Source organism: Phascolarctos cinereus, unplaced genomic scaffold (genome assembly GCF_003287225.1).
Source record: "Phascolarctos cinereus isolate Bilbo 61053 unplaced genomic scaffold, phaCin_HiC Scaffold_726;HRSCAF=1367, whole genome shotgun sequence".
NCBI lineage: Eukaryota > Metazoa > Chordata > Mammalia > Diprotodontia > Phascolarctidae > Phascolarctos > Phascolarctos cinereus.
In genome coordinates this window covers 209,285,315-209,850,111 of record NW_027556098.1, presented here as the reverse complement: position 1 = coordinate 209,850,111, position 564,797 = coordinate 209,285,315, and the positions used below count along the sequence as shown (strand labels likewise).

General features: G+C 37.9%; 8 protein-coding genes and 1 pseudogene across 16 annotated transcripts in view; 4 read left to right on the top strand and 5 right to left on the bottom strand.

Annotated features, from left to right (window-relative positions):
• The first annotated feature begins 14,197 nt into the window (after positions 1-14,197).
• On the top strand, positions 14,198-35,065 carry RBM45 (RNA binding motif protein 45). 6 transcript variants are annotated; one of them, XM_020991049.2, is made up of 10 exons: positions 14,198-14,678; positions 18,458-18,580; positions 18,954-19,080; positions 20,021-20,143; positions 21,862-22,041; positions 29,580-29,709; positions 29,918-30,011; positions 30,285-30,448; positions 31,339-31,554; positions 34,809-35,065. In XM_020991049.2, the coding sequence occupies exons 1-9, from the start codon at positions 14,379-14,381 to the stop codon at positions 31,544-31,546; spliced, it is 1,449 nt and encodes a 482-aa protein (XP_020846708.1). In that variant the 5' UTR covers positions 14,198-14,378; the 3' UTR covers positions 31,547-31,554; positions 34,809-35,065. The 6 variants fall into 6 exon arrangements, with proteins under 6 accessions (XP_020846708.1, XP_078003085.1, XP_020846713.1 ...); XM_078146959.1 differs by lacking the exon at positions 34,809-35,065 and adding an exon at positions 34,604-34,799; XM_020991050.2 differs by having other exon boundaries at positions 14,199-14,678; positions 21,865-22,041.
• Positions 35,066-64,613: 29,548 nt separating this feature from the next.
• LOC110211617 (large ribosomal subunit protein uL10 pseudogene) lies at positions 64,614-65,689 on the bottom strand (annotated as a pseudogene).
• A 21,470-nt stretch (positions 65,690-87,159) lies between these two features.
• On the bottom strand, positions 87,160-128,463 carry LOC110211618 (uncharacterized). Its single transcript, XM_078146157.1, has 2 exons — positions 127,515-128,463; positions 87,160-87,469 (listed from the first exon to the last, which is right to left on the bottom strand). Exon 1 carries the CDS (start codon positions 128,461-128,463, stop codon positions 127,639-127,641), a length of 825 nt encoding a protein of 274 aa, XP_078002283.1. The 3' UTR covers positions 87,160-87,469; positions 127,515-127,638.
• OSBPL6 (oxysterol binding protein like 6) lies at positions 128,108-393,053 on the top strand. The gene is given in 26 exon segments (XM_020991055.2): positions 128,108-128,336; positions 272,688-272,949; positions 300,566-300,658; positions 308,841-308,963; positions 312,254-312,307; positions 313,769-313,882; positions 313,996-314,166; positions 318,134-318,266; positions 323,981-324,084; positions 324,635-324,727; positions 329,767-329,841; positions 333,990-334,155; positions 338,310-338,443; positions 347,340-347,447; positions 349,280-349,417; positions 358,339-358,426; positions 359,364-359,617; positions 360,707-360,844; positions 361,191-361,254; positions 363,510-363,588; positions 366,267-366,411; positions 368,581-368,641; positions 368,644-368,724; positions 375,210-375,336; positions 381,783-381,905; positions 385,498-393,053. Coding segments are annotated over 25 exon segments (2,877 nt in total). The 5' UTR covers positions 128,108-128,336; positions 272,688-272,847; the 3' UTR covers positions 385,607-393,053.
• Positions 393,054-448,645: 55,592 nt separating this feature from the next.
• On the bottom strand, positions 448,646-467,604 carry PRKRA (protein activator of interferon induced protein kinase EIF2AK2). Of its 2 annotated transcripts, none has more exons than XM_020991060.2 (8): positions 467,321-467,604; positions 466,449-466,618; positions 462,489-462,570; positions 458,298-458,376; positions 457,117-457,234; positions 455,559-455,653; positions 451,646-451,820; positions 448,646-449,394 (listed from the first exon to the last, which is right to left on the bottom strand). In XM_020991060.2, the coding sequence occupies exons 1-8, from the start codon at positions 467,383-467,385 to the stop codon at positions 449,240-449,242; spliced, it is 939 nt and encodes a 312-aa protein (XP_020846719.1). In that variant the 5' UTR covers positions 467,386-467,604; the 3' UTR covers positions 448,646-449,239. The 2 variants fall into 2 exon arrangements, with proteins under 2 accessions (XP_020846719.1, XP_020846717.1); XM_020991058.2 differs by having other exon boundaries at positions 448,646-449,397; positions 467,321-467,603.
• A 188-nt stretch (positions 467,605-467,792) lies between these two features.
• Positions 467,793-481,571, top strand: PJVK (pejvakin). Of its 2 annotated transcripts, XM_020991057.2 has the most exons (7): positions 467,793-469,058; positions 469,825-470,014; positions 472,049-472,244; positions 474,512-474,653; positions 475,947-476,064; positions 480,885-480,983; positions 481,261-481,571. In XM_020991057.2, the coding sequence occupies exons 1-7, from the start codon at positions 469,056-469,058 to the stop codon at positions 481,554-481,556; spliced, it is 1,044 nt and encodes a 347-aa protein (XP_020846716.1). In that variant the 5' UTR covers positions 467,793-469,055; the 3' UTR covers positions 481,557-481,571. The 2 variants fall into 2 exon arrangements, with proteins under 2 accessions (XP_020846716.1, XP_020846715.1); XM_020991056.2 differs by having other exon boundaries at positions 467,793-470,014.
• A 1,221-nt stretch (positions 481,572-482,792) lies between these two features.
• FKBP7 (FKBP prolyl isomerase 7) lies at positions 482,793-497,568 on the bottom strand. The gene is made up of 4 exons (XM_020991061.2): positions 497,275-497,568; positions 495,456-495,607; positions 489,855-489,988; positions 482,793-484,579 (listed from the first exon to the last, which is right to left on the bottom strand). The coding sequence occupies exons 1-4, from the start codon at positions 497,484-497,486 to the stop codon at positions 484,418-484,420; spliced, it is 660 nt and encodes a 219-aa protein (XP_020846720.1). The 5' UTR covers positions 497,487-497,568; the 3' UTR covers positions 482,793-484,417.
• A 4,844-nt stretch (positions 497,569-502,412) lies between these two features.
• PLEKHA3 (pleckstrin homology domain containing A3) lies at positions 502,413-528,804 on the top strand. 2 transcript variants are annotated; one of them, XM_078146958.1, is made up of 8 exons: positions 502,413-502,830; positions 509,745-509,861; positions 516,751-516,906; positions 518,125-518,261; positions 519,614-519,778; positions 520,850-520,893; positions 523,031-523,143; positions 524,473-524,721. In XM_078146958.1, exons 1-8 carry the CDS (start codon positions 502,791-502,793, stop codon positions 524,475-524,477), a joined length of 777 nt encoding a protein of 258 aa, XP_078003084.1. In that variant the 5' UTR covers positions 502,413-502,790; the 3' UTR covers positions 524,478-524,721. The 2 variants fall into 2 exon arrangements, with proteins under 2 accessions (XP_078003084.1, XP_020846721.1); XM_020991062.2 differs by lacking the exon at positions 524,473-524,721 and adding an exon at positions 527,680-528,804 and having other exon boundaries at positions 502,414-502,830.
• A 15,848-nt stretch (positions 528,805-544,652) lies between these two features.
• Positions 544,653-564,797, bottom strand: part of TTN (titin) — a 329,039-nt gene continuing 308,894 nt past the window's right edge. The window contains 19 exon segments of the mRNA XM_078146156.1: positions 544,653-545,966; positions 546,088-546,390; positions 546,923-547,076; positions 547,166-547,854; positions 548,705-548,861; positions 548,952-554,674; positions 554,822-555,415; positions 555,805-556,110; positions 556,212-556,787; positions 558,083-558,382; positions 558,483-558,788; positions 559,061-559,645; positions 559,733-560,035; positions 560,434-560,736; positions 561,587-561,886; positions 562,002-562,289; positions 562,417-563,010; positions 563,213-563,494; positions 563,578-563,883. Coding sequence (XP_078002282.1) covers positions 545,668-545,966; positions 546,088-546,390; positions 546,923-547,076; positions 547,166-547,854; positions 548,705-548,861; positions 548,952-554,674; positions 554,822-555,415; positions 555,805-556,110; positions 556,212-556,787; positions 558,083-558,382; positions 558,483-558,788; positions 559,061-559,645; positions 559,733-560,035; positions 560,434-560,736; positions 561,587-561,886; positions 562,002-562,289; positions 562,417-563,010; positions 563,213-563,494; positions 563,578-563,883 — 12,368 coding nt within the window. The 3' untranslated portion in view covers positions 544,653-545,667.

The window sequence follows — 564,797 nt, the reverse complement described above, 5'->3', positions numbered from 1 at the left end:
TGTTGATTGATTTTATCTTTTTTTTTTAACAAGTTGTGGCTCACTGGTGAGGGATGGGAATAGAGACTATGATTTCATTGATATAACGAACTCTCAGGCGAGGAAATTACCCTGCCAATGCAAGGACACTTCCTGTGCAGCTTATATTGTGTTTAGTGAGTTGTGAAGAGCAATGAGATGCCAGAAGAAAGATTTGAATCCAGGTCTTCCTGACACCAAAACCAACTCATGATCTACTACACCTGACTGACCTTAAATTTTTAAAGAAAAAAGAGAGGAAAGAATGATACTATCAAGAGACAAAGCAAAGACCAAGAAAATGGAAGTTGGCTTTGAAACTTCCCAACTGGCATGAGGGCAAGATGTGAGGCAGTGCAGCGGAAAGACTGTTGGAACTGGAGGCAGAGGTCCAAGGTTCAAATGTTGCTTCTGCCACATTTCCTGTGTGAGCCTCGGCCAGTCATTTTTTCTCTCTGAGCCTCGGTTTCCTGGGATTGAACTAAATGTTCTCTAAGGCCTCTTCTAGCGCTAGATATAAGCTCTTAGGACACCTTCTACAGCAGCCACCCAGGGGTTGAGAGGCCTGCCTGAGCCAGCGTCCCCAGCTGTCTCGCCTCCGGGAGCGAGCTGCTTGGTCAGCATAGACTGTTCAAGCGGCCGCAGCGCAGCGGGGGCCTCGTGAACCGAATTGAGGAGCCCCGCGAGCCCCCTGGCTCGTGTGACCTTCCCAAGGACCTAGGATCGGGGGAGGACTCGGAGTGGCCGTAGACAATCCCTGAGTCATAGGATCCTACACCTACCTAGAACTAGAAGAGATCATAGAGGTCCCTTCACCTGTGCAGAGACGTGAAGAGATCTGTCCAAGGTACCTCTGACTCCAATGCCAGCGGCCTTCGGTTCTCACAAGTTGTGTTTTTTCCCTAAATTCGAATGGGTGAGTTTCAGGGGATGCCAAGATTTGAGGCTAGAAGAGCGATTTAAAGTCGACCTGATCCAACCTCCTTATTTTACAGATAGAGGAGGAAATTAAGGCCCAGAGACAGAGAAGTTGTCACTTTTCAGGGTTTTGGTTTCCTAATCAGTAAAATGAGAGGGTTAGAGTAGGTGACCTTTGATGTCCTTTTCTAGCTCTCAATCTGCAAAAGGCACTAGAACAAAGAGGTGAACACAGATCCAAATCCAGTGTACCAGAAATGGACTTACTTCACTTATTCTGGACAGTTGTGTTAAAGGCAAACAGCATGTATTGCTTTTGTAAATCAAATTAGCATCATCAACTTGGAGGTGGAAGAGATGTTATTAGATGTTATTTAGTACAGCCTCCTCATTTTACTGAGGAGGTGCAAAGAAACTAAATAATCTAATGAGTCTTAGAATAACTGAATTAGAGCTGAAAGGAAATTTAGAGGCCCTTTAGTACAGAGGTTCTTAACCTTTTTTGTGTCATGGACTCCCTTGACAGTTTGGTGAAGATTATGGACCCCTTCTTAGAATTATGTTTTTTAAATAATAAAAGGAAATGCTAAATTTCAAAGATTATTGGAAAATAAAGCTTTAATTTTTTTTCTCATCCAAGTTCATAGACCTCTTCAAACGTATCCACAGATCTGGAGTTAGGAATTCTACCTTCATATATTCTACCTTTGTTAAGACCTTTTATATGTACCCTCTTCTTTCCACCACCCTTCAGCAGACAGGCCCTCATCACCTCTTACCTGGACTATTGCAATAGCCTGCTTGTTTGTCTCCCTGCCTCTTCTCACTCTAATCCATCCTCCACTTAACTAACAAAGTGATCTTCCTAAAGTTCTATAACATGGTCTGACTGTGTTATCCCCCATTCAATAAACTCCACTGTTTCCCTGTTACTTTCAGGATCAAATAGAAAATCCTCTGTTTGGCTTTTAAAGTCCTTCATAACCTGGCTCCTTCCTACCGTTCCAGTCTTCTTACACCTTATTTCCCTCTATGTACTCTATGATGCAGTGACACTGACCTCTTTGCTATTCTCAGAAAAAAAGATGCTCTGCTTCCCATTTTCATAGGCTATCCCTCATGTCTGGAATACACACACACACACACACACACACACACACACACACACACACACACTCTCACAATACACTTATATAGACAGATATACATAGAGATATAACATATATCTATACACATACGCATGTGTGTGTATGTGTGTTGTTTGTACATAGTTATTTGCATATTGTCTCCTACATTAGTTGGATGCTTCTTGAGGGCAGAGGCTGTTTTTGCCTTTCTTTCTCTCCTCAGAGATTAGCACAGTGCCTGTCACATATCTGACACTTCGTAATTGCTTGTTGAATTGATTTGAATTAAGAATTCTTTCTCTAGATGAACCTTCTGATAGGTAAAGAAACTGAGGTCCAGAGAAGTTAAGTAACAGGATCATAGGATCATTGAATTAGAACTGGAAGGAAACTTAGAGACTTTCTAAATTAAGAAAGACATGGTGCTCAGGATTATGAAAATTAAAGTACTGCTGTACTGTTTCATGGTAAGACCACATCTGGGTCTATTGTTTTTTATGCTAAATATGTCTTAGGAAAGACATTGATAAACTAGGGAGTGTCCAGAGGGAGGGGGCCAAGTTGGTGAAAAGAGTAGGTCGGTCATATCTAATCCTCTTATTTTACGGTTAGAAAACTAACACAGAAATTAAGTGCCTTACCCAAGCTCGCACATAAAGTAAGTGACAGAGTCAGGATTGAACCCAGGCCCTCTGACTCTAAATCTGGCACTCTTTCCACCACACGAGGGGTGAGGAACCTGTGGCCTTGAGGCCATCCTTTTATTAAGGAGATTTGTTCTGTGAAGTTTGGATTCAGTCAAAGGGCTTTATTTGAGGACCTAGAAGGCCACATGTGGCCTCATGGCCACAGGTTTCCCACTCCTGCACTACACCATGCAGCCAATAAACATTTACAAGCTCCTGCTGTGCACAAGACATTGTCCTTGAAGAGAGTGTTGTTCAAGGCTCATGTAGCATGATGTACCATTGTGTGACTTTAAAGGAGACAGAATAGACATTTCTAGCCTCTTCTACCCCGACCTTTCTACAAGGGCAATATTAATTCCTTCCAGGAAGAGAAGCAGGAGGTGAAGGGCAATAGTTAGCCACTCTGCTCTCTTCAGAAAGAAAGAGTACTGGGTTAGAGTTATATCTATCTGCTCCCTTACATATTGTTAGTCTAGGAAATGTGATTTTTAGATTAAACCTAACTTATGATCACTGTTTCATTATTGAAGGGGAAGCAGGATTCCAAGTACCCAAGGCTCTAATCTTTTCCCACCAAATACCAGTTCCACAATGAACATACATAGCAATTATCCAAGAAGTCCATTATCCAAATCAGTAGCAAAACAAAAACCAGTGAAAATAGACATAGGAGAATATCTACCAGACAATACAGAGTAAAAGAGCTCTCCCACTGGGAGCAAGATAACTCAGCTTAAACAAGAAAGAGAGTCCTAGATCTCATCCAAGGGGAAAGTCCCTGAAATCTCTAATGTGGCAAGCTAGGGATAGGAATACTATGGAGACTTCCAGCTCCTCTCCTTTCATGTCATTTTCTTCCCAGAGTCTTTTCCCTTCAGGAAACTGAAATGGGACTGGCATCTCCCATCTTCTCTCTTAAAGCTGGAAGCCAAAAGTACCCACAGTGACTGCAGAACTTGTAGAAACTCTGAATATTCAAAGCTTAAAGAGATGTGAAAGAACCTGAAGAGTTCTTTTTTCTTTCCAACCCTACCCCACCCCTCAGACAAGCGTGCTTCACCAATAAGGAGAAGAGTCCCATATCAGTGGGCTTTAGTACTGGAGTTAACATTCAGAGCATATAAATATGCACAATTCATAAGGCCTCCTCTCAAAAAACTGCAAGAAACAAAAAGTGTGGAAATGTGAAAAATTTGATTAAAAATATAAGTTAAAATTTAAAGCAATACTATAAGAGATAATATAACATAGTGGTGTAGACAAGGAATAATGTGAGTTCAGAGGGAAATAATCTCTATTGAATGAATAATTATCCTGGGAAAAGTTTCATAGAGGAAAGGGGGCAAGATTTGAGTGTGAATCTTGAACCATGAATAACATTTGACTAGGAAGAAAGGGCCTGTGGCTACAGTTTCAATACTCTACCTACTCTGTCATACTACATACAGCTCAATGGGCTTCCCGTCCACAGGTACATAATTGTCTGACCAATAGGCACTTTCCTTTAATTTTATTTTTCTGTTGTGGATGTTTAGAAAGATATTTTCCATAATACCATGGATTTTTACTGAAACTTTGTAGCATTCTGGGGCTCAATGAAACTGGTAAAATATCACCCACAAACGTTTATTTTTAAAGTATTTTGATCTAGAGCAAAATTCAATTTTGTAGGCCCCTTGAAAGTGTTTCCCACATACATTAAAATTATGAGGGACTCTATGAAAACTGTGAATACAGAGGTAACTTTTTTCAGTGATCCATGATCCACTGAGTATTGACATTAAATGAAATGTACAGGAAGATATACGCTTATCCAAGGTATTTGCCAATGTCATAGATAATGTCATGCAAAATCCAAACAAAGAAACTGGAGACAAGTTATGAAGCTTATGAAATCAATCAACCAATAAGAATTCATTAAGCATTTAATTATGTGCCAGGCATTGTGCCAAGTACTGGTGATACAAAGAAAAGCACAATGTTGGCCTTGAAGGAGCTTACATTCTAAAGGGGCAGAGTACCTGTAAATAAAATAGGTGTATATGTGTGCATACACATATGTGTGTCTGTGTCTATGTGTGTGTGTATATATGTATATATATATTCATATATATAATATACATGACAGGTACAGAGTAGAAGGAAGGTAACCATGGAGGGGGAAAATGACCAGATGGAGCAAGAAAGCTTCCTAAAAAAAAAGTCACATTTTGAACTGACTCTTGGAGGAAGCCAAAGATATCAAGAAGAAAAGCTTTCCAGCAAAGCTTGTATGTTATCTTAGAGGCACTAGGAAGCCATTGGGGGTTTTGAGTGATAGAGTGACATAGCCAGATCTTCTCTAAAGGAAAATCACTTTGGTGGCTCTGTATAATATGTATTAGAATGGACAGAAATTTGAGGCAGGGAGCTAATTAGGAGGCTATTGCAATAGTTCTTGCAACAGTTATTGAGAGCCTAAACTAAGATGGTGGCTGTGTGGGTAGAGGCAAGGGAATATCCTCAAAAATATGAGATTTAGCAACTAATTGAGTAGTCATGGTTCCAAATGTGGGAGATTTAAATAATGACAGCAGAAGATTCCCCAAAAAGGTGTTTCAAAAAATCAATCAATCAAAACCAACATGGGCACAAGTTATTAAAAGTTTGCATGGATCCATGGTACTACACTGCATGCTAGAGTGTTCTATCCTAAACATTTTATCTATCTTAGATAAGAAGACACATATAATACTCAACCAAACTAAATCAAAGGAAGGCAGATAGACCTTTGGAAACAAGTCTACTAAGAACATTAAGTCAGGAACTAGAATTTATCTTGGAGTTGATTCAAAAGAACAAACAATCCCCAAAAGCAGCATGTAACCTCAGATTTAACCAAAGCATCCAGAGCAGCACTATAAACAGGCACATGTTGTTCTGAGAACAACTATTGATAGTTAAAAAAAACAATAACCAACTTAAAAATAAGACAGACTCTCTTTGCTCCATATAGAGGAAACCAAAGGGACCATCTTGCATCACAACTCTAGCCATAGAAAAGCTAGATTTTTATCATTGCTTTCCTGCTTGAGAAATTTTGGAAAACAACCACTGAAATCTACAGTTTTTTCCTGGCACTTAAAAAATGTTCACTTTCATGATTTCACCCTTTGGAAATTCAGGATCTTAAAAACTTCAAAGAGAAGCCAAATTTTACCTCAAAGGACCAAATATAATTGTTGGCCATGAAAGGCATGCTTTAAAAAATTAGAAAAAATATGTAATCAGAGATTGACATCAGCTCAACTAACAGATAGAATTTCCCTTTGTTGGTTACACAGGCATTCTTTATGGTTTGTTTGGGGTTTGTTTTTTTTTTTTGGTAGGCAGTTGGGTTAAATGACCTGCCCAGGATCACACAACTGGTAAGTGTCTAAGGCCAGATTTGAACTCAGGTCTTCCTGACTCCAGACCTGGTTCTCTATCCACTGTGCCACCTAGTTGCCCCCATATGCATTCTTGATACATATACAGAGAGAGAGAGAGAGAGAGAGATGTTCAGTTGCTTTTTCATTTGTGTCTGATTCCATTTGAGGTTTTCTTGGCAAAGATACTGGAGTGTTTTGCCATTTCCTTGTGCATCTCATTTTACAATGAGGAAACTGAGGCAAACAAGGTTAAGTAACTTGCCTATGGTCACACAAGTAGTAAGTGTCTAAGGCCAGATTTAAGCTCAGGAAGATGAGTTGAGTCTTCTTGACTACAGGCCCTATGCTCTGGATTTTATTTTCTTTGTCTTTGGATCCTCAGTGCCTAACACAGTGCCTGGCACACAGTAGGTAATTAAAAAGTATCCTTTGGTTGATTGATAGTTATCAGTTATTGTTGTCATCTCCTTCTCTCAAGCTCCTCTAAAGTTGTCTAGGATTCACAACATCCCCTACCCTGACCAGAGACCCTGAGTGATCACAGCAAATGAAAAGATGGTTCTGGACTGTTCTACACTCATCTCCCAAAGTAAATGTAGTTTTTGTTTCCTTTTTCGTTACTGAAAAACATAGGTTATATCGTATTTGTATTATCAAATACAGTAATCCCCAATGAGTAACAATATACATTTTTATTCTTTTTCTACCTTTATTCTTATTTTTTTTCCAAATGTGATCCAAATGAGGTGAAAGGGACACTGGTAGGGATGGTCACCTGTAGGCATGATTAGAACCAATAACCCTAGGAATCTGTGTTCCAGTTTGAGTTCTGTCATCCATACATCATGTGCCAAAAAAACAAACAAAAAAAAAACACTGCTCCATTCCTATACATGGTGTCCCAAAACTTTTAGTGCAGTTTTAACTTGTTAAGCCATGAAAAACCTAAAACTGCACCAAGATTTTTGGAATACCCTATATAACATGATGATAACCATCACTGACAGCTACCTAATAGGGACACAATATTTGTGTAGGATATTATTTCCCAAATTCTTTTCTATAGAATCCTGGTGTTCCCTTGTGATATCAGTAGGGGTTTTTGTGGATAAAATAATCCATGTTAGCAGTTAATATTCTAAGCTATTAACATTCTAAGCTATTGAGGGAAATAATATCTTGGTGTTTGGTTGGCTCTGTGTTCTCGCCAATGTGTATAGTAGTGTTAAGGGTGTATAGGATGTGATGATCAGAATTGTTCTATCACTCCTATTTGCTTCTCCAGCTACTGTTGACTTATGTTCAAGAGGCATTTCCAGAGATAAACCTCCACTGCTCTGGGCAGTAATATTATATTAAAGGATTTGTAAATTCTGTTTATCTTTTTGTTTGCACTCAGTCCTTAGCCAAAGACAGTGGATTTTGGCAAAATACCTGAGTGTTCAATCTATCTTCCCCTCTTCTGCAGGGATGTTCATCTCTCCCAAAGGCATACTGATAAATGTTTAATAACTGTCCGGGGGCTGAGGAAATGTATGTTTGATAGACTTCTAAGTTTAATCTGCATTGTCAATATTTTTTCCCTCACTTTCTTAAGTCTAGACAATCAACAAAGCAATAAATAAAGCCCTGGTTTGTATCATTTACCAACTTCTGAGGTATACATGCTCACACTGAAAATTTAGCAATTGGCTTTCTGACTCCAGCACTCTGTTTTCCTTTCAGTTGCCTCTTCTCAACTATCTTCTCAATGAGTGCATCTCCGTCAGCAAATGCACAGGTTAACACTGTTTATAAAAACAAAATAAACATTTGAAACAAAAAAAAGTAAACAGACTTCCCCCATGCCCAAAGCAAAATTTCAAGCTTCTGTGAAGGAGCTGAAGGAAAACAGGAGATCTAGTCTGTAGTCTCTGAGGATTTCAGCAGCACAACTCTTCCCCTGATATTCGACAAGCCCAGTCAGGTCAGAAGCCTTTACTCCCAGAGTCCTGGCCCCTTTCTTTGTGATAGCTGCCTCAGCCTGTGCTTCCACTCTACCAGATCTATAAGGATTCTGATAGCTTCCTCATGCTCTTTGTAGCTTATTTTTTTTAAAATTTATATTTTTTTCATTTCTGAATTCTCTCCCTCCCTTCCTCCTCCCCTCCCCCAAAACAACAAAAAAAATCCATTAAAAATATGTATACATGTAAAACTAATTCTTGTATTAGCCATGTTGAAAGAAACAAAGGAAGGAAGGAAGGAAGGAAGGAAGGAAGGAAGGAAGGAAGGAAGGAAGGAAGGAAGGAAGGAAGGAAGAAAAAAGAAAAGAAAGACAAGAAGGAAGGAAGGAGGGAAGGAGGGAAGGATAGCGAGGGAAGGAAGCAAGAGGGAGAGAAGGAAAGGAAAGAAGAAAAAAAATAAAAGATGTTTCAATCTATACTCTGAGCCCATCAGTGCTCGCTTTCTCTCTCTCTCTCTCTCTCTCTCTCTCTCTCTCTCTCTCTCTCTCTCTCTCTCTCTCTCTCTCCCCAATATGGATAGCACTGTGGCATTGTTTTTTCATGAATCCTTTGGAACTAGAATTGTTCATTGTGTTGATCAGAGTTCCCAAATATTTTAAAGTTGATTATCTTTACAATATTGTTGTTGTATAAATAGTTTTCCTAGTTCTTCTCGCTTCACTTTGCATCAGTTCATACAAACTTCCCATGTTTTTCTGAAACTCTTCCCTTCATCATTTCTTACAGCACTTATGGCTTCTTATAGCACATCATTTCTTATATTATTTCATCACATTTGTATACCATAACTGATTTAGATATTCCTTAATTTATGGGCACATACTGTTTCTAATTCTTTTCTACCACAGAAAGAGCTGCTATAAATATTTTTATACATATGGATCCTTTTCCTCTTTCTTTTATTTCTTTGAAGTACAGACCTATAGCAGTATCACTGGGTTAAAGGGGTGTGCACAGTTTAATAGTGTTTTTGCTCCACATATAGTCAATAGTCAACAAACTTTTATAATTGCTATTATGTGCCAAGCACCAAGCTAAGCTTTGGCAAAACAAATATGAAAAAGACAGGCCCTGCCCTCAAGGAGCTTATGATCTAATGAGTAAAGACAACACAAAAAAGGAAGCTGAAAAATGGGTGGACATGGGACATGATGGAAAGTCAAAGAAGTCTAAAATGAATGTAGGAGGATGAGAAATGAGATGTTGAAGATGTCCATTCATCTTCAACTTGTCTCATTAGGAATTCAGTTCCTTAAGTCTAATAAAATGGTGATGATGATGGTGATGATGACAATGATGATGATGATTATATTCTTCTTATATATGATGACAATCATGTATAGTTTGCCAACTGGACTTGATGAAATGACCTTTATAGGTTACCTTGAGGCATTCTTCATCCTATCTCTTGTATCCTTTCTATATCACTAAAAGGACTAATTTATGCCTCAAAAGCAGGTCATCTTTATCACTCCCATAGCATAGCCTGAATTTTTTATGGTTATCAGGTCCCCTTTCTTTGGTTATTCCCTGTGCTTTCAAGGACTGTCTCCCACTTATACAAATTCCCCCACAAAAGATGCAAGTTATAATTCAACCATTACTGCTTATATTGTGCAATTGTGCATGGACAAGAGTTGGAGCAGCAATCAACTTAATATGTGACTGACCCAGCTCTCTGACCACACATTTCTGGTGACACGTGTTTCCAATATAATTGAGACTTTTTAAATATAGAAATAAACTTAATTTCTTAGTATTTTATAGTTGGAGGGAACCTTAGCACAAATACTTTGTTTCAGATTTTCTCTAAGCAGTATTTAAGGGTTCTGTTTATATATTTTAAACCCCCAAATGTCCCGCATTGAATTAGTTTGGGCGACTTTAATAAAAGAAATCAGAGACTGTTTTGATTAACTTCTTAATACATTTTCTGGGTTGAATTGTGGTTCCAGATTTTCTTAAGCAACCTTTCACTTAGCTCATAAAAATTAATTCATAGCCTATCTAAAACCCTGTCATACACATTAGTTTATAAAACAATTCATTCTGGATATGTAAAAAGAAAAATACATGTATACCAAATGCTTTTACAATTACACACATTCTCCAGCAGAGGTCACTAGCATATTTGAAATACTAGTATTTCTTTGCATTTGTATCTAGGATTAGGGAAAAGATTTATGGGTATCTCATTTTTTCTTTCATTAAATAGATCACAGCTCTTCATATCCTAGCCCCCTCCTACCTTCCAGTCTTCTCACTCCTTATTCCTTGCCACGTATGGGATCTTTGATCCAGTGACATCAGCCTCTTTGCTGTTCCATAAATAAAACCCTCCATCTCTCTGCTATAGGTATTTTCTATGCCTGTGGAATGCTCTTCCTCCTCATTTCCCCCTACTGCTTTCCCTGGTCTCCTTTAAGTCCCAACTAAAATCCCACTTCTACAGGAAGCCTTCCCTAACTCCTTAATTCAAGTTCCTTCCCTCTCAATTATTTCCTATTTATTATCCTACACACAACTTATTTGAACATATTTGTTTACTTCTTCTCTCCCATGAGACTGGGAACTCCTTGAGGTCAGGGATTGTCTTTTGCCTTTTTTTTTTCTATCCGCAATGCTCAGCATAGTGCCTGCTTCAGCCACCTTCATGGCCCACTGGAACAAATTGTTCCCATCTGCCATTTCACCAGGGCAAGTCTATCCATGCTTAGGGTAGGCATCCCCCTAAATCACTGATGGGTTAGAGGCCTTTTGGTTACTCTCAACCTGGTTTAGCCCATACGCTGAAATATTTTTACCCAGCACATGCTACAGCTTCTTGGAGCCAGACACCAAAGGTGAATGAGCAGCCCTGAAAAGGGCTCAGCAGGCCCTCATACCACAGGTGGTAGTCCTCCAAGAAAACCCCCACACACACCCCAGTAGGCACATAAGAAATGTTTATTGACTGACTGATTTAAGTAAATCACATTAGTTTTTATCCACACTGGGATGTTTCTGGAAGACAAAGTTAGGTGATAAGTGGAGGATGTGGTCTGACTTAGGCGTTCCTAAGCCCAAGTACTGTATTTCTGAAAGATGCATTTGAGGGCTGGGGGACAGTGGAACAATGTCCTTACCCTGTGGTTGACAACTCTATGTTACTGATATGCAATATGTTTGCTCTGGCTTCACTCTCTCAAACCTGTTACATTTTATGTCAGTCAGGGTTCTCGGGTACCAGAGGGCTGAAGAGATTTCTCATTGACCATCAGCTGTGTTCCTCTCAGTTTTAGGGGCCCAATGACTAGCACTGGAGTTTCATTTAATCATTCAGCATTGGACTAGCTTTTACAAAGGAATATTTACTTCAAAAATATAGCAAGAACAAACATACAAACATTCCTTCCCAACACCTGGTGGCACAATCCTCCTATACTACCTCAGTCTAGGGGGAGAGAAAAATGAAGAGGAGGCTTACGGTTCCTGAATTAGCCTGTTTCCTAAACTCAAGCCCAAAGCCTTCAGTTCTGGCTCTTGCTGAGCTGAATCCCCACTCCTTGCTCCTGAGGGCATCACTGCTGCGCTGGCCACAACACCAGCTCTAGGTTCCTATACTCCTAGATTTACATGGCTCAAATTCCAGGACCAGGTTAGAGATTACATTCTCTGAACCTACAACAGAAAAGAATTAAATGAAAAGTCAAAAGAACAACCCACTGGCTACACAGTCTGGGGATGAGAGGAAATGGGAAGGAAGGAGGTCTGAAGACCCTCCCCTATTGCTGTATGATCTCATTGATCATGAATGAAGGATTCACTTTCACCCTTAGACATAAATGCAGCAATAGCCACTAGAAGTGCAGAGTCAGAGTATTTAAAAGATGCAAGTAGTTCTGGCCATTGGAAGAAAAAAAACTCCCAACCACATGGTAAGTCAACACAAAATGTTCACGCATTCTCTAGTCCTCCAGGCTCCCAAAGCAAGTCCAATATCTTCCACTTGGATAATGCAGCCTTAGCAGACAGACTCATACTTAATTGTCTCACAGTTTTGTGATGTGTTTTGAAGGCTTTATATATTCAGTAGTTGTTTATATAATGCAAAACTTCATTAGAAATAAGAATCCTGAGTGGGAAGGTGGCAGAATAAGGCAGAAAACCACCTGGCTCTCACAAATCCCCCCACAAATATGAAATATTATATATGGAGCCATGCATTGTATAGTTTCACACATTTATCTATGTCAAATGTTGGCCTTCTCTAGTGTGGGGTTGGGAGGGAGGGAGGGAAATAGCTTGGAACTCAAATGTAACAAATATACATATATACATATATATATTAAAAGAAATAAGGATCCTGAAGTTATTGATTGACAGGCTAAGGCAGAACAAGCCTACTCTGTAATTGCACTGGCTTGCATTAATAATGACAAATGCTTATTTTGGTCAGTAAAACAACCTGACAACCTTCAGATCCATGGAAATCTCTATTAGCAAACGTCTATGTTTGGTTTACTCATACATGAATGTGCTTCAACGGATTCATGATCTCATTCATGTGAACTCACTTGTGGCTGCTCATCCTATCAATCAGGTGATCATTTTTTATTTGAAGGCAGTGTTCTAAGTGCTGGGGATATAGGTGTAGAATCATATTTTTAAAAATTGAAGTTCAACTAGAAATATTGAGATATAATATTTTTCTGATTAAAAAAAGAAATTATTTTTAGACTTTTCCCTTTAGGAAAATGGTTAGAACAAAAGCTAAGTCTTTTCCTGGGGGAAATGAATTGAGTGATAACCAAGGAGCTCACAACCCAGTGAGGAGACGACCAGGAAGTAGCACAGAGGACTGATTCTGGGCAAGATGTAGGAAAAGGGGTTAGAGTCTGCTGCCCTGTTGATTGGATTTAATCAGTGGTTGTGATGAGGGTGGGGCCCAAGCCAAGATCTTCACCCTTTGCCTCAAAGGGAATCTGACTCACAGGCCCCAGACCTTCATCTCCCTTTGAAAGCCTTAGGCTCCCTTTTGTCTATAGGCCCCAGAAAGGCCTTCCTTTATCTCCTTTTGAAAGTCCTAGCCCCACCTTGATTTTGTGCAGATGCCTTTCAAATTTCTGCCTTCCTGTTCCCTCCATTATCTATTCCCATTGTCTATTCAATCTCTCTGACCTCCCCAATTAGAATTCTTACCTAGACCCTTTCCCCAACCCCCTTCTCTGGCCACCCAAAGTCACTTTAGTATTTAAGATCCACCTTGGCCCTCATTCAGATGCTGAGAATCTCACGCTCAAAAGGCGGAGAACCTCTCATGCCCGCTCGTCTTTACGGGCGTCACCTAGCTGAGAATCTCTCGTGCCCCAAAAGGCTGAGCCTTTCTCATGCCCGCCTGTCCTTATGGGCGTCACCTGGCCTCTGTGATTTATCACTAATAAACTTTTCCTCTGGCTGAAGAAGATTTGAGTTGAATTCATTCAGCAGGGCCCGGTACCGCGATTTTGGGGTCCCAGCACCCCAAAACCCCTAGACCTCTTCAGTTGTCCCCACTTCCCCACCCCCCCCACCCCTGCTTTGGGTCATGAAGTCTGGGGCTCTAGATTCAAATGTGGTCAGTGAAAGTCACTACCTATCTGACCTTGGCTGGGAAAGTCACTTTCTTGATATCAGGGACCCTTACCCCTAAAGATAGAGGAGGACATGGTCCCTCATGGCCCTTCCAGTTCTAAATCCTTTAGGGGCAGTGCACTGGTTTTATGACTGCAGATGGATAGTGTTGGCCAAAGTGGAAATAGGGAGGTAGACTCTTTAGGGTCATCCAGGCCAGAGATCCTGTGGGAGGTGCTATCAGGCAGAACAAGGCCAAGGCTCTCCATCATTTCCAACAAGCTGGATAGATCCAGCAGGCTACCTGGCGGCTCCACGTGGACAGCGCCTGGCACCGCGCTGCGCGGCCGGGAGGGGGCAGGCTGAGCGCAGGCTCCTCTTCCTCCCGCCCTCGAGGCGGCGCAGCACCGCCGCCGCTCCCGGAAGCCGCTCTGGGCGGCCGCTGCAGTGGCAACGACGGCCGGGCCGAGAAGCTTTGTCTTTCCGGAAGTGTTCGGCCGAGCCCAGCAACGGCGGCTGACTGCCGTCGGTATCCAGGGCGAGGGGAGAGTAACGGCCACGGCGGGGACCACGGAGATCGAAAGGGACTGGTGGTGTTCGGGCGGCGTCTGGGGCGCCATGGACGAAGCCAGCAGCTGTGGCAGCGGGGGCGGCTTCCGCCCCGGGGTGGACAGCCTGGACGAGCCGCCCAACAGCCGCATCTTTCTGGTGATCAGCAAGTACACGCCGGAGTCGGTGCTGAGGGAACGCTTCTCGCCCTTCGGGGAGATCCAGGACATCTGGGTGGTGCGGGACAAGCACACCAAGGAGTCCAAAGGCATCGCCTTCGTCAAGTTCGCCCGCAGCTCTCAGGCCTGCAGGGCCATGGAGGAGATGCACGGACAGTGCCTCAGCCCCAGCGACTCCAAGCCCATCAAGGTGCCGCGCCGAGAGGGAGGGAGGGAGGGGGCGAGGAGGGAGGCTGCCCATCACCGCGGCCGCCTGTGCCCCCTCGAGAGCCCGGGCTGTCAGCCCGGGATGGAGGGGGAGCCGGAGGCCGCCCTGCCCCTGACGCGTCCCCGCTTCTGCGCCTGCTCCTGTCTCTGCCTCTACCGCGTCCCCGCTCCTGCCCCTGCCTTTCTCCTTCCCCTTTCCTTACCTGTGTACTTGCCCCCGCTCCTGCCTCTGCCCCTGCCTTTCTCCTTCCCCTTTCCTTACCTGTGTACTTGCCCCCGCTCCTGCCTCTGCCCCTGCCTTTCTCCTTCCCCTTTCCTTACCTGTGTACTTGCCCCCGCTCCTGCCTCTGCCCCTGCCCTTTCTCCTTCCCCTTTCCTTACTTATGTACTTGCCCCCGCTCCTGCCTCTGCCTTTCTGCTTTCTCCTTTCTTTTCCTGCCACCGCCTCTGCCCCGTCTACATTGCAGGCAGCTTTGGCAGATGACAGTAGTGGGCTGGCTGTTCTTATTCAGTAGATGCTGTGTCCTGTTTGGGCACTAGCCTACCCTGAGGTCTTCTGTAACCCCAGCAGGTCTTTGCTGAAACTGTTTGCACATAGGCAAAACTAAATAATTGTGATTCCCCACCCACACCCCTCTCTTTCTTACTGTCATGCCTCCTGACAATTTTGTGCATTGAAATTGCGGCCTGGTAGTGTAAGTCATTTTTTTGTAGGGGGGCCAAAAGTAGCAAATTTGACACATGGTATTTGACAATAGTCAAATCAACCCATTTTTTTTTAACCCCAAGGTAAGGCAATTCCTTGGTGTCCTGAGCCCTTCTCACCTTTTGGGGGGGGGGGGAATTCCAGAACAGTTGTCATAATTTTTATTGTTCTGGAGTCTTTCAGCTTTTTACTTCATTCCTCTGAAAAAGTGGAAGGTCAGAGAGAACATGGCAGCTCTAAGGGTTTGATTATTATGGCTATAGAACAAGTCCTATGTTAACAGAGTGCCTCCAAATTATAATCAGGTAGTTATTGTTTAATTAGTGTACACCAGTGGTATTAACTTTGGCCTCATCAGTTACTGGTGGTCAGGATTTTGGCCAGGCCAAACTTTCTCAGTTTCCAGTGCTCTTCTCATAATTTCTCATCTTCAGAGAAATTGCAAATGCTGAAATTTGGTGTCTTTTGTTTAAAGAGCACTGGACTTGTAGTTAGAAGACCTGGATTCAAGTTTAGGTCTTACCTAGGCAAGTGACTTAACCTGAGTTTTAGCTTCTTCTGTAAAGGGGAAATTCTAAAGCACTTATATGATTTACCAACTTTGCAGAAATTTCTGTTATAGTGTCAGTCAAGCATTTAACAAGTGATGCTATATGTAATGGTACTGTGTTAAATGCTATGGATACAAATAAAGACAGAAAATAATCTGCATTCAGAAGTATCTTTCATTCTAGTGGAAAACATGTAAATGTTGAGATACTTAGGGGCTACACACACACCTAGATATAAAATATCTGAAAGTAATCCAAAATGGAATCATATGCAGTATGTTATTTGTATTAAATCAGAAGTTTTCTAAATTAAATGCATTTTCTTTACCCATTCTCCAGATTCCTATGTTTTTGACATGTTAACTGTGAATCTTACATGTAGTAATAAATGGATAAGGACCTTTTTGTGTGTGTCATGGACTCCTTTGGCAGTCTGGTGAAACCTATATGCTGCTTCTCAGAATAATGCTTTGAAATGCATAAAGTAAAACCCATAAAATGAGGTTAAGAACCTCTGGTCCTGACCTTTGGTGTCCTTCACATGCCTCTTCCTCTCTCCCAAAAGATAGGAGCCTGAAATCCCGTTGGAAGATGTGGATAGAAATAGGTGTGGTAGAAGAACAAAATCTAGGATCAATCTTGGTAATTCTGTTAGAGAGGTTCAGTGACAACTGTCAAAAACAAGATGAAATTGAGAGTAATAAAAGATCAAACAATGGACAGTAGAGTTCCAAACTGAGTTGTCTCCATGACCCCTGGGGAAACCAGAGGTAGAGCTATCTATCTACAGTGGCTAGAGTAGAAATAAAAGCCATTTGTGAAGGAAATTTGGACACAATCTCCCCAGGTTTGTCTTTCAGGAGAAGCAAGGAGGCTAGTGAGTTAAGAGAGACTAAGCCTAAGGTCTGGTCCTTTGATCTGTATAGGTCAGCAGATGAAAATTATGAACCTAAGACAAATATTTGGAGAAGAAGAACTCAGTAAAATATTTATTGAGCACATACTCTGTGCAAAACACTATGTTAAATGCTGAAGAAGGTAAAAAGAAAATTAAAACTTTCCGTGTCATTGGAGTTTATAATTAACACTAATACTAATAACTTAAAATTATATAGTGCTTTACAATTAGTAAAAACAGCCTATATTTTTTATTTGCTCCTCAAACAACCCTGATCGTTACATCACATAAGTACCTTAGAATTTCTCCTTTACAGATATAGAAACTAAAACTCAGATTAAGTCACTTGCCTAGGTAAGAGCTAAACTTGAATCCAGGTCTTCCAACTATACAAGTCCAGGGCTCTTTCCGCAACAGATACCAAGCTGCATTTTCTAGGATGATCATATACATTCCTTGATGACATCCTTTATACTCCTTCTCTTTTAGTTCCTTATTCGTAATAATGGTGTTGCAGCTTGCTTATGCCTATCTTGCAGTTTTAGTCATTGAAATCTATTAAGAAACTTGCTATGTGTTGGTATTGCTGGTTGTTAAATTTAAAATTATCTGTCATTTAAAAATTAGGAGCTCAATAGGATTGTTGCTAATCAATTTAAGTTTTAGAAATCTTTAAAACTGGCTATCTTATTCAGCACCACTACAGTCTGATAAGCATATACATATGTGTGTGTGTGTGTATACACACATATTCTGTGACCATTTATCACTTTTTTAGTTGATGAAAATATGGGCAGAAAAAGCGGCAACAGAATATAGAAATCTATAAATGCTGTTTCCAATGATAATTTTATTAGTTGTAAAGATTTCCATTGAGAATTGATGAGAACCTACCAAATTTCATCACATTAATCAAATACATATGTCATTACTTCAGAGATCTGTGATTTCATTGATGTGTATACTCCTTTCATTAATACAAAGCATAATCCCTTTTTGACTTAGTAGGTGATAATACTAATAGTTTATATTTATGTAGTGCTTTAAGGTTTGTAAAATGCTTTACATGTAATATCGCATTTGATTCTCACAACAGCCCTATGATGTAGGTAATATTAAATATTATTTTCATTTTACACTTGAGGAAACTCTGAGAGAAGCTAAGTGACTTGTCTAGGGTCCTACAACTAGTAAGTGTTTCAGACAGAATTTGAACCTTGACTCTAAGTCTACTGCTCTCTTTATCTATCATACTACACAGCCTAAAGGACTGCTGTAGCTGAAAAATTCATCATCCTTTGGTCAGGCTAGTTATCAGCTAGTTTATGGTCCTAAAAAAGCAAATAGTCAGAGAGCCTTTACAGTATTTTTAGAATGGTCCTTTTTAGTACCCATCAGAACATACACTCCAGTGGTATTGCCTTTGAGAATCTAGGATCATTTCAACACCACAAGGAAGCATCACATTAGGACATTAGTGGATCAGGACTACTTTAATATTTATTTTGTACTGTAGAACTTTAGTAGAAAACATCATCATAAAAGTACTGGGAATCTAGAAAAGGTCATGGACTATTTTTTCATATTTAACTAAAACTCTTTCTTAGGTTTTCATTGCCCAGGCAAGATCATCTGGGAGCCACCGGGATGTTGAAGATGAAGAACTTACAAGAATCTTTGTCATGATACCAAAATCATACACAGAAGAAGATCTAAGGGATAAATTTAAGGTATCTTTAGTCAGCATCTTTAATGAAATTATTTTCCAAAATTTGCTTATTTTGTTATTTAATATTCAGAGTAGATGTTGTTAAAAATATTGTAGGAAATATTCCAAAACCTTTTATATTCTTACTATATATGCTATATTATTAGCAATAATATATTAATAATAGTTGCAAAATATAACATATTATTTCCTAGTGTTTCCTAGCACTACATTCTGTAATAATGTAGTTATGAACTCTTATTTCCATATCTGTCCAAGCAATTTGCATGATTACATTTCAGTCTTAATTTTCTCCAAAGGCCTAAGCTGTTGATGTTAAATTTTTAGTATACACTTTGATTGTACATACCATTTTTGTTTTTTAAATCTTTTAGGTCTATGGAGACATTGAGTATTGCAGCATTATTAAGAATAAAAGCACTGGAGAAAGTAAAGGTTTGGGCTATGTAAGATACTTAAAACCGTCGCAAGCTGCCCAGGCCATAGAAAACTGTGATCGAAGTAAGAATGTGTTTGATTAATACTTTTACAGATATGCTTTTGAAGATCTATCCGTGTTTGTTGGTTTAAGAACATCTTTCAATTCTGGTTTCACTTCTAATTTGACCTTAACCTAAGCAGTTGGGTTATAGAGCCCTGAGATGAACATTTTTCAGACCAATCTGATAATATTTTTCTTTGACAACAATGTCTTAAAATCAAAAATGTCAGGACAACCGTTATGATAGATAAGATGATAAGATTAACTTATTTTAGAAAGTATTTATATAGAGACGAAAACAAGTCAGGGTTTTGTGGGCTTGGAAAAATCAGGCTGTTTTATTTCTTTGTATTAAAGACGTGTCTCTTTGGACACGGTATTCATAAGTAAATTGTATTTGGTAATATCTAGTTCCAAAATAGCTCATAGCTGAAATAAAAGAACCCCCCCCCAAAAAAAAGCATCATTAAGTATGTATAGTCAAACATAAGTTAGGGGTTTTGTAAGGGGAAAAATGTTATGTAAACAGTAAAGTTCTATGAAAATGTGAGGTGATTGTTTCTAGTACTTACAGAATTAAATAGTTTAGTGAGATGTAGCAGGTATATAACCTTTAAATTCTATTTCTGACATTAGTATATGGTAAGAGGCAAAGTGGTGTGGTTGATAGAACCTTATAGTTAGATAAATCTGATTCCGATTCTGACTCTAGCATATACCAGCTTTCCTTTGAGCGTTATTCGTAACTCAAATACTGAATTCCAGATGATTTGTCAGTTTGTATTGATGAAGAGAATTTTCATGTCAGGAGTTCCCAGAACATCAGAAGTTGAGACCAACAAGGGACACGCGCACACAACACACACACACACACACACACACACACGCTTTAAAATGGAGCACTGGTGGAACAGATAATCATTTATGTGAAACTGAAAATGTGTGAGTTATCTTTTTCAGGTTTTAGAGCAATCTTGGCTGAACCTAAAAATAAAGCATCTGAATCTTCTGAACAAGATTATTATAGTAGTATGAGGCAGGAGGCATTGGGACATGAACATAGAGTAAATATGTTTCCTTTTGGTAAGTAGTACTACTTTTGATGATAATAATGATTATACCTTTGAAAAAAAATATTTTATAGACAGTCTGTCCATGGATAAGAATTGTATAGGATGGGCAGGCAGTTGTGATCTGCATCTTTGGATGTAATACTCCTGTTGTGGCAAGATCACAAATTCTTTGTAGTTTTTGACTGTGCAAACAATCTCTAATCTAAGAGGTGAATGAAAATTGAAGGTAAAGTTGAAAAAAAATCTTAATATAAACCTAACAATCATCAAACATTTCAGTTGACAAAAACAAAAAAGATGATTATGTATGAAGACATATATGAAGTATATGAACTTTTATATACCATTTTTAAAAGTGTTTTCAATTTAACATAGTAACAAATTGCCTTATTTGTGTCCCCTTCTAAACTTTTTCTTCTGTGTATTTTAAAAATGTTTTAATAACTCTATTTTCTTTTTCTTTCCTATCTGTCATCATCCACTAAATCACCCTTCCTTATAACCAATAAGTATAGTTAGAACACATCAGCAACACATTGGCCATGTCTGAAAATGTATGACTCATTCTGCACCTGTAGTTCATCACCTCTTTGTCAAGAGGCACGAGACATGCTTCATTTTTAAGGTTGTTTTTCTTTACATTATTGTGGTCATCGTATAAGTTGTTCTATTTCTGCTCATTTCAGCCTGCATTAGTTGATACATATCCTTTCAGGTTTCTCTGAATCCTTCATTATTTCTTATAAAACAAAAATAACCCATTATATTCATATACTATGATTTATTTGGCCATTCTCCAGTTGAGGAGCCGTCACTTTGTTTCCAGACCTTTGCTATAACAACAACTCCCAAAAATGCTGTTGCAAATATCTTTTTATCCATGGGTCCATTCCCTCTGTCTTTGACCTCAGTGGACAATATATGTTAGCAGTGGTTCAAAGAGTCTCCATTGTACAGTTTGTTACTCTTTGGACATAGTTCCACAATAATTGGACAAATTCATAACTCTACCAAAAGTATATCAGTATTCTATAGGTTCTCCAATGATTGCTATTTTCATTAAAAAGTAAAGTTTTAGAAACAGCACGTACAGATGGTTAGGGTATTGTAGAACTTGCTGCCTCAGACACATCATACCCACACTTACCTGCTCCTTGATGTGCTCAACATACTGGAAGAAATCTGTCAGTCTTGAATATCTGTCTCATGAATATACTGTCTTTGAATATGAGCCAGAGAAAGTATTGGAGGACAGGTGGAAGAACGGCTAGTGAGAGTAAGAATTCTGAATCCCCAGAAGGTTGAGGAATATATTTTCCCAAATGAAATTCATGGAAGAGGATGAGGTTTTCTAAACTATACTTACGTGTTATTGAATAAGCTAAACACATTCTGTGCTTGCATTTCTCTGTGTAGTGAAGTGCTTTCTGTCTCCTGTTGTTGGTCTCTTATTACTGCAAGCAAGAGAACAAACAGTTGAAATTATTTTTATACTTGCATGGTTTAAATTCTGTAGAGGACTCATTTTATTTCAAGACTCATGTATATTCCATATGATGCCATTTACATGGGACACTACGTAGCATCCCAATCTCACATAACTACTTTTATTTAAAAGGTCTATCATTATATACCAGTTTTATTTTCTTGTACCTAAAACTTTAAGCATGTTTTAAATTAATAAGTGTACAGAAATTTGATAACTTAATATTTGTTATTTTGTTGGAGAAGAACAGCCAGAATTTCCCTCTTTTGAAAAGAATGATATCCGAGGCCAGGAGACCATCTCCAAACGCTTGTCAGTGGTATCACGAGTTCCTTTCACACAAGAGCAGCTCTGCAGCATTTTTGATATAGTCCCAGGCTTGGAATATTGTGAAGTCCAACGAGATCCTTACTCTAACTATGGTAAAAATAATTTCTAATTTTTGTTCTTAATTAAGCTCTTATTCTGTTTAAAAATAACTTTCTATAATTGTTCCTTTCATGATCAATTTTTTTAATGACCACATGACAGGATTTGGAGTTTCTCTTTCTCTGAGTTTTAGGAACGTCCTATTGACCTTGATTCCCTGTAAAAGAAGCTTCGTTATGTTGTCATCCATAGTAATCAAACAAATAAGAATTATATAAATCTTATATATAGTAATTTTTAAAAAAGAATTACATAAATCTTATGAAGCAGAGCTTCATATTTGTAACTATGGAACAAAAAAAAAAATCTCAATGCCTAACTTGTATATATCTCTACCCAATTGAAAGTAGTCAGACGAACCCTGGGCCAAATTGTGTTATCTGAAAAGTTTGTCTTAGTTCCCACCTTCTAAACCTTGCCACCTTCTCCCTATTTCTCCCACCCTACCTCTTGTGGCTTATTTCAGATCCCAGTGACTCTCTCGTCTCTTTATTCTCTTCTTGAATCAAAACAGGGAAAGATCTGATAAGTTTTTTTGGACTATTTGAAGGACTGTTTTTAGTTTAATTAGAATTAACTCACACTGGATTATTACCTTAACCAGGCATTTGCCTTTTAAATATTTGCAATTGATTATCTGATTGTGGAATGATTTCCTTTGACAAGGGGAAAAGAATACTCAATATTCTTTTAGTCCTGAGGTAACACTAATCTTGTCCTTTTAGAGTGACAGGTCAGACAAGCATAGCCCAAAGTCACCCACACAAGCCATCTTTGGTCTAGTCTACTAGAGGTCTGCCAAGAGGAACTGCTAGGGTTTGAGTCTGTATCCTGTCATCAGTGATTTTTTTTTCCAGCGCCTGAATCTGTTTTTGCCTATCATAAAAGAAAGAAAGTAATATTATAGGTACAGTAACCCTATCTGGTCTGACTGAGTACAAGTTGGGTCACACTTTAAACCTTAACACAACTTCAGTTCTCTTTTCCCTTTTCCCCAAAATTTCTAAATACGTATTTTAAGTTTTCTAACATTTATGTTTTTAATATGGAAATCATTGTTTCTCCCCTTTATCACTGTATAGCAATAACAATAATAATAACTGTAGTAACAAAAATAATATATTAAGGTTTGAAAAGTACTTTACATACAATATCTCACTTGATTCTTCTAACAGTCCTGTTAGGTAGGTACTATGAATGATACTGTTCTTACTTTACAGATGAAGAAACTGACACTCAGAGATGTTAAGTGACTTGCCCATACTAACAAGTATCAGAGGTTGCATCTGAGCTCGTGTCAAGTCCAACTCTTTTCCACTGTACTATATTGCTACTATATCCCACATGGATTCTTTTGTCTCCTATGTCGTTTCTGTCTCTGATTATGAAGTTTCTGACAAAGTTTACCATTGAAATATAGCCTCTTAATTAACAGAGTTATTGCTATATATTTAGAATCCTGTTTTAACTAACTTAACAGGACATCAAAATTTCTGTTTTAGGCTTAATGTAAGGAAAAACTTCCTAACAATTAGAACTATCCAAAAATGGAATGGGCAGCTTCGGGAGGTAGTGGGTTTCCTCATTGGAGGTCCTCAAGTAAAGGCTGGATGACCACTTGTTAGGTATGTTGTAGACGGGATTCTTTTTCACTTATGGTTGAACTAGATGGCCATTGGCATCCTTTCCAATCTGAATTTCATTGAAATGGTGACCTTTTCCTAGAGGGTAGAAAAGGAAATATTACAGCAGACTATCTTCCTGTAATGCATGGGCATAGTCATCTGAAAAAAAAGATAAAGAAAGGTAACTGCTAATTGGACACTGACTCTGACCAAAACCCCACAACTAGTTGGTGAAATGAAAATGAGGATGACCTAGGGGACAGCAATAGTGTCATGCTAGAGTTAGTCATAGCCAAGGAGGCAAATAAATGCTGGGCACAGTCAGTCATGAGCTCTAGACTTCACAAAAAGAGAGTAAAGATAGATGTTATGCCATTGCCAGAGACCGTGAAAGGGAAAGTTATTCAAGAGAGGTAGAAGGCTCACAAAGACAAAAAACTGGTAATATGATTCTGACTGAGCCAGATAAAGCAAAGAAGAGGCCTTTAAAGTAACCACTTTAGTTTCACAGGGAACTCTGATGAATTCATGTCGAAAAAGAACACATAGTAAAAGCTGGAAAGAGGTATGTAGCCAAGAAAAAATAAAGAAGAGTGGCACATACTTCTGACAATGGTGTTAGAAAGGTCAAAGCTAACCGATGGAGAATGAAAAAATGTTAAGAACAAAAAGGGATTTTTTTTAAGTTATATTCAAGATGAAAGGAAGATGGGATATATGGTGCAGGTAGTGTGATGTCATCCACCACTGGATAAAAAGTGAGCCATTCAATGAATTTCGTGAACAGTTTTCTCAGTTGAGAAAAATGATCCTCAGACTGGAAAAAGTAGGACAAATATGATTAAGAAGGAATCAAAGCTAAATATATATTAGAGCATCCAGCAGCTTTGAACTCAGCTCTCCGAACTTGGACAGATTGTACCATAAGGAAGTAGTAATGGCTAATATTAATGTAGTGCTTTATAATAAATCATTTTCCAAGGATCATCTTATTTGATTCTCACAACATCATTATAAGGTATGCAATGTGAATACTATTTTACACAGGATGAAATTTGAGGCTGCGTTGCTGGAAAAGCACAGCTACTAAATAGCAAGGGTAGGTCTTGAACCCAAGCCTTCAAATTGAGTCCAGTACTTCACTGTGCTGCCTCTTCCTGCAAGAACTTGTAGATGGGAGCACTAAACTGCTGACTGTGTGACCTCTGAGAAACTGTGTAGAAGGAAGAACTTTCTAGAAGACATTTGCCTTGATTTTCAAAAATTAGAAGAAAGTAGATTTTGTAAACAATAGGCCAATATTTCTGACATTTAAGAGAGAATTTCTGAGCAACTTAGGGAAACGGTAACATCTTTTCTTCTTTTCTAAGCAGTATCATTGTTTTATAGGGATACTAGATTGGCAGATCAAGAGAATAATATAAACCAGGGGTGGGGAACCTCTGGCCTCAAGGCCACATGTGGCCCTCTAGGTCCTCAAGTGCAGCCCTTTGACTAAATCCAAACTTCACAGAACAAATCTCCTCAATAAAAGGATTGTTTTGTAAAATTTGGATTTAGTCAAAAGGCTGCACCCAAGGACCTAGAAGGGCACATGTGGCCTCGAAGCCATAGGTTCCCCACCCCTAAGCATATTATCTGAATGTGAGCAAGACATTTGGCAAAGCCTTATGATATTCCTGTGGACGAGATGAAAAAATATAGCTTCAATGAATTTGTAACTGGCTCAGTTACTCCCCAAAGTGTTGTTTTATAGAACAGATATCAATGTGGAATAGTGCCTCTTTATCTCCAATTCTTACTTTCTTTTAGGGCTCAGTTCTGGTGCTACCTCTTCCTTGAAGCCTTCCCTGATCTGCCCTCCCTCTCTTTCACTATTGTTGATGCTTTCTCCTGCTTCAAATCACCTTGTATTTACTTGTTTGTGTACATGTTATATCACCCCAGTACAATGTGTGCACTTTAAGACTGGGGATTATTTTCTTCTTGTCTCTATCCACAGCACCTAGCATAGTGCTATGCACATGCTAAGTGCCAAATGAATGTTTATTGAATAGAATTGAAAGGTAGATGAATAACTATGGTTAAAGAGCATTGGACTTGAAAGGTAAACCCAGATTCAAATTCCAGTACTGTAGCTAGCTGAGCATGAGGAAGATCTTTCCTGCTGAGCTTCAGTTTCTTCATCTGCAAAATAGAAATAATATTTTCACTACCACCCTCAGATAGTTATTGTGAGGAAAGTGCTTTGCAAAACAGAGTACTATAAAATGTTAACTGTTGAGTGTCCTTTAAGAAATGATTATGCAAAAACCTAATCTTATGCAGATAAAATGTGAGTAATTTTAAATTTTTATTTTACAACAGCATTTAACATAGATTTCCTTAAAACAGCTAATTCCAAGTATACTTAAAATAGCACCAAAACCTGATGTTATTGTTAATTTTTAGGAATGTAATGTACTAACATTATACAAAGTGACTTGCTTCCCATTTATTGCTGTAAACTTGCCTCATACTAGGGCTAATGTTTCCTCTAATTTTTTCTGAAGTTATAAGCAGAAAGCCATGCTAAATGTGCAACAGACTAAGATGAATGAGCATATGTGGACAGTTTAGTTAGTAGCTTATGGAAAGATTCCAAAAGCAGATGCTTCTCACCAGAAAGGATTCAGTGAGAGATGGCTTTTACAAGGTTGGATTCCCAAGGAGAAGCTACATATTTCCTTAGACAAAAAGACCCAGGACTGATGACATGAAGTAGTTAAAAGTCCAACCTCCTTGATAATATTCGAGCTAAAAAAGACCTTTGATATTATGTAGTCTTTTTTTTTCCTTAATAGATGGAGAAATTGGAGAACAAAGGTTTGTGACTTACTTGAGGTCATGTAAACTAATTTAGTAGCAGAATCAGGAGTTGATTTTCTCTCTCCAATTCTCCTGATTTTCAGTTCATTACTCTTTTTACTATATTGGCCTAATCAATCAACATAAACCATAGAAACCATAAAGTCTGTGGAACCTATACTATAAACCGAATGAAACTGAGGGTGTCTTAAGAACAGTGGAAAGATTGGCACCTCAGTGGAGTCAGCAGGAGGTTCAGATAAATATCTTATTTCTCTGCCCTTACTGCTACCATTCATCTTCCAGTTCCAAAGATGCCTCAGGTGCAATGGGAGCTGAAAACTAGACGGACGAAAAGTGCATTTCAGGGCAGGAATTTAAAGGCCACATTCCTGTTTGGAGGAAACAAAGCTAGGCCTTAAGATGTGGCAATGATTTCTGAGGAATGCTAGGGATAGGGTTAGAGGGTAGAGTAGAGCTTACCAAAGCAAAAAAAAAAAAGTGTTTTGTGACCTATCATTTAATGTAAGTGGGACACAGGTAGTTATCCTTCCTACCCTCTAAGTTGTAAAATAATCACCCTTCCTGGAATTCTGCTTAGAGCTTCATTTGGGCTGATAAAATCTTGTGAAGTGCAGGAGCTTTGAAGTTCTATTAGTTATACATACCTTAGAGTGTATCATAGTGCTTTATTACAAACACCTAGCCTAAGTCAGTTCTGTTGAATGATTGAAGGTGTGGAACCTTAGTGGGTAGAGTGCTGGACCTTAAGTCAGGAAAACCAGAGTTCAGGTCCTGCCTCAGGTGCTTTAATAGCTAGCTCTGGGAACTTTGCTAACTCTCTTAACTATTCTTAGACTGTTTCCTCATCTTTAAAATAGGGATGACAATAGCACCTACCTTAAAGGTTTGTTCTGAGGATCAAATAAGATACTTATGTAATGTCCTTAGAATCATAAGATCATAAATTTAGAACTAGAAGCAATTTGAGAAGACATTAGTTCCAGCCCCCTCATTTTCTGGATGAGAAAACAGACCAACAAAGTTAAGTGATTTGTCTGGAGTCATACAATTAGTATGTATCAGAGGCAGAATTTGAATACGGGTCTTCCTGACACCAAACACTCTGTCTACAACCTTACATAGGTGCCTTCAAGTATAAGTTTGATATGATGATGATAGGGGAAGTGGTGTTGCTGGGATATTGAGTGATCATTTTAAAGCATGTGGAGTGTGGGGAAAGTTATGAGGGCAAGGGAAAAGAAGGTTCTGGGAGAGGAGCAAATAAAGAAAGCTCAAGAAGTGGCAAAGAATATCTAAAATTTTTGTGAAGTACTAGTACTGTACTGTTCCATATTCTCAGATACTAAATATTAAATAGCTCTTCATTTTGAAAGCAGGCCCCAAGAGAAGATGGTCCCACAACCATATATGCCCATGTGAAGCCCTCGGAAACCTAGAGTTGAGCTTTTCTAGTCCACCCAGGGTCCAGCTCTATGGAGTAGGAATTTGCCTTTGTCCCCAGACCTGCTGCTTGACCCCATATCAGAAGCTTTCTTTCCTTCTTCAGAGTTGATGACAGCCTGGTAAGGCTTCATACCAGTGACTGAATTAACAGGCAAGCAAAAGGTGTGTGGAGTGAGGGTTTTACACAGCTAAGCTTTATTAGTTGAGTCTGTTCTATTTATATAATCTAGCTATTATATTTTTCTCTCTCTCCCCTCCTTTTCTGATCATTCTTCCAGATCTTTAGGAAGCACAGTTTGCTGTTTGTTCTTTTCTACATCCTACCCCTCAAAAAAAACCCTCCCTTTTGGGAAAAAAAAATCCAGTGCAACTTTTTGCAAACCTTGCCAAATGTTTAAAAATATTTTAGACATCATTCAAATATAGTCATAGCACAAATAATAAAGATTGGCTCAGTAACAGGCAGAATCTAGAAAATATATGTTTTAGAGTAGTTTTGGGGGGGTGGGATATATGATTAGTTATTTTTTTAATGTTTTGTAGTTTCCCTACTTTAGATTAGATTTGGAATGTAGATATGGTTGTAAATAATAGACTGTTAGTTCAGTCAATGAAGCTGGTTTCCTGAAAGCATTTATAGTCAGTTTTTCTTTACCACTGAGGATGGATTGAGAGGAAATAGACTTAGGATGTAGTAATAGGTATGAACATTAGTTGGGAAAAATTCTTAAATAGAGTAACAACACCCTACGGAACAATGTGGAAAATTTTCCTTCCCTAAAAATATTTAGTAAGAAAATAAGCACTCTTCTGTCTCAGATATAGTAGATAGTATCTGTTAATCTAAAGAACCTTTTTACAGTACAGACCTGTTTTAATCTTACTTGATCATATTACCCAGATCTAACCCAGGTCTACAAACTGCTTAAGTTAGCTCATTTAACTGTTAGCTTTCAAGGTGACTACCTCTTTCTCTCTCTTTTTTTCTTTTTTTAACTTCCTTTTTTATTATGAGCATAACATAGGTCAACAAATATGAAATTTCAATATACAAAGAACAGAAAAACAAAACAACTTCTCTTCTATACCGTTCTAAATGTATGTTAAATTTAACACAGTAACAGAATCATCCTGCTTTTCTAGTTCTCCCTTCTCAGCTTTTTCTCTTCTTTTCTTTGTATTTTCTAAAATATTTCATTGATTTTTTCTTTTTTTTTTAAACGTAAACATCAGTACACACCCATTCTCCCCACAGCTTTTTCATCACCCTTCAGATCAAAGTAGAGGATAACTACTTTTTTCAAATTTGTTATTCCTAGTTAGTTTTTATCCTTTTCTTCTTAACTAAGGAAGACTACTATGAACCTTATTGGTGAAAGGCCGTAGTAAACTTCATGTAAGCAGACTGGCAGGATGAAGCCATTTGCAACCAATTAAGCTTTTCTTTTGTAAGTATCAATAAAATGGGAAATATTAAATCTGTCAACTCTAGATATCATGATGGATCTATTCAGCAAGGACTTTTTTTTTAACAACTGTTTTTCAACAAATTTTTCATTCAACTTTTCTGTGTGTTTTCTACTTTATTAAAGGTCATGGAGTGGTTCAGTATTTTAACGTAGCATCAGCTATATATGCAAAATACAAGCTACATGGATTTCAGTACCCTCCTGGAAATCGGATAGGTGTCTCATTCCTTGACGATGGAAGCAATGGAACAGAGTAAGTAATATTCAATGTATGGCTGAGACAGAGTTTTTGAAGTATATAATTTATTCGAGGGAAAATAGGAAAAATTTTAAACATACACCTAAACATCTCAAGTTTGACTATTTCATAGAAAAATAAAGTAATAGCATTGCTTACTAATCATATCATTACAATTTCTCTAATAACATTGTGTAACTGACATCAGTTGTTACATTTTCAGCCTCCTTAGAAAAATGGCAACCCAGATGGTCGCTGCACAGCTTGCATCAATGGTGTGGAATAACCCTGGTCAGCAACAATTTCTGGCATCTTTGGTAAGGAGATATGGTGCCTGTTTTATTCTTTCTTCACACATCAAGAAACTAGAAGAAAATTGTTTTAAGAGTCACCTTGACTTGCATTACATTTGTTACTTTTTAAAGAGAGTTAGCAGAGTTGTAATCCAGAAAAACATCCAAGGTAGTAAAGGTACTATCAGAAGGCATGGGTAAAATTTTAGCAGCATCTCTTTTTATTAAAAATCCTCTCTGACTGAAATCACAACCTTCTAGTTCACTGTCATTTTCTCATTATGTACTTCTCAACAGCAATTTGGAGGAAGTTCTGGGTCTCAGTTGCCTCAGATTCAAACAGATATTGTGCTTCCATCATGTAAAAAGAAAGCCCCGCCTGAAACTGCTGTGAAGGAAAGGCTTTTTATTGTGTTTAATCCTCATCCCTTACCTTTGGACATACTGGAGGATATATTCTGGTAAGACTTCAGTTCCACAGGGTCATGATCAATAATAAATAAGGATTAAACATGAAAATATTTAAGTATTGGGTATTCTGTTACCCAGTAAGCTCACAATGTTGAAAATTCCCCATTGTTATATCAATGAATCAAATACAATTATTTCTTCTAAGAACCTTTCCTTATATGACCTCTCTCAGAAACCTCTGCCTTTTTGCCTATTCCCTTCCTATATTTTGATCCTATGTTCCTGTAATTCTGTATTCCCACAGAATTAACTTTTCTTTTGTTTCTGAGTTGTTCATAGGGTTGTCTTTAAAAAGTTAGAACCTAGAAATAATTGACCAGTACTTTGACCTGGGGTGAACCTGTACTGTTTTTCTGTTATTGTAACGTGTTTAATTGTATATGTATAATTAATTATATAATTATAATGTATAATTAATTTAACAGGTGATTATTGAGCACTTCCTGTGCTAAGTGCAGTGATGGGCACTTGGAGGATACAAAAGAAGCTTGTAAAGCCGCCCCTGCCCTTAAGGAGCTTACAGTCTCATTGGGAAAACCCGACACAATCATGCTAACTCTAAGAGATATGCTAAATTAGGTGCTAACAGAAGACATGATTTCTGTACTTTGAGAACCTTTGATAACACAGAGAAATTTTCAAGGGACGTTTTTGAGGTCCTTTGGTTATTTAATTGTGTGGACTTTTTATATTTAATCCCTTCTTTTCTTTTCAGCTTCCATTAATAATGAATTAAGGTGTATAAAAGGTTTGATAAGGAGCCATAAAAAAGATTAGATTCTGTTAATGTAACAAAAGTATTTTAACATTATTTAAACTAATTATAGTAATTTTAGGCTCCTTTTGCAACAGCTTTATTTACATGTTTCACTTAAAACAGCTTATTTTGTTTCAGTCGTTTTGGGAATCTGATTGAAGTCTACCTTGTATCAGGAAAAAATGTGGGGTATGCCAAGTATGCAGATAGAACAAGTGCTAATGATGCCATAGCTACTTTACATGGGAAAATTTTGAATGGCGTCAGGCTTAAAGTTATGTTGGCAGATTCACCCAGAGAAGAATCTAACAAAAGGCAAAGAACGTATTGATGATACAGGTAAGTACTTTGTAGTCTATGACTAAATACCGACTAAATTGTAAAGCAAAAGCAGTATGTGCTAGCACTGTAATTATGAACTTTGTTTTTAGGGATTTAGAATTTGGCATTACAAAAAAAATGCTTCAGGCTGAAATTTGGCTGATAAAGTCACAGCTCAGGTGGCTAATCTTGACAGTTCATTTCTAAAAATTAAACTTTTAAAACATCGTTTTAAAAAGTGTACTGGCTTGATGCCTTTTGCCCTTCTGTAACTCAAAAACAAATTCAACCTAGGAAATTAGAACTAAGTATATTGTTTTATTTGTGTTTTTTAATAAAAAAGAAAAACCTTACATTACAACTTGACCTTTTTCTTTTGTGCTTACATAAGTTTCTACAAAATTTTAGCACACATGTGTCCTTGCTTATTAAATGAGACCTTATAACAGTCCTGTTGAAACAATTTGTTTCTCATTAATAAAGTACCTAAAAATAAGACTGGATAAGAATATTTTGAAACAATTAAATTTTTTTAACATTGGTACCAAAACAAATGTAAGTATGTGTGTGGTCATAGGTTTGTATCTTCATCTTTTAAAACTGCCTGTGTGCCTGTGTGTCCTCTGAAAGGCAACCAGTGTACATTAAGAAAACTGCAGTGCAATTAACTGACTTCAGTAGGTGCACGAGGATTCTTAAATGAATATTTAAGACAAAAGTTGACCTAACAACTTACCAAAAGCTATTTTTCTTTAAATAACATTGTATGTATCAAGAAAGGAAATTTGAGTTTTATTCATAATAAACTATTATTTTTTGTCCATTAATAGTAGGAGATTAATTTTTAATTTCATTGTGTGTGAATGGTTGTATCCCTAACATTCCTGAATGTGTGAAACATTTTTGGTTTTAAGACAGATCTTTAACAGCTTTGCATTTTTTTTTAATTTGTTGCCCAAACAATGGACTTTACAGCTTTTTAGATCTAGAGTAAGGGGCAGCTAGGTGGCATGGTGTATAGAGCTCCAGCCTTGGAGTCAGGAGGACCTGAGTTCAAATCCTGCCTCAAACACTTGACACTTAACTAGCAGTGTGATCCTGGGCAAGTCACTTAACCCCCATTGCCTCACAAAAAAAAAAAAGAAATTTCCTCAAAGATCTAGAGTAGACAGAGAACTCACTGCCCTCACAGGTACACAGAGATTATTATCACTACTCTGTCCTCTACCGTGCTTGTGGCCACAGGTGTAATAGCAGCATTATAAGAAGTATTTTGAATACAATTTGAAGTCACCAGTTTGAGACAGTTGCTTGTTATATTATTTTATTTTTAACCAGTTACAAGAAAAAAGGATTCTATAGATTTGAGATGTGTTCTATTTTGCTCCAAGTAATTATCTTTAAAATGAGGAAGTTAGCAGAGTGAGCAATACCTATTTTGCCCATCATGACCAGTCACTTTTGTTTGAGGACCATTTTACATTTTACTCAATGACAGACATTAGAGACAATATGTTATAACAATGTTTTGACATTTTTGTCTTTTGAGACCTTAAATGTTAGGTGAAAATAAATTCTTTAAATGATTTTAAGCCTTCATTTCTGCAATAAGAAATATTCTCAAAGTACCATACCAGTATTATTTTTAAGAACAAAATATCAAGGACAGTTATTTTTAAGTTTGTGATAACTTATAGTAGCTTATTTTTGTAATGGTATATAAAATGTGTTGCCTTTAATTGCAAATATTTTAATATGTTTTTAAAAGTTGGTTTTTGCTTTTGTCTAAAGATCCTTTGACACTTTAAAAAAAAAAAGTAAGAATATAAAAAGCCTGACTTCACAGTTTAAAAAGGCAGATATTTTTTAAATCTCTATATAAAAGAAGAAAATTTTTATTTAGTTTTGAATTATTTTTTTAAAATCATGCTTGTGGCTCAGGTTTTTTCCCTGTTGTTTTTCCAGTGGAGGAAAATGGAGTCAACTGAAACTCCTGTCTCATCCAGGAACCAATTAGTAAAAAATTATGTGAGGTACAAGTGATCAGAAGAGTCAGTTTACTCAGATGTATAGTTACTAAAGATGTAGTAACACACCTTTTTGCTTGGTGGCCAAGCTCTGCCTAGAGTTATAAGCTTTTGAAGCTATTTTTTTGCTCTTAAGAATAAGTTACATTCTTTTTCTTGCATTAGAAGAATTTTACATTCTTCAAGATGAGTGGCCATAAAACTTAAGCCTTTTACCTTCCCCATTATTGAAGCATTGCACGTATCCAAGGCAAGGACAGAGTAGCTTAGGGATTGATTGAAATTGTGGTGATATGAATGAGAAAATTTTGGCTATGATTTATTCTTGTTTTTAAGATCTTCTAGTTGCAGCATGTACTCTACCTTGATCAGCTAAAAGGTGATTTTTATAACCTTTTACCTACTGGGCCCTTCGCCATGGACATCTCAAGGGAAATCTTAGTAGGCTCATGAACGATTTTGGCCTAATTAGAAATACAATAAAATTGTACGAAAGCATTCCTCAATTTTCTTAAAGTGTTTTTGTTTCCTTTCTTAATGCAAAAAAAGGCACAGACAGACATAAATAAGTCAGTAAAGGTTGGCTTATCTTTATGGGACATCTTTAGCATTGAATAAGCTTCTCTAAGGAAGTAGGAGCAAGGATTATCCTATATTAATTCAGCATCTGGTTTATTAATTTTTTTAAGAAAATACTAAAAGCAGTTGGATCCATTTTAAGGGTAAGAGGAACCCTAACACAAAAGCCACCTTCTCTCTGCTACAGGAAAATGGAATAGTCTTGTCAGTATTTAAGACTGCTCACTTAAAGGATGGAAATTAAAGTTTTCTTAGAGCATTTTTCACTTAGATATGTGAAACAGCTCTTTAATTTTTCTTTTGGAAATATCGAACGAACGGTATATAAAACTTTTGTTGGGGATTCAGGATTTCTATCTACTTTTAAATACAATGAAAGAACTCATTTTTCTTTTGAACCTGACCATCTAAAATATTACTGAACTTTGATCCTATAGTAATCCACAGCCTTTTCCCTTCAGAAATTCAGTACCCTGCTCTTGTTTATTACCTTTCTGACCTCTCACTTTGGCTTCACTTGTTTGGGTTCCATCTAGTTTTCAGGTAAGCAGATAAACAGATCCATTAAAATACAGTTACATTTAGGTAATGATAGGAATACTAAACAAATGAGCTGTTTGCCTTTCAGGTGATGATTTTCATACTTGTGTTGTGTTCTTTCTACAGAACAGATACTAAATATTGACATAACCCTCAGCTGACTGACTGAAAAATGTGACTGGACGCACTCCCTGTGGACAGTTGACAGCTTTTTTTGTATAATTTGCTAGTTTGTGCACAACATTGTCTTGCTGGGGGGAGCAGAGTTTGCAGACATGTATTTTAAATCCACGCATTTATGCTAAAAGTAATACAGTAGTTGTTTGAAGAGAAATGTGTTTTGTTATGTTTAGAAGAAATAAAGTTTTCTTTGTTTCACTAAATCATGCCTTATTAATGTGGAAATTATAATGAACAGAAAAATAAAGAAGGCAGTATTTAGGGTTTAACAGAATAAATTCATCCTGTGGTCACACAAAAATAGTTGCCTGCTGAAGTACTTTAAACTGACTTTGAGGACTGGAACTCAAAATATGTATCAATCGAAATATCTCTATGCTGAATTTTTAAGACCTTTCCAGGATTTGTTACTATTTATATGAAGTTATTTTGCTTATAGACTACCTGTACCAAAAGTGAAATTATCAAGTTGTTTATAGGTTGAGATAAATAATTTGGAGAGCATTTTTCCCAAGTTAAAATGGAAATTTGATGAATACTGCAAAAAAACCTTGCAGCATTATTTATTATAGTTATTTCAAAAAATTGATTTAACAGAAATTTATTTTAAACAGATTAATGAATTTTAAACAGCAGTTTTAAAATTGCTATTTTTTAAGTTTTTTGCTTATACTGAGATGTAAATAAGTAGATTGGATGGTTTGGCAGCTACCTAACTGTGCCACATTAAATTATGTGACCTCTAAAGATGTATCTTATCCTTTGTAAAGTAATTATAGAATCTAGGAAAATTTTAACTAATAAGTTATTAAGGAAATTTAATAAATTCTTTACCCAGTTTATTGAACTAAATGGACTAATAGACCAGAAATTTTATTAAAACTCAATTACATAAATTGGGGGAAAATAAAATTATTTTAAAAAATTGTTTTGAACTTGATTACATGTTAAACAGAATTGTGCACCTGAACTGATCCGTAGTAGCTAGATCATTGCTGGTCTTAGAGTCAGGAAGACTTGTGTTCAAATCAAAGATCTAACACCAACTGTGTGTGGCTATGGTCAAGCCATTTACCCTCTCTTAGACTTGGATGGGGAATCTGTAAATTGAAGGATAATATCTTCAGTGGATTTCAGTGCTAGTACCTTGCAAACTTTAAGTACTGTTGAAATATTCATTGTAAGTCACATGTGTTTAAAAGAAATAACTAGTTCTGCTTCTCACAAATATAAATTTTCAATCACAGACATGCATGAAGTCTAAAAAGTCCAATATATTGGGAATTAATATGGATTTAAGGTTATATCACAGGGGTAAAAATGTCAGTAAGGCTTTTTTTTTCCCCTTAAATATACCCCTGTTAAGGACTGGGCTGCTTTTCAGAATTAAACTTTATTAACTTTTTTTTTAATGAACCTAATACATTAAGGGGCATAGATGCCACTTAATCATTTCATTACATTTTCTAGGTCCTGAGTTAAACTACGATTAGTGAAATATTAATCATCGAACATAATAAAAATACTTCATATTTGAAGAATAAAAAAAAAATCTTTGTAGTATCATAGTTTTAGCTAGGAATATTTAAAGAAAAAAAGATACTATCTTTTGAAGCTTGTCTGCTTCATACTCCCTAAACCAGTGTCAGGTCTGATATAGATGATACATTATTGTGGACCAAAATGGTTACAAGAACCCATAGCCAAAGGTGATGGAAGACCACTTGTATATATTTTTCACACATGCCTCGTCTTGTCTTATTTTATTGTGTCTCAGCGCATTACATAAGAAAATAACTGTATTGGGTTCTCCTTGGCTTTGTCAGAGGAGCGCAGGCTTTGCTATGGCAGATTCTGCCATCCTAGAGAGGTTCTGAGTGTAGTCCCAGTAACAAACTGAGTTTGCTGTCCAAAAACCACCTGTCTAAGAATAGAGAGGTTATCACCCACCAGTAAGTTGTCCACGTGAATGAGTCAAAGAAAAAGACTAGGTAATCCAAGGACAGAAAAGGATTACTTAATATTTTTTATTAATACCCACATTGTACTGTTCTCAGTATCTGTTTCTCCTTTATTAAAGGGCATATTTAGTTAAAATAACATCTCTTTAAGAAAATCCATATTACAGAAGAAAAGAAAGTGTGTATAATGATAATCATTTGCATGAATGTAGTGCTTTCAGGTTTGCAAGGTACTTTGTTCTTAACTCTGTGAGATGGGTTTTGGTTTTAGTTCTATGATTCCACTGATGTAGGCAACTCCCCTGTGAGAAATTCCCGCCACTAATGCTGATTGGCTGCTGTTTAGTAATTGATAATATTAGAATTGCCTGGGGTGCTGAGAAGTTAAGTTGTTTGGGGTCAGACAGTCAGTATATGTCAGAAAGGGGACTTTGAACCTGGGTGGTTTTGATTCCAAGACTAGCTATAGATCTATTATGAAACTCTGCCTATCTCCTGAGTTACAGATATTGTAATATCCTCTTTTCACAGAAGAGGAAACTAAGGCTCAGAGAAGTCAGGTGACTTACCTGTGCTCACACAGTAGGTGTCAGAGGTAGGAGGACTGTACAACTGCAGTCTTCTGACAATAAGTCAAGTGCTCTTTATTATGCTATGCTACCTCCAGTTAAGGCATTTCTCCTTACAAACTGACAAATATTCAAATATTTTAGGACCATCTACCTACTTTTGGCTTTTATTGAAGTACACATGTGATGCTTTACATATTTAAAAGTTGGATTAATATATAATTGTGTTGCTTGGAAAGCTCTATCTTGAAAGGTAGAAAGTTTCCATGGAAAGTGGTTTTTTTTTTTTTGGTTTTGTTTTTGTTTTTTGGTTAGGCAATGGCGGTTAAGTGACTTGCCCACAGTCACACAGCTAGTAAGTGTTATGTGTCTGAGGCTGGATTTGAACTCAGGTCCTCCTGAATCCAGGGCCAGTGCTCTATCCACTGTGCCACCTGGCTGCCCCCAAAGGTCTTTGTTCAAAAGAATAACTTGAATTATTTTTTATTCACTGTAAGAAGTTTCTTCATGAATAAGAAATCCAAAATTTAAAAAAGAAGCAGTCCAAAAGACTATGATATCCCTTGAGTATACTGAGCCATATTAATACAGAAAAGTTGACATTTCTAAAAATCTTAATGTGTTTTTTAAAAAATTCTTTAGTCACTTCTAAAACATATAATTTAATGCTGTTTCTAAAAAGTTTTAGAATATTCTCTTATATCATTTTTTCCATCTTCCTATTATATCACCTGACATCTGTCTCACCTCAAGATATGTGTTTGTTGTTATTCAGTCTTGTCTGACTCTTCATGATCCCATTTGGAGTTTTCTTGGCAAAGATACTGGAGTGCTTTGCCATTTCCTTCTCCAGCTCATTTTACAGATGAGGAACTGAGGAAACAGGGTTAAGTGACTTGCCCAGGGTCACTTCAAATCTGAGGCCAGATTTGAACTCAGGTATTCCTGACTACGGACTCTATCCATTGGGTAACTTCTTTTCATTCTTTGTAGGCAGAGTATACTGAGAAAATTAAACTGCTGATTGATATTAGGTACTTCAACAATGGGTTAGTGTTGTGGAGTAAACTTCTTTAAAAAGAAATAGAGACAGTATAGGAAATGTCCCTTTTTAAAAAAGCATTCACCTTTGAATAATTGCTTTTACTTGTTACTTATTCATCTATTTACACCTTTCAGAAAATAATCCTAAGAAAATAGGTTCTTGAAAGGAGCTATTGTCTGTTAGCATCCATATGTAACATCTGCCAGAACAAATGATATGTGCAAATGACAACCTTTTAATGGAAGTTTTTCATGGAGATCAGTTGAATAAACAGTAAGCATCCATAACTAAGCAATCTTTTTTTAGTTGTATTGATATATAGACATAACAAAATTACTGCTATAGAAAGTGGTAGTAAAGGAAATTGGCTAATGATTTAAATTTACTCAAATTATTATTATTTTCTCTGCAGCAATAGTACTCCCTAATATCCAGTGAGCTTTTAGAAATAATACATTTCAGATTTTTTTTTGTTCAGATTAAAAGGAAAAAATTTTATTGACCCAGGTTTTACTGACTTAAAGTTATTCAAAGTGGTTTTTAATTCTGTGTTTTAAGACAATGTGGCATTTTATGTATAGTTGCAGATTGTTCCAGGATAGTGTAATATAAGGATTACAGACCATTTCTTACCTCACTTAGAGTTGTGTAAGTTTCAATATATTGCAGATTAGCATAAGATTACTGTAAGTGGGAATTTTGGGGAAGTTTTGTGGAAGCCACAGATTAAATTCAAAGGCCAGTAGACGAGCCAGAGCCTCTAACCAACCAAATAACCCAAATTTTATAATAAGGTGATGTAAACACCCCATAAAAGAAAAAAAAATCAGACTGGTACTCTGGTATGAAGGGAAAGCCAAAAAATTTTGCACACGTTATCCAGATCACAGGGGTGCTGTGCCCCTAACCCTCACAATGTGGAAAGGATAACCGTAGTCAGTGTTTGATGAAAGGAGTACCTATGCTGATGGAATAATACATTCTTGGAAGATCAAAGTAATTCATCCTATATTACTTAAAGAATTCATAGAAGAGTTCCAAACTAGGTTAATGATGTTTATTGGTACAATCAGAAACCTACAACCTAGCAGCCTTACCTGCCTACACTATGTTTAGTTGTGTGATGCTAATTTATTCTCATTTATTTTTAAAATAAGATCACTGCGTTGCTGACAGGAAGTAAGTTGAGTCATCATTTTATTCTGCCCTATATGCAGAGAAAAGTTCTTAAAAATAAAGAATTATGACAGTTTCCTCCCTGATTTGGTCTCTTGTGTTTTTGTTTGAAGGTTCAAATACATAAAAACCTGATGGGAAAATGGAAATGTGTAGTTTTCCCACTAGGTGGTGCCAAGTAATTGTCACTCAAAAACATCTAAGTGTGGGAAGAAGGGAGACAATTTGGAATCCAAAGTTTTCAAAACAAATGTTAAAAATTGTTTTTACATGCAACTGGAAAATAAGATATACAAGCAATGGGGTAGAGAAATCTATCCTACCCTACTGGAAAATAGAAGGGGGAGGAGATAAAGGGGGCAGTGATGGAAGGAAGAACAGATCAAGGGAAGGATATTCAGAATTCACTCTGTCTTGGGATGGAGGGAGTGTAGAGATGGGGAGAAAATTTGGAACTCAAGATCTTGTGGAAGTGAATGTTGAAAACTAAAAATAAGTAAATTAATTTTTAAAAAAACATCTAAGTGTAGCACTAACAGAGTTATTTGAGGCAGCTGACAGTCTGGCTATAATAGTGCCAAAGTTTGAATTAGCAGTCCAATATCTAGGTTTTACAATATTTGACATTGCACCACAACACTTTCCCTAGGGATATCCTGGTTTCCTGGATGTACTAGGAATTCTCTTACTTTAAATAATTCTTAAAATTCTTGAAATGGGACATTGGAAACCATTCATAATCTAGATTTTTTTTTCCCATAGAATTTGGCCTCTATTCTTTCTGCAGTTTAGTTTGAATGTATATGAAGTGCAGAAAGAATGAAGGACATTTCCATCTGCTTCAAGGGAGACAACACTGCTTATATAGTAGAAAGAGCAATAGTCTCTGAGTCAGAAGATTTGGGTTCAAGTCCTGATTGACACTTCTTAGCTCTGTGACCCTGGGTGAATCGCCTTTCCTCTCCATAGCTATGCTAATTTATAAAATGGTGATCATTAAACTTGTATTACCTACCTCACAGGTTTGTGAAGAAAACTTTATATAAGTGAACTATTAAAGCAAAAAGAATATTCAAATTGGAGGCACAAGAATCATGGGCTATGTCAAGGAAGCAAGAACTAAGTAATTTTTCTTATATCTGTGACTTTAAAAAGTTCAAGAGGCATAGTTATGGGGTAATAAGTCATTTTTATTAATAATTCTAACATTTTATTAATAAAAGGAATGGTCATTTGGCCATCTCTCTCTTGGACCAAAGACATATCATGGCAGTGGACTCTCAGTTCATATGCCCTTGGAAGAGTGGGTATTCCTGAGGGTGGCACCTCTGATTGATTAACAAGTAATAAGAGAATGAATATTACAGTGAAGGACTGGGCTATATCCCACTGAGGGTCTTGAGGTATGTGACACTGAACACCCAGATCTTGGTCAAAGAGATTTATCAATTTCGATGTCACCCTTCTGACAAGAGGGAGAACCTACATTTTCCCAGATCTGAGTAAACACAATGAGCAGGAATCTACCCATTCACTTAAACCTAGAACATCTTACTCTCTTTGATTTCTTAGCTTGGGTAAGTCTTTGCCCAAGATTTCCACACTGGTTCATTTCTGGATGAGAAAATAGAACAGGGGAAAACCATGGTCCTAAATCAATAATTAGTTATCAAAAACGAGAGAAATAATAATTTCTCCTGCCATACCAATCAAACTACCAAAAAATTATTTTATGGAGCTAGAAAAAAATAATGAGATTCATTTGGAAGAACAAAAGGTCCAGAATGTCAAGGAAACTAATGAAAAGAAATGCTAGGGAAGGTGGCCTAGTCATACCAGATCTTAAATTGTATTATAAAGCAGCAATCATCAAAACTACTTGGTACTGGCTAAGAAATAGAGTGGTAGGTCAGTGCAATAGGTTAAATAGGCAAGACACAGTAGTCGGTGACTATAGTAACTTTTGATAAACCCAAAGACTCCAGTTTCTGGATTAAGAACTCACTATTTGACAAAAACTACTGGAAAAACTGGAAAAACTTGTATTGATTGATGCTGAGTGGAGTGAGCAGAACCAGCAGAACATTGTACACAGTAACAGCCACGTTGTGCGATGACTAACTTTGATAGATAGCTCTTCTCAGCAATGCAAGGATTTAAGACATCTCCAAAAGTCTTATGTTGGAAAATGCTATCCACATCCAGAGGAAGAACTGTGGAGTTTGAATGCAGATCAAAGCATACTATTTGCTCTTTTTTTTTTCTGTTTTATTTTATTTCTTCTTTCTTGTGGTTCCTCCTGTTGGTTCTAAATCTTCTTTATAAGACCCATCTCAGTATAGCAGGAATACATCCTGAAACCCAGGTGGTGGAATAGGCAAACACCAACACCAGGACCCCTGAGTGCCTCATTGAGGGTGGGGAAACCAGTGGAAACCAGCTTGGAAAACCACCAGTTGCCTTGGCATTTTACAGCAACTGGGTCTCTCAGTGCCTCACCAAAACTAAGGGAAGCTGTGCTCCAAGGAGCCCCAGGTGGATAAACACCCTACAACATCCATCTGAAAGGATCTGAAGAAAGCTAAAGGAAGGAAAGGCCCAGGTGAGCAGGAAATCTCCAGGAGCCCTACTACCCAACCCTACCCCTAGAGTTCCAGTGTTGCTGATTCCAGCCTAATACCAAGTAAGCTGCCAGAACCCTACAGCCTCCATCTGCCAGCACTGGAGGCCCCAGCACACAAAGCCAGTGACCAGGCCCTAGGCTCCCAACACAAGAAGCTTGGGTCAATGTCCTCTGCTCTCCAGCAGGAGAGCTCAGTCTCTTTAAAGGCCAGGAAATAAGCAAACACTGTGAGCAAAAAGAAACATACGATAGATTCTTATTATGGGAAGAGTGAAGATCAAGGCAGAAATTCTGAAGAGGTCAAATCCGGCCTCAGACACATAACACTCACTAGGTGTGTGACCCTGGGCAAGTCACTTAACCCCACTGCCTAACATTCTGAAGAGGACAACATTGTCAACAAACCCACATCTGGAACCTCAAAAGGGAATATGAACTAGTCTGAAACCCAAAAAGCCTTTTTAGAAGAGCTCAAGAAGGATTTTAAAAGTCAAATAAGAGAGGTAGAAGAAAAACTGGGAAAAGAAATGAGAAGGATGCAAGAGAGAGTCAATAGCTTGGAAAATTAACTGTAGAAAACAAGTCCTTAAAAAAATACAATTGGCCAACTGGAAAACAAGTACACTGAAGAAAACAAATCCTTTAAAAACACAATTGGCCAAATGGGGAAGGAAGTACAAAAACTAATAGAAGAAAATAATTTGTTAAAAATTAGAATTGGGCAAATGGAAGATAATGACTCTATGAGACAGCAAGAATCAGTCAAACAAAAACAAAAGAATGAAAAAAATAGATGAAAATATAAAATACCTCTTCGGTAAAACAACTGACCTGGAAAATCAATCCAGGAGAGACAATTTAAAAATTATTGGTCTACCTGAAAAATCACAGTAAAAAAAGAGCCTGGACAGTATCTCAGGAGGAAAACTGCCCTGAGGTCCTAGAACCAGAGGGTAAAATAACCATAGAAAGAATCTACTGATCACCTCCTGAAAGAGATCCCAAATTGAAAATGCCAAGGAATATAGTAGCCATATTCCAAAATTACCAAGTCAAAGAGAAAATACTGCAAGCAGCAGAAAGAAACAATTTAAATATCATGGAACCACAGTCCAGATTACACAGGACCTTGCAGCTTCTACATTAAAAGGCCATAGGGCATGGAATATGATATTCTATAAGGCAAAGGAGCTTGGATTACAACCAAGGATCAACTACCCAGCAAAAATGAGCATGATCTTTCAGGGAAGGAGATGGATATTCAATGAAATAAGGAACTTCCAAACATTCCTGATAAAAAGATCAGAGCTCAACAGAAAATTTGATCTTCAAATACAAGATTCAAGAGAGACATAGAAAGGTAAACAGGACAGAAAGAAACAACATGTTATTAATAAGGGCAAACTGTTTACATCTCTACAAAGGAAGATGACACTTGTAAACCCTTGAGAACAGTATTGTTATTATACCATGTTAAAGAGGTACACATAAAGGGAGTGGGTATAAGTTGACTTTGATGTAATGGTAAAAAAAAATCTAATCAAGTGGGTTAAATGGATCCAAGTAAGTGGATTAATGTGGTCTAACTAAGAAAATTAACTGAGAGAAAAGGAAAGGAGGAAGCAGACAAGGGTAAATTACATTACAGGAAAAGGCCAAAAACCTATTCCAGCAGAGGGAAAGAAGGGAGGGAGATGAGCACAGTTTGAACCTTATTCTCATCAGATTTGGCTCAAGAAGGGAATAACATAATCAGTTAGGTACCAGTATTGATAGACTTAACCCTTCTCAGCAATACAAGGGTCTAAGACATCTCCAAAGGCCTCATGATGGAGAAAGCTATCCACATCCAAAGAAAAAACTATGGAGTTTGAATGGAGATCAAAACATATTATTTTGCTTTTTTTTTTCTTCTATTGTGTTTTGTTTCCTCTTTCTGATGGTTCCTCCTACTGGTTCTAATTCTTACTTACAACATCACTAATGTGAAAATGTTTAATAGGAATCTATATGTATAGCCTATATCAGATTGGGGAGGGAGGGGGAGAAAAATTTAAAACTCAAAAACTTATGGGAGTGATTGTTGATAAATCAAAATAAATTCATTTAAAAAAATAAAATAAATCTTCTTTACAACATGACTAATGTGAAAATATGTTTAATAAGAATGTAGATGTAGAGCCTATATCAGATTGCATGCCATCTTGGAGAGGGAGAAAATTTAAAACTCAAAAGCTTATAGAAGTGATTGCTGAAAACTAAAACTAAATTAATTAATTTTTAAAAAGAAATAATCATTTCTCTCATGTCTTTCATGTTTTGTATTATCTTCATTTTGTATCATGCTAAACTGTAAATTCTTTAAGGACAGAAGTCCCATTACCTTCTTAATCTTCCCTCAGCTGCCTCAAGTAGTGCTTGATACAGGGCAGGTGCTTAGTAGATATTCATAGAATGTTGAGCTGGAAGAACCTTAGAAATATGGAATCATTTTATATTTTTCCAACTTTTTTAAAGTTTTGAGTTCCATGATGGGAAATGCTATCCATATCCAGAAAAAGATCTATGGAGTCTGAATGTGAACCATTTTATATTTTTCCAACTTTTGTAAAGTTTTGAGTTCCATGATGGGAAATGCTATCCATATCCAGAAAAAGATCTATGGAGTCTGAATGCAAATCAAAGCATATTATTTGCTCTTTCTTTTTTTGTTTGTTTGTTTCTTCTTTCTTGTAGTTTCTCCCATTGGTTCTAATTCTTCTTTACAACATGACTAATGGGAAAATAGGTTTAATATGAATGTATATGTAGAGCCTATATCAAATTGCATGCTGTCTTTGGGTAGGGGGAGGGGAAGGATGGGGAGAAAATTTGGAACTCAAAATCTTATGGAAATGAATGTTGAAAACTAGAAATAAATAAATTTTTAAAAAAGTTTTGATTTCCAAATTCTATCCCTCTCTCTCTTTTCCCCTCCTTGAGACAGTAAGCAATAGGTTATACATGTGCAATCATGTAAAACATTTCCATATTAGTTATTTTTTACAAGACAACTCAAAAAAAGAAAGTGAAAAATAGCATACTTCAGTCTGTATTCAATCAATATCAGTTCATTCTCTAGAGGCAGATAGTATGCTTCATCATTGGTCCATTGGGATAGTCTTGGATCATTGTACTGCTGAAAATAACTAAGTCATTAATAGTTCTTCATCGTACAATATTGTTGTTACTGTGTACAGCGTTCTCCTGGTTCTGTTCACTTCACTATGCATCAGTTCATATAAGTCTTTCCACGTTTTTCTGAAATCATCTTGCTTGCCATTTCTTATAGCAGAATAATATTCCATTATAATCATATACCATAGCTTGTGTAGCCATTCCCTAATTGATGGGCATCCCTTTGATTTCAAATTCTTAGCCACCATAGAAAAAGCTGTACAAAAAGGTCCTTTTCCCTTTTTTTGGCTGTCTTCAGAATATAGACCTAGCAGTGGTATTGCTGTATCGAAGGGTATGCATAGTTTTATAGCCCTTTGGGCACAGTTCCAAATAGCTCTCCAGAATGATTGGATCAGTTCACAACTCCAGCAACAGTGCATTGGTGTCCCATTCCCCTCCAACATCCAACATTTTTCTTTGTTGTCATAATAGCCACTCTGATAGATGTGAGGTGGTACCTCAGAGTTGTTTTAATTTACATTTCTTTTATCAATAGTAATTTTGGAGCATTTTTTCATGTGATTGTAGATAGCTTTGATTTCTTGTCTGAAAACTGCCTGTTCATATCCTTTGACAATTTATCAATTGGGGAATGACTTCTATTTTTTATAAATTTGACGCAATTCTCTATATATTTGAGAAATAAGGCCTTTATCAGAGATATTTCTTGAAGAAAAATTCCCAGTTTTCTACTTTCCTTATGATTTTGTTTGTATTGATTTTGTTTAGGCAAAAACTTTTAAATTTTACATAATCAAAATTATCAGTTTTACATTTTATAATGCTCTCTGTACCTTCTTTGGTCCTAAATTCTTCCCTTATCCGTAAATCTAACAGATAAACTATTATATGCTTTCCTAATTTGCTTATGGTATCACCCTTTATTTGTAAATCATGTACCCATTTTGACCTCATCTTGGTATACAGTGTTAGACATTGGTCTATACCTAGTTTCTAACATATTGTTTTCCTGTTTTCCCAGAAGTTTTTGTCAAATAATGAGTTTTTGTTCCAAAAGCTTAGAACTTTGGGTTTATCATATACTAAATTACTATTGTCATTTACTCTAATGTAATTTGTACTTAATGTATTCCACTGATCCACCCCTCAATTTCTTAGCCAGTACCAATTGTTTTGATAATTACCACTTTATAATACAGTTTGAGATCTGGTACAGCTAAGACTACCTTTCACATTTTTTTTTCATTAATTCCCCTGATATCTTTAAGCTTTAGTTCTTCCAGATGAATTTTGTTATTTTTTCTAGCTCTACAAAATAATTTTGATAGTTAGATTGGCATGGCACTGAATAAATAGAATAATTTAGGTAGAATTGTCATTTTTATCATATTGGCTTGACCTACCCATGAGCAAGTAATATTTTTCCAGTTGTTTAGATCTGACTTTATTGTGTGAAAAGTGTTTTATAGTTATGTTTATATAGTTCTTGGGTTTATCTTGGCAGGTAGACTCCCAAGAATTTTATATTGTCTACAGTTGTTTTAGATGGAATTTTTCTTTCTCTCTCTTGATGCTGGACTTTGTAGATCGAATCAGTTTAAAGATGAAGAGATGGAAGCTTAAAGAGGAGTGATTTACCTAAGGATACACTGAGTTAATGAGTGGTGGAGCCATTACATTAGTTCTGCTTTTCTGATTTATATTAGTGCTCTTTTCATGGTTAAATTGTACCCACAAGGAACTGGTAAGAGACCATTGGCAACCAGGACTTCACATCCTTCAAGCCAAATTAACAAACATCTATAAGTACTTTAAATTCAACTACTGTGCTGTGCTCTTGGGTTACCAATAAAGGTATAAACAATGTTTGTCTTCCAGGAGCTCACATTCTAATGGGAGAGAAAACATGCAAAATTGTACATAGAAGATCCACAGAGTGTAAATGGAAGGTAATCTGACCAACTGACACTGCATTAAATTCAAACACAAGAGTCTTATATTTTCACATTACTATCCATCCTCTTTTTTTGTTGAGGAATATTGATGAGAACTGGAACAATGTTGTGATTGATTCAATTCAACAAGGATTTTTAAGTGCTTGCTGTGCATTTAGCACCTGCCAGGTGCTAGAGTTACAAAAGTTGAATTTTCTCTTCATAGCTTTTCATTCTCTTCATAAGGTCTTCATAGAGCTTACATTCTATTGATTGGTCTTTGTCTATTCTCTTTTACCTCTGTCTGATTAATCTTGACTTTAACTTTCCAACATTAAAAACATTTAGTTCACAGTACTTGCTAGCATAAAAGATTTAATTTCTAGTGAAGGAAGTTTAAAGATAAATTGAAGATTGCCCTAGCCCCTACAGCACTGACCTTTTCAATGGTCAATACAAACCACCAATTCATTTCTCAGTAATTCTTGAGATAGGTGGAAGATGAGCTCTACTCTGTTTCTGAATTGGCAGGATTTGCATTAAACTGGTAACCCATTCCTTCACTGTAGAACCTGGGATTGTCAAAAGAACAATTCTTAGTTACTAGATATGGAATTCTACAGTATTACCTCCTGCTATTGTTAAACCAACCCCATAAAGCACATTGCTAACCTACATTAAATGCTGAAATAGCTAGAAGTCTGTAGTGGCTGATGTGACCTTTTAGGGGTTATAGAAAGGATCTCACAAGAGGAGGAGCCAAGACGGTGAGGTAACAAGAAGTACTATAGCAAGCTGTCACCTCCCTACAAAAAACAACCAAACACCCAGGAATAGCATTCTGAGGTAAAGAGAAGTGGAAAGCCCTGGGCAGTGTACTGAGAGGGAGCAAGTGCATAAGAAAGCAGCAGCAGTGTGCTGCAGACATCAGGAGCACAGCAGGGTCTCAGTTCTAACTTCTGGCCTACACTAAAGCATACAGAATAACCAGTGCAAGTATCACAAACCTAAAGGAAGCTTGCAGTCAAGCAGAGCTTTTCAACTGGGCCAAGTTCAACAGCAGTCTACTATTGCTCAGATTACAGAGGTCAAATCAGGGAGGTAGCAACCAGACTTTATCCTGGATCAGACCATGTTGGGAGCACTGAAAGCTTGCAAGTCTCTACCCTGAGCTATCCCTGATATCCTGGAATAACAATACTCCAAGGAAGGAGCAGGAATAACCCAAACCTTCCCTTCAGAAGGGAGTACAATCCAGTCACAACATCAAGTTCAAAGTCAGAAAGTAGGCTAGAAGAATAGCCCAGAAAAAGAAACATCATAAAAGGTGATTATGACATGACCACCCATGATACACAGAAGAAAAGAACAGATCTAGAAGGTCTACAAAGCCTCAAAGAAAAATACACTTGGGCTCATATTCAACTTGAATTCCTTCAGGAGATGAACCAAGAGTTTAAAAAAGTTTTTGTCAGTGAAGTGACAGTGCTAGAGGGGGAAAAATGGAAAAGAAATTAGAGTTATGGAAGAAAGAATTGGAAAAGGAATTGACAGCTTGGCACAAGAGTTACAAAACCTTGCCCAAGTAACAAACCTTCTGAAAATTAGAATGAGCTAAATAGATGCCAACAAGTCCATGAAAAAACAAATATCAAATAAAGTCAAAAGACTTTCTAAAAAAAAAAACAAAGTATCTCATAGCAAAAACAACTGACCCTGAAAACATATTGAAGAGAAAAAAATTAAGTCATTGTACTACTAGAATACAATAATGAAAAAAAAAAAGAACCTAGACATAGTATTTCAAGAAATCTTAAAACTGGCAAGGTCTCTTAGAACTAGAAGACAAAGTACAAAGGATATGAACAGGCAGTTCTCAGATGAAGAAATTAAAGCCATCTATAGTCATATGAAAAAATGCTCTAAATCATTATTGATTAGAGAAATGCAAATCAAAACAACTCTGAGGTACCACATCACACCTATCAGATTGGCCAACATGACAAAACAGGAAAATGATAAATGTTGGAGAGGATGTGGGGAAATTGGAACGCTAATACATTGTTGGTGGAGTTGTGAAATGATCCAACCATTTTGGAGAACAATTTGGAACTATGCCCAAAGGGCTACAAAAATGTGCATACCCTTTGATCCAGCAATAGCAATTCTAGGGCTATATCGAAAGAGATCAAACAAATGGGAAAAGGATCTACATGTACAAAAATATTCATAGCAGCTCTTTTTGTGGTGGCGAAGAATTGGAAATTGAGAGGATACCCATCAATTGGGGAATGGCTGAGCAAGTTGTGGTATATGAATTTAATGGAATACTATTGTTCTATAAGAAATGATGAACAGGCTGACTTCAGAAAAACCTGGGAAGACTTATATGGTCAGATGCTGAGTGAAGTGAGCAGAACCAAGAGGACTTTGTATACAATAGCAACCGCGTTATGCAATGACTAAGAATGTTAAACTGAACCCTTCTCAGCATTACGAGGATCTAAGACGTCTCCAGAGGCCTCGGGATGGAAAATGCTGTCCACATCCAAAGAAAGAACTATGGAAGTCGAATTGCTCTCACTTATTTTTACCTTCAGTTGAGTTTTGTTTAATCTTTCTGATGGTTCCTCCTATTGGTTTTAATTTGTACTTACAACTTCACTAATGTGAAAATATGTTTAATGGGCATGTAAATGTAAGCCTATGTCAGATTGTGAGCCATCTTGGGGAGGGTGGGGGGGGAGAAAAAGGGAGAAAAAATTTTCAACTCAAAAGCATATGGAAAATTAATTAATTAATTAATTGGTTGATTGATTAATTAATTAAAAATTTTAAAAAAGAGAAACATTGTAAAAATTAAAAAAAAGAAAACAAGTCCTTAAAATATACAATTGGGGGCAGCTAGGTGGCTCAGTGGATAGAGTACTGGCCCTGGAGTTAGGAGGACCTGAATTCAAATCTGTCCTCAGACGCATAACACTTACTAGCTATGTGACCCTGAGCAAGTCGCTTAACCCCAATTGTCTCATAAAAAAGCAAAAAAAAAAATACAATTGGCTAACTGGAAAAAAAAAAGTACACTGAAGAAAACAACTCCTTAAAAAGCATATTTGGCCAAATGCAGAAGGAGGTACAAAATCTAATAGAAGAAAACAATTTGTTAAAAATTAGAAATGGGCAAGTGGAAGCTAATGACTCTGTGAGAGAGCAAGAATCAGTCAAACAGAAACAAAAGAATGAAAAAAATAGATGAAAACATAAAATACCTCATTGATAAAACAACTGACCTGGAAAATAGAATCAGGAGAGACAATTTAAAAATTATTGGTCTACCTGAAAATCATGATGAGAAAAAGAGCCTGGACAACATCTTTTAGGAAATCATCAAGGAAAACTGCCCTGAAGGTAAAATAGCCATAGAAAGAATCTACTGATCACCTCCTGAAAGAGATCCAAATTGAAAATGCCAAATAATGTTGTAGCCAAATTCGAAAATTACCAGGTCAAAGAGAAAATACTGCAAGCAGCCAGAAAGAAACAATTTAAATGTCATGGAACCACCGTCAGGATTATGCAGGATCTTACAGCTTCTATATTAAAAGATCATAGGGTGTAGAATACGATATTCTGTAAGGCAAAGGAGCTTGGATTACAACCAAGGATCAACTACCCAGCCAAACTGAGCATAATCTTTCAGGGGAGGAGATAGACATTCAACTGTGAGAGATGATCTCTCAGAAGTGAAGCCTCCTCAAAGGGTTAATAGTTCTTGTTAATAATTCTCACAAAGGGCAGCAATTAGGAGATCACTGGTCATTTGGAGACAGCTGTTTCAGTTAAATGATAAGGTCAGAAACCAAATAGTAAGAGGTCAAGAAGAGAGTGAGAGGAGAGAAATTGGAGGCACCTGTTGTAGATGGCCTTCTCAAGGAATTTAGTTGTATTGTTGAAACATACTCCCTTCTGACCTTGTCAAGCCCCTCCCCCATTTTTTTTCACACAGAAGAAAGAATAGCCCTATCCCGAAGCCTAAACTGTTTACCCTTGCAAAACTTCCCACCTTTTTTGTTGCTGGGGAAGATTTCTGTGAATAGATTGTGCCCCCTGAAGCCCAACCAATGGGATAAGGGGAAGGGGGTTAGGGAGGAGGAGCTCGAGTTAGGGTATAAATAAGCCTTGTTTTCTGTAACCAACTTGTACTCCCTGGCTAGCACCATTAGTGCAACAAAGCAGTACCCTTTCTCATGAGAAAACAATAAACTCCTTTCTGTTTTCAAGGTAAAAAAAAAAAGAACTAGAAGACAAAGTAGAAATAGAAAAAAATCCACTGGTTAACTCTTGAAATAAACCCCAAAATGAGAACTCCCAGGAACATCATACCCAAAATCTAGAGCCTCCACATCAAAGAAAAAATATTGCAAGAAGCCAGAGAGAAAAATTCAAGTACTGAAGAGCCAGTCAGGATCACACATGATTTAGTAGCCAACACTACTAATTAGTGGAGAGTTTGGGATACAGTATTCCAGAAGGCAAAATCTATAGGCTTGCCACCAAAAATAACTTACCCAGCAACACTGAGGGTAAATATCTAGGGGGAAATTATACCCTTAATGAAGTAGAGGACTTTCAGACATTCATGATGAAAAGACCAGATCTGTGTTACAGCTTTGAACATCTAACACAGTCGATGAGAGAAACATAAAAAGGAAAACAGGAATGAACAAAAGGATTAAAAAGCTTACATTCAAATATGGGGAGATATGTGTCCCCTCTGAATCCTATCAGGGGTCGTGAAGGGAGTCTATTTAGACAAGCCCTGGGAATAATTCTGTTATGTCTTGATGGTCTTAAGAGAAGAAGGGGAAAAGGGAAAGGAGAATACACTAGGAGCAAGGGAAAGTTAGCAAAAGTTATCTCATAAGGTGCACAAGTAGAAAAGAGTAAGGAGAAGCAGTTGAAATTTGAACCTTATTCTCATTTGAACTGGTGAGATAAGGGAAAAAATTCATATGCATACTGTTGGGTACAAAAATATATTTCAATCAGTGGGGAAGTAGGGATGGGGAGAAGGAAGAAGGGGAAAGTAGAGGGAGGATAGATTAAGGGAGGGATTAGTCCTAAGTAAAACAAACTCTTAAAAGTTGTACTAAGATTTTTTTGCTCTTTTTGAAGTGGCAAAGGATAGGAATATAAGAGGGTACCCATAAATTGGGGGACGGCTGAACAAGTTATGGCATGTAAATGTGATGGAATACTATTGTGCTATAAGAAATGATGAAGTGGATGGTTTCAGAGAAACCTGGGTAGACTTGTATGAACCTACACAAAGTGAAGTGAATAGAACCAGAACAACTGATACAATGACAACCATATAGTAAAGACAAACAGCTTTGAAAGAATTAGGAATGACCAACCATGATTACAAAGACCTAGTGACAGAGAGTTGAAGGACTCAGAGTACAGAATGAGACTTTTTTTTAACATGGCCAATGAGGAAATTTGTTTTGCTTGACTATAAAAGTTTATAATAGGGGTTTTGTTTTTCTTTTCTTCTCACAGGGGGCGGGGTTCATGTGAGAGAGAATGAAGGCATATTTTTGTTGATTAAAAAAATGTAATTTAAAAAAAGCTTGCAATCTTTAGCTTTTAGGAATACTACCACCAGAAAGTGCTATGTAGCCACTGAGAGCACAGGTTATTCTTCTGACAATCTTAGCGTCAACAACAAAGGTATGGATATTAGCTTGATTCAGATCGACAATTCAGACTCCTACTAGAGCCTTTCTCTAGGATTACAGAGCCAATGGGTGGTTTTATGTTGATCATTGGAAACATAAGTGCTATTTGGGGCCTGATCAATTTTCTATCTTCATGTTTGGTCTTTGACAGGAGCTCCAAAGGACCTTCTGTTTCCCACTGACCCCTAGTCATATCCTCAAAGGTTAGAGTGATACACTGAACACTCTCGCTTAAACAGCCTATGTGGAATTCATCATCTATAAATTAAATCTCTTAGAAAAAGCTTGTTTTCAGTCATTATAATAACCTCTTTGGGAAACAAGTTACCTGAAGTTGTAGAACTTCTCTTGTTTCCTAAAACTACCTCCTCCTAGCCTCAAGGGAATACTTTCTAGTTAGAAATTTCATGTGTATCATGTCCATCCTACATATATATATATACATATATATATATATATACATATATATACATATATACATATTTAATAATTTTATAACCAGTCAAATACATTTCTTCATCCTTCCATATTGACAGATATTAATACTATTTTTATTATAAAGAAATCATTTGACTCCATAATGATCTTAGTTACCCTTCTGTGGACCTTTTGCAATTTACCTCTTTCTAGAGCAGGGATGGAAAACCCTGAAGCTTTGTTTCTGTCAAGGATATTGACATAGAGAATTCAAACACAAGTCAGACAAAAACATTCATTTGGAGGAAAAGAGGAAGTGTTGAGAGAAAGTGTCCAATTCCTTAAGAACAAAGGACATAAAACTTTTTTTTTCAGTTACTGTGACAAATAGAAATATTCTTTTAGTTTCACCTTATGGCCAATTAAGAGGGGGAAAAGAACAACTTTATCAGTAGTTCATTGGCAGAAGTGATAATAGAGCTTGACTCCATGCTGTGGTATTCTGTCTACTAAGTCACACTGACTTCCTTGTTAACCTTGTTCTGTCCTTTACAATCTGCTATACAATACAAAAATCTAAACCTTATGGTTTAGACTATGAAGAATCATAGAGATCACTATTCCCATTTTACAAATGACAGAACTGAGACTGAAAGAAGTAATTTTCCAGTGTTCAAACAACTACATTCATTAAATGTCAAGAGGAGGATTTTAGCCCAAATCTTCAAGGCATTGTGGTGCTGTAGAAAGAGTGCTGCATTTGAGTCAGAGGACCTAGGTTCAAGTCCTGGCACTGACTATGGGCAAGTCCTTAACCTCTCTAGGCATTGAACTTTCTCATTTGCAAAGTGAGAGTTGGACTAGGAGACCTCTAAGGACCCTTCCAGCTCTATATCTAATTCAAAGCCAATCCTCTTTCTACTACACCACACTGCATTCACCTACAACTATGTGATTCTACAAAAGAAGTAAAAAAACCAAAAATAAAACCCATGACTCCTACCACTGATGACTTTATAATAGAGAACTTGCCACTGAAGAGCCAACAATGTATAACACATACATACATGAAAAAAATAGAGAAAAGTTCCAAAGCATATGTACAAACCAGTGTGAGACAGTGTGGTGTAGAGGGTATAAAATATAACCCAAAGTTATTTTACTTAATATTTTCATGTGTTCCCCATCTGTTTGGGAAAATTAAAGAACAGTTGAGGTGACTGGGTGACTCCTGGATAACTGAAGTTCTCAGAGGGTTGGAAGGAGCACAATGTTTGGTAAGTCTTAAGACACTATAAGTAACAGTAACATCCCACTCCTCCAGAAAAATAGGGGTCAAGCTTCAGTACAGTAAGTCCCTTGTTTGGAGAGCTAAATAAATTGACATAGACATTATTGGACAGCTAGGTGCTACAGTGGATAGAGTGCCACACCTAGAGTCAGGAAGACTCATCTTTATGAGTTCAAATCCAGTCTTAAACACTAGCTGTCTTATCCTGGGCAAGTCATGCAAACATGTTTCCTTATCTGTAAAACAAGCTGGAGAAGGAAATGGCAAACTACTCCAGTATCTTAGTCAAGAAAACCCCAAATAGGATCACAAAGTCAGATATGACTAAAAAAATGACTGAACTAGATATTGGAAAAAGTGGAATTATCAGACCCTCTGACTGAAGGGAATAGGGCAGTTCCCAGAATCTCATCCCAAGTGATTGGGAAAGCTGCAGAACCCTCTGAATAGCTGAATGAAAGTTCTGTATTAAAAATAACATTGCCAACAGTTTGAAGAGAATAGGTACTATACCTGGGTTCTAGCTGTGGAGCAGGAAACTGAGACAGATTGAATTAACCATGATATTCCTACACTACCCTCTAGCACTTTGGTAAACACACTTGGTGCTCCAAGATGTTTAGAGCACACCTGGTTTAAGTTAGCTTTGCTCCCAGGTGGATTGATCTTGAACCAGCTACGAGCAAGAGGCAAGAAATAGACATTTCCCAGACTTAGGCAGAGAGCTCATTATATTACAAGAAGTTCCCAGTGAACTTCCTTGCTAGCCGCTTTTATCTCCTTGTCAGTATCTTTTGTTTTTACTTGTTGGATTGTTTTTGTCTGGAGGTGGGGGGGGAGGGTTGGAGGGTTTTTATAAATGGAATTGTTTATCTGAGGCTCTCACATTCTGAATTAACCAGTGCACCATACATGGAACCACTATGGGGACATGAGTATTGGCCATACCACTAATTGTGTGACTTTGAGCATATCAGCGACTTTTCTGGGCCTTTTGCCTTTATTGTAAAATAAGATGGTTGGACTAGATGAGGAGTTTTTAACAGGAGGTCCACAAAACCCCAAGGAGTCCATGTATAGATGTCAATGGGTTCATGAACTTGGCTTAGAAAATAACAGCTATTTTCAGGAACCTTTGGTTTCTTTTATAATGCTTAATATTTTATGCATTTCAAAAATAATTCGACAGAAGGTCCATGGGCTTTACCAGATTGCCAAAATGGTCCATGATATGAAAAAGGCTAAGAAGGCTTGGACTAAGTTGATCTGTAAGGTCCCTTCCCATTCTAAATTTTCTATCCTCTCTGATTATAAGAGGAGATGTCTGCTACTTGGACCCCTGTCTCAAGTTTCAGTTCATCGTCTGTACAAATAGCAAAATAGGTTTTCTGAAATGCAGACCTAAACAGGTCACTTTGCTATTCAAACTCCAGTGGTCCTCTGGAATCAAATATAAGCTTTTTAGCTTTTAAAACTATTTTTCTAGCTTCATAGTTCATTTTTCTTCCTACCCCCTTCAGTCCAGTCAAATTGCCCTCTTTCTTCCTCACACAGAACTTCCCATCTTCTGTTTCCCTGCATTTGTGCTCTGTCTTACATGCCTGGAATGCACTCCCTCCTATACTTTACCTCATAGAAGCTTTCTCTTCAAGATGCAGCTAAAACATCACCTATGTGAAGCCTCTCATGATCCCCTCAACTCCCTCTTAAACTACCTCGTAATGAACTACTTTGTATTTGTATTTATTCTCTTTATATTTATTCTGTATGTACTTATATATGTCATTGTCTCCCTAGTTAGAGGGTGAGTAGGGAATGTTTCATTTATTGTATTTATTTCTCCAGTGCCTAGGAAATAGTAAGTGTGTTGATTGATAGAAGGCAGACCTCCCAGAGAGTTCTCCTCCAGGAATTTTAAGTGACAATGGGGAATACAGTGGGGCATTACATCATTACCACTATTGATTTTAGATAACATTATCTATTCTTAGGGATGTGTCAGATAAAAGCATTTATTTGGTTAAAGATTATGGGGGAAGGGGAATGAAGCCAGGTTGTAGCCAGTGCATTTGATACTGACAATGAGCCAGTCTTTCCAGTGTGGTGGATTGCTTGGATTTCTGGCTACAAACTTCAGTGCATTCCTCTGTTCCCTGGCTCTATCTAATATAAAGGCGATGTAAGTGCTGAGGGAAATTAAGCAAAACATAATTATGGAGCAATCACATGACCAACACGATGGCAGAATATTTTATTTCCATTACCTGAAGCACCCTAACAACCTCAGAAAAAGAAATTATGACCCAAGTATAGTTACAGCTGAATCCACAAGTTAAGAAGATCAAACTCCAAACAAAGTAAAAAACCTCAATAATGGAGAGCTTAATAAATACTTCGAGCTACAATTCAGCATCCCTATACCCAGTGCACTCCAAATGCTGGCTACCATAGGCACAAGCAAAAGGATTCCTCATAGCAGTGACTCTGTCTGAACTCCCCAACTCTTTACTCCACAAAAGGCAGCCAACACTGATTCTGCCCACCCACCCAAAGTTAAAAGACAGTCCCTAGAGGGGAAAGAAGGGTGGAAGACTGGGACAGAGCAGAAGACAAGCTAGAGGGTAGTGTTGATGCCTAATGGAGAAGGAAATGAGACTACTTCTCTTCCCCACAGAGTTTACTCAGGTTCTCTCTTCATATTCCCCTATGTAAGGAGGCGAGGGATGCCACAGCCCCGTCGAAGGTTTGAGGATGGGGGAAAGAAGTCTGTACAGCAGAGCAAGGAAGAGGAGCCAAAAAATGAGGAGGGACCCCAGACCCAAATGACTAGGAATACAAAAAGATGGCTGAAAGAAAATCATTCCAGAGAAAAAGCCTGAATAAAAGCCTAGTTCATAAGCACATAACCAACAGAGAGAGTCATAAAAACAAAAGAATGAATAAGACCTCAAAGAAAAATCAGAATACATTTAACAAGTATTCTAATATGAAGAAAATTGAACCAAAATAACCCTATGAAAGAGAGAATCCTGCAGACTCACATGAGATAATGCAATATCAAGAGACTCCAGAATTGTTCAAAAGAAAAATAAACTTTTAAAATAAGCCATGGTGGGGGAGGGGCAGCTAGGTGGCACAGTAGATAAAGCAATGGCCCTGGAGTCAGGAGGATCTGAGTTCAAATCCAGTCTCAGATGCTTACTAACTGTGTGATGACCCCAATTTACTTACTAATTGTGGGATGACCCCAATTTCCTCAAAAATAAATGAATGAATGAATGAATAAATAAACAAATGTTGCATCTTCCAATAGGTCTCCTATGATGCTCTGCTATTAAGTGGGGTAGGCATTTGACAAATATTTTTAAATAAATATATAAGCCATTAGGAATGAATTAGGTAAGAAAAGGTTCATTGTGGCTTTTAGTCAGTATTGGGGGTGAAGCTTGTGGTAGTCCTTGAAGTATTGGCAGAAAGCAACAAAGTAAAAAAATAAGTAATAATATAGGGGAAGAAATAAGCCCAGGGCCTTAATAAGACATCCATAATGCCTGGATTAGAGGGAAGTTTTGTTGCCAAGTATTGAAAAGAGATGTCTAAAGTGGTAACCAGGGGCTAGTTGATATAGAGGCTTGACTGCCAGCCTGAAGTGTTTAGATTTAATCCATAAGATCAATAAGGAAATAAACTGTCATTGTAGGTTTTTTGATTGGGGAGGGTGATGTGATAACCATTAGTTAAAATGATATTAAGTTCTTATTTTGTATTTGAAAGCCAGGATGGCTGCCTGCAATCCATCAGTCATATTTTTTTTTGGAGGGGGGGGAAGCAGTTACTTTGCACAAGACTTTCTAAATGCTTTTGGGGACTATAACAACATATAAAATATGGCCATTGCATTAAAATAAATTTTAAATCTACTTGAGGAGACAGTCTGTGTGTAAAACTGTATATGTAAAAACATGTGTAAAAAATATATATGTACATGTGTGTATTATGTATACATATACCACATATACATACACCTTACAGAACTGACAAAGTCTAGGGCTTGATATGAAGAATTAGCTCAACACCATGGGAGCTGTCTGAAGTGTTGAGAAGTCTTCCTTTAAAACTAATTTTGTAAGGTTTCCTATCTACAAAAGTACTCTAGAAATAATAATAATAATGTATTATTAGTAGTAATAATTATTATCTGTTTGCTATATTTTTACTGGAAGAGTATACTGTGACAGCTTGAAAAACCTGCTTTGAGTGAGCTATACATAGTACTTGGAAGTCTCCTGATGAGCCCGTACTTCGAAATCTGTTGAGTACTGCTGGACAGCTACCAACATACTTATTTTCACAGTTTCCTTTTGAAGTCACAGTGCACTTATGTAACAGTCTTGTCTCCTGTATTTTATTTTGGCATTGAGTACCTTCAGGAAAGAGGTTTTTTCTTCTTTTTACAACCCTGATTCTTAACTCCTTAGGTTTATTTAAATGTAATTGGGCCAGCCTTAGGCAAAATTGAGAAGTAGGCAATATTTGTTTTTACTACCCTTCTCTTTCTTCAGCCCATGTGTCACATGCCCTTGTGCTGCTTGAAGGTACATACACTGTCTGCTAATTTTCAAGCCATCCACTGTCAACATCAGTGGCTGATTTTAAAGATAAAGCTATTCCATTGGAAATCAGGAATAGAGATTGCAAAATCATGAAAAACATCAGAGACTGAGCAACAAAGTGGAAGAGTTGGAAAGAGGAGTTACTATCACCCCACCAGTGACAGCAGAAGGAGGAAAGACAGGGTGGGATCCAGAATGATTTCACAGAAGTAGGTAGTCATGATTAGAAGCCAGGCCAAGAGTGAAGTGTCAGGGAAGCCAGATGAAGACAGAAGCCAAGCTATCAACTCAACCACAGCTTGCCATACTAATGCTTGCTGGAAGTGTATCATCCTTTCATGCTGGATCTGTGTATAGCTGCTTTTTAAAGGGACAGTGAGGCCTAGCAGCCTTTCCATTCTTTCCTCCTTTGTTCCAGTCTATTATGAAGAGATGGCCCTTTTTCTTACCAGGGTGTTCTTGATTCAATTCCTTCTATTCTCCTCTGAGAACTTTTCCCTTCAATCATTCCCTCTCTTATTCAATCTCTCTTTAGCCAATGACTCCTTTCCAACCACCTACAGAAGTCCTCGACTTAATGTAACCTGGTACTCAAGCCCATTTGCATAAGATTCTCCTCTTTGGTGGAGATTGATGAGTCTGGCTCTGCAGAGCAGAGCTCTAGCATAAGCTTTGAAAGAGGAAAGATCCTTATTGTTCTGGCTTCCAGCTTCAAGAGAGGAAATATATGGTTCCAGGTCCTCTTTAGAGAGAGGCTAAGAAACTAATAATCATATCTCTATTCCCACCTTACCACACTAGAAAGCTTGGGGAATTTCCCCTTGGGTTAGATGACAGATTTTCGTATGGTGGAGCTGAGTTCTCACTCCCCATCGAAGAGTTCATTCATTCTGTGTATTGGCTGGTATGATTCTGTTTGCTATCCACTTGGACAAATAGGTTTATTTGCTATGTGTGATGGGTCTTTGTGTAACTGGTATTTGGTGGGAAGGATAATGATCAAGAGAGTGGCTTGAAGCTAAAAATTATTTTCCCTAAACTAATAATATTTAAGGGGCTAAACAGATATAATTGTAGTCTAGTACCCCCTCTCTGAGGAGAGCAGAGTGCCCAGCCTTATGACTCCAATCTCCTGCTCTTCCTAACAGGAATCAAAATTTGTCTTAGAGAAGGGTGACCCTAGAGGAGACTCTAGAGATATCTGTTCATACCTCTGTGAGAATCAGACCTAGTGAGATCCATGTAGACACACATAACCCACATAGGCAACATGCACACACATACCTACATACATACCCTACACTTAAAAAAAAACCCCAACAACCTTCATTTGACTATGCAATTCCCTCCTACTAACATATTCTATCTTTCACTGCCTTACTCCCTCAAAAGGGTTATCTATATTCATGTTCCCCATTTCCTCTTCTCCCACTGTCTTCTTAATTCCTTGCAATCTGGCTTCTAAGCTAACAGCCACTATTTGACTGAAACTGCTTTCTCCAAGGTTACTGCTAAATCCAATGGACTTTTCTCAGTCCCTATTCTACTTAATATCTACAGTTGTCTTCCACCACCCACCGCCTTCTCCTGGACACCGCCCTCTTAGCTTCCATAACACCACTCTTTTCCTGGTTTTCTTTCTAATTGTCTGGCCAGTCATCCTGATCTATATCTTGCAACTGGACCCAGAGGGCTCTGGAGGAGAGAGTCAGGCTTTGAACAGCCCTCCCTCACTTAAATCCAATTCATGTGCAAGTCATGTCATACCCTTCCTAATGCCACGCTCCTCTTGGAGATCGGAGGACAAACAACAACAGCCACCTAATTGTCCGACCATTTCTTTTCAATCTCTACTGCATAATCATCCTACTTCTGTCCACTTAGTGGACCTTCGCTAAGGCTCTCTCCTGGACTCTCTTCTTTCTTCTTTAGATATACTTTGCTGAATTCACCAACTTCCATGGATCTAGTTATCAGTTATGTGCAATTGATTTTCAGATCTATCTAATCCTAATTTCTCTCCTGAGCTCTAGTCCCACATTACCAACCATCTTGCTAAGCATCCTATAGGCATCTCAGCTTCAAATAGGACCAAAACAGAACTCATCTTCCCAAAGCCATGCCTCCACTAAATTTCCTCATTTCTGTTGAAGGCACCACCATACTTCCTGTCACTCAGCTTCACAATGTCAGAGGCTTCCTATACTCTAAAGTCATGAAGGCAGCTAGGTGGCACAGTGGATAGAGCACTGGCTCTGGAGTCAGGAGAACCTGAGTTCAAATATGGCCTCTGACATTTGACACTTACTAGTTGTGTGACCTTGGGCAAGTCACTTAACCCCGATTGCCTCACCAAAAAAAAAAGAAAGTTTAAACCAGGGATGGGGAACCTGTGGCCTCAAGACCACATGTGGCCCTCTAGGTTCTTCCGAAAGGATTTGTTCTGTGAAGTTTGGATCCAGTCAAAGGGCCAAACATGAGGACCTAGAGGGCCACATGTGGCCTCTAGGTGGAAGGTTCTCCACCCCTACCTAAACACTCCCTCACCTCCCATATCAAATCAGCTGTCAAGTCTTCTTGATTTTGCCTCCACAATCTCTAACATCTTTTTCCTCTTTACTCAAACATCCTCTCCACCCTAGTCCAGGCCTTCAAGGAATCTCATCTGGATAGGTGGCAACTAAGTGGTATCATTGATAAAGTGGTAGGCCTGGAGGCAGGAAGACCTGGGTTCAAATTCTACTCAGATGCTTACTGGCTGTGTGACACTAGGCAAGTTCCTTAAAGTGGCTGGGGGGTGGGGGTGGGGGGCAGCCAGAATATCAAGGAATAAACATTTATATAGCACTTACTTTGTGTCAGGCATTGTGCCATGTGCTTTACAAATATTATCTCATTTCATCATCACATAACTCTGCAGGGTGGGTGCTAATATTCCCATTTTACAGTTGAGGAAACTGAGCAAACAGAGGTTAAGTGATTTGTCCAGGGTCACACAGTTAGTCAATGTTAGGTTGTATCTGAACTTGAGTCTTCCTGACTCCAGCCCCTGCTTATCCACAGCACCACCTAAGTTAGCTCCTATCTGTTGCATTTTCCTTACTTGTAAAAGAGAGATAGTAATAGCACCTACCTCCCAGAACTGTTTTGTGAGATTAGATAAAATAATATTTGTGAAGTGCTTAGCACAATGCCTGGCAAACAGTTGCTTAATAAGCTTGCTTCTTCATACTATTTGCTCTTTTTTCCCCTCCTCTGGTTTGTTTTGTTTCTTCTTTCTTGTGGTTCCTCCTATTGGTTCTAATTCTTCTTTACAACCTGACCAATGTGAAAATATGTTTAATAGGAATGTTTATGTAAAGCCTATATCAGACTGCATGCTGTCTTGGTGAGAGAGGCAGGGAGGGAGGGGGAGAAAATTTAAAACTCAAAAGCTTATGGGAGTGAATGTTGAAAACTAAAAAAAAAATTAGTTTTTAAAAAAGAAAAAAAAAAGAAGCTTGCTTCTTTCCTCCCTCCTTTCCTTCCTGATTGTAATAACCTCATACTTCTAGCTTCTTTCCTTTCCAATAAATATATCCTGCAAACTCATTACTAAAACTCAGGCTGACCACGTCACTTAGCCTGCTCAGGAATATTCCGAGGCTCCTTATTTCTTCTACCATAAAATATAAGTAACATTGGTGGTTGTTGCTATGCTGAGGGTGGAATTATCCAATCAGTGCTTGATACACCCCCTCACACACACACAAAATCTTCAGCTTGGCCTTCAAGGCTCTCCACAACATAGTTCCAACCTACCTTTCCAGTTTTATTTTGTATTATTCTTTCACACTTTCTTAATTCCAGCCAAACTGACCTGCTAATTCACCACATGGGACATATTATGTTGCCTTTTTGTCCCTTATCCCTGTGTCTGCATAGCATACTTCCTTTGCCTCCACCTTATAGAATCTCTACCTTCTTCAAAACTTTTTTTTCAAAAGGCCTCCTTCATGAGGCCTTTCCTGATTGTCCTGGTTGTGAGGCAGCCTCTGTTTTGCTATTCCTTCACATAATCTTGTATGTACTTTGTATTGACTAATCTGTTTACTATAGAATGTATGTTCCTTTAGGGCAGGGACTATTTTATTTTTACCTTTGTATTCCCACTGCAGTCAACTGGTCAACATGCATTTATTTAGTGCTTACTATATGCCAGGCACTCTATTAGCTGCAGATACAAATTAAGGCAGGAAACAATTTCTGGTCTCAAGGAACATATACTGTAATGGAGGAGATGATGTGGGAATTATGAGGTATATACAAGATATATACAGAGAAGGTGAGCACAGTCTGAAAGGGAAGGCATTAGCAAATGACGTGGAAGTCCTCTTACTAAAATCTGACTTTGAGATGCATCAGAATAGGAGGTAAAGTTAGGAGACCAAGCCTTCCAGGCACACAAAAAAAGAACATTCCAGGCATGGGACACAGCCGACAGGAAGGCACGGAAATGAGAATTGGAATGTTGTGTTCCAGGAACTGTAAGCAGGCCAGTATAGCCAGATGGTATAGTGTGGGCACTAAGACACAAGAAGATGAGAAAGGTAAGAGGCTGCTCAGTGAGCAGGGAAGAGACACGGTCAGACCTAGACTTAGAAAAATCACTTTGGTAATTGAGAAGAAAATGGATTGGAGGAGGAAGAGACTAGAGGCAGGGAAATCAGTTAGCAAGCTATTGAAGTAGTCCAGATGAGCAATGATGAGGGCCTGAACTAAGATGGCTGTGTGAGAAGAAAGGGCAACACATACAAGAGATATTACAAAGGTGGAAACAACAAATATTGTAAGTGCTAAATAAACACTTGTTGACTTCGACTGAATTGGATTCTAGGATGCTTCTCAAGGGCCCAGGGTAGGAATTTCATAAGGCATCTCTTTAAAAAGTTCTTTCCAGGCAGAGGGATGATAGAGAGAAGGGCAGATTGGGAAAGGGATAATCAGAAGGAAGTACTTCTGAGGAGGGACAGGGTCAAAAGAAAGAATAGAATAAATGGGGGGGGCAGGACAGGCTTAAGGGAAATAGAGTTAGTTTTTCACAACATGTGTACTCTAGAAGTGTTTTGCATAACTGCACATGTACGGCCTGTATTGACTTGCTTGCCTTTTCAATGAGGGTGGGTGGGGTGGGAGGAAAGGAGAAAATTTGGAACCCAAAGTTGTTTTTTTTAAATGAGCACTTTTATTTCTTTGTTTCACAAATAAACTGGCTGAGATAATTGTTTCCTGTGGGCTAATCAAATAGACCAAATCCCATATCTTCATCAGACTCCTCCGATTCTTCCTTGGTTTCCACCTTGGCAGGAGCAGCGGCAGCAGGTGCAGCAGCAGCTGGAGCAGCAGCCGAAGGGTCGGCTAGGAAGGCCTTCACCTTTTCAGCAAGTGGGAAGGTGTACTCAGTCTCCATAGCTACAGCCAAGACCCACTTGTACCCATTGATGATTGAGTGGGGTACTGAGGCAACAGTCGGGTAGCCAATCTGCAGACAGACGCTGGCAATATGTCGAACACCCTCTAAGAACTGAAGGTGCAAAGTCTCCTCCGTGATGTCCAGCACTTCAGGGTTGTAGATGCTGCCATCGTCAAACACCTGCTGAATGATCAGCCCAAAGGAGAAGGGGGAGATGTTCAGCATGTTCAACAAGGTGGCCTTGCTGGCACCCACTTTGTCTCTAGCCTTAATCAGCTGCACATCACTCAAGATTTCAATGGTGCCCCTGGAAATCTTGGTGGTGATGCTCAGAGCCTGGAAGAAGGAAGTCTTCCTGGGACCCAGACCAGTGTTCTGGGCTGGCACGGTAACATCACAGGGGGCAATGGCACTAGCACGGGCAGCAGCTGGCACCTTATTGGCCAGAAGCATGTCCCTAATCTCCATCAGATCTTCCTTAGTGAACACAAAGCCCACATTCCCCTGAATATGAGGCAGCAGTTTCTTTAAGGCAGGGTTGTTCTCCAGATGTCCACAAATGGCTTTGCGCATCATGGTGTTTTTTCCCATCGACACTATGGCCTTCCCACGGAGGGACATCTGGATCTGCTGCATCTGCTTGGAGCCCACATTGTCTGCTCCCACAATGAAGCATTTTGGATAATCATCCAAAAGTTGGTTGATCTTAGGAAGCAACTGGATTTCCAGGTAGCCCTGTCTTCCCTGGGCATCTCGAAGATGCTTCAGGGACTGCCACATGGGGCTTAAAGACGATGTCACTCGCACAAGGATGCCTGGGGAGAGCTGGAACCCAAAGTTTTAAAAACACATGTTTAAAAAAAATGTTTCCACATGTAACTGGGAAATAAGAAATACAGGAAATGAGGTACAGAAATCTATCCTGCCCTACAAGAAAATAGAAGGGGAAGGGGATAAGAGAAAGGAGAGGGGAAAGACAGAAGGGAGGGAAGACTAGGGGAAGGAGTATTCAGAATGCATGCCATCTTGGGGTGGGGGAGGGGCAAGATGGGGTGAAAATATGGAATTCAAAATCTTGTGGAAGTAAATGTTAAAAACTAAAAATAAATAAATTTATATATTAAAAAAAAGTTCTTTCCAGGGCCAATCCATGTAGGTTCCCAGCTGGAGGCCCTCATCAAGTCTAAGGGCTGCCCAGTCAATTTGCTGTTTGTTTATTCATTCATTCATTCATTAGTCTGTTTATGGTCTCGGTCTCTCTCAGGTTGCAAGTTCAAGAGACATTCACAGGTATTACGGATGGGCACTGGCACTTGGACTTGCCCCATGGCTGACCCAGGATGGTTCTTTCCTACTTAGACAATCTGACTGGCCACTCTGCTCCTGGGATCTCACTGCACTGATGTCATGCTTAGAGTGGATGCCCCATCACTGCTGTCTTGGGTTGCATGAAGGGGTTCTTCAATCCGAGATCCTGTCTAGCAAGATGGAATTCAGCTTCTCCCCATTTGTCATAAACTCCCAGATGAATAAACTCATGAGTAAGTGGATATGAGTTTCAATTCCTGAAAGCTCACTGGACTATCCTGATAATTTTTCTGAAGAACTGATGGGACAGGGATACAGTGAGGTGGCAGGCGCTATTTATTTGCATAGCCGCTAGATTTTCTTTATCGAGTGATACCTACTATGTACCAGGCATTGTACTAGGCACTGAAGATACAAAGAAAAATGAAACAGGGCCTGGCCTCATGGAATTTACATTCTATTGGGAGTAAAACAAGTAGTACAGAAATAACAAAATGAAATACTTAGACTGGACCTATGATTTCATCTATATCAGGAAACCCCTGATATCTTAAATCAATTAGTGGCATCCTCAACTCCTCAACTTCCAGGGCTTAACATAAGGAGCTTAATACATTACTATTAATTGATTTGCACTCATCTTGCATGACAGTTGTCGAATCATGTCATTTCTTCCTTCACAACATTTCTCACATATGGCTCTTTCTCTCACATGCCACCCTGGTACAAACCCTCTTCACCTCTCATCTGAGTATTGCAATAGCTTTGCATTTGGTTTCCCCACCCCATCTCTCCTCGGTCCCTACTCCAGTTCATCATCTACTTGCCTTCCAAAGTGATTTTCCTAAAGCACAGATCTGATCGTGTCACCACCTATTCAATAAAATCCAATGGCTTTCTATTACCTCCAGGACCAAACAGGAAATCCTCTTTCATGCTTAAAACCCTTTACCACCTGGCCTGTAATGCTTTTCCTATTCACCTCTGACCCCTCACTTCCTTGGCTTCCTTCAAGTCATAGCTCAAAGTCCGTTCTCCATGTGAGACTTTTCTTATGTTCCCTTTCACCCTCACTCCAGCCCCTTGCCTCTGAGGTTATCTTTCATTTACGCTGTATGGCTCTTGTATGTACAGAGTTGTTTGCGTGCTGTCTCTGCCATTAGAATATGAACCCCTTGGAAACAAGGACCATGTTTTTGCCTTTCTTTGTATCCCCATTACTTAACAGAATGCCTGGCCCATAGCACTTAATAAATGTTTGTTGTCTGACATTCCTTTCTAGACTATACTCCTACTCCACCCAGAGTATAACACCCCCAGAAACCTCTTATCCTGGAAGCTCGACTCCAGACTTGAACTTCACATACTGGGAACAGTCTGCTTTCTGCCCCCCTCCCTCTCATTGTCTGGTTCCTCCAGGACCTCCATTTTAAAATGGAGGCCCAAGGGCAATTGTGTCTTCATTCATCTCCAGGCTACCCTCCTGACTCTCCTGGACTTTCTCTACAATATCTTGGTAGAAATACCTTCATTTCTTCCCTGCCTCCCTTTTTATGTGTTGTCTTCCCCCATTAGAATCCAAGCTCCTGGAGGGCAGAGACTGTCTTTCTTCTTATTTGTATTCTCAGCACTTAGAACAGTGCCTGGCACATAGTTAAGCTTAATAAATGCTTCTTGAATTGATGTGACTCACCAATTGATTGATTCATGATTCTGAGGCCATTTTTCTATCCACTAGGATAGTTTATCACCAAAATAAAAATTCAATAAATACAAAATAATTTCAGTCTGGAGCACCAACACCTGGGGCAGTCAGTCTTTTATAAAAGGTGGCACTTTATCTGAGCCTCCAGGTCAGGAGGGAGAGCTTTCTATTCTTGGAGAGTGCCAAGTGGACTAGTTTGGCTGGAATGCAGTGTATGGGGAGAATGGGCAGGGATAAGAGAGGGGAAGGCCAGAGGGCAGGAACTGGAAGAGAAGGATGTATTACTACCCTGTAAAGACAGGTTTTGAGCTAGATTGGGAGAGGGGAAAGGGAGGATATATGTTTGTATGCATGTATATACACATATGCACATATGCACACATACACATACATATACACGTGTGTGTATACATAGATGTGGATGTGTGTTGTATGTGTCTACACATGCATACATACCTATATGCATGGATGTGTGCATGTATTTCCTACAATGTGTCAGACACTGTGATAAGCACTTTGTAAATATCTCATTTGATCCTTACAACAACCCTGAGAAGTAAATGTGATTATTATTCCAATTTTAAAGTTGAGGAAACTGAGGCAAACTTGCCCAGGGTCACACAGCCAGTAAGTATCTGAAGCTGGATTGCAGTTCTTCCTGACCACCAGACCTGGTGATCCTAGGCCCACTGTGCAACCAGCTGCTCCTAAAAGGTTATACATGGGAAAGGAAAGGAAAGGAAAGGAAAGGAAAGGAAAGGAAAGGAAAGGAAAGGAAAGGAAAGGAAAGGAAAGGAAAGGAAAGGAAAGGAAAGGAAAGGAAAGGAAAGGAAAGGAAAGGAAAGGAAAGGAAAGGAAAGGAAAGGAAAGGAAAGGAAAGGAAAGGAAAGGAAAGGAAAGGAAAGGAAAGGAAAGGAAAGGAAAGGAAAGGAAAGGAAAGGAAAGGAAAGGAAAGGAAAGCTTGTTTTATGTTCTGATTTTTAATCCTAGAGTCCACTAAAATTTCTCAAGCAGGGCGTGTGCTTTAGGAACATCAATTTGGCAGCTGGGTCAAAGACAGACTGGACAGGAGAAAGGCCAGATGCACGGAAGCCAATTAGGAGATTTTGGCAATAGTCCAGGCTAAGAGATAATGAGGTCCTAAGATACCTGGAGTTGCAGTATGAGTAGAGAAAAGGAAACAGGCGCATGAGATATTGGAGAGGAAGAATCAACAAGATTTGGTGTTTGTATGGGAAGTGTAAGTCAGTCAACTAGCATTTATTAAACACTGGGAACACCAAAGAAAATGCCAAAACTCCCTTTCAAAACTACAATTCATTCAGAATATCATATCTAGATCATCTAAGTTATTAGGTTACCAGATCAGCCAACTCACATTAAGGTTTCAATGATTGGAAACTGAAATGGATTGGTCATATAAAAATACCTACCATTTATATATTACTCTAAGGTTTGCAAATTACTTTACAGACATTACCTTGCAACTCCTGGAAGCAGATGAGGAAACTCAGGCAGAGAGAGGCTAAGTGACTTGTCTAGGGTCACACACCTGAGGCTAGATTTGAACTGAGGCTGTCCTGACTCCAGGTCCAGCCCTCAAGCTACTGCACCATGTAGTTGCCTCCATAACAAGAATGAGACAGTAGATGGACAACCCAAGGGTCACATTGTCTCCTGCAATATTAAAGAAATAAAGGCTGGCTTCTAGCACATTAAGTGGTTACTCTATGGAGGAGGTATAAAAAGACACAGATAAGAATGAGAAGTCATCTCACTGCACTGGCAAAAGGAATTCCCACACCAGTAAATTCATACCTCAATATCAATTGCAGCTGGTGGACTTAATACTTTAGCTCCTGGGTAGTTTTAGGTTGTTTTTGGTTTGGTTTGGTTTGGTTTTGTTCCTTTATAGTTTTAACACATCCTTAGGCCCACAGAAATACCATGTTCCACAAAATTTGTATTAGTTCCATCTTCAATTACCAATATAATTATTCTTTTCCATATCTATTCTCTTATGCCCTTGATCCCACTAAGAGCCAGAAATACAGCCATGTGACTGCTGTGGACAACCTTAAAACTATTAACAGTAAACTTTCTTTGAGCCCACTCTTCACACTTCTTTTAGGCTAGAGATATGGATCATTTCTTACTTTTATGGCTACTACAACTTTTTGTTTATTCTGTAAATGTTATTATGAAAGACTGGTTAGATCTGTTTTATAAATCCTCATTTAAAATGAATTATGGGAGGGAAGCTCTATTCAAATCTTAAATTTTGATTTTAATGAAATTCATCATTAAATGATCATGTTAAGCCAACAATAATCCTTTTGTAATGGAAGTAATTTCCCACTAGTTTATCTCTTTTGTAAATTTGTATTTTTATATCTGTAATCAGTTTCCCATCTAAATATGTTCTGTATTTAAGTAATATGGAAGCAGCCTGATTCTTGAGTCTGGAGTCACCTAGGGTACTTCAAATCAGGATGATTGTAACCCTCAAGGGCCTAGAACTACAGGGAGATGAGGAAAAGAAAAGGTTTTTGAAGAAAGAAGAAAAAGAGAAAAAAAGAAAGAAAAATGAAATTAGGTGAAAAAGAAAAGAAAGGAAAAGGAAAGGAAAGGAAAGAAAAAGACCAATGACTCATCTGTACAAAATCTGGAGGTAATAGCTAGGAAAGTCTGTCATGGAAGAGAAATAAGGAGACTAGAACTGGCCAGCTGACAATTACCCCTTTTTCCCACACACAAATCCTCTTGGCCCTTTGTGATATTCTACTCTTGATGGTCATTTTAACTGAAAAAACATATACATGTGGGGATGGGAGGGATCCCACCGTGGTTTACCCTGAGGGATGATCCTAGTTCAAATGCAGGGGCATATACTTTCTAAGTTCAATCCATGGAACAAAGAGCTACTTTACTAATTGGCCATTGTAGCTAGGCCACTACTATCACCAGAAACAAACCAAAGTTTTACCCGGAAAGCTTCAGGAAGATTTAGAGCATCATAATGCAAGATTCCTTTCTTTTTATCTAATTCTTTTTCACTGATGAAGTCAGAAGCATTTAATAACTGTTCAACTGATCTCTGAGTAGGGATATTATCACTACTTCATCAAACCAAATAGTCAGAAGAACAAAGTGCTAAACTGTCCATCAGGCTCAGTATTTCTGTGCCTGCAATAGATAAATAATCCATCAATCCACATGAAACAAAAAACCCTTATATATTAACTGTATGTTACTTGACCCCAAGATCATTTGGATGGTTTCTGAATATTTTCATAATAAAAAGTATAGTCAGTACACTTTTTGACTTGACCAGGAACACAAAGCAAGCAAACGTCTAAGGCAGGATTCCTGACTCTAAGGCCAATACTAGCCACTGCATCACCTTTCTGATATATGATTTCATCGGTGGGAATGACGTTAGAGAAGATGCTTTGCAATCTGCTTTGCCACTGTACCTAAAGGACCATGACACCTTTCCTACTGATTTACAGCTGAGATCCTTCCATGTATGTTGTGTTCTCCTACTAGAATATCGCTTCCTTGAGAGCAGCAGCTGTTTCACTTTTCTGTTTGTATCCGTTCACAAAATCATACCAAGGTTAAATACCGGCAATGATTGATTCTTCGTGAAAGAACTGCACTTAACAAAGTACTTTGCACATTTGTTGTTGTTTTGGTCATTTTTTAGTCATGTCCAATTCTTCATGACTCTTTTGGGGATTTTCTTGGCAAAGATACTGGAGTGGTTTGCCATTTCCTTCTCCAGCCTATTTTACAGATGGGAAAACTGAGGCAAACAGGGGTAAGTGACTTGCCCAGTGTCAAACAGCTAGTAAATGTCTGAGGCCAGATACTAAGTGCTTAAATAAATGCTTTTTCTAGGTGGTGCAGTGGATAGAGTGCTGGGCCTGGAGTCAGGAAGATTCATCTTCATGAGTTCAAATCTTGTTTTGTCTTACTATGAATGTTTGGCACCAGGGTTTTTTTTTCTTTTTCAATGCAGGTTGGGTAGGAGGTGAGAGGGAAAGAAAATAGATGCTTATTAATTGAAAAATTAATAAAATTAAATAAAATTTCTGGATTCAATGACCTCTGAAGTCCCTCTCAACTTTAAATCTCTGATCCCATGACTAGTTTTTATTTTATTTAAGTTGTGTTCCTTTTGTTTATTCACTTTTTTTTAGCAGGTTGGTTCTGTATTGCCTTCAACTTTAATATACTATAAGCACTTTATCCTTGATTAGCCTCAAAAAATAAGATACTTAGAATACAGTACCAACCTCAATAAGTGAAAATAGTACAGTCACCAAAGGAGTGAAAGAAAACTGCAATCAGAGACTTAATAAAAGGTCCATGAAAAATCTAGCTTTTAAGTCCATCATTTCATAAAGGCTAATTGTACTGATTTCCCTTCCATTCTCATTTCCATATTTTTTAATTTCATTTCCTATCTGTTCCATTCTCTCTGTCTCTGTCTCTGGGTCTCCGTCTCTGTCTCTTTCTGTCTCTCTGTCTCCATCTCTGCCTCTCTCTATTTCTCTGTCTCTGTCTCTGTGTTTCTGTGTCTCTCTGACTCTGTGTCTGCCTCTCTGTCTTTATGTCTCTATCTCTGTCTCTATCTCTCTGTCTCTATTTGTCTCTCTGTGTGTCTCTATTTGTCTCTGTCTCTCTCACTCTCTCTGTTTCTGTCTCTATCTCTCTGTGTTTCTCTCTCTATCTCTTTCTGTCTTTCTCTCTGTGTCTCTCTGTCTCTGTCTCTCTACATCTCTCTGTCTCTGTATGTCTCTATCTCTGTCTCTATCTTTCTCTCTCACTCTCTGTCTGTGTCTGTCACTGTTTCTGTCTCTCTGTCTCTTTCTGCCTCTATCTGTCTCTCTGTCTCTGCCTATCTCTATGTCTTTCTCTCTGTCTCTGTGTGTGTCTTTATCTGTCTCTGTCTCTCTTTCTCTCCCTCTCTCTCTATCTCTCTATGAGGGTCTCTCTCTCTTGCTCGCTATCTCTGTCTCTGTCTGTCTCTGTCTCTCTGTCTGTCTGTCTCTTTCTCTCTGTCTCTGTCTCCATCTCTGTCTCTCTGTCTCTGTCTCTCTCTCTCTCTCTCTCTCTCTCTCTCTCTCTCTCTCTCTCTCTCTCTGTCTCTTCTCTTCTCTTCTCTTTCTATCTTGTCAAAGCTTGTCAAGTTTGTCCTACTGGGCTGGTTCATATCTCCTTAGGTAAACTGGTGGCCTCCCACTGGTCTCAGGGGATTCACCATATTAATCCCAAACCACATAGATCCCTAATCCACTGAGCCCACTGCAACTGAGAACTCTACAACTCAAGAGAGCCACCAGCCTCAGTCACCTCAGTAACTGAGGTTACAGGCAGGCACCCTGACTCAACTACCTCCATTCTTAATGGGTCACTTTCTATATAGCTTCACCTGATCGCTCAAATAGCAGCCGCAGAGATATACCAAGTTACAAGGAATTATAATTTTTAAATGTCAGTGTTCTTTTGAAAGTAGGGGTCCCTGAATACAGAAGTTATTTAAAGATTTTTCTTTTCTGGTCACCATTTATAGGCCTTTTCACATAAATGTAAAATGTTGAGGGTTTGATTATAGACTCCTCACTGATTCAAGTCAAGTCAACAAACATTAATAAGGGACCTACTATGTGCTAGGAGTGTGCTAGGAATACAAAAAAAAAAAAGAGAAAGAAAAAGAAAAGAAAACACTACCCTCAAGGAACTCACTAAAATATGCTGAAGATGTGTATTTAATGTGGACAACAGATGAAAACTCTTATGCAGACTTCTCTGAGTTGGGGTTTTTAAGTAGACCTACTAATGCTTTGCAAGTTCAAAGGGTACAAGTGAAACTATCTGATAACTTTCGTAAACTCTTCTCATTTAAGAAAAACCATTATTCCTGCATTAGAGCAGAACTAGAACCATAAAGCTCCCAGTGGGGCATGAACTCAATATTTTCAAAATGACATGAAACATAGAATGCTGCTGAGTAGATCTTAACGAAAGCTCCCATATTTCAAGACCATATCACCTCTTCCCTAGATTATTGGTGTTCAAGGAGGACTAGCACCCCTGGTGTGAGGGCTTGCCAAGCCCTGTTCAGGGCTGTTAATCTACTTTTGGTGTCTACCTGCCATTCAACTCTCACCTGTGGCTCCAAGAAGCTATAGCATGTAGCCACACTCTAGTAAAAACTGCCTTGGCAGACAGGCTAACCAGATTGAAGGTAACCAACAGGCCAAAAACCTATCAGTGAGTTAGTGGGATGTCTACCCCAAGCATGTGAAAACTTCCCCAGTGGAATAGGTGGATGAGATCAATTTGTTCCAACAGCCATGAAGGTGGCTGAAGCAGGTGCTATGGGGCACTTAGAACTTGGTTAGACATTGACGATGCCAAAGTCATCCACTGCATCTTGGGCCACTGCCAGTCCATCTTGACTTTTGTCCTGCCATTTGACTTCAATGACTCTGGAATAGAGAGTGAGACTGAGACTGACAACTTTGTGCAACTCTGCCTCACTTAAATCCAAGTCAGGTGCAGGTCAAGACATCACCCAGTGATGTCATTGGTCCTCTTCAAAAATGAAGGATAAACAACAATAGCAGGCCTCTCTGGCTGTAAGGAAAGACTGTCTGGACGGCCATATCTAATCATTGGCTATTATACCTGACAGTGACTCAACTTCCCATATGTGCAGTGACTAGCAGAATCCTTCAAGGGAATCCCATTTTCCCTTCCAAGAATCACAGAATCTCAGGGACATAAGGAACATAGATATCCATTTAGTCTAAACCACACACAAACAAAAATCCCTCTACAATAAAGATTCTTATCTTGGGATCCATGAACTTTTGTAAAAAAGTAGTAATAGCTATACTTTGATATAATTGTGTTCCTTCATAATTCTATGTATTTTATTATACGCATTAAAAACATTATTTTGAGAAAGGGCCCATAGACTTCACCAGACTGCCCAAGGAGTCTATGACACACTCAAAAAGGTGAAGAATTCCTGATCTATTTTGTACATGACAAGTGGCCATCCAAACCTTGCTTGAAAATCTCCAGTGAGGTGAACCCCACTGAACCTTGCAGCTCATCTGAATAACTCTTTTTGTTAGGAAATTATTTCTTACATCAAGGTTAAATTTTTCTCTTTGTAACTTTTGCCTGTGGCTCCTAGCTGTACCCCCTGGGGCAAAGAGGGTAAGTCTAATCTCTCATCCACATGACAGTCTTTCTAATGCTTAAACAAGTATATCCATAATGCCCCCCTGAAGTTTTTTCTTTAGTCTGTATAACCCCAGTACCCTCAAATGATCCTCATATAAGATGGCTTTGAGTCTCTTCATCTATTCAGCCAGTAGGTCAAGTAGCATTTATTAAGCATCTGCCATGTGCTTACCATCAGCTAACTGGTAGGGATACAAAGAAAGACAAAAAATAAAAAATAAGATATCCTCTGTTCTCAGGAAACTCATAGTCTGATAGGGAAGAAAACATGTGAGCAACCACACAACAACAATACACAGACAGGATAAATTGGAGTCTTAGAGGGAAGGAGGACTGGGAGAGGCTTCTTCCAGAAGATGGGACTTTAGCTGAGACTTGAAGGTAGCCAGAGAACTCAGGAGGCAGAGATGAAGAGGGAGAACATATCAGGCTTATTCTGGTCATCTTCTTCTGATACTTGTCAATGTCTTTCTTAACTTATAGTGCAAAAATACTTATAGCAGCTCTTTTTGTAGTGGCAAAGAATTGGAAATCAAAGGGGTGCCCATCAATTTGCGGAATGGCTGACAAATTATGGTATACGGTTGTGATGGAATACTGTTGTGCTATAAGAAATGATGAGCTGGGGGGCAGCTAGGTGACATAGTGGATAGAGCACTGGCCCTGAAGTCAGGAGTTCAAATCCAGCCTCAGACCAAACACTTGACACTTACTAGCTGTGTGACCCTGGGCAAGTCACTTAACCCCAATTGCCAAAAAAAAAAAGGAAAAAGAAATGATGAGCTAGATGGTTTCAGAAAAACCTGGAAATCTTATTGAATTGATGAAAAGTGAAGCAAGCAGAATCAGGAGAACACCATACACGATAACAGCAATATTATATGATGATCAGGGCAGCTAGGTGGCACAATGAATAGAGTCACTATTGGTCTTGGAGTCAGGAGGACCTGAGTCCAAATCCAGCCTCAGACACTTAACCCTTACTAGCTGTGTGACCCTGGACAAGTCACTTAACCCCATTTGCCTCAGGATCCTCATCTGTAAAATTGGGTGGAGACGGAAGGCAAACCACTCCAGTATCTTTGCCAAGAAAACCCCAAATGGGATAAGGAAGAGTCAGACATGACTGAACAACAATTTTTTTACATTTAGGCCTATTTTCATTTTATCAGACTCAGACCAACGTTTTAGACTGTCCAGATATTTGGGGGGGGGTTTAATATGTGGTTTTCTTTTTTTTAACTAATTTATTTTTAGTTTTCAACATTCACTTCCACAAGATTTTGAGTTCCAAATTTTCTCCTCATCTCTCCCCTCCCCCACCCCAAGACAGTGTGCATTCTGAATACCGATTCCCCCAATCTGTCCTCCCTTCTATCCACCACCCCCCTTTTCTTATCCCTTTCCCCTTCTATTTTCCTGTAGGGCAAAATGGATTTCTATATCCCTGTCCAGATATTTTTGAAGCCCGACTTTGAAATCTAACAATTTAACTACTGCTTCCAAATTAGGAGTAATCAGAAAATTGGATGATGATGCTAGCTGTGCCCTTATATGTACTATTAATTTTTTAAAGATTAAGGAATACAGAGCCAAACAACAATCCCTAAGACACTCCACTAAAGACTGCCTTCATAGTTCATAGGATTATACACTGAGAGGTGGAAGAGACCCTAGATGCTATGTCTTCCAACATCCTCATTTGAAAGATGAGGGAACTGAGGTCCTGAGATTAAGTGATTTGTCCAAGATCACACAGGTAGTAAGTAAAGGAGAGGATTTTGTGCCTGTGATCTCTGCCTCAAAATTCAGTGTCTTTTCCGTTTTACCACGCTGAGTCTCTCAGTGGCATCCTATCACTAATGACCAACTATTCAATAGTTCTGAACTGACCTAACTGTACTATCATCTAGTTCACCCCTCTCCATCTTTTCCCCAAGACTTCAATGAGACACATTTTCTGATGCTTCGCTAAAATCTAGGTAACCTATATCTACATAATTCCCCTGATCTATTATTCTCTTAACCCTGTCAAAAAAGGAAATGAGGTTAGTCTGACATAACTTGTTCTTGATGTGAGCTTTGTGATCAGTACTTTATTTTCTACATGTTAACTAACCACCCTTTTAATAAGCCATCCTGGAATTTTGCCAGGAATTGGAGTTAAACTCACTGACCTATAATTTAAAGGTTCTATTCTCTTCCTCTTTTTAAAAATTGGGACAACATTTGTCCAATCCTATGCTACCACTGATTTTTCACAGTTTTTCAGAGATCACAGATAATGCCTCATCAGTCATATCTGCCAGTTCTTTCAAGACCCTCCAGTATAGTTCATCTTGTCCTCGAGACTGAAACCCAATACAGCGACTCTTACTATCTCCATATGTATCTTCAGCATCAGCTTGGTAGTACTCTTTTTTATTTTCCTGTCATTTCCAGGCCTGGATCATTCTTAGCAGAAAAACCAGAAGGAAACTTGGAGCCTACTAGCTCTCTGCTTTGCCTTGTTATGCATTATTATTCCATCTCATGCAATTCAAGAAGAAATTCTGTCCCTTCTTTGATTCTCCTGTCCCCTTCATATAGTTTTTTAAAACTTATATTTTTTTGTGGATTTGGTTTTCCTTATCCATCTGAATTTTAAAGCTTCTGAAATTATTCTTCTAAGTCTATACCACACTTTTATATTAATCTTCTATTACCCTTTTCTTGATTCTATTTTCTATGCATATCTTCTAAAAATCTAGTCCATGAAAAGAGCACAGTTGAAGCAATCTTTTTTTTTTATTATTAATGCAGAGAAGAGGACAGAAAGAAAGCCAAAAAGGAACACAAACAAAACAGGACAGCTTTGAAAGCTACAAGTTGAACTGTTTGTATACATAAAAGAAAAGAAAACTGTACATAATAATGACCTATAGTTTTATATACATTCCTCTTTTTGTTCTACTATGCATAGTTATCTCTTCCACATTGAGAGAAGTCTGATTTTTTTTTCTTTTTCTTATTCTTTTATGGGGTGTTTACATTACCTTATTGTAAAACTTGGGGTTAAATATTTGATCATAGGCTATATGTAGGTCAGTGTTAGGTTAAAATACTTTTTCTGTGTCATCTGCTAGCTTTTGCATGTCATCTGCAGCAAAACTCCCCAAAATTCCCATTTAATTTTTCTTATGCTAACCTGTGACACATTGAAACCACGATGGGGAAAATCGCAATGGGGAAGGCATAACTATGTATGAAATGTAGCTTTTATTTGATGTTCAGAAATTCAGAATTTAAAATTTTTTCATAACAAAAAGAAGTGTCTTGTCAATGAATTTTCTGCATATCTTCATTGGCCCCATCCCTTTTCCTTATTATCAGCACTGTGTTACTTTGGGTCTTCAGAATTTCATTCTTAAGTTTCCTATCTTTTCTGGGCTGACTTCCTTTATAGAAGTTTAGGTCATGAAATCCTATCTAGATTTTCTCTGAATCTTTTGAAATGTGTTCTTTCAAAATCTATGCTAAGGAACATATTAGACTATGTTATATTTTCCTCCCTCTTATTTTAAATTCTAATATGGAATAGTCTCTCAACAATTCCATCATTTCTTTGTCCATGTTGATGAGATTCAGGTCCAGAATGAAGTTCCCCTCATTGGTTCCTCCAACTTTGAAAGATGTAATCATCATTAAGACAAATCCAGAAATTAGTAGCTGCTTATTAGCTAGCTAATAAACACACACTAGCATGTGTGAAGCTGATGGAAGTCCCCTATCACTACTATATCACATCTCTCTTCCAGGCTTGTGATGCTTCCCAAACTCTGAGTATTTCCACATTCTGTTCAGGTGAGTTGTGGTATACTCCAATAATAACATAATTTCTGTTACTGCCTCTGTCAATCTTATTCTTACCAATCTTGCTCTCCATCATGCTTTCCCCTTTGGGTCCTGGAATTCTTCACATGAATACATCGTTTTAATAAATAATCCTACCTGTCAGCTACCCTTTACCAGTTTTATTCATTTTGAGTAATGTTTCTTTTCCAATGCTAGACTCTAATCATGGATCTGCTATCACAAAATCTCAGTGATACCCATGAAGCCAAAGTTATCCCTTTTCATTAGGATCTCTACTCCATTTTATTTGTAATCCATACTTTGTGGTTTTGTGTATGGACCATGAGATTAAGAATTTTATTGCTGGTTCCTTTCTTGGATTTTGCTTCCTGTGACTGTAATACTATTCTTTTACCCACATTGTTGCTATTCTCTATGGTATCTAACTCAATGGACAGGTAGGTGGCTTAGTTCCTGTCTCTTCCTTCCTTTTAAATTTAATGCTATAATTAGAACCCTTTTACTTTTGTACATGCATAAAAATATTGGATGTTCAACCACCAGGTGGCGCTTGAGAATTGCACGCTCACCTTTGCAGTCTGTGCATGCCTGCTGGGTGGGAAACGCTGAGAATGTGATGTTCTAACTACAGTTACCAAACAATTAAAGATCTTTTATACCTATTCCATTTTTTTTTTGTGGGATGGTGCCACACATGGTCTCAGGGTGTGTGAATTGGTGGAACTGACTTGGCTTTGAACTCCCACCAAATGGCCAACCTCATCTATGTAATGTTTGAAGTATTTCAATATACATCAATTAGTGCTAGTCACAAGACCATGGCATTATGCCATTAGTTATTCATGTCCTTATTCTAAGATCTTTTTGATTAGATTTATAAGACATCACATTAAAAACTTTAAATTTATAAAATATTGACAGTACATATGTGAATAAAGAGTATTTAATAACCAGAGAACATACTGGATGATAGAACATAAAATACCTGACCCAGTGACTGAATTTATTACTCTCCTTCTTATTCCTCAGAAATACCTCCAGACAAATGATTGATCTAGACCTAGTAGTTCTAGCCAATACAGACAGTTTTCCCTTTATGTAAGTGTACTGTTCAGCAGACCTCTATATAAAGTGATTTTTATATGATGCAAATTTGCCCACAAACACAGAGAAGGAAGGAAGGGAAGTAAGATGGAGTGAGGCAGGATGGAGGGAGAGGGCTGGTACGTGATTCGAGGACACGTGGGGGTCAACGACAGAGAAGTAAGAGAAGGAGAAAGAACACGAGGAGTGGGCGGGAACCAAAAGGAAGAACGGTGGCAGACAAGTGGGGACCAGACATGGACACAGACAGGAGAGGACAGCCAAACTTGGGGGCCAGGGACAGAAACATACGGACAATCAGAAGACAGACATACCAGCCTGACATACAGCTGGGCCCTGAGCAAAGGTCTCCTCTCTCTCAGCCAGAGGAGTCAAGCCAAGCTCCATCCAGGGCAGCCAATCAGTTCTGCTGTCATTTGAAGGGGTTTTCTCTTTTAGGGTTTGGTTTTTTTTTTTGGTGGGACAAGGTGGAGAAGAGTTGAAGTGCTGAGTCACAGGGCAGGAGCAAAAAGAGAGAGAGCTCAATACTGTACAGTAAAGTTAACATGGATTTGGGGGTTTTTTACATTGTGGTTCTTTCAGAATTCTTTACTTGCATAATACATAAAGCAAGAACTGTCTCTACATAGTTTAAGTCCTCCATTGAGCAGGTTAAAGAGTTCAAGAACTCTTTTTGGATGTTTGACTCATACTTTGCTTAAGAGATTGTTCATCGTGATTGTTCATTGGAACAAATGCAGAAACTTTAGAAAGGAGATTTGTCTCACCCAGAAGCAAGAATGAAGGATCCAGTACAAACCGGAACTAGAAGAGGTAATGGTTTTTCTGGTTGAAGGTGAGGACCTCTCATCACATCTGGCTTCAGTTAATACATCAAGTAGAAGGATTAGTAGAATTGGTAAGCAGTAGTCACACCCACTGTCCCTGGTTCCTTTTCTCCTTTGGCAAAACACACTTTTTGCTGCTGTTCCATCTCTTCTCTCCTTGTTGCTGCCCTGAGACCCAATCCCCATCCCTACACATACATATACGGGGTGACAGAATGGAAGTAGTACTTTGACTGGAATCACTGTTTCTTCCTCATTTGTTTCTTCTTTAGTCCTATTGTATATATTGAATGACTTTTAGACCCCTAGCCCTTAGGACATGGACTTTGCTTTTCACTTATGCTTATTCACTTAAAAGGGGGCCATCTCTAGTCATCCTGATCTATATATTGCCAATGGACCCAGACTGCTGTGGAGGAAAGAGTGAGGCTGATCACTTTGCACAGCCCTTAAATCCAATTCCCTTACAAGTCAAGACATCACCCTCCTGATGTCATTGGTCCTCTTTGAGAACAAAGGACAAACAACATTTCACTTAGAATCCTTGTAAGTAACTGTGTCTGTCTCTGCATATTAATAATCTTGCAAATACATTAGACTTTGGTCTGTAATGTTTTCTCCCCTAGAAGTCTACAATCCACACTTATTCCTGCCCCCCATGCCTTGATTTTCTGATGCTCCAACAAAATATTAAATTTTGGCTTGGTGTTTTTTCTTTGTCTTCAGACAAAACCCTCCATCTACATTTTTATTGGATTTTTTCAGGGAATATTGGCACCTCTCTGTTGGTGGGAAAGTAGGTTCTTCCTGTCTCTCTGGCCTAATCTAGTCAAACCAAAGACAGTGATGCTTTAAGCCCCCAGCTAGAGACAGTTTTAAGTTAAACCAGGATTCCTTAGATTGGTTTTGCCCAGTAGATAATGAACTGGAGTTGGATGCAGTGCAATTATTACCTTTTTTTTCATTCAAATGAAGCACCTAACTAGTTTATGCTGATGGTTTCTTCAATTTATCCACTACCCTAGTTCCATCAAGCTGCCAGAAGGTAAAAGAAGCAGTCCAATTTTCTCATGGTCATTGGAAATGGAAATGACCTGGACCGAGTCCAAACCTTCCCCTTCCCGGACTATTGCTAATTAGGAACAAACATCCCGAGACAGAACCACAACTGTCTGACCATAATTGTACCTACGTGAGGAGTATGATAAGTGTAATTTTCTTTCAGTTTATTGTTTTCTGCCACATATTGATCAACTAGAAAATGGTGGGGTTGTGTTAATGTACAGGCCTCAACATCACTTTGTTGCTTTTTCTGGTCATGCTTTGATATTATCACCTTCATTCTCCTTAGTATCATCATTAGGTCATATTTATTTTCCTACATAAGCTTTTTTTTATACTTTCATTTTGTATGTCATAATTTTCCCCAACATCCCTTCCCCACTTTTGTCCCAGAGAGTTATCCCATTTAACAAATAGTACTTTTTAAAAATAAAAAAAGAAAGAAAAAAGAAAGTAGAGAAAGAAAACCCAGCATAATTGATCAATATATTGAAAAGTCCAAAACACGTGCAGTGTATAACACGTGTGGACCTCCTACCTCTACAAAAGGCTGGTTTGGGAGTATCCTCTCATATTTCTTCTTTTGTGCCATGCTTATTCTTTATACTTTTGTACCATTCACTTTTAATTTGTGTGTTTGTTTGATCTTTCCATTTAGACTGTTGTAGTCTTTATGTATGTTTTCTTAACTCTGCTTACTTCAATCTGCATCAGTTCATATAGATCTTTTCATACTTCTCTGTGTTCATCACACATATTTTTTCTTACGATACAGTAATATCTCTTTATATTAATGTATCATAGCTTGTTTAGCCATCCTGAAGTTGATGGGCATTTACTTTCCCCCAAATTCTTTGCAATAAAAAAAGTTCTGCTGCAAGTTGGTACGTATAGGGACTTTCTTCTTATCAATGGCTTCCTTGGGATATAAACCCAGTGTGGATCAAAGGGCATGGACATTTTAGTCAGTTTATTTGCATTATTCCAAATTGTTTTCCAAAATGGTTGTATTAATGGTTATATAATCACAGCTCCACTAACAATCCTTTGTAGGTGATACTGAATTCTTATAGATCTTGTCTAAAGTACTAGTAGCTAAAATGTACTACTCATTACCAGCCACATGTTTCTCTTATCCAGGAAATCTTTGCATTCTCACTCCTGCAAAATTGCTAGATTTGCAAAGGCTATAAATTAAAATAGGCACTAAATAATACAGAAAGGCTCAAAAGTTTGTCTTAAGTACATGTAGAGAAACTCAGTAGATGGGTGGAAGAGTGGAAGTAAGAGGCAGCATGGTGTCATACATAGATTGCTGCCTCAAATTCTGCTTCACATAATGAATATCTGTGTCACAAGCCTCCCCAATTCAGTTTTACTTCTGTAAAATAGAGACAATAAACCTGTAGTAATTACCTCACAGGGTTTGTGTGAGGCTGAAATTAGAATATGGATATGAAGCATTCTGTAAATATATAAAGTGTCAGCAACTACTACTACTACTACTTGTACTACTACTACTACTACCTACTACTACATTCATGAAGTTCCAAGGTTTAGAAAATTTTAGGAAAACAAACAAGTTTCTTAAGGCAAAAGAAAATTCTCTTGAAATTTTAATTCTTTTCACATTTTGAGAGATAGAATATAAAATAAAAATTGGTTCAACAAAAATTCAATAGGAAAGATAGATATGCAAAATATTACCTACTTATTTCTCTCACTACCAACAAGATGAGTGAAATTTGCTTTAAATTAATTAATTTCTCTGTGTATTGGTATTATTGCTTCATTATTACAGATGTATTCTGCAATGAACAATCTGCTGAATTCATATTCCCATAACTACTCCAGAATGCATTCAATTTCAATATTATTTTATTCCAAGAATTTAGTCATAATAAAGTATTAGTGTTAATATCAATTAACATTATTTAATATAATTGTGCTATTACTATCATTAATATTAATAATTAATGTTATGATAAACTTTTCATATACCATGTTTCTAAATTTTATCCTGTGATTGCAGGCACTTTATTTTAATTCCAGATATATAAACTTTTGAGGGTAGGAATTTTGTATTATGCTCTTTATATCCTTTATATTCACTCAGAGCTGGACTATTCAGTATACATACATACATACATATATATATATATATATCTCCACAGGGTTTTTAAAATAATTACACTGAAGCATGCTTCTAATAAAATTTTCATCTCTTTGGGAGTAAACCTCTTACAAAATGGTTAAAAATTCAGAATTTCATTTGTTTTTATTTAATAAAGTATAAGTGGTACAATGGATAGAACATGAGAACTAGAATAAGGAAGTCGTTGTTGTTCAATTGTTTTAGATATGTTTGACTCTTTGTAACCCCATTTGGGATTTTCTTGGCAAAGATATTGTAGTGGTTTGCCATTTCCTTCTCCAGCTCATTTGACAGATAAGGAAATTGAGACGGGATTGAGTGACTTGCTATGGGCATTTCTGGCTTCACATAGCTAGTAAGTCTCTGAGGCCCGTTTTGAACTCATGTAGATGAGACTTCCTGACTCCAGGCCTAACTGCACCATCTAAGAGAATGAGAAAGACCTGAGTTCAAATCTAGTCTCAGACTCTTATTAACGATATGACCCTGGGCAAGCCACTTAATCACAATCTACCTCTGTTTCCTCATCTATAAAATGGGGATAATAATAGCCCCTAAATCACAGGGTTGTTGTGAGGATAAAATGAGAAAATATTTGTAAAATGCTTTGCAAATCTTAGAACACTATATAAATGCTAGCTGCTGTGATGATGATAATGTAATTTTTTTTATTTGTAAAAGGCCAACCTATAAAACAGAATAAAATCAGGCAACCTATTTCTCGTTAAATCTATGACTGCACTATACATGTTAAACAGCTTGGTACTTAAAACAAAAACAAACTAGAAACCATAATAATGATGTAAATTCATGGGTCCCTCCTCTTGACCAGTGGATGTCATAATTAAGTGACTGGGAGACAGAAAACAGGAGAAGAAATGGAAGAATAACAAGAAAAATGAATACTCCCAAAGCACTTGCTTTTGAAAAAATAACTAAGTAGACTTACAATATGAAGAATAGGAGAAAATAGAATGTTATCTCGTTTCCCCAATAAGCATTAATCCAATGTTTTAAAGTATTTAAAATTTTATACAACCTATTCCTAGTAGCCTCAGTTTCTATCATTTTTGCTCTCCTTCTATATCTGGTAGTTTAAAAGATTCTTATGTTCTGTTGTTGTTCAACTCTTTGTGACTCCATTTAGGGTTTTCTTGGTAAAGATATTGGAGTGGTTTGCCACTTCCCTCCCCAGCTCATTTTACAAATGAAGAAACTGAGGCAAAAAGTATTAAGTGACTTGCTCAAGGTCATACCGTTAGTGAGTGTCTGAAGGATGCTTATTTTTCCAAGAAATCTCCAAATGCAGTCACAAAGAGTTGGACAAGACTGAACAACAACAAATAGGTAATTCACTCTAATTAAATTACTGGCATTTTATGTGCAAAGGAACATTAGACACTTTTGTCAATTTCAGTGAATCAAATTTATATCTGTGTGCCTGTCTTTGTGTTTTACTTATTGCCCAACTTATGTTGCCAAGGGGGGGAATATGAAGCTTCTTCTCCCCCCAGGTTTTCTTGCACTGGACACTAGCCTCATTTTTTGCAATCTCTTCCCCTTTGGCAAGATTTGTGTGACAGATTAGATATAAGTACAAAATTAGATTTAAAAATCTCATGAACATACATATCACAACCCCTGGCCTTAGTTAGAAAGCATGCACCAGCAAGGAAATCAGCTTTCAAACTTATATCAAGTGTTACAAAGAGAGTCAAGCTTGTATGAAACGAGTGAGGCAGTGAGAATTAAGTGGATGGATCCAAGAGTATAAGATTCACAATGACTATATAATAAAGTAACTGCTAACACTCAAACCCAGTCCAACTATGATTGATTCTGGTGAACAATTTTGTTCTGGAAAACTGATAAGGAAAGGTAGGGACTATCTAGAACACAATATACACTGCCAGGTGTGGATACTGTGTCCACTGGCACTGTTTAAATTGTTGTGTTTTGGGTTCGTTACACGAAAGGAATTACTGGAGGAGGATACAGAGAAACAAAAGGCAACAGCAAAACTTTTTTTAGTAGAGACTTCTTATTAAATATTAAGTATCTATGCTGTACTTGTTGACCCATAAATAACTGACTGTATTAATACTGAGTATAATTATTTTTCATTTGTAGTTGAGTAGCAATGAGCTCTCTTGAGGCATCTCTACATTCCGTCTGGTATTCTCCAATTCATCAAGGCTTGCTCCAATTCATCAAGGCTTGCTCTTGGATGAACTAGAAAAACCTCCCAGGTATCTTGGAAACAATACCTTGGCAACATGGCAGGTGACATAAAAGTTTTATCTTCATGGAAATGGGATGGGTGTGTATGTGTGTCCCACAGAGGTTAGGTGACTTGCCTGATATCACACAAGTGGTAGGTAGCAGACACAGGATTTGAAACAAGGTCATCTAAATCCACTGCCCCTTGCAGACTGGGTCATGGTGACTAGGACCTAGAACGAACGTTAAGGAGTTTGAACATTGCCTTATGGTCAGTTTTTCAACACAGGACTGACATGAAAAAAAAATGGTGTTTTAGGAAGATAATCCGGTGTCAATATGTTTATTGGAACTGGAGCCCTGCAGAATTCAAAAACAAGCTGTTAAGATGATCAATCAGAAAATAAGAGTTTAGAAAAGGGTGCCAGGCAGTAGGCTAAATTCTTTACAAATGTAGTAAGGATTGTCCCCAACATGTGGCATGGGAGCATCATGTGACTCAAAGGGAGGCAACATAGACATTTCTAGCCCCTTCTCCCCACCACACCCTTCTCCAAAGTAGACTTTTAATTCTGGCCAGAGGTCCCAATTCTGTTCTCTTGAGAAAGGAAGGGGGAGGATACCAAGCTAGTATTATATCTGTCCGCTCCCTTAAATGTTGTTAGTCTGGGGGATGAGGTTTTCAGGTTCAAGCTCACTTCTGATCATTATTATTGGGGGAAAGAGGACCCCAAGCTTTATGTCTAGAGCTTGATCTTTCCCCACCAAATACCAGAACCATGACGAACACATATAAAGAATAGCAAAGAAACTCTTTTATCCAAATCCCAGCAAAACAGAAATCAGAGGAAGTATACATAGGAGAATACATATAGTAGACAATAGTGGAAGTACTTTTTTTTTAATTGGGAATAAGCTAATTCAGTTCAACCGAGAGAGTCCCAAATCTTACCCAAGGGTGAGTTCCCCGAGGTCTCTAGTATAGCAAGCTGGGGATAGGAACATAATGGAGACTGTCAGTGATTCTCATGCTGGTTTCTTCTCAGAGTCTTTTCCTTTGAGTAATCTGACACAGGGTTGGCCTCTTCCATCTTCTCTCAAAGCTAGAAGCCAGAAATGCCCATAGTGACTCTAAGCTTGAAGTCAAAAAAGACTGGAGACCTCTCATTTCTCCACCAACTCTGCCTCACCTCTCATGCAGGTACATGATCTCTACCAATAAGGAGAAAGTCTCTTACCAATAGGCTTGGGGACTGGGTTACACAAATATCATCTCATTTGACATGTACTAGAAACCATGGCTTTTGTGTGCATGTAGCAAATTGAGCACTAAATCTTACTGCTTCTTATAAAATTTTTTTTCATATCCAAATATTCTTTTATATTCCCTCTCTGACCTCAGATACTTACTAGCTATATGTCTCTGGGCAAGTCACTTAACTGCTGTTTGCCTCAGTTTCCTCAACTGTAAAATGGGCAAAATAATAGCACCTACTTCACAGGGTTGTTGTGAGGATCAAATGAGATAAGATTTGTAAAGCACTTAGCATAGTGCCTGGTACATAGTAGGTGCTCTACAAATATGTATTTCCTTTCTCTTCCTTTAACTAAATGATGTCCCTCTAAAACCACAAGTTTCATCTAGGAGTCAAGGTATTAGCAATTTATTCATTCATTTCATCATTCATTCAGGTAGCCCTAGGACTATGAATCAGAATGAAGACAAATATCAGGCCAATAGGATCACAACCTGCAACTTTTGTTAACTTCAAATTTTTCCTGGGCTTGCTTCTTTTTAATAATTGCTTGGTTTTTAGCCAGTTAGCTCCCGAATTCTATGCCTGTGTTTTTTGCCTCCTGACCACTTCTTGCCTTGACTGTCATCAAATTTTTGCCTGCTCAGCTGCAACTGGGCTTGTTCCCACTCTTTTTATATTCCAATACAGACTGTTCGATTCTATTTGCTGCCTCTACCCTAGTGCCAGAATGAAACTAGGCAATCCATTCCTGATTCAATCTAGGTTTGTATTAAATCTTGAATAAAGTTTATGGGGGCAGCTAGGTGGCACAGTAGATAGAGCACTAGCCCTGGAGTTAGGAGGGCCTGAGTTCACACGTGACCTCAGACATATAACATTTACTGGCTGTGTGACACTGGGCAAGTCACTTAACCCCAACTGCCCAGTAAAAAAATAAAAAATAAAGTTTATAATATCACTCTATTCAAAGTACTATCATAATTTCTAAAAGGAAATACCATTGTAGATTTCTGCACTAGGATTATACAACTAGGTCCTGATTAATGTAAATAATGAATCCTATGATATGGTCACATTATTCAAATTTTCACTATTCAAAGTTATAATTTTATGTAAAAAATGGTAATTGGTTCCAACTCAATGGAAATATGCAATGATGTTTTAAAAATTAGTTTATGTTTATTAATGTAATAATGAAGGATGAGAAAAATATATTTCTGATTCAAGTTTATTATAAAGTAAGTCACAGAAAGCAATTTTTTTAAATTAAGAAATTACTGAATATCATGTTAAAGATAAGCTTACCCTGACAATATGGTGGAAACATTATTTTCATTTAAAATATTTTAGCAGCAAAGACTGAGCTGTCTTCTCTTTCTTTAAATCTGTATACATACACTGGTAAGTGCAAAGATCTCAGAACATTTGCAAGCTCACATTCACAACGAACAAGGTATAGTTGGATGACCTGGGACATTATCTAAAATTAGTAATACTTTAAACATGATATTGTTATTCTTGTGATATCTTTCAATAGCTGAGCTAAAATAACTTGAAAACCAGTCTTTGAAAACCCATGCATTCTTATTTGACCACAAAATAACTGGAAGCAATCAATGGTTGCAGTCTCTCAGAGTAAGAGGATTTCAAGATCAATGAAGAAGCATTTGGCTCAGTGGATGGAGTGCCAGGCCTGTAGTCAGGAAGACCTGAGTACAAATGTGGCCTTAGACTAGCTGTGTGACCCTGGGAAAGTCACTTAGCCTTGTTTGCCTCAGCTTCTTTATCTGTCAAATGAGCTATAGAAGGAAATTACAAACTACTCCAGTATCATTGCCAAGAAAACCCCAAATGGGGTCACCGAGTTGGACACAACTGAAAAAATGACTAAACAACACAAGAAGCATTGACTTTCACTCAAAATCTCCTTCTAAATTATTTCCCAACATTAGGTGATCCTTAGACATTTTAAATACTATTTTCTTTCTTAGAAATTAAGTTCTAGTAGGCATCTTTCTCTAGAATAAGCTGATTTCATCCAAATTAATTTTATCAGTGTATCCACCTGCTTTATTTCCTTTAAAACATCAGAATATTTAACTGCTACATCCTCCTCTGTGCTGTCTGCCTCTCCAATAATTTTGGGTTTTTTTGCTTTTTGGTGAGGCAGTCGGGGTTAAGTGACTTGCCCAGGGTCACACAGCTAGTAAGCTGTCAAGCGTCTGAGGCTGATTTTAAACTCACGTCCTCCTGACTCCAAGGCCAGAGTGCTATCCACTGCGCCACTTAGCTACCCCTCTCTCCAGTAATTTTAACATGTGATTGAACTCAATTTTTAACGTGATCAAACTAACCAATGCTTGCAGTAAAAGTTTCTTCACTATTCACTTCATTTCCCCGTTTCATTGCCTTAAATTAATTTGAAGTTTTTGTCTGAATGGCTGCTTTGTTAAGAGGAATACATTTTTATTTGCAATCTTCAATCCATACAGCTAAAAGATGCTTTATTTCTACCACTGAAACATTTCTATTTTTTGAAGTTGATGCAATGACAGGAAAGTGTAGACTGATGAGATAGAGGCATGTTAAAACCCTCAAATGACTTGCACACATTCAATTAACTGAATTTTGGGATTGCATTAAATGTGACTTATCATTCACACTAAGTTGACTTCCATAGTATTCAAACTTGTATTAATCATAACTTAGCTATTATCCACATATAGATAGTAGATTGATTCCTTATTTTCTTCTATAGATCTCTTGCTTCTCCCCCTAGGAGCTTTGGTTGTCCAGTCCAATTAGAACAATAACTAGGCTTAGTGAGGAATTGGACACAGCCCCTGTTAATCACAGATCCTAGGCCAGCTTAGCCAATCTCCTCTCCCTTAAAAATGACTTTAATAAAGTCCACTGACTCCTGATCAGCTACAGAATCAACTATAGAATCCTCTGTTTTGGTTTTCATAAGCCCTTCATAACTTCACCTCTTTCTACTTTCTAGTCTTCTCATACCTTTCTCCTCTGCATGTATGCCTTCTTGTTTGCATTTCCTTGTACAAGACACTCCATCTTCTGACTCTGAGTATGTGCATTGGCTGTCCCCCATTCCTAGAATATTCTTTCTCATTGCCACCTCCGAGCTTCCCTAGATCCTTAAAGTCTCAGCTAAAAGCCCACATTCTGCAAGAAACTTTTCCTCTTCAATGCTAGTGCCTTCAATCTGAGATTAGCTTCAATTTATTCCGCGTGTATCTTGTTTATACATAATTGTTTGCATGCTATCTTTCCCATTAGACTGAGTTTCTTGAGAACAGGGACAGTGTTTTGCCCTTTTCTGTATCCTCAGAGCTTATCACAGTGCCTGGTACACAATAGTTACTTAATAAATGCTTGTTGACATGACATTAAGATAAATGCTTCTTAATTCAAGACTACATTTTCACTCAATGCCGACACTAGAAATTACCATGATCATCCTCCTCCTGAAAGACAGGAAACATATTGCCTTATTCTCTATGTCCCTGGAGTAGTAATCCTCTCTTGAATCTATAGCTGACTCTATTTTCTTTTTTTTTTTTTCTATTCTCTATTCTCTTTTCTGATAACAAGAATCAAAATTTCTTGGGGTTGTCTTGACTTCCTGGGCCTACTACCAGATGGATGCAGGGTCTGCAAATGTGTAAGTAACTCCACTGAAAGACATCATGAAGCAAAGATGAAAAGAGAGAAATCTTCTCCCCCTACCTCTAGCACTGCTGCCTTCTAGTAAAAAGTACAAGGAGAAGGTAAAGAATGATCTCCTACCAAGAGTTAGGCTCCTTCTCTATAGCCAAGTGTCTTCTCTGCTGCCACAGATCTCTCCTACCTCTACTATGTGTCTGGTTAGTATATCCCTTCTAGGGGTATGATCTATTCCTTACTGGACAGCAACTAGCTGATCTCTAATTCTATTGAGGAAAACTTCACATGTTGTAATTTAACAGCGTAGACCAAGTTTTGCATGTCATTTAACAAATCAAAATTGTGTTGTCACTGTAATTGTCTCTTCTGTGATTTCATCACCTTGACTGGGGGAAAATCAATTGAATATGAGTGTCCTGACCAACTCCTCCCAACAAACATATATACAAAATCTTTCTGTTTCCTCAACAATTAAAAGAGATAACAAGCCATCTTCAAATTAGAAAATTGTTATTCGTTTCTTTACCTCTGTGCCTATCCCTTGCCCACTTGGCAAGAGATGGAGAGCAACATGGTAACTGGAGGACTCAGAGAGTAGGAGCAGCAATGTCATACATAAGGTGGAAACTGAGTTGACTTTAGACAAAATTGAGAAATAGGTAAAGTTTGTCACTCATATCTCCATTTCTCCCTTTTGCACTTCTCATTCCCCATCTCTAGGTGTCTCACATGCTCATGGTGACCAATTTCTTCCTGTCATCGCTGGAGAAAAGCAACTGACCTATTCATTTTTACTAAGGTGCTATACAATTGAATTGCAGTAAATAAAAGTAAAATAAATTATTGGCTCAAGTCCCAAAAATGAACTTTTCCATACTTAATGTGTGGCTGAATGTGTGACCCCTCTCAAGAATATTTACCTACAAAAAAAAAGAATCCTAGAGAGAGTAGGAAAACTGTATTGACATCAAAGGATATAGTTTTTGGGGGTAGGAGAACTCCCCATTCCCCTCAAGTCACTCCACATAGTTCTACCCCATTCAGGCATAAAGTTGGTCCTGTTTGGCCAATCCATTGAGGTAATTGTTAAAAGTGACAACATTGAGCAAAAACAACATATTTAGTCCTTGACTGAATGTCTGAAATAGACCTTTGTGAAAAATGTAAGACTAGTCACCCAACCTTATAGAGACTGATTTGGTGCTTAAAGAAAGAAAATGAGCTTTAATTCTTAATGAAATCAACTTGTGTAATTTTATTTACTACTCTGTAGTACAGTACAGGTAGAAAGAATGAGAAGGCATTCTAGTTTGCTTCCAGTGACGTGAGATTCAAAAATCTGCTTAGTCAAACCATCACAGATGTCACTGAATATGAGAAATGAGTCATAAAATCTCCGTTTTCAATTCATGCCTAAATGCTGTGCTATCGGTTTTACATAATTAATACTCACATTTCTATTTTTCACTGTGGCAAAGTACATGGAAAATTTAAGTGCTGCAACTTTATGTTTCAAGATCTTATTGGGCATAGAAGTTAAGCTAAGGTTACAGAGATACAATCAGTTACCCGGTTTTACTTTAAAATACTGATACTTAGGTCATTTCATAGGCTCATAGATGAAATTATAGGTCATCTAGTCACATTATTTCATTTTATTTTACTTTTAGTTATTTATTTATTTTTGGTGAGGCAATCAGGGTTAAGTGACTTGCCCAGGGTCACACAACTAATGTGTATTATGTGCCTGAGGCTGGATTTGAACTCAGGTCCTCCTGACTTCAGGGCCGGTGATCTATCCACTGCGCCACCTAGCTGCCCCAACATTCTTTCATTTTAAAGATGAGGAAACTGTGGCTCAGAGTGGCTGTATGACTTGTCCAAAGTAAAAAAGTACTATCTGCTGTTGTAGTAGTAGTAGTAGGAATTGATGGGCAGCCCCTCAACTTCCAATTCTTTGACACCACAAAAAGAGCTGCTATAAATATTTTTGTACGTTTGGGTCCTTTTCCCTTTTTTATGATCTCTTTGGGATACAGACCTAGGAGTGGTATTGCTGTATCAAAGGGTATGCACAGTTTTATAGCCCTTTGGGCATAATTCCAAATTGTTCTCCAGAATGGTTGGATCAATTCACAACTCCACCAACAATGCATTAGTGTTCCAATTTTCCCACATCTTCTCCAACATTTATCATTTTCCTGTTTTGTCGTGTTAGCCAATCTGATAGGTTAGGTGATACCTCAGAGTTGTTTTAATTTGCATTTCTCTAATCAATAGTGATTTAGAGCATTTTTTCCATGACTATCAATAGCTTTAATTTCTTCATCTGAAAACTGCCTGTTCATATCTTTTGACTATTTATCAATTAGGAAATGACTTGTATTCTTATAGATTTGACTCAGTCCTCTATAGTGTCAGGTGATTTGAACTCAGACCTTCCTGACTCCAAGACTAGTGCTCCACCCACTGTACTATCTAGCTGCCTCAAGCTATCAAACACGCCATTTCTCTAAAAATACATTAGACAGCTTCTACATCTCATAGAAATTTTCTCCAATTATGTCAAAATAACATTTGGATTAGATAGATGTAAACTCTCTAATGTACACTAAGAAAAGATCGGGACTAAAAGTTTCAAGGTTGAATCTGGAATCAAAATGAACCAATGGATGAAGGCAATACCTATGAATACTTGGTCTTCTCCAGGCAAGATGCATAAATATATCAAGGAGAAAGCTGTGGTTGAGTATGTTAAGAGACTTACTGGAAGCATAAAATCAAAGCAAAAAGGGATGAACACATTTAATGTATTTTCGGAACTATAAAATGGATCATAAAAGATTGGGAAAGTGTTGTTTATTACTAATTATTTATTACTAATTATTACTAAGACCCAGGGTCCATCACCTTAAGGCAACTCTTAGGATGATTAACATTCCTTTTTCTTCTTGGTTCAACCCTCTAATTTGTAAATAATAACAATTTCATTTTACTTGTCTTCAATTAACATGCATTTATTTTCTCTCCCTCCCACCTACCCCAATTGAAAGAAGAAAAATGAAATCCTTATAACAAATTCCTGCATTGTCCACATCCAAAAATGTAATTCTCATTCTATATTTTAAGTCATCACCTCTCTGTGAGAAGAAAGGTAAAAGGCTTATCATGAGTCCTCTGAATTAGTGACTACATTAATTAGAGTTCTTAAGTCTTTACAAATTGCTTGCCTTTTAAAATTTCCTTTCCAAAAAGGACTAATAATATTAACAAATATTCTTAGAGTGCATGATAAATTAATTCCATACATCCAGAAATACTATTGAAACAAGCACCCATAATTTCATTGAGCAACAGCCAAGACTGATAAAAGGTACACACTGCTGGATTTATCCATTGCAATCAAAAGTAGGTTACCTCTAAATGTATGAAACAGCTAAGATCCGCAAGTGACAGCCACATTATTTCAGCCAAAAATTTATTGACAAAGAAACGTAGAATTAGTGACTCTTAAGCTGATTTTGTTTCTGGAAACAAAGGGGTTTATAATGACAATTTAGGATCAGGTCATTGTCATAAATTGCAGAAGAGTTATCCTTAAAGAATCCAGACTTAGTGGTCAGTCTAAAACATGCAAAGAAGTGGTAGAAACTGCAATGCAGAACTTCAGACTGTAAAAAAGAAATAGCTCCTATTCAAAACCTAGCAAGTCATGACCTGGTTGCTAAAATTATGCATCAAAAACTTACTGTCTTTCATGGACTAATAGCTGACAAATTCCCACACTACAAATACAGACCTAAAACCATCTTTGAAAACTCAACTAATAAAATCTACTGGAAATGTTGGCCACAATTACTCTGGAATAATATCAATCCATAAAAACTTAAAACTAATTTTTCATAGATGTTGTCATAATCTCCAAGCTACATAGAAGTGAGGAAACTTTCAAATCCCGAGACCTAGAACAAGAAATTAAAATCATGTGAGAACAGAATGAAGTATTTGTCATCCCTGCCGTCCTTTCTACTACTAGAATTGTACCAAGGATGCTTTCAGTGAACCTACAAAGGATGATCTTACATTCAAATGTTTTTATTCAACTACAAAAAAAAAGTTTTATCTGCTTTTGCAATAATCTATAAAATATGAAGTAAAAAAAAATAGCAGGATAGCAACTTTTCCCTGGATCATTTTTCTCAGAATTCCATTGAAAAGATGAAAACAAGATGATGATGTTGATGACAATGATGATTTTGATTATGATAATGATAATGATGATGATGATATAATAATCATTAACAACAACTGATATCTGCACAAAGTTTTAAGATTTCCAAAACACTTTATCTACATTATTATCACATTTGAACATCATACGAACTTACAAGAAGATAAGTTCTACAGTTCTTATTATCCTCCTTTTACAAATATGGAAACAAACTCAAAAAGTTTAAGTGATTTGCCCAAAGACATATAATTAAGTGTTAAGGGTGTATTCAAACCCATATCTTGCAAAGTCCAAATCTAGGACTCCACTCATTATCCATGAAGTGTCAGAGCCATATTGAAACTATGTCGTCTGACGTAGATAAGCAGTATTTATATAATGTCTTAAGGTTTGCAAAGCATTTTACAAATGTTATATTATTTGATCCTCACAACCCTGGTAGGTACGTGCTATTATTATCTCCATTTTATAGATGAGGATACTGAGGCAGACAGCAGTTAAGTGACTTGCACAGGGTCACATAGCTAGTAAGTGTCTGAAGAAAGGATATGTCTTCCTGATTCCAAGCCTGACACTCTATCCACTGCCCCACCTACCTGCCAAATCCAACATTCTTTCCACTGCAACATGCTGCCTCATTACCTTTCCCATTTTTAAGTAGACATACCTCATTTTCCTTGAAAAATTCTTTAAAAAATTACTAATTGCTCTGATGTAAGTGTCAATGCCTTAAATGCTTTAGCTTTAAAAATCTGAGCACCCTTTCAGCTCTAGCTCCATGTTCCTATGACACTTAGGAAAATAATAGATTTAAAATCTATTGTTTAGATATAGATATTTGTGTATGTATATAAAACACACTTATACATATAAATTATAAAAGCAATGACATGTAGTGCCATGGACTCTTCCAAATTTTCTAATAAAAATTATTTATTTATGTATGAGAATTGTTCATGGTGCCATTTTTAAAATGCCATCACTTGAATCTTCAGCTGCATCTCAGATCTATCTAGTATCTCCAGACTTACACTGATTGCCTATCCTATAACAGTTCTAAAGGTACCAACTAAAGATTAGCATGATTATTTTCCCTTATTTAACTTATGCATGTGGTACTTTGAAGAATGTCCACATCCTTGTACAATAGGGGGAAATATTCTGGGTATCCTATCCCTGGGGAGTTACCACAGTGGGACCGGAGGAGTGGCACATTACAAAACAAATCTTCAGTATCCAGTTCTCATTATCCAAATGATTCACTTAAAGGGGAAAAAAAGGTATTTTGAGAAGGTTTCGGAGAAGAAATTTATTTGCAAGTGGATAATGTATGAATTAGAAGGATTAGTGCAGAAAAGATGGAGATTCAAAAATTGAAATGGGAATTAGAGAAGTACAAAGATTTTTAAAATAGAAAAGGGGATGGAACGGCAGCCTAGAATTGAGTTTATGGCCCATCTATTTGTTTTGTTTTCTGAGAAAGGGAGGATAATTTTGGTCCATTATCATTGCAGAAGAGATGAGACTCATACCTAAATCTTTTCTACCCATTAACTGAAGGAGCTCTACCAATCACCTTGTTTTGCCAGGACAAAAAGTGGGTTTTCTTTCATTTTTTATTCATTTCCCATTTATATTTTATTCCAGTAAGGAAGATTCCAAAGACACAAAAGCAAAGCTTTCTTTAGTTTAAAATGTATTTTCTTTTAGAAATAGCAAATAAAACATGTTTTTCATGGAACCTATTTCTGATGTTGTTTTTATGAAGGCAGCCAGGCACAGTGCTCAGGAAGACCTGCCTTCAAATATAACCCTTAGACACTTTTAGCTGTGTGACCCCAGGCAAGTTACTGAACACATTAAACCAGTTTCATCTAGCTCTGACCAGATCAAATCAGTTTCATCCAGTTCTGACCAGTTCAAACTGATCTGACTAGTTGAAACCTAACCACTTTAATCCAATTCTGATCAGCTCAAACCAGTTTAGTCCCAATTCTGAACAACTGGTTCAAATTGGTTTAATCTAGTTCAGAGGAGCTAAAAACCAGTCCTGACCAGTGGTTTCAACCAGTTCAAACTGTACGCTACCACCTTCTGCCCCACACCTACTCTTGGGCTGGGCACTGAGAGCCGGTGGGAGCCCTATTCAGGCCCATGGTCTCAAGCACTGAAATGATGAGGAGGACTATGATGCTGTCAGGGACGCAAGTCCCGTCCCCTTGCCAGCCCAACTCCACACGGGAACGGGTTCTATCTCTAACTCTATCGCCATCCTCGCCCTCTCTGGCCCCACAGCGGAGCTTCTGGAGGCCCAGAGCACCGTGGCCCTGGGCAGCGACGACGCGCCCTACACTTGGTCACCGAGTACTGTCCTGTATCTGGGCGGGTGCTCATCCACCTGCTCAGCGTGGAAAGAATCGACAGCAGCAGCAGGAGCCGGGAGCCATGGGCTGCTGAGTCCGCTCCCCACTTGGTGCCACCGGGAAAGACGCTCTCTGGTCCCACAGAGCCTCAATCTTTAAAGAGGACTTCTTCAGCGGATTGTCCAGGATGACCTGCGCCGCTGGGCTGTGCAGAACCTGGAGCAGTACTGTTTGCTGGGCAGGGGAGAGCTGGAGCTGAGGTCCTTCCTACTCTGACAAAGAGGCCCTGCCTCACTCCTCCCTCCCTGCTGCTTTCTATTTTGTAGATGTTTAAACATGATTTGGTGTAGTTCAAAACGAAACATGACCTGTCCAAATGTATCTTTCGTTGATACTAATTTTCTGGGATTTAAAACAAGATTGGGCTCCAGGGTAATAATTGGAAGAGGGAAACAAAAGCTAAAGACTGTTTAAACCACTGTGCACAAGAGCTAACTTTGTATAGTAGTGAGAGAAATTATTTTTCTATTATGCTAATACCCAATTATTAAATTAGGATCCAGGCTTTTCCTTTATTTCCTCATTTAGGACTCAGCCCCAGTAGGGTATTCAGTCTGTCTCTGAAGGAAGTGGCTGATTGACGAGTAGTCCCTAACCTTCCCAGAGTAAGCTTCTTGATCTTGGACAAGAAGCCCAGCCAACTAGGAGATCTTATTTCTGTTTAGCGTGTAAACCAATTCTAATCTAGGTGAAATCTTGCCCCTGTCCTTGCACCCCTCCATTGGAGTTTAGGGTGACCCAATTTACTAAGGAGAAAATTAACCAGAGTGGTTTTGGAGGGGGCTGGATTCCCTCCTACAGATTGCTGGAGGTGGGTAAATCTCCTGATTAAGCCAAGTTCTCAGCAGGAGGAGTTAAATTAAATGTCAATGTATCAGGGTTGATTTCTCCTGTCAGAGGAATTTCTCCTTTTACAGAGGAATAAAAAGCATTCAGTGTCTTCATCATTTTGTCTTTGGTTAGCAAGATAAACCACTGACCATCAATTTATTGATTATTAGTTAATTAATAAATTACTAATTACCCAGAAATTCTGTGTCTTGGTTTTTTCATTCATCACTATAGCAAGAATACTGATCTTGGAGTTAGAAGGGGACTGCCACTTAATATCTGTTGTTGTTGGCCAATGGAAACCAATTAAGTTCCTTCCTCAGTCTTAGTTTTGTCATTTGATAATCTCTGCCTTGCCTACTCAAGTAGGATGGGGGGGGGAGTGGGATTATGAAGACTGAATGGAATTATGGATGTCAAAGTGTTTGTAAACTATGTGTTTGTCTTTGTAAATTATGTAGTGCTTTGTAAGCTATAAGGATATGATTTTATAGTATTAGTATGTTTTTCCTGTACTGTTTGTAAACAGTTTACAATTAAAGAGGAATGGAGAATGGGCTAACTTGCCTTGGGAAACTGATCAATTCCTTTAATGATCCCAAATTGCTCGTTGAAACAAAGGGCTGCCTTTGTAATACCAACATTATCCCAGTGTTATTGAATGTATCACACAAAGGGCCAACAGAGGGGCATGTGGTGTGTGTGAACAGACTACAACATATAATAGAAATGTTGTCATCATGGAAAAATAATTAGGTGGCTCTGTGGATAGAGCACCAGAACTGGAGTCAAGAAAGACCTAAGTTCAAATCCAGCCTCAGTATTTACTACCTGTGTAATCCTGTGCAAGTCACTTAACCTCTGTTTGCCTCAGTTTCCTCATCTGTAAAATGGGGATAATAATAGCACAAAGGTTGTTGTGAGGATCAAATGAGAAGTTAATTGCGAAGTGCTCAACATAGTGTCTGGCACATAATATGGACTATGTAAATGTTTTTTCAGTCATTCAACCGTGTCCAACTCTTTGTGACCCCAAGGACCATACTGTCCATGGAGTTTTCTTGGCAAAGGTACTGGAGTGGTCTGCTATTACCTTCTCCAGAAAATGTAAGTGTTAGCTATTGTCATTACTAGATGGACTAGTCATATGGCAAAAGAAAGTAGATGGCCTGTATGCTCCACTGGCATCTTTGTGATTCCAGGAGAAAGCAGGGAAGGCTTCTAGCATGAACGGGTTGTAATCTGTATCCTTGGATGGAATAACCACATCAAGGAGATCATAATTCCATTTGAGAATTTGAGAGTGGAACCTAAAGTAAAAACTAACTTGTCCTATGTGGACTTTTTTTTCTTCCTTTCATCTATGAGGCATGGAGTGTCAGCAGTGGCCCCAAAAGCAGAATGGATTTTTTTTTTAGATAATCCTATTCTCCCAAGCTGTGCTTCTTTTCTTCCTCCTGCTGTTCCCAAACTAGGGCAAATACTTGTGTTGTAGGCCTAACTTCTTATCCATTTAATGAGAAATTGATCCTGTTCTTAGGGCTTTAACTAGCAAATTGCTTATTCACCTACTGTTTTTAAAAATTCAGATGTTTATCCTCTTGTTCATGTACCTTTCAATTCCATTTTCTCTAAGAAGGTCAAATCTTGCATAACCATCTGTTTCTATGAGTGGAACCATTCCATTTAAGCTGGAAAGATATTTCTGCAACTGAGAAAATGAGCCATTCTTCTCATTTTTAGTGTACCCTGATATGACAGAAAATTTATTGTGAAATTAAATGTAGACTCACAGATGTGTTTATTAGGGGGAAGGAGAAGGGAAGGAAACAAGCATTTATTAAGTACCTACTATGTGCCAAACACTATGCTAAGCTCTTTAAAAATATGATCTCGTTTGGTCCTCACAACAGTCCTGGGAGGTAGGTGAGCTGTTAAGTGACTTGCATAAAGACAGATTATTTCCCTGGAAAAAGAAAACTGGATTTGATTCTGTACAGAAAAATCTAGGGCCTTGTCCATCATTTCATAATTACAGCTTAATCGTTTGTAAAATAATTTGTAAATGATCATCTTTAATTGTCCAGGAAGATTGCTTTAGAAAATTATAATACAATTATTTAACATCCATCATCTAACACTAGGGAACTTAAAACTTTATAGCCATGTGATGGCAGTTATAATTGTTCCAAAGTAATCTGTGGAAGATCACAGGTGCTGCAGAGCTCCCTCTCCACGATTATGGAATGAGTCAGTAATAGTGCAAGAAAATTTACATCACCCTTCTACTCCCTGGTTTCAAGGTCAGGTTCAGCTTTCTGCATAGCTTTCTATTTCTTCTAAAATATCATTCCTGTTTACATATAGGGCAATATTTTAAATATAGCCAGCTTCATGTGAAAAAGTGAAAAAACAAAGCAAGATATAAAAAACTATTATGCTTTCCTAGGTAAAAGAAAAATAAGTTTGTGATAGGGAGCAATCAGTAGACTATGTTGTCCTTAATTATTTGATATTTCATTTTAAAGATTAAAAGCTAATCAATGGGTTTGGAATAGTAAAGTAATTGAAATGTGGGATTCTTGGACTATGTCTGCAGCCAATTTAATTAGAATGGATTGAAGTGAATGTATTATGTGACATTAAAGAAGCAATTAGCTCTAGCATCTGAAAATATAACAAAAGATAAACAAAACCATGCAACCTAGAAAGGTAAGGAAACAAAGGAATGGAGATAGATGTTAGGTTACTTGCCCAGCGTCACACAACTAATAAGTGCCTGCGGGTGGATTTGAACTCACATCTTCCTGAGTCCAGGTCCACACTCTATCCACTGTGCCAACTAGCTGACTCTATTTTGACAGATGTCTTGATAATCATTTCAAAAGGTCTTTCAACTAAAAAAAGATGGGGGAGTTAGAAAAATATTGCCTAATTATATACCCAAAGTTAGCTACTATAGAGATTAGCCACAAAAAAGGGGGAAAAAATAGTAGCAAAGATACTCAGACATTCATAGGAGGAAAAAAAAAATTCAAAAAAGGATCCAGTAAGAATAAATGGATCTTTCTTAAATATGATTGAAGTGTCTATCTAAAACCAATTGCTGGCATTATATGTAATGGGGATAAATTAGGGACCTTTCCAAAGAGCTTAGGGGTAATGGGAAGATGTCCATTTTCACCATTTGTTATTGTTGTTCAGTCTGACTCTTCATGACTCCATAGACCATATCATGCCAATACTGTCCCTGAGGTTTTCTTGGAAAAGACATTGGAGTGGTTTGTCATTTCCTTCTCCAATGGATTAAGAGAAACAGAGGTTAAGTGATTTGTCCAGGGTCACACAGCTAGTAAGTGTCTGAAGCTAGACTTGAACTCAAGTTTTCCTGACTCCAGGCCCAGCATTCTAACTACTGAACCGTTTTCTAGCTGCCCCATTTTCACCATTACTATTTGATAAAATACTAAAAATGCTAGCTATAGCAAAGAAGCAAGAAAAAAATTCAGGGAATAAGCACAGGCAAAGCAGAAATAAAAGTATTACTTTTTGCAGATGATATGATTTACTTAGAGAATGCTAGTCACCTGAAAAATTAATTGAAACAATTAATAGAACAAATTTGCAGGATGTAAAATAAACACAAATAAATCGTCAGCATTTCTGTATATTAGCAAAAAAAAAACTCAGCAGGAAGAGTCAGAAAGAGAAATTCTATTTAAGTAACTATAGAATGTATAAAATATTTGAAACACTACTTGCCAGCACATACACAGAAACTATATGGATTCAACTAGAAAACACTCTACACAAATGAAGCTCCACATAATTGAAGACCTTTTCGTTTTTCAAGGATAGGCTCGGCCAATATAACAAAAATGACAATGCTACCTAAATTAATTTCCTTGGTTGGTGCTATACCAATGAATCTACCAAAGGATTACTTTACATAGCTAAAAATAAAATGAAAACAAAATTCATCTAGAAGAACAAAATGTCAAGAATCTCGGGGAGGGGAGGGGAGAGAATTTTAAAAAGTAGTAAGGAAGGGACCCTAGGAGTACCAGATCTCAAACTGTACCACAAAGCAGTGATCATCAAAACAATATGATGCTGGCTATGAAAGAGAGAAGTCAATCAGTGGAACACATTAGGCACACAATAAACAAAAGCCCACAAGTACAGTAGCCTGTTTTGTAATGTCTTGAATCTGGACCATGCTCTGAGGGCCAGGCCTGTTACATTTTGCCCTGCACAGGGTTCTCTGTTCCTCTGCCATCAGCTCAAGCCCCCTCAACGGTCTGTATTCCCCTCTCACAATTGTTGAGAAGTCCAGTGACCAGCATCCCAATTCCATTTCACCACTTGACAGTGGATTAGTTTTTATAAAGGGGTATTTACTTCAAAAATATAACAAGAACAAATGTACAAACATTTTCCCCCAACATCCTCCTATACCATCTCAGCCTTGAGCCTGGCTAATTAGCGTCACAACTTAGTTCAGTTCGTATAATCGCATTAGTCCCATGAAATTCAAGTTCTCTGGCGAAAAGTCCTAGGATCCTTACTCTTCAGGGTCTTACTGCTGGGCAGGCTAAAACACCTGCCTTAAATTCCTGGATTCCTAGATCCTTGTGCTTCAAGCACTCAGACAGCTTTGGAGACTGCATTCCTTATACCTAGAATGGCAAAAAAATGAAAGAAAAGACCAAATACACAGGCCCCTTTCTCAAGGTCATATAGGCTTCACCGGGAACTAGAGGGAGCCCACAGGCCTTGGCTCTCTCCCCTTACCACACCTTCTCTCTCATGTGCAAATGCCATAAAAACTTTGACAGGTACTGAGTCAGTCCATTTTAAAGACACCCATTTTCAGCTAAACAGCCAATGAAAAAAGGCTAGGCCAACACAGAATGACCATACATGCTCCAGTCCACTAGCCTCTTGGAAGGAGGTCCCTAGCATCTTCCATGTGGATGACACTATCTTTGATTGTGTAGGCATGGGCCAGAGGCTATTCCAATTTGATAAATGCAAAGATACCAGATATTGGGGTAAGAACTCAGTGTTTTTCCATAAATGCCAGGAAAACTGGAGTGCAATGTGGCATAAACTAATCAGAGATGAACATGTCAAACCATATACCAAGATAAACCTCCAAATGGCTACATGACAGACAAAAAGAGTAATATCACAAAGAAATTAGAGGGGCAAGGAAGAAAATATCAAATCTATGGGTAGGGGGAAATGGCATGTTGAAAGAAGGATCACAGAATCACAGAAGATAAAAATGGACAATTTTTCATTATATAAAAATAAAAAGCTTTTGAACAAACAGAACCAAAACAGATAAAAGTAGAAAGGAAGAAAGTTACTGGGGGGGGGGGGATTTGCAGTGAGTTTCTTTGATAAAATTCTCATTTCTAAGATATGTAGGCAACTGATTGAAATTTATGAGAATTAGAGTCATCCTCCAAATTTATAAATGGTTGAAGGATATAAACCAGAAATTTTCAGAAGAAGAAATCCAATCTATCAATAGCCACATGAAAAAATAAATACTCCAAATCACTAATAATTAAAGAAATGCAACTTAACAACTCTGAGGTCCCACTTCACACTCATTATATTGGCAAAAGGGACAAAAAAAGGAAAATGACAAACGTTGAAGGGACTGTGGGAAATTAGGTACATGAATGCACAGTTGGTGGAACTATGTACTGATCTAGCCATTGTGAAAAGCAATTTGGAACTAAGTCTATAAACCAAGTTACTGAAGTGTGCATGCCCAACAGTGCCACTGCCATGTCTGTTTCCCAAAGAGATAAAAGAAAGTAGAAAAACAACTCATATATAAAAAATATTTATTGCAGTTCTTTTTTTTTTTGGTTGTAAAGAACTGGAAACCAAGGGGGTGCTTATCATTTGGGGAATGGCTGAACAAATTATGGCATATGAATGTAATGGAACATGATTGTGCTATAAGAAATGATGAAGGATAGAGTTTCAGAGAAACCTGGAAAGACTTAGAGGAACTGATGGAAGCAAAATGAGCAGAACCAAGAGAATAATTTAAAATTACTTAATGACAACATTAAAAATAAAAATTTTAAAAGACTTAAGGATTCTGATCAACGCAATGACCAACCAAGATTCTAGAAAACTCTTAATGAAACATGCTACCTACCTCCTGGCAAAGAGGTAACCAAATCAGGGTGCAGACTGAAACATATGTTTCATGGACATGGCCAATGTGGACATGTGCTTGATTATGAATATTTGTCACAAGGGTTTTTTTCCTTTCTCTTAATGGAGAGAGGGAGGTGGGAGAGAGAGAGAAGGTATATTTCTAATGAAAAAATCAAATCACAATTTTGAAAGTCCTCTTAAAAAAAAAAAGAGCCAGCCGTAAAACCCATGACCTCAAGTGTCTGTGCTCAAAGTTTAGTCAACAAAAAAGAACTAGAAGTCCTAACATAAGTGGGAAAAATTTGACTTCTTATCTAATACTGAGACTTGGTGGGATGAAACCTAGGACTAAATTATCAGTCTTTATGAGCTATACTTTATTCAAAAGAAATAGGTTAATATGACCAACGAGATTGAAGACTGGACATATTCTCTAATCCTCACAACTTCTCAAACCTCTCCAAAACAGAAATAATGCACTACAAAAAGCAATTTCATTTGTCTCCACAATCTAAGACGCCAACATCCCTAACAAGGTAACAACCCAATGAACTAACAGTAGAGAAGGCTAATCTCTAATTCCTCAGTAGTGCTCGTTCAGCACTACTTCTGCCACTGCCCACCACAATCTGGCAGGTCTACACAAGCAGGTCCACAGACTTGCAAGAGAACTCAATGCAGAGGTAACTGGTGGCACAATGGAAAAATACTGGGCCTAGAGTTGGGAAGACCTGAGTTCAAATCCATCCTCAGATATTTACTAGTTTGGTGACCCCAGGCAAGTCACTTAATCTGTCTGCTTCAGTTGCCTCAACTGTAAAATGGGATAATAATCGCTCTTACCTTGCAGGGTTGTTGTAAGGATCAAATAAGATAATACTTGTAAAAGTGCTTAGTATAGTGCCTGGCACATATTAGGCACTATATAAATGCTTATTCCCTTCTCCCACTATTCCTTCCTAACCTCCACTACAGAAATCAGTAAGCTTAGTCCTCCAGGTATTAGCATAGTGTGCTACAAGAGTGCTCAACCAGAGAACTGAGGAGCAAAGGGAACTGGGACAGAGTGCCAACACAGATGGCGGGGCTCCACTAGGCCTGAAGGAAGGGGGACTGACATCTAACTAAAAATAACAGTTCTGTCCCTCCAGATATCATTTGGACTAATGAAGAATGAATTCCCCAGTGTTGGAGGAAGCTAAGATAGCTTTGAACTCCATTCCCCCAGGAAAACTACCATCAGGAGGAAAAGTTAAAAAATGAGTGGGAATATAAAGAGAACCAACTGAAATGACCAAGATCTCAAGGAGGAAAAAAAAAACTAAATTAAAGACCTTGAGCACAAGCTGATAAACCAATAGTGAAGATATTAAAAACATAAGTCCTATGACCTCCAGATCACGTAAATGGGTACAAAAATCTCTGAATAATTAATGAAAAAAAAAGGAAAATGAATCAATACCTGGTGAGGAAGAATGGATTTCTAAGACAGCATGGAATCACAATAGTAAATTGTTCAAGAAGGAGATAGGAATCATGAAAGTAGAATTTATGTCTTGAACAGCAGAAATAATTGGCAGAAAAGAAAAACTTGAATCCACAGTGGCAAAACTCACCAGAGAAACAAAGAGAGAACCACTGATTGGGAATGCAAATACACAAAAATGAAGGAAAATCTGGAAAAAGAGAAGCAAAAAAGCAATAGCATTAAAATAAAATATGATCTCTATACAAGCAAAATATATTGATCTTGAATGTAGGGGAGGTAGAGATAATTTAAAGGTTATAGATCTCCCAGAAGAACATTACAAGTCAAAAATTCTGAACATTATAATACAAGGAATAATGCAAAAAAATTATCCGGAACATCTGAATGCAAAACAGTACCAATTAAAAGAATCCATATATTGCCTCCAGAAAAAAATAGCTTATGATGCAAACTCTAAGACACATGGTTATTCGATTTAATTCCAAAAACATACAACAAATTCTGCAAGCAACCAGGAGAAAGATCCTCAAATATGAAGGAAAAGAATGAGAAGATAGGACTCATTGGAAAAGACCCTGATGTTGGGAAAGATTGAAGGCAAAAGGAAAAGGGGATGGCAGAGGATGAGATGGACAGATAGTGTCATGGAAACAATGACCATGAACTTTGACAGACTTCAAAAGATAGAGGAGGACAAAAAGGCCTGGCATGTATCTGACTTTATAACCTCATTTGGGGCTTTCTTGATAGTGGAATAGTTTGCTATTTCTTTCTCCAGATCATTTTTAAGATGAGTAAACTGAGGCAAAGAGGGCTAAGTGACTTGCCCAGGGTCACACAGGTCTTCCTAACTCCAGGCCTGGCCCTCTATTTACTATGTCACCTAGCTGCCTGCATTAAAAAAAAATCTACTGACCAGATTGCAACATGCTGTGTGTCCATAATTATATATTAAAATGTACATGTATACATGCACATAAATATATTGTACATATGTGTATATGCACAGATTTGTATCTTGCAATGACAGTAAATATGTACACTGAGTTGAGTCCAAGATTAAATAAAAGGAGGAGAAAGCTTGACTACCTTTAAGAAATTGCAAGTTTCCTTTAATTATTCCAAATTTCTTCCTAAGATGAAGGCTATTCTTTAAATATCAATATTCTTATGATTGCTTTATGTCTGCATCATAGGACTGTGATTTCAGAGTACAACTGTAGGTGGGTGGCTGCCTTTAAATTTATCATAAAAACCCTTGCAGATCTTTTCAATTTTTCTTCTGTTTGTTGTCCTTACATTTTCACTCTTAAATGCCCTTCAGTTCCTTGGTTGACTAGGTTTTACTTTCAACTTCTCTTAGTTTTATGAGGCAGTATTGCCCATAATCTTTCATAATCTTTCTCCTCAAGATCTGACAAATGAGTTTGATCTCTCAAATCAGTATTAACTTTGGCTCCCATTTCTCACAGCAAATAAGTGTTTGTGGATCAAGACACATTTTAGGCTCTTCTGGTGCCTGAGTTATGACAGCGGATCTACACATCTTCATGAAAGTGGATGTCTATATCCTCTTTTTAATCCATATTACTTTGTTTGTCATTAATAACTCATTTAAATAGGTTACAATGGAGTTTTTTAAAATTGCATGCCATAATGTTCCTCTCGCTTTTATTCTTTTAAAAATTTTTTTAGCATTGTACTATATTTAATCATTGTACTAGCAAGTGGTCTGACTATACATAGAAAGATGATTCAACAATGACTCCCACATCAGTACGGAGTCATTTCCTGTCTGTTAAAATAAAAGAAATGTAATTTTCTTATGTTATTTGATGCTTACATGTATCACTTTCTCACCCTTTTCTCATGGAAAGTATTCATGATGTATAGCCCTGAATCTTCTGTACGATCTACAGGTTCTTGGCTCCTCTCATATCTTATGGTCCATATTTTTCAGCATTTCTTGCCATACTCACCTATTTCTACCTTTGCATTGAAACCACTGAGTATCAAAAATATTTCTTGATTTGATTTAGAGGCTCTTTTTGAGATTTTTATGAGATTCTCTCCCTCTTCATCTTTTGGAACAGGCGTCAGTAGGTAAGCTGCAACTATTTTCATTGCACTCTTTTTACAAATACTTATCGTAGGCACTGAGCATCAGAAAGCCGAATATCTCATGAAATGATGTGGGGGTTTTTTTTGGTGCTTTTGAGTTCATGATAAAACTGGCTCTTTCAACTTCTTTATTTGTCTCTCTGAGGCAAACCTGTGAATCATCCTTCAATTCAGCTGCAATTTTCTTCTTTCTTCTGGCTTTGTTTACAGTAAGAATGTCAAAATTGATACAAGTCAGTCCCTCCATTAAGATGTCCACTCATTGGTCACTGGACAAGGGCCACACATTTATAATACCAACAGCTAAGGTTCCTAGTTAATCTATGAACCTTCTGTCTCCTTTTCTACAACTCTACCACCATCACTTTAGAGGTCAGAAAATACAAGGACACTCTCAAAGTCTCTCTTAAGAACTTTGGAATTGATTGTGTGACATGAGAGACTGACACAGGACTGCTCAGGATGGCGTGCCCACATCAGAGAAGGTGCTGTGCTCTATGAGCAAAGCAGAATTGAAATAGCTAAAATGACGCAAGATGCACGAATTCAGAGAATCCACCCAAAATGTTCACATGGACTATTTGTGCTTGACCTGTGGTAGAACATTCTGAGCTCATATTGGTCTGATCAGCTGCAGCTGGACACATGGAAACTTGACTCTAGCATAGCGATGTCATTTTGGTCCTTTTCGAGAATGAAGGACAACAACCCACCAATCAGTAACCAGAGGCAGAAGGAGCTACATTGGACTAACAGCCACTATGTATTTCTCTATATTTCATGGGTTTCCATGGCCATGGCCACCAATTGGCCAGCCTACTTTGGTGAACCTACTTAATTGTATTGGTCCTTGGAAAACATATTCAATCAAAACCTTTATGGTATGACAGAACTTGTCAGACCTTAAACTCTACTAAAATAGTCTTTAAGAATCCAAAGTCACATTGGGGTAGCTAAGTGGCACAGTGGATGGAGCTCTGGCCTTGAAGTCAGGAAGACCTGGGTTCAAATCTGGTTTCAGGCACACAACACACAACATGTACTAGTTGTATGACCCTGGGCAAGTCACTTAACCCCAATTGCCTAGCAAAAAGCAACAATAACAGCAAAAAAGAATCCAAAGCCACGTCCAGACCAGGATGATGCATCACAGTAGGAAAAGATATGTAGCCTATGTAGGCTCTGAGGATCCTTATCCCAATTCCCATTCTCACAGTTGATTTGAGTCCCCAAAGCTTGACTACATTTCCTACTTAGAGTTCTAGGGATGCTCCTGAAGAGTCAGAGGTGATTCTATTACACAGCTGGCTCAAGACTCCATCTGTGTGCTTCTCTCTGATTATCAGTTGACAATCATTGAAACAGCAGCCTTAAGTAGTTTTTTAAAGGGGTATTTACTAGTGCAGTAAAACAAACAAACAAACAAAAACAATTGGTACAAAGCATCCTCCCAAAAGTCCCACTGGTATCTATAGAGTCCAGGGGAAAGTGGGCTCAAGCTTAGAAAACATACATGGCAAAGGTGTTCCAGTTTCAGTTACTGGTTGCCATACATCCTTTTATTTCATTTGCTCAAGAAGACCTCCTTAATCAAGGGCCAGTTTATCTTTGGCTTCTCATGAAGACACTTTTACTAGCTACTGTTGCTTGGGGTGGGTCATGTGAGGATGCCGTTAAGAAGATTTGAAGTTCAAAATCCTATGGACCTTTTAAGACTCAAAAAGGCCACAGTTGAGATTTCTCCTTCTTCCCCAAGTAGTTCTTCCTTAGGTGTGTGCTGGAAAACTACAATTTGTCCAGCCTCTACCTTGATAATTTGTAAATGATCCCTAGGGCTTAGAGACTTGTTCATAGCCTATTTGAAGGTAATTTTTATACAACTCACTGAAGTCAAAAGGACTTTTCCAACTTATTCTTTAGCTCAAGATTGATTGCGCATCTCATCATCTCACTTTAAGTGCAGTGGAGTGAACTTGCTAGAATAAATATCAATCAACCTTACCCTAACAGAAATAAAATAAATGACTAAAATAAAAAGGGAACAGCTGAATCTTCTCATTTTCATCCTTCTCCCAGAACCCATCCATCCCAGCAGTGGATCTACTCTTACTTCGATTTAACTTTTGTCCTAAACATAGCTAAAAAAACAAACCAAACCAAACCAACAAAAAAACCACCTGTAATATTTTTATCTTATTTCACCATGTTTGAGACATCTATTTTTTAAAATTAAAAGCTGGTGATATAATCTGGCTTCAATAAGAATTACATTGAAGACTGGTTTAAATAAATAAGTACTAAGGTTTAAATAACATGAATCATAATTCAATAAATGCTTTGACATCTCTTCAAAACATCTTCTTCATAATTTAATTAATGAGTTAATAATTTATTTCCTAACAACTTTAAGCCTGTTCTCAAATAGGTCATTTTCTTGAAACAATTTTCATTTTAATCCTTTTCACACAAGGTATGTAATTGTCATGTGGATCAGTGAAAAGGGAATAATACTTTAGATCGGTGGTTCTCAAAATGTCATCCGAAGGGGGTCTCTGAAACCCTTTCAGGGGGTCTATGAGGTCAAAAGTGTTTTTCTAATAATGTTGATTATTTATCTATTAAAAATTCCTCCCCTTTCCAACTATGTATCTCTTATGGCCAGATTTTCTTTATGTACATCAACCAAAACAACATATGCAGAATGTAGAAGCAGACACAAGAATCCAGGTGTCTTCCATTAAACCAGACATCAGAGAGAGATTCAAAAATACGTTTAAACAATGACACTTTTCTCCACTAAAATTCTGTTTTGGAAAACATAGTCATTTTCCATAAAATATGTCATTTATGTTAATGTGTGATTTTATTATTTTTGATTTAATACAAATTTTTAAAAATTTTATCAGTTTTAAGATGTATGTAATTGTCTTGCTCTGGTAATTTAAGATAGGTGTCCTCCCAATGCCTAAGTCTTCAGGAAATCATAATTAAATGGAGCTGTTGTGGTTGCTTATCCCTCATTCTCTAAGAGGATCAATGACATCACAAAGGTGATGTCTTGACTTTGGAACAAATTGGATTTAAGTGAGTCAGAGTTGCACAAAAGTCAAGATGATTGCTGATGACCCAGGATGAAGTGGGTAACCATGGCCTGAACTTAATATAAACAAAAGCTCTTTGAGGTCCTCAACAATTTTTAGTAGTATAAAGGGATCCTGAGAGCAAAATTTGAGAACTGCTGCCCTAGATCATTTTCCTCTTCCTCACAATAGGATCTGTAGTTGCTTCTGGGTGACATTTTTCTTAAAGATCTGGGGTACAGAAACTTGGTACCATAATACTGAAATGAAAAAAAAAAGATGGAAAAATGAAATAGATGCTTCTCTCCTGTTTATTCTTGCTATTTATAACTTTGGAAGTGTTATAGCATGTGCAATATGCTTAGTTATGATACTGTTTAGGTCATATGCTCATACTGACTATTATACAATGAAAGTATCCTAAGTGAAAACATGAGAAAGAAACAAGTGGGCTTTCACATATGACTTTGTATAATAATCTAGAGTCTAGATTTTTGCAGAGTTTTACAGAACAAATCCTTTTATTAAGGGGATTTGTTCTGTGAAGTTTGGATTCAGTCAAAGGGCCACACTTGAGGACCTAGAGGGCCACATGTGGCCTTGAGGCCAAAGGTTCTCCACCCCTGATAGACCTTTGCGGTCACATAACTAACTGAGAGGTGTAAAGAATACAAGATCACTTAATTTTTAAAAATTAATTATTTTTTCAACTAAAAAGAATTTTTTTCTTTTCTTCCCATCTCTTTCTTCACTGCTTTTTTGCAGAAAAACAAAATCTTCACAGCAAATATGCATAATCAAACAAAACACATTTTCACAGTGTTGCTGTTATTGTTATTCAGTTGTTTTCAGCCATGTCCAACTCTATGTGACCCCATTTGGGGTTTTCTTGGCAAAGATATTGGAGTGATTTGCCATTTCTTTCTCCAGTTCATTTTACACAGATGAGGAAACTGAAGCAAAAAGTGTTAAGTGACTTGCCTAGGGTCACAAGTTAGGCAGTGTCTTGAGGCCAAATTTGAACTCAGGAAGATAAGTCTTTCTGACTGCAGGCCTGGCACTCCATCTACTTCTACACCTAGCTGCCCACATTCCACAGTAGCCAAGTCCAAAAAAAAGTGTGGCTTATTCTGCATCTTGAGTCCATTCTTTAATTTCTAAAAACATATTTGACTTAGTAGAATAATTTTACAAGACTCTATGACACAAGCAAATATGGAACTATTTATTTACTGTCTGAAAGTTTTATTTATACCTTTTCCTGATACTCTCTTTCCCCACTGCCTCTCTGCCCAATCATTCAGTGAACTGACGATTATTAACATCCAGAAGTATAATTCAATTAACATTAAATTAAGCACCTACAATTTTCTGGAACAGTGCTAAACACTAGGGATGCAATTAAGAAAGAAAAGATACTCCCTCAAAGAGCTTATAATCTAATCGGGGGAGACAATACACCAAAGGAGGTTGGAACGGGGCTGGGCAGAGAGAGGAGGAGACCAGGGGATATCTTGTTCCATGGAGTTGAAATCAGGTAAAGCTGCAGATGCAGAGTGGAAAGAATCAAAAAGTCCAGTTTCTGACCTTAAAGCACCGGGAGGAGTTTGGTACTCCACCTCCAGCCCAGGGAGCTGAGGAAGGTGGTGTCAGTTAAGGCTTGAGTTAGCAGCCTGGTAATGAATTTTGAGATGATGAGCTTGACCTATAAGGGGCATCTTGTTTCAGGGAGTTGAAAACAGGGCAGAGCAGCAGATTCAGAGAGGAGTATAAAACAGTCATACATGAAAGTGTTTGCTGATGTCCAGTAAGGTGTCCTATTCAGAGTTCAAACAAAGAAGGGTTCCCTGTTGTTGACCAAGTTCTCCAAAAGCTCCTTTCCACAGATGCTGTAGTATTAATCAAACTGAGCTCCAGAACACACAAAGCTTTCTCAGTGAAATACACAGCATTGTAAAAGCAACTGATTTAACCACACTATAGAAGCAAAGTGGTTTCTATTCTGGCCAAAAACTCTGAGGGTCGTCACCTTTCAGATTGATTCTTTTGTGAAGGCAAACTAGGTCATCTTTTGTCTCAGTTCTTATCTAGCCTTTAATTATTAAAAGGCTATCTGCTCAGACAAACTGAGACCTGGGAAAGATCTTAGCTTAAAAAAGGCCAACGTCTCCCACTGCATCTGGGGCCATTGCCAGTTGTCTCAACCTATATCTTGCCACTGGACTCCAATGACTCTGGAGGAGACAGTGAGGGTGATGACTTTGCACAGTCCTGCCTCACTTAAATCCAATTCACTTGCAAGTCAAGACATCACCTTCCTGATGTCATTAGCCCTCTTCCAGAATGAAGGGTGAACAAGGGCAAGAAGAAACAAAGTGGATTAAAAAAAATCTTATTTTCCAATATCCTTTGAGTTAATCCATCTATCAATATATTTATATAGATCTATATAAAAACTAATAGTCCACAATGTTTGTACATATATGTTTATATGTCTATCTATCCATATGTCTGTGTCTGTCTGTCTATCTATCTATCTATCTATCTATCTATCTATCTATCTATCTATCTATCTATCTTTATCAGATTTCTTGATTTCATCAGCATCTTGGAGTCTGGGGAGGAGAGGAACTACCTCTACTCAATTTATAGTCTGAGAGAGATGCCTGAGGCACTGACAAGTTAAGTGAGATGTGTCTGAGGCAGGGCTTGAATAGGCTTCCTGACTAGGAACTTCACACCACCACCACCCCTTTCTCTCAAGTCAGAGACTTGAGGCAGGGAGATCAACCAGCAGATTATCACAATAGTCCTGGTGGGAAGGATGTGATAATACAGTAAGGTTAAAAATTATTGTTTGTAAAAGTCACAATTTTTTTATGGATCAGAGTAATTAAGAGTTAGTTTATTTTGGTTAGAATAAGGAAAGGTGGAAGTGATAATTTCATTTTGTTTTAGTTGTCTTTTCTTCAATAGTCAAGATACATGTAACTGAACTGCACTTGAAGATGAGTCTTCCCGATTCCAAGCCCATTGCTCTATCCACTGTGCCACCCAGTTGCCGCTAATATTATTCAAGATTCTACTTTTCCCAAATAACCTGCATAACAAGTACTATATTTGGGAAAAATAGAATCTTAAATGATATTAATGACTGTTTGGTGGCACGGTGAATAGGGCAATGGGCTTGGAATCGGGAAGACTTATCTTCATGAGTTCAAATCTGGTCTCAGACACTTACTAGCTGTGTGACCCTGGGCAAGTTATTTAATTCTGTTTGTCTCAGTTTCCTTATATGTAAAATGAGCCAGAGAAGGAAAGGGCAAACCACTCTAGTATCTTTGCCAAGAAAACCCCAAATGGCGTCACAAAGAGTCAGACATGAGTGAAAAACAATTGAACAACAAAAAACGATATTAATAAATATGTTACTGGTTTTCATACCTCCTAATTTCTTTCTGGTTCATAAATTATAGAATTTGATTATTGTTATTTTCTAATGTCTCCAAATTATTATAAACCATAGTTTCCCCTAGGTATATTACACTAGAGTTAGTGTTGATGAAAATTTTGAAATTTTCCACATTACTTTGAAACACCTTAGCAAAATAATAGTAATTAATTATAACAACAACAATAATAACTACTATGTCTATTTCAGTGAGGAAAAGATTAAAATTGATTTTTTTTCTCTCTCAGAGATTGCTGAAATTACTAGTTGGATATAAATAAATTGAATCTTGGGAGGAAAAATGAAAGATATTAGAAAAAAGGTTGATGTGATAGAATTTGGATCCAGGGGTCAAAGATAATACAATGAACTTCCAGTTTGTCTTTCTGCCTCAAGCCTCTGCTCACTCCAGCCCACCATGCTAGGCAAATAATAAGTGCATAATCATAATCATAATGACATCTTTATATCACTTACTATGTGCCAGAAACTATGCTAAGTGCCTTTTATTATTTTTATCTCATTTGATCCTCATAAAAACCCTGGGAGGTAGGTGCTATTATTATCCTCATTTTACAGATGTGGAAACAGAGGCAAACATAGGTTAAATGATTTGGTCACACAAGTAGTGTGTCCAAAGCTGGATTTGAACTAAGATCTTCCTCACTCCAGGCCTGGTGCTCTATCCATTCTACCACCTAACTGCTCCAATAACGTTGAATAATGCATGTTGACTTTGAGTAGATGAGTCATAAAAAGTCCTTTCTTTTAACACTGATGTACTCATTGTTATAACTTCTTATATTGGGGTGATGTGGCTATATGTGTATATATGTGCCATCCAGGAGAAAGTACCTGAGATAGAGAGTTCTAGTTTTGGCTTTGCCTCTGCTTTTTGTGACTTTGAACAAGTAACAACATCTCTGTATCTCAATTTCTTCGGTCAAACAGTAATAAAGATCCTTCCTCTTCCTACCTCTCAAGGCTTTGTGACAATAAAATGAGATGATGAGCATGAATACACTTGAAAAATGTAGTGGAAAAGAGCAATGGATGAAAAGTCAGGAGACCAGAGCTCTACTGAGAGAGCTGTGTGATCCTGGGCAAATTATTTAGTCTCTAATTTAGACCCTGCTTCTTTTACTACATAATAAGGAGGTTGGACTATAAATTTCTTTTTAGTTTCAGTGGGTTATGATTCAATCCAATCCCATCCAACAATTGTTTATTAAGCAGCCAACATGAAGACCTGAGTTCAAATCTGTCCTCAAACACTTTCTGGCTGTGTGACCCTGGACAAATCACTTAACCTTGTTTGCCTCAGTTTCCTCATCTGTCAAATGAGCTGGAGAAAGAAATGGCAAACCACTCCAGTATCTTTGCCAACTATTTTCCTGCCAAGAAAATCCCCAAATGGGGTCACAAAGAGTCAGACACGACTGAAAAGAATGAACAAAATACCATGTGCCAGGTACCCTGCCAAGCACTGGAGATAGAAAGACAAAAGGAAAATAATCTTTGCCTTTGGGCAGCTTACATTCCAATAGGATTATAGATCTGGAGTGCATGGGACCCTGGGCCATCTAGTCCAACCTCCTTATTTCATACCTGAGGAAAGCGAAGCCCACGGAAGTTAAATGACTTGTTCATTCTGATAGTAAATGTCTGTAAGGATTTGAAACCAGTGTTCATGATTTAAAAAAAATGCAAGGGGCAAATATTTGTGTACATAATATATGCTTTTATTGATGCTTAACACAATATCCATATTGACTGGTATGTTAGAAAAAGAAAAAAAAATCACCATTAATATTCATTCCTAACCTGCATCCCTGTGAGGGCAGTCTTTTGGTTTTTAATAAAGACAGTTTATGGGGTATCCCTTCTATTTTGAGTCTGTTTCTATACTGCTTAGGTATATATGATCTCATCTTTTTTTCTGCTTCATTTCTTAAGGAGTATAATTTCTCTTTTTTTTCTTCAAAAAACAAAAAGCTCCCCAACAAAATTCAAAAGAGGAGAGGTTTATGTTCCAAATTCTATCTCTCTGTCCCCTGCTCCCTTCCCTACTTCCTAAGACAGTAAGCAACCCCATATAGGTTGTACATGTGTATATCCTATTTCAAGAAATCATAGGGGAAAAAATTGCCCAGATCCCATAACCAAAGGACAAATTGAAGCCAAAGAAGAATTCATCAATTACTTCCTGAAATAAATCTCCAAATGACAACTTCTACAAATATGCTAGTCAAAATCCAGAGCCTCTGGCCAGGACAGTGGGGGGAGAAGAAGCAAGCTGCCAGAAAGAATTTGAGTATCAAGAAACCATAGTCAGAATCACACAAGATTTAGCAGCTTCCACCATAAAGCAGAAAAGGGCATGGAACATATTACTCCAAAAGGCAAAAGATGTAGGCTTACAACAACTCATCCAGAAAACCTGAATATAATTCAACAGGGGAAAAATGGGCCTTCAATGAAACAGAAAATTACCAGGCATCCCTGCTGAAAAAACTAGGACTTATAGAAACTAAAATGCAAACATGGAAGTAAAGAAAAACACACAAAGGTGTTTCAAGTGAAGCAATAAGAAAAGGCTTTATAAGGATCAAAGTTTACATTCTAATTGAAAAGGATAGTATAAGCATCCCCTAAGAACTTTAATGTCACTAGGGTCACAGAGAAATCAAAGAAGATGGGAGTCTGGGAGTAATTTTAGTTATGTTTTATACTTTTCTTTGCTCTACAGAAGCCTCACCTTTAATTCTTTTCTTTTAAATTTTATTTTTTCCAATTAAATGTAAAAACAAAATTGAGTTCCAGATTATCTCCTTCCCTCTATCTCCTCCTCCCTCCTTGAGAAGGCAAACAATTTTATATAGATTATACATGTGCAGTCATACAAATGTGTTTTATGATCTTAAAAGGAAAAAGGGAGGAGAATACAATAGGGAAGAAAAAGCAATGAATGGAAGGGTATTTCTCGTATATAATCAGGGATGGAAGGTGCAAGTAGAAGTCTATACAAAGATGAATGGGTAGAGAGGAGTAGGTATCACTTGAACATCACTTTGAATTGATGCAGTGAAGTGAGCAGAAACAGATGTACAATTGATACTATAACAACATTATAAAAACAAAATTTGATAGACCTAAGAACTCTGATCAATGTGATTCCAGAGAACTAATGATTTGGAAAGCTGCTTACCTCCTGACAGAGAGTCAATGGATTGGTTATGCAGAATGGGACAAGCATTTTTGGACATGGCCAATGTGGGAATGTTTTTTGTCTGAGTATGTGTTTTTTTATAGTTATGTGAGAACAATTCCTGAATTATCTCTTCCAAAAATAAAAAGAAAGAAAGAAAAGAAAATATGTATTAATCTGCATTGAATTCATCAACTCTCCACCTGGAGATGGATAGCATTGTTTCTTCATGAGTCCTCTGGAATTATGGTTAGTCATTGTGTTGATCAGAGTTTCTAAGTCTTTCAAAATTGATTACCTTTACAATATTATTGTTATTGTATAGATTATTAGATTATTACCCTGGTTCTGCTCACTTCACTTTACATCAGTTCATACAAATCTTCCCAGGTTTTTCTAAATCCATCCCCTTCATCATTTCTTACAGCACAATTTGACAAAGTGTGTTTTTTCATATTTTTCTTTTTTTTTCTTTTCCTAAGAGACTGAGGGGTAGGCAGGAAGATGGGAAGATACTTGTTTGCTGAAAAAAATTAATTAAATTAATTAAATTAATTAAATTAAATTAAATTAATTAAAAAAAGACACTCCAACAAAGACATAGAGGAGTATAGAATTCAGAGCCACAAGGGTTCTTTTGAGATAAAACAGATGAGTCTCAGACTCACAGAAATTGTGGCTTGCCTAAGATAATACTCAGAGTAAGCAGCAAAACTTAGCTCTTCTGACAAAAAATTCTGCACTATTTCCACTGTACCATGGTTACTGATCAATTCTTCATCAGTGAAAAGTGGAGTTTAGAATGCTGAGTTGGGAGGTAGATGGAGCCCAACCTAAGAGGATGGGGCAGTGTGTGACTCTGTGTAAGTGTGTGTGTGTGTGTTCACGGTTAGAGGTATAATATGGATACATGGATGGAGGCACAGAAGCAGTCATCTTCAAACCTATTCGATCACTGAAATGTTCATTTTCTTGATAGACTACATTGGCTCCATTCTCTTCTGCTGCTATAAAAATTCTCAATCCAAAACTTAATCTGTTCTCTTCTACTCCCTCTGCCTTCCCTCTTCTTTTACATGCCTAGGAAGACAGGAGAAAGAAATAGTGGTGCTGACATCCAGATAGCAAGAGCTAAGAATATCAATATCACAAGCAGGACTGAGAAGGCTGGACCTAAGAATAAATACTCATTGGGAGAACTGAGTCTCTGTGAACTGTGTGTATCAGCAACTCACGTTGATTGACTGGGGGAGGGCAGCTGAGAAAGAAGAGTTAAAAGGAAGAGAAAATGGAGGTTGCTACTGGGCTTGTGAACAAGGAAGGGAGCCTTAATAGCATCAACAACAGCTTTTGGTTGTTGGATATAACACAGAGAGTTCAGCCTGTGGTAGAACAAGGTAATGAAACATCCTGGTGAGTGAGTGGCAACTTTGGCTGGGAAAAATGGGTAATTCCTGAGTCAAGCCAATTCTGGAGCTACGTGGATGTTAGACTGAGCACGGTGAATAACGCTAAGCAATAAGTAGGAAATAATTGATACTAGCAGTTTAAGCAGCAGTGCCCAAGCTCTCAAATGAATTCTTCACCTCCTTTAAGGTTCAATTTTTGGTGACCCCTTTGGGGTTGTCTTGACAAAGAGACTGGAGTGGTTTGCCATTTCCTTCTCTAGCTCACTTTACAGATGAGGAAACCAAGGCAAACAGGGTGAAGTGACTTGTTCAGGGTCATATAGCAAAAAAGTGTCTGAAGCCATATTTGAACTGAGAAAAATACATCTCCCTGGCTCCAGGCCAGGCACTCTATCCTCTGCAACATCTAACTGCCCCAAACTTTAACTGTCCCTTCAGGTTCTGCACTCCAGTTATACAGAGAGAACCTAGTGCTATCAAAGCTGATTCTTTTGAAAGAAATAATCTGCCAATCTGATCTGCACAAAAAGACAATGAAACTTCACTTATTCAGAAAAGTGCCTTGATCCAACCATTCTGAAGAGTAATTTGGAACTATGCCCAGAGGGCAATCGAACTGCATACACTTTGATCTAGCAATATCACTGCTAGGTGTGTATCCCAAAGAGGTCATAAAAAAGGGAGAACCTACATGTACAAAAATACTTGTAGCAGCTCTTTTTTGTGGTGGCGAAGAATTGGGAATTGAGGGGATGTTCATTAATTGAGGAATGGTTGAACAAGTTGTGGTGTATGAATGTAATGGAATACTATTAGGCTATAAGAAATGATGAATAGGCAGATTTCAGAAAAACCTGGAAAGACTTACATGAACTGATGTAAAGTGAAGTGAGAAGAACCAGAAGAACATTGTACACAGTAACAGTAGCATTGTACAATGATCAACAATGAATGACTTAGGTATGCTAAGCAACATAGTGATTCAAGACGATTCCAAAACACTCATGATGGAAAATGCCATCCACATCCAGAGAAAGAACTGATGGAGTCTGAATGCAGATCGAAGCATACTATTTTTACTTAATTTTTTTCTAGTTTTTCCTTTTGTTCTTACACACACACACACACACACACACACACACACACACACACACACACACGCACACCATGACTAATATAACCTATATCAAATTGCTTACTGTCTTAGGGAAGAGAGAAGGGAGGGAGGAAATCTGGAGCTCAAAAAAAAATGAATATTTTTAAAAAGTGTCTGAGATTGCTTCCTCTTGCTTTAGTATTAATTTGTGTGCTGATTAAAAGTTCTGCTATTTAAACACTATTCTTTACTTGGATCTATTAACAAGTAAGCAACTGAATTCTAAAAACTCAAGTTCACTTCAGAAATTCCCACTTTGCTAACTGAATGATGGCAAAAAAGCAGGAAAGATAAACTCATCAAGAATTTCCACAAAAGACTTATATGAGTTGATGCAAAGTAAAATGAGCAGAACCAGAAAAACATTGTACAAAGTATCAGCAACACTGTATGATGATCAATTATGAATGACTCAGCTCTTCTCAGCAACACAATGATGTAAGACAAGTACACGGGACTCATGAAGGAAAATACTATCCACATCCAGATAAAGAATTGATGGACTCTGAATGCAGATAGAAGCATATTTTTTTTACTTATTTTATCCTTTCTTGTGTTTTTTACCCTTTCGATCTGTTTCTTCTTTCACAACTGTGACTAATATGGAAATTTTACATGATAGCACATGTATAAACTATATTAAACTGACTACATTTTCAGAAGAGGGGAGGGAAGGGAAGGAGAGAGAAAAATTTGGAACTCAAAATCTGGTAAAAATGAATGCTAAAAGTTTTCTTGACATGTAACTGGGGGAAAAATACTATTAAATAATTTCCATAGAACACTTGTAAGAACCAACCCAGAGTGAAGTTAGCAGAGCCCAGAGAACAATTTGCTTTATGACCATGAGAATATAAAATCAAAACCACACTGAAAAACTGCAGACCTCTGATCAGTGCCATGAACATTCATGACTTCAGAAGATTGCTGATGACCTCTTATCTTTCAGAGGAGAGGTGGTGGATTAAGGGTCCAGAATGAGCCATACATTTTCAGACATAGCTTAATGTATTAACTTGTGTTCTTTCTCTATATTTATTTGTACAAAGAAGGGAATAGTAGGAAATAACAATGACCTAAAAAAGGGAGGTCACCAATAAATTACACCACCAATCCAGGTCAACAATATAAACTACATTTAGGGTGATGTAACTCCTGATTGGCTGAGGGACCTGTAAGGCATGACATTGCCTATGGCATAATGAGGGAAACTTCTCAAGCGAAATTGCTCTCTCTTTGGTTGAGTTGAGATTTCATTTTACTCTGCAGCTTCAGAGCCCACTTATTCTAATCTGTATAACTTTCAGGGTAACTGTTTTACTATTCGATTTGATGAATATTTTTGCTCACTATCCCATGATGGTCTTTTGTATAATAAGCATCTGGTGGGACAGGAAGCTAAGCTGAATGACAGTAAACTAACTGTTACCCTCCTAGTTGGGAGTGGGCCTATTTCCTGTCAGAGAAAACAGAAAGTGGCTTTTGTCCTTAATAAGCCCCCATTCCAGTGTGTGCTCTCTATAGAACTTCCTAGAGGTAGCTCAGGCAGTCAACAAGTAATTATTCTGTGCCTACTATGTGCTAGGCACACTGCTAAAGGCTGAGGATACCAGCCTTTGGTATGTAAAAGTATGTAAAAGAAATATAATCTCTGCCCTCAAGGAGCTTGCAATCTAATGAAGATAGACAACACAAAAAGACGCTGAAATAGGGGAAGAGAAAGTACCTGGAATGGAGTATATGATGAAGAAATCCAGAGCAGAGCAGCCTGGTGGGAAATGAAGAGATGACTGAGCTGGCCCCCTCTTTAAATGGAGCACAGGGCTTTCTGGTCTGCCTTCCAATCAGAGGAATCCTAGGGATGGGGGTTACTGATAAGGTGTAAATACCAAGGCTGATGTTATTTTTCAAGATGATGACGTTCCTGGGGGCTTGACAAAGAAGTTCAAAGTTTGAAGTACATCCAGATGGGAAATGAAGCCAGCTCTGAGCCTGGGGGGTTGGGAAGACATGAGTTCAAATCCAGCCTTACACCCTTATTATATATGTGACCTGAGCAAGTCACTTAACCTCTGCTTGCCTCAGTTTCCTCAGCTGTAAAATGAGAGGAATAACAGTACCTACTTCCCAAGGTTGTTGTGAAGATCAAATAAGATAATATTTATAAAGCACTTAGTACAGTGCCCGGCATATAGTAGCTTAATAAAGGCTTGTTTCCTTCCTTCCGATATCATTTGATCAATTATCTTTTCAATATTCTTTAACTAGAGCCAGTTAATAACTCCTTCATATTATCACTGATTAGCTTCCCACTATCAATTTAAGGGATTGATTATGCCTCAATATTAATTAGCCAATTAACATTAAAATATCTTACAAATTGATATTTACTGAAAATATATAGCAAGAAACAAAGTGCAAAAATATACCCCTGCACCAGGAGCACATGCTTTTTTCTCAGTCAGTGAGGACAGTGAGCTCAGACTTAAGGTGGTTGTAAAGCAGGGGTGGGGAACCTGTGGCCTCCAGGACACATTTGGCCTTCTAAGCCCTAGGGTGCAGCCTTTTGACCAAGTCCAAGTTTTACAGAACAAATCCTTTTATGAAGACGATTTCTTCTATGAAGTTTGGATTCAATCAAAAGGCAGTACCTGAGGACCTACAGGGCCACATGTGGCCTTGAGGCAGCAGGCTCCCCACCTTGGTTACAAAGCATTCAGTGCACCACGTTTACATCTGAATACAGCATAGTCGGTAGACAAAGGACACTTCCTTGCTTGCAGGACAAAGCACCTTGCTTCTGGCCTTATCCACTTCTCAGATTGCTTTTTAAGCCTGTCTACGTCCCCTCCCCCCCCTTCCCACCCTAGACACTGGGTATCTAGTGGCTCTGCTGATCTTTCAGAACAATAATAACTAATATTTATACAGCACCTACTATGTGCCAGGCGCTGTATTAAGAAATCATAATTATCTCATTTGATCTTTACAACAACCCTAAGAGACAGGTGCTATTTTACACTTGGGAAAACTGATACAAACAGAGATTATGTGACTTGCTTAGGGTCGCCCAGCCAAATCTGTCTCAAGCCAAATTTGAACCTCAGCTCTTAACTTCAGGCCCAGGGTTCTATCCACTTTTTACCTAGCTGCCCTCACAAAGCACAAGGGGTCTAATACTCCACCTAAGAGCAAAAAGGAAAAGACATGACAGGGACAGAAGTGACACAGGCACCATGTATCTTCAAAGCCATATGGGGGCCAGGTTGGAGAGGGTCTCCACCAGGAGAAGCTTGCAGCATTACTTACTCTTCACTCAGGGCCACTGAGAGGTGTGCACAGAGAGCACTCAGTTCCAACTCAGTACTCAATTAAAAGGTTTTTCTTCACCTTAAGCACAAAGCAAACACAAAGTAAGCACACAAGAAACTTTTGTAGACCCAGATCTTCCATTCTAATCATCAAACACATTTAGAAATTAGCTCACTAAACATCCACATGGGTTCCCTGTGCATATTCCCAGGACTGGGCTCTCATTAGCCAGTCCCCGATTACAAGTAAAACATCAAAAAGTATTTTACACACACACACACACACACACACACACACACACACACACACAATACACATACACACCGATATAATTTCCATAACATAAACTCTGGGGCCCACGTTGAAATGATCTCTCTTCTAAATTCTCATAGCACATAATTTGCCTCTGTCTTACTAGCATCTATTACATTCCACCTGGTATCAGTTACTTGTCTACCTGTCTAGTGTCCCCTCTAAGACTGTAAGGTCTTTAAAGACAAGCAGTAATTCATCTTTCCACCCCTCACAACACCTGAACAACGCTTAACACACAGAAAAGCAGGTTCTTATTGTATATTTATTAAATTAATGAAATAAACATTATGAGAGTGTTGTTTCATGGTATAGTCTCATTACAGAAATTTCCTTTGCTCTGAGTCCTTTCCTGGTGGCAGAGAAAAATAAATTTTGGTTAGAATAAGAGTTACCAAGTGCCTCCCAATGTATGTGGGGGTGGGGGGGGAAGGGGGAGAGAGAACGAATTCTCTTAGCCATAGTTTCTTAAATCAACTTGAGCTCTGCAGCCTGATATTTAAAGCTTTCTACATCGAAATCCAACTTCTTTCTAGACTTATTTCACATTATTTCCCTTCACGCTCTTTATGTTCTAGCCAAACAGGATTATTTCCCAAGCTCACCATTCTATCTTCCATCCCCATGCCTTTGAATAGGCTATTTCCCTGGACCTCGATCCCCACCTCCTCCTACCTGGTACCTGGAACTCCATCTGGAAGGATCCTTAGCTTCTTTGGACCTTCGCTCAAGTATCATAGATGTACAGCTTTTTCTAATATTCCCTGTGGTTAGCACTCTCTCTCAGTCTCTCCTCCAACTACCTGGTTTTACTTGTCAGTCAGTCAATAAGCATTTATTTAGCGTGTTCTTTGTGCTGAACAGTGTGATAAGCCCTGGGATGCAAAGTCGGGGTGGGGGGGTGGGGAGGAAGACAGTCCCTGCCTTCAAGGAGTTCGCAATCTGATGGGGAAGATAAGGAACTAAGAAATGTGCTTAAACAAGCTATATACTGCATAAACTGGAAATAATTAATAGAGGGAAGGCACTAGAATTGAGAGGGATTGGGAAAGGCTTCTGGTAGAAAGTGGGAATTTAGTTGGGACTTGAAGGTAACCAGGAAGCCAGGAGGTAGAGGTGAGGAGGGAGAGCATTACGGGCATAGAAACAAGTCAAAGACCCAAGAGATAGTCTTGGGAGTAAAACAGCAAGGAAGCCAACTGTGTTGAAGAGTACAGCATGTGTCAGGGAGTAAGGTATAAGAAGACTGGAAAGGTAAGAGGAATTAGGTTATGAAAGGCTTTTAATGCTCAAAAGATGATTTTATATTTGATGCTAGAGGTGATAATTTATTAAGTATGAGAGTAACATAGTTAGACCTGTGCATGGACTGGAGTGCAGAGAAACTTGAGGTAGCAGACCAACCAGCAGGCTATTGAAATAGTTAGTATATACATATTCTCTCAGCCCCTTGAGGACAAGGACTATTCAGTTTTTGTATTTCTATCCTAAGTACCTGGTACAATGCGTTGTTCATTGTAGGCTCTTTAACAAATTGAATTAAAGCATTGTTGGCGAAAAAAGGGAACTCTGGTCATCTACTGTCAACTATAGTTTAGAAAGTTTTTTCTTACTAGGTGGTTCAGTGGATAGAACACTGGGCTTGAAATCAGATAGACTCATCTTCCTGAGTTCAAATCCAGCTGCAGACACTTACTAGCTGTGTGACCCTGGGCAAGTCACTTAATCTTGTTCACCTCAGTTTCCTCATCTATAAAATGAGTTGAAGAAGCAAAGGGCAAACAACTGGTAGCATCTTTGCCAAGAAAATCCCAAAAGAAGTCACCAAGAGTCAGACACAACTAAAAAGACTGAAAAAAACAACAAAGGTCTACTACAGCTTAGAAGCCAGCTAATATGGGTGTTAGTCTTCCCAGAGAGCTGTGTCTCTCAATTACTTGGTCATTATCAAGAGGGCAGCCTTAGGCAAATGGAGATCAAAGCCTTGGGATTATATTTATGAATGACATGCACCAACAACTACTATGTTATCGGTTACAGAGTTCTAAATGAGGCACAAAGAGTAGATGAGTGTAGGAACCTGTTTTCTGTCACTGTCACCATACTCTTCGAGAATGCTAATTGTCTATCTTGTTTTAGGACGAGCAGGTATGAGCAAAAACCAGCTACTTCCCAGGATCCACCAACAACGCTCCTTCAGCTCATCAATCTTTTCTTTATTAGATTAAAAGAACCTTGAGGGCAAAGAGCATGTTTTACTTTTCTTGAATTCTACCCCCTCCCAGCATTGTGATGGATACCCACCAGCTGTTTAATGAGGAGGTAATGATTCTTTTAATACTAAATTTACCAAAACTTCTCGATATTTACCCCTTACAATCCTGGACAATTGGTGACAAAGAAGGAGGCATTTTTTTGTGTGTTTAGCTGTTATAACTCAATGGAAAGCCGTTATGGTGTGTTGCATAGCTGTGAACTGCAGGCTAGGATGGACTGGCCACCATCTGTTCTAACGTCTTTCTATTTCTATGTCATATCTGCTGAGAAACATTTTTATAATAAACTTTTTTCTTTATCAAGGACAACAAAGCTGCCACAATGGGACTGTAATATAGTCTACTTATAATGGAGATGAAAAGTGAACAAAAATGGAAAAAGCAGCTGAGATAGCCCAAGTCCATGATGGAGATAGCCCAAGTCCATGATGGAGAGACAAAATTTTGAGGGTGCCAAGGTAATATTAATTTCCAAAGAATGTGAAGGAGACAAAAATATAAAAAGTGTGAAAACCCAAGAAAACTACTGTTCCATATGCCAATGTGGAATGAATGTCCAAGGCCCTAAGAGGACAGGTACAATTATATGCATGAGGTTAGGGAGAGAACTGTGGTGGGCAGAGATCCAAATTATCCAGCTAATCTGGAGGCAAACTAGTTTCCAACTTGGACAACCCTGCAGGACTGCATGGTTTGCTTTGGCCTGGGGAGTTTTACCTTGCTGATTGAGAGTCAGCGGGCTAGGAAGAAAGCACGAGCTTCTAAGTTGTCCAACTCCGACAGTCGGCCTTTTGTAGGGCACCCTTGAGGGCTGGGTTTTGGCAGGAGCCCCAGGCTCAGGCTAAAGGGTTTCTGTTTCGCTTTGAATCAGCTCGCACACTCTGCTGATGCAGCCCGGGTCCTGTGGGGCCGGAGAAATTCTGGGCCATAACGTTGTAGCTGGTGCCGGGGCCAGCTCACTGTTTGGTTTAGAGCTAGGACCCCTACACCGCTGCCCGGGCCCGTACGTCAGGCCTAGTGAAGCCCGGAGAGAGTCTCTGGGGCAGGTGATTTCCAGAGTCTCCGGGTTCCCAAGGGTGCCCACTTGGGAGCAAGCCCAGGAAGTAAATCCCGCTCCGGGGCTCTGGAAGCTCCATGCGTCCGGGTCTTGGCGCCGCCCCGCCCGTAAGCTCCCGAGCCTCTTTCGCTGCAGGGAGGGGCACCCGGGACCTGGCGGGGACTGCGGCCGACAGCAGACTGGTGCGGGCAACGCGCAGCATCCTCTAGCTTCTCCGGCCCCGCCGCCCAGGGGCATCTCCTCCGCCCCGGGGAGGCAGGGGGCGGGGACCCAGAGCCCGCCCTGTAATTCCTGCCCCGCCCGCGGGAGAGGAGGGGCTGCGGCTTGGCGGACCACTGAAGGCGCAGGAGCCGCTGCTGCTGTCTGGGGTGACCGAGACTTGGGTGCAGGCGGCTCTCCCATCCAGCCCGGCCCGAACCTCTCTGGCTCCCGCTGCCTCCTGCTACACGGCTCGGCTCGGGGTGGCTCTTCTTTCCCTGCAGGTGGGTGCCTCTCTCTCTCTCTCTGGGGAATGGGGGCCGCGGGACCGGAGGTGGGAGAAATCAGGGTGAAGCCCCGACGGTCCCTTGCTGTCCACACTCCACGCACTGGGCGACTCCGGATTTGCATTGTGTGTGTCCGGGGATCGGAGGACTGTGAGGTGGGCGGAGGGGCCGCGGGGCAGGAAGATTGGCTTCTGCAACCTGAAGCCTGTCCCCACTAGCCAGATTAAGGGTCTGTGCTCCTCCACTGCCCAGATGCCTATCCTCCCCTCCCCCTCTCATCGGACCGACACTAGGCTTTGGGTTGGTGGCGGGGGCGTGTGTCCTTCCTCATCCAGCCGAGGTTCTGGCAGGGTGGGGGCGGCGGAGTGGGCAGAGTGGGAGATTGTGTGCCACGGTTTTCCCCTCCGTGTCTCCCTCTCCTCCCTTCTCATCCCCCTAACACCCCCTCCCCCGTTTTTGCCCGGGTGACTGGGGATTCCAGCCGCTTGGCAGACACTCCTGCATTCGTCTAGTCTCATTTCCCCCACGCTGCCTAATGCACCCAGCTCGCTTTAGTGTGGCTGGGAATTGCGGCTGGATGAGAAAAGCACTGATGTAATTGGCAAGAAGAGAATTACCGCCCGAAAGAGCATCCTAGCCTGTTAGAGCAAAACCCGTAGCGGCTCCCCCCAAGGGAGAAGAGAACCCGGGAAGTTGTGAATTCGTTTCTTCTTCTGTGCCTAGGTTACCCCTGTCTTGTCCATCTCTTCTTCCTACCCTGCAGCCCTCAGTTTTCATTCACACTTTGCTGGGGACATGTCTGCCTTACCCAGTTCATCTCGGGACAGGGTTTGCATTGCAGTCAAGACGTGCTTTCCCTGCATTGAGCGAGTAGTCTGCCTGAAGATTGTGTCACCAGGGATGCTGAGAGCAAGGGGAATGGGGAAGAGAGGAGGAAAGGGGGAGGTCAGGGGTCAGCTGGGGGAAGAATGGGAAAGGAAAGTCATGAAGCCAGCAATTTTAAAAATCCCATTTGCTTTATATATGCACCTTTACAAGGCGTTTGCTTGTTTTCGGAAGTTGTGATCAGACACGGATTTTATGGTACCAGCTGTGATAAATCTCCTATGTAGGAGCTTAAACATGCAGACTTAGGACTGTAGCCCAGCATTACATAATAGAGAGGACTGGCATGAGATTGAGTGAAACCCAGTGGCAGCCAAGTTATTTCCCCCCCCTTTTGGGGAAAGCCCTATAAGGAGTCCCCTCTCACTCCCACCCCAACCATATTTCCATTTTAAAATGGAGCATTATATTTTTAAAAAATCATGTCATATCAGTTAAGGAATGGAACTTTAAACAAATCTCTTCCCAAATGACTGTCTCCCCCTTCCCTCAGTTAGGACTGTTTAGATCCTAGATGTACTTTAGTGTAATTATTGTTTTTTTAAATCTACCCTCTAAATACCATTCACTTTGTATTTCAGTTCTTGCCCCCTCTTCGTTGGGGGGAGGGAGGGCATTTTTACTGTAGATTTGCGGCAAACTCACACTGATGATATTCCTAACAAATACTACAGCAATGCAGATATTATGGACTAATAATAAATGAAACAGAAAACCTTGCAGTAATTCTTGGTGAACTGGGTTCCCAAGGTCAAAGGGAGGCCCTGGTGGTGGAACTTCCAGTTCTGATAACACTACAGAGAATATGCATGATGCTAAAAAAGTATAATCAAGGAAAACTCTGTGAACTTTTTCTTTTGTATGTTTTATTTTTTCCTCATTTGCAGTTTTGGTTGAATTATGTGGTATGTTGTTTTTTTTACCTTAATAATTTTCTCCCTGCTGATATGTGGATGGAAGACTTTTTGACTACTCTGATAAAATAGTGCTCACTGGACGATTAACTTTTGGGGTGACACTGTATCAAAAGCCTATTAAACCTATTGGCTGTTTTATGAAGTTGTTCTGTTTTGCCTTTATTACAAGTTTTCCCTTCTCTAGAGAAAGTTATCTTGTTAGACTTTTTATACAAGGGAAATGTCAGATCTTCCAAGATTTATGATTGATGGCTTATGAAATCATTATAAAAATATACTGAGCTTAAATGGAGATTTAACGTTTCAGTAAATGAAGTTTACTGAAGTTGAGTGATTTGCTTTTGTGAGTGCCCAGGGAGCCTCTGGGTGAACATTTTACCCAGGCTGAGAATTTTGCTTTTATGTTTTATATTTGGATCTAGACAAGATCAGGATGTGCATGCCTGGCTGGGTGATGAGCTGCATCTTTGGAGAGAGTGAGATTTCAGGTCCATTGGAGTTGGACTTCAGGTTAACTGTTCTTCAGTGCTTTCAGTCATATCTGACCCTTCATGACCCCATTTGGGGTTTTCTTGGCAAAGATACTGTAGTGAGTGCCATTTCCTTCTCCAGCTCATTTTACAGATAGGAAAACTGAGGCAAACAGGGTTAAGTGACTTACCCAGAGTCACACAGCTGGTAAGTGTGTGAGGCCAGATTTGAACTCAGGAAGAAAAGTTTTCCTGACTCCGGGCCTAGTGCCCCATCCACCACTGTTCCACTTAGCCTTAACTAGCTGGCATTTAGTACTTATATGTGGCTGGATCCGCATGAGTTCACAGTGTCCCAGTTGACCCTCCAGCAGTGCAGACCATAACCAGAATCTGTAAATTTCAGACCTCAGTGGCCATTTATTCTAACCCATAGCCAAAAAAAAAATACCTGTTAATGACACACTTGACAAGAGGTCTTCTAGCTTTTGCTTAATCCTCCTGGGAGGTCCAGGCTTGCACTACTTTGGGGCAGCTGTAATCATTAGGAGATTCTTTTATGAATCAATCCTAATTATGCTTCTTTGTAACTTTTTTTTTTGGTGAGCAATTGGGGTTAAGTGACTTGCTCAGAGTCACACAGCTAGTAAGTGCTAAGTGTCTGAGTCCTGATTTGAATTCAGGTCCTCCTGACTCCAGAGCACTGCAGCACCTAGCTGCCCCAGCACAATACTCTGGATGTCATCTGACCAGTGCAGAATAGATAGGCAGTATCATCTCCTTATTGATGGAAGTTATACCTTGCTTAATACAACTCAAGATTACATTAGCTTAATGTAACCCAAGATTTCATTTCATTAGTCCTGTATGACACTGTTGACTCTGGGGGCTTACAGTTTACTAAAATCCCTCATGTCTTTTTCAGACAGATTGCTGTCTAACCATAATTCCATCATATTGCACTTGTGAAGTTGACTTCTTGAACTCAAAATAAGACTTTTACATTTATCTCTATTCATTTTCACCTTATTCACTTCAACTCTGTATGCCAAACTGTCAGGGATTTCTTGGGTGTCCTGCCTTTGTCTTCTGATATATTAATGACCCCTCCCAGGTTTGGATTACTTGTATATTTGATAAGAACAAATACCTTTATTTAGGTCATTAATAAAAATATGAGCACAGATCCCTCAGTAACTCTAGAGGAAACTTCTTCGTAAGTTGACATTGAATCATTAAGTTCAACCAACCAGCTCCTGGGGCTGGTCAGTCAACCAGTTATGAATTGACCTAATTGTAATATTGTCTAGCTGACAGCTCTCCGGTATTCTCCATAAGAATAATATGAGAGACTGCATGAAATGTTTTGTAAAAACCTAGATAAACTTTATAAAATAATAGCTGACATTTTTGTAACTGCTTATAAGATTTGCAGAGCACTTTACAAACATCATCTCATTTTATCCTCACAACAGCCCTGGGTTGTAGGTGGTATTATTGTCATTTTACAGATGAGGTAACTGGCTCGCCGAGGTTAAGTGACTTTCGCAGAGTCACACAACTAACAGATATCTGAGGCAGTATTTGAACTCAGATCTACTGACTCCAAGTCCCATTCTCTGCATACTGTGCCACCTAGCTGTCTCTATATCTGTAGCAGTTCTATGATCTATCAATTCAATAGTGTCAAAAAAAAAAGGAAATTTTGGCATTGGAAAGACTTCTTTATAAAGCTATGCTGGTTCTTTGGAATCCCCATTTCGTCTTTTTAGACATTTTTCACTAACCATCTCCTTGATATATTTTCTAGAATTTTCCAAGAAACTAGAAGTCACACATAATGGCCTGTAGTTTGAGGATTCCATTATCTTGCCTATTTTGAAAATCAGGACAGTATTTGTTTATCCCCCAGTCCTCTCATTCCTTTTCTGTTCTCCACTAATCCACTCCTTATTTTGTTTGGCACTTTTAAGTGTTTTGTTTTTTGTTTTTTTTTTTGGTGAGTCAATCCACTGTGCCACCTAGTTGTCCAGCACTTTTAAGTGTCTACCTATAGATGCTCCATCTCCACAGAAAATCTAACCAATGACCTGTTGTTCATCGGTTAGCCTTGTTGTGCAACTGATTCACCCATCCCCTTTTCAAACTGTATATTGCTGCAAATCATGAAAAAATTATTAAACCAACAAATGTTTACTTAGCATATAGCATGTTCAAAATGCCATGCTGGGCATTGTGAATAATACAGAGATGATCAAGAAACTGTCCCTGCCCTCAAGAAGCTTATAATCTAGTTGGAGAAAAAAAGAAAATGGAACATAGAATAAACCAAGATATGTGTTTGCCAGATCAGCTGTAGAAATAGCAAGTGTTATATGAGATTAGAGAAGAGAGAAATCTTGTAGGCTCAAGTAATCTTGCAAGGCTTTAAGGAAGGAAGATCCAGGTGCTGAAGAACGGAGATAAGATAGCCTAGTTAAGAAGAGGATGGAATTCATCTCAGAGGACGGTGATTGTTTGAGCAAAGGCAGAATATTTCTTCTGGAGGCAGAAAAGTGAAAGGCACGTTTAAGGAGCCAGTAGAGATTCCAATGTGCCATACATAAGGGATTGATATAAGGAAGTATTAGGGAATAATAATGAGAGGTAGACTGAGGTCAGGCTATAGAGAGCCTTGAAGGAAGGAAGCAGGCGTTTATTAAGCACCTACAATGTGCTAGGCATTGTGCATAAGCACTTTACAAACATCTTATTGGATCCTCACAACCTTTCAAGATGTACTATTATTATCTTCATTTTACAGTTGGGTATACAGAGACAGAAAGATGTTAAGTGACTTGCTCAGGGCCACCTAGCTAGAATGTGTCTAAGCCAGAATTTGAACTCAGGTCTTCTTCACTTTAGGCCCAGTATTCTATCCACTTTGCCACCTAGCTGCCTTGAATGTCAAGCTAAGGAATTCAGACTTCATCTTTGTGGTAGTGGAGGGATTTGGAGGTCTTTGAACATGTAGGTGGCATGATAATAATGCCTAACATTTACACATAAGTATCTAAAACCCTTGGGCAGTGCTTTACACATAGTATCTCATTTGATCCTTACAACAGTTGTTGTATAGGTGCTCTTAATCTCCCTTACGTGAATCTGAGAGGAGTTAAGTGACTTACCCAGGGTTACACAGCTAGTATCTGAGACAAGGAAGGATTTGAATTCAGACCTTTGTGACTCCAAGTCTAGTGCTCCATCTACTGTACCACAAGTGTCACGTGTATTTGTTGTGGGTGTGTTTGTTGGGTTTTTTGGGCTGTTTTTTAAAGGAAGATTCCTCTGATAGATGAGAAGAGATGAGTCAGAAGGACCTATAGGAGGCTATTGTAGTTTTCTAGGTAAGAGATGAGAAGAGCCTACATTTAGCAACAGCAGCAGAAATAGAAAGGAAGGTAGGTATGAAAAGAACAGTTATAAAACACTTTACGAAGGGAGCGTCTGTGGGGTTTGGTAACATTTGCATGTGAGAACTAAGGAAAAGGAAAGAATCAAAGATGACTGAGCTTTTGGGTCTAGGTGACTGGAAGAAGGGTGGTACCATTTAACCAATCAGTCAATCTACAAGCATTTACTGTTTTCCAGACACCATTGCTAAGTGCTGATTCAAAGTAAAAGCAGAAATAGTTTGTACACTCAAGACACTTACATTCTTATGGGAGATGCAACACGTACATAGAAGATATATACAGAGTGGATAGAAGGTAACTTTTAATATGGAACCAGTATGGGAAAAAAAATGATAAATTTGGTTTTAGACACTGGATTTACCATGATAGTAAAACATCCAAGTAGAAATGTTCAATAGAAAATTGGAAATGTTGAGAGAGAGTTTGGGGCAAGTTCAGGCGGGGCTGAAGATACAGCTTTGGGAGTCATCATCACAGAGGAAGCAGTATGAGTGAATGAGATTTCCAAAGGAGAGAGCTAGTACAGTTAGTGGTAGAACTGGGTCTGGGGCCCAGGTCTCCTTCGTCGATATCATCTAGCCTTCCTCATTCATTAATTTATGAACTTAAGCAAATTACTTAATTACTTTGAGTCCCATTGTAAAATCGGTAATTATAGCTAAGTCCCAAATAGAGTGAATAACCAGTCCCTAGAAATGGTTGCATTATTTGAATTCTTTTCTTTGGACTGTAATTCCATTGACCACATTTTACATAATACTTAAAATAGTGCAAAATCAAATACCTGGGACCACTTCAGAAAATTCAGTATTCACCTTAATTGGGACCTGACTGTAGATTAAATGGTGACTTTAAATCCCTTTTTCTTCTGACTTTCTATGACTAGAAGTAATATGGCACAAGTAGGTGGTGCAGGAAATAGAGCACTAGGCTTGCAATAAGGAAGACTCATCTTCTTGAGTTGAAATCCAGCCTCAGACACTTAATAGCTATGTGGTCCTGGGCAAATCACCTTATCCTATATCCCTCAGTTTCCTTATCTGTAAAATGAGCTGGAGAAGGAATTCCAGTCAAGAAAACCAAAATGGTGTCACAGAGTTGGATACAACTGAACACAATAAGAAATAATATTCAGGGATACTTAAGGTTAATACATGTGCTAATATTTGTGGCTTTAACAGATTTTTTTCTCTTTTATTCCTTAAGTTCTTTCTAGGCTTATGCATTTAGTAGATCCCATTTTGGTTAACTGAGTTTTTGCTGTTCTAGGGGGAAAAAAAAGAAAGGAAAGCCCGCCCTTCTAAACCAGAGGAACAAGCCTGTCATCATTACCAGTTGCTTTAACTGGTTATCATTTGATCATGCCTTTCATTATTGTCCTTAGTATTATTATTACTATTAAAGCCACTAGAGTGTAGGGTTTCTATTATGCTTTAATACAACCTTGTAAAGTACATAATATAAATATTCTCTCCTCTCTGGTTGGAAGACTAGAAGACAGAGTACAAAACTCCTTCTAATGCCCTCCTTTTAGAGGGCAGAAACTGGACTCTCAGCTCTCCACACCCTGAAACAAGAAGTTCCTGTGCTGAGTACCCCTTGGTATCCCATCCCTTCCCCCCTCCCTGCTTTCCTGTCTCCTTTTTTGTAATTGTCCTCCCTTTTAAATTGTAAGCTTTTTGAGAGAAGGAATTATTCTTTCTTTTCATTAATTGTATACGCAGGGCTCAGCACATTGCCTTGCACATAATAGTAGGCATTTAATAAATGTTTATTGGGTCCAGATTATTTTAAAATGGGGCTTATATATGCATAGCTAAATCAGTGGAAGAACTGGGATGGGCACTTCTAGTGTTCTTTTTACTATGCTATGTTACTTCTTGTTATAAAGGGGTAATGAGCATTTATTAAGCACCTACTATATGCCAGCTGTGTTAAACACTTCACAAATATTATCTTGATTGTCGTGACACCCTGTGATGTAGGTGCTATTATCCTCATTTTACAGTTGAGAAAACTGACACATACAGAGTTTAATTGACTTATTTGCCTAGGGTCACATAGCTACTAAATGTCTGAGGCCAGGTTTGAACTCAGGACTTCCTTATTCCAGGCCCAGCCTCCTAGCTACCTCCTATTTATTGCCTTGTATGTAATAGGAACAGCCTTCCACCATTACTAGAAGCTTTCCTCTTCTGATTGTCATCTTAATAGCTAAGGCTCTGTGATATCAGAATGCAATGGGAGTCAAGATAGGTATCATAGTAATGTGTCACCCTAAATGGTAATGAAAGAATAAGCTGCAAAGGTTGGGTATTGGGGTGGTAGGTGGCTGAGAGCTTGTTTAATAGAATTGAGACTTGGTAAATTAATTGTTAAGGAGAATGTACAAGGGAGCAGTGAGAGAATAAGAATGAATAAAAAAGATTCCAGCTTTCTGGACTGCAACCATAAATATCAGGTGAATATGAATGTGCAGTGTTTTTGAAAGCAATCATTTTCCATGGTGGAGGGTGGGGGTAGTTGTATTTAATCTTTACATTCTGCAACAGAAATTCTTGTCTGTTAATATTTTGTCCTCTTTTTATTTTTTAAAAATAAGGTACTTTTGCTAAATTCTAGTTGGGAGAAGGCAAGTCCAAAGATGTTAGTTCTAGTTGGTACCCACATAAAATGAGAGTCACAGAAAGTTTCAAAGCTCTTCTCAGCATTTTGTGTAAGGAAAAGAGCAAATGTGAACCCACAAAGTGGGATTTTACTTTCTCTTCTCATAATTTCCCTTTAGCCTCAGTTCACAGAAGTCTTCCTATTCTTTCTTGTAGTCTTCATATCTTTTTTTTTTTTTTTTAGGCATTTGGGGTTAAGTGACTTGCCCAGGGTCACACAGCTAGTAAATGGGAAGTGTTTGGTCTGAGGCTGCATTTGAACTCAGGTCCTCCTGACTCAGGGCCAGTGCTCTATCCACTGCGCCACCTAGCTGCCCCCATATTTGTTTTTCAAGGTGCAGAAATATTCCATTAGAGTCATATAGCACAATTTGTGGTTTTTTTAAAATAAATTGTTATTGATATATTTTGTCTTTATTTCACTTAGATTTTCCTCCCCTGAGTTCTTTCCCCATCTTCTCCCAGAAAGCCTTTCTTTGTAAAAGAAAGAAAGACAAGAGGAAAGAAAATCAGTAAAAACTGATCAACACATCAAAAATAAGATACTATATGCAATGTTCCACACCCATGGGCCCCATCTTCTGAAGAAAACCAATTTGTTCTATATAATTTCAAAACATTCTATTTCAATTTGCAAACATTCAAATTCAGTGTCAGCGATCATTTTTGGGTAATTTTTTTTCATTGGCATTTTTCTAGGCTTTTTGTATTTTGTTTTCTTGGCTTTGCTTACTTTGATTTGAATCAGTTCGTATGAGTTTTTTCCATGCTTTCTTGTATCCGTATTCATTGTTTCTTACGGCATAATAATATTCCAGCACTTTTGTGTCTCACAATTTGTTTGACCATTCTGAAATTAATGGGCATTTGCTGTTTTCCAGTTTTCTGCCAATGCAAAAGGTGCTAGTATAAACATTTTAGTGTTATAGAATCAATTTAGTATTCTATGTTTTCCTGGCTTAATCAAAGTATTTTCATTATTTGTATACACAAGGGAAGAATTGGACCATGAACGTTCAAACAGGTCTTACAAACATACTTCCTTCTAACTAGCATATAAATGACTAATTTATAGGCTTATAACTCAGTTCAGGAGACAAATGACAAATTGGAGGTGGAACAAAATTGAAAGATGGATGGCAGGGCACTCAGTGTTATACAGGGCTGGGAGTGTAAAATACAAAATTAGGAGGGTAAAAGTTATAGAAACAGTGAACAAATTCTAATTGAAACATTCTAGGAATAAATCCTGTGAATTGGAGGAGTGGGCATTGAGAAAATGTTCTCCATTGTTCTGCCTAGGGACAGCATTCTTTTCCATAGGGATAGGTTTTCCCATAGTTTCTTCATGTTAGCAAAACCTAGTCTACCCTTAGACCACTGCACTGTTGTGAATCTCTTTAGAAGCAATGCAAATCCTTATGTGTAGTAGTTTCTTTTATTTAAAGCTTTTCTGGAGGTAGGTTTTCGAGAGTGATTTTGCTTTAAATCAAGATGACATTGTTTTCAATTTATCTGGGCCACCTGGGCAAAATCTATATATTTCTACTGAAACACTGTTTGCTGTATAATTCCCCTGGAGCAGAGGCTGTAACATTTTGACCATTTGGATGATGTAGGAGTTGTAGAAAATGGATTAATGAAATTCTTTTTTAAAATCTCAATAAACTTGAATATGAGAGGCAGTGTGACATATTGGCTAAAGATCCAGCAGAGACAGGGAGACCTGGGTTCAAGTGCTGCCTCTGACACAGCCTAGCTGTATTTTAACCTTCCCCCAGGCAATTCTCTAAGACTAAACTGCCCAGGAGATACTATCACTGAATGAATAAAAGACAAATTTTCATTCAAAGTAACCTTTACAAAAGAATGTTACCTTTCTGGTGGGTTGGGAAAATATAGCACTAGTTTCTAAAGGGGCTGGAGGATGCTTGGGAAGAAGACATTGTTGAAGAAGTAGGGAGAAGCCATAAGGACACTAGGCAAAACGGATGGGTAGATGGACTATCCCTTCCTGTCCTTCACAATCTTAATCCAAGAAGTATAAAGTTAGCTCGTGGGGGTATATTTTACTGCTTAAATTAATATCTGAGGATTTTTTAGGGAAGGTTGAAAAGCTCTCTCAGGTTTCAGACCCCACTAACTTGATGACAGAAACTACTCATTTTGACTGGCTAAAGCTCAAATCGTGAGCTTCGGGATGATGCTGACCAATTTTAAATGCTGGGCTCTTCTTTCTGCTCATCACTGCCACAGTTCCTGGGATTAGCCACCAAAAGAGAACCAGCACAGCCAGTTGGATGCTGGCTAAGTACAGAGTGCTGGCAGGACAGGTGGATTGTTGGTAGAAGAATTGTGCTGGATGAGGCCTGAAGATGAATGGCATTGGGATGGGGCCCATCACTTTTGCTCTTTGCTTTTCACCTTCATATCCATTGGTAAGATCGAACATGATTTAGCCTTTTTCCAAGCTGGGATATTCTGATAGTGGATTATATAAATTTAGGTTGCACAGAAGAAGTGCATTTTTTTTATAGCATCCTCTGTGAATTTATAGGATAATATAATCACTCTGATAGTGAGACAGCATGGTAAGTGAGATAGGGGATTGAGTACTTAGTTGGTTTTTATTTTTTGGCTAGGCAGTGGGGTTAAGTGACTTGCCCAGGGTCACACAGCTAGTAAGTGATGTGTCTGAGGCCGGATTTGAACTCAGGTCCTCCTGAATCCAGGGCCGGTACTTTATCCACTTCGCTACCTAGCTGCCCCTTGAGTACTTAGTTTGGAGTCCAGAAAGACTTAAATTCAAATATGGTAGATCTGGTCCTTATCAGCTTGTGATCTGTGTGGGCAAGTCACATTCTTTCTTGGATCTTTAGTTATCTCAGCTATACAATGGGGATAATAATACCTGTAGTACTTAATTTATAGGGTTGTTGTGGGGATCAAATGAGATAATGTATTTCAGTGCCAACCTGAAAACACCGTATAAATATGTTATTATTCTATTATGCCTCAGTCTTCTAAGAGAAGGGAAATTAAAAGGAAAACTGGGGGTGGCTACTAATAACTAGTGGCATATAGAGCTGGGGAGAGTAATTGTGTGTTGACAGGAATAATTTTAATGAGGAATAATAATTAGGGGTTGAAAGGAAGACTTAGAAGAAAGTGCTTTGTGATTGTGAGAGCTGTTACACTGTGAAAAACTCTCTCCAAGCAATGAGAGAAGTCATTTAATTATTATCATTAATAAATCTTTTTATTTGGTGGTATGCTAAGTGCCACCACAAGCTGAGAGACACAGCCCTTCACATAGAATTGGATCAGAAACTGATAAACCAGGAATAATAGTCGTGAACTTCTCCCTTCCCGCCTCCTGCTTGGTCTTAAAGATGGGTATCCTAATAAGGCATTCCCTCCCATAAATTCAGAAGTAGGATGTTGGGTTTCTTTTGGTTGTTCTGTGATTCAGATTTTGAGTGTGTAGCTGTACATTAGAGTAGATGTTCTTTTTCAACCAATAAATTTACTTTAAAGAAAAAAAAGTGAAGTAAGGAGGGGATAGGGAAAGGAAGGAGAAAATCACCATGGTTTCAGAGGTTGAAATTATCCTGAAGGCTGTGGATCAATGTCAAGGACAATGGATATTCACAGTAATCCTGAAAGTAATCCCTTGTACCTCTCAATGGAGCAACAAGAAAAGTATTATGTATTTGAGAAAAAAGGGGTCTAAAGAGCCAAGTGATGGGGAAAATAAGCTGGGACGAGTTCAGAGTCTGGTTGCATAAGAGGAGGAATTGGAAGGATCTGAAAGGAATGGGTTGAGGCAAAGTTAACAGTTAGTTACTGGCTGTGAAGAATTTATTTTTTCTCCCTATCATATAATCCTTCTTGTTCTACATTGATGATTCTATTTGCATGAGGTTATTAATCTTTGTGCCTTTTTCATTCTTCCTGCAGGAGACTTTGTAACATGTTTTGATTGCATGCTAAAGATTTACAACCACATTTTTTTTAGGAATTTCTAGAAGCATATATTAAGCACCCATGTGTGCCTGATATGACACTGTTCTCTTTGTTAAATACTCAGTTTCTTTTCCCTCCCATCTGCTTATCCATAAATATAATCCATAGGGCCAGTACTGTTAGAGATGGGACCTTGACTAAGTCATTTCACCCCTTTAAGACCTAGTTTCCTCATCATAGTACTTCCCTGTTATTCATCCCTTCATTCCAGTCATCCCATTCTGCTTGGAATTTTTCCCCTCCCTGCATATTGTTAATTCTCTGTGGAATGCTTTCCCTTCTCCTAACTGGTTCATGTCCATGATTTGCTGTTATTCAAGACACGTACATAGAAGGTGTGCAGGGCTCATTGAAAAGAGCAAGGGGAAGAAAACAAGAATTTATTAAGAACCTAGTGCTAATGTTCTTAGCTAAGACACTGTGCTAAGTGCTTTACAAATATAATCTTATTTGATCCTCATAACAGCTCTATGAGGTATGTGTTCTTATTGTTCCCATTTTACAGTCAATGAAATTGAGTTAGACAGAAATTAAGTGACTTGCCCAAGATCACACAGCTGGTAAGTGTCTGAGGCCCAGTATTCTAACCACTGCACCATCTAGCTAGAAGAAGGTTTGAAGGTGGATCCTTGCCTCTCCTACAGCCTTTTTCACTTGCAGCAGATTGGTGAACATGTTCCAGATTGTTGAGTCTCTTGTCTGCCAGAGGAGTTGGTCATTTCCATACTATAGTATAGTTACAACATATACTTTCAGGCTCTATGTTTGTTCAGGATGTTAGCATCAGATTATCATTCTGACTGTGATCTTATAAGGACACCTTTTTCTAATAGGTTAGAATTGAATTTCTAAAAGAACCCCAAAGATTGGATTTGGGGAGCTCACTTTCCTGGCTTGGGTCAATACTGTTTTTGCCTGATTTTCTCTCCTGTAATTTACAAAGCAATTTAAAGTTGTAGAAAATGGATTCGGTCTTTGCTCAGCAAATGACTCCTCTGCTGACTAGGGATTTGTTGCAAAAACTGATTGCTAAGGTATCAGAACCCTGCCAAAAGGAGGCATTCTGGAAAAAGTGGCTGGCTATGCCTAGTCGTCTCTATACTGCCTCTTCCCTGCCTGCCCACCCCTCTTCCTCACTTAACATATTTTAAAACTTTTTCTGAGACTTTGGGATATTCAACATTCTTATCTAATTGTGTGAAATTGAAACTATTACCTTCAAGAATCTAAACTTGCTCATTACCTTGAAGTTGATTGCAGTGGTATTCCATGTCATTGGGTATAGAGGTGTACCAGGATATTCTTTACTTTTGTACTTAAAAAAATTTTTTTTTATTGGTTTGGGTACTCCATTCACTAAAGGAAAGTGTACCCTTTCTAAGTGTACTACTTAGCAGGATAATTCTTAGGATCACAAGGTCATAGCTTTAGAGTAGTATAGGTAGGTAATCATCTACAAGGTAATCCCTTCATTTTATGGATGAGGAAACTGAGGACCAGGAACAGAGAAGTTATGTGACTTGCCCAAGTTCACGTCAGTGGTAAGTGGCAGAAGCGAGATTTGAACTCAGGCTTTGTGATTCTAGCGTTCTTTCCACTGTATCACAACCATCTAGTGGTCAATCCTCAGTGGCTGAGCTTGCTGACAATCCTTGATCTGCATTCTGTCAAAAGATTATCAGTCTGATAGAACTGCTCAGAGTTTGTTCTTTGTAAAGGCATGGCCTTTAAGAATTCAGGGTCATTTCTTTGCTTCACTGAGGAATCAGAATAGGACGTTAAAGGAGGATTTATACTGTACATATTAAAAATTATAAAACTGAAACTCCCAATATTCTGTAGAAAATGAAGTTTCCTAGGATGATGAGGGATGCCATTTCATTTCAAACTGATAAGATCTTGGGAAAGTCTGTAATACTTGTAGTAAGGTGGCTTGTTGTGTTGGTATTTTATGATAAAATTATAGATGGGATTATGAAATATTGGTTAATGTAATGTGTACATTTACTAACATGCCATCCATATCTTACACTTCTCACAAAAATAATTATTTTTCCTACAGAGAGAAACTAATGGATTTTGTCCTTGGATCCCCTGGCTCTTATAGGTCAACATTGATCTTATCTGTCCAGAAGGAACCAAACATCTACCACCACTTCCCAACAGTGTCCATCTTATACCATGATATAGGTAGTCTACCTTTCCAGTTTCCCTTTATGTGTTCTCCCTTTAGAAGAGGTACTATCTTATTGTTTGCATCTGCTCAAAGCTTAGCACAGTGTCTGGCATTTAGTACACTGTTAAATGATTTTACCTATCATCTCTCTCTGTCTTGGAAAAGTTCTAAGTATAAATTCGATAAGATTTTTATGTAAAACTAGCATGCTAGAAGATTGTCTCTAAAAACAAGCTGTTTGGTTTTACATATTAATAACCAATTCATAATCATCTTATTGGAATGCTACTTTGATTAGTATTGAAATATGTCTCATATAGTTGTAAATGTTATCCCATTTGCCTTATGAATGTAACAAAAACCAGCTTCAAAGAAATAAGGAGATTGTCTTTGGAATGTTTGGGGCCTGTTTTGGATTGCTAAAAGTGATGGGCCTGTCTACTAAACTCAGTCATTTCACAGACATTTATTGAGTATCTCTCAGGAGAAGCTGGATGTTATTGTGGCCTAAGGGCTGGATCTGGAGTCAGAGAATTGGTGGGTTCAAATCCCAGTTCTGCTGTTTACTTCCTGAGAGAGCTTCATCAAGTCACTTAACTTTTCAGGGCCTCAACTTCCTAATTTGTAAAATAAAGGGGATAGACTTGAAGACCTCATAGTCTATTTCAGCTGCAAATGGATGATCTCTTGAACCTAGGATCCTCTTTTTACATCTATTGTACATCTGTTCTACAATGAGAACTAATTTCTGGAATATTGACCATGGACGAGTGAAAGATTATGGATTAAAGAAAGCTGAGTCATGTTCTGAGTAAAGGCAGGAAAATAACTTGATACATATGAGACTGAAAAACTAAAGTTGGAGCTTACGAAAGCTATGAAGATGGGTGAGACACAGTCCTTATCGAAATTACTGCAGCGAGTAAGGGAGACTAAAAGTAGTGACAAAGTCCTAAGAGACGTCAGAGAAAGGAGAATTTCTGATTTGGGACATTAGAGGAGGCTTCTTGGAGGAGAATGGTATTTGAGTTAGACCTTGAAGAATGAATGAATGAAAAGCATTTATTAAGTGCATTCCATATTCCCAAAGCATTAGACTAAGAATGGGTAAGAATTCAATAGAGTATTGTCTTAGGGACCCCTACTTCCGAATTCTTGGGAGCTTTTCTTCTCTCTATCTCTCCCCCTCTCTCCATCTTACATGTTATATATTTATATATTTGGTTGTGGGACAATCATATTATTCTATTGACTAGAACATTGTGGGAATGTAGTGCTCTGGTTTATTTTCATTTTCTGGTTAACTTAGGATGAAGCAGAAAATCATATTTGCTCCAACTTTTGTTTTTCAGTCTCATGTGTATCACGTTATTTTTCTGCCTTTACTCAGAACATGACTCAGCTTTCTTTAATCCATAATGTTTCACTGCTTCATCGTCAATATTCCAGAAATTAGTTCTCATTGTACAATAGATGTAAAAAGTCTAATCAGTTGGGCCAAGTGTATATTGCTTCCAGGAAATGATTTGAAAGTCTTTTGTTTTGGTAAATCTTGAATGAGCTCCTTTTTTTTTTTTAAATAATTTGCCTTTCCTCAGGGAAGACTTTTAATTATTTGTGTATGTGTGTTGAGATGTTTAGTTTCCAGAATTTTGCTGCATTGAGTCAGTCACTTCTAGATCTTTGTGTTCTCTCCCAAGCTCTAGTCCTTCAACATCTACTGACTATTGAACATTTTGAATAAGATATTGTGTTGGTATTTCACACTCAGCTTGTACAAATCAGAATCTTTTTTCCCCTGTCCATCTTCCTAACTTCTATTTCTGTTGAGTATCCATCACCCTTCCAGTTTCCCAGGTTTGTAGCTTCAGTCTTATCACTGACTCTTCACTCTCACTTATATACTAATCAAATACCAAGTCTGATTGATTCGACCTCCACAAAATCACAAGCATCTTCTCTCCACTCACATAATCATCATTCCAGTTCAGGCCCCCATCACCTCTTGCCCCACTCTAGTTCAGGCCCCCATCACCTCTTCTCCCACCCTAATCCAGGCCCCCATCACTTCTTGCCCCACCCTAGTCCAGGCCCTCTTCACTTCTTGCCCAGACTGTTACCATAGATTCCTAATTAACTTCCCTGCATCCAGTCTCTCCTCTAGTGTTTCCTCCAAATAGCTGACAAATTGAATGTCCTTCACAGTTCTGACCATTTCATTCTCTTCCTCGTAAGCTTCACTGGCTCCCTGATGCCTGTAAGATCAAAAATAAACTCCTCTGGTATTTCGGTCCCTTCATAAACTGCTCAAATCTCCTTTTCCAGGCTTATCATACTTTACTCCTCTGAGTATGCTCTTCGTCCTGGCCAAATTGACCTTTTGGTCATTCTTTACACGTGATATTCTGTCTCCCTCACGTCTCTTGTGTCTTTGCACAGGAGTTGCTCCCCATCTCTGGATTTAACTCCCTCCTTACCTCTGCAGCTCAGAATCCTTTGTTTAACTTCACATCACAGTTGACATGCTATTTTTCTAAGAGGCTTTTCCTGTTCTTTCAGCTGCTACTACCTCCTACCCCACCCCTTCAAAAAATGACTCTTTCTTTATTTTGCATATGTTTTGTGTTCTTATGTGTGTACATGCTGTCTCCTCCAATTACGTGTCATCTCCTTAAGGAAAGGCATTTCTTCATTTTTTTTCCCCTTTTGTATCTCCAGTGCCTAGAAGACTGCTTGGCACATGCTAGGTGCTTAATATGTGCTTGATTAAATTATAAATAGTGAATGGGAAAACATAAGATCAAGTATATAAATTAGAATTATTAAGTATCTAAACACATAGGATATATAAATTAGAATTATTATAATATACTAACACATAGGTTGCCAGAATATCTATTAATATTAGGGAGGAGAATCATCATTTGAAGAACTGGTATTAAGAATAGCAGATATTAATTAAGCTAAGTGCTAATAAAAAATTCTCACTGATGAGATTGGTTATGCTGTGGAGTTGAAATGCACTGGATTGTGATACATTTTATTGTAATACTTCCTAGCTAAACTCCAGTATGTTATACATAGGCTAGAGTATGCAGTATAGGCAGGTTTCTCAGAAGATTTTGTTGTATCTAAAACTCAATTTTGGTGTTGGGATTAACTTCTTAAAATTTTAGCTCTTAAAATTAGCTTGTCAAGGTAAACCATAATCCTCTTACACAATGAGTTTCTGACGGGTTCAGCCTTGACTTTGTTTTTCCTAATTAAACCTTTTATCTTTATTTCATGGGTTTATAAGAAGCAGAAATAATAATGGCATAAACAAGTTGCTGACTGCATCATTGTAAAGAATGAATGCTCAATCATTCAGATACAACAAAATAAGAAATTTTTAAAATCGTTAATGTGGAAAGGAAAAACCTCATAATCTTGGGTTGTTGCTTCAGTAATTTTTGCCTAGGACTTTCGTTTAAAACCAAGTATGAGAGGCAAGGTTGATGTAATCAATGTTCCTACTTCACAAATGTGACTGGTTTGAACTTTATATAATTTCTACTTAAGTAGCTGTCTTTTGACCAATTTTATTTCGTAGTTTTAAGAAGAAATTAGATTTTGAACCGTCAAATGGACACAATGTAAAAAATGACATGATGAATATTTCCTTTTTGTTAGAATATCTTTGTTAGGATATCTTAACTAAATATTATGGTAGCAACTTTTAATTGGTTTTCTTATGCAAATAAAACCCCACATATAGGATAACCTTTACCTGCACATTGGAATGTGGCTCACTCTCTTTTTAAAGGAATATTTAGCCTTAGGAAATATTATATCATGGCATTTCTGAAAGTTTTGACTATATAAGTGGACGTTGGTTGTAGCATATACTCTGCCAGGCCCTAAGGATTCCGAGCGGTGGTTTTGCAATCTGAGCGAAGAAATGCTTTCTGGCAGATAGTCAAAATTGACCTAAATTATTAATTGCAGCTGGTTTCTGTTGTTATAACAGGAAGCAAAAATAAATGCATGGAGCCAAAATCTTAACACAAATGCAAGTTTGCAAATATGTTCCCTTGGTTGGGTGTCACCTAGTTCCTCAACTGTAAAGTGAAGGACTAGAACTACAAGGCCTCAGAGGTCCCTTCCAGCTCTCTATCTCTGATCTCTGATCCCAAAGCAGAATTGATCAAACTTGGCTAGCCTCTGGAAATTTGCCCTTGCATAGGTAAATCCCCACTCTTCCTTTTTGTCTCTCTACTCTATAATTTGACTGGTTGTTCTGGGTGTTTCCTGGCTGATCTTTGCTTCTGCAGATCTGCAGGGAAGGCTTTTGATTAACCCTGAATTGACCCGCTCACTTGGAATTTCAGAATATTCAACTTTTAAGTTTCTGTGGCCTCTGAATGACTGCCTTAATGTCTAGGGACTCAGAAGGATCCCAGGCTTTTAGTGGCATTTTTTATCATTTTTGTTACTGGCCATTCCTTAGAAATTGTTCTGATGCATGATTTTTAACAATTGTACATAAAATTATATTGTATGCCTCACTCTGGTATCAAGTCAACAAGCATTTATCGAGTACCTACTATTTGCCCAGCACTGTATTAAGCATTGAGGATTCAAAAACAGGCAAAAACCAGTCCCTACTCTCAAGGAGCTCACAATGTAATGAGGGTGACAGCATGCAAACAACTATGTACAAAGAAGACATGAAGGAGAAATTGGGGGTAATTTCAAAGAGAAGGCATTGAGATTAAGTGCTAAAAAGGCATTTTATAGAACGTAGGACTTTAGCTGGGTCTTGAAGGAACCTAGGGAAACCAGGAGGTGGAGATGAGGGGGGAGAGAAGTTTTGCCAAAGTTAATTATAAAACATCTACCCAAATAAAGGATGTACTAAGAAACTCCCTATACCAAGGCACAAACTTCTCAAAGTGCTTTGGAGTTGACTGAGCCATCAAGTGACCAGCCCAAGATCACACAGCTATTAAGTATAAAAAGGCCAAACTTGACCCCAGATTTTCTTGACTTCACCTTGCATGTCTTCTTAATGCCAAGTTCAACAGTATCCGTGAGAATACACTGCCTCTCAAGAAATACATTTGGGGTCCAAAGTGAGATCTTGAATCTATGCTTTGAGTAAAACCTTTATAATATAGCCGGGGTTCTTAACCATGTTTGTGTCATGGACCCCCTTGGCAGCCTAGTGAAGTCTATGGACCCCTTCACAGAATAACGGTTTCAAATAATTAAAGGAAATGCTAAATTTTAGTTAGAGGCTAGTGAAAATTAAAGATGTCTATTTTTTTTTTGTCATTCAAGTTCATGAACTCCCCTGGAAGTGTACTTTTAGGGATCTGTGGTCCTCAGGTTAAGAACCCCTACAATACAATTAAGTGATGCTAAGATCCACTTCCCTTTGTAGGAAAATATTTTTTTAAAATTGTGGATAAAAATTATGTGTATATATATATATGTATATGTATATATATATATGTAGTATTTTATTTTTTCAATTACATGTACAGATAGTTTTCACCATTCATTTTTGTAAAATTCAGTTCCAAATTTTTCTCCCTCCCTCCATTACTTCCCCCCTTCCCCAAGGCAGCAAGCAATCTGATATAGGTTATAGATGTAAAATCATGTTAAACATAATTCCACATTAGTCATGTTGTGAAAGAAGAATCAGAACAAAAGGGAGAAACCATAAGAAAGAAAAAAAAGGGAAAATAGTATGCTTCGATCTGCATTCAGACTCCACAGTTCTTTTTCTAGATGTGGTTAGCATTTTCCATCACAAGTCTTTTGGAATCGTCTTGGTCATTATGTTGCTGAGAAAAGCTAAGTCTGTCATAGTTAATCATCACACAATGTTGCTGTTGCTGCGTACAATATTTTCCTGGTTCTGCTCACTTCACTCGGCATCAGTTCATGTAAGTCTTGTGGATAAGAATTCTTTACTTGAATTCAAGTCAGATAGTTCAAGGTCAAACAATTATAGTCATGTCCTTTCTAACAGAATTAATAGGTTCCAATAAAATAAGATGTTAGAACAAATACTGTTACTAGGGGTGGCTAGTACCATAAGAACAATATAATAAATAGGCCATTGGCAGAATAGCATTTCCAAGAGTTTTGGTAGTGATTTGGTTATAATGCAAATACATTATAATGCATTAAGGTGGTACCTGTGTGTTCGCAGGATGTCCAGAAACTGAAGTTGCCTAATGACAGATAAATAACAAATTAAAAATACTAAGTTTTTCTCTCTGAACATTTTTGTGTGGTTATAGCTCTTGATTTCCTTCCAAATCTTCATGGGAGCCAAGGACTGTAACAGTTCTTTGAAAAACAGCAACTCTTAAAATGCATGTAACCAAAATTCTGTTTCTGATACTTTGCTTCCTTTGACTGGCCACAGATCACAAGTTTCTTTTTGCCAGCTCTTTTCTTCCTCTTCCCTGAGTGTTGTGTGTCATTCACAGACTTCCTGAGTCAGATTTCAAGTGATGCCAGTGCTTTTACAGTTTTGATGAGCATACTGGCAACAGGAAATTAGCAAGCTCCCTGTTTTGTGAATGTAGGTGGGTTGCTTTCTGTGACAGATTAATTTGTAAACCACAGGTTCTTACTTAAGTAGGAGCATCCAGATGAAGATTTGTGTCCAGATACTTGGCCTGTGTCTGAAGTGTTGTTTATTAAGGAGTTATCTGAGAGTTTGGTCCCATTTCACTGTCTTCTGAATTCCAGGGAGTATTTACACTGGAAACTTTAAGGAATTCCTTAGAAATCCATTGTATCCTTTGCTGTGACTTGTGGTTTTACACTTGTGCTTTACTTATGCTTCCGATATAATTTTAAGAGGAGCTATTTTCTTACTTTAAGAGGAACTAAAGTTGATACTCAAGCGTCCTTGAGTTTAGCGCCAAACGTTGACTTGGCCGAGTGTGGGATTAAAAGTTTAGTTTAAAACTTTTAAAATATTCAAAGAGTAAACAGGCTAAGTTATGCAGTGTGAAGACAACGTTAGCTCCTCTGCCTAAAAGAATTGTAGGCACTTCATGTTCTGAGCTAAATTAGAATTCCCATAAAATCATCCCAGGATGAAAAGTGGCCAGAGAAATCATGGGAAGGCTGGTGCTCCTTTGAAACAATGGTTCTTCAGGGTTATAGGAAGAATTTTTATCTGGTACACATAGTATCTGCCAATGTATACTTGGTGCTATTCACTTTAGTAACTAAAAGCTTGAAAAGGGCCATTATGCCTTGTCATTCCAGCCTCACTCTGCCATTATATAATAATAATAATGATAATAGTAGTAGTAGTGGTAGTCTTGGTGGTAGTAGTACTTTAAGATTTGCATGGTATTGCATAGTATTGTATGGTATTATCTTATCTGAACCTTGCATCAGTCCTGTGGGGTTGCACAGGGATGGGGACTGGATTTATGCTTTCATTAATATAGGTGAGGAAAGTCTATGAATGCTAGTCAGTCCCAGTTCTGAAATTTGGACTTGGAGAGAGTGGCCTAAAGCAGAGATGTCAAACTCTGGGGCAGCCTGACCGAGATTAAAATATAATTGAGAAATGTTTAACAAAAATAAATAAAATATAATATGATGTCATGTTAATTTGTGGTTTTCTTTTAAAAATTTTTATTCCTTTTGAACTTAAATACAAAAAGACAAAAAAAAGTTTTAATTTACCCAGCACAACACGGAGAAGACTCAGATATGAAACCATGAATCTCCATTTCACAGTTTATTTTTTTGAAAAACTAGGTAATAAATAATATGTACGCCTTATTTTCAAAGTTATCCTGCTTTTCTGTGCTTCCTTCTGAATTTTCTTTTGTTTTCTGCTGTGTGCTTTTTATTTTTTTTCCTCCCTCCTTCCCCACCCAGCACTAGAGAAAACCACCATTGGATGTGTATGCAAACGCATGCATATAGAACCATATAGTTCTTTCTCTGGAGGTGGATAGCATCCTCCTTCAAAGGTCCTTTGTTGTTGATTTGAATACAATTTATAATGCAATTATAATACAGTTATCCCTTCCATGTCACAACTTCCCCCATTGTGGTTTCAGTATGTAATCGGTTGGCATAAGAAATTAAATAGGAATTTTTTGGGAGTTTTGCAGAAGCCGCAGAGGACACCTAAAGGTCAACAGATGACTCAGAGCCTATGAGCAAATACTTAACCCAAATTTTACAATAAAGTACCTGTAAACACCCCATTAAAAAAAAAGAAAAAGGAAAAATTCAGACTTCTCCAGCTCAAAGGGAGGGCCAAAAAATTACATGCAGATTTTCCAGATTGCAGGGGTACAGCTCCCTAACCCCTGAGATGTGGAAGGGATAACTATTCAAAATATAGTTGTTCACAATTGTTCTTCTAACAATATTGCTGTTACTGTATAAAATGTTCTCTTGGTTCTGCTCATTTCACTCTTCGTTATTTCCTGCAAATCTTTTCATATTTTCCTAAAATAAATCTCATTTGTTTTTTGCTTAGGCATTTGAGGTTAAGTGACTTGCTCAGGATTACACAGCTAGTAAATTTCAAGTGTCTGAGGCCAGATTTGAACTTGAGTCCTCCTGACTCCAAGGCCAAAGCTCTATCCTCTGCACCACCTAGCTGCCCCATCAGCCTCATTTCTTATAGTATGGTAGTATTCTGTCACAACCATCTACCACAACTTGTTTAGTCATTACCCGATTGATGAGTATCCCTTCCATTTCTAGTTTTTTGCCACCACAAAGAGAACTGCTATAGATATTTCAGAACACATAATTTCTTTTCCTTTTTCCCAGATCCCATGGGGAAACATACCTAATAGTGGTATTGCTAGGTGTGTGTGTGTGTGTGTGTGTGTGTATACACACACACACATATGTATATAATGTTATTTTATTTCCACATTGCTCTCAAATGGTTGGATCAGTTCACAGTGTATTAGCGTCCCAATTTTTCCATATTCCTTCCAACAATTTGTGGTTTTCTAATCTAATATAGGAACTTCTGGGATCTCTTTAATTTTGCACCACTGACACTGATGTCAGAGTCTCATGTATCAGAGGCAAGATTTGAAACCAGGTCTTTCTGGCTTCCAGGCCAGCTCTATAGGGATTACACTGTGCTTCCTCTTTAGGTAGTACATTATTATCCCAATTTTACAAATGAAGAAACTTAAACTGAAAGAGATTAAGCAACTCTTCCATGGCCACACAGTTACTAAGTACCAGAGGAGGCAGAATTAGAACTCAGGTCTTCTTGACGCTATGTCCCTCACTCTATCTGAAAGGCCTCCCTATGTGTCTTACTGATGGTGGTTTTTCTGTCTATATATACACACGGCTGCTGTTGAAAAGGCCATCCAAGGAACAGCAGTTCTTTTCAGGGTAAGCACAATAAATGCTACTCTGTATTATCGTGGTACTGTGATGGATTTCTAGAAGTACTTGCTGAGGCTTGGGCTCATGGTTGGCTTGAAGTCATGGTCCACAGTCATCGTATTTGCATGGCTGCATGCTGTCCTGGCCTGTTGACTGTGAAAATTACCTCTCCATCCATGGTTATACTTTAGTGAGCAACGCTGAGCTTTAGTGAATTCTTAAGACAGTTCTACTTTTGATTATCCCCGTTTTAAACAACTTCTAGGGAATCCTGTTGGCTGTTCTTCTTTTAAGGGTGAATATTATAAGTTGAGCGCTGAATTTGGAAGGAAGGCCTGAGTTCTAATCTTGCCTCTGACCCTTACTAGCCTTGTGACCTTAGGAATGTTATCTAATTTCTTTTGGCCTCAATTTCCCCATCTGCAAAATGGGTATAGCACTTACTTCACAGGGTCATTGTGTGGCTCAAATGATATAGTAAAGTGCAGTTGTCCCTTCCACATCTTGACTTTCCCCACAGCAGTTTCAATATATCGTGTGTCAGCATAAGAAATTAATGGGAATTTTTTTGGTGGTTTTGTGGAAGCTGCAGACAACACAGAAGACTAGTAGATGACACCAGAAAAAGTTCAGAACCTCAAATGCATAAGTATATGCATAGTACTGTGTAATATCAACATATTTTATCTTTTAATACCATAATAATTCAGACTTCTTCTCTGTACAAAGGGAGGGCCAAAAATTTTTACACTGATTTTTCTAGGTCACTGGGGCACCATGACCCAAACCCCAAAGACATGGAAAGGATAACTATATGTAAAATGTTTTGACAGCCGTAAAGTATTATATACATTCGAGTAATTGTTATTATTTTCTCAAATCCAGTTGTTAGAATTGTCCATAGTAAATGGATGAATGAATACATGAAAGGAAAAAAAAGAATGGAAAAGCATTTATTAAGCTTTTACTTACTATATACATGAATTGTGCTAGGGGCTGGGATTACAAATACAAAACCATGACCATCCTTACTTTTAAGGAGCTTAGATTCTAATGGGGAAGGGACTGCATTATAGTCAATTCACATTTCTGGTAAATATTCATAATTCTGAAATTATGCTTGAAAGACTCTGGATCCTCCCTAGCCCTTTAAATCTCCCTCAGCCCTATACTTAATCCTTTTGGTGGTAACCAGAAGAAAGGCATTAGAGATAGAAATAGTTGCATGGTTTAGCCCTGTGAAGGTCTATCCAGTTTAAGCTCTTCAGATTTCATCTTTCTAAGTAGCCTGAAGAATTGGATCAGGGGTTAAGGAAGGTAATGGAATGTCATGCGGACATAGTCTCTATAGAAAGCACTTTACTTTCAAAAAAGTATTTTTAACCTTTCAAAGTCTTCACATGTTTTTCTTATGTTATGACCATTTTACAGATGTGCACAATGAGCCTGAGAATGAACTAGCTAACTAGACAGTGGCAGAGGTGAGACAAGAACATGTCTCTGACTTTCAGTGCATGGGGTTTTTGTTGTTTTTTTTTTTTTTGCTTTTTGGTGAGGCAGTTGGGGTAAGTGACTCACCCAGGGTCACACAGCTATTAAGTGTCAAGTGTGTGAGAGGTCACATTTGAACTCAGGTCCTCCTGACTCCAAGGCCAGAGTTCTATTGACTGTGCCTCCTAGCTGTCCCTGTCCACATTTCTTTCTACTTGACCACAGTGCCTGTAGGATGTGTGGTCCTATATTCATGTCACCTGTCTCCTCGATCCCTTTTCCACATTCATCAAAAGGATGTTATCCTGTACATTTCACATGGTAAGAATCATAGTATAGTGGAAAGAACACTGACTCTGGAATTACAGAGCTTGGGTTCAAAATGTTGTCTCTGATATCATCTGTGTAACCTTGGACATGTCATTTAACCTTGTGCCTCAGTTTCCTCATTTGTAAAATGATGAAGGTTGGACTTAGATGGTCTTTGAGGTTCCTTCAAGCTCTTGCTTTATAATCCTATGAATCCATTCTTTAAGGTTCTATTCCATGTGGAAAAAGGTGGTTCCTAATATCATAAAAAGTTTATAAAAATGGAGGAGCAGGAGAAGAGCCTCAGATTTCCTTTCACTTCACAAGAAAATGTCTATATCTCATAAGACACCCAGCATCATAGAAATAGACTACATAATTTTATGCATTATAGATTTAAATGATCATTTATTGATAAATCATTTGAATAAATTAGATTCTCCATACAGTCATTTGTTAAAGCATTTAAAATTTCCTTTCTTGCATATCAGAAATTCATTAACAAACAAGATTGCTTTGTATGTTTCCAGAATTGTTTGTGTAATCCTCCTAAGCCCATTGAACTATTAGGCAGCAGAGCTGAGTGTTTGATCAGTTTCAATTAGCATGATCATTTATTACACTTAGGAAGCAGTTACCACTTAGCTTGGGAAGAATAGAAATCTGGAGAAGTTTTCTTAAGTCACCATCTTTTAAAATTTTGATTTTCAAAGTTACTAGGAAAAAAGCTTCCTGTGAGAAAGTAACTAGAATTCAGGGAACCTTTAAATCTCAGGCTATGAAATATTTAATTGATCTTTCTGCTTCCAAACTCTCCCCTTTACAATCCATCCTCCACATTGCTGCCAAATTGATTTCCCTAAAAGATAGATCTGACCACGCCTCTCCTCTTCAAAAATAGCTTCAGTGGCTCCCTAGTGTCTCTAAATAAAATACAGAATCCCCAACTTGGCATTTAAAGCCATCCCAAATCTGCCTTCTCCCTGTCCTCTGTGGATTTATTTCATGATGCTCTTCCCTCAGGCACCATGTTCCAGACTGACTTCCTAGCTATTCCTTCCCACGCACCATTCCATTTCCAAATTTCTTCCTCTTCTGTCCCTCTTAGAATCCTTAGCTAGCTCCTCCTACATGAAGCCTTTTCTGATTTTTGCCTTCTCCCCAAATTCTTTACCTCTTGAAATTAATTTACATTATTTTGTATATTTACCATTTTTATTTATCTGTGTATGCCTTCTATCTCCTCCACCGCTCTCAAGAGAATGTAATAGCCTAAGGTTAGTAACTTTTCACGTGTATCCCCAGCACCTAGCACAGTGCCCTCAAATATGGCAGGTGAAAACTAAATGTTGGATTGAAGCAGTCAATTTATAAGCATTTATTAAGTGCCTAGTATGAACCAAGGCACTGTGCAGGGAATACCGACTTAAAAAACAAACCAACAAAAACGTAAATAAGTCCTCTCCCTCAAATAATCTCAATCATTCACTTCAGGGAGCACAATACAAATAAATACAATTGAATTTCTGTGAATTAGATTTAGCCTGATATTTTTCCCCTTTGCCGTGATGGTCCTTCAATTTTTGTTGTTAAGTCATTTCAGTCACATCTGACTCTTCACAGCCCCATTTGGGTTTTCTCAGCAAAGATACTAGAATAGTTTGCCATTTTCTTCTAGCACATTTTTACAGATGAGGAAACTGAGACCAACAGGGTTAAGTGACTTACCTGTTGTGACACAGCTGTGTGTCTGAGGCCAGACTTCTGGTTTGACTTCTGGTCAAACATTGTTTTCCTTTCAGCAGGTGGAATTAAACCCAGATGTATAAAATTCATTCACCTTTGGTGTGAGATTATTACTGTACCTAGCAATCGTATAATATTCTGAAGTGGGAGGAATATTAGTTATAATAAAAGCTACATGGGAAACCAGTTCAGTATGCTGTAGTCAGTGTGTCAGATTAGTAATACTTTATGTTTGTTTTATTCAGAGCTTCTCCAAGAGGTTTGTGAACCCATGTTCAGGAAGCCATTTTATGCCATCGACTGCTTCATCACAATATCTACTCCTTTGAAACTTTTGGTTTCAGTAGTCAAGTTTTTCCCCCCCCCATTGTTTGCTCATTTTCCCAGCATATTAGTTGACTTTTAACTCTTTGTTAAAGTAGGGTTCTGCTTCCAGGGTGGAGGGTGCACTGTCCCAAGCTTCAGGGGTTTTGTGCTGCTGTTTTCAGAGGTACTTCTAAGGACCTGTATTGGTTCTTCCAAGGTGAAATGTTTGGTTTCTAAGAATAGTTTTACCTAATATAAATTCCCCACATCTCATATTTAGACCAGAGCTTTGTAGTCACCATTGCCCTGGATCTTAGAGATCTTAGTGGAAATGCCTTGTTTTTTACAGATGAAGAAATGGAGGATTGAAGAGATTGACCTACACTCATTTGCAGGATCTCCTATCATAAAGTTTTGGAACTCAAAGACCTGCTTGGAGGTGTGATTAATGTACCCTGCACACGATGGACACTTAATAAATGCTTGTGAAATTACACTGAGTTGTCCAGTCTATCTCACCTTTCAGATGAAGAATCAGATAAAGGGGTCTTGCTGATGGTCTCAGCTAATGTTAGAGGCAGAATGCAAGCCCAGCTCCTTGCTGTCCATGGTGGAGCAGTCCAGTAGTGGGGAGGGGTGGTGGTGGGGGTGGTGGTGCTGTTTCTAAATGACTGCCCACATCCACATCTGTGTCGTCTCCCTCCATTAGAATGTGAAATCTTTGAAGGCTGGAATAGTTTTTGTCTTTCTTTGTATCCACAGCCCTTAGCTTGGTACACAGTAACCATTTAACACATGCTTCTTGATTGATTGTGTTTGCATGTCTCTCTCTGAGGAAGTTTTGTGTGTCCTTCTGTGCTTCAAAAGTGCTTGGTTAATTCCTACTGACTTAATGTTGAATAGATAACCAGGTAAGAATCAGTCAATCAACAAACATTTATTAAGCACCTACTTTGTGCCAGGTACTGTGCTAAGTGCTGGAGTTTTGGCATATTTTTGGTATATCAGTATTTAGGGTATCAGAGTTTTGGTGTATTCTTTCCTCCAAAAGAAAACTGGTACCAGATTGAAGATCTGGGTCTAGTTTACCTTATTTCTAGCATTGCTTATAGGATTATGGTTCATAGGGTCTCACCTAAGGTGCAGCTTTGGACCAACTGTAGAGAAATGGCTTGAGTCAGTAGAATGCTTAATACGGAGTCTTCCCTCAGTGAGGATATACCCTTTGGGACAGAAAGTAATTCCCAGGTAGCCCTAGATGGGTCTGACTTGTAATTGTTGTTCTGACCTTAGGATCTGGACTCATGATGATGAAGGGTGTGAAGAGAAATAAAAAGCCTGGTTCTTAGTATGTTTGCATGTAGGATCAGGACAAATTAAATTTAATTCAACAAACATTAAGTGCCTGCTATAGTAAACATGCCTACGATCTTTTGGAGGAGGCAAAGACGAATTTATTAAAAAACCTCTGCAAATTCAAAGATTTTCCTCATGTTTGTTATTATTCCCCTATATATGTTTTCCCTGGATCAGCATAGTAGTAAAGAATGGCTCTGTGGGATTTAGGCAAAGAAGAAAAGAGTCCTAATCTCAGCCTAAACTGGGCTTAGGAGAGAAATCCAGAGACTGCTGGTGGTTGGAAGGACACACTGGTGAGCCAAAGAAGTAGGTTATGGGGCATACGAACCTTACGGCAACTTCCATATATCAGGCAGACATAATTATGACTCGATCACTAGGCAGAATCTACAAGGGATACCAGATAACTCTTACTGTCTTTTCTGTGTGGCAGTATGTTATTGAAAAGTCCAAAGAAGCCAAATTGCTCCACAGACCAATCAATACCACTCTGTGACAGATGTGGGTGAAGGTTGGGAGAGTAGTCCAACCCTCAAGCAATATTCCAGTCCTGTCCTACTGATTACGGGGTGGAATCACATGTAAACTTCTCTAGACCAATTAGAACACATTCTGTTTTTCAAAAATATCTTTTGTATGAGATGACCTTTGGCATAGTCTGCCCTCTACAAATGCATGGATAGATTTCCCTTATGGAATCTTTTTGATGAACAATTAGTAGTATATAGTATTTCAAAAGTAATTATAGTCTTTAACCTAGTAATCCTATTATTGAGAATATACCTTAGTATTATCAGAAAAAAAAACCATTCAAAGATATATATATATATATATATATATATAGTAGCATTCTTTGTTGTTAAAAAAAAACTGGAAACAGCCAGAATTTCTATGCTTTGGGAAATAAATGAATATATTTTTTAACAATGTAATAAAATTAATATATGATAGAGTATCTTATCTCATATACAATATAACATATAATTAAGATGGAGAAGTATGAGGAATATAAACATCTGAAAAGGTCTGTGTGAAATAATGGGAAGTGAAAATGGAATGAGAAAGAACAGAAAACACCCTCTACTGAAAACATTTTCTGCACTGTCTTTCCTGTGTTATGCACAGTGGGTGGTGGGTGGTAGAGAGAAAAGATCAAAAAAGCTAAATGGTCCTGACCCTCCAGGAGGTGATGTTGTATCACTGGGTAGGATGCCCAATACTGAATAAATGCAAAATAAACACAAAGGAAATTCAGAGCAGTTTCTGGGGGAGAACACTTCAAGTTAGGATAGACTTCCTGTAGAACTGAGCCTTTCAAAGGCCGAGCTAAAGAAGAATGTTTGACATGGGGACCAGAGGCTGTACAGAGGCTGTGTGCATTGACTACAATGATATAAAAGGGATGTATGTATGTAAAGAGATGAGGACAAAGCAGCTAGGTGACACAGTACATGAAAGCAATGGATTTAGAATTTGGAAAACCTGAATTCAAATTCCGCCTTAGATGTTTATTAGCTGTGAGACTCTAGGCAAATTATTTCACCTCTGTCTGCCTGAGTTTCTTCATCTATAAAATCTTGATAATAATGCTTCTTTCAGAGTTCTGATATATCTGTGTATACATATATATATTTTACATATACATGTACATATAGCTATAACAAGATGGGACAACAGTGACAAATTATGATCATATTTTATATGATGAAATTCATGTGTTCAAATGTAAATAGTTGTATATTTAATTTTGTTGAAGTTCATAATAGATCATCAAAAACACCTTTGTGATGGGAACTCTAGAAGCAGCTAGATGATCCAGTGAATTTAGTACTCAGTCAAAACTGTTTGTTTAGTTATCCAAAGCGTGGTGTTGTTGGACATAGTATGGAAACACAAGTTTGTTGATATTTTTCAGCCTACATCACAATTTAATGCAAACTAACTTGTTTCTCCTTTAAGAAAGATAATAACTTCAGGGAATGGCAGGAATTAATCCGGACTCCAGGAGTTTGGAATCTAAGATAGTTTAAACATTTTGGACCCAAGTTTATCTTTTCCCTATTTTGTCATGGTGTCAGAGGTGAGAAGAGCTAGATATGCAAATGCATGTCATAAACAAGGAAAATGCTTAGCCTACTTAAGAATAAATGGGAACATGCTGTTTTCAGGCACTGAGAAAACTACTTTAGCAATTTCATGTGGACATAAGCAATGAACATGCTAATTTTTATTATCTAGTAAGGATCTTATATGATTCTTTAAAGCTATTGAGCTAGTTTCTCTTTTGATACTGTCAGATTTGTTGATGTTGTTTTTAGCTTAATGTAACTATTGAAAAAAACCCTTCATTTTTTACTGCTAAACTGATCTCTCCCCATTCATTCCACTTTTTCATTTGTTTATTCATTCATTCAACAAACATTTATTAAGCACCTCTGTATGCTAAATGCTGGGGATGCCAAAAAAGGCGGAAGACACTTCTGGCCCTCAAGGAGAATGCATTGTAGTGAGAGAGACAACTTACACACATGCTAAGTACAAGATAAATAGGAAGTAATTAAAAGAGGGAAAGCACTGGAATTATGAGGGGTTAGGGAAGGTTTCCTGTAGAAGGCGGGACCATATAGATTTATATCTATAGATGTAGAGCTGTATCTCCCAACTGAAATGTTGAATAAATAGATAGATATAGATCTATATCTGTATATATCTAAATAGATACAGACCTATATATACATATATCTCTCAACTTTAAAAATGACATATACGTATGCATAAAATATATTTTATATGTAATGGGATGATGATATATGTGTTATATAAAATATTTGTTATCACCTCATCCTCCCTTGATACCTTATATCATGGAAGGGTGAGGATGAATGCCTGTGGAGCATCTAGTTTAAAATGTTCAATAGGCAGCTTGTGGTGAGTGACTAGAATTCAGGAGAGAGACCAAGATACCTGGATGTACATATAGATTAGAGAGTTGTCAGCGTAGAAATGGTAATTAAGTCCATAGGAGGTGATGAGGTCATCAAGAGTTATCTAGGGTATAGAGAAAAGGGAGAAAGTATGTAGATTGTGGTCATCCATTTCAGAGGGGTCAAGAAGAATAAGGATTGAGAAAAAGCCATCAGATGTGGCATTTAAGATAATTTTGTAAAGTTCACTTTTTGTTGAATAATGCCACTCAGTTGAATTCTGAAGCCAGATTGCAAAGGATTGAGAAGAGAGTGAAAAAAGAGGAATTAGATCCTGAGATCTTTTTTTAAATGTCCCATTGTATAGCCATGTCTCCAGCAGTATCCAACAAATTCACGGAGGTGTTATTTCAGTGGGAGTCTAGAAGATGGATAAGAATCCCATAGATAGAAAGGATTGTTGAGGTCATTTCTGGAGTAAGGAGAACCATGAATTGAAGATCCAGAAGTGGCAGAACACATAGTTTGTGTTTGTTTGGGAGAAAAGAGCAGTTCAGTTTAGTTGGAGGATGGCCTGATAAGAGGCAAAGTTAGAAAAGTAGGACATTGCCAGATTGTTGAGGAACTTGAACTCTAGCCATCTGAACTTTTGGGTCCGAAATCACAATTTCTTAGATTTAGACTTAAAGATGCCTTAATCCCATCTTCTTAATTTAAAATTAGGAAACTGAGGTCATAGAAAGGAAGTAGCTTGCTAAAAATCTGTACTCGTTTACAAGGCAATTTCAGGCTTATCATACTCTTGTAGTCTTTAATACTCAGCCCTTTGGCTTCAATTTTGTCTTCCAAGTAAGGGATTTTCACAAAGATGTGAAATAAATATTTTCAGGAACTAAAGAGAGAGACATTTTGTCTAGTGAGTTCAAAGATCATTGACTTATCTGATTATATAAATGATTATTGACCTGATTTACATGCAAAGGGACTAACCATTAGTATAAATAAGAAGTGACTTTTTGAAAGGATAGTTTAATAGAGTGCTAGGTGATTAAGACAATAAGGGAAATGGAATTACATTGAAATACTTTAGCTGGGAATTATTCACATCTTTGCAAGTTCTAGTTTCCCTCAGTTGATATTATTGACACTTTCCTTTAAAACTGAAATGTGATTTAAAAAAAACACCATTAGCAGAACTAAGAAAAAAAATTTAAGTTAATTGCATAAACCAATATTTGCTGAATACCCTGTCAATTCTATTTTCTTTGCTAATGGAGTATAAGAGGCAGGGTGAGCATTGTGGATAGCTAGTCAGCAAGTCCTAGGTCTTATTTGGGGGCATATTAGCTGCTCAATCTTGGGCAAATCATTTAGCCTCTCAAGGTCCCAGGCTAAAAAAACCCTAAGCTATAGAAGAATTGCTGATCCTCATCAGTTGAGGAAGTTTCCATACTAGTTGCTCCTTACGCTGATGAACTCACAAGTCAGGCCAACTTTTTTTTTTAAAAGTAATGTAGTTGTGGCATGATAATTTTTTAAAATTTTGTAAGCTTCTGCTAATCTTTTCTTTACGTAGATGGCAAACTTTTATGAGATGATTGTTTTTATATAGTGGGCTTTTATATGTCTTGTAATTGAAGTTTTGTTCCTTCTTTAAAGCAAGTTTGTTTAACTCGAATAAAAAAAGTGAAATATTTATCTCCCACCTTCTACAGGAAACCTTTCCCCACCTCTCTTAATTTTAATGCTTTTCCTTTGTTAATTATTTCCTTTTTATTCTGTATATAATGTGTTTGCATATATGTATGCACATGTATATATATCTGTTTGTTGTTTCCCAACTCCTTGAAGGCAGGGACTCTCTTTTGCCTTTTTTTGTATCCTTAGTGTTTAGCACGCAACAGGAGCTTAATAAATGTTAATTGATTGATCTCCATCCCAGCATTTACTGCTCCAGATCTTCCCCAATGTCAGCTACCTGCTGTATATGTCTAGAGAATATATTGACAGATATGTAACTTGACTAATTTTTTGGTGGACATCAATTGTTTCCCTTCCTTTTTTTTGTTTGTGATTTCATAGGTGCAGGGAGTTCCTGGGATAGATCTTTCCTTCTTGATGCTTCCATTAAGTTACCTGTGGGCAAGGAGAGGCTAAAGGACTTGGTTTTGGTTATACAGCTTCCCTTGACACCAAGACTGGCCCTTTCTGCATTTCCTTTGCATGGTTATTGTAGCTGTGGGGAAAAAAAAAACCCTGGGGACACTGGTCATAGGACAAAAGTACTGCCTCAAGCCTAAAGAAAAACAGTGTGTCACTGTGACATTTATCTAGCAAGGGAGTTAGCATTTGAATTGTCCCTCTACCTGAATTGAGGTTGCATGAGTCACCCAGTTCAGTCCTTGCCACTTTCCCCCTGGAACATGCCAGAGTTCACCCTTTCCTAAGATGCTACAGTATACCCACTGATAGGGTAAGCAGTCTGTAAGTGTTCCCTCTGTTGCTGTAACTTCCTGGACAGCGGCACCAAAGGTACTAACCTCTCCTTCATTATCTAAATCTCAATACGGATTATTGCTGGATATATAAAATTTATGAAAGCCACTATCTATAGCTATCTTAGAGCTCCCACCTCATAGTTAGTTCCACCCTCTGTTTGTTTTCCATTGTATTTGTAGGTTTAATAGACTTCACATGGTAAACCCATAATTTATTGTAATGTGGTAAATCAAAAAAGATAAATAAACCAAACACTTCTATAGGGGGACAGTTGCTATCAGCCCCTCTTTTTCATGGCCTCTGGTCAAAACAACCACTTTCTCTTCTCCCTCTGGGGTTGAAACAACTCTTAGAAAACTATGCTATCTTAATGGCAATAAGAAAGTAAAACTCTAAGACAAAAAGAGGCTACCAAAAAACATAGATAGCATCGACTTTAACCTCCTTTGTGACTTCTGCTCTAGCCCAGGTGAAGATGATCAGAAATTGCTCTGCCTATCTCTTCACGAATCATCTTTCTGGTCTAGAAGAAAACAGTTCAGAGAGATCATAGGGCAAGTAGGGCCACACACCTATTACCAGACAATAGCAAGATATTATGAAAATATCCCTTCATGAGAAGCTTGAAAATAGTCTAGCTTTTTCTCTTATCTCCCATACTGTCCTGGAATGAGACCTCTCAGATTGAAGCAGGAAGGAAGACAAGAAGGAACTAGCATTTAGTAAGCAAAGGATTATCTTTGTTTAGGCTCTATTTAGGCTTTTAAATTTACCTTTTCCCTTATTTGATTTAAAAATTTGGGGGGGAAGGGAGGCAGTTGGGGTTCAGTGAATTGACCAGGGTAAAGCCAACTAGTAAGTGTCTGAAGCTGCATTAGAACTCAGGTCCCCTTGACCCTAGGTTCTTTATCCACTCTAGCCAGTCACCTGGCTGCCTCCTCTTTCCTTCTTTTAGATGGGGATAATTCAGCCTTCTGATTTAAATAGTCACCAGCTGGTCTAAAGATGCAATTTGTAGGAATACAAGTAAATGACCTAGTGAATATGTTGACAAAGATCGTTATCACTTATTTTGCTAAGGTATTTCAGTACAGTGAAAAAGGGCATGGCTTTTAGAGTAAGAGTAGAGTAAGACTCTACTACTTACTAAATTTGTGACCTACAGCAAGTCCTTAAACCTCTCTGGGCCTCAGTTTTTTCATTTGTAAAATGAAGGGGTTGGCCTATATGAACTCCAAGATCTCCTTCGGTTCAGAATTTATGATCTTCTTATCCTACTAAAAACTTGAACCCTCAATTATCACAAAGGATGGTTTTAAACATGAAAATAAAATCCAGGAAAGGAGCCCACTACGTGAACAGCATTTAGGCTTACTTTAAAAAAAAACCCACCGATATTCTTCTGATGATATATAGATAGATAGATAGATAGATAGATAGATAGATAGATAGATAGATAGATAGATAGATAGATAGAAAACTGTATTATATAGACAGATACAGTTACATAGATATGAATAGGAAGAAAGAAGCAGAGAGAGAGAGAGAGAGAGAAAACATAATAACTGTTTCAAGAGAACTGGCTTCCTTTGTAATCCTAAGTGTTTTATTTTATGCATTTAAAAACATTACTCTGAGAAGAAATCCATTGGTTGTATCATATTGCCAAAGGTGTCCATGACATGAAAAAAGATTAAGAAACTGTGTCCTAAAAAGTCAAATGAAATATTTCTAGGAGGCATTTCCAACCCGATAGGCATTTAGAATTTTACCAATCCAAGTACAACAGCCATCACAGAAATAGAGTAATTGAAGAAATATAGATGCACATGGCCCAGATGACTAATGTCATCTTCAAGAGGACTCAGCAAGGTCAGTATAACAAGTAAAATTATATTCACATATTTATATATAATCTATATAAATTATAAATATGCTTATATAGTGCTACGGTTTAAAAGAGAAGGGCCGTTAAAGTAGAGAGACGTCAAATGGGTAGTAGAGAGAGGAAAGAGAGGACTAAGGCTATCTTTCAAAGTATTTACTAAGAAGTTGCTGAGCCACCTTAGGCAGCTGAGTTGGAAATAAAAGTAACTGGAAGTCGTAGATGGACTGCAGTTAGTATCACTGGAAGGGGTGTCCACTTGAGATCACTAGTCTACTGTATTACATATAATATTATATGTGTGTGTTTGTATATATCTATATCTGTATCTAACATGTATATATATACACATATATATAAAATTATCAGTTTATTATTGACTTTCATTAGATTATATAAAGTTTTTACAACAGATTTCTCAATAAGCTAATCTAATGAATGAATTCTACATTAATTCTGGGTAGCCATATAATGGTATTAATATTTCACAGCAATTTCTTTGTCTACTCTTGAAAATTTTGAAATATTGCTAAAGGTTGCTGTGATATGACATGTAAGAGGAGCCTGAATATCCAGGAAGGTTTTCCTTTTTAGGTTATTATTTGTAATTTGGACTAGGTAGAGATACTGAAACATGCTACTAGATGAAACACGTTCATTCTCCTTTTATCAACTGAACTGATGATCCATATCCATTTGGAATTATTAATGCGCCTAATAAGCTTCTATCTAATTGATATTTTCCCTGCTCTTCATCAGTAACTTGGTTCAGTAACTTCTATGTGCATAGTATTTTACTAAATACTGTGGGAGATTCTAGAGTGAGAATAAGCTCTATTTCTAGTGGCCAATTAGGAAAGTTAGAATCATTGGATTTTATGACTAGAAGGGAACTTGAAGATGATCTGATCATATTTCTTCCTTTGAAAGATGATCTTGAAATCTGGAGAAGGCAAGTCAAATAAGATGATACTGAGAAACCGTGTAAACATTTTATAGATATGATACAAAACAGGTGAATGCTTAGGTGCACATTATGATTAAAGCTGGCAAATATGCAGAGTAAAAGACCATTATTTAATTTCACACATGATATCTGTTTGCCCTCCTTCTCTCAAAGCTAATCCTAAGAAGAGAGATTTCTTCCTGCTAAATAATTGCCAGAACATGAAAACTTATTTGTTGAGTCTAGTTCCTTAGTATGAAATACAAGACTTCTATAAAATTCATTTCCCTTCCTGAAATCCAGACACTTTACTTTCCAGAGGTGTCTAGACAGTCTTTAGCTATAACCCATGTAGCATATTAAAACATATTATAGCTATTGAAAAAAGGTTCCCTAACCTTCCAAAAAAGGAGACTTAAGGGATGTATGGGGCAAAGTTGGATGTTCTTCTTTCCTGAAAGATTTAAAAGAAACCAGCAAGAGTTTAGGAGTTCTTAACCTGGAGCTCATGAATTTAGTTTTCTTTTTTTCCTCAATATAATTGGCTTCCTTGTAATCCTCTATATTTCATTTCAAACGTTTAAAAACATTATTCTGATAAGGAGTCCATAGATTTCAGCAGAGTGTCCAAGGGGTCCATGATTTCCTCCCAAAATATTAAGATCCCCTGAGTTACACAGTAAAAGACTGCAGGAAGGAGCAGGAGACAGACCTAGCATGGAAAGAAAAGGTCTCCCTACTGTTCTGAAAGTAAAAAAGGGAAGGCTGTGGCGATTTGTATAGTCTTGCTTTCAACATTTTAGTTTAACGGATAAAATGCCAAAGTTCAAAAAAGCCACGAAAGTACAGGATGGGTAAGTTGTAACTGGATAACAGTTTTGGAATTTGGAAATTAATACATATTCATGCATATTTATATAATATATGAATCAATACATATAATAACATATAGTTAATATGAATATATAATTAGCATACAACAATATTATATTATAAATATATAAGCATAAATATTTACATTAAATATGTATTGATTACTATATACATATATATAAAGATACATATTTATATATAAATATGGAATATGAAAACATATGGAAAAGATTTAGGAGTTCCAGCTGGCCACAAGCTGAATGAGGTGTGATAAATGGGACTAAAAAGCTAATATGGCCTTGAGCTACATTAATAGAATACTAGAGTTCAGTATGAGGGAAGTTATGATGGTCTCACTGTAGTCTTGCCTGGCTAGATCTTAATCTGGAATATTTATTTCTGGGTATCAGGTTCGAAGAGGGACAACTTAAAATAATATAATAATATATGCTATATATAACAATATATGAGATATACTATATATAACAAAATTATGTACTATATGATATATCGTAATATATGCTTTATATAATACGTAGTATGTATAAGATTAAAGGTGACCAAGGCGGGGAGGTGGTATCTGGAAGCCATGTCTTAGGGGAAATTGTTAAAGAGACTGGGAATATCTGTCTTGTAGAAGAGATGATTTAGGGGAAGTGGTAGTGAGGTCCTGTTTGACTCCTGAAGGCAGAACTAAGACCAGTGGGTGGGAATTAAAGAGACATCCCTCCCTGCCTGACCAGAGGAAAGCTTCTTGATAGTTGTAGTCTTTTTTTTTTTTGCAAGGCAATTGGGGTTAAGTGAGTTACCTAGAGTCACACAGCTAGTGTCATGTGTTTGGTCGGAGGTCAAATTTGAACTCAGGGCCTCCTGACTCCAGGACCAGTGCTGTATCCACTGTGCCACCTAGCTGCCCCTGATAGTTGTTGTCCTTCTAAAAGAGAATGGGACTGCCATGTGCTTGTCTGTGCTCCCCAGCATCGATACTGTTTGAGTGGAAATGAGATGGCCATTTCTTAGGGTGATGTAGAGAGGATTCATACTTTCATAAGGGTGGATGAGGTGACCTCTAAGGCCCCTTCCAACTCCATGAGTCTAGCTTTATTGAATCACATAGCATCTTATTTAAATATCTTCGCATGTCTGTACTTAATGACTCTTCCTTTGCCTCTTAGCTCTCATTTCACTTTTTTGACTGTCCTCTTTATTAACTTGTCTATTTTAATATTTCTGTTTATCCATTCTTTTTTCTCTATGCTTTCTCCTTTTCCCATCTTTCTCCTTTTCTTACTCTTTCATTTTTCTTAATTTCAGAATTCTTCCTTCTTCTTATCTCTTTTTTATTCTATGATCTCTCTGTCCCTGCCTTCCTTTCTCTCTCTTCCTTCTTTGTCTCTTTCCTTTCTTTTCTCCCTGCCTTCCTGTGAATTTGTTCCTTTATTGTTGCCTTCAGGGTTCTTAGAATCAACAGAATATCAATTATTTATCATATTTGAAGGGGGTAGGTAAAAGGTCAGTCAGAATTGAAAGTCTCAATAATAGAATTTTTTAGATAAATTGAATTCTGTTTCTTTTGGGAGTATATAAAGCTACTTAGTGCCTGAGGGAAGGGGGAGGCTGAAGGTTTGCCTTAGAATATCTTAAGTATCTTGACAAATCATTCTTAATTAATAATTACTGTATCCATTACTAGCACGTGCTGTGGTCAAAGGCTCACTTTAGATCCATTTGGATTCCTTTGTTTCAGCTTTTGTTTTCCAATGATAGGAAGAGCTAGTACTATTTCAATAGGACAGAGATGAATTTTTTCATTCAGAGACTTCAGTGGTAAACATAGTAGGTGGGGAGCGATTTTGAAACATTAGTTTACAATAAGATAGCCTGTTATCTTTAATGTGCTTTGGCTTGTGTAGGGCTCAGATAGTTTATCGTTTTTGTAGTAGCTGTTTTCATCAGAAGGTCTTGAGAGAGCAGTGTTATTTTTGGCCAGTAAAACCAGGACCATCTCCTATTGCTCAGGACCATATCAGGACCATGGGATTCAAACATGAAAATTCAGACCATTCTGAGTGTCTCCTTAGTTTGTGGTTTGACTAGGTGTATGGGGTTTGGAGATTTTGGGCACAGGATGGAGACAGCTTTTTTTCTGAAATGACACAGTGGAATCATTCCCCTTAGAATGTCCCAGAGTGCTAGATAAACGGGGGAACGTCCACTGCTGTGCTTTACCAATAATAGGAGATTGACAGAGGTTTATTGAATTGAACATGTTTATAGAGTACGTGTGGATGATCTAGTTTGCACCACAAAGTGCTGTGAATAACTTGAAATCGGGATAGAGAAGAGCAAAAGCATTTCCTGATCTCATCTGCTAATGCCTTCCCCTCTGAGATTACTTTCCATCTGCTCTGGATGTATCTAGTATCTACATAGTTATGGACGTATTGTTTCCCTGATTAGAATATAGGTTTTCCTTCTAGACCATGTTTTTGCCTTTCTTTCTCTTCTAAGAATAGTTACATAATAACTCAGAACTATTGTTCTTCTTAAGTACTTCTTGACTTGGATCTGGGATGTGCTGGTCAATGTATTTAACTAGCTCTGCTAAAAAAATAATGTTCCCATGACATACTTTTAAGTTAAATTTGCATTACTAACATTTTCTCCATTGCCTTTTTAAGTCTAGACAATCAACAAAATAATAAATCAAGCTCTGATCTGTCATGTTTGCCAATTTCTCAGGTATTAACAATTCGTTGGCTCCAGGACACAGCTGCTTGGATCTGACCTGACTGAATAACTTTAATTTGCAGTATCAGTTTTGCATTTATATATTTGCACACCCTTCCCCCTATCATTTTCTGTTTATTCTTTATTAGCTGATTTTCTACTTATTTTTTTACTTGTCTCTTCCATTAGATTGTGAGCTCCTTGAGCTTAAGGATTGTCTTTTGCCGGCCCCCCCTCCCTTTTTATCCCTAGTGCTTAGTACAATGCCTGGTACACTATAGGCACTTAATAAACGTTTATTTACTGATACATATGCATGTGTGTTTTACCACTAGGAATGGAAATTCCTTGAGGGCAGGAACTATTTGTTTTTGTCTTTGTGTTCTCAGTTCTTTGCCCAATGCCTATTGAATTGAATTGAATTTGGCTTCCGTAGCCTCATGCAAAATGAAGGAATTAGAATAAATGGACCTTCAGGGCTCTTATTAGAATAATATCCTATGATCTAAATGTGCGTTTCAGTCTTTAATATGATTTTTTACTACCTAGAAGTCATTTATGCATGATGTAAGAGGGTAAGGTATGGGGGCTGCTAAGTGGTTCAGTGGATAGAGCACTTGCCCTGGAGTCAGGAGGACCTGAGTTCAAATCCAGCCTCAGATACTTACTAGTAGTGTGATTCTGGACTGGTTGTTTACCCTTGTTTGCCTCGGAAAACAAAAGTTAAGGTATGGTGTAGAAACCCCTTTTGGGTCAATGTATGATAAGAAGCAAGATATTGATAATTTGTACCTAATAGCACCAGAGATGCTGGTTTATATCATCCCAAGTCCGTATCATACTAGTTAAGTCAAGTTATAAGCATTTATCAAGTGCCTACTATGATCCAGGCACTGTATTAAACTTTGGGGATAAAAGAAAGGCAAAACATAGTCTGTTCTCTAAAGAGCTCATAGTCTAGTGGGGGTGACATTATGCAAACAGCTATGTACAGACAAGATATATACAGGATTGGATAACCCCAGATGGAAGCCAGTAAGACTAAGGAGGACTGGGAAAGACTTCTTACAAAGGGTAAGATTGTAGCTGAGAGTTGAAGGAAACCGGGGGAGTCCAAGAGCTGGATTTAAGAAGAGAGTTCTAGGCCTGTGGAACACTAGTGAAAATCCTCCGGGTCTGTTAGTCATGCAAGGAAGGAGAGAGATGGATAATAGTTAACAAGGTTGGGTGGATCAAGTGAGGGGTTTTGAGGATAGGAGTAATATGAGTTTGTAGGCAGTAGGGAAGCAACTGGTATATAGGGACAGAGGGGATGGTAGAGAGGCCAATTTACTGGAGAAGATGGGATGGAATAGGGTCACTTGTGCATGTAGAAAGGTTTTCCTTAGAGAGGAGAAAGGCCACCTTTTCAAGTGAAACCAAGGTGAAGGAAGTAGCAGAAATCACCTGAGTGATGTGAGGTGAGGAAGAGAAGATAAGAGGGAGCTCTAGGTGAATGGCCTCAGTTTATTCAGTGAATTGTGAAGTAAGGTTTTCATCTGAGAGATTTGGGGGAAAGAAGAGCCATGGGAGGCTTAAAGGACTAAAAAGTTTGGAATAGCCACTATGTTGAATGAGATGGTGAATCAGTTATTGTTCAGTTGTGTCCAACTTTTCATGACCCCATTTGGGGTTTTCTTGGTAAAGATACTAGAGTGATTTGCTAAACATAAGAAAACTGAGGCGAACAGGGTTAAGTGACTTGCCCAGGGTCACACATCTAGTAAGTGTCTGAGGCAAGAGTTGAACTCAGGAAAATGAGTCTCCATCACTCCAGTTTGCAACATTCACTTCCATAAGATTTTGAGTTTTAAATTTTCTCCCCTTTCCTCTCCCCCTCCCAAGAGCATGCAATCTGATATAGGCTCTACTTATATATTCATATTAAGCATATTTTCACATTATTTATGATGTATGGAAGAATTAGAACCAATAGGAGGAACCATGAGAAAGAAGAAATAAAATAAAACAACAAAATAAAAGGAGAGTGAATAGTATGCTTCTATCTGCATTCAGAGGCCATGGTTCTTTTTCTGGATGTGGACAGCATTTTCCATCATGAGTCTTTTGGAGTTGTCTTAGATCCTCGCATTGCTGAGAAGAGCTAAGTCTATCAAAGTCAGTCATTGGATAGTGTGGCTGTTACTGTGTATGATGTTCTCCTGATTCTGCTCATTTCACTCAGCATCAGTTCATATATGTCCAGGTTGTTCTGAAGTCTGCCTGATCATTTCTTATATCACTTATATGGAATACTTGTAGTATTCCATTACTTTCGTATACCACAATTTGTTCAGTCATTCCCCGAATGATGGGCATCTCTTCAATTTCCAATTCTTTGCCACCACAAAAAAAAACTGCTATAAATATTTTTGTGCATGTAGGTCCTTTTCTTGTTTTTATGATCTCTTTGGGATATAGGCCTAGAAGTGGTATTGCTGGGTCAAAGGGTATACCATTTCCTTCTTGCTCTCAGCTTGGCACAATGAAAAACAGCACTAGCTCTGGAGTCAGTACCTAGGTTCAAATCCTATTCAAATCTGATGCTAACTACCTGTGTGAACTTGGGCAAGGCATTAACCTTACTGGGCCTCACTTTCCTCATCTGTAAAATGAGATGTTTAGATTATATGGCCTCTGAGATTCCTTCCACCTCAAAATCTATGAACTTATGAACCACTGGTTCAGATTCGTAGTTTGAAACCTTGGAGGGGTGGGGAGGGGGTGAAGGGGTGAGAGGTGAGAATGAGCCCTTTTAAGCACTTTCACTAATAGAAATCCACAGGATTCAGCCATAAATCAACACTGTGCTAAGTTCTGGGGACACTAAGCCTAACCTACCATATTGAGGTTTCCCTCATTTGTCCCATCTCTTCTCAAAATCATGGCTAGCTCCTGTTGGTACTTCAATTCCTTGTCTATCCGTAGAACTGAAATCCACAAAAATCCCAAATCCATATATCCACATAGCATGTGATATGTACAATGTTGCCTATTTTATAAGCATGGACTGGAGGACTGGCTTTTTAAGGGGAAAATTGTGAAAACGGCAGGTCAGATAAAATGAAGTGAAATTGTGTTTAACATTTCCAGACTAAGGAAATTATGAAACAGAAGGTAAGAGAATAACCTTGTATGTGAGGTCCTTTGTTCATTTCATTGCCTCTGGGCTGGTGTCTACATAAATCATTACTTAGAAAATTGTTCTTTAAAATGTTGTACACCTTATGGTCTCTTCGAATTGCTCTTTTCAACATTCTAGTTACTATGTGTTTAAAGTACACACCAGATTTTCAAATTTAGGAACTTCGTTTCTTCAAAAAACAAGACCAGGTTTTGATCACTGAGGCTTTTGGAGCCTGAGTTTTGTGATTATGTAAATGTTATTGAGCTTTTCATGATGGATGTTTTCCTGATCTCTTGGCTAACTCCCCTTTAACTGTCACATTGCTAATGTGACCTTCACATCAGGCTGAGGGGAAAAAATCTGTGCAGAATCCCAAGACAATTTGGAACTGTTGTCTGGGCAACATAACTTGCTTCTAATCAAATACCCAAAGGATTACCCAAATCCCAGGTGTAACCTAACAGCTGATGGCGGGAGCTCCATTCTCAGGGCTCTAGAGAGGGCAAAACATTTTGTGAATTTCAAGCTGCTTTGCTGTAATGCTTTAGTAGGCATATACCACAATGTAGGGATTAATCCTCAAAAACCAAAATAATAAAGAAAAATGTAGACATGGGTGTGGGATGAGAAAAGGACAAGAGTAGTAGGGAGGAGTGAGTGTTATAGAAGCTGAAAATGTTAAAAAAAAAAAAGGGGGGGGGAAATAGTTACAGGAAAAAAGAAGCAAATATGTTTTCAGAGAGACATAAGGAGGAACAGGGTACTTACTGAAAGGCAACCAAAGCAGAAAGAATTTTGAGTCTTAGGTTTGGTGGGGAAGGTAGGAGAGAGGGGATAGGATTCTTGTAAAATAAATGGACAGTGGAGAGAAAAGGATGGAAAGTATTGGGCAAAAATCAATTCATAGAAATATGGGCTGTAGATAGTAACCCATTATTTAATTTCTAATTTGCCTCTCCCCCGTAATATAATATACTGGCTAAAATATGACTAATTTTCCTGGTCTTAAATATTCTCTGTGTGAGAGACTTCCATTAGATTAACAGCCACACATTTGGGAGGAGGGGAGAAGCAGTTTAAATAAAACCATTATGTGATAAAGAAATTATCTTTTTATTTCCCTTTTTAAATACAGATGACCATTTTTCCACCACTTTGAAAAAACAACTAGCTAGAGTAGTCAAGAAGGCATCTTTGTAGTACTGGGAGCCAAACTTGCCCAGCTGAGGGCATTGCTATGTAATACTAATAAAATAACTGTCCTCTAGTGTAGACTAGTCAATGATTCATGTGCTGCCTCTGTTTCATCTTTATAAAATTAAGTGTTGAATCTTATCTGGCATATATATAATTTTTTTATTAATTTATTTTGATTTATTAACTATCACTTCCATGAACTTTTGAGTTTTAAATTTTTCTCCCCCTCCCTTTCTCCTCCCTCCCCAAGATGGCACACAATCTGATATAAGCTATACATATACATTCTTATTAAACATATTTGGCATATACATATTCCCACTCAACTTATTAAACCAGGAAATTCTGTCCTCCCCTGGAAATTACTAAGTCAAAGGTTTTCTTAACTGTTTTATGTGTCATGGACCCCTCTGGCAGATTGTTGAAGCCTCTGGGCCTCTTCTCAGAGTAATGATTTTAAATAATTGAAGCAAATGTGAAATTTCAGTTACAGGTTAATGCAACTAAAAATATTTTTTTTTCCTCATCCCAAGTTTGTGGACTCCCTGAAATCTATCCAAAGATTATGCAGGTGTCTTATGAGCTTCTGTCCTAAACCTATAGCTTCAACAATTCCACAGATCTAACAACAGCTAGAATAGAAATGATTAACTGATTTTGTTCCAACTGACACATTAAATACCCAGCATGAGGTTCTTTGTATATAGGCCTGCAGTAATTCAGGTTTAATGGTGATGTGCTAGGCCTCAGTATTCCTGAAAATTGAAGTTTGCCCTTTAGAAATCTCACCTAGAAACTTCAATACACTAAAAATACTTTCTTTATTCAAATTATATCCAAGATATATGTTCCTTGCCTTTTGGAAATATACTATGAAAAGATTATCATAAACTTAATAACCTTCACAGAAAATACCAGCAACTTTCAAATAAAACTTTAAGCTCCAAATAATTCATAATAAAACATTTTATCAAAATAATAATAGTAACAATTTGTTTGCTGTGTCCTTCCTTCTGAGTTGGTACACTTTTAATTCTGCTTTCTTTACTCTGCATTGTTACATATCTATTTCTTTTTATGCTTTTGTCACTATTATGGTACAGTATAATTCTGTTATTAATATGCCCCAGTTTCTTCAGTCATTTCTCAATCACTGGCCATGTGGATTGTCTCTAGTACTTTTCTATCACAAGAAGGGCAATTGTGAATACTTTTGTAGAGAGAAATCTTTTTTCCTTTTAATAACATACCTAGCCATCAGCTATTCCTTGTGGTGGAGAATTAGATCCAAAACAAAAGTGCCTGTATCTCTTTTGAAGGATGCCATTACATTAAGATAATTCAAGAAATTATTAGCTGTTCTATTTTGAGATGAAAGAACTCCGATAGATTTCTGGATAATTGGAGTCCCCCTATCAATATGGTATCATGTTCTTCTGCCATGTTTGTGATTTTCCAAACTGCTGGTCTGTTTAATACTCTTTCCTTACTAATAGTTTACAGTTTATTTCAATGACAAGAGCCTTTCTCCACTCTGCTCTCTCTTGTAGTTCCGTGAAATTCTCATGAGTATATCTTTGTGTTATATAATGCTATTTATCATCTCCCTGCCTTTATCTGCCATATTTCTTTCAAATAAGGCACACTCTTCCACCCAGCTATGTTCCAATCATTAATTTCATCCTACTAGGTCTCAAGTGATACTGCTTAGTCAAATTGGCCTTCCTGCATTAGCATCTCTATTAGGCCCCTTTTCTTGTTACCGGTTCCCTGTGCATTTAGGTATAAGGATCTGTGGCCATGGGTTTGTCTGCTCTGGACTTCTTTATCAATCTTCTGGGGCATGAAGACTTAGAGGATGTATACAGCTTGGCCTATATACATAAGCCGTTTTCTCCCTGCCCCTTCCTTTTCAATTTGAAGTCCTTTTGATTAGATTTGCAGGACATTAGGCCCCAGTACATTCCTACAAATCCTTCTTAGGTGCGCATCATCCTCATATTTTAAACTTTGTTTATCTGTAAATGCTTTCTTGTTTTATACCTTACAGTTTTGAGTTCAGTGCAGTTTCTCAAGCTGGCTGAAGTATGTTGATCGAAGCCCATTCTTTCAGTTTGTCTACAGCATTTTACATCACCTGTTATTAGTTGTGTAGACAACATTTTTGGGGTTCTCTTTAAAAACCAAGTCTTAACTCTTTTATGGGGGGAGTCATATATGTAGTCAAATATAATTAGTGTGACTTATCCTCTATTTTTTAAACTACATTCTTATTTGCTTTACTAGAAGGGGATTTACTTATTTTTCTGTTTTTATTCCTGAAAGAACACCACACTGAATTTCTTATATCATGCTGTTAAATATATCTCTAAAATTTGACTTTTCTCCCCATTTGCTAAAGATATAAGAGCTTCCTTGGGAAATTCTCACCACCAATTTCTTCCCCTCCCCACCCCAATTTACCAACCATTTTTTTTGCTTTAATTCTGATTCATTCTTTTCATTAATTATGCATTCTTATTCACTTTTTTGTCCTACAATTTGTAAAGGGAGCAAAAGGATGATAGTTTGAGGGAATGGTAGGTTCTGGTGAAGGTGTTTTTCAAGGCTGAGCCTACTTGCCAAGTCACCAATGAGATAAATTTTAGCCATCTCCACAACTACTATTATTATTAGCATATGTTTATTATTATTAATTCAATTACTCAATTGAACAACTATTTATTAAAAGCCTGCTACGTACCACACACTGTGCTATAGATAAAAAGTAACCTCCTGCCTCCTCCAGTCTGTGCTCTCAAAGAATCTACATTTTCTTGTCGCATTCTTGGTTTTACAATACAGTTGTAGTATACCTTATACTATTAGCTCACCCTGTTGTATCTTTTTCAGTTAAATAGTCCCAAGGTTATGTTCCAGACTGTGACTTCTCTTGTGGTAGTTTCATTTGGAACCATATTCTGCTAAGATTGAATACAAGTAAATCACTTCATTCTATTAATATGCATTACCATATATTGATTTCAATCTAGAAATGGAAATGACTTTCTTTAGGAATCTTAGTTGTGTTTTGGTTGAATAATTTTCACATTGATGAGGCCTAGAAACTATTTTCTCTTCCATTTTCTTTTTACCCTTAAACAGTGCTGTATACCAAGAACGTTAGCAGAATAGGATCTACTTTTTACTCATTATTATAAATGAATCTTTGGATACTTTTTGAATGCACATCATTTTCTGGAGAGAAATGAGTGTTCTTTATAAGAGTAAACTGGAGAAATTGGCTGCAGATAAGAAATGAACAGTAAAACAGGGAATGAGATTTCTGTGTAATAGATTCCCTCTCCCCCAAATCAAACTTGATACCCATCTTGATAATCTGGTTTGATCTCATTTATCTTTTGGCTTCTTAGACTTAGGGTTTTGTAGCTAGATACTGTGGTAGATAGAGCTCTGGATGTAGAGTCAAGAAGACATAAGTTCAAATACTGCCTCAGATATTTACTGATTTTGTGACCTAGTACAAATCCTCATCTGAAGGTAGGAATAATATCACCTACCTGTTAGGGTTGTTATGAGGATAAATGATAACATTTGTAAAGTGCTTTGCAAACCATAGCACTATATAAGCATATTTATAATTTATATAGATTATATATAAATATATGAATATAATTTTACTTGTTATACTGACCTTGCTGAGTCCTCTTGAAGATGACATTAGTCATCTGGGCCATGTGCATCTATATTTCTTCAATTACTCTATTTCTGTGATGGCTGTTGTACTTGGATTGGTAAAATTCTTAATGCCTATCAGGTTGGAAATGCCTCCTAGAAATATTTCTTTTGACTTTTTAGGACAGAGTTTCTTAATCTTTTTTCATGTCATGGACACCTTTGGCAATATGATACAACCTGTGGATCTCTTCTCAGAGTAATATTTTTAAATGCATAAAATAAAACACTTAGGATTACAAAGGAAGCCAGTTCTCTTGAAACAGTTATTATGTTTTCTTTCTCTCTCTCTCTCTCTCTCTCTCTCTCTCTGCTTCTTTCTTCCTATTCATATCTATATAACTGTATCTGTCTATATAATAGTTTTCTATCTATATGTACCATCAGAAGAATATCGGTGGGTTTTTTTTAAAGACAGGCATTTATGTACATATGCATGTATGTCACACACACACACACACACACACACACACCACACACACACACACGTCCCAAAAGTCTTAGTGTGGTTTAAAGGTTTTTTGGTTTTTTCTAATGTAATTTTTAAAGCTGCACAGAGTATTTGGGGATACTCTGTATATACATGTATTTATGTATATATACATGCATGTAGATATATAAATGTATACATGTATCATATAATGTGTATATATTCATATAGGCAGATATATACATGTATATATTATGCACATATCAAATGCATATGCATATATTTTGATATGCAACATAGATATATACTCACATACAGTATCTAACACAATATAAGTCTACTTCAGTATAAATATATGTATGCATATATACATGGATACAGGCATACATGCATATACCTAGATAGGTAGATCCACTTGCACAGTAGGAATCAGTGTGATATATAAGTACTCTTGCCAACATACTTAACAGTAATAGTTTTCTAATTGAGGTTTTTCTTCTCTTCTTCCTTAGTTTAATTTATACAGATATCCTACTTGATGTTAATTATATAGTCTTGAAAACATTATGTGTACCTATTATTGTAACAGGAGAAAGATGGAAATGATATTTAGTAGTACTATAATTTTAGGTATTATGTATGAAGTCACTGTTTTGTTTTATCAGTTTCTATAGTAGCTTTCAGAATAATTTCATTGATACTCAAATGTGTAGACTGCGCTTTAGTATGTAAACTTAGTCTTTGCTTCTAAATCAGTGTAATTTTTGTAGAATTGGAAAATGCCCTTTTAAGGGTAATGGTTCAAGATGAATTTTATTTTTAACCTTTTCACATTAAGATTAACCAGCAGCAGTAGGTCCCATCAAGCCTATTCCCATCATTCTCTGGTTCTCGGTATTTTTTACTTCTTGTCAAGTTTGAGTGGAGTGTATGGCAGTATCTTCCTTGAGCAGCTAGCAAGGGTGAGCTTTCCAAACAGTTTAGTATTTTAATCAAATAAAACGAATGACAAAGTTATGAATGACAAAGTTAATCATTAGATTGTAAGCTCCTTGAGTGCAGGCATTATCTTTTGCCTCTTTTATATCCTTAGCACTTAGTGCTGTGTCTGGCATGTAATGTTTAATAAATGTTTACTATTTATTGATTGATGAATCAGATGTTTACCGTTCAATAATCTGCCAAAGCAACATTCTGGGTGCTGCAGGGAAACAAAGATTAAAAAATGAAATGGTTCCTGTCCCTAAAGAATTTATGAGGTGGTAGGATGGGGGCAGATGAAACACATCTACAAATGGTTATAATGCAAATTTAGAATGGTTATGGCTAGATTCCAGGATTCCCCTGGATTTAGGACTCCGTCCATTGCAGAATGCGATCCATTCACGGATGCCCAGCTTGTGTGGTTCTGTCCTCCCCTAAATTTTCGATAGAGCATACAACTAAAGTACTGAAGACCTTGCTTTTGTTCTCCTGATATTTGAAGGACCTTCTGTGGACTGTCTAAAAGTTGTCTTTTACTCTTGCACTGAGACTGATCTCTCTACTTTTTGAGTCATATATTTCTCTGATGATATTATCTCTCTGATAACATCACATTTTTGTTTGTATTTTTAAAAATTTTGTTAAGGTTGTTATTTATTTATTATTTTATTTTCTGTTTCTTATCTCTCCAAAGTTATCCCAAATATACCTCCCCCATCCTTCTGAGAGAACCATCCCATATAAGAAATAGCATTTTTTTTAAGAGGAAAAAATCAGCACAATTGATCAGTTCATAGAAAAAGTCCAAAAACCTGTGCAATGTGTGACACCCATGGACCTTACACCTCCATAAAGAAGTGAGTTGGGAGTGCCCTTTGGTATGTTTTCATTTTGTGTGATATATAGAATTTTGATTTTTTGAGGTGTGTGTCGTTCTTTCAGTTTACATGGTTGTAGTTACTGTGTATATTGTTTTCTTGGCTCTGCGCATTTCACACAGATCTTCCCATGCTTCTCTATATTCATCACACATATCTTTTTTTTTTTAGGCAGTTGGGGTTAAGTGACTTGCCCAGGGTCACACAGCTAGTGTCAAGTGTTTGGTCTGAGGCCACCTTTGAACTCAGGTCCTCCTGGCTTCAGGGCCAGTGCTGTATCCACTGTGCCACCTAGGTGCCCCCACACATATAATTTCTTATGGCCCAGTAATATTCCATTACATTCCGATACCACAGTTTGTTTAGACATTCACCAATTGATGGACATCTACTTTGTTTACAATTCTTTACTATCACAAAAAATGCTGCTGTAAATATTTTGGAGTATGGGAGCACTTTCTTCTTATCAATGACTTCCTTGGTGTATAAGCCCTATAGTGAAGTTTTTGAAGTTCGAAGGGTATGGGCATTTTAGTCATTTTATTTACATAATTCCAAATTGTTTTCCAAAAATAGTTGGATCATTACAACAGTGTATTATTGTGCCTATCACTGCATAACCCCTCCAGTATTGATTATTGTCATTTTGGGTCATTTTTGCCAATTTACAGCATGTGAAGTAAAACCTCAAGACTGTTTTGATTTACATTTATCTTATTAGTGATTTGGAGTATTCTTTCACATGGTTGTAAATATTTTGCACACATCACTCTTCCTATGAAATTCATCATTTGTAATGTGTTGCAGCGTGTTCATGCCTGAAATCAATCAGCCCATCAACAAACATGGATTAGTGCTAGGCATTGGCGCACATAGTAGGCACTTAATAAATGCTTGTTGATTTATTGCCCCTTGGGTGATCCTCCATTTCTTTAGAGACTGTAGTATTTCATGAAAAGCCATGTATCAGTAGAGGAATATTGGTTATTTGATTTTTTTTTAAGATAGGTCTTTATTCTAGGGGGAAAGTTTAATATCATTTAAATAACTATACAAGTTCTTTAGGATAGTCTAGCCCACTCTATTCTGGACCCAGATCATTATCCCTTTGTGGTGTCTGTCCCAGATACACACACACACACACACACACACACACACATATGTTTTCCATAGTAGAATATAACTTTATCATGGAACAATTAATTAAAAGGCTTTGAGAAGCCACTTTGCTTTCTCTTTATTAACCTAATTGTTTACCCTCTCTGGGTCTCACTCTCATCATCTGTAAAGGGTTAAATAATCTGAGCTTCCTTCCAGCTGTAGTAGAGAACAGTTCCACCTTAAACTTTCTTCTCCAACTTTGTGACTCCCCTATGCACATATAAAATCATAAAATATCTCAAAGGTTGTAACACTAGAGAAAACTTTCTCTAGTGAGAAAGTCATGAATTGGGCCAGATCCCAATTTACTTTGAATACTGAACAGTTAACAAAAGGAGATTTAGAAGCTGGAGCAAGGGCTTCAGAGCAGGGAAGGGAAGGAATGTTCCCTGTGTAGGATAAAGCATTGGGTTGAGCACCACTTCCGGGTATGATGTATGCTTCTGGGCTGTGCTCACCAGCTGGAAGGAGGAGCTACAGCCCCTCTGGTCCTGGTTTTAGTTGCGGCTCGGGGGCCCGCCCCCCCCCCAGTAACTAAGAAGTTACACCTGTGCTTACTTAGCACAATGCCTTGCTGGTACTAAATGCTTAGTGAATGTGCTGATTGATCAGTGGCCCAAACCTAAGTCTTCTGAGCAAATTAACTTCAAGGACTGTTCTAATACCTTTTAAGGGGGAAGAGGGGCACTAACTGTAGTGCAGCCCAAAGGTGTTTACCACTGTCTGGGGAAAGAGTTCCACTGACCAGCCAAAGTCAAAGAGGAATTCCCTGTAGACTGACCGGGTCTTTCAGATACTGCTAATTGCCTTTGTATTAAGTAGTTCACATAGCATTTTACAGTTTATCATTTTTCAAGTAGGCAAACCAAATGTTTCAGTTTTTTCTTGCTTTATTTTCCTGCAACTTTTAAAATTGAGTACTTCACTATCATGAAAATAAACATTTCAAGGCACAAAGAATAGTAAAAGAAGATTGTATAATTGCAAACTTCTATTATATACCATTTCTTTTGAAGAAAAATACCAAATGAGAAAATAATTGTAAAGTGCTTAGCACAGTGCCTGCTTATTGCCTGACTAATTTAAGTGTGCCCAGCATCAGTTTCTTTATTTGTAAAATTAAGAGGTTTGACTAGATGATCTCTAAGGTCTCTTTCCACTATGAATCTTACAAGCAGCCTAGATTGCAAGGTCTTTGAGACTGCCCTAGGCGCTGAAGAGGCCGTGGAAACTCTGGGTTACAAGTATGTGAAATGTTAGCTGTGGGGGCCACGTTTGGGATAGAATGGTTCTTTGGTCTCTCCATTGACAGTGTGTAGGCAGTATGGTGTAGTGGTGGAAAAGTGTTACACACGCCTCCTAGCCTTAGTTTACTCATTTGTAAAATGAGTTCCCTAGCCTTAGATGACCTCTAAGCTCCCTTTCACCCATGAACTATGAGCATGAACATGCACTTTGACTTGGATCAACTGCATTGTAGGGGAAAATGGGAGTATCGTGAGGGCGTTCCCTAGCATTTTGGGCATTTAGGGAATTTGGAAAAGAGCTGTTGCTGCTGTCCTTTCAGGTAGCCTTTCCTCTGGCTACTCTTCAGCTGTTTCCTACCTGGGCTATCTTCAGCAAATCACTTAATCTCTCTAGGGTTGTTTTGTCATCTATAAAAGAGGGTTGAATTCAATAACCTGTATGGTCCTTTCCAGCTCTCAATCTGTGGTTCTCTGTCCTGGGGAAAATAGGGTATGGTACCTGAAGGCTGTCCTTTTGTACCTCCAATCAGCCTCAAGTTGGGCAAAAGAAATAAATAAACCTGCTTTATTACTTGGGCTGGCCTGCCTCTTCTTAGGAATAGGTGTGGCGTGATTCCTGAAATTCCTTTTCCCAGCTTTTCATTCTAGAGGTTTAAAAGTGCAAATACTCTTGGAAGTGTTGACATTCATTTTTACTCAAGTGACTGATAAGGGCAGAGTTTGGTTATCCTTAAATTCAGTGAGACCAAGTAGAAAGTCAGTTTTGGTTTGGGTATCCTACATAGCTACCAAGGATTCTAAAAGCCTTTCCAAGTTGTTTTTCTTTCTTTCTTTTAAATATATTTTTATTTTGTTAAATATCTCCCAATTACATGTAAATAAATTTTAACAATCATTTTTTAAAATTTTGAGTTCCAAATTCTCTCCCCTCTAGCCCCTCCCCCAGCCCCTCCCCCCCTAAAAAGGCAAGCAGTTTGATAGTGATTATACATGTGAGGTCATACAAAACATATTTCTATATTAGCATGTTGTAAAAGAAAACACAAAATAAACAATAAAAATACAAGTTTAAAAATATGCTTCATTCGGCATTCAGTTCATCAGTTCTCTCTCTGGAGGTGGATGGCATTTTTCATCATGGGTCCTTTGGAATTGTCATGGATCATCGTCTTGATCAGAGTAGCTGTCTTTCCGTTGATCATCCTTAAAATAGTGCTGTTCCTGCTCTGAACTGTGAACTAGAAGTGGGCATAGGCAATAGATTTGCCGAACAGCAACTGTTTCTGCACCCAGTGCTTGCACGGGGGTCCCCTGTAATCTTTTTTCTGACCAATTGCCAGGCCTCCTTTGAGAAGCTGCTGCTGCTTCTGTCACCACCACCTGGTCACCTCTACCTCCTTGTCTCTTTCCAACTACCTAAGTTGTCTTGGGCTGGAAGAATGTCTCACTCTGACCTTTTCTTGGCTCTGCCACTCCAGAATTCAATTTGGGGAGTTAACTTAAAAGTTATTTAGAAGGGAATGTTAAGAGAACTCAGCAGAATGCTTTCTCTTCTCCACCATCTTGGTCCTGTTGTTGTTTTTCTTTAGAGTGTTATTGTATATTCTCCTAGTTCTGTTCACTCCAGTCTGCATCATTTCAAAGAAATCTTCTAATTTCCAGAGGATTCGATTAAATTCAACAAAGCTGGGTCTCTAGAGATACTGATGCTCAAAGAAAACTGTTCCTGTCTTCAAGCAGTTTACATTCTGCTGGGATAATGAGATCACAGAATGGTAGTCATCTATCCCAGCCTTCTCATTTTGGGGGTGAAGACTCAGGTGGGGAGAGGTGTGGTTTGTTTTGTTTTCTTTGAATGACCTAGGCCCTTAATTACTCTACATTTAATTCTACCCAATTCAGCTAGGTGGCACAGTGGATAGAGCACCATTCCAGGAATCAGGAAGACTTGAATTCAAGGTCGGCCTTAACCTTAAGACACTTAACTAGCTGGGTGACCCTGGGCAAGTCACTTAACCTCTGTTTGCCTTAGTTTCCTCATCTGTAAAATGGGGATCATAATATCACCCACACCTTCTGGGGTTGTTTGAGGAATTAAATGAGATAATAATTGTAAAGTGGTAAGCATGTATACGCATTAGCTAATTTATTCATTTATTGCTTATTTGCCCAGTAGCTTCTGCTACTAAAAAATAAAGAGGAAGGTAGGAGTCTGCTTGGTAAATGGGAAGATTTGGGGTATTGTTTGGTTGTGAAGTCAGCACAATGCACTGGATTTGGAAACCTGCTTTCTAGTCTCAGCTGTGTTACTCATTAGCCATGTGTCCTTCAACTAGTATATAATCTCACTGTACCTTAGTACAGTGTAATAACTAAGGTCCATTCCAGTTCTCACGTTCTGTGATAGGCTCAGCCAGGGTCACAGGAAGTGACCACGCTCAAACTTGAAGCTTGAGATTTTAACTCCAAATCCGAAGTCTTGCACTACACCCGACTGCCTAGCCAAGCAGTTCTCCAAATATTGCCATATGCCAAGCAGACTCTTCCTTTCTCTGTATTTTCAAGTAGAAAAATTGAGTGGGTAAAAAGGAGTAAATGGGCAGACAGTAATTGTATTGTCGTGGCCTGGAAAACAAAGAATAGGTTACAGCCTGTGATGTTCGCCATTGCCAGGAATGAACTCCACCCTGTCCCATCTCATTTCTTCCTATTGAAATCTCCACTTTAATTATTCAAGACTGAATTCTGATGTTGCCTCCTTTAGAAAGCTTCCTGGATTCCCCTCTGCCATAAGTGATCCCTCTCTCCTCCTGTCTCTATAACTTTATGGTGGACTTTTCCTAAGCACCTAATCATTATTTAACCTGTATTATATTTCTACTTCTGTTTAATTTCTGCTATGTAATTTCTACTATAATTTCTTATGAGAAAACATTTACTGGAGGTTATAGCATTCTTTGTGACATATGTAGTGATTGAGAGTGGGTCAGTGGGCCCTACATGTGTGGTAAATCTTTATGTATAAGGAGAAATAGCAAAGAAATCCATTTATCCAAATCATTGCAAAAGAAATGAGAGAGAGAGAGAGAGAGAGAGAGAGAGAGAGTGTGTGTGTGTGTGTGTGTGTGTGTGTGTGTGTGTGTGTGTGACCCAATACAGAGGGAAGCAAGCTCTCCCATTGGGAGTGAGGTAACTCAGTTCAACCAAGAGAGAGTGTCCTGGATCTCCCCCAAGTTTCCCCTGGAAACTCCCTGCAGTTAAAACTAGAGGAGTGCTCTGGAAATAGAGACATGATAGAGACTGCCACCTCCTCTCATGTCTTCCCAGAGTCTTTGCCTTCAGCATCTGAAAAGGAGTTAGCCTCTTCCATCTCTCTCAAAGCTGAGAGTGAGTAGCGTCAAAAGTGACTCAGTTCCATGAAGAAGACCCAAAGTTTGATGAATCCCCCTTCCCCGGGAGAATTTGAAGGGGCCTTACAAAAGTCTGAGCTCTTATCAACTCTGCCCTGCCCCTCACACAAGGCAGGGCAAGGCATTCATCTCTGCCAGTAAGGCTCAGAGAGTCCCATACCCATGAGTTTTGGGACAGGGGTTACACATAATGTGTATTAACATTTACTTCAAAGGTATCAGAAGTGTCTCGCTAACGACAGCACCCTCTTAGTTCAGGTTCAGTGCTGGCCTGAAATGCACAACTCGAGTCATTGAACAGTTAATGCAAGGTTTATTTTGTCCTGACACGGCAAGGATATGCAATGAAGATACAGTGACACTTAGCTTCTCTAGATGGTCTCTTCACTTCCCCACCCCCACCCCCATCTTCATATTGAAACTCATCTGGTCAGCATTGCAGGTTAACATTACTCCCATGACACTAGCTCAGAGACTGAGAGCAAGTCACCCATTGTCTGACTCAGTTTCCTAAACTGTAAAATGGAGATGAGAATAGCACCTAATCACAGAGGTGTTGCAAGGATCAAATAGGACAATTGTAAAGCCCAAAATGTGAAGCATTAAGCACAATGTCTGGTACATAGTAGATGATCAATAAATGTTTGTTCCTCTCCTCCTCCCCTCCCCAGTGGGTTTCCAAATCCACAAAGTCTGAATGGCCTAGATTTCATATGCCTAAGACTTCTTATTTCCTTAGATGACCAGGAAGCTTTGTCAGGGAAGCTGGGCCAATCAGGTCTCAGAGGCAGCTTTGTCTTTTAGGCAAAGCTGCTCTGTGTTATGAATAGGACGAAAGAAGCCACACCAGAGAAATGCTGATCTTATCACAAAAGAGTACCATGCTTTTTTCCCAGCTCCTTCATGGGATCCTTGAGGATTTCTTTTTTCTCTCACTTCTTCTAGAAAAGTCAGCCACCCAAAAGGTAAATTCACTAAATTTTTACAAGTTCCTTAAAAACTGTGGTATATTGGATTCTGGCTTGAGTAGAATAGATAACCTGGGGGCAAGTCATCTAACCTCTGACTGTCTTAAGCATCTCATAATTTAAGTTGCAGAGAAGATGATGTTGTGCTTTGGTGGAGGAAATTCTTTAACAAGGGCCCCTTACACTGATGAAATTATGGGTTGGTTTAAGACAAATAAAACCATCATTATATAGCACAGTTCATTCCAATTTCATGGCGGCATTACCGAGAATACCAAGGAATTTCAGTTTTTCAGCAAACACACTGACTGCTATTATTCCAGGCATCCAGTGGAAATATTCCAAGGACAACCTAGAAGAGTCCTCTGGTTATGTGGTTGTATTTATCTGCTCAGTATCTATACCTGTCGATGACTTCATTACAAATGGTAAAGCTATTATCATTTCTTTTAAAAGGTGGAGGGACTGTCTATCAACCCCAGTCAGTTGACTGACTTGCATCAGGGTGTTACTTTTAAGGATCCTTTCAGGTAAGTTGGGTTGAAATAAATAGATCTTTTCAGAAATCTTTCGCGTACATGTAGACTCACCAAATCATAGAGCTGGAAGGTATGTTCAGAGGCCATGTAGACCCAAAATCCTTTTTAGAGTATTCCCAATATAGGCCATACTTAAGACCGCTAGTGAGGGGAAACACACTACCTTTCAGGACAGCCCATTCCACTTGGACAATTATGGCAGAAGTCCACAATCCTACTAATATCAATATTAGGCATTTACCTAATTTTGAATCTAGTTAGCTAGCTAGGTAAAACATTCATTAAACATTTATCATATACCGGGCACTAGGAATACAGATATGAACTAATAAAACAATTCTTCACCCTCAAGAAACTTACATTTTAAGGGAGAAAGGCAATGCATTGAGGGGAGCTGGAACTGGAGAGGGGAGCACACACCCTTATATGAAAATGTTTGGGCATCTTAAAAATAAGTCACTTTTATGTGACCCTTTTAGACTTTCACAAAGCACTGTCTTCACAACAATTCTGTTAGGTCAGTATTGCAAACATTATTTTCTCCAGTTTATGGACATAGAAATTTAGGCTTAGGTAAGTTTGGTGACTTGCTTGGGCTTCACTAGCTAGTGACAATTGAGATTTGAACCTGGGTCTCTTCTGACTTTGAGTCTATCGTTCTTTCTGTTTGCTATGCATCAATGGTGATTTACCTGTAGAAAAATTCCATCAGAGCACTCAGTTTTACTGTTTGGTGGGCTTTGCTATTATACTTGGATTTTTTTCATAAAATTGATTTTTGACTTCTCTTCCCACCCTCCATTTCCTTTTGGCTTTATGCAGCCTTCCTTTACTTCTATTAGTGTAGCTAATTGAAAACTTACTACGTTGGGGTGAAAGTTCACCCCCCCTTGAGATGGTAAGAATGTACAAATTTTTGGATGTACTAGACAGTCAAATTAATTTATTCTTGCATTTTATCAAAGGGAAAACTCATTTTGGATAGATTGTTTTTGTTATTGATTTTTAGATTTTCAGATAATGCTTCCTGCTATTGTCAGTTCTTAAAAATAGCCCTCTAAAGTATAGCCCTCTAAAAATGACAGTCACACCAGCATGTTGGAATAGAATTGTAATGTATAATTTTTTTGATAATTTCACGTTCAGTTGTTTTAATAAATTGGGCCTTCAAATAACAATTTATTTTTTTCTTTATATTCAATTTCCATTTTGTTTTTTTCTTTAGAAGGCAGAGAAAACATTGGTTTTATTTGATGCAAGATTCCAGCTGGTGCAGTCCCTTTAGAATTAAATTATTCCCTTAAGATGATAGGACATGGAGCAGCCTTTGTACATAAAAGTGATTGCTTATTAAGAATCAAAATGGATGTTTCTTCATCTAGCAGTGTAATGAAAAATAGGAGCATTAATGAATAGTTTTTACTTCCTGTTTACTTTTCAACTGACAAAGCAATCTTCTGCAGTTAATGAGCAAAGAAATGAAACACCCATCAATTTTCATTAGCCCAGAAGTTGCATTCTGTTACTGCCACATTGTGGAAGTCAAAGAAAAGCTGTAACCATGAGCAAATGTGATCCTAAATCAGTTCCTTACCTATTACTTATGAGAGTTGTCTTTCCGGTGGTCCAACTTAAGTATTCTTGTATTGCTAAGTTCATTTGGGTAGAGCATGGTTCTCGTGAGAACACAGGCTTTGATCTCCATGCATGCTAGTGGTCTCACAAATGCTTATTGCTTTTCTTTTCCTTTTTAAAAAATGCTTTTATTGATATCATTATAGTTATCTTCAGTGTCCCTCCTCCTTTCCCTCCCAGAGAGCCATTCCATATAACAAATACTACTTTTTAAAGAGGAAAACAAAATCTGCACAACTGATTGATACATGGAAAAAAACAATGTGAAACACTTGTGGACTTCCCTTCTTTATGAAGGATAGAATTGGGAGTGTCTTCTCATATCTTCATCTGACTTGTGTTTAATATTTGTGGTTTTTTTAAATATTTTTTTCTCAATTGTATGTAAAAACAATTTTTAGCATTCACTTTTTAAAATTTTGAGTTCCAAACTCTGTTTCATTTCCTTCCCATCCCCCTCTCTGACACGGTACGCAATTTTATACAGGTCAAACGTGTATAATCATGCAAAACATTTCCATTTTAGTCATGTTGTGAAAGAAATATAGATGCCCCCCCAAAACATAAAAATAAAGGGCAAAATATTATGCCTCGATCTGCATTCAGACTCCCCCATCTTTCTCTGGAGGTGGATCGCATTTTTCATCATGAGTCCTTTGGAATTGTCTTGTATCATTGTATTGCTGAGAATAGCTAAGTCATTCACCATTGTTAAACTTTATAATTTTCTTCATTCACTTTGTTTGAAAATTGTTCATATCCTTTGATCACTTATCTGCTGGAGAATGCTTATTAATCGTATATGTTTTTTAATTGCTTATTAAGTACTAAACCCTTATTAAGATACAAAACCCTTATCACAGAAATTTAATGCAATTTCCCCCCATTTGACAATTTCCTTTCTTATTCTAGGTTCATTAATTTTGTCCCTGCAGAAGTTTTTATTTTCATGTAATCAAAGTTATCTATTTTATCTTTTGTAATTGCCTCTATCTCTTGTTTGGCTAATTATATCTTTTGCCCATAACTGTGGGAGTTATCTGATCTGCTTCTCTTCTAATTTTTTTAATAGTATAATCTTTAATATTAATATAGTATGGAATATATATAGTATGGTATGTTGGGCTAAGCCTAATTTCTGCCTAGTGCTTGTCATTTTTCTTACAAAGGGAACCAGGTGATGGACTGGCCCTCCTGTAAACCCAGGACCAGAAAGACAATTCAAAATCTAGGTCCTGAGCAGGATCAGCAAATGCCATATTTGAATGTAAATGTAAATAAATGTTACACTACCATGTGGGTTTCAGTTTCCTTGTCTATAAAATAGGTAAGTCTCTAGGGGCCCTTCTAACTTTAAATCTATCATCTTATGACCTATGTCAGTATCATTAAGTGCGACAAGGCAGAAGTGTGAGGAGTTGGAAAAGTAGAGAGATAGCAGGTTGTAGAAAGTCATTTGTGGAAAGTGCCAGGTCGAGGAGTTAGAACTTTTGATTTATATATTAACGAAACTTCTCCCAATGATATACTGGTAGTTAGCTTCAGAAGAGGCCTTGGAACTTGAGTTTTGTGGCTCTCTAGCCTGTGACTGTTTTGCTTTTGTGCCATATTTTGTGCTCTGCTAATAGATTGGGGGTGGAAGGCTTGCCCTCAGGAAATGAAAAAGGAACGTTTGGTCTTCATTCTTTCCAGCTTCCTGTATCACTTCATATTCCTGGTTAGTCAACATTATTTTATTTCCTTTTGAAGTCATTTGGAATAGGTTCTCAGTTTTCTTCCTTTGCCCCTCACCTTTTCAATCACTTTTCCAGCTCAGCATCCCTCTTCCTGTCATTTAATCGCTCTCCCAGTTTTCTCTCTTCGTTTCAGGAGCCTCCGTTTGCTGACCCTCATTCGCTGTGAGTCAGCAGATGTGAATAGAGTCATGCTTGTATCTGTCAGCCTAGATTGTGTTAGAACGCCTCTTTGGCAGAAGTCATGCTTGCTGAGCCAGATTTTGTGGTTTTCTACTCATGGTGAATGTGGCAGAGGTTTTGAATGAATGAAGAATCTTAGATTGTGGCATTTAGGTTGGAAACTGTCAGGCAGCAGACTAACCACATCTTTAATTCAGCAGGCATTTATCGAGTACTTATTTTTGTTCAAGGAATCATGTTGGACCTTGAAGGGCATAAAAAAAGTGAATATCCTACCCTCAAGGAACTTCAAAACTAGTACAGAGCTTGAGACCTCCAAGAAAGTTTATTAGAGAAAAAATTGCTATTGTGCCTAGTATAGTGCCATGAATAAATATTAGATTATTAGCAGCTAGTGGTAATGAGAGAAGTGAATGACACATAGCACTTAGAGGAAATCATCTTCATCACTGATTTTGATTATGCATTATACATATCATTTCATTTGATCCTTTCAAGGTCAATGCTAAGGTATTAACATTTCCATTTCCCATGAAAGGACAATGAGGTTTGAAGAAGTTATGTTACTTGCCCATTGTCATATGTGTAGTTAGTGTAAGTGTCAGAGGGAGGGTGTGAGTGCAGGTCTCTGGTGACTCTAAGTACAGGACTCTTTTCACTGGACCCCAGCACCTCTAGGTTTAGCTCATTCAGTTCTCTAGCCTTAATGCAAAGAATGTGACTCACTGATAGTTAAATTAGTGGTTCAGTGGATAGAGTGCTCAGCCTGGAGTCAGGAAGATCTCAGTTTGAATCCAACCTCAGACACTTACTAGCTGTGAAAGGGGTATAATAATAGTGCATACCTCTCAGAGTTGTTGTAAGGATTCAATGAGGTAATGACTCATAAAGTGTTTAGCACAGTACACATTATAAGCATTCTATTAATGTTACTTTTTGATGATACTTTTTCGTACTTTTACAATACTGTTGGCTATGAGGTATATTAGTCACTTAATGCTTTGTTAGAAAGGGTGGATCAGTGAATTTATATGGTGGTCATCTTTTTAAGAGTTTAAATTTTAACTGTTTAATTTCCATTACACTTATAGGTGGGATGGTGTACCTACTTAAAGTAAATTGATCTTATCCAAATGTTTCACTACCAGTGAGATTCCAATAATTTTGTTTTTTGTTTTTGTGATTTTGTTTTCAGAATTAACATTCTAGAATAACCATAGAAACAAAAAAGATAAGAAATACATAGCTATTGTGTCTCAGTACTGTGTCTGCAAATGAGGACCCTGTTTTCCCATCAGATTTCTCTCTCTCTCTCTCTCTCTCTCTCTCTCTCTCTCTCTCTCTCTCTCTCTCTCTCTCTCACACACACACACACACACACACACACACACACACACTTTTCTATGCCATTATTTTAACACTGGTGAGAACTAAGTGCTCAGGGGATTTGATGGAAGGATTGGATGAGCTCAGAGAGTTGGGGAGCCCTGACCAGAACAGTCTATTGATAAGGCATGGATAGTGAAATAGAATGTATGTTCTACTTCACTGTAATTTCAACTCATCTTTCTTGGATACCAAATTAAGAACATTTAAATTTTACATTTTTGGGAGAGGGAAAGGTTGAGCTACACTATCAATTTTGTGCTACAGTAGAAGGAGTGATGGGCTTGGCATCAGGACATTTGAGTTTGAATTGCTGGCTCTGACACTCATCTGTCTAAATACTAGCAAGTCACTTAACATTGCTCATCTCCACTCTATAAAGGATTTATTACATGTCCACCATAGTGCTGGGAATATAAAGAAAGGCAAAAATTTGATCCCTGACCTCAAGAGTCTCATTCTGGTAGGGAAGACACCATGCAAATAACCATGTAAAGATGAGATATATGCAGAATAAATGCAAGGTAGTCTCAGAGGGAAGGCACTGGGGTGAGGGGCAGGTTTAGGAGGGAGCTTTGGAAAGACCTCTTACAGAAGGTAAGCTTTGAGATGAGTCTTAAAGGAAGCCAGGGAAGATAGTAGGCAGCTGTGAAAAGGGAAAGCATTTTTAATACGAGGGGCAGAAGGTACATATGCATGAAGTTGGGAATGGAGTATTGTGTGTAAAGAACAGCAAGTGATCCAGTATAGGTGGATATTAGAATGCTTGAATGTGAGTAAACTGTAAGAAGACTAGAAAAGCTGTGAGAGGTAGGCAGATTTTATGAAGATCTTTGAACACCGAACAGAGCATTTTATATTTGATCCTGGAAACAATATCATTGAATCACTTTCATTTTATTGAGTTTCTTGAGTAGGAGTCTAACATGGCTAGATCTACACTGTAGGAAAATCACTTTGGCAGCCAAGAGGATGGATCAGAGAGACTTGAAGCAGGGAAATAAATTAGAAGGCTATTGAAATAGTCAAGGCAAGAGGTGATGAAAGCCTAGACAAGGGTAGTGAGTTTGTAAGAGAAAGAGGCCATAGGTGAGAAATGTTGTAAAAAGCAAAATTGACAATTTGACAACAATTAGTTATTATGGGGTAGATTTTAGTGGAAAGTTGAGTATGACACTGAGATTGCAAGTTTGCTTGAATGAGAGAATGATGATACCTTTGACAGGGAAGTTCAGAAGAGGGGAGGGTTTGGTGAGAAAGATAATGAGTTCTATCTTGGACTTGTTGAGTTCCAGATTAGATGGGACATCCATAGTGAATTGATATCCAAAGGGCAATTGCTGATAGGTAACTGTAGCTCAAGCATAAAGATGATAGGTGAATCCATGGGCACTCTTGAATATAGAGGTAGAAGAGAAGAGGGCCCAGGACAGAGCCTTAGGGAATACCTATGATTAGTGGGTATGGCCTGGTTGAAGATCTAGCAAAGAAGTCTAACAAGAAAGTCTTACGAGTAGGAAGAGAACCATGAGAGAGAGAGAAGTGCTGTGAAAAACTAGACAGGAGAAAGTATCCAGGAGTGAACATGTCTGAGCCTTAGTTACCTTTTTTTTACCTGACTCATAGGTTTGTTGTGAGTAAAGAGCTTTATAAACCTCAAATCTCTATATACCTACATGTTGGCCTTGTTCAGGCATTTTTCAGTCATGTCCAACTCTTTTGTGACCCTTTTTGGGGTTTTCTTAGCAGAGATATTGGAGTGATTTGCCATTTCCTTCTCCATCTCATTTTACAGATGAAGAAACAGGCAAACTGGGTTAAGTGACTTGCCAGGGTCACATAGCTAGTAGGTGTATGAGGTCAGAACTTAAGAAGATGATGAGTCTTTCTGCCTTTAGGCCCAGCTCTCTATCCACTGTAATACCTAGCTGCCCCTATATGTATATATATATATACATGAAAAACTTAGATATACATATATAATCTCTCTCTCTCTCTTTCTTTGTTGTTATTCTTAATTGAATGATTGTGTTTCTAAAGAGCTATACCAATGCTTCTTCTCCATAATAGTGGAAATATTGTGAAGTTTTCAGAAATATTGTGAAGTTTTTAGAGTCCTCATACATTGGACAAATAAGATATTTTTGAATAGCTCAATTTCATAGTTCCGTGTGATATCTCACTGTTTACTATTCAGAGGGGAACTATCACTTACTTCATGATTTTTAAACCTTGCTTAACAATTTAATTTTAAACCCCTACAGAGACATGCCTTATATAAAAATTGTAGTCTAGGATGTTTAAAATTTATGAGCTTTACATTTCTATGTGGTAGTAAAAAGAGAAAAGTATTTGCTGCATTCCCAGTGAAAAATCTTTTTTTCCTAAAAAGTGGCAAATTACAGATGTTTTAACTATATTACCATTAAAAACATAGCATTCAGTGGACCTATAGTAAAGATTGTATAGTAAAGTATAGTAAAGATTGATTTTTCTCCTGAACTCTGCTTTATCACAGGTAATAGGGATCTTTTCCAACTGGGATAAGGGGGTAATGTATGGTACCCAAATAAGGACTGGTTTCTGTAAATCCTTGGCCCAGATGTGCATGCAGTTGCTGGTGGGTACCACTGGCTGATAGGTGCTCTTTGAATGCACTACATAGGCCCTGAAACAGCTGGTATGTTAGTATATGCGAGGGACAGATGCCTCACTTCCTTGTTTAGACAAGTCCTAGGACCATGATTCTTTAAAATTTTTCTCCTTGATTAAAAATAAAATACAACTTGTTGATCACAACGTGCAACTACTTTTTTTTTTGTAACTACCTTTCCCAATGCAAAAATGTTTGACAGTTCAACAAGTGTTTAAATGTCTGCTTTAGATAGTGTAGTGGCCAGAGTGCTGGATATGACACAGACTTGCTCTCAAGGGCCAGTCTCTCAACCTCTCTAGCTCTCAGTTGTAAAATGAGAGTTTTGGACTAGAACATGATTGCTAAGGTCCTACTCATCTCTAATGATCTTATGATACTGTATAGGGGGACTGTCTTGAGACCCACATGCACAAATAACTCTGATATAAAGGAGAATGTGATGAGGCAGAACTCAGACCAGAGTACTCTGTGAAATCTGAGAGAAAGAAAGACTCATCTTAAGCTGGCAAGATGAGAGGGCTTCACGGAAGAGGAGGCCCTTGAGTTAGGTCTTGAAGGAATGCTACTATAATTTAAATGTTGGTGAACCCCATTCTATAACTCTCAGAGAGCAAGCCTATTCAGAAGGTTAACTTTCTCCAGGTTTGTAGGAGAGACTTAGTCAATGAAATGAATTTTCATTGCATGACAGAGAATATGATTCTCAGTCTCAACATGAAAATTGAGGCTGGGAAAGCAGATGAACTATCCAGCAGAATGAACCTACAGGATGAAGACAGATAAGAAAAAGTGGACTTACATGAAGGTGATGATTTGAGGGAAGCAGACAAAGTAAAAACTTCTGATCACCTTTATTTTTGTCAGCCAATAGTAAAAAAATAATAAGCACAAATCTTTAAAGAAAAGTCACTAACTTCCCCAGCAGTGAGATGTTCCCATTCTGTGAAGCCATCCATTTCCTTGCCTTCCTGTCTCCTAGGGTTTCCTTTTAGTCCTGCTGTGTAATGTTCCCCTGGTCAGAAGCTGACTCATGTCAGCTGAGCGCTTCAATTCTTAGGACTTTGTCAGTCAGCAGAATTATAGATTCTTCTTGCACCATTTCCTCATCTGTCCATTCTAGATCCATTTTTAAGGCTCACGATATCTTTGGTTATTCCTATTTCTTCCTTGATGAATTCTAGATGCTTCATAAAGAATCATATCTATCTATATGAAGATGACATAGCTGACAAGTTACCTCATGACTCAAGAGTGTTTCAGTAGAAGTAACTTGCACATGAAATGATGATGTTTAGGAAAGAACCTTATATCGACATAATATCTCTTAAGTGTTCCTGCCTGACTGTGATATAATAGGGCATACACACATGGGTGTGAACTCACATTAATATGTGTGAAGGTTTTTGTTTTTTTTTTTAAACGTGGATATGATACAGACTTTGCTATCAATAGCCAGACTCTAGGTCTCAGTTGTAAAAAGAGAGGTCCTATTCATCTTTAATTATCTTATGGTACGGTGTGTGTGGGGGTGTGGGGGTGTGTGGCGGGGTGTAGTTAGGGGATGGAGGGGGGTGTTTTTTTTCCTGCTAGACAGTGGGATTAAGTGACTTGCCCAGGGTAACACAGCTAGTAAGTGTCAAGTGTCTGAGGCCAGATTTGAACTCAGGTCCTCCTGACTCCCGGGCTGGTGATCTATCCACTGATTGGGGGGATGTCTTGAGGACCACATGCACAAATAACTGTGATATAAAGGAGAATGTGATAAGGGCAAGTGTGGGGGCACTTTAGAGCCTGAAGTATAAACTAGAACTAAGGTGGAGAAAATTTATCTACTGTGTCTGTGGCCTCCCTTACTCTTCCTTAAATTTGCTCCATGGAAGGAAAGCTATGGCAAATCAGAATAGCATGCTAAAAATCAGAGACATCACCTTCCTGACAGAGGTCTGTATAGCCAAAGCCATTGTTTTCCAGTAGCAATATATGGCTGTGAGAGTTGGACTATGAGGAGAGTTAAGTGCTGCAGAATCAATGCTTTCAAATTGTGGTGCGGGAGAAGACTTTTGGGAGTCCCTTGGACAGCAAGGAGATCAAGTCAGTCAATACTTAAAGAAATTAATTTAGACCGTTCACTGGAAGAACACATACTGAAGCTTAAATACTTTCGTCACATAATGAGAAGATAAGATTCACTGGAAAAGACACTGATGTTGGGGAAGGTTGAAGACACAAGGAAAAGGGGAAGACAGAGGATAAGATGGACATATAGTGTGATGGAACCAATAAACATGAGCATGGACAGACTTTGGGAGATGGTGGTGATGGAAAGGCCTGGTGTGCTGTGGTCCATGAGGTCATGAAAAGTTGGGCTTGACTGTACAATTCAACAACAACCACCACCACCAAAACCAGTAATAGGCACTGTAACATATTCTGCTTGCTTCTTTTATCTAAGCTTTCTGATTTTACCCCGAATATTTTAAAAAGCCAAAGATTAGCTGGAAATTCACAATTTAAAGGAGGAAAGATAGTCAAACCTTACTGAATGGTGGAGATTTTCCTGACTTGGGGTGCTGAGCTATTGTGATTGTATTTTTTTGGTCTGATTTAAACTCCATAACATATGTCAGAAGGGACCAGTGAGACCTGAGGATCATTGTATTTCCTTTAGGCTAAATGTGAACTAACTTCCCATCTGGATGTGTCTGATTAAAATGTCAGTTTCAGAAGTGAGAAAAGAGAGAACAGGGTAGAGAAAGGTAAGACCTGAGGGAAATTTATATTTGTGCTTTTTGGATGGGAGAGCCGACAAGATATATTGCCATCCATAGTAACATCCACCAGTGTCGCTTCCACATTGGGATTCTCTGTTCTGTCTCTCTCCCAGACCAATATTTTAGGAAAGCCTCAGTCATAATTCTTCACTTCAATCCCTACCCTTTGGATATTGCCTCCTCGCCACAGTCACACAACCAGCTTTTCTGGTTGCCACATCTCTGTCATTATTCTGCATGGGGTATGTCTTTAAACTTGTCTCAATTCTTGATTCCATGGATTATTTCTCTATACCCACACTGGAGGACCTCTATTCACATGGCTTCCTCCTCTGACTGGTGAATTCTTTCCCAGAGCCTCTGATTGAGGAAGTAAGCATGCCATCCATGATTACTTACTAAATCTCTGGACTACTTTTTCCAATTTTCTGTTTTACTTTCCTCCCCTCCCCACTTTTCAGCTTTTTTATGAGTTGTCTTCCCTCCCCCCCCAACAGAATTTAAGCTACTTGAGGGGAGACATTATTTTTCTTTTTGCTTGTATTTACATTTCCAGTTCTTAGTAGGGTGTCCAGCCCATAGTAAATGCAAAATATGTGTTTTACCTATGTATCTATCAATATATTGTCTGATAGCCCCATTTATCATCTGTGTACCTTTCTGGACCAAAATTCCCTTTCTTCACCAGCGCTTTCCGTTATGTATTGTCTACCTTGTTAAAAATGTAAGCTTCCTGAGGACATATTTCTTTTGCTTTATATTAGTTTCACCAGTGCTTGGCACATAATAAGTGCCTAATAAATGTGTTTTCTTTCATTCATACCTAGCTTAAAATCTCTTACTGCAGTGATGCCATCCAGGTGAACTACATCCAGGTGTACATCTAGTACAGTTTTCTAACAAATGCCAGAGTGGAATTTTTTTCAAAGAAGATATTGGAGGAGCTGTAGTTGTGCTACCAGGACAATACTGTTACTTGGATGACTTCCCTGAATTCCTAGGGCACTTAATAGCCTAGCACGTGCTGATAGTCTGTTTCCCGTCCCTGCCCCAACCCAATCCATACCTTCCCAATTTAATTGTTAAGTGTGGGATCCACTTTTTCGACCTCAAGTCATATCTCCCATATTGTCTAACATAGCACCACTACATGTGGAGTAGGTGCTAAAGTACCTAGTTATTTAGTATGTTCATCAACTCTATCTCTAGGACTATGTGAACAGTAGTCATGGTGCATGATGAAAAAGAGCACTGGCCTGGCAGTCAGCCTACCTGGGTTTGAAGCTAGATTGAAGGATGGAACAAGCATTTATTAAGTCCTATTGTGTACTAGGCACTATGCTTAGTACTTTACAAACTATCCTCACAACACTCTTGGGAAAGGTTCTCAAGTCTTCCTAAGCTCTATCCACTGTGCCACCTGGCTACCTCTATCACTTGCTAGACTTGTGATCATAAGCAAGCCACTTAATGTTGCACAGCTTTATTTTCCTCCATATAAAAATGAAGGGCATCTGTTTCACAGGGCTGTTAGGAGGATACACAACAAAGCACTATATCAATGTGACCTGTTATTGTCTCACACTCTCTAGTCTTTTATCTGTTTATGGCCAACCCTAATATGTCTATCTAGATGTGTACTCTTATAGTAAACTGAGTGTGGTGAAAACTGAAATCTTCACATTCTTACCTCCATCTTTCAAATTATTTCCCAACTTCTCCATTTCTGCTAATGGTGCAAACATTATTTCTGTCTCCCAGACTAGAAATCTAAAAGTTTTCACTTTTCTTTGCCCACATTTTTAGCTACCAAGGCTCATTTTTTAAATTAAGCATTTATTTTCTCTCATTCCCTCTGCCTCTCCAAAAACAAACAAAAAAAATGGAGAAAAAACCAAAACCTGTGGGGCAGCTAGGTGGCACAGTGGGTAGAGCTCTAGCCTTGGAGTTAGGAAGACATAAGTTCAAATCTGAACTTAGACACTTGACACTTACTAGCTGTGTGACCATGAGCAAATCACTTAACCCTGATTGCCTCACCAAAAAGCAAAAAAACCCCCAAAAACCAAAAAAACCTGTTACAAATAAGGCAGGCCAAACAAAACAAATTCCCCTACTTAACTGTGCCCAAAAATGCATCTCATTTTGCCTTTTTCTTTTCCACAAAGCCTCTTAGATTTGACTTTTCTATTCTGTTCCCACAGCTATTATTTAGTCCAGATTCTCTCTTCTACAGCAACTAATAACACAGTCCATACATGCATTACTGTGCATGCAAAAGGCATTTAATAAGGGCTTTGGGGAAAGATAGGGATGGAGACTGAGCCTGTGATTTCACTGATATAAGGCACTCACAGAGGAGGGAGTTCCCTCTTCTGTAGCAGTACAGGCTAGTACTTTCTCAGCAGCTTAAGTCTTAGAGAGTTGCTTAAAGTGTTGAGACATTTCATGACATAGATTATGTCAGAGATAAAACTCAGCTCTTCCTAAGACTCTAAGAATAGTCCTTCTGGGAATGAATGATTTTTTTTTAATATTCAAGAAAATGGTTTAGTTGAATTTGTTTATTTGGTTTTTTTTAAACTATACTTATAAGGACTAAAGTCTACCTGCTATAGTTGGGTGGATTGATTAGCAAATTTATAGATTATGTGTGTCTTTACATTTTTCTTATGGCTAAATATTAATCAAGATGTTGGCACATGAAAGCAATGATAGAGTCTGATAGAGAAGTATTGTAAAATATTAGCCATATGAAATGCAAATAGACTTCAGGTTGTAAAAGACACTGAAGACAAAGTCTACTTAAATAATTAACTATAATTAACAAAAAATAGAAATATGAACAAAAATCTAATTAATGAGTTTTAAACTTACTCTTCCCTACTCTCAAGACCAACATTATAGGTCAAATATTAGACCTATAAACATGTGAATCTAGGCTTCGCCTTTATTAGTGAAGGGAAATGTTTTATGCTATGTACCAAATAATTGATATGTAATTTTTAACATGTGAAAATGCTCTTTGTGACATAGAGGTGACCCTGAGTTTTGAGGGTTTTGCAAGGTAAGCACAAGTATTGACCATTCCTACCAAGCTGGAATATCTTCAGGGACAAGACTGATGACAGATATGCTTCTTTTGTCTATAGACCAACCTACCTAGGTTCAGAGAGGTTAGTCATCCAAGAATTGTTCCCCAGATGATTTAAATGCAAACTGGCCTTTATTCCCATGTGGTACCTTTCTGCTTCATAGAGTGGAAGGAAGCAGAGGGTACTAAGAATTTTTTTCTCTTTAGCCACCCCTAAAAACACAGTGTACCAAAAGTGAACATGTTAGCACCTAACGAATTGATTTACAACTGGAAGAGCTAAACAATTTCCATATTTGCTCTCCATATTCCTTGTGAATGAAAATCAAAAGACTTTGAAACTAAATGGAAATGAAGTTGCGTGGTAAAGTGGAAAAAGCCCATGGATTTGGAATCTGAGGATTTATATTCAAATCCCACCTCTGACACTCCGTTCGTGACCTTGGGTAAGTCACTTAGCAATTCAGGGCCTCAGTTTCCACAAATATTAAATGAAGAGGCTGTACCAGATGGCCTCTTGAAGACCTTTCCATCTCTCAGTCTACAATCCTTTGATCCTATAATTTTGGGACCTTGGACAAGTCACTTTATCATCATAAGCCTCAGTGTCCACATTCATAAAGTAAGAGGGTTGGACTAGATGACCTTGAGGTCCTTTTTTTTGGGGGGGGAACAATCAGGGTTAAGTGACTTGCCAATGGTCACACAGCTGGTAAGTGTCTGAAGTCACATTTGAACTCAAGTTATCTTCACCCCAGGGCCCGTGTTCTATCCACTGTATCACCTAACTGCCTCCCTGAGGTCCTTCCAAGACCTAAATCTATGAACTAGATCTGTAATCTGTGTTCCTCTGATCCTGTGAATAAAGAGGTTGGTAGAGTTGGTTTCAACATGATGCCCAAAGGAATGAGAAATATCATTTGGGGAGACTACCAATCATTATAATATCTGACAAACAGACCTCTGTGAAGAAAACTAGTTGATGTATTCATACTGTTCCTCTGTAGAAGCTGAAATAAAGAAATTCTAAGACTGCCTAGACTCTAATGTGAAGGTAGTCATGGGAGGAAATGGTGACAATTGTTGGAAAATGTAGTTTTTTATTTAAACCAAAGGTTTATAGAATACTTAGAAGCCTTGTCTTGTATACCGTGAATATACTCCATAAAGAAGAATGAGAAAAGTACTGAACATCGTAGCCTCAGATGAAATAATGAAAGTGAAATTGACTGTCTTTGCACATGAGATACATAGCTGGTTAGAGATATAGTAGTTATCAGTGGAGAAAAATGTGATATCGTAGACTACCTAGTCCCTAAGGGCCTATAGACTAGGCTAGGGCCTAAAGGGTAGAAAAGCCAGTGGCATAGTAAGTGGGCATCATACTTCCTTGTGAGTTGCTAGAGGAAATGCTTCAGCCCATTAGAAAAGACAAGTCAAGGATAAAATAGAAGGAGCTTCAGGAAGGTCTAGAAGAGAGGGATAAAGTAATCAGATCAGACAAATTGGAAACCCAGCAGTAGAGAATTCTTGGGAAGTTAAGAAAGGGACAGGCCTTTCTCAGCCAAGTACTTGGGGGCAAGACATGACTTGCCAATTCCATGACTAGGAAGTGAAAAAGACATATGTAGAGGAACTGTAAAAACTGTATCAAGGTTAGGGAACTCCTGTACCTTTAGATCTAGAAATAAAAGTTGAGGAATTCAGTTCTAGAAAAGCTAAGATACCTATAGCTTTGCCAAACAGTTCATTAGCTGGGAACCACTAGCTGTGGTAATATCTAGCTGGCTGACTCTAGGATAAAATATAGAAGGGGGTTTGAGGAGAAGAAGAAGAGAGCCATACAGCTCGCTGTGAACAGGTGTGTGAGATTGTGATTGTCTTAAAAGACTTATGTGACTTTGAATTTTTCCTTTGGTTGCTATGGTAACCACCCTTTTTTTTTTTTTTTTTTTTTGCCTGCAGCACATAGTACTAAAATTCCTTCAGAGCAACTAAATTATAGTATATTGTCTTTAGGGAGCTGAAATAGGCAAAAATTGGCCTTCCCGGTAAGCCAAGTTAGGTGTTGGGAGTAACCAATGTTTATTAATGGCTACTCAATGAAATATTGGAGCTCCAAAAGCCAGAATGAAACAGTCCCTTGCCTCAAAGAGCTTACATCATTCTGGGGCAGAGGGAGGACAGGTGCAGTGTGGGTGTGATGGATAGAACAGGAAGACAGATTAGTGTAGTAGTGGGTAGAGAATAAATGAATGAAAGATGCAAACAAGCGTTTGTGAAGTGCCTACTAGATGTCAGGTACTGTGACAAGTTTTGTGGATTCAAATACAAAAATGAGGCAGATCTTGTCCTCAGGCTGCTTACATGGCCCTGGGATGAGGGTGGGGAAGGTTATAAGGTGTTCACAAATAAGTAAATAAAGATACATGAAATAAAATACAAAGTGAATTGGTGGTGTGGTGGTGGTGGTGATACTAATAATGGGGGATTCAGGAAAGGCTACTTGAAGGATGCTACTTGAGCTGACCAAAGGGTACTAGATGAGGCACAGAGGAATAGGGAGATCATTTTAGACACGAAGCACCACCTGCAAAGGTGAGGAATATTGACTAGGTCACTTTGGCTGTATTGGAGTGTATTTGAGAGAGGGGGCAATGTGTAATCAGCCCAGAAAGATAGGGTAGAGCAAAATTGTGAACAGCTTCAAAAGGCAAACAGGAGTTGTCTGGTGCTGGAGGCAAAAGGAAGCTGCTAAAGTTTCTTGAGCAAAGAAATGATGTTATGAGACTTAAGGAGATGTTGTGAGATACTTAAGAAGTATCGCTTTGGTAGCTGTATGGAGGATGGATTTGAGAGGGGAGAAGATGGGAGATCAATTCAGAGTCAGTTGCAATAGTCCACCATGTAGGGTGTGAGTGACCAAAAGAAAAAAAAAAGCAAAGTGTTAGGGAAGTATAATTGATAAGAAATTGCCACTGATTGGATTGGGGGGAGGGGAATGAGCATTTATATAACATCTACTGTGTACCAGGCACTATGCTAAGTACTTTACAAAATATGTCATTTGATTCTTATGACCGTCCTGGGAGGCAGGTGTTGTTATTATTATCCTCATTTTACAGTTGAGGAAACTGAGGCAGACAGGGGTTACATGATCACACAGCTAATTAGAATCTGAGGATAGGTTTTAATTCAAGTCTCCTTGACTCCAGACCCACTCTGTCCTCTGTGCCACCTTGGTACCTAAATGGGAGGAGTACAGTGAATGAGTATGAAGAATCAGGGATTGCATCTAGTTTGTAAACCTAGGTAACTGAAAGAATGGTATTGCCCTTGAAAGAAATAGCAGAGTTAGTATGAGTGGTGGATTTAGGGGGAAAGATAATGAGTTCATTTTTAGATATGTTAAATTTGAGATACCTATGCTACATCTAAGTGGAGCTGTCCAAGAGGCAGTTCTGAAGATTCACAACTGATGCTCAGGAGAGATAGGTGAAGACTGGTTATATGGATTTGGTGGTTATCTGCATGGAGAGGTAGTTGAATCCCTTGGAGGTTCCATGGGAATTCATGGAATTGTGTATAGAGGGAGGGGCTAGAAGAGAATCTGTTGAGAATAGAATTGTTCATTTTGCAAAGAGGCACTGAGTAAGATTGGTCAGAGAAGTAGGAGAATCAGGAGAGAGAATTGTCATGAGGACAAGATATCACAGAGGAGAGGATATCCAGAAAGAGGGAGCAGTCACAGTGTCAACTGAGTACTTCAGGAAGTATGAGTACTGAGAAAAGTTCATTAGATTTAGCACTAAAGAGATCACTGGTGCCCTTGGAGAGATTAGCTTCAAGAGCAAAGGTTGAGTGGTGGGGATTGAAGCCAAGCAGTTGTGAAGAAGAGATCAGAAAGAGATACAAGAACATCTAAGAAGGGAGAAAACATCTAAGAAGGGAGGGAGTGGAGGGAATCAAGAATATGTCCATGAGATGTCGGTATCTGAGCCAAATCTTGAAGGTAAGGAACTGGCAAAGTGGAGGTGAGGGAATATATTCTTACCATAGAGATGGTTGTTTTAGGAAATATCAGACAGGCCAGTTGTGACTGCAATGTAGACTGCAAGAAAAGGAATAATGTGAAATAAGACTTTAGAGGCTACAGTTGACTTTAAGTGTTAGGCTGAGTGATTTGGTCAATTTATTGACCCACACATACACAGAAGATTATTTTGGCAATTAAGGAAAGGACAGATTGGAGAAAGGAGTAGCAAGGAGACTGGGAAACTTTTTTATCTCATTTGATCTTCACAACAATACTCCTAGTATTTATCCATCAGTAGAGGAAACTGAGATTAAGTGACTTGCCCAGGGTTACACAAGTAAGAAGTGTCTGAGGCAACATTTGAACTCAGGTCTTGCTGACCTATTCACTGCACCACTAGATACCTCTGACCAGTTAGGAGGCTGCAGCAGTAGTCCTGGTAAAAGATGAAAGGTGCTATGGAGAGAGAATTGATGGAACTTGGCAATTGAATGGAAATTGGCTGTGAGGAAGAGGAACAAATTGACTTGGTTGACTGAAAAGATGATGGCACCCTCAACAGAAATAGAAATGTTTAGAGAGAGAATAAATTGGGGAATGAGGTAGAGATAAATTCCACTTTGGATATGCTATATTTGAGATTCTAAAGAGTCATTAAGGCAGAAATGCAGACTAGGCATTTGGGGCTATAGGACTGGAGTTCAGGAGGAAAATTAGGAATGAATTTATTGATCTGGGAGTAAGCAGCATAGAAATGATAATCAAATTCAAGAGAAACCAAAGAGAAAGTATAGTGAGAAAAGATAAGAGAACCCAGAATGTTGCCTGTCAAGGACATGCATTCTAGTAGGTAGGACATCGATGTTACTTCAGTGAAGGAAGCTGAGAAGGAGTGGTCAGATAGCTAGGAAGAGAACGAAGAGAAAACAGTGTCACTGAAGCCAAGAAAGAAGAGGTTGAGTTTGGGGAGGCAGAGCCAAGATGGCAGAGTGAAAGCAGTAACTTGCTTGAGCTCTCCTCCAAACCTCTGCAAATACTCATAAAAAATGGCTCTAAACAAATTCTCAAGCAGCAGAACCCACAAAAAGACAGAGTGAAACAAATTTCCAGCCCAAGATAACCTGGATGATTGATCAGAAAGGTGTATCAGGCCGGTGGGCTCTCAGGCCCGCCGCGAACCTGGAGCAGGCCTCAGAGGACTGAATCTCGGGCAGCTGTGGAGGTTTCCAGACTCCTCAATCCACCAATGCCAAAGACAACTTAGAAGGTCAGTGGGAAAAGTCTGTTTCTGTTGGCGCTGAGAAGGAAGGCGGGGTTTCAGCTCCATTCCCCAAGAGTGTGGCACTGGGGGGGCAGCTGCTTCCCCAGCTTCTGGCCCACAGATTGAGGGGGAATCCAGTGGCTGATCAGAGAGGAATTGCAGGGATATCTTTGCCAGTGCTGAGGCAGGAATTTCTTGCTTTGCCCGTGTTTGGATCTCGGCCACAGTTCTGGGCAGCGGTGCTGGAGTGAGGAGAAGCGCTGGCTTAGTGGAGCTTGTAGTGATTATGGAGAGGAGCCCCTCCTCACAGTTACAGGACAGAAAGGAGTAAACACCTCGCCCCTTATCATACCACCTTGGAAGAACTGAAAATTTACAGGCCCTACAAGTATCTCTGAAAACAGCTGTACAAACCCCTGAAGCTTGGGACAGTACATTCTCCACATTGGAAGCAGATTCATACCTTAACAAAGAGTTTAAAACTCAAGTAATTGGCTGGGATCATGAGCAAGCAGTGCAAAAAGAGTCACTATATTATCTTACTTTGGTGAAAAAGAAGATCAAAATATACAACCAGAAGAAGACAACAAAGTCAAAGCTCCTACATCCAAAGCCTCCAAGAAAAATATGAATCAGTCCCAGGCCTTGGAAGAGCTCAAAAGGGATTTTGAGAAGCAAGTAAGGGAAGTAGAGGAAAAACTGGGAAGAGAAATGAGAGTGATGCAAGAAAATCATGAAAAACAAGTCAACAGCTTGCTAAAGGAGACCCAAAAAAATACTGAAGAAAATAACACCTTAAAAAATAGCCTAACCCAAATGGCAAAAGAGGTCCAAAAAGCCAATGAGGAGAAAAATGCCCTAAAAAGAAAAATTGGCCAAATGGAAAAGGAAGTCCAAAAGATTACTGAAGAAAATACTTCCTTAAAAATTAGAATAGAGCAATTGGAAGATAGTGACTTTATGAGAAATCACGACAGTAGAACAAATCCAAAAGAATGAAAAATTAGAAAACAATGTGAAATATCTCATTGGAAAAACAACTGACCTGGAAAATAGATCCAGGAGAGAGAATTTAAAAATTATTGGACTATCTGAAAGCCATGATCAAAAAAAGAGCCTAGACATCATCTTTCAAGAAATTATCAAGGAAAACTGCCCTGATATAGTAGAACCAGAGGGCAAAATAGAAATTGAAAGAATCCACAGATCTCCTCCTGAAAGAGATCCCCAAAGGAAAACTCCTAGGAATATTATAGCCAAATTCCAGAGTTCCCAGGTCAAGGAGAAAATATTACAAGCTGCCAGAAGGAAACAGTTCAAGTACTGTGGAAACACAATCAGGATAACACAAGATTTAGCAGCTTCTACATTAAAGGACTGCAGGGCATGGAATATAATATTCCGGAGGGCAAAGGAGATAGGATTACAACCAAGAATCACCTACCCAGCAAAACTGAGTATAATCCTTCAGGGGAAAAAATGGTCATTCAGTGAAATAGAGGACTTTCAAGCATTCTTGATGAAAAGACCAGAGCTGAATAGAAAATTTGACTTTCAAATACAGGACTCAGTGAACATGAAGAGGTAAACAGGAAAGAGAAATCATAAGAGACTTATTAAGATTGAACTGTTTACATTTCTGCATGGAAAGATGATATTTATAACTCATGAGACCTTTGTCAGTATAGGGTAGTTGGAGGAAAAAAATTATATGTATGTATATGTAGATAGATAGATAGAGGGCACAGGGTGAGTTGAAGATTAAGGGGTCATATCTGGAGAATAAAATTAAGGGATGAGAGAGGATTATACTCAGAGAAGAAGAAAGGGAGAGGTAGAATGGGGTAAATTATCTCACAAAAAAAAAACAAAAGAAAAGTCTCTTACAGTGGAGGGGAAAGGGGAAGGTGAGAGGGAATGAGTGAATCTTATTCTCATAGGATTTGGCTTAAGGAGGGAGTAACATACACATTCAATTGGGTATGGAAATCTGTCTTACCCTACAGGAAAATAGGGGGAGAAGGGGACAAGAGAACAGGGGATGATAGAGAGGAGGGCAGATTGGGAAAGGGGTAATCAGAAGCAAATACTTCTGAGGAGGACAGGGTCAAAAGAAAGAATAGAATAAATGGGAGGGCAGGATAGGATTGAGGGAAATAGAGTTAGTTTTTTACAACATGTCTACTAAGGAAGTGTTTTGCATAACTGCACATGTACAACCTATATTGAGTTGCTTGCCTTTTCAGTGAGGGTGGGTGGGGAGGGAGGAAGACAGAAAATTTGAAACCTAAAGTTTTAAAAACATATGTTTTTTAAAAAATGTTTTCACAAGCTACTGGGAAATAAGAAATGTAGGAAATGGGGTACAGAAGTCTGTCCTGCCCTACAGGAAAATAGAAGGGGAAGGGGATAAGAGAAGGGGAGAGAGATAGAAGAGAGAACAGACTAGGGGAAGGGATATTCAGAATGCATGCCATCTTGGGGTGGGGGGAAGGGGGAGATGGGGTCAAAATTTGAAACTCAAAAACTTGTGGAAGTGAATGTTGAAAACTAAAAATAAACAAATTTGTATTAAAAAAAGGTTGATTTCTTTAGGAGCAAATTGTTAACAATGTCAATAGCAGAAGAAAGATCAAGGAAGATAAGGATTAGTAAAAGGTCAATGAAAAATTCAGATCATTGATTACCTTTCAGTAACCATTTTTCTTCAGTGTTGGATTCAGAAGCCATATTTCCAGGGTTTTTGAAGTGACTAGATGATGAGGCAGTGAGAAGCAGCAAATATAGATGACTCTAGGATTTTAATGAAAGGAAGGAAAACTGTAAGATAATAATATTTATATAGCCCTTTAGAGTGTCTGAAGTACTTTACTAATATTATCTCGTTTGATCCTCACAACAACCCTGGGAGATAAAGTTGCTATTATTATTCCCATTTAAAAGATGAGGAAACAAAGGCAAACAGAGATTAAGTGATTTGCCCAAGGTCACACAACTAGAACATATCTGGGGCAAGATTTGAACTCAGTCTTCCTGATTCCAGGTTCAGTATTCTATCTACTTGATGACATGAAAGGATGCTAAGGCTTAGTACAATAAATTGTTTTTCCACAGCTATTGTGGTAAAAGATTTTAAGGCAATTATCCAGATCTTAAATATTCAGATAATTTTTTGAGAATTCGGCACATTGAAGAAAAAAGTAATGGCGATTAACAAGTATTTATTAAAGGCTTAGTCAGTGATCTAGCATTTATTAAGTTCTTACTATGTGGCAAACACTGTGCTACGTGCTGGTAAAAATACAAGTAGAAAGAAAGACAGTCCTTGCCCTCAAGGAGCTTACTCTCTAGTTGGAGATGGCAACACACAGAAAGAAGCTGAAAAGGTTTGAGGGTAAAAAGAGGGCATGGGAGAGAAAGTTCAGGGAACAGCCTGGAAAGGAATGAGACATGGCTGACACAGGATACCCTCCTGGATATTCTGGAAGGACAATCAGAAGTAGAAGTTACAGAAGGATGGAGTGACAGAATTTTTGTGAATTTCAAGGTTGGAGTGATTCTTTAGGATTCTTTAGAATAAAGAGCTGGGCTATAGTAAAGGGTATGCAAGACACTGTGCTATGGGACTACACATACAATAAAAATTAAAAAAAAAACTATCATTGCCCAGCAAGGAGTTTACATTCCAATAGGCAGGATAACTACACATAAATTGATGTAAAATGCATACAATGTAGATAGAAGTAAGCCTTAGAGAAGGAACTAGCTGCTTTGGGTGGTGGGACCCAGAAAAGCATGTAAACTGAGTCTTGAGGGAAACTATATGAATAAATGACTGACTGACTGAATGATTAAAAAAATTTACAAAGCTTGCTATGTGTCAGGCACTGTACTAAGCTCTAGTCATACAAATATAAAAGTGAGGTAGCCTCTACCCTCTACAATCTTAGTGTGTTTTAATCTGGGAAGTTACTGCAAGCAAATGATCAATAGACAATTGACAGGCCTTTTCCAGAGGCAGTGGTAGTGATGGTTCAATTATAGTTCCCAAAGCAAGAATTGTCCTTTTGGTGTTGACACTTTTTCTTTTATTTAATAGTACCCATCAAAGATTTAGTAAAATTTTTTAAATGAAATTTCCTTTACAACACAAGGACTTTGCCTTGGAGCCAGGGATTTTATAAAAGGTAAATTCTTAAGAGCCTCAGTATTTAGCTGCTTTTAGTAAGTTGAAGGCAAATTCTCTATCTCAGAGCCCTTAGTCATGTCACATGTTAGAAGTAACTCAATTAGCATGCCTGTATACATGCTTTATAATAGAGTCATTGAGTCATGTTTTTTTGTATGAGTAAAGGTTGGATGAGTGGAGCAGAAAAAAGTGAACTTAGATCAATGTAGAGGGAGAACATGAATTTGTTAATTAATCCAAGAGGAAAGTGTCATACCGTACTCAGTTCAAAGGCTTAAATCAAGCTAAATGTTTAACCATTTGAATTTAGTAAATAAACCCTATTCCTTTATTCAAGTCCATTTTTGTTGTTGTTTCATCATTATAGGGCAGGTAAGCTGGGCTTTTGGAGAGGACATGTAGCGAAGGACTTACCAAACTGAAACTCCTTGGACTACAAGCCCATAGGACCATGTATTTTGTTGGAGGACCAGCCCAACTCATTTCTGAGATCATCACCAGAGGCTTGGCTTCTAGGTGATGAATTTTTTTCAGTCGTAGCAACTCACGAAATACCTACAGGTGGTGAAATCAGAGATCCTTGTAGTATTCAAGTAAGCCATCTTCTAGTCTAAATATGAGAAATGTAATCTAAATGATACTTTTTTCCCCCAGGATTCTATTATTGCTTGGGTTTATTTTTCCCTGTGCCTTTCTAGTAGAGAAACATAAGTGTTTATTTGCTCTGGTGTGAAGAAATCTCATTAACCATCTTTATACTATTTCTGTTTTTTCGTCCTGCAGAACCCAGGTTGGGGGTGGGATTCTCATACTAAATCATCAGAAAGTAAGCTGACTCTTCCTTGATAGCATCTCAGTCACTATAATCTGTCATGCTATTGCATTCTGATGTTAGGGCTCTTTAAGCCTCAGAACTGCTCCTCTCTACTCCAATAGTAGTTCATTGTTTCTTATCATGAACATTTATGCCTGAAGCATTGAAGCCCAGATTCAACCACAGGGTTGATTTAAATTCCACATTACTGGGATGGAGACAGTTTCTTCTTGGGCACTGGCAGGAAATGGAGCTGATTTCCTTATTGCTGCTCTAGAGCATTGCCCTTGTCAGATTTACAAATAATGGTGAAGCAGTGTCAGTCCTTATGCCTGTGCTATACTGAGCTGTATTGCTTCCTCTTTGAGATGCTGGTGTCTGAGCAGAATGGAGTATATTTCAAAATTCACCAATATTGTGAGTTAGTTCTTTGGAATCTTAAATTCCCAGCAAAGCACCTAGCAGAAATGTTAGTTCTACTGTCTATTGCTCATGTCTTACTCAGTTATCCTCCTTGGATCCTCATTTTGCCAGTGGACATTATTTTAGGCTATGGTAGGGGGCCATGTTATATTTGTGAATTCCAAACATTTGTTTGAAATGCATCATATTGCGTGAGATTACATGTAAAGCACTTTGCAAATTTTGAAATGCTCTATAAATGCCAGTTCTTATTATTATCATCATCTATATAAAAATATTAAGATACTGTTAAGTTGAAAGAGAAAGTCATAGTGCAGCTACTTTAATACTCAGCTTTCTTCATACCGTTGCAATTGAATAATTAAAAGTAAGGAAGATGACCTGGTTGACTCTTTCCTAAGAAGAGACTTAGAATCATACAATGCTATGATCCTTAGAGATGTCAGCTTTGTGTCACTTATCCACGAGGGTCAGATCATGCTCCCAAGTACAGTATTTGTGTACTAATTCAGTAGTCTCTATAAAATGAATATATCTTAGTTATAGATCTTGTTCACCACAAATCATAAATCACTTTGGGTAATGCTTAAGTGCCCCTTAAGAAGTCCACTTAGAGGTTGATTGTAGAGAAGCTTATTACATCTGTTATGGTTAATTTCAGTGTCTCTGGTTCAATAGGGTTCAGGAAATATTTACCTTTTCTTCTATTAATGGGGGCTTTTTTTTTCTTTTTTAAACTGGACCTTTGATTTCACTGGTATAGGGAACACTGGCTGAGAGAACTCCCTCTGTTTATGGGATGGGCACTCCCTCTACAATTATCATCTTAGAAAGTTGCCTGGGGCCTTGAAAAGTTAGGTGACTTACCAAGGTCATATGGCCAGCAAAGTATATGTCAGAAGTTGACCTGAGCCTAGGTCTTTCTGACTCCAAGGCCAGTTCACTGTGTACTATGACATTACCTCTCCATGGAGACTTAAAATATCCCAAGTCCCAACCACTTGCTACTGTTTGGCTTCATTGTTTCCTTTCAATATATGGAAATACAGAGTATTCTTAATAGGCAGGTTAGACTGACATGGTAGAAGAGAGAAAGCATAGCGTAATGATTAAAGACTTGGATTCTGGAAAACTAGTTTAAATATCACTTGAAACTCTTAGGATGCATGACCCTGGGCAAGCAGGGTTGCTGCTCCCTGCTTCTCCTTCCTTCAGTTTCCTGATCTGCAGAATAAGGGTAATGATGGTCACCTTACAAGATTTCTGTGTGAATCAAATGAGATCACATATGTCAAATACATTTCAAATCTTAAAACCATATATACATGTGAGCTATAATTAATATTACTGTTGACTGGGGTGGACAGCTTTTGGTTTCTGGCTATACCCTCTTTCTACAACTTTTGGACATTTCTGGAAGAATTAAATATTGGTGAATGTTTTACAATTTCATAAATGTCAAGAGGATGGCCTCCAACTAGACCAAAGCTTTTATTTTGCAGAGGAGGAAGCCAAAGTCCAGTGATGATAAATGACTTGCCAGCTTGTCTAAGGTTACTCTCTTGGGCATGATATGATTTGAATCCAGGGCCTCCTACTCCAGAGCTGGTATTCTTTCCACAGTACCTCTCTGCTTTCTGTAAGGGAAGTGGAAATCTTAACTGATGGCTGGATAACATAACTATGAAATGTGTCGAAGGTAATAAAAAAAACTAGGAGTTGTGGGGAAAGTTAAGAGTTTTAATTAATTATGATTAATGAGTGCTAATTAATAAGGGTTTTGTGGGGGAAGAAGCTTTTGTTTGTGTAGAAAGACTTGCTTTTGAAGAAGTGGAAGCTGATTTAGACTTGCTTTCTTTTGTGAAGTAAATCCGTTTATTCTAGGGACAAACTAGTCCTCCTTCAGATGTTAGTGGTGGGTATAGATTTATTAGTAATTCATAGACTTCATCCTTGAAATTGGCAGAGATGACAAAAAGGAATGTTGAAGAGTCGTGACAAGATAGGTAAACTAGTGCATTGTTGGTGGAACTGCAAAATGATAAGACTATTTTGGAAAGCAATTTAGAGTTGTGCAAATAAACTAACTAAAATGTCCATACCCTTTGGCCCAGAGCCCAAGGAGGCCATGGATAAGAAGAAAGAATTGGAAACAAAGTAGATGCATGTTGATTGCAAAATGGCTAAACAAATTGTGGTACATGAATGTAATAGAATATTGCTGTGCTGTAGGAAATGACCAATATAATGAATACAGAGAAGAATGGAAAATCTATATGAAATGATGCAGAGTGAAGTGAGCAGAACCAAAGGAAAAAAAACAATAACAAAAATGTAAATGGAAAGAAAACTATATAAAAAAGGTGAATATTACAAAACTATAAAGAACTAGCATGGCTTGAAAAACTATGAGAATACACCCCACCCCAATTCCTTTGCTAAGATGGGACATTCAAAAATATTGTATATGGTTCATATTTTCAGACTTTTTAAATATATTTATCAGTCATGCTGATTTTTCTTCTGTAAATCAAAACTGATTGTTTAAAAATTATAAAGAATAAGCCTGGCTAGGAGGAAGAGGTAGGAGAGCACAACCTCATGCTGCCCCTTTGCAGAGATGAGAAGTCCACAAATATTGTACATTGAACATATGTTTTGAATTTTTAAATGAACTGGTCAGTTATCCTGGTTTTCTTCCTCTCCTTTTTCTTGTTTGTCTTTTAAAATATTATTTGACTTGAGAGATGACTCTTGGAAAGGAAGGGGAGCAGTAACAGTGGAAATTATTGTGATGTTAAAATAAAAACCATCAATAAAAACTTTTATTCTAAACTGTAAGCTTCATAGAGTCGTAAAACTGGAAGGACCTCACATAGTGGTCATCTAGTTTACCTCTCAATTTATTCTTCATATGAAGTAACTGAATCTCAGAGAGGTTGTGACTTGTCCTTGAGCGTGCACTCTGCTTTGTAGGTTGTTCAAGGTCACTCAGAGAGTCTAGGGACCAGTTTCCCTGATTCCTGATTCTTTCCACTTCGGTACCATTTACTTGACATTGGTGATGTAGAATAAAAGTCAGTTAGCTAGAGTTTATCCTTGCTACAGCATGCTGGAAAAGAAAGTCTTTAAGGAAGTGGCTTTTTGAGGTATGCACCATTGCCTGCCTCTCTGTGGAATTCCCAAGATTTTGAGCCTAGAGTTGACTTTGATTCCAGATGCATTATGCTAAGATAGCATAGTTTCCTCCATGTATCCCCAGCACCATAGTTTCACTTTGCTTTCACCTTTACATCAAGATGTAAAGTTGATCTGTGTTTCAGTGGAAGCATTAAAAAACTGAGGTGAGCAGGAAGAAGCACTTGGAGTATTGTGGGCAGGGTGACAGAGCAGTGATTCAACTTCCCAGCACCACCATAGAGCTGTCTTCCCCTGTGTGTTCCTTCTCTCTGCCTACTCCTTTCTACCTAGACTTAGAGTGGTTTCCTTTATAATTCATCAACTCAAATAATTTTAGAAGGGACCTTGAAGATCATGTACTCTATTGTGCTTGAGATAATCTATTCAAACCACAGTAATAACAGCAAACTCTGATTTGCCCTTGGCTCAATGATTAGTATGTATGTCAAAGGTTCTTGCAAATCATGAGTCTAGGTGCATGGTTTAGATACGTGGCTATTCTTATAAGGTCTCGTCTCTTGTAGCAGCATTAGATAGTTATTACCCTTAAGCCAATGGGGAACATTTTCTCTTTTCAGTGACAGAGAAGAGCTATAACTTGGCTGGTGGGAGGGAATGAGTAAGGAAAAGCAGGGCTTTGTGAATATATTCACAAAGAGTAACCCTTCAAGAAAGAGGGGCAGAGAGAACAAGCGTAATTTAGGGTCTCCTAGGCATATAAAATAGTGACCTGGGGAGTGGTGCAGATGAAGTGAATGTTGTGGGCTTAGAAATTTGCTTAAGTGTTGTGTTTGGAGAATTGGGGGGAATTAGATGCTCAGGTTTGGCTAATAGAGAGTGCCAGCTGGAGGCAGAGGTTGAGCTTGAAACATGCCTATTGATTGGAACCCACATGGTTTGCAGGAATATTGTGTAATGTGTTTGAAAATAGCAAAGAAATAAGAAATGGGCAGTTTTAATCACTTTGTTTTTGTTGTAATTCTATAAACAGCAGTTTAAATGCCTTTACCCAGGCATCCCTGAAAAATACACACACACACACAAAGAACAGTTGTTTAGTTCTGTCAGAGCTGCCTGGGAGGGTGTATGGAAAGGAGAGCTTGTCATTTCTGTATGAGTGATGTAAAGATGTCACCAGGGAGTTGTATAGCAGCCCTAAATCCCAGGATGTAGAGAGACCAGAGGAGGGGAGCCTGCATAAAAACCCCAGCTCTGAGAAGAAGTTGGACTGCAAGAAGAGACTTCTCCCCTCTCATGCTGCAAAACTATTAACCTCAGTGTTCTAAGGTAGGATTAATGCAAGAGAGTTTTCTCTAAGATAGGTCCTTTTTTTCAAGATTATTTTGAATGAGAATACAGTGTTTTAAAATCACAGACTGAAATGTTCATTTGCCTTAGTACTTGGGGAGGGGGGAACCCAACCCAGAGAAGCCCTGGTCTTTGCCATAGACTGCCGTGACTTCTGAAGGGAGATGAGAGAGGAAGGTTAAAATACTGCAGAGTCACAGTGCATTCCTTGCCTGTGTGTCTGCAGACAGCTTTGGTTGCACTGTACCGGGGGACTCTGGTAACCAGCTCCACACAGCATAGCAGGAACCTTAAAACAGCAGCTGAAGAAGGAGCAGTGCTTCAGAGAGACCCTATTTACTTTAGTTTAGCAGGAAAAGAAAGTTGGTCTCCAATTCCTTTGGGCAGTTTCTAGTTTCAGAGAGGAACTGATTCCTATTGAGATATTTTAGATTGCCAGCTACCATGCCTTTAGATGATAAATAATGCTGGAATGTTTGCATGTGGATGATGTATGAGAGTCTTCCATTCCAGGCCAGGTTCCTCCTACCATCCAATCTCCCTTCTGAAGTGAACCACTTCATTCTGCTGTCATATCAGGCAGGATGTGCTCAAACTACTTTTAGTGTCAGCTTGAGTTAAAAAAAAAAAGGCCTTTCAATCCCACAGTTGTTCAGTACTTACTGGGTACAGACCTATGCTAGGAACTATAGGTGCAAAGATGAAAAACTGTGCAGCCCTTATGACTAAAGAGGGGCAGCCTGGTATAGTGGAAAACATTCTGGGCTTAGAGTGAGTCTGACCCAAAACTAGCTGAAGAATGACCATGGACAAGTCACTTAAGTTCTCTGAAATCTCAGTTTCTTCAATAAAATGGGAATAATAATACCTGTAGTACCTACCTTACACAGTTATTGTGAGGATCTGGGGAGGCTGTGAATGTAAACCACTTTGTGAAGTTTAAAGCGCTGTAAACATTTCAGTTATTGTTATTAAAAGCTAATGGGGAGTGAGACATGTATATAAATGAGAAAGGGCTGTAAGAAGTCAATGAGGAGGGAGAGTTCCTTTTTAGCTGGGAAATCAGGGATAGCTACCTGAGGAAAGATAGCCCCTAAGATGGGACTGGAAGCCAGAACAGGATGTCAGTGGGTGGAGTCAAAGACAGGGAGTACCTTCTAGGTATGGAGGGTAGGTAGCCTGCAGGAATACGTGGAGCTAGGAAGAGAGGGCAGAATGAGTTCAGGGAACTGCAAGAAATGCAGTTTCCTCACAACATAGAACGAGTAAGAGAGAACAGAATGAAATAAAGCTGGACGGATAGGTTGGAGCCAGATTACAGAGGCCCTGAAATACCAAGCTGAGTGGTTTGTATCAAATTAAATAGGCTACAGAAGTCAGAACATTTGACTCAAGCCAAATTTATAGTAATGTTCAGATTAACCATAATTATAGATTATCAATATTACTACTTTTTCCATTCATGTAGATAACTGGATATTGACCAGCTAAGACTAATCTTGCTGTTGTGAAAGGAATATCACTGATTAATATTGATGGAAGATGGTCTCTCTGTACTACTTTTAGGATATGATGTGATTACCCTAAATGATCACATAAACTTCAATAAGTGCTGGGGGTTATTCTTGATTATGGTTACTACTGCTATGCAGGGGATCCTTCCACCCTCATAAATGGGAAGATACTCAAGTCTCTTGCCAGTAAAAATCAGTTCATTTGGAAGCATGAGGATAGTGGTGATGGTTTTTGTTCTTGTTCAGTTGTGTTCGACTCTTTGTGACTCTAAGATTTTCTTGGCAAAAGAGTGGGTTGCCATTTCCTTCTCCAACTCACTTTATAGATGAGGAAACTGAGGCAGACAGAGTTAAGTGACTCACCCAGGATCACACAGCTAGTAATTGCCTGAGGCCTGATTTAAGTTGAAGGCTTCCAGACTCCAGGCCAGGCCCTTTATCCTCACCATGCCACCTACCTGCCAAAACACAGGAATAAAAGGAACTTTTTAAAATATCATAATTTGTTGTTGTTCTTCAGTCATTTCAATCATGTCCAAGTCTTCTTCATTTTGAGTTTTCTTGGCAAAGATACCAGAATGCCATTTCCTTCTCCAACTCACTCTACAGATGAGGAAACTGAGCCAAGTAAGGTTAAGTGACTTGGCCAGAGTCACACAGCTAGTAAGTGTCTGGGGCCAGATTTGAACTTAGGAAGATGACTCCAGGCCTAGCACTCTATTTACTGTGTCACCTAGCTGCCCCATATGGTAATTATTTAAATTATTTGCTTATTGGTGGTATATCCCACACCTCAGTGGAATCTGAAAGGCATTTAGTTCAATCCTAATCATTTTACAGATAAAGAAGCTAGGGCCCCCAAACTGGGAAGTTGTGTGCTGCTCCAGGTCACACAGGTAGAAGGTAACAGGGCAGTATCTGAGTCCTTTGATTCCTAAGCCAGTTGTCGTCCTGCTGTACCATGCTGGAGAGAACACAGAATTTGGAATCACAGTCCCTACCTCACTGTTTGCTACCTGTGTGACCTTGGGCAGGTCAGCTAATGTCTCAGAGCCCCAGTTCCCTTAATTTAATTTAATTTAATTTTTTTGGCTAGGCAGTGGGGTCAAGTGACTTGCCCAGGGTCACACAGCTAATTAAGTGTTATGTGTCTGAGGCCGGATTTGAACTCAGGTCCTCCTGAATTCAGGGCTGGTGCTCTATCCACTGCGCCACCTAGCTGCACTAGTTCCCTTAATTTTAAAATGAAGAAAGGATTAGGTGATACTGAAGTTCCTTACTAGCTCTAAGTCCTGTGTGACCCTATCGGCCTGAAATTTTTTTGTAGTCTTTCTGACCAAATGTTAACTGTTGTTGTGATGGATTTTCCACTCAAGTGCTGATAATTGTGAAGCTCAAGATAGCCATTTAATTTTTAATGGGCTTGTTTCTATTTTTTCAATAAGATAGAATTGATGAAAATAGTGCTTAAAACTACTCTCCTTAGACATGGCTTAATTGTTACTTTTTAAAAACTCTGTAGGAACTACAGTGTCAGTTTGATACAAATGTATTTTTCCTCTAAAAGACACACACACACTGTCATGCACACATGCAGTCTTCAGCTTAACTGTGTCTATTTTGGGTTAGAGAAAGGTAATAAGTAGAAAGAATGACAAATGTACCTTAACTGATGGTTTTGAGAGAAATGTGTGTGAGTTGACATAGTATTTCATGTAAGGAACGTGTTTAAGAACAGCCGTGAACATCAGGATGAGTTCAGTTAGAGAGTGCTACCCCTGACTTCTTTGTCATCACATTCAGGGTACTGTTGTCATTCACAAAGGAAGTTTACATTAAGCTGTTGCCAGGGTACCTGCAATGCCTTTGTTGACTGATCTGAAATAGGAGAGCTTAAAAGCAATTTGACCTTGGGTCAATTGCTTTTACTTGTTTGTATCAGAACTTTTTTTTTGTTTGTTTTTTACCCTGAACAGCCATTTTCCTCCTATTAAAATTTCCATGTATTGTATTGGCCATGGAGAGAAATACCTGGGCTAATGATACCTTGAATTTTGGTTTCTGTTAAGGAAACGGTACTTTTTTTGTTGTTGAAAATAGTAAATGCTTCTCACTTTCTGATCTTGTTGTTTATCCACATATGTGCAATTTTTACTTTATGAGTTAACGCTGCATTTGTATAGTACCTGTCCACTGGACCAAACTGGCCTCTAACCTGTGGATGGCTGGAGTCAAACAGAGCAAGCTAGAGACAGGAGAGTCAGGAGTCGAACAGAAGTTTAATTTCAAAGTTAGGGAAATGGCTTGCAAGCAAGGATGCAAATTAGGCATATGTGCCAGGGAATTGGAGGCAGTTGGGGCAAATCTCAGTATTTATACTAATGGCTATGCAGGGAGCTGTAGCCCTGACAATGAGGGGTAAGAGCAGCAACTTAGGTTGTTTTCATTCATAGCAGGGCTTCATGACTGGAGCATGGATATAGCAGGTGCTTGTCTGAGCTCAGAGAATGCCTGGTTGTGGTCAAAACAATACAATAATTATATGAAACAGTTCTGGGATTTTGCTGTGGCTGAGATCATCCAGAGGGTGAGTGCAAAGGATTGTTGTTATGCCAAACTCAGCTTGCTTGCTGCGCCTTGGTTCTGGAAAACAAGGTGTCTCCTAATAGTGTCTTGACATAACTTAGAACTTCAGTTGGTATACAACTGGTTTGTTGATATGAATGTCAGTCATATTGTAAAAGGATTAGGAAAGGGGGAAGGGAAAGAAACAAGCATTTGTATAGCGCCTACTGTGTGCCCAGAACTATGCTAAGCACTTTACAGATATCTCATTTGGGTAATTTATGTCTAATTTCAGAGATAATAGGAAAAATGGCAGTTTTATATAGGTATTCCTTTAATATTTTTCCATCCAGTTTTCAAAAAGATAGCAAGGAGATGGGTTATTTGGAGATCCATGAAGTAGAACTCCTAGACTCTGGAGAATCTATACTTCTAGTATGGGTTGACAACTGCATAGAATTGCTTTGTACTGTGAATAGGGGAATCTTAATGGGAGTTCTTAGTTAATACTTTCATTGAATCTCTTAAAATTGATACTTTGGTAGATTAGTTTGGTTAATTCTTCTTCATAGAAGGTATAAAACACCTCACTCCCTCTCTGGTCCAAGGATTTTAGACAGTGACTACAATTATAGTCTTTGAAATTAGTAGTTCTGAGCTGGCAAATTATAGTTCAGCATGAGGACACTGTATTCCAAGATACTGGAAAACAGGAAGAGAAAAAGTAAAGTGATTAATTTCATTCATTTATAAGTGCTTTTTACTACTTCCTTGTTTTTCTAATATGTGAAAATAGAGGCCACTGTAACACAGAGGTTCCCAAACTTATTTGCCTACTGCCTCCTTTTTTTAAAAAAAAATACTCACCCCCCCCCGGAAATCCACTTTCTTTAACCCTTTAATGGTTTTCTTGAAATTTGTATCATTTGAAAAAAAATAAAATATTTTTAAAAATTACACATCTTAAATTTAATAATTTATTGTAAATTTGTGTTTTTTTTCCTGCAGTGAAATTTTGATAATGCAATATTGTGTTATGTAACTGTATAGTATCATATTGTAAACAAGTCATTACACACATATTACATATATATTGCTGCCGATGCATGCTTCACTTCCTGACAATGCATGACACACTTGCCTGCCCACGCTTGCTTGTTAATGCCTGTTGGTGGACTTAGTAATGTAATAATGTAATCACTATGACTTTAACTCTGTTACACAACAGATGATACATGTATGACTAGTTTTTCAAAATTCTCTTCTCTTCTTTCCTTATGCTCCAGCCGCCTGCACCTGAAGCTACTACCGGTTCCCTCCAATCTGGATGATTCCAGGGCCCCCCAGGTGTAGATGGTATGGGCTGATACTCAGCACATAGTGCACATTATTTTAAATAGGAAAGGTTTAATGTATTTTGGGAACTTGTAGTTAAATATACAACTCTGATATAGATCTTTAATTGATTACCACTATGTACTTTACAAAGCTCTTTCACTTCCATTATTTCATTTTTAAAATCAACTTTTTTTCAATCAGTGAAAATCCACCTTTTCTCCCACCTCCCTCTCACCCCTTTTGAGAAAGTAAGAAAAACAAAACCCCTATTCTAAGCATACATAATTAAGCAAAACAAGTTCCCACTTTGGTCATGTGCAGAGAAAAATGTCTCAGTCTGCACTCTTCAGTCCATTACCTCTGAATCAGGAGGTGGGTAGCATGTATCATCATGGAATTGTACTAGTTGTTTCATTGATCAGAGTTGTCTTTGAAATATCATTGTTAATATATAAATTGTTCTCCTAGTACTACTTCCATCGTACTGCATCAGTTCATATTGGTCTTCCTAGGTTTCTTTGAAATTGTCCATTCATGATTCCTTATAACAAAAATAGTATTCCATCATATTCATGTACTACATCTTGGTCAGTCATTAATCAGTTGATGGGCATACTCTCTGTTTCCAATTCTTATCCACCAGAGAAAGAGCTGCTATAAATATTTTTGTACATATGGATGCTTTTCCTCTTTTTTGATCTCTCTAAGTTATAGACATTATAGTAGTATTGCTGGGTCAAAGATGTGTAGCTTCATAATTCTAAATTGTTTTCCAGAATGGCCATACCAGTTCACAGTTCTGTCAGCAGTACATTAATATGTTTCTTTTTCTCTAGCCCCTCCACCATTTGCCATTTTTCTCATTTGCCAATTTTACCAATCTGATAGGTATAAGGTGGAGAATTGTTTTAATTTGCGTTTCTCTAATTATTAATGGTTGCTAAATTTTTTTTTAGTTATTCCAAATATTTTAATACGAGTTATGTGCAAGGCATTTAAAGCACCAGTTTGTGGGGATGAATTCCATTGGAGAGAAAGAATGCAGCATTTTTTTTTGGCTAGGCAGTGGGGTTAAGTGACTTGCCCAGGGTCACACAGCTACTAAGTGTTACATGTCTGAGGCTGGATTTGAACTCAGGTGTTCCTGCATCCAGGGCTGGTACTCTATCCACTGTGCCACCTAGCTGCCCCGGAGAGAAAGAAAACAGAACACAGATAGCCACTGAGCTGAGGAATGTTCTTGATTTGGGGCAGGCTCTGAAAGTCCACTGTTTTCTGATCAGCCTTGCGCTGCTCCATAATCTTGTATTTCTCTTTTTCTTTGTCAAAAATCTCTCCTTCTTGGTGTCTAGATTTATGGAGCCTCTTTTTCTTGAAGTAAGCATCAGTAAGATGATTTGGAATTTTTACACCCAAAAGGTTAACCCTGGTAGAGCTGGCAATGACAAATTTCTGAGGGGTCCTCCTCAGAGGAACACGGTTGATGGTCAGAGGTGCAGTCACCAGTAGCAAGCCATTAGCCCACTGCTTCAGGAAAATCACTCGCTTCCCCTGTGGTGGCCAGTGAGCACGATCAGAACTGTTACCAGGGTGATGCCAGATCAAAATCTCCTCTTATGCTGGCTGAAGGGCTTTTTACCATGATTTAGAAGCTTTCTAGGTATTATCCTCAGTAGGATAATACATTGGCATCTTGTGAATCTTTACCACAAGGGTTCCTCCATTCTTATCACTACCAACTGGCTTTGAGATAGTGGTAGGCACCTTCTCTTTCTTTTTCCTTCCACTCTGAGTTTTTGGTGCAGTATATTTCCACTTGTACATGGCTCGCCGGGAATACATTGCAGACCTCAAGTATCTAGTGATCCCACAGGTCAGGACTGGGTTCTGACTGCAGTTCTTTTCGAGGCTTTTTCACCACTTTTCCAGCCACATCTTCCTTTTTGTTCTTTTTTTTTTCTTTCTGACCTTTTCCTTTGGTTTCTTTGGGGATTTTTTTTGTCTGCCATCTTGAGAGAAGGGAAAGAAGTACTAGTATTTTTTCATATGGCTATTAAATAGCTTGAAGTTTTTCCTCTGAAAACTTCTCTCTCCATTTCCTTTGACCATTTGTCAATTGGGGAATGTCGGTTTGAATCATTTTGCCTTATATCTTGGAATGAGACTTATTGGGGAAACTTGCTACACAGATTTCCCCCAAATTTCCTGCTTATCTCCTAATTTTAGCTGTATTGGTCTTGTGTGTACAAACCTTTTGAATTTTATGAAATCAAATTGTCCATTTTACCTTCTGTGACCCTCTTTATCTCTTGATTGGTCATGAACTCTTCCATTATCCCTAGATCTGATGTATAATTTCTTCCTTGATCCTCTAATTTGTTTATAATGTCACATTGTCATTTGGTACTTATTTTGTATAAGGCATGAGGTGTTGGTCAACACCTAGTTTCTTCCAAATTGCTTTCCAGTTTTCCTATATAGTTTTTGTTAAATAATGAGTTCTTGATCCAATAGCTGGCATCTTTGTGTTTATTAAACACTAGGCTACTGTGCTCTTAGTTTCAGTATTCTAAGTGTTTGAATTTTTTTTCTTTTTCAGTTTCTAGAGTAGACACTAGAAAAGTTGATTCACTTGGCTTTGCTTTTTATGGAAATGGAACTTTTCACCAACTACAGGGCTGACTAGAAAGTATTAAAGCAAATGTATATTCAGAATAACTCGGGTGTTTTAAAAGAGATCTTTAAGAGCAAAAACATATACATATATAAAATATTACTGTCTTGGTTTCTTTAAACTGGACTGATATGTTTTTAAGAGGAAAAAAGTGAACACATTTGGTTCAGATGTCTCCTAATGCAAGGGCAAAAGGTTCAGAAGGTTCTGATATTTCAGAAGGTATCGCACAGCTTCCCTTCAGGTCCATGACCTGTTATGTGTTATGTGATCCAGTGGATTAAAGTCAGAGAGAGGCACAAGCTCTCAGGTTCTCTTGCCTATGTCACTGTTTCACTATATGATACTAGGCAAAATATATTTAACTGTCTGATTCTCAGTGACTGCTGTCTCATGGGGAAAATAAGAGGAGGAGTTCTTCATTTTACAGAAATTTCAAATGTGAGAAAATGCTGATTATTTAGAGGAGGTCTGAGGTGGAGGGAGATGAGGGATAGGAGTAGATGTGAAAGATAAAGTTCTGAAGTTTGTAGCATGGCAAAGTTCTGAAAATGCTTCAGAAATGCTTCAAAAACACCCAACACACTTTTTAAATCTAATCTTTACCAGAATTTTGCTGCTTAATCTATTGTATATCTTTATCTGATTATAATGATAGTTGATGGAAATACAAAGTTCGATTTTAAAAAATGCACGTTACAAATTGTTTTCTGTCCTGGACCAAATATCTATATCTATACATATTGATTACTGAAATTTAAATACACAATAAGAAAAGAAAAAGAAACTTAAAAACAAAATAAGAAAAGAAGAAAAAGCATGTCATGTGCACAGTAGAATGTAAGAGAGGATTTCAAAGTATCAAATATATTTCTGAGGTAAAAATGTCTATAGCATTTTTTTTTACTAGTAGAAGATGCCTCTTTTAAAAAAAGTTGATCAAGAAGTATTTATTAAACAACTACTGGTGCTGGGCACTGTGCTAGGCAGATACCTGGAAAAGAAAGAAGGGAATGATTATTATGTAAATGTGTTTGGCCAAAGCACTTATCATTTCTGGACCTCTCTTTCTAGAGTAGATGGCCTTGGCTCTGGATCTAGGCCTGGAACATAGTAAATGCTTAATAAATGCTTCTTGAGTTGACTTGTTGACTAGATCCATGATCCTATTATTCTATGAATCCACAGACTTAGGGAGTTTCTGAAGTGGAAGAAATTGTAGGGATCATCTTATCCAACCTTTCCATTGACTGGTGAGGAAATGGAGTCCCAGGGAGCTGGAGTGAGCCATAAACCAGAAACTAGGTCTCTTGACTCCCACTTTTCTGTTCTTACCAGTCCTCCAGGTTGCCAGGAAAGTCTCCAGTTTGAACAGGAAGATTACTAACAGTCCAAGAGCTAAGAGCTCTTGTTTCCTTCCCTTTGTGTTTAGCTGAGGTAGCCTTTTCCTTTCCCTAATACTGTACCTAATCTTTTCCCACTCATCAAATCATAGATGTAGAGCTGAGAAGGACCTTAGAAACCACCAAATCTAATCCCTTCTTTTCCTTTAAACTTACCTTTCTTTTCAGAATTTTTATTTTTATTTCCTGTTGTTGTTTTTTTATATCACTAGAGTTATCCCAAGTATCCCTTCCCCTTTAGAGAGGCATCCCATATAACAAATAGTATTTTTTAGAGAGAAAAAAAATCAGCATTAACTGATTAGTCCATTGAAAAAGTTAAAAACACGTGCAATATAGGACACTTGTACACCTCCTGTCTCTAGGAAAGGTGGTTTGGGAGTATCCTCTCACATCTCTTCATTTGAGTACTGCTTGATTTTTTATGATTTCGTTAAATTTACTTTTAAGTTTTTTGGTGTATAACTCTTTCCATTTATTTGGTGTTTTTTTTTTAATGAGTCAGTTGGGGTTAAGTTACTTACCCCGAGTCACACAGCTAGTGAGTGTTATGTGTCTGAGGCCAGATTTGAACCCAGGTCCTCCTGACTCCAGGGCTGGTGCTCTATCCACTGTACTATTGAGCTGCACACTCTTTCCATTTATGTAGTAGTTATTGTGTATACTGTTTTCTTGGCTCTGCTTACTTCACTCTGCATCAGTTTGTGTAGATCTTCCTATGCTTCTCTGTATTTATCACGCACATCCATTCTCACAGCATGGTAATACTCCGTTATATTCGTGGATCACAGTTTAGTCATCCAACTCCCTCATTTTACAGATGAGGCAATTGAGGCCCCAAGATGTTCAGTGACTTGCTTAGGGTTACACAGCTAGTGAGTGTCTGAGGCTGGATTTGAATACTGGTCTGTCAGATTCCAGATCCAGTGCTATCTATATACACCGTGTGTTAGGAAGACACACAGACGTAATCAATTTACTGAACTACTGATACTGCTTTTAAATGGCCTATGGAATTTGCTGAGCTTTTTCTGCAAGGAAAGTATTAAATTTAACTTTGCCTCATCATCCTCTAGGGCCCTTCAATTTGCTTTCTTTTCTGGTAGAAAGAACACATACCTTTTCGTCCCTGGCAGCCCTTCTGTTCACCCACATGTTTCTTGATCATAGGAAAGTTGACAGGCTGTACATGTGGAGAATCTGTTTAAATTCCTCCATGGTGACTGTAAACATCTGTCACGCAAAACAGGGGTTAGACATCTCTACTCCTTTTTATGGTTGCTTCTGGATGTTAGCTTTCTGGATCCTGAACCTTTTACACATGGATAAGGGGGACATGTTCAAGTGCTGACCCTTCAATATTCAGTTCCTTTTTAGTAAGACATTTCCTCTTGGGTGACAGTGGATGCCATGGCCCTGGGGACACTTCTGTGGCCTACAGCTCCTCCACAGGATGTCAGTTGGTTTTTTACACCAGAGACTTTCAGCTGCCCTGCCAGCACTGAAACATCCAACCAGAGTGAAGTGACATCCTAAGGCCATTATTTGATGTATGCTGTCCTGAATTGCTTTGATTTGTATTTTTTGTCTCTACTAAATATACTCAAAGTATGGTCATTAGCCAGACTTAACCCAAAGAGTAAAGAGATTACCCCTTCAGCAACTTCTGCCATCATGGCTCAGCTCCTAAAAAGAGTTTTCTCTGACAAAGTACTAAAGAAAGGCTCATCCATCTCAGTGGTATACCCAATGATGATGATGATGATAATAATAATAATAATAATAATAATAATAATAATAATAATAATGATAATAGTTACTGACACTCAGAGGAGTTTTAAAATTTGCTAAGTGCTTAATGACAGTGTTCTTATTTCAAACTCTTAGTCCTCTGTGTTAGATATCAAAGGAATTATTTCCATTTTGCAGATGAGCAAACTGAGGTTCAGAAAGCTTATGCTTAAGTTGTTTGTCCGGAATATGCAATGTATAGGTGTTAGAGGAAATATTTGAACAGAGATCTTTCAGATTCCAAGTCTAGCACTCTATCCACTAGTCATGGTGATACCAGCTGGCATTTATATAGAGCTTGAGAGATTATGAAGTGTTTACAAATGTTATCATTTGATTCTCATAATGACCTTTGAGGTAGGTGATGTTATTATCGCAATTTTACAGAGGAGGAAACTGAGACGTAGAGAGGTCAAGTGACTTCTCCAGGGTGACACAGCTAAGTGTCTGAGGCAGAATTTGAACTCAGATCTTCCCTGAATTCCATTCTGGCATTCTTATCTCCTATATCCTGTGGCCTACTAGTAAACATTTTGGTAAGTGCCTACTATGTGCTAGGCACTGTACTAAGTTCTGGGTTTTATATAGCTGTTAATTTTTTTAAAAAGTTGAATCTAACTAGAATTGTCCTGTGGCAATTCTACAGTTTGTACTCTTGTTTTATATGTATTATTTTCTTTCCAACTAGATTGTAACATCCTTCAGTGCATGGACTTTATTTGTTTGGTTGGGTTTTTTTGTTGTTTTAGGCAGTGGGGTTAAGTGACTTGCCCAGGGTCATATAGCTAGTAAGTGTTATGTATCTGAGGCTGGATTTGAACTCAGGTGGTCCTGAATCCAGGGCTGGTGCTCTATCCACTGTGCCACGTAGCTGCCCCTTTAAATCTTTTTTTTTGTTTAAGGCAATTGGAGTTAGGTGACTTGCCCAGGGTCACACAGCTAGTAAGTGTCACGTGTTTGGTCTGAGGCCGGATTTGAACTCAGGTCCTCCTGACTTCAGGGCTGGTGCTCTATCCACTGCGCCACCTAGCTGCCCCCAGTGCATGGACTTTAACTGACCAACATATAGTAGGTACTCACTAAATTCTTGTTGATTGATTGATTGTAAATTGGATAATAGCTAGTATTTAGTATTTATATAGTGCTTTAAGGATTGCAAAACCCTTTACAAATATTAAAATATTTGTAAAATATTTGTAAAAGCTGTGCCTTGGCCATATTATTAGTGTAAGGTATAGAGGGAGACTAGACTTGTGATTTCATTGGTACAGAGAACTCTTCCTCAGTGAGCAGTTCAGCATTTCCTTGGACCTTGAAGTTTTAGAATGTTGCCTCAGCCAGATGTTGAGATGTTGAACTCCGTGCAGCAAGTGGCTGGCAAAACTCCCCAGTAAAACTGGAACCAGATTAAAATGTAATTGGGAAATGTTTATGAAAATAAATAAAAAGGATACTACAACATAGATAATGTTAATTTGTGGCTTTCTAAGTCCATGTGGGCTCCCCTTTCCCCTAGGGGTCTGTCTCTATGGAGTTTTACACAACTGGCTACAGTCTTGAGAGTATAAAGTGACTTTCCAGGATTACACAGACAGCACGTGTCAGAGGGGAGACTGGCTTTGAGGCCAACTGTATCCAATGTTGCTGCTCCATACTGCTGCTCAATTGCTTAGTATGTGTTTCTGTAGCATTCTCTGGGTGGCTAGGTAGTGCAGTGGAGCAGAGTGCTTGGAGGGGTGGAGTAAGGAAGACTCCACACTTACTAGCTGTGTGACCTTAGGCAAGTCACTTAACCCTGTTTGCCTCAGTTTCCTCATGTTTAAAATGAGATGGAGAAGGACCTAGCAAACCACTCTAGTATCTTTACCAAGAAAACCCCAAATGGCTTCACAGAGAGTCAGACATAACTAAAAATGACTGAACAACAACATACTCTGTCCCCTTAAAATGAAGATGTCCTAACCATCAATAAAGATGGAAAACCAAGTAAACTGAAAAATAAAGAGCCAAATCTTATAAGAACCCTTTTCATTTAACAGCATAGGACCAAACACTGGACAGAAAAAATGAGGCAGGTGTTTATTCTAGGTCCCTTTCTATGTGAATCTGAACTTTGTTTTCTTTTTTTTAATGTATAGTTGTTGTCCATGTGTATTTTGTTGTGGTTCTGCTGATGCTGATGCTTAGTATAGGTCTTTCCATATTTGTATTCATAATTTTCACTTGTTAAAGTGTTATTTGGTTATATTAGGGGCTATAGGCATAGTGATAGGAATCAGACCTGTCATTAATTTGTGTACTGCTTGATGAGGACACCTATACCTGTGCTGATCATCATCTCTTCTATTAAAGCTTAAAATTGCACCGAGAGTTTTGGGACACCCTCTGTTAAAGAATTGCCTCAGGTGCTCATTAGGGTTACACAGACAGTAATTGTCAGACATGGGACTTGACATGTAACAGTCATGTCAAAGTAAAATAGAAATGGATTCCTGTGGGCAGCATGTTGACTTAGAAAGCCAGAAAGTAGCATTACAGGCATACCTTCTTTTATGAGCTTCACAGTCATTGCATTTTTTACAAATCAGAGGTTTGTGACAATCTTGGATTGAGCAAGTCTGTCGGCACCATTTTCCTAATAGTATGTGCTCACATCGTGTCTTTGTGTCACATTTTGGTAATTCTCACAGTATTTTAAACTTTTTTATTATATTATATGTTATGGTGATGTACGATCAGTGATCTTTGACATTACTGTTGTCATTTCTTTGGGGTGCCACAAACTGCACTACCTAAGACAGCAAACTTGATCGATAAATGTTGTTTGTGTTCTGACTGCCACCAACTGGCTGTTCCTATCTCTTTCCCTTTCCTTGGGTCTCTCTATTTAGAGATACAGCAATATTGAAATTAATAACCCTATCATGGCCTCTAAATGTTCAAGTGAAAGGAAGAGTCAATCAATGTGGCAAACTTCATTGTTGTCTTATTTTAAGAAATTGCCACAGCTACCCCACCCTTCAGCAGCCACCTCCTTGCTCACTTAGCAGCCATCAACATCGAGGCAAGACCCTCCACCAGCAAAAAGATTGTGACTCACTGAAGGCACAGGTGATAGCATTTTTTATCAGGAAAGTATTTTTTGTTTAAGGTATGTACATTGTTTTTTTAGATACAATACTCTTGCACACTTAATATACCGCAGTATAATGTAAATGTAACTTTTATATACATTGGGAAACCAAAAAATTCATGACTCTCTTTATTGTCACCTTACTTTATTGTAATATTTGCTTTATCGTGGTGGTCTGGAACCAAACACAGTATCTGTGAGGTATGCCCCTATCTATGTTTTATTTTATTTTTATTTATTTTGTAAAATATTTCTCAATTACATTTTAACCTGGTTTGGCTGGCCATGCATTTGGCTTCATTAAGATACCATAACTTACTCAGTCATTTTCCAATCATTTGACATAAAGCTTATTCCCAGTTTTTTTTCTCTTGCAAAAGAAATAGAAATTTCTGTACCAAAAGGAAGCCTTTTTTCCTTTTTATGATTTGAAGGTAGCATAGTTCTAGTAAAGGAATTGCTGTGATTCCCGTAGTATGTCACCAGGCTACTCTTCAGGCTGTTTTCGATGCAATCTGAGTCCTACAAGCAATACAACCTGTTGCCTGTTTTTCCCTGCAGCCCTACCAATATTAAGTGGGTATATGGTGATATCTTGAAGTAGTGTTGATTTCTTTTCCTCTGTTTTTTTGCAACTTTGGGGCCTCTTTTCATGTGGTTATTAACAGTTTTCTCCTTCAAGACTTGTTCACATCCTTTGACAGTTCCTTAGGTGGGTAGAGTATATTTGACTTTAAGATAATACTTCAGTTCTTTTAAAAATTGGAATATCAGACCTTTAGCTGATGTATTTACTGTCAATATTTTTCCTCCAGTCTCATTATCTTCTTTTAATTATGGAGGTAATACTTTTTGTTGTACAAAAATCTTTTAATCTCTATATGATCAAACTCATCAATTTTGACTCAAATAATTTCTTTCTTTTGTTTGCTAAAATTGTTACTCCTCTCCAGAGCTGACACAAATATTTGCTCCCCTTCTAGTTTTTTATTGGACAGCTTAGTCCATTTTTATAAAGCTTTGTAATTGTTATTTTAAAGGGAATGTTGGGTAGCTAGGTGGCACAGTGCACAGAGTGCTGGGGGTGGAGTCAGGAAGACTCATCTTCCTGGGTTCAAATCTGGCATCAGACACTGTGTGTCCCTAGGCAAATCACTCAACACTGTTTGCCTCAGTTTCCTCATGTATAAAATGAGATGGAGAAAGAAATGGCAAACCACTTGGGTATCTTTACCAAGAAAACTCCAAATGGCATCATGAATAGTCAGACACCACTGAAAAATGACTGACTGCCAATATTGAAGGGAATATACAATTTGCTTTTCTTATTTCTGTTAGTAACACATAGTTAACAAAACTATGACTACACAAAGTTCTTGTAATATGTTAATAACTATGTAGTTATTTTAGTAGGCTTCCTCTTTATCAAAGATTGAAGCTTCAGTTTGGAAATATCATTTCCCTCTCCCCTTTGTTCTCTCCTTTTCCCTATGTTTCTTAAAAAAAAATAACAATCTGAAACATTTAGTGATTTAGCCCTTGTTGTTTGTAACAGGTTTATCTCTAATTGAGAAGTCTGAATTTTTTCTGGAATGGAACAAAACCCCAAAACAAAACCACAACCCAAAACATTCTTGAAGAGCATTGTGTATTTTTGCTCATTTCTGGCTCTTACCTTGAAGCAAGATAAGCGTTTCTGTTTAGATAATTCTGGTTTCATGGTCTGTGATTATTCATTTTTTCATGTTTTGTTCTCCAGTATCTGTGATGATCCCTTTTGAAAGTTAGCTATGATTCTCATTAACATTTATTAATAAGTAATTTCTACCTTTTTGCTGACAGTTCAAAGTATTTTTTTCTGTGTTAATACTGTGGGAGTTTAACTTACTGAATTTAGGAGGGTTGCATGTCAGGTTCTTTGTTGAGGTTATATGAATTTCTGTTTCTATGTCATGCCTTGTTCTTTCTAGTTCTAAGAAGCTTTATTTTAATATTGTGTTCAAATTCTTTTGTTTTCTAATATTGCTGATATTGTTGTATCACAGTCTGTATTATCTGCCACTTAATTCAGTTTTCCAATTCTTTAAAAAACTTAGTGATTTTTCTGAGCCTTTATTTCCAGTTGATTTGCTTTTGCTACAAATCTAGTCTTTTTTTTAAAAATGTAGTCAGTCTCCTGTTGGCTGATTTTGCTGATCCTTTCAGGTTTTCTCAAGTAATTTAACCTGTAAACCTCTGTATCCCCATCTGTAAAATGGGAATTTGGATGAAGGGCCTTTCAGCTTTAAATCTGTGATCCTGTGATCTGTTTCACATGGTGGCCATTTATTTTCTCCATTATTTCCTCCAAATCTTTTTATGATCTTTTGAGTCTAGTTGATTACTTCCTGATTAATTTTTTTTTCTTATTTATTTGGACTGGCCTTATAATTGTCTTACTACTGTTAATTCATGCTTCATTTCTTCGACTATCTTTCAGTCATTTGAAGATGTCTTGGGATTCCTTATGTGGTTTTTTTTTCATTTTTGCTGATTCAGTTGCATTATAAAATATTAAAATTTTATCCATATTCTTACTTCATTTTGCGTATTTTAAATTTTGGCTGTATCAATATTTATTATTCTTTTCTTTGTTTTTTTCTCCATATTTTTTGTGCTTTTCTTTTCTTTTTTCTTTTTAAAAATTTTGAGTTCCAAATTTTCTCCAGCCCCACCCACCTTTTAAGCTGGCAAGAAATATGATATCTACTGTATATGTGAAGTCATCTTTATGTTGTGTTTTTGAAGGGCATTTGAGGACCTGGGCAACATTCAAATCTCCTTTTTTCATTGAAAAACCTCTCTTTAAGCTGAATTGTAATTTATTAATTTACCCCCTTTTTATGTAAGCTCCTTGAATGAAGGGGCTTCTTCATTTATGACTTTGTATCTGCAGCACCTAGGATTGTGCCAGGCACATAGTAGGCACTTAATAAATATTATTTAGGTGTTGGTTGAAATATGGGTTTAGCAGTTACTTTGTACAGAGTGCTCATTTGAGCCATACAGTTAGGAAATTCTATGAGTTCTTATAAAGTCCGTTTCATACTATTAGAAGAGAGACTAGAGTATAATATTTTCAAAAATCAAACAAACTTGAATTGGTTTCAGAAATCCTAGCTCTACCACATTGCAGTTATCAGTTCGTTGCTCTGTGCTTTAGTTTTTTCATCTGAAAGACGGTCATAATGGTATTTGTATCATATACCTCACAAGGTTGTTGTGTTGTCGACTGTTTCCTCAGTCAAGTCAACAAGTATTTATTAAGCACCTATAATGTGTCAGACACTGTGCTAAGTGTTGGGGATGCAAAGAAAGGCAAAAGAAACAGTCCCTGCCTTGGAGGAGCTAACAGTCTAATGGGGGGAGACAACATGAACACAACTGAACAGATAAGCTACACATGAGAAGTTGGAGATAATCTCATAGGCAGGGCGTTAAGTTAAAGGAGAACTGGGAAGGACTTTTTCTGAGATATGAAGGAAGCTAGATTTGAAGGAAGGTAGAGATGAGAGAGTGGCAAGCAAGAGGGAAAACCAGTGAAAATGCCTAGTTGGGAGATGGAGTAGCCATCTAAGGAACAGGAGGAAGTCTTTGTCATTGGATTGCAGAAGCATATGGAGAAAACTGGTTAATGGAGGACCCAGAGAAGAATGATTGGGGCCTGAATGATAGAGGAGCCCTCTGTAAAATGAAAAGAGTTACTCTTAGATGATTAAGCCACTAGGTTGATGATTGGCCAGTCTGAGCACTATACAAGTGAGCACAGCTGTTAGAAAGGAGCAGGTAGTTTCTCCCCTGGTATGATGCTTTGTTTGCTGACTAGGGCTTGTTCAGCTATGAGTCATCAACGCAATAGATTAGAATGGAACTGAACATAGAGGTAAGTTACCTGAAGCAGTGCTTGTCCTTTGCAGCCTGGGGGAGTTTGGGACTTCAGGTAATAATAGTACATAGTTTTGGGAGTCACCTGGCACTCGGCTTATGTGAATAGGTTACACAGCAGAGGACCATGGTAAAGAAGCAACTCAAAGTCCTTTTAATGGGTATGTCTTTGAACATTCTCTGTCATGTGCCATAGGATGGAAAGCAATGTCTGACACTGCATAAGAGAGCTGAGCTCATTTTCAACAGCAGGATTTTTTCTTTTCCTTATCGGCAGTGGCCCGTTTCCTACAAAAAAGGTGAGATCTGCCTTTTTTCATAGGGAATTGAGCAATAAGTCTAGTGTAGCACTCTATATTCAGGACTCACAATTGCTTTCATTGAATATTGCCACATCATAGGATCAGCAAAGGCTCGGGTACAGAGCCTAACAGTAGCTCTGGACACAGAGGAAAGAATGTTTTTGTCATCTTCCTGGGCAACTGGAGATGTCAAAGAGAGGGCAGGTTTTGTATCATGGCTTTTCTCTCTCTTTGAGCTGATTTCTATATATCTGCATGCCGTGGTTTTCTGCTCTCCACTCTGTGATCCAAGGTCCTGCCTCAGGATAATGAGAGATCACATCATAAAATAAACTAGGCTATTTCTGGGCTCTTCAGTGATAGGTGGCATGTAGATATCAGTGCTTTATAGATGTATGAACAAGGGTGTGGAACCATCAATTCTATCTTTTGTAGGCAAAAAATATATATTGGCTGGGAAACCTGAGGCCCACGAAGATGCTGCAGTATGATTCACTGTGGAGGGAGGGAGCTATAGTGCAGAGGTTGGCACCATTTCCGAAGTGTCATGCCAAGTTTAATCTTTTTGTCAGTAATACAATGTAGTATGTTCCCTACCTCCCCCTCCCCCACTTGCTTTCCTTTTCTCCACATCTCCTTCCCCTTCTCTTCCATAAACATTTTTTAATTTAATATTTGTATATAATTTAAATATTTGTCAATAATACATTGTAATATTTAGAAGTGTGTTCTCTTTCATATATATAATATATATGTATAAAATTACAATGCTGGGCACTGTAAGAATTTTTTTTTTGTTCTATTTTTGGAGGGGGGAGAAATTGGCATTAAGTGACTTGTCCAGAGTCACACAGCTGGGAAGTATTATATGTCTGAGGTCGGATTTGAACTTGGGTCCTCCCGACTCTGGGGCAGGTACCCTATCTATCTACTGTGCCACCTAGCTGCCCCTACTATAAGAATTTTTAAAAATTACTATAAAACTATTTCAGGGAACTTGCAGTGTAATTGGGCAGAAAAACATAGCAAAACTTTAATAATTTAATAATAGCTAACATTTGTATAGCTCTTACTATGTGCCAGGCACTGTGCTAAGTGCTTTCCAATTATCTCATTTGATCCTTGGAACAACCCTGGGAAGTAGGTACTATTATTATCATCCCCATTTCATTTAAAAAAATTTTAGACAGTTGGGGTTAAGTGACTTTTCCAGGGTCACACAGCTAGTAAGTATCAAGTGTTTTGTCCGAGGCCGGATTTAAACTCAGGTCCTCCTGACTTCAGGGCTGGTGCTCTATCCACTGCACCACCTAGCTGCCCCCGAGAAATGCATTTATGAAAAGGTGGAGCTGAGGAAACTGAGGCAAACAGAGATTAAGTGACTTGACCAGGGCCACACAAGTTGTAAGTGTTGGAAGGCAGATTTGAACTCAGCTCTCCCTATTCCAGGCCTGTGCTTTATTCACTGAACCACTTAGCTGCCTTCCTTGAAATTTAAGCTTTCAATATTGCTATAATAATAACACATTTATATAGCGCTGTTATTCAGCGCTATATAAATGTGAGTTGTTATAGCAATTCAAGACGTAACTAGAAAGATGTCATATGTGGCAGTGGATAGCTAATTATCCACTGACTAGTATAGAAAGCAACACACAGGAAGGAGAGATCATTTCAAGATATGCTTGCTGAAGTCTTTAAAGGGGAAGTAGGATTTGAACTGGGTCTTAAAGGATGGGTAGGATTTAAATTAAAATTTTAAAAAATGTTTAAGAAACTTTATTTAAAATTAAATTTTAGCATATTATCTGATAGCTTACTTTTCCTTGAATTTTCCAATGTCTAGGGTGTTTTTGGATAATTTAAGTTGCACATAGGTCTGTGATAGGTCTATCAGTGGACACCTTGTCATTCTACCATCTCCTCATCTTGGACATATGTCCTACTTACCAATGCTTAGTATATCTCTTTATCTGGAATTGGTCCCTGCTGGAGATATCCATGTTGAAATTATTACTTTCTCATTCAAAAGCCCGGAGCTAAGTTACTTTCACTTGGACTCTACAGTTACCTATACTATGGTGGAAAGAATGCTAGAGGAAGCTTAAAGTATCAGAGATCAAATCTTGTCTCTGTTACTATCTATGTGACCTAGGACAAGTCATTTAACCTTTCAAAGCCTCCATTTTCTCATCTATAGAAATGGAAATAATACCTACTTCTCAGGGTTTCTGTGAGGGAAATGCTTTGTAAATTTAAAAGGATTAACAAATGTGAACTGCCAGGTTTTCAGACCCAGCATTTATGTATAATTGGAATACTGGAAGAAACTACTGAGCTATTTGAACTTTTCCATTTCCAAACAGCATTTTTTAATCCAGTGAATAAATATCACAATGACTTGTACATGGTATTTCTCCTCCCCCATTTTCTTTTCCTTTAAATTACATTTTAATGAACACTAAAAAGAATATTTCCACAAAATGGGACATAAAAGAAGAGGATGATATATAAAATCACTAATTTTATTACATATACCTTGCTTTTTAAGATATACATAAATAATAAAATTTGCATTTTACTTTCGAAGCTGTCATGCTTATCTGTTTCCTTCTAAAATTGCTTTTGTTCTATGCAATTAAACATGTTTCAATGACCTTTTCTTTTTTTTTCTCTTTTTTAAAGTGACTATCACTAGCTCCTCTTCCCTTTTCCCAGTACCCAACAACAAAAAGAAAAGTATACTCAGTCAAAACAAACCCAGACAGTGTTCATGTCCAAAAATGCATGTCTCATAATCGTGTACCTCGAGGATGTCCTTTCCGTCAGGAGGAGTTGTAGGCCCTCTGGAATCAGAATTGGCCATTGCGTCGATCCTAGTTCCTAAATCTGTCGAAGCTGTGTGTCTTTATAGTGTTGTTATTGTTGTACACATGTTAGGCTTGCAGTTCTAATTCATTCTTTATCGGTTCATAGAAATCTGATAGGTTTCTTTGAAACCATCCCTTTTCCATATGGTACAATTATATTCTATTGCATTCATATGCCATAATTTGTTTCAGCATTCCTGAATTGATGGGTACCTCTTTAGCTCCCAGTTCTTTGCTGTAACAAAGAGAGCTGTGATGAATATATTGATACACACGGGTCCTTCTTTCTTTCGTTTCTTTTCAGTACAGGCCTAGTAGTGGCATAGCTGATTCAAAAAGTACGCACAATTTAGTAACTAGGGGCGTAGTTCCAAATTTCTTTCCACAGTGGTTGCATTGATTCACAACCCCTCCAACAGGGCACCAATGAGTTTGCCTTCCCAAAGCCCCTCCAACAAATATCATCTTTCTTCTTGATCAGCTTGGCTAATTTGATAGTTGTGAGGTGGAACCTCAGAGTTACTTTAATTTTGCATTTCTATAATTATTATTAATTTGGAACATTTTTTCATGTGGCTGTTTATAGCTTGGATTTCTTACTTTGAGACATTTATCTCTTGGGGATACACAGAGTATTTCATAGGCAAAACAAGTTGTTAGTTGAAAGAAATAACTTTGAAGAAAATGTTGCTCAAGGTGTTAGTTTGGCTCATAGTTCATTACTTTAGAAAATGAAGATTTTAAACATTATTTTGGCTTGGATATCAAAGACACAAAGCTAGTCACATTACAGGTTTTAACACTGATGTCTTCTACACATTTTAATTTTAAGACATTTTATTGATGCATTTTGGGGTTTGCGTCACACTCATTTCAGGATATATCCACTCCTTTTCTTCTCTTAATCCCACCCTCCACATATTTACCCCTCCCTTGCCACAAGATCCTACCTTTATTAAAAAAAAAAAGGTTAAGCAAAATCAATTAACATAATGATCATATCTAATAAAGTATATCACATTCTGTACCTCAAAAGATGTGCTTCCCACCTTCCTCTCTAGAGCCAAGATCTGTAATTACTATTATACAGTTTTGACATCATTTATTTTAATTTGCATTATTGTTATATTAATTGTTTTTTAATTTTTTTCAATTATGTCATATTGTTTTCCTTGTGCTGCTAACTTTACTCTGTATCAGTTCAAAAAACCTTAGGTTTCTCTGCGTTACTTATAGTTACTCAGAGGCAGCTAAGTGACTTATTGGTTAGAGCACTGGACTTGGAGTCAGAAAGACCTGGGACCAGATCCAGCCTCATACACTTATTTGCTGTCTGACCCTGGCAAGGCACAACCCCTGTTTGTCTTAGTTTTCTCATATGTAAAATGGAGTTAATAATAGCACCTACATCAAAAGATTGTTGTGAAGATCAAATTAAATAACATTAAAGTACTTAGCACAGTGCCTGGCACGTAGTAGGCGTTATGTATAAATGCCTGTTCCCTTCCTTTCCACTTCTCTCATTCATTATTTGTGGTACGTTAACATGCCATTAAATTTGTATACCACAATTTATTTAGTCAGTTGATGGGCATATACTTTATTTACTTTTTTCCCCCTGTTCACTTTGAGGTAAATGCTATGACTGTCCACGTGCTATGAATATATTATAACCCCAATGAATATTTGAAGAAGCTACCCAAATATATGGAGTTTAGCCTTAGCTGTTCTTGAAGGTCTAAAAATCTTTAGTTTCACAACAAATAAAGTATTTAATTCCAAAGAAATTGATACTACTGAATTATAACGTATAGAATTGTTTAACATGCTAATTTTTCACAATGAATTCCCATCTTTTTTGCCACTGTCATCTATCCAAATGTGGGATGGCTTCATCAATAAATCCCAACATGCCAAATTTAATGTAAGCTATTTCCACATTCAGATGAATGAGTAAGGTAAGGTAGAGCCAGAAATGGACATGTTGCTTGGAAATGGGATCGATAGAAATAATTTTATGTTGAAATAAGTAAATGTTCAACTAAATGTTCATGAGTTGGTAGAAAAGACATTTTCAGAAGAGAAATATGGCCAGTGTTCTGTTAAGCTCCACATGAAAACAAAACAAAATGTGCCAAACCTATAATTTTTCACTGTGCTCTTCTATTATTTAGAAATGTTACACAATTTAGAATGCCATGACAATATTTACCTCATTTGTAAATTGAGCTCAGCACTCTCTTCTTGACCTCGTTTTGCATGTGGAAGAAGTATTTGTGCCTTGATGAATTATATTTTTTTCAAAAGCTGAATAATAACCTAACTGAAGAACACTTAGAGAGTTTCATGCTGTCTGCTGTCTGGATTCAGGTGCCTCTAGTAATCCAAGAACCAGCAGAGGCCAGTTCCAGGGGCTGAATGTTCTTCACATTAATAAGATGGAGTGAGGAGAAAGCCATCTCAGCTAGAGCACACAACACAAATTGTGTTCTCACATGTAAGAAAATTCACATCTTTATCGCCCAGTCCGGTTTTCTATCGTTCAGACCAAGGCCTGTCGCATTGTAATAGCTACTTTAGGAAGATTATTTCATATAAAAGTGTTTATATTTAAAATTAATTTATGCTACTCAGTTTGTGAGCTCAGCAGGCCTAGAAAAGCCAGCCTTGTACACGGCACAACAGACCCTCTGGACAACAGCTCTGTGGCCTGGCAGGAGAAGGTAAATATCAAAATAGCCTGAAAGAGGTTATCTGAGGGCATTGGAGTCAGTCTTTTCTGTGTGAGCCAGAGCCAGCAAATACCTCAGTCAGCAGAACACTGAACAAAATCATTTAGAAACCATGGAATTTAGACTTAGCTGAGCCAAGTGGTCCATTTTCTGAAAAGAGCATCACATCTGAATGTTGGACCTGGATGTGTTTATTTTTGCCTTTTTAAGAAATCACCATCTCAGAATGCCTGATAAGAAGGATTCTGTTGGTGTTTGTTGCTGTTGCTGTTTTAATTTGTGGTTTGTGTGTTTTCTCTCTCTTTACTGGTACTGGAGCTCCTATTTCATGTATCAAGCATGCATGTACATTCTGTTGTTTACGCTTGTGCTGTGATGGTTTGAAGTTCAAACTATAAGGAGCATAGGTTTTGAGCAAAAAGCCACTTCAAGGTCATGTAGTGCAACACTTTTATTTTTGCAGAGGAAGAAACTGAGGCCCAGGGAAGTTAAATGATTTGCATAAGGTCGAGCAGGTGTTAAATGGTGGAGTCAGGATTTGAAGCCCAGTCACCTGACTTCTAAATACAGTATTCTTTCTGATATAATATAATTCAATATGATCTTTGCTTCCAAGGAAGTTTCTGTATGACATTTAAAGCCCTTTCCAACCTGTCTCCTTCCTGCCTTTTCAGTCTGCCTTCACTTCTCTCCCTTTCACATACTATATGATTCGGGTACACTGGCCTGCCAGCTCTTTCTCAAACCTACTAACTCTATGACTTTGCAATGATTGTCCACCATATTTGGAATGCTTTCTCTCCCTTCCTACCTCCACCTGTTACCTTCCCTGACTTTCTTGAGAATTCATTTCCAATCCAACCTTTTATTGGAGGCCTTCCTCTTCTTCCTCATGTCTTCTGTAGGTTTTATTTGTAATAGTTATTTACATGTTATTTCCCCTTTTGAATATTAGCTCCTGTCGGGTAATAACTGTGTTTTTAGCTTTGTCTTTATATCCCCAGAGTTTAGCACAGTTTCTGGCACGGATCAAATGCTTAATAAATTTGCAGAATTTAGTTTGCTTACTAGTTATAAAGGCTTTCTGCAAATATTTTTAATTATAGAATTTTAATGAAGCCCTGTGACATGTAGGACTGCTTATTTACATATGCTGTCTTGTTGCTTCAGAAAGCTTTAAGTAGATTATCAGTTTGAGTTTGGGATTGTTAGTCAAGGAGCAAGGTCATAGCAATGTTCTTATGGTAAATTTCAGTGTAATTAAAATGGAGCCAAATTTATATTTTGTTGTAGAATAAATAATGTAGTTACAATACCACTTAAAAGAGCTTTAAAAGAGGGATTTGAACAAAGGTGATTCCATGATACCTGTGATTAATTTACAAAATTATTCGAGTCCTGCCATTTGTTAAAATTAGAAATCCTAAAATCCTAAATTCAGATTTTACTTTGATAAGCAAAATTTGTTCTGGGGTCTACTTCGACAGAATCAGAAAAAAATGGAGGATTTCTTCATCCATTAGAACCAGAACAACATGGGTAGCCAGTTAACAAACTGAAGCAAACTTGAAAGCAATCCCTTGTAAAAACTTTGCTCACTTGTGTTTGAAGGGCCCTTAACATACTAAATCAAAAAGTCTCAGTATATAGTCTAGGAGAAGAACCCTTTTATTTAACAAAGGACATTAACACTGTACATAGAAAAGGCCTCGAAGGTTCCAGAAACACACTATCCCCAGATAATACTTCTGTAGAACCTTCATACTTAGGTGATGTTAAGTCAAGAAACATTTATTAAGTAATGACTATGCCAGGCATTGCACCAAGTGCTGGAAATACAAATACAAGCAAAAAAAGAATTTGAATTTGCACTTGAATAGGGAAAGACAATATCAAAGAGAAAATTTAAAAACCAGAGGTGAAGGGAGAAGGGACTTACAGAGGGTCATGGCAGAGGGTCGTGGCAGAGAAAGAAGTTCCGAGTTTCAGGGGTTGAGAATGAAGGAGTAAAGGGATGAACATAGGTGGCCTGGGCATTTCCTTACAATGGAAATTCTAAGGGGAAGAGGGATCTTCCTTGGTGAGAGGGTTTTAGGAGCAAGGGGAAATTCCAGGGTTAGAAAGCTGCTAGACAATAATGGTGGAGGCATTTTCTAGGATGAGAAGACTGCTAGGGACTGGTAGAAAACGGCAGTGTATAGCATTAGGAGCAAAGCTTAGCTTCCCAATGAAGGGAAAAATCACATTAGCTTGTTGTGGGATAGTTCATTTCTTAGAGTGTGCCTTCAGAAGGAATGGTTAAAAGGCATTAGAGGGGAAGCTAGATTATGAGAGAGAGCCCATGTCCACTCTTTCTTTTCTCTCTCTCAACTGACTAAAGGGAAAACAAAACAAAACAAAGCATTTCTTGTACTGATGGATAGTTTTTCCTATAATTTTACTTGGAGAGTTAAAAAAAAATTACATCATTGTGACTTCTCTACATAGACAAGGCCAAGTAGATTTCTTATCTTTTTGTTTCTTCTTTTTTGTTAATCAAACAGTTATTGCCAAAATTTCCCAAATCATTTTGTTATATCTTCTTGGCTTTAATAATGGAGATTTGGTCCCTAATTGTTTCCCTCAATGATGCAGCAAGAGCTACATTTATTTCACAGCTCTGTTAGGTGTTAGGAAAGAAGGTCCCACTTGGTGCTTATTGTAGGATGATAGCGAGTCAAGAGTTTGCAGGGTTGTTGAATCATATTTATTGCCAGAGGTGACCTTATAGATTACCAAGTCCAGCTACCCCTCCCCCATTTTACCAGTACCCAGCATTCATTCGCCCTGAGACCCAATCAAGCCAGGTCTGCAAATATATCATTGAATTGAAGGTGGATTGAAAGCTGAGTCGTTCTGTTTCTTTACCTTCCTTCTCAGTTTCCTACTTAGTGCTCTTCCCTCATAATCAGCACTTCATAAGCAGTAAAGTTGCTCATTGATGTGCTGCCCTGGGAAGAAAAACTTTGCGTTTTTTTTCAACTCAAAGGGATTGTTTTAGTATGCTTTGTATACCCTGGAAATAGGCTTAGCTGATATTTTTAGCACCTGTGCCCTACTGGGAATATTTAGAAGGTTGATGGAAAGAGTCCTGAAGAGGAGGATAATCAATTAACATACCTTGGAGTTAGTTTAGATAACTCAAAGATTAGGCTTAAATCAGAGATTTAGACCCCAAGAAGGCCAGTTAGCTTGGCTTATGTCCTATGGATAGGTACTGACCTGTGGAAGTACAATCTTGAACCTAGCAAATATTTTTACCAGTTCCTTACAGGTGGTCACAATGGGGCTCGGTAAGAGAATATGAAATGTGAATGAGAAATCTTTTGTTGGTAGGAATAGCCTTTGTAAAGCCACATTGAATTTACTTACAGTGTTGCTATTCGTTTTTCAGTTGCGTCTGACTCTTCGTGACCATTTGGGGTTTTCTTGGCAAAGACATTGGACTGGTTTGCCATTTTCTTCTCTGGCTCATTTTACAGATGAGCAAACTGAGGCAAACAGGGTTAAGTGACTTGCCTGGGATCACAGAGCTATTAAGTGTCTGAGGCTGGATTTGAACTCGGGAAGATGAGTCTCCTTGACTTCAGGCCCAGCACTTTATTTACTGTGCCATCTAGCTGCCCTCTTACTTATTGTAATCGTTTTTATATTGTATCATACCTCAAGGTTAAGGAATTTTTCAGTTCCTTACAAGGCAGTACCATCTGCTGAAGAGAATTTTGCAACTTGATTCTGTTAGACATTGCGAATAGCCCTTTAAAAGATTTTAGAAGCCTATGGCCTTGAGGTATTAAGCTATGGAAGTCCTGAATTTAAGAAGGTTGACAGATAGGGGAGAAAGAAGAATTATAATCATAGAACTTTAGAGGTAAAAGGAACATCAGAGATCATCTAGGTTATTTTGCTATTCATGGGCACAGATCTGAGATCAGAATCCAGGTTTCCTAACTTTTTAATTATAATATTTTATTTTTTCCCCAGTTACATGTCAAGAAAATTTTTAGCATTCATTTTTACAAGATTTTGAGTTCCAAATTTTTCTCCTTTCTTCCCTCCTTTCCCCTCCCATCTTCTGAAAATGGTAGGCAGTTTGATATAGTTTATACATGTACCATCATGTAAAAAATATTTCCATATTAGTCACAGTTGTGAAAGAGGAAACAGATTAAAAAAACCACAAGAAAGAATAAAGTAAGTGAAAAAATATGCTTCGATCTGCATTCAGAGTCCACCAGTTCTTTATCTGGATGTAGATAGTGTTTTGCTTTGTGAGTCCTTTGTACTTGTCTTGGATCATTGTGTTTCTGAGAAGAGCTGAGTCATTCATAGTCGATCATCACACAGTGCTGCTGATACAGGTTTCCTAACTTCTGATCCAGTATTAGAAGATGTATGGTACAGTGGGAAAAGCTCTGAATTGGGAATTGGAGGCAGAGGTTTTTGTTGGACTGAGGACATGCACAGTGCAAAGTTTGTGTTCAGAGCTAAGGCTTCAGTGAAGTTACTTGATGCAGCACTGGCAAACACTGCCAGAAACAACCTCGGATTCACGTGTTGGATTTTGAATTAATTTTTGGTCATTATGCATTCAGAAACCTTTTACTGTTGCCAGATTTTTCGTGAACCCATATGGGGTTACAACCCACAGTTGAACTAGATGACCTCTAAACTTTCTAGAGTAGTGAACCTTTGATGGCCCCACAATACCATGGGGGTGCCAATGACTAAAGTAAAGTAATAGGCTAAGGAGAAAATAGACTATTTTGTGTTATCTAGATAAATGAATTATCCAGAGAGACTTCTCAGCATGCTTAATCTGTGACTGTTTAAATTATTTTTCAGTGTGTATTTTCTCCAATTGACCTTCTTGATAGGAAAACAGATATTTTGGTCAGAGAATCTCAAGAGTTAGAAGGTACCCCAGAAACCTGGTTAGTCCCACTTATACACAGACAGTGATCTCGTCTACAACAGAGTGCTTGATTTGGAATCAGAGGACATGGGTTCAGATTCTGGCCATGACATTGACTAGCTGTGTGACCTTGGGCAATTCACTTACTTTTTCTTGGCCTCAGTTTCCTTAACTGAAAAATGAAGGAATTGGCCTAGATAATAACCTCAGAGGTTTTTTACAGTTCTAAATCTATGCTCCTAAACCTGGCAAGTGTTTATTTATTACCTAAGATCTCTAGTGAGGTAGCATTCACACTACCCCCCCTTCGACTTTTGAAAAGTTCTAATTATTAGGAAACTTATACTTATCTACTGGCAAAATCTTTCCCTCTATACCTCCCATTATGCATTTTCCTTAAAGCAGAAGTATAGCCAATAATACATAAGTAGAGTCAGTTCAAGGAGTCCCAGAACATAGTATTAGGATTTGTTGTATGGGACTGATGGTTACTGATTGTTTCCTTCCTGAATGAACCATTCAGAAATACCTTAACTAAGTGACCAAGCCATTCTCACTGAGATATTCAGAAACCTCTTTCAGAGCATTGATTGGAGGGTTAAAATATTATTTAAATCAGCTTCACAAACTGATGTCCAATTATTTTTCTTTTGATTCATCACTGACCCAAAAAGACAAGAAAAAAAAAAGCCTTTTAGATTGATGGATGGCTTGAGATACCTCTAAAAATGTTTCTTTTTGCAAGTTTATTTCCAGAATAAGATAACTGCAGCAAAGATATGTTTTGCTTATTCTCTGAGGACTTTGTTCTTCTTTGAGTTGAATTTTTGCTAGATTTTTAAACCATCCTTTTCACTTTCTTATCACAGAAATTTTCTGATGCTGTTACGTTTAGATTTCCCTGCCTTTTCACTTGACTAATATTAGGAGGTCAGGTGCTGACTTTGCTGGTGTGGAATAGAACTCTCTGTACTAGTTTCCAGGAAGGTTGAGATCTTTAGAGATCATTAGTCTACCTCCCTCAGTTCTGAAATGAGGGAAATGAGACCCAGAAAGGTGAAGTGATAGAGAATAATTATTGCTACTAGGTCTGCAGCAAAGAGAGGAAAGCAGTAATGTGCACAAGTCTAGGACTTGCTAAAATTGTGTGTCATGGGACTAGCTGTTATGGATTGCTGAGGCTAAGAGGTGCAATGGAATATACATATAAGTACAGGATGAGCTTGGTATAAGTAGCTTGTGATCAACAACATTTATTAAGTCACCTGTTCTGCATCACAGGGTTGTAATAAAACCAATTCAGCAATTCAGTTGTACTAAATGTTTGCTGTTTACAAGGGATAGTATTGGGCCTTGGGGATCAAGGACCTAAGATGCCTTCTGATTGAAACCCTTCATTTTATAAATGAAGAATCAAGGCCCAGAAAGACTGAGTAATTTGCCTGTCATACAGATAGATGTCAAAAACCTCGGATTTGAACCTGAGTTTTCCAGTTTCTAATTTAGCACTCCTTCTGCAGTGCCACACTACCTCCCCCAAACTGAAACAAAACAGTCCCTTCCCAATGCTTACTATCTTTAGATGGATCTGTGATTTCATTGGTGTTATTATTCCCTCCACTGGTGAAGATTAAAGGCCCACCACCCCTTATCTTATGTGATTCCATGGAAGATTCAGCAAACTCACTGAAAATTTCCTCTTTTACGTATACTAGTATAGCATCATTCACATGACTTGCTTAAGTTACATTCTTGTCCTGCATATCTTTAATGTCTTTTTACCCCAGTTCTCAACTTTCTATATTTTTATCCACTATACATATTTCCTTTTCCCTTTGGGTTGCTTGTACAACTAGGTCTTAATTAGTACAAATAATGAATCCTTGTGAAGTGGTCATATTATTCAAATTTGTAATTCATATTTCCATTGAGATGGAGCCAATGACCATGTTTTACATAACTGTAACTTCAGATACTGTGAATTTGAATATATGAGACCATTTCATGGAATTTGTTATTTATACTAATTGGGACCTAGCTGTAATTTCAATTCTTCCAACGTCACAGTGTTCCATGACTCACAGTCATACAACGTCACCCAAAATGTTTGAGAAGGCAATAATTAAAAAATGGACAGATGGCCTCTTCTGTTTTACTTAATGATTTATTCAGGCATAGGATACCTTTCTTTGTAGGAATACAATGGCTAAGAAATGAAACAAAAATTATTAAAGGTATAAGTCAGAGTACAAATGGACATTAGAGATGTTTCCCCAACATTTTTAAATACAGCCCACTTTTGTATTCCTTCCTCTCATGTCTTATATTTACCTGTGGTTAATGATTCAGTTTATATTCTGTTTATTAGACTTCCTAAAGTAAAAGCTCTTATCAGTGAAAAATAAGCATATAATTCTTGGTGGGAAGACCAGGGAGTGAGGGGAAGACCATCCCTACTTCTTACCACTCTACCTACCACGGGTGGTTTATGCTTTCTCTGGCATCATGTCCCACTTATTACAGAGGAAGGAAACTTTCTCCATCTCTGCCCTTCAAGTGTTATTGACTTTAAAGTGTGATCATGAAACATAGGCTCTAACTGTTTGTGATCAGCGAGATTGTATTAGTGAGAAATTATCATACTTAAGTGTTTCTTTTGTATCTTATGCTGTATAGGTTTGATCCCCCCAAAGAGTGTTTAGCATGAATGATTACAAAAAAAGTGACAGATTGTACCTATATGCTGTATAATTTTGATGGTTAACCTTGACGTAGAAGAAGATGACGGGCATCGAAGATCGCATATACTGTCATACTCAGTTGATATGTTGCTTACTTGTATGGATCTTTTTTTCTTTTTAATTTTTGTTATGAGATATGGTTTTCTGGTTAGAGAAGTAGAGATAGATATATTAGGAAATGAATTTAATGCAAAAAGATGTCAATAAAAAAGATTCATTTTTTTAAAAATGATGGTTTATATCCAACTCTAATAGCTGGATTCTTGATTCAAGGAAGAGATGCTTATTCTCACAAGAAACTTAAAAATTTAATGATATGAAAACAAAGGAGAGAGTGGGAACATGTTTCTCTATTTTTTGTTATCATTTATTTTTTGTCCCTCCCAACTCCTCACCCCTCTAGGCAAAAAAAACTAAATTAAACTAAAAACCCTTGTAACATACATATAATCAAGTAAAATAAATTCCCATATTGGTCATTTCCAAAAATTTATATTTTATTCTGCATGTTAGGCCATCCCCTCTCCATTAGGAGGTAGGAAGGAATTCATCATTGGTCTTCTAGAATCATAATTGATCAGAATTATTAATTCTTTCAAAACCGTTCATTTTTTGGCAGGGGGCAGGCAAGGCAATTGGGGTTAAGAGACTTGCCCAGGGTCACATACCTAGTAAGTGTCAAGTGTCTGGTCTGAGGCTGGATTTGAACTCATGTCCTCCTGACCCCAGGAGTGGTGCTCTATCCAGTGTGTCACCTACCTGCCCCAAAACTGTTCACTTTTAAAATATTTATAGTATGAATTGTTCTCCTGCTTTGGCAGTGAGTAGAGAATTCATCAGTTTGAGATACTGGCACCTAGATCCCTTTTTTCTGCATGTGTGGAGTTCAGTCAGGGGGTGGCCAGCTCTGCCAAGATTGCAGTCTGAGCATAAGTGGCTCCCAAACTTTGGGGTGTAGTGTGTTATGCGTAGAAATAAATGAAGGGAACTGATTTCAACAGTTTAGCAGTCTAGCATAAGAAGATCCCCACTATGACTGATTACTATTGTGAGTGAGCTAGGTAAAGGTATACCCTATAAAGAGTGGGTATAATTTCTTTGATGCGAGGTGATTATATTTATGAATTTATCAGTCACTCTACCTCCATCTATTGATCTACCTCTCCTTCACCCTTCCTACAGAGGAAAGAGGTCACATCTGACCAGGCTATTTATGTAATATTTTATTTTTTCCCCCAATTACATATTTCAACAGTTTTTTTTTAACATTTAAAAAAAAGTTTTGAATTCCTAATTCTCAGTTAGCTGGCTCCTTCTTGGACATAGTAAGCGCTTAATAAATTCCATTTATCCATCCAATCTATTTCTCTCTCCTCCTTTACTCTCCTCCTCCCTTCTTTTTCTGTGCCTCTCCTTCTCTCTCTCTCCTTCTGTCTCTACTTCCCACCCTTCAAGGCTCCACTCAATTCCTACTTCTAATTTCTTTCCATAGGAAATTAGCTTTCTTCACTTGGGCTTCACATGGGATTTTGTACCTCTTTAATGTTCTTACTATTCCATTCTTCATTTGAGTTATTTCCTATTTATCTTAGGATCATAGATTTAGAATTGGAAGACATAGGTTAGTCTAATCCTTTCATTTTATAGTTGAAGAACCAGGGGCCCAGGAAGGCCAAATCATTTGTTTAAGTTCACAGCTAAGAAATGACAGAACTGGGAGGCATGTGCTATGTCTCCTGTCTTCACGATTAAGCTCCAACATGGAAGGGGCTATGTTTTCATGAAATTAGTATGTCTTTTGTTATTCTCATGCATCGTAGTACCATGATCTTTATATAGTTGGTATGTAATAAGTGGTTGTTATAGAAGGTTCTGTACTTCAGTGATGGAAGGGTAATTATATTCCCAAAGACATTTTAGAGAACCCTGTTGAATAAATAGTACATTGGGGGTAATTTTAAGAACTTTGAGTAAAGTGACCAATTAATGGCAAAATCAACATGTGGCAATTGTGCCAATGAAGAGGAGAGACCTTTCATAAACAAGAAGCATCCAGCATTACTTACTCTTTCTAGCCAGTCTGTTAGGAGAGCTGCTTGTGTTTACTGATATGATAAAAATTGGGGCCTGAATAACTCGTGTGTAGCTAATGTGATTCTTTCCAGACTGGGAAAATTGCATTCTCAGATCACTGGCTTCTTCCATGACATCGGCTTGTTTGTGCTGAGTAATTTGAGTGTTGTTTATTTTTAACCCATTGGTTAAAAATGCACATGTTTGACTGAATTAGGAAACATTCAGGGCACCTTTACTGAGTCCTTCATTCACAAGGAAACATGGCAGTGCTTAGATTCTTTTGTCTCTCTCATGACCACAATCCTGAGCAACCTACTCCCACAGAATTTTGTTGATGTATAGTTATGCCACTAATACCTGTGAGCACTTGGTGACATGGCAGATAGAGTGCTGGGCATAGCATCAGGAAGACCTGGGTTCAAATGTGGTTTCAAACATTAACTGTCTGCCTCAGTTCAAATGAGACAGTATGTGTAAAAAGCAAATATAGCCTCATACCCAGCTTATGGTAGGTGCTCTATAAATCCTTAGTCCTTTCTTCTCTCTAAGCTCTTATCTTGGTATAGAGATGACCCTGGGTTTTTGAAGGCCAAACCAATGGAATGCAAGCTTCTAGCAGGCTCTACCTTTTGAGGTCTTGAGGTAGGCCTCAAGACTGACCACATATCTGTTGTCCAGGGGCTAGCCTAGCTAAGTGCAGCTAAGGCTCATCATCAGGTTGGTTAGTTGATTTTTGTCCTGTGTTCTCATAAGGTTAGCTGTAAGGAGATGGATTTTCTTTTTTAGTACAGCTACTTATTTTATTAAAACTCAGATGACTTGCAATCCATATAAAAAGTGGGTGAGTTCACACTGATTAAATCTTTTCTTGAAATATTTTCCCTATTTTAGGTCATTGTCCTATAGATTGATGTCAACAAAAAGATCTTTCTGTTTTATTCTCAGTAAAACTTTCTTATAGAACTGGAAAATTTGGGCCATGAAAACACTTCCAAAAAGGGCTATAAATGACTTGTGTTCTACATTAGTTTTTCTCCAGCTCCTCTTCAACCAAGAATTTTGCAAAATTTATTACTTGCTAGTGCAACTCAAAAGATGAAGGGGGTTGGGGAGGGAGAAGAACCCTGAAAAGCAATGTTAGAATTGTTTTCTGAAGTGCCTGTTTTGTTTCTTACTAGTGGTTATGGCTTAAACACATTTTCCATGCTGCAATGCCATCCATATTTTCAAGTGAAGAAAAAATAGGACAGTCAAAGCTACATTTTCATTTCTCCTTACTTTGCCCTCTCTTATGTCACTCTGCTTTTATTCTCAGGAGATCTCCTAGGTCAGTAACACACAGTATCTTTGAATTCCTAAAGAAGATCAAATATCCTAGAGTCAGTTCTACTATCAAATTAAAGCTAAGAGAAAGAAAATGGGCACAAATCTGTTTCTGAAACATTTGTTGAATTGGGGCTTGATTGTATTAGAAAAAGTTGAAGTAATTTTTTGATTGTGTGGACATACCAAAAATGGGAAATGCAAAAACTTTGCTGCTATTCACAGCTTGACCCCAGTTCAGCTTTCTAACATTCACATCCTCTCCTGTCCTTGACTTTCATCAGCCCTCTCTTCCTTTAAGATATATAGTTCAGATATAATCTGCTTCTTTTTTTAAAGAAGTTGTATCACATGTAATTACAAATATTGACAAGTTAGTCCTGTGTCGTGAAAGTTCTTTTATATAACAAAACAGTTAAGTAAAACCAGTATTACAGTAACCTCATCTAAAAAGTGCATGCAACATTTCATATTTGTAATATCTCCCCATGTACACCTATTTTTTTAAATTCACAGAAATTCATTTTCTCTCATCCTTTCTACTCCAATGAAAAAAGAAAAGAAAAAAAATTCTTACCACAAATATGCAAGGTCAGACAAAACAAATTGTCTCAATGGCTGCATGCAAAAAAGAATTTGTATATTATATACATATATGTGTACATAATGTATAAATTATGCACCCTAAATCCGTCACCTATTTGTAATGGATAGCATATTTCCTCATTGATCTTCTGGAACCATGGATGTTTATTGTATTATCATAGTTCTTAACATTTTCAAAATTGTTTTTATAATGTCATTATTATATAAATTGTTCTGACCATCTGTGTTTTTATGAAGATTTTTTTAAGACCCCCAACAACTGTTATCTATCTCTTTCTCAAACTACCTCCTATTTAACTATTTTGTGTGGTATGTTTTGAGATCTGTTTATATTTTAGATGTTAATTATCACAGAAGTTAGTTAGCCTTATGTTTTTATGTGACTGAATCCACAAACTCTTGCTCTTACTAAAGTTGTTTGGAATACTTAGATAAATTTTGAAAAACATTCTATATTAAGAAAAAAAGGAAAGAAGAGCTGTGTGCCAGAATAAAGAAGCTTAACTGTTCGTAATGTCTGTAGTATATATAGATGGGACAAAAAAGGTGAAGAGATGCAGTGTGAACAGGAGGAGTTAAATGTAGATGCAGCCTTCTTCTAATCACAGGATTCTGAGCTAGAAGAATCTTCAGAGGTCATCTCCCTTCCAATTCTAAATGCTATCATCATAGGAACCTGGCAGGAAAATGAGGACTGGAGAAGGGCAATGATTTTCTCAGTCATGTGAGTAGTACATAGCAAAGGCAGGATCTGAATACAGGTACTACATTGCATCTTTTCGGTGAAAAGCATCAGCCAGTTATTTTTTCCACAGACAGATTTCTTTTCCTTTCTGCCAAAATAATGCATTTATCCCATGCTGTTGAGACAATACTTCTTATTTTCCCTTTAACTTTAGCTTTGATTTCACATTAATCTGAATATTCTTTTGACAGAGAGATGCAAACACATTAAATTTCTAGCTCTGTGGATAATTTAAGTTCAGTGTGTTTTTCAAATTCATCCCAGACTAGGGATGGTCCAGAAGAAACATCGAAGTGATTGGAGTCTTGAAAGTATATTTTGCATTGAACCCACTTAGTTGTTGTCACAGTCTATAAATGTATATAATGTAAAAGCAAAAGACATCAATAAAATTGAAGTTGTAAACTTTTTTTAAAAAAGGCAACGGTTTTGGAAAATCATAGAGGACATGATGGGGATAACAGAGGCCAAATGTGCTATTGCTGTCACAGATCACACCCTTGCATTTTTGGTCACCTTTTTTTTGATTCACTAAAATAGGGTCCTTTCTGGCAAGTGCTTTGTGTTTATCACAAAAGGCGCTGAGTATATATTGCACAGCAGAACTGAGTCTTGACAACTGGGAGAAGTAACTTTATGTGATGTTCTTCTGTCCCCAAGATAAGGGTTCAGGACAGGGATGTACCGGTAAATGTTGAACAACCAGCTCTCCAAAAAAAAAAAAATGTTGACATGACACACTTTTAAGTTTAATCTTCCTTATTAACATTTTTCCATCAAATTTTAAGTCTAGACAATCAACGAAACAATCAAGTCCTGATTTGTAGTGTTTACTGATTTTTCAGATGTAAATGCTCACACTCATAATTTAACAGTCAGCTTTTTCCAGCTGGTACAAGCTGGCGCCAGCACATCACTGGTTCAGGGGCATTCTTGAAATCACCTTAAAGTAAATTGTCTTTCTTTTTTCCTTCTTGTAGGTCTTCATAGTGTGTGATTTAATTTTCCCAGTAGTTATGAGACTTGATTAAAGAATCAGACAGTCCAGTAATGTGTAAAGTAATAGGTCTTTTCCATGGCATACATTTTATCTCACATAAGGGAAGCTACCAGAGCTAAGAAGAAATGGCAGAGTCCTTGTCCTGGGGACAAAGGCAGCAATGGAGAATACAAACAGCAATGGTCTAATTGTCTTTAGGCTATCGGAAGAGTAAAAGGGGGGAGGGCTCAGTGATGGTTCCTTCAGAGAGGCTGCTCTTGGACTTTGCAGAATCACTTGTATGAAGCTGTTCACCATTCTCAGTTGCTGTGTTGTCTAGCTAGGGTTCTGTCACCTCCACAGCAGAGCGTCCATGTCAGACAGCAAAGATCATGAGTTTTATAGTGAGAAACTGAGTTCCCAATCAGGTGTGTTGGGTTAGGTTCTCATCTTAGTATGAATTTTTGACTAAGGAAGAAAAGAAACCTGGAAATAATTGGGGAATGTAAGCATGGGAGAAGGTGTAGTAGTTTCCAGAAATATTGTAGGAATGTTACAATAGGAGGCTGTCTCCAGAATAGAAATACCCCTACATTAAGTGACCTTTCTGGACCTAGAGAGGCAAAAGAAACCACTTAGGTCTTTTCAGTTATCACAAATTATCATCTAGACTTAGAAAAACTTCCTTTCCTGCCCATTCTACACGTGCCCTAACAATAGTCCTTTCCCCTGCTTACAAGTAGAAAGATTTAAACTAGTATTTATAAGTTATTCAGATCTCTATTTTCTCATAAGATGATTAGAGATTCATTAGTTTAATTTCTTCTGACAAATTCTTGAGGCTACTTTAATATTCACTTCATTGACTTTGAAATCTAAATGAAAACACCAGGCTTTGCTGCCAGCAGTGATCTAACTCAACACAGTTTACTTTTTGAATGGACTAAACTTCTAGATGCCAAAAAGAGGTCTGGAGAAATAATTCTTTCACGTATCAAATTGAGAAATTATGCAAGGATGGATGATTGATCCTCTTTCGTCACTAAATAAATAAATGCTTGGGTTGTTTTTTTAGACTTGAGGACTTATTGTTAAGACTGTCAATATCAGAATTTCCTTTGTAATTTAAAAAAAAATCTTATTTACAAATAGCACTCTCTTCCCCCTGGGATATCCTCCCAATCTGTCCTTGCAAAGGGTAAGGTTCCCAGAGGGTAGCTATTATACTCACAGGTTATGGGGGTACCCTATGGTGCTGTATTATAAACATTATTTCTGATGAGGCACTCTGGTGCACCTGCTTTAATTATCAGTCAGTAGACATAATCAACTCTTAGGAAAAGCATTTACCAACATGGCATAGTAAAAATGAGTAGCCAGGAGATATTCCTTCAACATAAACTTGGGGCATACTTTCTCACAAATACATACAGATCTCTGGGCTGAGCGGGCACAAATTTAAGAATAAAACATAGAAAATGTTTTCTAGACAAAAAAAGTTATTAGACTAGTAGCTAAAAAAGATACTCTGCATATTCTAGTTTACACTATCTTTTTAGTACATTTGAAAGTATATTTTATTTATACAATTATACACTTTATCAAATTTAATATAAATTTAATTTTTGTTGCAAATGGAGTTTTAAGCTGCAAGTTTTTTTTTTAGTCATTCTACAACTGATGGGCTCCTACTTTATTTCTAGTTCTTTGCTCCCTCCAAAAATGCTATTATGAATATTTTGGTGTATAGTGGTCCTTTTTATCTTTAATATTCTTGGAGTATGTGCCTGCTAGTGGAGTCACTGGATCAAAGTGTCTGAAACAATTTTGTCACTTTTCTTGCTTAATACCAAGGGATACCCAGAATGGATGGACCAATTCATGGCTCCACTAATGGTATATTTGTATCTTCAAATGTATGCTTCCTTTTTTAAAAAATTTATTTTAGTTTTCAGTATTTACTTCCATAGGATTTTGAATTCCAAATTTTCTCCCCATCTCTCCCCTCCCTCACCCCAAGACAGCATGCAATTTGATATAGACTCATATACATTTATATTAAACCTATTTTCACATTAGTCATGTTGTAAAGAAAAATTAGAACCAATGGAAGAAACCATGAGAAAGAAGAAACAACAACAAAAAAGAAGACAAGAGCGAGTATTATGCTTTGATCTACATTCAGATGCATAGTTCTATTTCTGGATGTGGACAGCATGCTTCTTAATAAAGCCTTCCACCTTGCTTTCTTCTATACAGGGTATAGAAATGTTTACATATGTTTCTAGCAGGAATTGAGCTGCATGTTTCAACTTTTGACCTCTGAACTCATGCTTTAATCATTGCATTGACCACAGTTCTAAAATCTTTCAAAGTGGATTGTCTCTACAATGTTATTGTCATTGTATATATTTCTCCCGGTTCAGCTCGCTTCACTCTGCATGAGCTCAATAAGATCTTCCCCGTTCCTGCTGAAAATATTCATTTCATCATTTCTTATGATATAATAACATTTGATAGCATTAATATAATTTGTTTAGCCGTTTCCCTAGTTTCCAGTTTTTTAATGTAATGAAGATGTTACATGTATAAAAATAATTATCATACATAATAATACATGAATATGTCATTTTTGTATACATTATCTTTATATTGCTGTAGAGGTTTGAGGGACTTTAGAGGCAGATAGGTTGTACAGTGGATAGAGTGTTGGGCCTGCAGTCAGGAAGATCTGAGTTCAAATGTGACCTCGGACACTCAGACTCTGGGCAAATCAGTTAACCCTGTTTACCTCAGTTTCCTCATCTTTTAAGTGAGCTGGAGAAGAAAATGGCAAACCACTCTGGGGCTTTTACCAAGAAAACCCCACAACAGAGGTACATAGTGCAAGCACCTTTATTTTGCAAATGAAGAGACTGAGGCCCAGAAAGGGAAAGCAGCTTACCCAGAGGTCAGACAGGCACTGAGGAGCAGAGGCAGGATGTGAACACAGATCTTAAGTCTTCAAATCCAGTACAGCAGCCGCACTAATTGTGTTGACTCAGGGATTCTCAGCATGCTTATGTAGACCTTTCTCTTAAATGTCCCAAATCTGGGACTGTTTAAAGGGGAGAGAAAAGCTTTAACAGGAAAGAAAAATGAAGTTTGCATTTCATATTCTTATTTTAAGGGAAGCAAGTAGGTTAAGGAGAAAAAAGGGAAGAAAACTTAAAGAAAGCCAGTTCAGGCAGTCAGTGCTATAGTCATTGGCTGGCAGGAGCAATTTTTTGCTTATTTAAAAAAAGAGCCTGATGTTCTCATTAGTTCTTGATTAGTTTGTTCTTGGGGGGGGAGGGGGTGGCCTTATTAGCTGAGCAGAACCAGGCACATGAAAAGAATGATGCTGGGCTGTCAGGCAATGGTCAGCTGATCACAGGCACCCAAAGAAAAGTAGGAAGAAGAGGAAGAGTACACCAGTGATCTCCATTGCATGTACCAGGCTCCTCTCAGTACCATGAAGACACTGTGCCGTGTGACTAGTGAGGACTATGCCAGATATGGGACTGTGCCAGGTCTATCCTGTGAGCTCAAAAGTGATGTCAGATTTGGAAGGGGAAAAGAATGAAGCTGAGAAAGACTGAAACAGGCTATTTATGATGGAAGATTGCAAAGGAGATTTTGTCATCGTAGCCAAAACTGAAAATAAATTCCTAAATGCCCAAGTAATATTTTCAGTGCTAACCCCATTTATTGTTGTATTTTTGTTGTCTTAAAGAACTCCTTAGGGAAAAAAATAAAATCTTTAAAGAATCTCCTTAGAATCACTTTTGAAAATGGCCTTGTATGAAATGGGGGGGGGGAATAGAAATAAAACATTTCGCTGTGTAGTTTCTGCTATATATCTTTTAAACATTCACAAAAGAAAAAGGACTCGGCCATTTTTCTTCTGTTTTAACCCCATTTTCTTTCTTTAGGGTAATTCTTCTTAAGAAAATCAAAATACATCTGTGCAATAGTTTTTAAGTTTTGTGGAACTTGAATAAAGAAAAACACAGATACCATATACTTTCATTTTATGGGAAAAGTATATACTTTTTCCCATTCTGTAAAAGATGTATCCTTCTAAACTTCCCGCCATTAAGCTAGGGCTCAGCTACTTTTGCCTTCTGTATCCACCAAGGTTACCTTTCATCTACTCTGAATTTTTCTTATAGGTACTGATTTAAATATATTTTGTATTCCTCACTAGAAGATAAGCTTTTCTTTATGTCTCCAGTGCTAGCACAGTAAGTGCTTTTTCATTGATTGACTTTTACAGGAATATTTGGCTTTTTGTTATTAGTCACAACGTCTTTAGTAATGTAGCAGTTTGCAGATGAATTTCATTTAGTCTGTGTCTCTCATCTTCCTTCTCTCAAGCATTTCTCACCTGCCTCTTGAGAGGAAGGGGACCATGGGTAGGGATGACCCTGAGTTCTTCAAAGTCAAGCCAGCCCAGTACGGGTTTCTGACTGGTGTTAACATCAAGTTGGAAAGTCTTCATCTGCAGGCCCAGCAACAAACTATATTTTATGTCTCTCTTCGGAGGACAATCCTCACTTAGTGCAGAAAAATTCATCCCTAGAAGGATGGCCAAGTAGAGCACTTAGGATGTATGTGTAGCCCTGGAGAGAAACCAGAGAGTTTTTGAAGTGCCGAAAAATTTGTCTGACTAACAGTGTTTTATCTGTGTAGTGCTAAATACTTTTCAGATGATTTTATACCCATTATTTAATTGTCAGAATAATCCAGCAAAGTGGGAAAGCTAAATGAGGTCTAAAATGACTTTTCCAGAGTCATAGAATGTAAAAATTATTACTGGATTCTTAGTTCTTTTGATTCCCAACCCCATTTCAAGTCTGTTCATCTGTGTTACTTAACTTGTTAATATCTAGTCACATAAAGCCCTGATATTCTATTTTTCTTGACAGTTTTCATCTCTGATTTTATTATAACCTCATCAGTTCATCCAAAGAGCTATAGTCAGGGATAATTGCTTTATTTTGTATTTATATACCATCTGTCTTCTAAGCATGAAATATGCCAAAGAATTAGTCTCTAGGAAGACACTTATAACTAATCGGGTATTATGTTGATCCCCTCCTTTTTTAAATTTCATTGATGTTCTTGGGAAATAAAGAAAAAGTTTCTCCAAAACATGTTAATAAACTTTTTGCGTTATTGAAATTTGAGGGCAGTGCCTTTCCAGGGAAATGCCAGGAAACTCGTTACCTTTTCAGCTGGGGCTGTTAATAAACCCAGAGTTAATCACTTGGGGAAGTACATTAACTCTTTCAGAACAAGTAGGCTTCAATGTCATGTATTAGCTTTATGAGTACAATAGTTAATACCCAAGAGTTAGTGCCACTCCAAGGGCATCACTCCTTGGGTGCTTTGGGGGAGTAGAACCTAAGAATTCTCCCTGGCCTCTTCAGTGCCATTAACACTTTTGTGTATTCTTTTGGGAAAGTTGAACTCTGTATACTCTTCCCCCGACTCAATGTTAAACAAATAGGAAACTCAAGCACTGCAAAATCTTTCAGACTATTTTTTGTTATCTTCACACCAAGAAAACTAATATTAGGGTAGTTGTTCTCTGAGAGTTTGCTAGTGTAATAAATTATGTTCTTAACTGATATAAGGGCCTCATGCTTGCCCCTTTGGTTAAAGCACCAGGAGCAAATATTAGATAACTAAGGTATGTACATGTTGAACAAGTTTGTGGTCGCACTAAACTGTGTCATCCATGATATTTGTATCATTTCGTGTGTGTGTGTGTGTGTACACTCATTGTGTCTGCTTCCTCACCTCCTGCAAACCACAGCCTTGTGTTTTTTTATAACTTGTTTTGAAAGATAGTCCATTTGAATTTGAATCTTCCGTCCATCAATTCAGCTCATCTGGTAGTTTGGCACTGTGATGTATATTTGAGGATTTCATGCAAATCTACTCCATTACAGATTTTATTGAGTCCAGAAGTAGGAGAAGTGCCTATCTGAGCCATTCATCATTATAGTTTCATTTGATGTGTATTACAAGGTTATGAAATTTCTGAAGAAAACTATATTTGCCATGCCATTGTGCTGGGCACCAGTATTCCTGATTCTTGGCTATGCAATTGGTTGGGCAGGTCATATTTGACCCATAACTGTGACTCATTGAATCTGCCGCTAACTGAGGCTTTTATTTTGAGAATGCCATTATTGATATTAACTAGCACATTCATAAAGATAATGCATGACACTGCAGCCTACTTTATTTATTCATTTATTTCTCTATTTATTCACTCATTTAACTATCCATCTATGTATCTATTTATTTGGGGCCATTGTTGTGCAATGGATAGAGTTCTGGCCCTGGAGTCAGGAAGACTTGAGTTCATATCTGATCTCAAACATTTACTGCCTAAGTGACCCTGGGCAAGTACTTAACTTCTGCATTCCTCAGTTTCCTCACTTCTAAAATGGAGATAATAGCATATATCTCGCAGGGTTGTTGTAAGAATCTAATATAGTATTTATGAAAAGTACTTAACAAGCAATAGGTGCCATTTAAATGCTCATTCCCTTCCATCTCCCTCCCCTTCCTTTCATCCATTTATTTATTTATTTATTCATTCATTTATTTTTGGTTTTGGTCTGTGCTTTTACTGGAGTAGGGAACTGTTGGTAAGGAAACACCTATCAATCTAGATTTGCAACTTTTCAGATGGAAGGAAGGAAAAAAGGAAGGAAGGTGGGAGGGAAGCAGGAATTTATAAAGAGCCTAATATGTGCCAGGTATTGTGCTGAGTGCTTCATGAATATTATCTCATTTGAACTTCATGATAACCTTGGAAGGTGGGTGCCAATATTATCCCTATTTTACACAGGAAGAAACTGAGGCAGACAGAGATTAAATACCTTAACTCAGAGTCACACATTCAGTGTCTGAGATTGGATTTGAACTTAAGTCATGTCATACAGCATGGTTTCAAGGCCCTTCATCATCCTAGTTGCATTTCTCTGGACGCTAACGTATAAAACTTTCTTTTAAAATGTGGTACTCCAAACTCAATGTAACACTCCAGCTACAGTCTGTTTAGTACAGCGGGACTATCATCTTACATAACCTGCATAATAATAATGCATTCTAATTTCATTAGCTTTTTTGTCTATTATGTTACATTATTGATTCATTTGGGGCCTATAGACCCTAGTATTTCACTGATCTTTTTTTGTGTAGTTAGTTGTTTTCGTGGTTTTTTTTTTGGCTAGGCAGTGGGGTTAAGTGACTTGCCCAGGGTCACATAACTAGTAAGTGTTATATGTCTGAGGCCGGATTTGAACTCAGGTCCTCCTGAATCCAGGGCCAGTGCTCTATGCACTGCACCACCTAGCTGCCCCTGTGTAGTTAGGTTTTTAAGTCTAAATGCCAGACTCTACATTTATCCCCATTAAATTTCTTATCAGGTTCAGACCAGTGTTCCAAACTTTTGAGATTTTTGGTTCATGTGTCTGCCATCCAACATGTCAGCTCTCCCTCTTAGCTTTATTTCATCTGTAAATGTGATAATCTTGTTATCTATTCCTTTATCTAAGTCATTGATATAAATGTTAAGCAAAACAGAGCCAAGCACAGTTCCTGGGGCCACTCCACTGGAAAAACTACTTTTGATTTGACATCCAAATATTAATGACTGTCCTTTAGGTTCTGCCATTCACTTAGCTAGGAAGCTACCTAATTGTACTTTTTTCAAATCATATTTCTCCGTATTTTCCACAGCATTTCGTCAGATACGTTGCTAAAATCAAAATAAAGTTTATCTGTTGTGTTCTCTTAATCTACCAATCTAGCACCCTGATAAAAAGGGAAATGAGATTAGTTGGATGTAGTCTGTTCTTGATGAAACTATACTATTTATAATCACTCCTTCCTTTTCCAGATGTTCATTAACTATTCTAAGAAATTAAGTTGCTAGTCTATAGTTTGCATACTTTGACATAATATTCTTTAAAAATCAGGGCATTTGTCCTTCACCAATCATACAGTGGCTTTCCTGTTCTCTGCCATCTTCAAAAGATCATTGGCAATCACATCTGCCAGTTAATTTAGTATACTGTGGCACAATACGTCTGAGCTTGGTGGTTTGAACTCATTAAAGGCCAGGTACTCACTATCTCCCTGTTTATCTTGGATATCAACTCCCTGTTAATCATTTTTGTTCTAATTTTTCTTTACACAAGATAATTTCTCCTTGAGTGAAAAAAAGAGAAAAGCAAAATATGAATTAAATAGCACTATCTTTTGTCCATCTTGTTATCATCTCTTCCACCCCAAGTTATGGTCCTATCCTTTCTTTGATCTTCGTCTTTCCCCAATCTAGGTTATTTTTTTTACAGCTATTTTTTGTTTTGTTTTCCTTTTTGTTTACAAAAGCTCTTTGTTTTTTCAGCTAAATGAACTTTTGTACTTATGGTGAGGAAGGGGGGGAGTAATGATGCTTTAGTATCCAGCATGTTAATCTGGTCTTGCTCCCTTTTTTTGTACAGATATTTTTCTAATCTAAAGTGGGTGATCTATTTCCTATGTACTAATAGCCACGTGTTTAGATTAACTCTCTCTTTTTCTCCTATCTGACTTTTCTCTTTGTCTTCAGGATTTCACTTATGTTAGCTTCAAGTTTCTTTTGAGCTGACTTCTCTAGATTGGTATGGAAATCCTACCTATTCTTTTTCTCAACACTGAAATCTATTCTCCCAAAACGTAGCCTGCTGGGCAGACAGGCTAGACTTGGATTGCCTCTGCTTCTTCATTGCAAATTCCAAGATGGTGGGTTAATTTCTCATCATGTAAGGTTGTCATTATTTCCGCCTCAGCAACCTCTTCCTTCTTTTTGTAAGAATTAGATTAAGAATACTTTCATTCATTCTCCCATGTTTTTAGGATGAGATTCTTATTAAGGGAAATAAGAAAATTAATTATTAGTTGCTCTGCTTTAGACAGAAAGAGAAAACTGCTATATGTCCAGATCATTGCAACCCCCTGTCACTACCATAACATGTTTCCATCCAGTTTTGTGGTTGATTCTCCAAACTCCTCATCAGTTTCTTCTTTCTGTCTAGATGTTCCATGGTTTAATGGGGGAACAGTCACCCATAGTTATTCCTCCAATTGGTCATGACCCAAGTATGCTTTTCCTCTATTTTCTGTTTTCCTTCATGAGTACTCATCATCCTATTATACAATGCTATTTGTCTTTTTCCCCCTTTATCTTTCTTGTACCTTGATTGCTAAGTATTTTTCCTCTACTTAATAAAAGTGAAACACAAATTAAATTTTTTTTTCTTTCACAAGCCTTTATATTTTTTTCTGACAGTCTGTGCTCCTTGATATAAATATATGGTCTTCCATCCTCTTTCTTTAAGAAAAAGAAAGTCTCTGGTAAATTGTTAGAGTAGCCATTCATTGCTCTAGTGATACTCCAGAGAAAACTAATTTAGTTCCTCCCTTTCCCAAAGGGTCTTATATTACAATTTCACCAATTATATTTACATTGACCAAAATTAGTGAGTAATATGAGGCAACAAATCAGGTTACATTTCTTGAAAAATTGCGAATTTCCTCAGACCAAATAGGTCCAAATCTGCCCTTTATATGCATGTATCTCTTGTGTGGTGATATATGAGGCTATTGCTCTCCTTTAAACATTCACGGTGTGGTAGAACTCTGAATTTTTGGCTGGTAAGACTTAGGTTTGAGGCCCAGTTCTTCTCCTTACTAGTCACATGAGTCTCTTATCTCCCTGAGCCCCACTTTTCTCGCCTGTAAAATAGGGAAAAGGATGCTTTCACTACCTGCCTTACAGGGTTCTTGGCAGAAAAGTGATTTGTAAACCTTAAAATGCTTTATAAGTTTGAGCTGCTGCTAATAATTGTTACTATTATCATATGAGAAAGAGATTAGAAGCCTACAGGCATATAGCATCTGCCATACTAACTTTGGAAGTATGGACTGTGGAATTTCTGCTCCTGCTAAGTCATTGCCACAGGGCAATTATGTGAATTTGTTGACAGAGTTTCACAAAAGTTTTACCCTGGGGAACTTTCAATGCCAGGAAAATCTTAAGAACCTATCTTGTTCTTTCCTCCCCTGTGTGTGTTTATATGTTTGTATTAATGGTTGCAGGAAATTGTCTGTGTGTTCCTTATTAAATGGAGAACCTTTGTGGGCTACTCTGTTGGTCTGTGCTTGTCTGTGGGTAATGAGAAGGGAAGGAAAATCCAACCTTTTCTGGTTTTTGCTTCTGAGGATTTCAGAAGTATCCTTAAATTTTGGTTAAAGAAAATAAAAACCAAAAATTAAATGACCCTTAAATACATACATACATAATACATACATACATACATACATACATACACATATATATATATATATATATATGTATATGTGTATGTATGGAATATATTTTATGTCATTGTTGAAACTTCAGTTGCAAAGTTTTTAGGACTCTTCTTCCCCTTCCATTATGTTGGTGCAGCCTCTCTAACGTACAAATTCAGGCAGATCTTAAAATAGCCAAGGTAGCATATAACTCTCCCCATCAAAGTTGTACTTTATAAGAGATGACTTGCATGGAAGAAGTGATTTGAGAGATAACATCAAAGATTGGAAAAGGAGGAGGGCTGGTCATTTAGCAAAAATTAGAGATATTAGCTAGACAGATTGATTGTGACTCAGGTATGCAGGAAATATTGAAAGACATAAAGGCTTCTCAGTACATTGGGCAGATTACTTTGGGAGGATTTATGGGGGACATGCACCCCACAGGATAAGGAGGTATGGGTTGTGAAAAGAGTACCCACACTGATGACATCACAGATGCCAACATGAGTAAAGACCAGATCATGTCTTTGTGTCTTCTTACTACTTTTGTACAATATAGTTTCTACACAGTGCTAGGTAAATAGTATGCAGTCAATAAACACTAATTTGCTTTATTAGCAATGATAATAACTTACAATTCCATCATACTTTAGGATTTATAATGTGTTTTCCTTATCGCTACAGCACCTTGAGATAACTGTAGGATAGTATTATTATCATCTCCATTTTGCAGAGAAGGAAACTGAGGCCCTTTGGGGTTATTTGCCTTGCCCATTATTATACAACTAGTAAGTGTCTAAGATAGGATTCTAACCTAGCTCTTCTTACTCTAAATTCATTATTCTTTTACTCTTCAGCTTTCTCTTCCTCAGTACTGTATTGATGACTCTCTTTCAAATGTGGAGTATATTCTCTTAAAGTTCAATATAACCTTCATTTTGATGCTATATAATAGCTATTATAAATTGCACTTTGCAACTATGTGTAAATTGCAATTGATTGGTTCAAAGAGAGGACTGGTAGTCTTTGAAAATTAAGTTCTAAGGTTCTACCCCTCGTCCTTCCACCATTTTGAGGTATGGGGAGAGATAACAAAGTTAACCATGATGACTCACCTGCTAGGCTGTGTGACCTCAGGGTCACCCAGCTAGTAAGTGTCAAGTGTTTGGTCTGAGGCCGCATTTGAACTCAGGTCTTCCTGACTCCAAGGCCGGAGTTCTATACACTGTGCCACCTAGCTGCCCCAATAGCACCTATCTTACAGGGTGGTATGTATATATATACATATTTTACTTTGCAAACTTCATACATTATATAAATTCTTGCTTTTTCTTAATTTTCTGATTAAGGAAGATTCATGGATCCTATGTACTGGGGAGCATATCCGAATAGTCTTCCCCGTGGAATTTCTTGTTGATTATATCTCTGAATCTTAAATATGAATTTCTTGCTACCCAGCAGAAATGCAGAATGTGTTATAGCCTAGCAACAGGATCAGGAAACCCATTCCTAGGAGGAAAAAGGAGACAGGACAATTAGATGTTCATGGCTAGCAGTGATGCTGTTTTCAGTCATAAAGCACCTCTTGACAAGTGGAGTAATTACCAGAGTTAGATTTTTTTTTAATCTATATTTTTTCTTTGGTTTAGAATATTGCTTAGATAATCTCTGAAAATATATTCTTAGGTAGAAGTGACTGATCTGTATGTATCCTTTATAACTCAGAAGTTCTTGAAGAATGCATTGCCACCAGCCACTTAGTAATAAAGAATAGTTGGATTCAACCTTAATGTAGTAAAAAGGTAATGCTGACTTCAGATACTCTTAGCTTTGCATTGCACTGAAATAAAACCGTTGGACAGAATGTGTTTTACTTTCTTCTCCCTATCCAATTCATACTGCACATGGCTACTAAAATACTTTTCCTAAAGGGTGTATGAGAACATCACCCTCTCCCTCCACCCAAATAAATTCTAGTGACTCCTTATTTACTTCCAAAATCCAATCAATAAATTCCTTTTTTTTGCATTTAAAATTCATCACAACCTGACCTCTTCCTACGTTTCCACGAGTCTTCTTACACTTTTCTCCTCTCTACATACTCTTACTATCCAACTATACTGACTTATTTGCTATCTCTCACACATGACTCTTCATCCTTCATTTCCATCCCCTTGCAATGACTGTCCCCTATGCCTGGAATGTCCACCTACTCATCTCTATCTCTTAGAATTCCTGGCTTCCTTCCTTAAAAACTCAGCTCAATGCCACCTTCTGCGGTATGCATTTCTTCATCTCCAGCAGCTTCTAGTGTCTTCTCTAAAGTTACTTTCCATCTCATATGTGCCCGTTTATACCTCTGTATCATTTCTCTGGCGCAATTCTGAATTATTAATGTGCTGCAGCATACTCAGGTGCCAACTGTGCACCTCGCTGCTGCCCTTTGGGTGATCTTAACCTTAATTCTTTGTACACTATGGCAAATCCATTATTGTCAACCACACAGAGCACCAAGAGAATGTTTTTGTTAGCTATTTGTCCAAGACATGAATTTGTACCAGCTGATATTTATGAGGCTTTTTAGGAATAAACATGTCAATGCCCATAAAATTGCAATTTTCAACAAACTGCCAATATTCCATTGAAAGTACCTGGCATAAACCACGTCAGTGCTTGGTTTATATTTGTCCACAGGTAGAGTTCAATTAACAAACATTTTACTAAGCACTTAGTTGCTAAGGGGAGGGGTTGTCACTGTTATTAGAATGTAGGGTCCTTGAGGGAAGGGACTATTTTGCCTTTCTTTGTATCCTCGGTGCTTAGCAACACTATACCTGGCATTTTGTAATGACTTAATAAATGCTTGTAGGTTGATTGATTAATGTCCTGGATTACACTTTTAGGCTTCTAAAATAAAAGGATTTTTTGTGTTGTCATGGCTGTGCTGCGGTGAAGGTGGTGCCTTCATTTTGCTAATGCTGTCCTAATCCCACTGATGTCGCTAACATTTTCCCACATTTTACTGCAAGAAATATTGCCCTTACAAGGTGTGTTGGCTTGTTAATGCTGTTAAGTAGAATCAGTTCCAAGGTGTTGGCACTTGCATGTGAATAGGGCCGGTTCAGTTGTTATACCCTTCAGAAAAAAAGGAAGTGTTGGCTGAGGGTGCAACCTGGATAGAATTTGCTTCCAAATCAAGAGCAGTTTAATGAGTTTGGTTGTTTCAGCCTGATCCCTTGGGGGCATTTGAACACATCGCAAACCACCACGCTGTTGGCTCAATGGCAGTGGCTCAGTGAAAAGCGTTTTGGACTAGAATATAAAGTACTTCATATCCGGATCTGAGGCAGCTCTTACATCCCACTTCGCTGACACCATGCTTGGCTTCTGAAACAGAACTTACACTTATTAGACTATCTTGACTTAACAAAAGGATTAAACATTGGTCTATCCAGTGTCAGGTTCCTCTTTCCCCAGACTAAATATAGCTTAATCTGAGGGCCAACTAAAGAGCTTTAAAAACCCTTGCATTTTCATTGGCCCAAAGGATAATTTTGTTTAAATTGACCTGTGATTCAGCAGAAATATCAGGAAATTCTACTTTTTTCATTGTGTTGAAACAAACGTGAACTCTCCTGTGAAAAAGGATTACTGTTCCTGTTCATTGAAATATTAGGCTTTTATTTAGTCTTGTATTGTTCTTCAGTGTGCAGCAATCCTTCTTTCTACTTTTTTCACTAATTTTTTTAAAACAGTGATCTTTGTGGCAGTTAAAATAATAATCATAACATTTAACTATATATTCATTTAAAGCACAGTTTTGTTTTGTTTTTAACCTCCAGACCTTCAGGAATTTCGTTAATATGCAAAATTTATATAGGAACTTGCTCAAGTTTAGGGCCAGTGGTTTGCACTCTGTTTCATTTGGCCCATGCAAGGTCCATTAGGAAAAGATAACTGGAGTGAGGGGAAGGAGATGACCATCTTCAAAGAGATCAAAATGATTCAAGAGAAACTCCTCCTCCCACCTCAAACCCTCCCAATCTGTAGCCAATTAAAACAACTGATTAGACCAGAGGTCAGCAAACTGTGGCCTATAGGCTAAATCTGGCCTGCTGCCTGCTTTTGTCTTGTCTTGGACCTAAGATGGTTTTTGCACTTTGGAAAGTCTTGTTTTATTTTCAAATGTAAAAACCATTCTTAGTTCACAGCACTATAGTTTGTTGACCCCTGGAACAGACTATCTGATCCTTGGACAAAAAAAGTCTGTATTGCTTTTTGGATTACAATTTGGATGACTTCACTGATCCATTCATTTTATTATGCACTGTGCTAGGTGCGAGAGATACAAGATAGGTAAAAGACAATCCCTGCCCTCTAGGAGCTCGTAGTCTAATAAGAGAGACCACAGGCAAACAATTATGTACAAACAAGCTGTGTACAGGATAAATTGGAAATAATCCAAAGAGTTGGAAACTCAGGCAGTGCTTATGAAGAATGGAGGATCCGCATCTAGAACAAAATCAAAGAAAAACACAAATTTTGCTCCACAAATTATTCATCAAAAAATCCTGAGAAGTGGAACTAAGTCAAGGAACTTTTCTGCAGGTAAAATATCCAAGGGACGCTGGTTGTGTTAGGGATTCAGGTGCCTGGAAAATTTTTTTCTACCTGACACCAAGAAAATGAATCAAGGTCCCAGCCAGAAAAAGATCTGCTTGCTTTGTATGTTTTTGTTTGCATGCTGACTCTCCTAATAGATGGTAAGCTTTCTTGATGGCAGGGACTATTTTTTTTGCCTCTTTCTGTATCCCCAGCACTTGGCAAATAGTAAGTGCTTAGTAAATGTAGTAGCAAAGGAAGGGAAAGAACCTGGGCATAGGAGCAGGTTGTATTTGCATACGAGACCAAGTGCTATAGAAGGGAAGTGAAAATAGGAACCATCTAGAAGACGCTGTTTAAATATTTTAAGCTTATCCCAAACTAAAAAAGCAAAATTGCATACTTATTACTTAGAGTACCCTTGTGTGGTTTGCAGTCCCCTGTCTCCCTTCTCCTTCTATGATTCCTATAGTTGTCTGTTTGATTGACCTCTTGGCCAAAGCACCTGCTAGACTAGAGAACAGTGTGGGAAGCTAGCACTGGCGAAAACCAAAATACTGAGACTCCAACTGTTTTGATATACAGAATAACAGTAAAGAATTTTGGCAAGAGAATCTGAGCAGGTGGCCCATTAGGGGAACTTTGTGATTAGGGACTGGCTGACCATTACATCCAATAGATTAGAAACTCTTTGGGAGCACAGACTGCCTTATCTTTTCCTTTGTATCCTTAGCACCTATCGCAGCACACAATAAATGCTTTGTGAAAGAATGGATAAATGAGGTCCTCCAAGTGGTGGAAGATGGTATCCAAAAACCAGTTGCAGGGGGTCAGTGCCTGGCACATAGCAGATACTTAATAAATGTTTATTTAAGACTAACTTCTAGCTAAATCTCAGTTTTTTGAATCAATAGCACTAATAAAAGAAGTCCCAATTTTTTTTTAACAACTTAATTCCCTGGCACCATGAACCTATATGGATGACGCATAGCTTGGTTCTGCCAGGCATATTAGCATATTCAGCCTTCTGTTGGTGCTGGGTCATGGGTGGCCTCCAGCCAGGCCAAGACTGGGAGCTGGGCCAAAGATAAATGGTCAACAGAGCTCTGAAGGTGAATCAGAGGTTAGAGTCCAATGAGCGAAGGAAGAACTCCAGGACATGAGCAAGATTCTAAATCCCAAGATGGGTTTTAAACCAGATAGATAGAGGTCACAGGCAGAGTTAAAGCAATGAAGTGTAGAGCCTGAGATAGTCCAGAGTTCTAATTAGTCAAGAGGTCAAAGGTTACAGAATACCTGTATAAATCAGGAATCAAGGTTTAAGTCGGGGGGGGGGAACCCAGCTTAGAAATGGATGTTGAGTGGGAAACTGGGAATAGTATCATCTGAACTTTCATAGGCCTGTTAGTACCCACAACCACACAATCTGGGGTCTGTCCCCTTGGATCTCTGCTCTAGTTTAGGTCCCAGTACACAGCTAGAAGTTTGGCTAGTGGTCCAGCCAAATGGGCCTTGCTGTTCTTTCACACATGACCAATTCCCTCTCCCATCTCTGCCTTGCAAAGGTTGACCTCCATACCTGGGACCTGGAATGTATTCTTCATTCAACTTTGTCTCTTATAATTACTAATTTCCTTCAAATCTCAAGTTTGAGACCTTTCATGAACCAACCCCCTCCCCCACCTCCTACCACTTTCTCCCTAATTACTTTGTATTTTTGTACTTGTATGTTTTTGTTTTGTACGTACTTAATGTTCACATTGTCTTCCCTAAGACTCCCTCTTTATGTTTTATCCTATTTTCTCTGCTCTTTTTGCCTTACCTCATTCTTTCATTCTTAGTCCATTGTCATTATTAAAGAAGTAGACTTTCTGTGCACATCAGGTCATCTCACCATCTTGCCATCAACCATCCCCTTTACCTGTTAACATTTAAGCTACAACCATGTTTTCCTTCCCTTACGTATAAAGTGATTGACGCTAGCGTTCTGAACCCATTACTGCTGCCCTCAGATGAATTCATTCCTCCGAGTTTTTTCTTTTTGCCCTCTGCTACAGCTAGATCATCTGTTTCTCAGAAAACTACTGTTACTGCTTATTAACGTCTCTAGCAAGCCTAGATTCTCACTGTCTGGCACAGGAAAATGAGAGGATCTCTGAGTTGGAATGGAACCATCCAGCCAAAACCCATACACTTAAATATCTACCAAAGTGGATAACACTGCTTCCACATTCCACCAACGTGACAGCATCTTTTGCCTCCGTTGAGAGGGAAAGCACTCCCTCCTGAAGAATCCCATTCCCATTTCAAGCAAATCTACCTGTGACTTCCAACCATTGCTCCTTTTGTCTTCTACGATATCAAAATTTAGTTCCTTGATCTAGTGTTTCTTGTCCAAGTGGAAGAGAGAGTGACATGTTTTCTTTGCAACTTGGGCACTCTTTTTTTCATAGTGCATGCCGTGATACAGATTCCGGGGTCTTGGCTTGATAACGGATAACAAGTCATGCACTTAGCTCCTGCTATTACTTTTAAAGCTTATCCTTTTATGGATTTGGCCTTCTGGTTGTGGTATTCTTCCAGAGGGTAGACCATTAGGTCCTTTAACTTTGATTTGCTACATTATAGTGCAGGCGGAAAATGTCTGTTGTAACTGTTTTGTCTGATAGTGCATTTGGATGGACAAGCAATGATTGCAATATGATGCCATTGTTTCCATTGAACTTGGGGTTCAGTTTCTGCCGCCTCTCTGCTAGACCTGTGATCTCCTTCTTTCCAGAAGTTATGCAAAGAATTTAGGTAATTCCAGGTGAGAGTAATGGCCTATGGAAGTGAAGGGAAGGTAACAAGCATTTATTAAGTACCACTATGTGCAAGGTACTATGCTAATCTCTTTACAAATATTACCTCTTTTGATCCTCACAACAACCATGGGAGGTGGGCACTACTGTGATCTCCATTTTACAGTTGAGGGAAGTGAGGCAAACCGAAGTCAAGTGACTTGCCCAGTACAAACAACTGAGAGTATCTGAGGCCAAATTTGAACTGAGGTCTTCCTGACTCTAGCCCCAGTGCTAAACCTTCCCCTCTTCTAGACTTCCGTATTTCCACCAAAGGCATTACTGCCCTTCTAGTGTCTGAGGTTTGTAATTTCGGTGTTATCCTGGAACCTTCACTTTCCTAATCCCACTTATCCAATCAGTTGCCAAGTCTTGCCTTTTCTACCTCCGCATCTAATGGTCACCATGTTTCAAGTCTCTCATCACTCTAGTCCATGCTATACAAAATAATTTTCACTAAGCAGGGGCAGATAGGTGGCACAGTGTATAAAGCGCTGAGCCTAGAATCAAGAAGACCTGAGTTCAAATTCAGTATCAGACACTTACTAGCTGTGTGTCCCTGGGCAAGTCGCTTTACCTCTGCTTATTTCAATTTCTTCAACTGTAAAATGGGAATCATAATAATCCCTACTCCTGGGGTTGTTGTGAAGATGAGATGAGTAGAATTTGGAAAGTGCTTAGCACAGTGTCTTGCACATTGTAGGGGCTATATAAATGTTATTATCATTATTAAATGCAGATCTAACCATGTGACTCCCTTCCTCAAACCACTCCAATGGCTTTCCATTGCTTCTGATAAAATATAAATTCTTTTTTGCTTTTAAAGTCTTATATAACCTGGGCCCAACTTACTTTTCTAGCTTTATTGGGCATCATTCTTCCTCCCACATTCTGTAATTTAGCTACACATGCCTTCCCCTTGTTCCTCACACATGACATATTTATAAAATTCTACTCTTCCTTTAAGATACAGCTCAGGCACCATCTTTTTTTGCATGAAGCATCTTCAGTTCTCCCCAAATGCTCATGATCTCTTTCCCAAACTACTTAATATTTAACTACTTTGTATATGTTTGTATTTATCAACTGTATATTTATGCTGTGTGTTCTTTTTACATGTACTTGTTTTCTCCCCATTAGAATATAAGCTCCTTAAGAGTAGAAATTGTTTCATTGTTTTGTATTTTATTTCCTAACTCGTGTGTATCTTAGATTCTAGGACATAATAGGAATCTAGCACACAATATGTGCTTAATATATGCTTGTTGACTGATTACTTAATGCCATTTTAAGAAACTGAACTTTGGCTCATATACATATATATATGTGTGTGTGTATATGTGTGTGTGTGTGTGTGTGTGTGTGTGTATACTTATGAATAGGTTGTTTTGTTTTTACTTTCAGGTGATTTGGCGATTCTTGAAGTCCACCACAACCTTTTAAGTCAGGCCTGATCTGCGAAATGGAATAAGGCTGAAAAATTATCCACTTCTTTCCTCCTGTGTGAAATTGAGACTAGATTGGGATGGTCTTGGGTGCTTGTGGCTAGATTCTCACTGCAGCCATGAGTTCAGAGGAAAAGGGCATATCCCCTGCTCACAGAACCTCCACTCCAACCCATAGAAGTGCCTCCTCTTCATCGTCCTCCCAAAGGGAAAGTAGGCAGGTAAGAGGACAATCTGAGACACTCTTTGTTTTTGTATGTATGCTAATATAGTGCTAATTTTCTGTACGATAAACTTGATAGTTTTTACATAAGACTCAAGTGGATTCTGGGAAAACTCCTCATCTTGGTGCTTTCTGTTTCTCTGCATCCTGGACCATGTGCTTGATATCTCTTTTGCTCAAATAACTACTTTCTTTTTCTTTATTCTTGTAGCTGCAGCTGACATTCCATAGGAAAACTCATTGTTTTTCAGATGCCCTTTGACCATAGCATAGATGACAAGGACTCACCACATTTACATCTTCTGAAGTGTTTTTTCTCCTATTTCAGAACCTGGGCTAAAGGAGGGAGATGGACAGTGGTGAGGAAGTGTGGAAGCCGTGATACATTTAGATGTATCAAACACTGGGAATCTGAAGGTTGTAGAAGGGGCAAAACTTTACAGTATTGTTATCATTTTCTTCACTTGTAGAAAAAGGAGTGAAAGATTTTCTATGCCAGTAAGGAACATTCTCCCCCCAGGGTGTACAGCCCCGCACATACTGACTTCTGTTTAATATTTGGTTGATCTTAGTGATGATAAAAGTTCCCATATTAAGATAAGAGTCTAAGTGTGGTATCAGGAATTCAAAGCAACCAAACTTAAGGCAAATTAGTGAAGGTTCGTCCAGGTGTCTGTCATTGCCTGGTCCTGGGAGGAAAAGGTTGTAGTCTCATTTAGTCAGTTGTACAAGATTGTTTATTCGTAGGACTACTTCACTGCTATGTATATGGAAGGCATTTAAGCAAAATGTGTGGCCTTTTGCTCCAGGAATGTCGTTTGCCCAAATGGACTTGTTTTAGACCAGAGAATATAATTTTTGATTATTGGTGGGGTTTTTTTTTAGTATAAAACCATTTTATATAAGTGACTTTGTATTTTATCTGAAAATTGTTTTTCAGTAAAATACACATTTTATGTACTATTTTTATTTTAAAAATTTTATATTAGTTTATTGAAACTTAACATTGAACAATGATACAAACAGTTAAACTTGTCTAATTAACTACTTATATTTAAATTAATTTCAGTTCATCAAGGATCATCACTTTTTTTCAGTCTCTCCTTCCAAGTCCTCATTACATTTTTTTCCTGTTATACAAGGCAAGTAGACATGATGTAAGGGATACAGTGTTAGATTTGGAGTCAGGAAGATCTGAATTGAAATCCTGCCTCAGACATTTACTAGTTGTGTGACCCTGAGCAACTCAGCCAGTTTCCTCATGTGTAAAATGAAAACAATAACAGTATCTACTTCACAGGTTTGTTGTAAGGATGAAATGAAATAATGTGTACAAAGTACTTTGTGAACCTTGTAGCACAATGTAAATATTAGCTATTGGTATGTTCAGAATTAGATTTGTGTATGCACTGTTTCCCCTTTCATAAACTTAAAATGTATACCAGTTCCCATTGACATTCTTGTAGGTCTTCCTATTTTAGGTAGCAAGATCGTAATACGCTAAATTGTAAGGCAGTAGTTACTAACAGACAACCCAAAGTATGAATGTGTATCTTGGTCTAGCCAAATTTGGACCATCCAAGAATCCTTCTAGAGAATAGAATTTTTGAGGAGCTCATAGTACCAAAATGGAACCATGCACGCACGCGCACACACACACACACACACACACACACACACACACACACACACACCCATCACATTGCTAGGACCCAGGTATCTCCAATTCCTTTTATCATCTGAACTGGACCGTGGAGAGTTCCATTAACTGTTCGCTCAAAGTCCAAATTAGTAAGTTTGATGCCAAGAATTAATGCTAGGATGATGTCACACTATCTGTTGCTGTCATGAGCTGGACTTTGGTGTTTTATCATTATTGACCTCTGTTGTAGGATACTAAAGGAATAGCTAAATTCTGTTTAGCAAAGACAGATTTAAAATACACTAAATATACCAGGACGAATGCTTGGATTTGTTTGTTACTTTGCTTATGTCAATTCGAAGTAATGGAATGGTACTCTTAACTTAAAAATTACCAAAGAAAACCTCATCATATGCAGTCCTTTACATTCCTGGATGGTGAATTAACCTCTCCTTCTTTCTGGCCACTTATTTTCATGTATTGGAGCTTTCCATCTCCCCATCTGAAGACACTATATGTTTGGGGAAATAAAATAAGGTGAAAACTTTGGTGTTAGGGACAGCATTATGCCTTCAGTAACTGTGAAAGGGAAGGGATCAAGGAAACTCTGGGGAGATGTGTTCCCACCAATAGAACCCTCCCTCTCTAGTTCTGTCAGTGGCACCTAATAAGGAAAGGAGAAATAGGGAGGAAAGAACTAGAAAGGAATTATAGTGGTTTATTGATTGATTCCTGCCCCAAATTTGCAGGACATTTTGATAAAGTGTCTTCCAATCTATTTTAGTCTGTCAGTGACTAATTAATCTTTCTAAATTATGGTTTTTCTCAAGTCAGCCCTTTGCTCAGTAGACTTAAATAGTTCCCTATAACCCATAGAATAAAGTCCATGTTCCTTAGCTTGATATCCAAAGTCTTCTACAGTCTGTCCCAAACTGACCATCCTTTTATACCATTAATTTCTTCTGCTTTCTTTCCCGGGAAATACCCCATACTTCATCATCTTTTGGCTTTTACTAATTGTTCTCCCCTTGCACAGAATGCTGTACTTTCTCCTCAGTGCTTAATTCCTACCTGTCTTTCAAGGAAGCCTTCACTGACATTCCCAGACTGTATTGATCCTGTTCGTTTTCAGAACACCTTTGCGATACTACCTGTACCAAAAAAATAAAAAGATAACATAACCAGGACGAATGCTTCACAACATAAGATACTCTATAATACTAGTTTTAGAGATAGGCATAGGAACTAGACCTTTGAGTCCATTGGCATAAGGAAGTGGCAGGTGAGAAATTACTTTTGCCAATGCAGCTTAGTGTTTTCTCTGCAACTTCCAGTCTTATGAAAATTGCCTAGAGAGAACACTGAGAGGTTAAGTGATTTGCCCAGTGTCACTCAGCCAGCACATGTCCAAGGAGAACATAAATCTTTGTTTGTCTGTTGTGGAGGCTGGCTCTGTAGCCACTACACCAAGCTGCTTCTCTACCATGTGGGCTTGTGTGGTAAAGCAAATGATTGGAAATCAATCAAACTTTAAATGGGTAAGAATAATAAATAGATAAATAATAGATATGGATAAGGATAATTAAGAAGAATAAATCAACATTTATGTGATATCTTATTTTGCAAAACACGGGTGTTATTTTTTTATTTGAACCACACAACAGCCCTGTGAGACAGTTACTACAGGTATTATATGTTTTTCAGATGGGGAAACTGAGGCTCAGAGAAGGTAAGCAATTTGCCCAGGATCATACAGATAGCAATAGTCAGAGTCTTCCTGATTCTGAGCAAAGCAGTTCCATGTACTGCTTCTCATGGTGTGTTTCTTCTCCCCAACTAGATTATAAACTCCTTGAAGACAGAGATCATGCCATATAATTCAGTGTGCTCTCACTAGCTCAGTGCCTTATTCACAACAAATGCTCAACAAATATTTTGATTACTGTCCCAAAGTTAGAAGGCATGTTGACCTGCATATTGGTCAAGTTTTTATTGAAGAATTTATTGTTCTTCCTGACACAATTTCATATGGCCCAATTAATGAAAGATGTTAATGAAAAAAATAAGGATGCAGGGCTCTTTCTATTGCTTTTTTTTCCTTGCAATTGAGGAGACTAAAAATTGTTTTCCAGGATGTGCTCTATTTAGTATTTGCCAAGTTGAATACATTAGCAATTATCATTTGCATTTAATTCAAGTCCAAAATGTCTTTTTATTTTTTTCCCAGCAGCTCTCAAATGAGGCTTTTCCTATAAATCAACTATTACTCATCAGCTACAAGAAACATACTTGTTGAAATTTCAAATAGGAAAGGAAGGGACTGAGTAGACATCTGCTTAGGCTATTCTTCCACAAATGAAGCAGTAAACAAACGTTATTATTACTGAAACTATCCTAGGTGCTACCATAATTGATAATCTCTTGCCAAGAGATGAAAAGTGAGAATGTTGACTGTGGCAATTTTTGTGGCATCTTGGGTACTCTTCCACTGGGTTGTAGCAACATCTTGGCCCCAGTCCTTTTGGCAGGGACACAAATGATGTGTCATAATGTGGCCATGTGATTTCAATGTTAATACAAAATTGAAAGCTATCAACAAATTCTACTAATATGGTAGTGGGCTTTTCAATGATAGGCCAAGAAATGGGAAAGCATAATAGCTGATCATTGCTTAAAGGCCAAAATTCTGAAGAATATTAAATTACTTGTTTCTCTATGAAATTTATAGTGTTGAAATTGTAAGCATATTGCAGATGATAACTGGGTCTCATTGCATTGGCCCATTATTTTTGTTGAGTAAATAGATGTAGAGGTTAAGTAAGTTTCTTAATACTTATTACTTTGTAACTAAATTTATATAACACTTTAAAACCTGCAGTGGTTCTTAAATGTATTATCTCTTTTGAGCCTCACGATAACTCTGTGAGGTCAATCTAGAAATACATTCACATACTGGACATATATGTACATATATCTACATACATACAGATGTGCATATGTGTATGTTTCTCATTGGGTGGGAACAACCTATATTCAAGATTCTTTTATATTTGTGATGATATAGATGGAGAGGTAAATGTTTTAGACTACTCTAGAGGAGACATTTTAGGTACTAAGGATGAGGCAGTCAATGAGAATGAGAAGGAGGGAACCTAGTGACTGACTAATGGGCAAGGGGTGAGGAGTAGGAAGAGTTCTGAAGAGTTAACAGGTTTGAAGATTTGTAGGGAAAACACTAGTATCAGTAACATACTTAGATAGGGAAGCAAGCTGGTTCAGTGTGAAAAATGAAGCTTTCCATTTCAGAGATATGAAGTCTGTGTTTAAGTACATGAAACATTGAAAATTAGGGGCTGGAGTTCAGGAGACGTGTTGGAGAGATTTGGGAATCTCATTGAGATAAAATCATTAACAGTGGATAAGGTCTTTTAGAGGAAAATCTTTGTGGACAAAAACCACAAAGGGGCAAAGACAGAATGATCATCTTTAAGGGTAAGGAAGAAGAGAGGCCAGCCAAAAAGAAAGAAAAGAAAGTGGTTAGGTGGGAGAACCAGCAACATCTCAGCGTCCCAAAGAGAAAGATTCAGTTCTTTTCAAAAAACCTGCAAGGATAATCTTAGGATAATCCCCTAACATTAATGGAACCTGATTTTTTTTTTAAGGCACTGGCTTAGAGTCAAGACAACCTGAGTTTGAATCCTTTCTCAGATCCTTACTTGTTCTGTGACCTGGGCATGTCGTTTAATCTCTCTCTCTTAGCCTCAGTTTCTTCATCATTAAAATAGACCTTACCTCATAGCATTGTTAGGAGTATCAAATAAGATGACACTTGTAAAGTATTTTGCAAATCTTAAAGTACTGTATAAATGCTAGTTATTATTATGTAAGTTATAGGATTAGAGGATGTTAGGGTTCAGAATTAGAGTGGTTGGGGGATTTTGTTGTTCAATAGTTTTCCAGTCATGTCTTCACAAACCCATCTAGGGTTTCCTTTGCAGAGGTAGTAGAGTGGTTTGCCATTTTCTTTTCCTGCTCATTTTAAAGATGAGAAAACTGAGGCAAACAGAATGAAGTAAGTTTCCCAGGGTCACACAGTTAGTGTCTGAGCTCAGAAGTGAGCTCAGAAAGATTGAGTCTTCCTGACCCCAGGCCCAGCAGTCTATCCATTGCTCCACCTAGTTGCCCTTTGCCCTGGTTAGGGCATTATACCTTCACAAATGTAGACTGCAGTCCACCAACATTGTGTGTGTGTGTGTGTGTGTGTGTGTGTGTGTGTGTGTGTGTGTACACCTATATAAACTTGATGACCAGCCTTTTGGTAATGAGAGTCTCCAAAATGGGCTGTACCTGTCCTCTGATAGGCACAAAGTCCTTTCCTGGGATTTTATGCAAAACCTTTGTAGCTTAATGCTATTTTATATGGATGGCATTCTCTTGGCATGGCATTTGGAAACTCAATGAGGCATCTTTAGGAGTTGATGGATGCAGCTCATCATCATTAACGTTCATAATCATTAATAAGACAGGTCAGCTTTTTAATCTCAATTTAATAGATAAGAAAGCAGTAGACCTCACCATTTCTTTAGTATACCCAGCTTTGACCCCAGTATTCATAGCAAAATTATACCTGGTCCTGGGAACCCTTCTTCCCTGACATGGAAGATGGGGGAGGCAAAAAGAATACTATAGAAAATTACTCTCATCTAACTGGGATTGTGGGGTAGTATTATTAGTGAACTTTCAAGTTCCATGAAGCCAACTTTTTATTTTCATAAGATCAGCTCCCATTTCGAAAGCCAGCTTCATGGAAGGGTCAGAATATTCCCATTTACCAAGGCAACTGTCCAGAGTATTGAGATTAAAAAACAAAACTAGATCCTTTCGATTTAATACCATTGAAAGCAAGTTTTTAATTTTAAGAAAAGTTTTAAACAATGATAATAATTATGTTGATAATAATAGCTAGTATTGATATGATATTTGAAGGTTTACAAAGTACATTACAAGTAAAATTTCATTTTATCCTCATAACATGTAGATTCTTTTATTATCCCTTGTTTACAGATGAGAAAATTGAGGCAGATGACACTAAGACTTGCCCAAGGTCACAAACTAAGAAGTATCTAAGGCTAGATTTGAAATCAAGTCCCAGTCCAGTGCTCTGTTTAATGTACCGCTTGTCTACCTTTAATTTCACAGTGAATTAGCTATACCTTTTTTTTATTTGTGTTTGGACAATTTGGGGAGGAACATACACTTCTTAAGCCATAAAGACATAACATTGAAATGAAAAAAGGGCTATATAGTTTCCAGGTCCATTATAAACAGATGATTACAACATAGTAGATTTAAAATGTCTGTCTCACTTTAGAAAAGTCAAGGTTGTTAATGTTTCTCCTTGTATATTTCTGTTTCTATCCCTTTCATTTAATGCCTTCTAAGAGTCAGATTAAATATTAGCCCAGTGATGGAATAAAGTGACACAGATTGAAAGTGACTTGGGAAAAGGAGTTTGATTTGTTTAGTGTTATATAGCTCTTAGAATGGATGGGAAATTTGTTTATACTACATTACAGATAGTTCTCTGTTCCTGGATTACAAATGGATTGTTCCACAAATTTTTTTTAATTTCTGGAATTCAAAACACATTTTCTTAGAGAAACTGTTATATTAAGGGATCAGTTAGTTCACAAATTAGTCTTTAAAACCATGATGGAGCTGAACGTAGTATAGATTTACAATGATAAATTATATAAAATAATGTTGTTCTGTTAGTCATTTGAAAATAAAAAAAACAAAAAATAATATTCAATAGGAAAGAGGTTTTAAAAATCAATAATAATAATAATAATAATAACAGCTAGCATTTATGTAGTGATTACTATGTGCATTGTCCTAAGTCCTTTACAAATATTATTTCATTTAATCCTTACAATATCCCTGGGAGGTAGGTGCTATTATTATCCTCATTTTACAGTTGAAGAAACTGAGGCAAACAGAGGTTAATGGACTTTTCCAAGGTCACACAGCTAGTAAGGGTCTCAGCTAGATCTGACTCCAGGACCAGCTTCCTATCCACTGTACAATGACTACTTCTACTAATGCTGATGCTTAAGGGAAACACCTAATTAGACTTGCCAAGATTCTGAAGGTGATTTCTGAGTATTTTCAAGGCATTTCGAATCCACTGACACTGCTTCTTTATCTATTTTCACTAAAAATTAGAGCTTTCATTTTTCTTGATACCAGTGTATCAATAGCACTGTTCTCATGCTTCTCAGTCATGATTAGGGTCATTCTTCTCCCCCCCCCAATCAAAACTGGAATAAAGAAATGGAGAGAAAAATAATTTCCTGATTGAACTGCACAAAAGTGTTGAAGGAAAAGGAAGGTGAAAGAAGACGTGTACATTTGTGAGAAAAATTGCTGGAGGTTGATAGTAACTGAACTGTGCACAGCAAAACAGTGTAATCTCAGGCATAATTCTCCCTGAGGAGGAAGTAAAAGAGAGGTGGTTTGGAAGAAATGATAGGCCATCCCCACACTGTCAGTCCAAGGCAAGCTGGTTATTGGTCAGGATTGCAATAGAACAGTCTTAGGGTAGGTCGGTGTTAGTGGACAAGTGATCATTCATTTGTACATCTTTCAGAGACTGTAAAAGCTGAAAGTTACCTTAGAGAGCATGTTGTCTAGTACTCTCATTTTCAGGTAGAGAAGGTAAGATCCAAAGAGGCTATGATATGCATATGTTAAGTCTTCAGGCATTCTTGTCTTCAACCAAATGACTGCAGTCATTGCCGTTAACTTCCCATGGTACCCCCTCCTCTTTTCTGAAGCTTCTGCAGTTTCTCCTGTCTTTCTAAAAGTGTGAATACAAAACCAAAATAGGGTCTTCTGATTAAGTTCTGACTTAATGCTACTATAACTATGGACAAGATACTTAGAACCTTTCTGGATCTCAGAGTTTTCATCTCTCCAATGAAATTAGTAATATTTCCACTTCCTATTTCACAGAGTAGTTATGAAGTAAGTAATTAAAAATCTATATCAAGGGTCCTTGTGTGTGTGTGTGTGTGTGTGTGTGTGTGTGTGTGTGTGTGTGTGTGTGTGTGTGTGTGAGATGGACCTCTTTGGCGGAAGACTAATGATGCCTATGAATCCCTTTTCAGAAGAATGTGTTTAAAGGCATAAAATAAAATACGGAGGATTGTGAAAGAAACTAATTACGTTGGAATACAGTTATCACTTTAAAAAAATTTTTTTTATCCTCCCCAGTGCCTAGTTTGGTGATTTGCAGAAAGCAAGAGCTAAATAAATGTTTGTTGTATTGTCTGAAACCAAACTTATGCCTTCACATACAGAAGCCAAAGGAACCAGCTTCCTCCTCCACCTGCATCTACTCTGAGGCTTCGATTACTCCAGGAGCATTTTTGTTGTTGTTCAGTTGTTTCAGTCATGTCCAACTCTTCATGACCCCATTTGGGGTTTTCTTGGCAAAGATACTGGAATTATTTGCCATTTATTTCTCCAGCTCATTTTACAGATGGGGACACGAGGCAAATAAGGTGAGATTCCTTATCCAGGGTCACACAGCCAGTAAGTGTCTGAGGCTGGATTTGAACTCATTTCTTCCATCTACTGCACCACCTTGTTGCTGCATTCGTACATAATTCCTCTGGGACTAATGATGTTATCTCATCAGTGACAGCTATGTTGTCTCTTATCAACTTACTCATATTTGTTTTGAACTCTTTATTGGCCATTTTGATTTTCTTCTCATCCAAAGATGAGGAGGAATTGGTGAAGGAACTAGGGATCTTTAGCCTGGAGAAGAGAAGGCTTGGAGGAGGGATAGGATTATAGATATAGAGCTAGAGGTCACCTCAGATCATCTAATCCTACTCTCTCATTTTATGGATTAGAAAACTAAGGTCCCAAGAGTTTAAGTGACTTTACCTAGTCACAGACTAATCATCAGAGGCAACATTTGAACACAAGATCTCTCACTCCAGGAGCAGTGTTCTTCACTTAAATTGATGTTTAATAATTAAATGAGATAATACTTGTAAAGGACTTAGCACAGTGCCTGGCACATTGTAGGCACTATATAAATGCTATTATCATCATCTTAGTGTGTCTGAGTTTTTAAAATTTCTTTTAATCATCAACAAACAGTTTACAAAAAAGAGGCTAATATAAGCAAATGTCCCCTACTGGATCACTGCCTTGTAAGAAGCTTCTTGATAAGAAAAAGGAGAGTGTAAAAGTTAGCTTGAAGTTTAACATTAAAAAAGAAAACCTAAGATCTTGGCAACTGGTCCCATGATTTCTTGGCAAGTAGAGAGAGAAGAAATGGAAGCAGTGTCAGATTTTATATCAAAGATCACTGCAGGTGGCTACTGCATCCGTGAAATTATAAGATGCTTGCTCTTTGGAAGGAAAGCTGTGTCAAATCTGGATAGCATACTAAAAAGCAGATATTACCTTGCCCACAAAGGGCCATATAGTTAAAGCTATGGTTTTTCCAATATCCGTGTATGGCTGTGAGACTATAAGGACTATAAGGAAAGTAGAGCACCACAGAAATTGAGGCTTTCGAGTTGTGGTGGTTGAGAAGACTTTAGAGAGTCCCATGGACAGCAAGGAAATCAAATCAGTCAATACTTAAGAAATTAGTTCACAGTACTCATTGGAAGGACAAATACTGAAGGTGAAGCTTAAATACTTTGGCCACATAAGAAGAAAACAGGACTCATTGGAAAAGACCCAGATGTTGGGAAAGATTGAAGGCAAAAGGAGAAGGAGAGAGTAGAGAATGAGACAGATGGCGTCATGGAAACAATGAACATGAACTTGGACAGACTTTGAGAGGTAGTGTGAGGATGGAAAGGCCTGGTGTGCTATGATCTATGAGGTCACAAAGATTTGGATACCACTAAATGACTGAACAACAACAAAAATAAGCAAATAGGGGTCTGTGTTATGTACAATTCATTTTTAAAGAAATACATCTGTATTAAATTTACCGAGGTTGTAAAAAAAACCAACTTGGTGCTTTTTTCTACTGTATTTACATGGTAGCTGTCTTCAAGTATTTGAAGGGCTGTCCTTTGGGAGAGAAAGTAGACTTGACGCCATATATCAGGGGTGGACAACCTGTGGCCTCAAGGCTACATGTGGCCCTCTAGTTCCTCCAGTGCAGGCCTTTGACTGAATCCAAACTTCACAGAGTTCTTCAGAGGCCACATGTGGCCTTGAGGCTGCAAGCTCCCTACTCCTGCCATATATACTAAAATATTCATAGCAGCACTTTTTTTGTATGCAAAAGAACTCGAAACAAAGTACGTGTTCATCAGGTGTGGAGTGATTGACACTATATGTCAGCACAATGGAATATGATTGTAAATTAAGTTAATGAATATGAGGAATTCTGAGAAACATGGAAAAACATGTATGAACTGATACCAAATGAGGTCATCAGAACCCAGGAGAATAATATAAATGATTGCTACAATAATGTTAATAAAAACAACACAAAAAGGCTCCTGAGCTCAGAATAAATGCAATGACTAACGTTGAACCCAGAGGTCAGTCAACTGTGCATGCTAAATGTGGCAGACATGCCCAGATGGTCCATTTTTCAGTTTTGCTTGACTGGTTTTCTTCATTACAAGGTGGGTAGGCAGACACATTTCATGGGGGTAGAGGAAAGTAGATAGAGAAATGATTGTAGTGTGAAAAAGAATTTGACCCATTCTGCTTGGTCCCAGGAGGCAGAAATTAGGCGCAGTGGGTAAAAAGTAGAAAAGAAGCAAATTTGGACTTGATTTAAGTTAAAATTTCCTGACAAGATTTATCCCAAAACATAAATCATCTACTTTTAGAGGTAGTCAATTCCCCCTCAATGGCAGTTTCAGAGACTTATGTTCCTAAATTCAAAACTGCCATAAAAATTAAAGTTATTTTTCATTTGTCTTAAACCACTTGAGTCCAGCTTAGACAGTGGTCACATGAGTCATGGGACATGATCTGAACTCTAATGTTAGGAGATCCCCTGGTCTAGTTCTAGCCCTAGCCCTGTCACTAATTAGTTGTATAACCTTATTATACCCCTGTGCTCAGTTTTCTTGTCTGTAAACTGAACAGGTTTTAGACTAAGGATCTTTAAAGTCCCTTGAAACCTGTGTTGTAAGTGGACTCAAGTGATATTTTTTACTATGAAGTGTTTTCAAGAAATCATATTAAATTTCAGTGATATGTTAGATTCGTCATAATCCTGTAACATGTTTGACTGCTCATATTTTCCTCTCATAATTGTTTGACATTTCTGACATATAGACTGCTTTTAACTACTCTTTGTGGAATTTTCCATTTTTCCCACTTTAATGAAACCTAGTAGATAGGTCTACATGATGCAAGGAATCATTCTGCTTTTTTCTTAGATGATTATAACTTTGATTTTAAAGGTTTTTTCCCCTAATCTTTGGAATAATATTTCATTTTTCTCAATGATATGTAAAAATTTTTAACATTTATTTTTTATAATTTTGAGTTCCAAATTTTCTCCTGCCCTCCTTCCCTCCCCTCTCCTTGAGAAGGTAAGCAATTTGATTTAGATTATACATGTGAAGTCATGCAAACCTTATTTTCATATTAGCCATGTTGCAAACAAAAACACAGACCAAAAAAAAAAAGAAAGAAAACAAATTTTAAAAGTCTGCTTCAATCTTCATTGAGACTCCACCAGTTCTTTCTCTAAAGGTGGATAGCATTTTTCGTCATGAGTCCTTTGGAATTATCTTGGATCATTGTATTGCTGAGAACAGCTAAGTCATTCACACTTGATCATTGTATACCATTCTCTTGGTGTGTAGTGTTGTCCTGATTTTGCTCACTTCACATGATGATTCTGACTTTAAAGAAAACAGTAGTTGTGTCTTTTCCAGACCTAGTTCCTGCCCCTCCACCCCAAATGAATACAGTTCATATTTTTTATAACAAGCCAGTCTCTTCCCCTTTTCTCTTCCTCTGCTGCACATTATTTCTGGTAGCCTCGAAAATATAGTGTCATTTATGGGATCGTAGATACAGAGTGGGGAGGAACTTCTGAGGCCATCCAGTCTAACTCCCCTGTTGGAGACTGAAAATGGGCGAGGATTGGTGACTTACCCAAGATCACAAGGCAATGATAAAGAGGTTAGATTTGAAACCAGGTCCTCTGACCCAGAGCCAGTGTTCTTTCCATTATACCACGATCCTGATTCTGTCAAGTGAACTCAGGTTATTTATATCCACTGAGGACATTTGCTTTCTCAGCAGTTTTGGTGCATCTGCTTGTGCAGTAGCAGTGGTGGCATTGGTTGCTGATATTATGGGATTGGCAGAGTAACAGTGCAATGTTGACTCATTTCTTCCAGAAGGGGCAGGAGGGACTATGATAGGCAGCTTCTGACACATCCCATGTGGGAGACCTGCAGAGCTTTACCTTGTGTGTGGGTCCTTGAGAAAAGGTGGTTCAGGACCCTGGGATATATTGGAGTCCTATAGTGCTTTACATGGCACAATTGTCAGCATACTGATTGCCCTTGAACTTTGAGAGTCTTGTCACTTCTATGCCTAGAATAAAGCTGGCTGACTGGGTCTTAACTCTTGCAGCTTAACTCTTGACATTCTTTTATCTGAGAATCTAATTTTGAGACTGGGAAAGAAGCAATTATTGCTTTAAGCTGATCACTTATTTATATTTATACGATCTTTTATTCTATTAATTCATTGTATTAGATTTGTATAAATCGTAGAGGTATAAAGTTCCTCTGACATGTTCACATAATTTGATTTCATGCAATTTTTGGCATGATTTTGGCCCTTATTCTCTAAACATCATTTCCAAGTATAAGGAAAAGATAACACTGGCTACAGAAGCAGTGACAAGAATCAAGTTTTTAAGAATAAAGAAAGAAAAGTTTTGGATGTTTCTGACTAATTTACAAATTGTTTTTTTTTTAAATTTCCACCCTTCCAATTTGAACTTTGCAAAAATACCTTGCTTTTTAAAAAAAACCACTAGCAGAAAAAAAATTGACAATCTTTGACCTTATTCTGAAATGTATACAGTTATCTCAAATAATTATAATCTCTGCTATTTTGTAAAAGATGAGCTTCCACTGAAATGATTTGATCAGGTACATCAGGAAATAATCCTGAAAGCCCCTTTCTATCCTTCAAAATGAAGTGAAAATAAATAAATGATGGGGCTGCCCAACTAAGAAAACCTGTTCAACATATTTCTTTCCTCTTGGATTTCATTCTTCCTACCCAGAAACCTTCTCTTTAAGCATCATGTTCTTAGTTACACATTAAGCAGTTTTGCTCTTAAGTTTCTCACTGTCTGCCTGTTTACCCCATATCTTTACCATGAAGCGAAGGTGTTGGCAGATTTCTACTTGCTGTTTGACAAGGCATTGAGATCAGTGTACAACAGTCTGGTAGGAGTATGATTCGTAAGATTAAAAGGATCCTGTAAAATGTTTTCTAGAACTTTGGTCTTCAAAGTGAACATGCAGCTCTTTCCTCTCTATGGGGGGAAGGAAATGGCATGTGAGTACTCTAATTTCAGTGAGGACTGTCTAGCCATCCTAGAAGTCAGAGAGCTCTCATTAGTTTGGGGAAACTAGATTTCAAAGGAGGGGTCTTAATGACACTTTTTCTGTTTTCTAAGAGAGTTTGATGTGTTCTAGTTTCTTACAGCGATGGCCTGTGTGTCACTGTACCAAGTAGCTTTAATGAGGGAAAATCAGTTATAAATCAGAGACTCTTAACCTAGGGTCTACGATACACTTGGTTTTGTAAACATTTTTTGACACCTGTATTTCAATATGATCGGTTTCTTTTGTAATCCTGTGTATTTTATATTATGCATTTTAAAACATTCTTAGAAGAACCCATAGACTTCCAAAGGGGTCCATGGTGCAACAAAGGTTAAGAATCTCTGATATAAATATTAAACATCATTTTTCTTTGTTGTTTAGTATTGCATTCCTGTGTTTCTAAGGCTAAAAGCAAAGATGGTACTTGTAAAATATTTACTAAAATATTGGAATAATAGGACAATGAAGTGGGATTAAATGACCTGTTTTACTGTAAGTGAATATAATTACAGATGAAAGCTTATTAATTGTATTGGGTGACGTCAAAAGAAAATATACCTATTGTTTTAAAAAGAGTTGACCATGATCTGGAACTATTACCATTAATTTAGAGGCGAGCCACTGCACTTAATGAAAGGATGGAAAATAAGAACTAGAAAAGGAGCGGGGGGGAAGGGGGTATAGGGATTTGAGTCAGGAGAAGAGGTGAAAGGATAGCATAATATGAAGGGTTGTAACTATACACAACACAACAACAGAGAATGTAGTGAACCCGCAGCACAAGGGACTTAAGTTCAATATAAGAAAACTTTTCCCAAGGGTTGTGCTACTTTGAAGCCAGACATATATGAAGATTTTGGTATATATGGACCTAAGCATGTCCCTGTTGGTTACCATTTGGTTTGATAACTTGCTACCTTGTGCTATGGGCAGTTAAGCAGCACAGTGGATAGAGTTAAAAAGAACTGAGTTCAAGTGTGGCCTCAGATACTTACTAGTTGTGTGACCCTGGGCAAGTCATTTAACCTTGTTTGCCTCAGTTTCTTTATCTGTAAAATGAGCTGGAGAAGGAAATAGCAAACCACTCCAACATCTTTGCCAAGAAATCACAAATGTGGTCACGAAGAGTCAGACTCGACTGAATAACAACAAACCTTGGATTGTGGCTGTAAGCCAGTTCTCCAGAAGAAGATATCCACAGTGATATTGAGCATTCCCTAAAAATGTCTAAAAGTGAACCAGCACCTAGAAGCAGCATAATGGAAAATGTCTCCTATCTCTTGGCTGAATACCTTCTGAATACTTTCATGATCATGTCTGAATTGTCTTTCAGGGAGTCTGTCATCAAAGTTTTCTTCAATGTCTCCTATGCTAGGTATGGCTAATGGAGATATCAACAATAGGAAAAAAAAATAGGAGGAAAAAAAGGGCCACTGTCTTTTAGGAGTGCGTGATTTGGTGGAGAGATGAGATAAATATATGGAAAAACCTAGAGAACAATATAGGGATGATTAACATCCAATGGTACTAAAACACTAAAGCATGGAAGAAAAAGTCATTTTTCAGTAACTTAAAGTTTAGGGTTGCCTGCAGCACTTAGAATTTAAGTGTTTTGGCCAAGGTGTTATAGCCAGTATGTGTCAAGAGTTAGGACTTGAATACAGGTCTTCCTGGTTCTGAGACTAGCTTTTTATCCACTGACCCCCAATAGTTTATGTATTCTTTAAAAACAAAAGTCATATTTTATTCATTTTTATAAATCTATTCTACCACAAAGTATACTGCACATAATGCTGTTCATAGTTGCTCTTCAGTCCTGTCTGACTCTGTGACTGCATTTTGAACTCGTTTTTTTTTTCTTGGCAAAGATACTGTAGTGTGGTTTGCCATTTCCTTCTCCATCTCATTTTACAGATGAGGAAACTGAAGCAAACAGAATTAAGTGACTTGCCCAGGGTCCCATAGCTATTAAATGTCTGAGGCCAGATTTGAACTCAGAAAGATGACTGCCTCTTCCTGACTCCAGGCCGCACTGTGCCACCTAGCTGCCCTAGTAGAAGCTTAGTAAATATTTGAATGAATGATTAAATTAAAAAATGAATGAAAGCAGTTATTGGGGAAATAAGGTTCTTGAAGATTAATTTTTAAAAGTTTATGTGGTTTTGATATTAAACATAAGCAGAATTAAATTATATTTTAGAATTATATTAAAATTCTATTTTAGAATTATTTGCTTATAGTAATTCTCATATTTAGAGTTGTTTTATAAAAAATTAGCACAAATCCTGTATTAACATGAAATAAGACTTGAATAACTGATATATTCTATGGAGATGGAGAATAACACAAAATCAAGCTTGGGAACTTTATCCCCTCTGGCTCCAAATAAATTAAAAGCAATTTTATTTCCTTTTTTAATGTTTTAAATTAATATTCCACTCAGCATTCTTAAATTAAATTAAGAATATATATCAATAGACATGTTACAACAAACACAGCACATAACCAAAATAAACCCTTACTTTAATATATTATGGTCATTTAATGGCACAAGAGAAAGTAAAAAGAAGCATACCAAAGGAAAAATGAAATTATTTCACATTGGGAAGCATTTTTTAAAACATGGATTGCGTGTAAGGCACTGTAGAACATGCTGGGGGCACAAAGACAAAAACAAAGCAATCCCTGCTCTCAAGTAGCTTGTAATCTACTGTGAGAATACCACGTGAATACCAAAAGGTACAATACAGGGTATGGAGTGAGGGAAGTTCCTAGAGGAGCTGAGGAAGTCACACAGTCAGAGAGCACCTCAGAGGGCAGGTGGCCCCTCATCTGAGCCCTTGAGGGAAATAGGGATTCTGAAAGGTGGAGTGGAGGAGGGGATGCATTCCAGATTAGGTTAAATGCACATAGGTCGGAAATGAAATGTTCAGTTTAAGAGAAAAGCAAGTAGTCCTTTTTTTTGTCTAATAAATACAGTGTGTGAAATGTAAATTATTCCAAAAAGCAGGTTAGAACTATGTTGGAGAGATATTTACATTCCAGATTGAGGAATTTTTATTTTATCCCTAGGGGTGATGGGAAACTATCAGAAGTTGGGGTTTTTGTTTGTTTGTTTGTTGCTTGTTGTGTTGTTTGGTTATTGTTGTTCATTTTTTTCCTTTGGTTGTTTGTTTTTTGTATAACGTATGCCTTAGGAAGATAATTTGGCAGTTGTGTGAATGGATTGAAGAGGGGAGGGACGAAGCAGAGAGACCAATTTGAAAACTTAAAACAGTCCAGATAAGAGGTGATGAGGGCCTAAACTAGGATGGCATCCATGTGAATGGAGAGAAGGGTAAAGATGTGACCGATTTTAGGAGATTTGGCAACTGATTGGATATTTAGAGACTGAGAGCGAGGAATGAGTTTGAGGATGACTCTGTTGTTATGAACCTGCCTAACTGGGCTATACCTTCCCCAGAGGGAGGAATGTTTGAAGGACAAATAATTTTGGGGGAGGAGGGGAGGTGAGTTGGAGAATAAAGTTATGTTTTTTTTAATAGTTTTATTATTTTAATAGCTTTATTTTTCCAATTACATTTAAAGACAATTTTTAACATAGGATTTTGAGTTCCAAATTTTCTCCCTCCTCCCTAAGATGGTAAGCAATTTGATATAGATTATATTTGTGCTGTCATGTGAAACATTTCCATATTAGTCATGTTGTGAAATAAGAAACGGAACAAAAGAAAAAAATTAGAAAAAAAAAGTAAAAATTGTATGTTTTGATCTGCATTCAAACTCTAATCAGTTCTTTCTCTGGAAGTGGATGGCATTTTCTGTTATGAGTCTTTTGGATTGTCTTGGATCTTTGTATTGCTGAGAAAAGCTAAGTCATTTATAGTCAGTCATAGCACAATATTGATGCTGTTGTGTACAATGTTCTCCTGGTTCTGCTCACCTCACTCTGCATTAGTTCATATAGGTCTTTCCAGGTTTTTCTGAAATCCACCTGCTCATCATTTCTTATTGCCCAGTAGTATTCCATCACAATCATATAACACAACTTGTTCAGCCATGGGCATCCCCTCAATTTCCAGTTCTTTGCCACCACGAAAAGGGCTGCTATAAATATTTTTGTACATGTAAGTCCTTTTCCCTTTTAAAGTTCTACTTTTGAAAAGGAAGAAGAAAGACAAGATTTAGGCAAAAATGGAAAGTAATGTATACTGAAACGATACACATAAAAAAAGACATTTGAGAGAGTAGGCTATTCTCTAAAATAGTATTAAAGCAGATTATTTTCCAAGCTCCCTACTAGCTCTAGCAGTTTTAGTCTGTGAAGGATGTACAAAGAGATACATAGAAAGACTTTTGTAGATGATCATCCTCATTTTTATTAGGATATTTACTGCTAAAAATTTATATAGCCATGTTGACATAAACTGGAATAACAACAACCCGGGTTGCATGTTCTATTATGTCCACACTCTATTTTTATGTTTGCCTTTTAATTTTTCTTAATATTTTTTGCTTTTTAACATCACTTTCTTTTCTAAATATAGCCCTCTTCCCTTCCACACCCCTAGGAAGCCATCTCATATGATGAAAGATTTAAAAAAGAAGAAAGTTGTTGTTTTGTTGTTTTTTTTTTAAAGAAGAGTTTAATGTATAACCTATATCAGATTGCTTGCTGTCCGGGAAAGGGGAGGGAGGGAGAAAAATTTGAAACTCAAAATCTGATTAAAAACGAATGTTGAAGGGGCAGCTAGATGGCTCAATGGATAGAGCACTGGCCCTGGATTCACGAAGACCTGAATTCATATCTGGCCCTTGACCCCAAATCTGGCCCTTTCACCCCATTGCCTCACCAAAAAAGCAAAACAAAACAAAAAAAACACCAACAACAAAATGAAACAAATAAAAAAATGAATGTTCAAGATTGTCTTTACATGTAATTGGAAAACGTAAAATTTTTTTAAGCAAAATATGTTTTAAACAAAACTACCTCAATATATCAACAGAATAGAAACTCAAATTCAGTAATACTTATTGAAGACCTCTTAAACAAGAAGAAAATGCCTCTGAAGAAGCTTATGGTCTAGTTGGAGATAGTGAACTCACATACGTGAATCAACTGAAGAACTAATTTGCATAGTAATAAAACAGTGGCAGACTATAATACAAAGTACAGTACTACAATTTAATACAAAAATCCAGTATATTCTATCAGAAAGCATGGAATAGACATGTAAAAATAATTGACTGGGATCATTAAAATTTTCTGAGAGCAGGAGGTATTTGAATGAGTTTTGAAGTAAATGAAGAATATAGATTAGTGGAGAGGAAGGAGAAGAGCATTCTAGGTGGATGAAATGATATGAAGTTGATTTAACTGGATAGCGTAGGGGAAGCAGCAAGGTCAGTGAACACGGTATGTTTAAGGGAGGGAAATGAAGTTGTTGATCAGAAGCAAAGTAGTAGAAGACTTTGATACATTTGGTCATGTTCAACAACATATTCCAAGCAATTAGCATATCAGAGGAACCAAGAGAAATACGAAATGGTATTTCAAGGCCACTGGACCTCACCATTCACTCCTTGGACTCTGCTGTTCCTTGCCAACCATCTTTCAGCTGAACTCACGTATAGATTGTTTTTCCTATTAGAAAGTGAGCTTTTGGAGAGCAGGAACTGTCTTGATTTTCTGTTTTTATCTCCAGTGCTTAGTATATAGCAAGGGCTTTTTCATTCATTCATCAGAGTATGTAGTAACTGCCCTACAGGATGCTGCCCTCAGATGTTAGGAATGTATGTATCTTGGATATCACAGTGATTTGCATTTGTCATTTTATTATCATGTACTATACATGGTTTTTAGTTGATTCAGGTATGCCAGTTCACTCTCTTCAAATACACCCTAAGATCCTTGTGAGCAGGAGCACTGTCTTCTAGCTTGTTGCCACACTCACATGATGAATTCTGCACTGTGGAAGACCTCAATAAATATTATTGAATTTTAGTTTTTACTCTGGTGATGTGTTAGTATTGCTGAATTGGTTTTCTTCATTACAGGCGATGACTCTCTGGGGAAGAAAAGAGTTATATTTAAAAATGAAAGTGATGTAAAAACAAAAGACAAGTAAAATGTAAAAGCAAACCAAATCCAGAAGGGAGAAGAGAGAGCGAATGGGAGAAAAATTTGGAATTCAAAATCTTGTAAAAATGGATGCTAAAAATTGTCTTGACTTGTAACTGGGGAAAAAAATAAAATACTATTTTAAAAAAGCAAACCAAATTTTAAATAGTATTGACAACTACCTTGTATTGAAGAGTAATTAATAAAAAGGTCAAAAATATATCACATAAAGGGAATGGATCTTATGAGAAGAGGTCATTTCCTTAGTAGAGAGTTGATGATTAAAAATATTTTATGACTTCATCAAATATTTATTACTCAGCTTATTCAATGCATTATCCTAGGCACTGGGGGAGACACTAAAAGAATTAACACATCATTACTTGCTTCAAGGATCTTACAATCTAGCGGGGGAAATACATCTGCAAAGATAAATGTAATTAAAATTAGAATATAAATGTAAGAGCAGCAGAAATTGCTCTTAAAGTCTGATATGAGCCTCACTTGTTCACCAAAAAGGGCTCTGTGGTGAAACCATTTTACATATTTTTTTAAGCCATGTTAAGTTCTATTTAAATGTGCTTTTAGAATTATCTGGTATATCTGAGATTTTTGCTAGTATTCCACGTAAATTAATCAATAAGCACTTACCAGTTAGATACCTGCTGAAAGAAGTTTGAACTAAGTCAGGTGGAGAGAAATCTTATTCAATGAAAAAGAATCATAGAGTTTTCCTTAAAAAAAAAAGAATCATAGAGTTTCACAAAAACTAGGAATTAGACTACTTTATAACTCTTTCCCCCACACTGTTCTGCCATGTATCTCATGTATAGATTTGTCTTTCTTGTGACTCTTTTTTTTGTCCTATTTCTTATTTGTTTTTGTAATTTTTAAAACCGTATGTCTTGTGACTGTCTTCCTTGTGAATCTATTTCTGACTCTTTCTAATTCTCTGCTTAGAGGACATTTGAAGGACATACATAGTAGAGTCTTCTGAGAAGTTGTAAGCAGGCAAATAGAATTAATAAAGTAACAACTGAATAGAAAGCTATGCTGAATTTCCTTAACTAACCACATCTGTGGGGAACCTAGCTATTTGGGCCATGGAGCCATAATTAAAGCAATACCATCTGCCTGTCAATAAAAAGAGCATGTCCCTCTTGTAGGAATAGTAACCAGAAAAGAAGAAACAATCTATGGAGGACTAACCTTAGAAACCCAAACTCCATCTCCTCTAACCTCCTCATATTGAGACCCGGGAAGGCTAAAAAAAACTTGCCTATAACATAGATGACAAGAGTGACAGCAAATCTTTGAACCTAAACCCTCTCACACCAATCCAGCAGACATCCAATGTTACAGACTGCAAAGTTATTTTCACTGGATTTATCAGAGAGAAAAAAGTCACCGGAAATATGGTATTGCCTAGTTAGACAGCAGATGGGGGAGGGGCGGTATCTATGAGAATGTTGTTTGAAATCTTTGTTCTGTAGCTTCATTAATTATTAATGTTAATGATTATTAATTATTGATGTTATATTGATTATATTAATAAATAATATTAATAATTAATACTGATTGATAAATTTTCCTAAATATCTATGATAAATGAGTTCCATCCCCAAATTTTTTTTGTTTTTTCAAATAAATTGGGAGTTAATAAAGATAATTGTTTATTTTGTCATCAGTAATAATAGCTTGACTTCATGTAGTGCTTTGATGTTAACCCATTAAATGGATACTAGATTCATTATTATACCCATTTATAGTTAGCTTAGGAGGGAAGGGAAGAGCAGAGTGATATGCAGCTCATCTTGGTTGAACCAGGGCTTTAAACCCAGATCTTTCCTGACTGGGACTAGTGTTTTATCTACTGTACTCGTTGTTACCTGTATAAATAATTAATCAAGATATAACTTTATTCTTACTTCTTAAAAAAAATGGTCAAATGTACTGGCTTTAGATGCCTGTGGCAGATTGGCAAATTTCACAAAGTTCCACTGGCTTTTCATTATAAAAATCCAAGTGACTAAGGACACTGAAGATTAAACAGATCATGAATGATGGAATCACTGTTCTAGAACTTTAAGAGATTTAAAAGACCATTTACTCCACCCCCTCATTTTACAAATGAGGAAGTTGAGGCCCAGATGATGGGGATGCTCAGGCACCAGGCCTAAGATCATGTCTCTGGAAGCCTCCCAATTTCTCAGTAGGCCCCAGTCCTGTGAGAAAATTTTCCCTTGTTGCAGAACACATACAGGCCTGACTCTGTAGTTCTTTTATCGGAGCGGATACAGGGATGCTGACTCTCAGCACCAGATCCCCAAGGTACATGCTTCTGACAGTTCCCTCAATGTCTGTTATCGACAAAGTTATCTCTGTAGATTCCTTGCATTTTCCCATCCATAAATCATAGGTGCCTGCTCCCAAAAGACACCTAGACCGCTAGATTACCTGGTTAGTATCCCTGGCATTCCTTACCCCCACTCCTTTTCCATGTAAGCCCCAACACCATCTTCACTATCTTGTGGGTTTGCTAAAGACCCTTGCCTGCTTTTGCTAACATGTTTAAATGAACTTTGCCACTTGACCAAGGGAAGGCTTCAGTGTGCGAATTCATTCCAGGCAACACTGCCTTGGCATTCTCAGGGTCCCACCACCCCAAACCTCTTCACAAAGAGGTTAAAATAACTTGCCTAAGAAGTGTCTGTTATTATCTAGGAAGAAACAAGGAAAGTCATAGTGCAGTATTTTAAGGAATAATATTTCTTCAATACCCAACAGATTATGGGGGTGGTTTTTAAATTTTTCTCTTTTATTATTCAAAGCAGCAAGTCAAAATTCTGTGCCGTGGTGGATGTTATAAGAGGTAACCATTATCTGGATTCACCATCAATGTCACATTGCCATGAAAAGTGAATTTCTCCAGTTATTTCCAACTCTATTCTTCCTCAGGTGTGTGTCATTGGACCATCAAACACCTTTTCATGCTTATTTCTTGCTTGGCTGACTGATGGAATGCCTCATCTTATGCTGCATTTCTGCTTCCTATTCACGGCTCCATTCTTTCCTTGGAAAAGTATTGATATAATAACCTCTTTGAATCATAGAACTTTAGAACTGAAAGGAAGTCATCTAGACCAACCCTTATCATTTAATAGATGAGTAAAGAAAGTCCTCGAGCGGTTAAAGGACTTTCTCATTTATCTGAGACTTAAACCCAGGTCCATAAATGATACAGGTCTTATTTCTCCCATTCCAATGAACGTTCTATCACACAGCTATCTCTTGAAGAGATGTAATTTATTTTGTTATAATTTCATTGTGTTTTAATTAAACCTTCCATTTTTTACAACTTAGTCCTCCTCTTCCCGCTCTCCTCCCCACTGACCCCCACCTCTACCCCAGGATATCCCTTATAGCAAAGAGAACCAACATATCAGAAGTGAATGGGAAGGTATGGTTATTAAAGGCCTATCCAAGGCCTGGGTATAAACTTTTAGATCTTTTAGATCATCATTAAAAATTGGGAAGGCAGAGAGTAGTGAACACGATACCATTAGTTTTTCTGTTAACCACATATACCTTTCCAGATTCTAAAAAATGTTAGCTAGCTAGCTAGCTGATAACAGCTTATATGAAAACATATTTTAAGTAGATGGTGTTTCATTTGAAAAGTACAATGAATGACAATGTATCTGTACCTATTGACTACTCCAGGTAGGCTTTTGATTAAGGTTATTTTTGGAAACTTCCTTTTGTGACAGTTGACTTATGATGTCATAATTTTGCTTTAAAATATTTGCTCCCACTGCTTGGAACCTAAAAATTAACAGAGTGAGAATCTAAAACCTTCTAAGGCTCTTAATTTCATAAAGAATTCCTGATTTGTATTATGGATCTAAGAATAATTTAGACAGTTGGTTTTTTTAATGTTACATTTATCTTATTGGGTTTTATCTAATTGTTTTTAAATTATGAATGTTGATCTTAAATGTTCATTTCTCATTCTAAGAATTCAGAATTTCAAGCTTTTCTATTGTAAATCAACTACATTCTAGGATTTGGGATGTGTATTATGCTATATCTCGGGGGTGGGGGGTGAGGAATAGAATGAGAAATTATTCTTCTTTTATGTAGACCACTTGGTAATACTCTGTGAGCTTTGAGTGAAAAGAGTTTGTTAATTTGACCAGTTCCGTTCCAGCAACTCTTAAGCATATTGATTTGTCACTCCAAAGGTCAAATTCATTTAGCCCATTTGATATGCATAAATTCATTTTATTGCAGCAAATTATTTCAGTGATTTGACTTGCACATTAAGTGATTCCTTTCTCTAAACCAATGTCCTTGTTTCTTGAGTAATAATCTTCTCTTTCTATTCTTTTGCTAATGTGAAAATTTCTTCCCAGATTTTGCTTTTTCTAACTGTGTGCTTTCTCTTGAGGAATTTGGGAAGTGGGAGAGGATCTCTTGTTAGGGTGAACAAAATCTAACCACTCAAAAGAAGTTACATTTTTCCTCTAAGGGAAATTGCCCAGAATCCATGTCTGCTGCAACTTCACCCCTTGGTGAATAGACCTCTTGGCCTGGGGGGCCATAAGTGAAAGATGTAGCCACAGGAAGTTTTACAAGGAGAAAAGTTCAACAAAAGTGTATGTTAAATACTTTTTTAAAAAGGGAGAGAATGCCAAGTGTTGCTTTAACTAGATGATGCTTACTTCTCTCCCTCCATTCACTGGCAGTCAGTTTTTGTTTCTCTGTCGTGCTATCTATAATTAGCTTATTGAGTGGTGATATTAATAAAAAAAATTGATTTATTTTTGTCAACTATGTGATTTGAAAAAAATATTACATCCTTGTCTCTTTAAAAAAATCAGCCTGTGGTCATTTTTTCCCCTGTGAGAACATACCTTGGAAATAGTAAACTAATTCAATGAAAGTAGTACTTAAATTTCAGACAAAGGGTTGAAACCCAATTTTTCCAGATTATGTACCCCTTGTTTAAGTGGTCTTTGTGTTTCTTTTTGCTTTTCACAATTTCATTCAAATATTAAGATTAACATATTTTTAAGACCCTTAAACATTTTCCTGGAACTTTCTCTTAGTGTAGTTCTGAAACTTAACATTTGAAAAATAGGTTAAATTTTCTCTGCACCAAAATTTTCCATTGCTTTAGGGATAAGGTTGGTGATGCAGATGGGTTGAAAAGGCTTGGAAAGACAGTAAATCAAATTAGAATTATGTTCAATAAATATAATTAAATATGTCAGGTGTGTTTTCCTCCCTCCATGTTTCCTTTGGGATATATACCATGCTAACATTCTGCACATTCAAGGGGAGAAATCCATATCTACATTTAAGGCCCATATTCCAATTCCTGAGAATATAGCCTTAATAGAAGCGATTCAGTTTTATGTTCAGCTGACTTGCTTTGGCTAAGGGATGTCATTTGGATTCTGTATTCAACTGACAAATGAATAATGCTAAAACCTTTTAGGAGTAGTCTTCTGATTTTGAACGACATAAAGGTTCAAAAAGGCATATATAATGCATCACTCCATGGTGCCCATTTGTTTTAGACTTACTAAAATAATATCTAGTGGTGTTTGTCATTGCAAGTGAGGCTACCCACCTGGAAGTGAGCATCTCTTCTTAAAAGGAAAAGGAGCTCCAGCTGATGAGAAGTTTTTGTTACCCTTGGAGCCAAATTAGCATCTCCTAATCCCTTTACCCTCAACAATCTGGGTAAACGTCAACTAATTCTTATTTCGTTTGTATCCTTGACAAATTGGAGAATGAAAATCACCTGCAATTCATAAAACTTCTATTTAATATTTCCACCTTATTGCTAAACTATATGAATGGAAAACATCATCCAATTAGAAATAACTGATGTTTTTGCAGCCTTCCAAAACAACTGTTTATTATCCCCCTTGTTTTATGACTTTGATTTTCCTTGTAATCTAAAGCCTACATGTAATTTTTGTTGCATAGCTACACAATGCGATGAATAATATAAAAAATATGAAACTATATCTTTAATGCCCACCACTGAAAATCATTTCTGAGGAAAGGAAGTGCCAAACTGTTGCAATACACAGCATAACACTGTTTTGATGATTATGGTGTTATTGTTACTGCATTAATGGTAGTGGTACCTTATGGTTTTTTGGATGGCTTCAAATGGCTTATTAAAATGTTTCTTCCTTTTGACTTTTCTTTTGATTGTTATAAATTTGTATCTCAGTATTACAATGGCTACAGTGTTGGAATTGGAGCTAATCATATCTGAGTTCAAGTTCTGCCTCAGACACTTAGTAACTGTGTGACCTTGGGCAAGTCACTTAACCTCTTTCTGTCTCAGTTTCTTCATCTGTAAAATGGGGATAATAATAGCACCTAGCTCACAGAGCTCTTGTGAGGATCAAATGAAATACTTTATGTTATGTGCTTTTTAAACTTTAAAGTGCTTATATAAATGTTAGTCATCATCCACGTTCTATGGAGATTTGTGTTTATTAAACTTCTAAAATCTCCCATGGCTCAGTTATTTCTGGACTGGACTCAGAGGTGTGCTAGATGGGCTCCAGCTCATACTGACTCAAGAGAGTGATTATTTAGTTTTCTGTGTCAGCATTCTCACCTTGGAAATCCAGGAAGGCTACAAATCTCGTCTTGGTTTATTGTTTTATTGTTTGACCAGACATAAGAAAGTGATGAAGAAAATGTTAATTAGGCAAATTGAATTTAAGTGTATGTCATTTTTTTCATAGATTTTTTTCCTTCAGAGAGCCAGTTGTAAAACATTTCCTGGTACCTCCCTGTGACTGGCAGAAACAAATCCACACATTTCTGGGCCAAATTACTTCCATAATTTAGTACTGGTTGTTACATCATTTGTGTCCTAGCAAATCTGAAGTAAAGTTAGCTTGGCAATTCAAGCATCACTGCAGCATCACAGCAGAAATATAGCCTTAAATCAATCAAAGGGAGGGGAAATGACACTGTTTGAATATGTTGAGTGGTTGATGCTGGTGACTCTGGTCCGCTGGGGAATTTATCACATTTTAAATTGTTTACCTTTACTTTTTTCTTCTGTGCCTTCATGATTGCACATTGATTCTGTTACTTCTAATGAATGGAATGCACATCAGAGATTGGACCCTTAACTTTGGCTTTGCTCTCACTTTGTTTTTAGAGTGTCCACATTTTAGAGAGGAATGCTTCTGCTGGTAATGAGCCATCTGCAAGCAGGCAGTTGCTAGAAACTGAACCTGTCTCACTCTCGAAGGTCGGTGAGGGACTATGGTCATTTTCTAAAGCATGCTTGTATGGGGATTGTTCAAAATGTGTGGAATTTTCGTACTCGTCACAACCAAGCAAGCTACGAAGTGCAGGGCAAGAGCAGCCTTCCACCTCCTCCTGTTCTCAGTGTAGGAGGGTTATGAATGGCAGGAGACAGTAGAAATCTTTTTGGAGGGATTTGCAAAGTTATGGGAAAGGTTCTAAATTTTGTTTTGTCAAAAGGAAAAAAATGGCAGTAGACACATGCCATTTTGCATTGCAGAGATTGGAAGGGCAAATATCATTGCTACTAAAATAAAAAGAGTCACTTTTCCTTTTGTGGGCCTCAGTTTTCTCATCTGTAAAAATGAGGAAATTGGACCAGATAGCCTATAAGATCTCTTCTAGCTCTGGCTCTGTAAGATGTCACTTATAGCAAGGAGGGTAAAATGGTATAGGTACTATGAAGGGCTGCTTTAAAGTTAGTGGAATAAGGGCTGGTCTTGTAGCTTCATTGTTAACACAAGAGCCTAGGGAGAAGTACAAGTTTTCATCTTCTCAATCAGTTTATTAACTCGAGGTCAGCTGCCAAGAAAAATACCGTACATAACTAATATACTTCTTGGAAGCCTGACCTTCTGTTGGACACCTAGGTCAGTAGTTCTCTAGGCCAGTAGTTCTGAAACTGTGATCTGAGAGCCCTGAGATATCCCTGAGATGATTTCAAAGAGTCTAGGAGATCAAAACTATTTTCATAATAATACTGACATCATTTGCCTATTAAAATATTCTTCCCTTTTCCAACTACATATATGTATGAGGCTGGATTTTCTTCATGTTCTTCAACTGAAACAACATTTCAATAGATTGAAGACAGAAGCAGATACAAGAATCCTACTGCCTTCTATTAAGCAAGATATATATTTTTGCAAATCTCTTTAATGCCATTCTTCTCACTATTTTTTTCTATTTTGGAAAATAGTTATTTTTTTTCTTTAAAAAGCTTTTGTTAATGTTAATAGGTTTATTGTTTTAAATGAATAAATAAATATTCTAAAATTTATCAGTTTTAATTTCTATTATGGTAAAGATATATCACTATAACTCACATAAACAAAAACTCTTTGTGATCTTCAATAGTTTTTAGAAGTGTGACAGGGTCCTGAGATCAAAAAGTTTGAGAACTGCAGCCCTGAGTCATTCTCCTCTGCCTAACAACATGGTCTGTGCTTACTTCTGGGTGAATTTTCCCTCTTTTATTAAAAACTGTGTTTGTGACAGTATCAGCCATTTCAAATTAAGACCAACTTTTCCTGTCCTGTTTTATTCTTTGCTTCTGTCAAATTGACAACTTGTTTAATTCTTAAGACTATATTTGGATTGTTTGTTATTTCTCTTGCTATTCTTGAGAAATTCTGCATTCATTGAGAATAATATTATGACTCAAAATGACTTGAATAAAACAGATTTAATCTTAAGAAAAATGTTACAGCTCTTCCATCTTTTTAGACAAGTGTTTCTTTTCCCCTGCAGCTAACCTTGTAAAGAAGAGACCAGTGTGATAGAAATCAGTAGCTATAGCTCTATAGGGACATACTGATATTATGCTCAGAGTTTAATTAGCTGAAACCTAAAAAGCATTTCTATTTATTATTAAGTATTTCCATTTTGTACAAGTTATAAAAAGCATGCTTCTTCACACAAGGGGCAGACAAGAGGTGACCCACCAGACTTAAAAGATGTTGCCTAAAAGAAAAATATTCTTTTCCCCAAAAGAAATATACTATACATATCTTTGGAAGTGAAGAGTGTTGGAATTAAAGAACTCAGAAAATATAGTCACTGTTTCTTGAGCTAGATTGTCGCTGAGGATGCACATGTGGAGACATAGCCCATAGAAATGGATTGTGTCAGAGTTCAAAAGAAAAGATCATGAATGACCTCAAAAAGATATCCCAGAATAGGGAGTAGTGGGTGTATTTAGTTAAATAGAAGATAAACCCAAAGACAGAATTGTTCAGAGTATTTATAAAGAATCTATCTCTTCCTTGTGGTCTGTGAGCATTTAAAAATTCCATGTTTTCAGTTTTTTCCCCCTAATTTTCTGCTTTCCTTCTGATCTTGGCTACATTTCTTTTATTTGTACAAAACCTTTTTAATTTAATGTAATCTAAATTATCCTCACACTGCTCTTTAGCTCTTGTTTACTCATAAATTGTTCATTTATCCATAAGTCTGATAGATATGATCCATGTTCTTCAGATTTTCTTGTAATATCTCTCTTTATATCGAGATCATATCTCCATTTTGACCTTATCTTGGTAAATAGTGTAAAATATTGCTGTATGCCCAATTTCTGCCACACTGCTTTCCAGTTTTCCCAACATTTTTTTACTAAGCAATGAATTCTTATCCCTAAAACTTAAGTCTTGTCAAAAACAAAAAGTTATTATGTTCATTTGCAACTGCAAATTGTATGTCTACTCTGTTCCACTGATCTACCTTTCTATTTCTTAGCCAGTACCAGATAGTTTTGATAACTACTGCCATATAGCATAGTTTAAGATCTGGTACTGCTAAACCTCCTTCCTTTACATTTTTTTTAAAAAAATTATTTCTTTTAGACAATTATTGGGCAAGAAGTGGCCCAATAATGATCATAGCCACTTTCTATCAGTGTGGCACCTTTTGCTTTTCAAAGCACTTTTGCCAATATATTATTAGTAGTTGTCATATGTTCCTACTACGTGTCCAGCATATTATGTTTTTATCATACAGTCTCAATAGAAACTGAAATTTCTGGTATGTAATTTTGGACAGGCACATAGCATCTCTGGAAGGCTTAATGCCTTGTTAGAGAAAATATACGGACCCTAGGGTGCTAAACTGAAATATATCTAAGACTGATCTCCAGTAATAGCTTGCTTAATAGTAGCTCAGGATGCAGCATGGCATATTGGATAAAGGACCAGTCTTGGAGACAGGAAGTCCTGGTTTCTAATCCTACCTCTGACACTAACTAGTGTCAGACTGACACTAGTTAATGACTAATGACTGAATGACTCTGGGCAAGTCATTTAACTTCTCAATACCCCAGGCAATAACAGTTATAGATAATCTTCTGATCTGCATCCGTAAAAGGATTTTCTGTGTTAGCTTTTCCCTACACCAGTGAAATCACAGGTCCAGACCCCAACTCTTCTTCTCTTCCTCATTCGCAATAGTTCATATTTCTATAGCAGTTTAAAGTTTACAGAGCATTGAAAACAAGCACTATTTACTACAAATGGCAAATGAAAAATAGTTGATGTGTTCATGTATTAATCCTCATATTTAGTTATGGACTTAGATTTCATTGGTGTAAGTTAATTGCTCAAGCTCCTATGACTTGTAGGGCTCATGACCCTGGTCTCTTGATTCCCAGTACATTGCTTGTTCTAAATGTATAGGCATCCTAGAAGGTGTTAGGAATCAGCTTTATGAACAAGGGTGGTGTGTATGTGTGTGATAAGCAGAACATTTGTTGTTCAATCATGTCTGACTCTTTGTGACCCCATTTGAGGTTTTCCTGGCAAAGATAGAGTGGTTTGCCATTTCCTTCTCTAGCTCATTTGATAGATGAGGAAATTGAGGCAAATAGGATTAACTGACTTGCCCAGGGTCCCACAGCTAGTAAGTGTCTGGGACCAGATTTGAAGTCATGAAGAAGAGTCTTCCTGACTCCAGGCCTCGCTCTTTATCCATTACACCACCTAGCTGCCTATATTCATAGGCACATGACCACCCTAATAATGAGATGCCCTTTTATTCTACAAAGAGGTGCATTACAGACACTTCAAATATGTTGTATTCATATCTTTACTCCATTCCAAGACCAAAACCCAAATTCTGGGGACCAAATGAACATTGTTCTTCTAGGAAAGAGCCCCAGATCAAAACTTTAAGGCATAGCTCTACACAGTGATTAGAAGCCTAGAGAATATATTTCTACTATTGTCTCAATCCCATTCCACAGGGTGTCCCAAAAGTCTTGCTGTCCAAAGGCTTTTAAGACGCCCTGAACTTTGACAGAAATGGCCTGGTTCCAGTGAAGTTCTGGTGGGTCATAGTTGCTTTTTCTATTTTTTTAAACTTGTGTGTTTCATTTTAGCTTCTGTGAGTCTCATGGATCCCACCCCCTTAAGAAAAAGCCCTCCCCTCATCCTAACTTCACTGTTACTTTTAATAAAACCATCTTCCCTATCACCCAGGCACACAAAGTGGGATGTCATCTTCAACTCCTCACTCTCTTCACCTCTTCACTTTCTTCACCTCTTCTCATCCACTAACATCTGCATTCAATCTATTGTCAATTCTACCTTCACAACATCTGTCATTTAGAAGCCCTTCTCTCTTCTGACCCTGTTACTGATTGGGTGCTCAGGCCCCAGCCCTAAGATCATGTCTCTGGAAACTTCCCAACCTCTCAGTATACCCCTGTCTGTGAGAAAGTTTTCTCATGTTGCAGAACACATTCTGTTATCAGAACAGACACAGGGGTGCCTGGCCTAAGCATTTTCATCCTTGGCTGGCTCAAGGACTCTCCCTCATGCCAGATCCCCAAGGTCCATGCCTCTGAGAACTCCCTCAATGTCTGGAATCAACAAAATTATCTCTGTAGACTTCCTGCATTTTCCCATCCATAGATCATATGTTCCTGCTCCCAAAAGACACCTGGACCCCTAGATTACACAATTAGAATCCTTGGCATCCTTTCTCTTGTCCTTTTTCCATATAAAATCCAGCTCCATCCTCACTATCTTGCAGGTTTCCTAAGGACCCTTACCCGCTTTCGCTAAAGCGTTAACAAAAAAACTTTTTGCCACTGGACTAAGAGAAAGCTTGAGTGTATGAATTCATTCCAGGCAACTCTGCCTTGGCATTCTCATCCTTAAACCATGTCAGCACCCCTAATCTCTTACTATTACCATGGTGCAGGCCCTTATCACTTCATGCCTGAAGTACTACAGCAGCTTTCTGGTTGGTCTCCCTTCTTTAAATCTCTCCTCACTTACTCAAGTCTTCTCCCAACCATCAACGTGATCTTCCTAAGCACAGGTCTGAACAGGTCACATGCCATCTCCAATAGACTCCTTAATGCCTCCATGATCAGATATAGAATCCTCTGTTTGACTTTAAAGATCCTCATAACCTGGCCTATTCCCACCAGTCTCATTATAATATATTCATATCCTGACCATGTGGCTTCCTTACCTGCAAGAGACCCTCAGTCTACAGGAGATTAGAAACACACCATTCCTTCCGAACGGCTCTTTCTGCTTATCTTCTGGCCTGATTTACCTACTGGCATAGGAGAGAAAACTATCCCATCAGCTCCCCGCACCAACCCCTGCCTAAGACTGAGCAGACCTCCCCTAAAACCAACCATCCTGCATTCATTTAGCAGTGATTAACAAATTATTATATGTTTCTCATCGCAGTGACCCTGGTGTCTTGGCTATTACTGTACAAACCTGTTCTCCATCCCCCAGTGTTCTCTACCTTGTTCCCAGCCCTTCAACCCAAATCTCTAATTCTCTGGAGCTACCCACTCCTTCCATTGTGTTCTCTGGAATATGTGCTTCATTGTTAACAAACTTGCTTTCATCATAAATGTTTTCATTTCCCACTCCTTTCATATTTTGGCTCTTCCTGAGACCTGTCTTGTTCCTGATGATGAAGCCTTCATGGTCATCTTTTCCATTACTGGTTGCATATTTACTCATCCTTTCTGACTCGTTTGTTGATGTGGGTGAATTGAAATACTCTTCATTTTCTCATTGCCACTTCCAGGGTCTCCCTCTACCTCTAACACTTAATAACTTCTCCTCCTTTGAGGTTCACTCAGTACATTTCTACACCCCAATCAAAATTCTGGTAGCTGTTGTCTACTGGTCTCTAGGACACTGCCCTTCTTTCCTCAGTGAGTTTAGTGCCTGGCCCCCAATGCCTGCCCTCTTACTAGAGTACTTCAGCACACATATTGATACCCCCTCAAACAATTTTATCCCCAGTTCTATAACTTGCTTATTTCCAGTGACCTACTTCTCCACCCCACCTCAGCCACACACAAAGATGGTCATATCTTTATCTTTCTGTCACATACAAATCTCCATTTCCATGTTTATGGACTCTGAAATTCCCTTATCTGATCACAATCTCTTGTAATTCTACCTCTCTCTCTGTCTTGCAATCCCAAATCCCAAATCCTGTTCTTTATCCTCACTATAACTTACCCTTTAGTTCTTTCCCAGGCTATTACCCCTGCACTCCTTTCCTCATCCTGAACCTGTAGCGAACCAGTTCTACTCTACAGTGTTGTTTTCTCTTGAATGCCTTACCTTATATCCTGTCACCAGTCTTTCCAGTCTTGGATTACTCCCACCATGTACTGCCTTTATATCTTCACACAAGTTGCACAACGATGCTGGAGAAAATCATGAAACCATGCTAACTGTATCTGCTACAAAATTATGTTACGGTGTCTCAATGGAGCCTTCATGGAGCAAGGCAATCCTTTTACACCTCCTCAATCAATTTATTGTCTACTCATCACAGTAGATTTTCCAAACCTATTCATCCCTTCTCTTATAATTTTCCCCCCACCTTCTCAACTGAGAACCTTACATCACATTTTGCTGAAAAAATTGAGGTTCTCCTCCTATCTCTTTGACTGATTCTTCTAAGTCTCCTTTAATGGATCTTCATAAAGGTCATGTCATCTAACCTCGGGCCATCTTCTCTTCTTCTGTACTGTTTCACTTGGTGATCTCATCAATTACCACTAATCCAATCTTTATGCTGATGATTCTCAAATTTATTTATGCAGCCCTAACCTCTCTCTTCACCTCCAGTCTTTGCCTATTGGCCATCTTGAATTAGAAGTCCTATAGACACCTTAAATGTGACGTGTCTAAAACTGAGCTCATTATCTTTCCTCCTAAACCCTCCTCTCTTCCCAGCTTCCGTAGTGGATACCACAATCCTTCCAGTTACTCAGGCTTGCCTTTTTCTTCCTTTACTTCTCTCTCTAATTTCTTTGTTTTAGAAAATATCACCCCTCCTATAACAATCTGCTTCCAAGTCTTCTCACTTCTCCCACATGTCCTTTTCTGTTCACACAACTGTGTCCCCTGTGCAGGCCCTTATCGCCTCATGCCTAGATTATTGCATCAAATCAATCCAATCCATCCTTCACTCAGCTGCCAAAATGATCTTCCTACAATGCAGGTCTGACCATGTCAACCACTCCCCTTACTTAATAAAGTCCACTGACTCCCTATTACCTCCAGGATTAAAAATAAAATCCTCCCTTTGATAAATCCCAATGTTGACCCCAATGATCTAGTCTTCTTATACCTTATACCTCCCCACTCTCCACTGCACATCCAACTTACTCTATAGTCCAGTGACTCTTGCCTCACTGATATTCCTTGGACAAGAAACTTCATCTGCCAAATCCAGGCTCATTCACTAGCTCTTGCCCATGCCTGGAATTTTCTCCATCCTCATCTTTACCTACTGGCTTCCATGGCCTCCTGGGCTAAAATCCCACCTTCCACAGGAAACCCTTCCTGATCCTCCTCTCTGTTGACTATCTTCCATGTATCCTCTCGAATTCTTGTTTGTACAAGATGGCTATTTGCCTGCTGTCTCCCCCTTTAGAATGTGAACTCTTTAAGATCAAGGATTGTCTTTTTGCCTTTCTTTGTATCCCCAAGGCTTAGCCCACAGTATTAAGTGTTTAATGAAGACCTGAGAATACAGATGTCTTCTATTAAGCTCTAGCTTAATAGAATTAAATAGATTTGCAAAAAAAAATATGTAAAACAATATCACTCTTATTGCTAATTTCTTTGTTTTAGAAAATATTTTCATAAAAATGTATTCATAAAATTATGAAATATGTTACATGAAAATATGTTAATACATTCTTATTTACTTGACTCGCCTAGCCGCATGTGTCAGTTGGCTTACAACTTTGCTACAGGGTCTGTGTCTGATATACATAAGCAGCATCCATCTCAGCAGTTTGTGCTTAGGAACTTTACTTCTCAAATTGTGTCATAAAGAGATTAGGTCCTATTAGGTGTAGTTTTGTTGTAAACACTGACCATAATCTAATTGCTTTTTTCTTGTTTTTCTGTCAGGAGGCTGACAGCTGGGAAATCATAGAGGGCCTGAAAATAGGCCAGACTAATGTCCAGAAGCCAGACAAACACGAAGGATTTATGCTGAAGAAAAGAAAATGGCCTTTGAAAGGCTGGCACAAGGTGAAACCCGCATTGTTTGTGTGTGTAGAACATTGTTCATATCACTGCTAATAGGGCAGTTGTTTATTCACTGTGATATCTCCAATGCTCACATAATAGTGAGTGTCATTTGTGTGAAGACACATAATTTTTAAGGCCTATTCTTAATCATTGGGGCTGTCATAATCACTGTGTATATTTAATTCTGAGAACTTTGGTGAATGACCTTATATTTGGATGCCATCATAGAAAACACCATTAATCAGTAAGGACTTCCCCTTCTTTCCCAATGTCTGTAGTTAGTGAAAATGAAAAGCTCTTGTCCTAGTGTTTTTAACCTGTTGTGTGTGTGTGTGTGTGTGTGTGTGTGTGTGTGTGTGTGTGTGTGTATCCCTTTCATAGGCAAATGAAGCCAATGGACTTCTGATAATGTTTTCAAATGCATATGATATAATGCATAAGATTACAAGGGAAACCAATTATATTGAAGTAAAAGTATTTTTTTTCCCTTCTGAATTCACAGAACCTTTCAGATTTCAAACAGATGCTTTGGTTGTATGTATACCAGCACTCCCTTTATCCCAATTCAATCCAAATCTTTATTAGGTGATTGATTGGATAGGATTTCTTTTGCTCATCTTCTCTTTACTAATATATACAGTCTAAAACCACAGAGTAAGGTAAAGAGATATTCATGAAATGTATTATTTAGGATCCTTTAAACCAGCCATTCTGAACATGGAGTCTGCAGGCCCCTGGGGATCCCTGAGGTACTTTCAGGGGATTGGCAAGATCAAAATTATTTTCATAATAATACCAAGGTGTTATTTGCCTATCAAAATGTTCCTTCCTTTTTAACTGAACATCAGTGTGAGGCCAGATTTTCTTCATATACTGAAACACTGTATCCCAACAGATTAAATGCAGAAGCATATCTGAGAATCCAGCTTCCTTTGTCTTAAGCCATACATGAAAGAGATTTGTGAAAATATGTAAAACAATGCCATTTTTGCTTTTTTTTCCCCCCCAAAAATAGGTTGGTTTGTTTATTTTTTACAAAAATATGCTATGTCTACAAGTCATTTTAAATGATCAATTTTAATCTCTAATATGGTCAGTATTGATGAATATAACTCACATGAACAAAAGCCCTTTGTTTACAGTAATTTTTAAGGATGTAAAGGAGTCCTGAGACCAAAAAGTTTGAGAGTCACTGCTTTAGTTAATATCTAGCTAACTGAGGTGTACAGGAGAACTTTCCAGTGCTTATTATGGAAAAAAAATTTTCTAATTTTTGTGTAGTAACCTTAAGCATTCCTGCCATTGCCTAAGCTCTGTGATTCATGCTACAGGGGAAAAGGAAAAAATACTTTTCTTTTAAACATCTTTAGTGTAATTCCTGTAATGGACCCCAGCTAGCTTTGTAGAATGGGCTTTTAAGGAATTCCTAAAGTATATTTTTTTAACCTGTCACTTTTACAGCCAGAGTATTTATTGTGTTATTCTGAATCGAAAGGCATGCAGATGAGTAACATCTGTCACTACTTGGAGTTCATAGACAGATGAAGTGACTTGTCTGAATTTATACAAATGATGAATAATTCTCATACCTGAGACTTGAACCCAGTTCCTCTGGTGCCAAATTAAACTACAAGTCAAGGTGGCTTTGGTCTATGTGTTCTTTCCCCACTCCGCATGCCACTTTCCCTGGATTCTCATTGCTACCTAAGGCCCAATAGTGTCTTCTCCTTCCCTCTCTCTGCAGGGTTATAGTACCGTTGGCATACTCTGTCAGGAGCCTGTTTTTCTCTCAATCCACCTCAATCATCCCATAAGTCTTCCAGTACAAGGCTTTATGTCCTTTTCTGTGACCTTGCTACCCTCTTCTGTTCCCCAGATGGAAAAGTATGAGAGAATAGGGGGCACAGAAACCAAGTTACATATGAGTCACTAAATTTAATTTTTCTTACCAAGTCTATGATTTCATCAAACTGGCTCTGAGTCAACTGTGACTCTTTCCAGAATGCTGTGGAAAATTTCTCCGCATAAATAGTAGAAGTCCAGAATCAGTTTTATTATTTCTTTCTCTAATGTGCTCTAAATAAATCATATTTTTATTCTGACCTAAGCCAAGGCATGTTGCATGTGAACTGTGAGCTACTCACTTAAATATCTTTTAAACTTAATTTGAAATAGTTTTTTTCCCCCCTCAGCATGAATCTTTTCTCAGACTTGGCCTCACAGGTCCACATTCTCCATATTTTGTAACAAAGGGATTACATTGGCCTTTTTTTGAGTTGCATGTTGAGGACCATTAGAATCAACCTGCCTTTTCTATTGTTAAATCAGATAGTAATTTTCCATGGGAAAGAACTTGCTACAAACAGAAAGACTCCTGGCATTGATAGCTTACAAGAGAAAGGCACGGGACCCATTGTTTTACTGTATACCATGAAATATTTGTTTGGCTTGGAATTGTACTGGGATGGAAATAAACAGAGATTTCCTGTTTTTGTGGAGCTGTAATTGACGGGACCACTGAGAATCAAGGGCCACTGAGCAGCGGGGATATGATTGGGATGAATCCCCAACAATCCATGTTTATGTTTTTGCCAAAATATGTAAATTTTTATTCTTAATGTTATCTGGAAGTAGTATCCCTATTTAACTGGAAAAAAGAAACTAAATTATGGAGAGGTGAAGTATTTTTTTCCAGGTCACTATATTTTACTTTTTAATGGTTCATCAGTCCATTGACATCCATCAGTTTCACTTTGTCCACATCAATGCTTTCTCTAGTTCCCTATGAAATTCAGTTAAATCTGCCAGAGTAAGAAAAAATTCAAATGTAATAAGATAGCTCTTTGCAGAATTTTCCTGGCACTTAATGTAGAATATCCCTCATACCTTACAGGGGTTGTGACTAAACAAGAAATGTCATGAAATTTTCTGTTCTGTCATTTCTCACTATCCAAAAAAAAAAAAAATCCCAACACTGTTAATGAGGAAAGTCTTAAATGCAAGACAGGCACTGAGATACTCTCAGCTGGTGTGAGAAACCATGTTAAGTGGCCTCCATTATCAGATTATGAACCTAGTAGGCAAGTGTGCAAAGATAGGATAAAACAGAAACTTCCTATTTGTTGAGTGTGATAAACACATCGCTAGTACATTGAGGGAATGTGTTTTATTTTGATTAAATTCATTATGAAAATGCTGAATGTTAAGAAAGACTAAATCCACATTTGTAAATATTTATTATAATTCAGGTTCTTCCCACATACTAATAGTGAATTATTTGGTTCTTGCAGCGATTTTTTGTCCTGGATAATGGAATGTTGAAGTATTCAAAAGCACCACTTGATGTAAGTAAATCATAGGACATTTTTCAAAGATTGCTTTAGAGTTCTTTTTGATGTGACTTAATACCATTGCATTACAGTTCTCAGCCTATAGCTACCAGCTTTATCCATTTGTTCACCTGTGGTATAATTTTAGATTTGAATAAGTGACTGAACTACCCAGGTGCTATAGGAAGTATGTTTTCTGTTTATGGAAAAGCTGGTACAAAATTTCAGACTTATGAATGAAAAAATCTGAATTCAGTTTTGTGATATGCCATTGAAAACTGCAATGTGACCTTTAGTGTAATATGCTAAAAATGCAATCTTCCTAATGTTATCATGGGTGAGATTAAATTGTCTTATTTACTTAATAATACCTGTTCAACATTTTAGAATTTTCATATCTGCTACCTAATTTTGGTGTCTCAATAACCTATGGAGCTAGGTAGGGCAGCTAGTGTCCCTATTTTAAATATTGAAAACTGATCCCTATAGAGGTTAAGTGGCCTCTTCAAGGTCACCAGGCCTACCACATGACTGAGCAAAGTCATTTGAACCAGAGTCTATGATGCTTTGTGTAGTTTTTATTGTTTAAAGTAATCCCTGTTCTCAAGACCTTCTGATCAAATAGGCAAAAAATTAAAAGCTATAAAAGACTTCCTCAAAATTCAAAAGAGCAAAAACCAGGTTTATGCTGAAAAGAAATGGCCCTTTGTGGCATTTTCTTTTGGGGGGGACAATTTTATTTTTATCCTCAGAGGCAGAGTCGTTAATTATTAAAGAAGTATGAGGCAGATTCCAGAGAGGAAGAAGGAGGTCGGAGGCAAGAAGAGGATATGGGGGAAGAGATTTGGATATTGTCATTTTCATCAGTTTGTATCTTATTTCCCAACATCCCCATCTAAACTTTGCATCTTCCTTAGCTAAAGAGTCTGGATGCAGTAGTTGCTTAATGTTTTTAAATAAATGAAGTAACAAAACAGGAGGAAAAGAGGAAGAATAAGCAAAAATCATCACGAAGATGCTAACCAAAAGGCAAGGCTGTTTGTATTTCCTGGTTCCACCTATCAGATCTTGCTCTTGACTCTCCATTTCATTAGCAGGAGATTAATGGAGATTAATCTTTGATGGTCCTGTCTTCAAGCCAATATGTTAAATTGATTTGTTTCTTATATGAAAAGAAAAAAATGAGAGCACTCAACTTCAGATCTGTAATTATGAAGAATTGACCGTATAAGTTATATCACATAAACTAATAGCAGATAGATTGGCTTGCTTATTAAAAAGGTGATGGGGAAACCATCTTGGATTTCCTCAGATTGAAAGAGATTTCGATTTTCTTTCCCTAGAGCAGAAATAGTATTCTCATTTTCTTTAAAAGTGTGAAAGGCTGCCAAATTCCTTTTTTAAAAAAAAATTAGATATAGAAATATATCTAATTAGATTATTTTTCCACTCTATTTACATGTATTTTTCTTCTAGATTCAAAAAGGCAAGGTCCATGGGAGCATTGATGTTGGGTTGTCAGTTATGTCAATTAAAAAGAAAGCTCGGAGGATAGATCTTGACACTGAAGAACACATCTATCATCTAAAGGTAACCAAAATTTTCTTCTACTTCTTCTGGGAAATTGGACATCTTCATCAGGTTAAACTGGAGTAATGAATGAATGAATGAATGAACCCCTTCTTTTTTCACTTTTGTTTTAGGTGAAATCACAGGACTGGTTTGATGGTTGGGTCTCCAAACTCCGCCACCACCGATTATACCGTCAGAATGAAATTGTAAGGTCACCGAGGGATGCAAGCTTTCACATATTTCCTTCAACCTCTACAACAGAATCTTCACCAGCTGCTAACGTTGCAGTTGTGGATGGGAAGGTGAGCCTTAATCTTGTGGAAACTAGCCCCAAATTTGCTTAGGAAGTGACACGAGGTATAATAATAGTCTCCTTTTTTTTTTTTAAATTGAATGAGGTAGCTATTAACTTTGAGTGGTTTTACCAAAATTCTAGGAAAGCCAGAAAAACCTAAAATATTTGACCCAAAGACCCTCATTTGTGGGTGTAATTTCCAAAACATGACTTATCTTTATTAGGCTTCAGCTATAATGTCTAAATAGTCCACCATCAGCAACATTTTCTCCCACTCTAGTGCCTACTCAACTCCTGGCACATAATAGGTGCTTAATAAATGTTTATTGTCTGATTGAAAACTGAAATATGTATTTCTGCGGACAGCTTAAGAAAGCCATGCAATCACACCAACTAGTTCTAACTGTGATATAATCTCAACTCAACCCTCAAGGCAGCTAGCTGAGTTTTATTTTTCACTGATTAACTATGTATTCTATTCCCTGTAGCAGCTGTTCAGATTTGTTTCTTCAAATCTTTACCAACACTTCCTCCTCCCTCTCTCACAGTGGAGGACCTGGCATCCTACATCTCTCATGAGCTTCATTTTCTGCTTACTCTAAACTTCAAAACTCAAACTTCAAAACCATGTTTTCACCTGTTCTCTCCTCTCTTGAAGAGTGGTAGTCCTTGTTCTTACCAAGGCCTACACTTTCTTGTATCTATCCCTTTCTGTCTCCTGGAAGCATGCCCCTTTGACCATTATGCCTCTTTCTGTCTCTTCTCTATTTTCCTCTCTGTCCCCCTCTTTCTTTTACATTCCATCTATATCTGTATCACTTTCCCTCTGCTTCTTTCCTTTTCCCTTTCTCACTTTCCTCCTCTCCTTTTAACTTTTCCCCTCTCTTCCTTTCTTTCCTCTCTACCTTCTCTCCGTCTCCTATCTCTGTCTTACTCTCTTCTTCCTCTTTCCTTTTTTGTTTTCTCTCTCTTTGATCTTTCTAAATCTAATAAAACATTCCTCATTCAGGGATGTACTGGAGACAGTTAAAATGGCCTCTTGAGAGCAAATTGTTAGTTTTCAGTGTGAGCATTTAAACCTCAGAAATCAGCAAATGCTACAAATCCAGGGCTTGAGTTATTGTTTAGTTGATTGTTTGGTCTTAAGAAAGTGACAGAGAAATTATTAATAATTCATTAATATTTTAAATTTAAAAGTGTATCATAAATACATTTTTTTCCAGAGAGCTGATCGTTACCAGCACAGTCTTGCATTCCCTGCAAAGCATGTCTGGGCCTCTTCTGTCCTTAAAAACCCTTTGCTGTCTTTCCCAGTCAAAGGTGGAGTCATTCACATTCATTCCCTCAAATTCCCCACCTTTAACTCATTGCTTTTTTAAAATATATTTTTTATTTTTAAATATATTTTTGCTTTATTAAGTATTTCCTAATTATATTTTAAAATGTACATTTTACAGTTTACATTAAAAAATTTTTTAAATATACTTTCTTTTTTTATTTTGTCTACCAATTCTCTCTCCCTTCCCTAACCCACCCATTGAGAAGACAAGCACTGTGATATTGATTATCTGAGTCATTTCTTAACATTTTCTATTTTCTTTTCTAACCTCACTGCCTTCCTGAAACAGCATTCTCCAAGGTTACCAATGATCTTTTAATAGCTAATACCCATTAATCAGCTGTGTGATTCTGGGCAAGTCGCTTACCTCCTCTCAGCCCCTTTCCATGATCACTGAGAGTTTTGATTAGATAACATGTAAATCCTAAAGCAGTATATCAATACTACCTATCATCATCATCATCATTATTAGAAAAATCATAGGCCCATCCATGCCACAGGACAGATGTATTGCCATATTACATTTGTGGCTTGAATAGATTTTCCTTAAGTTATATCTCAGATTCCTCAAAGTGTCTCAAACCTTATATAACTTTGTTATTACTATCAGCTAGGACCTGGGCTTCTTTTGTTAATTCCCTTTTAAAGCATGTTGGTATTGGGTCAACCTTAATATGAACTGTTATGATGAAAAATATCCTATGAGAGGGATGTTAGGAAGGCAGAGCCGTGGACTTAATAGAATGATATTCATCACAAGAAGCATTGGACCCCTAAGCCTTTATGTTCCTCTTTCTTTTTTCTAGATCAAGGTTTGAAATAAACCTCCTGATTTAACCCAAATTCCTGAAAGATAAATCAGCCACAGATGGATTTTTCTAAATATAAAAGCTTAATACTTGTGTCATCAGTGATTTTTCTTTTCACTTCTGCCTCTATCTTTGGTGTGGGATGACACCAAGGGCAGGGTGCCTTCATTACTACTACTGATGCTGCCCTGGTGATTAAAGAGAAAAATGATTTGAAACCAGTTCCATTCTACTTTTTTGGCTTGGAGTAGGAAAACTGTATGACTTCTATAGGAGACTCATTATTCTACTTTTCCAATGAAATACCTCTATGCTTTAGCTTAGTGAAATATTTCCATTACATTTATCAGAATGTAATAAAAAAAAAAGTAAAAGACCTATTTATCACTCTGCTTGCATCCTAAGTATCAAATTATGAGTCTCGGAAATGATAATTGGTTTGTGGCCCTCTGTGGATAATAAATAAACTAGAGTTTGCTAAGCATGCACTTCGTTGAGTTCATGATGATTTAGAAGAAGAGTGATCTGTTGTAATTGAATATTAGAGTCAAAGATGGATTTTAAATGGCTACAGCTTTTTGAAAACATGGGTCAGTCCTTTTCACAGGGTGCCTTAGCACTTATTTTAAAAAAGTTATTTCATGTAGATTATTTATTCCATGCAGTATCCTGATAATGGAAAATGTATTGGATGTAGCTTACAGTGGTATAGTCTCCTAAAACTGCCCCTTAAAATATTTTTTCTAGAGTGCATAAATCACAAGCCATGCAGAGATTGCCTGTAGATAAAATACTTCGCAAATTCTCTCTGTCTCTGTCTCACACACACACACACACACACACACACACACACACACACGCCCTCTTCCTCTCGGCCTCTTTCTCTGTCTTAGCCTTTCCTTTTTTTCTCTGTGTCTCTTCCTCTGTCTCTGTTCTGTTTCTTTCTCTCCACCTGTATCTCTCTGCCTCTCATTTTCAATTTCTGTTGTTGTTCCTTTCTGTGTCTCTCTCCTTTTCTTTCCCCTCTCTCTTGTTCTTTCTGTCTCTGTCACTCTGTTTCTCTCCTCTCCCCCTTTCTTTCTCTCTGTCTTCCCTCTCCCTTCCTTTCTCTCTCTCTCTCTCTCTCTCTCTCTCTCTCTCTCTCTCTCTCTTCTCTCTCTCTCTCTCTCTCTCTCTTTCTCTCTCTCCCCCTCTCTTTCTCTCTCTCCCCTCTCCCAAGTCTCTCATCATCTCCAGATGATTTCCCAGTTGTGACTGGAAACCTAGAAAATTTCAGTGGTCACCAAGTTAGGTCAAGGTTTTGGAGACCATAGGTCTGAAGGGGATCTTAGAGACCACCTAGTCTATTTTCCAGAGGAGCTCTACAATCCCAAGTCACATGGAGTATTCAGTGGGAGAGCTGGAATTTTAACAGAGGATGTTAGCCTCTAGTTTTCTTGTCACTGTACCATGCAGTTTCTAAGATTCGGGCATCCAGTTTATAGAAATGGGGGGGGGGCACCCACCTGCTGCTGCTCCCTTAAGGGCCTTGCAGTTTAGTTTGGTTCTGAATTCTTTTACCTGCACTGTCATTTTGCGGGTAACCTCAAAGGGCAATGTTTCATATTTTGATGATGTTCTTTATACTGTTACTTGTGGATTTCATCATATACACTCAACACATTGCAGGACCTCTGTGGAAGTGTGTTCTGTCTTACTTTGGAAATGTGAAAGAAAGATAGAAGATACCATTATATGTCATATCACTTTAACTCTCACTGCAGTAACCTCTCTTGTTTATTTATCAGTACCATTGCTTATACATTTGTCTGTTTCATGAACATCAGGTACCACAGAACAATTTCCCATGGCAGCCACCTATACCGTGCAGTAATAGCCTACCTGCAACTTGCACCACTGGCCAGAGTAAAGTGGCAGCTTGGTTACAGGACTCTGAAGAAATGGACAGATGTGCAGAAGGTCAGTGGTCTCTGATAATAAGCCATAGAAAATCAATGAACTTTGGGGACTAGTGATTTTTTTGTTTTTGTTTATTTACTTTACAGATGAGGAAACTGAGACCCAGACAGGTCAAGTGACCTGCCCAAGGTCATATGGGCAATAAATGACAAAAGTCAGGATCTGAATCCAGGCCTTCTCTTTGACTCCAAATCCAGTGCTTTTTCCACTACATAATTCCTCTCTAGTTTCAACCAACTTTCACTGTTGATAAGCCACTGAAAGGGCTGGGAAAAACAATCCTTGCTCCCTGGGTACTTACAAGTTCTTTCTCTTTACTTAACAGATCTGATCTCCAAGTTGGTCACTCCTCCTTTCTGAGCATAATCCCCTTGTTAACTCTTTCACTCCCTCACATCTTCTTCACTTTTGTCCTGTGACCTTCATTCTCAAGCCCTTCTATTTTGCCCAGTCTATCTACTCCCTTCTGGATGAACTTGAACCCAAAGGCAGGCTGAACTCCATGATTAGCCTCATCACATTTGTCCTCACTGACACTCTTGACTTTCTCATGTCATCAAATATTCCCCCCTACCATTTTACCAAGCTAGGATGCCAAATGACTCTCACCATCTGCTTTCCCTGTTTTGTACCTGGCATATAGGGTGTTGCTGGAGAAAGTGGCAGAACTAATGCTATTTTACATATTATAAATCTGTACTTCAATTTCAACCAGGCCCTCAGTGTACATCAGCAATCCTTTTATTCATCTCTTGTTTATTCTCTGGCATATCCTAACATCTGTTTCAAACTTTCACTACTCCAATGTTGTCAAGCAGCCCCTAATCCTACCCCCTCCACACAGAGCAGATAATTTCACTTCTTCTTTTTCTGAGAAGACTGAGGTGACTGAATGTGAACTCCCTCTCCTCTGTTTTTGATGTTAAAATAGATGTTTCTGTATTCATTCTCTCAGGGAAGAACTTTATTCCCAAGTTGGCCTTTGTACTTTTTCGAGTCATACCCTAAAGTTCAGTATTCATATCATGCCCTTTATCTCTAGCTGAATAACTTAAACTAAAGACTGTTGATAAATGAATTGAGATCAACTTGGAGGGAAGATCTCTTGCATCATTGTAGGGTTCTGCCCTATGCCCCTGAACATATACATATCAGAGGGGGGAAAAGGTAGATTTATCAGATTTGTGACTGGCATGAAACTGAGAGAAATTGCTAGTGTGTTCACATAACGTGATGAGTTGAAGGATCTGAAGATTGTTCTAACTATAGTGATCACATCCCACCTAACATTTGAAAAGCAGTTATGTCCAAGACAGATAATGTGAGTTTCTGGTCACTGGAGTTGTTCAAGCAGAGCTTAAAGATATTATAAAAGAGGGGCAGCTAGGTGGCTCAGTAGATAGAGCACTGGCCCTGGAGTCAGGAGGACCTGGGTTCAAGTCCAGCCTCAAACATTTGACACTTACGAGCTGTGTGACCTTGGGCAAGTCACTTAACCTCATTACCTAGTACCCCCCCCCAAAAAAAAAGATATTATAAAAGAAATTCATCCATTGGGCATGGAGTTATAGTTCCTTCTAACTCCAAAAGTCTATCCACTTTGGAGAGTCTTCAATCTCTCACTTTCATTGGCTCCTTCTGCATGAAATTCTCCATAATTTATTTGGTAAAAGTGAAGAACAGTGTGAATCTTTGTCAAAGTAACTAAATTTGGACCATCTCTGAATCAATTTTGAATATAACTGCATTTTGCGAGTTAATAATGCTACGCATTTTAATAATACTTTATGCTTTTCAGACTGTTTTCACATTTTATCTAATTTCCTCATCCCAATAACACTATGACTTGATTGGGCTAAGTATCATCCCGCTTTTTACTGAGGAGGAATTTCAGTGCAGAGAAGTTGCTTGCCCCAGTAATTTATGGCAGAGCAAGGACTGGAACATTCATTTCTTTTGTGCTAAATTCTGTGTACTTTTCTCTGGAACAGAAGTTCTAATGTGAATCTGTCACCCTTTACCCTCTGGAAGAACCTGGCTATGGTTTTGGCAATTATAAGCCACAGCCTACATTTCTGTACTATCATCATGGCACCACTTTGTGTCTAAAGAATAATCTCTAAATTAAGTACCATGTGTTTATGGCATAGCTCCCATATACCTAGCACTGTGCTGGACATTTCGGATATCAAACAGTAAGTAGCCATCTGATGAACTAGATATGAAAAGCAGTATCCACATCTTACAGACAGGGAAACTGAGGATCAGAAGTTAAGTGATCGTGGTCACACAGCTAGTAAATTTTAAAGCCTAGTCTCAAACCCTGGCCTTTCAGCTCCATTAAATAGGATCTCAGTCTACAAGGACTTCATGGTCTTGTTATGTTTCTTTAAAAGATAAGATAGGGGCAGCTAGGTGGTGCAGTGGATAGAGTTCTTTCCTTGAAGTCAGGAGGACCTGAGTTCAAATCTGGTCACAGACACCCAACACCCAACACTTACTAGCAGTGTGACCCTGGACAAGTCACTTAACCTAGCCTAGCTAAACAACAAATAAATAAAAGATAAAATTCAGAGTAGGATGATAGCACTTTAGTTTGGATTGTAGAGATTCAGGTTTAACCTTTCATTTAATCAGTGAGGAGACTGAAGCTCAGAGAGGTTAGAAGACTCACCCAATATCATTACTCAAACAGGATTTCTGATAACAAAATTTCTTACAAGTGGAATGTATCTTCTACATCAAGAGATCCTGATGCAGATAGAATGTAAAACCCTTGTCCTCCTTTGAATTCTCTCTCATTAAGTATCTAGGGCTTTCCTGCAGATTCTGCAAGCTAAACTAGACCCAATTTAGAATTCTAGATATAGATCTTTAAAAATTAGGCATTGCTATAAAAATTTTTTTTTGCTTTCTAGATTAGTGTGAAAATGGATGCCTTTGGCATTCAGTAGATAATTGAAATTAGTTAGTTTTTCAATGTTTAAATAGTGTATGTGTATATAATTTAGGCAAACGAGCCAGGAAAAACCAAAATAGTTCTGCATGCTAACAGGGCTTTCCATAGACATATTCTGTGGTTGGTTGTTAATAATTTGCATGCAGAAAAGTAATTACTTTTAAACTTTAGGGCCTGAAGGCATGTTCTAAATGTTTAATAATGGAGTAAGTCAGTGCTGATTTCTCTGTATGCTAGACTGTATTTAATTGTGTGAACACGTTTTATAAGAAATTCTTTGTATTCTATTTTCATATGCTTATCAATGTCCTAAAAAACACTTTTTCCCTTACCCACCGTAATTTGATTTTTTTTTTGGTTCCTGATACACTAACACCTGGAAGTCACCTTTGTGTTTTAAATGTTAATTTCAATAATGGGATTCCCAACGTTTTGTCATTCTCTTTATTCCATGCCTTCATTCTTATAGTTCACATTAGTGAGAAGATAATGTAAACTAAAGAAAATAAGCAGTTTATTTGAGGGCAGATTTCAGCTTTCCTACGCATTTATTATTTTCTTCCTATCAGAGGAAAACCCTAAAAGCAGACCTCATAAACAGTCCAGTAAAATCTTAGGAAACTTTTATCTGTTAGTTTCGCGTACTTAGCACAGTTCTGGACACAAATGACCTGTTGATGATTAGAGAAGAGCTTGACTTGTCATGGCTTTGAGATGTCATAAAATTAATGTTTAAAAGCCTCTTCTTGGAATGAAAAAAATACAATGACTACAAGCCTAAGTAAGTTAATTGTTAAGCTACCTGTTTAAAAATGAGATTTTAAAAATCTTATCACTGAGTTAAAAATTCAGTAAGGTTAATATTAGTTTGTTTTTGAATGCACTGGTTTTTAAATCACAGGTTCATAGATATAAAGCTGAAGCTTAGAAGCCATCGAGTACAATCCCCTCATTTTACCAGCTGAGTAAAATAAATAAACTCATAGGGTTTGAGTAAACTGCTCAAGTTCATACAAGTGATAAGTTACAAAGCTGAAGTGTGGACCTAAGTATTCTGAAACAGATTCCAAATCAATAAAAGCATTGTAATAACTAATTTCAGTATTTTAAAACCTAATTAACCAGATATCTCTTCTGGAACAGCCTCCTTTCACTTAGTCAGTACAGCGTTGATCATGTAAGATTAAAATTAATTCTGAAAGGAGAAAAAAGTGATTGATGCAAAGCCTTCCCGGAGTCTGCTCCTTTAAATGAGTTATCATTAGTAGTCACAAGATAATCCTTCCTGTAGTGCTTTGCATAATGTCCTTGGAGTATGTATACACACACACACATATTACTCTGTGTGTGTGTGTGTGTGGTGTGTGTGTGTAGCATCTTTTTTTTTTCAAAGCAGGAAATCCCAAGTTAAGTGTGTAACCCTGGGCATGTTACTTAATCTCTATTTGTCACAGTTCCTCAACTGTTAAATAGAGATAATCATAGCATCAACCTCATAGGGTTGTTCTGAGGATCAAATGAGATTTACAAAGCATTTAGCACCATTCCTGGCACATAGGAGGCACTTAATAAATTCTTGTTAGGGAGCTACTTAGCAGTGTGGATTGAATCAGGAAGATTTGAGTTCAGATTTGCCCTGGTACACTTACTACACGTATGACTCCAGGCAAGTCACTACCTTTGTGTGCCTCTGTTTCTCTCATCGGATGTAAAATGGGACCATTCATAGCACCTACCTCCTGGGGTTGTTATAAGGATCAAATAAGATAATATTTTTAAAACACCTAGCACAGTGCCTGCCAGAAATAATAGGTGTTAATAAATGCTTATTTTCTTCCTTCTTTCTTCCAAGACCATAACTTGGTCAGAATAAGGTTGTCTTAACCCTGTGCCTTCTAGTCCATCCTTTTATGAATCTGCCCTTTATTTCGCCCATATGCTAGTCTACTCTCATGCTTTGTGAGCCATTGACACTTGGACATCTGATAGAGTTGTTACTGAGGCACAAATGTATGAAACACACTATAAAGAGGTCCAGTAGCAGCAGCAGCAGCAGTATCAATCATAACAATAGTAGAAGACTTACTGGAGGATGAAGCATCATGGATTACCCAACTTGATTTGTTTTACCAAAACCATGAGTGTTTTTCCTCCATTTTCTTATTCATTAAAGGGGATACACATAGAACAAAAACAATCCAGATCAAATGCTGAAAAGTTTAGTCAAGTTTGTCCCCTAAAAAGAGATGGACAGAGACAACTCCCCCTACTTCTTTGAAGAAGTGTGGGAGCATGGGTGTAGAATGCTGCATATAACAAGAGACTTTGGTTTTTTTTAATATGTTGGTTATTTTTGAGGAACTGGGTTTTTTTGCTTCCTTTAATTCTTTATTATAGGGGATAGCTCTCTCAGAGTGGAAGAGGAGGGAAGGTGATAGTGGAAAAACAAAAGACCTCAACAAAAATTTATTTTATTCAATCCTGATGACCTCATATGACCCAGGTTGTTTTTAATTGTGGAATGGTTTGCAATGATAGATGTTTCTATGATTCTTGTAGCTTATTAGAGAAACTGCCAGTTCATATTTCTCCCTCACTTGAGTTTCCCTTCAGATGCTGCTGTTTGACATTTCCATTGGCATGACTTCCCCTCGAAACCCTGCGTGTCCTTTCACCTCCTCAGGGTTAATATATCTTGATTTCTTGTTTGTATTAGATCTAGGGCTAATATATCTTGATTTCTTGTTTGTATTAGATCTCGCACACTGCCAATCAAATCTCGTGGAACTTAGTAAACTCCTTCAAAATTTGGAAATACTACAAAGAACTCAGTCGGCCCCAAACTTCACTGATATGCAGGTAAATGTGTCATAGATATTTCTTATAGTATTTCAATGGTCTTTTTGTTAATAGGTAAATGAGTATATGAAGACAATTATAAAATGGAGTAATTTGGCATCTGAAATCTTTAAACCCCCTCTAGATCTTAATATGATTCAATGATAATTAGACTATGGAACTAGATGTTGAAATAATCTATTACTGACTGAAATTATCTAGTAGAAAGCAATATCTATGCTGTGTTATATTAGCAGTGATTGATATGGTAATATAATTTGAAGAATCTCAGAGGTAACTATAATTTCATGCAAAAAAAGAATTATTATCCTTCTATAATAAATATTTTGTCCAGCTTGCTTAGTAGTAAATATTTGCCATTAAGTTTTTGGCTCTCTGATTTCTGCCCAATGGGCACCAGAGTTGGTATTCTCTCCTTGTTTTTTTGTGTATAAGTATCTAACACAAAGATTCTTTACTAACTTACTATGCTCTCTTTGTCTATCTATACCTGTGTCATCTGTGTGAACTTAATAGCACTATGTTGCTTTTAACTATTTGTGTAATGTAGGCTAACTGTGTAGATATTTCAAAGAAAGACAAGCGGGTCACAAGACGATGGAGAACAAAAAGCGTCAGCAAAGATGCAAAAATACAACTTCAGGTACTGAATTCATGTTATTCTTTCCTTCCTTCTCCCTAATGATATCAATTTAACATGTTAGCCAGTACTCACAGTTGGGTGAGGTAGCCTGTTACTTTATATCCAATGCTATGGGACACCCAGTTGTATAAAGTAGCACAACGTATCCCCGAACAAATGTCAGGTTTTTAAAAGTATCTCACATACAGTTATATTTAAGCTCCTTTTGAAGGATATAATCCCAAGAAACAGAGGTCCAAACTTTTTGAAATTTTTGAATCCCTATAATGTGGTTCATTCTTTGACTTTTTCTCCAGCACCCACATCCATTTTGATCTTTTCTTTTTTCTGTCAAGGCCACCATCCTCCTTTCAAGTCATCACGGTCCTTGATTGTACTATTATACACGACTCCTTTCTTCTCCCTCCTGCCTTAGGACCAAAGTATGGTGTTGTGGGGTTTGGTTTTTTTAATTTTTTTTTTGTATATGTGGTCATTTTGGTAATTTTATATAAATCTCAAATGTTATTAGGATAATATAATAAAGGAAAATTAACATTGACATACCTATTGGGAATTCATGTTGAGCACAAAACATACTGAATTTTTCTCTATAGAATAGTTTTCCCTTGACTTTCTGAAACAGCAGAGCATCATAAAAGGTGCCATTCTGTCATGAACATATTTACTAATTATGCTTGAATCAGTTCTTTTATTTCTTGCTATATATTCCAAAAAGTTTTTGTGAATTTAGTTAGTTTTAACATCATTAATCTAATCATAAAAGCTTGTTTCAAACTTTTATCAAAAGTGATTGTATTTTTTTTATCTGTAGTTAGGATGGACTTTTCTTTCCTACCATCATGGCCTTTTAGACCTTCCCAATCTTTATACCTAAGCTCTTATGAGCCATGTTGAAACTAGAACAAAAACCTTGTAGTTTTTTAATTTTTTTTTGGTAAGAGGCTCTTGATTGATTGATTGTTTTCTCCTGTTTTCATTGCTGAATGATTGTTTTCTACTCATTAAATAAAGATGTTGAATATCTATTTATATAGATAAATGTTTACAGATATTTAAAATAGAAAGAACCTTTGCCACCAGGGAATCATAGCATTCTATATCATAAGGGACCATTGCAGAGTCATTTACTCATCAGCCAGCCTACCTTGTGTCAGTACATTCATTGTTCAGCACTACTCTATAAGAATAATTGGGCTTGTCATTTAGCTTTTCCTTTTTATTACTAATATAAAAAAATCAAAAGGTGCTCCTTTTCAAAATCATTGTTTGTCTTAAAAATAACAAAATCAGCCTTCTCTAATATTTTGTTCCGATTCTTATTTTATAACTAACATTCTTTTGCTTGCTTACTAATCTGATTTATAGAAAATAAATGTTTTGAAGTACTAAAAAGCCACATCTTCTTTTGTCAGCAAAGTCCGTTTCCCTTTGTTGTATAATTTTTGTGTGATTGTCCTTTTATTCGTAAAATTCATACCATTAAACAAAAATATTCCAAATAATTTCATGAGAAAATGGTGTAAGATGAGTTCTGGCAGTTTGACTTCCCATGAGCTTTTGAAGCATTTTGTGATTCAACACAAAAAACAAACAAATTAATACAACCGTGGATGTACCTACTACTTGGCTGAGAAAGTGGCTGCATTTTATGAATCAACATTAAACAAACAAAAGAAGCAAATGCCATATTAATATACATTTCTAAAAACCCCAAACTTGCTTTCCAAGCTGCCTTATTTACAGGTCGTTTGCTGAATGGAGCTGATTTTCGATTGACAGCCCTTTATAATCAGCCTGGTTTCCTTGCTGGAAGGGCTAGTGACATTCCTTTTGTAGTTCATGGGTTTTGTTTAAAAAAAAAAGTGAATACAGGTGCCTAGTTTTATCCTTGTATTAGGCACATCTCACTCTTAATCACAGGCTGTGTTTCAAATGAAGGAGAGAAGTTAAATTTTGTGGATTTGTTTTGGGTTATAAAACTTCAGAAGAAACAATGTCAAAGAGATGACAGTTTCTTCATTCACATCCAGCCATCTTAATGGTTGGGAAAGGGATTGGGGCTGGGTGGAAGTTGCTGAAAATTAGTCAAGTAGTCCTTGAGAGAAAAGGTGAAAGAATTTCATGCCAGTAACTGAAAAGGGTTGGGGCATTGGCGGGGGGGGGGAGAGTTGGAGAAATAATGTAGATTTAAATGTGAGAGTTTTATTTTACTCTTCAGGTAGAATCAGAAAGAGGGGGATTTAGACAATATCCAGCAATTATGTCATTCCACTCTGTATGGTAAAATCCAGTATATCTTAAGGGAAAAATATTGCTGAATTGGGTACCTTTTCACAGTGCCATGATATTCTCGTTGGTATCCATAGACCAACAAAACTCCTTTAGAAGCCTCAAGATCCATTCTTACTTCTTGGCCATATAAGTTTGTATTGTGGAAGGGGTGGGGTAGGGAATGGGAAGAAAAGGATGGAATTAAGGAAATGAAGGGACAAAGTTGAGCCATCAGTTTTTTGTTTTGTTAGATATGGATTTTCTGGGGCAGCTAGGTGGTGCAGTGGATAGAGCACTGGCTCTGGAGTCAGGAGGACCTGAGTTCAAATCCAGCCTCAGACACATAACATTCACTAGCTGTGTGACTCTGGGCAAGTCACTTAACCCCAATTGCCTCGGCAAAAAAAAAAGAAAAAGGAAAGATATGGATTTTCAGAAATTTGAGTTTGGGGTTTGCTAGAAAGGCATACATTTATTTTTTCCTACTCTGCTTCTCCTATTTTTTTCCCAAGTGTTTTTAAGGTTGATATTAAATCTTACACTGTTAATTAACTGTTGTAAAAATCATTAAAGGATTGAGAAATCTGTCTCTATCACCTTTTCCCTGTCTCATCCTTAAAATTCTGGCCTTTATCTTTCAAGGTCACATTGGTTAATGTTATTCCATAAATCCATTAGTTTGAGATAATTCTGTAGTTCATATCGCAGCCTCCACCTCCTACTATTGTTTGTTATTTTTTTGAGGGTCATCTGGATATTCAGGTTCTTTATTTATAATGGACTATATTTAGCACAGCTGTGGCAGGAGCTGTTTTGAGTGAATTAATGAAGCATGTCATTATATTTCAAATTAATAGACTTGGGCCAGTGTGGACTTGAATGCAATGTGTGCATGGGTGATTTAGGTGATTATGATCTCTGAATGGGTCAAATTATGCTAATTATTTCAGTGCAGGGGTCTTTTTTGGTTAGGTTATGTATGTGAATATATGTATTTCTTTAAGAAGCCATTTGGAGTCTGGCCCCCTATGGTTCTGAGCACGAGTCAGTGGAAAGCAGAATTTGTCCTAGGAAGTCCCGTGGGAGTGAGCCTTTTGGAGAAATACTTCCTATCTCCCACAGTTGACTTTTGTGTTTTAATGAAACCTAAAGACTGGCATACGATTGTAATTTGTGGATGTTTTAAATAGTTCACAGAAATATAGGAATACTGGAAGAAAGCTCCAGTGTGAAATGTAGTTGATAATGTTTGACACGTTAGCAGCATGAATTAAATGCTGGACATCTAGATGTGATAGGTAACTGGGAAAGGTATGCTGTCATGATGGATGCAGGCCATGAGTAATAGGAGGTGAATGATTGAATGTGAATGATTCACATGTAGCTCCTCTGTGTCTTCTAGGTGCTTAAATTACACTGTCAGAATAAGGTCATAATAATTTCTTTGCTCCTTTTTTGATACCTTAAGTATGACGGAATCCTAGATTAAGAAGTTTATATGAAGAATAAATTATTTTTGTGTGTATGTCACTATATATGTGTGTGTGTGTGTGTGTGTGTGTGTGTATACATATGTAACTATGTGTGTATACACAAACACATACATAGATATAAGCAGGAATTTTTTGAGAAAGGCAAGGGGGAAAGAACACTTAAAGGAGGCAAAAGAACTTAGTTTAAAATTAAATTCGGTTCAAAATTATGCTAAAATTCTTTATTTATGACTTGTTTTATAGTCACTTTTTTATTCTACAGTACATAGCATAAAATAAGTTAGACTGATCTTTTTTTTCTGTTAAAAACCCAGAGAATATGATCTGTCAGATCAATTCCAAGAAGTGAGGTTATTTAAATTCAGAGTGAGATTAGATCTCATAGCTGGAAATGGCCATAGGTAATTGGGAGGTCAATTTCTGGTCAAAGTAGAAAGGGGAAAAGGAATGGTCAGTCACCCCACAAGTGAAATCTGTTAGGGTTTTACACACTGGGAAGTTCAAGCATGAATTATTGACATGGAGGAGAATTCATGATGTGACTTTGTACACTGAAAAGTCTTTGGGTGAATCAGTTTTTCCTCTAGTTAATGTAGAAATTTCTGCATCTTACTAGGCCACCTAAGGATTTTATTATGTTGCAGGATCTGTCCTATTCTTCCTAGAAAAACTACTACTACTGCAGAAAATCTCATTATAAAGTACTGGCTATTTTTAGGTAGTAAGAGAGAGAACAAGAATCTTTCTTGACTAGTCCTTTTATCTCCCCATTCCCAACTTTCTAAGTTCCTTTAGGCTCCTAGGAAACCATTCATGATAGACTGTAATCAGTTGCTGAAGCTTTCTAAGGTTGTGTGATTTTAAAATCAACTCCATTGAAACTTCAGGTACTTCATAGCATCTTTACTTTCTAACTTCATATAACATCACATTAAAGAATGAAAATAACAGCTCAAATTTATTTTTAATTTTTTTGTTTAATCCCAGAGTTTACATATCAATTCATAATGCTTCAAATCCTAGGGTAGGGGAAGGGGTTTATTCAGCAAATAAACTTGAGACATTTAGGCATCTTGCAGTGAGAATAAGCAAGTTATCCTCACCAGCATGGATGCTGTCAAGCACTTCTTAATGTTAAGGGTTGGTGAAAGTAAAATTCAGTTAAAGACTCTCCGTCTCCCTTGTCTGATCATCTTCCATCCTTCCATCTCCCATGACCTCCTTTCCCATTCCTTGTTATCTCCTCCCTTCTCTTCTTCCATTCACTGTCAGGAAGGGCCACCTCCGAAAGGCCAATTCAGCACCACACGGCGCCGGCAGAGGCTAGCAGCGGCAGTGGCTACAACAGTGAGTGGATTTAAAACTCAAGGGATAGTTTTATAAGGATGGGAAATTGTATAAACAAAGTGTTAAATTTGGATACCCTGAAGTTGCCCTTTCTACCTTTATGTGATGGAGTCAGCCTTAACTCATTCTTTTTCTTCAGCATAATTAGGGCATGACCTTCCTCTGTCTGTCTTCTTGTATGCCAGTAGTCACACGTGTATATGCATGTATGTTATGGAGAATGCTGTTATCCAACCTTCAGACATAGGGAGTAAAAACAGACTTGAATGTCAACCCTTCTCCAGTGGCATTTCCTCAAATTACATTATTATTTTCCATAACATTGTTTTCAAAAACTTTTCTATTTGAACTTTGTTTTCCAGAGAAAAGCCACATTATCATAACTAGGATGTGTCTAGTTGGTTTCTGTTTTTGTTTGTTTTAATTATGGTAAGGCTATTTGAGACATCTGTGAACAGGGTAGAGGAAAAGAGAAGATGAATTCAGATGGGAATTCTAAATTGCACGAAAGAATTGACATCATAGATTTTGAAACAGAAGGTCTTTTAGAGGTTGTTTACTCCAGTAGCCTCATTTTCAAGATGAGGAAACTGAGGTCAAGTGAGGTTATAGGATTTGATGTAACTAGAAGGTTGAAGAGCCTGTGTTCAAACTTGGGGTCTCAGTGTCCAAATCTTGTGTTTTTTTTCATAAAGAGATGCTTTCTTCAGTTTCTCTTAGTAAGGGAAAAAAACATTTTATGTGAAACAAATGGAGATACCACATCAGTAGATAAAATATAAAAAGGATAAATAGCAAAAATAAGACATTTTTCTAGGCATTTTTTTAAAGTTTTTTTTTTTTAGAGGAGAGATGTTAAAATGAGGCCCAGAGAAGTCCAAGATAAAAGCTGTAAATATATTGAAATAGAGAAGCTTGCTAAACTGGAATTGAAAATAGGATTTAAAGATTTTAGGATAATGAGCTAAGATGTAAGTTCTTAAGCTGTGTGGGAGTAGATTGTGAGGATAAATTGAATAGTTTAACTAATACAAAAGCTGTTTGAGGCATGAAATATAAAGCAGAATATTTCTTTCACCAAAGCAGCGGAAATCTTCCATTTTCCCAGTTTATAAATTTATGAACTGAATTTATAACAGTTATATTAAGTAACATATTCTAGAGGTTAATTCCCTTATTTATGGCTTTTGATCATCAAAACACAATGAGTTGACAAGGCAGTTGCTTGCTAGTCCCATGAAAAGTTTTTTGTTTGGAAAACCTTTAGCATTTATAAAAAAGGCCCAGATGTTATTAGGAGGATAATTAATTAAACTATCGAGTAATGGTCTTCTGTATCATATCTGGGTTTTTAGTTGAGTTGGCTGAAACTTGCATTTCGTTACTAAATTAAACAATTTCTTGGACATTGTAAGAGGACAGACAACATTTTTTCACCATCTGTTTTGTAAATGCTTGAATAAATTAAAATGAATAATTTTGAAATTCATGTATACCTGTTGTTTTAATGAAATGATAGTCATTTCAAGTGCTGTCAGTAATATGATCCCTCTAATTGGGCTCACCTTGAAAGGAATACTCAAACACTGTGATTAAACGAAATTGAATTTTGTCTGTATAGATATAGTTTATACTTAAATATTCAGGTACATATATACACGGATGTATGCATATACTACACACACACACATATAATAATTATGTTCCACACAAATGCTGTATTATTCCCTAGTCAGACAAGTAAATTCTGGATGCCACATTTTAGGAAAGACATTCACACACTGGAGAGTATCCAGAGGAAAACAACCAGAATAGCAAGGAGCCTCAAGTCTTTGCCATATCAGGATTGGTTACAGGAACTAAACATTTTATCCTGGAGAAGAAAGGCTCTGGAAAGACCTGATAGCTGTCTTCTAGTAGTTAAAAAGTCTTCCTCTGTAAGAAGGATCGTCTTGTTCTTTCTTTTACAAGAAGTTGGAACTAGGAACAAGGGTGAAGGTTGGAAAGACACATATTTGAACTTGGTATCAGGAGAAAGCCTCCTAACAATTAGAGGTGCGCGCCCCCCCCCAATGGAATGAGCTATGCCTGACTCCTAAGGTAGTAGGCCCTGCCTTATTGAAGGTCTGCAGACAAAGACTCGATGGCCACTTGATGACATCTTGTTCTAGTGTCAAGTATAGGATGGACTCCATAATTACTGAAGCATCTTCTAATTCTGTGATTCTCTGATGCATCTACTAAAAGCTTGTAAATAGGTAAAGTAGATGATAATAAGATAATAAAATGTTCCAGCAGTGTAGCTTAACTTAAATAAGGCATATACATTTTACATTTACAAATACAGAATTAAATTTACATCAATTATAAATTAAAATATATTGCATATTAATTTAATACATTACTTAAAATTTACATTATAAATTTTACATTAATAAAGTAAGAAAATTCAGAAGACTGCAGAGAGAAGATTTATTTGGTATAAAATACAAATTTCAATTTTATGTCCTTTTGAAATACATATTCTTTCTTTATTATCCTTCAGTGCACTGTGTACTTCTAAGAGATCAGAAAATAATTTTGAAAAACTGCCTGGCTTGTTAATAAAGAAATTATATTTATATATAATGAAGATAAGAATCAGTATGGTATAGGGAATGCTGGTCTTAGCATTGTACAAGCCCTGGTTCAAGTCCTATCTCTAACACATGCTATCTGTGTGATGAGGGCAAGTCACTTAACCACTAGTAACTACCTCCATACAACTCTTTTAGACTATAAGTTGCGGATGAATTGGAAATCTGCGTCAGGAGAGTGGGAGTTTCCATATGGGGAGTGCCCTGTAACAATGAAATCACAAATCCAAAACCTTCTATTCCTAGTGATACTCACGTGCAAGTTAATACATCACCCGTGATGTCACTGGTCCTCTTCCAGAATGAAGGACGAACAACAAATATCATCAGGCCAACATTTAACATCCTTTTTGAAAAGCTGGTAAAAAATTGAAAACAGAAAAACCTTTTTTTAGATTCTAAATGGAAATGTAAACAGAGAGAAAAATAGAAGTTCATTTTGGCAGACCATTGATGAAAGTCCTTTGTGAATCATCTTCCCTTTTAATATTTAAAGAAATTCTGCATGAGGAAAAGAATAAGAATCCAACTCTTGGAGACCTTTGCCCAATTAGAGTTAGGCAGAGACTGACAGATAATATGGTGAAAAAGGGAAATATGTGGTTCAACTTTCCAAAAGGTTTGATTTATTTTTAGCAAGTATGAAGAAGCTTTTCTTCAGTCAGCAGTATTGGCATCTGTAGTGATAGGAAGAGGTCTCTTAAAAGGAAGGGAAGTATGCTTTTGCGCAGCCCAAGAGACAGTAAACTCAAGGACACAGTCTGTTTATGGAAGCACTGCTAGCCCCTTGGGAAAATCTATTGCAAAGTGAAACTACATGAATGTATAGTCATATATGTGTGGCTACAGTGTGTATGAAATGCAGTGCATTTCATTCCATTCGTGTGTAATATGTTTGATAAAATCATCTTGTGTTTGAAATATATATTTCCTTGTAGTTATATTATATGAGTTTGGGATATTGTTCACACACAGTGGGCAACCATAATACTTGCTTTTTCTTTTTTGTCTTATCATTATAAGGCAAGTGCTTTGAAGATTGTTAATATGTTCCTGAGTCTACAGGCCCAGTCTGGCATAGGCCTCTCTCAAGGCCTAAAGAAAAACAAGCACATATAACAACCTGATATTGTGACAGTTGATTCAGATTTTATAAGTAGAGGTCTGGTGTGTCACATTTCCTTTTCTCAGCTTTTGGCCAAATGTCCTTGACTTGATTCCGTGCATCGCACTATGAATGATAATCAGTGCTCATATTCCTCTCCTTTGCTGTCAGCCAGCAGTCACTCTTCATTTTCAGTCTCATAGTTTTTAAAATGCTGAGGTGTAGTGGAAACACAATCCATGAAAGTACCGTGACCCTTAAAATAGAAGAGTACAATTGTCTTCAGTTTGCTGTCCGCAAAAAATGCTTGTATTTTATATAGAGCACAAAACCATCCAATCTGATACGTGTCAGAAGATGGCGTGATGAGATGCTTGTCTTTCCTAATTCTTGGATTCTCTATGCAGGTTCCTTTCAGTGCAACAATGTCCCCTGTTCGGCTGCATTCCTCCAACCCCAACCTTTGTGCAGATATTGAATTTCAGACTCCCCCAAGCCACCTGACTGACCCCCTAGAAACTTCCACAGATTACACAAAGCTTCAAGAAGAATTTTGTCTCATTGCTCAGAAAGGTAAGCTACAGGTCTGTAATATATCTTCCCTGAAAGCACTCTTGGTTAGAGTTGGCCATTCTCCCTCTCTCTCTTTCTCTCCTCCTTTTTCTCTTTTCTCTTTCTCCATTGTTCTTTTACTCTCTCCTCTCTCTCATTTTTCAAGGCAAAGGCATTTACTCTCTCTTTTTTTTTCAAAGCAAAGACATTTACTGAAATGACATAACATGAACAGTAATGCCAGAAAATTTCCACAAACTTATAGTATACTCTTTTATAATTGCACTGAGAAGCAGAGGCAAAAGTAGGTACTTATACATAGAGAATACTAATATAGAGGCACACATGTAAGGAACACAAATGGCAAAGGCAATTAATTCATATTTATGACAGTAAAAGGCCCCCTTTCTGCCATTAAATCTGCCATTTTCTCTTTTCATCTTAGGCAGGAATGCTGGCTATGTTAATTAGTTGGATTACAAAATGACATTTTATTTTTATGCCTTTTCCCTGTGGGCATGTCAGAAACCGTATGTATGTAGTCACATATATGTGCCTACAATGTGTACAGTACATTTCATTCTGCTATTACTCTACTGGTATGGAATGTATTTGATGAAGTCATCTTGTGTTGAAAATATTTTTTCTTATACTTATATATTAGCTTGGGATATTTTTCACACACAGTGGAAAACCACAATATCTGTTTTGTCTCTGTATTTCATCTTTATGGGACAGGAGCCTTGATTACGTGGTTCAGAACACTATCCAAACCATAGGAAGATCTGTTAGGAACCCTAGGGGGGAAAAACACTGAAGTAAATGGGCCTACGAATGTGAATGTCAATCAGTTTTGATTGAACTAAGTGTCAGTGTAAATACTTTAAAATCAGTATCTGACTGATCTCAGTGTCTTTCATATATGGGCTTGGAGTCAGAAGATCTGGGTTCAAATCCAGCCTCTGATGGGGCAGCTAGGTGGTGCAGTAGATAGAGCACTGGCCCTGGACTCAGACCAAACACTTGATACTTACTCACTGTGTGACCCTGGGCAAGTCACTTAACCCCAATTGCCTGAAAACAAACAAACAAATCCAGCCTCTTCCTCTTAGAATCTGTGAGAACTTAGAGTTCTCTTGGCCTTGATTTCTTCATCTGTAAAAATAAAGGGGTTGCCCGAGATGGCTTCTAAGGCCCCTTTTTAGCGCCAAGTCTATGAGTCTCTGTTGCTATTTATTAGGTACTAATTCATATGCAGGGCAGCCGAGTGGCACAGTGGATAAGAGTGTTGGGCTTGGAGTCAGAAAGACCTGAGTTCAAATGTGTCCTCAGATACTTACCAGCTGTGTGACCCTAGGCAAGTCACTTAACCCTGTTTGCCTCAGTTTCTTCATCTGTGAGCTGGAGAAGAAAATGGCAAACCACTCTAGTATCTTTGCTAAGAAAACCCCAAATGAAGTAATGAAAAATCGGACCTGACTAAACAACAACAAGAAATTAATATACAATTCATCTACAATTTATATACAATTTATATACAATACTAAGACAGATAACATTCAATTCAACAAGCAGTTAAGAAGTAGTACAAGAAGCTAACTAGCATTTATTAAGCGCCTACTATGTTCCAGGAACTGGGCTAAACATTTTACAAATATCATCTCATTTGTAGTAAATGCCTATCAAGTGCGAAATACTCTGTTAGGTACTAGAACTAGGATTTTTTTTATAAGTCTGTAAGTAAGCAGTCACATCTTTAGTATGATTAGGGGTTACCTGGGAGATACCCAAAATCCCATACATCTCTAGCTTTGTAATGTTTCCATTACACAAATGAATCATTATAGAGGTTCATTCCTTTGGAGACACTACTGGCATCCAGTCATCTTCCTTTAAAAACACAAGTTTTCCCTTGAGGAACAACGTTAAGATGCTATCAGTAACATCTAATTGTGAATTAACTCTCCAGATCACTTCCTTTCACTTTCCTTTTTTCAGGCTGGGCTGGAAGTCAGTACAGTTTGGAAGCCTGAGGCACTGTTAGGAGTAGGCCTAGGTGCAATGCCAAAGATGCAGACCCTGAAGATACAAGTGACAGGGTCAAAAGCTAAGTTGGAGTGTGAAGAATAGAGGAGAATTCTATCAGAGGACAGGAATTAGTGCAGAAATGGGAGCAAATTTGCCAACTTCACAGCTTTTCCTAGGGTTGACCCTTATGCCGTGGTTAAAGCATCTAAGTTTTTTTTGGCATGGTCTCAATGACATTTCTTTTGGAGGCTTAAATGTGTCTTCCCTTACATCTGTGCATAGTGGTGACATGGATTGACCACTCAGTGTTTTGCCTTTTGCAGTCCAGGTATACCTGGTAACATGGCTTCGAGAGGGTACTTGTTAATGCATCTTACCAACAGCAAAGAGAAAATGACAAATGATTAGAGCTCTGAGCAAGCATGGTCCAGTTCCTTGAAATCCTGGCTCTCTTCTTAAATTGCAGCTTCAATAGAATTCTAAAGCCTCTATTGAAACTACATTTTTCTTTCTAGAAAGAAGCGCAAGTCTATAAATCCTTCTTCCTAGAAAGTAAGACATTCTCATAATGATTAGGTGACTTCTCTAGAAATAACCACTTTAAAAAAATAAATGGGGGAATTTGGCTTCTAAGGCTGTTTCTTGGATCAGGGCCCACAGATCTTATTCCTTCACCTGAGATTTATCACTACTGGAATAGGACCTCTGTGAACAGATGCAAAATACCAGTGCGGGGCTAGAGATGAGAAGATGCTGCTGCCGTTTTAAAAAGTGGTATTCTTTTGTTTTTATATTCATTTTTATAACACACAACAGCCTTAGGTTTGTTATTAAAAAACAAGAACACCTTTTTTTATGAGCAAATTGCTGAAGTACTACTTTATTTTTAAAAGAAAAATATTTGAGAATTCTAAAGCAAATTAAATCTATATGCTGTTTTGGTATCAGTGGACACAGTTTCAGAGTCTGAGTAAGATTTCACAAGGGACAGAAATCTTCAACGATTGGCTTTTCAAAATCAATAAAATCCATAGATTTTACCATTTCTTTTAGTTTTCTGCTTCATTTTGATTTAAAACAAGCACTCCATTCACCAAGCCCTCTGTGTTCTAGATCACTGAGGCAAGGCAAGAGTTGATTTTGTTCTCTTACCTAAGACAAAACCACGGCAAATTTCTCACCACTGGAAAGCATGACGCTCTTTATTCCAAAACAAAATGCTAAAGTCCCTTCCCTCCAGGATCAAATATAAAATTGTGTATTTGACATTCAGAACCTTTCATAGCCCATCCTCTTCCATGTTTCCCATCTTCTTACACCTTCCTCCTCTCCTGCCCATCCAGTATTTTCAGGGTCTGTTCCTCATGCCTTATCTCTGCCTCTTGACTTCCTTCAAGTCCCAGCTAAAATCCCATCACATACAAGAAGCCTTCTCTAATACAAAAAGCCTTTCCTCAGTGTTAGTGACTTCTCTCTTTTCTCTCATCTGTTCTCTGTACATCATTTTTGTATATAGTTTGCATGTGTCTTCCCCCACTAGACTCCTTGAAAGGAGGGACTTTTATGCCTTTTTTGTATCCCCAGTGTTCGGCACATAGTAGGCATTTAATGCTTATTGACTAATTAATGGACTGACTTTGGGCAACAATTCATGATAAAAACCACACAACAGTTCATAGATAGTGTAGTGAAAGCTTTATTTTTGCCACCCCTTCCCACTCCCAAATAATAGTTTTGAATGTTAATTACTGTTATCACTCAGCCCCCCTTTTTTTAGTTTATCTGATGCCAAACTTTAAAATTTTCTTCTCTGATTAACCCTTTTTTGCATCATTGTTATTCATTTTCTTCTCAAATGTAGATATTCTGACATTCACTTTTGAGGATAACATTTAATTAGGTTGTATTAATTTTAAATTATTAGTTATTGAAAAGAAATAGAAAAGGTTCCTAGTAACTAGAAAAGAAATATTTCATTTCCAGGTAATCTTTGATGCAATTAAGAATTATTGTACTCTCCACAGCAACAGGACACCCTTAGATGTGCTAATGTATCATTTGTAGCCACTGCTAAAAAATAAAAATAAAAAACGGACTTTCTGAAAACACTGTTTTGTTTTTTTTCTTTCATTCTCCTTCCCCTTCAGTGCATTCCCTTTTGAAGTCAGCTTTTAACAGCATAGCTATTGAGAAAGAAAAGCTAAAACAGATGGTTTCTGAACAAGATCACAATCAAGGCCATAGCACACAGATGGCAAGACTCAGACAATCGCTTTCTCAGGTAGGTTCTTGCTTTGTTTCTGCATGCATGCCACATTGCCCCAGAGTACAGAGGGGCCACAGGGACAGAAGCATCCCTGCTAGAGAGTCTGCAGATCATGGGTGTAGTCATGAGGTGATTTAGTGACAATGTGTCTTCATCTGCAATTCTGCTACCATGACCAAAGATGAAGGAGAAGAGCACACTCATTCTCCAGGTGGTGTTAAAGCAAGCTCTAAGTTTTCATAAAAATAAAACCTTACTTGGTAGTATACTGTTATTATTTTTTTGCCCTTTTCGACCCTGGTACCTACCTGCCTTCTTAAGGTTATTTAGAGTAACTCCTACTTTTAGTGTGATCTAAAGTTGCTACTTTTAATGTGTAAGTAATTAATTAAGTAAAAATAAATAATTAACAGTAATGCAGTGTTCATTTGTAGATTCTACCCCTATCCCAGCTAATATATTTTTAATGCATTGAAAAATCTTGAAAGTAACTATCATTCTTTTCTTTCTTTCTGCTTGATCAACCAGTTGTAATTGTTCTCTTAGAATTTCTTTCCCTTCCACTTAGAAAAACATCCCCGACATCCTGACTCAACTTTATTTTTGTTATATGATAAATATGAATTATACATAGGGGCAGCTAGGTGGCGCAGTGGATAAAGTGCCAACCTGGAGTCAGGAAGACTCATCAAATCTAGCCTCCGACACTTACTAAGCTGTGTGACCCAGGGCAAGTCACTTAACCCTGATTGCCTTAGTTCCTCATCTGTAAAATGATCTGGAGAAGGAAATGGCAAACCACTCCAGTATCTTTGCCAAGAAAACCCCAAATGGGGTCATGAAGAGTTGGGCATGAGTGAATAACAAAATGCATTATGTAATGAAATTTGCTTATATCAAATTATTGTGCATATTAAATTTAAAAGTCCTGCCAGAAATTCTTTAGACTGTCTGTACTTTGAGCTTTTCTACCCCATGCAGAAGTACTTCATCTGAATACCCATATTTACCTTTCTCTTCATTTGACCTATCCATCTACCCTCTTAAAGTCTTAAAGTCTTGTGAGAACTCAATGTTATGCAACTTTATGTTGAGAACTCAGTGTTTATGTAAAATATTGTTCACTTCTTGGTGCCTTGGATCAGAGCGATGGAGCAAACAAATCCTGGGTAAGTGGCTTCCTGTACGTATCAGATTCTGCTTGAATATTTCCCCTTGGTCCGTAAAACTTAGACTTGGACAAACATCATTATATTTGGTGCCACTGCAGTATCGTTTATTTTGTAGGTTTGGTTATGGCTGTCTTTTATTGTTCCTGCACATAGGACAAAATTATGGTCAATTAATTTACACATGCTGCTTTAAGCCTCAAATTCAAATGATCTTCCATAGCTTGATCAGTAAAAGTGGCCAACTTTCCATCTGCAGAATAACCCTTTTTACAAGTATTAATTTGTTGTTGTTTCTCCCAGAATGCTCACAGGCAAATAGCCACTAAACACTCAGGCAGTATTTAATTGATGGTCAGGATGACTGTTTTGATTGTAGAGTGAGTATGAAAGATAGGACAAGTAATCGTCTTGGAAACAAGTGAAAATTTTCATTTTGCTGCCCCTGGAAATATCACAGCTCTCTCTTCCACTGGTGGAACGAAAGTAGTATGGATAGTGATTGTTACTAAAAGGAGGGATACATAAAAGAAATCTGATAAAGAGTTAAGGGTAATTTTTCTCAACAGCAATGATTGAGAGAAATAGTGAGCCAGTAAGAACATTCTTTTTAAACAAAGATGATTATATCAAGTGCATTAATTGAGATAGTATGAGCAGGATCAAGGTGCTCTTTCAGATATAGTTATTGTAAATTCTCATAAGACTGGACTCTTAAGTTATTCTGGCAAGAAATATTAATAAAAATTCATTGTCAGACTCTAGCCCTTTTCCCATGGCATTGCTTATCTTTCCAAATAACATTTTTTTAAAAAGCTGCAAAAGTAATATAGCATTATTCTATTTATGTGACCCTTTTTCAGGCCAAATTCTTCATTGACCATGTTAGTTTCACAAAAATTTTCCCATGTTTGGGAAACTCCTTTTTAAAATATCAACAATTATATTCACCTTACCCTCAAAGAATTGAGAAACTATTGAGGGATGTAGTTGAATGATCCCAAGATTAAAACACTCCATTTGTGAATTCTAATGCTACATTTTACCATTTTGAAATGGAAATAATCCTTCCAGAAGCCTTGATAATAAGTGTTCAAATAAAGTCTGTGTAGTACATAGTTACACCTTTGAGAATTCTAAGACCATATGATAATTACTACTGGAATGACCCAAAGAGCAGTTATCATAGGTTCTTGGAATTTACAAGGATCTTAGAGGTTGTCTCATCCATTTTCCTACCATAAATAATGGGATGTTTTACAATATTAGTGACAAATGATTATTGAGGTACTGCTTAAATTCAGTAACAAGGAAATCACTTCTGCAGAAGATACCTCACAATATTATTAAACAGTTGTAGATTTTAGAAAAGCCTTTCTTATGTTAAGCCTAAATCTATCTCCTTTCGACTTTCACCTATCTGTTCTAGTTCTACCTTCTGGAATGGGTCTTTTCCTTCTTCTGGACAACCCTTCTAGACCGACTTGAGGATAGCTATTTCTCTGTTTAGTCTTTCATCTTCAGGCATAATTCCTCAGTTTTTTTTTTCACCTCAGACCTTCTTGAATATCTTAGTTATCCATCCTTGATGGATAAAGATATAATGAAAGAATAAAATCTTGTTAATACATCTTTTGACCTATACTAATTATAAAATCTTACTATGATTAGGATTGTGATAACCCTAGTTTGTTATTGTAGCTCTTAAAAGTGTATGTAGCACCAGGAAATGATCATAATGGTTTTTGTGTTTTTTCAACACAGCAGAGTATGGCAGGAAAAACTTTCTTGGCAGTTAGACGTTATCCTTCATTAATACAGTCTAAGATTCATTGGGTTTATGGCTTTTCTTTTAAGGCAGACTTATCATGCCATTGGTTCATATTAAGTTAATAGTCTTAGATCTTTTTTCCTTAAATTATTCAGGCCCCATCTTTCCTATCCTGTACTCTGCAATTTATTTAAACCCTGCTGAGTTTTTTTAACTGCATATTTTATTAAAATTATATGGGTATATATTTTCAGATTATCAAAGCATGCGAATATTTCAAAGGTCTCTTGACATGATATAATGGAAGAACCATTGGTCTTAGAATAAGAAGACCTGGGTTTTGAGTCCTACCTCTTATTAGCAATGTGACTGTGGACAGATCACTTAACTTCCCTGAGCTTCAGTCTCCTATAAAATGGAAAAAAAAAATCCTGCATTACCTATTTCATGAGTTGTGTGAGGAAAGTACTTTACAAAACATGATAGTAGTAGTAGTACTGGTGGTAGTAGTAGTAGTAGTTGTTGTTGTTGTTGTAATAGTAGTAATAGTAGTAGCACTAGTAGTGGTACCAGTTTAGCAAACTTCATGATCAGTGTATAAAGCATGTAGCATGTAAAGAACATGTAATGCTCTTCATTATATATTTAGCAAAAATGTTACCTGCCATGTCCAAGTAGTTGTTTATAACCTTGGTCACTCTAAGGATGTACTTTAAGAAGCATTCCTTTCCTAATATAACTTAAATAAGCTCATTTTAAAAGATTTTGTTGACCATCTACTATGTGTAAGACACTACACTAGGTCCTGTATGTGTGGATTCACATGCGCACATACAACACACACACACACACACACACACACACAAATGCACGCAGTGTATTTATGTGTACATACATACCTATTATTTATGCTTCTGAACTTGGCTTGCATTTTGAGAATCAGAAATGTTATTTAATATTAAAGTAGATTTTGGATTTACACTCATCAAACAGGGTATTTTGTGGTAGTATCTCTTTATAAAAGATTTTTTTCTACAGCTCGTAGTATGTGTATTTAATGGATTCATTCTGTAGATTCTTCCTACATACCTACTATGTGCTAAAGACTACAGACTCATTGTTTGTGTTTGTATATATGCCCACATTTATGCATATTTGTACATTTATCATAAACACTGCTGCTGCTTACACTCTTGAAACTTTAAAATTGGCTTATGTGTGTGGAGACAGAAATGTTGGCTGATATTATATTAGGTTCTGGATTTATGCCTAGAGAAGAGGACATTTTATATTGGTGTCTCTTTATAAATGACTAAATTCCAAATCAGTCATATTGCATGTTCTGTTTAAAATCAAACCTTCTGTAAAAGATTTAAGCATTCTTAGTATGAATTAGTATAACTGGATTAGTATAACTATTAATTCATTCCACTTGATGTTAGCCCCTCTCTTCAATAAATTGATCTTGATCTCTGTAGTTAGTTTTATCTTTGACTACAAAACTCATGCACAGCAATAGGAGTTCTGCATGAGAATGTAAGAGTTAAAAACTGACTCAGCATTTATAGTAGTATTATTAAAATGTCAGTCATCCAGCCTCAGACGCTTTCTAGCTATGTGGGCAAGTCACTTAACCCCGAGTGCCTGCTGCACCCTAAAAAAAAAAATGTCAGTCATATGATGAGTACCCATTTTTTTCATCAAAGTCAATGTACCTATAGCACATTTTTGAGTTTGAAAAAGCCATTCCAGATATCATCATTTCCTAGCATGGTCACATAGAAGTACCATTTTCCTGGAACTTAGTCAAGTTTCATGAGTCCTATTCTTCATTAGATGTCCTATGTATTTACAAAAAAATAAAATAACTGCAAATGGCTTGTCATAGCTCACTTTTAGAGGTCTCAAGTTCATGCTTTCACTTCAGGTACTTTCTTTGAACCAGAGCTTAATATATTCTTATCCAAAAGGTTTCAGTTTACAAACTTTGCCCTAAACTCATTTTATTATACTCTCTCTCTCATCTGACTTACATTAACTAAACTGTTCCTTTTAGAAACCAAGTTTTATTGAGTAAAATGTGGGTATGGTAGTTCTTCCCCCAGTGATGGAAAGTGTGCAAATATGCCAGCAATATGGGCAGGGGGGGACTGGACAGAATCTGGGATCGCTGGTTCAGTCTTTCTGACTTCAGGCATTTGTGTTTGTTCCAGGGCTTTCAGAGCAGAACATTTTTAAGGACAAGGAAGCAGTTGTGACTATGTTTGTACCCTCAGGAGAAGGGCCATGGAAAAATTAATGGGTCATGCAAAGTTTACGTAGGCAAGATGTGATTGTGTTCAGACTGCCCTAAGAAGAGGGAGTTTGTGAGCATGCTTGATGGAGAGGCAAACCAAAACCAAACCTAATAGTTTGAATGAATTTGTATTCATCAGGCCAGCATTTGACTGTTTGTAGTATACCTGTCATGATTTGGGCTGAATAAAGGGTTATTTCTTTGTAAATGGTGTGCTGCGGGATCAGATGATGAGCCTAAACATTACATATCTCTTAAAGCAGTCCTATTGGCCAAGACATCACCATAGCTTTTCCTTACTTGCCAGTGTGTTATGTTACATTAGGCAGTTTCCTTCCCCCCCCGCCCCACTTCCAGCGGTATAGTTTAACACCATACTTTTGGTGTCAGCTTCTCCATCATTCCATTCATTTACTGGACCCCATTCTCTTGATTTGTTTTGATAGCTATTCATTAAGGCAGCACTTCTCTGAGAATACCAGTCTCTCAGATATTACAGAGGGAGACGATAGAGTTCTGAAAGTGAGTCATGGGAACCAGTAGTAAGAAGAAAAAATGTTAGTGAAACTGTAGGCATTATCTAAATGAGTGATAATAACAGTTTGTGCTGGAGGTTAGCTGTAAAATGAGGCTTACAGCATTTCATTTAGTACTTGATATCAGTGAGCCTCATAGCTCTCTGTGAGGTAAGTGATCAGGATAAAATAAGGTAACAATCTAAGAATGGCTGAGAACGGGGCTGTTTGCATGCTGGGATGACTGCTCTTGAGATTGCCCTCCCCTGTGACTGTATGTTTATTTCTGTGTTCTATGCTATCTGAAAACAACAGTTCTTCTACCGCTGCATATATGTTATCAATAACAATATTTTGCACATTGTTGTTACTTTCCAAAATCCAAGTCATTAGCTACTGGAAGAGACCTTGAGAGATTATCTAATATTCTCCTCTGTCTTTGGGGCAAGACCTTATTTAAACTCCTGAGGGCAGATAAGAGTCTAACCCATTAGATTCTTCAAAGCTTCTAAAAAAGAGGATTCTGTAATTTGCTTTAATATTGGTATTGTTTTTAGATTCTCACTGTCAGGAAATTTTCCCTTATGTTTCAAATCTTAATCTATCATGCAGCTGCTAGCCATATTGTTTCAGTAGAGCTGATCATCCATTTGGATAAGAGGTGGCTGGAGATTGATTTTAATTACACTACACGTGGTGGCTCAGTTCATAGCCACCCAACAACAGTCACACATAGTTGGGGGGTGTGTGTGTGTGTGTGTGTGTGTGTGTGTGTGTGTGTGTGTGTGTACCTCCCAATGGAGAAACTCTTCACTGGTTGGTATCTGTAACTTGTAGTTTTACTGAGTTGCCTGGGTCACTGAGAGATTAAGTGACTTTTCTCAGTGATCGCATAGCTATTATGTGTTAGAGGCACACTTGAGCCCTGCCTTGGGAGCAGATAACTGTATGTATATATAAGTATACAAGCACACGTAGGCAACATATCTATATTTTATTGGCTATCTTTCTATGTGTATGTTTCTGTAGATATGTGTGTATGTTTGTATAGTTGGTGGCTACAAAGATCTTGATACACAGAGCAACTTCAGTATATTTCAGACTATGATGGAGTTAAGAACATCCAAGCTTATTCATAGGTATTACAGAAGTCACGGAGACAATGGGGAATATTTTAAAGTCCCTACTAACTGGGATTCCTTCCCAGGATAAATGGCCAAAGGCACTTTGGGGAAGTGTACTATTAAAATTCTTCTGAAAATTTATTTTTATCTTGAATTAAGGAATAACAATGATTTTTTTTTACTTGCCAAAGTTCCAAGAATATGGAAAGCAGGCACCTTTTCTTCTAAGTGCAGGAAATTAATCTAGTGGTTTATTTTCCTTTATTTTAGCAAGCCACTTTGTTTTCATCCAAGTAGTTATCTGTTTTCTCAAAGTAGGGAACACACTTCCTCTGTCATATTCTTTTACCTGACTGCACTACTACCCTTATGCCCCCAACCTGGCCACTTATAGTTTTGTGTCAACTCTTTCCCACATTTCTAGGGCAAAGGAGTAAAGTCAGATAACCAGAGTACAAAGCCTAATTAACTATCTCCCTATAATAGAAAATGTGTGTCTAACTATATCAATGTTATTGTAAAATGCTTGGAACTCTCTTTGGGGCCCATTCTATAGGGATCCTCTAGGGCTCCTGGAATTCCAGTTCTAGTTAGGGTCCAAAGAGGGTCCCACTTTACACCAAACTCCATGTAATAGCAGGTAGTTTTATGAGGAAGTCCCAAAGCACTGAAAGTTACACACTGGAAGAAAAGTTGCATAGTGTATTATAGAAAGATCTTTCCACTTAGATTATAAGCTCCGTGAGGTAGTGTCTCCAGTACTTAGCACAGTTCCTGGTACATAGTGCACTTAATAAGTGCTTGCCCTTCCTTCCTTTCTTTTTCCCTTCCTTCATTCCTTCTATCTATCCAGCCTGAGACCTTTCCTAGATGCATGACCCTGGGCAAATGATTAACCTCTGCTTGCCTCAGTTTCTTTAACTGAGTAAAATGGGGATAATAACAGCACCTACTTCACAGGGTTGTCATGAAGATTAATGAGATAGTATTTGTAAAGTGCTTAGCACAATGCCTGGCACATAGTATGTGCTATGTAAATGTTTATTCCCCTTCCCCACCCTCATCTATCCTGGGAGTCTGGTTACCTGCTTTCCACACCTTGGTCTATACTATACTTGGTCCCTCTGTGTGACCTCGGGCAAGTCACTTAATTTCTGGGCCCCGTTTTCCTCATTTATGTTTGTCATAATCATTTATATTAAATGATCTCTAAGGTCCCTTTTGGTTTAGTACTCTAAGTCATGTGAGATTAAGGCAACTGAGATTTTTGTGTTATGTTCTTTGTAGCAGCTGTCTGCATTTTTGGTGTTCAATAAGGAGGCAACTTTTGATCTTCTGGTATATCTGTGTATTTACATGAGATAGCTTATTACTTGCAGACTAATCTTCAATGATTCCATAACCATTCATATTCTAATTGTGAACCTGGTGCTGTAGTTTCTCATGTTACTGAAACATTGCCCATCTCATTAAAAATAGACTGAAACTCACCTCAGTAAATGGAAGCAATTTCTTTATTCATTTCATTCCAAAGTCAGTTCCAAGATGTTCATCTTTCACTCAAATAATTTCTGAGTTTTGGAAAATAGCACGGAAATTGAAGGAGCCAACTTTCTCTGCCAGTAGATCATTCTAATGTTCTTCATTCATGAAAGAGGCTGGAAAAAAATAATATATATGTGGTGGTAGCATAGGCCTAAAAATAGCAGACCTAGATCTTCTGGTGAAAAGGAATTAAATGGTTTGTTCTTTGGAGATATAGGAATTCTTTCAGGTGGCAAGATGACATTTACTAAATGGCATTAAGTACTAAACGGATTTCCTCATATCATGTAAGAATGAATATGTCTTTATTAGGCCATTTATTTCCTTCTCACCACTAGGCTTTGGCCTAGCATGCTTTTGAGAGAAGAGTGTGATATAATTTGCTGCTCTTGCTTTTTTGAGAAGTTAGTCTATGCCACACCTGTGTGTCTGCTCTATTGTATGCCTGCTTACTAATTTGAAATTACATGTGTAATTTTTGTTGTTTTAAGGCACTTAACCAGAATGCCGAGCTGCGGAGTCGCTTAAACCGGATACATTCAGAGTCTGTTATTTGTGATCAAGTTGTCAGTGTAAATATTATTCCTAGCCCTGATGAGGTAAGCCTTTGGTCTTTGATGGCTTTATACAGTATTTAGCGTATTGAGATCCATGGCTTAATTTTTTTTTCTTTTTCTTTTTTTAACAGTTCTTTTACTGTTGGTAAAATATGACTTATCTGAATATTTGTGCAGCAGACAATTTTGTTTTCTTTAGAGTGAAAGAACAGTCTTGGAGTTTGACATCTTATGGAGCCTTTGTCTTTTGTCTAAGTCTGCTTTATTGATGTTTGGATAATGTGATCAGCCTTTTTGTTGTCTTATTTCTGTCCTAAATTGTGAAATTTTTTTTTGTATCTATCACAGTAACCCTTTCTTTAAAGTGTTCACCAGGCATTTTAATTTGAAGATTCAGATTAAATTTCCATAATCATAGTGCCTTAAATGTTTTCCTGGTCTACTTTGTGATGACATGAAATGAAGACAGGAGAAAGGAGGAGAATATTTAGCACAAATCTAAAATTTTCAGTTCTTAATGATGTTTCCTGTGATTTCATACCCATAATGTGCATTGCCTGATTTCCCTTCCCCAAAAATAAAAATAAGAAAAGTCATGTGCATGTGATCGCAGTGAGATTGTTTCAGTTAATTCAAAGGCTTTTACTTTCTTAGAAAACTGAGCAAGTAGAGATACCTGCCTTACCAATTAGTTGCTTAACAAATATTGCTTAACAAGTAAAGCTGTCCTCTCTTTTAGTGGGCCGTTCTGTCTTCACACCACTGGCCTGCAGATTTTTTTCACTCTATGTCTCCTCATGCCCTTTATTATCATATTTTGTCCTGTCTGCCCACAGTCTTTGAATTTGAGTAATTTAACACTATAACTCTTCAATGTGAAGGAGTAGGCAGTATGGCAGAGTACATAGCTAGCTTAGAAGCCTGGATTACCTAGCCTTACCTCTGACATATACTGTCTGTGTGATCCTGGGTAAGTCACTTAACCTTAAACCAGGCAACTCATTAAGACTCTTAAGTCATATAGCAAGTGCAGGTCTGCATTGATAGAGTGAATTTCCTCTCTCTTGGATGTAGCCTAGCAGGCATAACTTCAGTGGTGACAGAACTGAGTATTAGAATTTAGGGGGGTTTTGTGTAAGCAACTTTCATCTGCTCCTATAACAAAATTTCATTCCCATCTTACTTGACTAGAAGTTGAAAATCAATTCACTTCCCACCTGAAGTTTGCCAAACACTTTTGAATACTTGAGGTTAAAAGGAAAGAAATGTTTCCAGTATTAAAACTGGTAAAACATAGTACCTTAGCAATAAAGATGAGGAGAGCTCTGGTTCAGGACTCTGTTAAGTTATATTTCCATTCTTCAAGGATCTGTGATTTCGATGGTTTATGTACTCCACCCACTGATATAGACTATAAACCTTCTAAGCCTTAGTAGCTTTATTCAGGAGTTTCTGTGGCCAGATAAATTCATTGGACTGGTAACCAGTCTTCTGCTGATAAGCCTTTCTGTACTTGACTAGGTTGAAATAGCACTATGGGATTTAGAGACCTTGGATTAGATAATCTCCAGCTCCTCTTTGCAAATGAAAGACCCAAGACCCTGAGTGGTTAAGATGACCTGCCCAAGTCCACAGAGATAATGTGTGGGAGAGCTAGATTTCAGGACTAGAATTCAGACTCCAACATCCTGGTATGTTTTCCTGGACGTCTCCAGTTCACAGGCAACAATCATACAGCCTGTTTGCCACAGTAGATTTTTTTTCTTCTTCTAGAAACATGCAGTCAGTTATTCGCCGCTTCTACCTGAATGAAATGTTGTTCGAATACTGAAGTACTGTAACAGATGACACCCTTGCATTTTGTTTCTTTGTAGCCTGGGGAGCAAATCCATGTCAGTCTCCCTCTATCACAGCAAGCTGCTAATGAGAGCCGGCTCTCTATGTCTGAATCTGTCTCGGAGTTCTTTGATGCCCAGGAGGTACTTCTCTCAGCTAGCTCGTCAGAAAATGAGGTAAGTGATGAGGCTATTACCTTTTTGTAGTCTTTCCTACCGGAGGTTACCAACTTGAGTTGGAGAAAAAAACACCAAATATGGACATTTTTTTCCCCTTTCAAATTAGAGCTGCTGTTGTACCTCTGTTGAAAGCACAAATATTTTTCAAAACCAAAATATCTCTCCCTGGCTACCACTTATCTGTGACATCCATTAGGATGGCTGGTATGCTACTACTACTTGTATCCTTAGTACTCACCACAGTGTTTTGCACACCGTAAGTGCTTTTGATAAATTATTTTGCAGAAAACATCTGGGTAAAGTTATTCTTAGGGTTCATTAAAATTTGGGGTAATTAGTGAGACCAATATGTGTGCCATGTATCTCTCTCAGTGAGGAATTTCAGACCTGTTTATTCCATATGAACAAGATTCCTTCTGTAAATATGTATTATATATATACTTTCTGGTGAACTTGGGATCTTGGGATCTTTTGACCTTGACAGGGAAAACCAGTAATTCATGCAAAGGTTTCTTCCAGAAAATAGGGCTGTATTTCCTAGAATATAGAATTCAAATTTACATTGCTTACGTAAGGGAAATTTTAGCTCAAAGACAATTATAGTGATCTATCAGACAAGTTCTTTGCATGAAGAACTTAGTTCTACAAAATTCTAACAATAATTCCCAAGCACACACACACACACACACACAAAATGGAGATAGGTAGGGTATATATCTTCCTAAGTCCCTGATGGACCATTTCTGGAATTTGGAGTTCATTTAAATTCCTGGTCAAGTAAAGTGAAGAAAGAGAAAAGATTAAGAAATTCCAAGTAAGAATTACAGAAAAGTCAAGCTACAAGTCACATTAGGAGACATTTAGTAAAATGCCCATTATTTCACAGATGAAGCTTAGAAAAGTGAAGTGTGACCAAGATCAGGGGACTAAATAGTGACTGATATATCACCAGATAACACATATTTTGATGTGGGTTTTTATCCAGTGTCTGATAGATGTGACCTTGGACATATTGTAACTTTTCTGAACCTCAGTTTCCTCATTTGTAAAATAGGGGTAATGGTGCCTGCAGCACCTACTTCATGCAGCTGTTATATGATCAATCTACCACCTATCACCACATTATAAGCCAGATTGCTCTTTTGCACAGTGTCTTTTGGCAGTTCTTAGAAACAACCACAGGCAAGTGCTTCATAAACCTTAAAGTACATCAGCTATTGTTATTTTTTATCATCCAAGGTCACTATCGAGTAAATGTCAGGATGAGTCTGAGTCTCTTGACTCTAAGGCTAGTGCTTTTAAGGAGACTCATGAGCCTTTCAATTCCAGCATCCTGAAGACTTAAAACTCTCTAGTCCCAAAGATCTCTGAGCACAAATGAGCAAACAAGAGAATATATCTTTAAGGTTCACCTTTGTTTTGTAGCTTTATGATCCATTCAGTTCTCCCACTGGCAGCCATCCCTTCATGTGTTACCTGAGGGGGGAGGAAAGAGAGGGAGAGGCAGAGAGTGGGAAGGGAATGGAGGAAGATGAGGAGGAGGGAGTTTGCTTGTACTTCCGAGGAAAATGGAGTAGGAATAGAGGAGGAATAAAGTGTTTCCTAATTCATTTGATTAAATTTGGGAATTGCCTTTCCCATTCCAATGGTGTGTGTCCTGTTTATAAACTCTTCTCTGAGGAGGATGGGGTAGAAGGAAGAAGAGGTGAGAAAGAGAAAGGTGGTTTCTTTCTATCTTTGCTTCAGGCCTTTGTAATATTCTCTAATCAGAACTACTCTCTGCTCTTCGTATTCTGTCTTTCTTCCTTGCCTCCAGTCACAGAAAAAGTAGGCAACCTCCTCTTGACAAAGCTAAATGTTTTACTTATGTCCTTAGTCCCTTTCCCTCCCAGCTTCCTTGTGACCTTGTTGCATCCATCATTCCCTCTCTTCTTCTTTCATCTTCAGTCTGTTCCACGCCATTGCCTCCTTGCCCTCTGTCAACAAACATCTTCTTCTCAGGCTGCCTTCATATGTCTCCTGCTCCCTTCTGAGGACCAGCTTAGGCTCAAACTTCAAAGACCCTTGCTTTTTCATTCTCTCTAACCCCTGATAGCCAATTAGTTGGTAATACTGTTTGGTTTTACTTTTGCAATATCATCCCATCATGTGATGCCGCCTTATCTCCACCATAATAGTTAAAGGACCTCAACATCTCCCAGCTGGACTCTCATATTCTCTTGTGTCATGTTTATTTTTGTTCCTTTTTTACCCTCCCTGTTAGATTTTTAAGATCCTTAGCTGCTAATGCCTAAATCTGTCTTGCTTGACATGTTTGTAATGTTTGGTTTTTGTTTGCTTTTTTGTTTGTTTTTGCTTTCTTAATACACAGGACAGGAGGGGAGCAGAAAGAATTTGGAGCCAGAAATAAAACTGAATTCTTTTAAAAAAAAGATTTGAAGATCCTTGAAAGCCAGGGCTGTATCACGGTTTTGGGGGGGTTTTTTGGCTAGGCAATGGGTTTAAATGACTTGCCCAAGGTCACACAGCTAGTAAGTGTCAAGTGTCTGAGGCTGGATTTGAACTCAGGTCCCCCTAACTCCAGGGCTGGTGCTCTGTCCACCACCTAGCCGCCGCCCCCTGTATCACTCTTCATTTTTATATCTGCAGCACATAGTAGGATCTTCGTGTCATATGTCTCAAGCTGGAAGGCACCTCTAAACACAATGTAGTCCAGTTACCTCATTTTACAAATAAACAAAGCCTAGACAACTTAACTGACTTGCCCAAGGTTGCACAGCTAATAAAAGCAAGATTTAAACCTAGGTCCTCTGACTCTTTTCATTGTGGGTCCTGAATTTATGTTTATTGAATCAATTCCATATCTAGGGTAGTCCTATATTCACTCCTCTTTGTATCATGAGTCCTATCATGCCTCCCTGGGATGTTGGGGTCAAGTTGAGGGTGCTTTTACTTCAGTCATATTTGGATGTTTGTGAGGACCCCACTGAACTTAGCACTTGGTTCAACCAAGTAAATCAGTCAGGTATTAGAAAACTCTTCCCCTTCTATGATTAGATTATTTCCTAAATTCCACCAAACTGGTCCTAAATGTGCCCCCCCTCGCCTCGGCACTTTATTATCACTTTAGTCTACTTCCCCACCCCAGGTAGGTTGTTGGTGAACAGCTAGAACACATGAGACCATGCTTTGCCCTATGTCCCCATTGTGTACTGGCACTGAATCTGCTGACAGAGGACTGTGATATTTGACATCCATTTTGCATTGTTGGATAATATAAGATGGGTTGGGTTTGGGGTTTTTTTGTTTGTTTGTTTTGTTTTTTGCTTTAAATCACCACCCACCAGCATACAGTAAACCAAATCAATCTTTATGCTAAGTGGTTATGGCTAGTTCTTAGAAATAATCCATTTCATCATTAAGTAGGTGGTAGAGGTCCTAGTGAAGTAACATTTGAGTTTCTTTAAAACAGGTCAAATTCTTTCCCATCGATTTGAATGACACTTTGTTCTTGCAACTTTCTGATTCCTTTTTTCTTTGTATTGTTTTTAACTTAACAAACCCAAATAAAATGTGCATTTCCATATACATTGTAGAATAGAAGAAACTTATACATGAGACTACAAATGTCTATATGGGGAGCTTTGAGTTTTTTTAAAGTATATGATACATTCAACATATAATTTTCAAAGCTGCCCTACTTAACTGTGAATCCTTCAATCAATCAATCTACAAACAAGTATTTATTAATTACCTACTGTGTACCAGGCACCTGGGTACTAGACACTAAGGGTATGAGTACAAAAAATGAGACAATCTCTACTCTCAATGAACTTATATTACTTCTAATCTTCCTTATTTGGAGTGGGGGAGAGCAGGAAGGGAGCCAAGGACCTTATTTCTAAACCTTTCTCTCATCTCTACTTCTTTATTGGGGAAGAAAAAAGAAAAACAAACCCATTGTAGCAAATAATTCATAGTGAAATGAAGTAATTTCCCACATTGGCCATGTGGGAAAATATTGTATGCTTCATCCTGCATCTTAAGGCTGTCACTTCTCTTTGAGGGAATGTGTACCATGTTTCATCAATGGTACTCTGGAATTGTGGTTGGTCATTTCATTGTTGGCCATTTCATTGATCAATGTTTTTTAAGTCTTTTAAAATTATTTTTCTTTACAGTGGTGTTATTAGTATATAAATTGTGATCCCTGTTCAGCTAACTTCACTCTGCATCAGTTAAGGCAGGAATCCTGTGGCTTCTCCAAAACCTCCCCTGTCATAATTTCTTATGGAACAATAATTTCCCATTACATTCATATACCATACCTTGTTAACTTGTTCTCCAATTAATGTCCAGTCTCTTAGTTTCCAGTTCTTTGCTATTATTAAAAGAGCTGCTATGGGGAAGCTTGGTGGCACAGTGGATAGAGCACCAGTCCTGGAGTCAGGAGTTCAATCCAGCCTCAGACACTTGCCACTTACTAGCTGTGGGAACCTGGCCCAGTCACTTAACCCCACTGCCTAGCACCTCCCCCCAAAAAAGGGAGTTGCTATAAAGGTTTCTACATATGGATCATTTCCATTTTTCTTTGATTTTTTTAGGGGGTGTATTTTAAGTATTTTTCATGTGCATGTATATTTTTGTATATTATTATCTTTGTATGCATCTTTACTTAGCACACTAAATTATAAGGACCGTAGAGGCAAACTCTGTCTTCTCTAAACTGTTGTTAATCCAGTGCCTAGATAGTGTTCTGCATGTCAGAGCTGTTCAATAAAATGTTTGTGTGAATAAATGAATGAGTTTTGTCATGTGTAATTTCAAAACTTTACAAAGTCATTCTGATGCCTCTTTTAGAGATAGAGGTGATCCTGGGCTCTCAAACATTCTGCCAATGGGGCACAAACTTTTGCAAGTTCTACCATTCCTCATTCATCCAAATAGAAAATTTAGTACTTTCTTACAATAATTGTTTTTGTTTCTCTCATACATTCCAATTAAACATGTTTCTGTATAGACAAGGAGGTGGTGTAAGCTACTATATTAGCCACATTACTATATATTATCACTGTATGTTTTGCTTCCCCCCACTTCTACTGTACTATAAGCCCTGTGAAGACAGAGGCTGTGTTTTATCACAGTCAATATTTAGTCAACAAGCATTTATTAAGTGTTTACATTGTGCTGGGAATACAAATTGAAATGGAAACATTGTCCCTACCCTCACAGAGCTTATATTCTAATGAGGGAAGACAACCATAAAAGGCACTGAAAAGGGTAGGGTTGGGGCATGGACAGGGTGGGGTTGGTGGTGTTGAAACTAAGCTTACCCCGTGAGGAGTGAGGTGAAATGTTAGAAAAAGTCCAGGGGCAACTAGGTGGCACAGTGGATAGAGCAGCAGCCCAGGAGTCAGGAGGACCTGAGTTCAAATCCAGCCTCAGACACATAACACTCACTAGCTATGTGACCCTGAACAAGTAGCTTAACCCCAATCGCCTCACCAAAAAGAAGAAAAAGAAAGAAAGAAAGAAAGAAAGAAAGAAGAAGAAAGAAGAAAGAAAGAAGGAAAGAGAGTCCAGAGTGTAGCACGAAGGGGAAGGGAGACAAGGCTAGTCTGGCTACCCTCCTTAAAAGGAGGTTCTGGGTGGAGCCCTCCAATCCAAGGGAGAGGCTACAAAGAGTACTTAGAGTGAGCTTCAGGATGAAGAGCTGGAGCAGGTAGAAGCCCAGGGGGCAACCTCAAGAAGAATAAGGACTGGTCTAAACTCTGTATCTGCTCTAGTGCCTAACACAGTAGGCTACATATAGTATGTGCTTCATAAGTGTTTTTGAGTGAGGGAATGAATAAGTTTTGACATTTAAGATTATAAAACTGCATGTTCCCTGTTCATAAGTAGAAAATGCAATGTTTTCTCGATGTCATTTTCATTGTTCCTCCCACTCATTCCAACTAAACTTGTCTCTGTGCCCTTGGAATTTAATGTGTCAGTCATTACAGAGTCCTTTAAGATATGTTTAGTGACAAGTTGGATAAACCTAAAACAAATGGCTTAAGCATATTGGTTTGTTTTTTGGCCGGGATTGTATATATTTATGTGTATTATATGCATGTGTATCTGATTCTTATCAGCAACTACTACTGCTGTTGCTGCCTCTATGATAAGCAACTGTGGCCACAGAGATTTGAGTGCTTATGGAATTTATATATTCTTATATTTTGTACGCTATATTCCATGGTTCTCTTGTTTAGGAAAGAAACTTTTCCTGCACTCATATAAATCCCACACACTTATATAGAGCAGCATTTTTTCTGGAGGTAGGTAGGTAGGTAATTAGGTAAGAGAAAATTCCTTTTTTTTGTCTTTCTTAAGTTGAATGAAATAATATATGGAAAGCACTTAGCACAGTGCCTGACACATGGTAGGCACTATAAATATTCTTTTCTTTCTCTCTTCCTTCTTTGCTTCATCCATCAATTTTATCCATATCTATCTATCTATCTATCTATCTATCTATCTATCTATCTATCTATCTATCTATCTATCTATCTAACTATCTATCTATCTGACATGGAGTCCTAGAATGGGAGGGCTGTGAGGGAGTTTAGATAACATCTGGTCTAACTTTCTAGGTCAGGAAACTGAGACCCAGAGATTGAAGTGTGCCCAAGGTCACACAAAGAGTTAATGATACATAAACAGAAATATATAATATCACTTTTTTTTCCATTTTAGGCTCTCTGTGACCAAAATATTTTTCCCCAAATAGGTTAAAAATCTTTGAATTATCAAAGGATATTTTACTTCTTTCATTGATCCTTATATACTTATATCCATATGTATTCACAATCTTCTGTATGCCAGAACCCTAAACCTTTTTGGAAAACAGCTAATTTTCTTGGACCATGGGGTCTCAACAAGTAAATTCAGTCCAGGCTACATACATTAAGTATCTGCTAAGTGCCTCACACTGTGCTAGGTTCTGGGAATACAAAGACCAAAAATGACACAGTCCCTGCCAGCAGGGAGCTTACATTCTGACTTGGTACAGACAGCATGTGTGTGTGTGTGTGTGTGTGTGTGTGTGTGTGTCACACACACACACATCTCTGTCCAAATGCATATATGCAGTTGTATATGTATACACACATGTGTGCGAATGCATACGTGAATATGTATAAAGAAATATAAGATCATTACTGTGTAAACAGTAGCATTTTAGGGGATTAGGAAAACCCTTATGTAATTGTCATGCTGAGATGAGTTTTGTAAGTGATAGAGATGAGCTGCTAGTAACTTTTAGACATAGAAGGCTGTTAGGTAGGACATGAAGCATCATGTATTTAAGAACTGCAAATAGGCCAGAATGGCTGAAACAAGGAGGATACACAGTGGAGTAATGCATAAGAAGCCTGGTCCATGTAGTAAGAACTTGAAAGGCCAAACAGAGGAGTTTATATTTGATCCTGGAGGTAATCTAGAGCTACTGGAATTTACTGCCTAGAGGGTTGACACAGTATTTTAGGAACGATCTGTATTTTAGAGAAGTCACTTTGGCAGCTGTTTAAAAAATGGATTGGAGAGGGGAGAAACTTGAGTCAGAGAGACTTGTAGTCTATGCAAAGCTGTGCCGAGGACCTAAATTGGGATAGTTGTGATGTGAGTCAAGAAAGGAGACAGATATGAGAGGTATTGTGGTGATAAAATTGGAAAGACTTGCAACTGGTTAGATATAGGGGTAGCAGAGAAAGATGAGTCTAGGATTGCTCCAGCGTTATAAACCTGGCCAATAGGGGTGGTGGTACCTTTGAAATAGAAAAGTTAGGAGAAGAGGAAAATTATAAGTTGGCTTTTGAACAGGCTGACTTTGTGATGGGACATTTAGTGAAGCTATCTAGCATAGTTGGAGGTATCTGAGTAGAATTCAGGAAAGAGATGAGGGCCAAATAAGTAGATTTGGATGGGGGCGGTAATCTGCATAGTTGATAGCTGCAAATATGGACGCTGATGAGATAAATGAACCAGATATAGATAGAGGAGAGGAAGTCAGTTCAGATTCCAGGCAAATACCCTGAAATAGGAGGTGAGACATGCAAAGGGACTTTGTGAGTCTGCAAAGAGATAAAGAAGGATCAGTTAGAGAGGTAGGAGGAAAACTAAGAGAACAGTATCACAAATGCCTAAGGAGGATAGAGTGTACAAATGGAGGTGGTCAGTAATGTCAAATACTGGAAAAGTCAAAAAAGAATGAAGACTAGGAAGAGGCAATTGATTTAGCAATAAAGAGAACATTGGTGACTTTGGAAAGAGCAGTTTTAGCCAAATGGTGGAAGCCAAATTACAAGAAATTGAGAAGTGAATTGGAGGTATAAAAGTGGACACAATAATTAGAGGCAGCTTTTTCTATGAGGTTGACTGTAAAAGGGAGAGGAAATAGAAGTCCCTAGGTTAAGTGGATAGGGCAGTCAAGTGAGGGTCTTTTTATAAGGATAGAGAAAATCTGGACATGCTTGTACATAACAAAAAAAAGAGCCAATAAAGACACATCAGAAATTAGGAAGGAGATGGGGTGATTAAAGGGGCAAGCTCCAGAAAGAGACCATAAAGAATGGGAATCAAGGACACAAACAGCGATTTGGGAGGATGGTATTAAGAGGATTTAAGGTACAGAGTTTGGGAGAAAATGCAACTTGTGACAGATGACCATTGTTAGTGTTTTTCTGGTGATACCCATTTCATATTAATCCATTTTCTTTCTTGAAAAGAGAAGGAACGATTGACTTAACTACATTTCCTTTAAAAATAGTGATTTAGATTCTCTCAGCAATGTATACCCATCTTCCAATTGTTTTGACTGTTCTTTTTAAAGGCTTAATTATTTCCACTTTCTGAATTCCATTTCCTTTCCTTTTCAGGCTTCAGATGATGAGTCTTATATCAGTGATGTGAGTGATAACATATCTGAAGACAATACCAGTGTTGCAGACAACATTTCTCGGCAAAGTATGTAGTATTGTGGACTCTACATTTGTATAACCTACATATTTGCCTTTGCTACTATAATGATTTTCCAGCTGTATAAACATTGTTTTTCTCTATAGTTATCTTTCCGGTGCTGATTCCCCAATTGATTTCTAATTTTTATGTTCTGTTTATGTAGCTGGTCCAAAGAGTAAACTGCTTGTTACTGAACCACAGAATTTTTAATTTGGAAAACAACTTAGTAGCCATGTAGTCCAACCCATGCCTCATCCTTACCACAACCTGAGAAAGAGTCCATACGGCCTCCTCCTGTGGACCTCCAATGAGAGAGAACCTAACCTTTGGATAGCTTTAATTGTTAAAAAGTTTTCTTCAAGGCTGAATTTGTTTTTTTGCAGTGACTACACTTTGCTCCTGGTACTGCCATCTCTGGCACCAAACTGAAAGCCAATTTAATTCTTCTTAAGTATGACTCCTCTTCAAGTTCTTATAACTTCTTGTAACTTATAACTTAAAACCAAACTGAAAGCCAATTTAATTCTTTTTCAATATGACCCCTCTTCAAGTTCTTATAACTTATAACTTAATAACTCTTACCACTCAATACTTTTACTGTAAAAAGTTTTCAATGACTAAAAATGGCATAGTTCTGGTTCTTTTCCCCACCCACTTAATTTGCTTCTTGAAAGTCTGTTTTAATGTTATTTGCATATATTTAACATCTGGTAAGTAAATTATACTCCCATTATTGTTTGTGCATTAATGAATAGCCATGTGTTAATATAATGCAGTTTACTTAAATGTACTTAAGAAAGTATATTATAATGAAGGCTTAATAAGTACAGCCTATGCATAATTTATTATTATTTTTTTAAAAACATGACTCGTCTGGGCCTGACTTTGAAAAAAGTAAAAACAAAATATCTTCCAGTCTATGATACTTGTCTTTCTCTTCCAGTCCTTAATGGAGAGCTTACAGGAGGCGCGTTCCGAAATGGACGTCGAACTTGTCTCCCAGCTCCATGTCCTGATACTAGCAACATTAATCTGTGGAATATTTTGAGAAACAACATTGGCAAAGATCTGTCTAAGGTCTCTATGCCTGTGGAATTGAATGAGCCCCTCAACACTCTGCAGCATCTCTGTGAGGAAGTAGAATACAGTGAGCTCTTGGACAAGGCCTCAGAAACTGATGACCCATATGAGCGCATGGTAATGTTTGGTGCCACAAGGCAGTGCCCCTCAACACAAAACAAAACAAAACAAAAAAACCCTGCAAGCTACCTTCAAAACAGGACTCAGCTAGGCCAGAATACTTAGCCTTGTTGGCTGTGTTTGTTTTTTAAAATCATTAGCACCTAGACAGCTAGGTGGTGCAGTGGAGACAGTACTGAGTTGTAGAGTTGGGAAGACCTGAATTCAGATTTTGCTTCAGCAATTTACTAGCTTTGAGACTGTGAGCAAGTCATTTAACCTTTCTCAGCCTCAGTTTCTTTTCTGTAAAATGGGGATAATAATAATACCTGCCTCACAAGATTGTTGTGAGGCTCAAATGATATAATTTTTCACATTTAACACATAAAATAAATGCTAGCTATCATCATCATCATTGTTATTATTATTAGTGTAGTTTGCCTTTTTTTAAGATATAGACACGCTCCCTCTATGATTAAGATAGAAATTATGTCCTTCAAGTAAAAGGAGGCCATTCCACCTAAGGGCTTCCCTACTACCTGAGTAAATTAAGGCCAAGTAGGTTCACATCCTTTTGAGAAGGGATTTACTCCATAAAAATTTTACTCCAACTTAGAAGTTTCCTTAACTTAGTATATAAAGGAGTTGTGTCCCATGTAGTTTAAAGATATGCCTAGCAACCCTTTTTATCTGCTTCTTCTGAAAACCAAGAAATGTTCTTGGCCCACACCATAAGGATTTTAGGCCTGGTTCAGTCAAGTAATTCATTTTCTCCTTGGCCTAGACTTTACTCCAGTCTACGATTGAAAACAATCCCCACCATTTGCCTAAGGCTACCCCCCAGCCAAGAGGTGCCCTGGCCCTCCCGACCTGAGCATAATGCTGTAATCATGGGGGCCTTGTTCCAAGTAAGAGCTAGTCTTGGTCATTCAGTTCTAAGGTAATTCTCAAAGTAGACCTTTTTTTCTTTTGAGGACTTACATCATGGGAAACGATTCTGTAAATAAGTAACAGGAAAACAAAATAAAATGAGATGCTTTGCATGACATTTAGAGTGTCAGGCTACACCTCACCTACATTATTTTTCTTTCTCAAATGTTTTAACAGGTTCTCATTGCTGCATTTGCAGTTTCAGGATACTGCTCTACCTACTTCAGAGCAGGAAGTAAGCCATTCAACCCTGTGCTTGGTGAGACATATGAGTGCATTCGAGAAGACAAGGGATTCCGTTTTTTCTCAGAGCAGGTAAATCTATTTTTATTCAATTCTTTTCTGTACAGGTAGGTAAATCTGTTATGGAATAGAAGTCCTTTAACCAGAAAGCTTCCAGGAGTAATGTAGGAAGAAACCTCCCCCAAATTAAAGTACATTTAAATATTGCTTATTATTGCCCAAAACTATTTGTGCAAATCTCCTTTAATTCAGAGAAGCATTTTAAGATTGTTTCATTAACATATAGCTGAGCTGAATATCTCTTAAAATGTCATTTAAAAAGAATGTTCACATTGCATATAATGCAAAAAAAGGAGGCATTTTTGTCTTAATTTCTAGACACTCTGTGTCATTCTTTTTCTTCCTTTTTTTTAACCAGGTTAGCCATCATCCACCCATTTCTGCCTGCCATTGTGAATCAAAGAATTTTGTGTTTTGGCAAGGTTTGTACTATTTTTTATAACTTAAAGGTCACATTGATGAGCAATTGAAAAAGTTTCTCATCTCCAAATGTATTCTATGTAGAGTTCCAACTCATGATCTCAGAGGATGTTACTAATTGCTGTTGAGTTCAGTTTTAAGTAATTGAATTTGCAACTTTAAATTAGGAAAAAATCAGGCTAGTAGGTAGCTGTACCCTCAACTGAGGCATCACTGTTCATACTGTGACTTTGGGCAGTCATTTTATATCCCTGCTACTTACATCCTTAAAAATGAAGACCATTAAATCTGCTCCCCTTCTCTGAAGATTAATGATAAAATGTTCACAAAGATTTTGTAATCTTAAAGGAAAGACTCTACAACATCCTTTCTAAATGCTGTTTTACTTGTTTGCATAAACATGATGATTATATTTTCAGTATTTGTAAGAACAGTTTAAATTTACCTGTGAAGTCACTCATCAAACGTCAAACAAACATTCATTAATCACCTACTGTGTGAAGAGCACAATACTCTAGAAGCAGGCCTGCCCAACCTGCAGCCCGCCAAAGGATTTTGGGTGGCCTGTGAAAATATAGAGGTTGTACAGGCCAGTCCTAGAGGGAATAAAAAATCTAGATAAGAGACCAACAATCCCTGCCTTCATGGTATCTATAGTGAGGTATATGGAACATCCCTAGATAACTGTAATACAAAATGACATGTTATAAATGGAAGGGAAGGACAGAAGCATTTATATAGGGTGTGCCAGGCACTGGGCTAAACACCCTGGGAGGTAGGTGCTGTTATTATACCCATTTTTACAGTTGAGGAAACTGAGGCAGACAGAGGTCTAAGTGACTTGTCCAGGGTCACATAGCTAGTAAGTATCTGAGGTCAGGTCTGAACTCAGTTCTCCCTGACATCAGGCCCTGTTCTCTATCCACTGTGCCACCTGTTTGCCTTTAAAGAGAGGTCAGATCTAGAAGTGAAGTGTCAAAGCATTAATATGTCTGATTAATTAGGGTTAATCTGGACCCATTTAGCAAGTTTCAGGCAGAACCATAAAACCTATAGAAATTCTGGTGAAGACAATATACAAATTAGGCCAGTACCTGTGAATAAAGCCACCTGTATATAATAGATGATTTATGATGTCCTAAAGAATGTTGCATTGCTCATATGAACCACCCAGACCTGAAGCATTTTCAGACCCAGACCTTAGTGCAGAAAACATAAACTCTCACTTCAAAATACATTTTCAACAAAGAAAATAAAGCAGTGAGTCCTGTGTAAGAGATGATGGAATACACTTGCCCTCCTCTTAGTACATCTGTAGGGTACCTGAGAGGCTGAGTTGCTTAACTGTTTGTTTGGGGAGGGGGGGGTTGTTACAAGGAACGGTTCAGTGAGGGGCACGGTAAGAAGAGGGAGAGACATGTATATCTATAGATAGAGGTAGAAAGAAAAGTACAGGGGAGGAGAGAGAGAGAAAGAGACAGACTATATGTGTGCATTTTAGTAATATGCCTGCAATAAAAAAAAACACAGGGCATTTACAAAATGTCTTTCAGAGAATATTTACCATTCATCAAAGGTGCTAAAGTTCTGTGATTAAAAATCTAATGTCTCTTTATTTTATCCAAATAGAAGAGGGAAATAATTACCAATAGGCATATAACCCGTTTCCTTAGGGTGGAGAGAATCATCATCCAGATATTACCTGATTACTCTGAATATCACTTAATCTGTTGGGATGTAGCTGACTCCATTTCTTCATAAGCTTTTAGCACCTATAGTGTCAAATTTATATTCTCACTTCCTTCAGGAATATATTTCATAAATATAAATGATAATACATGGCATTGCAGCATTATGAACATACTACTGATATATGGCCTATTCACTCTTTCCACCTTATAGTTATCATTTATGCCCCCTGTCTACTTCAAAACACTTGACATTTGCTTGTTCATAGCCTACAGCTTTATTTCATTTTATTATTTGGGCAGAAATATGAGGCGTCCATTGTAGAGAGGTGTCATTTATATCTTTCAGAGTCATATCTGATCTCTTCATGCTCAGGTAATCTTCAGAAGACTCATTGCCTTAATGTCTGACACCTTTGACTTTATCAGAAGTAACTTTTTCATTGTTTCCTAACCTGACATCTACCATTCCAGGATCCCCATCGCATATCTAACCACATAGAATAGCTAGAGAATAAATTCTTGAAATTGAAATCTATTTCTCTTTTGTCCTCCACCTTTTCTTTCAGATATAAGATGGAAAAACAAGTTCTGGGGGAAATCCATGGAAATCCTACCTGTGGGAACACTGAATGTGACACTTCCAAAGTAGGTTCCCTTTTTTCTAAAGAACAGTACTTTTAAACATTATTGGGGTCAAAGAGACCTTTCTTTTAATGTGGAACTTCTACTGATGTTATTGAGTATGAAAGAGAGCATGGTGTAGTGGATGGGGAGTTGGTCAAGATATAGACAGGGTAAATTGGAGGTTTACTTAGAGGGAAGACACCGAGATTAAGAAGGACTGGGAAAGGCTTCTTGTGCAAGGTAAGATTTTAGCTGAGACTTGAAGGAAGCCAGTGAAAGCAGGAGTTGGAGAGGAAGAAGAAGAGTAGTTCAGGCACAGGAAACAGCCAGCCAGTGAAAATGCCCAGAGTAGAGAGGTTATGTTGTGTTCAAGGCACAGCAAGGAGTTCAGTGTCACTAGATTGTAGAGTATGTAGAGACAAGTATGGTGTAAGACAACTGGAAAAATAGGCAGGGACCAGGTTATGAAGGAAGACGGGAATTCACATACTGGCTGTGTGACCCTGGGCAAATCACTTAACTTCTTACTGCTCTGGGGATCTCCAAAATTCTTAAGTTACATAGAAGGTACCAACCTCCACTAGTAGAAGGACTTTCCTCATCTGGGAATTCCATATACAAATAAAATCATAGATCCAAGCCCTATCCATTGGGGGGGGGGGAAGCACTTTACAGAATCTTAAAGGGCTATATAAGTGTTATGATGATGATGATGATGATGATGATGATGATGTAAATCTAAGTTGATTTTGAAGGGTCAATTTAATTCAAAAAAGTATTTATTAAGTGCTAATTATGTCTAATATGCTATGGATACAAAAACACAAAATTACTACAATGCCTGCTTTCAAGAGCTGATCAAGTATGTTATAATGGGGAGTCCTTCCATGGATGGATTGGGGTCAGTGGCTGCTCAGATCCCTTCCAACTCTCAAATTCTGTGCTTCTGAGGTTTCATTAAACTCTAGGAAAATAACATGTTTGTAGGTAAGAAAGACAAAGTATACAGTGTAAACAGAAAATAATTTTGAACACAACATGGAGCATTCAGAAAAGACATGGTGTAGGAGGTTGAGTTGGGAAGAGCGTGGGGAAAAGCCTGAGCAAAGATGCACAGATAAAAGTTGGAATGTCACATACATGGAGCAAAGAGTAAATAGGGCTGTTTGGCTGGAATGTGGACCCTGTGAGTGCAGTGAGTGATGTGAAATAATACGGATAAGATAAGTAGGAGCCAGATTGTGAAGGGCTTTAAATGCCAAGGAGAAGAGTCTGCATTTGAATATAAAGGGAGCCACTGGAGATTTTTGAGCAAGGAAGTGACATGATCAGGTCTGTGCTTTAGAAATATTTGTAAATGAACTATGGGAACTTTGGAAATCCAAGGCTCCACAAGCACATGGATTAAAACTTTCTATCCTGAACAATTTGTGTTCCATGGTAAAGGTGACCGTATATATCCAGATTTACCAAAGAAAAGTTAATATATACTGTGTAGCACTGAAATGTGTCCAGTCTAACCTACTATCAATCCCATTTCTCCAAGAATGTGTCCTGCTTTGACCACCTTGTCCCTAAAAGCACTGGGGACAGTTCTGAGGAACTGTTTCTTATTTTGGAAGTCAGCCTAGTGAAACCAAGCTGCTTCCACAGATGCCTGTCAGCACTACCTCTTCTAGTGGCTTTGAATAATTCATTTCTATAGCTTTGCACACTGTCTCTCTTTCCTCTCCTCCATTATTTCTACCTTCTCCATCGTATGTGTCATTTATTTGTATGAGAGACAGGATAATGTAGTATGCATAGGGCCAGTGTCAAAATCAGAACATCCTGGCTTCAAATTTTGCACCTGGTGCATCCTAATTGTGTCACCATGGGTAAGTCACTTAGCGTCTCTGAGACGCTAAGTAAGTTACACGTGTGTTACTAGTGTCCATCAAGGAGGGAATTTCCACACCAGTGTAATCACACATACGTATGTGGGTACATGTAGATGTATATTTATGTATGTTGGCATTTATATAGTTAACTGTAGATGTATAAATAGAAAACTTGTATATATGTAAATATACATATGTATATGTCTGCATAGCTAATATATAGATAAAAATTCATGTGTATATATATACTTGTGTACATATGCCTATGTAGCTAATTTTATACATTGAAATAGAAATACTTTGTATAGATGTAAATATATAAAGCAAGAGTGTGTAATGTAGTATATGGTGGTACATAGCCTATGCATTGGCACATTGTGTGCATTAGACTATGCTAATTCATTTTTTTAATTTGGAATTGTTGATTTTTAACTAGATTATGTAAATATATGCAAATTCATGTGTGCGATGAATTCAAAGAGCTATGAAAGCATACTTCCACATATATTTCTTGGGGAAAAAAGCTGATAACCTGTCATTAGTCCACTGAATTTGTAACAGCTTTGTGGAATTATCTGAGAAAGGCCATTACTTCTTTCCAAATAATTACTCTTATCTCATGTATTTGTGGGTCAGGATCAGAAACTTAGAATCTGCTATCAGAAAAATCACTGACTACTTAAAAATCTCCAAGGAGGTAGCAAGAATTAAAATAAGGGAAGAGGAGCTTTGGATGACTAATTTTAGGTTTACCTTCAGTGCATAAGTAGAGATGTCTGTGTGTTTCCTTGTTTTAGTAGTAACACACTTTTTCTCTAGGTATGGAGATTACTACGTATGGAACAAAGTCACAACATGCATCCATAACATTCTCAGTGGGAGGAGATGGATAGAGCATTATGGAGAAATCACTATTAGAAATACAAAGAGCAGTATTTGTATCTGCAAACTCACATTTATCAAGGTAAATAATATGGTCAAGGAAAATAGCATAAAATATGTCCTAAGGGAAGAGACAGAACATTTAATACTAAGAAACAGCAAGCTCAAATGTTTTGATTAGGTTGAATTGTTTTTAAAAATAGCCTTTTCAGGTACTTATTTTCTCCTAGTATCCATTTTCAGTTGATTGTATTTATGAAGTTTATGAAGTCATTATCAGTTTCTGAGGACACTTAAATGTAGCAATAAAGTACGTGCTAGTTGCCAATATCTTGCTATCAGTTTATCCCAATTATTATGACCCACATGGAAAATTGATCAACAGAAAAAAAGACCTTTGGCCTCAGGAAGGTAAGTTATTAAAATGACAAATGCATGAGGTACCCAAACACTCACAAAGGCATTCTTCCCTTTTTTCTGTCTGAATTGGAAATACTGGTTGGGGCAACACAGTTACATGTTGTATTTCTCTATGCATAGACTAAATACAGTAGCCTGATACAAAGAATATGCCTTTCATTTGTTTCAGCATTTTGCAATTATTGGGCTGATTCCAATATGGCAAACAAATGCCGGCTTAATTTTAGGTCATGTTTTTCTCAGCCCCTTGCCCCAAGCTCTAAATGAGGGTTTCCTTTCATTTTATGTACCTTGTCTTTATCTTAAGATAACTCTTTCTGAAATAACTACTTATTCTCCTGTTTGGTGGGGGACACAGAGCTAAAGAACAAGGCTGTTTTAACTTAGTAGTGTTAACTGACACTTTGCAAATAGAAACTCTGTCAATCCAGAAGTATTTATTAAGCACCTTCTGTGTGCTAAACATTGTGCTGGGCTCTAGCAATACAAAAACAAGGGAAGCAGTTCCTGCTTTCAAGGACCTGACATTTGAATAAGGAAGACAGCACCTTACACATAAAAATTGTCTTAGATGGGAAGGCAGGGGCAGCTCTGGGGAACAGGAAAGTTCTCCTGCTGAAAGTATCACTTGAATTGAGTCATAGGGGAAACTAAGGACTCTAGGAGTGGCAAATGAGGAGGAAAAGCATTCCCAGATATAGGGACGACCAGTTCAAAGGCCCAGATTGTTAGATTTTAAAGGGGCCTTTAGCTCAGTTCTCTCACTTTACAGAGGAGACAGCTAAGGCCCAGAAATACAGATGATTTATCTTTAAGACCACACGGGAAGTTTAGTGGCAGAACCCAATTATCTTGACTCCTAATCCATTGTTGTGTGAATGGGTGTGGACACTTGGTGTGTCCTAGATAGAGGGATTATTATTACTAATACAATTCAGGTATTTACCAAAATACTTTGAAAATGGCTTCTGGATCCATTTCTCCTTTTTATGTTTCAAATACTGAAATTAACTTAAGTTACTAAATATAGAGGAAGTATTTGACTATAAGGAATAATTAATTGGTCATTAACATAATATCTTAATTTCTTTAAGATAAGAACTATATCGTTTGTTTCATAACCTTATTCTGCCTAAAGGATGATCAATAAATTGTGATTGAATGAGTAAAATAACATGTTGCGCCAATTGGAACCTAGGTTATTATCCTACTGGGTGGTCATGGACAGTTCAATTAAGCACCTACTATATGCCAGGTACTATCTAGATTTTAAGACAAATTAAAACAGTACCTACCCTCAAAGAGCTGAAATTTTACTGGGCAAGTCATACTTCTTTAATTAATTTCCTTAATTGACAGCCTCACTGAACCTCATTTTCCTCATCTACTAAATGAAATGGTTAAACTAGATAACCCTGAAGTCCTTTCTAGCTCTATCAGGAATCCTAAAATAGGGGAGAGTGTATTAGAAGTTCTCTAAGGTTTTTCTAGCTCCAAAACTCTATTCTATTCTAGAATGAAGCCATGTTCAAGTGTTTAGAAAAATATATTAAGAACTAGTGGTAAACTGTATGTTTAGCTAATGGCTTACCTCTTTTCTCCTTCACATTCCAATTCATCAAACATTTGGAATGAATGGTGTAATGATGCATCAAGCATTTCTTTATAATCTCTTGCGGTGGTCTAGGATTTGAATTTTTCAGCTGAGTAAATTTCTTTACCTTTTGTTAGAATGGAATGTTTTTTGATAAAGGAGCCTTCTGGCTTTAATATCGCTGTATAATGAAACTAGCACAATGACATATTGAGAGGGGGTTGTTGTTATTTCTAGGTAAATTATTGGAATTCTAACGTAAATGAAGTCCAAGGGGTTGTCATGGATCAGGAGGGAAGGTGGTTCACCGTCTCTTTGGAAAGTGGCATGAAGGACTGTACTGTGGCATACCACCATCAGCAAAGTGCATATGGAGGCCAGGTGAGACCTTACTGTGCATACTCCTTTGCATAGTACCTAAAGGAGAGGTCAAGAATTCTACTTTAACAGTGAAATATAATTTGATGAAATAATGTTGTCACATGACAAATATACTTCTCCTTAACTATTTTCTCTGTTAATGGAGAGGTCTAAAAATGTTAACTAATCAAAAGTAAATGCAGTTACATATTTAGGTGACTTTGTAAGTTTTTATAGTAACTATATATAGTAACTATATAGTAACAACAACTCACATTTACTTGGTGTTTCCTTACAGCAAACTCTGTGAAATAGCGAGTGCAAATACGAGGGTACCAGACTTGGAATCTGATAGAACTGTGTTTGAATCCCACCCTCAACACTTAATAGCTGTGTGATTTGGGGCAAGTCACTTAATTTTCTGAGCCTCAGTTTCTTCATCTGTAATAGGAGGGTGATAATATGTATGTTCCCTCATAGGGTTGTTGTGGGACTTGGAAATCAAATGAGAGAGTGTCTGAAAAGTGGTCAGCAAATCTTAAAGTTCTTGATAAATGACAGAAATTATTATTTCCATTTTATACATGGGGATAGTAAAGAGTATAGAAGTTAAGAGACTGCCCAGCTTCCTTTTGTTAACAGTTACTAACATTTTCAGACCTGTTAACTTTTTGTGAGACACTTGTATTATCTGATTTAATCCTCAGAACAATCTTGAGAGATAAGTTCCATAGCAATTATTCTTTCCATTTTGCAGATGAGAGAACTGAGGCTTTGAGATATAAAATGAGTTATCCATGCCCATGTGGCTAGTAAAGTCAGCTATAGGGCATGGACCTGGGTTCCCATGACTCCAGCTCTCGCATTTTCCCCTACCTCAGACTGCCCTGTTTCCTTATTGTTGCTATCAATCCCTGGAAATCTTTACCATCTCTTAATTCTGATAGGTTTAGAGACATCAAAGTAGGGGTTTGGTTGGCTACTGTATTGTTCCCTAGCCTGTACTAGGATAATAATAATCTTAACTAGAAGCATTTTGGATGGGGGGCAACAACAGGCTAAAATGTGGGTGAACCAGTAAGAACTAACCAGTGGTTAGAACCATTAGGGTCTAAGAGAGGGGAAAAAGGAAGGGGGAGGGAAGGAAAATGCAATGGAACCTAACACAGGACCAAAATGGCCCAGGAAATTATTATGTAATTGGAAGTCCTTGATACATTAGGATAAAAATTATTTTCTGTTGTGAATTTAGCTACTTATTTCTGAATTCTAACTGAAAACACCTAATAATTATACCAAAGGCTTATTTTAGTCACATAAAAAATACATTTTTCTCTATTACTAAGTGCTTCCAGTAAATCATAATACTTACTAACTTAAATTTGCATAACATTTTAAGTTCTTTAAGGGAGCTTTACAAATTGTTCAGCGGAACTAGTCTTGTAAATTCCAAGCCTTTGTAGATTTTGGAAGTGATGAATTTTATAGTATATTAGTGCTCAAATAAATGGGATACAGGGGAAGGAGTGAAAGGGAAGGAGAAAATGGGGAGAGCAAAGAAGTTTTTAGATCTAATAGAGAAATCCTAAATTTTCTTAAGCCAAACACACAAATAATAAAAGTAATAATAATTGTCCACATTTATTTATCAAGTTTACAAGCTGATTTCCTCATTATACCTCTGTGAAATAGTAAAAGTGCAAGGGAAAGAGACTACTAGAGCAGAATGTTATAGGCATTGTCAGAGTTGGTCACTGTGTTGGGTGTTCCTACTTTACTTCTTTTCTTTCTTACAAGAATAGATTTAATCCAGAAGAATAGGATAGTTTGAGAAATTACACACATGCGCACACACACACACAACACCCCCCAAAAAAAACCCAATAAAACTTAAAAAAAAAATCTGTTATCTCTAAATTGTGAATGAAGGTCTGACTACATCTAACTTTCCTTTCCTTCTCTAACAAAAGTTCTAAAATGAGACTGTGATCTTTTTCTGGTGGTTCCCACCATTTCTGCCTAGTTGACTAGTTTTTTCCTTGTTGGTAAGAACCAAGTCCTAAATAGATATTGCCTTCATTGATTCATCTGCATTTTGAAGGATGAAGTGATCATTTTAAGCCAGATGGAGCTATCCTTAGCTATTCCACTGGGGGCACAGAGAAAGTTCCAGTAGATGTCCAAATAATTGAAGTAACAGATGACTGTGTCCATGTCAGACTTCATAATCCTTGTCCATTTCATCTGTCAAGTTAGTCACTAATAAACTCTGGTATCAAAATCTCTTTTGTTTTTAACTCTGTTACTCGTCAGCCAAATACTTTCTACCCTGTTTCTTTTCCCCTGTCACTCCTGGGTGGTCTTGAATGAATATATATCTTCTTGATAAATAATGATGCTCTGTCCCCTAAAAGCGATTGAAAAGTGAGGTGAAAAAGTGGAAGCGGCATATATACGTTATTTGGATATAGAAGGTAGCTAGAATTTTCAGGGAGTTTGGCTGTGAAAAGGAGGAGAAATATTAAATCATTGCTTGAGCGGATGACAAGGTCAAATGAAGGTTAGAGAAGATATGAGCATGTTAGATTGGAGATTAGAAAGAGGATAATTGAAGAGACAGACTCTAACAGAAGATGGGAAGGAATGATATCAAGAGTACAAAGAGAAGAGTTTGGCCTTGGAAGGACACAGACTGTCTTTTCCTCTAACACTGGAACAGAGGATTAGAGAATAGATGATACTGTTGAAGGGTTTTGAGATATGGAGAAGGGAAGAAAAGAGACTTTATGATGAATGGCCTCAGTCTTTTGTTTGTTTTTTGTATACCATAAGGAAAATAAGGCTATTCTAAAAGGGAGTGGTGTAGGTGATTTGAGTCAAGAAAAGATCTGAAACATTGTGTGGAGATCATGATAAGGAGTGAACCAGGGAATAGTAAAAAGGTTGCTGTGCTCCTCAGCTAGAAATTGGTAATAAAACTATAGTGGTAGACCTAGTGAGCACAGCTGTGTGACTCCCACCAGCAGGCCGCATGCAGTTAGAGAAGGCATTCTTTTATTGACTATATAACAGTCAAATTAATAATTTACCAGCAAACTTCAGAATAGTTTTTTCTTCCTTCCCCACCCTAAGCTTCCATTGATTGACATTTCTAGAATGTGATCAAAGTTAATATAGCTTCTTGTAAATTTGCTCCTTTTTGTGGTTCAATTTTTAAAGTATGACTAAAATATATATTACCCTAAAACCTTTATCATGTATTTTGGTTTTATAAAATGAGAGGTAGTAGGACATAATTGATAGAGTGCTAGATTTGGAGTTAGAAATACTTGTGTCTCATTCACTTATTTTTGGCATAATCATTGGAAGGAAGAAAACAAGTATTTATGAAGTGTCATCTATATGCTAGGGATTGTGTTAAGCACTTTATAAATATTCTATCATTTGATCTTCACAATAACTCTGGGAGATAGTGTTATTGTATGCAATTTTACAGTTGTGGAAACTAAGGCAGACAAGTTAAATGACTTGCTCAAGATCATACAACTATTAAGTGTATGAGGCTGGATTTGAATTTACATCTTTTTTTGTTTGTTTTTGTTTTTGTTTGGCAATGGGTTAAGTGACCTGCCCAGGGTCACAGCTGGTAAGTGTTATGTGTCTGAAGCTGGATTTGAACTCATGTCCTCCTGACCCCAGGGCCAGTGTTCTATCCACTGCGCCACCTAGCTGCCCCTGAATTTACACATTCTTGACTCTAATCACCTAGCTGTGTAGGGCAAGTCACTTAATCTCCCAAAGCCTCAGTTTCTGATCTATAAAATGGAAATAATGCTAGCACCTACCCCACAGGGTTGTGGTGAGCATCAGATGAGATAATGTATATAAAATGTTCTGTAATCCTTCAGGCACTATATCAATGTAAGCTCTTATGATAAAAGGTATTTGCATTTCAAGAATGCAGCAAAAATCATGCTGCTCTAATTGACACTCAGTGCTAATTTACTAAATCATTTCAACTCTAGTAATAGATAGTTCTGTTAAATTTAATTACTATAAACAGCTTCATTGTTGTTGTAGAATCTGAGTAACTCAGTTGTATGGTGCTGATATCAAGTACCAGTAAAAAAAATAATGAATCTGTGTTTGTTACTTATTTTGTCACAGTAGATCCGTAACTTTATGGGTTTGCATACCAATTTGAGTAATTTTGAAATTGACAGTGGAGTTTCCCAAGAGTCATTAGTAAGCTTTACATTTCCTGTTGGTAAAGTAGTTAAAGTGTCAACACAAAGCTATTACAGATTGCCATGTTTTTTGCTTCTCCATAACACTGCCAAGCAAGCCTTTTTTTTAAATAAAGCTAATTATATTGGCATTTTTTGTAAACACATTGAATTTTAAAAGAAACATGATGACATTGTTTAACCAGTGCGTTCTAAAATGGTGTATAAGGAAATCTAGATTTTTGTCAGTCTACTAATAATTTATTTTAAAAATTTTAACTTTATGATAATCACTATGAAAAATAAGAGTCCCCTGAGTGGATTTTAAGAAACTCACAGTCTCACATGTCTTAATTGAATTAATCACTAAGCTTAGTGTCCAGAATAAGGTCTGTCAAGTCAAGTTAACAAGTGTTTATCAAGCACATGCAGTGTGCCAGCCCCTGTGCTAACTGCTGAGAATACAAAGTCAAAAAGAGTTCCTGCCCTCAAGGAGCTCAGTCCAGTGGGGGAAACAACATGCAAACAACTAAGTCAATAGAAGATACAGAGTAATCAAATCAGGAAAGCCCTAACATTGAAGGGGACTCACATTTCACCTGGATTAGACTACATTGGAGTTTGGTGTTTAGTTCTGGGTACCATATTTCTTTCTTTTTTTCCCCAATATTCACCTGCATAAGATTTTGAGTTTTAAATCTTCTCCCCCCTCCCTCCTCATCACCCTTCCCAAGACGGTGTGCAGTCTGATATAGGCTCTACATATACATCCATATTAAGCATATTTTCACATTCGGCATGTTGTAAAGAAGAATTAGAACCAATGAGAAGAACCAAGAGAAAGAAGGAACAAAACAAAACAAAAAGAACCGAAACCAGAGAGCAAATAGTATACTTTGATCTGCATTCAGACTCCATAGTTCTTTCTCTGCATGTAGATAGCATTTTTCATCATGAGTCTTTTGGAGTTGTCTTAGCTCCTTGCATTGCTGAGAAGAGCTAAGTCTATCAAAGTCGGTCATCACACAATGTGTATGTTACTATGTACAGTGTTCTGCTGGTTCTGCTCATTTCACTCAGCATCAGTTCATGCAAGTCTTTGCAAGTTTTTCTGAAGTCTTATCTGCTCATTATTTATTTTTTAAAATTAATTTTTAAAATTTAATTTAATTATGTTTGTTTTTTAATTTAATTTAATTATGTCACTGTGTTAATTTATGTTACTGTGTTAATTTAATTGTATGTTACTGTGTACAACATTCTCCTGGTTCTGCTCACTTCACTCAGCATCAATCCATACAGTTCTTTCCAGGTTTTTCTGAAGTCCGCCTGCTCATCATTTCTTATAGCACAATAGTATTCCATTACATTCATATGCCACAACTTCTTTAGCCATTCTGCAGTTGATGGCATCCTCTCAATTTCCAATTGTTAGCCACCATAGAAAAAGCTGCTATAAATATTTTTTGTACATGTGGGTCCTTTTCCCATTTTTATGATCTCTTTGGGATATAGCTCTAGAAGTGCTATTGGTGGGTCAAAGGGTATGCACATTTTTATAGACCTTTGTGCATAGTTCCAAACTGCTCTCCAGAATGGCTGGATCAGTTCACAACTACACCAACAATGCATTAGTGTTCCAATTTTCCCACATTTTCAACATTTATTGTTTTCCTGTTTTGTCATGTTAGCCAATCTGATAGGTGTGATGTGGTACTGGGTACCATATTTTAGGAAGGACTTTAATGAACTGGAGTTTATCCTAAGCAATGCTAATAAAATAGTGAGGGGACTGAAAATTATTTTATACAAGGATTAGTTGAAGGCAGGGGATATTTGACTTGGAGAAGGGAAGATTTAGGAAGACCATTATAGCTGAATTTAATTATTTGAAAAGCTCCCCTATGAAAGAGGAATTCAGTGTATTCCACTTGCTTCCAAAGAACAGAAGTAGGAACAAAGGATAGAAGTCATAGAGACACAAATTTTGTCTCTATGTATGGAAAAATTAATGGTACAGAAATGAAATTGGCTGAATTGGGGTGCTAGTGGGAGTCCAATCAGAGGCTGCTTATCCCTTATTGAGGAACTTCAGACATAGGATCCAATCTCTTCCAACTCAGTGACATCAATCTAATATGTTCATGGTTATGTGAAGAGACTACATTACTCAGTAGCAACTGTTTATAGTAATGAATCACATGGGCACCTTAATTTTTTTTTGTTTGGGTTTTATTTTCCTTAATGTATCTCAGCAATATTTTATTTTATTTCTTTCAGGTTCCATGCCAACCAATTATGAACTCTACTATGGCTTTACAAGGTTTGCTATTGAGCTCAATGAATTAGATCCTGTCCTGAAAGAACTCCTTCCTCCAACAGATGCCCGATTCCGGCCTGATCAAAGGTAAGAGTTTTAAAATTTTTAAATGCGTTGCAGGATCTCCAGAGGCTACCAAACCATTCTCACCCCTTGACTGATCTCAGCAAATGTATTTTGAATGCTTCCTATATGCAAGACAATATGCAAATTAATCAAAACAGAATGTTCTCTCTTGTAATATGCTACATTCTGGTTTATCTAACTTACAAAAATATCCACTGGAGCTTCCTTGCTTCTCTTTTTTTTGGTTTTTTTGTATTTTTTTAATCATAAGAAAAAATAAACAAAGAGAGAAGCATAGTAAAATGGAAAGGACCTGGAATTTGGAGTCACAGAATCAGAGAAAGGACATCAAATCTAAGTCCATCAAAAGTTCCCCTCTATCATGTCCTGATAAATAGTCACTGAGCCTTTCCCAAAGACCTAACATGAGGGAGAAGCCAGGAACTCTGCAGGCATTTCATTGCACTTTGGGATAGCTCTAATTGTTCTTCTGCCTTTAGCAGAACAACAGTGTTCCACTTCTAAATACTTGAAGGTAGTTCCCTTCTCCAAGTTGAACGTGTCTAGTTTCCATGACTAATGTCCATATGAAGTGATCTCATGGCTCTTCTGTGTGTTAATTGCCATCCTCTGAGTTACCCTCCAACTTAACAATGTCTTTCATACAATGTAGTACCCAAGACTGAAGACAGTACTACAGAAGCAGCTTGATCAGGACATAGTAGTGCAGGACAGTTACGTAACCTCTGCGATCCTAAGATCATGTTTGCATTTTTGACTGCTATCCCACTCTGGCTTATATCAAGCTTGCAATCACTAAGACCATCAGATCTTTTTTCTGTTGAGTCATTGGTTAGTCAAACCTCCCCTTATATTATACTTGTGAAGTTGAGATTTTTGAACCCAAATCTAAGAGTTGATTAAATATTAAATATTATCTTGTTAAATTCAGTTCAGTGCTCTAGCTTGTCAGGAACTTTTTGGATGCTGACTCTGTCATCCAGTGATTAACTGTCCCTCCCAGCTTTGTGTCTTCTGTAAATGTGGTAAGCACAGCATCTATTCCTTTATCTAAGTCACTGATTAATATGTGCAGCAGCTTAGTACCAAGGATAGATCCCTGTGCTACTCCCCTAGGAATTGCCATCCCAGTTCACTAATTCAATCAGTTCTGCATCCACCAAACTGTATTATGATCTAGTCCGTGTATTTCCAACTTATCCTTAAGAAAAACATCAGAAACTCTGTCAAATGCTTTGCTAGACTTTAGGTAAACTATGTCTACACCATCCCCTTATCTGCAAGTCTAGTAACTTTGTTCAAAAAAGGGTCAGGGGAAAATTACATCATTCTAACATAACCTGTTCTTGATGAAGCCAAGAATTGAGTGACTCCTTATGATCACTGCTCCCTTTTCTATTTGTTCACTAACCATCTTTTCAATACTGTGTTAGAGAATTTTACTATGAAATGAAGGCAAGCTTACTGTCTGATAATTTATAGGTTCTCTTCCTCCTCCCCCTCCTCCTCTTCTTTCTTTTTTGGAAATCATGACCTTGCCCTTCCCCAATTCTTCAGTACCTCTTTCATTCTTCATTATATTTCCATTATTATTCACAGTAGCTCAGACATTATATCTAAAGATTCTGTAGACCCTACATTGGGGTTCATTTTGGTCTGACGACTTGAACTCTTCAAAGATAAGTACCCTTTTCCAGCCTCAGACACTAGCTGGGTGACTCTGGGCAAGCCACTTAATCTGTTCTTTGCCTTATTTTCCTTATCAGTAAAATAGGGGTAATAATAGCACCTCCCTCCCTCTATGGGTTGTAGTGAGAATCAAATGAGATAATAATCAAAAAGTGCTTATCACAGTACCTGGCAGCTAGTAAGTGCTATATAAATGATAGCTATTATTATCTCCAAACTTATCTTGGTTATCAAATTCCCTATTAGCTGTTTTTCTTCAGTCCCTTTTAGTCCAAATAACATTCTCCTTGATGGAAAAATATAAGTGAAATAAAGTTAATCGGCTGTGCCTGTCCTCCATAGTCACATTCACATCACTCAGATGAGTAGTACTACCTAGCCCTTCTTAATCATTCTCTTTTTACCAATGTAGCTTAAAAAAAAAACCAAACCCCTTCTGTTGTCATTAGCTTTTAACACAACCTCATTCCCTGTAAGTTTTACTACTCCAGCCACTATCTTTAGAGGACTGTGCCAGTTTTATTCTCTACGACCTGCCTTTCTGCCCGTTTCCTATACATGTATTTTTAGTATCGAAGTTGAGTGATGAGTTCCCTGGGCAGCCACATCAATGTCTTTTAACAGGGGACAGAGTGCTGGGCCTAGAGTCACAAAGACCTGGGTTCAAATCCAACCCCAGACACTAATTAGCCAGTCATTTAAACTGTTTGCCTCAGTTTCTTCAGTTGTAAAATAGGGATGATAAAATAGCGCTTAACCTTACAGGATCAAGTAAGGTAATGCAGCACTTGTAAAACACTTAGCACAATGTCTACCACCTAGTAGACATTTCATAAATGCTTGTTTCCTTCTACCTTTCTTTTCTTCCTCATGAAAAATGTTTCTTCAGACTATCATTTATAAGAACCTCTCATTCATCCAACTCTAATTTCCCCTTTAGAGTCTTGGGACATACAATCCTACAGTCCTTTCTCTAAACTCCTTGAAATCTATTCTCCCCTAATCTAGGATGAGTGTTAATCTGTTCCCTGCTTCCCTCTCCTTCTCTGTCTCAAATTTGAGGGTACTCTAGTCACTTCCTCTTGAAGTTCCCATCATTTCCACCTCTGCTGTCATTTCTTCCTTGATACTGAGAACTAGCTCTAAAACAGAAAGTCCTCCCTCTCAATAGTGTCTTTACTCCTTGAAGGATGAAATTGGTATCAAGTCAATTCAAGAAATAATTAGCTGTTTTACTTTTTGTAGAGAAAGTGCTCTGACTAACCAAAGTCTCCCTTCAACACTATATCATTTTTGTTCTTGAGTCATTTTTCAGTCGTGTCTGACTCTTCAGGACCCCATTTGGGTTTTTCTTGGCAGAGATAATGAGTGGTTTGCCATTTCCTTCTCCAACTCATTTTGCAGGTGAAGATATGAGGCAAACAAAGTTAAGTGACTTGTCCAACATCACACAGCTAGTGTCTGAAGCTGAGTTTGAACTCAGAAAGAGCCTCTATCCATTGTACTGCCTAGCTACCCTTAAATATTTGTTATTTAGTCATTTTTCAGTCTTATCCAACTCTTTGAGAACCTGTTTGGGTCTTTGTTACAACCCACTGGAGTGGTTTGCCATTTCCTACTCCAGCTCATTTTACAGGTGAGGAAACTGAGGCAAACAGCATTAAGTGACTTACTGTAGGTCACATATCTGCTATAACACACATCCATGCAATGCTTATAATTTATTTTCCAAATGCCTCATTTATGTTTTTGCTTCTCCAGTGATTAGATGTGTATACACTGCTGACAATATTGCTTGTTTTTGCTTCTATTCATCTTTGCCGAAATGTTCATGCCCAAATGTTCTCCACTATGATTACCACCTTTTTTTCTGTATTTCCTCACATGAATATATCTCAATATCTATGCTACTCTGCACCCCTTTTATCTATACCATTCCTTTTGAGTAAAAGTGTATCCTTCCCCAGGAATATTCCTCATCATGAGTCCCAGACCATCATATCTCAATGGTCCCTTTAAATTCAAATTTGCCTCTTTTTGTTAGGCTTTCTACTTCCCCTTACTTGTTACCTATGTTTTGTGCACCAGTATATAGATTCATGAAGCCATGGTTTCATTACTTGCTCATTTCTTCACTCATGTGAATTTTTGGGTATGCCATGGCTATTGTCCCTATTTTACAGCTAACTCTTTATAGCTTAGTGGCTATGCAAAGGCAGTTTTTCTCCTCCCCATTCTCTTTTGATATAAACCCATTTAATTAGATTTTCAAGACTCCTGGAAAGTGCATTTGCAACAGCTTAGATTGGCGCCATCCCTAGTCAGGAGCCTGTCATTCTGATATGTGAAGCTCTAGTACAGAAATCTCAATCCATTATCAGACACCATCTTCACAGCTCTTCTCAAATCTTCCTTTCTTTTCTGAAGTCCTTGCCTTCAATCAGCTGCAGCAGTTAAACCACTGGGTGCCACTAATATCTTTGTTCTCTTGGAGGAGGTTTCATAATACTTGACCATTCCTTCTAGATTCCTTCTGGCAATGTCATTTGTCTCCACATTAGTAATTGCTTCCCTAAGCCTGATATCAACATTTATCAGTAACTTCCTTTACAAAATATCATATTATGTACTTATACTTTGCCCTCATTTTTGACATTTTAATATCTCCAATAGAATTTTTATTCATTCTCTCAATTTTGTGCCTGTATTTTTTCTTCTCATTTATTCATATATACTTTGCCTTGTTTTGCCCATCATTCTATAATTTAAAAAATTCTTCATTGAGAGTTTTTATCATGTTTCCTGATACCCTTTCTTTTTTGCAGGACTTACTCTTTTTCCATATATTCTTAATGTAGGGAAAAAGTGTCCCAGCTTGTATCAATTCTTTTTTTCCACATAAATTTAATCAAAATCAAAGAGATGCAATAGGATTTCTTTGCAATGATATCAATGGGTAGAAGGTTGCCATCCTTTTTTTTTTAATAACCAATTCTTTGTTATTCCTTATTAATACACTATATGTCTAAAAACCTTTGGAGTTATCCATATCTTCACTTTGTCACGGAAATATCTCCTGATGCACTTTAAGCTCATTTCCCCTTGGTCAGGCCTCAGCGGAGATGGAGAACAGCTGGCTGTCTTGCCCTATAATGGCACTTGTGGATGCACGGCACAACCTCATGTATAACAAGTGCACTTTGATAAGAACAAAGAGAAGACTGCCTTTTGACTTTGTATCCTCCAAAAATGTTCACGAGATCATTTTTTTAAAAATGTTTCTTAACAGAGTTTTTTTTTCTTTTTTTTCCGTTAGGCAAGCTAAATTTCCTACCTTTTTTAAGTTCTTCAATCCTAAAACAGGCAGAAGAGCCTGTTAAGGGCCAAATCATTCCTGATTCCTACGCTTAATGTGCTTCTGCTCGGGTGGATTTTGTATTTCGTAGTAGAAGTATTCCTGGAAAATTATGGGAAAGTCCAGTTTTGAGAAGTCAAATCACCTGATGCCATGACCTTACAGATAATTAGCCAAATTTATTTTACTTTGAGATACTTTATCTTTATTTCTAATTACCTTTTAATTGGCTTTAGGGCTTTTTTCCCCTAACTTCCGTTAATTGATCCAAAAACAATTACAAGTGCACAGGGAAACTGGTTGTCCAAAGAAGCCTTGTGGTGATTATTTTTGTGAAACAAGATTATATTTGTAGTGTAAATAATTGTCTATCTTGTTTAGATTTTTATGTGGGTGAAATGGCCTTAATTAATGGAGATGGGGAAGAATAGATTGATAATTTAATTGCTCGTTTACTAGTTAAGACAGATTATGGAATGATATATTTAGAGTTATATGGGAGACTTCAGGTCACCTAGTCCAACCACCCCAAGGTCGCACAGATAGTGTCAGAGGTAGGATTTGAACCCAGATCCTTCAAAACCAAATTTAATCTTCATTTTGCTCTTCTACATTGCTCTTTCCTGGTCTCGGGTAGAACAGGGATAGAGAAGGAAAATTTTTAGTGGGTGGGATTCAGATTACACAGGAAAGAATTGCTTATTTAGCTTATATTTCAGGAGTTTTGAGACATTACCAAGGAATGCTGAGCTTTGCAGGGCTGAATTTGCATCACCTGTGAGGGTTCTATTTTTTTATCCCTTAGTGTGGAGTTGATGAGACAAGACCCATTAAAAAAGTTCCCAGTAGCATTAATCGTGTGTGTGGTGTGTGTTGTGTGTTGTGTGTGTGTGTGTGTGTGCGCGCGTGTGCGCACGTGCGCATCCCTGTGCATATATATGTGTGCAATATCATACATCATACAATATCTAAATTAATAGCAATGAGGAACTTATAAAGACTGAAGGGTATGATGGGTGCAGTGTATCCACCACTGGGGGTGAAGTCAGGAAGACTCATCATCCTGAGTTCAAATCTGTCTTCAGACATAGCTGTGTGACCCTGGGCAAGTCACTTAACCCTGTTTGCCTCTGTTCTTTATCTATAAAATGAGCTGGAGAAGGATATGGCAAACCATTCCAGTATCTTTGCCAAGAAAAACGCAAATGGGGTCATGAAGAGTCAGACATAACTGAAAAATGACTGAACAACAACAACCACAAAAGGTGTAATAATAAATTAAAATATTGCAATGTTTTCCACTCGTAGTAACCAGGATAACTACTTTTGCACTATGGATTAAATTATTTTAATCCTACCTAACGTGATATATCTTCTGAAAGATGAACTATTTTGTGCTTAGGTTTTTGGAAGAAGGAAATTTAGAAGCAGCAGCTGCTGAGAAGCAAAGAGTAGAAGAGCTCCAAAGATCCAGAAGGCGATACATGGAAGAAAATCACCTGGAACATATACCAAAATTTTTTAAGTAAGTCAGTCCATTTCTGTAACCAGCTTCTTATATTTTTAAGGGGGAAAAAGTGTTATAAAATATAATTACTAGTGAATAAAGATCAGAACACTGGTAATAGGAGAATGTAAAAAGGCAAAGGAATGGATTCCATTAAGAGAGTAAATGTTGCTTTCTGCTCGGGAAGCACTGAGAAAATCTTGGTGTTCATGGATACTTTGGACTCACTAGTCCTGAAAAATCCAGTCTCATTCTCTTCTCCTTCTTTACTCTGCCTATGGAAGATGCTGATGTCTTCCTTGCAAAATCAAGGAAAATGAGATATTACCAGGATGTCTTGTTTAGTGATCAGAGACTCTGTAGAGAAAGTATCACCCTTCACCCATCTTTGCTAAGAAATTTGTGACTATTCTGCTTTCAACAAGAGAAAGGCACCATCACCTGATATTTGAATTATGAATATGCAGCCCATTTCACTTTTAGAACCATTCAGAAGTGGAATGGGCTCCCCAAGTAGGCAGGGGATTTCCCCTGTATTAGACGTCTTCAAGGAAAGACTGGATGACCATCTGTCATTGCTTATGATGGGCATTCTTGTTCATGGCCCTTTGAATTCCAGTGTTAATGGATTTTGTGAATACCTGTCTTTGAAATCCATTGCATTGTGATGCCAATGATTATTAAACAATGATAGGATGATCGTTACTGCTGGGCTTCTCTGTTTGTCACATAAATTGACAGTTGTTGTATGTCCTTTTCAAGAGAAATCACTGTAGATACAGTAATTAGTCTGAAGGGTCAAAGACCTTGTGTCTCACACTACGTCATATAGACATTAGGGTTGTTATTTCATGGCTATTTGCTTTAAAACATTTCAGCCTCTAATGGATGTGTTCAAAGTTCCTCATTCTTTATAGATGTGTTTTTAAATAACAATAATAATAATAGTAACCATTTATATTTGCATAAAAGTCTTTTTGCTAAAGCCTTTTTCTCACCTACATCTCCTCATATAGTTGATATGACTGTTCTCATTCCTGGTATTCAAATGAGAAAACTGAGATTCAAGAAATTAAGTGATTTAAACAAGATTACACTGCTCCTATGTGGGAGATCTGGGATTCACATTTAGTTCTTCTGATGTTATGACCAGCTCTCTTGCCCTATCAACGTTTCAGTTTCCTTATCAGCAAAATGAGGGAATTGGGTTCAGTGCACTGTAACATCCTTCTAGTTCTAAATAAATAATTTTATTCTAATTTTAAATTCTATGATCCTCTTTATTTGAAATATTTAATAACTAAAGAAAAACATTTGACAACAGTGTCTACCATGTGGTAGAAACTTAAAAATGTTGGCTGGTTGATTGTGTTATCAAAATTAGGATGTTTTTAAAAAATTTCTTTGAGGCATTAATTAGATACCAAATCAAATTAAAATCACATTTTCCTTTTATTTTGATTCCATTCTTATTAGACTTAAATTGATACTCCCTCCCCACTACTCCTTTCTCTGGACCTCTTTTGCTTCAGAATATAAAAGAGAATTAGTGAGTGAAAAAGATGTCAAAACCTAATTAACTAATTGACCGCTCATCTAGACTATAAGCAGTTATTGTTTGTTCTATTTTTCTTTCATATTATGACATCAGATCCTTTACAATGATTTTCAAATTTCTGAAATTGAAATATACCCAGAAGGACAATGATTGGATGTGGTTTTTTAAATCAAAATATAATTTATAAGAAGGACCTGAGTTCAAATCTGGCTTCAGACACTTGACACTTACTGTGTGACCCTGGGCAAGTCATTTCATCCCAATTGCCTCACCAAAAAAAAAAAAATACACGTATGTATGTATGTGTGTGTGTGTGTGTAATTATTTTCATAATTCATAGGCCTCTTTGAATTCCTATATGTACTGTGAAAAAATTACCTAAGTGAGGGAAAAAAAATTTTATCTCCTTTTTTACTTAGATTTGGTTTTTCAGTATGCTCATCTTTGCCTAAATCCTCAGCAAGAATTTGGTCTTCAAATGTGCATCAAAAATCATAGTCCTTTCCTGCCTAGGTCTTCCCTTAGCACTCCTTCCATGTTTATTGGTAACTGGACTGAATCTGAAGATGAGTTCACAGCTGGTTTCCTTTTACTCCATTACTACATACATAACTTGCAAATCCTGTACAAGCTTCCCTTTAAAGCTAAGTCCTTTAAATTTCAGGGAGTATGTTTTCCTTTCTTCTCATCAGGAAAAACTCAGGAATAAGATCATGGGCTCAGAAATAACTTCTTTCCCTTCTTCCCTATCTCTCCCCTCTCCCCTTCCCTCCCCCACACCCAAAAAGAAAGATGTCGTAAAGAGGATAAAATCTCAGTTTAAATGCCTTTCATTTTAAATTTGTACTTAATAGGTTGGCAACCTTGGGCAGATCTCATCATCTCTCTGGGCATCGTTGGCCTCATCTATAAAATGTTACCTTCTGACTAGATAGTTTCCAACTTGTCTTCCTTGTTCTTCCACACACAAGATGTTCCATTTCCCAACTCAGGGCATTTTCCCTGGCTATCACCCAAACCTGAAATGCTCTCTTTCCTTATCTCCATCACCTCGTTTTCCTGGCTTCCTTGAAGTCCCAGCTAAAACCTTACCTTATGTAAGAACCAATTCTCAATCTTCCTTAATTCTGGTTCCTTCATTCTAAGACTATCCCCAGTTTCCCCTGTATGTATCTTGTCTGTCTCTCCCATTAGACTGTGAGCTCCTTGAGAGCAGAAACTGTTTTTTTAAAACTCTTTTTTTGTGTGTGTCCCAAAGACTTAGCACAGTGTCTAACGCATAACAGGAGTTTAATAAATTATTGGGCTTATTGACTTGTCTTCCCTTTCAGCCTCAGTACTCCTATGGTTTAAAAAAATATTTTCAGATTCAGCTGGATCATGAACTCAATCTGTCTTTGCCACTCCAGATTAGTCTAAATTAGTGAGGAAGAGTAGTAATTCGTATAGTACAGAAGGCCCTAACATATTTGTGGAATTTTGATAATACTTACATCCTGTGGTTTTAAAAGACTCCAGGGAAGTCCACCCACCCATCATCTGGACCCCCTGTTGCAAATTTGTGGGAGGTCATGAACCAAAGTAGAATAAGATCACCAGGCATGGTTAGGCTGCAATCTACATCATTGGAGGGAATGGCCATATTGATAAGATCATAAACCATTAACATATTGGAATTATATTGGGACCCAGCTGGAATCCAATGGAGAATGGGAATTTAAAAATCCACTTTGAAGTATTAGCCAGATGGTTTCCCACATTAATTATTTTTCCTTTGACATGGCTATGAGGCCAATTACAGTGGGGATATGCTAATACATATGAATCAGTAGTGGCCATAACTTTGCAAAGTATAATTAGCCAAGACTACTCTAACTGCCTAAGCTGTGTAAGGTAACATATAACCAATAACATCATTTTTAGTAAGTTTCATGGCAACAAAAGAGAATCAAGGTCTGTTTCACTGTCTGACAGCATGTCAGGCACTTAAAAAATGTTTGAAATTGAGTTTCATTGAATCTGATATGAATTTTTTTTTTTATGTTTTCACAGAAAAGTCATTGATGCCAATCAAAGAGAAGCCTGGGTTTCTAATGACACCTACTGGGAGCTTCGAAAGGACCCTGGTTTTAGCAAAGTAGAAAGCCCTGTACTCTGGTAACCCGAGACTGTAGATCTGAGTACACATATCACACTTTGAATGAATAAATAACTATGCACAATGATGTTTCTTATAGCTAAGCGTGGTTTGTGGGTCTACAGAAAACTTACCATTTGCTTTTCTATTCATCTTTATAATGGACTTTCAAAAGTGCATTAGACCAGGCCCCTGACCACTTTGGGATCCTTTCTGTTTTGCTGCAGCCATACTCCTTAAAACGTCCTCACCCTCGAAACACAGAATAAAGGGAGCAGATAAAAGTAATCCAAAGTCTGAAGAGTTTGTAAAGGGAAAAAAAACTGTACCTGGTGCTTAAAGCCAACCTCGAGAGTTCAAAATAATATGTACAAATGTATAAAACATGAATTTGGTCATTTGCTTGGAAGAGCCATGATTATATACTATAAACTCCTGGGTCACAGGTGTGGGTCAGTTCAGGCTTGACGTTTGTCTGTCCTTTGATGTGACATGCTTGTGCTGGCCTTGTTAAACAACAATGACAACAACAACAACAAAACATGATGCTTTGGGAAACCTGTTCCATCCATACGCCATTGTTCATGCCTTAAGAAATGTGAAGATATAAAATAAATCATTTTAAGATGTGTGCTCTTAGGCTGGTGTGAAGAATGGATCTTTTTGAAGCATGATATGATTCCCATTCTGGGGGTCAAAGCAACCCCATAGAGGAGCATAAACAGGTGATCACATGGCAAGGAGAAGCTGCACAATTGGCTTTGATGAGATGGATGCTAGGGTTGGGATCCATCAGAAGAGAAATCGAAGGCTGCATCCAGGTTGCTAGTTAAGAAGTTCCTATTCCTAAAATACCCTTCACTGAGAAATAATCCCTGCTGGTCTTGAAATCACAGTGAGCCCATTTAGTGGACAAAATCTAATTTGCTTACTTTGCGTCAGTGTTAAGAAACCTTTGAAGGAGAACCTGCAGGACGTGAAGAGCCCTTCTGGGCTCGATAGTACTATAATCTTAACTGTCATTTTTATGTAAGGCACAGAGGAGATTTAATTACATAGATTTAGAGCTGGGATTTGTCATCATATTGCTTGCCAACCTCCTGACTCCCTCACCCAGGATCCCTAGATAATTTTCAGTAGGGACAGGAAGAGGAACACTACCTATTAGCACTGATGACTGATTATTTGTGTTGTCTAAATGAGTCCTATGCAAAACTATGTTTTATGTTTTCCATTAAGGGAGTCTGAGTTTTTTCAGGGAGGAAACAAGATTTTTGTTGGTAGATGGCCATTTATTTATCAAGCACTTAAGGTTTTGGGTTTTTTTCAGCAATGGAAGAAAAATGGATGAGGAATTCATCGCTTACCCCAAAAGTGGCCATACCTGTATTTTGCATAATTTAGGGCCTGTTTTTCCACTGCCACATGGGAGGGTTATACAGGCAACTTGCATCAGTATTCACTGTTTGTTTTGCATGTAAATGGCAAAATTAACGCCTGTATGAAGATCTCAAGAGATTTTCTTACAGAATGCCTACATATACACTCATATATTTATTCTTAGTTAGAGCCATATAACTGGGCTGCAACTGTTATCTTAAACTGATAACAAGATCATTGAAATTTTACTTGTTTAATCACACATAGTGATTCTAGTATTTATCACCCCCAACAAAAAAGCCAAGGCTTTAAGTAAAAATGTATATTCCATTCTTTAGATAACACCTGTATCAGGAATAAAAAGGGAAAATTCTAATGAAAGCTTGGGTAAAAGGGATAGAATCTTTCATAGGCTAACCAGTTTGGTCAATAAGACAGGGCACATATTCAGGCTTCCGGTTTAATCTGATAGGAATGCAAATGGAAGGGGTAAAATTTTGCATTGGTTTGCATAAGGGACGCAGACCATATTAAATTAGCAAATAATCAGATTTTTGGCATCTCCTTTAAACCACACGAATTTGTCTCCTTCCCACTTTTCCAGTTAACCCCATTCCACATCTGTGGGCGGTTCCACCCATGGGATTACATGCCTTCTTCCATGCTCAGCCCACTCCTCTGTCTGTCCATACAACTTCCTAAGGCGTAAGCTTTCAAAAGAATCCTCCTGACCTCTTCTCATGAAAACAGCTGCTGACCTGCTGTAATTAGTGTTTGAAGCTTCCCTTTTCTGCCCTTAGGAGTGCTTCCTTGAAGTAGCTCATAACACAGTCCAAACATAGGGGGAGTATTATACGAGATACGGGATTATTAAGGGCACAGCTGTAGAAAAGTAACATAGGGGATTGCTTGAGGAGCAGAGAGGCAGTTTGAGAAGGCTAAGAAAGATAAATAGAAGCTTGCCATATTGTAAATTTGAATTGGAAAGAATAACACTTCTACTGAGGATGTGGATTCTAAGATGGGTAAAAGAGATCATTTGTTAGGAAGTAAGTTTTAATTTCACAGCAGGCAGAAGCTAACCTGATGCTCTCCAGTTGAAACTGAGGATATGAGGAATATATATACATACATACACACACACACACATACATAATCAGCTAACCATACCATTTTAGAGTTTCCAAACCCAAAAGGCCTCTGACACATACAAATTATATGACCATGAAGAAGTTATTTAACATCTCAATGCCCCATACAATTCTCTAAGATAATTTACAGTTTGTATCAGTGGAGGGAGTTTCCATATTGGATATTCTATACTGATGAAATCGCAGGTCTGGATGCTCCCTCATGCCCTTGAAAAAAGTCACCCAAAAACCTATATTTCTTAATCTTTTGAGTTTTAGACTTGATCAGACTATCATTTGAAAATGTTCAGCAAAGTTTTTAGAAAACATTACATTGAATACTATAAATGCTAGAATTGATGTGTGCATTTCACTTCCTAGTGGTTCATATTTCATATATTATTCATGCAGTGCTTAAATGATTGTGAAATTTATGATCTTTAGATTTTTTTTTATGAAGTGGTTTAATTGAAACTATATCTAACAGCAGAAATGAAGAGTAATATCAGTTAGTTGTTTTGATAAAAACCTAAATGGAGTCATTAACACTCTATACGCCTATTTTGTTATTAAGACCTCTGCCCACAAAAGACTTTACCAATAATGTTGTGTTTTCCCAAACATTTGTTCACCACCTCTCCTTTCATTATTTCTAGCCATTAAGGAGAGCAGCAACAAATGATTATGACTCTGTAGCCGGGGCTGTGGATATGTAAAATGGGTCACTGGTATAGCCCAGCAAAGAGGCAGCAGCAGAAACAAGTTTATTACTGCCTAGCATATGAAGTGGCTCTCTAATAATCCAGTTCTTTTAAAGATGACATTTTTTCATTAAAAGGAGTTTATTTCCAGGGGTTGAAAAATATATTCCTCATTATAATTTCCATAAAAATTATGAATAAGTGAAAGAAAAGGCATTATTAAAAATTTATAGTGGTGCAATGCATTGGGTATACAAATAGGGAAGTAAGATAGTCTCCAATCACAAGGAGTTCACATCCAATTAGAGATAAATAACACATAGAGGAGGGCAAATGGAAAAGCCCAGTAATCCTTAGTACAGTGGCAAGGCCAATGCTAATGCATCTTCTTTAATCAAACTCTGATTTTTTATAAACATAATAACTTAAAATAGCACTTTAAAATTATATGTGCTCATAACTATAAAAAGCTTTCTCTCCCAAAACCCATTAACCATCACTTAAGCTATCTTCCAACCTATCACTGAGAGTTGTTTTATTTCTCCTATTCTCCTATTAAAAATGACTTTTTCACTCCCAACCAAGAAACCTTTGGCCTAAAGAGTAATTATCCATTTCTTGAATTATCAGACATATTTTGCTCATCATTCTTCTAGCTTCTTCCTGTCTCTTAGATATTTCACTAAATTGTTAGCTCCTCCACCAAGAAATGGTTAGGAGAAATCAAGACAAAAACTAACCTAAGTTCCTTCTGTTTAGCAAACCAGTTAAAAGGAGAGCTGCTAGGAAGAGAAGCAGTATTTTGCTAGCTAAAAGGCAGTTGATGTGGCCATCACTATATGGATTTTAATTTTCCATTCTTTGCCAGTCCCCTGCCCTCACAGATAGGGATCACAAATGGTAATGGGGTGAGGGCTCAGCACAAACTGGAGTTTCAAATAAAAAATGGATTATTAAGATAGTCCAGCCTGTGTAGAAAAGTGGAGTCGTTTCCACAAAAGAGCCATTATGTTAAAGCTTTATAAAAAATCACATCTGTGTTCAGAACATCTTAATGAGACAACCTGGAATCTGTTTTCATGCATTAGTGATTTTCTCATTGAAAAGGTTGCCCTTGGACCAAAGTACTTTCTTCAGAACAGCCCCATAGCTTAGGCGATGCACTGCTAATGAAGGCTAGCATCTCACCCTTGTAATTCTTTTCATTAAATTCCTTTTGTAATTTTTCAACCTACATTTCAAGCACCATGGAGTGCTTGCACCCAAGTTTAGTCTATATTATAGTATTTCTGGCTCACCTCTAGCTTGGATGAGTAAGTGTAATAACAGCATCCATGTCTGATGTAGAACTTCAAGGCCTTGTTTGACCCCAAACTTTTTGTCTTTAGGTCCATTTAGAGGAAATGACAAAATATATCACTTCTAGAAAAGGTGATATTGGCTTTCCTGAGTATAGACTTAGTATAAAGGGAGAATGCCTTGTTCAGGCCAGTATGATAAATGCAATATATCCAACATTTTAAGCACATGCTACCCGAATGAATAAGCCAGTTTAAATTTGGTTTGTATCTAAAATCACTTACCCCTTAATATTCTACATCCTTTTATCTTTCAAAACAATGAATTGATTTGTATTCCCTCCAATTCCTAAACTCTCATTCAAGGGACAGGAATGCATTTATGTGTCTTTGTTTTACCTTTTTTTTGGGGGGATATGGCATTCCACTTTTGTAAAATATGCAATATTTATGCATGCTTGTAGGTTTAAAAAAACACCGTAACTATCACAGACTCTTCACGAGCTAAAAACAATGCCGTACAGTTATAGAGCACTTGTTACCTCAATATTTTCAAATATAGAGCACCTGGTGGGGTTTTATGTCTTGTTTTCTGCAGATTTGTTTTCTGTAATGTAAAAATGTTTATATTCATCTTTCCATTCTGTCCCTCTCACCATCATTTTCCATTTACTATGTTTGTATGGGGATGGGGCAAGGAAAGGGAAGTGGAAGCTCAAGAAAAGAGAGTATAATCCAATTTGCATACTGCCTATTCACCTAATTTTTAGCCACTATAATAAGCAGATGAACTTCTCAGCACTGTTTTTTTTAAGTCTTCCTTCTGTTGCAATAGGTTTCTTCTCTTCACTTTGATTATACTTTATATATTCTCATCCCCATAGATCTTCAATAATTAAAATAATGTCCTGGAAAAAAATTAAGCCGATTATTTTAAGATGGTTACATCATAGTTCGTGTAAGATCATTGTTATGTGTGCATAAACACACTGTGTCTTTCAAAACCTCCCTTACAAACACACACACACACACACACACACACACACACACACACACATGCCTGAAGTAGCAATATGTAGGAGAAATAGCAATCAGTGCTAGCAAAGGTGGCCCAACAGAACTTGAACAATATGCTATCTAAATCTTAAATTTCACAGTCTTAGAGAATAAACAAACTTTTATTTAAAAATGACCGCATCCATGAAATTCTATCCTTCTGGAATCCAAACTGGTTGCAGCGCTGAAGAAAGCATGTTAAATGTTGTCTTTAAGTGTCCCCTTGTAGTGAAATAGTCACTGAAAGAGCAATATGAATCCAGAATTCTTGCTCTTGAGAATCTGTGATTTCAGTGTTGGTACTGATTATCAGAAGAGTGGCTATGCCACCGAGATGTTTGGTTACATTCTCAAACTTCTGTTTGTTTTTCTTGCAAGACATATTTGCCTTCTGCTCTTCTCAGTGGGATTTGTGGTACCGTCTCTGCTATTTTCTGCATTTGTTCTGCATCTGGAAGAAATGAGGTTAAAACTAATTTTTGGCTGGGAATGGGCACTATTGGCAATGCATGAACCTGGGGCAGTCCTCCTAACACCAGAGCATGGGTTTCCACTGATCTCTCCTCCTGGCAAATTCCAGTCATTTAATCAAAAACATAATACTCACCTCCAGGAGCTCCCTGTTCTCTAGCCAAATGAAAAATACTTGACATTACCCAGTAATGAAGAGATAGGGTATGAAAAGCTCAAGCAAAAGCTATGAAAAGTCAAAAATTAACTAAGGAAAGATTATGTAGAAGGAATGCCTGTGGAGCTTACCAGTGGCAGAGGGTGGGATACACTACTTAATAGACACAACTCATCCTCACCTGGTCCCAAGCTCAGCCATTTTTGGTTCACTGAGCATTGGAGAGTGGTAGGGGGCACGTTTTGCCTACCATTACTTCATAGGGTTCTAGGGCAAAACTGGCAACTGATTGTCAATATTATACAGAAGTGTTTTCCTGTTAAATAGCAATGTGTACAAAGCTGAGAATACTGTACAAAACCAGTTAAGGCCCCCTCCAGGAACTAGAAACCCGTTGTAGAAGAGCCCATCATCCCAAAAAGCATCAAAACATTTCTTCCTGGTTAGCTCATTTCCCCACTGGCTGTACTATCCAGGTGCAAAAACTTGACACTGGATGCTTGCATAGCAAATATCAGTAGTGTTGCTTATGGAGGAGTGATGAAAAGGATAAAACTAAAAAACCCAGTAGTATTCAATTCTGGATAAAGGATGGCCCAGATCACTAATCTACAGTGAGCTCCTATGGGCCATCATAAGCCTCCTAGAATGCTACATGTATGTAGCATTCCAGCCTCCCCTTTCTTTCTCTGCAATGTTTCTTTTTCCTGCATTTCTCCTATCATGATAGGAGGAATTTATAGTGGAATCCCAGAAAGGAGGGTGGCCTTCTCTGAAACTATGGAGCAAGAAGGCCTACTCACAATTATTTCAGTCACTGATAGTTAACGTCATAAAGAAGCTGCATCATCAGATCTTCACCCAGGTGGGCTACTTCCCTGAGAGCATAGTGGAAGAATAGTTTACCTGAAACAGGTCCACTGCAAAGTTACTCAGCTTATCAACTAGGGTGCAAAATGTCTGGAAGGCAATAATCATGGGCGGGTGGTTTGTATTTATGGTCATTCTGAGATGGAAAATCAGAGCCAATCTTAAAATGAGGTATGGGATTCTAATCTTAAATGAGGTCTGGTATTTCAAGGAGCTTTTTTTAAAAAAGGAAAAAGCCCATAGTGAAATTTCCTAAGAAAAGACTAATTATTCGCTGCAAAAATGTTTAAAATTGTGCCACCTCAAAATAGGAATTGTGCCTCTTTAATGAATGTTGTATATATGAGAATGTTACATTTGTAAGAGCACAGGAAAATCAATAAATTTTAAACGAATTAACTATCAAAAGGTCTGAGGTTTCTGTATGAGTAGTTTATCGAAAGAACTGTTTTGCAGCAAGAAACAAGATAAGATTCAATATTCATTCTGAAGTCATATGTTTGATTAATTGGATAACATAGGTTTGTGTATGTGTGGGTATACATGCGTACCTTCTATACTGTCTAATCCTATGTATAGCTTTCTTTAAATTTTCTTCCTTAAAGCATCTACCCAAAGTACCAGAAGCCACATGGTATGATAAACAGTACTAGACTTTAGAGGGCTGGGGTTCAGACCCCTATTCTGCCAATTACCACCTTGGGCCAGTCACTTTATATCTTTGGTCCTCAACTGTGAAATAAGAGGGTTAGACCATAAGACTTCCAAGGTACCTTCCAATTCTAAACCTATGGTCCTCTTTAATCTTTTAATTTTTAGAGCTCATTTATATTTATGTAAGTATATTCAAACACAACTTTTCTAGCTTCCATTTCCCACTTATTTTGGGGGTATATATTCTAGTGCATCTGTGATTTCTCATCAACGTGATTATTCTCACCAATAATTGAGATTGCAACACATCTTGTCCTTCCATATGGACATCCACCACAGGGGAGGAGCCTAATATTCAGAGGGCCTTCCATGCCTTCTGTCTATCAGTTATTCCTCACTCCTAGACATGTGACCAGCTCCCAGTGAAGGCAGCTAGGTGATTTAGTAGATACTGCACTAGACCTGGAGTCAAGATAGACCTGAGTTCAAATCTTGCCTCAAATACGTACTAAGTACGTGACCACAGGTAAATGATTTAACCTCTGTCTGCCTCAGTTTTCTCATCTGTAAAAGGGGAATGATAATAATGCCTACTTCCCAGGGTTGTTGTGAGGATAAAATAAAATATTTGTAAATCACTTCGCAAACCTATTATTGTATTTGAGACTTTAGAAAACTCATGAGTTGTGAATGGATCAGAGAGCTTTTAGTCATGGCATTTAACTTCACATATGGAACTCAAGAGTAATCTTAGATTTCTGAGAAATGTTGGCAATCCCTGAGGAAATCTATTCTTAACCAAGAGTTCTCCCTCTATCAGTGGAGAATGTCACATGAACACTCAGATTTTGTCTCTACCCTACTGCTGATCAGAATCAGCTCTTTCTGTGGCACAGTAAATAAAGTGGTGGGCCTGGAGTCAGGAAAACCTGAATTAAAAGTAATAATTATTGTTAATTATTATTATTATTATTATAGTAGCTAGCATTTACATAGCACTTATGTGCCAGGCACTGTACTAAGCACTTTACAAATATTATCTTATTTGATACAACAACCCAGGTATTACCATTATCCCCATTTTACAGAAGAGAAAACTGAGGCAAAAAAAGTTACATGATCTACCCATTGTCACACAGCTAGTGTCTGAGACCAAATTTGAAGTCAAATCTTCCTCGTTCAGGCTCACTTCACTACCCACTTGCCCTTAGTTACTTACTCGCTGTGTGATCCATCCTAGACAAGTCATTTATTTCTCAGTTTCCTATAAAATGGGGATAATAATAACACCTACCTCTCAGGCTTGTTTTTAGAACCAAACAAGATAACACATAAAGCACTTTGCTAACCTTAAAGTGCTATGTAAATATTAGCTATTATTACTGTCTGTAGTCCCAGAATAAAAATTTTAAAATAAATTAGTCCATCATGATTTCTAGATATCCAACTCTCTATCAGTTTCTTTAAGGTGAGGGTGCTGTGAGAAGAGAATACATGGGCAAGGACAGATATGAGGCGAGTTACATTATCCTAGCTTTTCTAATCACTAGATTCTCGAAAGCAATTTCTTCCAAAACACGTTGGTAGTCTGTTTTCAGCACTCTCCTCGAATGTATTCTGTGTCTACACTTGGGCCTAGCTCTTAAATGACTCATCCTGGTGCATACTTTGGTATGCACCATCTTGGTATGGCTCCATCTTGAAACTTGTCCAAGAAAGTCTATCTATTGGAAATTTCATAAGGACTTCTGTCACTTTCATCAGTAGCATTCCCTCAGCATGGACAGCAAGGGCATGGCTACAGGGAGGCTTCAGTTACATCAGAAAGAGATGTGAATGACAGACATTTAACCAGAGGATGTATCCTTTATGCCTTGGCCATGTGGTTTAGTGTGTTTTAATTTAAGGACAATACAGAACTGGAACATGCTGAAAATGCCGCTTGCTAATATCAAGGAGATGGAAGTCCCATGATGTGCAATAAATAATAATAAAGTAATACTGAGAATTAGAAATAAATTGCGAAGAAGGGAACTAATGTAGAATTACAGAATCATAGAACATTAGAACTAGAAGTCAGTCAACAAACATTCTTTAAGTACTTACTACATACCAGGTGTTATTCTAAGTGCTGAGGATACCAAAAAAGGCAAAACACAATCCCTGCCTTCAAGGAGCTCACGTTCTACCAGGGGAAACAACACATAAACAGCTTTGTAAGATGTTCGATATACATAGTGAGTTGTCCAGGGTCACACAGCTGCTAAGTGTCTGAGGCTAGATTAGGGACTCAGGTCTTCCTAACTCCAGGCTTGGCATTCTATCCACTGCACCACCTAGCTTCCCCAATAATACATATGATAACGCATATGGCAACCCACTTGGGACTTAATAAATAAATCTAATGGAAATGCCTGAAAGGCACTGGTTGTATTATAGGATAATAGATTTAAAACTAGAAAGGACCTTAAAAATCATCTCTCATTTTACAGAAAAAGTATCAAGGCCTAGAGAGGCTAAGGGATTTTGTTCAGTGTCACAGAAAGTGTTAGAATTATACTACGAACCCAGTTTTTTTGATTGCACATTGAGAACTCTCCACCATATCAGTATGCTTCCTCAAGTTTTACTTTTTTTAAAAAAGTACTCAATCCATTATATCATGCTCTTTCTACAAAACTGAATAAGAAATAGTGTAAAAACACTGTCATGGAAGCCCTAGTTTTATATACAAATCATTTTTATCCACATATGTAGTATGTGTTAGAAAAAAGTTATCAAGTAGTAGAATTAAGCAAAATATGACCAATTTTAGGCATAATAAGCTTAAGGATATTTTCAGTATTTCTATAGTTTCTCTTATTTTTCCTAGTTTTAATTCTTCACATTTAACAAATAGTGGTACATTTCCCTTTTTCCATTATCCTTTTTCCTGCTGAATAATTACAATACCCTGATTTTCATGTAATTTACATGATCTCTGTCCAAATGTGCCCCTCTATTATGTGTTTCCTCCAGGTAAATTCATCTGCTTTCTTGGGTCCTTTCCCAAGATAAAGGATACAAGATAAAAGAAAATAGGGTATAAAACCTCTCAGCCACCACCTCTCAGCTTTCCTATGCAAATGATGTTGTGCAATCATGAATCATTCCATAGTGACCTTTTTAAATGTCACCCTCACCGCCTCCAAACCTAGATTTCCACTGGTCATTAGATCTTGGAGTATCATTTCGGTGTCATTTATTTCTATGCAGTTTGTAGCTTTACAGCTGCCCACTTGTCTGAATTGCAGCTGGAATAAATGCCTTTGTTTTCTATACAAGCCAGGGGCATTGTCCCAAACAGTTCTTTTTCAGCCAGTCATCCTATTGGTCTCAAGACTGCTATTCCAGAATCGTATCCCAAATCTTTTCTCTTTATTACCAAGAATGGTGACAGATACTTAATAGATATTTCTTGTTTTCTTTGAGTTTCTTCATGGATATCCATGTTTTGATATTATTTCCAAGGTTAACTGCTATATATTATTTTAAATTTGAGGACTAATAATATAGACGAGCTATTTGCAAGAATGACCAAAAGAAAGCTTATTTTTTGACAAGAATGAAAGCTAGGAGACTAGCTTTTATAGAAACTAATCCAAAGTGTGTAAGATGGTTGTATTTCTGCCATAGACAAGTAATTTTTCTCTGCACAAAGTGCAATCTGGTACCTTTTTTAGAAGAGAAAGAAGCTTGAGAAACATCTCTCTGCTCTCCAGGATACCAGGGAGAATAAAGTGTTCCATTAAAAATATTTAAGGGAGGGGTAGAGAGGTGGGAAGGAAGAACTTCAATATTAATGAGGAGAAGGTGGAATACTGACCTGTGTCAGGAGGTTGAAGGGGAAAAGGAAAGGAGGACCACTGAACACTTGGAGCTAAGTGAAAAAAAAAGTGAGGATAGGATCTAGACCTGCAATTTCATTGTTATAGGGAACTCTCAGGTGAGGAAAATCTTTCTATCATTGTAGTTCAGCAGCTCATGATCTTACAGAGTTGCCTAGAGTACTGAGATATTAAGTGATTTGCCCAAGGTCACACAGTGTGTCAGAAGCAGCACTGGAACTCAGATCTTCTTGACTGCAAGGCCGGCTCTCCATCCAATCTATCACACTGTCTCACTTACAAAAGAGCAATGAGTTGGATATTCTGAAGAAGAAGTTGTCTCTTTTCTAAGGAATTGCAGTGTGAATCCACTGGGGCTCTCTAGAAAAGAATTAACTAATAAAAGTCAGAAGAAGGTGATTTTCTGCTAAGGGGCAGTTATTTGTTGATATAACAACAACAACAATAACAACAACAACAACAACAACAATTATAATAATAATAATGTGATGATAATAATAATGACATCTGCTGGTGTTCTGGTAGCATCATACCCAGGATGTGACAGAAAATCTCATCAGGTCTTAAGCCTGATGTATATGCTTAAAAAAACTTTCCTCATTGGTGGAAAGGATGACCGTCAAGAAATAACTGGAGAAGAAAAATTCTTCTTCCTTTCTGCTTTCAGAAAGGACTCTTTTGAGAGAGACTCATGGAGAAACAGAACAGACTTTGAAAGGCAGACACATAGAAGAAAGCCAGCTTTCTGCTCTCTCCAAGCAAGAAGGAGAATCAGACAGGCACACAGAGTGGAATCATCATTCTCTCCACCAATGAAGAAAATCTTCTGCAAATACTCTAGTCTTAAGACCTGACTTATCCCAGATAACTAACACATTTTTGATCATTCATATGGACACAAAAGATACTGACAAGCAATATAGAAAGCTAGAAAGCCTTGGCAAAGAAACTAAAGACTTTCAAGATACATTTGGGGTTTACATCACTGCAAAAGCAAGGTCTTCAGAAGGGAAAGGCAGATTCGGGGTAATGTTAAGAATATAATATCTTAAGATGGGATATGGATTTGGAGACCAAAACTTAGCATACAGAAATAATGGACACCAGGAGAGGGAAGGAATGCATGAAACAAGGGCTAGTAGCAATGTGTTTCCAGGTATCTTGCAAATCAATCAAACATGATTTAAAATAAAAGAGGCAAGAGAGGCACAACTTCCTATGTATGTTCACAAAACTAAGCATAGATGGTAGCATGAGAGTAGGAAGAATAGCTGCCTCTACCCAGAAATTCAAAAGAAACAAAATTCGAGAAAGGAGCCAGCAATAAAACTCAGATGTCTAAATAATAAATAAATGCTTAAAGTAAGGGTAGCAAACTAAGTGAGTTAGAGATCTGATTCAAGCTGGGAATTTGTCTTCATAGCTATCACTGAGACATAGTGAGATGAGTACTAACTCATGACTGGAATAAGGTTCTGTAAGGGTATACTTTATAACAGGATAGAAAAAAGGACTATGGAGTAGCATTGTATACTAAGGTATGCTGATGAAGAAATACTGTACAAAATGTAGAGGTGGAAAGTACAATGAAAGGCACTTGGATGAAGATTAATGGAGGCAGAAGCAAAAGGCATATATTAAAGACTAGAATTGAAATATACTACAAGCCACCTTGACAGAATTAAGAAATAGATAAGTTTGGGAAACAGACCACAGTCTGGCATGGTATAGTGGTGGTGGGAGACTTGATGACATATGCTGAAGGTATACCTCTGCCCAATAATATTGTTTTGATTTGCCTTAATAATAATTTCATCATTCAAAAAGTGGATGAACTGGAGAAAGAAACTTCTATTCTGAATCCAGTTCCCAGCAATAGGGAAGAATTGATCTTTGAGGTAGAAATCATGGGAACTTTGTGGAGAAATGACCTCTTTCTTTGTTTAGAATTTATGATAGTGGAGAAGATAGACATGGTTTGACATACAGCCTAGATTTTGGGAAAGCAGGTTTCAAAGTATTCAGAGAAGAATTACATTGTCCAAAGTGTTATGGGGGAAGTCATCTGGAAGCACTCAAGAGTGAAGTTTTGAGGACACAAAGAGAAATAATAAGGATGAGGAGGGGGAGAAGGACTCTTTAAAGAGACCAATATGGATATACATGGATTTTAGGGACCAACTTAGTTATTTAAAAGACATGTACAGAAGATGGAAACGGAGTCTGATAACAGGACAAATACAAAAGTATGAATTTCTTATAAGTATCAGAACTGTTAAAGCTTAGTAAAAATAAAGACAAACAAAAGTTTGTAGTGGAGGTTAGCCCTATTGGGACAACGATGAGGATTCAAGAATGAATAGGATGGCTATTTGGATTGATGGGATGATGGTAATCAATGACAGAAGGTGGGGCTATTCAACTTTTGTTTTGCTTTTATTTCTTTGTCGATTAAATTATTTTTGGATGGGAAAGACAGAACCAAGATGGTTAACAGGGAGATGATACCTGAGATGTTAGGGATATAGTAAGAGATTATCTGGCTATCTTTGATGAGTTCAAGTCACCAGGCTGAGAAGAATATACCAGAGAATTCAAACAACTGACAGATGTGACCACTGTCAATGATCAAAGGGAGGCAGGTGACCATCTAGAAAAAGAAACAAGTACAAAGACTCAGCATAACTTCATCAAGAAAAGGTCATATTAAACTAAACTCATTTCCTTCTGAGAGGATGTTTACGGAAATGCAATAGATATAGTTTACCTAGATTTTAGCAAAGCATCTGACAAAGTTTCTCTTATTTTTCTTTTAGATGTGATGGAGAAATGTGTATTAGATGATATAATGGTTGATGGATTTTAAATTAATTAGCTGGCTGGATTCAAAGAATTATCATTAATGGTTTAATGTCAATTTGGAAGGAAATCTCTTGGAGAATGCCATAGGGCTCTGTGCACATCCTTTACTAGTTAACATTTTTATCAATGATTTGAATAAAAGAATAAGTGGTTTGCTTATCAGTTTTACAGATGGGATGATTAGCTCACAAAGTAGATGGAGGATTAAAAAAGATCTTCACAGCCTAGAACACTGGGCCAGATCTAATGAGATGAAATTTAATAAGGATAAATTCAAAGTTTTACACTTTGGTTTAAAATACTAGTTTTGTTGCTGCTAGATAATGGAAGTATTGATAGACCACAGTTCCTCTAAAAAAAGACATGAGCTTCTCAGTTGACTGTAAACAAAATATGAATCAGCTATGTGATGTGAAGAGATGACCTTTTTCCTTGTCAAGCCTATCCTCTCTACATTCACAAATGACCTCATTCCATCCCTTCTTCTTCAGACTTCTCCCTCTGTCATCTCTAGTCTCTCATTAATTTCAATCACTCTCTGTCTACTGAAGGCTTCCTTATTACCCACAAACATACCCTTGTCTCCTCCATCCTCCAAAAACCCTTACATGACCCATCCATCTCTGATAGTTATCATCCCTCATTTCTTCTCCATTTTGTGTCTAAGCTTCTACACCGCATTCCCTTCCTTGTAGTCTAAAATTCAATGACCAGACTCCTTGCTGCAACTCACATAAGACATTCCATCTCCTGACTCCAAACATTTTCCCTGGCTGTCCTCCATGTCTGAAACATTCTCCTTATCTCCATTCCCTGGCTTCCCTGGCTGCCTTCAAGTCTCAACTAAAATCCTACCTTCTGCAAGAAGCCTTTCCCAGTCCTCCTTAATCTTAATTAAGGCCTCTTACTCACTCCCAGTCTCTTAGTGCCTGGAGGCAATGCCTTACTCTCCAGACCATTCACATCACCCAACCACAAGGAGTACCTTCAGTGTGCTTAGGTTCTGATCTATGATAACTGAGTCACCTTTGTGACACCCTCTGCCCTGGACACCTGGAGTGTGAGGCCCAAAGATAGATGTAAAACTCTTTTGGAGCAAGTCCTGGACTGCATTTTCCAGTATTTGCCCATGTGTATTTACATTATGGTATTCGCTTTAAAAGGCATTACAGAGGAGTTGGGAGTCAAGATGGCAGAAAAACAGGAAGCAGTACAGCCAAGTTCCCCTTCACAATACTCCTCCAAACAGACCCAGAAAATGGGTCAATCCAATTCTTGACAGGGAAATGCAGAAAAAGTAATATGAAAGCTATGGTATATGATTGTGATGCAATATTATTACACTATAAGAAATGACAAATAGGATGATTTCAGAAAAACCTGGAAAGACTTACATGAACTGATGCATAGTGAAGTGAACAGAAGCAGGAGAACATTGTACACAGTAACAGCCACATTGTGCAATGACTAACTTTGATAGACTTAGCTCTTCTCAGCAATACAAGGGTGTAAGACATCTTCAAAAGCACTGATATTTCCTGAATACAGCTGGGAGCATACTGTTTTCCACTTTATTTCATTTTTTTATTCAAGCCTTCTTGTATAAAATGACTAATATAGAAATGTTTTACATGTATAAACTATATCTGATTACTTACCTTCTCAGGGAGGGGGAGGAGAGGGAGAGAGGGGTGGCCAGAATTTGGAACTCAAACCTTTAAAAAAAAATGGTAAAAAAATTGTTTTAACATATAATTTGGGAAAAAACAAAATTATATATGTATATATGTGTGAAATGTGTGTATAGCTATAAATAGATATAGATATACTTGGAATATATAGATATACATGGAGTAAGTTTCCAGCCCAGATGCACAAAGGAGATATCTTCAGACTTTTTGGATACAGTCAGGCCAGAACACACGATGCATGGAAGGTTCTGCTACCCCAGGAGAGGCTGTGCACCAGAGCAAGAGGTCCCAGACCTATACTGGGACACCAATAGAACATAACAGAGCACCATGATGGGGAGAGGTGCCAACTGGCAGCTTTGGTGCTTACTACATACTTTCAGGTCAGAAATCCAAGACATGCACCCAGGGATGGTGTTTCAGTAAGGAGCCATAGCAGGACCTAGGCAGTATACCAAAAGAGGGGCAGGTTCAGAAGTCAGCAGCAACAATGTAGCTCAGGACCTAGAGGCAGAGCAGGGTTTTAGTACCAGCATCTAAACCAGCCTGCAGAGGAATAAAAGCAATAAAACCACACCAAAAAGGAATCCACAATTCTGTCACCCTGAACCGACAGAGCTTCTCGGCTGGTTGATAGAGGCTGAGTCTAACAGCAATCTACTGCTGCTCAGACCCAAATCCAGGTCAGGAACTTGCAGAAACATTATAGCCAAAATCTAGATCTTCTAAGTCAAAGAAAAAATATTGCAAACAGCCAGAATGAAAGTATTCAGCTACTGAAAAGACACAGTCAAGATCACACATGATTTAGCAGCCACCATTATAAAGGAGCGGAGAACTTGGAATACAATATTCCAGAAGGCAAAAGAAATGGGCTTACAGATAAGAATAACTTACCCAACAAGCCTGAGTAAAATGCTACAGGGGGAAAACTGGACCTTTAATGAAGTATAGGACTTGTAAGCATCCTTGATCAAAAAACTAGAGCTAAGTAGAAACTTTAAAGTTTAAACACAGGTGTTAAGAGAAACATGAAAAAGTAAACATGAATGAACAATGATGAGAAACTAAACAAGAGTAAACAGCTTACATTCAAATATGGGGAAATAATACATCCATCCCCTCTGGACCCTATAATCATCAGGGTTCATGGAGGGAGTCCAATTAGACAAAGCCTAAGAATGGAAAGAGAGGGGAAGGAAGGAAAAGAAGGTTAAGGAAAATTACTAAGGGTGCACAAACAGACATCTATACAAACAAAGTGGAAAGAGTGGTATAGCCACTGGCACTTCAGCCCTGTTCTCATCTGAACTAGTCAAAGGAAGGAAGATGTGTGCATGCACACGTGCGCACACATGTACACATGCAGTTGAGTAGAGAAATACATTTCACTCAACAGAGAAACAAGAGGGAAAGGACAAAAGGGGGAGAAAGAATTAGAGGAAGGGTAAATTAAGGGAGTGATTAGTTCTGAGTTAAACAAACTCAAATTAAGGATGTACAAAAATGTTGATAGCTCTTTTTGAGGTGGAGAAGGAAGAGGTACCCTAAACTGGGGAATGAATAAACAACTTACAGTGTATAAATGTGATAGGATACTATGGTGCTATACAACAGCGATATCAAACTCAAATAGAAATGGGGCCACTAATCTATACCTCGTGGTGTTGGAGTGGGAGGGTAAGACGGCAGATTTTTGCTGATTGAAAAAATATATATAATCAGAGTGGAAAAAATGCATTAGGGAGACATCTTCAGGAAAGTTGCTTTGTTGCTAACTTATGAAAATTATGAGTGAAACTTTGAGGATCACCAGACAATGACAAATTACTAGTATAAATGAAAACTATCAACAGAATTTATAGTCTCACTGTGCTTTGGTGTACTATTCAGGAAATAAGAATAAAGATGCATTTGTAGCCCAAATAATCTGACTCTGAAAATGGTTCAGTTGATAGAACATTGTGAGGTTGGCACATATACCATAATGCTCTTACTAATCCATCTTCTTCATGAATGACTCTCTACTTGGAGACTGCACACAGTAACAGTTTGGAAATAAAGTACCCTAGAAAATAGCCTTGAATTGTTTTTGATCATTATACTCTGTCTTCAGGCCACATTTTGCACATACTTTTAAGCTCTCTCTATTAAATACTCTTCACAAATATTAAAGTGAAAATGCTATTTAGTGTGAACAAAAAAATATGTTTATGAAGAGAATCTTTAGGAATAAGAATCTATTAGTAATAAGTAGACATAGCTAGTGTTGAGGTCCATAATTAGGATAGGGTCTTGTCCCATGGCCCTGATATCTGTGAGGATCTTCTTCCCCATGTCAGTCCTGTCCATGTTCAACTGCCCTCAATCCTTCAGAAGCCCCAGGCTTCTGACCTTTGGAAAATTATCTTACATAATGAGAGTGCACAAGTGGAAATCTATACACACAAGATGGAAGGAGTGGAGTAGCGGCTGATACTTCAACCTTATTCTCATCTAAACTAGTCAAAAGAAGGAATGATATGCACACACACACGCACATACACACAGAGTGAATTGAACACAGAAATACATTTCACTCAACAGGGAAAGGGGAGAAGGGGAAAAAAGACCCTAGTTTCCTACCATTATGGTATTTTCTCTTCTGGGGCCCTTTCTTGTGAGGTCAGGGATTGGGTTTTTTCATCTTTCATTCCAATTACCTTGTACAAAGAAGATACTCAATAAATGTTTAATTAAATGTATATTTAAGCACTTTGTAACCATAACATATGATATAAACATAAATTCTTATTGTCATCATCATCATCCATACTAAGGCTATACCACTTTGAAAAAAAACCCACATCATTACTGATTTTTTTTTCCTGATGTGTGATTTTTGAATGTGTAGAAATTATTACAATTTCATGATTTTAAATAAGAAAGAGTTGCAGATAGCCATCTCTTGCACTCTTCTATTAATAGCTTTCCTGTGGTTTTAAAAATAGAATAAAACCAACCTGCCAGAAAAGATTAGACTCACATAATCCCTCAAATCTCAGTATTTTGGAAAACAAAATAATTCAGATAGAATATACACATATATATGTAATATATATATATATATATATAATATATGCAAACATGTATACATATATAGAGAATATATATTCTTATAAAAAAGTCTCTTAAAATGAAAGCCTACCTAAACCTAGTAAGCTTTTTTTTCTATTAATGTTTTGATAAAAATTGGTATTTTAATAAAGATCCTGGTGTTACCATTTCATCTCCATTTTCCATGCTGCATCTACGTTGGTCCACTACCCAGAAGACCACAAGGGGGCAGTCACCTGATAGGCTCTGCCTCTGGTATCCCAGAATCTCCATCCCCCTTCTTACCTACAATGTTGTACAGCCCACATGGCCAGATAAAATGGTGCAGAGTAACATATACTAACAAACTATAGGAATTCACAGTATAGGGGATTTACAGTACTGATTACTACTCAGTTAGCAATACCTATTCAGGTTTCTAAGCTGTATTGACTGTCTTATAGAAGTCTAAATCACATTTTTCCTTTCTTCCAAGCCTCCTTTTTACCCAAGGTTGGGTTTTCTTCCTGATAACTCCTTCCTGCCTTCTGCCCCTCACCTTCACCTCTTAATAAATTCTATAGAGGTTCTAAGTCTCATCCTTAGACTTTGGTCAGAGCTTCATTGACATTTCAGTCATTGCCTCTCTGAAATTTCTGAATCTGAATCCTAGGAAGAAAAGTTTTTACTGGACCTATTGGGTTCTAGGTTCACCCCTCTGGCTTCATTTAAAATAATCCTGACCTAAGCATGCTGCCCACCTCCTAACAGACAAGTGATGGACTCAGGATGATAGATAGATAATAACTGGATAGATAGATAGATTTTGTTTTTGCTTGATTATACATATTTGTTACAAGGGCTTTATTTTTCTTTCTTTTTTCAATTGGGGATGGAGAAAGAAAGGACAGAAGACAGATTTGATCAATTTAAAAATGGAATTTAATTTAAAAAAAAAAACAAACAATTCTCACTTTAATGCTACCTTCTCACTATTAGTTGGAAATCTTCCTAAGGGGTCTGGCACCTAGGGAAATACCAGGTTCTTTAACTCTCAGATTCATATAATAAACCCTGGATTCTCCATAGATGCATGCTGGATACATTGTTCTGGTTTTTATCTATTGCAGGGATTCAAGACCTGGGGTTGTCAACTTTCTTCTTCTCTGAACTTAGTTTTTTTAAATATTTTTGTAACTATTTCAACATGATTAGTTTCATTTGTAATCCTATGGGTTTTATTTTATAAATTTAAAAATATTATTCTGAGAAGAGATCTGTTTACAGGCTTAACCTAACTGCCAAAGGGGTCCATGGCACAAAAAAAATCCTGGTCTTTTATCTGTTTGAGCTATTCTTTTCTAAAAATATAAATTTTATTTACTTATTTTACTTTTATATCATCTGCATTTCCCAAAGTAGTTCTCCTTTCCACACCCCATGCCACTGGGCCATCTCTTATAATAATTTTAAAAGAAAAAGGAAATAAAGCTCAAAAACCCTAACCAGCATATCCCCCCAAAAGTGTGACATTCAGTGTCGGAACTATCCTGGGGGGGGGCTCTGGCCCCTATCTTTTCCTCTTAACAATCACATTCTGCTTTTGACCACCATGCTGTCACACTTCAAGCCTTCATTTCCAGTCACCAAAGCCCTCTTTGCCCTACCCTTCCTTTTCTCATTTTAATTATTTTCACACCTCCTACCCCTCTTGAGCTATGTAACTACATCCTCTTGCCCAAACCCACCTCCATTCTGGGCTTCCGTCCCAGGCTTAAACAATAGTACTTTTTGTCATGAGCTTCTGAAAGAAAACTTTCCTAATCCTCCTCCATCTTTGTGCCCTCTTCCCTCTGAGACTACCCCTCATTTATCCTGTCTGTATCTTGTTTGCACCTAGTTGCTTGTTTGCATGTTGTCTCTCCCTTTAAGCTGTGAGCGCCTTGAGAACAGGGACCGTTTTTTGCTTTTCTTTGTGTTCCCAATGCTTAGCATGGTAACTGTAATATGATAGGAGCTTAATAAATGCTACGTGGCTGACTGACTTCACAGAAAGTAACCTCTGCAGTTTCAATTCAATTAAAATTAACAGACATTTATATGCCAGGGGTTGAGCTAGGCACTAAAGGATAGATGCAAAGAGAAAAATTAATAGTCCCTGATCTCAAAAAAAAAATTTATACAGAAGGAGAAAGGGCAAGATATATTAATAAATAGTGTCATGGAAGATTGGACTGTAGCATTTCCCACAGAGCTGAGCATATGATCAAGGCACTTTTGGTGGCACATGTGCTCTGGCCCTTTGCTAAAAGACATGCACAGCCAGAGGCTGCTGATTGGTGTCTCGGGGCCCTGCTACAATACATATCAGGAGGTGGGAAGCACTAACTGGGAGGTCAGGAAGTTTCTGTAGGATATGGTAACTGAGCTGAGTCTGGGAGGAAATTATGGATTCCAAGAAGCAATGATGAGGATGGAGATCATTCCAAGCAAGCATGGAGGGAAGAGAAGAAATGTTCTTTGTGAAGAACTGCATCAAATAGTTCAATTTGGTGAAACTGGAACACTGGAATATTTAATATACACATTTATCTTGAAACACACACAAAAAGACTCTCTCCTAAGATGTGCTACCACTTCCAAAATTATAAGGAAGAACAATTTGGGATGTTCCCAAGGCATAGCCTTTTGATCACACAAGAAAGAATATATACTAACTGACTAGTAACAAAAGTGCTCAGCTCTGGCCCTATACTTAGGACACAGTTTAATTCATTCTTCCATGAGACGACTTCCATACTGAAGGAGAGTCAATACCAGTGATTCATATGCTTGGAAACATACAAGTGATTTTAAGCTCCTTGACAGTTGGGACTGTGTTTTCTTTTGTACCCTTAGAGCTTAACACAGTGCCTGACACATAGTAAGGGCTTAAAAAATGATTGTTGATTTATTTTATTGTATAGCATATGTGCCTTAGCAATGTAATGCTTTAAAAATACAAATAGTATCTACTTTAAATTTTATTACTATCAATAGTAATCCTATCCCTTTAAGTTAATGCATTGAAATATGTTTTTTTTAGTAGCAAGATGATGCAATTTATTTTCATCATTCCTCTTTGGTAGTGTAGTTTGATGTGCGAGTTTTAATTCAGAGCAACACCCCTGCACAAAAATAAATTTTACTGAAATAAATGTGGCATAGCATAGAACAAATGCTCTTTGTTGTTTTCTTCTCTTTTTTTGGTGGTTGTTAATCTGTCCCTCCCACTACCCTACCCTATTCCCAACTGAGCAAATGAAAACCTTAAAAAACAAATCCTTCAATAGCTAGAATGATAGTTCAACAAAGCAAATTTCCATATTGGCCATGTCCAAAAATATGATTCACTTTTAAATTCATCACATCTCTGTCAGGTTAACTGATTTTTAGTATGTTCAATGAGCCAAGATAGTTAGCCCATAATGTTGCATTTTGTTTTGCTTTTAAGAACCCAGGTTAGTAGATATAAGCTAGCCCTGCTGACCAATCCCACTGATCAGGCACTGTCTCCAGCATTGCCCATGATTTCATGACACTATTTTTTATTCTTTAGACCATGGCATTCTATAGTCCCTTATTCTTTGGACACTGAAATACACATAACCCATCTGTACATGTTGCCAAGCCCTATCTATGAAGTTTATTTTTATTCCTGAGGCTTAATCCAGACGAGAGCTAGATGGCACGTTCCTCATATAGTAAACATGCAAGCTTGTGAAGGATGAAGAGGAGAGGGTGAAAGAGAGAGGAAGAAAGGAAATAAATTCCGTCTCAGTCACCTGTAGTCAGTGCCTAAGGCTCCCCTGTATATTACCAGGCAGCAAAAACAGTGTAAGGTAGAATAGGTCACAGACGCTGAGTTGTAAGCAAGGGGAACAGTCAGAAATGGACCTGCTGACATGTTTCAAATTCATCTGACTACTTCTTTCTGCTTTATGCATCTTAACTAATAGTCGTTAGCAACTGAGGTCATTTTCTTCTGCACATGATCCTCTCCTGAATCTTTTGCCTTTGCTTCTAAGACTGGCACGGCAGTTTAAAATCCATAATTGTACTGCTAGTAGAAGGCCTAACCTCATTAACCCAAATCCCTATGCTATAGTCATTATGTACTAGGGATTGCCAATATGTACTTGTAGCCATTATACACTCCCCACTTTGTGGGGAAGCAGATTTTTTTTTTGGTGGATTCAGGTGGTTTCAGAACTGGTTGAATGACAGGATTCACTGTGGGCATTAATGGTTCTATGTCGACGTAGAAGGGAATCTGTGCTTGGCTCTGTGGTGTTTAACGTTTTTATTTATGACTTGGATACAAGTAAAAGTCATATACTTCTCAAATTTGCAGGTGATACAAAGCTGGGAGAGATGTGAGAAGCATCTTGGATTACTGTATCAGAATCCAGAAAGATTTTGACAGGTGAGACTATCAAATTGAAACTAATAAATTAATATTTAACAAGGATAAATGTAAAATCTTACATGAGTTTGAAACAAAACACTCTCACAAGTGTAACATCAAGCAAACAATAAGCTGGTGGTACAAATACAAAAATATAAAAGTATCTGGCCTCAAAGAGCTCACATTCTGTCAGAGGAGACAATATATACATATAAACGAATATACAAAATAAATGTAAGACAATATTTTGGGGGAGGCATTAGCAGCTGGAGGGTTTGGTGATCAGGAAAGGCCTCATGTAGGGGTGACATTCCAAGTGAGCTCTGAGGGAAATTAGAGATTCCACGAGGTAGAAGAAAACAGGGAGTAGATGGGTAAAAAAATACGAGTAACAATATAGAATGGACGGCATTTGGAGGTGGTGGGATCCCCCCTTACTAGAAGTCTTACACTGACGATAATATTGCCTATGCATCCACTGCCCTTCACCTAGAACAACTAATTGGCTCAGTGAAGAGAGTGCTGGTCAGGAAGACCTGAGTTCAAATCCAGTCTCAAGCATGTCCTAACTATGTGACCTCGGGCCAGTCACTTAACCTGTTTTTGCCTCATTTTCCTCATCAGTAAAATGGGGACAATAATAGCCACCTATCTACCAGCATTGTTGTGAGGATCAAATAACTGCAAAGTGCTTAGCCCAGTGTCTGGCACATAGTAAATGTTATATAAATGTTAGCTACTACTGCTACTACTTCACCCAAATGCCTTTCAGTATATTCCTCCCATCTTGTTCCAGTATTTCCTCACGTGAAGTGGTTAATAGGTGGCATAGTGGATAAATTGTTGGACCTGGAGTCAGGAAGACCTGAGTTTAAATGCTGTCTTCAGACATTACTAGTCATGTGACGCTGGGCAAGTCATTTAACCTCTCCCAGATTCAGTTCTTTCATCTATAAAATAGGATAATAATAGCTACTTTACTGAGTTGTTCTGAGGATCAAGTGAAATAAGATAGGTAGATGACTTGCAAAGTTTAAATTGCTATCTAAATTTTACTCTTACTCCACCACCCATTTTACCTATATTGTTCCTTTTAAAATAAGTTATACTCCCTCCCCCGAGACATATTTCAATCATGGATCTCATGCCACCATGCCCTAATGACACCTGTGAAATCAAATTTCTTTCCTTAAGTTAGAATCACCAGTTCATTTTGATTATTACCCATGCCTTTTGAATTTGTACATAGACTTCTGAAACCATGGAGCTCCATTGCTGGCTCCTTTCTTGGATTTTTGTCTCCTGTGAGTTGCAGTGTATCTTTACTGCTATTCTTCTTCCTTCATCTATTCTCTAGTATATCTGACTTTGTGCAAACACATAAAAAATTCCCTCCCTTTCCCTTCCTTTTAAGTTCAGAGTCTATTTGGTTAGATTTATAAGACTTTGAGCTAACGCATTCTTACCAACCCTTATTGAGTATACCCCATCTCTGGCCAGGAATCTGTCATTCCTATATTTCAAGCTGTGGTCTAGAAATACAAATGCTGTTCTCAGACACCATCTTCTTAACCAGCTGTTCCTCCTTAAATCTGTCTTTATTTTCTGAAGCCCTAGCCTTCTACCAGCAGTAGTAAATACCAGACATACCTTTTAGGTCTTTAGTTTCTTACCCAAGATTTCACGATCTTTAGCAATGCTTTCTAGATTCCATCTGGCAGTACAATTTGTGCCCAAGTGAATTACCAGAAGTGGGTATTACTCATCTCATTTGACACGTTTTGGGAAGCACTCTATTACTTGGATACCTCGAGAGGACGGGAGAGCTCTCTATTGTTATTAAGTCCAAAAAACAGTGACTTCAGTACTTCTCAAAAGTAATATGCCAACCAGAACTACCCTTCTCTTCTTTCTCTCTCCTTTATTAGATGATTTCATATCTGATAACATGCATAATTCCTTAGAGAACAACCAGCTTCTTTCTCCTCAGAAGATCTGTGTCCCTCCTCTTCAAGAAAAGCCTTATCTGTTATTTAGTTTTGAGAGGTCAGAGGTGTGCCTTCCCTTTCTCCTTTGTGCTGTTTTCTTACACCCTCCAACCTCCTGCCACAGCTCACTATCCCCCTCTCTTTCAGATTCTTTTTTCCCTTTGTTTTTACATTAAAGCTCTATTTTTATTTATTTTTAAAGGTATACTTTGTTCATATTATTATTATATTATTTATATACTTTATTCTCTCTGATATCCTGGAGAGTAAGGAAGTGTTTCTTAAGTTCCTTTACTTTCTCTTCTAGGGGAAAGACCATCCTCCACTTTGAGCATAGATAATCCCTTGACTATGGAAGAAATATAAACCACACAGGTTATGCACGGCCTCTGAAAATTTGGTCTGACGTTTCATCAGCTCAATCCTTTGATATTCTCCCTAATACCCCTCACCCCAAGAACTTTTGTGACACACTACTCATTTATTCTCTTCTGAAATTAGTTATCAACAACCTTTTCACCTTGTTGTTACCTTGATAGCCATTCTCAACTTCCTTTCCCTTGACTTATTAACTTCTTGCCTTGTCTTATTTTTTTTTACCTTGTGAACTTCCTTGAGACTCATTCTTCCTTCTCCACAAATCTTTCTCTTTTACCTTAACCCTGAGTCCTTTATCTTCTCCATCTGCTGTTTCTCCTTTTCCTCAGTTCCTTTTGTTAAAATTCTTCTTTTCCTTGCTGCCATCTACTCTTCCTCTTCCTCTTCCTTCTCATCCTCTTCTTCTTTTTCTCCTCCTCCTCCAGCCTTCCTCCTCTTCCTCTTCCTCCTCCTCCTTCTTCTTCTTCTTTATCCTCTTCCTCTTCTCCTTCTTCCTCTTCCTCTTCTCCTCCTTCTTCCTCTTCCTCTTCTTCTCCTTCTTCCTCTTCTTCTCCTCCAGGCTTTTTTATTCTTTAGTTCAAGTCTTCTTTTCCCCCCATCAACTTCTCAAGTTTTCCTAGATTTCCACCCACCTCGTTCAATTTCTGGCCTTATGAAAAATTCCCCTTCCAAATCTCAATTCATTTTCCTTTACCTCGTCTTTCTTCAGCCTCAGTCCTTCTGATTCTTCTGTACAGTTTTCACCCAATGAAGTCTGAAATAGTTGAGTGCAGTGGTGTACTGGTAAATGTTTAAGAACCCAGCTCTCAGGGTGGGCAGAGGAGAGAACAAAACATGGACACACACTACACTTTTAAATTTAATCTACATCACTAATATTTTCTCTATCACTTTCTTAAGTCTAGACAATCAACAAGACAATAAATCAAGCCCTAATTTTATAGAGTTTGCCAATTTCTGAGGTATAAATGCTCACAGTGAAAATTTAACAATTGGCTCTGATGATATACGCTGCCTCCAGCACACGCCTTTTGAACCTAATTAAATAAGTACTTAGGAGACTGGAAGATTGATTTGAATTTGTACCATTTGAGGAATTATTCATAATGTCTGGACTTACTAATTTAATCCTCAAAGATATTCTACTTACAGAAGAGGTTTTGTTAAGTTCCTTAACTATCCTCCATTACATACTCAACTTTATGATCTCCATCTATACATAGTCAAGAAGAAGCATGAAAAGCATCTTTTGAATGGTAGCTGTTTTGAAGGACAGACTTTCACTAACTTTTTTCTTCTTCTTCTTTTATTTTTTGGCTAGGCAATGGGGTTAAGCGATTTACCTAGGGTCACACAACTGGTAAGTGTTACATGTCTAAGGCTGGATTTGAGCTCAGGTCCTCCTAACTCCACAGCTTGTGCTCTATCCACTGCCCCACCTAGCTACCCCTTGCTAACCTTTTAATTGCAGAAACCTCACAGAGGTTGCTGTTAATCCTTCATTCTCGAAGAGGACCATGACATCAGGGAGGTGATGCCATGAATTGCAAGTGAATTGGTTTTAAGTGAGGGAGGGCTGTGCAAAGAGACCAGCCTCACTTTCTCCTCCAAAACTATTTAGGTCTAGTGGCCAGATATAGATTAGGACAACTGGAATTGGCCCAGGATGCAGCAAAAAACTATGCTTTAAGGAATCGTCACAAATGAAATCATAGGTTTTTTATCTCTTTCTAACTCTCACAAACAAAAGACACAGGTTTTCAAAAGTTATACCAAATCCCACTGCAACTCTAAAAACTAATTATTCTTTGGATTTGAATCATCCAATGACTAGGGAGTGTTTAGTTCAATTTAATTGGACATTTATTAAGCACTTACTCTGTCCCAAGGACTGTGCTGGCATTAGGGTACAAATTAAAAAACAAAATATTCCCTGTCCTGAAGTACCTTCCATTCTACGAGAAGGGAGCAAAATAATAAAGCTTGTGCACAAGTAAATTAAATCTCAAATATATACAAAGTAATACAAAATAATTTCAATAGGAAAGAGTCCTATACATGGGTAGAGGATGGTATAGTGGATAAGGAAAGGCCTTGTGTGACAGGAGGAAGCTGAGATGTGTTTTGGCAGAAGCTGGAGAGTTTATATAAAGCAGAGGAATGGAGAGAGTGTAGTCAAGACATGGGTAACCATGGGGCAGTTAGGTGGCATAGTGAATAGAGCAACAGCCCTGGAGTCAGAAGGACCTAAATTCAAATCTGGTCTCAGACACTTGCTAGTTTTATGACCCTGGGCAAGGCACTTAACCCCAGTTGCCTCAAAAAAAAAAAAAAAAGACATGCAGAACTATTTCTGCAAAGTATGGAGTCAAGGAATTTAATGTAATGAAGGAGAACAGCTAGCAACCTATTTGAGAAGAACCCTACACGTGAGAGGAAGTAAAATAAGCTAAGACTAGAAAGTTATTGGGAGCCAAGTTGTGGCAGACCATGAATGCAGGGCTTAGGATTTTGTACTTTATTTTAGGGGCAATAGAAAGACAATGATTTTTAATAAGAAGGTGACATGGCCAGATTCTTATTTGAGTAATATGAATTTGGTAGCTGTGCAGAAGTAGGTTTAGAGATGGGAGCCTCGGAAAGGAAGATGACCAATTAGTAGGCTATTATAATAATCAACTCCAGGTGAGAGATGACTGGGCCAAAGTTAGAGGTTGTGTTAAGTGAAGAAAAAGGAAAAGATGTGATTGATTGAAAAGTAGGATCAAAAGGCAGGGTGCAAATGACCGGATATAAGGACTGACAGAGAAGATAGCCTCAAGAATGACCCTGAAGTTGTAAATTTTGGTTATTAGGAGGATGGTGGTGTTATCAACAAAACTGGTGAAATTTGGAAAGGGAATGGGTTGGCGGATAGGGGGGTATGTAGTGAGCTCTATTTTGTGTATGTTGAATATTAAATGTCTACAGAACTTCCAAGTGAAAATGTTTAATAGACAAAACTGGTCGTGTGGAATTGTCCAACAGATGATTGGTAGTATGTGACTGGATTTCGAGATATGAGAGCTGGATATGTAGATTTAGGAATCATCTTCATAGAAAAGATAATTAAACTCACATGAAGTAAAAGGATAATCAGGGGAGAAAGTACAGAGATAAAAGAGGCTTTGAGGATGTCTGCACTAAGGAGGAGTTTGATCCAGCAAAGGAAACTGAGAACAGTCAGAGAGACAGGAGGAGAAGTCACCACAACAATAATAACAACAATCCTATGACGTGTAGATGCTAATATTATCCCTATTTTACTGATGAGGAAATGGGGGGTCCCATTTAAATGACTTAACCAGAATCCCACAGTTAGCAAGTATATGAGACAAGATTGGAATCCTAGTTTTTGTTTTTTAACTCCAAGTCCACTTTGACACTCTGTCTCTTCTGAAAAAACAACAAAAGAACAAGTGTTCAGGAGGAAGGTGTGGCTGACAGGATCAAAAGCTATGGAGATGTCAAGAAGGACTGATGAAAGGTCATAGGATTTAGTAGTTAAAACATGATTACAATAATATAAATTAAAAGAACACTAAAAGGAATATACCTAATACTCAGGTAATGGAAAAACCAGTAGAGATCCTGGAGAAGAATTAAGGAAGCATATTTCCTCCCTCAAGGCAGAAGTATGGAGGACTACTAGGACAGAATAATTCATTTAGAATATTCATTTTCTGTTAACATTATTGCTTTTTGTTCCTCTTCTTCCAGATTGTCCTTCATTTTTGTGATTTGTATTCCCAGTCAGTTGTTCTCACTCTCATTTCTTTGGAGAGACTCATCATCATGGATTCCAGTTTTCCTATTCAGTCAGTCAACTATTTCTGATGTTCATTTCATAAGTTCTGATTTCACACCTTTTATTTCTCTCTTGAACCATTAAATTAGAACCAACTGTGTTTCTATCTATCTTGAAAGTGCATATGGTCCTCTGCCTCATCAGGTGTTGATTAATTTTCTTTTGTCTCACAATATTTATTCAGAGATGTTTGGACTTCTTTAGTTGTCCTGTAGGGCATCTTCCCTTCTGTTTTTAATATCTTCCCTATTGTTTTATCTGCTTGTACTCAAGATTTTTAACTGAATTTTTTTCCTCGTAAGATTTTTTTTTAGGCAGTTGGGGTTAAGCGACTTGCCCAGGGTCACACAGCTAGGAAGTGTCAAGTGTTTGGTCTGAGACCAGATTTGAACTCAGGTCCTCCTGACTTCAAGGCTGGTGCTCTATCCACTAGGCTACCTAGCTGCCCCCCTTCATAAGGTTTTTGGTAATTTAAGTCTTTTCTCCTTATATTCTCTTATCACTTACTTTCTGACTCCTCTTTTTCATGCTAGATTCCTCCACAGGCTGGCCCTCAAAGTTGTCTCAGCCTCCTTCCACTCTTGGAAATTCATTTTCATTGATCTCGGTCCTACATGATTCCACTTTCCTACGCTTCCATCTCTTTTGTACAACCAAGGGTGTGTTCTGTTGCTTGTTGCTACATACGATGGGATAAGGGCAGCAGCAGAGTGTTCTGGTAGAGACTGCAGTAGCAGTAAGAAAATTTCCTAGTGGATCCCAGAGTACGAGCCTGTGGGTTCCATTGTGCTGCTGTGCCATGGCATAGGGGCTTGTAGGAGAGGGAGTGGATTATGAATTAGCCTTCTCTGCTGTTCGTTCGTCAGGTGGTTAGAACCCTCCATGGAACTCTTGGTGTCTCAGCCTACTGCTAGGGAACAGCTGCAATTACTTTATGTCTTGTATATAATTCTTATTTGGGGAAGTTCTGAGAGGTCAAGAGGATCAGAGAAAATGTCTAGTCCACCATCTTATTGGTCACATGACCCAGAACTCCCTATCATATAGATTATCAAACTCAATCTCTGAATCAAATGTTTTTACTTAAGGAAAGACTCAGTCTGAATAGGGGTGGTAAATGATTGTGATGTAAAGACAAAAGGCATTGATAAAATATAGTTTTTTTTTAAAGAGAGATCATTGGTAATTTTATCTCTAAAGCAGTATGATAGAAATCCACATGTAACCTTTACCATAATAGCTACAATTCACTACCATAAACTGTAGCATATAGCGTGAGAATATTTTAAATGTATGTGTATAGTTGATTGTCAATGCTCCCATGACAATTGTGAGATAGACTCATAATGATATTTGTGTTGTTGTACAGTCATTTTCAGTCTTGTCCAACTCTTTGTGACCCTATTTTGGAGTTTTCTTGGCAAGGATACTGGAGTGATTTGCCAGTTCCTTCTCCAGCTCATTTTACAGATAAGGAACTGAGGTAAACAGGGCTAAGTGACTATCCAGAGTCACAGAGTACTAGTAAGTGATACTACTAATAATAATGATAATGATACTACTGTCTTCTATTCATGGATGGGCATCAATTCATATATAGAAACAATATAGTATAATCAAAGAGTACCTGGGATTTAGTAATAGTAGTTGTTTGCTTTTATATAACACTTTTTCACTTTGCAAAGTATTTTCAGTGTGTTGTTCCCATTTTACAGATTAGGAAATGAAGGCTTAGAGAAAGTTATGTGATCTTTACCAAGATCACAGAGTGGAGGAACTCAGGCAGGTCACTTAACTTCCATGAGACTATTTTTCCCCATGAGGATAAAACACTGAAAGCATTTGGTAAATTATAAAGTTTGATATAAAATTAATCAATAATTATCACTCTTACAATATTGTGAGAATTTTTTAATAAAACATTTTCTTCACAACAAGCCTATGATATAGATAATGCAAGGATGATTATCCTCATTTTACAAATAAAGGAACTGAGCCACAGAGGTGATATGTGATCTCTCCAGGGTCATACAACGAGTGAATGCCAGAACCGGGACTTGAATTCAGGTCTTCTGCTTCCAAAAACCTATGCTTTCTTTCCACTATAGTCTATTTCCTCTTATAACCATAAAGTGCTAGTGAGCTATTAATACAGACTGGGGAAAGATCGCCTCTAGCCACATTTGACAGCAATGTAGTGCACCTGTTAGATATCTCCTTTCCCTCTCTCCAGCTGTCTGTCTGTGCACAAGCATGTAACGGCCACCCTGGCTTGGGCTAAAAATATTGCCTCTGCTCATTCTTTGCAGGCCAGAGCAGGGTCAAATAGCAACTAGTGTCATCCACGTTTCCATGTTCCCTTTGGAAAACACTCCTCCGACATCTAAAAATGACATTGCCCTGTTCAGCCTGTGTAGTCACTTTCCTATCTCGTTCTCTCTGCTTGATAGCTTAATGAAGGTGAAAGCAATCAGAGGGGGCAGAAATCACTCATTTTCAAAAATAAACGCTGTCTGATCTTTAGTATTTACATTCCTTAAAAAGATATGAGGAGATGCATATGCCTCTGTAAGTGTAAATATATGTTACATATGTGTGTATGGATATGTAACCTTGAGCCATTTCCATTTCTCACTATATTTATTCCATGCTGACTACCATGTCCCCATATCAAGATTCCTTCCTAAGTCATGGGATTCCTAAGCCAACCAAATCTCTCTTCCACTGAAAAATACAGGGAGTCTAATATGGTGCGTGAGAAAGAGGGGCAGTGGGGAAAGATGGGGGGAAGGGGTGTTTGAGGTTACTTGGGAACACAGCAGTTACTTAGAAGCTCCTGGACCCTATCCCTATAGTTGTAGCATGTATGGTCATAACTAGGATCCTTTTGGAACCTCCCACTCCCAAATTAGACTATTGAAGCATGAACCAGTGGCCATATCAGTAATTACCTTCTCAGAACACCAGTCAAGGGGTGTTGTGAGGTTCAAATTAGATAACTCTGAGGTGTCAAACACCCTGGGGGTGGGAGAGAAAGGAAGAACATATGTGGCACACAACACTCCCAAGTGATGCTAGAACCAGATTAAAATGTAATTGGGAAAATATTTAACAAAACAAATGAAAATACAAGAAAATGTAGATAATATTATCACGTGGTTTTCTAAATCATTATGCATCTTGCAGAGGTCCTTATGTAAACTTTGATATCATCTTTTCTATTTGAGTTTGACATCACTGAGAAAATTTATATAAAGCATGTTGCTAACCTTAAAATGCTATATAAATATCAATTATTATTATTATTATTAGTAGTAGTGGTAGTAGTAGTAGTAGTAGTAGTAGTAGTAGTAGTAGCAGTAGCCTCCAGTAACCAGTATGCTAGTAAAATGTTTAACAACAATCCCAGGGGGGAAAAGTATGTTCACACACATTTAAGTTTAATCCACATTATTGAAACTTTGTTAAATCTAGACAATCAACAAAATGATAAATCGAGCCCTGATGAGTTGCAAATTAAGGTGTAAATGCTCACAATGAAAATTTAACATGTTCTCCCAAGATGGTTAGAGCTGGCTCCAACATACCACTGACACCAGTTATCCTGGGATATGTGTGACTTCAGACCCCTTTTTATAAGGAAAATGGATACAACTGTGGTCCATCAGGTCTATGAAATAATGTTAACAGAACTCCTAGAAGACAGAGATGAAAAACACAGTTAACCATAACTTGTGAACAGAATCTACCAAGCTGGGGCCCAGTAGCACTGTGATTAACCAAGAGATATTAACTGCTTTAAGATGTCAGAATGAATCTGCTTCTCCTCTGAGTCAGATTTGTTAATGGCCTTTGCTGAGTAGAGACACAAAAGATAATTCACCAAAAGACTTGCATTCAAATGTCCTTCTTCTACTATGTGTCTCATTCAAAAAAAAAAAAGCAAAGTATAAAATATGACCCAAATGTTAAGGTTACTCAATATTTCACAGCAAAGACAAGATTCCAACCTTCTTGAAAAATTATTGAAAATCAACTTAATGTCTTTGACCTCGAAGAATATGAGAGCAATCTTACCTGGCAAGTCATTCTGCAAAGGGAAGAAAAATTTCCCTCCACCAGTTTTGTTTATCATCAAAAGAACTAAGTCACTTAACCTCTAATAGCTTCAGTTTCCTTATCTATAAGTTGGTAATAATAATAATAATAATAATAATAATAATAATAATAATCTGCTTAACACAATTGTCTTTGCCTTTCTTTGTATCCCCAGCAGATAGTACAGTTCTTATTTGCTAGGAAACACTTTGCAAATTGTAAGAACTATGTATGTGTTCACTGTTGTTATTATTATTATTATTATACAAAAAGGACATTATTTTGCAGGTTTCTAATAGCCTATCTCCCTAGCAGTGTGGAAGATTATATTCAGTTTCTCCTGAGCAAAGGAGAAAAGGAGAATGTTTGCTGATATGGCAAGTGTATGAGAAATTAGAACAAGAACAAATGTATTCGGGACAAGATACGGTAAATGTTTGGTAATAAAAATGGTCAAACTTTTCCCATCAATCCCTGCTACTGTAATAAAAAGTTTTGCTTTTCAGAATCAAGAAAACATTGTACACAGTAACAGTAATATCGTGTGATGATCAACTATGATTGACTTAGCTCTTCTCAGCAATATAATGATCCAAGACAATGCCAAAAGACTCATGATGGAAAATGCTATCCGCATCCAGAGAAAGAACTGATGGAGCCTGAATGCAGATCAAAGCATACTATTTTCACTGTCTTTTTTTTTTCATGGTTTTCCCCTTTTGTTTTATTTCTTCTTTTACTACATGACTAATGTGGAAATATGTTTTACATGATTGCACAGGTATTGCTTGTAAAAATTGCTTGCTATCTTGGGGAGGCAGAAGGGAAAGTAGGGAAGGTGAAAAATTTGGAGAAAATTTAGAACTCAAAATCTTTCAGAAAATGGGTATTGAAAATTATCTTTACATGTAATTGGAAAAAATAAAATACTATTAAATTCTGAAAAACTAAAAGAAAAAAAGATGTGTTACTTTCAACCTTCTTTCACCTACCTCTTCAGATTGAAAGATGCATAATAAGGAAAGAAACAAATAGAAAAAAATGAAACAATAGCAGAATGAAAAAAATATGGAATAAGGAATATTTCAATTAAAGAAGTTACTGAAGAATGAAAGATATAGACAGGAAATACTAAGAATAAGAATAATTACTGACACATAGGGCTTTTAAAGATTTCAAAGTGCTCTATAGATACGAAACACATAAGTTCCCCACAACCCTCTAGAAGAAATAGCCCATTTTCTATCTCTTATTTTTTTATGTTGCTAAAAGACCAGACATTAATAAGGGAATAAGAAAAACACTAATTTCATAAGACTATTAATATCACAGAAGGAGTGGGCTGAGGCTACTCCCAAAAGCACAGCTGCAGAATGACTCCATGGACTCTTCTGACCCAATTTTCAGGCTCAAAACACTTAGAGTGTTGGAGGCAGAACATTTCCCAAATATATGGGGGGTCCTTGAGGAGACACACAGCATGTTTATGGCACACACAAACAGGAAATTTCCTTTCTGCAATTCAAAGCCTCCTTCAGGGTCCAAGTCAAAGTTATTAATTCTAACCTGAGAAATTAAACATTGGCCCCTTTTCAAAGTAAATGAATTTTAGTTCTTGAACAGAAACCCCTTAGAGCAGTTACTATTAAATCTGATTACTTTTTATTACCACAAAAAAATCATTGATTTAGGATGAGACAACAAATCAACTTGATTCTCCACTTGGCTAGCCTCAGGCATTCTCTGCTTTGTGAGAACAATATCTAAATAATATAAATATACGTGTGTATGTGTGTACATGTATATATACATATATAGGTAGTTCAATGGATAGAGTGCTGGGCCTGAAGTCAGGAAGACTCATCTTCTTGAGTTCAAATATGGTCTCAGACACTTGCTAGCAGTGTGATCCTGGACAAGTCACTTAACCCTGTTTGCCTCAGTTCCTCATTTGTAAAAATAAGCTGTGAAAAGAAATGGCAAACCATTCCAGTATCTTTACCAAGAAAACTCCAAATGGCATCACAAAGAGTCAGATACTACTGAAAAATAACTGAACAACAACAAGGTAGATAGATAGATATACATAAATAGACATACATACACATATATACATGTGTGTGCATATGTGTATGTGTATTGTGTGTATATATAGTTTTGATATATCCTTGCTTGTCTTAAAGTTCTCTGTGTAATAGGAATGGTTCAAAACCAAAATACATCAAAGCCCCATCATTAGTTATTAGGGATAGATAACATGTTAAGTCATTGACATCTTACCATCAGACCTACTGTGTGAGCACCTACTGTGTGCAAGGTAGTATAGTACAATTGCAAGAGTTCTAGGCCTGCAGTTAGTGGACTTGGGTTCAAATCCTGTCTCTGATGCCTACTTCCTATGATATTGAGCAAGTCCCTAAACCTCCCTCATAGGGTTTAAATTTTGCAGCAACCAGGGGAGGTAGGTGTTATTATTATGTCCATTTGGCAGTTGAGGAAATTGAGGCAAGCAGAGGTTAAGTGACTTGCTCAGGGTCATATAATTAGTAAGTGTCTGAGACATGATTTCAACTCAAGTCTTCCTGACTCCAAGGCCAGTGCTCTATCCATTGTGTCCCCTCTACCTCAATATGAGAGGAACAGAAATGAGATCAAACTAATAGCATAGACAGTGACCTTGCTATCTGAGCTCACCCTTGTCTCTCTCTGCCCACTCCTCAATAAGGGAAAATGGAAGAGATTTAGGGTTTGAAAAGCTGCTTGATATTTGTTAGGCAAATAATCAATACAAAACTCCATGTGTTTTGGTAGTCCAGTGGGATGATGTTTTAGAATAAGCTGTTCTTTATCAGTTTCCCTAAAATCACAGCACAGAAGCCTACTCTGTCTACTTGTAAGGCCCTCATTGCCCAGTCTGGTGTAAGAATAATCTGAACTGCTCTTGTTATACAGAGAATCTCAAGATAAGCAAAGATATATCAGAACTACATATACATATATATGTGTGTGTTTACATATGTATGTATAATATGTGTATGTGTATATATGTGTGTGTAATATATGTGTATATATATGCATATATGTAATATTATTCAACAATTAACATTTGGCAAGAATATGTTATGATCACCACAAGCTAAAATGAGTTCCTCTGTTGGTATAGCCCATGGAGTACTGGATTTTGTCAGGAAGATTTGGGTTCAAACCCTGTCTGAGAGATTTGTTAACTGTGTGACTGGACAAATCACTTAGCCTCTCTTGGCCTCAGTTTCCTCATCTGTAAAATGAGGGCAACGATAGCACCTACTTTACGGGATTGTTATGAGGATCAAATGAGATAACATATTTAAAGCACTTTGCAAACCATAAAGCGCATATAAATATGAGCTACTGCTATCATTGAAGGAAGAGGTTGACCTAGACAAGTAGAGAGGAGGAGGGATCATATTCTAGGCAATGGGAAGAGCTTGAACAAAGGAGAAGAGGTGAGAATTTAGACAGTGTCTTAGGTAGCCAATGATCAGACTAAGTCAAACGAGAGCAGAGGGTTTGTGTACAGAATTCTCTCTCTCCTTATCTCTGCTCTCCTGGAATCCATAGTTCCATTTAAGTCAGCTCAAATGCCACCCCCTCTATAAGGCCTTTCCTGTCCCCTCCAGTTGTCAGTACTGAGAAATGTGACACTGCTTTGTGGGCTAAAAAAGGATATGGACTCAATGAACACACAAGGGAGATTGTTATGTTCCTAGACTCCACCTGGCAGCAAAATTCCATCAAAGGCACTTGAATAAGCATATCCATCCGCTCACACCCTCTTCCCTGGAGACAGATAAAGAAAAGTATCCCAAGGAGTGAGGATGCTATTAGCAGCCTTGGAGTTAAAGATTGTTGAGACCCAGTGGATATGTGCGAGTACCACCACATGTGGAGTTTGCTAGTAGAGGATATGGCTGTCAACAGTTCCATAATGATGGAAAAGGTTCACAGGATTTTTAAACTAAGGATTTAAGCTTTAGATGGCTGTTAATGATTAGTTCTCCAGTTTATCAAAAAGATCCATAATTTTATTGTCTTCGTGAGTTGCTGTAGTCAAAACACATCATCACCTATTGACCAGCCTTCTAGAGGAAAGCCTCTCCATATATAGCCAGGGCAGTCATAAGGTCATAAGATCATAGATTTAGAGCTGGAAGAGACCTTAGAAGGCATTTAGTGGTTTTATTTTATGGATAAGGAAACTGAGGCACAGAAAGATTGAGTGACTTGTCCAAAGTTGCCCAGACACAAATTATGTGGCAGAGACAGGATTTGTACCCATGCCTTCTGACTCTGAACCCAGACCTTTGGATTCTAAACCCAGTATTCTTTCAGCTGTGCCATCATGACTGATAAATGAAAGGCAAAGACAGAAGTCAGATGTTGATGGTGCAGTAGCTATTGGACAGTCTAAAGTGACACATCAAATCAAAAATTTAAATCTGTAAGCTTCAATGTCCTGAGCCTGTTTTCTTAAGGCTTACTTACCAGATCCATCTGTTTTTCGTGTAGTCTTCTAAACCACAGATGCTTAAAAGCAATATAACTGTTTAATGTAGCTAGCTTTCCTGCCCAAGATGAAAAGAATAAATATCAAAATTTGATCTGAGAAGACACAGCTTTCTATAAGGTATATTACACATCCATAAATTATATTTCTGATAAAATTCTTGTAGTTATCTGTGTGATGTTGAACTGTCCAGGGGTCAGTGAGATGGCTTGAGAGAGTCTGAAATCCAATATCTTAACAGAGGCAGGGGTAGAAGGAATGCAGGAGAACGAGTGATAGCAGAGCACAGAAAGGAAACTGAATAAAGTACCCTCACACAGCAAACAGGCTCAAGCCCATTGCTAACCAAGCTTGTGCTCTTTTGGCATTAACATCAAGAATCCAAGTGTACTTTGCTGCCATAATTAGACATTGGTTGCCATGAGTCTGACTGGCAGAGTATACTTTTAGAGAATGAGACAAGACAGTGAATGTGAAATGGTTCCTTATCATGGGTAATAGTAGCATCTTGGTCATGTGGGCTTCCTTCAAAGACTATAATTTCTCTCTGCTGTCTCCTGAAAGTCTTTGTTACCATTTGAGGCTCCAATCAGTGTCTGCACCTGTGTTTTCTGTGGCATGAGGCAGCCAGGAACTGAAACTGTGAAACCTATCCTGTCTTTCTGGGATAGTAGGAATAGTCATTCCAAGGATTAGGGAACCAGTATTGTTTCGGTTGATGTGGCTAGATGGCACAGTGGATAGAGTGCGGGGTCTGGAGTCAAAAAGACGTCTTCCTGAGCTCAAATCCGTTCTCAGACATTTACTGTGTGACCCTGGGCAAATCGCTTAACCCTGTTTGCCTCAGTTTCTTCATCTGTAAAATGAGCAAGGAAATGGCAAACCACTCCAGTATCTTTGCTAAGAAAACCTTAAATGAGGTCATGAAGAATTGGAAATAACTGAACAACAACAATATTCACTTGTTAAGTCGTATGTGATGGGAAAGAGGGGGCTCACACATTTAGTCTTACCAAAGGCATGGATCCTTGGATACTGAGGCATTCCCATTTCTTGGATAACACAGTAGGAATCCTTGGACCTATAATTTTTGGTCTATAGTTGAAAAAGCCATTTTGTCCTCCTTTTTTAAAATTGGGAGAAAATGTTGCTTATTTCCTGGCTCTGTGGCACCTTTCTTATCTCATTCACTGTGATTCCTTAAATACCACTGAAAGTGTTTCAGTATTTGCATTTGCACATTTGTTCATTATCCTGGGATATAGCTCCCATTAGATTATAAGCTCCCTCAGGGTAGTGACTGCCTTTTACCTCTTTTTGTATCACCAGTGCTTAGTACAGTGTCTGACACATAGTAGGTGCTTCATAAATATTGACTAATTGATTGAATGATTCAGCCCAAGTGAGTTAGACTCACTAAGAACAGATACGTTATCTCCCTTATCTTGGGTTTCAGATTCCTATGAATAATTTTTACTATACTCTTCCCAATTGAAGACCATTATCTGTGGCAGAAAGAACAAAAGCAAAATAGGAGTTCTGCCATCTCTCCATCATCCATTATCTTCATTCCATCCCCCACCTAAAGCAATAGTTCTATTATTTTGTCTCTCTTTTTTCCTTTAACATAGCTAAAAAGAAAAAAAAATGACTTTTTTGTTAGTCAATTAGCATATGTTAAGTGCTTACTTAATATATGACTAATAAGAAATCTGTAAAATTAATATTTTGTTGATGTTGTCAAGTCCTGAAATAAATCAAACTCATAAATGGAGGAATAAAGTGTCTTTAAAGTGTCAGGAACTGTGGGCTAAGCACTAAGGATACCAAAAAAAAAGGCAAAAATATTCCCTCTCCTCAGGAGCTCACATGCTAAGGTGAGCTATGCTATGATGCAGCAGCATGTGCTGGAAAGCTCTCCCTCCTCCATTCTTACTACTGACCTCCCTAGCTTCCTTTAAGTCCCAACTAAAATCTCATCTTCTACTGAAAGCCATCTCCAACCACTCTTAATTCCAGTGCTTTCCCTTTGTTAATCATGTCCTATTTATCCTGTGTATGGCTTGCTTTGTATATATCTATTTGTATGTTGTCTACTCCATTAGATTGTAAGCTCCTTGAGGACAAGGAATGTTTTGTACCTCTTTTTTGTACCTTCAATGCTTAGCACAATACCTGGCACATAGTAGGTGCTTAATAAATATTTCTTGATTGAAGAGGCAACACACAAACAATTATATACAAACAAGATGTATGATTGTCCATAGCATTTATCTCATCTCAAATCCTGCTTGACTTTAGTATTCTTAACATTATTCTTATAGAATAGTGACATTCTTTTTCATTTTTTCCTCTTCTCTTTATTTTTCATCCCTTATACATGTTCTTTTAAGATCCAAGATTCCTAGCAAATGCTTTTGCATCTAAAATGTTTTTTTTAAGACACTTCTTTTTATCCATCAGAATAATTGACTATGCCATAAGGATTTCGTTCTTGAAAAACTTATTCCTCTTGAATCAACTTCATGAGAGTCTTGTCATGAGATCTCACTAATCTTTTTCTGAGCTCTTTGAAATCTGCTCTACCCAAACTTAGGTGCATATTGGCCTATGCCCTCATTTATTTTCTTTCCTTATTTATTTTTTTTAAACCAAACCTGTGATTTTATTGATGCAGAACTCCAGTCAGCACTGGCTCCCCAGTTTACAATCATAAAAAGTTATCTGGGAAACTGTGAAGTTAAGCGACTTTCAATGGTCATATAGTACATGGCAGTGATCACACTTTTGTCCAGGGCTTCCTGACTCTAAGGCCAATGCTCTATTTACTACATCATAGTTCCTTTCTATTATATATTATTATAACTATTATAATACTATAAAATTGTGTGGTCACTCCCTCCAAAGCTTCCTGTCACTTCCTCTTTTGAAAATAGAAAGGACTTGATTGCCTGGGAGCATAAGTAGGATCTGAGGGACCAGATGAACAGATGGACTTGAACAAGTCCAGTACTGGTGAGAAATAAAAGAGGTTAAAGGTGAGAAGGTTGTGGTCAAAGAGGGGAACTTCGAATTCTAGCACTTAGAAATTAAGCAATTCTAAGTGATAGTCAGAGAGTCCCTGTGCCTGTAATTGGCTAAAGTAGAGTGGACAAGGTGACTGATAAATAAACTGTAAAATTAATATTTTGTTGATGTTGTCAAGTCCTGAAATAAATCAAACTCATAAATGGAGGAATAAAGTGTCTTTAATTGAGATGGCAGAATAGCAAACCTGCCACCCTTGGGGATGTCTCACCAGGAGACCTCCAAGAAAGGTTCTTATACTTTTAGTAAAAAAGGGGTGGTGGGTCACCCCTACATTAGGTAGCAAGGACTGGTCATGAGATGCCAGCTGCCCTTGGCAATCTGAGCAAGGAAAACCATTTCATTCTGGGATGTTTTGCCCTTCATGCCATGAATCTCAACAGAAGAAGCTACTTTGGACGCTGGTGGGGTTCAAGCTGGCTTTGTTTACCAGGAAAGGTCCCAGGGTGGGAACTTAGGGACTGCCCTAGCTCAGCCTAATGGAGAGTTGGTAGAAACACAAGGACATTACAGGAATTCTGCTGTTATCGGGATTATTAAGAGGGCGTGGCAGGTAATATTATAATTGATATTAACAATTTTTCTATCAATGTGATCATTTGGAATTTACTGAGGATGGTGTCAGTGAAGTGTTCTGTGAGCAAGACAGCAAAGCCAAAGAAGAAAGCTAGATTGTAAGGAAAGGACAGTAGATAATGGCAATGGGGTTGTGAAGAGGGTTATGTGAGGAATAACATGTAATTCTAAGGAAGAGAGGTTATGCTATCAAGATAAATATTGTGACTGAAGATGAGCTGGGAAGCTAAAAGGGATAATCCTTTCTTTTTCAGTGAGTCAGAGTGAGAAAGAGAAGATGAAGTGTCACATTGTATTAAAGAGAAGGTAGCCAATATAGCAAAAATTATGTTCTTTAGTTGGGGCAAGGAAGATGCAACTAGGGTACCATGGAGCAGCAAGGGCTGGGGAGGCCCAAAGAGGGGGCTGGGAATAGAGTTCTTATAAAGTATTAAGGCTTAGGGAAGAGGGGCTGCAGATGCAAGGGGGTTGGGACATTCTATGGTTTCATAAGGTAAATTGTTTTGTATTACAACCTAAAGGCCATAGAGAAATCTTGGGAGGGAGAGAAGAGTTTGGAGATTTACAAAATAATCAAAGGTGGGAACCATAATGTCTGGTAAACCTCTGGTAATTCATGGGACCAAGAACCTGGACCTGGTCAGCTTCAGTCAGCTCTTAATCAAATGTGTTCCACTGGAGTAGCCATTAGAGAGGGCTCAAGATAGGGTACAGTACGGGGTAAGGGTGGGATGGGAGTGGGTGCCTCTGAAGAAAATCTGTTATTAGAGTCAAGTTTCAATTAACATGACTCTCAAGAAAAGGTTCAGTTTGACCACATTAGTTTTTGTTTTTAAATTTTAAATTTTAATTTATGGAGTAAAACAAGCATTTCTATAACATAATACAATGAAAAAAAGATGATTGTATATGAAACTGCAAATCCATCCTGTATAACTTGCTATTCCTTCCATGTATACAACAAAGTTATCGTGTAAATTTCAATTTTTTTCTTTTTTTTTCCCTCCTTCCCCCCCAGAGAGAGCTATCATTGTACACAAATATGTATATAAAATTATTCTATATATACTTCTATTTATCAGTTCTTTCTCTGAATGCTGATAGCATCTATCTTCTTATGTCCTTTATCTTAATTTGTGTTTTTATAATAGTACCATTCCCACAGTAGTTCAAAGCCCCATATTACATAGACTATGTGAGACTAGAGGCCCAATAGAAGGAAAAGGAAGGTGCTGCTGGGAGAATAGGAGTAAAGAAGTATGATACTACACAAGAATGATCAATTCCTTGGGGTGTACAAAGCCCTAAGGAAATGAAACATAGGAAGGGTATCTCATGTTACCTCCAGACTGTTCAGGGCTCCCCACTGCAGGCTCTCTAAAAATTCATGATCTTTCTTTATCACTCTTTCTACCTATCAAAAGTTACCAGACCTGTTTCTCATTCCTTTGAGATCCTACTGGTATCCAACAGGGAGTCTATCATTCCTGCACAGCTTAGCCTCATTTGTCCCTACTGCTTTTCCTTCTCCAGGTATCAGAATATCTTTATATTTCAATTACATTTTATTTTTTTCAAACAGGAAAAACCCATCTTCTCTCCCTCCCACACTAACCCCTCCTGTAACCTCCTTCCTCCATTAAAAATAAAAGAAAAACAAAACCCCTGTTTGAAATGTAAATAGTCAAATGAAACAAATTTTCTCATTGACCATGTCCAGAAAAATATATTTTTCATTCTTCACTCTGAATCTTTCACCTCTCTATCAGGAAATGGATAGCATGCTCCATCTTTTTTTTAATTAATTTATTTTGAATTATCAACAATCACTTCCATAAGTTTTTGAGTTTAAAATTTTTCTCCCCCTCCCTTCCCACCTCCCTCCCCAAGATGGAGCACAATCTGATATAGGCTATACATATACATTCTTACTAAACATATTTTCACATTAGTGATGTTGTAGGTAAGAATTAGAACCAATAGGAGGAACCACCAGAAAGAGGAAATAAAACACAACAGAAGAAAAAAATAGCAAATAGTATGCTTCAATCTGCATTCGAACTCTATAGTTTTTTCTTTGGATATGGATAGCATTTTCCTTCATGAGGCCTTTGGAGATGTCTTAGATCCTTGTATTGCTGAGAAGGGTTAAGTTTATCAACATTAGTCATTGCATAACATGACTGTTGTTGTGTACAACCATGCTTCATCTTAAGACCTCTGGAATTGCAGTTGATAATTTTGATGATTACAGTCCCTAATTCTTTCAAAATTGGCTTTATTATGTTGCTGTTGTTCAGCCGTGTCTGACTTTTCATGACTAATAGGCATACTGTCCATGGGGTTTTCTTGGCAGAGATACTGGAGTGATTTGCCATCTCTTTCTCTGGTGGATTAAGGCAAACAGAGGCTAAGTGACTTGCCTAGAGTCACACAGTTGGTAAGCAACTGAGGCCAGATTTGAACTCAGGTCTTTCTGACTCTAGACCCAGTGTTCTATCCACAGAGCCACCTAGCTGCCTAACCATATTGTTTTTTTAATTTTTAATTAATTTATTTTGAGTTACCAACAATCACTCCCATAAACTTTTGAGTTTTAAATTTTTCTCCCCCTCCCTTCCCACCTCCCTCCCCAAGATGGAGCACAATCTGATATAGGCTATACATATACATTCTTACTAAACATATTTTCACATTAGTGATGTTGTAGGTAAGAATTAGAACCAATAGGAGGAACCACCAGAAAGAGGAAACAAAACATGGCAGAAGAAAAAAAAATAGCAAATAGTATGCTTCGATCTGCATTCAAACTCCATAGCTCTTTCTTTGGATACGGATAGCATTTTCCATCATGAGGTTTTTGGAGATGTCTTAGATCTTTGTATTGCTGGGAAGGATTAAGTTTATAAATATTAGTCATCTCACTACATGGCTGTTGTTATTGTGTACAAAGTTCTCTTGGTTCTGCTCACTTCACTCAGCATCAGCCCATATAAGTCTTTCAAGGTTTTTCTGAAGACAGCCTCATTGCAGTCAGTTCATCATTTCTTATAGCACAATAGTAATCCATTACATTCATACACCACAACTTGTTCAGTCATTCCCCAATTGATGGGCATCCTCTCAGTTTCCAATTCTTGGCCACCACAAAAAGAGCTTCTATAAATATTTTTGTACATGCAGGTCCTTTTCCCATTTGTATGATCTCTCTGGGATACAGCCCTAGAAGTGCTATTGCTGGGTCAAAGGGTTTGCACATTCTTATAGCCCTTTGGGCACAGTTCCAAATTGCTCTCCAAAATGGTTGGATCAGTTCACAACTCCACCAACAACACATTAGTGTTCCAATTTTCCCACATTTTCTCCAACATTTATCATTTTCCTGTTTTGTCGTGTTAGCCAATCTGGTAGGTGTGATGTGGTACCTCAGAATTGTTTGGATTTGCATTTCTCTAATCAATAGTGATTTAGAGATTTTTTTCATATGACTATAGATGGCTTTAATTTCTTCATCTGAGAACTGCCTATTCATATCCTTTGACCATTTATCAATTAGGGAATGACTTGTATTCTTATAAATTTGACTTAATTCTCTATATATTTTAGAAATGAGGCCCTTATCAGAGAGACTGTTTGTAAAAATTCTTTCCCAATTTTCTACCTTCCTTCTAATCTTGCATTGGTTTTGTTTGTGCAAAAACTTTTCAATTTAATGTAATCAAAGTTATCCATTTTGCTTTTTGTAATGTCCTCTACCTTCTGTTTGGTCATGAATTCTTCAATTCTCCATAAATCTGATAGGTAAACTAACTATTCCCATATTGTTATCATTACATAAATTGTTCTACTGGTTCTGTTCACTTCACTTTGTTTATACAAGTCTTCCCGGGTTGCTCTGAAATCATCCTCTTCATCATTTCTTATCATATAATAATATTCCATCACATTTACATACCATAATTTATTCAACCATTCTATAATTGGTCTTCCCTCAGATTCTCATCCTTTTCCACCTCAAAAAGAGCTATAAATATTGTACGTCCTTAGAGTTTGTTTTACTTAGGACTGATTCCTCCCTTAATATACCCTTCCTCTACTTCCTCTTTCTTCCTTCTCCCCTTTCCCTGATCAGGATTCCTTTACCTCTGACACACAGAATCCTGTGCTTTTTGGGACAAGCATGCTTAACAGCATAAGAAAGGAGTCAAGACATGTTTCCAAGCACACGTAGTAACGTAGTATCATCTCCATCATACCCTATTGTGTGTTGTGTTGTTAGTCCTTCTTTTTCTAAGAAGACCAGTGACATCACAGGTGAAATCTTGACTTGTGAGTGAATTGGATTTAAGTGAGGCAGACTTGCTTAGTAGTCAGCCTCACTCTCTTTTCCAGAGTCTATCAAAGTCCAGTGACAAAGGGGCAGCTAGGTGGTGCAGTAGATAGGTGGCCCTGGAGTCAGGAGGACCTGAGTTCAAATTTGACCTCAGACACTTGATACTTACTAGCTGTGTGATCCTGGACAAGTCACTTGATCCCAATTGCCTTGCAAAATAAACAAACAAAGGGGGCAGCTAGGTGGCACAATGGATAGAGCACTGGACCTGGAGTTAGGAGGACCTGAGCTCAAATTTGGCCTCAGACACTTAACACTTAGCTGTATGACCCTGTGCAAGTCACTTAACCCCGACTGCCTTGCCAAAAAAAAAAAAATCCAGTGACAAGGCAAAAGTCTGGATGACTGGTGATGTCCCAGGATGCAGTGGATGGCCTTGGTGTCTTCGATGTCTGACCAAGCTCTAGCCACTCCACAATGCTTGCTTCAGCTGCCTTTGTAGCTATGGGAACAAATTGTTTTCAACCCCCCATTCCCCTGGGGAAGTCCCACATGCTTGGGGTAGACATCCCTTAACTCAGCAATGGGTTTGAAGCCTGTTGGTTATTCTCAACCGGGGTTAGCCTGTCTACAGAGAGGGTTTCACTAGGGCATGACTGTTGAGCATGCTACAGCTTCTTGGTGCCAAGGTAAGAGTTGAGTGCGAGGTAGACACCAAAGGCAGATGAGCAGCCCTGAAAAAGGCTAGACAGCCCTTTCACCAGAGGTGCTAGTCCTCCTGAACATTCCATTCATTCCTATTATATGTACCATATGCATTAAGTATATACCGTACTTAGGGTCACCAGTATCTTGAAATACTTTCTACAGCCCAAGATTCCTCAGAGACAAATAGAACAACCCACTCACAAGTAAACCTCCCAGGTCACCAAACATCCCACAGGTTCACCACTCTGCCATTCAGAGATCGCATTTTGATCTCTTGCTCTCCTTTCTGATAAGGCCAGCTTAGAAATAGGAGCCCAGAAATCTGGGCTAGCTCAGCTTTTATAGGCTGACTACAAACAGACTCAGAGGGAGTGAGAAGTTGGTGCACTTGTCAGTGATACTGGCAATGGTCACTGCCTTCTAGTTCCACAAGACAATTCCCTGCCTTCTTCATTGTGGGGTAAACCATGAATAAGCTGGAGTAAGCTAACAGACGTTAAGTGATGAGGTCTTTGAGACTTTCATTCAATAAGCAGTTATAAGGAATAGCAGCACGTAGTGAATAATGATTATTATTACTTGTGTTACATAATAAAGAATAATAATATGTATTAAACACCTATATATACCAGGCACTGTGCTAAGCACTAGAGATACAAAGAAATAAAGAAAAATCTGCCCTCTAAAGGAACTTATCATCTAATGACACTGACAATATACAAACTATACCCAGATTAAATTTGGGGTAATCTCAGAGTAAAGGCACTAAGAATAAAAAGAACTGAGAAATTCCCAATTCTTGCAGAAGTAGAGACTTTGGTTGAGATTTGAAAGAAGCCAGAAGGTAGATAGGATGAAGGAGAGAATTCCAGGCATGAGGGATAGCCAGCGAAAATATCCAGAGTCAGAAGATAGAGTAAGGAAGGCAGTGTCCTGGCTCATAGAGTATATGGAAGGGAGTAAAGTGTAAAAAGACAAGAAAGGTAGGAAGAAGGCAAAGATTTTAAAAGCCAAATGGAGGATTTTTCATTTGATCTTAGAGGAAAACAGGGAGCCTGTGCCAAATGGGGTCATGAAGAGCCAGAAAAGACTGAAAACAACTGAATAGCAACAAACCACACATAAGGAGCCCTATGGCAATATAATGATTTAGAAAACCACATATTAAAATTATTTGTGTTCCATTGTATTTTTATTTATTTTGTTAAATATTTCCCAATTACATTTTCATCTGGTCCTTCCTGTGTTTAGGAGTCTGAAGTTTTGCACAGTGATAGGAAAGTTAGCTAGCACTTCTATGATGATGTAAGGTTTGCAAAGTGTTTTACAATTATCCCATTTTATTCTCACAACAACCCTAGGTTGCTATTTTTTGTTGTTGTTCAGTCATTTTCAGTCCTGTCCAACTCTTCGTAACCCCATTTGGGGTTTTCTTAGCAAAGATACTGCAGTGGTTTGCCATTTCCTTCTCCAGCTCATTTTACAGATGAGGAAACTGAGGCAAACAAGGTAAAGGGACTTGCAGGGTCATACAGCTGGTAAGTGTCTGAAGCCAGATTCAAACTCAGGGAGATGAGTCTTCCTGACTCTAGGCCCAGTACTCTATCTATCTACAGAGCTACCTACTTTTCCAGGAGCTGTTTTACAGATAAAGAAATTAAGTCATATAGAGGTTAAGTGACTTGACCATGGTCACATAGCTATTAAATATCTGAGCCTGGATTTGAATGCAGGCCTTCCAGTCTTATAGTCAGGAAAACATGAGTACAGCTTTCCCTTGATACACACTGGCTGCGTGGCTCTGGACAAATCACTTACCCTCTCAGGGTCCTGGGCAGTCTTTATATAGGATTATAAATTGCAGGGAGGTACTGATCTGCATTGGAAAAGGGAGTTTCCTTGCTATTAGTTCCCTCTATCAAAGACATAACAAGGGGCAGTTAGCTGGCACAGTGGATAGAGTACAGGGCCTCATGTCAGAAGCAGCTGAGTTCAAATTTGACCTGAGATACTTAGCTCTGTGACCCTGGGCAAGTCACTTCAGGAAAAAGAAAGAAAGAAGGAAGGAAGGAAGGAAGGAAGGAAGGAAGGAGGGAAGGAAGGAAGGGAGGAAGGAAGGAAGGAAGGAAGGAAGGAAGGAAGGAAGGAAGGAAGGAAGGAAGGAAGGAAGGAAGGAAGGAAGGAAGGAAGGAAGGAAAGAAGGAAGGAAGGAAGGAAGGGAAAGGAGGGAAGGAAGAGCAAATGTACTGGGGATTCAAAAACAGAAGTGAAATAAACAGTCCCTACCCTCAAGGAGCGAGGATACAACATATACACAGAAAAGCAAATAAATAAATACAAAAAAAATTATTGCAGGGCATTTGTATCTGGGGGATCCAAATAAACCTCAGATAGGAGGTGGCATTTTAACTTGAGCTTTGAAGGAAATGAGGGAAAGAGAGTACATTCCAGGTGGGGAAATGATCCTGTGCAAAGGCACCTTGACTAGAGGAGGAATATTAGACTCGAAAAAGAGTAAGCAGATTGGTTAGGCTGGAAAGCAGAGGCCAAGTGAGGAGAGACTTTAGTGACATCTCCTTTTGGAAGATATGGACATAGCCATTAACACCTCATTAAGAAGATTGAGAATGTCCACTTGATAGAGTTCAGAATACCGTAGACTTGGGGAATTGTTGACCTTTTCCCAAGCCTGATGGTAAGGGGTGGGGAGGCCTAGATGCCACCAGCCCCACCCTTCCCTCTAGGTCATTCATCTGGTCTGAGATAGTGCCTCCTAATGCTAAGCTGTGTTCAGAATTTCTTTAACTGACTGATTTTCCACTCCACCCCTACACATACCCCTTTATAGGTCCAGCACAAAAGTCAAAGAACCTGAGTTCAGATCCCTGCTCTGATACTTACTATCTACAATTTTAAGCAAGTTTTTTAGTTTCTCTGGCTGTTTCCTCAATACCCCCACAGGAGAAGTTGGACTAGATGTCCTCTGCAATCCCCTCTAAGATCCTATGAAGTCCACAGCAATAAAAAGGAAAGAGAACTGGGTCTGGAGTTATAGGAAGAGGGTTCAAGTAAATCCCACTTCTGCTACTTGCTACCTATGAGACCTTGGAAAATCACTTAACCCTCCTGATACTGTTCCTTTACATGGAAAATGAGGCGTTTGGACTCAATGGCCTCTGAAGTCTTTTCTAGATCTAGATCCATGACAGTTATGTAACCAGGGGTTCAAGCCTGAATTATTTTGTGAGTTCCTGCTTAGGCACGATACTCCTAAGTGTTAGAGAGAATGAGTCTAGACTGCATGTCTTTATGAGAGCTTTAGTTGGTCCAAGAGCTCTGGAAAGGAGAGATGTTCCTCATTATTGCTTTGAGAAAAGACATGCATACAGTTCCAGACTGTCTTGGAGTCTGCCTCCAGACACATGGAGAAAGAGACAGACTTTGGGAAGAGACATGGAGCAGACATGGAGCCTTGATATATCCTTATTTCCACTTTGCTTCCCTTGAGACTTCTGGGACTTTCTTCTTGGGGTGATATCAGGCAGGACCTCTGTCTTGGTTGAGCAAAGATTTTGCTTCCAGTGAGAGAGCTCATTCATTCTATGTTGTTGTTTTTCTTTTTCTGGTATATTCTAATCCATACAACTTCTCCAATTTCTATTCATTATTTGCTTGGATAAATATATTTACTCACTATTTTATAGTTGTGGTGGTCTTTTTTTCAACTAGCATTTGTTATGGGTCAAGCCTGCTGGTGTTATAAACTTGGGGTTATCACTTTCCTTTTAAGGAATGGTGATCAACACATTGGAATCAACCACAGTCCCAAAGGACTCATGACCAAACATGTTCTTCACTTCCTGATACACAGGTTGATAGACTCAGAGTGCAAACTGAAACATATGTGCGTATACAGTATACACGTGTGTGTGTGTGTGTGTGTGTGTGTGTGTGTGTAGGACATGGCTAATTCAGGAATTTGTTTTGCTTGACTACATAGATTTGCGATGGGTTTTATTTTTTGAAGAGTTGGGGAGAGGAGAGGAGGAAGACCATTCAGAACTGAAAATAAAATAAAATTGAATTAAAATGAAAAGGAAGAATGTGAACAGGGTGAAAGTATTCATGTAACGAGATCACAGATCCCTAGAAGGTTTTTTGAAATGTCTTCTAGAGAAGCTGCTGAGCCAGGCAATACTGTAAGGATGATCAATAGTGAAAGACTTAGCTACTCTCAATACGATAATGCATGACAATTCCAAAGAACCTATGCTGAAAAAAACATTATCCACCTCCAGAGAGAGAACTGATGAGCTCTGAGTGCAGAGTAAAGCAAATTGTCTTTCATTTTCTTTATTTTTTCCTTTATTTTTCTTGCAACATGACTAATATGGAAATATGTTTTGTATGACTTGACATGTATAATGGGTATCATATTGCTTGCCTTCTCAATGGGTGGGGAAAAAGCCAAAGGGAGTGAAAGAATTTGGAATAAAAAAAATTTTTAGTGAATGTTTAAAATAAATAAATGAAGATTTTTTTTTCTATGAAAGAAAAGAAACTGAAACACAGGGAAATTAAGGGATTTGTCCAAAGTCATTTTTTCCACTATACTATACCACCTCCCCTATCTAGTTAAAAATAATGGTAACAGTAATAATATTAATATCTTCTTGTTCAACTTCATTTTACAAATAAGGAAACAGGCCCATAGAGGTGAGTGACTCCCCCAAAGACATATAGCTAGTTATTAGCAGGAGTAGAACTAGAATTTAGGTCCCTTGAGCCCTAATCCAAGTGCCTTCTCCTATACTACACAATCTTGAGAAAGATTCGTAGCAATCTAGCCATTTTGAAAATTAAGAACTTCTTAATGCAAATAGAAGCTGTAGATTTCTACATGAGAAGGTCAGGCAGCACAGTGGATAAAGCACTGGATCTAGTCAGAAAGACATAAGTTTGTGTTTGACTTCAGATATGTACCAGCTGTATGACCCTGGGCAAGTCACTTAACCTCTGCCAGCCTCAGTTTCCTCACCTGTAAAATGGAGATAATGATAGCACTTGCCTCCTGGGATTGTTGTAAGGATTAAATAAGATAATATTTGTAAAGTGTTTTGCAAATGTGCTACACAAGGCAAACTTTTATTGTTATTAATATTACCACTACTGTTGTTGTAATTAATCAAAGCTTCAGGCTACAACTTCCACACAAGAGAAGCAAATGACTCATGGTCTAGGATTACACTTTTTGAAAGCTATGATGATTCAGGATACATACACCTCAATGTGTTGTCTCTTCAGCTGGAGGATGTTTTAGCCAGCCTGGAGGAAAGCTAAACATCCAAAAGCCTATGTTGGCATTATTAGTTCCACATAGAGCTGTGCCCTTGGGTTATTTATGGAGAATTAATCTAGCTGTCATTTCTAATCCATACTTGCTGATGGACTCAGATTTTTAGAGTGGCAAATCTGATCCATTACAAGGAATACAGTGACAATAACAATTTTTGTACATATAAAATCTTTCCAAGTCTTGGCTTTCTCTTCTGCCAAATAAGAGGATTAGCAGTGTGGCACAGTAGAAAGCATGCTGGATGTGGACCTATTTTCAAATCCCAGCTCTGTTATTTATTACCTTGTGACCCTGGACAAGTCATTTCACCTGATTAGGCTTCTTCCTCTATGATCTGTAAAGTCCCTTTGGACAAACACAATTGACTAAGAACTGACTGATGTTGACCAGGTTTCCCTTCCCAGGCCAATGAATTGCCTGGGGCAATTCTCTGTGACCACATTTGGGGTTTTCTTGGCAGAGATACTGGAGTGGATTGCCATTCCTTCTCCAGTTCATTTTATAGATGAGGAAACTGAGGCAAACAGGATGAAATGATTTGCCCAGGATCACACAACTAGTAAGTATTTGAGACTCGATTTGAACTCAGGTCTTCCTGACTCCAAGCCTGGCATACTATCCAGTGCTCCACCTCACTACCCCTCACTGCCCCAGACAACTCCAGGAATTGGAGAGCAGATGCCTATTTGCATTGGTTGAGACAGCTTCATCACTGGAAACACAGGTTTAGTCAATAAAGAAAGAAGGGAATGTATCCTTAGATGGGCAATGGGCTGAAGTAGGCACTGGGCAGGGCTCACCAGTCCCTGGAAGTTGTGTGTGACATAATACCTCACAGGATTATGACAAAAGGCTGAGATGGACACATGTGTGCCTGTGTATCCTTTGTTTTGATATCAATACTTTAGGTAAGTTCTTTGAGTGTTAGCAATATAGCTTTACCTTGAATCTGTCCTTGAATTAAGAGTAGGATCTTGTTTTCTGTTTATTTTTAATATTCTTTTGATTGACATCCAGTGTTTAATGACTTTTGGGGGTAGAAAGAGGCTATAATAGCATATAGGATTTACATCTTAAAAGGAATAGTAATTGACACTGAGGCAGCAATGGTACATCTGTGCATTGGATAGACTACTGAACTTGAATTCATTGAGGTGTAAGAGTTTGGGGGTGCTGAGATCCCAAAATCACAACACGTGGGTCCTGCCCGAATGAATCTGACCCAAGTCTTTCATTAGCCAAAGACAAGTTTTATTAAAGATCCACCATATTGGCCAGACTCTTAAAGAACCTGAACACTTGTGAGCTATCAGCTAGGTTCTTAAGGAATCTGAGCACTTTAATGGAGACAAGATCAACCTTATATGCAGAAAGACTATGGGAGGGATCTAGTTGTGGCCAAGTAGTCTGACTGTGAGAACACCAGGGACCTGGACCATGTGACCAAGGGAGAATGGAGCCTAGATAGACTTAATGGTGAGAAGTGACCAGAGGCTATAGGGAGCTAAAACAACCCTAGCTAGGCTAGGTTAAGGGTAGGTTAAGGAGAATTGAGAGATTAGGTGTAGCTGCAATGAAAGGCCAGTTTGATGGGATTATGGCCTCAGGGGAACAAGCAGAGACCTCCTTGATCAAGTGGGAGAATTCAAGGAGAATCTCTTAGACAAATGGGACCTAAATTCTCTTTGGGGTAAGGTGCAAAGGTCTCAGCTTGGGACCGTACCCCATCAGATTCAAATCCTGTCTCGCAATTACTAGCTGTGTGACCCTGGGCAAGTCACTTAACTTCTCTAGGCTTCAATTTCCTCATCTGTAAAATGAAGTGGCTCCACTCCGTGGTGTATAAGATCCCTTGCAGCTCGAAATCTATGATTCTACAACTTCCAGTCCCCCTTTCTTGGGTCCTTCCTGATAGCCCAGTTCTCATTCTGGTACAGTGTATATATATTTAGGTTGTTTGTTCCTAAGTACAAATCTTTGGAGTTATCCACAAGAAGAGTCATCTGTAGTTAAGCAGCTATATGAGTTCTTCTGGTAGTTTTCCCTTATGGCTTGCCGTCTCATTAGACGAAAGAACTTAGTATCACCTGCAGCTTTAAAGATTTCATTGTGTGCTCCCTCTTCTACATAACTGATAAAAAATGTGCAATAAGATGGGATCCAAGTTAGAGACTCTACTATTCAATAGAGTTAAATTCAACAAACCTGTATTAATTAGGAGCCTGTTACAATCCATGGCCAACATGTTTAAATGGCTAAAGACTTAAGTGAATGATACTTAGCCAGAAGTTGACAGGTCCAAGAGTGTGAAATAGTTCAGTGGTACTTGTAATAATCTTGTTAGTTTTGTTTCAAGTCTATCTTGTGGTAAGCATATTATATCAAGGTGACAGGTTGGATAGATGGAAAGAGGGTCCTTGGTCCCCAAGGTTGATACATTGTAGGATTTATTGCATACTTACAAGAAGAAGAAATAGCCACAAAAAAAATGACAGTTGTGCAGAATCATCAGAGATAATAATAGTTCACATATACAGAAGACTAAAACTTGCAGAACATTTTATTTTTTATTTCATTTTATTTTTAACATTCATTTAAAAAATTCATGAAAATTTATTTCCTTCTTGTTCCTCTTTCACCCATTGAGAAGGTATGCAATATGATATCAATCATTCATGTGAAGGCATGCAAAACATTTCCATATAAGTCATTAACAAAACACAGTAAAAAGCAAGAAAGGAAAAGAAAGTGAAAAAAGTGTGCTTCAGTCTGCATTCAGAGTTCATCAGTTGTCTCCCTGGAAATGGCTCTCTAAACATCCTTGTGGGTTGGTTCCATGCCAGAGATATTGCACACCCTCTAAGTCCTTTTTTAAAAAAATTTATTTTATTTTAAATACATGAAATAAAGCAAACATTTCTATAATGTAGTATAATTTTAAAAAGATGATTGCAGGTGAAACTGCAAATCTACTATGTATAACTTGCTATTGCTTTATCAAGATGTTAGGAGACACCCTGTTTTCCAGAGCTAAGATCCAGCAAGCAAGGTTTGCCCTGAGCTTGGCATAGCAATAATTCTTTGCACTTTACCCTTTGGATGATCTCACCCCCTGGCAAAATCATATAATTATTGCATTGCTTTGACCAGCACCAGGTGTTCTCTGAGCTAGGACAAGCTCTAGACAGGTACCCATATTCCGGTCATGAAGTCCTGTTATGTAATCAAACTTATCACATTGTTGCTATTATTCCTCCTTGTGAGAGCTATAGCTCACTGCATAGCCATTGGTTTAAGTACTGAGATCTGTCTACATTGCCTTGGGTCCCCTGACTAGTGACAGTGCCCCAGCATATGCATCTAATCTGCCTCCTTCCTTGCAAGCCATTTCCCTCACTTTGAAATCAAACCTCTGTTTGATTCCCAACTCTCTTGTCTCTAGCTTGCTCTGTTCAGCTCTGGCGATCCACAGGTTAGAGGCTGGTTTAGTCCAGTAGACACCTTTTAAATATAAAACAAAGTTATCATGTAAATTTCTTTTTTTTTTCTTCCCTCTCTCCCACCCCCCACTCCAGGAATGGCCATCATTAGACATAAATACGTATATGTATATGTGTATGTGTATATGTATGTATGTGTACGTGTATGTATATATGTAAAATTATTCTATACATACTTCTATTTATCAGTTCTTTCTCTGGATGCATATAGCATCTTTCTTCATATGTCTTTTATAGCTAATTTATAGTTAATTTGGGCTAGAGTTCTCATTATGGTGGGAAGCAGCAGTCAGAAAAGCAAGAAGAGAACCAGGAAGGAAAAATTCAACAGAAGCCAAGAGGAGACACTGTTTAGGGGTATTTGTCAGTGGTGTCCAATGTTACACTTTGAAATGTTATAGGAAATGAGGGTGAAAAAAGGATGTCAGATTTAGGAGTAAGAAGTGATTGATCTTTCAGAAAATAGTTTTGGTGGAGTGATGCTGGCAAAAAGCCAGAGAACAAGGGATTGAGGAGTGAATGGGTGTTGAGGGAGTGAAGGCAGCGAATGAAGGCCACTCTTTCTAGGAGTTTAGCAGTGAAAAAAAGGAGAAATATAGGACAGTAGAAGCTTGAGGGGTTGGCAGGGCTACTGCAAGGTTTTCTAAGGATGAAGAGACATGAGCATGTTTGTAGGCAGCAGGGAAGGAGTTCATAGGTTGGGCAAGATTGAAGATTAGAGAGAAGGGGGATGAGAAATGGGGCAAATTACTGGAGGAGATGAGGCGAGGATATCTGGGTAAATGTTTTAACAATTAATTCCCCCCAAAATTACACAACTCATTTCTAAACTTAACCTGCCATGTTAATATTTTCTCCATCACTCTCCTAAGTCTATAATAAACAAAACAATCAACCAAGCCCTCCCTGATTTGTAGTGTTTGCCAATTTCAGAGTTGTAAACGCTCACACTGAAAATTTAATAATCAGCTTGCCAGTTTAAGCTTGCTCCAGCATACGCTTGGGATGAGGTCAAGACTTTTCCTCAGAAAATTAACAACTATGATCATTTGCTGAGAGACTAGAGTATCATGGCACAGTAGGCTTGACTTTACAGGAGAATATTTGAAACAGTTGTGGTAGATGAATTAAAAAGTAGATGTGAGAGCTATAGCTCACTGCATAGCCATTGGTTTAAGTACTGAGATGAATTAAAAAGATTGAGATATAGCGGCAAGACTCCCAGGAGAAGTCGCTCTGATTTTGTGAGTGGACTCAGTGCCCACAATTTTGTAACTGTCCCCCAGCACCATTCAGCTACTTGGGGGTAGGAAAGGAGAAGGCATATGCTGGATTGCATGCCAAGGTGGAAGATTAGTGGGTTTTGAAGAGCTGTTTGCCTTCTGTTCTTGAAGAGGACCATGACATCAGGAAGGTGATGCCATGACTTGCAAGTGAATTGGATTTAAGTGAGGCAGGGCTGTGCAAAGTCACCAGCCTCACTCTCTCCTCTGGAGCCATCTGGGTCCAGTGGCCAGATACAGATCAGGACAACTGGAGATGGCCCTGTGAAGAGTTAGAAAAAAAAGGCCAAGGCACTCAAGGGAGGTTTAACAAATGAACCATAAGGTTGAGATGATGAAATAAAGAAATCAGGCCAGAATGTAAGTGATAAACTGGGAGAACAGCAGAGGATCTAGAAACTACATATTTGTGTGTGTGTGTGTGTGTGTATACACACATACATACAAATAGCAAGGAATAGCAAGCTGTGCATAGATTTTGCAGTATCATGTGCAATCATCTTTTTTTATTGTACTATAATTATGGAAATGCTTGTTTTATTCCATAAGTTAAAAATGAAATAAAATAAATCAATAAATCAACAAGCACTTATTAGTACCCAGTCTCTTCCAAGGCCTTGGCAATGTAGAGACAAAGAAGTTACATTCTACAGGAATAAAAAGGTGGGAGAGGCAGAAAGACAAAAAATTACGATCAGAAAAGAGACTTTCAGGCTTTAACACCATAGAGGTGGGACATTTTTGAGTAATGGGGAGCACTAAAGCGTAGCCATTAGTGTGGCTGGCTGAGGAAGAGCCAAGATAAAGCTCATGGGAGGCGAGGAAGTTGAAGACTGGCCGGGCATTACCAGGACTATCATCTAGGAGCTGAGGGAAGAACCAAGGTGCTGAGCACATTGATGAATGAGGAAGGACCATGCAGCATGTATGCCAGAGTTACTTTGGCCTGTTTAAGCCTACTGTTTCAACTGGACTTCTCACAACCCCCGTCTTCAAAAAAAATATCTCTTCACGTGCCTGTGGGAACTTCTTTCCTGGTTGGCTCTTACATGCTCTGTTTTTTGCTTGAGTGTCTCACAAGAAGTCCAAAGGCCTTTACTTTCCTCTCTTTTCCAATGTTTGTGCCTCCCACTTGTGTCAGAAATTTTCGATGGTTATTGCTTTTTTTCTTTTTAGCCCTTGCTTTTCATATTCTTCCAGGACATCTGGTCTGGGTTATGCAAATTATCCGGGGTTGTTCCTCTGAGATATTCAAATGCAAGGAAAGAAGGGTAAAATTAGTAGCTCCCAGTAGTAATTCCCAGAGCAGGTACTTATGGATCAGAAGGATGGGGGAAATCTGCATTGGGTGAATCACATGATCCTGTCTGTGAATGATGTGATGACTCTATCAAGCCTCAGAAAATAATAGGGTCTCCTTAAACTCCATTCAATAGTAATTCAACACAGAAAAAAACAAGTGGGTAAAGAATGAATGTTGTTCAGATTATGACAAGTAGTTGGCAGGGTAGCTGATTGAGTTAATTAATCCATACATTTGTTGGTAGTTGGATAGCTACTACAAATAGACAATGACTTGGGCCTAGATTTGAAGAAGAGAGAAGACTGGATTAAGTTTGGGAAACTACTGCACTATCATTGATCCCAAATCGCTCCCCGACCAAAACAAACATTCTTTTCAACACCAATAATCCTTTCTTTTCCATGTACAAAAAAGCAGACTTTATTGAAGTATCAATACCAATATTCTATATATTTATAATATCAATATAATCAACACCAATATTCTATAATCCTACTAGGGAAATCTCCAAAAAAATTTCCTCTTAAAAATTACCTTACTTTGAACAAAAAAAGTTCTGACAGCATTAAGTTCTGATCATATCAAGGGTTAAAAACAGAAAGTTCCTAAGCATTACTTTCAAGAGGAACTGGTCACATCGCAATTGTTTGTTTTGTTTCATTTTCTTTCAATAAAATTTCCTTTGCAAAGAAATAGTTTTTTTGATGGAAAAACTTTTTAAAACAAATTAGTTTTTGCAGTTAGATGACTGCAAGTCATGGAAGACCACAGTCTTAAAAGACTGAAAATTCCAAATGACCCAAAGGACAATGAAGAGAGCAGGTATGAGTAGATTGCAAGATATCAGCAACAACGGAGCATAGGAAGTTCTGGAATAAAAGACTTGAATCAATGAAAAAACTTTTATTAAGTACTTACTATGTGCAAAGCACTGTGCTAAGTGCTAAAGTTAGAAATACAAAGGAAAACGCAATGCCTGACTTCTAAGAACTTATATTCTTGGGAGATAAACAATATAGAGTAGTGGCCCAGGATGGGTATTCGATCTGGAAAGCTGTTGTTGGCCCTTCGTCTTGGAAGAGGATCTTGGGCTGATGTCTTGACTATTGGGTGAATTGGATTTAAGTGAGGCAGAGTTGCACAAAGTCATCAGCCTCACTCTCTCTTTCTGAGTCATTGAAGTCTGATGGCAAGACAAAAGTCAGGTCAATTGGAGATAAGAAAGCTACGGGGGTGGTGAATGGAGCTATAGGAGAGTAGAATGACATACACTTTTCAATGGCATTGGCAGTATGGTTCTAAAGCCAGAAAGTAGGGGAAGATAGCCAGGGAGTAAAGTGACTGGAGACAGGCTACACATGGAAAATGCATGAGATGTTCACCTCGCAGGATAGCAAGGGCCCCAGGGCAAGAGTTCCAACTGAAAAAAGTTAAGTTTTCCAGGGCCTGGTACCTGATTAAAAATGTGTTCTACCAGAAACAGAGGTTTGTCTTTGTCATGTAATGAGAACAAGGGATAACATGGTTTCCCTGAGTGCCTCAATAGTGTCTATAAAATCTTAAACTACCTAGATAAAAGCTTTCCAATGTGTTAGAAGAAGGCGCAGATGTGTTATCTGGATTGAAGGCTGATCCATAGGATTATTGAGTTAGAGCTAGAAGGGACTTTAAAGGCCATGAAGTCTAGTTCTCTCATTTTACAGATGAGGAAACTGAGGCCCAGAGAAGTTAAGTGACACCCAGTGAGATTATTATGAATCCATTGAAGTATAAAGTGGAATAGAGCCATATATTTTTATTCCACTATTCATATAGAATAGAATTTCTGAAAGTCCTCAATTTGTTGTGGCTCAATTTCACTATGACCTAAAAATTCATTTGTAAATCAACTGTTTCTAACTTGGAACACATTTCTCATGAGAGTTAGCATGAAGCACAAAGAGAACTAGTCTTCGCTAAAATCACCTAGGTTCATTCTGACATACTAGCTGTGTGACATTAAGCAATTTACTTAATCTCTCAGTACCCTAGTCAGCTCTCTAAAAGTTACTGATGAGCTGCTGACTGGCATTGGTAGAGGGAGTTTTCTCACCCAGTTCCTCCCACGTGACTGTGAAGGCATAGGTCCTGACAAAAATGATGGTTAGATTCTTAGGCTAGCCCACAAAGACTTACTCAACCTGTAAATTACTAGAAGACTACTTCAGTAAATACTATCCTGATAGCACTACAGAAACTACCATCTGTGCAAATGTTTTAATGGAGAAATGCAGTCCCATTTCTCCTCATTGCAAGAGAAACACATTTTCCCCTGGTGCACTGGGCTTTGGGACAGGTTCCTTTCCACACACATCTACCACCTGGCAGGTCACAAATTAATCAATCACAAATTTCAGGCCTTTGATTGTGGTTCCCATAGCCTGGAGCAGGAGCTGTAGCTGATCAGAAACTGAACCAAAGTAGGGGACAGGAATGGAGACTAGCGGCAAGAGAAGGTCGAAACACGAGTTTCATAGTGTCAGGAGCATGTAAGTACAGGGGTTAAGGCCTCTTTCCAGCATATATGTCTTCGGAAATTTTTTCAGTCCTGGAATATCTTCCCTCATTGACTTATTTTCCTATTCAAGTCCAAGCAAAACCTGCCCGTTTTCCTTTCAAATTCCATACTGACACTTCTGTCCATGGTTTCTCTTGTTTCTTGGCCCACAATAGCATACAGACTTGCATACTGTTTTTAAATTTATTTGAGGCTGGAGAATGAAACTTTCCCTATCCTCCACTATTAGATGCTGATAACAGTCATGTGATTTGAATAATTATACCCAGATGCCTGTGATTCTTTGGGATTTGAAATAATTACAGAATAATACTTTGTTAGCTCTTGGACAAGTAGAGAGGCATCCTCCAATGGGGGACATGCCTCCCAACATATGAGGAGTAAGAAAGGACATCAGGATTCTAAATCCAACTATGTGAACCTGAGTTTGATGACTGGAATTCTGAAGGCAATGGCACAGTCCTGCTCTCTGAGCAAATCTGTGTAAGGATAGAGGCTGACGGGAGCAGCAGATAAAGGGAACAGTGGTGAAATTGTGGTAATAACAGGAAGAACGTGTCTGCCAGTCAGGGAAACTTCTGGAGGTTTTCCCCCAATGCCACTGGAAAAACAGCACTAAGATTTGCCTCCAGTGGGTCTGACCCTATTTGAAAATAACTTGGTACCACCTGTAGGGAACAAGTGGTTCTGGTGAGCTGGTCAGTTAAAGGAGCACCAACTACAGCAAAACCCAATGTCATTTGCTGAGATATGAACTGTCAGTGGCTATATGGAGAGCAATGCCTGATACGGTCAGCTGACAAGAAAAACTACTCACTGCATCAAAAGCCATATCTGGCAACATCAGTTGAGAGCAAGCATGAAAGGAATCTGCTTATTCACGAGCAACTGATGCTAGATAGACTCTTGGAAGACAAATTACTCAATAAAGAGATATATTTTTCAAGATCTGTTGTACTTTTTTTTTAACCTTTCAATTAAAATTTAATTTTAGTTTTCCTTTCAGGTGGTCTTAAAAGTACTGAAGGTGTGCATGTGTGTGGCACAGATGGGATTTTCCAAGGTTTCTTGGGTGTAGGATAGGAGCCAAGAAAGTGAGAACATTTCCCATTGCACCCGAGTCCTTCATGTCATAAAGCAGTCTGACAGAGGGGTTAAATGTTGATAGTTTCTGAATAAACAATTTAAAAATCAATCAGAAGTAAAAATACCCTGCTTCTATTTGTAGCATTTTTTTTCCAGTTGGGAGACCTTAGAGAGACAAAATCACAGTTGTTAACTTCAGGCTTGGTACACAAAGGACTAAAATCATCTACCTTTCAGGGGAAATCCAGACTTGGGCTACCTTAGGCATTTGCTCACAGGACCTGGTTTGGGGAATGTGAACAGCACACTCTAGTAGAGAAAAGAGATTAGACAGAGTTAGTGACACTACCAAAGGAATAGTTTTGGAGTTATGAGAACCTGAGCAGGGGTGAGGGATTTGGGAAGAATAGCTAAAGAAATCTGCATTCCTCTTTTCCCTTTGGCACCAACATTCCAGCCAATGCTATTTCTGCCACTACAGATCCCTACCCTGAGACAAGGTGAAAAGCATCAACAGAACTAGCTGGAGACTAAAAAAAGTAGAAGAGAGAAAAGCCCAGGTAGCGGAGGTGGAAAGGGAAGTGGAGTTCCTGTGGCTAGCAGCCATTACTAGGTTTTCATTCACATTTAATGGATACATCCAAGTTCAGCATATATAAGACAGGTGAGCCTCTAAATGCAAAGTTACAAAACTATAATTAATACACGGAGTTAAATAGAAAGAATTGAAGAGAACAATCAAGTCAGTAGCTTTTTAATAAAATGCAGTAGAACCCCATTATAATACAGCTCCTTATTACATGGATTCGTATATACTGCAGTCAAATCATGTCCCCTGAAACATTAACAACTACATGCAAAAAAGTCTGATATAACAGTTAGCCTATAAGGCCGGTGTTAGTCCTGTCCCTCAACACTAGCATTATAAAGGGGTTCTTTAGAAAACCCTTTAGTAAGCTTTGTGTGAGGAAGGATTTAAGCACCAGTAAAAATTGTTGCTCAGTAGTAGTTTTATTTCATCATTGTCATTATAAACAAGAAATATTTTTTTACTGCCTACTGTGTGCATGGCATGTACTAGGTGCTACACTCTGCTTCATGATACAAAGTTTATAAATACAAGAAAACAATACAAAGTTGAAGCCATTAAAATGAGCTTAATTCATAACCACTGCTGTGATATAATGAAAACTGTAGTCTGATGGTTTTCTATCAAAGTGATTTAGAAACATCACACAAGCTAAACATTACAGTCAACATTTTACTTGGGGGGGAAAAACTCCTTTTATGTGCTACTGCTGCTGAAGGATTTTTCTTAAAGTTGCTCCAAGTTTACTTTCTCTCTGCCATTATCTTTAAATACTGTAGGGCATTGTGAGCTGCATCACTATGAGCACTGCCACAGGAGATCCCTGAACCATGGCAGACCGTGATGGGACTGGTTGAAAGTTCAGCAAGACACTGGTACTGTCCATTCACGCTCAGTTCTTCTGAAACAGATAAACTACTATTACCAACACATCACACATACTTTGTATCAATAACTGAGAAACCCGAGCTTAAGAAATTAAGATCCTCTTATTAGCAAGCATAAATTTAAGATGCTTTATTAATCCTTGCCACCCACTCTGCAGGGTAAAACAAATCTCAACTCCAGCAAATGCAGGACTTCCTTTTTTCTACTTGGTACAACTAAAGAGAAAGTTCTGTATTTTCTATTAAGATGTCAGCTGCTATCCTCAGTTGACATTTGGATCTGGGCAAATGAAAATGCAGAGCTAGCTGAAGACTTCTCTTGATCATATGCATTATTTTTGTGCATGAATTTTTTAAAGATTACAATCTCTGAATCTCCACTTCAGTGCGGAGTCCGTTCTTACGATAGTTGTAATATGAAGGTAATCCTGGGCTCTTGAAGGTGAAAACCATTAGAAGGAAAACCTTATTACATCCTACTAAATTGGAAAGTCTTCAAATATGGGCCCAGCAGAGTGTCTGACCCACAGCAGGTACTTAAAAAATACTTCTAAATGTATCCGTGGCAGACTGTGTCATCTGAGGACCAGCCTAGCTAAAAGATCCATTAAAAAACACACACAAATATTTGAGACAAAGTGTAATCCTGAATCAAGAAGGAAGAAGGCAGGCCTTCTGATGAGTTACAGTAGGTGAAAAAGGATAAAATAAGACAAGAGGGGGCAGCTAGGTGGCGCAGTGGATAGAGCACCAGCCCTGGATTCAGGAGGACCTGAGTTTAAACGTGGCTTCAGACACATAACACTTACTAGCTGTGTGACTCTGGCAAAGTCAATTAACCCCAACTGCCCTCACCAAAACCAAAACAAGAGAAGGAAAAGAAAGTATATGATAGAATGATTATTAAAATCAGCAAGATTTCAGTCATACTACTTCATCTGTACTCAATTCAGAGCAGGTAGTGATTAACCTTTTTTTGTGTGTCATGGACCCCTTCGGTAGTCTGGTACAGCATATGGACCCTTTTGTATTTTTATTTTATTTTTTTTTGGCTAGGCAATGGGGTTAAGTGACTTGCCCAGGGTCACACAGCTAGTTAAGTGTCAAGTGTCTGGTCTGAGGCCAGATTTGAACTCAGGTCCTCCTGAATCTAGGGCTAGTACTCTATTCACTTCGCCACCTAGCTGCCCTGGACCCCTTTTTAACTGCATAAATACATATAGAATTAGGAAGGAGACCAGCTGAAGTAGAGTTACCAAAATAGTTTTTAAAAAAACAAATTCTCACAGAACCCAGGTTAAGAACCCCTGGTTTAGAGGGGAAATGTCTGAATGTATAGTGTGACTTATGGGGAAAGAGGCTTTCTAGTTCTTACATCTAGGTTTTCATGTTGATAGCATCTTCCTCCAGTTAACATGCCGTTTTTATAAGAATTCAATCAGAAATATGGAAATCAGTAAGCTTGCTTAAAAATCTGTTAGAAGCTTTTCAAAAGTAACTGCATCATTAAAATATAACTCTAGCAAAATCCAACTGTTTCCTTTTTTAATTTAAATAAACATGAATCGATTATTTTCCACAGTCTAGATACAGAGAGTCTCTTAAAAGACACCTTGACCCTAAATTTGTGCTTCATTTCTAGGCTCATCCAAATAAACATTTACTGTGGTTCGGGCAGCATTATCAGAACATAAAGGTAGCATGCATTCTTTACTCTCTGTGTCTCCTCAAAGTGCTACAGAAAATCAGAAATCTCCATCTCAAGTCTTATAAATCCTCTTCTCTCACGGTTATTATGAACATCTGATTATCAAAGTTTCAGCTCTAAGTCCTGCTCACTTCCCATCAAAATTAATCAGATTAAGAGTAGCCGTGAACAACTGAGTTCTTTATCATTTGTTATAATATAAGCCAAATTTATCAACAAAAAAGACATTAGGTAGGTGTAATTAAAGTAAATTAAGTTAAAGTAAATAAATAAATTATTTAAGTAATTAAAATTAAAAAAAAAATCAAGGACCAAGAAAAAGTAAAGTTTTAAGTCAAGGTAAGGGGGGGGGCAGTCCAAAGCTGTTCCTATTCCTCCCCCCAGAGTAACAGGGTAGAAAAGTGTTATTATATTATTGAAGTGGTTATTGTACAAGCATTGCGTATAAACCTTCAATCAGTGCTAGGAATGACTGGACTCTAACCTAAAAATCTTACTTCAGCTTTCTGAATCAAGAAAGAAGTTTTTGAAATCAACTAAAAAGAAAATCTTACCTATATCCAAATATGTTATTTCAAAACCTTGTTCCTTTCCAATTTCTCCAAGCATCTGAATGTAATCTGTATTAGGGATACTGAGTAGGCTTCTTCTCAGTAAAGTTATTTTCTCCCCATTTGAATTCCTCAGCGTATTCCAAGTACACCCAATAGTACTTCCTAATGCGTGTGCCTGAAAAACATTTGAAAGTTTACACTTATAGACAGATAACTTCTACTTTGATTAAAAACATTTATTAAAAAACTACCCTAAGTGTAACTTAAAAAAAGCATTTTAATCAGAAACTAGGTCATCCATAACTTTTTTTTTTGCCTTTTTTTGGGTGAGGTGTTTGGGATTAAGTGACTTGCCCAGGGTCACACAGCTAGTAAGTGTTAAGTGTCTGAGGCTGGATTTGAACTCAGGTCCTCCTGACTCCAAGGCCAGAGCTCTATTCATCTATAACTCTTCAATTTAAAATAGATATTAGCAAGAGGCAGACACAACTATATGGAAATTCGCTAATAAAATATTTGTATAACATAAAAATTAGTACAAAATTTTTCTTTGAAGTGAATGGTTTTCATTCGTTTTCCTAGGGCTACATTCTGGAATGCCACAAAGTTGCAAATAATCTGAGCCAGCTTAATAATTGAATCACTGCCTTGATATCCATCTCTCCCTATTCATTTTATTTTTTAGCCCAAGCCCAAAAATTGATCTAGAATTAGGCAGGAAATGAGGGAAAAGAACCAAGGAAAGGTTGATGTGAGACAGTGTAGACCACCAGAAACTTTAACAGTATAGGGTACTATGAGGTAGAAAAGGAAAAGTGAAATGGCTAATTGTCTGGCATAATATTTGAGGTATTTTGTAGAGAACGCATCACCTTATTTTCAATTAGGCAAACTGTGATCTTTAAAAAAAAAAAGGTGGTTTAGCCCTAATAAAACCATTTCAACTACTCTGTCAATTAAAAAAACCCAAAATACCTTTATGTACCATGAGCCTAATACTTATCATCCAGTGCCAGAACTCTACTCCCCACCCCCTACACCAAATATAGACACAGATAACTGTCAACTCCCTAGGGAACCAGTGTGTTTTACCGGCAAAAATCCTGGATGAGGAAGTCAGAAAACATAGGTTTTAGTTTCCGATCTAACATTTACTAGCTATGTAACCTTGAGCAAATCACCTAACTTCTTTGAGCCCTGTCTGACCTTTGTAAAGTTCCTTTGCCTTCCATGTCCTCAGTTTCCTTTTGCCATAAAATAAAGGAATTGGGACCTCTACAAACCTCCTGAGAGTCATTGCTGTGAGGTTCCCTCCACCCCTAGTTTCGATGATTCCTAGAAATACAAAGTGAATGGGGAGGGCAGAATAGTCAGATGGGAATAGTCTCACTGCTTCTATGATCTCACCCATCCTCGAGGTGCCCTTGGGGAGCCTCTTTGCTGAGCTCCCAATTCACACATTTAACATCTTTCAGCAAGTGACATAGAGCCTGTGTGTCCTCATCTGTGAAATGAAGAGGCTGGACTAGATCACACTTAGGACTAGAAGAGATAAATACCATTTACTTCCATCTCCTAATTTTGCAGGTGAGGCAGCTGAAGAATAGAGATATTGAGTGACCTGCCTGAGATTATGTAAATAACAAAGGTGGCATCTAAACCCAAGTCTCTTTGACTTCAAATATCTTAGGCTCCTTCCCTGTCCCAAACTCCCTCTAGACAAGCTCTGCAGCTCATGAAGACGACCAGCCCTATGTTCCATGTTCGAAGCTCCTTCCAGTTCTATGCTCTAAGGTAGAGGTTCTTAACCTGCTCTGTGCCATGGGCCCCTTTGGCACTCCTTTTCAGAATACTTTAAAATTCAGAAAATAAAACACGTAGATTACAAAGGAAACCAGTTATATTGAAACAGTTATCCTCATCTTTAGAATACATGCTCAGCTCCCACGCCTCTCAGAATCCTCATCTTCCTTCAAACTTCAGCTCCGCTATAATTTCCTTCCTGATCCCACCTGTTAGTGCTTCCCCCACCTCCCAAAATTACCTTGTATACTTTTTATATTTACTTGGATGCATGTGTTGTTTCCCCTGACAGAATATAAGCTTGTTAAGGCAGGAACTGGTTTTTGTGTGGGAGGGTTGTCTTTGTTTTATGGTGCCTATCACTGCCTGGAACACAGAGAGGTACTTAACAAATGCTTGTGATCATCTTAACCTCTCTGTGTCTTAAGTTTTATTTACTTGCAAAATGTACCTAAAATGCCCGCTCCTTTACCATGTACTCATCATATACTTACTGAATACAAAGAGGCAATACTGGGTAAAAAGAGCTCTCTACTTAAGAGTCAGAGGTTCTGGGGTGTTTTCCAGCTCTGTTAATTCCTAGCTATGTGACATAGGATAAAGCACTAACCTCTCATGGCATCAGCCTCCTCATCTGTAAAATGAGGAATGGACTACTACGTCTCTAAGGTCCCTTCCAGATTAAACCCTATGATTCTCAGTTTTCTCATCTACAAAATGGACGACCATAGACTCCAAGAGTTGGAAAGAACTTTAGTGGCTTTCTAGTCAAATATCCTATCAGATGTAGGTATCTTCTCCACAATATATCCTCAATAAGTGATCATAGCACATGGGTTTTGAGTCTTTTCACGATGCTGGCTTATACTGATCTATACATGCTAAACATTGATACACTCATCAACGACTTACATAAAATATGGCACCCAAAGAATTAGACATAACGTTCCTGATGTGTATCTGACCAAAGTAAGACTATAATGGGATTACACTTTTACATGGCCAGGTCAAATGGTGGACATGAAATCAAGAATTTGATTTCACATAGTCAAAGGATTTTTGTGGTATTGATGTTAATAGATTCTAAGCAAGCACAATTCCAAACAGTGAAATCTGGGTTAGGGTCTATTTAATATTCGTTAACACTTACGCATTGCTTACTATGGGCCAGGCATTGTGCTAAGTGCTTTACAAATATCTCATTTGATCTTCACAATAAACCTGAGAGGTAGGTGCTATTATTATCCCCATTTTACAAATGAGGAAACTGAAGCAAACAGAAGTTAAGTAATTTGCCCAGAGTCACGTTCATGGCTGAGGATGAATTTGACCACATGCCTTCCTGAATCTAGGCCCCGTCTCCTTCTATTGAGTCATCTAGCTGTCCTGGGTTTTCCTCTTTGATGGTTTTGATGGCCATAACTTACTTTTAAACCACAAGACTAGTCCCTACTTTCTCCACTACATAAACAATAGATGTGACAACCAAAGTGCTGCTGGCACCATAAAACAAACAGAGCACATCTGTTCATGACAAAGCATCTTCCTGAGGCTCAGAAGTCATGGGCTAGACTCAAATCCTTCTCTTTTGACTTCAAGATCAGTGCTTTTTTCCTTTCTCTCCACTACTGCAGGTTCTCAGCCAGAACACTTGCAAGTCTGCTCCATGCCAAGGTTCCAGAAGGCTTCTGACACAACCTTGTTACTATGCCCAGTAAGACAGAAAAAGACTTGCTTTGCCTATCTAGAACTGTTATAAAAGTCATATAAAATAATGTATGTGAAAGACCTCTGAAACCTGCAAAGTGCTATAGAAATTCAAGGTAATATTATTTTTAACAAAGCTCTTTGATTCTCTAAAACACCCAGCACTGACACTAGAGTTCTAGTTTGACAACTTCTGATTTATACTCTCACTTAGTCCCTCCTGAGAACAATTGTATGTATCTGGAAGATAGCTGAAATTAGACATATGGTAGCCAGTAAATAACTCAATGTCCTTTCATGGGACTAAAAGGGCTTGAATGACCTACACAGAATGAAAATACAGCTTCTTAGAGAATAAGGTACTTGATCATATTAACGCCATTAAAGCCCAATCACTACTTACTAAGGAAACATTATTATCAGGAGAGAATTCACGGAATTTGGCAAGAAACTTTTCAGCAGCATTTCTCTTGGCTTGTTTTTTTGATGCCCCCTTTCCTAAAGAAAAAAATAATAGAAAACATTTAAAAAGAGTTAATGTCCACAAAGGCAGGCTAGATGGATTATGAAAGAATGGGTTCCTGTGTAATGGAAAAATTGTCTCATGTTGCCTACATGTTCTTCACATAGTTTCATCCTGGATTCAAGCTTGCTTTTTTAAGTTACTGTTGACTTGCAGATACCTGGTAAACCTGTTTTCTATACTGTCCTGCACTGTTGCACTTTTACGTATAAATGTCCTCTATATTTATGTTATTTTTTCCTCAACAAGTAGACTCTTCCTGCACTTCTCTTTAGTAAACTACACTTGGTTTATTTCTGACCACTTTCCCAATCTGCAGTGGTCTATGCAAATTATAATCTCATTCTTCTAGGCCTGTCTCTGGCTGTCTTAAACAAACTTAGAACTATGTATCACCCCCTCCTTGAGTGTAAAAGGGTGGAATTAGATTAGAAAAATCATTGAAGAGGTACTTATTTCCTTGAAATTGATTGTAATATGTATAATGCTTGCCTTCTCAATGGGGGTGGTGAGGAGGGAGGACAGGACAGAACTTGAAACTCAAAAAGTTTTAAAAATGAATATTAATTGTTTTTACATGTAACTGGGGAAATATAAAATACTAAATAAATTGAAAACAAAACAAAAAAGAAATTGGTTGTAGTATTTAACCAAACTTTAAATTAATTAAACTTTAAAAATTATTTCAAATGCATTAAAGAACGAATATAAGAAAAACTAAGTATAAGTATAATCATACTAGCTTTCTATGTATTTTTTCTTACTGTCTTCAACACAGATTAAAAGTTTAGTATCTCTTAAACTGAGATTATTCTCATGTCCTTGTTCTTCCTTTTCTATCATTTTATTCCCTATCCCACCTTCATTTGTTAATTTCAACATTCCCCTGGAGCCCTTTTAACTTCTTAAGTTAATGATGAAACTCTGAAAAAGATTTACTGTTTCTTCTCTCTGCATGTCCATAAAAAAGTACATAGTATTTATCTGTACCTGCTTTAAAATAATGTTGGGCTTAAAAGTACAAAATATTCGTGTGCTTTAAAAAATTCATTATCCTCATTCTTTATTTAGAAATACTACCTTATCCCTTACACCTATTTTCTGCTCAAACCTAGACATTCTCTGTAAAGTTATGAAAATATCTGCATACAACTAAATACACTCAAATTTAATCTCAAGTCTCAGAGAAAGGCATTAAAAAGTTACAAGTGAAAGAAAGCATAGCTTATTCATATGTTGTACAACAAGACTTCTTTTAGGCCCCGGATACATGCCAATGGGCAAAGGTACTAGAGTTATGATAACAATTTACTGAAGCATGCCAAAGCAATGATTCAAGATATACTTAAATTTAAAAAGAGAGAAAAGTAACAATCTGCTACTAGAAAAAAATTTCTTTTGACACAGCATGTTACAGTATTAAACAAGACATATATACCAGTTTCTATAAATGATTCAAGTCTACAAATCGTAGTGAACTCTTTCTTATGAGCAGGTCCTCCCTCCTGAGAAAGGGTATACTCGGGAAGTCTCCAGCCATGCTGAATAGCCAGTTCCTACAAAACAGTGGTAAAGCTTCATTTATAATTTCATTTACGTAATGACTATAACAAAAACATTATAATCTCTTTTTTCCCCATTTCTATTATAAAGGTGGTAACAAAGTAATGATGCTTAGCAACAACAAAAAAATTAGGAAAGTTCACCTCCTATTTTCACAGACATCCTAACATTTTATATTTTACAAGTCCACCAATATTAACACAGAAGCAATACCCTCCTGTGAATGGAGTGCTTCCATATGACCATAATACTCTGAGATCTCACATGAGAAGCCAGGCTGCTGAAAGCCTCTTATTGGACATTAGAGAGGATGTCTGGAGGAATTCACTGCCAGTGACTCCTATAGCCTCTCCCTTCATTATCTGTAGACGTCTGTGCCCACAGCTGACTAACCATTGCATTTGGATGGGAACAGGGCAGAGCAAAGAAAGCAAAAAGAAAACTTTGGTGAAGGTGCAGAAAAAAGGTGAGAAAACAGAACAAAACAAAAGCCCATATAAGGGAAGAAAGTATTCAACAGGACCAACGGGATAATGGGGGTGGAAAACTGGCCAATAGAATGCATGGATAATCTGTAAGGAGGATGATCTGCATGCATTAATTCAAAGCCCACTGTGTTATTTTTGGCAGAGTAAGCAAATAAGCATACTACTTCCCTTTCCTTGACCTATGCTATCTGGTCTGGGCTATTTATGATGGCTTCTCTCACAACAGAAGTAGAAAGAGGTCTTCTGTCACAAGTGGCAAGAAACATTCTTAAAATGTAAAACACTCTACCCATGTGCACAGGGGTCCTGTTGATCTCAAATGAGAATTCCACAAACCAAAGGCAGATACTGTATATGGGAGGAAAATCCAAGACATAATAAATAGAATAATCATTTCAAATTAGTTTTGTAACATCTAATGAAAGTAACTTGGAAAACAAAACATATTACCATTTCATTTTAAAATACTCATTTCTTTTTTTATGCAACACAACTATGCTAAAGTCATTGTTACATCTTTTTTTGGAAGACAAATATTACATATGAAAAACATAATTACACAACATACCTGCAATGAACCAATAGGATTAGCCTGATTCTTTGGTTGCTTGGAAGGATCAGGAGCCATTGGGTCTGGAACTGCAAAACTAAATTATTTTTAAAATATATTGTGAATCAGCAAATAACTTCACAAATATGACTAAACAGACATGCTTATTTTCAATCTGTAATACATGATGGGGAAATTTTCTTTTTACTACTTTTTGTCCTTTTTTGTTTGTGGTATATTACATCAAACATAATTAATGAAATTAAACACAAAATCCTAATTTAAACACCTTTAGTTTACTATCTTCTTTGGTTTATAGTTGTATTCTGCCAGGTCAGAGGCCAACAACCTACAAAGAGCTCATAGGCCAAATCTAGCCTGCCACCTTTTTCTGTATGGCCAATGAGCCAAGAATGTTTTTATGTTTTTAAAGTAAAATAAAAATTTGGCCCACAGGTCATAGTTTGCCAACCCTGTAACAGGTCATTGCAAATATCTTTGTGAATCGATTCTACTGCATAAACAATAAAGGCATCCATTAGAAGTGTACTTTTATGTAACATGCAGTCCTTAAAATTTCTATGTAAACCAAATGTTGGTAATTAACCCTTAGTTTTGATCTGATAGGATTTCCAGATGTTGTATAATATTACAAAATTCTTTTAAAATAATAGAAATTAAAAACTGGTATGGAGAAGGTACTGAATTTTTTAAAAGAATAAAAGATACAGAAAATCTAGTTTTTTGGTTTACAGATACGAACTTCTTCAAATTGGAAATTATTTGAGAACTAATGCCTCTTGCTGGTTGCTTTGAAAATTATTAATGCCAAAATGGAAGTGAATTTTCCAAGTTCATACTTAGACTCACATTATTTTTGAACAAATACAAACATTAAACTAATGAATTCAAACCTAAATATACATAAGAGTTACAAAGAACTGTGAAACCAAATCAGAAGCAGAATCTCTTACCTTCAAAAAATGTAATCAAATTTTGAATTCTAATTCAAGAGGAAAAAAAAAATTCTGTTCACACTTCATTAAAGTCATTTAGGATAAATCTTGACCCATAAGAAAATTTATTTAAAAGCTAAAGACTCTCAAAAAAGTAAACTAATATAGAAATGAAGAGTACAAATGGAGTATGATTAAAGGTAAGAGACTCACTGGTTCTGACAGAAGAAAAATTATATGACACTGGTGGGTCACTTTGGCCAGCTGTCAGCTGTTTTAATAAAATGGTAGCAGGGCAGCTAGGTGGCGCAGTGGATAGTGCGCCAGCCCTGCATTCAGGAGGAACTAAGTTCAAATCTGGTCTCACACACAAAACGCTTGCTAGCTGCGTGACCCTGGGCAGGTCACTTAAACCCCATTGCCTAACCAAAAAATAAAAAAAAATTTTTTAAATGGAAGCAAGTTATTTATATGATAGCAACATATTTATATGAAATAGACTGACTTAGTATAATGGAATATATAGTACACCAGGAACCAGAAGATCTGCAGGTTCTAAACCTGGCTCAGACATTTACTCATCATATGGTCAAACCATTAATTTTGTTTCTCTGAGACTCTTATTTCTTTACCTGAAAAATATGGATGATGCTTATTCTACCTACCCTCAGAGGTGTAATTTAAATCATATGATACCATATTGTGAAAACACTTTACATACTGCCAAGCTCTATATAATGTAAGTATCATTATTATATTATCATAGTTACCAAAAGAAGCAGAAAAATGGCAGGAAATTTTCAGAGTGTAAAATTAATTTGGGTATCCTAGATTTTATTTTTCTATCATAATTATTTGTGTATATCATTTCTCCTAGAGTGGCAGATTCATGAGGCAAGGACCTTGCCTTTTTCATCTCTATTTCTTCTAGTGCCTACAACAGCACCTCAAACAGGGCAAATATTCAATGAACTTTTGATTGACATGATCTGGTAATATATTTTTAAAATCTCTTATTTAGTTAAGAATGTCTAGATTGAACAGTTTCATGTTATGGGGCTATGCTATGTTTTGCACAAAGCAGCTGCACTCTTAATTTTTTGATTCTTAATTTTTGAGAGTAAAGTTAAGGATTCAAAATAGGTGAGTGATTTTTTTAGTCGGTTTTAAGTAGAAATGTATCTAAGAACACTATAGTTATTTAGAAAGCCAGAACTAATTTAGAATTAAGCTGCATGCACATAGTTTGGCAACTGGTGGGCAACTTTTACAACTACTGAGATTTCAGATAATACTATCTAGTTTATTTTTTGTTTGCCAGCATGGTTTCAAACTGAGTTACCATGCTATAGGCATCCGTTTACAATGCAGTAATCTGAAATCATCAAAATAATTTTGATTAGAAGGAAGGAAAATTATGGCATTGGGTTAACCCTTCTAGGCCTGATCATAACCTGACAATCCCCTCTTCTACCTGCCATGAAACAAAAATACGTAAGTGTTTTTTGGCTTATTTTTCCCTGGCTATCTAAAACATCACTTGCAAAAATCTCGCAGAGTACACTCATTTTTATAATGCTATTCAATTTTACAATGTGCCAAATGCACTGAACATTTTATGGTGTTGACCTTTTGGTGCACAGAAATACAATGGCAATCATCAGGGGCAGAAAAAAAAAAGCCAGGCAATGACTTGGCAAGTCTTGAAAATTAGTATATATCTATTAGATGTGATCTCTAGCCTCAAGGATCTGACTTATTCTGGAATATCAAAGACAGGCGCTGATATATAGCGTCTTTATAATGGTAATAGTTCTAGGAATTCTCTAAGATTTAAAGTAGGAGAGAATAAGAATATGGCCAAGCCAAAACTCCACAGAGGAAGAGAAAGTCTCTGTAGGAACCTAAACAGAGGATGCTGGCATCAACTAGAACTAGATGGCATCTCGTGTGAATTAAGGACATTAGAACTGGCCCAGAGATTAGCTACAGAAATCTTGGGCTGAAATAAGAGAGGTATAGCTTCTAGGAATAAGGTGGTAATAGTCCCACTATATTCTGCCCTGGTCTTACCACATCAAAAATACTGTGTTTGGTTCTGAGTGTGACATTTAAGGAAGGACACTGATAAGTCGGAGAACATCCAAAGAACAAAAATGGTGAATCAGGGCCTCAACTTCCTGGCATGTAAGGATAGGTTTAAGGAACTGGTGATGATTGTCTGAAGCAGAGCTTCTTAAACTGTGGGTTGTGACCCCATATGGGGTCATGATAATATGATAACTATCTTCCAAATCTATGAAAGAGTTATCACACTTGTCCTGTTTGGTCACCCCAAACAGCAGAACCAGGAGCTGTAGGTTTGCAAAGGCTTGCTTGTAGGCAGAAACATCTTGAGAAACAAAGCTGTTCAAAAGTGGAATGGGCTTCCTCAGAATATAGTAGATTCCTCTAATTGGAACTCTTCGTGCCAAGACTGCATGACTAAAGGTTGAGTATACTGTAGTGGAGATTCTTTTCTGTGTGTGGGCAGGGCTATATGATCACTGTGGTCCCTCCCAATTCTGAAATTCTCTAATTCTTTGATATAAATAAGGGAGTATTTAAAAGTGTGATATACATGGTGCTTCACAGTCTAGCCAGTTATATATCCCTCATAACAAAACTCTTTCCAATAGTTATTTTACCAGCTAAACTACCATTTAATTCAGTAATATGCAAAGGCCTGATATTAAAGTTCATTTAATAATCCCCGTATCGATTATTTAATAAGCCACATATGACACATAGCTTTCCAGGAATGAAAAACAAATTTTAGACTTACAGGGAAATTTATTGCCTTTGTCTCTCTTGCTAGTGCCCTAGAAGAGCAGTTTAAAAACATCATCTTTCTCACAAGAAAATGCTTTCTCTTAATACTGTAAAACAGTCATGGTAAATATTAGCCTATCAAAGAATGTACCAAGAAATAACTAGATCTCTACTGCACTGATGTAAGTCCTATCTGGGAAAAAGAATGGGCCTAGCTCAACAGAGCTTTCATTTAAATTTAATTCTTGAACTTAAGTTTTTATTCCTAAATATGAGAGCTTTCATTAAAAAAAGTGTTTCCAGTTTAAATACAACTGTTTATTCTGTTGCTTTTGCAAACATAACTCAAACTTTCATTTTCGCCTCAGCAGTGATATTTCTGAGCTGAAAAGTGCAAAAAAAAAAAAGAAAAGAAAAAAAAAAACCAAAATCTGTAGCTCACCAAAGACTTGCATTTGCTTTCAAATGGCCAATGGCGGCTTCTGCAGCTTTATGCTTCGCCATTTTCTTACTTGAACCTTCACCTATATTAGGAAAAAGAAAAAAAGGCAAGACGATCTAAGATAATATCAACAAGACATATGAGCAAATGACTTTAACTCACAAGAAGGAAAGACGACAAAATTATTACTTATTAAGAATGCTGATGTTATGTAGCATTTAACATTTTGCAAAGTATTTTGAAATCGTTACCTCATTTGGTTTTATAATGACCTTGTGAGATACGTCCTCTACAAATACTATTTTCCTGATTTTTACAGACGAGGGACCTGCAGTACAGAAGGGTTTAAGAAAGGATCTGGATCCAAATCTTCCTGACTCCATATACAGCATTCTATCCACATAGCACATTGCCTCTCTAAATACATGTAATAAAAAAGATTTTCCCTAAGTAGATACCCATTGGCTCGGGAAATGGCTAAACAAATTATGGTATATGAATGAAATAGCACTGTACTATAAGAAATGACGAACATGAACATAGAGAAGCATGGAAAGACTTGCATGAATTGATGCAAAGTGAAGTAAGCAGAACCAGGAATACAATATACATGACTACAAAAATGTAAATTCAAAGTTCCACAAACACGAAACATTTGAAAACGAATGCCATGAACTAAAACAATTCCAAAAGACTCATGATGGAAATGCTGCCCACATCGAGAATGAATTATGGAGTCCGAATGCAGAAAGCGTACTATTTTCTTTTTTTCCCCCCTTTGTTTTTTTTTCTTTGTTCTCATGGTTTTTCCCTTTGGTTCTATTTCTTCTTTGCACAACTAATGTGGAAATATGTTTACTACGATTGTACATATATAGCCTGTATCAGATTTCATGCTGTCTTGGAGAGGGGGAGGGGAAAGAGGAGAAAATTTAAAACTCAAAATCTTATAAAAGTGAAAGTTAAAAACAAACTAAATATTTTTTTAAAAATAAAATGAATTCTGCAAAATTATTAAAAACAAAAAAAAAGTTTGGCTCCAAGGGGGAATATGAGAAGACATCTTCCTGCTCCACCCCATATCCTTGAGAGAAGATGGGCATCTAAGGAAATGGAACACTGCATATGGTGCCAGATTTTTCTTAATGTATAGAATGGTTTTTCTGATTTTTTTTTCTCTCTTAAAAAATTTTGACAAAGGACAGCTCTTTGGGATGGGAGAGAGGAAGGGATACAGGAAGACATCTAGGTCACGTAAAAACAAAAGATAACAACCAAAACGTATTTTTAAAAGGGTTTCCTTACATCCTAAATGTATACATCAAAATGACATTTTAAAATTACAGATGCTCTATAAAATGATAAAAAAGAGGTTACATTTCATGCTCAGACGTACTGAATATATTCACTTCTCCCCTAAGCTTGGATGAAAGGGAGAACACCAGTGTTAATAGCAGAGAAGTCTAAACTTCTGCAATGTAGCCTAGTCAGCTATGGCAGTGTTAAGAGTAGGCTTCCCTTTAAAGCACTCAGCAATGAAAATATTTAACAGCAAAATTATCATCGCTCTACTCTGTTGCATCCTTGTGTGCCTGGTCAAACTCCAGTTAGAAGTTGTATATCTACAATGATTATATTTAGGGTATCATGGTACGCTTTCAAGGGAGGAGAAAAGGAGAGTGACCTCTTCCCTATTTTAAAGTCAACCTACATTCACTTTATGAGCGGAGAAAGGGTGTAGGGAGATGAGGCCAGAGTCTATTTCTAATTTCAGAAACCAGCAATGAATAAAACCTTACACATTTAACTTTTTCCTTCTCTTAGGGACAAGACAGAGTAATGTAGTAAAACAAGTTCCTGACTAGGAAATCAAAAGACCCAACCAAGTTCACTTCAACTCTGCCTGAACAGCCGCTACTTCTGGTAAATAATTTTTCTTTTCTGGGGTTCAGTTTCTTTTCTGTAAAATGGAGGCCCAGACTGGATCTTTAAGTTCCCTTCAACCTCTAAGATTTTATGATCAACAGTCTCCGAAATAAGGCGTTTCAAGAAGATAGCCTACATTTTTACCAGTAAAATGGGATGAGAGCAGAACAAGGGTGTTAAGGAAAGGGGGGTTGACCCAGTCAGAATGGTGATGATGTCATCTTTTATAGATACCCTGTAGATTTCTGGTCTTCAGTCTAAATTATACTGAGGGAATAGTTTTTTTTAAATTGAGCTTATATATAGCTAGCTTGCTGTCTTATATTTAAACAATTTTAAACTTAGGATTTCATTAGTATAGGAAACTTCCAGTTAGAAAACTCCATTAAAACAGATGAGCAACACTCTATACTTAAAAATACTAGAGAGCTGCCCAATGCAGGCAGTATCACAGCCAATGTGTATTAGAGGTAAAACTTGACTTCAGGTCTTCCTAACTCTCCATCTACTATGCTATGCTGACTCTCTGTGGTATATGCAAACAATATCCCAGAAACAAAGACTACCTGAAATAGCTTTATTATTTCTTTGGTTCATACATGGAACACATTTACTAATAATAGCTCCTATGTTTATACTGTGTTTGACAGAGAACTCAACAAGGCAGGTGATTCAAACATTTCCTTTGTTTTACACATTAGTAATTGAGGTTCATAGTGGTTAAGCTCCAAGTAGCTCCCCCAGTCACACAATGAGAGTCTCATACAGTAAAGAGGAAGAAAAAAAAGATTTTAAGCTTCTGGTTACTTTTAACATAGATTTCCAACCAAAAGTTCATGATTTACTAAGTAGATTTACAAAATGGCTGCTTGGCCAGTATAGGAGGCAGCACTGTGCAGTAGAAAGTTGTGTGGGATTTGGAGTCAGAACGTCTGGCTTCATGTCCTGACTCTGGCTACCTAATGTTGTGACTTTGTGTTTGTCACATAACATCTCAGCTTCTTCAAGTATAAAATGAAGGGATTAGACAATATGAACTTAAAAGTTGCTTTCTTCTCTGCCTCTATTCTCTTCTTGCCCTCTCCACCCCCAATTTCCAGCTGGGAAAACAGTGATTATTCCTTCTCTGTTCTCATCAGGGATCAGCATTCTACTTCAGTACCTATGCCTTTTTACTAAAGATCACACATTTCAGGGATATGAAATGTAGCTTCACCTCAGTAAGAAAAAACAACACAAAATCTATGATCTCTTAAGTTTTTAGATGAACAGATCATAAAACTTGACTATTCCATTCGAATTTATTGTTGTTACATATATTTTTCAAATAAAAAGCAATGTGTCTTTTTGTGTGTTTCAGGTTCAAGAAGTTAATGACTGGAATAGTGTAACCATACTTAAACAGGAAAATTCACATATAAATTATCTAAGTTCATTTCTTTTCTTTTTTTTGGATACAGAACGAGATGTTTTACTGGGCCAGCTCCAGCCTGGTAAATAAACAAGAATACGCTTGTTTCTACAACAGTGACCTAGGAAAGCTGAAGAACTTCCTAAGGTTCTATGTGTCTTACAGTGGGGGAGAAGAGAATTCATACCCACTTTCCCTCAAGTTTAACAAGTTGCAAAGTGGGGTGGGAAATTGGAAATCAAGGTACAGGTAGGGGCTGTGAGTTTGGACACATGGTTAAAAACTATCTTAGTCCCCAGGGCTACTTCAGAGTTCCTACTCATCTTTAAAGCCTCTCCAGTTCTGACTCTGAAGTAGCCTAATGGAACCATTAGAGATATCTTAGGCTGTAACAGGGAGTTGGAGGCCTCCATTACTAACTCTAAAGTCGGGTTAAGATGGTACTTGGGTAGAGGGAAAAAGGGAGGGAGAAAACGAGAAAAAGAGGATAAAGTTCAAAATGTCTTTCTTCTGATCCGAGTCAGAAGTTTCAATATTTCCCTAGAGCACCTTTCTAAAGAAGCCATTACAGCCTATTTTTAGGACAATGCTCTTAATAGTTTGGATTAACAGTGTATACAGACCTGTGCAAGTTATATCACCAACGGTCACTCTGAAGGTGAAACTCGGCGTATTTGCATGTCCATCAGCTCTTTCAAATTCATAAACGGGTACATTATTGGTCTTCATGCCATACTCATGTAACACCTGAATTGGTGTTTTCCCAGGTTTGGCTGTGATCATTTTCCCCAACCTGCATGAATGAGAAGGTTGTCTGCTAGAAAAGCCAAAGGGGTGTGTGTGTGGGGGAGGGCATGAAAGTAGATATTTTAAGTGTCAAGTGGGGCCCTAAAGCTAATCGAAGGGGATTCACTTTTCATTCTTACAACTAGAAAACGAGGTGGCTGTATTTTCTTCTGAGTTCTGAAAAATGAAGATGGCATTGGGAGTGGGGTTATTCTCCAATTTCCTCCGCTGGCAGCTGCAGCAGCAGGGATCAGGCGAGGTGAGGGAGGGGGAAGGTTAGGGAGGGTCAGAGAGAGAAAGCCCGCTGGCTCCAGCAGCACCTGCTCAGGGAACGAAACGATCTCCGATGCACCTCGGGCGTCCTCTCTCTCAAGCCTATCAGGGCTCAGGTAACCCGAGCTGCCTGGGGCTTCTGGGATACGACAGCAGCAGCTCTTCCAACCTGACCCACCCACGGCGCTGCCTGGGGGTGGAGTGGGGGTTGGGATGGGGGAGGGAAGGAGTAGAGCCCTGGAGGGCGGGGCCTCTCTCAGCTCCAAGAAGTGGACGAGGGAGAGAGAGGGAAGAGGAGGGAGGAGTACTATTACCCAGAAGGCACCTCGGAGGCCTCCTCGTCCTCTCTCGCCCCCTCCTCTCCTCCCCCGCGAGGCCCTACCTGGTGTCTCACGGGCCACGCCGGGGCAGGCTAGGGCCCCGCCCGCGGACTGACCTGAAGGTGCCGCTGTCCTGCGAGGCCGGCGGCGAGGTCGCGGTGTGGAGGCCGCCCTGGGGCATGTTCGGCCGTGAAGCGGAGGCTGGAGCCGCCGGCGTGGCTGGGGCCGCCGGGGCGGCGGCGGGGGGGGCTCGGGGCCGGGGATTCGCTCTCCTTCCTTTGGGCGGCCCGTCCCCAAGAGGGGCCTCTTTGGCCCCCGGGGCCGCTGTCGCGGTCGCCGTCGCGGTCGCCGTGATGGTCGCTTCCCGTTCCCCCTCCGCCACTGCCGCTTCTGCTTCTGCCTCAGCTGCCTCTTGTCCCTCTTCTTCTCCTCCTCCCCCCCTCCTCCTCCGCGTCCCTGTTGTGGTTCCGGGGGGCGGGGGAGAAGAGGAGGAGCCGATGGCGCAGCCCCTCTCACTCCCCCCGCCGCGCCCGCACCTGCTGCTGCCGCCGCCGCCGCCGCCGCGGCCTGGGCCCCCCCGCCCGCTCCTAGCAGCCGGCCTCAGCCGTCGGCCGCTCCCCTAGACCTCGGCCCCCTAACTGACCTTCCCGCAAGTTCGCGAGCGCGTGCTGCGTGCGGTCACTGACCCAACGCCCCCCGCCACGGGCCCGCATGCCGGTCCGCGAGCGGGGTCATTCTCCTCCATCCGGGCATTTCTTGCTCTGCCTGAGGAGAGGGCGCGTCAGGGCCGCCATAGTGGGAGCACTCTGGTCCCCCTTCTCCCCGAGACCCTGCAGAGTGGGCCTCCCGTGGGCACGCAGTCGGACGTCCTTCCTTCCCTCCTCTCGCTCAAACCCCACGAGTGCTTTCCTTCTCGAGATGGGATGGAAGCATGTCCGAAGGACAAGTGATCATTCTCTTACTAAAAAATGACACCCCCTCTTCCTGTACAATCAGCGTGTTCCCGAGTCCCAGACGATGTCCTCAGGCCAGGGAGGCCGAACAAATAACTTAGCTGGCTCCGGGCAGTGGGGGTCTGGGGGCTTGTACGGCCACATACCATGACGTCATGTCAGGGCTGGTACAGGGAAGACCGTCCATCAAACAAGTGCCCGCTCGGAGCCGCACGCCGAGCTGCACGTTGGGGATGCAAGTACGGAGGTTGAAACGGTCCCTACTTGCAGCGCGCTTCCATTTCTAATGAGTCAGTTTTCACCCTTCCCTCCTCCTTCGCCTCCTCTTTCTCTTTCACGCCCTCGGGGGTTTGCAGGCGACATACCTGCTTGATTCATGTTCGAAACTGCTGCGTTCCCGAGCCCCGCTCCTGGGGCTCCCAACTAACCCGCAGAGACATCCCAAACCCTGAACATTACAGAGATTTCCTCTCTCTTTCCCTCTTTTAAATCCTTGTCGTCGTGGTCTTATTATTACCTGAGGCTGAACAGAGTGCATTTAAGCCCTGATTTAGAAGAGGTTTTGGAAACCAAGGCAGCACTCTCCATGGGTCGTCCCAAAGAAGACAGCCACTGTTTTAAAATAACTCGCATGGACTCGCGTCCTTAGCATCACTCTACATTTGGGTTGTGTCCCAGCTGTGGAAGATTCACAGATCGTACCTTCTGGCCCCAGATGCTTGGAGGGAAATGCTCTCCCCTGGGCCTCACCTCTTCACCTCCGACCCTCCCCCCACCCTCAGCTTGGAAAACAAAAATAAACTGACGAAGGAAAACAAATACAGAACCCCATTATAACCGGACTTTTCATTCTATGTCTACTTAAGCTTAAATCCAGAGAGTAAAAATTTAATATGAAATGGTGAGACAATAATATGAATCTTGGGACTGTTCTTAAGTCAATAAAAGGATCCACCATGTGCTAAAAATGTTCATGTAATATGAATACAAATATCCCCCCATACATTTTTTTTTTGTGTGGAGAACAGGGTAAGATGAGATACATAAGAAAAAAAGTTTTAAAATTGCTCCCAAATGATTCTTTTTCTGTTGCTCAAAATGGCATGACTTACTACCCAAACTGGCATCTTTAACTTGTAAAGGAATTTCCTTTGGACCAGTTCCACTGAAGATTGTATCCAGGGGTAATGCTTGTCATTTTAATCTTCAGGTCTTGCCAATGTATCCTTCAGAACTGATACTGTATTGGACCCGTTGCCCTGATCATACTTCCTTAGCTCTGTCCCTGACAAAAGACATTATTACCACTTAATGTCAACTTCTCCTGTTAGCTTTTTTAGTCATATAGAATGGTGGTGGTGGCACTTCAGCCTTAACTTTAGTATATCGCTTTACACTTGATGTATAATTCATTATGCTGAGTACATGAAGCTGAAAGGGAGCAGTGAGTTCTGCACACTGGAAAGTAGTTAGTGAAAACAGGTTATTTTGCTTTTCTAATTAAGGTATCTAACCTCATTTAAAAATTCATCCTTGTTTTAATTTTGTGCATGGTAATTTTCTTTAAAATACTAGCCTTGTGAATATGGATTTAATATCTGGAAGTTGCAGTTGATGAAGTGTTTTATCATTAATATTATATTAATATGTTTGCTGCTGCTACCAAGAGCTTTGTTAAGCAAGTTGGAGATGGAGGGAGATTAGTTCCTGTTCCAAGTCTCAGTGAAGCTGACAAATATCAACCTTTGAGCCTTGTGGTTAAGAAGAAAAGATGCTTTTTGTTACAGAGAGCTAAATTTACCTCAACACCTTTCACATTGAACGATATTCTCCTAGGAGACAGAGAAATTTCAGCTGGTAAGTTTTTCAATAGCTTTTAAAAACCTGTTTTTAGAATAACTACTCATTGTACTGTATTAGTAACCTAAATACAGATAGCATGTTACAGGAGTAGCATGATTTTTATTGATAGTCAGATTTTCTGTTGAAATTGGTGCAGTGATATTAGTAACAGAAAGAATGCTTCAAATTTACATAGTGTCTATTCCAATAGGAGCTCAAAACACTTCCAAATCTATTAAAATGCATGGAACTTCTCAATCTGGAATCTCTTCCCCCACCTCTCCCTACTGCTTTGTCTTTTCTTATATATGTACTGTTGTACCCTTCCCTCCCCCACTGAGTAGATGGTAAACTTCTTGTTGGCATGGACAATTTTCATTTTTATCTTTGTGTGCTCCCTGCTTATCACAGTGCCTGGCTCATTTTAAGTGCTCAGTAAATGTGTACTGAATTGAATTTTTAATAAGCTGTTTTGCCAAATCAATTTGCACATTTCATTTTACAGTAATATTAGCTAACGTTAATTTAGTGCTTCAGAGTTTACAAAACACCTTACATATTTTATTGAATTTGGTCCTCCCAAAAGCCCTGTGAGGTCAGTGCTATTATTAGCTTTATTTTATAGGTAAGGCAACTAAGAATAAGAGGGATAAAGTAACTTGCCATTCCTTACTAGCCGAAGCTGGTTAGTATCTGAGGCAGAGTTTGAACTGGTCTTCTTGCCCCTCAATCCAGGGCTTTATCACTATGTCACCTAGCTACTTCACAGACTTAGACACTACAAAATGGTTGTGGTGCTTGTGGCATTATCCCCTTAAGGTTGTGGTATGAACTAAATCAGATGATGAAAGGGATTTCATTATCCTAAGAAACTTCTTCTCATTAATGACACTGTAAATAAATCCTAGGAAATTACTTAAGTCATGTAGAGGTTTGATGATTTACGTAGTATCATACAGATACTATAACTTATTATATTAAACGTACGGAGGCAGCCAACATGGCTCAGTGGATATAGAGATCCAGTGCTGGAGTCAGAAAGACCCGAGTTCAAATATGACCACAAATATTTAGTAGCTGTGTGACCCTGAGCAAGTCACTTAACCTCTGTTTGCTTTAATTCACTGGAGAAGGAAATGGCAAACCACTCCAGCATCTTTGCCGAGAAATCTCTATGGACAGTACTGGCATGCTATGATCCACAGGGGTCACAAAGAATCAAACGTGACTCAACAACAACAACAACAACAACAACAACAACAACAACAACAACAACGACATACAGATAATAAGGATCTAGAGGCAGAATTTGAATACAGGTTATCCTAACTTTGGGCTGCTGGGTGGCATAGTAGATAGAATGCTAGGCCTGTAGTCAGGAAGACCTGAATTCTAATCCAGCCTTAGACACTTACTAGCTATGTGACCCTGGGCAAGTCGCTTAATGCTGTTTACCTCTGTTCCTCATCTGTAAAATGAGCTGGAGAAGGAAATAGCAAATCACTCTAGTATCTTTGCCAGGAAAACCCCAATTAGGGTCACAAAGAGTCAGGCATGACTGAAAAATCCTGACTTCAAATAAGCACTGATATGCTGGGCCATATTGCTCAAGTAGAAGCAAAAGCACTTTGAAATGAGGAAATTATCATATCCTTATTTCTACTACCACTACTGTTATTGTTTTCATCATTTAAGTTGTTATTGATATACAGAGGTACCCTATTTTAGTTAATTGAATTTTTCTAGACGTAGTTGAAACATAGAGGAGTTTGAATTGATATTTTAACAACAGATTGTTACTTATAAAACATTTCCACTGCCTAATCTCTTTTCATGGGACATTTTCCTGGGCACAAAGAAAAGAATACTATTTATCATTTAACTGTATAATCTACTGTAAATAGAAATGATATTTTGAAATTTTGGTTTAAATCATTGCCATTACTATTATAATTTATAACCTTGGGGTTTTAAAATGTTTTACTTTTAAAATAATCATAGGAGGTGGGTAAGAGACATTTAAAACACAACAGTGTTCTTTTATTAAAGGTATCTCATCCTATCAATTACTGAATTATGAAGATAAATCAGATGTTTCCCTCTATGGAAGACGAGGAAATCATATGGTGAATGATGTTGGGATTAACGTTGCTGGATCAGATTCTATTGCAGTAAAAGCTTCATTTGGTGTGGTAACTAAGCATGAAGTAGAAGTAACAACATTGCTCAAGGAACTTACTACTAGGTTAGTATGATAGTTTTTGATGTATTTAAATAATCCAATTAAATATTTGAATTTTACAAATTTGGCTGCAATACATTTAAAATGTGTGTTATATTTTACAAAGCTAAGCAATTTGCTCTTTAAGTTCATAATGCTACATAGTTTCAAAAATTGTTTGAAAAAAATTCTTGATTGGTCCACAAAATGTGCTTTTCTCAGGGCCACATTCGATAAATGCTACCTCTTACTTTCCTTTTTTTTTTATTAATTTATTTTGATTGATCACCAATCACTTCATAAGCTTTTGAGTTTTAAATTTTTCTACCCCTCCCCACCTTCCTCCCAAAGATGGCACACAATCTAATATAGGCTATACATATACATTCTTATTAAATATATTTTCACATTAGTGATGTTATAAGTAAGAATTAGAATTAATAGGATGAACCACCAGAAAGAGGAAACAAAATACAACAGAAGAAAAAAAATAGCAAATAGTATGCTTTGATCTGCATCCAAACTCCATAGTTCTCTCGGTAGATGTGGATAGCATTTTCCATCATGAGGCTTTTGGAGTACCTCTTACTTTGCTAACAATACTCCTTTCCAGATTTTTACTTGTCTCCATGTCATTTGATAGTAGGCTCTTAATCAGTCAAGCTGTAAGCATTTATTAATCATTTACCATATAATAGGCACTGTTAAGTGCTGGGAAACCCCGCCCCTCCCCAACAACAATAACAACAGCAAAAACCCAATCCCTTTCTTTGAGGACCCTACATCTAGTTAGTGCTTAATACCACGTGGCATGAGATGGCTCAATGGATAGAGGGCATGACCTGAGGTCAGTAAAATTCGTCTTCCAGAGTTTAAATTCAGCCCCAGACACTTCGTAGCTGTGTGACCCTGGGGAAGTCACTTTACTCTGTTTGCCTGAGTTTCCTCATCTGTAAAACGAGTTGGAAAAGGACTTAGCAAATCACTTTATTATCTTTGCCAAGAAAACTCCAGAATGGGTTACAAAGAGTTGGGCACAACTGAAAAACTAAACAACGACAATTTTTATTACTGACTGACTTTCTGAAGAGGAAGATGAACTGAATTGAAAATAAGAACCTGCTTCGTGCAAATATTAGGAAAGTTCCTCCACATAGACAGATTTCTGCAAAAAACAAATTTTAAAAGGTTCATAGATCTAGAGTTGGAAGGGACATTAGAAGCCTTCTGTTCCAACCTCGTCATTTTACAGATGAGGAAACTGAGCTTCAGATGGGTTAAATTACCTGCCCAGGCTCACAGAGGTAATAACCAGCAGAGTCAAAATTTGAATCCAGGTCCTTTAGGTTGTAAATCTAACTCATTTTCCACTATTATGCCACATTGCCTCCCCATATCATATAATCCAAGTCCAAAAAATTAGAAAGGAGAGGTATTGTCATGGTACCTGACATGGTACCTGTCAGCACAGTGCTGCAGCATAGTGGCTAGTCAGCAGTTTTTTTTAACTTGCAATGCAAGGGAGATCATTGGAGTCATATTGATGAGTACTCTCTCTACCAGATTTTCCTGTAGGGATTCTTTTATATGTGACAGCAACAAAAATCAAATAAAATGCTTACTTTGTTCTGATTTGTCATACTAATTATATAATGATAATAATATCTAACATTTATATAGGGTTTACTCTGTGCCAGGCACTGTGGTAAGCAGTTTACAGTTATTATCTCCTTTGATCCTCACAATGACCCTCAGAGGTACTGTTAGTATCCCTGTCTTACAGATGAGGAAACGGAGACAAAGACGAGGAATACATGAGAGTACAGAAAAACAACACAAAACAAAAACCTCATGGTTAAGAAACAAGGTATGAGGGATCTATGGTACAGACAAATATAGATAATATATATAAGGTACAGGCAACTATACTCTCTTAAATATGCTAAACTTAACTATTGTTAAGAAATATCTTTTCAAACAAGGTATAGGGAGGTTTTTTTTTTAATAGGTAAGCATTTTAAATAGGTTATACATTTTGCTTTCCCAGCAAACTACAGCAGTCTGGTGGTTGTTTAAAACCAACATTTGTAGTTAGTTAAACTCGTTTTAAAGAGTTTACTGAATTTCTTTTAGTCATATTGATTCCTTTTAGGCCTGTTCACATTGTTTTATATCTCAGGCAAGTAGACTTTTATTCATTTTTATGTCTTTATAATTATGAATAATTAGAAACTAAATAAATGTAATTAGATAATAAGAATACCTGTGGATTTTTCTTTTCTTTATTTTAGAAAAATTAACTTTGATCACTGCCTAATCCGTCAGTCAAGGAGTAGTAGAAAGGCAGTATTGTGTGTGGTCATGGAAAGTATCAGAACAACACGCCAGTGTTCTTTATCTGTGCATGCTGGAATGCGTGGGGAAGCAGTGAGGGTAAATATCCTTAAAAGACTTCTCTTACTAACGAAAAGATTGTGGTGTGTATATATATATTTTAAATCTAGAAACTAGTTTTTTTAGTGGTAGTAGGACAAAAGAATAGTTGTAATAGCATTTTTTGCTAAAATTTTGATAAAAAATGTGGAATTTCTCGAATTGGAATTTATATTTGTGCATCAAACTTGTGGGGAAAAAAATCTCCAAGTGAACTTGGATTCTAAATTCAAAGAATTTAATGATGCTTAAATACCCATCCTTGTGAAATAAAGTGCATATAATTAAAGACCATCCTTTAATCACTGAAATGGTGCTACATGAATGAAAGCAGTTGTTTGGTTTCAAAGGGTATGTTTTTCTTTTTTAGTCATACAGATTATACTTTTGAAACAAAGGATTAAGGTTATGTTGTTTATAGGAACCTAAAATATTACAATTTTCTATAGTAATATTTCTTGTGACCAAACTTACCTCATTCAGAGTTTAAGCTTTTGTTTTAAAATAATTTTACAAAGTTATATCTGTTTGTCTTTCTTTAGATCAGTTATATTTCTTCTTTATCTTCATTTAGTGAAGCATAATAGATAATGATTTGATTAATTTGATTTTAAAAGAATTGCATTTTTAGGAATGAAAAGGTAAGGTTTTGGTTAAACTTTATCTAAATCTTAGTAAAGTGAAGCTTTGTCTGCTTGGGACTACTGGTTTGTACTGAAACGGAAACGGAAAGTATTGATTTAATCTATTTAGTTTAACAAACCATTCACCTAAGAATTAGAACTTTCACTGGCCTGAAAGACACAAACAGGCTTTTGGTTTAGAATAACTTTTGAAGAACTGCCTAAATCAGAACAGTTCCACAGGTCAGTAGGCTAAGGAGACTGGAGCAAACTTTCAGATAATTTATTTGATTTGCATTTGTAATTAGACATAAAAGGGATGAAGGGGACTAAGTAAGTATTCAGCTCTTGGAGAGCATTATTATTGCATCGAATTTAACATTATTAGAACTAACAGTAATGTGAATGAAATAGGGGTAAAGTATTTCCTTCCTTGAGATAAATCACCATTTCCAAGTAGAGAATTCTTGTCCTTAGAAGAGCCAAATAAAACAAGATAGTTCTTTACTTTAAAAGTAGGTTTATCCTAACAATAATAATAATAATACTAAAAACCTTATCTAGAGAATTGAACAAATGCTATTCCTTCAAAGTTTCATTCACACTCAAAAAATTTCCCTTTCATGATTGACTCCCTACTAATACATGTTATTTCTTTTTTGGAAATTAGTTTCACATTATTGATGAACAAAACCCAAAAGGAAGAGACAAAGCCATTGTTTTTCCAGCACACACAACTATAGCTTTTAGTGTTTTTGAACTTTTCATTTATTTGGATGGTGCCTTTGGTAAGTAATCTGTTTGTGAGATATTTACATATTTATGCTTTCCAAATAAACTATTTTAACTCAGAAATTACTTGGCAATTATTTTATATGAAAATGAAATCATTAAAATGGGGTAATACTTTCCAGAAGGAACAATCTTATGCAGAGATGGCAGTAGGTGACTTTTAACTAGTATGGGGATCCCCCCCCTTCCTCATAAAATCTTTCTACCACTTGCTTGCTTTATATCTTAAAGCAATTGTATTATATCCTCCAATCAGAGGTAAATGTCAAAAATGACTGGAAGAAGCAACATGCTTTTTTTTTTATTCATTAATTTTTAGTTTTCAACAATCACTTCCATAAGCTTTTGAGTTTTAGATTGTTCTCCACTTCCCTTCCCCCAAGACTGCATGGCAATCTGATATAGGCTCTACATATACATTCCTATTAAATATATTTTCATGTTAGTCATATTGTAAGGAAGAACTAGAACCAATAGAAAGAACCACAAGAAAGAGGAAACAAAACAAAACAGAAGGAAAAAAAGAGAAATAGTATGGAAGAAGCAACATGTTGAACTACTATTACGCTAGGATGTAAATAACTTATAAAAGCAGATTTTGATGGAAGGGTGTAGGGAAGGGTAAGAAAAAAAAGAGGACTGAACACCTCAAAGGATAGGAAGTGTGTTTGTTGGGGTAATAGGGAGAGATGAGGGGAAAGTATAGAAAAGAGAGAATTCCGTGACCTTAAAGATACTATGTTATGTTTGCCTAGGGCTGCTGGCCTTGATTTCCAGGTTTCTAGTACAAACCTTTAAAAAGATTTTTTTTCAAACTAACAACTTCAAATGACTTAAAGGACATAAAATAAATAGTCTAGGAAATTTATTTCTAACCTAGACATTTGGGGCTATTCAACTTAAGTCTGTGAATGTCAGTTTTATATTTTAAAAGTCCTTCAAAAATAATTTTAAGATACTTATTTGTTGATAAAACTGTTTACTTGCCTTTTTATACTCCTTTTTCCTAAGCAGGGTATGAAACTAGGTAGAAGCAGTTGTGAACCTGTACTTTTATAGTATAATGTTTGACAAAGGGAATGCTCTGCACACAATAGGTACTCAACCATTAAGTGTTTAAATTTAAACTGTTGATAAATGTTTAAATCTTCCTGTGTTGAGCTACTCATGACCTAGGTATTTTGGATGAACAGGTAAAAATACCTCACTCAGCTTTCCTTCAGTTTAGAGTAATTGTGGCATAAAATATTCCTATGTGATAAAAAACTAGGTTTACAAACTGCATTTATTTATCTTATCTGTTCCTCACAATAACTCTGAAAGCTAGGTATAGGGTTATATCAATTAAATTGAGGTCTAGAGAGAGAAAGTGGTTTACCCATGGCAAAATAAGTAATCAAAATCAGAATTAGACATTCAGGTCTATCACAACTCCTAGCTCAGCATTCCTTTTGCTACTCCAGACTGCTCTTTAAAATATGCAAAATGTAGGGCTTGAGATATATGGCCTCTTAGATCTGCTCCAGACCCTAAATCCTATGATTGTTTCAATTTTAACTTATACTACCATCCCCTCTAAATATTCTTCACTTTAGGCACTCTGGACTGCTCCACATCCTCAATACCCATCTTGCTGTTTCTGCCTCTGTATATTGGCTTTATTACACATCCTAAATTTCCATCTTCACCTGGTCCTGCTGAAGTCCTATGCATCCTTTAAAACCTAGCTTAAATGTCACCTCCTTCAGGATGTTTTCCTTGAACCTCCTAGTCAGTAGCGCTCTCCCTAATTTCACATAGCATCTTATGCTTCTCAGGTACTTTCTTTTTTTATAGTATTATATATTTTTTCCCCCAATTACATTTAAAGACAATTTTTAACATTCATTTAAAAAATTTTTTTGAGTTCCAAATTATCTCCCTTCCTTCCTTACCATCCCTGCCCTAAGACTCTTTCCAATTTAATATAGGTTATGTATGTGCAATCATGTAAAACACATTTCCATATTAGTCATGTTGTAAAAGATGAAATAGGCCAAAAGAAAAGAACCACGGGAAAAAAAAAGAAAGTGAAAATAGTATGTTTCCATCTGCAGTCAGACTCCATCAGTTCTTTCTCTGTATGTGAATAGCATTTTCCATCATGAGTCTTTTGGAATTGGAAGTCGTTCATATTGATTATTGTACAATGTTGCTGATACTGTGTATAATGTTCTTCTGGTTCTGCTCACTTCACTTTGCATCAGTTCATATAAGCCTTTCCAGGTTTTTCCTCTCAGGTACTTTTAAATGGTGCTGAGATCAGGGACTATTTTATGTAATCTTTGGTTCTTCCCTGGTATAATCTTTTCTATAAATTACACAGTAGATAAATATTTATTGAATTGAATTAAATTGAACCCTATAAGCAGCCATTTTACCCTTTAAAAAAATCTCTACATCTGATGGCCACCTCTTTTACAGAATCACAGACTTTTGAGAGCTGGAAGGGACCTCAGTGATCATCTTTGTGCAACCCATACAGGAAAAGTACCCCCATTATCATATATCAGACAAGTGGTTGTTTAGCCTCTGTTTAAAGATCCCCAAGGCGGGGGCACACACCGCCTCTCCAAGGAGCCCTGTTCATTTTTGCACAGGTCTAAGTTTTAGGAAGTTTTTCCTGATTTGTAATTTCTCCCCATTCCTCCTGTTCTACCCTCTGAGGCCAGGTCTGGTTCCTCTTTTCCTTCAGTTGATCCATATATGATGTGATTCAAGGCCCTTCAGCATCCTAGTTGCCCTTCTCTGGACACTCTCCAGTTTATCAATGTCCTTCTTAAACCATGGTGCCTAGAATTGAACACAATGAAGGCAGGGAGACTATAACCTCCCTATTCTTGGAAGCTAGGCCTTTCTTAATGAAACCCAAGATCTATCGACTTTTTGCTTGCCACATTTCACTGCTGACTCATTGAGCTTGCAGTCCATTAAAACCCCAAGATCTTTCTCAGAACACATACTCACTATCCAGACCTCACAATCTTATATTCATGGGATTAATTTTTTTTTGTTGTTGGTGCTCTTAAGTATAAGACTATTGAATTTCACCTTGTTGGATTGAAACCAATGCTCTAGCCTGTCAAGATCCACTGTATTAGTTATCCTTCCCAACTTTGTGTCATCTTCAAATTTGATGAGCATACCATCCATACTTTTATCCCAGTCATTGATAAAAAATGTTAAACAACACAGGGCTAGTCTTTATTAGACACTTCCTGCCACATTGACATTGAACCATTAACAACTACTTCTTAAATCTGTCCACCTAGTTCTGAATCCCTTTGATTATATTATTGTCTGATCCCTATCTCCCTGCCTCCTCTACAAGAATAATCTGAGATGCTTTCTCAAAAGCTTTGCTACAGCATTGGTAAAATATATCTCTTTATCTACTAATTTAATAATCCTGCTGAAAAAGGAACCGACTGGTACTTAATGAAGCCATGCTGGCTTTTTGTAATCACTACTTCCCTTTCTAGGTATTTGCCAACTACTTCTTTAATAATCCATTCTAGAACTTTTCCAGGAATCAACATCAAACTCACTGGCTTATCATTTATAGATTCTGTTCTCTTCCCCTTTTTGAAAACTGGGACATTTGCACTTCTCCAGTCTTGTGGAGAATCTTTCCCATTTTCCATGATCTTTTGTCTCATCAATCACATGTATTAGTTCTTCAGTGATCCAAGGATAGAGTACATCTGAATCCAGATGGGTTGAATTCCTCAAGGGCAGATAGATTCTCCCTTAACTGTTTCCTAGCTTGTCTTTGATTACTTCTGTTAGTCATTTTTGTTTAGTCATTTCCAATGTAAAGATTATAATATTTAAAGTCCCTGGCACAGTCAGTTGAGCTCCACCAATTATGTCTCTTGTTAATGCTGCCTACCTGCCTGACTCAATTTGTTTATTGACTTAATTTTTAGGTGCTTGTGTAGATGCTCAAGTACCACACACGCTTCTCATTTCATCTGTATTAATCCACCTACTCCTTTAAAGTAACTGTCCCCAGCTTGGTCATTTTTAAAGTATACCATGTAACATTTTAAAAAGAACAAAACTGTGTTGTCAAATATGAATTATTTACCTCTAGGAAAGAGAATATACAAATACAAGAAATTTGTGGTTAATATAGTCAAATGTGTGGTGGATTTTTGTAATCTCTGAGGTTTTGTCTTTTATGATCGCCAGGGCTAACTTTTTAGTTTTAGGGCTGTACAAAATCTAAAGCTGGATTTAAAAAAAAAAAAAGTCATGAAATCCAAATGGTTGGGGCAAGGGAGCCCCCTAGCGATTATAGTGTGTAAATACATCTGAACATGATTACCATAATGAATCCATTTAGCTCTTTGGCGGCTTTCTTTTTCCCCAATTACCAATAAATGATTTGTGAAAGGAGGTGATGAGCAGCAGAGCAAAGAAGCAAACAACACAGGCCAAGGGCTATTACTTACATAGTGAAGCCTTGCTCAGGTAGCTGGATTTGGACTTCTGTAAGTACGGATATAAGAAAGAATGGGGGTATTCTTATTAGAGCTGGAAGGTCAGTTGGTCAACAAACACTTATTAAGTGCCTCCTATATGCCAGGCATTGTGCTAAGTGCTGGGGCTATAAAGAAAGGCAAAAATAAACCTAGTCCCTGCTCTCAAGGAGCTCACAGTCTAATGGGGGAGACTACATGCACACAGTGCTATACAAACAAGCTATATTTAGGCTGAATTTGAGTTTCTTTTTCCTAAGAGTATTGTGTTATGCTTTTTTTCTTTTTGATAGACCTTTGTGTCACTTCAGTGTCAAAAGGAGGATTTGAGAGAGAAGAAACAACAACATTTGCAGTGCTCTACAGATTAAGAAATATACTGTTTGAACGAAGTATGTCATTTGATACTGATCATCTATGACATTAATGAAAGGGTATTGGGGATGCATATTTTCTCCTCTTTGTTAATATGTAAATTTATCTTCAGTTATCTCTAATCAAAATGAATCTAAATTAAAAAATTTTGAAGCTTGATTCAATTCCTATTATAATAAAAACTCTTGTATTTACTATTGAGATTTTTTAAATTTTGGATGACATGTTTATAAAGAATGTCATTTGTGGCTGTACCTTTAATTAACACTTATCTTTGTGTGCTTTCCTTTTCAGATAGAAGGGTGATGGATGCCATTGCTCGCTCTGAACTTTACATGGATGATCTTTTCTCAGATTACTACTATGATAAACCCCTCAGTATGACTGACTTTTCCCTTAGAGAAGGGACTCATGTCCGAGTTAATTTACTCAATCATAATATTCCAAAAGGGCCTTGTGTCCTCTGTGGAATGGGGAACTATAAGAGGGAAACTGTTTATGGATGTTTTGAGTGTTCTTTCAATGGACAAAAGTATGTAAGACTTCATGCTGTGCCCTGCTTTGATGTTTGGCACAAGAGAATTAAATAAAATGAGTGCCTTTGGTGCAGTTGTAAGTGTAATTGTGCCATAACCCTTTCCAAATGACTTGGTTGGTTCAAGTGAGTCAATCAATTGTGAAAAAATAAGAAAGGTAAAAATTAACTGCAAAGATATTTATTTTTTAAATTTTCCTCAAAATTTTTATTTACATTTCAAAATATACAGTATTTCAGAAACATTTTGACTAGTCACTACAAAAATGTTGTGGCTTTACCTTGTTTTGTCACTTGAAGTCAGAAAGCTCTACAAAATTTTTTTTTCCCTGAATATCAGTTTTATTTTTAATGACATTAATTCAAAATTTTAATGGTGAATTGAATGTAGAAATGTTTTCTTAAAAAAAAGCATACCACTTATGTTATGGCCTAGTAAAATAAGAAAAATGTTAAGAATTTAATGTAATCCTACATGTTTAATTGCAGTATCAAATTAAAAAGACATTAAGAATTCTCTTAAGCATAAGGTTTCATAAACAGAGTTGAGAACTAGAGATTGGGAAGTAGGTTTTATTACTGAATGTGCATCTGCTCTATAGTTTTGTGGTTATAAGATTCCTTATTGCCACTTCAAACCTATTGCAAAGATCAGAATTCTGTTTTTTCTCTCTCATGAAGATGCATAAGAACAAAACACTTCAATGAATGTGGATTTAGAAGGCCTTATTTGTCTATACTACAAGGTATCAAGAATTTGCAAACAAAATTTACTGGGCCCTAATTTTTAATGTTGCTCAACCTATATAAAAAGAAGACATACAAAAGAAAATACCAAAATGAAAAGCAATTATAGGGATGAGGACTGGCCCTGTGATTTCATTGGTATAAGTAACTCACAGGTGAAGAAACTTCCTCTACCGATGCAGGTTAGCACTTTCTCTGCACTTTGTGCAGGTGGATGGAGCAAGGTCTCATAGCTAGTATGTGTTAGACACAGGACTTGAATCCAGTTCATTCCTCGATTCATTATGCCATACTGACTATAAAATACACACTCAAAATTATAATTACTCTACAGGTTTTCCATATACAGAGACTTAAAAATAATTGTATATGTTAATACAAAACACCACTACTGTGTTAATACATTAATGTACTTGTGTTTGTCATGTAATGTAAATGTGCAGAAAAAATTTAATTTCTTCTTTCTCCATATATACAGCAAGACCTTTTTTCTTCACTAATTAAAATTTTTTAAAATGTAACTTCAGACAGTTAAGGGACAGGATGATTAGAGTGTGATTTATTATGGAACAACACAATTTTTATATCCTTCAGATCAACAAATATTTATCGTATAATCATAATACGTTTGGCATTACACAGAAGATACCATATAACACATTTGTGACCTGTAGGAGGCCAAAGTAAGAGTCAACACAACAAGATCCAGTTGTTTGGGGTTTTTTTTTTTACTATACTTTTATAAAAGTATGATTTTAGTATGCATAAATGTCAGTAAATTTCTTGAAAGGTTATTGTCATAATACTTAGGAAAGTGTATAAAGCCAATTACTTGAAGATGACATGAAGTAAAGCATACTGAAATATCTTAAAATGAGCTCAGCACAAAAATTATATTTTCTGAAAATTTTACTCATTTTTTAGATTTCTGACAACAGAATTTAAATGATGACAATGAGTCCTTTTAAAATGTTTTGTTCATCTCTTCTACAGTAAATGAATCTGACATGTACAATCTTTGTCCTTTTAGTCCCCCACTTCTCTACCATGATGGAGAAGGTAAGTTTCATTATCTGTCTTCCTGGACTTTCATTTATTTTTTCCCCAGTTATTCTGAGTCCAGTTTCCTTTTAGTGATCTTTTCATTTATATTATTATAATCATTGTGTACACAAGTCTCTTGATTCCATTTGTTTACATCAATTCATGTGGCTATTCCTATATTTCTCTGAATTCCTCAGGTTCATTATGAATGAACAGAATACTTAATATTTATATTTAGCAGTATTACATTACATTCATATACCACAGTATTTTTAGTCATTGTCTGATCTATGGACAACCACTTTCCAATTCTGTGTTAACATAAAGTGTTGCAGTGAATATTTTGGTATATACTAGATTTTTGTTTTTCTTTGATTTCCTTGGAGTATCATGTATTAAACAAGGTGGTAGAAGGCCTTAAATGCAAGTATATATTTTATTCTGCAGGGAAAGGTGTGCCATTAGTCTTTAAGTAGTGGGGTGATGTGATCAGAGTTGCCCAGTTAGAGAGTTACTTTACCAACTGTATGAAAAATGAGTTGGAGAAGAAAGAAGCTAGAGGGAAAAAAACCAGTTAGGAAGCCATTAAAATAGCTCAGACAAGAGATAATATAAGCCTAAGTTATTGGGGGTGGGGTGGCAGTAGAAGTGGAGAGGAGGGAACAGATGAAACATATGGCAGAGATAGGAATGATAGTCTTTGGCAAATGATTGAATATAGGAATTGAAGAAATAGTGAAATATGATTCCAAGGTTTTGAGGCTGGATGTCTAGAAGAACGATGTCATCAACAGATAAAGGGAAGCTGGAAAGGAGGGCAAGTTTAGGAGGAAAGATGATGAGTTAAATTTTGGAAATTCTGAGTCTGAGATGTTGGCTGCTTCATCAAAATATTGAAATCTGTGTTCATAGGCATTACTAAATAAAGCAGAGAATATAGAATTCTTACATTTTTCACTACTTTTTGGGGTACAATATAATTATTAAAAATTTATATAAGGTTCAGAAACTAATATTTTTCAAGATATCAAAATGTGGTTTTATAGGGAAAAAGTAAGCAAAATTTGGATAAAAATAATTTTGTAGATAATACAAAAGATAGCCAAATGAATTTAGAAAGATATGCTATAGTTCATCATGTTGATATACATTATATTCCTTGGAAGAAATGAAGCCATCTCCATCGTGGTCATTTTTCTTAAAAATATCTTCTAACACAGAATCATGATATGACTGGTCACGTGGTTTATCATCTTTCTCAAATTCCTTTTTCAAGTAATAATTGATCTACGTTGAAAAAAAAAGAACACTTGCTGAAACAAACATCTTACAAAGCACTTTGGAGAATTTAATGAGGAATGTAAACATTATGATGCCCCAAACCACACTGCTATGGAGGACAGTTTCTATGTGAAGCATCACAAAAGGATAGACTAAGGTTATCAACTTTAAATGAATTTTTTTTGGGGAAAATCTTCCAAACCTCTTCAAATTAGTGTTACTTAAGTGTGAAGAACTTTTCAAAGATGTTGAATTTTATGACATGTATTTCATAGTATATATTATATATTTTTCTTAAATTTCTATGTTGGAACTGCATTGTAAACAAATCAGACACAATCTCATTATGCACATTTATATATAACTTCAACAATGAAAAATCATCTTCAAAGTGCTTTTACTTGTAAAATTCAAAACAGCATTTTAGAAAAATCTCTGCTATCAAAGCATAATGTTAGGATAATTGCAACCTTTCTTCTTCTGACACTTAAAATGCCAATCAAAATTCAATAAATAAAATACAATTTGGGCTTTGGAGTGAAATGAATTTGAATCTGCATCATATTTGTCTACTGTCAAGTGCCAAGGTAGGTTGCATTAGCAGTTTCCCTACTTGTGGATGTTTCATAAAGAGTAAATACTTTATGAAGTATTTTTTCAAATAACAGCAAGTTTCTTTTAGAATATGGAATGTCTATTGTCAGTCACTGAGAGAGTAGGAATAAAGAACTGGAGGAAACTGACAGATTATTATGAAATGTTATAGAATGAAAAGAAATTATATAAGTGGCCTTAAAAATTATAACTTATTTTGGGTGGAAGTGGAGACCAAGTTATCCACATATACTTCAAGCCATGACTAAAGAAAAGGTGGCACAGCTATTGGAAAGCAAGTGCTGAGAAGGCTGAAGGAAATGAGAGCAAGATAAATTGTAATGGCAATGTCAGAAGGCTACAGGAAAACTCTAACATAAGTTTTAGCAGCACAGGTAGTCAGTCCACCCACCTGTCCTGGGTATGGTATTCAGTGGCAAGATGAAGGTGCTATGAGGGCTACATCAGCTGTTCTCAGGCAGAAAGGAGTGGCTGGATATTAGGGCACACATGATAATGATGTGATCTCTTTTTTTTGCCTACCAAGGACTGATGGAACTCTGACTCTCTATCTCTCACACTTTGTCTCTCTTTATGAATAGTTTTATAAAGTTGCTTTGTTGTAGAAGGTATTAATAAATAAGCATTTATTAATCACACACACACACACACACACACATATATATATATACATATATATATTAAGCACTAAATATACAAAGAAGGGAAAAACATGAAGTCTGCCATTTTTTCATGTGAGACTGGGTAAAGGATGATACAGTGGAAGAAGATATCTAAGTGTTGTGAGATGAGGAGTTGAGAAGAGGGTGGGAGTGACCTTATTTTTTTAGTGAAGTGAGTTGAGTCCATCGATTGAGCACGTAGGTGTGTGGTGGGAGCGTTGAAAGAAGGTAAACGTATTGAGGAGGTATAAAAGGGTTGCTTTGCTGCAGTGGGTGTCCAAGTTGAGAGTATGTGGCATTAATTTATAGTGGACTCTGTCAACATGGTTAGGGACTTTTTTCCCAACTCTTTTCAGCAGTAGGTGGAGAGAAGATAAAATGGCAGACTGATTGGTGGGAGTCATCCAAGGTTAGGGGTTTGGCAACACATGATCAGAGATAGTACAAGGGGGCAGGAGATTGGAATGTAGAGGATATAGATTAGAATTGATTTACCAAGGTGTCTAGAAAAAGAAGGAGAATGTAGCTAGTATAAGGGTGATGGCCTTGGCAAGAACTGAGAGGGTGGAAGGTTTAGAAGTCACAGTGAAGGCAAAGAATAGGATTAGGATGATAAATGAGAGGAAAGATGGAGTGATAAGAGATTATGATCAGATAAAGGCATTTCAGAGTTCATAATCATGGAAGTAGAATGCATACGAATGATGGCAAGATCAAGGGGATAACCACCTCTGAACAGCTGAGGTGAAGTGGGGGAGTAGGTTAAGGGAAATGAGTCAATTGAGGAACTGGGAAGTTGAGTATTGAAGGAGTAGTAACATATGTGTTTAAGTCTCCTAAAATGATGTCAGCCGTTTGGGAACAGAAAGGCACTATGCACCAAGTACGGAACTCGTTTAGGAAGGAAAGAGAGTATTCTGGGTGACCTTAGAACACCAGAGAGAGTAATTTTTGGTTTGTTTGTTTTAAGGAAATAGAAGGTCAAGGGCTTAAAAAACTTATAACATTTCTTAGAAAGCAAGTAAATCCACATGCAAGAATCTCCTTTCCTGCTGGCTCATTTTAATAAATCCCCTTTTATTTTTGCTATAATAATTCACAAGAGGAAGAGAAAGATATGGGTAAGTAAAGAGGCCCTGAATTCATTAAATCAGGCTTTTCATTAAGATTAATCAATTAGGTTTACTGAATTAATTAATTCAATTACAATTAATCCTAAATCTAATAATAACAGCTAGAATTTATATAGTGCTTTAAGGTTTGCAAAATGATTTTTATATATTGTATTATAATATTATACAACTGGTCAAATGCATTTTTTCACCTATGAGGCTGTATAAATAACTGGATTTAAATGAATATTCTGAGCAGAGGCCTCAGAATATGGAATAACAACACTTGTAGCTTCCAGAGTTGTTGTGAGGATAAAATAATATATATAAAATACTGTGTAAACCTTAAATGCTATATAAATGCTGTTATTATTTTTATTAGGCCTGATTTTATAATCTACACAAATTAAAATGCACTGCATAAGTTTGCTTATTAATGCTATGACTCATTTACTAGTAGTTTTGAAATCTTATCTGTTAATTTCAGACCCTTCTTCAATATTATTTTATGCTTGGCAATGACGTCTGAGGAAACTGCAGCTAAATCAGTTACCTTTTGGGGATTTCTCTACTGTAATATATAGAAAAGGACTGTTGGGGCCTTACATGTCTGAAGCCTGTTTCTGCTCCATGGCGCAGAGATGCTAAAGCATTTTAGAGAACTGCTATATTTTATATCCCTAACAATGGAGGATTGTGATGAGTGACCAATGGCCATTGGAGTTTCTCTGTAAAGACTCCTGATAGAGAGTTGTCAGTGTTAAGCCTTTAAAATAGGACTCAGGGAAGATGGCATAGAATTATCAGAGAAGTCTGCATAGAAGTAACCATTTAAAAAAAGCAGGCAGCATGGTGGTCAGTGGTCACATGACATTCATGGCATATAGTGTGGCCACTAAGTTCTAACTTACCCCCACTCAAATAGTTGAGAGAAATGAACTCCCTTCTTGCTCTTCTGCTATTGGCCAAGGTAAGGGATTTCTGAGATATATCATGAAAGGGCTGTGGGAGAAGGGGGTCAGAGAGGGGGATGTGGCTAAAGAGATGAATCCATCACTTAGTAAAATCTGGCATTGCTGTTGAATGGAATGGAATAGGGACCACACAGGTAGGATGACCAGTGAGCAAACTACTGTAATAGCCTATGTGGCAATCTGGGGCCTGTCTTTGGGGGGGTTGCAGGAAAAATGGAGAGAAAGGAGTGGGTTAGAAGAATATTTGCAGAGGTGACTCAGCAGAGTTCAATGATTTATTTGGGTATCGGACGAGAGAAGAGGTAACATTAAAGTCTTAAATATGAGATCCTGGATAAGTGATGTTGTCAGTGACAGAAATAGTGAAATCAAAAGGAAGAACAGGTTTTGAAGTTAAGATATATTTGGTTTTGGACATATTGAGTTGAGGTTCCCATGAGATATCTATCCAGGTCTTTGAGACGCTGACATGCAAGTCTGAAGCTTAGCAGTGAGGTAAAAAATGGAGATGTAAATTTTGAATTATTTATGAAGACACAGAATTTGAATCTATTTGAGTGAATAAGATTGTGATCAGAGAGAACATACAGAGACAAGAGAGGAAAAGAGTAGGATAGCACTTTGGGAAGCATCCACGTTGAGGGGTGTGAGGAAAAGAAGAGAACAGAAACAGAGTGAAGAGTAAGATAAGGGAGTTATTAAAGGTTGATGAGAAAAGACTGCTGAGTGTCACTATTAGGGCCCAGTGGAAGTTACGTACCATAAATATATATGGGAGGAAACAAGGCAATTTTATGACTTACTCCACCAATGTTAGCATCCCTAGATTAGAAGCTAAGAAACAAGGTGGTGGTGGGATACCTGTGATGTGTTAGCAGATTTAGCAACTTCAAAACTTGAGAAAGTGAGGGGATACCCAATGACTGGGGAATGGCTGAACAAATTATGATACATTAATACAACAAAATATTACTGTGTCATAAGAAATGATGAAAAAGAAGGGTTTGGAGACACCTGGGGAGACTTGTATGAAATGGTGCAGATTTAAGTTAGCAGAACCAGAAGAACAATTTATGTAACAACAACCACCACACACTGAATTAAAAAAATAACTTTGAAGACTGAAGAACTCTGGTCGATGAAACAAATAGCCATGATTACAGAGTACTGATTATGAGCCATGCTACCCACAACCTGATAGAAGTGATGGGCTCAAAACAGACTGAGGTGTTTTTGGATGTGGCCTATGTAAGAATTTATTTTGCTTATTTGTAACAAGGGTATGGTTTTGATTTTCTTTTTTATAATGAGGGAGTGAGGGAAGGTGAGAGGAAGATAGAGATCCCTCTACTCCCCAAATAAGAGGGAGATAGAGATCTCTTTACTCCCCAAATAAGAAAAGAATAGAATGAAGACCAGAAGAAATCACAGATAAGCTGGACAGCTCTGAAAGTTACATGTTGAATTCATTACATTTAAAAAGAAAAAGCTCTACGTTAGTTAACAGTTTTATGTAAAATCCTCTCCTTGTTCTACAATGTATATGAAAATGCTCATTTAGTGTTTATTCAGAATTTAAAAAAAGAAAGTCAAGGGAATGAAGGTTTCTAGAATTATGGCTACTACTGAATCATGAAAGTGGTAGACCATGTGGTCAACATAGGACACAAGTGAAGTAAGAGCAGAGGAGAAGACCAAAGATAAGAGGAAGAGATGAAGGAGCTGGAAGTCATGATAACAGAGAAGAGCAACTCTAGAGAGAGTGGAGGATTGGGAGAGAGAGCACAATTTGAAGGCTATATGAAAGAAAGGCCAAGCTAGAGTTTAAAATGCAAAAGGGAAACCCTCTTTGGGACAAACATGTACTGAAACAATGGTTTACAAGTGAAACCCTGACATTGGGTTTTATTTGGGTTACCTCGGTTTTAGAAAGTTTCTTGTCATTGTCCACATCTATCTGTTTAAATGTTTCAATGCTTCGGGGTCCTTTGGTCACAGCATAGAGTTCAATCTCAAAAATCAGTGTTGTATCTGGTGGAATCAAGCCTTGTGCTAAGGAGATGACCAAAAAAATATTAAATATAAACACAGGTTTTGGTCAAAGATGAAGTAACAAATAACATTATGAATGATGCCTTTATATTTTTTTGAAGTGTTTCATTAGCATTTTTTATGATTTCTTAAGCATTTTCCCTCTGATTTTTATCCAAAGCATGCCATTTTAAAGCAATTTTGATTAAGGTAGAACCAATAATCACCACTCATCTTGCCCTTGTTGGCAGAATCTGTTATTTTCAAATATGGTTATGAGCATGGTAAGTAAAAGAGAACTACTGCAGAAAAAAGGTGTAAAAATATAGAACTCAAGGTAAGGCTTATAGACAGGAGGATTCAGAATTATTGACATTTCTTAGAAAATTAAATTATTATGTAATTACTTGAAAACATGGATAAAATAAACATCAGCCATGACTTTGACTCAATATAAAATGAAAAAAAAAAGAGTAGCAGAATAGAAATATCTATACATTTTATGAAGAGATTTCATTTGTGATATATGTTATAATTATAAAGACCTTGGAGGGAATGTGAATATTTAATGAAGAACCAATCTATTGACTTATAGCATCTGAGGTTTTCACTTAGATAGCAGACTTTTTTTTTGATTTGGACCAGTGATTTCATTAGTATGGGAAAGAAAGGAATTTCCTCAGTCCAATGGACAAGGGCTATACTCTAGTTACTTATACTCTATATTCTTACCTGTACAGGGTTGCAACCCACAGTTTAAGAAGTGCTAAAGGGGTCTCAAATGGAAAAAATTTAAGAAGCCTTGCAGGATGTCTGTAATTCATAGTGTTAGAGAGTTTCTTGGGGTTACTGAGTAGTTGTTAACCTGCTCAGTGTCAGACACAGCTAGTAATGTATCCGAGGCAAAACCTGAATCTGGGTCTTTCTGACTACGAGGCTAGTGAACTCCATTCACCACATCAAGTTTCTTTTAAGACACAATATATTTCAGTTAATCAATTAATACACAATATTTAAAGAAATAACTGACTTATTTCCATACACTTGTGCCAAAATATCTCTTCCTTATTGGCAATAACTGGTAATCATGTGCATAGTAGACCTTGGTTAAGTATTCTATTGTAAAAGAAAATTTTTGCTAAAAGGTTTATGGCATTTAAAGAGAAAGGAATGTCAAAGCCAGAGACAAAAACAGAAGGGGAGCAGTGAGTCAGTACAAAAGAAATCTGACTTATGCATCATGCAATTAACAGCAAACGTTAGTATTGTGTCAACATGCTTACCTGACCTATAAGCAAAGAGCTAGATAGTCAATGATGATTTCTGGAAAACTGATTTTCATGTTTCTAATTTATCCAGCTATAATCTTCTGGTCACAGGAAGAAAACTTCCTTGATAAGAGCAAAAGAAAAAAATTCAAAACTCCAATTCCAAGGCTAACATTTCTTTATGTAAAAATATATACATACATATGTGTATACACAAGCATGCCAAGTTTCTGAATAAAAATTGCAAGCGTGCAAAGTATTACCAATATGAAAGTTTTTCTTTCAACAAATATATATGGGATTATGTGCATTTGCTATATAGATGACTGACATTCAGAGATGAAGCTCATAAGGTACTGTCATGACGTGAAGCCTTTGAGAAATGCTATGTAGCATATGAACAGACCTGAAGAACCACATGCATTTCAAGACATGCAGGAATGCCCTGTAGCAGAAGACAAGGATGGTGCAGAGAAAATGCTTTTTTTTCAATTTCTTCTTAACACAGAGTTATATCTGAGATCAGGTATATATAGTGATGAATTTTATAAAAATAAGTAAACATAATTATGAACAAACTTCTTGCTTCTTAGAAATGGTTTATAAAATTTTAACACATTAAGTGTACAATGAGATGAGACAGCAAACGTTTTATCAAACTTAGAATTTAGAGCTGGAAAGTTTAATTAAAATTTTGTCTGTGGTCATCTTACATATCACAGAAACATAAAGTGTTAGAAGCAAAAGGAACCATTATGATTATCTAAGTATACTTTTAATCTTATATAGAAGGAAACTAAGGCCCAGAAGTGCTTTATCCAAGGGTCAGCATAGATAATTAATGGCAGAGCAAAGACCAAAACTGAATTCTAGTTAATTCTAATTAACAGAGGGAAATTCTGTTAATTATTTTGTTTATCCTGTATGTAGTTTGTACATATTTATGTGTTTTTAGTCTTCTCCATTAGATTATAAGCTCTGTGAGGGCAAGGATCACCTTTTGCCTTTCCCCAGAACTTAACACAGTGCCTAGCACATAGTAGGTACTTAATGCTTATTGACTGTCTCAGTGTCCTGATTTGTAGGCTATTGCTCTTTCCAGTGCAAGTTCCACAATAGTTCAATAAACCTAGTGACAAGACAGTGATCTTATATACTGCTATCTGTTTTGCAGTCAAAGTAGATGTATTCTGATATGATGACATTTATCAGTACAGCCTTTTAGCTCCTACCATAGAACATCATATGCAGTCAGCACTTAACAAATGTTGAATTAAGAATTATTATTTTTAAAAATTAATTAAAAGAAGGAAAAGTAAAAGAGAAAGTTAATAATGGTCTTTAGAGGCCATTAAAAAGTTTACTTTGAAGAAAACTACCTGTTTTTCCTCTCCATTGTGGACTAAATGAAGTAACAAGGACTCAAGTTTATCTGTTAGATTTATAAAGAGCCTTTTATTCAAAGAATACAAAGTGCTCAGGTTTTAGCAGGTGAAATCTAGGTTATTTAAGGCTTGTCCACAGATACAAAAACAGTACTGGATCACACAAAGAAATCCTACTCTTCCACTCCCTCTCTCCCAAACCAAACCCCAACTAGGACCTAGGGGAATAGGTTTCATTAGAAAATGATACCAGCCTTTATAGCTCCCAGGATCTAAAGAATGAATTAACTGAAATGCCTGGTAAAATGGAAGCATACTATGGAAGTATCTATGTCAGATTAATAAACTATAAAGTTCTCCTATGTGGCTGGGAGGAATTTTTTTTAACCTATAAAGGAAACCTGTGATATTTGAAGTCAGGGAAAAAAAAGTCCAATTCAAACCTTGGTAAGTCTTTAAAGCTCTAAGATTCTTTGTGTGTGTGTGTGTGTGTGTGTGTGTGTGTATGTATTATATATATATTATATACATATGTCTTTTTTTTTTCCCTTTCAGCATTGACCTTACCCATTTGCATGTTAGATATTACTGCATGTGAGAAGTTAGGCCTCTCAGAGTGCAACTTCTTTTGGCTCAGTAGCCCAAAAGCCTATTAGGAGACAGACAGCTACTCAGTGTAATTGGAAGGGCTAGGGTCTCTGTAGCTCCTAGTTATCTCACCTTTTCTAGGTCTACTAGAGTCCCTGAACATCTTACTGCAGTTACTCTTCCTGAAAGATAAAGTACTAAAGCTACCTCTCTACCCCTACCCCTTTGAATTCACTGTTCCTTAGATGTAACTTGGCTCTAATATCTAGCATCTTCATTCAGTTTTTGCATAATGCAACACTTAATCTGATTTTGTTTGAAGGATAAAGGATTCAAATTCCTACTATTATATCGAACATAATTACTATTTTCAAGTCTCACATGAAATGAAATAAGTGAATCTTTATGGGTCTCTGCAAAACTGAAAACTTGGTATATAAATCCTTTTTTTCCAGGGGATGCTGAACGTTCAGATGGGACCAAATAATAGACAAATACATGCAGATAAATTTGGAGTGGCAGGAGTTAGCTATGTAGATAATTAGACTCTGGGAGAAGAAATATTGACAAACTTCTCTCTAGGTGCTTTAGAGGTCAAATTTGTCTGACACAAGTTAGCTGATCTCTTGGAGTCTCTTTGAACCCTATGAATCTATAGTAATAGGATAATGATTCTCCAACTTTTTTCACTGACAGACAGAATGGACAAACAAGTGGCCAGAATGAGGCCCCAGCACGTCCTCTGATACATGTGAACCACACTATTATTCAACTGAACCACTCTGTTGGCAGCACACCACCTGTGTATGTGAGGCGCTGTGATTACTGGACTCTCACTGCTTTTTGTAGTCACACAGGGTTGTCCCAAAAGTCTTAGTGCCATTTTAAGCTTTAATAACCTCACACAGCACTAAGACTTTTGGGACACTCTGCATAATGCCAACGCCTCAAGGATGTAGCGATGGCTTCCAGTGCTCTCTCACACAGCATACTGCTTCTTTCAAATCCAGTTTGGACACATCTTCTGGAAGTCCAGAAGGAACTATGTTCCCTAAGACTCCAGGATTGAACTTCATAGCTCTCCCCAACTGGGGAGAGCTGGCATTTTGTCTACATGCATAAATTCCATTTCTCTTTTTCATCCCGTCTCTGTGGTGGATTAAGAAGTAGATGGAGACGGAAGACTTCAGCCCATTTGTTCAGCACTCTATAAAGAATTTTCTCTTGTGGTTGAGTCAGTGACTTGCTTATGACACCTCAGACGCTGACTTAAAAATGACTCTGGGAATGCTCTCCTTTATTTTTAGCTGTCCTTATTTTTAGTTTGACTTTCATCTTGAGAGAGAGCATGGTACAAAGGAAGAGTAATGGAAAGAACCAGAATATCTAAGCCTGAATCCTTATCTTATCCTTTACTAGGTGGATAAACATAACCAAGTCACAACCCTCCTGAGCCTTAGTTTCCTCATATGTAAAATGAGGATAATTAATAGCTGCACACTTCCTACTAGCATAGGGCTGCTATAGGAAAAGTATTTTGCCAGCCTTATGTGCTACAAATGTGAGATATTATTTCCATCTCCACTAAAGTCCAACTCTAGCACCTCACTGTGGAGTAGCAGTGACCCCACTTGGTTCTTGAAAGTTTTGCCAGGGAAGTGGCAAGTATCTCAAGGTCCTAGTCAAAGTGGTTCAGCAATCAATCAACAAGCATGTATTAATCACCCACTATTTGCCAGACATTGTGCTAGGCACAGAGGATTGAAATACTAAGAATGAAACAATCTCAACTTAAGTCTATTGTCTGAGGACCAGCACAGGCATTGAAAAAAAAATAAAATTAGGACTTAATTTCAGGGGGATATTAAGGATTTTAGTCCAACCAATCCCCTTCATTTTGCATGTTGGGAAACTGAGGGCCCAGAGAAGTTAAGTAAGTTTGTCCAAAGTCAAAGGGGAGCAAGTGTCAGAGCTGGAATCTGAACCCCAGGATCTCTAACTTCCTATCCAGAAGGCTGACTACCACAAAACTTTCTGAAGGTTCATAAGCTGCTCATGAAAAAATACATTTTGTATAGGAGTGGAAGTATTCATACCTGTGAAGTACTGAGGACATTAAAAATAATAAAGCACCTAGAATAAAGCATTATAGAACAGAGAAGCGACATGATTAGCTTTTCTAATGATTCATATTGAAATACAACTGAAATAGAACAGGATTATCAAGTTCAGTATTAAGTATTTTACCATAGCCTTCCTTTCCATAGGCCAGTGAAGGAGGTATTGTCACTTTTCTTTTTTCTCCAGAACACATACCCATCATAGCAATATCTAGGCCTTTTATTACTTGCCCAACACCAAGGACAAACCATTTTGGGTGGCCTTTATTTTGTGTCCGGCTACAGTTAAAAAAAAGAAGAAGAAAAAAGATAATATATTTAAGTAATGAGGAAATCAAGCCATGGAAAGTAAGAGACTAGAGATAATATGCTAGACAATTAACAGTGTCAAATATATACATCAGAACTGAGATACTATTTTAAATATTAAATAGCTCTGTAACATTAGTTAATCTACACTTAGAGGTGTGCTGGTTAATATTTGATAACCAGATCTCACAGAAAATTAAAAGCATACTCAGGACACACTTTCAAGTTTAATCTGTATTAATAACATTTTCTCCATACATCACTTTTTAAAGTCTAAACAACCAATAACAAAAAAAAAATAAATCAAGTATAACTGGTTGCACTAGCCATTTCCAAGGAATAAATACGTTCACATGAAAACTTAACAACTGGCTCTCTAAATAGCCACTCTGAGCTGGCTTCAGCACACCCCTTATGTTAGCCATTTTGTATTCCTAAGCGAGTACACAGGAGTACTGTGTATTCCTAAATAGTTTTAGCTTGTTTCCTTAGAAACAGGGTCAGAATAAGAATATAATTTGTCCAAAGGTACTAGTAACAAGGGGCTGCTTCTTTTTTATTCTCAACTTAATTTTTTTCCTAATGAAGCTGTGAAAGTTTTTCCTAGCCCCCAATTAGTTTTCTCCCTTGCCTATATTTTTATAATTGTCCTATCTTCCCCAACACCCATTTAAAATTTACATTCCCAGAGAGCAGAAGCTGTCATTGAAGTTTTTTTTTTTTTTAATATTCCCAAGGGCCTAGCTCAGTGCCTTTTTAAATATTAAGAGGTACTTAATAAATACTTGTAGGATTTAATTGGTTGAATTCATGGAATAATTGGCCTCTGAGAATTCCAGTTAGCATCTAAACAGGAAGAACATTTTTCCCCCTGTTGTCTCCTATCATCACCTTTTTTAGACTTCAAGCATGACTGGAGGAAAAAAATTATATTTTATAATATATAATTATATACAATATAATTATGATTCATAGTTATATACTATATATAATTATAAATTATATATTAACTGATATAACATTGGGACTGGGAGGTTGTATCCAAGGAAAAATTGAAATAATACCGAAGAAGACTCGTGCCGCAGCCACAGAAATTCTCCTACTGTGCGGTGTAGTGCTCCCTAGGGGCACAACTTGCAAAATGCCTCCTAAAACTCCGGAAATCTCGAGTAAGAAACGCAGGAGTAACACAGGACCTTCCTACTGTATCAGTATTCAGATCCTCCACAATCATTGGAGGGGGGAAAATGATGCATAATATGAAAAATACTCTCACACGTAGTTCAGTATCTACATATGTGTATAGTTCAATATATACAAATATATATGCTCTCTGGTATAGCTCAAATGACCTCAACGTACAAAGAGGAAAAAGAAAGCATAGACATGGTTACGTCTTGGGCCTACACCTCCACCTTTCAGTAATTTTAACAGTAATATTCAATCAAGAGAAAGAAAAAAATGAATTCAAAAGAAAAATGAGTCATCTTGCTCCACAGATACAACTTGGTCGTAATATCTAGTCACTGTATCTTCAGGTTTTGCATAAATGCAGAACTTAATCTGATTTGTTGGCGGGATGCATATCAGATTTGGTACACATTTGGACGACGGTGTCATTAGCTTGCGTTTCCTACCTGCAGTAGAATTTGGTGCCGTTTGCCAAGTAGCCATCATAATGAGCATTTAGCAGGTCCCCTTTCTTGCTTTTGGGAGAACAGTTTTCTGGAAGATGCAAAACTTCTATTTTCACTTCATCCATACTTTCCTCTAGTTTTTGTCCCTGAGTAAAGAGAGAAAAAAGGCTTAAAGCCTGCAAGAAAAGAACGCATTTAAGGGAAAAATGCATGAGTCCCAAAAGATCCACCAGACCACTTTCCTGTATTCTTCCACCCTCTCACTAGGCTCTAGACGCGTGGCATTGTTACGTCAGAGAGAGGCGCTGGAGGTGGAGCCTTGTCACACCTCCAAGGGGCGGTGCTTGTCTGGGCTGGGTGGGACTCGGGCTGTGCCGCAGAAAGCCATTCCTAACTTGGTCGGACGCTGGGTGGCCAGGCAGAGGTTTTGCTCGCTACCGTGACGTTCCCCTTTTATTTTACCGGGCGGTTTTGTATTGATTGTCCTGGAGGGTGTGAAAAACGTCAGAAACGCTGCAAGCGCTGGAAGCTTGCAAAGCAGAGATACTATTACTCAGTCCGAGAGTTTTCTAAGTGTGACTTAACCGACCGACTTCTGATTAATTTTACTTGCCCTGAAAGTGAATTTTTAAAAAATATTTTGAGATACAAATTTTCTCCCCATCTTGCCCCTCCCCCCACCCCAAGACAGACTGCATTCTGACTACCCCTTCCCTCAATCTGCTCTCCCTTCTGTCCCCGTCCCCTTCCCCCCCCCCCCCCCCCGTCTTATCCCCTTCCCAATCTACTTTCCTGTAGGGCAGGAAAAATTTCTATACCCCATTGCCTGTATATCTTATTTCGCAGTTGCATGTAAAAACAATTTCTAACATTTGTTTTTAAAACTTTTGGGTTCCAAATTCTCTCCCTCCCTCCCCAACCACCGCCACTGAGAAGGCAAGCAACTTGATACAGGTTATAAATGTGTAGTCATGCAAACACTTCCATAATAGTCACGTTGTGAAAAACTGTATTTTCCTTCATCCTATTCCACCCATTTATTCTATTCTCTCCTTTGACCCTATCCCTCCTCAAAAGTGTTTGCTTTTGATTACCCCCTTCCCCAGTCTGCCCTCCCTTCCAACATCCCCCCATGTCTTATTCCCTTCCCCTCTATTTTCCTGAAGGGTAAGATAGATTTCCATACCCAATTGAATGTGTATGTTATGCCCTCCTTAAGCCATATACAATAACAGTAGGATTCACTCATTCCCTCTCACCTTCCCCCCTTTCCCCACTGTAAAAGCTTTTTCTTGTGTTTCATGTGAGAAAATTTACCCCATTCTACCTCTCCCTTTCTCCTTCTCCTAGTATAATCCTCTCTCACCACTTAATTTTATCTTTAGATACCCCTTCATCTTCAACTCACCCTGTGCCCTCTGATGAATATATCTTTATCTATATATACATATACATATATATTGATTTATATTTATTTTCCCTCCAATTACCCTAATACTGAGAAAGGTCTCATGAGTTACAAAAACCATCTTTCCAGGTAGGAATGTAGGACAGCTAGGTGGCCAAGCAGATAGAGCACTGTCCTGCAGTCAGAAGGACCCAAATTCAAATTCGGTGATACTCACTAGCTGTGTGAGTCACTTAACCCTGAATGCCTCACCAATAAAAAAAACCATGTAGGAATGTAAACAGTTCAACTTTAATAAGTCCTTTATGATTTCTCTTTCCTGTTTACCTTTTCACTCTTCTCTTGAGTCCGGTATTTGAAAGTCAAATTTTCTATTTAGCTCTGGCCTTTTCATTAAGGATGCTTGAAAGTCCTCTATTTCAATGAATACCCATTTTCCCCTTGAAGGATTATACTCAGTCTTGCTGGGTAGTTGATTCTTGGTTGTAATCCTAGTTCCTTTGACCTCCAGAATATCATATTCCAAGCTATCCAATCTCTTAATGTAGAAGCTGCTAAATTTTGTGTTATCCTAATTGTATTTCCACAATACTTGAATTGTTTCTTTCTTGATGCTTGCAATACTTTCTCCTTGACCTGGGAACTCTGGAATTTGACTATAATATTCCTAGGAATTTGGGGTTCTCTCTGAAAGTGAAATTTTGAAAGTGCTTGGAGACCTTTGGTTGGTGAAGTAGCTGGCTACAAACATTGATTTCAAAGTTTTAAAGGAAAATAACAACTGCAGGGGAAATGATTTCAGTCTGGTTTTCCTGGTTCCAGTCTCCCTTAGGGCAGCAATAGAAAATCCTATGCCTGGGAATAGGATTGCTAAAGGTTCCAGTAATTTCTTGAGGCTTTTAAGAAAGTACCAACCCTGTTCATTGTGGGATGTGAGCAAATGCCAGAACCTCATTCCGTAATGGGCTTCCCCCCCATCATGCATTAAGCGTTTCCTTCTGAGTCCAGTAAAGAGGTGGGTGTGTTAACATATAAGAGGAGATACCTGGGTGCAGCTAAACATCTCAGCTAAGTTACCTGAGGATATTCAAACACCGGCCAAACTAAATGTCTTGTTAGGCTGCTTGGTAGGCTGCTTATTTTCTCTGGCTCCAGGATTTCTTAGTAGTGGGTTTCTCTTGAATAAAGTTACAAACCTTGAAAAGAAAGAAGCTGGACTCTCATCGCTGAGGGTGGGGAGGAATTCTTAGTTCAGTCCAAATCAACAAATATTTAATATCTTTCAGGGCTATTGCTGGGGCTTGGGAGAGACAAAGATGCAAGTCAGTCCTGGAGCTGTACAATTAGTAGAGGGGAAAGAAGATACCTACCCTCAAATGTTCACAAGTCAAAATAAAGGTGCCAGTCATGTAATGCCACGTATATAATAATATACAGTGCTGTGACCTTGGGCAAATCACTTACTCTCTCTGGATCCCAATTTCCTCACTGTTAAAACATTTGAAGGGTCTGAATTAGATTGGGAAGACAGCTGGTTGAGCTGTCAAAGGAGGACCTAAAGTCATAATCCTACATCTTGAGGATTTCTTACTACCTGTGTGACTTTGCCAAGTGGCTTAACCTTCCTTACATCTTAGTCTCCTCATCTGTAAAATGAAAGGTTTTGGATTAAATAGCTTCTGAGTTTTCCTCCTCCAGGACCCAGAGCCCCAAGTCCATTTAGGCAGCTCTAAATCTCTAATTAAATTAAATTTCTAATCCTAAAGATCCCAAGAGTAGGCAGGGAAGATACGGAACTTACAAAAAGAATAAAGAAAACATCTTCAATTTTATTCAACAGCAACAAAATCATGACTTGGTGCTTACTTGTATCATATAACATTTGTAAAGAACAAAACAAAATCCAGGCACATTCCCAGAGGCTTTTATTACCTGACAGTAAGAACATCCTTATTCCTTAATGCTTGCAACTAGCTATTTGATAGGAACACAAGAAGCATGCACCATGCTCAGGGCACTAGTATTTTTTGTTCACTTCAGGGCATCTCTCTAATTCACAAGTCAGCATTATTAATTAGGATAAGAGCATTAAAGCTTGGAAGGGACTTTGGAGGTCATCAAGTTGTTTTATAGATGAGAAAAAGAGCGGTTAAGTAACTTACCCAGGGTCACACAGTAATAAGTGTCTCATTCAAACCAAACCTGATTATAAAGAAAGCAGTTAGGATGGGAGAGAGATTCTAGTTCAGAGAGGCCGCCAGGTGGCGGAAGGTTTGAATCTTGCTTCAGACACTACTAACTGGGAACCCTGTATAAGCTATAGAACTTCTCTCCTCCACGGTTTTCTCATCCGTAAGAGGAAGGCGTTAGATTAGATGACAGCAGAGTTCCCTTCCATCTTTAAGGAAGATTAGAATTCGAATCTTGCCTCAGACACCCACTAGCTTGTGCCCTTGGGAACTTAACTATGTCTCTCAGGCTATTTCCTTACCTATGAAACAAGGAGTTGTATCCTCAGAGGTCCCTTCCAGGTCTAAAGAAGGAAGGAAACAGTCACATATTAAGTGCTTACTAGGTTCAGGGGACACAAATATACTGCTAAGGACATTAATAGCTGTGTAAACCCATGCAAGACATTTACACTGTCAGGCTGTTTCTTCATTTATAAAATGAAGGAATTGGAAGTCCCTTTCAGTCCCAGAAAGACCCGAGTTCCAATTCTGATACAGGCACTAATTGAGCAAGTCACTTAACTTAGAGCTGTTGAGTGGTTTCAGTCGCGTTCTATTTTCCACGACCACATTTTGGGGGTTTTCTTGGCAAAGATATTGGAGTGGTATGCCATTTCCTTCTCTAGCTCATGTTAAAGATTTTACAGATGAAGAAACTGAGGCAGAGTTAAGTAACTTGCCCAGACTCACACAGCTAATGTCTGAGGCCAGACTTGAACTCAGGAAGATAACCTAGTTGCCCATTAACCTTGGGTGGTGAGGTGGTGGTGGTGGTCGTCGTGGTAGGATAAATACTACTTGTTTCCCAAGACTGTTGTGAGGCTTAAGTGAAATAGCTTTACAAACTTTAAAGCATTACATGTATACTAGATTGTTGTTGGTAGCAGGAGCCAGAAGCATGTGCAGAAGATGGAGTGGACCCTGGGATTTCAGGGACGTCCAGCAGTGCCGAGGTGACAGTTTCCCTGGGGGGGTTGTTTTTCCATTAAGGGGGAGAAAAGACAAGGAGGAGGAGGAGGGAAGAGGAGGAAGAAGAGAGAGAAGGGGGAGGGGGAAGAGGGAAGAAGAAAAGGGGAGGAGAAAGCAGAGAGGGAAAAGGAGAGGGGGAGGAGAGAAAAGGAGAGAAGGAAGAAGAGGGCAAGGGGGAGGAGGGGGGATGGGGAGGAGGAGGAAAAGGAGAGGGAGAAGGGGAATGTGGGAGGGAGAGAGAGAGAGAGAGAGAGAGAGAGAGAGAGAGAGAGAGAAGAGAGAGAGAGAGAGAGAAGAGAGAGAGAGGGAGGGAGGGAGGGAGGAGGGGGGGAAGGAGAGAAGGAAGGGGAGAGGGCAGTGGGGAGGAGGACTGTGAGACGGGGGATCCCCTCCCTTCCACAGGCTCCGCCGCCGGGGTGGGGTTTCTCTCGGAGCCGGCCCCTTTCATCCAGGAAGTAAAAGCCGTGTCGGGGTCAGAGAAAATAAACGAAAAGCCCGAGGGGAGGGAGGGAAGGAAGGAGGGAAGGAGGCGGGCCGGAGGGAGGGAGGCGAGCGGCAGAGCCGGGAAGGGGCGAGGGTAGCCTGGCGCAGGGCACGCGGCAGCTGCGGGCGGCGCACGCTCAGGCTCCGGCTCGCCCCCAGCCTGCAAGCCCCGGCGGGGAATGACGAGGCCGGCGCCCCGCTGCTGCCCAGCCGCTGCTGTTCGGGGCGGGGGCCGGGGCCGCGCAGACCTTCCCGGCGCGGGGAGCCTCCTCCAGAGGGGCTGACTCTGATCGCTGCCGCTCCCGCCCCGGCGGAAGGCGCAGGCCCCGGGGAGGGGCCGCCGGAGCGGGAGCAGCGGCGCCGGAGAGGAGGAGGCCGAGCCCAGGGCGCCCGCGAGGAGGATGCGCGGTGCCGGGCTCTGAAGGATGGAGGGGGTTTTGTACAAGTGGACCAATTATCTCACAGGTGCCATGGGGCCCGGGGCCCCGAGAGTGTGTGTGTCTGTGCGAGAGTGTGTGTGTGTCTGTGCGCGCAAGGGGGGGGCATGGGAGTGCAGGTGCAGGGAGGTGAGTGTGTGAGTGTATGTGTGTGTGTGTGTGTCTGCGACTGTGTCTATGTCTGTGCGCGCAAGGGGGGGCATGGGAGTGCAGGTTCGGGGAGGTGAGTGTGCGAGTGTATGAGTGTGTGTGTGTGTGTGTATGTGTATGAGATGGGTATGCTCCTAGGAGGGGAGCGTTGTGTAACGTGCACGTGATGAGCATGGTCTTAGGAGAAAGATGTTGTGAAGCAAGAATATGTATGTGTATGTATGATGGGGAGAAGAGTGCATGTGTGTCTCTGTGTGTGTTTAGGAGATGAGTGTTGTGCATATGTGTATGATAGAATATGGTCTTGAGTGTTGTGAAGCATGTGTCAGTGTGTGTGTTATGTGTGTGTATTAGGAGAAGGGTGCTGTGTATATGTATGTATGACAGGATATGGTCTTAGAAGGGGTGCTGTGAAATGTGTGGGTATGTGTGTATGATGAAATATAGTGTTAGGAGAAGAGTGTTGTGAAGTGTACGTATGTGTATGTATGAGTGTGATGAATATGGTCTTAGGAGAAAGGGTGTTTTGAAACAAGCATATGGATTATGTGTATGATGGGTCTCTTAGAAGAAAAGGTGCTGTCAATCTTGGAAGCCGCATGGAGAAAGTAGATTAAATTGGGGGCCCATCCGTCTCATCCATTCTCATCCCAGTCCAATCTGCTTTGGTTTTGCCCAAACCCCTCTGTTCCCTTCTCTCCTTCCCTGCAGTTATCGTGCAAGCCCCATTGTTGATCCCTTTGAAAAACTTCAGCCTTCTTTTGCAACAAGCTAGCCTCAAAAGTGTGTGTCTGTGCTTGATTTGGACAAGGGTGGCAGTGGTGGTGGAGGTGGGAATTTGGGAGTGTGAAAGATAGTATAGGTGGTACTCTTTTCTAGCTTAGAACCTCTTTGCCTCTGGTTGTTTTTTTCTTTTGTCATTCCTATCTAACGCATTTGTCAGCCCCTATTTACCTCCCCTCTGCCAGCTGTTTTCTATTTGTCTTCTCTGTTTTGTCAATTCCTAGTAAACCCTGAGAGAAGTTCCTAGAGAGAGAGAGGTAACCACTACCTCTTCTGTCTTAATCGTTATTCCTCTTCTCTACGACATCTTCCAAAGGAAGACTGACATTTTGTCATTTTGGTAGTGTTTGAATTGTCTGGTTGTATGTGCTGCTTATGTTTCTTTAAATTTTGTATTAAAAAAAATAACAGTTTTTTGACAACTTTGAATAAACCATTTGAAATACCTTTAGTAATACAGTATTTCTAAAACAAAATGAAAAAACAAACAAAAAAATCCCAAAACCCAACAACAAATAACCTCCCCCATTCAAGCTTTTAAAGGTTTCCACAGCCTTGAGTTTAGAATTGTTTCCTTTAGCATCATATAGAATAAGGATCTCTTTTTAGTGAGGCATTAGTTTATTCTTTTAATTCTGGCAACTAGTTAGACTTTGAATCAGGGCCACATACTAAAGTGAACTGATTAGTTTTAAACAAGAGTTTGAGGGAGGGAGGGTCTTTCCTGAATGAAACTGAATTGAATAAATAAATGCCTAGAAATGGCCTTTAGTAGAATAGGGAGGCCAGCAGGTATGTGGATTGCTAAATATTTGAAGAATTTTCTAGATAATGTAGACTAACCTTAAAATGAAATGGATTTAAAGTATGCAGTTGTTGCAGTTTTCAGTAAGCTATTCAGGCTTTAAAATCTTGACTTTATATCCATTTATTCTTCTTTCTGGGGAAGAAAAGCATTAAATTCTTTGGTAATCTTACACCACCCTAAGCTCCTCTGCATCTAATCTCATGTTAAGTCTGTCTATGTACCTCCACACTGAGCTAGGATTGCCCCAAATTGGATAGGCATATTCCATTTATTGGAAGATAAAGGCCAGATTTATATCCAGATTTGTAGTGTATATTTTATTCTCCCTTAAGAGCCAAGCTATTAACATCTAAAAGAAATGTTTCTTTTAATAGCAGATATTTTCCAAACAGCTCCGTGGAACAGTTGGGCTGTTTTGATGTAGCTATGTGGTTGAAATGCAGTCTTCCTTCCTTGCAACAGAAGGGCCAAGCACAGCTTTAATCTGAGTTATCTCTGGTGCTGGAGCCTGAAGTGTCAGGGTTGGTTATACTCTCCAGGCTTTAGAAACCACTTAATGCAGAGTTTCCTAGCAAACTCTGTAATTGAGATGAGACATAATTTAGTAACCGACAGTAAGTATGTTCTCATTGGTCGTTTTTCTTGTCAAATATGACACCAAGCACAGTTGGTTGCTTTTTAAAACCACAAATGTTTTAATGCTTTCATCAGATATTCTGAAGTATTCCACATAACATGGAAACTTGTTGAAACTTTATCTGATGTTTGGTAGAATAGGTTTCTTTTTTTAAAAAAATGTTTCAGGTTACCCTTCGTCAGACTGTTCTGTATATAATTAAAATGTTTTATATGCTGATGTTATTTGTAAATGCTTTTTGATGGGGTAAGGTTTTGATAATTTTAAGTTTCCTTGAGTTGAAAAAAAATTGTTCTTTTAAAAAAAATTGAATAGGTAGGGAATCCATTCTTCCATCTGCATATTTATGTAGTCCTCTTTGGTGCATGTTCATAGGAATGTCACGTTAAATATTACCTAAAATAGTAAGTGATTTAATAGTCACAAATTACAATTAATGTACAGTTGCAATGTACAATGTACAATGAATACACAGTACACTGAACCTAGGGGTTAGTAGTTTCAATAGTACCATAGTTCTATCTACTATAAGGTCTAGGAAATCACTTTGGTGACTATATCTACTTTTAGTAAAACAGTGCACTTGTACGTTAGTAATGTAGTACACATTTGCAGTATGCTGAAAGGCACATACGTGTTCTTTGGCACACTCCAATGTCCCAGGACAGAAATGAATCTACTTCAGTATTGCCCCAGTTGTTCACTCTCTTCTTTTCCTGGGTCTGGCTGCTGCTTACTTCCATGGAAGGCTCACCGAGAATAGCTATTCAAACTGAGTAGGCAAAATGAAAAGGAAAGAATATGTTTGCATTGCTTTAATGCATCAGTCCAGTCCAAACCAAAAGCATTTATTAAACACTTAATATTTGCATGCATGTCAGCATGAGAATACTATTGTGAATAGAACTATGCCTCATTGAGTATATTTGGGATAATTAAAGATTGTGCATTTAAGCTTTTTCTATTATCTCAATACAAATTTTTTTATGTGCTTCCTTGATTTCTTAAGTAGTGTATATACTGAACACAAAATTAACATTTTCTTAATGTCTCTGTGTCAGCCATTATGACCATCAATTACTTTACTGGCTTACACCTCAATTTTGCTCTTAGAAACTATTGAGAGAGAGAAAAAAAAGAAGCTATTGAGATGTGAGCTCTTTGTTCCTAGATTAAAATAGCTCTTAACTACTATCTTTTTTGAATTCTGTGGTCTGTTTTTTATAATTTTTCTACTTTGATCTCATTTCTGGGTTTCACCTAGTCATTTTTTTCCTATTGCTTCTTTTAGGACACCTGTATCTTTCTAAAGTTTGTTGTATTCTGGGAAACTAGATAACCAATTTAAAAAAAAATAATATTATCTAAAATAGGAACAAATATTTTATGTGAGAGCAGGAGTGGCCTATATAAGCTTTGTTGTAGGTAGAGGTATAAATAGCCTGGACTTTGGAAAAATGCTACACTGAGCATGACTTAGGATTTTAAGATGGGATTTGGAGCTGGAAGGAACTTTTGAAGATCATCAGATTCAACACCCTTAACCACTAACCCCTATCTTCTGACCTCTGCCCTGCAAAAACAGGTCGTAGATTTATAGAGGTAGAAGGAAGGGATCTCAAAGGCCAGTATAGAGTTGAATCCCCTCATTTTATTGATGAGGAATTGAGCCAAGAGAGGTTTAAGTGACTTGCTGGCAGGATTTGGACCCAGTTCTCCTAACTTCAAGGCTGGCATTCTAACCACTGTTCATTCATATCTGACTCTTCATGACCCCAGTAGGGGTTTTGGCAAACATACTGGAGTGGTTTGCAATTTCCTTCTTCGGTTTGGTTCACTGTACAGATGAGGAACTGAGGCAAACAGGATTAAGTAACTTGCCCAGGGTCACACAGCTAGTAAGTGTCTGAGGCCAGATTTGAACTCAGCAAGATGAGTCTTCCTGACTCTAGCCCTGACACTTTATCCACTGTACTACCTAGCTGCTCCAATTCTAACCACTACACCAGCGTTAAGCAAAATCAGACATTATGTAAAGGCTGAATCTGATTACATCTTGTTGGTACCATCTCACTTCTCTCTTGAGAAGAGCCTTTTCTGCTGCTGGTATGGTTTGTAAAGTACAAAGTGTAGCATCTACAGCTCTTTCATGTGGTAGTACCAGCCATCAGTGAGATGAGATGCCACATGCCTGAAGATTTGGAAGTGAGATTGGGCCTGTTTGTTCTTAACTTTTTTTTAATTCGTGTCTGGCCGGTCCTGGGGAAAAAAAGTTTTAACAGTTTAGCGCATAAGTAGCTAAGCTAACCAAGATTTGAACTTCTTCCATTTTTTACATATTGATGCTTTTCTTTTTTCTGGCTGGACACTTGAAAGATCTGAACTATATTGTGATTTAATCGTCACAAAAGGATCAGGAACAGGCAGACTGCCTGTAGATCCAGAGTGAGCTTGATGAACATCTAAGGAACACAGTGACCTCAACTTTCTCATTTGGAATGGAAACAGGTGGGAGTTGGGGGCAGAGGGAAGCTATGCTTCGCTTCAGCAACTTTGCCTCCTGTCCTGGGTGTAGCTGTGTACCCTGGAGATACTCACTAAATATCAATTGAGTGAATATATTAGTAATCTGGCTTCAGGGAAAGAAAAGGGCATTCTTGGTCTTTTATTTGGGATTTTGGATCCTGTAGCACTCTGTCCACTTTTGCCCTATTATTCACTTGCTGCTAACCAGGGCTGGAGAAAGTCACCCAAACTCCTCGAGTGGATTCACTACAGATTAATGTTATCTAATGTCAGCTGGGTCCTCCTTGCAAAATGGCAGTCTTTTCTTGGCTCTCCCTCTTCTCACCAAGGCTCTTCCAACCTTCCTTTCTCTCCTTAAATCTCCCATACTACCCCCTCCTTGCTTCCTTTTAGCCGAAGACTTTGCCACAGACCTTATTAAGAAAATAAGCCCTTCACCACCTTGAGTTCCCACTTTCCCCCATTCTGCATTTGAAAACCCCTTCACATTATCAGCTGTTCTCTCCTTTACTTTCGCCTCTCATGAAGAGGTGGCTGTTTGCTTTACGAAGGCCAACCCCTTTGCATGTGCCCTTTGTCCCATCCCCTTCTGAGTCCTCTGGTGTTCCCTTCCCTGTCATCTCTAGCTATTTACTCTTTCCCCGCTGTTTATAAAAATGCCCCTGTCTCTGTTTTCCCTTAAAAACTTTCACTTGTTTTCATGATTCTGCCAGACTATCTGTAGGGTGTCTTATTAAACTACTAAAAACCTGAAACTGCCCTGAGACATTTGGGACACCCTGTAGATATTGCCTCCCTTGTGTAGCAAACTAGAAAAAGGCTGTTTACGCTTCTTGCTTCCTTTTCCTCTTCTGTCATACCTCAGTCTCTTGCAGTCTGGCTTCCAGCCTCATCACTCAACTGGAAATACTGTCGAAGCTTACCAGGAATCTCTTAATTGTTCAGTCTGATGACCTTTTCTCAGTTCTTGTCCTTTTTGACCTCTCTGCAGCTTTTGAAACTGCTGAACCCTCCCTTCTTCCTTCATATTCTTTCTTGGGTTTTTGTAACACTTCTCTTGGTTTCTCCTTCTAGCTGTCAGGCTGTTTCTTTTCAGTCTTCTTTGCTTGCTCATCATGCATTTTTAATCCCCTAGCCATGGATGTCCTCCAAGGCTCTTGTCCAGGGTGGCCTTCTTTTTTCCTCTTGGAACTATCATCTCCCCTGGGTTCACTTATCAGTGGCTATGTATTACCTCTAGGATCCAATACAATCTCTTCTGTTTGACATTTAAAGCCCTTCATAGCCTGGTCTTCATCGGGTTCCTTGAGGTCGAGAATTGTTTCATTTTTGTGTCTTAAGCACCAACGTAGTAAGTGCATGGCACATTTTTTTGACCACACTGTGATTTTTTTTTTTAACTGGTCCTGTGATTTCATCAGTGTCAGGAGGGAAGCTTCCTATGAAGAGCTTCCTCTACCGTAGTTGATGTAATTGTCTTAAAGTGTTTCCTGGGACTCTGAGAGGCCAAGAGAGCAGGGCCACAGTATCGACGTATGTCAGAGATTGGACTTGAAGTCAGGTCTTCTTAACTGCAAGGCCGGTTCGTTATCCGCTATACAACACTGCCTCCTGCCTTTCATATATTAGTACTTAATATATTTGTTGAATGAATGAAGAAAAGAATAAAAGAATATCCTAACCTTGCTGGATTTTATGTGTAAACATTGACAGTAGAGGGTATGCTGTGAGAAAAGGCATATTGTTCAAATAAAGCATCTGTAAGCAACAGACTTGGAGACTATTATTAAAAAAAATTTACAAACATATATTCCTATACTCATCCTGAGATTGCACAGAAATCTTTTCAACTAGGGGAAAGGGGAAATGGGTGGATATACCTAAGTAAAATATAATTGGTAAAACTGTGTTAACAGAGCCAAAAAAAAAAGTAGTTGATTTAAAACCAAATAATTGCCAGTAGTATCTTTCCAAGGTGGAAATGCGTTCTTCCCCCCCCCCCCCCCAACTAACATTCTGCTATTTGTGCTCCTTCTAGGTTGGCAACCTCGCTGGTTTGTTTTAGATAATGGGATATTATCCTATTATGATTCACAGGATGATGTGTGCAAAGGGAGCAAAGGAAGCATAAAGATGGCAGTTTGTGAAATTAAAGGTAAGAGAACAATTGAAATTAGAAGAAAATTTAAGTCAGCAAGTGGAGGAAGAATTGGGCTTCTATGTATCCAAAAAGTTGAGAAAACCATCCAATTCATATGGCATTTAGGGAGTCTTGTACCAATTTTTTCCCTAGCAAAAAGGCATTCTCAAACATAGTTTTTGTTGTTTCTCCACTTATCTAAAGTGGAAATTCAAAATTCATGGTATAATCTTTGCACTAAAATTGGTTGACTTGTCAGAGAAGGACTCTCTAAAGTAAAATTCTTGCATCCACTCAGATTCTGCAAGTTATCTTTCATTGCCAAAAGGCATCTTAAAAGTTCAGAAGATGAGTTCTAAGAGATGGGTGAGTTCCCTTAGTAATATTTTGAAGCGGTCTGCCTGTTAGAGTCTGAGCACTGTTTGGGATGCAATAGTAAAAACTTTTGAATGGTGCACATTCTGGAGGAGAGATAATGTATTTGATCATGCTGAGAAAAATAAAAGTTCGGATTATTCACTTCATTTTGATGTGTAGGAATGGAAGGGTTGAGATCAGGTAAGTGATTGTGAAAAGTAATGGATTCTTGTTGGAAAAGTGGGAAGGAAAAACTAGACCAGCAAGAGATTAGCATTATTGGTGATGGATTTGTAATCTTGATCGGGTCCTCTTTCCAGTAGTGTAGCCTGCATCTCATCCATGCGCTTGTCATCACTGTAATGCATTCTTTTCCATGTTCTTCCTCAGATCTTCCCAAGAGAGTCCACCCAATGTATGGAGCCTTCCTGTATATTTATAGAGACAGTTAAATGGCCTAGCTGATAAGAGTGCTGGACCTAGGCTAGGGAAGGACTGGGTTCAAATTCTACCTCAGATACTTATGAGGCTTCTGAGCTTTAGTCTTTAGTTTCCTTGTATGTAAAAAGGCAGGTCTGGATTTGATGACCTCTCAGCCTCCTTCTACCTCTAAATTTCTGATCTTGTGATCTCTTGACGTAGTGGGTACCAGTGTGAATGGGGATCTTTCTTAAGCCACCTCCTCCTTCAGTCATAGATTTCTTGGATGTTGTTGCTGTCTTTTATGTAATCCTCAGTTGATAGTATGCTATATCCTCCTACACCCACTCTGTGACTCTCCATTGCCCTTTCAGTGACCTGTAACTCTCAAAGACTGTGGTGTTCTGTGACTCTCAACATCAGACAAAAGAATATTGATGTCAAAAAGATGGGCCTTTGTTGCAAGGAGAAGCTTGGGACCATTTAAAAGGCCCTATGTGCATTTAGCTAGTTAAGTTAATGTTTATAGATGATCTAACATTGTGTGATTCTGAGTACCCTCTACCCCCTTTTCCTCTGCTCTGCCACTATCAATGCCAAGTGGAAGGTGGCCTCACTTTGTGTGTTGCTCTTTTATGGGCTGTCATAGTCTAAGAAGTCATCACTGCCTGGCCAGAGTATGAGGTGATAAGCCTCTCTGTACTAAACTAGGCTGTTTCTGGGAAAGCAGGCACTCAGAAGGCTTTCCAGTTGAAGCTGCCTGAGCTTGAACCCTGCTGGAATAGTCTTTGAGAGCCTTAGGGTACCTCCATGCCCCAGTGAGGCATTGGATCAGGGATCTGTTCATATTAATAATAGCTTCTAATTATGGAGCACTCAGAAGTTTTGCACCCTGCTTTGTATATATTTCTCATTTGAGCCCCACAGCAACCATGTATTCTGGGCATTGTCCCTTCCCATGTTATAGAGGAGGAAACTAAAGCTCAGATGAGGGTTTATGTGACTTATTCATGATCACAGGGGTAGTAAGTTTTAAAGGCAGAATAGACCATGTCATGTGAGATTATTGGTAGCAGGAGCTGGGTAAAAGGAGGAAATAAGAAAGGAAACAAGCATTTATTAAATATCTACTAGTATGAGTCCAGCACTGCATTAAATGCTTTATGAATGTTATTTCCTTGGATACTCACAACAACCCTGGGGAGGTAGGTGCTATAATTGCCACCATTTCACAGATGAGGAAACTGAGGCAGACAGGTTAAGTGACTTGCCCAGTTAGTACCTGTCTGAGGGCAGATTTGAACTCAGATCTTCCTGACTTAAGAAAACCTAGGGCCCTATTCACTTCACCACCTAAATGCCTCTGTTAAGTAAAAAGTAACTAATAAAATGCTTGGAGTGAGTGTCCTTAAACACATGCCTGGTCTGTTCCTACTGTGATTGGGTAAGTATATTCATAGTAGTGATTATGGGGGTGGAGAAAAATAGACTGTTTGACATGCAAAAGTATTGGCAGGATGGGTGAAGGGAAGAAAAGAAGAACAGATTCTTGCGTGCACCAAAGTTAATCCTTTAAAAGGTGGTATCTAAAATTGTAAGGTAAAGTATAGAAGAAACCCTCTAGAACAGAGCTTTTTGGATTTGGATTTTCATGGATTTTGTGGAGCATCATAAATTTGGAACTAGAACTAAGGACCTTGGAGATTGGTTAGTGTAATTCTCTCATTTTACAGATGAAAAAACCGAGGCCTAAAGAGTTAAATGACTTGTCCAAGTTACACAAGGATAGATTAAGTAGTAAAGTTGAAATTCAGACACTCTTGACTGGAGTGAAGTGCTTTCTCTATTACACCATGATTGCAGGCATCCCTTGTTTTATTGTGCTTCATAGATACTGCATGTTTTACAAATTGAAGGTTTGTGGCAACCCTCCATCAAGCAAGTCTGTCTGTGCCAATTTCCCCTCAGTGTGTGCTCACATCGTGTCTTTGTGTCACAAACGGTTGCATAGAGGTAAACTTGTTACCATTGAGGATACTCAGAAGATTGTACTCTGAGGGTATCTTTAAAAGAAGCATTCCAAAAAGAAGTGCTATTCTTGCTGAAGGTGTACATTCTACTTTGAATCTTATAAAAAACTTATTAAATAAATCTGTTACCTTAATTGTACCATGTGCTGGAAAGTCAATATGGAATATAACTGTTAGCCTATGAGACAGGTTTTAGCTTGTTCTCCAGCGGCTTCTCTTGGAATTTTAGGAGGTAGGATTGATTTTAAAGCTCATGACTGAAACTCTAGAAGCCAGAGCGTACGCTAAGGATCCTTAGTTTCATTACACTGGTACACATTTTCTGTTCCTTTTACGGGATACCCTATCTCTATTTCTGCCCCAGCTGCTACCAGTGCCTGGAAGATACTCCTCCCTTTTCTCGACCTCCTAAAGCCATTAACAGCCTTCAAAGATCAGTTCAGATGCCACCTTCTACGCGAGGACTTTTCTAATCTCCAGGCTGATGCTTCTCCCTCTTCCCCCTCTTCCCTCTCTTCACCCTTTTCCCCCTCTCCCAATACCTAATATCTGTTTTGCATATATTTTTATTTACATATGTGTTTAATCAAGTCTGTAGACACTTTTTTTTTATCAATTTATTTATTTTTAGTTTTCAACATTCACTTCCATAAGATTTTGATTTTTAAATTTTCTCCCTCTCCTACTCCCCCCCCCCAGACAGCATATAGGCTGTCTTATATAGGTTCTACTTATACATTCATATTAAGCATATTTTTACATTAGTCATGATATAAAGAAAAATTAGACCAATGGGAGGAACCATGAGAAAAAAGAAAACAAAACAACAAAAGAAATGGAGAACAAATAGTATACTTCTATATGCATTCAAACTCCATAGTTATTTCTCTGGATGTGGATGCAGGCACATATTAAGTGCTTACTATGTGCCAGGCCCTGTGCCAAGTGTTGGGGATTCAAAGGAAAGGGAAGAACAGGCCATGCTCTCAGAAGAGCCCACAGTTTAACAGGGGAGACACCTTGCAAATAGCTATGTACAAGCAAGATACATACAAGATACATTTGGCCATGATGATCTCAGATGGAAAGCTGTAGTGAGAATTAAGAAAGACTTCTTGCAGAAGGTGGGATTTTTGAGCTCAGGATTTAGATGCAGGAAGACTGGGTTTAAATCCTGCCTAAGATGCTAGCTGATCCCAGGCAAGTCACTTAACACTGTTGGTGTCTGTGGGGATAGTAATAGCACCTATCTCCCAGTGTCGTTGTGAGGCTCTAATTAGTTAACATATGTAAAGGGCTTCACAGCCTTCAAGCTGTATACAAATGCTGGCTGTTCTTCATCATCATCATCATCATCATCATCATCATCATCATCATCTTATCTGGGACCTGAAAGAAGTCAAGGAAGCTAGGAGATAAAGATGAGATGGGACAGAACTTCGGGCCTAGAGGACAGCCAGTGTGTGTACATGTTGTTTCCCTGATAGAATATTAACTCTTTGAGGGCAGAGACTGTTTTGTTTTTGTCTCTCCAGTGCCTGGCACATAGGAGGCCCTTAATAAATGCTTATCGATCGATGGATGTGCCTGACTTTTGTAAGAATGATGAAGTCATATTTACTCTGGAGTTACCACAATAGATACAGTCATAACAAGGCAACTCAAGTCTGCCCCCTCCACCAAGCCTTTTCTGACCCTTTGGATTCATTCTTCTTTCTTCCTTTTCATAGTACATATTCCACCTAAAATTTTAAATAATAGTTTCATGAGTTACAGTTTTCTTTCCTAAAACCACATGGTTCACATGCTTTGAAGGCAGAACATGTTTTGTTTTTGTTAGTTTTTGTACCTGACCCTAAAGTTAATGCAATGCTGGGCGCACAGCAAAGAAGAAATACTTGTTGCCTGAATAGCATGTGAGACACACAACATCAGTTTTCCAGTCAAGGTATTAAGGCCATTTGCATGCAGTGACCCTGGGAAGGATTCTAAGAAAGGCCGTGTGGCCTAGGGGAAAGAATATTGAATTTGGAGCTAGGCAGGTTGTGGGCTTGAATCTCATTTCTGATGCTTAGAATCATAGATTTAGCATTCAGAGACATTAAAGATCATCTAATCCAAACACCCTCATTTTATGGAAGAGGAAACTGAGGTAAAATGAATTCCTCAGGGTCATATGAGTTGTAAATGGCAGAATCAGGATTTGAATCCAAATCTTTTGATTCCATTTAACCTTTCTGACTTCTTATTTGTATTGTAGGGATAATAAAAACTGTAGTATTTATTTACCAATGGATGGTGAGGCCATCCAGATTCTTCTGTTTGTGACTTTGTGCTGATTACATCGAGCCTTGGAATATTGTAAAATTTCCTAAATGAGATGAAAAGTCATTATCTATATAAGAGAAACCAAGTGGATGATGAATGCCCACTGTCAGAGATGTGATATGCAGTTAGATGGACAGCTCAGAGCTGATCCCATCAGTATGTATATCTTTGGACAAATCCTATAGCTATATGGTCAACTGGGCCCAGGATTGAATAGGAAGAAAAGATGGGGGGCTGTATTGCACGTGGAAATTGCATATTGGTTTCAGTGACTCCAGGTTTCTCCTTGAAACTGATCTTTTCCTTTTCACTGCAGTGTTTTGGGTGATACTATATATCTACAAATCATGGAATGCTATAATCTCTGAGGAATCAAAGTTACAATCAGTAAACATTTATTAAGCATCTACTGTGTACCAGGCACAGTGCTAAGCTCTGGGGATACAAATACAAAAAGAAAAGACAGTGCCTGCCCTCAAGGAGCTCACAATCTAATGAGGGTAAGGCAACACTCAAAAAAAGGATGAAAAACATGATGGAGAAATCCAAAGGAAAGTGCATCTGGGTGGGAAATGAAGAGCTGACTGGCCTGGGTCCTCCTTATATGGAGGTTTTGGAGCTTAGCACCCTGCCTTCTAGTCAGAAGGGCAGAGGGTACTGATTCGGTGTGAGTATCAAGGCTAACTTGATATTGCAGGATGATGGCTTTTCCCAATGATGAGTCTCCAGGGGGCATGATGGAGAAGGCAGAGGAGTTCAGCTGGTAGAAGGTGATGCCAGAGTGCAATGGAGGGATGCATTCTGGGTATAAATAGGCTGTAGCACAGTAAGAATGATAATTGCATGCTTGAAGCAGTGTAAAAGGTATCATCAAAGGGATGCATGCAACAGGAGGTGGGCCACTCATGTCATGCCAAGGAGGGTTAACCGACGGATAGCTGTGTGTTGCATCAGCTGACCCATGTAGTGTCAAGAGGTAGGGCTCCAGCTTGTTGGTTGGACCCGTTGTGGAAGATGTGGCAAGAGCTCCATAGGATAAGAAGGCATGCATAGTGGAAAGGGAACTGATCATGGAGTCAGAAGGTGTGGATTCAAATCTTGCCTCTGATGCTTAGTACCTAAATGACCTTGGGAATTCACTTTTTAATCTCCCTAGGCTTCAGTTTCCTCATCTGTAAATTGAAGTAGTTGGCTTCTGAGATCCTTTCCAGCAATAGATCTGTGATCCTAAGGTGTATATACATGGGATGAGCCCTGCAGCGTTGAGGGGAGCACCTTATCCCCCTCCCCTTCAGTGAGATCACAGATCCATTAAACTAGCCCAGGAAGACCAAATGAAGTAATAATACAGGCAGAACACTTGCTAAACCTAACAACGCTCTATAAATGTGAGTTGTCAACATGACTTTTATTATTGTTGTTGGCTAATTCTTAGGGGCCAGATCTGGAAAATGAATAAATGAAGCTAAGGAGGTTAGAGGGAAGAAGGGGGTGGTGCAGGATAGGTTAAAAATGCTTCTTCCTCATCCTTCTTTTTCCTCTTGGTTCGTTTTTCTCAGTAGTTCTCTCCTGCTCTCACCTCAGGTTGGCCAGCCTGGCCCTGGTTCTGGCTGGCTGAAGGGTGACCAGGCTATGGTGGGGAGAGTACCCCCATACTTCCTCCCTGTCTTCTTGCAAGAGCTTTGTGCTACCTGAATCAGTTTGTTCCTAGAGGCATCACTGCATTCTCATTTATTTCAGCTCCTAATGTTTCTTGTTCTCACTCACAGTCCACCCAGCAGACAATACAAGAATGGAATTAATCATTCCAGGAGAGCAACATTTCTACATGAAAGCTGTGAATGCCGCCGAGAGGCAGAGGTGGCTAGTCGCTCTGGGCAGTGCGAAAGCTTGTCTGACTGACACTAGAGCGAAAAAGGAAAAAGGTATCAAAAGATAAATATGGCTTTTATCTGTTTATCTTTTTATCTGTGTCTGTCTATTCCCCCACCTCCCCCAAGAGAATTGAGTCTTGTGGCCTGGTGATGGCTAGGTTCTTGTAGGGTGTACCAGCCATGGGGGGAGGGGGGGAAAGTGCAAAGAGGGAGGGAGTTTAACCACTAGAAGGTTCTGCTGAGTTAGAAAAGTTTCAAATGTTGTCTCAGGGGCAAACTCCTTGCTAGATAAGTGCAGAGAGGACCATTGTCTGAAGGCTGCCTTCCACAGAAATGAATTTTTATTTTGGCTATGGCCATTCATGAAAACTGCCAAGGTATGGAGAGAACACCTATAGGTGGAAGGAACGTCCCTCCCACCAATGAAATCCCAGATTCTTGAAGTCTTATAAGTCCATTTGTAAGTTGTTTCTTAAAACTCTGTCAAGGAGACAACCAAAGGATGAATTATTAATGGCTTTTGGAAATGGGAAAGAACTAATTAATTCTACAGAGATTGGTGACTAGTCACTGTTCTCTGTTTTCACTGAGGGTAGAACATGAGGAAATGGGCTTGAATTTCATCTGGAGGGATTTAGGTTAGATCAGATTGGCAGATTCCACAAAACCTGTTCTAATCATCTCTGCTGAGGGCTGCTTGCAAGGGAAAGGAAGTCCAACTTGCAGGTGCCCCTGGCTCCCTCTCTATTTTGGCCCTGCCCAGTGATTCTGGAGCAACTTTGTCCAGCCTGGCTGGATGCATGCCTCCCATATTTCCCCAAATATCTTCTCCTTCTTATACTCTGCATCTGGGTTAGGAGGTACTAGCGGGTGAGTAAGCAGAAGTTGTAGATGGGTGATGGGCTTGCATGGCCTGTCAAAATGAAGGAGACTATTTAATGTAGAAGTTGTGAGGACTTGGGTGAGTTTCTGAGAGTGCCATTGTAAAATATCTCAAGGGACACATCCACCATTCTCATAATTCATTCTCCTGCCTTTTGAAGGCACTTTGTCTAAATTGTATTCCAGACAATTGGTTGTCTATTTTGTATTTAAAGATCACCAGGGAATAGTTCCCCTCTGTACCCCATTTCCAGCATCTCACAATCCTTTCGCTATAGTATTCATGCCTAGTGTCATTTTTATGATACTGTATCATTATATTTCCTAAAGAATATTAGCAAGAATGTTAAAATGGTTCAGGCTAACGTATATGCCTTTTTCTTTCAGAAATAAGTGAAACCAATGAATCTTTGAAAACCAAAATGTCTGAACTTCGCCTCTACTGTGACCTCTTAATGCAGCAAGTTCATACCATACAAGAATTCGTCCATCATGATGACAGTCATTCATCCCCCAGTGTAGAGGTATTGAGTGTAATGTTCTATGCAGGTCTGATCAAATTTGGAGTCACCTTGTAGGTGAGGTCCTTCCAATAAGAAATTCTGGGTCAAATCTATAGCAGAGTAGTATGACATCTAAACAGTCATCTAATCCCCTGGTTCTCATCCCTGTGAGGTACTCATTCCCTGTTGGCAGTCCTTTTTAATTATGTTAAAAAAAAAGTCATGCATGTTCCTCACATGGTGGTAGTTGCATTCATTTTGTATTGGAGCTAAATGGAGAGCAGCATGATGAGGCTTGGTATGTTGATGTCATACAATAACTGTGGACTCCCACACTGGAACCATTGTTCTAGACTGTATTTCCATAGCCAAAGCAAAGCAGGATCTATGGGGATCCGTGTTTCTGTGGTAAAATCAAATTTTCCACATAGCTGATCTGATAATTTGTGTAAAAAATACATTTCTATGTGGTTTCTGAGAATATTTCTGAAAATGACTTTAATATACTTTTACATTTCCCCCCCCCCCCCACAGTATTCTTAGAAAAGGGTCAGAATTCAGATATATAGGGTCTGGCTGCTAAATGGATACACATTTACTATTTCTGTTAATTAGCACATGCTAATTATGTGCTAATGATTTGAGTAAGTTCTGGGAGCCACATACCATTCTCCAAGTAGAGGGATGTTGGGGGAGTGGCTTTTGTTTACCTCTGTATTTGTTGTAAGTAGGAATGGAAAAAGCAGGGATTAAAGAAAATGAGAGTTTTGTCTTTTTTTCCCAACTCAATTCAATTAAAAATAATTATTAAGCACCTACTGGGTTTAAGACTCAAGAGACAAAGAAGGTGTTTGGTAGTTTGCTTATTTTGTTTGTGTATTTGGCCTGGTAGGCCCAAGTGGTTTCCCAAGCCATTGCATGTAACAGCCTCAGAACCATTTTCTCAATAAAGGCTTGTCAAAATTGAATTGAGATTTTTTTTTTTGATTGTGTGCACTAAGAACTAGAAACTTGTTTTCGTCTGTGTCAATTTTATGTAGAAGTATAGAAATTATTGCCTGAAGGTTTTTCAAATCATCACTATCCTAACTAGGCAGGAAAAGCATGTTTTTAAAGTTTGTGAATTTAGTTTCATTCATATATTATTTATTCAAGAAGAGACAGCTATTACTTACCTATCCACAGGTTGCTGCAATTTTCTGACACCCTGTACTTGGAAGTAAAATGTTCCCTCAAAGCAGTTTTTTAAATGTATTAATTGAAGGTAATGTTTTCCTCCTCGATTGTAATGTTGCCCCTTTGAACAAGATTCATTTATGTGTCTTTGACTTTACTGACCTTGACATTTGTGTGTCTGTTGATTTTTTTTTCAGAATATGAACGAAGCTTCATCTCTGCTTAGTGCCACATGTAACACATTCATCACCACACTTGAAGAATGTGTGAAGATAGCAAATGCCAAGTTTAAACCAGAGATGTTTCAATTGCCTCATCCAGATCCTCTGGTTTCTCCTGTATCACCTTCACCTGTTCAAATGGTTGGAGCATTTTTCCCCCAATGGGATTATTTCACTGTTTAGAGTTAGAGGGGGTGAAAACAAGTCAGTTTTCTTGTCATAGTTAGTGTCAAGCACATGAGTTCTGTACTCTGCGTAAGCACAACTGGGGAAAAAAAATGAAAAAAAGTTCTTAGGGGAAGTGTCAAGTGATATGAACTTGCGATCTGAAATTATCTAGCATCTCTGGAACAACGAGTACATTGTTTGGCAGGGTCAATTGGTTTGTTGTCCTTTCAGGGGTGATAAACTTGGTGTCATGTGAAAGTGGGGCCCAAGAGGTAAGATAAAGTCAAAAGAGGACCTTTGATTTTGTACTAAAAAGTACAAGATAATTTTCACAATGGGGAGCAGGTTGCATTCACAACATCCATTGCTACTGTTTTGGGAATTACCTGAAAAAATATTTGGAGAGATTTTGCAAGGATTTTTACTAAAATCTATGATATTTTGGACCACTGTATTCCATAGTTAACTAAGTTGGAGATTTGGTTCCCAAAAATGGTCTGTGTAGTGAATTATTCTTCATTTGATCAAGAAATATTTATTAAGCACCTACTGCTTGTCAGGTTTATGTTAAATGTATAATGCAGCTTTAGAAATATGCTTTCCAAAATCAAATCTATAAGCACATTTAAAGCAATCCTTTTATGGTGCTAAGATTTCCCCCCCCACCGCAATTTTTATCAACCCAGAGAAATTATTTGGAGACTTTATATGGATGGAGACCGGACCTCTGAATTCCCCGGTATAGTATAGAGAAGTTCCAGATAATGAAATACTTTCTACCAGGGGAGGCTGCAGACAAGAGTTGCACAGAATGAGCAGGCACAGTTGGGTTGTAATGTGAATCATTGGAAAGAATACCCGCCCTAATAAAATCATAGCTCCGTGGGAGTATTTAATTTTTAAAAATCTTTTCCTAGCAATCTCTTCATTGAGTTGGTTTACTAAAATTAAATTGGATGATTACATTTATAGTATTTACTTTTTTGGACCTATTTTGTATGTCTTTAATTTATTTCTTGTTTTTATTTTCCTTTTAATTTCTAGATGAAACGTTCCATCAGCCACCCTGGTTCTTACAGCGCAGACAGGTAAAACTGTCTTTTTTTTTCCCCCTCCATACTCATTCTTGCCCCATATTACCTATACAAGAAAGGCTTACAGGATCATAGGTTTAGTGTTGTAAGGGACCTTATTGTTATATTGTTTAGTTGTTTTCAGTCGTGTCCAGCTCTTTGTGACCCCTTTTTGGGGGTTTTCTTAGCAAAGATAACTGGAACAGTTTGTTATTTCATTTTCCAGTTCATTTTTACCAATGAGGAAACAGGCACAATAGGTTAAATGACTTGCCAGGGGTCACACAGCTAGTAAGGATCTGAGTCCAGGTATTCCTGACTCCAGGCCCAGTACTCTTATCCACTACACAGCTTAGCTGCCCTAGAAGGGACCTCAGAAGTCACCAGATACAACCTCCTTATTTTTTAGATGAGGAAATTGAGGTTGGTGGAGGTAAAGTTGCCCAGGAAAAGATTTTTAAAAATTAAGAGTCCCAGGCAGGACTCAAGCCCCAAGTCAGCCTGACTTCAAAGTTCAGTGCCCTGTCCATTACATCACCCCGCTTCTTTTGACATTAATAGGATTTGGTATGTAAAATGGCAGAGAGGCCATGTTATTTATCAGCCGATGGCTTTGTACATCCATCAAGTGCTTGCAAGTATCCCCAGCATTGATCAGTGGAAATTTGGTTGGAGCTTCTGGTCTCTAAAGCTGAGCTGTAGCTTATTGTATTTCTTAATCATATTAAAAGGTAAAGAAGTAATGATCATGGTAAAAAACTGCAATTTGAGAGAAAAACTCATGGATGTTTAAAAATAAACACTAATCAAATTGATGCCAGCAGATTTCTTTTTAGAAGTTTAGCTTTCTTAAATAACCTATTATAGTCCCAGGTTTTTAAGTTGGTCTGTGCAGCAGAGGAATTTAAACTTTTAACATTAGTCAAGTTTCCTTATTTGGTTCCTTATAGTAATATTTATCTCTCGAAATGTAAGTTTTTTGGTGTTCCATTATTTTATCTTTATAATATTTTTTTTGGTCTAAAATGATCTTTTTCTGGGTCAGCTGTGTAAAATGAAAATTCTAAAGCAAGTATGCTAGTTAAAGTTTTATTTGTCCGGCATTGTCAGGAAATAAGTAGCTCCACCTAAGTACGAATTTTTGTTTTTACATCACCTCCATATCCCATATATCCTTCCCCTAAGCCCTTCCAGAGAGCCAACTTGAAAGCAAAGAATTTTTGAAAAAAAGAAAAAGATAAAGAAGAGAAAAAAATCCAGTAACTTTAATTAATAAAAAAAAAAATCTGTTGTTATATGCATCTCTCACTTTAAGTGTCAATGCATCCTTTTATTTTGAACATATCTGATGGGAATTTTAATTGAATAAACATTTTGATGGTCTATTTTCATTCTTCCATACTAGGCAAAATTTATGGCACATAATTCATATTTGAATGACTTAGGGTCATTATGAATGTTAATAGTCGTACTAGAGTGATTCCTTGAAGCTACTGAGTTATGCAGGTTTAATGTCCCTGTTCCCACAATACAGTAGAAAGAGTATCATCAGATGTGGAGCTAAGGAACTTGGGGTCAGACCCTGGTTCTCCTACTTCATGCTTTTATGATCTTAGGTGAATCATTTCATCTTTCTAGACCTCACTTTCTTCATGTTTAAAATTGAGGTGTTGGCCTAAGAGATTACTAAGGGACCTTTCAGCTCTAAGTTTAGAAGCCTTTTATTTATCCTTTTGTCTCTGCATTGGCTGTCACGAGCATCTTTCAGGGATATCAGTACATCTAAATCTCAACACTTCCCATTCTTTCTTTACCTGTTGCTTCTTATTTACTGTTTCATCTGCCCATCTGTGGTTGGGAAACTAGACTACCGACCTTGTTTAGTCAAGAGCTTTATTTCACAGAATTCTGAACCAAAAGCATATGGTGGAAGGTTTTCAGAGGGCTACAGTGCCTTCTTTCAGAGAAAAGTTCTTGAATTTTGTGATGGCTATTTTCCATCTAGCTCAACTCAGAAAGCTGTTTTGGTTAGTATTTTAACATGAAAGGGATTTCTCTTTTACTTAAACAGAAGTAATTTAAGACTTCAAGCCAACTTAGGGATGTTTGAATTTGTTTAATTGTACAGTGAATCAACTTACTTTCTTGGTAGGAGTAGTCACACTGTAAAAGAAGCAGGGCCTTCACTTCACCGAATCTCCCAGCGGCGCAGAAGAACCTATTCAGATACAGACTACAATGATATTCCCCCTGAAGACCCAGATAGTAAGTTTGAAGGCAGCTGTAACTGCCTTTGGATTTTATTAGCATTCTTACTGTGATTCCTAGATTGATGCTGTTAAATGAAGGTACAGATTGTTATAGAACTTTGCATATATAAATACCTTTTTAAAATGAAAATATTTTCTGTACCTGGTCGATGATGTTTTTTAAATTGGAGAAAGAGAGAAAAAGAATGAATCTTAAATGAGTCTCTGAAACTAAGCTAATGAGCATTCCAAGTCTAGAGGAAAAGTCTCCATGTTGGTAGCATAATCAGTTGACAGGTGAGGGACTAGGCTTGTGATTTCATTGGAAGCTTCCTGATGAGGATTCTCCTTCTACCAATGCAGGTCAGCATATTCTCTGACTTTATTATCTTAGACTGTCTTTATTAATTGATTGTTCACTGCCATTTTGGAAGGAGCTCTCAATTAGAGCTTGTATCAGTGACTTTAAAGTTTTTATCTGTGAGCTTTAAAATTTACACAGCACTTTACAAATATTGTCTCATTTGATCCTTATAACAGCTCTGAAAACTAGTGGTGTTATTATTATTCCCTTTTTACAGATAAAGAAAATGAGTGACTTGTCCAGGGTCACTCAGCTAGTAAGTGTTTGAGGGACAGACTTGAATTCAGACTTTGCTGATTCCGGGTCCAGAGCTCTATCCAGTGTACTACCCAGCATCTCTCATTCAGTTATGTGTCAGAGGTAGAACTTTGTGAACCCAGGACTTTGTGGCTCCAAGATTGAGTCTCTCTCCATTATGCCATACTGCATGCCTCTCAGGTCTAATCAAATCATATTATTATTTATGCTGTAATAAAGTGTGTCTGTCCTGGTGAACTGGAAGAACATTCATTGTTGCCCTTTCCCAAAATTTTTACTATGTTTTGTGCCACTCACTTCCATATTTCATATGTAAAGGACTTGAATGATTTCTTTTTTTTTTTTTTTGTAAGGCAATTGGGGTTAATTGACTTGCCTAGGATCACACAGCTAAGTGAGTGTTTTGTGTCTGAGGCTAGATTTGAACTCGGGTCCTCCTGACTCCAGGGCTGGTGCTCTATCCACTGTGCCACCTAGCTGCCCCCTTGAATGATTTTCTTACAGCAGCTTGGGAAGTTTAGCAGGACTTGTTCCAGAGAATGCAGGTTTAGGTGTATTCACACCTGTTGGAAAGGTTTCATCCATTAATGATTGTTCACTGTCATCTTAGAAGCAGGTCTCAATTAGAGTGACCCAGAGAGCTGTGGTTGGCTTTGTACTGTTTTTTATTTTTACCAGTGACTTGGATTAAAGGCACTGATGGTCTGCTTATTAAATTCACAGAATGATACAAAGATAGAAGGAATAACCAGTTCATTGGGCTGAAATTTAATCAGGAGAAATATAAAGTCTTGTCGTTGGAATACAAAAAATTAACTTCACAAACAAAATTGGAGAAGAGGTGGCCAGGTAACATTGTCCTAAAAAGATCTTTGGGTTTTATTGGAATGCAAACTCATTGAGTCAAAAAAGTTAAGTTGATCTTGGGCTACATAGGAGAGGCATAACGTCAAAGACTAGAAATGGACTAGATCTATTATATTCTTCCTAATGAGACCACATTAGGAATCTTGTGCTTGTTTCTGGAAGCTATATTTTAGGAAGAACTTTGATAAGCTGGATAGCATCTAGGGGTAGGTAACCAGAATGGTTAAGAGCCTTGGTGTCATGCCATAGGAAGCCCACATGAAACTGGGCGTGTTTATCTTGAAGAATATAGGACTTCTTGGGGACGTGATAACTATCCTCAAGTATTTGAAGGACCATCATGTGGGTGAGTAGTTTAAAGTGGCCTACTTGGCTCTAAATGGCAAATTGAGAAATAGTGGTCAGAAGTTGCCAACAGGCAAATTTTAGGCTTGATATAAAACTTCTTTAACAATTAGAGGTTTCCCAAAGTGGGGTGGTTTGCCTTGAAAGTAATGCATTTCGTTCACCAGTAACCTTTAAGCAAAGATTGTCTGACCATTTCTTTGGTAAGAGTGGATGGGATTCCTATTCAAGTATGGATTGGACTAGATGTCCCTGAGGATTGGATATTGGGGGGCAGTAGTGTTGGAGGGCAAGAGGGTTGTATCTCTAAGATTCTGAATTAGAAGAAAAAAGTGGAGGAAGAAGATTTGAAAGGACATGTGCGAAGTGGTCAGAAATTGATTGTACTATGAGAAGTGAAGGTTGGAGGAAAGGAAAGAAGCCCAGTATTTGTATAGCCTCTTCAAGAGAGCAGGAGGTGGGTGGTAATAGTAGGGGAGAGCACTTGGATGAGATAGTTCTGCCTTTGCTAGTCACCAGGGCATCATAGACAGAAAATTATTTGTCTGTGGTCACACAGACAATATTAGTTGTGGAGTTTGCATGAAAACCAAAGCTTGTTGGTTCCTACCTCTTTTTTACTGTGTTTCTTCATGTTCTTAGCTCTAAAATGAAACCACTGTGTCTTTGCCATGGACATGTATCTGCTCCTGCTAATGCAGGCATATCCAAATAGTTCATCTAGTCCTGTCAGGTCATGATTGGGCTTTAAGATCTTTATTTAATAGTTTGCCTTTCAAGTCTTTGAGTTTTATTGACCCCAAGTGACCCTGCTCTTAATGTTAGCCATTTAACATTAAGTGGTACTAAAATTTTGTAATCCAGTTACAATATGGTATAACCTTGGTCCATCCATCCTGTAGATATTAGTCTTTGTGCTGTTGCCATGAAGCTGAGTATTTTCTATCAATCATTTTTTTAAAGTTTGGTTAAAGGCACTAAAACTATGGTTCAATTCTATGAAAAGCTTCTATTGAATCGTTGTATATAGTTCAGGTACTTCACTGATGTGAATCAGTTTAAAATTTGAAATCAATTAAAATAATAGAACTTTACAGGATGAAAGATTCAGAGCTGAAAGGGACCTTAGATCCCATTTAGTCCAATTCCCCTCATTTGCCAGATGAGGAAACTGAGGTTAAAAGGACCAATTTGGTCCTTCTGGGACCATTTGGAACCAAAAAGATATTGGTCTTCTCTTCAGGGTTTTTGGTTCACCATGTTCTGCCCATTGTTGTTTGAAGATTGTTTTGTTTGATGGAGAATACAGAAACAAAGTCAAAATTAAATAGTTTCTGATTTCTCTTTGTCATCTGTCAAAATCACATCATTTTCCCCAAACAGTAGGTTTGTCCCTTCTTTGTTCTTCATCTTGATCCTAATATAACTTTAAAAGAGTTTTTCATTGTACTTAATGGAAACCTTAACTTCCTGACTAAGGAATTAATTGATATAATTGACTTCCTGACTTTAAACTTTCTATTTGTACTTTTTATGCCACTTAAAAAAATATCCTTCATTTTTTTGTACGTACTTTTTAAAAATCTGAAATCACCATGGAACTCCCCGGCAGTCTTTATTGTTTTCCTTTCACAGTGGCATAATTTGTGATTGTATATTCAAAATTTCATTCCATAGGCATCCTTTGAAGTTGCATTCCATTTTAGATTCTTCAGTGATGGGATCATTCCTATACTGATCCTAAAATTTTTGAGATCTATTTTCTGAAAACCTGGGTACATCTAACTCTCTATAGGCCTGGCTTGAGACTTCTCTGTAGTTGGAGAGTAGTTGAAATGTTTAGCCACAGGCACCCTACTTCAGCTAACAATTGATTAATGACTCAGTAGGTGGCAGTTAGAGTGGATACCACACCAGTGGACTTTCCTTAGTTACCAGAGCTTCTGAGTAATTGGTAGGTAGCCTTTGTCATAAGGCTTCTTGTCCAAAAGGATTTTCACTTCTGGTGGTGTATAACTGCTTTTGTATTGGGCTCTGTTGGGTTCGCTGGCATTATTCATTGGGAGCATCAGGGGAAGACCTTGTTGCAGGGATTATAATCTAGAGCTAGAAGGGACCTCAGAGGCTGTCTAGTCCAGCACAGCCATGTTATAGATGAAGAAACTGTGGCCCAAGGTCTTACCCCCAAGGTCACAGAGGCAGGTTTTGAACCGAGGTCCACTTACTGGAGAGGCAATATGTTTTCCGTTATACTATACTTGCTTTCCTGTAAATGGTATGTAGTAATCTTAACTGATGGATAAGGGATTTAAATTAGTGACCTCAACTGCCTTCAAGCTGAGTCCTTTAATCATGTCTTGGAGTCTAGTTTTAAGTTTACCATTTTACTGCGTGTGACAACGTTTGGCCTTTTTTGGACTTAAGCTTCCTCATTTTTAAAATAGAATTGGACTAGATGTCTGAAGTTCTTTTCAATTCTAAAATTCTGTGATTTGACTGGGAAGTGCCCACAAAAGTTGGGTTTTTTTTTTTGGTATCTGTAAAATAAAAGTAACTTCATACATTTGTCTAAGAAACTAAACGCGAGTTTAAGATATTGTCTTTTCAGCAGTCTAGAAGGAACCATGTTGGAAGCATCCAAAAATAGGGAAATGAACTTAATTTAACTTGGTCTGTGTTGGAAGGAAAGTTTTAAAGTATTAATCCCTTTCTTAATAGGACCTGTTCACTGTTCAAGAAATATTCTCAATGGAGATTTGGCATCAGCAACCATTCCTGAAGAAAATAGAACCATGTCCAAAAAAAGATCTGAATTGGAAGATGTTCTTCCATCCTTCTCTTCCTGAGGAAACTGAAGTGTCTAACCTTCTCTAAGTATTGCTATGCAAAAGCTGCTGTAATTATATTGTTGTTATAGGGAGTAGTTTTTTCCCTTTACTTAGAAGGATTTCTCTGCACTTTATAGAATAATGTTAAAAAAAAAAACCCAACAATTACAAAAAACCTTTGAAGTGTATTTTATCTTTATATAGTTTATTTGCGAGAGTATTTTCCTAATAACTTCACAATATGAATGTGCATCTCTTTCTTTGAATAAATGATGGCTTAACATTTAGGCATTTATGAGGATAAATGTAGATATTTTTTTAAAAAAGTGTGAAGGACTGATGGCTTCGTCAGTTTGTATTGTCTCTTATAAACATGGAGCCTTTTGCACAGGTTTCATTCTGACAGAGGTGTGAAATATTTGATTGTGCCATGGACCAACTGGTCACTTACCCCGTTAAAAATGTGTGACTGTACTGGTGGGCAGTAATCACATTGTCCTCCTTGCAGAAAAAAAGGAACAACTAATAGCATCTTAACATATCTTTAGCCCAAGTGACATGACATATCAAGTATTTTTTTATAAAACCAGATTGTGTTGTCCTTCAGATGTGGGGATGGCGCTGCTGAATTGTTGATGCCAAACTGTTGATATGAAGTATTTAATTTTCATTTATTTATTACTTTCTGCTGCATCAAAAAGAGATAGCATTCTGATTTGTGACCAACCAAATTTAAGATGTGCATTTGTTGTTATTTGCATTGTACCAGAAAAAGAGTTTAATGTTGCAGTGAATTTACTCAGTTTAAAACAGAAATAAAAATCTTTTTTTTTTTTTTTGTGGAATAAGTTTTTGTGCTTGTTTCTAAAATAGCTCACTGAGCTGCTATAAGGTGTTCAGCTGTAAAAACTATTTAGAGAAGTTTTTTATTTGTGAAGTTTTTATAGAAAAAGGTCTTCTTTAATGTTACTACTTTGGAATGGTATTGAATCAGTAAACAAATAGTGTTTTTTCAGTGCCTGCTCATACTTATTGTTCATGTTGTCAGTGTTTGCCTTGTTACATGTTTCTTCAGTTAACTTTGGGGAGCAATTATTAACTACAATGTTGAACGTGAAACACTTTTTTTTTAAACCAAGAAAAAAATGATTAGGTATTTTAACGTTTTTCATTTCCTTTATTTGGATATCACAGGGTACATGTGAATGATGCATGTTTTTGATTCCTTTTTAAGGATCTGAGAATGGATTAGCGCATTTCCCTCTAAATTTTATCAAACATGAGGCTTTCTTTCTAAGTGAGTTTATGGCAGCTGCACTTAAATATATTTGTAGATCATTTGCATTTCTTTTCTGTGGTTTAAAATGGTCCTCAGTAATCTATGTATGGCAATATCCCAACTATTTTAAAAGTTGCCTTCTGCTCTAGTGTGTGAAGTTTGAATATTTCTCTGTACACATGGGGTCCTAAGGAGCAAGCTTGCTAATATTGAAACTACAGAGATACTTCTTGGTCTGGGTTCTCTATGCCCTGCTTATAGCCTCTCTCTTGTTAGGATGGTTTTTATTCTACATACGTTTTTTCACACATGGTAATAATAGATAAGTTCCCCTGGTCAGTATGAGAAGCCTTCATTCATTTACCTTCTGAATATCACTTCATCCTCAAATGTGAAAACAAGTCCTTCATTAAACTAACATTGATTTTATAACTAGTTTTTAACAAAATACTTGCACAGTAATAAATAAAACCATAAAGGCTGAAGTGATAGAGTGGTTTTTGACAGTCTTTTTAACGTTTTTCTTATTTCTGTGCTCTCCTACCTCTACCACCAACTATTCCAAAAATCTTAGTGCATTTTTAAGCTTTAAAAAAACCCCCACCAAACTTTAAAACGTCACTAAGACTTTTGGGACACCCTGTATTTTTATGCTATTCAGTAGGTAAGCTCTTGAAAAGTCTTGAGCAAGCGAGCTTTCCAGATTGTTATACTTTTCTTTTCAGGTAGTTATTATGAAAATGTTGGCTGAATTCTTAAATATGCTTTTTTGTTGTGACGGGTTTTTTTCTCTGAAATTAGGAGTCTTTGGTGACACATAAAGAGCAGTCCTACCAGTGAAGCAACATATTGAATAGTCCCCTGAAAAGCTTCAGAGATCCTTTCCTTTGGGTAGGCGGAATGGATTCTGGGTATTTTTCAGGTTTTTTCCCACCTACTTTCAAGGTAGAAAGCAATGTCATTGCCTCATAGTTCACACACCACTCTTTTCCATTTTGAGTTTAAGTTACTTTTGTTTCCCGTAGATTCAGTATCAGGGCTTGCTTTGAAACCTGCTAGATTTCTCTATACTTTATAACCACCACATGTGATTGGTTCTTAACTATAAGATCTTAGATGTAAAACTATAAAGGGCCTTTGAAGGAAGGACACCCTAACTTTACACATGAGAAAATCATGGCCCAGAGAGGTTTAAGAATGACTTACTCTGGGGCAGCTAGGTGGTGCAATGGATAGAGTACCAGCCCTGGAGTCAGGAGGACCTGAGTTCAAATCTGGCCTCAGACACTGGACGTTAGCTGTGTGACCCTAGGCAAGTCACTTAACCCCAATTGCCTCACCAAAAAAAAAAAAGAAAAGAAGAAGAATCACCCTGGGTCACAAAAGTAATAGGTGGAAGGACCATGGGTTTAAACCCTTGTTCAATACCCTTGTTCACTGTCTCCCAGGACAGTGATAAGTGGCGATCATGGCGATGGGTACCAGGTAGAGTAGTCTTTTGGTTTTCCCAGGAGTGGTGCTTTTTGAGAGCCCTGGAAGTATTAACTCAGCAGCTTTTAGCCTATTGGTAAAGGAACCCCTGCTTCAAATCTTTTTGTAAATGCCTTTGTTAATTTTTCCGTGCTGTATTATCTCAAAATAGGACTTGTGTAAAAAAAAAAGCATGTGACTCACAAAATTGAATTTCCAAGGCAAAAAGGATACTAAATTATTCTTCAGCAGATGCCTTGGAATCTTTAAATTATCTATAGTGCCAGTTATTCATCTTGACTGTTTTCACACTTAGCACATTGAAGGTAAGTTTCCAAAAGGTACTGAAAAAATAGCCGTGTGATAGGCTAATAATGTGCTGCATTGTATTAGTTATCTCCATATATGATGAATTCAGCTTCCCCTATCATCTGGACTCGCTCCTTTCCCCTTTATTTTATCATAGATCAGAGCCTCAGTGTCATCCTGGACTCCCCTCAGCCCACGTAGCCAGTCTGTTGACGGATCTTGCCGTTTCTAACATCACAACATCTCTCCCTCTCACGCTGCCTCCACGCTCACCCCTACCACCTTTGTCTGAGTCTCTCTTAGAGTATTGCATCAGTTGGGCTCCTGGTCAGTCTTCTTGCCTCAAGTCTGTCACCATCCCAGTCCACCCTTTGATACACTGTTGGCAAAGTAATTTTCCTTAAGAATTGATCTGATCATGTGATTCCTCTACTCTCAGTGGACTTTCCCTGTTGCCTTTAGGATAATATAGAAATGGTTCCATATAGCTTTAAAGCACCACACAATCTAATCTTGCTTTTTTCTTCCCACCCTCGCTGGACATTACTGCCCAATGGCCTTCTCTCGGTTCTTCACACACAACATTCCATCTGTTCTCTCTGTGCCTTTGCAATGACTGTCCTCTATGCCTGGAATGCAATTCATTTTTTCCCTCTCTCCTTGATGGTGCATCTGTGGCACCATCTCCTGCATGAAGCCTTCCTAGATATCCCGCCACTGTTAATGTTCTCCCTCCCAAAGTACCTTGTATTTAACTATTTTGTGTATATTCATATTTAATAGCAGCACAGTGCCTAGCACACAGTAAACACTTAATACTTGTTGATTGATAGATTGATAAGACCATAGATTTAGAGCTGGAGGTCATCTTATCCAACTCCCTTATTTTGCTGATGAGGAAACTGAGGCCCAGAGAGGTTGTGACTTGCCTAAAGTCACAGAGCTGGGGTATTAACTCAGATCCTCTGACTCCCAGCACAAGACTCTTTCCGCTGTATGTACCCTGTTGGTGAATCCTTCTTTGTATGCTTTTAACCTTACCGTTTCCATTGCTTGCACGAAGACAGCCAGTTGAGATTTTGCTGAAACTCTGTCAGTGAGTGATGGGGTGGTCGTCATCTGTTTCTCAAGCCCTGGGCCAGAGAGGTCCAAGCTTAATAGGGTTTCTTTTCTTTCTCTTTCTTTCTTGCCCCCCAACTCTCCATATTTGGGTCACCCTTTGAATTTTCTCTACTTAATTCTTAATGTATGTTTTGGTTAAATAAATACTCAAATTTGCTTTTTAACTTATATTCAATGTCTAATACTTTGTGAAAAAAAACCAGCCTTTCAAAATTGCTGTAACAATTTGTAATTCAGTTGGATTTCTCACTCTTCCACACAGCAGTTATTTGGAATTAATGTATGTGACTATGCGACCCTTAATTTAGTCCAGCAACACCTTTCATGAAAACACATCTGCCTTAGGTGAGGCAGCTAGGAGTGTTTGTTGAGAGGAACCTGTTGGTGAGTTAGGGGGATGTCTACCACAGGTATGTGAAGATGTCCCCCAGCAGAATGGGTGGATGAGATCAGTTTGTTCCAACAGTCATGAAGGTGACCGAAGCAGACCTGTTGGATCACTTAGAGCTTGGTCAGACATTGAAGATGCCAAGGTTATCCATTGCATCCTGGGCCATTGCCAGTCACCTTAACTTTTGTCCTACCACTGGACTTCATTTTAATACAATATTGTAACATGCAAACAAGAGGGGACAAGTGGAATGTTAGCCAACATATTTTTAGCCTTAAGTGAATTAGCTATCTTTTAGCATGTGTTATGAACTACCATAAAGGAATATAAGCCTATTTTTACAATAGGTTTAGTAGCAAGGTATTCTGGCAGTTTAGTTTTGAGCTCCTTAAAAATTTTACTCCAGATTAAACCTCTGTACTCTGCCCATATATTTCCTTTGAAATTCCAACTTTAAATTTTAACCTTAAAAAATGACAGTTTTTTAAAGTGAATTTTGAACATAGTAATTTTAAAATTGTTTTGTTCTAAATCATTCTTTGTATTTTAAAGGTTTAAAAAAATTAAAAACTATTTGTGCTCAAGCTAACTGTAATCTAGCAGTTTGGAATACATTCTTTTCAAAAATGTGATAAATTTCTAGTTGTGTCTGGATTAGTGAGTGGAGCCATAGCATAGGATTCTTGTTCTTCAGCGTATGAAGGAGGAGTTAGGGTTTACAGGCTAGAAATAATGGCCCTGTAAAATGGGAAGACTATAGAGAGGTAGGTTTCCACTGGCAAAAGGATATGACTCTTTTTCCAATTGATTAACATTTGGTCCATGTGATGGGTGGCTCCAAACTCATCTCATCTTAAAACTTAGAAATTTCCTTAGAAATGGAATGAGCAGTTGCTCAATTTGAACAGTCCCATAATTTGGGTGACCACCAAAATATCTGGGACCTTTAACACAAATGTATTAAAGAATTTTATAACAGATGCAGGGTGTGTGTTTCTCCAGTGCTATCAAGTTATGAGCATTGTCATTCAACTCCTGCCTTGGAGTGGGACACGGCCTCATCATCTTCTCTGACCGTTTACCCTGGAGTAGAAGTGTGTCTCTTCTATTCCAAGTAAAATCCGAAGGGTTTTTCCTAATCCTCATTCTCCCTGATCTCCCTGTAGCCTTTGACACTGTTGATCACCTCTCTTCCTTTGATCCTTTCTTCTCTCTAGGTTTTTGGGACATCCTTGTGTCCTGGTTCTCCTGCCTATCTTCCTGCTCCTTCTCTGTCTCCTTTGCTGTATCCTCCTTACTCGTAACTGTGGATGTCCTTCAGGGTATGTCCTGGGCCCTTTTTTCTTTTCCCTTTGTACTACTTCACTTGGTGATCTCATCAGCTCCCATGGATTTAATTACCATCTTTATGCTGATGATTTTCAAATCTACCTATCATTCCCTAACCTCTCTGCTGACCTCCTATCTCATATCTCCAGCTGCCTTTCAAATATCTCAGACTGGGTGTCCAGTAGACATCCTAAACTCAGTATGTCCAAAATAGAACTAATCTTTCCCCCTAAACCCTCTTCTTTACTTTATAACTTTTCTATTAGTGTAGAGAGCAATACCATCCCCTTAGTCCCTTAGGCTCACAACCTACAAGTCATCTTAGACTCCTCTCTATCTCCCATATCCAAGCTCTTGCCAAGGCCTGTCAGTTTCACCTTTGCAGCATCTCTTGAATACTCCCCCCTTCTCTCCTCTGACACCACCACCACCTGGATGTAGGTTCTCATCACCTCATGCCTGGACTGTTGCAGTAGTCTGCTGGTGGGTCTGCTTGTCTCAAGCCTGTCCTCACTGCAGTCCATCTTCCATTCAGCTACCAAGGTGATTTTCCTAAAGTGCAGGTCTGACTATGTCACCTCCTACTCAGTAAACTCTAGTGGTCTCTTGCCATCTCCAGAAGCAAATGTAAAAACCTCTTTGGTTTTGATTCATAACCTAGCCCAGGGGTGGGGAACCTGTGGCTTTGAGGCCACATGGTAGCCTTCTAGGTCCTCGGTTGTGGCCTTTTGATCGAGTCCAAGTTTTACGGAACAAATCCTTTTATTAAGGGGATTTGTTTTGTGAAGTTTGGGTTCAGTCAAAGAGCCACACTTGAGAACCTAGAGGGCTGCATGTGTCCTTGAGGCCGCAGGTTCCCCACCTCTGGTGTAGCCCACGTATCTTGCCAGACTTCATAGACCTTGCTCCCTGTCATGTACTCTTCAGTCTAGTGAAACTGGCCTCGTGGCTGTTCTATGAACAAGCTGCTCCATGTCTTGGTGCCAGCTATTTTCCCCAGCTGACCCCATGCCTGGAACACTCTCCCTCCTCTGCTCTGACTACTGACCTTCCTGACTTTAAGTTCTAACTAAAATCCCACCTTCTATAGGAAGCCCAACCCCTCTTAATTCTAGTGCCTTCCCTCTGTCATTTGTTTGCTATTTATCTTGTATACAGCTTACTCTGTGTGTGTGTGTGTGTGTGTGTATGTGTATGTATATGTGTGTGTGTGTAATATATATATTTTGTTTGTTTGTTTGGATGTTGTTTCCCCCATTAGATTGTAAGCTCCTTGAGAGCAGGAGCTGTCTTTTGCTTCTTGTATCCTCAGCACTTTAGAGAGTGCCTGGTATATAGTAGGGTTTTTTTAGATAAGTGTTTATTGATTGATTGTTGATTAATTGATCAAAATAGCTACCCAAGTCAGTTCTCATGGGGTGGAATTTGCTTGGCAACTGTCAAAGCATGGTTTTCTTTCTTATTTTTTAAAAAATAATTTCTTTATTGTTGGTTTTCAGTGTTCACTTCCGTAATATTTTGAGTTTTATTTTTTTTCCTCCGCCCTACCTAAGATGGTGTGCAATCTGATATAGGCTGTACTTATACATTCATATTAAACATATTTTCCCATTAGTCATGATATGTAGAAGAATTAGAACTAATGGGAGGAGCCACGAGAAAGAACAAATAAAACAACAAAAGAAAAGAGAGCAAATAATATGCTTCCATCTGCATTCAGACTCTGTGGTTCTTTTCCGGATGTGGACAGCATTTTCCATCCTGAGTCTTTTAGAGTTGTCTTAGATCTTGCATTGCTGAGAAGAGCTAAGTCTATCAAAGTCAGTCATTACACAATGTGACTGTTACTGTGTACAATGTTCTCCTGCTTCTGCTCATTTCACTCAACATCAGTTGGTGTAAGTTTTTCCAGGTTTTTCTGAAGTCTTCCAAAAACATGGTTTTCTTAAACCCAAAACTTTGGCTTTTTTGACTAATGGAAATTGACTTAAAGTTTAAAAATGTTGCCATGTATATCCCAAAATAGGAGTTACTTTTTTTTTTTTTAATGAGTACCTCAGTGCATATTCTAGGGGGGTGTGTGTGTGTGTGTGTGTGTGTGTGTGTGTGTTTGGACCAGTGTTAGCTAACATGATTAATGATAGCATTTACCTACCTTCAAAAATCAGAATTAAGGGGGAGATAAAAGTCAGGTTAATTGCTGAAGATAAAACTAATGAACTACAGAGCAGTTCTTTTAACGCATTAAGCATTGGCTTTAATAAGAGAGCTGTGGCTTTAATAAGAGAGGATTTTCTATGCTACTTCCATGGTTATTGTGGATGAACTGCAAAATATATGACTTTCTAATGAATTCCCACCTTCCCTGAATATTTATTAGTTCTCTCAAGGTAGAAGGAAAGTGTCATTGATCTCCTTTCCCACTTTGCTTTTGAGGGGAGTGGGGGGCAAAGAACAGGGTAGAGTTTGTTTAAACATTTGTATACTCCAATCAATATGAAGTTGTCATGGCTTATTAAATTTGATAACTTGGAAACAGATGGGAACAAAATGAGGATAGCATAGTGGGATTTAGAGATCCTTATGCATGAAGAACCAGATCCTTTCTTTGTTTCCTAGACTTTTATTGAATTAGTAGTTTGTATTGCCATTTTGAAGGAGAGCAAGTACTTGTGTGATTTCAAGCAAGTCACTTCTCTCTGGATTTCCATGTCCCAGTTTATAAAAGGCAGTTATTGGACTCATTGAATGTCCAGTGTCCCTTCCAGCTCTAAATCTGTGATCCTAAGTACAAAGTCAGGAATATAAAGAAGGTGTTTAATAGAATCAGCCTAAAGTCAGTCAAGAATAGCAAAAAGCCTTGTAGCCCTATTCATACTCACATTGTGTTTCTCTGGACCTTATAATACAAACTGGAACAGGTGTGGACCCTCTACTCTGGCAGTGATGGCTACTCCAGTCCTTCTCTCCTTCCTCTGCTGCCCGTCATTAGATAGGATGGTGACCTGTGCTATTCAGAGTGACATAGAGCTGGCCAACTTTCTAGGGGAAGATGGCCTTGGAATAACTAACATGAATGTTTAAGGAAAAATAAGCACTCAGTCCTGAACCTCTAATAGATGCTTCACTTAGGGTGGAAAATATTGGCATAACATTTTGAAAATATTCTCACATATAACTTTATGTTTGAGTTTTATATTTAATACATTTTGTTTAAATAAGTTTCTCCAAAGAATGAAATAAGTGTACCTCTAAAATCATGTGACTTAGCGTGGGTAGGCTTCTACCTTTTGTTGCCTGGGGTTTGGAGTTGGGGGTAGAAGAAGGTGGGGATTGGGACTATAAAAAATGGTACCTGGGGAAGATAAGGATTAAATATCCAAATTTCATACTATGTAGGTATAGCATGAGTCTTTAATTATCTGATTGGCTTTCTCACTTTATAATATGGTTAAATATTTATGTGACAGTCTTTTAAATCTCATCGCCAGCTTTGGTGGTCATGTGCTTTGTTAAAATGTTGCACTTTTATGAAATGGCATTTTTGTTTAATACATTCAGTTTTTTGGTGCTAGGCTTTGATAGATTAACTTGACATTCTGTAGTGTCTTCAGCCTTCATGTAGCTTAGGTGCTGACAGTGGGAGAAACTTGGCTTACGGTGCCTTACCATTGTCCTTCAGTCTTAAATTAAGAGGTTAGAGGGCAAATGTCTAAAAATATCTATCATTCAGTGGCTAGATAGCCAGGATAATCTGACTTTATCTATTTCTTTTAACTGTGTTGGGCTACATTTTAAACCAGTGACTAGAATAAAAGTCTCTATAGATTATTGACTACTGTTAGAATGGTCTGGTAATACGGGTTCCCTGCTTTTTAGATGCTGAGAATCCACTGATATGAACTGTGAATTTTTTTCTGTTTAGGTAGTATTTTATTTTTCCCCGGTTACATGTAAAAACAAATTTTAACATTTGCCTTTAAAACAAACTGTGAATATTTGTAAAAGTATAAATGAAAATAACCTTGTTTATCTCCTCCCTGACCTGGTTAATGTTCTCTGACTTTTGCGTGTGCATGTGTGTGTGTAATTGCATGCCATTCTCTGACTGTGCCTTTTCTCATATACTCTTTGTAATTTTGAAGACCTTTTTCTATCCTGGCTATTGACTTGGTCTCGAGAGGAACAAGTGAAAGGACACTGTCGGGAAAGAGGATGCAGAAGTGACATTTAGTCACATAAATGACCCCTCAACAGAAGTGGAACTTTTTAGTTTTTGCTTTAAATTCCTTGAAGATTTGCTTGAGCACTGGATTAAGGAGAAAGTTTCTTTTTTCCTTCATTATGTATTACCAGTTTAGGCCATGTCTATCCAAGTGATTACATTTTGACTGTTTGAAATGATGGGCATGCATAGCTTTGGTGGTATCTTGGATTCTGGCATGGGTCATAGAAATGACCCCAGTGTACAGACTGGCCATATGATGATGTTTGCTCATGGCTCAACATTGAACCTTTCTTTCTGCCTGGATTGTCTCTGTGTTTCTTGGCTTCAGTGTTCACTTTTCTTACGTGCCTCTTAGATTAAAGAGTTTCTGTAATTTCAGCCAATTTGGGGGCCTGCTGCATGGACTCTGAAAGACTGAGAGCAAGTCATCCGTTTTTCTTGCCTTCTCTGATTTTGGACTTATGTGGGTCTCATCGAAAATTCTCTCCTTGTTTTAGCAAAACTAGGCACGCTTGACAACCTCAGCTACAGTAGTGTGTGAGTGTGTGTGTTTGTGTGTATATGTGAGAGAGAGAAGGAGGAGGAGGAGAGAGAGAGGGAGGGAGAGAGAAACAGAAAGAAAGAAAGAATGAAATCTCTAATAGCATTCCAGCATTTTCTAAATTGAGCCTTTCCTATTAGAATCTCTGTCTCTCTTTTTCCTCCCCCATCCTCTATTTTTCTTTTTTGGTTACTTTATCAGAAGTCACTCCTCTCTACCTCCTTTGTTGTCTGATGCCTTTAGGAAACCAAAATAAATGCAAACATGGACTTTGTTGGATTTTTTTGTAGAAAAGCAAAAACAAAATAATCATTGGGGACAAAACACATTGTATCTTCACTTTTGGATTATTTGTACATTGCTTTGCTACTACAGCTTGGCTTTTATGTCCCTGCTCTTCTTTTCACACCCACACTCTTTCCCCCCACATGCTTCCTGTGACAGTAGCTCATTTCAGTTTTTCAAATATTCTTGAATCCATGCAACATTATTCTTATTTTTTTTCTTTTTCAGATATCTTAATTGGTATTTATTCGTCACACTAATCCATACTAATTTTTATTTTAACTTTATTGTAAGAGCAGGAATTAGAAGAAAATATTGCAAATGGATTTTTCCCAAACAGCTCTTATTTGTTTTTTTCCTAGATGTGCATTAAAATTATCGAAAGCATCAGCATGTTTCTCACCCTTCCTGTCCCAAATGACTTTATTTTTTTGTCTGGTTAGTTATAATTCATGTCTTTATGCAGATGAAATATATGTATATTTGCATACACAGTTTAAGTCTATGGAAATTGAGTAAATTTGACATTTATTCGACTTTTTAATAAAGTAGAATTCTCTGTATGTACTTAGTTACATATTAACAAACTTGTACTAAGATACCTTCTGGAACTTAAAATACCCCAAAGTACAATTGTTGATACAAAGTGAAACTTTTACTTTGGCATATCTTCAGAATATAATTTCTACAAGGATTACAAAGTTATACAAGTTCCTTGATGAAAAACTCAAATATATGTATATAACATATGTTATCTCTAATTTGAAGGTTTTCTCTTTTTCTTCCAAATGCCAAAAAAAGCATAATATTTTTGTTACAAGAATTCTGTTTGTTTAAGCATTTTAGTAATTTTGTAAATCCAGTAAGACTGAGCTGTGTGAACAGTGTTGGGGGAGAGGGTACATATTTGATAAATCTGCTGTGTCACAAATAAAACAGTCATAACATTTGTTATGACTCAAAAAGGAGTAACAACTCAGCTTTTATTTTTTAATGCAGGCTCACTCTTTATGCATTTTAGTCAAAGACTTCACTGGATACACATTAAAATTGTGATATAAGAAAAGATGTTGGTGTGAATATTATTTAATCCATAGCCCCCAAATATAGAAAATCAGTCACTTTAATTATGAGCCTTAAAGGAAATGTCTCTGTTTCTCACTGTCTGATTCAAGGTGGCTGTTTTTCAGAGTCTGAAGGCATCATTTTACTGCCTACAAGTGACAATTTTTCTGGGAGGTTCTTGAGTATTGAGACTTGTGTTTCTCTCTCAGTATTTTTCTTTCTGGCTAAAATAAGGCCTGGAAAAGGCAATTTGACAAGGACAGTGAAGTTAGGGTCACGTAGGCTGGCTAGCTGTAGTAGTTGAGTTGGTATAATTTTCCCTATGGTATTCCAGGTGAGAAAAATGGGGATACAGCTATATAAGGAAGACTTTTGTGATAGGAAGGCCAAGTACTGCCACTTTTCTTTTTCTCATTCCTCCCTCCTCTTCTTTTTCTTACTCCTCACCCTCTACCTGCAGTACAGAATAAATGATCTTTCCTTGGAGATTCTCTTCTTTGGAAGGGGCTCTTTGGAAAAACAAATTTTCGCATGCTCCCCAGCTCTAGAAACCACCTCTAACCCAGCATATGAAAAGCCTTGTTTGGAAGTTACAGAGAGGCAGATTTAGACTTGATACAAGGAAAAACTTTCCAACAATAGAGCTTATAGATCAATCAGAAGCATTTATTATGCACCTAATACATGCCACACATAGTGGGCAGTCCTGGGGAGTACAGAGACAGGCAAAAAATCCCAAACCCAGAAAAACAAGTCCCTGCCCTCAAGGAGCAGGGGGTAATTGTCGTGGGCTCCCTCTGGCAGTCTTGGGTATGCCCTCAGTGAGATCCTTAAACGGTGTTTTGGGATATCATAGAAGGAGTTATTGCTTTGGTGTGAATTAGACCGCAAAGCCTCAGGGGTCCTTTTCAACTCAGCCACTCCTGGTCCAGTGATCCGCTGCCACCCTCTGACTGTATTAAGGATAGTTTTTGCTTTCTTGGGAGAGTCCTGATCTTATTTAAACTTGATCTTGTAAGCTCTACCAGGGCTTTTGCCTCTTTTTTTTTTGTCTTTTCCCAAGCAGTGCTGGCACACAGTAGGCATTTAATAAATGTTTGTTGATAGGCTGATCTGCCCCAAACTTACACTCCTAAGCACAGTAAAGGCTCTCTTTTTTCAAATTTCAATTCCCTACCTCTTGATTTTCCTGGCATTCAGGCCAGGCAGGGAGGGTGAGGAAACCCTTTCTCTTGCCTTTCTATCCCAGGAAAAGGATGTCTCTTCTCTCTCCTATCCACCATGGTTTCCCTCCTTCCCTGGTCCTAGAGTCATCTTTGAAACCTACCTGTGGTACAACTTGTGGTTTAAGAGTACCCAACCTGCCATTTTCCCTTTTCATTTCTGGGAGACTCAGTGGTGGGAAGATGAAGAAGGCATCGGTCAGTAGTAAGGTCAAGCAGCCTTTATTGAGGACCTACTATGTGCTGGGCGCTGTACTAAGCCTCAGGGATACAAAGAAAGGCAAAAAACATCTCCCAGCTTTCAAGGACCTCACAGTCTAATAGGGTAGACAACATGCAAATAAGAGATATACAGGGTGAATTTGAGATAGCTGCAGAAGGAAGGTGCTGTCATTGAGGAGGACTGGGAAAGACTTCTTGCAGAAGGTGGGAGTTTATTTAACACTTGAGGGAAGCCAGGAGGGAAAGATAAGGAGGGAGAGAGCTCCAGGTTGGGGGTCCCTCTAGACCTTGAGGCACCAAATCTTTTCCATCAAAATGACAGTATTCCCCCAGGCCCTTCTGTTAACATCTGACATCTTGCATCCCAAACCGTTCCTCTATCGGATAGAAAATAGGAGTTTATACTTATATAGCACTTTATGGCTTCAGGGTACTCTGAGGACATCCAAGATAGTGTATTTCTCCATCCCTGGAGGCTAAGGTGAAGTATATTATCTTCATTTTATTGTTGTTCATTTGTGACTATACACAGGGAAGGTACAGTCCACAGGGTTTTCTTGGCAAAGATACTGGAGTGTTTGCCATTTCCTTCTCAGGTGAATTAAGGTTAACAGAGGTTAAATGACTTGCCCTGGGTCATATAGCTAGTAATTATCTGAAGTCAAATTTGAACTCAGGTCTTCTTGACTCCTGGCAGTTCTCTATCCATAGAGCCACCTCCTATATCCATTTCACAGATGAGGAAACCAAGGCTGGGTAGGATGAATAATTTGAACCCAGGTCTTCTGTCTACAAGCCAGTATGTTTTTAAACTATGGTACTGAGGATTGGAGAGATAATATGGGCATAGCTGCTGTGAGGGCCAGGGTAGCCAGTATATACAGCCAACTTACTCCGAGGCTAGGGGCACCCAGGGAGAAATAAAAGCATCCCCCAAACACTTTGTGGGAGCAGTTCACTCTCAGCGACCCAATACTGTCTTCTGGGGAAACTGGCTTCCTGAGAAGTAGAGCTTCTTTTAAGTTCCACTTCTGACATCCTATTTGTGGTATACTGAGTCACACCCTTTGTTTTGTTTTGTGACAGCCCCTGCTTTGTTCTCCTTCCTCTCAAAGTTCCTTTTATTATTCTGGAGCCTTCACTTTTAATGGGGCAGCAGGGAGGCACATGGGTAGAGGCCTCAGACACTTAACTAGTTGTGTGACCCAGGGCAAGTCACTTAACCCTGTTCACCTTGGTTCCCTCATGTGTAAAAATGAATGGGAGAAGGAAAAGCAAACACTGCAGTATCTTTGCCAAGCAAACCCCTAATGGGGTCATGGAGAGTTGGCCACGACTGAAATGACTGAGGCAACAATTTACTGCTTATATAAGACCAATGAGGCAAATGGCCCCTGGCCCTTGTTTGAACTCTGTGTAACGTAACCTCACCAAGACTTGTCTCTGTCTCTTCCTTTCCCATTTCCTCTCTTCCCTCTTCCTCTCTTTCTCTCTCCAAATGACAGAATACATTTCTTTCTAAAAATATTTCAGATTTTAGGGTTTGTTCTTGTGACTAACACGCTTTAGATCTTTAAATCTTTGATTTAGCTCTAGAAGGATCCTCGGAGGTCCTCTAGTGCAACTTCTTCATTTTACAGTGAGGAAACTGAGGCTCAGGTGAGTGAAATGACTTACCCACCGTCACATAGTAACTAGATGTGGTCTTCCTAATTCCAGTACCAGCATTCTGTGTGGTCACCTCGCTGGCATTTGTTTCCCGATTTCTCTGTCTTCAGATGTTTTCCCTTCCATGTTTCATGTGCTCCCCCTAGATTAATCTTTCTAAAGCAATGCTCTGGGTATATCTCCGTTTCTTCCTCCCCTCCCCCCATCTTCATGGTTCCTCCATTCTCAACTAAGTTACGAACTCTTTAGCCATTCGGCCCAAACTGTCTTTTGTTTTACTCCATTACTACCCTATGTAACATCTTTGTGTACCATAGCTAGCCACTTTTACCAAAGATGTATTATCCTTTCATACCTCTGCTAAGGGCTTAAGCCACTGCCTGGCATTTCTGCCTGTTGAAATCCTACCTGTCCTTTAAAATCCTACTCAAAAATTATTTCCGTGGAATCTTGCTGTTATTAGGCCTTGCAGAAGAAATTCCTCCCTCCTTTTGTACTCTTGCAAATATCTGTACCTCTCTTCTGGCCCATAGCATGTATTATCTTGTAGTTATTAGCATCGTGCGTTTATTTAGTAGGCACTTAATGCCTTATTTCCCCTACTAGATTCCTTGTAGGCTAGAACTGGATCTGATTCCTGTAGCCTTGCTCCACTGTAGGCACTTGTTGAATAGATAGTCATATTGTGGAATGAATGTATGTTTATAACCTTCCTCTAGATAATCAAGGATTGCTTTGGCTTTGTTCATTATGAGTCTGCTAAAGAAAGACTGAAATCACTTTAGCTAAGTGGTTGACTTTATGGATTGAATAAACTATGATAAAATTTTAATGCTTGCTTCCTCCCAAGCAGCCAAGTGGTCAGTTAGTAAAGGTCTTCACGATCATTTACCACTACCGATGAACTTCTGTGTTCTCTTATTTAGAGCAAATGGATCATTGAAAGTGAGCTATTCAAATCTAAGCATTTTTGCCTGTGTGTACTTGAATGTACAGATTAATCTCTCTCATCTCAGCCTACTGGTTTCCCTAGCTTCCTTCAAATCCCAGCTAAAATCCCTCCTTCTACAGGAAATCTTTCCCAATTCTCACTTAATGCCAGTGTCTTCCCTCTGTTGAATATTTCCAGTTTATCCTTCACATAGCTTGTTTGTGCATAGCTGTTTCCATGTGCACTATGAGCTCTTTGAGAGCTGGGGATGATTTTGGACTTTCTTTGGATCCTCAGTGCTCAGCACAGTGCCTGGCAAATAGGCACTTAATAAATGTTTTTTGATTGGTGTGCATTTGGTCAATTCTCAAACAGCTTGTTAGTGGAAGAAAAACTGGCCAGTTGTTTTTCTGTATTAATCAGACCATTCAGTTTATCAATCCAGTAATTGTCTGTGTAGGGTATTAGGTATTTCAAGAGAAAAATAATCAGACTGTCAGGTCCTGTAAAACTGCATTACTCTGATCAATTTTCAAGACAAATTTATTTCTGTATATAAGTCAATGTGAACTGTATTACCTAGGCTTTATTTTCCTTCCTCAAGTACATCGCACCCAGTTAGAGTGTGTACTTCTCATAACTGATTAAGGTGAATTTTGTTGAGGCAAATGAGATGTTTTGCCTTATTCGTGGTTTAATTTATTCATGTGAATTGAGTTTCCCCTATCCCTCACCCTTCCCCCCCAGCTAGCAAACTGTTAAAAAAAAAAAAAAGCAAATAACAGTCACACATTCTGAGGTGCAGATAACATGCTTTTATTTCAATGCTACTTTAAAGCTCCAGGAGGTTCAATTACAATTAACGATCATTTATTTCTAATTGATAAGAACTATATCAAATTGAAGTTGAGGGCATTGCTTATTGGTTTAACAACAGCTTGCTGTGTTGGTATTTTGTTTTCTTTGCTGTGGTTCATTGCTTAGTTGCCCAAATTTTAGATGTAAGATAATTCTAATACTACCACACGAACACAATTATTGCACTCTAGGAACCTCCAGGAGTGGACACTGCTTCTGCATTGGAAAACCTGAACATCTTGTTTAAATGAGGGAATGGCCAGGAGATGTTACTTTTTCAAGCTATCCAGGCAGTCCTCACGCTAGAAGCAGTGCAGAGGGGTGAACAAAGTGTTGGCCGCTTACACTTTGTTCTGACCAATAGGTAAGTCAAATGAAAATTCTGAATGTGACATAATCAGAAGGAATGTGAGACATTCAGATGAAGTTTACAGGAGGGTATTTGCAAACATCACCAATGCCTTACATTTCTGATTCAGTAAATATTTATGCATGTATTAGGTTACATGAACAGCATTATCTCTTAGGTATAAGGGCATCTTCAGTGGGGAATCTCTCTACCCACTGAGGCATTCTTAGACATCAACACTTTGTTGAGGCACAAAGATTAGTTAAATGTTGAGCAGGGTATTCGTTTCATGAGAAACTTTCTCCTACCAACAGTTAGTTCCATAAGTTGCATTGTAAAATGTCACTAAATAAATGGTACAAAACTTGATAACCGTTACTTCGGCTATATACAGTATGTACATGTCAATTAGAAATGTATACCGTTCTTAAGTCAATAATAATGACAGCAAGTCATCTATAGCTTTGGCCTTTGTCTCATTTAGATCGATAAAAAAATACTTTTTATATTTACAGATCAGAAAGTTTAGTCCATGTGAAGCAGTTATACTTAGTCCATGTGTGAATTACTTGCAAAAAGTCAGGTGTAAATAGAAGAGCCTAGGCTCTCTAAATTGATCGAATATTTATATTCACAGTAGCAGAGTCAGATCCAAATTCATTCCCTAATCTTAGGGTATAAAGTCCACCATCCTTCTTTTGCACATCCATGATAATCAGAGTTGTCAGGTCCTCAGTAGTTTCAATATGGAACCTGCCTTGTTGTTCCTGATTTTGAATTCTTCTTCCACCATAGGACCATGTTATTTCAGGAGTGGGTTCTCCCGTAAAAGCACAGGCTAGTGTTAAAACCTTGCCCTCATCAATGCTGATGTCAGATGGAAGAGCTTCGATTTTAGGTGGACTTCCTTTAATGGAAGAACAAAAAGGTTTATGTTCATTTTGGATAAAAGTAGTGATGATCTTTCTACCAAATATTATTCTAGGGTACTAGATTTTTCTACCTCTACCAGTAATTTTATTGCTCACCTCTTATACCTGCTTTAAGCATTCTACTAGTTGAACTTTCCAGTTGTGTCATACTAGATTTTCCCATAGAACTGCTGGAACTCATCTCTACAAAAGACTCTTTCATGGAAGACATGCTTTGGGCAGACATGCTTGCAAATTTCATTTCAGTCATGCTGCTAGTGCTGCTACTGCTGAAACTGCTGAAGGATGCCTCTTGCTTAGAGGCAGACATTTGAACTGATTGTGAAGAGAAAATTCCTTGCATGCTTGTATCATCACTTGTCCTCAATACTACCTCTTTTGGAGGTTCTTCAACTAGAGCTGTGGAGCATAGCAAAGACAATGAAACATAAATGGCATCCTGTTAATTGGTGACATCAGACACTGACTTACAGAAATAGAAAAACAAAAAGGACTTTGCCGTCATTGAAGCGTAAGCAGAAACACTGAGCCCCATCAAAAGCTAGCCCAATCCCTCTAAGCCAGAGAAAAAGGAATCCTTAAATGGTTAGCGTTACATTACGTGCAAGTATACCAGGGATCACTAGGGGGAAAAATTGATTAATGATAAAGAAAATCATTTATCATACATTCTTGCAGTAGGCATTATAGGACCTCTGGAAACTCTGTTTTGAAATGTGACACATAAAACTTTGTTTAGGTTAAAAAAAATGTTTGATTAAATGCATGAATCATTGCAGAATGTCTGTGCCTCTTACATGTCTCATCCACCAACCAAGCTTAGAGCATATGTACTCTTCTGTATGCATGTGGTAAAAAGATATTAATAAATCAAAAGACATTGACAAAAAAAAAAAACCACAAAAAAAACCCCCAAACCAACAACACTTACGGAGCACTGTTAAGGATGCTGTGGCAGAACATTGTCCATGGAAATTTTTGGCTTTGACTGTGTATTTTCCACTGTCAGTTATTGCTGCATTTCGAATTTCAAGAGAATATGCATTTTTGGAGCGGCTTACTCTGACATTTGAAGATATAGAAATCTGAAAAAGAAAAGACATGTTTTATAAAGATCCTGAGGAAATAAAGATGGTTTTTATTCTCAAAAATAGATTTTCCTTAAAGAACTTACTGGCATGTTGTTTTTAAACCATTCGATTTCAGGTGTTGGATCTCCACTGATTTCACAAGAAAAGAGGACATTTTGTCCTTCATTCACATTTTGCGACTTGGGCTGTGTGATGAAGGCAGGGGCATCTAAGCGCTCTTGACACAGTGTCATATCAAACTGGCATTTGATGATCCCTTGGCTGGTTTTACCTATACAGGTAAGTATTCCTTCATCTCTGTGGCTGGCTTTCTTGATGGTTAAGGTGTGATCGTTGCCAGACACCCCATATCTGTAATCTTCTGAGTTAGTAAGCTCCACTCCATTCAATACCCACTTGACTTCAGAGGCATCAGCAATATTAGCTTTTAGAGTGGTTTTCTGACCTTCAGATATGCTCATCTGAGTGGAAAATGCTTTAATTTCAGCATGACCTTTGATTTCTTCTGATGCCTGGGTCTTTTTCACAATTTCCTCATGGACAACTGATTTTTCCAGCGAGACTGCAGCTGATTTCTTGATATCTTCAGAAATGAGTGCTTTTGAAAATTCCTCCTTGAGGGATGACTTCTCATGAGATATTGTTTCTGATTTTTGGATTTCTTCAGAAACCATGGCCTTTTTGGCTACTTCTTCTTGGGCAACTGCTTTTTTCTGAGAAGTCATTTCTGAGGTCTTTTGTATTGAAGTTTTCTTTTCCTCATCTTTAGTATCTAGAAAAGAAAATTCTCTATGTTGGTATTACATTGTAATTGGAAACAGATCTTACTTTTTATTCTTGTGTCAAGAAAACTTGCAAAATTGAGGGTAGAAAATAGCACCTAGGTCTCTCTGGGTCTAAACTCATTGATGCTCATGCAGATTAATTTAATGGAGAATTCAGTGTAAATGTGATTCTAATCACTCAATAAACATGCCTTTCAAAGAGGACATACAGGAAATGAACTATTTTAAGTGATGGTTTTAGTGCAAAGGGTTCTGTAACCTGGGATATGTGAACTTTCAAAAAATATTTTAATAACTATAGTTCAATATAATTGGTTTTACTTATACTCCTATGTATTTTACTTTATGCATTTAAAAACATTATTTTGAGAAGGGGTACATAGGCTTCACCAGACTTCTACTGAAGTCCACGTCACATAAAAAAAATTAAGAATCCCTTCTTTTGTACATCAAAAGGAAAGATTCAAGTAAGTAAACTGAAAGCCCTCAAGGGAACTTTTGGCAGTACTCTAGAAAACCAGTAATTGGGGCTAGCACACAATGTTCTTGACTCAGTGATTACATTGTACATTTTGGGAAGCTTTGTGGCATCTTCTTTGTGCTGTATTGTTCATAACAGAACACCATGTGCAGATAGGAATTTAATACTTTTGATGATGCCAATGATTATAGCAAAAACCTTGTGGCTAGGCCTTTACAGAAACAGGATCCTGGGATTTGGAAGTCAGTTCTTGTTTGAGGCCAATTTTTTAAAAGCTATTAAAAAAAAAGTAAACGTTTACATATTGGTTCCTTTTGTATAGTTTTTCAAAAAACATCAACAGAAAGTGAACGTACCCTTTATTATTAATTTGCAGCTAGAGGAAACAGATCCAGCTGAATTTGTTATTGTACACGTAAAGAGTCCACTGTCTGAAGTACTGGTCTCACGTATTTCTAAGTAGAATCCTCCTTTGTCTTCAAATAGTTTGTATTTTCCTCCCTGTACAAGAGCCTGCAGGATATAAGTCATTTGATTTTAAAGTTGTGAACTAATTTGGGGATAGAATTTTTAGACAACATATAAAGGTTAAGGGAATTTTACCTTTCCATCCTTAGTCCAGGTAACAGAGGGCCAAGGCTCTCCTGTGGCTTTAATTGAAAACTTGGCAACAGTATTTGAAGATATGGCCATATCTTGCAGCCCAGTAACAATTACTGGCTTTGAAGGAACTGGTTCAGCAGCTTTCTTTTCAGTTTTCTTGGTTTCTGTTGGCTCAGACAATTTCTGAGCCGATTTCTTAATTTCTGTCAACTCAGCAGTTTTCTCAACTGATTTCTTGGTCTCTGTAGACTCTGCAGTTTTTTGGATTGATTTCTTGGTCTCTGTCAGTTCAGCAGTTTTTTCAACTGATGTCTTGGTCTCAAGAGTTCTGGACAGCTGGTCATGAATACTCTTAAAGTCTTGGCCACCAAACTGGAAACTAGTCTTAGAAGCCCCACCTTCACCAGAAATTTCACAGACATAGTCTCCTTGATCAGCTTCAGTGAGGTTTTGGATTTTGAGTTCATAAGTGCCATCTGCTGAATAATGAAATTGGAAATGGCCATTTTCCTTTAATTTCTTGCCATCTTTGTACCATGCTACCTCTTTGGCACTTAAAACACTGCTTTCAACTGCACATGTGAGCTTTGCAATGTCTTTAGAAGCTTCCACTTTGAGTGGTTGAACTATCTTGGGAGGAGCAGTGACTGCTAGCTGTACTTTCTCAATTGGTGTGGGTTTGGTTTCTGTCGGTGCTGTGGTTTTTGGGTGAGAAGTAACTGGCTCTGGAGATTTCACTCTCTTGGGTGACTTCACTGCTTCTGGAGATTTTGCATGAGGCTCGGGGGACTTGACTCTTGGTGGTGATGTAACTGTCTTTTCAGGGACCCTGGCCTTTTGAATAGTCAGAGTAAATTGTGCTTCCTGTTTTCCTTCAGTGTTTTCTACCACCACAGTGTAGCTGCCTTCATCTGAAGCCTGGACCAAAGAAATCTCAAAGGTAGAATGGTACTTTGTGGTTGTGACGTGGTGACGGCCAGAGGAACTGATTACCTGACCTGCACGGAGCCATGTAACTGTTGGTACTGGTTCACCGTCAGTGTCACAAGAAAATCTCACAGATTCACCCTCATGTACAGTTATGGACCGTGGTTTGGTTAGAATCCTTGCTGCCAAAGTTGTCTTAATCTTTCTATGTGTAGTTTTCTCCTCCACTGACCTTTCTTCAGATGCGGTGGCTTTCATTTCAGCCAAAGCATAATGTTCATGTGATGTGAGAGTTTCCCTGGTCTCTGTCATTTGTGATTTGACTTCCCTAACAGATGAGGAAGCTTCCATCTCAGATTTCTTCTTAAATGATGAAACAGCATATGCCTCTGTTCTGGTCAGTTCAGGAAAAACTGATCTTGGTACTTCCTCATCTTTGCGTCGGGAAGTATAGGTGGTATAATCCCCTCCAGTAACATCTAATGTTGCATAGTCAGAAGCTTCTCCTTTGTAATTAGTGCACACAGCACGATATGTCCCACTGTCATCAATATGGCAGTCCAGAATTTCCAAGGTCAGAACCCCACTTGTATTGGTATAGTGAATCTTGTTGCTCTCCTGGAGTTCTACACCATTATGGTACCATTTAATTTCAGCAGTTGGCTTAGACTGAACATTTAAGATGAAGCGGGTATTTTGCCCACATGGTACACGATGTGAACGCATTCTCAGTGTGATTCGAGGAGCATGGTCCAGAGTGAAAGGCTGTTGGCTCAGAACTTCATACTTTCGTTCTGATGTCTTCTGAGTCTTTAATGCAGCCTTCATAGACTCATACCTGGAAAATATGTCAAATCTAGCAGTTCTCTCAAATCTTGAGAGTGATCTTTCACTTGACACTGGGCTGGGAGAACGTGGCCGAGTCCTCTCTGGTGTTGGGGATCTTCTTTCAGTTTCATATTCTTCAGCTGGTTGTGTACGTGGCCGGATTAATTCAGATACTGGCCTCATTAATTCGATATAAGTTGGAGAAAGAGATCGTCGTCTTCCTAGTAGCCTAGAGACAGATGAAGATGCCTCTCTTTGCGCATGTTTTGAAATTTCAATTTCTTCTTCAATTTCTGTTATTTCAGTTATTTCTCTTTCTCTTCTGCTTTTCTTTCTAGATTTTTCTTCCTTGGCCATGTGGTCAAGTTCACTTTTATATTCTGAGAGCCGCTGGGTTGTCGTAACTGGACGGAGCAATTCCTCATCCTCTTTCTCAGCCATGATTCTTTGCCGCTGCCTAGAAGGTCTGTATGCAGCTCTGGCATGGCGTTCACGTAATTCCATGTAACTTGTGCCAGTTTCCACTTTAGACGGGATGTGATAAGTTGAATATCTGAAATCTTTTCTTGTTTCATCTACCTTGACATGAGCAGTTGGTGAAGAATAACGTAGACTAGATAGCTCAAACTGGGGAGGACTCCGACTTGGTGGGGAAGCAGAGAAGCCAAGTTCAAGTTCTTCTTCAAGACGCAGCCTTTCTTCTTCAGTCCTTTTCATGGCTAAGTAATCATCAATTGGAAGGAGTAGTTCCTCATCTGAAAGGTCACCAAGAGACCTCCTTCTGGGTCGATAATAATAGTCATAATCAGGAGATGGTGTCCGACGGCGGGCTGGTCTCACTATCTCAAGATCATCTTGGGATAGTTTGGGTATACGCCATTTAGGTCTGTATTGGTCTGTAATGCGTGGAAGAGGCATCACGTAGAACTGTTCCCATCTTGAGAGGCGGATACGTTTGGGCCTTTTCTGTGAAATTCTATCCATCTTCCCAGGCATCTCAAACTGGTCACGTAGTTTCTTGTACCATTTCATGTCAGACATTGGCACAAACTGCTTAATGTGTTGGTCTTCCTCGACGGTGGTGCGTTTATACCTGCGTGGCTCTGGTACTTCGTAAGGCATACGGAGTCGTTTTTCTTCCTTCTTTTCTTCTGTCTGGAGTTCAAATTCACCTTTTACGGTCTTGGTGCTGACAGCGGGTTTGTAGAGGATGGCAGCTTCCCGTAGTGCCTCCTGTGCTACTTGGGTCAGTGGCACAGAATCAGTACCAGAGAGGATTTCAGCCATTCTTAGCGTCTTATCAATTTGTTTTTGTACGTGTCTTTCACGTTCTTCTTCAGTCTTATATTCTTTCTTGACGTACTTCAGGCGTTCTACTTGTAGGTGAGCCTGGCAGCTTGTAGAGCCAGCAGAGTTGGTGGCAGTGACTCTATAATAACCTGTGTCATCTGGCAGTGTATCTCGGATATGCAAAGCATAATAGTCCAAGCCTTCATGGACAATTTCAATGTTGGGACCGAGGGACAGAGGCTGACCATCTTTCTCCCATTTTAAAGTTGGTGGTGGGATTCCAGAAACTCTAATTTCAAAGCAGACACTCTGGCCTTCTTGACATTCTGCATTTGCCAATAATCGTTTGAACATTGGTCTTAGGGTAGTATCTGCCGCTGGTGGGTGTGGAGTCACTGTCAGCTTAGCTTTACAGCTGTCTTCACCATACTTGTTCCGTGCTACCACAGAATATTCAGCATCATCATCTATAGTTACATTGTTGATTGTTAGTTGGTAAAGACCCTTATCAGTCTCAAATGTGTACTTCTTGTCATCATCATCTGGTTTGATTTTCTGTCCTGATTTATACCATGTCACCCGGGGTTCTGGATGAACTGTTATGGTCACACCAAATCTGACATTTTCACCAATGTAGGCAGTCCGGTTGTAGAGAGGCAGAGTAAATTCTGGCGGCCTCTCCAGGAGTCTCATAGCATCTGTCCTCCTTTTAATTCTCTTTACAGTTCTACGACAGTAATAGTCATAAGATTCTCTCACACCCTTGACAAAGAGCTCTGCATAGGAACTGTCTTCTCCATAGTCATTGACCACCTTGCATCTGTAGGTACCATCATCTGCTTTAGTAATGTCTTTGACATACAGGGTGGCTTGTCCATCTTGGTAGGTAATTTCATATTTTTCACTGTTCTCCAGCTGTCTGATGCCAAAGTACCAGGTCACTTGAGTGGATGCATCGTAATTTTCGATGCTGCATTGATATTTTACATACCCACCTTCTTCTCCAGCAGCATGCATTATTTGCCCAGAAATAGGGCCAATTTCAATTGATGCAACTTTAACTTTAGCAACACTCACTCCTTTCTGAGATCTAATTGCCCCACCACAGGAGATTCGGGCTGCTGATACAACCATGTTCAGGTCTTTCTTTATCAAGGTGTGGTAGTAACGCCTGTGTTTTAGTGTTCTGATGACTTTAGTGCTCACGTTTTCTATCCTCTGCTTTAGCCATGGATGCTGGAGTGCCTCAGAAGCTGTCATGCGAGATTTTCTTTCTTTCACCAAGAGCCGATCGACAAAGTCCATGGCTTCAATGCTGATGTCCTTGAAGGCTTCTTCATCAAAGCTATACTCGGCATTCATGATATTTTCAATCATCTGTTGGTTGGTTTCAGCTAGGAAAGGATTCATACCACTCAACAGAACATACACCAGAGTTCCCAGGGACCACATATCCGTGGCTGTACTGACAACATCATGTTGATGTACTTCAGGTGCATAATATTCAGGAGCAGTGAACATAAGCCTAAAGTTGTCCCCTGGCTTTAACTGCCTGGCTTGACCAAATTCAATGATTTTAATGACAGAGCTTCTTCTTGTTTGGTAAATGATATTGTCTGGCCTAATGTCAAAGTGCCCAATATTGTGACGGTGTAGGAATTCAAGGGCTTCACAGACCTGGCGAACATAACTTACAACTTCTCTTTCATTGAGTTCAAAAGCACTGGTGTTAATTCTTTCAAAGATATCAAGCCCTGAAATAAATTCAAAGATCATAACCAATTCTTCCATGCTTTCAAATGATTCGTGGAGATATAAAATATTCCTGTGCCTAGCAATGTTCAGAATAGAAATTTCTTTCTTTACCAAAACCTGGTCAGTTCCTTTAACTTTGACAAACTTGGCCATGTATGTCTTCTTAGAAGAAGTTTCAACACAGCGGTGGACAATTCCAAACTGTCCACGCCCCAGATCTTCAGCAATCATGTATCTGTCATACAGTTCCTTGGTTGAGGAGTGAGAAGCCTTAGTTTTGCTAACTTCTCGGGTTTCATCCACCTCTTCATCATAGTTCATTACTCTAGTCTTATCTTCCTTGGTTATGGTTGGTTCTGTAGGTTCTGAAGGTTTGCTGAGACCAAATTTATTTTCAGCTATTACACGGAACTGGTAGCTAGTCTTACCAAATAAGTTAATCACAGTATACCGTGTTTCCCGAGCTTGACCCACACGGAGCCATCTCTCTGCTGTAGTGGCACATTTTTCAATGATGTAGTTGGTGATTTTGCTACCACCATCAGAAGCTGGTTCAGTCCAAGTTAAGTTGACTGAGTCTCTTGAGACATCACTCACTTTGACTCCCCTAGGGGGATCAGGAACATCGGCCACATCCAGTTCGACTGTCTTCTGATCAATTCCAAATCGGTTTTTAGCACAGACGACATAGAAGCCAGCATCTTTTCTCTCCACTCCATTGGAGAAGACAAGGGATGTGAATGATCTGGTGACAATAACTTGGTAATGGCCATTGTTGTCAATGAGATCCTGTCCTTTCTGCCAGGTGATCACTGGGTCTGGTTTGCCACTGAAGGGAATCTTAATGCTGATGACCTCTCCCCGGAGAGCATGAACAGCTCCCATGCCTTCAAGATTTTTAGGCAAGTGTATCTTTGCGGGAACTGCACCAGAAGAAACAAGAACAACAAAAAAAATTATTTTAGGAACAATAACATTTTTAGTTATTAGCAAACATATGTTTAAATAGAGCAAAACCAGAATATGAATGTTTTCTCTAACATCAAGCTTGTGTTTATTTGCGTTATTACCTTCAACATCTAAGGAGGCTGTGCCTGACACAGATCCCCCTTGGTTAGTAGCTCTGACTTGGTAGACAGTGGCATCATCGTCTGTTACATTTGTTATGATGAGTTGGTGGTATCCACCCTTAAATTCTTGAATTCTATACTTTTCTCCATCAGCAAGGATTTCTTTGCCTTGGCGATACCATTTGACGACAGGCTTAGGATGACCAGTGACTTTGCAGACCAATGTTGCATTGCTCTTATATCTGACATTCAGATTTCTCAGTTCATCCTTAAAGTGTGGTGCCTGTATTGGAACATCAGATTTAGGAGTGATGGGTTCTGATGTTTCACTCCATTCACTTTCACCACCTAGGTTTTCACATTTCACACGGAACTCATATTCAAGACCTTCAATAAGGTTTTGTACAGAAAAGACAGTTTCTCGAATTTCATCTGTTGTCACGGCAATCCATTTATTTTGTTTCTTCTCACGCTTCTCAAGGTAGTAATTTCTAATCTTTGCCCCACCATCACTTGAAGGTGGCTTCCAAGCCACAACACAGGAATCTTTTGTAAGAGCAGTTATAGTTGGTTTGCCAGGAGCACCAGGCTTTTCTGGATAAAAACAAAAGATTTGAATCATGAATTGAGACAGGTATACTTATTGTTGAACACCACAAAATCCTGCTTTGTAGTAGTTTCTGTTTTATATCCTAGGTTGGGACATTGTGTAAAAATACTTTTTTCAGAAAAAAATTAAATTGACAACTTATTCCAAGAACCTTATTGAAAAGAAAAAGAAATTCTAGTGTTTGAATAAGGGATACAAAACACACACTCCTTTCCCTTTTGTTGCTGAATTTAGACTTTACAAAGAGATCATTAGCCTAATTTCTATCATAATCACTTTTCTGAAGTAAGCTTTTCCATTACAATAGGTAGAATGATGGTATGGTGTGCAAAGATGGGAGTTTATGGAGATGTAGAAATTGTGCCTTGCTTACCAAATGGAGTCTTAATAACAACAATTGATGAGACCTCTAGAGGTTCACTAATGCCATAGGTGTTCTGAGCAGATACTCGGAAATAATAGCCAGCATTTTCTGTGAGGTTAACAATTCTGCAGCTCGTTACTGAAATGGCTGAAGATACCAGCTGCCACTCAGCACCCTCCTTTGCCTCACATTTCTCAACCACATAATTGGTTATCCATGACCCTCCATCATCTGTAGGAGGTTTCCAGCTGATTACTGCAGAGTTCTTAAGTAGTGCTTCAATCACAATTGGCCCTGTAGGCTTGTCTGGCTTATCTGTTAATAACAAAACAAGATAAATAATTATAAAACCTTCACCAAAAAAAAAGATCCACACACTCTTTTCCTGAAGGGGAAAAAAAAAGAAAATACAATACCTTGTATTTCCACATCAAGGATAGCATCAACTGTTCCAAAAATGTTGCTCAGCTGTACTTTGTACTTCCCAGCATGGGTCTTACGCTGGACATTCTTGATGATTAGATGAGTATAGTGCTCAGTATTCTCAATGGTAACGGTCTCTGAATTTTTCAAAGGTTTCTTGTCATGGAACCAAGTAATGGCAGGTACAGGGCGACCAATGTACATAACATGCAGACGGAGAGTAGACCCTACCGCTGCATAGTATTTCTCCTTCAGGGGGTAACCAGGGTGGAACTGAGGAGTTGCTTGCAAGAGTAGCTTGCTGCTGGTTTCTACCTCTCCGACTTCATTGGTAGCTGTGCAGGTGTAGACACCTTCATCCTCTTGTTCCTCTGTCATTACAGTGAGAGTATGAGTGCGCCCGTCGGATGACATTTTGTATTTTCGGCTTTGTACTAGCTCTTTGCCAAAGCGATACCATTTAATATCTGGAAGGGGCCTTCCAACAATCTGGCAGGATAGCTGAGCTGCTTCACCCAATTTAGTGGTGACATCTGCCATTTCTTTTCGTACTCCTGGTGCCTCTCCAGCTGAAATGGGAAAAAAGCATATTATTAAGTACATATTTTTCTATTACTAAGGAATCTACTCATCTTTCATTCCTCTGAACCTGGGGTTAGTTGATCCATAAATACTTACACATTTAAGATATCATTATTTACCTAACAATTTTTTTAGGTAAGTTTTTAGAGAATACTAGCTAACACAGTTCATAGAACACTGGGCCTGTAGCTTGGAAGAGGTTCTGGAGAGGAATTCAAATCCAGCCTCAGATACTAGCAAGCTGTGTGACCTTGGGCAAGTCTCTTAACTACTATTTGCCTCAGTTTGTTCAACTATAAAATGAGGATAATAATAGCATCTACCTCCCAGGGTTGTAACTATCAAATGAGATAATTGTTAAGCACTTAGCACAGTGCCTAGCATGTACTAGGTGCTATAGAAATGCTAGCTATTATTATTATTATCTTAGTTTTAAGCCTTTTTTAGGTTTTACAGGGGTTCTTATTTTAGCTTTAAGCATATTTTTGGTTTTACAGAGGTTATTGTATTTGTAGAGCTCCATTGAAAAAAATATTCTTAGAATCTGAATCATCATTCATGGTGACAAAAACAAGGTCAGATTGACCTTTCTCTTCATAAATATAATGAAACTAATTATGTATGCTTCTCAACTGGTTCTGTCTAAAAGCTCCAGGTCTTTCTTCCTTGCTTAGAATTAAATTTTGTTCATCAGGAGGCTGGGGGAATATCTGACCTCTTTCTTTAAAACTGATACATCAGAACCTTTGCTAAAGAGTGGGATAGTGGCCTTTGTATTAACACCGCAGCCACGTGATCAATAACACTGCCCCTAGCAGCCCCTATTGGGACTGTGTGTTTGGAATGGCCCTATGTAAAGGTTCTCTGCTGGTGTGTGTGTGTGTGTGTGTGTGTGTGTGTATGTGTGTGTGTGTGTGTGTGTGTGTGTGTGTGTGTGTGTGTGTGTTTGCGTGCTTATGCACACACATACACACATGCATAGCAATGAGTATTTTTCTCACATATTTAATAAATATTAGTTGGATGATCTACAGAGCTGCTAATGTCCCACAAAACCTCATGCCAGAATTACCATTCACCTGTATATAGGGAAACAATTGCCCTTGGCATTTGATTTAGCTAGTAAAACATTATGTAACGCAGAAGATGCATACATTGGTTAGGGCTTCAGGTAGATGACTTCTACATTAACAACAACAAACCTTCATTAAGTGCTTATTGTACCTGAGATACTATGCTAAATCTTTTCAGTTCTAAGCGTCTACAGTTTAGGGATACATACATGTCAGTTTAGTCTTCACAGACATGGCAGTTCGTCGAGGTCTGCTGATTCCAGTCTCATTTTCAGCAAAAACCCGGAATTCATATTCAGTGGCTTCCAATAAGCCACCAATTGTGAACTGCCTGTCCTTAATGCGGTCCTTGTTGCTCTTCTTCCATGCACTGTCTCCAGATTGCCGGTATTCTACCCAGTATCCAAGGATTTCTTTACCACCATCACATTCAGGTTTCTCCCACTGAAGAGTAACACTGTCTTTGGATAGAGATAGGATCTCAATCTCTCCAGGTTGGCTTGGTTTATCTGAAAATATTTAAAAATGTTTGAAAAAGAAGTCAAATTTATTTGCCAAAAGAAAAAGATGAGGCAATTTTTTTTTTCAGAAATGTGACCATTTTCTTACCGAAAGGATCTTTGCAAATAACTGGTTCAGAAGCAGGACTGGTTTCACTTAAGCCAACATCATTCTGTGCAATGATACGGAATTGATATTCGGCATCAGGAACCAGGCCTGTGACTGTGTACATCGTGGTAGTGATCTGAGTCTTGTTATGCCGAACCCACTTGTCAGTAGAGGTTTCTTTCCGTTCAATATAGTACCCGGTGACCCGAGAGCCACCATCATCTTTGGGTCGTGACCAGGACAAGCTAATGGAACTCTTAGTTACATCCAGCACTTCTGGAGGATTGCTGGGAGGTTCTGGAGGGTCTACAAGCATCAAAACAAACATTTTGTTAAAAATGGTATGAACATGGCTACAATTCCTGAAGTGGGGGAGGAGGAAGGGCAGAGAGAGAGGGACATGGGAAGGAAGGAAATAAGTATTTATATAGTGCCCACTATATGCTAGGCACTGAGCTAAGTGCTTTACAAATATCTTATTTGATAAGAGAATATAATAATAATATGATATGATAATAATATAATAAGATAAAATAATAGCTTATTTTTTAAAGATAGAAAAACAAATGTGGACTTACTCAGTGGTGTTTTTGGTGTGACTGGTTCTTCAGATTTCAGGGGCTTGCTGATACCAAACTGGTTTTCTGCTGACACACGGAAGTGATACTCTACATTTTCTTTTAGGCCTTTTACCACAAGAGATGTGCCTCTAACTCTGGAATCAATGGTATACCAGGCAGCTTTAGGTACTTCTCGCCTCTCAACAATGTACCCGAGGACATCAGCACCGCCATCATCAGCTGGAGGTCTCCAGCTTACTCTTACAGAACGAGCTTGTATGTCATCATATTCAAGTGGACCTTCCGGAGTATTTGGACTTCCAATCACCCTGACCTTGATGTAAACTGCCTTCTTGCCACACTTGTTTTCTAGAACCAAGTCGTAGTTTCCAGAATCATCCCTGTCTGCTTCTTTAATCACAAGTTCAGTGTGTGTGTCGGAGGTTGCAATCATAGCCCTCTTACTAATGTCTTGGCCCTCCTTAGTCCACTTGCATATTGGGAATGGTTTTCCTTTTATTGGTATGGTGAGCCTGATGACTCCACCTTGTCTTACAAAGACACCTTCCTGGTATCTTTCATCAAGTTCGTAATCAGGATATTCTGAAAGGAAAAAAAAATTAGCATTATCACATTCATGAAAAAGTTATGAGGTCGTCATACAAGGAAGTGTCTGATCACACTTCTTACCGAGCATTTCAGTGACTTTCACTGTTCCTGGTACTTCAGCAGGCTCTCCAGGTCCACCAGCATTACAGGCCAAGACACGGAATCTGTATTCTGCACCCTGAGGTAGATGTGTTAGTGTATATTCCCGGATCTTTGTTGGGGTGGTATTACATTTGGTCCATTCGTGCTGATCGACCTTCTGCATTTCAATCAAGTAGCCAGTGACTTTAGATCCTCCTTCATCTTCAGGAACACTCCAGGCAAGGGAGACTGATGTTCTTGTGGTGTCAGTAACTCTTGGGTTCTGGGGTTTTCCTGGAGGAGCTGAAGAAAAAAAAAAGATGTCAAAATAGAGCACAGAAGGGTCCTGAAATTTCAAAACGAAAACAAAAACCTAGCTACTACCTAACAAACACATCCCAAGAGCTGTTGAAACATGAAATAGTAATGATTATTCATATTGAGAAAGCTTATTTTATCTGTTAAAACAAATCTGTTGGTTTTCCCTTTTGATGCAGTAGAAAAAGCACTGACTCTAGAGTCTGGGCACACAGGTTCAAATACCACATCTCATACTTTACTACTTATGGAACCTTGGGCAAGTCACTTAATCTCTCTATATTTCATTTCTGTCATCTTCCAGGTGAGGGTATTAGACCAAATGGTTTCTGAGGTTCCTTCCAGCTCTAGATCTATGATACTTTGACCCCAAGATTACTTACCAATTGGATCCATGGCAACAACAGGTTTGGAAGGACGACTTGGTTTCCCAGTGCCTCTGGCATTAACAGCAGTAATACGGTGTTCATATTCTAGTCCTTCAATGAGGCCAGTGGAACGATAACGTGTCATAGTCACTGCTACTTTATTGACACGGACCCATCGATCTGCTCTGACTTCTTTACGTTCTACAATATAACCGGTCACCTGGGAACCACCATCATCCTCAGGTGGGTACCAAGTTAGTGTCATGCCATCACGAGAGACATCAAAAATCTGTAATGTTTCTGGAGGTCCTGGAATCCCTGTTGTAAGAAACACAGGTAAACAAAAAGTTGACAATACATATGCATTGAAAAATAATCACAACAACATTCATGAGTCCATAGGCGCTAGCTTCCAAGTTAGCACCACAAGTGGTACAAAAGACTGTCTTGTGATGGTGTTTCCAAGAGATTTGCTATATATACTTTTCCTGAAGCTCCTGGCTTCCATCAAGGCTAACCTCATATCTCACCTTCTTCAAGAGGCTTTGTCTGCTTCCTCCCGTCTCCCCTGACCCCTGCTTGCTGGTCCTTCCTTCTGAGACTACTTCCAACTTACACTATATATTGCTTGTATGACCACAGTTGCTTGAATGTTGTTTACTCCATTAGAATTCCTTACATTACAGATCCCTTGAAGGTAGAAATTGTGGTTTTTGTCTTTGCATAGCACTTAGCATAATATCTGGCCCATAGTAAGTGCTTAACAAATGTCTGCTGACTGGATGCTTCTTTTCTCTCATCCTTTGAGATGAACATAATCCCATGATCCATGAGATATGTATTCTAGTCCCATTTCAGCTACTATCTGGCTGTGTGACCTTAGGCAAGTCACCCACTGATCCTTAGTGGCCTTTTGTTTTCTTTTAAATTAGAAATTGGACTAGATGATTTGTGAGATCCCTATAAGCTCTAAAATTTATTTCTGATATGAGCAGTAACATAAAACCTTACTAGACACAGGCCAAATCCCTCAAATCTTTATAAATGCTTGGACTTAATTATACAACCTGTCTTTATTAATTTTCTAGGGATAATAGATTCCTCATTTTTTCTTCTATAGCTTTGGGTGGGGAATGGAAGGTGGAGAGGGTGGGGAGGAAGGACTTACTGATGCTGCTACAGCATTCTATGACCTCAGACTGTAGGTAAGAGCCAATTCCAAATCGGTTTGTAGCAGCTACACGGAACACATATTCATTTCCTTCAGTGAGTCTGGTAAACTTAAAAGTTGTTCTAGTCACGGATTCAGAAACTGGCAGCCAGCCTGGTCGATGGGCATCCCGCTGTTCTACCACATAACCACTCAGTGGAGCACCACCATCCAATTCAGGTGGCTCCCAGGAAATGGTGACCGAAGTAGCATCAATTTCATCAATTTTGATTGGCCCAGTTGGTGGTCCAGGTTTGTCTGAAAAAGTAAAACAAATTCCATCTCACTTCAAAGTAAAGTTGGGTTACTGAATCCTGACAGCTTTAGCAGTAGAGAAAGTAAAAATACTTTTATTTTTATCATGCGAACTTACCAAGAATGATAACTTTAATGGTTTCTGAAGTAGTTCCAGTCACATTCTTCAGTTCAAGTGTGTATTCTCCAGTGTCCTTTATAGTGGTCTCACGGATTGTTAACTTGGCTACTTTACTATGGGTTTCAACAGTGACGCGCTCTGATTCTTTCACTTTGGAGCCAGCCAAGAACCAGGATACAGCTGGAGGTGGACGACCAGCAATTGGTATAACCAGCTCTACAGGTCTGCCAGCTGGGACATGAATAGTCTTTTGAGGCATTGTAGAAAGATCAATTGTAGGCAATACTATGGAGAAAGAAAAGTTTAGGAAAATTTAGCAAACGTCCAAAAGCATTCATGCTGAGAATATTTAAAAAAACTATCTTTTGAACAATTTCTTCTTTTAAATCTTGTTAGATTTTCTAGCACGTACCTCGTAGGTCTTGAACAGTTACTGCGGTGACAATCTCTCTCGGTTCTGACACACCTTTCTCATTCTGTGCCCTCACTCTAAATAAGTACTGTTCACCTTCATTGAGTGAGATAACAGTGTGCTCTAAGACAGTGGGTTTCAAGGTTACAACTTTCATCCATCTTTCGGTACCAGCTTTACAGGCCTCAAGAACATATCCAGTAAGCCTGCTACCACCATCATAGAGGGGTTTCTCCCAGGCAAGAGAAACACTGGACTTGGTGACATCCACCACTTCCAGCTTTTGAGGCACCAAGGGGACTTCTGAGACCAGGACAGCATCAGATGTTTCACAGGGCTCGCCAATGCCATAAATATTCTCTGGAAGTACTCTGAAGTAGTACATGGTTCCTTCTACAAGTCCAGAAATTCTGTAAAGTGTCTTGCTGCATTTGGTAGTTACTGTTTTGAATGCTCTCATGGCAGCCTGGCGTTTCTCAATAATATAGTTGGTTACTGGAGCACCACCATCAATAGTGGGGATCTCCCAAGTAATGGTCACAGAATCTCTTGACACTTCCTTAACTTTCACAGAAGGACATGGGCCAGGTGTATCTGAAAACATTAACAAAGGCATATTACTTTCTATTTGCATGTTTGGTTGATTGATTTTTTTGATCTAGTATGATGTATGGTCCTTCATTATTTTATCTTTCTTTTTTGTTTTTTATATAAAGAGGGTAAGTGGGCCAGAGGCATCCTTCAAGACAACATTAAAAATATTCAGAGATCAGTTAAGTTTAGGAAAAATGCTTACCATACACTTTAACAAGGACTGTTGCTGATTTTTTGCCAGATTGATTTTCTGCTTCAATGGTATATTTTCCAGCATCGTACCGGTTAACTTTGTCAACAATAAGCAAAGTGTAGCTTTCAGTGGTGTCAATAATTGCTCGGCTTGCAAGATCAATGCCCTTTTTGCTCCATGTAATAACAGGAGATGGCCTTCCTGATACAGATACCATGAGCCACAAAGAAGCCCCAGCTCTCACAGTAACAGTTTTCTTCAGATCAGCAGCAAGCTCAAGATCTGGAATTTCTGGAAGACAAATACCAAAATGAATTAATTTGCAAACCACTTGGAGAACAAATAATTCTATTGAAGAGTTATATTATAAATACCTAGTCTTTCTACAGGTTCAATTTCAGCAGTTGATTCACTGTATTCACTCATGCCATTTGCATTTACAGCAGCAACTCTGAAGCAATATTTCTGGCCAGTTTTAAGATCTGGGACGGTGAATTCAGGATTTCTTAGAGTGGCATTTGTATGCACTCTGTACCACTGATCAGTTTCTTTTTCTTTCATTTCAAGGACATAGCCTATGATGTCAGCACCACCGTCATACATTGGTTTCGTCCATGCCAGGCTAATGCTGAATTTGGTTGTGTCTACAACTCTCGGAGCAGAAGGTGGTCCAGGAGTATCTTTGGAAGAAAAGAGCAGAGGTGTTATATGAACCCTTGGGATTTGTAATTCATGATGTCAGATATCTGTGTGCTTCAGTACTTATAGCGCTCTATATTTTTATAGCTATATCCTTTGGTCATTTTTAGTTTGGTATTGGATGGTTATGTGAGTTTTTAAAGGGTCATGCCTCATCAGGGCATGAAGGTGATGCAAGGTTCTCAAAAGCTACATGTGACAGTGGAGTACAAGCTCTGGATTGTTTGGTCATGGTGACATTTTCTGCTTCCCAAACACCAGTCTAAGGACAAAAAGGCTCATCACCAGGAAGTAGTGAGGCTTTTTGGAGACGGATTCTTTGGCCATCACAGTTCAAAAGAGCAAAAAGAAGAAAATGGTCCTCAGTCTTACATTATCCTTTACTGCTTCTATAATTAGGGTGGCAACGTAGCAGAAAAGGGGGAAGGAAATGCTTAAAAGGGCACAGTTTTTAGGCCATTTATTTAACTTAAAAATACTGCATTGGAAATACCTTACTGCCTTAGCTTTGTCCATCATTCCCTACTGCCTATTTCAGTAACTTACTCTAGTAGCTTCTGGGTGTTAGGGCACCCACAAATCCCCCACATCCTTCAATTAGGTTTTTCTTTAGTTGCTTGCCTCAACTGAGGAAAGCACCTATTTATTGTCTTTGGCTCAATGAATTTCAGAATTAACTTTCCATGACATTTATCTATTTTTTCCTTTTCCTTACAGAAAATCAAATTGCTCAGCTCTAATGCTTAGATCTTTAAGGCTTTTTTTTTTTTCAGTTAGCAAACTCATTTTTTTTTAGCAAGTTGTCAAACAATTAGCAAATTATTTCTTTCTCTATCACTTCCTCCCCATTTGGAAAAACAAAACAGCAGTTTTATCTCAGGGTTCAACTGCTACT

Excerpts from the sequence above, each read along its gene's own strand:
- FKBP7 (XM_020991061.2), bottom strand. The coding sequence starts at position 497,486 with ATGCATTTTTCCCTTAAATGCGTTCTTTTCTTGCAGGCTTTAAGCCTT. Across the intron at positions 495,608-497,274 it reads GGCACCAAATTCTACTGCAG|CCGGACACAAAATAAAGGCC; the intron begins GTAGGAAACGCA and ends TTTTAACTGTAG. Across the intron at positions 489,989-495,455 it reads CTATGGAAAGGAAGGCTATG|CACAAGGCTTGATTCCACCA; the intron begins GTAAAATACTTA and ends TCATCTCCTTAG.
- PLEKHA3 (XM_020991062.2), top strand. The coding sequence starts at position 502,791 with ATGGAGGGGGTTTTGTACAAGTGGACCAATTATCTCACAG. Across the intron at positions 509,862-516,750 it reads GGCAGTTTGTGAAATTAAAG|TCCACCCAGCAGACAATACA; the intron begins GTAAGAGAACAA and ends TCTCACTCACAG. Across the intron at positions 519,779-520,849 it reads CACCTTCACCTGTTCAAATG|ATGAAACGTTCCATCAGCCA; the intron begins GTTGGAGCATTT and ends TTTAATTTCTAG.
- PJVK (XM_020991056.2), top strand. The coding sequence starts at position 469,804 with ATGTTTGCTGCTGCTACCAAGAGCTTTGTTAAGCAAGTTGGAGATGGA. Across the intron at positions 470,015-472,048 it reads AGACAGAGAAATTTCAGCTG|GTATCTCATCCTATCAATTA; the intron begins GTAAGTTTTTCA and ends CTTTTATTAAAG. Across the intron at positions 476,065-480,884 it reads TTATTTGGATGGTGCCTTTG|ACCTTTGTGTCACTTCAGTG; the intron begins GTAAGTAATCTG and ends TCTTTTTGATAG.
- LOC110211618 (XM_078146157.1), bottom strand. The coding sequence starts at position 128,463 with ATGCAAATCCGGAGTCGCCCAGTGCGTGGAGTGTGGACAGCAAGGGAC.
- PRKRA (XM_020991058.2), bottom strand. The coding sequence starts at position 467,385 with ATGCCCCAGGGCGGCCTCCACACCGCGACCTCGCCGCCGGCCTCGCAG. Across the intron at positions 466,619-467,320 it reads CAGGACAGCGGCACCTTCAG|GTTGGGGAAAATGATCACAG; the intron begins GTCAGTCCGCGG and ends TCATTCATGCAG. Across the intron at positions 449,398-451,645 it reads AATAACATATTTGGATATAG|AAGAACTGAGCGTGAATGGA; the intron begins GTAAGATTTTCT and ends TATCTGTTTCAG.
- RBM45 (XM_020991049.2), top strand. The coding sequence starts at position 14,379 with ATGGACGAAGCCAGCAGCTGTGGCAGCGGGGGCGGCTTCCGCCCCGGG. Across the intron at positions 29,710-29,917 it reads GATGGAAGCAATGGAACAGA|CCTCCTTAGAAAAATGGCAA; the intron begins GTAAGTAATATT and ends TTACATTTTCAG. Across the intron at positions 30,449-31,338 it reads ATACTGGAGGATATATTCTG|CTTATTTTGTTTCAGTCGTT; the intron begins GTAAGACTTCAG and ends CACTTAAAACAG.